Source organism: Macrosteles quadrilineatus, unplaced genomic scaffold (genome assembly GCF_028750875.1).
Source record: "Macrosteles quadrilineatus isolate MER2022 unplaced genomic scaffold, UCM_ALF_1.0 Scaffold_1__1_contigs__length_201487025, whole genome shotgun sequence".
Lineage (NCBI taxonomy): Eukaryota > Metazoa > Arthropoda > Insecta > Hemiptera > Cicadellidae > Macrosteles > Macrosteles quadrilineatus.
In genome coordinates, this window is record NW_026542594.1 from 84,203,442 (window position 1) to 84,780,157 (window position 576,716).

Sequence of the window (576,716 nt, forward strand, 5' to 3'; positions counted from 1 at the left end):
CAAAACCATCTTTGCACTGGAATGTCCATTCTTCATTTGCAGTTTGGAAATTCAGGATCAACCTCAAATGTTTCTGGTTTAAGAAATTTAATATTCTCAATACTAATGTAGCACTATTGTCGAGACCACGTAAGTTTGCAGTTGGTGGCAGCCAATCAAAAGACAAGGCTAGTGTGACGTTGCCACATCGCCCGTTGACAACACTAATTAAAATATTTTCAAATCTAATGGTATTATTAGATTTGGCAACACCGCACGGTTCTCATTGGTTCATTCAAAACCATTTGGTAAATAGGCTCCTAACTCAACTGCAAACTTACGTGGTCCCGACAATAGTTAAACTTATAATGAACTAACTGTACCCGCGGGCTTTGCCCCGTTTATAACTTCTTAATTTTCAAGATGAGCTCGTTCGCATGGCTCAATCACGTCCTGGTTGAAGTTCGTTCACTACGCTCACTCACATTTAGGTTGGATCTCCTTCGCTGCGCTCACTTGCCTTCAGGTTAGCTCGTTCACTACGCTAACTCGCCTCCAGGTTGAAGTTCGTTCGCTACGCTCACTCACCTTTTGGTTGCAAATTAGCTGTTGTCATAAATTATAAAAAAATAATAGTGCTGCACCCTGTTGGTAATCCTTGTAACTTTAATGCTATTGAACATCATAGAACAGAACCAACTTGTTTAATTGAAACAGCTGATAAGATTCATTAATTCCTTTTAAATATGAAAAATCATAAGGTTAACATGGGAAACTCCAGAGCCACTTGGGCGGAGCCCGAGAGTCCGATCAGAATAAAAACAACTTAGTTTTCTTATTTAATGCCTAAAGAATTGGTGTACCAAATTTCAGCCTCCTAGGTAAATGGGAAGTGGGAGAATTAGTGATGAGTGAGTGAGTGTGTCAGTGAGGGCTTTGCCTTTTATAAGTATAGATAAAATTGTTGTAAAATAAAGACAAGAGTAACCAAAATGTGGCTTTTATCTTACTAATATTATAAATGTGAAAGTTTGTGTGTTTGTTTGTTTGAAGTTCAATCACGCATTAACTACTGGACAGATTGGGCTAAAATTTGGCATGATGATAGCTCACATTCCCAATTAACATATAGGCATATTCTTATCTCAAAATTCCTTTCGGGCTCCGCCCCAGTAGCTCTGTAGTTCCCCATGTTAACCTTATTCATATTTAAAGGGAATTAAAGAATTTAGTCAGCTGTTTCAACTAATAAAGTTGGTTCTATGATATGGAAAAGCATTAAAAAGTTATAAGATTAACCAACAGGGTGCAGCACTATATTTTTTGCATTTATGAAAACAGCTAATTTGAACTAAGCAGCGACAAAAAAACTGTGATTCGCAATTAGAACTGTCAAAGTAGGATTGTTTACAGTTATGTTTATGTTTTTAATTTCATGAATAATCTATATATATAAAAGGCAAAGCCCTCACTGACTCACTCACTCACTCACTCATCACTAATTCTCCCACTTGCCATTTACCTAGGAGCCTGAAATTTGGTACACTGATTCTTTAGGCATTAAATAGGAAAACTAAGTAGTTTTTATTCTGATCGGACTCTCGGGCTCCGCCCCAGTGGCTCTGGAGTTTCCCATGTTAGCCTTATGATTTATCATATTTTAAAGGAATTAATGAATCTTAATTAACAGCTGTTTCAATTAAACAGGTTGGTTCTATTCTATGATGTTCAATAGCATTAAAGTTACAAGGATTACCAACAGGGTGCAGCACTATTATTTTTTTAATTTATGACAACAGCTAATTTGCAACCAAAAGGTGAGTGAGCGTAGCGAACGAACTTCAACCTGGAGGCGAATTAGCGTAGCGAACGAGCTAACCTGAAGGCAAGTGAGCGCAGCGAACGAGCTCCAACCTAAAGGTGAGTGAGCGTAGCGAACGAACTTCAACCAGGACGTGATTGAGCCATGCGAATACTTATGAAGTTAAACGGGGCAAAGCCCGCGGGTACAGCTAGTTTGTCATATTTTGCAAATTGTTGATAATTTATTTTTCTCTATTGTTTAGGTGAAGTGGTAGAACATTATGGCTATAGATGTGTAATACTATAGAATACTGTAAATTAAAAAAAAAACAAATTTTATCAAACTGAGTCCTCCATTATTGCAAACGCAAAGCTTGAGTATAACTGCAATAAGTATTTTATACTTATATTCCAGCCCCGTGCGAAGGACGGGTAGGTACTCTGCTAGTTCATTATAAAAGTCAGCCATAATGTTGTTGTTTATAAAAACTTGAAAACACTAACAAACAGAATTAAACATATGATTAAGAAACAGGCTTTAAACATTAAATATCACCACATATAATATATTTATCTATATTTATTAAAGAGGAACTATGTATGTATGTATGTGTGTGTGTGTATATACGTTATGGACTCCAAAACCGCTCGACAGATTCTAATGAAACTTTCAGGCATTATTATGCATATTTCAAGGATGGTTCTAGTGAAGTTTGGTGCAGACCCGTCAAAAGGGCTCTGCCCCAGAGGGTTTTAAGTTGGCCAATGTCAGACTTTTTGATCTACAATGTTTACAAATAAATATAATTTAAAAGCAGATGTTTACTTTCACCAACTGTTTTGTAGGTTTGAATAATCACAACATTCTGTATTAGCATTAGTCATGATTGGAAATAGTGCCACAGTGTTTCTACAGAGTGCAGCACAGAAAACTATTTTACTTTTGAATAAGTCCAAATGTATTAAACCCCAATCGCAGCACACCTGTGCACTCAACAACGTTTAAATTCTCCAATAATAAATATTAAAAACATAAAAACCTTTATCAAAGTATTATAAACAATAAAAGGGATGACAATGCCTTAGTATTTTTATCTTTCGTTCCATACCCACACAATCTAACATAAATTATTAAGTGAATAATAATCGTGCGTGCTATCTCGGGTATTCAAATGCCTCTCAATTTGTCATCAACTCACCACATTACTGACATTAAAAGAAGGAACTCCAACAATCCTAATGCAAAACTTAAATCCACTTAAGCTGTACAACGTTACCAGACTAACGATTAAAAATAGACGTCAAAATTGATTAAAGCAAAAATTATCAGTGGTAGGTTTAAGGGAGAAATAGTCTTAATCATAAGAATACTGGTGATTTCATCCGAACTACCCTCTGAATTTAAGCAACTACAATTTCCTTAGTGTCTTGCTTTCGCAATCACCATTATAAGGCACTAGGGCAATCCCTGACTATCGTCGGTTTAAATGTTGAAAAAACATGCTTTTCACACAGACAGATGTATTTTGTTAGCGCAGCAACGCGCGCCGGGCAACTGCTAGTATACTATAAAATAGCTGACCCGACAGACGTCGTCCTGTCCTAATGTGGTTTTGTCAATGCTCGTTCATTTTCAAGATGAGCTCGTACGCATATGGCTCAATCACGTCCCGGTTGAAGTTCCTTTGCTGCACCTTAGTTTGTAGTTCGTTTGCTACACTTACTCACCTTTAGCTTGTAGCTCTTTCGCTGCACTCGCTTGCACTTAGCTCGTTCGCTACGCTAACTTGCCTCCAGGTTAAAGTTTGTTCGCTACGCTCACTCCCACCTTTTGGTTGCAAATTAGCTCTTGTCATAAATTAACAAAAATAATAGTGCTGCACCCTGTTGGTAAACCTATTAACTTTTTAATGCTATTGAACATCACAGAATCAAATTGTTTATTTGAACCAGCTGTTAAGATTCTTTAATTCTTTAATTCCATTTAAATATGAGTACTCATAAGGTTAACGTGGAGAACTCCAGAGCCACTGGCCACTGGGGCGGAGCCCTTTTGATGGATCTTCACCAACCTACACACAAACCATCCTTGAATAATGTTTAATAATGCCTGAAAGTTTCATTACAATCTGTCGAGCGGTTTTGGAGTCCATAAAGGACAAACAAATATACATATTGGATAATATACAGGGTTAGTAAAAAGTGTGGAGACCCCCTGTTATTTTTTTAACGGCCCATAATAGAAAAACTAAACTCGGCACACCATTATGGCATTTTATGAAGTACTTTTTGGGCATAACCGCCACTTGGTGTTCATCCCCAAAATGGGGGATTTTGGGGGAAACTAAAACATTTCAAATACAAAGACCCATTGAGTTCATTTTGAAGGTCCTGGTAAAAGAAAACCAACAACGCAAACTAGAGGTCTCTATCTCAGTTCAGTACAAAATGGCAGCCGATTGAAATTCTCATAAGTTCCCAAACCCAAAATGGGGGATTTTGGGGGAAACTCAAAATTTTTTAATGATAAGCCCCATCGAGTGACCCCTCATTTTGAAGGTCATAATAAAAGAAAACTAACAACACAAACTATAGGTCTCTATCTTAACACAGTAAAATATGGCAGCCAATTCAATATAAAATTGCAAGTTATTTCCGATTTTAAAGATTTCAATCACCTTCCATTTTTTACTGGATTGAGATAGAAACTTCTAGTTTGCGTTGTTAGTTTTCTTTTACCAGGACCTTCAAAATGAGGGGTCAATTGATGGGGCTTATCATTAAAAACTTCTGATTTTCCCCCAAAATCCCCCATTTTGGGTTTGGTAAGCAAGTGGCTATTAGGCTTAAAAAGTACTTCATAACATGCCAAAAAGGTGTGTAAAGTTTAGTTTTCCTAGTGTGAGCCGCTACAAAATGTACAGGGGGTCTCCAGACTTGGAAAGCTGCAAGTTAAATTCAACTTCTGAGAATTTCAATTGGCTGCCATTTTTTACTGGATTGAGATAAAGACCTATAGTTTGCGTTTTTGGTTTTCCTTTACCAGGACCTTCAAAATGAGGGGTCACTCGATAGGTCTTTGTATTTGAAATTTTTGAGTTTCCCCCAAAATCCCCCATTTTGGGGATGTACACCAAGTGACGGTTATGCCCAAAAAGTACTTCATATTATGCCATAAAGGTGTGCCGAGTTTAGTTTTTCTAGTATGGGCCGTTAAAAAAATAACAGGGGGTCTCCACACTTTTTACTAACCCTGTATATAGAAGATTATTTATATTTTATATGTAACCTTCTTGATGAGACTGGTGGGCCAGGAGTCGTATTTATGTAATGTACTGTGTTATGAGGAATAAATCTTGGTACTCCTAAAGGTGTTGTAATATCTGGAAATTCCAATAACAGTGGAAAGTTTGTTGGGTCTGAAGTAATTAACTTGATACTAAATTGCTGAGTGTTCATGTACTGACATTTACTATTTAATTGTGTAATGTTGTCAATTAAGAAACCGTTACACAACTACTACAATCAGGTAATAAAGAATAGCTAGTGAGCTAGGAAGTTAGAGCCAATGATTGGAGTGCTTACTTGAGCTATTAGCTAAAGTAAGCACTCCAATCATTGGAATAGCTATTATGAAATTCCAGACTAGAGTTCTTCGCAGACCAATCTTTAAGTTGAGGCACAAACTACGGTACCTTAGGTGGGAATTTCATAGTTATTTGCAGCTCTGAGTTCTATTCCGGATGGTTTTAAGGGTCTTTTGACTAAATTTAGTGGTATAAAACGTACGTCTGAACCGTTGTCTATAAGAAAATTATAGCCTGAAATGTTTTATCAATTAACTTTAACCTATTGCTGTGGTTGCTGTCAACTCCGGGTGATTCATGAGTTTGGCGTCTAGGCACAACCAGTCGACATTCATCTAGTTGCCTTGTTAGTTTTTTGTAGCAGGGTAAGTGGTAAGTGCAAGGAGTCACACATTTGGTGGCTCGTGATCCATAATGGTACCCCTAAGCCTAATGATACCAGCAGTAGATTTCATTGTGGGGTGAGGTACTAAGCTTGTTACTGGACTAGGACTGGCTACGACTTTGTGATCTGAACTTACTATTTTTAAATGTCATCAAATCGTCTGAAAGACATTTAACTTTCTTCTCCAGCATTCTCCAAAATTGCCTCTAAACTTCCTCTTTGATTGAGATTTTTTTGATTATGTGGGGTCTGAGGAAAGGTACCAGTATTCATTGCCTTACCTCGGTTTTAAGAAAATAGCGTCGCAGCTTATTGCAGATGAACTCAAAGGTTGAACCTCTTGAATCTTGTCTGCTGTAAAGTCGGGTTTACACGATGCCAGTAGGCAAGACAATTGTCTTAGCCAATTGTCATCACTGGTTGCGGGATTGTCGTAGGCCAGGCAAGTTGAACGAGAACCTGTTCACACGTGGCCAACACTTGCCCAGGTGTTAAGACAAGACAGCGCTATTGGCCTCTACACCGTTTACATGGCGCCAATTGTCACGAAAACTGGGTTTTCGAGGGGTGGGGGCCTCACTGGGCCCAGCTCACTAATAACTCCCTCCTCAGTCTACTCCCGGAGACAACTGAATTTCGGGGCAATTGGCCTGAAGTGTTTACACGAAGCCAGTAATTTCAAGCCAGTCGTTGATGTCTTAACTGAATCTTTTTAGGCACAAAGACTCTATATTTTACAGATGACATCATAAAGTGACCAATTTAGGTTTGTTCAACTGAAGACTTTGTCGGGTAACCGATTTTTTGGGGCTTCTGATGCAGAACTGTTGGGATTCTTCAACTATGGCATCGCTTGTTTTTAGCCTGCCAGGTGAATGTCTTTTCAAAACACTATGGTGCCACAAAACTCATTAAACCAGCCTCAAGTTTCTTTAACATCAAGTAGATTTAAATATAGTTTAATTTAGCAATGGAGTTAAACTCTGCGAACCACAGATTACAACCTGTGCCTTCTGTTGTGCCGTAAACGTCGTACTGGCGATTAACGTCATGGGTAGGAGTCACAATAGCGGCCTAGCACCGCACCGCACACCTGTTTTGCCCATGTCAAGGTCAAAGTTTCCTCCCTTGCTACACGGAAAACAAACATAGTTATTTAAGCTTCAATTTGACATAAACAAACGTTTAGTTACCTTGAATAGTACCCAAGCAATTATCATTTAAAATCCCGGAATTCTTTTAAAAACACTCTGTATACTGTATATATGTCCGTTAGCACAATAACTCGAGCAAAAATTACCCGATTTTTATGAAATTTGGTATAGACAAGTAAACCTACATTTATTCGAACGATTTCGTGAACCAGCATGATCGGACTATGGGAACAGGGTTTTATGGGGTAAAATAGGTTTTCCCATTTTTGACCCTAAAAACACAAAATTTCACAATTTCTTTCCATACCATTTTGTAGAGCTAAAAAAAAAATAACTTGGTATATTGAAGCGTTATTGTGCACCTAATGGTTACGGAGAAAATTCCAATAAATTTTAAATTTAAAATTCCCATGTTATTCTTATGGAGAATGTCAACTGTTGTAGTTTGCTTGTTTATGAACATATTTTGATCGATTTAGGAAAATACATTAATTTCTTACTAAACTATTAACATTTCAAAAAAAAAAAAAAAAACACTTTTTTACCCTCCCTGTTGCAGCAAACCTAATTACTCCTTAAACTAATTCTATCTAAATAGGGAATAAATGTGATATTTAAGGAGGCATTTTAGTGTAAATCCAATCAGGCTAATGGAAATTCGCTTAGTCTGCAGATTTGCTGCGGCGGGGGTATTTAATATAATAGAGATTTATAAAGGATATTGGTCAACTTTTTTGTTTCGTGTATGCTAAGTGTTAACTAAAGTGTTTACAATAAAAATCCATCTGTGTAGCCCCTGAGCTGTTGGACATAATGTAAGACTAAATACCTACGTAATCCCGTCACAGCTCAGAGCTCAGTCAATTCAGCAGGGCCGGACTTAGGTCTTCAGGGGCCCCGGGCAAATTTGCCAATGAGGCCCCTAGTATGAATATACGATTATATACAGTACACAATTATATGCGTCTTACATACACTCTGATTTTAACTATTTTAAGCAATGTTATGGTGAAATAATGTATTTAAACTTGTTAGAATATCAGTATGCTGAATTTTCTATCAAATAATTTTCTATTATATTTTAACCGTCAAAATATTTTTAATGTACGATTTTATAGTTTGTTGTAACTGTATTTATTAAAATTCAATATACCACATAAGAAGGTACCTTGCAAATTCCTTTGCAATACTACATTGAACCATTCCATAGCCGTCTCTAGTAATAAGGCCGCGGCGAGCGAAATCTGGCAACGTCGCATCAGAGGCATAGTCTAGCGGGCTCCCGCCATTAGTTTGCACTGCTACACGGCGCATCACAGGTGATTTACCTGTTTGTTTTACACAATTAGGGACACTATGGTATCTGTAGTGACAGTGTATTATGCCTCATAAATGTGTCGTGCCGGGGTGCAATATTAACCACCCAAAATCATTAAAAACTGAGGGGTGTATACAATTATTTCACTTCCCTCTAGAAGGTCCGCGTATAATAATTAATAATTGTTAATATAATAACTGTTTTAAATTAATATAATAATTGTTTTAAATTAATATAATAATTGTTTTAAATTAATATAATAATTAATATAATAATTGTTATTATACTCGTAATTGTTACACAAAGTAAGTCTAGCTCCTATTCCAACCCTAAAGCAAGACACAAATGAACCAAAGACTTATGAGTGTATTAGATTATAACTATTTGGATAATGTTGATTTTGACAAATCAGGCCTACTGTATGTGTGTGGCTATATTAGCTTCAAAATAACTACTAACATCTATATATATAATTCCGTAAGTCAAATTTTTGTAAAGAAATTGTGAGTGACTGGATGGCCGTAGAAGGATGGGAGGGGTCTTATTTTAAAGGTCTTGACGTGAATTTTGAGGGAAAACTATCCATTTTTCTTAATTATGCACCAAAAGGTCCTTATGGAATAAAATAATTCACATTTAAATAACATGGGAATCTATGTCATGTCTGCTTTGTTTACTTTAATACATGTGGTTTAACTTTATTTAAAGCATATGGTAATACAGTATGTAATGTACTGTAAAATGTATACTAACCCTAAAGAGAGGTTTAAAATACTAATTGACTATATACAACCGTATTTCAATTGCACCATCTGGAATGCCACCACACAAATTAGTTTTAAAAGTTGGTTCAATAGTAATGCTCATTAGAAATATTAACCTAGGGTCTGGATTAGTTAATGGAGTACGATTGGTTGTGTTAGGTACCTATGTCTAAAAAAAGTGTAAAATTAGTAGTAATTACTTGAGAAGCAAAGTGAACAATTTTTCTGGCCAAAAATAAAACTAATAACTACAGATCGTAATATGCCATTTAAGTTTACAAGGGAAATTTTCACATAAAATCTATATATCTAACTCCGTAAGCCCAACATTTTACAATGAAATTGTGAGCGAACGGGAGGCCGTAAAAAGCTGGGAGAGGTCTTATGTTAAAGGTCTGGGCATGATAATTTGGGGGCATGAAAAGTCCTTTGGAATTTTAATTTTTAACAGAGCAGACATCAAAATGCTTTATACAGGTATGTAATAACTATTATACATATTATAATATAAAAAATCTTATACTACAATCAAGGTAGGGTAACCCATGAGACTAATAAATTGTACAAAATAATTACTAGAATATATATAGGGGCTATTGCCCCTTCAAGCCACTAGTTCAATGTAAAAGTTGTATTTCACTGGTTGTAAGCCCAATTAACACAGATGATGTTTATTTTCAAACTATTAACCGGGGTGGTTTATCTAACCCTAGTGATTTTGTGGTTTGCACAGGTAAACATGTACTAGGTATTATGCAGACGTTAATATCAGAAGAGTTCGAAGAAGCATTTTTACTGAGCAGCGATCAGAGACGTGATCTAGTAACTTTAGCTGAAATCGGCATTCTTAATGACAACAGTATTGTAGTAGACTTAAGTAAATCTTGTGAATGTGGGCGGGCTTATGCAAAATTAGCATCAGATGTGATTTTTAAAATGTCAAATGTGCTTCTAAGTAACTACACAAAAAGGAAAAATGACAAACTAAATGTAAAATCCAGTAAAAGGAAAGTCACAATATTATCTTAAGTTACATCATATTTCTAAACAGAGTAATCTCTTTTTGAATAAAATATGTTTAAAATAAACCTTTCTTTTTCATTCAAACCGGCTACAATCTCTCTAGGCCTATTTTTAAGAGTCTTTAATAAACTCATTAGGTTCCAAAGTGGATCAGTTTTTATTACTATGTATAGCGCTTGTGCATAATATTCAGGGTTTGGAATTAAGTGGTGAATATACGTTTATATAAACATGTATTAATTAGTATTTCGTAATACTATGTGTAACATTGTAAGCACCATTTCATGCTAAAAATGAATCTATTGAACTGGTTCCATTTTGATAGCTTTTAATGTGAATAAGCGCAGTTTAGGCGAAACGTTGCACGTTTTACCGCTAGCGGCAATACCCGGAGTTGGACCAGGGTGGGGATGAGTCGCGGCGTTGCCACATCGAAGGTCGCGGCCTTATTACTAGAGACGGCTATGATCATTCCCTACTGGATAGGCCTACTAAAGTCTTATTGTATCAATAGGCACAGATTAAAGTGTAATATCCTTTGTAACAAATAATTCAAAAATTCAGTAAAGATAAAAATAAAATAGCACAAAGTAGTTCTAACACAAGTAGTTCTAAGGTGGTATTAACCTTTTAACTGGCCACACTACTTGAAAAAGTGACCAGTTTACATTTCTCAACAATTATTATGTTTGTAAAGTGTTTTGTAATATGGGAAATAAATTCATTTATTCAGTTCTACAAGGATTATCTAAAATTGATTTTCACTGTTATACCGTAGATTAAAAAACTGCTGTGGCAACAGATACTTTACTTGGGGCTACAATTAAACACATGTAATATACTTTCTCTCATAAGCTTGTCAACAACCTTTATCATGGGTAGGCGGTAGGAGTACTATGATATTTTATAAAGGAAAATAACAAAAGTTGCAATTTGAACCGTAATTTTTACAGCAATTCCCCGGTTACACTACTTTGTTTAGAATTATAAGGACCATAAAACATCAAAACCGGGTTTTTTATCTAAATTCCGACTTTTATTTTATTTTATGGGTTATTTAATGAGATAATAAAATCAAAACAACCACACTTTGCCTTAACCCTGTCCACGGCAAACCCCCGAGATCGTCTCCAGCGTTTTGTTCAAATCCTGTGACTATTTTTTGGGCCATCAGCGTAATTCGTGACCATAATCTCAATAATCTTGACAATGTTTTGCAATCGCGGCCATTATCTGGGATCATATTTCAATCGCGGCAATATTCGTGACGATTCCCCGTGATCGCGGCAACGCCAGAATTGCAGTAACGTTGTAAGTGTCTTAAGCGATTGCGGCAACATCCACCATAATCTCAATACTTGTGACAATTTTTTGCAATCACGGCCATTTTCTGGGATTGTATTTCAATCGCGGCAAAATTTGTGACGATATCCCGCCATTGCGGCAATTTTCGGTATTCGCAATAGTTTCCCACAATTGTAATTTTGAACTACGAAAAACGAGAGAGGACATTTGGTAAGCACGTAATTAATTGTTGATCTTATTTGGAAAACTACTGTGCCAGGGGGCCCCCTGGGGGCCCCGGGCGCTCGCCCCGTCCGCCCATAGGTAAGTTCGGCCCTGCAATTCAGGACATGTTTCGGTGTTAATACACCATCTTAGCTTTAGGTACATATGTAGAGTTGATCAGTAGCTAAAATCATCGATAAACACAGTACGCAACGTCAAGAACAAAATTTCGAATAAATACATAAAACAATGAAACATTTAAGAAACAGGCCAGTTCTAACTAAAGATGACCGACCACACAAGTATCAAGGGGCAGAATGTTGTTTCATTGTTTTATGTATTTATTCAAAATTTTGTTGTCGTAGAAAGTGTTGTCAACCTATTTCCAAGCATACACGGATTACGTGCATAATAAAAGAAGACTGTTTTGTGTTGTTGGGTTTTAATACTCGTGTGTGACAAAGTAAAAACTATGCGACAAAGTAAAAAGTGTGCGCAAAGTAAGTAAATGCAGCAATTAGCAGCTTTCTCTACTATAATAACAACAAGTGCAAGGAAGCCCACTTTGTCGGGTGACTGTAGGAAAACTCTTATTATTATTCCATATCCAGAGATGTCATATGCATAGATAAACTCATCACAATCAAGTGGAAAATCAGCGAAACTCACTTTAAACAACCAGTTGCTAATTATTTAAACAAAGGGATTTCTTCAACTATACATCATTTTTTAAACAGGAGCTTACAAAAACACGTTTACTCTATGAATGGAATTTATAAACTGTAATGTGAGAAATTACCTCAAAAAATTTAGAATGGTAAGCGGAGGAGTAAACAATACACATTAACTTTCCATTAAAAGCCATATATATATATATATTTTTTTTTTCTTTTATAAAATTTTACAATACAGTGTGCAGTCTTTGCTAACATTTCTCACACAATCCACACCACAGCCATATCAGACGAGCGGTTATAATAACACACTAGTCTAAATAAACCTAGGCTGTCAACAAAACTCACACGTGTGATTTGTCCAGATTTGGCTCACACTTTGTAATTTATTGTGATATTTTTTAATTAGGGAAGTTCCAAGTAGCAACTCACTTAATGATTTGACAAGGTGAAATTATGCTATGCATAATAGAAAAGTAAGTTTGACAACATTATTATTCTTTTTCCAATTGTAGTATATGTGTAACTTGTAAGATTTATATCCAAATATCCACGAATTGGGAAAACTAAAATCAATGTACAATACTGTATAGATTTAACAAAATATTCAAATAAAGATGTACATTTTTCACACTAAGTAAACATTTCTCAAATAATTCAGAAGAGTAGTTCAGACTCTAACAAGTGAGTGGAAAATTAGCATAAATTGGAAGTTCACTTTTGATATCCAACTAAATTAGTCCTGTCACTGAGAAAGGATTTATTTTTAGAGGTTTTATTAGAGCCATCCCAAAAATTTTTCATGATTAGCAAAATTTAAGAAATATTTGTTTTTATAAAGGTTTAAACAAAAAAAATTTTTTGTAAAAAGGTCAATGTATGAACTGCCTAAACTTATTTGAGAGAAGTATAATACAAAATCATTAAATTATTATTAGCCTTCTTGTTCGGAAATTACTTGATAATGATAACTAACTAAACTATTTTAATTATACTTTTTTATGAAATTTTATAAGTGATGTTAAGCCATTGAAGCTTTCTTGGACTGTAGTGTGAAATTGAATGAATGAAATTGAGATACTAATTAATAATAACGAGTTTATAAAAACTCCTCTTTACTAAGCAAGCAGAGTAACTACAATAGTAATCTCTACTTTTTTATTCCCTTGATTTAATTGAATACAAAAATGATACAAAACAAACCAAAAAATATTCACAAAAAACTTTATCAGTCTGAAAATTTTAAAACAAGATGTAGTTGAAAGTAGAACATGAATTTCTACACTGAAGTTTTTGTTTGTGAGTAAATTAAAATGTTACTGCAGTGATTTATCAATTTACCTAATTTCCTGTGAACAACAATAACCACCCTAAAAAGACAGACCAAGTTTTACAATGTAGATGATTCTTCTTTAAGTACTCTATGCAATGGAAAGATATAATAAACAAAAGATGCAATATGAGCTTAACATTTTTATTATTTACAAAGGTGCAAAACAACTTCCAATAGCCTTTAGTTAGGAATTTATCCTAGTAGAGTAACACCCGATCCTACAACTACTTGGTAATGTGATTTTGAGGTTAGGTTACATAAGTGAGACTAATACAAATCTGCTGATAGACTATAAGAAGTTATAGGCCCGCCGCACATTGAAGCGAGGCGAGGAGCAGGTGAGGTGCAGGCTAGATGCAGGCGGGAGGGAGGACTTTTTCGTGTCACCGCACATGGCGGGACAGAGGTTTCCTAGCTTTGGCCCTATCGTCGCGAGTAGAGGAAGATTCTTTGGACCTTACTGATTCTGATTGTGAGTTTAATAATTACGTTTGACTCTATTCGCTATCCGAAAAAAGTAAAAAATGTTTTTGGAAACGTGATTACATGAAAAAAAGATTAAGCCATGGAGTGGAGACTATGTTTTAACTACTGAACTGCCAGACTGGTCTTTTGGAGAATATTTTCGTGTGAAAAAACAACAGTTTGATTATATCCATAACTTGATTGAAAGTGGTATTAGTGGAAAGGAATGCAATGCTCAGCAACATATAGCCAAGCCATCTGAATTAAATGCTCCATTACTATATCTTTCACTCACAAAACACTAGAAAACCAACGCAGGCGCGAGCGAGGTGCAGGAAAACAGTATTCCAACTACAACGCCGCGGAGGCCTGACAGAGGCTGCCTCGGAGGCTGCGCGCAGCCTCTGCTCAATGTGCGGTGCTCCATTTAAACACGTGTATTACAGAATCAGTCGCGCCTCGCCTGCACTTCGCCTCGCTCCAATGTGCGGCGGGCCATATTGTGTCATTTTTTACAAAGAAACGTAACCCACATTTTTTAAGTAAAGCATATTTTTCAAAAACCTATAAATCAGTTCAGAAGGAAAACTCTGCTTAACTCCTGCTTTGATTAAATTGAAAATAAACACTAGCCAATAGGATATAATCATATAATCCATCCTAACTCAATTAGTGTATTCATAAACTTCTTTGATCAAAATAATAAACAAAGTTATTTCCAAAACACAAATTGACACATGTTCTTACAACTTGATACAAGTTCATACAAGTTCCCTCATTTTTCAGTAAAAAACATTTAGAAAGTGTGTGTCATGATTGTTCATTTGACTTTTGTTTCTGCATGTTGTTCATACACAATACGTGATTTATAAATATATAACAAGCAAATAGGATTGAACAAAGTAAAATTTTTTGATCAATTATTTTACAAAATTTGTTCAAACATTCCAATTTTGCAAAACCTTCTTAAAAAATGGCAGTAGTGTACCACCTATTTACATGCTAATTTATTCGTAACGACATTATCTTGATGTAAGAAACTGTTTACAGTAAACACTTATTAATATGAACTAATTGGGTGTCCAAAGATTGACAAGTTTTTAATAATCTTAAGAAATTAGACAAAATGCATTTTAAAAAGTGAAGTACTTGTCCTCCAAATTAATATTATTCGTAATAAAAATAAACTTGATTTTTTAAAGATTTAGCCTAATTGAAAATAGGACCTTTTGTTTACATTTAGTTTCGTGCTTTATACAATTCGAGCACTATGATATCAAATTGAAAAAAGGAATTGTGACTTAAAAGCATATCTAACATTAACATTTTAATTTTATTAAATAATTATATATTTTTGTCTAGTATTTTTTTTTTTTTACTGCTTCAGTAGTTTTGACTATGAAGCATCTAACAAAGCAACTACTGCCCAGACTAACTAACTATAAGTTTGTTGATTCTGCAACATCACTGTATAGACAATAGACAGGACAGTGGTGACTCTCTGAGAGGATAGGAGACCTGTTAAAACTCTTACATATACTCAACAAAAGCTAGAGCCGACTCCATGAAAAGTGTGAGGCTGGAAATTAGTGACCTTTTTTAAAGTAAAGAAATTAAATGTTTTGTTTAAGTATCTGAAAAGTAATAGCAGAAATATCATTAAATGTTTAAATTTATATCAGTAGTACTCATTGTCTACTTATCACGTCTAAAATAAATTAATAGTGTCATTAAATTGTAAACCTATAAACCTATTTGTCAACCATCGATATTATAACAAATGAATATCAACATTCATCCACAGTAACCCACATAACAACATTTTATCTCTAATGAGAATACTCTAAACCATTCTAAATAAGGAAATTTGTTTCAAGAGTTGTTCCATTTTCTATTGCACAACAATAAAACCCAAAAATAAACAATTTGAAACATCATTCAAACAGTATGTATAAAGTATATACATATGGTGTTCACTGCTCTAAAGGGCACTCGCGTGAGTTGTCCAAGAGCCCAACCACTTGTGTGCGAGGCGAAGCGTGGCACTATGTCTTTGTTGGGTTCTTCTTTCCTTTCACAACTACAGGCCTATTCTTTATACTCCCTTTCCTCCGTCGACTTGTCTGAAAAATATTTTGAGTTTGTAAATAACCAATTAGTAAAATACATCACAAATGCCCGACTAGACATCATTGACGATTGCTTCAAAAATTGAATTTCACTTTACTAGGTGTGGCTATAAAATAACGGGACTGGTTTTCTGTGAGATAAACCGTGAGAGCCTCAAGGTCAAACACCATATTGCCGAGTCGCCTGACATCCCCTCTCTACATTCCAGCCAGTTGGACAAGCTTAGCTTGCTCAGTCGGGCCTCAGCCTTCATTCCTGTTGTTCTGCTCCTCGGAAATATTGTAGGCGTCTTAATTGAGAAATGTGTTAACGTAAAGTTTTTAGTGAAGCTGGGTGAATCAGCAACAGAGACTTATTGTCTCTTACAACAAGTGTTAAGGGAAAAATGTATGTCACGTTGGCTACACACGTTTTTGAATGGTAAGCATTTCAAAGAAGAGAGAGAAGATGAAGATGATCCGCGCCTAGGACGTCTTTCAACCTCAAAGACGGATGAAAACATTGAGAATATAGGTAAAGAATCCGTCAAGATCGTTGATTGAGTAGCCGTGGAGTTGCCGAGACTGGGAATTGACAAAGAATCGATTCAGCAAAATACTATATGAACGTTTTAATATGAAAAGTGTGTTCCAAAATTGTGCCAAAAATCCTCATGCCGGAACAAAAGGAGTCACTGATAGAATTCTGTTCTGACAACTTAAAACATTAGGGAACATCCTGAACTGTTGGAAAAAGTTATTACGTGTGATGAATCATGGTTTTTTACCTATGATCCAGAAAATAAGCGACAATCAATGCACTGGAAGAGTTCGAATTCACCATGAATGAAGAAAGCTCGAATGTCAAATTCAAAATTCAATGCCATGATGATTGTTTTTTTTTTTTACATCCATGGAATTCTGTATGTTTATTGGGTTCCTGAAGGTCAAACCCTGAATAAAGAATATTATCTAGGGGTTTTGGCCACCCTCCGTGAGCAAGTGCGAAGAAAGCCAACAGAGTGACGATACTTTAGTTGTGCCACTTAATAACAATCACATCTCCACTGTGCTTTACTATTATTTCCACCTTTTCTAATTTTTGACTTTTTATTTCATTTAGAACATTTTTCCTTGATAATTTTGTCTGTCTTTTTTTTCTTTTAATAATTTTGAAAGCTCAGGGGAATTATACCAATTATCCATCCACAAGGTAAATATTTTATCAGGAAATGGCTCCATAAGGGAGAGAAAATAGAAGTGGGCTTATTTGATTTAGGGGGGATGATAAGGTTATCAAAGACCATATCTTTACCGGTATAGGCAATGAAGGACAACGTAAACCCCGAGGAAGATTCACATATGTTGAACAATTTGCACATATGACACGCAATGTCATAAAACAGACATCAATGTAGTTTTTATTAAACTTAATAAGCGATGGCAGGAGTAGTATTAAGTTGCACATAGATAAACTTTGTGGACAATAGCACAAAGAATAAAACAATATTACGCTATGGAAAGTTGTACGCATCATCCAATTTTTACAGCAGTCAGCTGTTACACAAGCTAGGGCAAAGGCGAGAGCCGAGCGAGGACGGTGAAACAGCTGATTTCCTGATGTTCCATAGTTAGTTGTCAAATTGTCTGCTAGCCACTAACTTTACACAGGCATCAATCAGCAATCAGCGGTACCAGTAGCCTATTACCATTGACTATATAAACACTAGTGTTAAAGTTTGGGGAGCGAGCTGGCGTAGTGGTTAGAGCGCGGGACTTCAGTCCCTCAGGTCCCGGGTTCGATCCCCGCCAAGTCACCAATGGATTTTATCTAAGTGATGATGCTGCAACCCTAGCCTGAAGTAATGTGAAAAACAATCCCAGGCTCGTGCCTAGCGTCCTAGGACCAAAAAAAAGTGTTAAAGTTTATGTAGTCAATACTATTACTGAATTTGATACTATACATATTGTGACAGATCTATGAAATGGAGAAAAACGTAAGGTAAAAAAACGTGTCTACTTGCTTGCATGACATATAACAGGTGAAATGGAAGGTTTTATGACAATTGGGCACAGTTCTAGACGTGTTCCCTAATTATAATTTATTAATTTTTTTAAATATCATACTTTGAATATCCGGAGGGGAACATGAAGTTTGAATATCTAATTAGCATTTTGTTGCAGACATTATTGTGAACAAAATGGTAAAATACTAAAATAATTATTAAATCACCCCTAAATGTTTTCTTTCTATAACAATTAAAGTAAAAGTTTACAGATTTGGTAAAATTAAATTACCATCCGAGGGTACTGCAGGCAGTGCATCGATTCCTTCCCCTACGGATTAAACTGACCATCACAGAATTTTTAAAATCTGTATAGGATTTAGAGGCTAGATACGGTTACCAGTAGAAAAACGGTATTAATTTTAGTAATTATAAGTTTAGTAAAGTGAACCTATCAGAATGTCATCATAACTATAATCCACGATCGTAGCACCATCTTGATCATCTCCCATTATTGTCACTCGCAACACGGCAAATTCGCTCAGGATTGGAACAAATCCTGTCCCGAAAAATCCTGAATCAAATGTAATACTGTTTAGATGACCAGAAATATATTTTTCCTGAATTTTCGGGACATATCTTTTTTTCTTACCGTTTACATACCTTTTTGGATACAAAAACTTCTGTGCGTTTGATTTTTCTTTCTCCAACCGGGATTCTAGGTCTATTAAAATCATCTTCCTTTTTTACTCTGAAATAAAATGAGTGAATATCAATAAATAAATAATGGTTTTGTGTAATGCATTGTATTATCAAAGTGTATTTTATGCTGATTTTGACCAGCATACATAGTTGACCAGCATACATAGTTGACCAGCATACATAGTTGACCAGCATACATAGTTGGACAGTAGATGAATTTAAGTTTCAATTAGTACTACTACTTACTGCTGATGGTGTCAATGGTATAGCAACTAAGCACAAACAGTAATCAATCAATTTACAATTAGTTGCATGGATGAGTGTTAGAGGTGACACCAGATTCACCACTTGAAAAAAATGTACATCCTTGTAATTTTTTTAAACACATAACACACTGTAAACTATTAGAACTTGTTTTTTTTTTATTAATTTGAAAATCATTGGCCTATGTTCAAATAATTTATAAATTGATAAAAACACTCAATATTCATCCTCAACAAGAAACATTTGTTTCTTACCTATAAATGCGAACAAGCCAATGCTCAGTTGTATAAGCCTCGTCCAGGTACGTAAGGTCAAAGTTTTGGTTGCCTATGATGACATTACGAGTTCTGTCATAACCTGCGGGACTCCTATAGTCCAACTAGAACAAAGTTCAAAAGTTTAATTTTAAAAGTAAAATACAAGATTTAATAGACTATAAGATTTGGTTACATAAAAAAATAAGATTTTGGTGCGATAACCTATGATTCAAATCACACGAGTACTTTTTAACACGTTGACTGCTGAAAACCTTTACACAGGCACTCCTAAACTGCGGTGGTCGCTATTGGCATTGAAATATCTCAGAAAGACGAATGTGACAAAAGATCAATGGTGATTGTTCTGCGTTACCCTGAAAGTGGACGTAGTTCACTGAAACACCCAAAGGTAGCAGCACTGCCTGGATCAATAACCAGTCTTTGTAATATGGCTCGAATAGAGAAAATCCCCGAAAACAGGACAGAAGCATTGCCAGACGGGATTTTACGGGAATGTTTAGTACCAACCTACACCAAAATAAACCTCGTATTCTAAGCTATAGCCTGGCAACAATCACATTGTCGCCGGCTGTGTGATGGGCTCAGACAGACGCAACATTTGGCAGGCAAGCACACTACTGATATAGCAGTAGGCAGCGAGCAGTGCCAGTGCCGCGCTACTGCTATAGCAGTAGTCCGCAGTCAACGTGTCAAACAAAATATTCAATTGTTAATATTTATTTACAGTGCCAAATCTTAATACTAAAGCAATAAGCCAAACCCAAATTCGTTATATTCACCTTAAGATCTCCAAAGCGATAATAGCTGAGTTTGTACATGAGGCAGTTGAGTAGAGTAGGAGATCCTTCTGCATCTACTCTGAACTCTCCTCTGTCTGTGAAGTAGTCACTCTCCTGGTACAAGACGTAATAAACATTATGAAACAAACTACAAGCACATGCTACTTACTTTAGGGTTACATGAAGAATCAAAAATAGCTGAATACACTTGCATATTCTTTAGCATAGGAATAATCTATCAACAGAAGTATGAATCCTTACCCTGATGTCTTTTGGATGCTCTCCTTCAGCAATACGAACCATCCATAGAAACTTGTTGATATCATCACCAGAGTAGCCGATCACTCCACCAAAGATCACCAGAACATAGTCTACATCCAAGGATAACATTATCTTGTAAGCATCTTCTTCGGTCGATGACATTGCCTTACCAACCTACACAAACAACAATAAAAAGGAATCTTAAAACATTTAATACTAGTCATGGGCCGATTTTGAAATTGGCCAATTCCAATAATGATTCTGATTCCAGAACTTTGGTTTTTAATTCTTGATTCTGCACTCGATACCAATATCTGTATAAATTCACTTAATAACATAGATGTGTGTTTGTTCTTATGAACAAAAAAGCATGTTATTTGATCTTTATACAATAAGTTAACTTCATTGCTATTGATTAAGGTTACATTGATTAGGTTAGCTTATAAGAATAATAAGATACTTCAAAAAGACATACATTTTAACATGACTTAAGTAGGGGTCTGCGGTTTCAGTTTACAGCCTATTATAAAAATAAATTATCGTAGTTGATTGAGCACAAAAAAGGCTTATCGGATGTTTGTTTACGATCTTGATCATTTATTACAAGGGAATACAATAAGATGATGGAATAAAAGACCCATTATCAGTCCCAAATCCATTAATATTTTATCACGACAATAATTGTTTTACTCAAGTACTTCCAAGAACTGTTGAGTTTTATCAATTTGAATCCTTTACGACTTTACCCAATTCTATTGTATCATAAATCTCTGACTCAGTCGGTATTTTCCGTAGGGATGGACGAGATTTTTAGTTCGAGACGAGCCGAGACGGGATTTTTATTTCTCATTAAATTTTGAGACGAGATAGAGACGGGATTTCTTTTCTCATACATAACGGGAAATGCACATTCCACATTTTAACCAGATTTTTTAAACGTTTTTAAATATACCTACTAATTTATGACGGACTGGTTAAATACCGTACAAAAATAATAATAATAGACCAAAATATTTAAAATCCTTTATTAAAAAACATTAATAACACACATCAGTATCAAAAAACATCAGTACAAAAAACATACACATCAGTATAAAAAAAATATTAATAAGGTCTAACTTATTAAAAATAACTCATCGGCATAGGAAACATGGAGATATCAGTTAGTATATAGTTGGAGGTTCGTGATATAGTTGGAGGTTCGTGGCCTCTTTTATTTAACTTTGCATTTGCTTCTCCACATAGACTAACCGCCCGTGCGTGGATCGTATACAGCAAAGCAAGGAGTGAGCCGGTACAGTACAAAGGTGATCTGTACTGATAAAATGTTTTCGGCAGTAACAATTTTTTAAGTCTTGTGTTATTTTTAGAATGATTTTGGAGTGACTTATTTTGGCTATGTTTACAGTAGTAAAACATGTCTCACACTGCTTACACTAACAACTGATTCAAAACTTCTCATCATTCGCTATGCCAAAAAATAAAACAATTGAAGCAATATTTCCATGTAAAGAATAATTAATTAAATAAAAACGCCTTCACAAAGGAAACGCAACATCAACACGCTCCTGTATTGCGGGTATTGCATTGACTTTCTGCAGTCTTTTTTTTAATTTAAAACTTTTTTTATTAATTTTTTTTTGTTAATTAAAATATTGTCACTTACAATATGATGAGAGTTGTTTTGAAAAGCAGTTGTACTGAGAAACGTTTGACCATTAAAGGATTTTTTTAAAATTTAAGGTAAGTCGTTTTTTGCATCATAATTAACCCCATTTTCAGAATCGGTGTTGAGTACAATGAAGTGAAGTATCGAGGATCGCAATCGGTCCATCTCTATTAAATACTGAAGAATAATTAGACTACCATACTTTTTGAATGATATTTACCTATCAAACCACGTCTTCTATATAAGGAGAATTTGAGTTAGGCTGGAAATAAATTTTCACTTATATACTTATTTAAATTTAAACTTTGATCCAGCTGCTCAAACCATCCCACACCATAGTATTCGCAACAAACAACACCTTTTCACTCCAAAGAAATGTTTGTAAAAATCAAATATTTGGTGGTTTTTTACTCTTCTTTTATACGATTTATTTTTAAATTGTTGAAAACGATCATAAATGCATAGGCATCTTAAAATACTAACAAAAAGTATTTGCAATTGTTTTTTTTTTACTCAATGTGAAGTTAGTTGTAGATAGACACTAAATCCAGAATGTGCCGTAAGAAAAATTAAAGTTGTTGGCCATATTAAAAAATGGCGGTCATATTTTTAAAATTTTAAATCGTCCCAAAAACGTCTTGATATAAAGGGGAGTGCCCCATATAAATTTAGCTGCCAGACTCATAATAAATTTAGCTATTGGTTTACTTTATGTGAGACACCCTGTTTATTCTTGCTAATTTTGCGTAAGTGGACCGGTTAATGAGTGTTACGAAAATTATCCTAATTAATTGTTAGCTTTGAAATCCATGAACACAGTGAAAATCAGCTGTTCAACAACGTAAATTTACAGGTGCTATTAACAGCACTTCCTGCATCAGTGTTTACTAAGAAACGTATCAAGTGAAGTGCATAGGCTTATCTGTTGTTATTTAACCCTTTTTTACTATTTAATATTTATGCTAGTATTATTAAAAGTTTTGTTCCAACATGAATTTCAAGGAACAAGTGGACATGTAATTAATTCTTGGTGAGTGCCACAAAAACAGAAGAAAAATCTTCCAGCAATGCCTTCTACCGGCTTGAACAAAGGGCTCGTACTACAGGTATGTTAACTAATCGGAAACGGAAAAGGAGTCATCCTGCCACAAACCCTGATTTAGAAGCTGATGTTTTGGACATGGCCCATGTTGAACCCAATGTCAGTATTCGTGAAATAGAGAAAAACTGTCAAATTAGCCGAGCTTAATTTTTTTAGAATATTACAGAAGAATAAATTTCATCTTTACCATGTATCGGTAAACCAAGAAGTTCTTGAAACTGATTAGGATTTTGTAGGTGGATGATTCAACAAATAAATGTAAATCCTTCCTTCTTGTCTAATGTATTATTCTCAGACGAAGTAACTGTTCTTAGCACAGGACATCTCAATCCACATAACGTGCACTATTGGACTACAGTAAACCCTCACAGGATGCAAACTGTTGACCAACAAAGTAGGTGGTCATTGAATGTAAGTTATGGTGTGTAACTCTAATTTTCAAAGGTAAAATTTTAGGGCCTCATTTTTATAATGGGACTCTTGATAGATTTCAATATGCCAACTTCATTGGGAACCGTCTTCCTGTGCTGTTAGAAGAATTTCCTTTGAAGGACCATCAACAAATGTGGTAACAACAAGATGGCACACCACCCCACTACGGAAATATAGCCCGAGATGCTGTAAATAGGGATTTTCCTGGGAGATGGATCGGAAGACAGGGGCCAGTAGCATGGCCTCTGAGGTCACCTGATCTCACACCGCTGGATTTTTTTCCATTAGGGAACTATTGATGGAGTTTACAAAACTCGACCAACAATACCTGAGAAGATGAAGTTGAGGATCCGAGCTGCGTGCAACGCTGCTAGCGAAAACGAAAAGACCTTAACACTTGTACACAGAAAGCACAGAGAACGTCTGGAAATGTGCATCAAACAAGGGGGAAAACTTTTTGAGCATTTATTGTAAAATAGTTTTGTAGTTGCTTAAAGTTTATGGTTTTTAATTTAATAAATATTATTTAAAAAACAATATTTCTTTTTTTACTGGTAGGCTATGATCATTTTCATAACAGTTATTACCTCACTTCCTCACTCCTCACTTTTGACATGTGCTCAACTGACAGTCTGTCAGTTGAGCACATGTCAAAAGTGAGGTTATGTCGCGACATACAAGTAGGGTAGGCCTACCAAAGTTTATGTTTTCATCTTTATGTTGTGTAAAAATGTGTTGTAAAAAGTTGACAAGAACCAGAATGTTCGCATATTTATTATAATGGATTGACCTCTAGAAGAATGTGCTGAAGATGGCTTTATGAAGCCGAAACAGCTGTACACCGAGTACAAAAACTGGATTGCTTCAAGACAGTAAGTCTTACATATTATATATTTTTTTAAAGCAATTCCTGGTCAGCCAACCACAAAGTAAAGTTATTAGCTATATAGTTCATTCACTTATGCAAAAATTATTAGGAATAAAAACATTTGTAAATCTCCTTTCCTATCCAAAAACATCATAAAATACAGGGTGTTCCATAAGGAAAATTAAAGTTATCAGCCATACTGGAAATGGCAGTCAAATTTAAAAAATTCAAAACCATCTCAAAAAACTTCTTCACATGACAATAAAGATTGATTTGATTTGATTTGACTTAGACCTCACTAAATAGAAGTATTTAATTTTCAATTTGGATTCTTTTCTTTATTCCTGTTGCACATACCAGAGCGATGTGGCTGTTATTCCAAGTGTTGTTATCTACCAAAGTAGTTCTGTTAGCCATGCCTGCAATCTGGTAGCCATAGTCCCACCAGCTCATCACCCTTGCGTCACTGGCAGTATTGTGGGACAGCCAGTGGTACGCCTCACGGAAGTCATCCAAGATCTGACGTGACCTGTCATCAAAAACAGCTGGCATGTTGAGTGGAACTAATAGAAAATCAGTTTAAACTAATTATTATATTCATATAAGCTGGTTTTGATAACAAAATTTACTCAATGAGTTTTGATAAGGTTGCAGTTGAAAAGAATGTGTGACTACAAAAGCTTTATTTGTGTTGAAAACACCTTGTTATTATTTATGTAGAATAGAAAGTTTATTAGTAAAGACTTTGTATAGAGACTCACTCAAAACATTAAGCCTCATTTCAGTTATAAGTAGAAGAGATATGTTTCTGACAGCAATCAGTAAAAAATCTTTGTTTAAGTAGTTGTTTAACTTTACAGCTTAAAATTAAAATAACTAAGTCATACTGGTAGAAATCCCCAAATGATCATTCTCGGACCCAGCATAAAATTTTAGCCGGAATTCAGAATTAAGTGAATTCCTTTAAATATTAATCATCATATTATAATGTTCACAGTTGATCAAATGATCATGATAATGGAGGAGGAGGAGGATGATGTCTCAGCAACCGCACAAGATATTCACAATTTGATTGTAACTACAAAAGATCACATTCTTCACAATTTTACCATGACCGTGCTGAGCTCTTATTCTCCCAATATCAAAATGCATCTGTGAAGTTGTTCGATCGAAAACCATTGATGGTAGATTAAAAACATTGACCTGTGTTGCTAAGGGCAATTGGTTGAGTGGCTCTGCTTATGTTGCCAAGTTAGCATTTAACTTTCTTTTCTCTTGATTTAACATAATCTTAAAACTTCCATATTATTTAAGAGTTACTTTTCGGGTACCTAATTAATTGTGTCATATTGTTTGACTTGATTTTATGGATTTTTAATTCTTTTCATTCATTAGCACAGAAAACATACTAGTAGGTATGTTTTCTGTGTTTATTAGCTATAAAAATCGGTTGTTTTAGGATTTTAATATCTTGCAGTAGGTCTATACTACTGTATGACATTATATGAATTTTTTACAGTCCTTACTAATTAAGCCTATACCATAAACAATGTGTGTGTGTTATTTACTGTTTTTGAGTTTTATAGTAAACTAGTTGCCCTGCCCGTGCTTCGCTACGAGGTGAGAATGCAGAAAAGAATAATTCGGTTTTACTTTAAGATACTATAATATACTATGAGAAACAGTTACAACACACTTACCAGGAAACATATAGGCAAAGGTTCAATCCTGCTTAGTGATTATTTAAATTAAGATCTCTTAATGTACTGTATTACAGTACTATCATTTTATATAGTGTATATAATCTATATATATATATTTAAAGCTCAAATACCACTGACTCACTCACTCATCACGAAATCTCAGAAACCATAAGACCTAGGAACCTGAAACTTGGCAGGCATCTTCTTTTTGGGTAGAGTAGACGCTCACTAAGAAAGGATTTTACCCTCCGACCTCTGGGCTCCGCCCCAGTGGCTCTGGAGTTTCCCATGTTAATCTTATGAGTACTCATATTTAAATTAAATTAATGAATCTTAACAGCTGTTTCAATACAGTTCTATGATGTTCAATAGCATTAAAGTTACAAGGATTACCAACAGGGTGCAGCACTATTATTTCTTTTACATTTATGACAACAGCTAATTTGCAACCAAAAGGTGAGTGAGCGTAGCGAACGAACTTCAACCTGGAGGCGAGTTAGCGTAGCGAACTTCAACTAGGACGTCAGGACGTGATTGAGCCATGCAAACGAGATCATCTTGAAATTAAGAAGTTAAACGGGGCAAAGCCCGCGGGTTACAGCAAGTTTAAAATATATGCAAAACAATAATTCATTGATCACATGGCATCAAGAAACAACTTTCCTTGTAAACAAATTAAAATTAAATAGCAGAACAGCATTACTGACAACAGCTGGAGTTTCATAACAATATTTGTTTCCCATGTTAATCTTATGGAGAAATACGAAACTTTAAAGGGCCCCCAGGCCTCAATCTCTAATTATTTCCCTAAAAAGAAAGTTTCCTGCACAACTTCACGTTACGCTCTTTCCAATGACACCAAAAACATGTCAATCGGTTCAGTAGTTTCGGAGGAGTAATTGTCACAAAAATCCTGCTTGCGTATTAAAAAAGTAAAAAGTATAGATTAGTTTACACAATATCTTTTCTTCAATGAGTTCTTCACTTGTCTTGTTGCTTAGCCTATTACTATTTTAGGCTTTATAAAAAATAATGCCTATGTAAAGCTGTAGGCCTACTGATTCCAATAATAGATAATTCTTTATTTATGATGATGTAACAAATAATGCTATTGTAAGTGTGAGGTTATTATACTTATGAGGTTAGGAGGCAGGGAATGAATTATACATATTGCATTGTGGAAACATATTATTTTTATTTTCTTCTTGCTTGCAGTCTTGAAGCCAGTCCACAGTCCCTAAACTTGTGATATGTTAATTGATCTGTTTATGGTCTTTTTCTTTTTATATTAGGTTACATTCAAATTTGTTGTAATTTAGCTAGGCCCCCTACCTATTTGGTTATTTCAACAGTTATTAAAATGAGGCAATTCCCAGGCTGTTAATATGTTATGAAAATGAAGAAATATACATAGATACAATTTTTTTCATGTTTTATTATCAAGTAATATTATTAACATAGATAGCAGTTAAAACAAAAAAAATATCCGGTGGTTAATGATTTTTGGCCCGACCCGATTTTGGCCCGAAACCCGAGGGCCATAACTATCGACCCGACCCGGAACAAAAAAGTCTGACCCGCAGACCCCTAATTTTGATGTGACAATTTTACTTGATGATGACGATGATAGAGTATGATATTTTATAGCGTATGCGGGAGATGATAACAACATTGCCGAATTTCTGACGGAAGCGAATGTCAATTTAGCTGCAATATTTTAGTGAATTGAAAACATCTTTACCGTTCATTAACACATATCTAAATTCGCCAATGTTCATGGCGACATTGATAGCCTATCTGATGTTTGCAAAATCACAGCTAGAATCTTCAACCTTCTAAACGGTATTGCTAAAAACACCAACGACATATCGATTTTGCTAACGCCAGCGATATTGCTAGTTTGGGCGATATTGTTACTTGTTAGTTCCTGCGATGTCGACATTGCAAGCTTTTCTGACATTCACTGGCAAGACTGGCTTCGAGGACTTTGCAGTGACATAGTTAGCTTCGTACAAATGTTGTTAAAAAATTAAATAATATCCAAACTTTAGTCAATTGATTTATGGAACAGTGGGGTTTAGAATATCAGAACTCTACTGTATTCTTGTTACTTCAACAACATTGGAAGAATCTCAGAACTAAGGTTAAAAAACCACAGGAAATGTGGAAGGTACACATATCTACTTTTAAAAATAAAATGCATTCCCAAACTCAAATAAAAACCTAACAGCAAAAAACAAGAGATATTATTATTTTTTATTTTTTTAATACTATGAATAATCCAGAAGTTTTATTCTGTATTCCCTTACCCATCATTGCTGTATGAGGCTAGCACAATGCTGGGGCTGGAGTAGGCATTGCTGGTAACCCAAGTACAGTGAACAGCAAACATCAGTAACATCATCACTACACCTACAATCACAACACCTCGGATGTTGGCTCCTAGGCCATCGACCTCCTTCTGCTGCTCATGCTTCATCTTGCGCAGCTTGCCAGCCTAGGCAGTGATGTCAAGTCAGTTTTATTTTACTCACCAGGGACAGTTTTGTAGACAGGTATGAACAATTAGATATAAACAGCCATCTTATCTTATCTTACTAATATTATAAATCTGAAAGTTTGTGTGTTTGTTAGTGTGTTGCTCAATCACGCATGTACTACCGGACGGATTGGGCTGAAATTTAGCATGATGATAGCTCACATTCCCGATTAACATTTAGGCATATTCTTATCTCGAAAATCCTCTCGGGCTCCACCCCAGTGGCTCTGTAGTTCCCCATGTTAACCTTATGAGTACTTATATTTAAATGGAATTAAAGAATCATAACAGCTGGTTCGACTAAACAATTTGATTCTGTAATGTTCAAAAGCATTAAAAAGTTAATAGGTTTACCAACAGGGTGCAGCACTATTATTTTTTTTAATTTATGACAACAGCTAATTTGCAACCAAAAGGTGAGTGAGCGTAGCGAACGAACTTCAACCTGGAGGCGAGTTAGCGTAGCGAACGAGCTAACCTAAAGGCAAGTGAGCGCAGCAAACGAGCTCCAACCTAAAGGTGAGTAAGCGTAGCAAACGAACTTCAACCAGGACGTGATTGAGCCATGCGAACGAGCTCATCTTGAAAATGAACAAGCATTGACATAAAACTACATTAGGACAGGATGACGTCTGTCGGGCCAGCTAGTTAGATATGAACAGACATTACCACAAACCAAATCAGCATTGGCAACTGGCCAGATTTGAACCCGAGCTTTTGGAATTAAGTCTCGGCGTGTTTGTCTAGGCGTGTAGATTTTCAAACTGATCTTAAATTTTTTAGTCCATTGGGCTCTGCTCCAGTGGCTTTTAAAGTTGCCATGTTATCCTTATGAAGAACATATTTGTTTACAATATGATCAGCTGGATAATTTAATTGCTGGTAATATTTTAGTTGCAATTCAAGGAAATGTGTGCTACAAACAAACATTTACTGACTTGGTTGAAATGAAATATTTACTAGGCTATTTGAATTTGGATTGGCGTAAATATTACAATTGAAAAATGCGAGAAAGCCTGGACAATTTGATACACTAAAAAGAAAACTAAATTAACACTGTGCTGCATTTCTTGAGCAAACATTGAAAGAGCCGAATTGCAAACTATGGTAACTTAGGAAAGTCATAGAACACCACTAAGTAGAAGAAATAGAAATAATGTTTTTTTTTAATTTATAATCGTTATTATGGACAACCTAATGAGCGACTATGAGTGGGAAACATTTGTAGAAAACACTAAAAACAAGATCAGCTTTTGAAAAAGGATAAGATATTACAAGAAATGTTGATTATACCGAACTGTTATGTACAACGTATTTCCATAATCTTTGAGTCGACTCTTTTAAAGTCATCGGAAATTTATAACTGTTATTCGTTTTATAATAACGCTTGTAATACTTCATAATTGGTCGAATTTGAGCAACAAGTACACTAGTACCACTTTATTTGATAAACGTTTATGGCTTTTAAATCACATAAGTAGTGGGAACCACCATTTTTGTTTGGAATAATTTTAAATTTTGTATATGATAATATAAGGAAATCTTACCAAATTTTCCAACAACATTTATATTGATATATACCCTTCTAAATAATAAGGCCAAGGCCTGGGTCTTTTGATTCTTTGGAAGATCTTTAAAATATACCTACTAAGAAACTTAATTGAATTGAGCCTAAGATAAAAGGAACATCCAGTTATTATGTTTAGGCCTAGTTGGAAATAATTTACCAGTAGTTTTGTAAAAGTATCTGATTAAATTGTTGTTACAAACATAATATTTATTACAAAAAATTGTTAACCTAATTTTAAAACCCTCTTTTATCATGGTTTTGGCTTATCTTAGTAGTAACATAGGTAAAGCCATCTTTTCTTGACACAATCCTGTTAGGAGTATAGGTTTTAATTTAATTATGTGTGGTACTGTAATTTTTGTTAGAAAACCATGATTTTTCATAGTAATGTCAATTATTAAAATTAAAAATATTGGTTTAAATACAATTCTGAGAAGAAAACGTAAGAAATAATGGTAGCCGCATGCCATACTAATTTTGTACTGAGAACTGAGGTACAAAATGTTGTACCGTACCGACTTTAAATTTTCTGTACAGCAGACCCCCAGCCTGGTGCTATTGACTAAGGATCTCTTACATATTATATTCTTGTAAGTGTACAAGATAATCCACAGATAAACTTTTCTTGAGTAAGTGTGATCAGTTTAATTAAAAGCATCTCTTCATATTTGCACTGTATACTCATACTAATATGCTTATTAGAGTTTATTCCTACTACTGGAACACATTAAATATTTACAAGGTTATTCTCTGATTTGAGAGAACACTTGTTGCTTTACCTTGTCATACATGTTGGTGCTGTCTGATCCGTCCTCATTATCTTGCATAGGGTTGTCCTCCTCCTTGAGGAACAGCTCCAGAAGACGAGAGAAGGCCACTCCAGACAGGATACATACGACTGGTGTCAGAGTCAGCATCAGTCTGACCATCACTCCGGCAAAGTAGACGGCACTGATGGCGTACAGGACCACTGTCACATGAGTAATCAAATCAATTTTTATTGCCACAAAACGTTTATACATAGCATAGCTACAAAACAGGCGACATTGTCAAATTATAATAAATACATAGTTTGTCATCCTACATTCTATAGTCAAAAATAAAATAAAATACTGACTTTGTTTTAAAAATAAAAATAGTTCACAACAAATAGGGTACTCATTAATATGGTAGTAGTTTTTTTATAATAAAAATGTTTATAAATTCTTTTTAAATCCCAATGTATTGGACTATTGGTTATATTTTTTAAACCTAGTGGTAACTTATTGTACAGCTTTTTCCCCATGTATGTTGGTGTCTTTTCAATGAGACGCAGACGATGGATTGTTAATTGAAAATTATTTTTAAACCTTGTGTTATATCTGTGATCAAAATTACCATTTAACCAATTTTCATAGTTTGATTGTACTATTAAGGTTTTCAATATGTATATATTTGGAACAGTTAAGATATTTAATTCCCTGAACAGTGATTTACAAGATTTCCTAAAATATGAGAATGCCATTATTCTAGGGGGCTGAGGGGGGCGGTAGTTCCTCGGACAGTCAAGGGTGCATAGATATAGAACTGAGGAACTACTTACTGCCCAGGGGCATCAGAAATGGTGCCCAAGACCGTCCGAGAAGGCCAGTACAAAATAAAGTGCAGGTCTGTGTAGTCCTATCGCTGATCTCGGCGGATCTAGGCTAGAGTCCCGAATGACTCTCTGGTGGGGGGCAGCAGCACCAACAGAACTGGGTGTTTCGTACTGGTCTGAGACGAAGCTTGCTTCTCTGAGATCAGGACACTCACCCAGACGTTCAGTTATAGCAAGAGCTATGTCTGAGGACTGCGGGCCCTGGGCTAAGGTGGTATGCGACCCTTGCTGAGAGTCATGCGGCACTGGGGGCCTAATACTCAGTGTCTGTAACGGAGCCTTCTGGGAACCAGGGGGAACCCAGTCGTATGAACCCCTTATCTCTCTAATTGGGTCACTGGGGAGGTGGACCTTTAGATACCCAGAACTCGTGGAAAAAAAATGGAAGTCCAAAAAAATTAACAAAAAAAAATGATTAGACCAATGTTGATGAGCAAGGAGAGTGTGACCGACAGGTCGAAAACACTCCTATTGCTAGTGTGAACGTAGAAGATCTGGCCAAGATGGAGGAGGAAGGCCTACTAAAATCTGATGTTGAAGCCTCAGCTCCCCGAGACTGGAAAGGAACAAAAAAACAAACAACTTTCCAGGGGAGAGCTACGAAGACGGAGGTTAGCTGAGGCTTTAGCCAAAGGTGAAAAGGTGCTATCCGGAAGTGAGAGGAGACTGGCGTGGGCTGCCAAGCACCTGAACCCTGCTCCCGGCAAAGCCAGTTCCCCTGGGAACCAGGATGCAGGGGAAAAGCAGGGCAAGGGCGACACTTCCAAAGCTGACTCTATTGAAGCCTCCAGGAGGACAGGTGGAAAGAGGGGGTGAGAACACCTGACACCCGAGGAGGCCGTGGGTGAGAAAAAGAAATGGAGGAGGAAGGAGGGAGAGGGGTCCGGTGTTTCACAGAGAGCACCGGCACCCACCTATTCGGAGACACTGTCCGTGGAGAAGATGGCCATCGCCAGATCTGAACACTCGGATAGAAAACTGACAGAGGCCGAAGCCAATAAAGTCAAGGGGGAGCTGTCCAGACGGGCCATTCGTGGCAAAGACGTCAGGATAAGCAGCTGCCATCTAAAAGGCGGAGCCTTGGTGGTTGGCTGTACTAACGCAGCCACAAAGGACTGGCTGGTCAAGCAAATTCAGGAGCTGAGTCCCTTTGAGAGAAACTCGCTACAGCCAAAGACCTTGTGAAAGCTGTGAAGGTATCAGCGTTTGTTCCCACCACAACAGGGGCAATGACCAAGAAGGACGTGATGTAGGGCCTCAAGCTGCAGAATGACCTTGACACAGACCACTTGGGCGGTTGTTGGAAGAAAATCAAACCCTAGCGGACAATTCCTGGTCATGATAATTGACAAAAACTCATTGCAGAAACTGAAGTCTCTTGCGATGCGCCCATTCCTGGGCTGCGAGAGGGTAACCTTCAGGTTGCATGGAAGCTAGGATCCTCACAAGTAGAGAAGGGTTGCGGTGCTCCAGATAAATCTCTAGCACAGCAAGGCGGCTACGGCTACGCTTTGCCAGAAAATCTTTGCTGACCGCATAGGCGTGGCTCTGATCCTGGAGCCAAGGACCGCAGGAGGCAGAATCATGGGGTTGGTCACCGCAAAAGGTGAGTTGATATATGATACTGACAGAGAGAGAGGTGAGAGCTTGTTAAGTTTTATAGCTGAATCTAATTTAGTTATACTAAACAAGGGATCCAATCCAAACCAACCTTTAGACAAGGAGATGGGTGGTACTAAATGAAGAGGTTTTGGACATAGCTTTGGCCAGTAATTATGCAGCGACAAAGGTTGTAAAATGGGGGGTATCTGATGACCACTCAGCGTTGAATCACAGTTACATTGAATTCACTATAGGTTCGATCTGTACAAAAGAGACCAATAGGAACGTGAGAAGGACAGACTGGAACCAGTATCAAGAGGTCCTAGGGGACAGACTAAGACAATTAAAAGACACAGAAGGGCATGGGGTGGAGAGTATGGCGAATGTTCTGAATGCGGCCATATTAAGCTCGTACCAAGAAACCTGCCTGGAGACTGTAAAGAACATGCACAGGCATGCTGGTGGAATAGTGGGTTAGAAGCTCTGAGGAGGAATGTCCGCAGTGTGTATAATGTAGCAAAGCGTACGGGAAACTGGAACAACTGACTCAAAGATGCTCACTGTTTGCAATAGGACAATTAGAAGAGCTAAGAAAGAGTCATGGAGAGAATTCTGTCAGAACAAGGAGAGTGTTTCTGAATGTGCAAAGCTTCATAGAGTATTCGCTCGAGGTCAGGCCAATCCTTTAGGAACCACCTTAAGGAACCTTAATGAGGATGGCACATATACGGACGGTCCAGAAGAAGTGCTGGAGAGCCTTTTGAGCGCTCACTTCCCAGGATCCTTGCAACCACAGAGCACAGTCGCGGATGAGATGGAAAGAGAGACTAGGGTGCGGACAGCAAGGGAAGATTGGGCTTGCGCTAGGGCTGTGATTACCTTTAACTTTATAAAATGGGCTCTTAGGGCATTTCAACCATTTAAAGCTCCTGGTACCGATGGCATCTATCCTGTGTTTTTGCAGGAAGGTGGGGACCAGTTGATACTCCCCTTGGTGCGTCTTTTTAGGACCAGCTTAGCTAGTGGAGTTATACCAACAGCATGGAGGACCTCAAGGGTGGTATTTATACCGAAGCCTGGAAGGGACACATATGCTGTGCCTATGGCTTTCAGACCTATCAGCCTTACATAGTTTGTCCTGAAGACCATGGAGAAATTAGTGGATGGACGAATAAAGGATAGGGTCCTTGTAAGCCGTCCTTTGCATCCAAACAAACACGCCTATCGGAAGGGAAAGTCATGCCAAACAGCCCTGCATGCGCTGGTTAGAAAGATTGAAAATGCTATCTCGAATAATAAAATAGCATTTCTTAATATAATAACTGCATTTCTTGATATAGAAGGAGCTTGTGAGAACACTAGTACTCGCTCTATTGTATTAAAGCTGGTGTCAAGAAATGTGGAAAGCACTGTAGTGAGGTGGATAGGCAACATGCTCGAAAGTAGGAGAGCGCAAGCTTCTCTGTGTAGGACGGTGAGAGAGGCCAAGGCCCACAGAGGGTGTCCACAGGGTGGCGTCTTGTCACCAAATCTATGGAACCTGGTGGTCGACGATATCCTGTCCGAGCTCAATGCACAGGCCATGTACGCTCAAGGATATGCTGACGATATTGTTGTCCTAATAAGAGGAAAATTTATGAACACTTGCCTGGAACTCATGCAGAGGGTATTGTCCATAGTGGAGAGGTGGTGTAACCAGGAAGGTCTGAGGGTCAATCCAATGAAGACCTTAATAATGGTACCATTTACAAGGAAGAGAAATGTTGATATCGCTAGAGTACCAACTCTCTTCGGTAATCAGATCCAGGTTAACACTAATAATACTTCAAAATAAGCAGGTTTAAAAAAATATTTTAATTCTGTTCACAAACACTGTGATAAAAAGACCTTTGGTGAAAATATGGGCAGAATGATTCTTAAACTTACCAAACACTCGTTCATCATTGATCTCTTTAATGCAGTACCACAAACCAACAGGGAATGTTGTGACCAAGATGTGAAGGTCAAAAAAGAAGGAGAACCAAGTAGTAGGCTGATGTTCTGACACAGAAGCTATGATGGGGATGTGGATTTTGGCATACCCGGTATCCCACAGGGAGTAGAATCTGAAATGACAAATAAAAACTACATATTACAAATAACAATAGCTTAGGAGTTTTTATCGTAATTTTATATATAGCCTAACTTTTTTTTTTTTTTTTCAGCCCTTTTGACATATTTCATACAGAAAAAACACAAACCTGCCACTCCATGGAGCAATGACTCCAGCGTATGTCAGCACAACTACAGTGGAAAACACGACTCCTGCAGCTCCCAACGTGGCGAATGTGAACAAGTAACGGAACTCCGCTTTGGACAGGAAACTCTGCATGTACTTGAGTGCCGCCACAGCAATTAGAAGCATGAAAACACCTTCAACAAACCAAATAAAACGCTTGAACAAGCTCTAGACACTTACAAGAACAAACCAAAACACACTTCTTTACCTCAGACAAATTTGCTTTACCTCAAAACACTGCGCATCCTCCTCAAATCACACATAATTCACTGTGTTTAGTAGAACCTCCACTATCTGGGGTAATGGAGGGGAGGGAGACCACAAATAACTGAAACCAGGGTTTCTCCATGCCATAAACATATTTTACAAACCTGTTAAAACCTCCTAATACTGTATAAATGGACAGTAATGTGAAAATAAACATTTTTACATCATCAAAATACCAAAATGTTTCTCTATAACAACAAAATACTTGCATCTGGCTAAGGCCGATTAAAAGCTTTGCAGTTCCTAGCGTGCTGACAACAATTTCTTCTTGTTGCTGCGGGTGTGTTTTGACTAAGCAACTCTTTGCTAAGCGTGTCTTTGAAAGTGTGCTACAGTTACGGTATGTTAGCATGGGAGAAGAGTTTGCAAATAATTATTTCAAATTTCCATGTCAATTGTGTTGGCATATGGTTCTCGAAAGCTCCACGCAGACCATTTTTGACTTTAACTGCCAGTTGGAGCTGCTTTGCAGCTTCCTGAAAGGTGTAGCAAAGCACCGCATCTACAATACAAAGGTCCTCTAAAGATTCGGGCCTCTAACGTGGAGGTTAGGCCTACTAATGTAGTACAGTACACTACCGATTAACCAAGGTTGTTGGGACTGAGACTACCTTGGTTACCGAGAATCTTGGATAACAAGGAGGTGTCTTAGATTTTGAGGTTAGGGATTACAGTACCGTTACGACATAGTAAAGTATATGTTTTAATAACAATGCATAGTGAATACAAAATAATCAATAATTGGTATTTAATGGAAAATGCATTTAAATAAGGCAGGGTTATTAAGAAAAACAATAGGCCTAGCTTAAACATGCTTAACACTTCTTAAATTGTCTTGGAAAACTTTAAATACAGTATTATTATGCCAAGCCAGATTTAAAAACACAATAAGGTGTACCTCTACAGTTTTTTAAGTATAAAATTATTTTTGATGGAGTTTGACTTAAACTATACTTGACAGAATCAAGTCAATATTAAAACATTGTTATGACAAAAGGCGATAAAAGGTGGCAATGCCCAAGCATAAATGCTACTGCTTTTGTTAACGTTCTGCAGATGACTCGTCCAGCTAACCAAAAACTGTTAGCGGCCAAAATAGTACAATGAAATGCTAGTAGTGTGTGTGATTTTCATTTTCTATGTTATTGCGGATCATTTTTACGTTAAAATAATAACTATAATCATTATTTAAAGTATTACAGTAATTTTAAGAAATCAAAAATTAGGCCTACGGTACGTAATTACTAATTATTCTTTCTGCCTGAAAATAAAAATATTTAGGCCTAAAACAACCTCGGATAACCCGGAGGCTCGGATAACCGGGGCTCGGATAATCGAGAGCGTAGGCCTACTGTACTCACAGATGAGATCGTTTGATTACGGTGAATTTTCATCCAATGTATTTGGTGTTATTTTTACAGACATCCCATTGACCATTAGACTACATGAAGTGTTTGGAGACAAAGTTAATTGGCCGTCGTGGATAAAGTAAAAACCAAGTACAGAAAAAGATTTTGGAAAATATTTATAAATCAAAGTTTGGGTTCAAATTAAATTATGAATTTAAATTTATCTTTTTCAAGAAACTACTGAAATGTGAGTAGGGTGTATATTTTTCCAGTGTAGCGGTAGATGAAGGCTTTAATGACACCTAATTTATGAAAACTGATAAATAAGTAAGGAGGTTATGGTGTATTGAAAAAAAAAACACTTTAGAAATTATAATAGACATATAGATTTCAATTAATGTACAACCTACCACCTTCACCACCCTACTTTCAATGCTGGGGCAGGCCCAAGACACTATCCCTTTTCTTTTTAGGCTCTTAGTGAAAAATATGGTTCCTTTAAATCCTTTGGTTTGATCAAATTTAGACACAACTTTTAAAATCACATCCATTTAAATTAATTTTAGGAAGTAGACTGGCCCAAAAATAGAATACTAATGTTTTGATACAAACAAAGACTACTGTTAGGAGCCTGGAAAGAACAATTTTATAGCTTGTATTATAGTTATGACACAACTATATAATTTTAACCTGAAGCTGCCATGTGTTCACTGGTACGTATAGGTTGGAAGCCAACAAACGGAATCTGCATGGAGAACAACAGTCCCAGGATGTAGAAGGTGGTGTAACTAGTGAACAGACGGTTGGAGAACCTTCCCATGATGAGCAGCACAAACACATGTAGTGGAATCAGGTTGATGATGAACACGTAGCCCCCCCATGCTGACACCTGTAATCAACAACCACTTGACTACAGTAGACGCAAGAAGCATTCACAGCGAGACTGGCCAGGGCATGTTTATCATTAACACTATAAATGTACCTTGGCTTAAAATACCTACTTTGTATGGTCTCCATTTCAATGAAAAGTATTAAAGTATAATAAGCATTAAGTAGTACAACTATTTGCCACAGGATTTTACCTTCGAGAGATTTAAAGGGTTGTGCGTAAGTGCTTGTGCCCTAGCTTGAAATATTCATATAATACTTAAGCCCCCCCCCCCCCTCCAAGGTAAGGAATCATGTTTTATTAATAGAAAGAATAAAGATATCAATCAATTATATCGGTTATTTAAGATAGGGACACCCCTTAGTTAGCTGTATGGGCTAGTAATTAAAAGCTGTGTCAGTGTCTAAGGAATAAGTCGGCCTTAGTCACTAACAAGACTACAAGATCACGCCACTCATCCTACACTCATCTCCATTCATACTTGGCTTAAAATACCTACTTTGTATGGTAGCCATTTCATTGAAGAGTATTAAAGTATTAAAAGTATTAAAGTATCATAATCCTACAAAGCTAATAAACGGCAAAAAAAATTCTGTACTAAAAACAAATAAACTCAACCATACAAAATTTTAAGGTTAGGTAATTTACAAATTATATTTAATTAACAACTAACTAATTGTGATTTAGTTTAGAAACGACTCCTTACAACAGCCATCAATAATTAAAATAACAAGCTACTAACCATATAAAAGTATGACAGGGCAGCCAAACAAGCCCAGAAAATGGATCCTGTTTTCACCGACTTCACCTGAAACAATATATTTAATTTGATATTTGGGAGATTAACTTTAAATGTCAATGGATGTAAATTACTTATAATCAAAACAAAAAATCTACTTATATAATAATTCAGTTTTAAAAATCTTTGTAACCTACCACTAAATGCCTACCGAGGCCAGTCCGGATAACGGGTTTTCCGGTTAAGCCGACGTCCCCAAAAACTCGTTAAAAAACAGAACATTTAAATGCATACTGTTTACAGTATTTTCGACTTAGATTTAGGAGAGCATTGTATTTAGACACGTGATCTCTGGTCTCAAATGTTTCCCACAAGAACAGTTGTTTCAGTACCGTGCACTTCCTGCCGATCTAGTCCAGTTGAACCGATGTGTTGATAAAAATTGTCCGGTTAAAGAGATGTCATTTCCGCCGAGTGTGGTCCGGCTAAACCGATGTCCGGTTAAAAGTTGTCCAGATAAGAGGGGATCTAATGTAATAATGAAAGTTGGTTTTTGTTATGATTTATGGTGAAAAATAACAATTTTTCAAAAGAAGTACGTTGAAAACGAGGATTTACACATTTAATAATTTGGAGGCAGCTTTTGCCTGTCTTAGTGAGTATTTTATTTTTTTGGGAACCTTCTTATAGACCAGGCAAACGTGAGAAATCTTCATTGAATCTGGAAATAATCCTTCCCTTAATAATGCATTTGTACTCATCGCAAGGGGTACATCCAAACCATTTGAGTAATTTGTTTGACATTCCATACACATCATTACTATTAGAATTTTTAATTTTCTTTACTGCATTAACTATCATTTTAGGTGTTGTTTCATTCCAACTAAATACAGTGTTATTTTTATTCAATTTTTCATCTACAAAGTCCAAATAAGAACTACACGTCCTTCGGATGTCTAGTTTTTTTATATATTTTTTTTCAATAATAGAGTTATTGATGTAATTATTTATAATGTCTGGATCAATTTTTGGTGCCACTACATCACTAGATCTAGATACTGTTTTTCTTAATTAAATCTCAAGCTGCTTTACATTTATTGCTGCTATTTTCTATATGAAATGCATTACTGTGAAGTGTTGCTTCTTTCACTGATACTTTATATTTATACTAGCTAATGGCCCGTCCTAAGTACGGGGATCAAGTAGTCGATTAAAACTGAATATAATTCAGAACAGCTAGTTTACACGCATAAAGAAAAAATCTGCCTGTTTTAATAGGGAAAATCATCTTGTAAACAAATATCACGTGACTATCTATTTCTTTCGAATCCGATTATATGATATGCATTTTAAATCTCATTATTTTACATTAAAACAGTGATTTTAAAAGCCTTGAAGTAGGTTTGGGGGTGATTCCCACACACTGGTATAAGATACAGTAGCTACATATCACCTTCCATTGCGTACTATCACTTAAAAGAGTACCTTAGTTTACCTCAGTGGCCACTGAAACCTTAAGCGGATTTTGGCCTCCCACTCTTTTCTATCCCTTGCCTCTTCTAGTGTTGATCCTAGTCTGGAGAAGTCTTTCATTGCTTGGTCCTCCAAGTGGACGTCTTAGTTGTCCTTGGAATACATTTTTAAATTTGATGTATCTTCTCTCCTCAACGCATAGCCTGTCCTTCCGAGCCTTTTACTTCTGGGAAGCAAAGCAGAAAGCACCCCTATATCTGGGTGTTTAAGCATTTCTCTTAGCTCTCTGTTCTTTCGTATCTCAACTGCAGTTATCTTGAAATGGCCCGTATATTTTCTCTGTACTCCATTCTCAAACCCAGCAATAAGGGCTTTCGTTTCTTTGGTCTGGGCCCAAGTTTCTGAACCATACATACTACTGGGATAATATAGTATGGTATGAATCAAATTTGGTATATACTGACACCCTACAGCTTATTAGACAGTTTTCTAGAGACCTACCACACCAATTGACATTTCCTTTACTAACAAAAGATTTGGTACGCCAACATAGTTCTGACATTATTAAATAAATCGTCCTTACCTATCCTTTATAACAAAATCACTGCTGCTAAATATAAGTAAACTGTAATGTATGTTTATATTAATTGTACAAGAAGCAGCAATTGATTTTATAATGTTGGTTGCATTCCAGATGTTAAAGACTTTTGTTTTGTTCTGATTGATAAGTTTGAAAATAACAATAATAATTGAGTTGTGATTGAAATGGAGAATAAATTGAATACACTAGATTTTATCTTGTTCTTTTAAAATATTACAATGGCACAGTCAAATTAAACGGACCTCGTTCCGAGTGATAGTAAGTCTAAAAAGTAGTTTTTTTTTTAAATATACCAGATCCTGAAGAAGATAAATCTAAACTTCCAGAAAAAGGGAGGTAAACTTAAAGACTAAGATGGCAGGAATAGGTAAAGTTGGTGAATTTAACCCACAAGATGAGTCCATTGAATCATATGCTATGAGGCTTAAGCATTATTTCAAAGCTAATGAGATTGATGACGGTTGTCGTGGCCTTGTTTATGCACGCGTATTAGTTGATTTTAATAATTGAAAAGGTTGCTTCATTTTGGAAGATTTATTGGTACAAAAATGTCTAATGTTGTTGATAACTTATTTTCACTTTAATTATTAATAATGACATATGATTTATATATTACTTATTGCCAACATAGAACATTGATTGAATAATTATGAAACATGTAGTTGATATACTATAATTCTCCCACGCTTATTAGAAAGGATAATTTTGTTTTGAAACTGGCAATATTGAAGAAAAAAAAACAACAAAATTAAGACCTGACAAAGTCTTTCAAATATTCAGGCTGGCGATGTGTTCTGTTGGATCTGCGCAGCACTGGACTTTCGTTTCCTGTCTCATGTTGAGGTTGTTCATTGATTTGTGGCGGTGGTTGTTCAGTAGGGATGGTGATGAGGTCTTCAAATGGATGATGTGGTCCTGGTTCTTCCGAAGTAGCTTCTTGTACTGTGGGAGCAAATTTAACAGTCTTTGATGGTATTTCAGTAAGTCGTAGTTGGTCGATGTGTCTTTTAAATATATATATCCACTGTCTAGTCTAATCAGGTAGTGTAAGAGTCCGTACTTCTTAATGATGGTTCCTGGTTTCCACAGATTTTTGTTGTTCGGGTAGTACCGTGCTTGGACTCTGTCTCCTACTTTGTACTGTCTTGCTTTGGTGTGTCGAATTGAGGATTTTTGATGTTTTGGTGGTTTTAACGCATCAAGTTTGATTCTAATTTGTCTGTTGAGAAAAAGTTCTGAAGGTGTCTTCCCGCTGGCCAAGGGTGTAGCTCGATATATGAAGAGTATTTCCCGAATCTTTTGTTTCATTGTGAAACGTTCTTCAATCATGGTAAAAGTCGATTTTTGAGGGTCTGAATGTTTCTTTCAGCCAACCCGTTGGTCGCTGGATGTCCCGGTGCTATGAATTTCTGAAAAATTCCTCCTTCTTTGCAGAACTGGTGAAATGTGTCGCTAGCAAAAATCGCAGCGTTGTCCGATACCATTACGTCTGGGAAGCCGTAGCGTGAGAATACATTCTGAAGCATCTCTGGTTGATAATGAAGTTGGAGCAGATGAACATACTTCTACTTCAGCCCATTTAGATTTGGCATCCACAATGACTGGTCTATGACAATGAGTGGTGGTTCTGGAAGGGACCAGCATAGTCAATGTGTACTCTCTGCCAGTTACCTTCAGGTTCCTCCCAAGGGTGTAAGGGAGCTTTGGGTGGACTATGTCTGGTAGAAACACATGCTGGACATGCTCGTACAACTCTTTCGATGTCTTTGTTGATGGATCTCCAATACACATAACGGCGGGCAAGTTGTTTCATCTTTGTCGATCCGATGTGTGTGTAGTGAAGTTCTTGAAGGACGGAGTCTTGAAGACTTGCTGGTATAACAACTCGAGAACCGCGGAAGATGATGTCATCAGAAATGGTAAATTCTGAGTCTTCTGATTGATTCTGACGCAGTTCTTTCAGTAATTTTGACAAATTTGGATCATTTCTGGTTTCCTCTTGGATTGTTTCATGTGTGAGATTAAGTGTTGAAATTACTTCAATTGACGATTCACATATTTGATTTACTTCTGCGTTGATTGATCTTTCTGTGTGTGATGATGATTCGATTGGAGCTCTTGATAGACAGTCTACATTACAGTTGTCTGTCCCTTTCTTGGAGATTACTTCGTAGTTGTAGCCTGACAAAAATGCAGCGTATCTCTGCAGTCTTGCTGAAGTCATTTGAGGTATCTTCGCGTTCTGATGAAAGATTCTTACAAGGGGTCGATTGTCAGTTATTAGCTTGAAGGGTCTTGCAAACAGGTATTGATGAAAATGTCCCACACTGAAGATTATAGCCAAAGCTTCACGGTCTAGTTGTGAGTAGTTTTGCTCAGCTTTTGTCAGAGATCTGGACCCGAAAGCAATAGGACGTTCAACTCCTGAAGGGTCGATGTGAGAGAGTATTCCTGCAACACCTTGAGGACTGGCATCACAGGCAAGTTGAACAGGTAAAGCTGGATCAAATGGTGTTAAAACTCGTTCACTGGCAATTTCTTTCTTGAGTCGATCAAAAGCTTCAGTGCATTTTCTGTTCCAGTAGAACTTAGCATTTTTTACTAGAAGTTGTCGCAGTGGCGCAGTGAGGGTTGAGAGATTAGGAATGAGCCGTGAATAGTATGTTACCATTCCTAAGAATCTTCTAACTTCTTCGATGGATGTGGGCTGTTTCATTTTGATAATAGCGTTGATCTTCTCTGGTGATTTTAGAATCCTGTTGTGTTCAACAACATGACCAAGGAATTCGATGCGTTGTTTAAAGAATGAACACTTTTGCCGATTGAGGTGAAGGTCATATTTCTGAAGTTGGTTGAGGCAAGCATACAGGTTGGATCTGCATTCTTCCATTGTTGACCCATGTACAATAGAACTCAAATTATCCGAACTCCAATTAACCGAATCTCTGATTATCCGAATCGCTTATTTCAACAATTTTAAAAACGTAAAGCTACAGTAATAAGTTTTGCAAAATATCAAAGAATTGTTATTAAACACATTTAGCCAATTTTGGACTTTGATGGAACACTATTGACTTAATAACATGTATAGAACACTTGTACTATGAGCATTGTAAACTGTAAAAATGTTCTGATTTAAATTATCATTAATTAAAAGTTGACTTAGTACCGAAAATGAGGATTTTTCTTTAAAATTTCCGGAATTCCGGTAAAACTCGGATTATCCGAATTTTTGATTATCCGAATGGGGTCTGGTCCCTATTGATTCGGATAATCGGAGTTCTACTGTACTATGATGTCATCAAAGTAAAATTCAGTCTTGGGAATGTCTCGAAGAATTTGATGGATGATGCGGTTGAATTCTGCAGGTGCTGTTTTTATGCCGAAAGATAGTCTATTCATTCTGTACGTTCCTCGGTGGGTTGTTATTGTTTGTATTTCACTGGATTGATCATCAACTAAGATGTGTAGATATGCCTTGTATAAATCCAACCTACAAAAATAGTTTGAGTTTTGTAGGCTGTTCAATAACTCTTCTGTTTTCTTGATTGGGTAGTGAGAGCTTGTCAATCTTTCGTTTACTCCAACTTTATAATCTACACACAGTCGCACTCCTCCATCTGCTTTTGGAATGATGACAAGGGGAGAACCCCAGTCACTGGTGTCGATTTTTGTGATGATTCCTGCAGCTTCAAGGGAATTTAACTCGGTGTCGACTTTTTCTTTAAGTGCGTATGGAACGTCACGCTCTCAATGGAATACTGGTTTGGCACCTTCTCTGAGTTTTAATGATACCTCAAAGTTGGGAACACAACCTATTTTCTGTTCAAAAATTACTGGGAAATCTAATGCTATGTCGTTTTCGTTGGTTGGTTGTCTATTTCAGATAGTTCAATTTTTAGACTACGAATCCACTGACGTCCTAAGATAGGTGGGTAGTTGTCAGGTACAACGTAGATTTCACCTTTGGATATGTTAGATTTGTATTTTATATTGACCTCTACTTTTCCATAGGATTTGAATACATATTTTGTGTAAGATCTAAAAAGTAAGTTAGTTGGCTGGAGTGTTAGATTGAGATCTAATTGATTGAATTTGTCTCGGGGAAGTAAAGTATAGCCTGAACCGGAGTCTACTTCAAATTGTACTGGTTTGTTTTCAATATTAACAAATGTAAGAAACCGTGGTGAGGTTTCGGTTTGAAATATGTCTACTATGTTTATTTGATACTGGTAGTCACTTGTGTTGTTTATCTGGTTAGTTGAGTGTGAGCTATTAGGCCCGTCCAAACCGAAGTGGGAAAGCGGCGGGAGCGGGAAGGTGGCGGGCCGAGTTCCCGTGCGGGATTTTAAAACACATGGTGTTAGATGTGAGCACCCACACTAGAGGGGTACCGCTCCCGCCGTCCCGCAGCGTTGTTCGATCGTCCCGCCGGTTTGAAACATGTTGGATTTTCCCGCTTGTACCGCCGCGGGAACACATGGGTACATGACTTATTTGGTGCCGAGACGTTTGAGAAGATTGCTGAGGATGATTCCAGTGCGTTGTTCATTGAACAGTTCATCAAAACACGCGATGGTCATCCTAAAATAAATATAAAACCACCTTTCGTCTTTCTTTGGATCCGGCATAAGGGTATGGTACTCACGCATAAAATACAAACATTCACTTAACACAACCTAAAACTCTGTAGCTAAAAGATGGAGATGGAAATTAACTGAGGAGTCGTCCCGCTTCCCGCTGCCTGCAGCTTCGGTGTGGGCTACCTCTTTCCCGCCCCGTATCGCTGCCGCTGGTTCCCGCCGGTCATTCGCCCCCTTCCCGCTCCCGCCACTTTCCCGCTTCGGTTTGGACGGGCCTATTGTATTTTATATTGACCTCTACTTTTCCATAGGGTTTGAATACATATTTTGTGTAAGATCTAAAAAGTAAGTTAGTTGGCTGGAGTGTTAGATTGAGATCTAATTGATTGAATTTGTCTCGGGGAAGTAAAGTATAGCCTGAACCGGAGTCTACTTCAAATTGTACTGGTTTGTTTTCAATATTAACAAATGTAAGAAATCGTGGTGAGGTTTCGGTTTGAAATATGTCTACTATGTTTATTTCATACTGGTGGTCACTTGTGTTGTTTATCTGGTTAGTTGAGTGTGAGCTATTCTTGGACCTATTGTTCATAAGTGTGCTGATGCAAACTTTACCTACATGTCCTAGTCTTGAGCATTCAGAAAATTTTAGTTTGCTTTTGTCCGTTCGACATTCTTTAGATGAATGATTAGATTTGCCGCATCGCAAACATAACCCGTTGATTCCCAATTCATCAAATTTGATTCGAGAATTTGGAGTGTGTTTGGGTTTTGATTTGGGCCTGCTGGAGACATTTTTTTGAGAAGGGGAACGGTCGAGCTGTCTAGATGTATGTGAAACCTTATTGATATCTGGTAGGTCTGATGTCGATGTAGGAAGATGTTTCAGAGAAATTAGTTTAGAGTCAAGCCTGGAAGCTTCTAAAGCCATTGCCTTAGATACGATTTCCTGGAACTCTGTAATATCAGATTGTAAAAGATGTTCACGAACAGAGTTGTCCTTAAGGCCGCGAATAAACTGGGTGCGAAGGAAGATATTTGATATGGATGATTTACATTCGCAGGGTGAGATAAATTCACAGTTGGTTGATTTATCCCTAAGATTACTTACAAACTCTGAAATTGATTGATCATCGGTTTGATAGATTGATAGAAACTGGTGCTGGGAAACAAGTACATTTCTTTTAGGTTCTAGATGTTCTTTTAGGATTTTGATCAGGTCATCGTAAGTTAATTCGTTAGGATTATTTGGTGCAGATAATGATGAAACTAGTTTGAAATTGCTTGGTCCAATTGAGTTCAAGAGCAATTTAGCACAATAATCTTTGTTAGATGCAATATTTTTCATCTCAATGTAGTTCTCAAAGCGTTGATAATAATTTGAGAATGATTCCTTTTTAATGTCAAAAATATCAAAGTTGTGCACATAAGCCATTGTATGAGTTAAGTTTGTTTCAGATTGTTCAGTGTCATTTGGCTTTATGTTAAAACATTGTGTAAAAAGTTGAATTACCAATGTTGTTATCATGGCTTGTTGCATTTCCAAAAATTGCTTGAATTAGTCAGGTTGGGTAGCAGGAAAATATTTCAGTTCTGGCAGAGAGGCTGCAATTTTAGGTGGTTATAGTAAAGTTTCTGAACCTAAAACCGCCCAGACCCCAATTTTTAAGGACCTCGGTCGCCCGTAATGACGTCATCAAAATGGCGGCCGTAAGAGGATGCTGGGTCCCCATGAATTGGCTATAACGACCGAATGCCTGAACCGATTTTCATGAAATTTGGCACACAAGTGCTTGAATACATTATCTCGGCCTGGGTTGAAAATGGTCAAGTTTCATCAAGTCATTTCTAAATGGCGGCTGTTCAAAACTAAAAAAATTATGAGGAAAATAATTGTGAATTGTTTTATACAGGTTGAGTTTTAAATGTATAAAAAATGTATAAAAAATTAGGGGGGGGGGGGAACTCATTTAAAACTGTGTGAAAATCGGTTCAGGCATTCGGTCGTTATAGCCAATTCATGGGGACCCAGCATCCTCTTATGGCCGCCATTTTGATGACGTCATTACGGACGACCGAGGTCCTTAAAAATTGGGGTCTGGGCGGTTTTAGGTTCAGAAACTTGTATACTATAACCACCTAAAATTGCAGCTTCTCTGCCAGAACTGAAATATTCTGCCACTATATGCAGCTATACGACCCCACTAAATTGTTCTTGATCCATGTTGATGAGATTTTAGTTGAAATGTTTCTGATTGATAATTGAAAATGCAGTTGAGGTTTACTCGTCGCCAAATTAACTTGTCGTGGCCTTGTTTATGCGCGCGTATTAGTTGATTTGAATAATTGAAAAGGTTGCTTCATTTGGAAAGATTTATTGATACAAAAATGTCTAATGTTGTTGATAACTTATTTTCACTTTAATTATTAATAATAACATATGATTTATATATTACTTATTGCCAACATAGAACATTGATTGAATAATTATGAAACATGTAGTTGATATACTATAACGGTACTAAAGTTTCTGTTTTAATAACTGTTGTAGGCCCAAAAGTTTTAACAATTTTGTCTGATTTAGTTTCACCTGCAGCTGTAGATAACAAAAGTTATGAAGAGTTAGTTAAAGTGCTTGAGAACTATTTTTCTCCAAAGAAATTGGTGATAGCAGAGAGATACACTTTTTATTCTTGTGTGCAAAAAATCTAGTGAGAGTATTTCAGAGTTTGTTGTAGCGATTAAACATTTAGCTAGTTCATGTAAATTTGGCACATTCTTAAAAGAGGCTCTTAGAGACAAGCTTATTTCAGGGATAAGTAATGAGGTCATAAGGCAAAAATTATTGTCTGAGGATCAAGAATTTGACAAAGCTTATAGTTTGGCACTCAGATTAGAGCAGGCTGAAAAACAGACAAGTTTGTTCAATCCAAAACAGGAAATTTGTCATTTAAATTCCAAGCCCAATTTTTCACATATGAATCAAAATAGGCAGACTGGTAGTCATTTCAATTCAGCTATTGGTGCTGGTATGACTAATATTAATGCTAAATTTAAGTGTTACAGATGTTGTTCAGTTGAACATAGGGCCAACGAATGTCCATATGCAAATTATAAGTGCAACGGGTGCAACATGGTTGGGCATCTACTAAAAGCTTGCCGAAACCAAAGTAAAGTTGCAAAATTTGGAAGGAAGGACAAGTCAGGTTCAAGTAGAGTCCATCAAATCTCCGAAGATGATGTCAATGAGCTTAGCTCAAGCTGCAATGAAATTTCAAATAATGTGTGTTTGTACAACTTTGGCTTAAACAATGGTATGGCAGCTTACAAGGTAAGGCTAACTATAGAGAAGGTTCTGGTGGAGATGGAAATTGACAGCGGGTCAGCTGTATCAGTTTGTCCTTCGGACGTTTTTAATGAACATTTTTCTCATATTGAATTAAAGCCTGTTTCTATGAAATTGCGAACTTACACAGGTGATAAAGTGCCTGTTCTAGGTCAAGCTGAGGTTAGAGTTTTACATAAAAACTAGAACCTAGTGTTACCACTATTGATTGTTGAGGTTTGTCGTAAAGACCAGCCTATTTTGCTTGGAAGGAACTGGTTAGCAAAATTACAGTTGGATTGGCATGCTGTATTTTCAAGATCGTATGATACTACTGGTACTAAATCTAAGTCTACAGTGAATGTTACCACATGTGAATTGAAGCAATCTAATTGTAAAGTTGTGTTGCCTAATGTTAAGCTTGAGGCTGAAGTAGAGGCGTTAAAGAAAAAGTACAATGCAGTGTTTCAAGGGGGCCAGGAGAAAAGTCACTCTCAAGGACAATGCTGTTCCTAAGTTTTGCAAATTTAGGGCTGTGCCGTACTCGTTAAGGGAAAAAGTAGAACAAGAATTAGATCGGTGGGCTGAGGATATAGGTATAGCGTACAGAGTTTCTAGTTCAGAATGGGCTACTCTGTTAGTTACAGTGCCCAAGACTAATGGTGTCCGATTGTGCGCAGACTTCAAAATAACATTGAATCCGGTGTTACAGACGGAACATTATCCATTACCTCAACCTGAGATTTGATTTGCTTCTCTGTCTGGTTGTACATATTTTTCAGTTGTGGATCTCACAAATGCTTTTAGCTGTTGCGGAGGATTCACAATTTCTGTTGAAGTTAACGACTCACAAGGGACTTTTTCGACTAAGACGTCTGCCATTTGGACTTTCTTCAGCTCCAGCTATATTTCAAGCTGTGATCGATCAAATTATAAACGGATTACTAGGTACTGTAGCCTATTTAGATGATGTTTTGGTTGGCGGCTCAACAAGAGAGGAAGCCTTTTATAGATTGGAGAAATTGTTGCAGCGTCTTATGGAATTTGGAGTACAAGTTAATGGGAGTAAATGCAAGTTCTTACAGCCTGAATAGAATATTTAGGCTACGTCATTTCAGCATCAGGAGTCAGTCCACAACAAGGTATTGTTGAAGCTATTCAAAAAGCTCCCGAAACCTACTAGTAAAGAGGAGCTAAGGGCTTATGTTGGTTTAATAAACTATTATGGAAAATTTACTCAAAACTTGTCTGCTAAAATTCATTGTTTTTATGAACTGTTAAAGAAAGATGTTCCATGGAAATGGACCGAGCAATGTTCTCAAACATTCAAAGAAAGTAAATCTTGGGTTCTGTGTTCTGATGTTTTAGTACATTATGATGTCTCACTTGTGATGATAGTCCTAAAGGAGTTTCTACCATTTTGTCCCATATCATAAACGGAGAAGAAAGACCTATAGCGTTTGCATCAAAAACACTGAGTGCCAGTGAGAAGAACTATTCACAGCTCCACAAGGAGGCATTAGATCTGATCTTTGGAGTGAAGAAATTCCATAAATACGTTTATGGGCGTACCAATTGTATTTTACAAAGTGATCATCTGCCACTAGCAGCTATTTTTGGATCGAAGCGAGGGGTGCCTAGTTTAGCTGCTGCTCGCCTACAACGATGGGCCCTGATTTTGTCTGCCTACAATTTTGAGGTAAAATATCGGAAGGGTTCCACTTTGCCCCACGCTGATGCGCTGTCACGCTTACCACTACCCGAGGATGAAACTTTGGAGTTGGATGAAAATTATACATCTCATGTGGAATCTTGTGTAACAGAAATGAATTTCTTCAGTTCGGGGAGTGACGATTCTCCAATCACTTCTTTAGAGATAGGACATTTGACTGATTAAGACCCACTGTTGTCTAAAGTCGGGATTTTGTGTTGTATGGGTGGCGTGAAATTGTAGACCCAATGTTAATTCCATTTCAGAGAAGGAAAGATGATTGTCAGTGGATAAAAACTGCATTTTATGGGGCAGTAGAGTAGTCATACCTAAGAAATTGCAAGGTAAAGTCATCCAGATATTGCACGAACAACATCCTAGAATTACTCGAATGAAATTGTTGACACGCAGTCACGTGTGGTGGCCTGGGATCGAAAAAGTAATTGAGGATGCTGTGTCATCTTGTTTGATTTGTCAAAGTACAAGAAATGCTGCTTCAAAAGTTCCATTGCAGCAATGGCCGTTAACTTCCGAGAGATTGCGCCGAATTCATATCGATTTTGCTGAAGATCCAACCACCAGACAGCAAATGTTGATTGTAGTGGATAGTTTTTCAAAGTGGATGGAAGTATTTTTAATGGGTTATATTTCCACAGGGAAGACCATTGAGAAACTTCATACACTATTTTCTGCTTATGGTTTACCTGAGGAGTTAGTGTGTGACAACGGCACGTCTTTTACCAGCCTAGAATTTAGGGAGTTTCTTAGGAAAAATGGTGTGAAACTAACATTTTCTCCACCATATCGCCCTGCCTCCAATGGAGCAGCCGAGCGTTCTGTTCAAGAAGTTAAGAAAAGTTTGTTAGGGCAAGTTTTGGGTGAAAAATCATCTCAGCAAACATCACTGCAGTATAAATTGGATAACTTTCTTTTCGCATATCGTAATACTCCATCGTCAGTAACCGGTGTGAACCCGGCTGAGCTGTTCTTACGTTGGAAACCTCGAACAAAATTGACTATGATAAAACCTAATCTACTAGACGAGTCAAGGAAGAAGCAGGAAATGCAGAAACGAGCCTCAGATAGGCATAGAGGTGCGTGTAGATTTTTTAATGAAAATCAGAAGGTGTTGGTTAAAACAGTCAGACAGGAGAAAGTTAGTTGGGTTCCAGGTCGTATATTACAGTGTAAAAGTCCAGTAACTTATTTGATTAGTGTTCTTGGCAAAACAAGAGTCTGCCATGCAGACCATCTTAGGCCAACTGAGGTAGAGGAGGACGAAATCATCGTGCGGAAAGAGGAAGTTGGAAGGACTATTGAGGCACATCAACAAGAATTCAATAGAGATTTGCCTATTCTTCAGGAGTCTACATCACCATCAATATCAAGAAATGATGCTCCACCTTATTTGCCTAGATTGAAGCCTAATATTGGGAAACCACGGGGTGTGCAATACAGTCCATCTACAGTTTTGAGGAGATCACAAAGGACTGCGCACAAGCCGGAGAAATTGGATCTATAAAGTTGGAAAAGCCAAAGAGTCGGAAGAATTTTTAAAGTATTATGAGTAAAGCAAATTTTAAGTGTTGGCGAGTGTAATATATGTTTATATTAATTGTACAAGAAGCAGCAATTGATTTTATAATGTTGGTTGCATTCCAGATGTTAAAGACTTTTGTTTTGTTCTGATTGTTAAGTTTGTAAATAACAATAATAATTGAGTTGTGATTGACATGGAGAATAAATTGAATACACTAGATTTTATCTTGTTCTTTTAAAATATTACATAAACAAAGGAAAGTAAAAACAATAACAATTAGTTTGTTTTCAAACAGCTGTTTAGTTAAAATAATATTCATTTGGAAAAAGAGCTTGTCACCTGTAGAAGGAATTTATAAAAGTAAACACGCTAGTTAGCTAGTGACGTAATTTTCCCATGTTTTTATTCATCCCGTTATCCATTCTAATATCCGTTATAATAACCCACCCTCATGGAATATATGTACATTGTAGTTTCCCATATTCATTTATGCAAAATGATAAGATATTAGGTTGAAATAAAAGTGATATTTTGCCTACATCAGCGCACCCAAACGTAACCACACATGAACACTTGCCAAACAACTTTTTAGATTTTACTTATGGATAGTAAGTCTCTATCTATTTATCTCTGGATAAAACCAGTCAGAGGTTGTAGTAGTAATTTTAAATCGTAATTCTTGATCATCCTTAATAGCCCAGGCACTTTAGGTAAAAAAATAGAACAAATTAATAACTAGCTGATTTTTGGTGTGGTGTTAGTATGTCATTAGGTAAGTATTTTCTGAAAGTTCCCCTCAATTCCTCCGCTTGCTTCACCCAGTAAAGGGCTAGAAAGGGTCTAAGTGACGTAAAAAAAAACAAAAAATTTATTGAATGACACGAGTGTCACCGATTTTAGTGGGTTTAGTCTTAAATCATTCAGAATGAAAGTGGTCATGCTAAAGAATTGCCGCAACAATAATTCATAGCACTTTAAGGTGTTTTATTTGATATATATATTTTTTTTTTTCAAAAAATAAAAAAAAAAATTAATAAAACTCTTGCATCATTTGTAAGATACTTAATATTGGTCTTTCTTTACCTTATTTTTTTAATCGTATATACAACTAATACTCACATATCAACAAAAAAAAAGGGGCTAAGATAAGTTACCTAATAATTTTTCCTGCACATTTCAGAAAAGTATGGATCAGTTTCTTGGGGCGAATTTCAACCCGTCCAAAATAAAGCATATTCTTTACATACATACAACCTTTCTTGTAACTACAATCCCGCACCAACATCTTCATCATCCTACAGAGATGTGGGAGGTCCATTGTGGCGCAGCCTCCAAAACAGCGGCTACACATGGCAGAACAAATTGAGTTTTGAGTTTAGATGCCTCTTCCCTTGATAAACAATCTGTCGATGGATGAACAGATGAGTCATATACTAATTTTCTAATGTCTTCCCTAATAATCTGGGCAGCCTCTTCAACTATTTTCTTGCGATTGGTCTCCAAATCCGTCATTCTATCAGCGTTCCATGAACCCCGTAACAGTTTGTGAGAAGTATCACTCAACGTTACAACTATTACATTTTCCCTTCCCACCTTAGTCGAAAATGTAATTTTCCCCCCAAAATGCTTGGACAGCTTCCTAACTAAGTATAATGAACTGTAAATTTCCTTTCCTGGTAAAAATTCTTCCATTTTTTCTAATAGCTCAGTGATGCTAAACTGGGATTCGTCGTTATTTTCAATGTAACAACATAATTTTATAAATGCATCTCTTGTAGTGACGTCTTCCGGTCTACCTACACCTTTTTCTGATGGGTTTCTAAAAAAAGTTGAATAACAGTCACGGCAATACTTTGCTTGGGCGGCTACTAAATCTCCAACACCGGCTATTCGGGATAAAATCAACTGACCCCATTCATCTTTACGTTCTATAGCAGGTTTCTTGACGGAGTTACAACCTTTCTATATTTTTGTGGGAGCTTTGTACTGGCACAGTTCAAGGCATCTTTACCACAAAACAAACAGTGCACTTTAATGTCAAACACCGAATCAATGCTTGAACGAGAGAGAGAAACGACTAGGGCCCTCCTCTGCGTCCGAACAGGTCGAATCAGATGACTGACGCTGCGACGCAATTAGCTGCAGCAATGGACGATGGTCTTGTATATACTACGTTTGACACTTTTCATGGACCTTTAAGGATCTTTTACCTTCCTAAATATGTCGAACGATGTCCCCACGCTCTTCACTGGCATGTAAAAGAGCAGGAATACCTCGGGTGACGACATTTTGTCAGGTTCCCTGCTTCGAGAAGGCTCTCTCCACACAAGATGCAGCTTTCCATGACACCAAGCGAAAAATGCGTAGCTTAAAAACTGTATTTTAATTCAAGTCCATTTATTATGAAGTTTATGTGAAAAAATAGACTTAAGTGATGATCCACGCCATTTTCCACTTGCCAACAATCACAACACATTTAAAGGGCATAATTGTTCTATTACTTATTCACATCACATATTGTAAATGAACAATTGTACCATGAGTCTTCTAAAACAACTTCAAACATGATTATGTTTTTAGCGAATTTCCCCTATAGGGAATAAGCTATTACCGTAGTACTCATGGTAAGCAAAAAAATGAGAAAAAATTGGGTTTTCCCATTTTTGACCCTAAAAATTTAAAATTTAGCATTTTCTTTCCAAAACATTTTATAGAGCTTAAAATAACAAATATTTTAGTATATTGGAGCGTTATTATGCGCCTAATGGTTACGGAGAAAATTCCAAAAACTGTAAATTTTAAATTCCCAAGTTATTCTTATGGAGAATAAGTAAACTGTTGTAGTTTGCTTGTTTATGATCATATTTTGATCAAATTTCGAAAATGGATTCATTTCATACTAAACTATTATTATTAAAAAAAACACCTTTTTACCCTCCCTGATGCAGCAAACCTAAGTACCATGTTATTTAAATAAGGAATAATTGTGATATTTTTAAGGAGACATTTTAGTGTAAATCCAAATCAGACAAATGGAAATTTGCTGAGTCTGCAGGTTTGCTTCGGCGGGGGTATTTTACGTATAAAGCTGTGTACGTACACAATAACAGGTGTGAAAGCATTGTTGGGCAAACATTTTTTTCAGAGCTGCCAACCCAAAATATCCAAACTTAAATTTCTCAACACCCTGTAGTTTTTATGATTTATTTTTTCGTATCCATGGATATGAGGGTTTTTAATATTATTATTTACTAGCATTCTTTACGTGAGTTTATTTATTAATTAGACCATTTTATGTTAATAAATGAGAAAATAAATAGTCAAAAATGTGCGAAGGATTCATAAGCTGCGGTTCGGTGCTCTTAACTTTACATCTATATTTTGGTCTAACTATGCCTATCCAAAATCACACTAATGATTTATATAATTGTTTCCTTGATTTTAAAATTTTCTTGAATATATTTTAGGACAGATAACAAATAATCAGTTGGGGTAGTAGTTGTCAAAAACTGAAATTCTCAGAGAAAACGCTTTAAATAACCTAAAATTTACTATAAAAATTAAAATATATAAAGAAAAACGCCCTAAAGTGCTTATTGTTGCGATGATTATTTAGCATGACTACTTTCATTCTGAATGATTTAAGACTAAAACCACTAAATTTGGTGACACTGGTGTCACTCAATAAATATTTTTGTATTTTTACGTCACTTAGACCCTTTCTAGCCCTTTACTGGGTGAAGCAAGCGGAGGAATTGAGGGGAACTTTCAGAAAATACTTACCTAATGACATACTAACACCACACCAAAAATCAGCTAGTTATTAATTTGTTCTATTTTAGGGCATTATTTTTTCTAAAATTCCTGGGCTATAATCTCCTTGTTTGATAACATCAATACTTCCAGACCGAATCCAAACAAAGCTTAAGCAGTCAAACATTGATTTATTGTAAACAAAAAGCTGCCAAGATGAATTAGAACATGTAAACATTGTTACTTTCTTTTACACAGATTATTTAAACTTTTTTTACTCTTTTCCTAAAAAAGTCAAGCAGTAAAATAATTTGCATAGGCTTTTCTTTGAAGACTCGTGGACAGAGCGAGCCTCTGCGGCAGAGCTTCGATTTGTATACAGCAATCGTCTTACTTATCTCTGTAGTCTGTAGTCTACTCATCTCTACTAATCTTACCTATTTCCTATAACCAATGAGTAAATCTTTGACTAAATAAAAATAATCCCATAGTTCTACAGAATATTTTTATATCCATCCAGCTGTTAGTTCAAACAAATTATATTGCACTAAAACAACCCCAAGATTTTAAAGACTGCTATAAAAAATAAATTAGAACATCTAGTATTTCATTATGTATATTTAAATAATCTGTCCCCCTCTTGACGAATAAATCTCTGATTATATCTGATTTATCTCTGATTATATCATTACACATAGTATAAATAAGTTAACCTTACGTAAGACATCTTATTTTTATCCAAATAAGCCCTTCAATCAGTTGACGCAATTCACTTGAACGATCTCTATAGTTCTTTTCCATATTCAAAAATAGTGCATATTACCCACTAACATGTTAATTCACCTTATTTAAATACTTACTACAAATAATAACACTAATAAACGCATAAAAATAAACAAAAACCCATCAAAACGTTGCCGATCGACACTGTTTACTGTTTAGAGCGGCAGCGGCAGACGACAAAAACAATAACAAGCGATCGCGATCTTTTACATAGAGTTCAAATCACTCCAAAGAGGTATTAGAATTTTAAAAGTATTGTAAATAAGTACTATAACCAGCGAACACATAACAAAATAGAAGCGCTACTCGGAGCGCAGGAGCGTGGCAGTCTGACTAGCCGACGAAACGGACAAAGATGGCGGCGCTAGCCTAAGCCTAGTCCCGGCGTCTGCAACGTGCTGGTCGTCTGTTATGCTTCGAGTCAGGGTTGTTTACATAGGCTTTGTTTAGATGTAAAAATACTTTTGTATAAAAACTACTTAGGTTTTTCTGGAGTATTAGTATATTGTTGGAAATATCTTAAAGTAAATCAATTGTTTTACTTTATTATTGCCGACATAAAATTTGTCTAATGAAAACCTTTACCCTTAAGTTCCTATAATGAACTATTCCTAACTGATTAGACAAACACAAATTCGTTTAATCAGAGTTTACTTAACTATTTCCAAAGTAATGGTTTAAGAATCGATAAGGTTGATGTTAGCCTCCGGATTACCAATAAACACAAACATAATTACTCTATTTTATTGATAAATTAAAATAACAATAACCAGCATGTACTCTGGACGGATAAAAAAAAAGAGTAAACTATAATAGACATTAAAACTGGTCTTAATTTAAGTAGTGTTACACGTTACGAAGTAAACTATTTATAAAAAAATAATTGAATAATTTATGAAGAAAATAATAATAATTCTTTTGAGTCTAGAATCAAATAAGAGATTTATAAATCTTAAGTTATTTTCATTCTTTCTGTACTATAGCTTGAAATACATTTGAGGTAAGTAACCTGCCTGCTCTACAGGCCTCACTTAAACGCGGCTTCAGGCTGTGTATTGATCACTCAGGGGTTGATTTTTAAAATGTCGATTACACAGTAAAAATTTGTGATTTTTTTATCATTTGTATTAGAACAATAACACAATCTGCCTCATTGTTAATTGAGGAACAAACCATGAATTTATTACTGGCAAAGGTGAACGTACTACCTGTTGTAAATTGTAATCGTAGGCATATGGTACAAACTATTCGACCTATTGTTTGGTCCAAAACATAAAAAGTCAATACTCGGAAATTGTAAATGAATTAGGAGTGAACATTGTACAGGGATGTCCCGTTAATCCTTATGTTACTCCGAATGGATTTCATTTGCAATTTCTTAGATTTCCCTTTTACGACATCCCATTCAAGTTTTTGGGGTGTCGGGTCACTCGGGTTAGTTCACCCGAGTTATTGACCTTCAATTTCAACTTAAATATTGTTTTGATTTTACGTGGCAATCGCAAAAGAGAAATTCTTTAACACGCAAAAGTAGGGTACTACTAATGATTAAACTATTTTTCGGAAATTAGTCTTTTTTACCACTTCTTGGAGATTGCACGTAGACGATATTCTTTGGCGTATTGCATCTGTAGTAGACGATACTTGGGATTAACCGTCGATTTCGACGGGATTCTACTAGTAAAAAATAAACTGATAATTCTAGAATCAAATAACAAATATTGTATCTGCCCGCTATAAAATATGGCGCAAATTCAGTTTGAGAACACATAAACAAAAAATACTTTTACTTAAGGTAATGCTGTTATACTGAAGAGTTGGTGGCGATGGCGATAACCTACATCCTGTTGAGAACTAGTCAAGTGATTGTTCTTTTACAAAAATAGTACACATTTCTCAGGATATGAAATAGACAACAATCATTTTTGTTTAGTAATTAAAATGATTGCTCAAATATATTACAATGTTAGAGTTCGCTACTACTATAAAATAAGTAACGAAAGTCGTTACAAAAATAAAGTCAGGCAACATCTCAATAAAACTGTAATTTTTCTGGGACAATAAATTGAGTGTAGTTTTACAAATATTTGGGAAGTTTTATTTAACTTACATAATTATCTTTAGTTTATCTTGGATGATATTGAAAGCAAATTAGTCCTTAAAACGCTGTGCTAAACGGTTGAAAATTCTTCATAGACAATATATTTGAAAATGTCTTTAATATATACAATATTACAGTACAACAGTATAAATAAAACATTAAAACACTGCACGCTAAATTTATAGACGACGGCGGGGCAGCGGGCGTGGCGCGGAGTAGCGGCAACGGCCCTCTTGTACCTGATATTTTTAGACAACCACGCACGATAAAATTTTTTGGTGAATCGGATAGTTAAATTTGGTTATTTATCCACAACTTTCCCGCTGACGAAATTACTCTGACCAAAAAATAAAAAATTTCCTCGCAATACAACTTTTTCATATCTGAATGTGAAAAATTAAACTACATAAGTAATACAAATATTTATAAATCAATTACTATCATAACTAATAATTTTATATTAACACCATCGTTATCCTCAGTATCAGATCTACAAGTGTGCAAAATTTCAGCAATTTTTGTCAACTATTAATGTTGTTTATGATCGTGTATTTGTCGCGGGGTTTTTAATGCGAACTGTGCTCGCGGGTCTAAGATTCAGGCTGTATGACGGACCAAGATGGCGGATTTTGCCACACTTTCAGTGCATTTGGTTAAACGCCGTGTCCTCTCTATTATTATTATTATTATTATGTGCTCGCTGACTATAACTCGTGTATTTTCGTTTGATATGAGTTTTGAGGTGTTTTTAACGGATTTTCGGCCAAAAAAAAGCATAAACAATTAAACATTGACGCTGTATATCCGGCGTTGCCATTTAGGCCGCGTCCGTTCGCGCCGTTTATCCGGCGTTTGCCGGCACTAGGGTTAATTCCAGAACCCAGTAAAATGTTTGTAGGTAGCAAACTGTTAAATTATTTACTGTTATTGACTGTTTACAATCAACATATGTTCTTCTTCTCACTTTCAATTTCTGACAACAGCTGGAGTTCCATAACAATGTTTGTTTCCATGTTAATCTTATGGAGAAATACAAAACTTTAAAGGGCCCCAGAGCCTCACTCTCTAATTATTTCCCTAATAAGAAAGTTTCCTGCAAAGCTTCACTTTAAAACTTGTCAAACATGCCCAAAACATGTCAATCGGTTCAGTAGTTTCGGAGGAGTAATTGTAAAAAAAAAACTTGCTTGTGTATTAAATAAGTAGATAATAGATATAGATTTAAAATCATTATAAGCCACATCTATATCTATAAAAGAGGAACTATGTATGTGTGTGTGTATGTATATACGTTATGGACTCCGAAACCGCTCGACAGATTGTAATGAAACTTTCAGGCATTATTAAGCATCTTTCAAGGATGGTTCGAGTGAAGTTTGGTGCAGATCTGTCAAAAGGGCTCTGCCCCAGAGGGTTTCAAGTGGGCCAATGTCAGACTTTTTGATCTACAATGTTTACAAATAAATATAATTTAAAAGCAGATGTTTACTTTCACCAACTGTTTTGTAGGTTTGAATGATTACAACATTCTGTATTAGCATTAGTCATGATTTGAAATAGTGCCACAGTGTTTCTACAGAATGCAGCACAGAAAACTATTTTACTTTTGAACACGTCCAAATGTATTAAACCCCAATCGCAGCACACCTTTGCACTTAACAACGTTTAAATTCTCTAATGTTAAATATTAAAACATAAAAACCTTTATCAAAGTATTATAAACAAAAAAAGGGATGACTTTTTAAAATTTATGACAACAGCTAATTTGCAAACAAAAGGTGAGTGAGCGTAGCGAACGAACATCAACCTGGAGGCGAGTTAGCGTAGCGAACGAGCTAACCTGAAAACAAGTGAGCGCAGCGAACGAGCCCCAACCTAAAGGTGAGTGAGCGAAGCGAACGAACATCAACCGGGACGTGATTGAGCGATGCGAATACTTATGAAGTTAAACGGGGCAAAGCCCGAGGGTACAGCTAGTTGATATATAAATTACATGAATCACTTATATTATTATTCAAATAAAACAAATTCAAAAGGTTCTCCTTCATAGAGGCTAGATCATCAGTATAACACTCTTGTTGGGATTTATTTTTGCTCTTACATCCATTTTTGTTTTAATTTTTTACAAGTGTAGGTACTTTAAAATAATTTAGATTATTTTTTATGATGTTAAATACTGTATTGGTTAAAATTTAGTTTCTGAATTCTCATTATTTAATTTTAAAATCAGCCCTTCCCAATCACATGAGGCTAAATTTAGAGATAAATTATTTATATAATTTGAAGGCAAATAAAGTCATCTGTGAGACATGGTCCAATATTTGATTATTGTTTCCGTTTAAACATTTCTGGGGAAGACACACACTGATTACCACCCCTTTATGATCAGAGTATGGAAAATCAAAAGTATTTACAAAGGACATAATGTCCTGTTTTTTACAGATAATAACATTGTCCAGACACTTGTTTGCTCGTGTTGGTTTGTCATTTAAATAGTAAAAGTTGTATGGTTTAAAAAGATTTATAAATTGCATCACAGTCTTAGTTTTATTTTGGATATTGAATTTGTCATTAAAATCCCCACCCAAGACAATATTATAACTGCGTCATTTAGAAAGATAGTGTAATTTTTGTTCAATGATGATTAAAAATTCTTTGGTATTTCATTTCATTTCCATTAGGAGAGTGGTGTACAGAAATTACAATTTAAATCATCTATAAAGACTGCAGATGCTTCAAAAGTTCATTCTTTGCAAAACATACTAACATTACAAATCCTAGATTGAAATTTATTATGTACCGGTCTATTATGTACCGGTGGTACAAATATAGTGGTACCTCCTCTGATATGCTCAAACCTACAAAAGGCAAAAGCACACAAGAAATGTTCTGGAAAGCTTTGATTAACTCCATCATATGAAAGCCAATGTTCAGATAAACATATAATTTTAATATTAGAGTCAATAATAAAACTGTCTAAGACATTTTTTTTATTATTCAAACATTGTATATTTAGGTACAAAACATCAAGCTTATCAAAAGAAGAACAATTATCAGCACAGCAATTTTTGTCTTTAAGCCTTTTGTAGATCTGACAGAGGTTACTGGTTTACTAAATACAAGGTTCATTTAGGGGTAGAGACACACTTATAGCATTATATGGATCAGCTGTCGCCAATGTTTTACTAAAAAAGAACGTAGTTGTGTGAGCCAGTCACCAATTGCGCTAGTGTCTAAAACTCTATTTTGTACCTTATTTTTTGTTACTGACATAGTAGCTGGGTCACAACAGTTGCTATAGCTCATAATAAGTCATTCCATCAGTTTGACTTGGTAGAAACCATCGTGTAATCAGCAGAAATCAGTAATTTAGATCATGGCAATCTGTTGGTGGCTCACATCAACTAAGACAAATTTGATTTAAAACCTGGCTACAACTTTAACATGGGGATGGAATGTCTAGTTGTTGTATAAATAGTCAAAGCTTATATTATCACTTAGCACTTTACTCTGCTTTTAGATTGCACTTTCTTGATCACTTTTACCACTATCTGACTGTATCCTGCCAACCACCTCGCTGTACTGCTGATGTCCGGGGGCGACTCTAGGTGTTGTGGAGCTGTACTGGGATGATGGTGGTGTGTCAGAGGACTCTATCGGTTTTGTCGGTGGAGAAATTTCTTTGTGTGAATTGATTGAGTATAGTTGGGTATTGGACAATGAAATGTTTGTTGAGTCTTCATTGGACAAGAGGCGTATCAAGGTTAGAACAGAGTTCCTAGTTTAGTCCATTAATTAGTCTTCTTGCCGATGATTGTTTGTAGGTAATAATATCTACATCTGCTCCTGTCTCTTGACGAAATTGCACAATTTTTTAAATTAAATGTTTGGTTGGGACTACATCTCTAACACATCCAAGAGGAAAGCAAATTAGCCGTCGTAACTTTTTTTCCTGAAAGCTCTTAGCAAGCTGTTTGAAGGCTTCGTCATAGTCTTTTTGAACTGGTTTTCCAGGCTAGCTTGGTGACCAAACCATATACTCCAGCACCATTTTCAACTTGCTGATAAATTAGATGGTCATCGACACAGTCGCAAGTAGTTGGTTTGCCAAATTCTTTTTTGAATTTCACAGCCACACCAGCTGACATTTGTCTTCATGTCCAAAGTCGCCAGAAATGCAATGTGCAAATGCAACTGTTGAGTCCCCTTGTTTTTCCCTCAACACTTGAGTCATGTCTTTATCAATTGGGGTAGATAAAGAGTCTGTAGATTTTCTTCACTTTTTCCAGCTATGCCTGATGTTTTGTTTATGATTTGGATAACAGTAGTTGCCACATAGGTTTTCCCTCTACGATTTAGATGAAAACCATGCCGTGTGTGATGGTATGTTTTTAAAAGCCACAGATCAAGTAGGTGTGCATTGGGATATTTATATGCAAGTTTTCTTATTAGATTGTTCACCGTTACCAATGCTTCTTGTTTAAAATCATTATGGCCGAGGTCATAGCAATACGGGATTGTAGATATAATAATGTTCGTGTTTTCACAGTTTTTAATTTTATTTTCAAGAGTATTCACAAAATTCTTGGTACACTGATCAACCAAATGTGCATTACTTAAATTTGAATTTGCCAAGTCATTACAACAACCTATAACTAAGATCCAATCTTCTTTACCGTAGTTTTTCATACCTAGATTGTTTTTCATTGGTTCAACCACTTGGTCCAAACACATTCAAGCGTTTGCCTATTGTTCCATCTAAGTAGTTACTCAGGTCCTTACCTTGGCTGTCAGCAAACAAAAGAAAAGCTTTTTTATTAGAGTCTTTTTTTTATTGCCTTATTTATTATTGACGGTCTTATGTTGATGTATTTGCAAAGGAGAAATTGTGGTAGGTGTCATTGCTGAGTTATCCTGCACTTCTTCTGATAAACATTCAAAGTGGTTTCTACATGGTATGGTGCCGTTAGGAGGGTTGGTAAAAATTCTCTTACAACTCTTTGGTCCGCCTGACTTCCCTGAGACTGTTGTCCAAGGTTCTTTTCTTATGCTATGATTTGCTGGAGTTGTAGGTCTTTGTGGTGCTATATTTTCATTACTATTTACATTATGTAAATTGCCTTGCTTTAGCATCATAGCAGTTATTGTTTTTAATGTGACACTTAGTTGGGAAATATTATTAATCAATATTGCCAGTTGACCTCTCTTTTTCAACAAGTAACTCTCAGTTATGATCGGCAGAAGTGATTTCCAGTGTTCATGAGGCTTATTCTGCAAGATGAGTTGAACTATGACATCTGTGTATAGCAGTACAGTAGACCCTCTCTAATCCGGCATTGCGCCACTCCGGCACTCCAGTAATCCGGCGTCTTTTGACGGGTGAGGTCTTCCGCGATCGCGGCAAAATCAAGAACATCTCTCGCGACCGTTCAGACATTATCATCACCTCCCACAGTCACGGAAACGTCAAGGTCGTCATGCCCGATCGCGGCAATAGCGGTTTCCGATCGTGTGATCTTCGGAAATGTGTTTTAAGTTCATTGTAAGTGTTTTTATTGCTAACAATCAAAAAACATGTTTCAACAAGTTCAACACTGTTTTGTGATGATCTCCCTACCAAGTGAGATTAATAACCTTGTGACTTAAATAACTAAACTGATTTAATTAATCGCATGTAGAATAGTTTGTAACTGTAAATTAAATCAAATGTACCATCCATGCCAGGAAATTTGAGATTCTGCGTGTCTCAAATTGTAGGCTACTGTACTTGAGTTTTGATAACCATGAAAAAGATTGTTTCACAACAATAATTTTTTTTTATTCATTGCTCCCTGCTGTATCAAAAGTATATGAGAAAGCAATGTACTTTAGATTGGTAGATTATTAGATTGGTATCTTGAAGCAAATAAGTTATTTGATAATGCTCAACATGGTTTCAGAAATGGAAGATCAGTATTAACAGCAGCAACTGACTTCATTGAGTCCATTGTAGAATCAATTGAAAACGGTGAAAATGTTCTAGGGATATACATGGATCTCTCTAAAGAATTTAATAGTGTGGGTCATTCAATTTTGCTAGAAAAACTGGAGAGTCTTGGAATAGTGGGAGTCCCCTTAAAATGGTTTCAATCTTATTTGGATGGTTGGATGCAATTTGTTGAAATAAAATCAAACAAAAACAATTATTTAACTACATTTAATTCTCATAAATTAAGGGGGGGGTGCCACAGGGTTCATTTTTGGGACCAATTTTGTTTTTATGTTATATAAAAGAATTGCCTAAAATTATTGTTAATCCTCAAAAGAGTAAGATTTGTTTATATGCAGATGATTCAAATTTAACAGTGGTGGGGAAAGGTAAAGATAAGTTGGAAATTTCGGCCTTTGTAGAATTGTTTAATACACAGCAATTTCTAAAAAAATAATATTCTGAACCTTAATACAACATTAACAAAAACAAACTTCATTTCTTTTTCGACTAAACAAAGTGAATATAAACTTGAACCCAATTTCAACATTGATTCAGAATCAATAGGACAACTTTCTGAAGCCAAACTTTTAGGTCTCTATGTAGATGAACATCTAAGTTGGAATAAAAACGTTGAAAAATTATTAAAAAAGCTTAATTCTGGAGTGTACGTATTGAAAAGAATGTCTTATTTGTGCAATTTAGATGCAGTCAAAAAAATATATTTTGCCCATATTCATTCTCACATTGGACTGTATGGGACAACTACAAATAAAAATTTAAATGAAATTCTAACCAAGCAAGAAAAAGCCATTAGAACTATGTTCCACCTTAAAAAAGATGAATCAGTTAAATTTCACTTTAAAAATATAAATATGTTAACAGTTTTTGCAGCTTATAAGTCATAAGTCATAAGTATTTTATTGCATAAAACATTCTTCATTACAAAGGCAATGGTGAACAGATGCATGGTCAATCAATAAGTTGTAAAAACTAAAAGTAATAAGTTACAACAAAATACAACAAGAACAGCGCAATTGAGAGAAAGTTACCAATTCAAACAAGTTAGAAAAAAGACAAATTTAAATGAAGATCTTGAAGCCATATCAGAGAAAAAAACATTCTGTGTCATATTTTACATAAACTAATGGTCAATTAATGTCACGGTCATTTAGGAAATCTACCAGGAAGTAATATGATTTCTCCACCAATAATGATTTAGTCCAAATTTTACATTTTTGTGGTGTATAGGATTTTATTTTTGAGGGGATCTTATTATATAGACAAATCCCCCTATAGATGGGGTTTTTTTCAAAATGAGAGTGTTTATGAATTGGATAATTTAGCAGATTTGGGTTTCGGGTATTATAACTATGAGTGGGTCTAAATTCATCAAAAAGTGTATTATTTAAATGAACAAAATTTACTGTTTCATAGATGTACAAAGAGGTCAATGGCATTATTTTTAATTCCTTAAAAGAACGACGACAGCTTGATCCATATTCTGCCCCTATCATCACTCTAATAATACTTTTTTGGACTTTAAAAACTTTGCTAATATCCCCTAATATCCCCCTTATACTTTTGAAATAGCAAGTATAGCTAAAAGAGACAGCATAAAATATGAGCCAGTTGTGTCACATAGTTACAAGACATCAAAAGGATATTGTAACTTCAACCTATAAGCTGGAATTCTCCAAAAAGAAACCGACTTTTGCTGGATCACTAATTCTAAAGAAATTGCCTGCCTCTATAAAAGAGGAATCAAAATATAAATTATTTAAAGCTAAATTTAAAAAAATCATTTAATAGGAAAGGCGCTTTATACAATGGAAGAACTCATTGAATAAATATTCATACTTAAAATGTATTTATTTATATCTAGGCTAGTTTAGTACTGTTACTTTATACTTGACACTATTTTTGTACCCATGTACATGTAAAGAAAATAAAGATGTTTTGATTTGATTTGATTTTATTTGATCGTGGCAATTTCACCCGTAAATTATTTTCTTAAATTATTTTTACGATATGTTCTGTTTTAGGCGTGTTAAAATTAGGTGCCCCAACCAATGTCTCCGGTTGGGAACATAAGAGTGGATTTAACGACGTATCTAGAACGGATTCACGTTTACACTATTAAACTGCCAGATATTGTCTTACCGACAGTTGTGTATAATTGTTTTGTCTGCATTTTTGGAAAATGCATCCAGGCCTACTTGATATACAAACAAACTGCTGTTCAGAATATAAAAAGGTTCCAACTAACAACAAGATCCCTGTCCTTAGAACAGGCACACTGCTATATAGTACTGTTCTACATTGTACCGTAGATTTAAAATTCCATTGTACCTCAAATTCCATTTAGGCCTTTTACAAGTGATGAGATTAAGCTGATTATTGCAGGGTCTGTATTACCGAGGGCTGAAATATAGAGGTTTTATTGTCATTTACATCAATTATAAACAGAAAATATTGACTTATCTTACCCATAAGTAATATGTAAACTGAAGTGCAAAAATGGCAATGCCTTCATTGTCGTAACTGCCAGCGACTGAGCGACTGATGTATCCAGGAACAATAGCTATGAAGCAGGCTGCAAACAAACCAGCACCAGCACTCCACAGTTCCTTGGTCAGCAGGTAGGTGGAGATAGCTGTGAGTCCACTGTCAACCGAATACAACAAAACAAATTACAACTACAACACATAAACAAACCAGCACCAGCACTCCACAGTTCCTTGGTCAGCAGGTAGGTGGAGATGGCTGTGAGTCCACTGTCAACCAAATACAACAAAACAAATTACAACTACAACACATAAACAAACCAGCACCAGCACTCCACAGTCCCTTGGTCAACAGGTAGGTGGAGATGGCTGTGAGTCCACTGTCAACCGAATACAACAAAACAAATTACAACTACAACACATAAACAAACCAGCACCAGCACTCCACAGTTCCTTGGTCAGCAGGTAGGTGGAGATAGCTGTGAGTCCACTGTCAACCGAATACAACAAAACAAATTACAACTACAACACATAAACAAACCAGCACCAGCACTCCACAGTTCCTTGGTCAGCAGGTAGGTGGAGATGGCTGTGAGTCCACTGTCAACCAAATACAACAAAACAAATTACAACTACAACACATAAACAAATTAGTTCCAACACTCCACAGTCCCTTGGTCAACAGGTAGGTGGAGATGGCTGTGAGTCCACTGTCAACCAAATACAACAAAACAAATTACAACTACAACAGGGTGTATACTATTTTATTAAAGTGAAATTCCCGGATTTTTCCAGGTTTTTTCCTGGTTTTTCAAAGTTTTTCCAGGTTTCCGCGTATCTGTTTGGTTCCACATAAACTATAATCAATTTAAGACTTGCAGCTTAAGTATACAATATACATCAAATTTGTTTCAAGTCCAGTAAGCTAGTGTTGAAAAAATAATAATCCTTACTAAGTAATAATTTTCATTATCATCATTACTTAAGGCCATGGAAACATCGTCTCACTCAATGGCAGCAAAATCCTAAATATTATCTTCATTTTTTATGAACACATTATCAACGGCGGCAAAATCCTGAATATTTCCTGCGGTCGTGTGGTCGCTTCCCACAGTGACGTAAAAGTAATCACAGTCTTACGTTATCATAGAAAAATCCTGGACATCTCCCGCGGTATGTATACATTATCGCCGTCTCTCGCGATCACGGAAACGTAATCATCGTCATCCGCAATCGCGGCAAAATAACGAAAATGTTCCGAGGCCGTGTAGACACCATCATTGACTCCCGCGGTCACGGGAACGTCATCGTTGTCGTCCTCGATCTCGGCAAAATCATGAAAATTTCCCGCGGCAGTGTAAACATCATCGTTGGTCCCGCGGTCACGTAAACGTCATCGTCGTCGTCCGCGATCGCGGCAAAATTATGAACATCTGCGGCCGTGTAGACATAATCATCGTCGTCTTTCGCGGTCACGGCAAATCACTAATATCTTCCCCGGCCGTGTAGACATCATCATTGAAGTCACGGAAACGTCATTGTCGTTGTCCACGATCTCGGCAAAATCATGAATATTTCCCGCGGCCGTGTCTACATTATCGTCGTCTCTCGCGGTCACGGAAACGTCATCGTCGTCGTCCACGATCTTGGCAAAATAATGAATATTTCCCGCGACAGTGTAAACATCATAGTTGATCTCGCGGTCACGGAAATGTCATCGTCGTTTCCCGCGGTCACAGAAACGTCATTGTCGTCGGCCGCAATCACGGCAAAATCATGAGCATATCACGCGGCTGTGTAGAAATCATCATCGTCGCCTTTCGCGGTCACGGCAAATCACGAAAATCTTCCGCGGCCGTGTAGACATCATCATTGCCTCTCGCAATTATGGAAATGTCATCGCCGTCATCCGCGATCTCAGCAAAATCATAAGCATCTGCGGCCGTGTAGACATAATAATCGTCGTCTCCCGCGGTCACGGAAACGTCATCGTCGTCGTCCGCGATCTCGGCAAAATCATGAATATTTCCCGCCGCAGTGTATACATCATCGTTGATCCCGCGGTCACGTAAACGTCATCGTCGTCTCCCGCAGTCACGGAAACGTCATCGTCGTCGGCCGCAATCGCGGCAAAATCATAAGCAACTGCGGCCGTGTAGACATAATAATCGTCGTCTCCCGCGGTCACGGAAACGTCATCGTCGTCGTCCGCGATCTCGGCAAAATCATGAATATTTCCCGCCGCAGTGTATACATCATCGTTGATCCCGCGGTCACGTAAACGTCATCGTCGTCTCCCGCAGTCACGGAAACGTCATCGTCGTCGGCCGCAATGGCGGCAAAATCATGAGCATTTCACGCGGCCGTGTAGAAATCATGTATCGTCGATTTTTGCGGTCACGGCATATCATGAAAATCTTCTGCGGCCGTGTAGACATCATCGACTCCTGCGGTTAGGGAAACGTAATCGTCGAGGTACGCGATCACGGCAAAATCATGAATATTTACCGCAGCCATGTAAACATGATTGTCGTCCCCAGTGGTCACGGAAACGTCTTCGTCATCTCCCGCGGTCACGGAAACGTCATCATTGTCGTCCGCAATAGCGGCAAATCATGAACATTTCCCGCGGACGTGTAGATGTCATTGTCGTATCCTGCGGTCACGGAAACATCATCGTCGTCTCCCGCGGTCACGAAAACGTCATCGTCGTCGCCCGCAATCGCGGCAAGACGCATTTTATGACTACAATCTTCTACCGGGGCTAAAATAAAAATCCCGGAATCGGTCCAAAAATCCTGGCTATTCCCCGTTTTTTCCAGGTCCCTTTAAATTCGAGGTTATTTCCCGGTTCTCCCGGTTGGTATACACCCTGTACAACACATAAACAAACCTGCACCAGCACTCCACAGTTCCTTGGTCAGCAGGTAGGTGGAGATGGCTGTGAGTCCACTGTCAACTAAATACAACAAAACAAATTACAACTACAACACATAAGCAAACCAGTTCCAACACTCCACAGTTCCTTGGTCAGCAGGTAGGTGGAGATGGCTGTGAGTCCACTGTCAACTAAATACAACAAAACAAATTACAACTACAACACATAAACAAACCAGCACCAGCACTCCACAGTTCCTTGGTCAGCAGGTAGGTGAAGATGGCTGTGAGTCCACTGTCAACTAAATACAACAAAACAAATTACAACTACAACACATAAACAAACCAGCACCAGCACTCCACAGTTCCTTGGTCAGCAGGTAGGTGAAGATGGCTGTGAGTCCACTGTCAACTAAATACAACAAAACAAATTACAACTACAACACATAAACAAACCAGCACCAGCACTCCACAGTTCCTTGGTCAGCAGGTAGTCGGAGATGGCTGTGAGTCCACTGTCAACTAAATACAACAAAACAAATTACAACTACAACACATAAACAAACCAGCACCAGCACTCCACAGTTCCTTGGTCAGCAGGTAGTCGGAGATGGCTGTGAGTCCACTGTCAAGCAAATACAACCAAACAAATTACAACTACAACACATAAACAAACCAGCACCAGCACTCCACAGTTCCTTGGTCAGCAGGTAGGTGAAGATGGCTGTGAGTCCACTGTCAACTAAATACAACAAAACAAAGTACAACTACAACACATAAGCAAACCAGTTCCAACACTCCACAGTTCCTTGGCCATATAGCAAGTCAGTGAAATAAACTGTGGTAAATAATTAAAAGTATAGGTTTAAAAACAAAACACAATTGTTAAGTTTTCTTAACAAACCAAGGAATAAAATCAAAAGATATTGAAAAGGTACCAGATTATTTAATAGTTTAATTAATCAATATCCAGAAGTACGGTAAGAAAATAAACTCTGAGGCCTACTTTAACTCAAAGTAACCTAAGTATGACATATGTAAGGTAAGCCTAATAATGAGAAATCAGAACTGTATTGCCAAAAACAAAAATGTATAGACCATCGTCAGGTACAATTGATATATATATTCCTATAAAATGTGAAACCCTCCCTTACTGACTGACTGACTCACTCATCACTAATTCTCCTGCTTCCCATTTACCTAGGAGGCTGAAATATGGTACACTGTTTCTTTAACCCTTTCAGTGGTAGGCCAATAATTCGTATTTCGTAAGGCTTTTTTGTTTGCCTTTCAATTCCATTACCTGTGTTGTTGAATTTTAACTGTAATGTTGTCACTATTTTATTAATTAGGTTAATTTTTAGTAACAAGACAATAAGAAAATATATAACAAAGATAAATCCCGGTATTTGTAGTAAACATTAAATAAAACTTAGTTGTAATTTTCCTGGTTTTCCTATACATTTTTATGTTCTAATAGCATTGTTTGAAACCAAAAACGCATAAAATCAAAAGACATATAGTTTACAATGTAATATTGAATTTAACTTCGATTTAGTTGGACGAGGTTATCGTAATATAGCCATTTTAGGGAAAATAATGTTTTGCAGCAAAGTCTCAGGAGCGCATTTATGATCAATGTTGTGTTTCAACTGAAAAATATCATCTAAATAGTCTGTGACTAACTAGTGCTGCTACCTAGTAACGCATTGAACAACCATCTGTAGCGCTATCTGTTCGCAATCGGTGGCGTCAGCTTAAATACCGGTTTTTGACTCCTCAGTCTTCAAGCACAGATAGCCGAGAAGGCTAGGGCGTGTGTCACTTGGCCAGTGGCATTCGTCTGCTCGGGTTCGATTCCCGTCCTGTGTGGAAAATAATTGGTGACCTGTGTGTTTGTAGAGATATACTACAACCACTGGGGCATAGTGAGGTGTTCATAATCCTTGGTTTAAACATACACCTCGAAATCATCGGATTGGGCGAATCTTTTAGCTAAGTGGTTGTTAGTGTATCCTATGAACATGCAGGTCACGAATGGCCGTTTTGCTACTTTTTGTTAAAATAACCTTCCTCTCTATGTCCCTTAGAGATTTTTTAAAACAACGATATATCGTTTCATAGCACTGAAAGGGTTATGCATTAAATAGGAAAACTAAGTAGTTTTTACTCTCATCTGTGGCTCTGGAGTTTCCCATGTTAACCTTATGATTATTCACATTTAAAAAGAATTAAAGCATCTTAATAGCTGTTTCAGTTAAACAAGTGAGTTTTGTGCATCTGTTCAATAGCATTATAAAGTGGCAAAATATACCAACAGGGTGGAGCACTATTAATTTTTTTTTAATGTATAACAACAGCTAACTTGAATGAATTGTTTTTTGTAGAAACCCCATGATCAACAAATTTTTTTAATTTTTTATTTTGACTTTTTAGAATAGCCTATTACTGATGAACAAATTGGAATAGGTACATCATTGGGTGCAGAAATCACACAACTGCAAAAAAATAAAAAAATTTGGTTATGGAGTTTCTGCAATATTCAAAGAACTAAGAAGCAACAAGCTGTGATACACAATGTGAACCGTCAAATTTGGATTGTTTAAAGTTATGTTTACATTTTAAATTAAATAAATAATTTGTAGTACCTATTGAGTGAATAGCGTAATTTTAATTTTTAAGTGCAGAACTTACCATATTGACTTAATTTTTCCAAAATGTTTATAAAAAGTATTGTGTTTGTTTTCTCCCAAAGAAATTTCTGGGAAACGGATTAGCAAGTTAATAATTTTAGTGCATTAGCCTACTGATTAAGTCATTGACTTGGATGGATGGAACTAATATTATAGATATATTAATGTTTGGAGTATGTCAATAACGTGAAAACTACTTGATCAATTGAGCTGATTTTTTGTCTCATTAGTAGAGCCAATAACCACAGGCTTAAAGGACATAGGCCTAGTCAAACATTTTATTTTAATACTCTACTAGTCCTCCACCCTGACAACTTATAAGTAAAATTTTGTTTTCCAATGTAACCATGAAAAGACTTTCAAAATGCCATCCAAACTGGTACGGCAATCAACAGTTTTATTAAAACCTATGAAGTCAAACGGGGCAAAGCTCGCGGGTAACAGCTACCTAGTATAAAGTATAAAAGTTAGCAAACATAAAGTGCTTGTCTTAACAAAATGTTTAAGCAGTCTTTAAAACTTGGACAGTCTTGATGACAATAAGAGTACTGTAATTGTTGCATTGTTGTGTGCAAGTAAAAATAGGCCATGCTCAATGTATCAATACAACATTACCTGAATATGGGAGCTAGGAAGACACAAATGTCCCTGATGTGAACAGGAATGTTGAGTGTGTGAAGCACATAGTGTATAGCACCTGATGTTATCATAAGACCAGGATACACTGTACCACCTACAATTCGGCCCAGAGGATACCAGGCTCTTTCGTCAAACCAGTTGAGGAAATTGTAGAATCCATGTTGGACCATGTAAGCCGTAGCTCTGTAGTTGAACCTAAAAATGTTGAAAATATGTAAGTTGCATATAGTTTTAGTTGAACCTAAAAATGTTGAAAGAATTTAGCTTAAATTGAAATAATTAAAGCTTATCCCACAACAAATTTTTAAACCCCATCATATGTTTATAGCCTATTGTAAAAAAATCAACAATAAGGTTAACTTTTGTGTATACTTGAGAAGGTTTTAGGTATTCCATTTGCAGAGATTGTATAGGTCAGCTGCTTAGAAAGCGACCTCCTCTTACATGCGCGATAAATCCTTGCGCAGGTCGCTGTACGGCCGAACAATAACTTAGTGAAAACTATTCTATTAACAGCAAATCAACATACTATTAAGGCCTACTACCATCAGGTTTATAATGAATAAAAAGTGTTTTCCTACAGTCACCCGACAAAGTTGGCTTCCTTGTACTGTTTATAGTAAAGAAAGCTGCTAATTGCTGCATATTTATACTTTGCCGCACATCAGGATTCCAACGAAACAACACAAAACAGCGTGGTTCTATTATGCACGTAATCCGTGTACGCTTGGAAATAGGTTGGCAACACTTAAAGATAATAATACTATGAGCAGCTGATTGACTATTATAACTACGATTTAACCTGTCATTTTGTGTTTATAGTTTCGGTATTTCTGAACTTTCTAGACTTTTCTTTTAAATGTTTTTCAAACATTTCTACGATCTTAATAAACAAGAAAATACCTTTAAAGCATTTTTTTAGGCGCGGTAGCCACTTCAAATTACAAAAACATACGGAACTATATTCTCAAAACGCGGAGCACATTTCTTGTCTAAAGTCGAGGAAAAATAGCGGAGTGATACGGACCGCGGGTACTACTTTCTCTAGGGCACCATTTGTGTTGCCAGCTGAACCTAAAAACGTGTTGTATGGTGTTTGAAAGACTAATTATTTATATGCTTTATAGTGACTGTAGGAAAAATATAATGTGTAACACGAGTGCAAAAGGCCTTTGCTGCACTCGAGATCATTCCGTGTGCAGCAAAGTGCCACTTTGCCCACTAGTTACACAAATAACTATTGTGGTGTTTATGTTAGTGAATTTGCAGACAATAGTTGTTTGAATTTTTCACTTTGTGGCAATGCTGTTTTAACATTTAAAGATTAGGCCTATTTGACTTAGGCTACCAGTATATAAGTTGTTGACCAGTGTCCATTGACAGTTGCCATATGTGACGCGCAACTTAGTTGGTCGACGGGCAACTCAGACGGCTGGGCCCTTTTAGTGTTTTATAATTTATATTGCTTGCTCATTGTGTGATAAACGTTGCATTAATTAGTGGAATTTTTTTATCTTTATTATTACAAACTATCCAGGCAATAACATTTCATAAGTTGGGTACCGTAGCCTACCTATTCTTTATACAGTAAGTGGGAAAAAGGTCAACCATCAAATCTCAGTAGGAAATAGCCCCTTGAAACAGGTATCAACATTTAAATATTTAGGCTCAGTTATCGCAGAAAACGGAAAAATAGAACAAGAAATAAACAGAAGGGTTGCAGCAGCAAGTCGCCTCTTCTGGTGCATAAGAAACCAATTTCTAGGTAAGAAAGAAATCTCAAAGAAAACCAAATTAGCAGTCTATAAATCTACCTTCATGCCTACCTTGACCTATGGATGTGAATCCTGGACTTTGACCAAAAGACTCAAAAGCAAGCTCCAAGCAATGGAGTTGAGGTATCTTAGAAAAGTAGAGAACAAAACTATAAGGGATAGGATAAGGAATGTTGCAATAAGAAACACTTTAGATGTTAAGCCCTTAACTACCACAATACAGGAACAGCAACTAAAGTGGTTTGGACTTGTTCATCGTATGCCCACAACTCGGCTTCCGAAGATGATGAAAGGGGTCAAAGTCGAGGGAAAGTGCAAGAGAGGTAGACCGTGAAGGAAATGGGAGGAAGAGATAGAGGATGCTCTGCGTGAGAGGGGCAGCTCCATTCGTGAAGCTCTACCACTCACTACAGACAGAAAGTCATGGAGGCGCCTTGTAACCTCGACACCAACCGGTAGAAGAGGACAGGATTAAGTAAGTAAGTACCTATCCTTTATTTTAACAACAGGATATTATAATTCTTAATGTCTAGCCTATAAACAAATTAACTAGATTAGTCTTAAAGGTCGGATTTTTTTAATTTGTAGTAAACGGTAGTTCTACACGTTAAAGCCAAAGAGTAGGAAGGCCTAATTAAGATTCTATAAAAATATTATGTAGGCCTAGCTGCTACATTTTTAAATTGTTTACTTCGTAGCCTAGGCTAATGTATTTGTAGCCTGTTTATAATATGTTAGGGTAATAGTAGGTATAATTAAGAATTAGTCTGGAAATATAGGTTTATACTGGATGAGTAAGTGTTACGGTCGTTTCTGTGCGGGAGTACCGTACGAGTGGGGCCAACTGTAAACACGTTTTGAACGAGTGTTGACGATATTTTTTGCCACTACTAAGGTGCTCTGAACTTGTAGACTATATTTTTGCCATTAAGTTACTACCCTAAACTAACCTAACATTAATAATACTCCCCTCCTCCCACAGCAAACTACAGTAGAGTCTCGCAAACTCTGCACTCGATAACCTGGCAGTCTGGATAACTGGGCCATCACCTGGCTCAGAAAATAAGTGATTTTTAGAGTATGATTCAAACATGGGCTCAAGCCAGCTCAAGTCAAATCATTTGCATCTCGTACCAAGGATTTGTTGTACTATATCCGATGACTTAATACTGACTTGTAATATAAATACAAATAAAAAAGGCGGTTGAAAGCTTAAAAATTGTTTTGTTTTTATTTTTAACCCTAGTTCCCGATAACGGCATTTCACAAACTCGGCACCCTTCCAGCCGAGTTTGCAGGACTCTACTGTTGCAGACTAACAGCTCTTTCACATGAGGACGTTAGATGCCGCGTTGAGCGCACGTTTGAAAAATGTGGAACCGTAGCCTACACCTGACAGCGGTAGACACGGCGTTAGTTGAACCAGTCTCTACTCCAGTGCGACCATTGAGCTAGAAGCTCCCTGCAAACGTAGCGTTTAAAGTGAAACCTACAAGCTTCGCGTTTGGCGACGTTGGTTCCAAGTGCGCGTTTGCATGTGAACGATCCAGGGCATAAAATGGCATGTTAACTGGGAGACACAAGTGTCGCCCAGAGCTAAGATTTTGTCGCCCAGTGGCTATGGATGGTGCGGCATATTTTTTTTTATGATTCTCATTTTAAATGTAGGCTACAAGTTATTGATTTGAAAAGTACCGGTACCTACCGGTATTTAAAAAATAACATTCTGTAAATATTTCTAGAATTTGTAATTGAGTAAGATTAAGTTATATGGACGACTTACAAGCAAATATAATCAAAAAATTCATTACAAGATATGTAGAAATGTGTGATTTTCACTTTAATTTAACTTAAGTAAAATTTTTCCAGGGGTCCCCGGACCCCCTTTTTGATGGGGCAACCCGGTAAGTTAATCCCGGCAATAATATTTTTTTTAATAAGCTTATTTTAACTTAAAATTAAGGTACTGTAGGCCTAACTTACTAGCCCAAGTTACTAATAAATTATATTTCTTAACTTAGGGCAATCTTTCTCTAAGTTAATTGGTTAGAGCTTGTATAATGTCGTATGTACATAGTGAAATAAGTTAGTAGCCTATCCAGGAAGTGTACAAGTACGAAGAAATGTCATTGTTAAGTTTCGTTGGAGATTTGGGGGGGGAGAAAGAGTCCAGAAGAATAGGGGCGCACGGGGAATACTTGCATTGGTGAACAGTCAGACTAGTTACGCCACTAGCCTACCCTGAAAGGAGTAACCTAACTTAGATTAAGGTTGAACTAGGCCTGTTTCAACTTGGGTACATAAACTTACTGTACGGCAGGCTACTTAAGTTAGGCTATTGACTTTTAAGTTTAATTGTTTTCACTTTTAACACAGTTTATTTAAATCAGCTTGTTCTAAGTACCTAACTAGGAACATTACTACCTGATTACCTGATTACCTTCCTCTTCACCAAGACCAGCTTTGCCGGATAGGTTGTGTCATAATAAAATACTATTTGATAAAATCTATTTACAATATATATACATACAATCCCTTATGCGGTGGATCAACCCTATTTATTCACTGTTTCAAAGTATTCGTCAAGGCTATAAAAAGGTTTGGTTACTAGCCAGGACCTAAGGGCAGTGCTAAATTTCTTTATTTCAAGGTTTTTTATATCTTGGGGCAAGTTGTTGTAGATCCTAATTGCTATGGTCGGGAAGGCATTCTTCGTCTTAGCAAGTCTACAGAAGGGGATGTCAATTTCATGGTTTCGTCTTGTCTGGTGTTTGTGAACGGTATCTCTGGTTGGAAACTTGTGGATGTTGCTTTTAACATATGTTGCACTTAGTAGAATAAAGTGGCTAAAGACCGTTAATATGTTTGTTTCTACAAAAAGAGGCTGGCAGTGGTCCAGTCTTTTGCTGAAAGTTATAGTCCTGACAGCCTTCTTCTGCTGCAAGAGTACATCCTTACAATTAGGCGCATGCCCCCAGAGCAGTAGGCCGTAACTCAGCACGCTATGGAAAAGAGCGTGGTAGACCACCTTTAAATATTGTGGAGTTACTAGCTTGGTAAGCTTGCGTAACAGGCACACGACTCTTGACGACTCTAGGCCTACTTATCGTTATTATTTAATTCGCTCTAAAGTGATCTCAGCTCCAATGGGTTTCTAAATATGGGAACACATAGGCTATAGGCCTAGGCATAAATTATTCATAAAGTATTTAAGTTCCTTAAGCTTAGGCCTACAGATACCTTCACCAGAGCCATTATAAGTGTTGTAAACCCGTTGTTAGGGGACCATGATGCGTTAATACTGGAACATTCTCAAATTTCTGCGGAACGTCAACTTCAGAAAGACGGCGAAGTATGGACCAGAAGATTCACGCCTGTTATGGTTGATAACCTTATTATGAACCTTAGCACTGTCAGTTGGGACTTGGTTTTTGACCCTAATTTATCTGCTGAAGAAAGTTTCAATCTGTTCTGGGACTGTTTTTTCTCTAATTTTAATGATTGTTTTCCTTTGGTGAAGAAGAAGGTGTTTAAAAATAGAACTCTCAAAAATAAAGTTTACTGGTACACCCCAGAGCTGGAAAAAATGAAAAAATTAATACTGTTTTATCAAGATGTGTATAAAATGTATGGTAATGAGGACATTCTTTTTTTATCCAAAAATCTAAAGGGCAAGTATCGCACTGCTATCCGAGAAGCAAAGAAGAGAAAAAACTAAGAACTCATCGAGAGGTCTACCAATAAGTGCAAGACTGCTTGGTCGGTAATTAACTCAGCTGCTGGGAGGTCCACGCAGAAAAATATGTCAGCGCTATCCCCTGATGACTACAGCTCCTACTTCTCCACGGCGGTGGAAGAAATCTGTGAGAAAGTGAATGTGTCAAAAAGCAATGCTCATCAAATGGTGGCAAAAAGTGCTCAACCTGTGTTTGATTTTAAATTCACAATGGTATCAGAATTAGATATTTTAAATGTGATTGTGTCGTTAAAAAATTCTGATACTAGAGATGCGTATGGGTTAACGAGTAATTTATTGAAAAATGTTTGTTCTGTTATTTTAAGTCCTTTCACTTATTGTATAAATCGCTGTCTCATAGAGGGTGTTTTTCCATCTTTTATGAAATTGTCAAGGGTTGTCCCGGTGTACAAAAAAGGGGACAAAAATTTGCCTAGCAGTTACCGACCCATTTCATGTATTTCTACAATGGCTAAAGTTATGGAAAAAATAGTCAAAAACCAGGTATGTAATTTTTTTGAACATAGTAATCTGTTTAGTAACTGTCAATTTGCTTATAGGTTAGGTCTTTCATCAACTTTAGCGGTGGATCATGTTGTAAATAATCTTTTTAACGCTTTAGAGGATAGGTGCTTTGCTCAGATCACCTTATGTGATCTGAGTAAAGCGTTTGACTGTGTTAATCATCCCATTCTTGTAGACAAATTAGCTCATTATATGGTTTTCAAGGCTGTGAATTAGATTTATTTGTGTCATATCTTAGTAATCGTAGGCAAATGGTTGAGGTCAATGGTATTACATCGCAAGTCACTCATGTTAATTTTGGAGTTCCGCAAGGTTCAATTTTGGGCCCCATCTTATTTTTAATACTTATGAATGATCTATCTGTTAATGTTTCTTGTAGTGATGTCACAATCTATGCAGACGACACAACACTGTTCTGTAGCACAGTGACTTAGGGCAGTTGCACTGCCTATCAGAAAATGCCTTAGGTGAATCGACAGAGTGGTTCTCTGCAAATGGCTTGCTTTTAAATGTTGACAAAACTGACAATTTATTGGTTTCAACCCATGACATCTGTGATTTTAGTTCTGTTAAGCTTTTAGGTATATATATTGACAATAGGCTGTCTTGGCAGCATCATATTGATTTTATCTGTACAAGGTTATCCAGAGTCAAATGTTTATTAAGCAGTTTAAGGAATCATGTCACTAATAGCTATTTGAAATTAGCCTATTTTGCATTTTTTGAGAGCATCATAAGATTTGGTATTGTGATTTGGGGTAATGGAGTTGGTATTGGTAAGGTGTTATTGATACAGAAAAAAGTCATTAGAATTGTTACTGGTGCCAAAAGATTAGACCATTGTAAATCTCTGTTCATAGAATCTAGTATATTAACTGTTGTAAATCTGTATATTTATGAAGTCTCCATTTTTGTGAAAAAGAACTCAAACAAACATGTTTTAAGAGGAAATGTCCATAGCCACTTAACTAGAAATAGAAATTTTAGTGATGTAAGTAGAGTAAGACTGTCTAGATCTCAAAACTATCATACCCACTTGGGGATCAAAATATTTAACATGTTTCCAGTTGATTTTCGTGCATTGCCCTTAAATGAATTTTCAAAAAAACTGCTCTCTTGGTGTAAAGCTAATCCTATGTACAAGTTAAGTAATTTCTTCAATTTACAATTTGTAAACAAAGACTTAAATTTTATAGTTGTTTATAAATAATGTTTCTATTGTTTAGATTGACGATGTCTATTGTAATTCTTGTGAATTAATTAATGACTAATAAACTTGTCTATTGTCTATAGGCTAGCCTATTTATTTATTCATACAAACTGCAAACGCCAATTTACGGCAAGCATGCTTAACTTAGGCCTAAACTTAGTTGATATTTATTAATACCTACTGTAAGTTTTAACTAGAGTTAGCCAAGTAATTGAGCCGAATAGCTCTAATAATTAAAAATACACAGAGAAGCCTGTTACCACTAAATTATAGGACTACGGTATAGAGAATTTGATTGCTGACCACCTTACCATGGATCGAATTCATGGATTATGCTCTCAAATCTGATTACAGCAAAAAGTCTAGATGCGAATCCAGAAACCCATGCTAACAATAAAACCGTAAATGTAATTAAACTTTTCCAACCAGCCGGGTTGGAAAGTAAAGACTTCATAACTACTTTAGCACCTAAATAAATCGGACAATGCCGTGATGATAAAACACAACAAACTGAAACTGAATGAAACACCACTCTAGTTCTCTAACCAACCAGCAGCGGCCACCACAACACACAACACAACACAGTGAAGCCGAAGCGTAGCATCTTTAGCAATTTGCAGCAGTCAGCAGCAGCCGGCACCGTCTGTCGTCAGCCTTTTTCGAAGTCACGTCATTGGGTACAACCAAGCAAGCGCTGTGGTAGTGTAGTGTAGTGTGGTGGTTTCATACAGTGGGAAAGGAAATCACATTTATTCACATAATAACGGGAATGTTTATTATAGGAAATGTTAAACTGGTCTTTATGATTGAATACGCCATTATTCATACTAAGCCCTTCAATATAGTCACACTATTATCGTACAGTATAACAAATAGACCTCTTTAAACACTATAGATTAATAATAACAGTATATAAGCATAATACAATTTATGCTATGTCAATACTCAATCAAGAATCAAGAATTTTTATTTCCACAAAATGCAAAGGTTACATTACTGGAAAAATTCAATTTAAAATAAGAAAAGTACAAGATTTCTTACCAATATAAAACAATTTCCTGAAACTCTCCATGCAGAGAAAAAAAACAGCACACTTTACTGTTTACTCGTTTCAAAAATAAAAAAAATTCTACTTAAAAAGTCTTCGTTTAGATAAAAAAAATTCTTTAACCTTGTAAAAAGGGTTTGCCAAAAGGAGCCCCTCAACCCCTTGCTGAATTTTGGGTCTGGCAGGTTCCGAGCTACAAGATGAAGAAGGCTGAGCTCTACCCGTCTGGCGCGCGCAAATGCAAGGGTTTTAGTTCTTGCTGTTTGTAGCCCCATTTGTGAACCGATTTAAAAGCTCTTTGTGTCATATTTTTCGTTAAATATTATTGTAGTTTTGCCGGGCTTTTTTTATTTTGATAATTTAAAAAAATTTTGGGCTCAAAGGTTGGTAAAAATGTTAAAATACTCGTTTTTTATCACACATACAAATTTAGAGAAAAAATAAAATACCACCGCAGCAGCAAACCTGCAGACGAATTTCAACTTATCTTATTACATTTTTACTAAAATATTTCTATAAATAAGACATATGCATTCCCAATTTAAATAACATTAGATTTAACGAGTGCTTAGACTTGCTTCTACAGGGAAGGAAAAAGGGTTTTTTGATAATACGTTAATAGTAAAGATGAAAAAATAAATTTGCCAAATTTTATCAACATATATCCATAAACAAGTAATCTACAACTGTTTTCACTTTCTCCTTAAGAATAACATGGGAATTTTTAATTACACTTTTTCCTAATTTTCTCCATGACCGTTAGGCATATAAAAACGCTTTAATATACTAAATTATTTCTTTTTTAAGCTCTACAAAATGGTTTAGAAATAAATAGCAAATCTGTTGGTTTTTAGGTTCAAAAATGGGAAAAATCATATTTACCCCATAAAACCACCCATAAACCCCTGTTCCCATGGCCCAATTATGCTGATTTGTGATCTTGTTTGAATAAACGTAGGTCTTCACGTTTGTACCAAATTTCATCAAAATCTGATAATTTTTGCTCAAGTTATCGTGCTAACGGACACATACACAGAAAACAAAAGGTTTTCTCTTGAGATCTATTGCAGGGCAAAAATTTAAGAGTTATTTTCAGAGTTTGGTTTACATTTAGTTTTGGCTGTATGCAATCTATTTACCAACCGATTTTAATAAGTTATACTCTAAAAGCTACACTACACAATTACAATTACATGAAATATAGAACAATAAATCATATTTCTACAATATCTCCCATTTATTTTCCATACTAAGAGTTACCCATGTTGGAAAACATCTAGACTCGTAACCTTCAAAACTGAAATATTTCTTTAGATTTATGATATGAATGAGTTAAGCTTATCCCTTATTTGCTTCAAATAATATATGTTTTAAACGTAAGTAGTCATAAAATATAATAAACGGTATCAGCATTCTGACACATACTTTCTCCCATAAGTTTGTCAACAACCTTTATCATGTGTAAGCGGTGAGAATAAATATGCGGAAATGGGATTTGTAAAATGTTGTTCAGAATTTAAATGACTATAAAATACTAATTTTTATCAAAATTGTTCGGGCCATTTTTGGGAAATTTGACAACTAACTTTTTTTTACAGTACACTTTTTTTAAAATAGCAAAAATTTTGAAATTGAAAGTACGTGAAACAGTCTCAAAGTGTCAAGAGCCAGGAAATTTAAGTATCTGTGACTTATAACCATTCATTTCATAGTATGTTATTTAAAAGCTATTTTATTTAAAGCTATGTTATTTAAATTTAGTGAGTCGGTGGATCAGTCGGTAGCGTCGCGGACTTCGGGCCCAAGGCAGTAGTGTCGTGGGTTCGGATCCTGGTCACTGCCGATAACATTTTATCAGTACAGGTCACCTTTGTACTGTACCGGCTCACTCCTTGCTTTGCTGTAAACGATCCACGCACGGGCGCTTAGTCTATGTGGACGGGCAAATGCAAGGTTAAAAGAGGCCGCCAACCTCTTAAAAAAAAAAAGCGTTTGGCAAATTTTAAGCCTTTTGAGCACCAAAAAATTTCCATAAACTCTTATTAATGGATACATATGACCTTTAAAGATTGAAATTGTGTATAATCTGCTCTTAAATGATTTAAAGTATAGAAAAATATCCCTTGAACACCACTCATGAACTATTTGGAACTTTAACAAAGCATTTCTAACGCTGGACTGCGATATTGGCTACATTTCATGTCTAAATGTGGGGCCTTGAAGTGAACTGATGATTTTTTTAAACTGTTCACCACATATTTGGGTTAGGATGGTTTAATTGAAGGAGTGTACATTTAAAAAAAAAAAACAAAGATTTTACCTTTTGAGATCCATTGAAGGGCAAAAACAAAAACTTTTAGAGATAATTTCGGAGTTTTGGTAGATATATTTAGTTTTGGCTGTACACAAGTTATTTTACCTAGGTTTGCTGCTACAAGGAAACTAATTAAGTGTATTTTTTAGTAAAATACTCATAGCTTAGTATGAAATAAACAAAATTGCCAAGTTCGATGAAAATATATCCGTTAAGCGACCACGACATTTTACAATACTCTCCATAAGAATAACATGGGAATTTTAAATTTACTATTTTTTTAAATTTTCTCCGTGATCCATTACCGTTCAAAAACACTTTTATATACTAAATTATTTGTTTTTTTTAAGCTCTTTAAAAAGGTCTGAAGAGAAATTGGGAAATTTTGTGTTTTGAGAGTTAAAAATGCAAAAAACCATTTTTTACGCCATAAAACCCCCCGTAAAACCCCGTTCTCATGGTCCGATTATGATGGCTCGCGAACTCGTTCGAATAAACGTAGGTTTACACGTTTGTACCAAATTTCATCATAATCGGATCATTTTTGCTCGAGTTATCGCGCTAACGGACACATATATAAATATATTTGAACGGATGGTGTTTTTGACCTCTGGGGACCTCAAAACGAAAAAGTAAATCGGTCCCGGGTCCAGGTCTTACCATGAGACCTACGGTAATAGCTTATTCTCTATATGGGAAATTCGCTAAAACGGGAAAAGTGAAACAGATTCTTTTAAACAAGAATCTGCAGTTAGTTTATTAAAAACTGTAAGGATAACGATGGAATCACCCAGATTCGAAAGGCTTGCAAGCTTTCTTCATGGCCCTGTTCAATGCAATGGTATAGGGACGTCGGCGTCCAGCAACCTCGTATTGAGATAGCATCACTCATCAGAGCTGAGATAGAGCGCCCCCTTAAAAAAACTTGTGACTAAAGGACATCATTTGACATCTGAACCTTACTTCCGGCAATGCTGATATCAATATCCGGCAATGCTTATATGGGCGCATATGGTGTGCATGCAACGATGTAAAGGGGGTGCATGTATGCATCTTCTATATTGATTCATTGTGTTAAGTCCTATAAACCATGGATAAAACATACTCCCTTAGTAGATTTCCATCCTTATGGAACAGCTGATGCTAGTTTTTCGTTAGTTCTGTCCGGAGTCCGGTGCACTGTAGATGTCGTGTTTTGTTTACAATTTGTTTCTTGTTATTTCAGTCATTCAAAACCTGGTTTAACCAAATAATAATACGATCTAATCATAAACAATAACTCATCCTCTAGTTATATAACCAATCAGTAAAGCACAAAATATAACTCTAAAATAATAGAAACCAAATTTTGTCGGCACTGACCACCAGTGTCACCGGACATGAACTAGACACGAAAACGAGCTTCAAAATTTACAATGGGGATGGAAGTATGTACTGGTGTTGGTTAGTCTAAGCTAATACATTATCAATCAATTCAATTATCAATTACGACAGTGGTTACGATCGTGTGGTCGGGTTGGCATTAATGTGAAAAACGCACGGGTCTGTTCGGAACATTTTACTGAGGACAATTTCGTAACACCTTTAAAATTCGTAACCGCATTTTAAGAAATCGGATAACAACTTAAAATGGATTGACAAACCCTTTTCTAAAACTGAACTGAACAACGTTAAACTTTCATTTTATTGTATAAGTGACTGTTAAAAGTGTCGAATTCATTATATTGTGGTTATAAAAGTGAACAACTTATCATTAAAATAGAGTTCATTTTAGTTGTTAAAGGTTTAATTAAAAATTAGGTTTATTGTTATAATTGAACTAGGATACAAAACATAAGACAAAATACCCTAAGTCATGGCATAAAAAACACATTGCAGTACTGTACAGTGTGTGATAGTTGTAGGCCTACAATATAGACAGTTTTCAATACATTTACTAATTAGTTATGATTGTTAAATTTCTAACTCTATGACTTTTTAAATATTTAACATTGAAAATTACAAACATTGGTATAAATACCAAACAAACTTTTAAACACTCATTTAAACTTTTTGTTTTCTTACAGGCTCGTCTACTTTTTTAACTTCTTTAACTTATTTGTAATTTTTTTCCTTCCTTCCTCAAATGCAGCAGAGTTTGTGTCGAGGTGCTTTATTCGTATATAAGTTCTAACTTGTATCAGTCGTAACACCGCTTCATCGGGGATATTTAGGTACAATTCTTTGGTTTTACACACTTCATCAAACACTTTGTTTATTTTACCACGCTCTTTTCAAACACATTCACCATGAATTTCATTGAAAGCATTTTCAATCTGTCTGGCAAATTCAAGAATTCGTCTGAAGGGACGCTTAACCCCCTTTGGAAACAGTCTCGATCCACTGCTGATAATATGTTTCTGGATCAACGCTCAATATGTGGCTCGAGGCTGTTCCCAGGTGGGGATATTTTTTATTCAACTTAAATGCGACATAACCATAGCCACATATCGCAATCCTTCGTCCCCTATGATGTCTGCTGGTTTTGACTCTGGAGGTATTATGAATGACAGTTGTTCTAGAGACAAATCTTCTTCGTCATGGTCCAAAGCGTTATCTGGAGGCGTTGTAAGCACAGTGCCTAAAATCTTTGCCCTTTGGCAGAACTCCATTTCAATTCCTTCGCAAGCTGTAGGTACATATGTTTCAAAGGTTGAAACCAAACACGATTCATCATCCGGTTGGACATTTCCTTTCACAGCAAAGGTTGTAGAGGAATGTTTGCCTAGAATATACCATCGTAATCTATACGAGAAGTGCATTGGATCTGGGTGGTCATACGCCCTACCCATACTTCTTATGTAGGAGAAGAAGTTTTCCAGGACATCTGGTTCAGTTTTGATGTAATTATAAATTTTGTTTTATATCTTTTGTGTAGATCATCAAACATATCTTTGAATGATTTATTCGTGATTAGAATTCCTTTTTGGAATGGCAGTAAGGATTTCTTTCCAAATACTAATATGGTTGAAATGAACTGAGACATATTATCCAATATGTTAGTCTATTTCTCGATCTGAACACCAAATGCACATTTCTCAGGAATCTTGCGATTTGATATTTGGGAATTAAATACATCAAACCAATAATTAAATAACCCAATCATTTCAGAAGTGAGCTTCCAGTTAGGATCCGTCAATAGACCTTTATTTTCTCCTAAGAATTCCACAGCCTTAGAGGTAGAGTTTGACATTAGTTGGGCAGCCAGTTTGACGAGTTGTTTATTTTTGACATGTATGTGGTCACTTTTCAGCTTGAAAGCAACTTTTAAGTCGGAATCTTGAAGCTCCATAATTTCTTCAAGACACTTAGAGGTTATGTGAGTTCCGTCAGAAGTAATGAACCCTTTGTTCAAAAAGTGATTTCTAGCCAGTTTCAAGAGGTGTGGAGCGTCACCAAAAACGTAAATGTTTCTTGATTTGTCGAAAGGATTCGGAAAATAAGTGTTATTTGTAGTTATTCCTAAGGAATTCCAAACTGATCGGGTTTCACCGCCCAAGTCGCACGTTACTGATACAATTTTGTATCCAGTTTTTTCAACTGAAGTGATTATCTCATTCAGAGTTTCAAGCGTCATTGGTTTGTCAAACTCGTAGTAAACAGGTTGCTTTCACTTTCCTGTCAGTCCTCTGATAAATGCGACTTGCACTTGTTCATGAGGACCAACAATCTGTTCATTTATTTTATCAAAACCCATCCGACCACTTACACTCATTTCGTCAATTGAAAGACATGTGAGTTTTTGAAATTCTGTCATTGTCTTAGCATATTGTTCAAGGACCAGTAACACATGTTTCATTATTCCTGGCGAACATTCAAATTTGGAGGCCCATTTTCTGAGAGTACTCAAAGCAGGAAGAGGGTAATTTAATTTGCTTCGCATGTAGCGGTAAGCTTTTGCACTTATCGATCTGAGGCTATGATGGCGCAACCCAGACAGCACGTGAGCTTGGACTAAACTTGGCTTTTACATATTTCTGAATTGGTATGACAAACTTGGAGTTTGGAACCCACTGCAAATTTAAAACAGCTTTGGTTAAGTGAACTTGTGCGAATGAGCCAAAACTAAACTTGCTTTATTTACATATATAACCTGGTTGGCCAAGTCCACAATTTAAACACCCAACCAGACCCACGACAAGCTTGTTCATGTGAGTCTAAAGTGAGCAGTGCCATATGACAAAAGAATTTTCCCTCCACACCTACCCACAACACGCTCCTAAAACCTGTTTCTTTGTGCTGAACCACCATTTTTGTTGGAGTTAGACTTCCTCACTCTCAGTTGTCAGTTCTCTTGGTCAGTTCTCACTTATCTTAATTTGGTGTTGTGTTGTGAGTTACTCGTTTCGTTGCTAGTCGTGAGTTTAGTTTATGGTTTTGATACCAAGACGAAGTGGAGAAGAACTAAGGGAATCCTGTAAAGGTAAGATTTACACTCCTCTTATAAAATTAAGCATTGATCAAAAATATACTTGTGTTGGTTAGTCTATGATGATAAAGTAAGCTAAATTAAGCAAACGATTAATTTCATTGCATCTATAACTCGTAGAATTTTGTTTATAGCCTAAACCTTTTGTGCTTTAATCTTTGTCATACTCAGCGCTTCACTGAATCGACAACGTCACTCACTATACACTAATCTACTGCTGAACCCTACAACAGAACAGTGCCAAATTTTTTTTAACCTTAACCTAGTCTACAGATAAAAACAAGCCAAGCCAGTATTTTACGTTGTGTGTATTCAGTAGCCTTGTTGATAAGTGTAAGTTCCTTTATAACATGCTGTAATCATCATAGCTAAAAAAAACCTATTATAGCTAAAAAAAACTTTGCGAAAATTACTCAATTTTTGTGTCTAGTAAGAAATAAAAGTTTTATAAAAATTTTAAAAACGAGAGTAAGTTACCACCCTGTGTTTGCAACACCATCAAATGCCAAATAATCAAATAATTCTAATAACAAATAAAAATTATTAAAATAATAAATTTTAATAAACCAAATCATTCTAATGCAATTGTATTTTTTTATAGATCTTCTGAAGCATGCGTGGAGTTGATGAATTCAGAAAAGAAGTTGAAGGTGAAGTGGAAGATAGTGGGCATTGTATTTATTATATTAATAAATTGTCTTGAAATGTGAATGTCTTGTATTTCTAAACCTAACAGATCAATTATAACCAATATTTTTTTTTAAGATCACTTAAGACTTATAAATAGGCTTCATTTTATTATACTGCAAATCTTTCTTGGTAAAAAATTAATTATTTTTATGTTTAAGAAAAAGTGTGGGCTAGCATATGAATGGTGTGAAACTGTTTATATGTTAAATAGGTATAAATTATATTACTATTACTATAGCCTATTATTATTATTATTATTATTATCTTTGATCATGACAGTAATTGAAGTATATAAAACTTTGTACCAAGTTCTGAGTGAGTCTAAAGGTGTGAGCTTGTTTGTCCAAGTCCAACATGTGCTAAAACCAATTCCAATATGAGTCTAAGCCAAGTCCAATATGAGCCTACTAAAATTGGGCTTGGGTCCCCAAGTCCCGAACAAGTCCATAATGAGCCTGTTTAATTTATCAGTGTGAGCTTGTTTACCCAAGTCCAACATGTGCTAAAACCATAATTCAAATATCAGTCTAAGCCAAGTCCAATATGAGCCTACTAAAATTGGGCTTGGGTCCCCGAGTCCCGAACAAGTCCAAAATGAGCCTGCTTAATCTACTAGACCCGTTTTGTATCCATAATTCCAAGCTTAGAGTGGGTTTGTGCCCATGAGTTCACTGTAGGTTTGGGGTTGGGACTTGGGTTGGACTTGGGGAGCCAAACCCATAACAAGTTGAACAACTGCCAACTTCGGTCTCTAAAACAAGTCAAAACCAAGCCTACAGACTTTGGTCCCTGAGTCTAAACCAGGCTTGGGAACTTGGGCCAATGGACTTGGAACAAGTTCCCAGCAAGCCCATTGTGCTGTTGGGGAAGCAATGTCCTCGTTTGACCAACGGACCCGTTTTTTTTTTCGGATTTAATAAAAGTTTTATTTTTCCTGGTGTAAAGATTTTGGACAACACAGCAGTTAATTTCTCATCTGTATGTTTACACTGAGCATTTAGTTCTTTTATTTCTTCGTACAAAGAAGATTATCTTCAATTTCAATAGGTAAAGTTTGGTGTTGGATTTCAATTTCATTAGGTAAAGTTTGGTGTTGGATTTCAATTTCATTAGGTAAAGTTTGGTGTTGGATTTCAATTTCATAAGGTAAAGTTTGGTGTTGGATTTCAATTTCATTTGATGACGATTCTTCTGTTGTTTGTGAGGTTGCCAAAGTGTTCTTCGTTTCCAAAGTGTCATTTTCGATTGATTGTTGGATCTTCAAAGTTGGAATTGCATCTTTTTTTTAGGTTCCTAAAATTGGATGGTTTATAATTTATAATTTTGAATTTTAAAGGTGTTACTAAATTGTCCTCAGTAAAATCATGTAAAATGTTCCGAACAGACACGTGCGTTTTTCACATTAATGCCAACCCGACCACACGATCGTAACCACTGTCGTTTTAGATAATCATTTTCTGGAAATCTATAATATTTTATTTGGGAGTCTTTAGTTTTGCGATGGTAATTTTTACAACCGGCAACTGCACAACACGCCATTCCAATATTTTAAAAACATTACAAAAACAATAACAATCAAATCAAAACAAACACATACCAAAATGACAGTTACAATCAGGTGATCTTTTGTTTGCAATCCGAGTGACGTCAGAATTGACGGGAATTGCCACGGCCGCCTTTAACTCCAGGCAGCGGCCTTCGAACTGGCAACGTCGCAAGTGGTGTTGTAACAGCTGTTTTTGTTTGGAAGCAACTAATGGTATTCGTGTATTTACGAAAGATTGGTTACTGGACTATGACAATATTGACTCCGCTTAAAAATGTACAGATGTAGATTTTAATTCATATTGTTTCAATTTTCAATTCAGTATGTTTTATTTTCAATATTTTAATAAATTTATGTTCATAAATTAAAAATTAAATCAATAAAGTGCGAATTAATGAGCTTATGTCACCTGTCTGCCATGTTATCTTATGAGACGTCTGTCACTGAACAACACCACTTGCGATGTTGCCAATTCTACCAGGCCGCGGCCTGTAGTTAAAGGTGGCCGTGGAATAGCACACCTATGTTTTTTCCTTCCACCATGGGTATCTTTGTTATATCTATAAGTATAAAAGAGGATGTTTGTATATATATTTGTTTGGCAGTGATAAACTCAGACACCGCTGAGCCGATTGCCACGAAACTTGGTACATACGTGTAGAATTTCATGGAATAGGTTTATACACCATCAATTTCGTGATCCGTCCAATCGGCTTCGCCCCAGTGGCTCTGGAGTTTCCCATGTTAACCTTATGAGAAATGGAATTAATGAATCTTAACAGCTGTTTCAATTAAACAAGTTGGTTCTGTTCTATGATGTTCAATAGCATTAAAGTTACAAGGATTACCAACAGGGTGCAGCACTATTATTTCTTTTACATTTATGACAACAGCTAATTTGCTACCAAAAGGTGAGTGAGCATAGCGAACGAACTTCAACCTGGAGGCGAGTTAGCGTAGTGAACGAGCTAACCTAAAGGCAAGTGAGCGTAGCGAACGAGCTAACCTGAAGGCAAGTGAGCGCAGCGAACGAGCTCCAACCTAAAGGTGAGTGAGCGTAGCGAACCAACTTCAACCAGGACGTGATTGAGCCGAATAGAAAGACCAAAAATGTTGTCTAACCACTACTAGCATTAATATAAGAGCAATAATAAAGAATCGGTTATCCTTTGTACTATATGTGTTTTGATTAGTTGTCGTACGTATTTTAATTTAGTTATAAGCACTTCATCTATATAAATAAAATTAGAGTTTTGTCTGTACATTGCTCAGAATTATATATTTTTAGGTTATTTTTACGTCTTATGCATTAAATAAGCAGAAACGAGTCTTGTCTCAATTTCTGTCTGTCTGTCTGCAACACTCAAGATGACATTTTACGCAATCATCTCCAGGAAAACGAGAGTACCTATCAAGATCCGAGTCGTTTTAATATATTTACTGGATTGGTGAGAGTGTCTTTAGCCATTAAAATATGGTCTCACTACTTTGTAAATAAAATTACGGACGTTCAAAAACGCAGTTTTGTGCGATTTTTTAAAGTTTTCGTCCAATTTTTATCAAATAATTGTCCATGAAATAACGAACAGCTGTGGATCAAGATTATTTTTTCTAGCTGTCACTGATATGTTTACAAATGTTGTTTACAAATACCGCAACCATTTTCGATCACGTTTTGAAAGCGAATCTCAACGAAGTGAGATTAAAAACGTTTTTCTTACATAACGGATTTAATTAATCGCAAGTTCAATAATATAGTGTAATAGTGTAACCGTAAATGAAATTAATTAACTAGGTATCATCCAGGTCAGGAACCAGAAATTCTTTAGTGTATGAAATTGTTCTTGAGTTTTGATAACAAGAAAGAAGACCTTGAATCAGTGTTGTATACGGGTGGGAAACTTAAATTTAATAATGATCGTCGCCAATAGCTTGGAAACAAGATTTCCACTCACTACTCAGTGACGGCGCTTCAATGGGGGTTGTGTAAAGTGTAAAGTAAAAAATCACAACTGCAGTAGGTGATTGTAACAGAGGTTTACGGATGATGCTAAACTCGATTTTCCAATGTGTCACTTTCTGTTCCTACCATTGACTATATATATAGTCAATAGTTCCTACTCACCGTGTGATGCAATCGCTGGACCATACAGCCAATAGGCAAATAGTCCATCTCTTGGGTACGTACGCCTAGCCAATTATTCATAACAACCTTTTTGACGACGATCCTTGATACTTTTTCCTAAGATACACGGCCTACCTACTTAAGAAATAAAATTACAAACGCCCAAAAACCCAACGTTGTGTGATTTTTATCACATTCCCATATAATGTTAAAGGATAGCCTATACCAATCATTGTTTAGAGAATACGTAATTTGTTAAATAACAAAACAGTTGTTTGTATAAGGTTGTTTTTTTTTTTTTCAAACTGACACCGATAAGTTTACATTAAAAGTTGTCCTACTAATATTATAAATGAGAAAGTTTGGATGTATGGATGTATGGATGTATGGATGTATGGATGTATGTTTGTGACAAGTGAACGCGAAAAATACTGGTCCGATTGGGCTGAAATTTGGCATGATGATAGCTCACATTCCCGATTAACATATAGGCGTATTCTTATTTCAAAAATCCTTTCGGGCTCCGCCCCAGTGGCTCTGGAGTTTCCCATGTTAACCTTATGAGAAATGGAATTATTGAATCTTAACAGCTGTTTCAATTAAACGAGTTGGTTCTGTTCTATGATGTTGAATAGCATTAAAGTTACAAGGATTACCAACAGGGTGGAGCACTATTATTTCTTTTACATTTATGACAACAGCTAATTTGCAACCAAAAGGTGAGTGAGCGTAGCGAACGAACTTCAACCTGGAGGCGAGTTAGCGTAGCGAACGAGCTAACCTGAAGGCAAGTGAGCGCAGCGAACGAGCTCCAACCTAAAGGTGAGTGAGCTTAGCGAACGAGCTCCAACCTAAAGGTGAGTGAGCGTAGCGAACAAACTTCAACCAGGACGTGATTGAGCCATGCGAACGAGATAATCTTGAAAATTAAGAAGTTAAACGGGGCAAAGCCCGCGGGTTACAGCTAGTTTATAAATAAAGCAATTAATGGTAAATAACTTTGACTGCCAATAACCTTTTACGTACGAGAAAATCCAAAACTAAGAGATCAATATCCTCGGGACTTGATTAACGCATACAGTTGGTCGGATGTACTGGTTTTTGGTACTGATTTCCCTTAGAACCGTTGGTAGCAGCAAGAATAATTTTTACGTACTACATCATCATTGTAATTTACAAATTAGTTATTGTTGGTGTTGCACCTTATTTATTACAGGCGTATTCAATTTAACTGTATAAGTTTTGCTTTTTCTGTCTGGAATCCAAAATGTTAGTTTATGCTAAGAAAACGATAGGCTAACGCATTTTAGTAAAACTCAGTAAACCATCATGAATTGTTTAAACGCTTTACGTTGTTTATGCATCAATAGTTCGTGGCCTATTTTGGTAATTTTTATTATAAATTACCAATGTAAATTGTCTATAGTAGGCCTACTTCATTTCATAAAGTAAGCCGACATTTCGACAGCATTACGGGTCATCTTCGGTCCAAGCAAATATAAATTGTTATGATAAAATTTGATGACATTAACAAAGATTTCAAATACTAATTTTATATGTACTTTGTTATGCTTAAAGCGTAGCAAATTCCCTAATTAAGTTCTGGATTTGTGTGTGTATGTCTGTTGGTAACGCATTAATGTCCTTTATTTCTCAGTGTTTCACGGAAAGGACAAGCGCACCTTGATAATGAAAAATGTCAACCCGAATAAAGTGTTAAATTGTGAGGTTAATGTAGTACCTTATATACTTTTAACCATTGTTGAAAGTAACTTTCAGGCCTACCTTAGGGCTATGCCTCATAGATCTATAAAGCATTTTTTTAGTTTAATCATTGGATTTAACATATGGACCAACATGATCCGGGTGACATTTAATTGCGAAGCATTTGTTTTGCCTTGTGCTTGAAACTGTCAGATACTGTATTTGCGAAGGTTTATCTATAATTGTTTTGCCAGCATATCTGAAAATATTCAAATCAAATGCTGTTCTTAATATAAGAAGGTTTTAACTATCCCCGTGCGTAGAACGGGCACACAGCTAGTATACAATAAGACAATTAAACGTTACGGTACTTAAATTATAAATAGTCAAAGGCAAGACAACGTCTGCCGGGTTCAGCTAGTATGACTATAAAATCATTTTGGCTCATAAGTCAGGATCATATTTAAAGCCAATAATCAGGAACCGCTGATTATTTTGATCTAATAGAACAATAATATAGTTTCCTATGGAGAGGATGGTCGAGTCCCTTTTCCCGGCTCATACGTTGCGCCCACTACAGGATTTCGGAAGGGTGGATTACGTACCACTTTTCAGTCTTGGAGAGATGGAGGCGGCCGTCCTATCCCTGAAGAACAATAAGGCTCCTGGATCCGATGGGGTACCCGGCGAAGTCCTCAAGAAGGTGCTGACTACTAACCCCTTGATCCTTTTGCGCATATACAATGCCTGCCTAGTCGAAGGAGTTTTCCCCTCGTGCTGGAAAACAGCTAGGTTTGTACTTGTTGGGAAGGGGAAGGGAGACCCAGACCTGCCATCCTCTTACAGACCTCCTAGTATGTTGGATACGGCTGGCAAAGTCCTCGAGAAGTTGATCCGTTCCCGACTGAATTCAGCCGTGGTCGTGGTGGAGAACATGTCCCCTCGTCAGTATGGATTCAGGATGGGGCGATCTACGGTTGACTCTGTTGAGGAGGTGAAGGAAGCCGTGATGAGAGCTGAGGATTTTAACCACTACTCTCGTAGGGTTGTGCTGCTCGTAACACTCGATGTGCGAAACGCATTTAATTCCGCGAGGTGGTGCGATATGCTGGATGCTCTGGAGAACACCTTCCACGTTCCAGCATACCTCATGCGTATCATAGAGGATTGTCTCCGGTTCCGCCTCCTCATATATGACACACTACATAAGGTCCACGGATGATGAGTGTCACTTCCAGTGCTGCCCAAGGTTCCATACTCGGCCCAGACCTCTGGAATGTCGCGTATGACAGCCTTCTAAGGTCTGATATGCCTGAGGAAACTGTTTTGGTTGGGTACGCTGATGACGTTGTAGTTTTGGTAGCTGCACATAGCGTTGAGCTGGCTCAGCTAAAGCTGAACCGTGTTATGAGTACCATAAACGCATGGATGGCAGACCACGGTCTCTCGCTTGCTTTAAAAAAAACTGAGATCGTGATATTAAAAAAAAAAAAACGGATTGACACCATCGTGCCATTGGGGTAGGGGCCGTCGAAATCCAGACCGTTCGTTCTGCCAAGTACCTTGGGGTTATGGTGGACAGCAAGCTTAGCTGGCGGGATCAGATTCTGCGTACGGCGGATAAGGCCGCTAGGGTGGTTTCCTCTCTTAGCCGGTTGATGGCCAATGTCGGAGGGCCTCGGTCCAGCCGTAGAAGGCTGTTAATGTCTTCTGTCCAGTCCGTACTCTTGTACGGTGCGGAGGTGTGGGCAGACGCTCTCAATAAGGATGAGGTATATAGGATGCGGCTCGCCCGAGTGCAGCGTCAGGCAGCACTAAGAGTTGCATCCACCTACCAAACAGTGTCCGAACCAACCGTCCTGGTGGTTACTGGAGTCATCCCCGCCAAACTTTTGGTGGTGGAGAGAAAGGCAATTTATCAGCGCCGTGGGAAGGACCAGGCACGAACAGAGGAACGCACCCGCACCTACCAGCTGTGACAGGAGAGCTGGGAACAGGAGACACGGGAACGCTGGACCAGGCAACTAATACAGCAAGTCCAACCTTGGGTTAATCGGCGGTGCGGAGAGGTGGACTTCTACCTCACCCAACTTCTGACGTGTCACGGCTTTTTCCGGTCGTACCTGTTCAGAAAGGGGCAAAGCCGTGTTACTTGATTGCATATACTACCTCGGCATTCCCGATGACGTTACAGTAGTAACAGTAGTGACGTAACAGTTAGTAGGACTGCTCTCGGTGGACACGGTTATACCGATGATGACGGAGGGTGAGGACAATTGGACCTGTGTGTCACATTACATCCAGGGTATTCTCCACGCCAAGAAGCTCGACCTTGACCGGGATGCTGTGTAGGTCATAAAGTATCTAAATGCCAAAAATGGTGAGAGCCCTGAGGGCTTAGGTCACATGTTGGCCTAACTTGAAGTAATGTGACAAACAATTCCAGGTCTGTGTCCAACAGAAACAGAGTAGAGGGGTTTTTAGTGAGTAGTCTGTGATAGATTCAGGAGTCTCACGCTACAGGCTGGCTACCTGTGTGCGTAAAAGTATTTCCCTCCTCTCCCTTAAAAAAAATATATATATAGTTTCCTACCACTCCGACTGGGTCTAGTTTACGGAAGGCTCACGTGACGCTCCGTGACGCACAATTCTATTGGATATTATGGCGGGACGTCAGTCTCTTCTCTTGAGGGAACACCATTAGAGCAATGATACGGTGTAGAGCCATCGGTCTTGATGGTATAGTGGATAGCGTATCAGGCTGTTGAAAGGGGGTTCGCCGGATCCAGTCCCACCGGAGGCTCTAACTTTTTGTCAGAGATTTAGCTTAGAATGTGATTATTCATTGACTGTACATCTATTTTGTTAGAGTTTGAGGCATTTATAATAATTTTATTTTATTAACAGATCTATTTTTTCGATTAGTGAACCTTTATTCGATTTTATCATTATCAGCAAGTTTGGTTAGGTTATGGCAATTTTATAATAAAAAAATTATAAAATTAATTTTATCACTTTTCTTAATTTTATAGTTAAGTAAAACTTATGATGTCATGGATCTACGGACAATCAATGGATGGTCCATGTCATGGATAGCTCCCGTAAGCCTGTCCGGAACGCGACCCCACTGTGACCGCGGAGAGCGCTAGCTCACCATTCGCAAAGCAGTGCAGTGACGTCATGACTATTATCGAATAGTCGACTACTTACTTCTTAAGTGTAGAAACATACAGACAGCGTAGCGTAGCGCAACGTCGCACAGCGCAGCGTAGCGTATAGGAGCGCAGCGTAGTCCAATACACACAGAGAGCGCAGCGTAGCGTAGCGCAACATAGGTTGTAGACGGTCTTAATAGTGTACCCGGTACATCAGTATAGAAGATGGCTCTGTCGAAGACGGCTCGTATCAGTTTTGTCGAAAATACCTCAAGGTGGCAGTTTTTGATCAGTAGGAGAAGTGTCGGGGTGCATGAAGTGGGGTAGCGGATTTTTATCCCCCTGGAATTTTAGCCCCTGGGCAAACGTGACGTCACAAACCAGGGGGTAAAATTCCGGCCGCGAACTTTTGAGTTTCGCGACATCAGCTTGATGGATTAAACGCGGAATTAAACATATATTTTCACGGTTGTGAATTTAATCAGAACACATCAAATTATAAAAACCTAGAGTGTACGGCCCGTCTTTTTACCCCCCGGAATTATATATAGGAACCGCGGGGGTAAAATTCCGGCCGCGAACAAACTTTTGGCCCCTCAGGTTACTACGTCATAGTGACGTCAGCTTTGCCCAGGGGGTAAAATTCCAGGGGGATAAAATTCCGGCGACCCCATGAAGTGTGTAAAGGCAGGAACAGGCATGGTGAATACATCTTATTTCCAATCCTTAAAAAACACGAGACTCGGTTTAAGAATTATGCAAGAATGTCGACTACAACGTTCGATCACATATTTAGTTTGGTGATTGAGAGACGCTTACAACTAATTGAAGGGGACCAATTGGTGCAGAAAAGAGACTAGAATTGACTCTTAAGCGTGTCTGCAGTCGAATGCGCTCCAATACGCTCTGAGAAAAACAAAATAGTTTGTTCCTCGGTCGTACGCTGCGCTGCGCTGCGCTACGCTACGCCGAAATACGCTACTAGTATGTCATACCTCATTTCAATGCACGGTTTTGATTTAAAACATGCGCTGCGCTGCGCTGCGCTGTCTGTATGTTTTTACACTTTAGTGTTTGTTTTGGACAAGTTCGGCCTATGTATCACCATAGACTAACCAACACGAGTTATGTTTTATCTATGGTATCACATATTAACTATTCAATTAATTTATAACCTAAACTTTAAATATATATGTATTAGCCCTAACCAAATATGTAATAGGGGTATTTTGTTAAATATATCGGCTTTGAAGTATGCAATCTGACTAATGTTTTATCTATGCTAATGATTACATAGGCTAGGCCACAGAAACACGCGTGAATTTTGAAGTTAAGTTAATGGAAACCTATGAAAGAAAATATATAAAACAAATAGGATGTGTACCCATTTTTGGGGAAATCAGATTTTTCCGATTTTTCCGTTTATTTTATGGATTTTATGGGTCAATCACAATTGAAAATCAAGATTAAAAAAAAATAATGAAACGCCTGGAGATACTATGGATTAGTAATTTAGTATTTACATACTAAATTTAATCCAAATTGTACAAAACAATTTAAGTACAAAAGACAAAAGAAGTACTCACACATATATTACCTATATCATTATTCAAAAGATCGCCGGTTCGATCCTGAGAAAAGTCAGTAGCTTTTTGATGGTTCGAAACTGGACCTAGCTGTTCCTGATCATTGGGCTTTTAAATAAATGATCCTGGCTAATGAAACTGCTGATCTTAGTCAGTAAAAAAACTACACATGTCACACACCATTCTACACTCATCCTTTATATCCACTCATCCATATTTGGGTCAAAATACGGTGGCGTCCCCATCTCAATGATTGATAATTGATAAAAATATCTTGATTTTCTGAAAGAAATGCCTGGACATAATTAATTAATGTTTTAAAATATCAGATTGTGATTTTTTCATACAATTAGTACCAACGGACCCACCTATTACCTCTGAATAAGCATGACGGTTAGCTCCAGACAAACTCTCAGGCTAAATTAGAGTTTCAGAAAATGATTGCTTCAGATCTGTGGACCTTCTAAAAGTTCTTAGTCTAATTTTTTCAAGTGTAATTTTTTAGTTTTTTTTTTACAAAAACATAGCGTTTTGTGTTGTTTGGTTGGAGTTAAAAAAAACTGCAACAAACTGACAAAAGTGCTGACAAGTAGTGTGTGGCAAAGTAAGTAAATGCAGCAATTAGCAGCTTTCTGTTCTATAATCAGTGCAAGGAAGCCCACTTTGTCGGTTAACTGTAGGAAAAACTAGTTCTTCTTTGTGGTGAAAATATGCTCAACGCTAGACTACTATATTGCCGTGGTAAGTGTCACTGCTGTGCTGTCGCTGTCTCAGCTCACTGCTCAGCTCAGAATCGTTGTGTCAAGCAATAGGCAGCTGTTTGTCAGGTTTGTCTGCCTCGTTCTTGTGTCTTGTTTCCTTGTTTGTTTGGTTTGGGTGTTTGGTTATGGGTTATGGTTATGGTTGGTTTGTGCGATTGAATGATGTGAGTGTTGACATTGTTAAAACGAAATGTTTCAAGTCTGTTTATTGTACTATTTATTGTAGTTTTTAATAGTTGGCAATATTACATTCTACTAAACAAATACATTTTAGGGCCTACTCTTTCATCTCATAAATATATAAATCTACTAAAGATAACTCATTAAGTTAGGGCCTACACAAATTTTGTTACCCTAGGTAGGCATAGGCATACCTCCAAACATTAGCGCTGTTTTGCTGATATTTTCTTCATTATTTTTGGTGAAAGAAGCTTTTTATCCATTTTTATTGATTATTTGTTGCAATAATTAATTAAGTTACATTGTACTTAGGCTATCAACTTATTTTAATTTGACACACTCTTTTGACTAGGCTATAGCTGAAAAACTATGATTATGGCAAGTTCTGAGCAACCTGCTTCAAACGTGATGAATGGTGGGGATGTTCTCACAACTGATGCTAAAAACCTTATGTGTGACAAGTTGTTAACCTCTGAAGAAGTTGAACAGAAAACACCAGCAGTTTTTCAACAATTTGTGTCTCCCAGAACTATAAATGGTCCGGCAAATCAGCTTAACAACACCAAAGGAACTATTAGTTGGTAAGTTAACATTAAAACTGGCAATATGAAGATTTTTTGTCAAATATCTGTGCTTCCAAAATGCCCATATGACAAAAATTGTCATAGTGTCAGTTTATTTTATTTTCCGTATGTTTGGTACGGTACGAGTTTATTCTGGAGGGTATAGCAAATCTTTGACAACTTATTTTTACTTTATCCCCATATTATTAGGCTATATGGATAAAGTATTGTTTACGCCAAAATTTTTGAGTATGAGTTTTGAGTGGATATATCCACTGAATTGATGTCTGTATGTGTGTATGTAAGTTATGTTGGTGTGTCTGTAGGTAGGCCTATGTGTTGATGTTTGACATTTTGGGTCAGATTTGGATTAAATTTGGTATTTATTTAGGTACTAATCCATGGTTTCTCCGGGCGTTTTTATTTTTTATTTTTGGAAAATTAGATTTTAATGTTGATTTTCTCATAAAACCCATAAAATAACGCGAAAATCGGATTTTCTCAAAAATTGCGCGAACGATTTTGAAAAAAAATAGTAGTAACTTATGTTGTAACCCTTTAAATTCAGAACAAAATGGTATAACTCCAATTTCTGTAAAAATTACGGTTAAAAATTCATTGTAAATTAAACTTATGGTATTTTCTACAAAATTAAAAAAAATTCAAAATTCAAAATTCTTTATTAAGTGCTCTTATACAGCTTAATAGCCCATAATATAAGAGAAAATCTTCATTTCTAAAGAAAAACCCTGTTCTGATTGAATTAAGTATTGATGTGAATCTGCCAATAACTCACCAATAAATAGTGCGCGCGCCTGTGCGTGCGTGCGGTCTCGCCATTCAAGGCCACCACGCGCTCTCTCTCTCCTTATTGTACTCTTCTCCCGCTTCTCCGGTCTACGTGTTATAGGTTATTTCAACGTTTGACGACTGAGTTGAAGCTACTTGGAGTGGATTTAAGTCACTGTCATAAGTGCTACGGAATATAAATAATATATAATATGCTTGATATATATATATAAAATATATAATTTATTATATTATTTATATATAATATAATATGCTTTATGGAATATAAAATATTTGCATTAAAGCCCGTGTATATTATATATTTAAAACAACCAGTAGGCTATTGCCTGAAAAATAAGCTTGTGCAAATTATGAGTTTGGCAACATAATAATATGATTTTCAGTCTCAAATTAAAAAAAAATATCTTTATCATCAGTTCAACCTATTAATTAGTACAGGAATAAATTGTTTACCTATCTATTTTATGCGTGGTTTCAATACAATTGTAATACCTTATGTTTAAAAAGTCTGTTGCGATGAATATTGAATATTGATGTGAAATTTTAATAGTATGTTAGTTAATAACTTATAACAATATAGGTACAGCTGAAATTGGCTTCAGCTGTAGCACAAGGACGGGAAATAAGCAATGGGACGATATATTTTATATATCATTGCATTTAACTCCAATTTCCATAAGATGTAGAAGCGTCTTTCAGTGGGTAGAACATTGACCAGGTCATGTTTGCGGATACTTCGGTATCATCAATATAGCATCTCAGGAACGATTCAGTGTCTGCCAGGGGACAGAATAGCGACGAAGCGTTCACGCGAAATCTATTGACGGCGATATTACGGGTCAATAGAAACGCGTGCAGCGATTCCACTATAAAAACTTAATAGAGGACATGTTCACGGATACTACGGTATCAATGTAGTATCTCAGGAACGTTTCGGCGTCTTCCAGGGGGCAGAATAGTGACGAAGCTCTCACGCAAAATTTATTGACGGCGATATTACGGGTCAATAGAAACGCGTGCAGCGATTCCACTATAAAAACTTAATAGAGGACATGTTCACGGATACTACGGTATCAATGTAGTATCTCAGGAACGTTTCAGCGTCTTCCAGGGGCCAGAATAGTGACGAAGCGCTCACGCGAAATCTATTGACGGCGATATTACGTGTCAATAGAAACGCGTGCAGCGATTCCACTATAAAAACTTAATAGAGGACATGTTCACGGATACTACGGTATCAATGTAGTATCTCAGGAACGTTTCAGCGTCTTCCAAGGGGCAGAATAGTGACGAAGCGCTCACGCGAAATTTATTGACGGCGATATTACGGGTCAATAGAAACGCGTGCAGCGATTCCACTATAAAAACTTAATAGAGGACATGTTCACGGATACTACGGTATCAATGTAGTATCTCAGGAAAGTTTCAGCGTCTTCCAGGGGGCAGAATAGTGACGAAGCGCTCACGCGAAATTTATTGACGGCGATATTACAGGTCAATAGAAACGCGTGCAGCGATTCCACTATAAAAACTTAATAGAGGACATGTTCACGGATACTACGGTATCAATGTAGTATCTCAGGAACGTTTCAGCGTCTTCCAGGGGCCAGAATAGTGACGAAGCGCTCACGCGAAATCTATTGACGGCGATATTACGTGTCAATAGAAACGCATGCAGCGATTCCACTATAAAAACTTAATAGAGGACATGTTCACGGATACTACGGTATCAATGTAGTATCTCAGGAACGTTTCAGCGTCTTCCAGGGGTCAGAATAGTGACGAAGCGCTCACGCGAAATCTATTGACGGCGATATTATGGGTCAATAGAAATGCGTGCAGCGATTCCACTATAAAAACTTAATAGAGGGCATGTTCACGGATACTACACGGTATCAATGTAGTATCTTAGGAACGTTTCGTACCTCTTATCGTTTTGAAGATTTTGTCCTCACAAATTCCCGAATCACATGTTGGGTTTACTGTGTCTTTTGTAATGTCTTTATGCTCACTGACACTGACATTTAGGGGGTGATTGTGAATAATGACTCGTCACAAAATTGGAAATTTTCCATCATCAAATTGAGTAGAGAGGTTACAGATCTTTTATTACATGACACTGCAACACCATCAACGGAAAATGTTCCAGTCGCAGGATGTCTGCAGTGTGGATCAAATATCCAATAAGAAGTGTCATTTTCTTTTATCAGGGCGACAGTTAGCAACCTTGAGGTGAAGACTCCAGCATTATGATTACAAAAGAATGAATTCAGTTCCGTGATTAGATTATTGCAATAACGACCAACTGTGTTTTGGTAAATTTCGTCAGCTATTGTCACTGTGCTTGATGCACGTCTTACATTAAATTTAGGTTCCAATTCATCAACGGCAAGATAAATCGGAGGAGTCGTGTTATTCTTGAGTTTTAGTGCATTTTGCGATTCTATGTGTTTGGAGTTTCCAATTACCAAAATTTCATCTATATCATTTTTGGACCACTTAGTTACAGGATGCAATTTGTTCATGACTATTGCCGTCACCGCATTGCTTGTACATTGCGTGTTTTTAAGATGACTTGGTAACCGGACGCTATTCTGTGAAAAATTGCCAGAAACAATATTTCCATCCTCAACTGTTGTATTTAATTTGCAAAATGGAGTTGTTTTCATGATTTAATGTTCTGTGTTAAAAATTCTTTAATGACTACTAGGCTTATTTCAATAAATTGTAATAACAATTATTACAATTTTTAGTTGTTGAATGTTTGTATCCGATGGTAAGCGACCGGACAATCTAAAAATAAAATACAAGAGTTTTAATGTCAAACTATTAGTAGATGGAGATGTGTATTGTAAATGTAATAAGTAAAAAGGATCGTAAAAAAGTAGATAACAGTTTTAAATAGACACATCCATACAGTACCAGAATTAAAGCCGCATCCCTACTATGCCGTGCCATTCTGTGCTGATCTAAGTTTGATGTCAATAATCGATATTTTTATGTATATCGATTATATATAATATATTACTTTTTGACTATATAGGCCTACATTTTATGCTTGTGATTTAATTGTTGTTAATGTATGGTAAAAAAAAAATTAAATCGCTGAACAAACTTTAAACTGTTTTATACTAACATAAAAACCTTAGTATGCTACTACAAATCACGTATTCTATGGTTATATTTGTTACACCTGCGGGAAAGTTTCAGGAAAAGGTTATAATTTAACTGTAATATAGATTAGATTTTGATAATAACATAATTACTTCCTTTAGCTAGGAAGAATTAAATACAATACAACATCTTTTTTAGGTCATTACAAGAGTGAAACAATATAACATTGTAATCCCTTAATGCGTGCTGATTACAATTAAATGTTTATTCATTGACTGATTATAAACATAGTATTTTTTTATGTTATACATTTGTTTGCGTGTAAAATAATTCGTTATTTTAACGATTAAATGCAAGCTTTGATTTCATATATTCAATAACAGTTTGCAACACTTAAAATGTTATTTGTCAAAGTCAACACTTTTAACAGCAAAGTAGAGATGCGGCAGAAAAAATGTATTGGAAATAAATAAAGTAGACGTCTCATGCTGCTCGTTTTGGCTTTTAGATAAATGTACTTGAAACTGGAAATTCCCTTATCTCTTAGGAATGTAGTTTTATAGCTGTGACATCCGGTTGACATCCGTTCTCACAGGGACGTCGCAAATATCCCTTATTGAATTTATTTTAGTCTAATTTCTATGTATCAAACCCATATATTTATATATACATAAACCTACATCAAATCCCTAAATGCAACCATAGTATATATGATGCAACCTACTGGTCTTAAAAAATTATGAATTGGCTCACCAGTTGGTACTGAAAACAAAGTTACCCTCTGGATTAAATTTCAGATAGTAAAACAGTGATTCAACTCAGCTTATTTAAATTATTTAGGCTTATTTCATTCTTCTTTGATCTTAACTCAATTTTATGTTATCAAAATTTAACCATTTGTCAACTGCTCATGTTGGTATTTGTTTCTTCCCGATTTGTATATCTTTATTTGTTTAAGCTATTTATTTGTTTAACAGCTTAGAAGATTGACTCTGTATATTTGTGGGTTGTTTATTGTAAAGACTTGAACCAACGCGATTCACAAATTAATAACAACTAGGTGAAACCCGTCGCAAATGACATAGCAATGGGACATTTCCAAAAATCAAAAATACTGTAAATTCGCTGTTACGTAGGAAAATATACTATACTATATTTACGTTTACAAATTGTTAACGAACGTATCTTATAAAGGATGATGTTATCTAGTTTAAAAGAAATATGACCATTCTGTCATGACAGTAGCTGCTTAAATAGCATTTTATCTTTGTATCATATTTTACAGTCAAAATGTTGTGTTATTTTTAACAACCCACTGCGTCAAAGTCCTTAATGTTGGCAGGTGCAAATAATTTGTCAATATGGGTACCATTTTAGACAAGTTTTCTATGTTTGAATTTTATTAGACACCATAAGAGCAGATATTTCTACAACAGTATTTGATATCTTTTGATATCTGATATCTGACATATCTTGGCAGAAGCTACAACGAATACTCTAAACATGTACAAGATGAAATCATTTAAATGTACACAAATAATTAACAATTGAAGATTTAAGATTAAGAATGGAGTAATGTATGTGTGATAAATGTATCATTTTCAATATTTTTTATTTATTATTTTAGATTATATTTATAGAGAAACGGTCATTCATAAGCAGCGGCCATTAACTGGCCAAGTCACCCTTTTGTTTTGATGCAGCTGTCAATAACATTCATTTATTATAAAAAAACACGGTCACATGTTGAAGGAATTTAAAATGTACAAACGCTATGCTAGCATGTTTCTTTAAGCCCTTTTTACTCTGATCGTGTGCATTGCAGGTAAAATCTAAATGGATCTGATATAAACTAATTTCTCTCGAATACAGAATAACTTTTACCAAATCAAATTATGGAGTCACTTATTTATATAATTGGGAATAAGGAATAAAGATTTAAGTTATGTCAATAATTCGTTGGTATTTTCCTTGAAAGTAGAAAATGTGAATTGAGACACGCGTACTGTGACTGTCTCACGCAGCAACTTGTTTACGAGAAAAAAAGGTATATTGAATGTATTTTTCCGTATCCATTAGTCAATCAGTGTACATTACATATTTCAGGTCGACTTTTAGACCACTGGACGATTAATTGTAAATGACAACGGGAACTATTGCTGATACAGTATGGACATGATTTTATTTACAGAACGGCAATTTAATATGCTGTATACCGGCTTAAAAACGTAATAGCATTATGGTTTTAGTATCATTTTCAGTATCACCAATTTTTTGAAAACGGATACCGGAAGTGCATGGCAGACATTCGTAGATCAACATTTGTGGTAAGTACATTGTTCCAAGAAAAAATATAATGTTGCAGCTGCCACAAATATTCATCGTAAATTTTTATGATTGTTATTCACAAAGCTCGCTCGACTGATAATGTAGATAAGCAATGCAGCAATAAAACAGAAGCAGCTGCAACATTTACGAGCTGATAAGCAATCCTGTCTTGTCTTGTTTTTATTACACACGCGCCAGCAATGGAGCAATAAAACGAGTTCGTTAAACTTAAACAGCATAATCGGACTTTGGGAACGGACGTGTCTGAATTGCGAACACCTCCAAAATGCTAGAGACTGAACATAAGTCGCCAAGATTGCACACAAATATTCGGAATCGGGGAAAATGGATGAGTCACTGTTTCTTGTAATTTATGGAAGATTTAATACAATTGTTTTAAATGTAATGTTTTAAGACTTGACTTGGCATGTACAAAAACGCAAAGAGTGGAAAAGTAAACGGATAAGCGAGAATTCATATGGGTGGGTTTCATCGATTTCCACTAGAGTGTGCAATTAATTGTGATATATTGTATTTTTAAACGTGACAGTTTTTTTTTTCATTTCAGGATTATGAATCAACCACTTTCACGATTTCGTGATTTTTGTGTTGAAATAAATATAATTTTCTAAGGAAAGGAATGTCAATGCCATGATTTCATTTTTTTAAGTTTAATTTTTTAGTCTAGCAGCCGACGCTAATAATTTAAAGTCGTTTCAGTGCTGTTTTAACTAACAGCTGGTTTCAAACTGTCATTGACGTTTTTATGTTACAAGTAGTTTACTTAAAATATTGATCGTCGGTGTTTACCCGCATACTGTTTCAATTTTAAATGTTGTTTTTTCCTACCGTAACGGATCTTCGTATTCAAGAAATCTGTAGATTTGGACTATACATCTCTAATACTTCTACCCTTGGGTAAAATCAAGATTTGTCTGAAATCAAATCTGTGTAAGTAGGCCTATAAGTTTATGACATGAAAGTTATGTCATGTTTGTAGATGTGTGTAGTCTATATCGATATACCAAAATTTCGAGGGTTATAAAAATGTAAACCGGTGTAGCAGGTCTCTATAAAACACTGGGGAAAACCCCCTACCATATTTTGAGCTGATTTTATTGTTAGTGCAACTTCAGAGCATACTTTTTACAAAATACAGTTACATTTTCAAAATCTGTTTAAAACTCAATGAGGCGTTCTGTTCACAAATTAACCCCTTCCAAATTAATTAAGTACATAGGCTAGATAACACTAATAATTATGGATTATGTTGATGTACGAATTATGGCGAAAAGATGAAACTGACTTTAGTAAATAACTAACTAAACTTTTCCTTGACTATGTTAAACAAACGTATTTGGCTCAGGTATTCTTGGGAGGGATACCTGAAGTGGGGAAGTCTAAGCTATTTTACAAAAAATACTTCCCGCTATAAGTACAGTTGTACTCTACGAATTAATAGTCTGCAAATTACAGACGAATTCCATAAATCAATACTCTGAGAATAGTGGATACTATACTTAGGATTATGTTCTCTTGCAAACTTTTAAGTTATAGGCTACGTATTAATATTCTGCGAACTACAGGTTCGAATTTAATTGTGTAACTTTCAAAACAATGGGCAACCGTTCATGGAATAACTGTACTACTTCGATGTCAATTTTGTTGTTTAATATCAGCAGTGTGAAATCATGAAATAAAGTGAATGTGACACTGTTGCTTGCTTCTCTGTCAACGCAAACAAACCGTGTGAGCTTTTTCCTGTTTATTGCCGAAGAAACTAACCAATATTTACTTTCTAATTTCTTTGTACGGGAAAGACTCCTTCACCAATATCAAATCAGGAATATTCTCAATGCATTTATTTTACCATAAAATCCAGACAATTATTTAAATGTATAAAATTTATATACAGCATTTATTGCTCAATGTTTACAATTTAAGAATTAGGAAATGTGAAAATATGTTTGTCAAGTGTGTACTGACTGTATTATGATGTTGAGTGGTTGAAGCATGCTCATATTAATACGAGTTGATTCCTTACTTAATTGCCACTATTACTATAAACATTTTATTTAATTCATTTCCACATTTTTCAAATACATTTTATACGTTTACGGAAAAAAACTATATGTAATTTATACATCATTTGATGTATAAAATTTAGGGGAAATGTCTAGAGAAAGCACAATATAAAAGTGTTAATTTGTATTTATCTTAATATCCACAACATTTGCGTAATAATACCAAATCCTTCCCATTCTTGCGAGTTCAGTCGAGCGGTGGTAATATGGGACAGTCTCTACCCTTGTGAACAATAGCTGGCTCGAGTCACGAGCCCAAGCCCTACAAGCAGGTACCGGGGGAGATCATGGCAGGGGGGGGACCTTTCCGGGGTGTGCATTTTGAAAACGATCGTGGTCAACGTATCCGGTTAGCATAAATTCTAATTAGAAAATCTGGTAATTGTATATGATAAGTGAATATAATTATCTAATTAATACGCAAACTCAAAAATAACTCGTCATATTGACGAGTGCATGCTGCAACTGAAATTGAGTGTCCGCGGCCGGAAACATCACCCCCCGGTCTCTGACGTCAATATGACGTAGGGGGGTGATGTTTCCGGGGGCGACCATTCCGCGTCCCCCCCCCCCCAATACCACAAATCAATCTTTTAAATTAACAAAAATATGTGGTAATAATTGTTTTATTGGTATTCACCTTGAAATTTCAATAAATTTTTTGTAAAATTTGACATAAATCTGCCATTTTGACCGAATATTAATACAGTACCAGTACCAATTATAGTCTTAGCATTTTGCGAGTGTCCCTGGATGCCAGGTCAGTTCCGCTCTCACGCACGCACACTGACCCTCACGAGCAGAGAGGATTAGGACCGACCCTAGCCACCCTAGACCGGCCGTACTTTCCCTTCATTAGTTCTTTTGTTGTTGTCTTTACACTAAAGTGTAAAGTAAAAAATCACAACTGCAGTGGGTGATTGTAACTTAGGTTTACGGATGATGCTAAACTCGCTTTTCCAATGTGTCACTTTCTATTCCTACCATTGACTATATATATAGTCAATAGTTCCTACTCACCGTGAGATGCAATCGTTGGACCATACAACCAATAGGCCCATAGCCCATCTCTTGGGTACGTACGCATACCCAATTATTCATAACAACCTTTTCGACGACGATCCTTGATACCGGTACTTTTTTCTATAGAACCGTTGGTAGCAGCAAGAATCATTTTTACATAACAACACATCACTGTAATTTACACATTAGTTATCGTTGGTGTTGCACCTTTACAGGCGTATTCAATTTAATTGATGTCTTAACTGCATAAGTTTTACTTTTTCTGTCTGGATTCCAACATGTTAGTTTATGCTAAGAAAACGATAACGCATCTTAGTAAAACATTTATTCAGCAAACCATCATGAATCACTTACAGTAATTTTTGTTTAAAGTAACCATTGTGGAAAGTAAATTTCAATTATAGGCTTACCTTAGGGCTATGCCTCATAGACCTATAAAGCATTTTTTAACATATGGATTTAACATATGGACCAACACGATCCGGGTGACATTTAATTGGGAAGCATTTGTTTTGGCTTGAAACTGTCAGATAATGTATTTTCGAAGGTTTATATGTAACGTCCGGTTCGAGTGGTGTAAAGGAAAAATTAATAACTGCTGGTTGGGAGCTTTGACTTAATTTATTTTTATATTAGATCACACACGACAGAAACATCAATTAGACAAATATTTGACAATTGGGGTTCACAACATATCACAAGGGTTGCAATTTGGTTACGATTACTAATTTAGATTTATGATCTGGTTATGATAATACAAAATTTACATTATTTAAAATGGCCGAGCGGACGGACGAGCTACTGCGTAATTAACACTTCTACATCTCACGCGCAACTGCTCAAAAACCGACGCAATGCTGAAGGCCTGAGGTGTCTCAGCCAATCAGAGCGTCGGATTTGGTCGAGGCTAGTGCCGTTGACCGTGCTGATGTCGGCAAGACGTACATTGTCCGAGGCTAGATCGCACTATTCCAGCTTCATAACTTTGCTCACAATTATAATAGAATAATTTGATTTCGGTCTTTGGCGCTCGGAAGAAATCTACGAAGGGCTGGCGATGCTTCCTGATGTTATGGAGTATTGTTTGGCTTATTTTTAATTAGTCACAGCCGCCAAAAAAGCTTGTGATTATTGGTTGTCAATAATCTTATAATAAATACATATTCCAAACTATCCCTCAAATTTTGCTGATGGAATATTAATATAATGCAAGGAGGGGCGGGTGTGACACACCCCCCACCTTAAGCCAATGCTGCCCCCAGCATGGGAGTATGACGTTCTTATCTCCTGCAGCACGTTGTTCCGTAGTATCGTCGGCTCAACTGTGGAGCCAGTGCGAGCCTTATCAGACCGAAATCAAATTGTGGGGAAAATCGGAGTAGGCGCGCGCCACGTCATCGCTTTTTACAGGGAATATTTAGTGTTATTATTATATTTCTGTATTATTTTTTTTTATATTTTTTATTTAGCTACGAGTACCGGTATGCGCTACGTAGCTCGTTCCGCCTCGCTATTACACACTTAACTTAATTTCAGTACGGTTTCATTACATTCCTCATATTACACAAATACAATTTCGTTAATTAATAAAATAACAGAGAACATCTCCCATCACTTATTATCAAATTACGCAGTTCCTTAACGACTAAATACAGAACTTAAACTATACAATGCTATGAATGCTTCCTTGAACTTGACTCCAATCGAGTCAAAACATTGCGGACAAACAGCTGTTGCCTCCGTCATCACAACAAGATAAGACAAGGACTGCTGAACCACACCACTTGTTATCTCTAGCGCGCAGCCCGCGCAGGGGGAACGCTTGCTTGAGTTCAACCATTATGTTCTTACAGCTTTTGTCTTTATTTATATTTATTTTCATTTTTTTTTTATATTTTATTTATTTATTTTATTCTAACTGCTAACCATTACTTATTCCGATACCCGTGGTGGGACTCAGCAATCATGAAGAACACGCTACGTATCTAAACTTATTCCCTAAACAAAACCCGGCCAATACAGGCTAACAACAACAAAAGAAAGTTAAATACAGCAAATTTTACCACAATAATACATAGTCCACATGACACTGCTACTACGGCATTTCGTTACAACATTCTCATTATGGCACGCTTGCTCGATAATCGTTTAACCACCAGGCACATACCATGTTTGTTTATTTATTTGTATTAGACTAAGGTTTACTATATATATGTATTTTTTTTTCCTACCCGCTTAGGGTTGTAATCAATCAAGGTCGTAAGAAGTAAATCACTGGGTTGGAGATTAAGTGTTAATTTTGAACGCTAATCACTCGATATGGTGAAGCCGCACGAGCTTTCACTTGGGGTCGGTCCATTACTCAGTCACCCCTGCAGATAAGAAAGGTAAGTGCCTGGAGTTACCCGTCCCATACTCACTCTAGCTACGTCAAGTGTTACCACGCATTTCCACTTATATTCAGATATATGTTTGACTACCCAACATTAATCTACCGTTTTCCCAAGAATTACATTACTCTACGGCTGAGGTACCCCCTTACACTTATGTACTATCCCAACCTTATCCATTATACTCCAGAGTTAAGCTCTTCTGTTACATCACAATAGCAGAATGCTAAAGACACCGCAAGTGCCATGCGAGACGTACGACTAATCACGACCATCTACTTCATTTTAATGGTACCTCAGCTGGTTTATTTACAACGAGAAGATAAAAACAAGAAAACTTAGCTAACATTGTGGGAGTAGGAGTCTGATAATGGGAGATATCTAGTCTTGCTGTCGGGTTGCAAGGCCGGCAGCAAGGCTTTTACCCTTTTTTTTTAACAATGAAAAGGTTTCTTCCCCAGTACCCACGGTCCAGTGGCCAGCCTTCCCGCAAGTACCAGAGACCTCTTCGTTAGCCTCCGTTATCACTTTCTGTCTGAGAGACTCAATTAACCAATTATTGATAGAACAACAAAAGATCGTTACATCATTATCAGTCCCCTACCATGGTTTCCCAAAAATTTGAACCATAACAATACATACATAACATAAATCACCCTACAATGGTTTCAAAAGAAAAAAAAAGACTTATTACCAGGGTGTCTAGTAGTCGGGAAAATCGGGAAAGTCGGGAATTAGTATTGAATTTCAAAATGGTCTTGAAAAGTCGGGATTTAGTCTTAAATTTGATTTCAAAGTCGGGAATTTTCATGATTTTGCCGCGATCGTCGTCTTGCGTTTACGTAACCGCAAAAGCCGATGATGATGTCTACAGGGCCTCGGGAAACGATCACGATTTTGCCGCGATAGTGGACGACGACGATGACGTTTCCGAAACCACGAGAGACGACGATGACGTTTCTGTGAGAGCGGGAGATTACGATAACGTTTCCGTGACCGCGGGAGACGACGATGATGCCTACACGGCCGCGGGAAAGGTTCATGATTTTGCCGTGATTGCGGACGACGACGATAACGTTTCCGTGACCGCGGGAGATGACGGTGATGTCTAAACAGCCGCGGGAAATGTTCATGATTTTGCCGCGATCGCGGACGACGACGATGACGTTTCCGTGACCGCGGGAGATGACGATGATGTCATTGATGTCTACAAGGCCGCGGGAAATGTTCATGATTTTGCTGAGATCGCGGACGACGACGATCACGTTTCTGTAACCGCTGCAGTGATGATGTCTAAACGTACGGTACGTGGAAGATTTCATGATAAAAAAAAAAACCAAATTTGCTAGTTAGAACTTTTTATTGCTGCATTATTTCTTTACTTGAAAACACCACATTGTTATAATACTACTTTATGACAAAGACAGGGGTTGGTGTAGTATTATTTAGAAAATTAGGTATAAATAATTTGCTATAAAAATTGGTATCGGTATCAAAAATTGAGAATTGATACAGTTTGGTATCAACAACCACTAATTGTTGAAAAAACTAGTCTTGAAAAATCTGGAATTAGTCTTGAAAAGTCTGGAATTAGTCTTGAATTTTATAATGGAAATAAACTAGACACCCTGTATTACATAACATTACATACATAATATAAATCACCCTACCATGGTACAAGAAAGGAAACGAATTAGGGCGCCCTATACTTCCCTAGGCAAATCCTTACATACAAAAGGAAGGAAATTCTTATAACTTTATATCCAATTCTCTTTTAACAAAGAGTCACTGACCCTCGTTAGGGCGGTCTGTCCCGTTGTCGCGGCTAACTCCTCGGTACGGTCGCACTCGACGCACTTCCGCGTTGTCCATTTCGTCTTGACCGAACCGACGCGCACGTAAAAGAACGTGAGTCCGAATAATCACGGCATCCTTTGCAGTGATTAGGCTGTAGTCTTACCGGTGATTGAGGTCCTTACAGTCACCTCTGGGGCTGCAGTCCCCTCGTCCGAGTCAATAGTTTGAGTAGCTACTCAAGTCTCCACATCAGTCTCGAGATCTCTCAGGCCAGCAAACGTCGGTGGCGCTCTGGTCACGGTCACAGTCCCCCTCACTCGTCTGCTTGGCAGGGAACGCCTGAGCCATGCGGCAACCGCGCTCCAGTTCCTGAAAAACACACACAGCAGTACAAGGCTCACCACAATAGTTATCACAAGTGTTGCTCCTAACACATTCCTCCGCATTGCGTCCCTATATTCGTGGTGGGACCGTAACCGTACGAGGGCACTCTCCAATGGGTACTCTCGCACGTCAACGGGGCCCAGCTCATCGTCAAGCCCTTTCAACACTTCCAAGGCAACATTCACATCCTTATCTATCAGGGTGGTCTCTACCGGCGAGAACATGGAATCTAAGTCAGGGATTATGAGCTTACTGTTCTGCATCACAACCACGACATGGGAAGCTCTTCGTTACACCCCCTCTACAGCTCAAGCGCAGCTGGTAGCGGCTAACAGGTTATGTCAGGCAGGCGTACGCAGGCGCGAGCAACAAAATGAAATTCTCACCAGGGGAAGATCTCTCACCACTCTCCCCTACAGCTCAAGTACAACTGGTAGCTGCTAGCAAGTTAGGCTAGGCAGGCGTACGCAGGTACGAGCAAAAACACTCTCACACTCACAGCGCTAAACACATTAGCCTCAGGGGACGCTCTCTTACCACTCCCCTCCACGCTCAAGTACAACTGGTAGCTGCTAGCAAGTTAGGCTAGGCAAGCGTACGCAGGTACGAGCAAAAACACTCTTACACCCGAGTTACAGGGGGACCACCGGCAGAAAGATTTCTTGCCAAATAAAAAAATCACTATCCTAACCAGGACTCTCAGGGTCCCACACGAGTTTATTGCTGCCAAATGAATGACAGGCCTAACTCAACAGTACAAATTACGCAGAGTCTTAATGAAGCTCAAGCTTACTTTGTGACTTCAACTTAATAAACGGTCCCCCAACAAAAAAAAACACAACATTTTCATGACACCTGGACCTAGTCCACACGGAATTTAGCATGTTGCCGTGCGTAATATGATGCAGCGCGGGCAAGCAAGCAATCCCAAACGTGGTCAAACACCTGAGGCTCAGACCACACCTCCACCATGACTAAACTTAATTCACTTCTTCATAAAATGAAATTTTCCCAACTGCTTTAGAATTTTGCACATTTTCAAAATAATTTCCCCCCGCAAGTCACATTTTCATATACTTTTACAACAAGGCTAAAACGAGCATAATTCAACAACCCCAACTCAGTTCAGGGCCAATGACAGGTACAAATTTTGGGCTACCCTACTGACTTATACTATACAACTAATCAAACCAGATCCATCAGCATCAGGGACAGTGTTGAGTTGATACTCCAACAGCACGTCCGCAGCAAGGAGTCTCTATGTGTCCCGGTCAACAGGGACAGCAAGGCCTGGCTTACACTCCTATATAAACTGTTCTGTATAACAAACAGAAAGGATTATCCAGTGCACATTTAAATACCATAAACTACTAACCAATTCATCAATTTTATAATAAAAAAAAAATTCCTTTTACTATCATCAGCCCCCGACTCATGTTTCCTTTCCCTTCTCAATGGGAAACAAAAGCAGAGATACTCGCCCTACATGGACAAAAAGGATTGACATCTCACTTAGCTCCTGTATACACTACACAACGTCTTAGCCCCGCTTTGTTCACCAAACTTGTAATTTAAAAATCGAATAAAACATTCCCACTTTGCGGTTGTACATCCCCACGTCTATCAGAGGGTCCGGGACCCCCACCGGGTCCGAAAGAGCACCTGCTTGATCACGTATCACATTATCCCTGGGTTAGGTGCATTGGCCTACTGCGGCCCCAACATGCTACCCCGTAGGCTGCCTAAAAAAATAATATATTTTTCCTACCTCGCCACTTATTGTCTACTTTAATGTTAGTGGCTCAAAGCACGTTTCGAATCCTAAAATTCCAAATTAATTTCCTGCCACGTCCCATAAAACTCATTTTCCGGTAAAATATAAGAAAACCAAAATTCAAATTTAACTAGCCAAAGGTCAGATTTGCCTGTTTCCATTATTTTCGAAAGCATTACCCATCGTTCACAGCAATTACGACAAAACGAAAATAATATATTTAAAAAAATAGGTGATTCAAGGGAATAACTTATCTCTCTTTTTTTTTTAAATTATATATACGGACACAATGCCACGCAACCCCCTCCATCCCAGTCTTTGCCCTACTTCCCGCCAGGTAAGACCCAGTGAACCAGATATCGAACACTCCTACCTTTATATTTTTCTTGAGGGTCACTTCTTCTCCACTGACATTGGCAACTCTAACCCAGCAGCGCTGACTGCGTACTTTGGTTAAGGTGCGAGCCAGGAAAACGCCCTTCTGCGGTATTTCTACGGGCTCAGCTACGACGTCCATGCCCTCCAGCGAACCCATAGGTGCTAGGAACTTATTCAATCTTACTTCGATATTTTTTTCACATCGTGGTGGTAGAACGACCTTGGTATAATTGTATACGAAGGGTTCTCTGGGGGTGGCACGGTTCTTAACGGTTTCTCGGTCGCTCGAGGGAGACTTCGGGGCCGGTTCTAATTCAGGACCGGGCGCCGTCGCCTCGCGGCTCGGGTCAGGTACACTTTCGCCCTTCAGGAGACGATTCAGCCAAATTTCTTTGCCGAAAATTCTGAGCACGCCTGTTTTTACCAATACCAATACCTTGCCCTCAGCGGATTCAATGCGCCCAATGGCGACAAGCTCCTGCGTCAAGTTTCTGACCTCGGGGACTATTCTGACGCTCTTCTCTACCCTACGACACTGTCTACTGGTCGCCGGTAATACCCTAATTTTTATGGGTGCTCTTATTGGCGGGGTCCAGCGGCGGCGACTCCACTGGGCCCTTCCCCGTTTCCCGACGTCCTTCCAAGGTTGTTTGGCCGCACGCGACAAAAGCGCTGTATATGGTTTTGTTGTTATATAGTTTTGTTGCACCGCCAGCAGACTATGTTAGTCGCTGGGCTGGGGCCTGGCGTTGTACACTACCTAGAGAGATGTCCCTTCGAATGACATCTGTAACAGGTGATTTCGGAGTCTCTCACGGTTTGGAACACCTTTCTCGCTGGGGGGTCGCGAGCGCCGCTCCCTTGTCTGAGGTGCACAGGGGTATACGCCAAATCAGGCTCCATCACGTCATGTTCCCTACGAGTGCCCCGCGTTGCATCGGACCGGTAACGACCTGCTTCGGCCTTTCGACCCAGCTGTCGCAGCTGTTTGATCGACTCTACGTCAAATAGGGCTAAACGGTCTTGTAGTTGGGGACTCAAATTATGATATATCTGCTTCAGCCTAGTCTCCTCAAATTTTGCTGATGGAATATTAATATAATGCAAGGAGGGGCGGGTGTGACATATATAATAGTTTTGCCAGCATATCTGAAAATATGCAAACCAACTGCTGTTCTTAATATAAGAAGGTTTCAACTGACTACGATAAGATCCCCGTGCGTAGAACGGGCACACAGCTAGTTATTATATAAATGAGTTCTTTACCCTTTATTTGTTATATGAATTACATCATTTTATTATTTACTTAACTAGCAGTTTGCCCGTTCTTAAGTTTTTATAGTGGAATCGCTGCATGCGTTTCTATTGACCCGTAATATCGCCGTCAATAAATTTCGCGTGAGCGCTTCGTCACTATTCTGGCCCCTGGAAGACGCTGAAACGTTCCTGAGATACTACATTGATACCGTAGTATCCGAGAACATGTCCTCTATTAAGTTTTTATAGTGGAATCGCTGCACGCGTTTCTATTGACCCGTAATATCGCCGTCAATAGATTTCGCGTGAGCGCTTCGTCACTATTCTGCCCCCTGGAAGACGCTGAAACGTTCCTGAGATACTACATTGATACCGTAGTATCCGTGAACATGTCCTCTATTAAGTTTTTATAGTGGAATCGCTGCACGCGTTTCTATTGACCCGTAATATCGCCGTCAATAAATTTTGCGTGAGCGCTTCGTCACTATTCTGCCCCCTGGAAGACGCTGAAACGTTCCTGAGATACTACATTGATACCGTAGTATCCGTGAACATGTCCTCTATTAAGCTTTTATAGTGGAATCGCTGCAGGCGTTTCTATTGACCCGTAATATCGCCGTCAATAGATTTCGCGTGATCGCTTCGTCACTATTCTACCCCTTGGAAGACGCTGAATCGTTCCTGAGATACAACATTGGGTATCAATGAATACCGAGGTATGCGTGAACATGACCTCTATCAAGTATAGCCTAAAGTAGTATCTGGCGTCGCATTACTATTGAACCATCTTATACCCACCAATAGATAGTAGATAGCCCACAGTAGATAGCCGGTAGGCGAGCGCGTCGTCACGTCTATGGTTCTTAATAGACGCTGAATCGTTCATGAGATACTACATTGATACTGTACTGTGGTATGCGTGAACATGTCCTCAATCAAGTGTGCATAGTGGAAGTTTACAGTAATATATTATTTGTTTGACCTGATTTTTGTCTCACTGTTTGGTTACAAATATAGTGGACGAGTTATGGTGTATAATTATATAGTATTAATTGGTTTTACGTACTTTTAAATGACAGCATACTCAAATAACAAGAAACGAATTGTAAACAAAACACAACCTATACAGTAAACCTGACAAAAATAAAATTGGCTTCGTAATAATTTGATGCGTGTATAATAGAATGAAATAAACTATTATTAAAGGAAATGGTCATTACAATACATAAGTACTAAAAAAACAACAACAAAAACTAACTAATGAAACATATCAATATTTCCAATAATCATCACTACTGACCGAATGACATTTTAAAACGAATTGCATCTCTCTCTCTCTCTTCCTCCCCTCCCCCCACCCGCGAGCTCAACAGTTACAGTTCAATGCCCACAACCTCTCCTCTCCCCCCCCCCAAACACAAACACGGGCGCGCGCTGCCCGCGCTCCACAGTACACACACACACATGCACTAGTTATTGGCGAAGTTATTGGCAGCTTCACAGAAGTGAATTAAGTAGCCTATGTGATAATCCTTTTAATTCTTAACAACATAGTGCAACCCCCTATTCCGGTAAAAACTACGGTTCAAAAGTTCTTGCAACTTATGTTATTTTCCCATAAAACTATGACTAACCCGAGAAATGGATTTAAAAAAATAAAAACAATCTGATTGAAATTCTTCTGTGGTGGTCCTTATAATTCTAAACCAAATAGGCTAGTGCAACATGTAAGTTAGGCCTACCTACCTATTCATTATAAAAATTATCATTGTAAAATCTTTAAAATTAACAACACTTAGTGAAGGAATAGTAATTTCTTTACTCCAAACAAATAATTGAAAGATAAATCGTATTAGGATAACCGAAAAATGTTTTCTTATTTGCTTATGTACAAAGAAAACTTGTTGAGACCAAACTATTGTTTGGATCTCCCAGACTGTAAAAACACCCCCGTTGCATAGTCAATGCCCACAGGGACGAGACCGCGAGGATCTCTCAGCTTTTGTAAGCTGGGGTACGGTGAAAGTTTACGATTCCCCGTTTATGGCCCTATAATTTAGCAAATGAAGACCCCACATCGGCAGCTACAGACCACCCAATGTATAAAAAAACACCCTGGTCAAAAATCTGGTTCTGCTGTAGGCCTATACAAATAAATGCTTTTTCAATGCGTTTAAGGAGAATATCCCCCTCCACCCTTCATACGCTGGGGTTCTCGTTATCTGGTTTGAAAAATAATTTGACAAATCTGCATCGCAAAATAATTCAGGCATTTTGCATTACCCTTTTTACAAAGTTGTATGATACTTCAGTTGATATAGGCTAATGATAAAAGAAATTTAATATAAATTGTAAAATATAATATTTATTACGTATACCGGTAACCATGAATATAATTAATATAATAAGGGTAAATGTAAATAGTAATGAAAAAGCATAAATGAATGGCTCCCCGGAAAAACGTTCCAAGCGCCAGAATTAGAGTTTGCAGGTTTTTGATAGAAAAACGTTCCTTGTGCTTTTGTCCATCAAGTGGTGTCATCTTTTGGCCGATTTTATAACTAAAACATTGAATTATGGGTTGGGGAATTTGGCACTCCCTGGAAGAACGTTCCTTGTGCAGCGTATTGGGCGGACAAGACCATGTCTTCACCAGTGTCAGGCCTTATTAAACAATTAAATAGAGGAAAAAAACTAAAGTTAAACATAGATTTTTGGAAGAAGAAAGTTAAGAAGAGTCATAGAAATAGCGGAAAAGAGTAAAAAAAAACTACAAAAATAAAGTAGTGCCTGAAAAAGTACCTATTTCTGAAGTAATTGGAAAAACGTTACTTGTGCTACAATGCACACTACAGTAGTTGAACACTATAACGTTTGTGATCCAGAATATTTACCAGGACATAGGAATTTCATTTCCATTTCGAAATACTTATTATTAGTAAATTACAACCTAGCTGTTGTCAATTTACTGTTTACTGTCTTATATGTTATTTTTGTTAAGTGAATGTGCTGATTTATTTAAGGATTTCTCATGTTCCTGCACACACAACGGCTGCAAGACTATACCTTTTGTGATTGACTATACTGTTGACTATACTGTACCAAGATAATACATTTTTTTACAAGATTTTGTGTGTTCTTTTAGTTAAATGAAGTGCAATATTGTAAAATTAAAAGTCCCAAGCACACAAACAATATCAGCTTAATACAAAGGCAAGGGGTTATGCACGTGTCATTAACAAGATATTGTGTATTCTTTTATTAAAATAAGATTCAATATTGTAAAAAAAATCTTTCACTTGCAGTTTGAGAATTTCTGTACCTAAGCAATAAAAATAATGAATTATTAAAACTTTATTCTTTACAAAATGTTCCAAACGCCAGTATTGTAGAGTGCTATGTTTCAGTAGAAAAACGTTGCTTGTGCACATCAACTATGCCCAAGCAACGTTTTTCCACTACATTTACACTTAAAGTGTCAAAAGCTTAATAATTTGGATTTTTACTTGAAAAAAATCCATAGCCTATAACATTGTTTTGACTAGACCTATAAAGTAGAATCTAAAAAAATCCAAAAATAATCTTTAAAAAATTCCTCTCTTAACGTTTTTTTTTAGTTTCTGTAAAGTTTACAAAACGGCGCATGGAACGTTTTTCCAGGGAGCCATTCAAATAATAGCATAGCCTACACAAAGAACAAAACACATATCTATCTACAGTTATTAAAACCAAATAAAATAAAAAATTAGTGAATCAACGATTGAATCATTTAAATCGAGAATACCGGTATAGTTTATATTCTAGAAGATTTTTTATATTTTAGGCACTGAGGAGGTTAGTTGAGTTGGCTTAAAGATTTTAAATAATAAAAATAAAAATCACTATGCATTTTTTGTGTTAAATAAGTTGTGTTAAATATTAAATAGTTAAACCTATTAATGAAAAAGTAATAACATTAAAAACAATCAGGAGCAACCATTAAAATACTTTTCGCAAAACAATTTAAGTAAAAGCGTTTTAACTGAACCATGCCCTCGTGCCTGCACCCAGACTAACGACTTGGAAGCGTGATCCATGCGCAGGCCCGAGGAGCGGCTCACCAAACTTTACTAAACAAAATGAGAACCATGGATGGAAGTTCAAGAACAACACGCCATTTGAGAGAAACGAGCTGTAATAAACAATTTAAAAGCACAAAAACAATAATTAACAACAATGCATGAATTAATTACCTTTGGATAACTTTAACTAATTTGAGTTACCAATCTGGCCTACTAACTTACAATCATTTCTTTTAATCATCAACTATCAGAAAGATTTAATAAAAAATTTAACCTTTAATAAAAAATTACCAAAATTAACAAATTATAACAATGGATAGATTTATTTCTTCTTAAATTTGCATTTAGAACTTGGTAACAGTTATTTAGGGGCCCCAAAAATTGAATTTAATTGAATAGGCTAATTAATAAATTATAAAATTTAAATTGTCAACAAGTAGGCTAATAGACTGTAGAATAAAATTTTAAAACAGATAACAACAATAGAATGCTGTGCTTATAAATATTTAACGAGTAATAAAAATTTTAAGTCCAATTGGCAACAGAACAATAAATAAATCTGTAGATAAAACAAATGCACAAAACAGGAACTTGCGGTACGGCGGAATGTTCAAGGTAGACACAGAGCACTGGAGCCGTTGAAGCTAGACGGAGAGGGGTTGGCCAGAGACCCAAAGGAGGCCCCAAGGTGTAAATATTTCTCCGCCATGCTCCCGGGGTCACAGGTTGACAGCTCACATGGGCCCCAAAAGGCTCGCAAAAAGTGTCTGCGAGGTTAACTAGTTGATTGTCACGCAACCTCTGACAATCCCGGCACAGGGGAGAAAAAGTGACGCACAGAGTCATTGAGTGGAGCTTGAACAGCAATAAAGCGAACACAAACTAACCTACTATACAAAAAAACACTTTGACTATTGATTATGAGTCGTGACATTCGCCAGTGGAAATAGTCACGGTTCATAATGTTTGTCATTTTTTGTAAATACAAACGAAACGACCAAGTAACTTTATACCTAAATGGGTTAGTACCAGTAATGTTAAGTTTTACTTTTAAATAGTTTTAAACCATAAATAAGTGCCGTATATTTTATACTTTGTTAACCTACTAAACACCATCGAGCTATGCTCGGTCCCCTACTGTTCAGTCTAATTACCGTCACAAATTGCAGTACCTTAATATAAATGAACTAAACAACCTTTTAACTGCACAACAAAGTAACGCTCGGTCCCCTAATGTTCAGTTTAATTACCGTCACAAATGGCACTACGGTTTTTTTTTTTTTTAAGAGAGAGGAGGTAAAAATGCTTTTACGCACACAGGTAGCCAGCCTGTAGTGTGAGACTCCAGAGCTTGTCAGACTACTCACTAAAATACCCCCTCTACTCTGTTGGACACAGACCTGAGATTGTTTGTCACATTACTTCAGGTCAGGTCAACGTGTGACCTAAGCCCTCAGAGCTCGCGCCGTTTCTGGCATTCAATTTCTTTATGACCTAGACTGCATCTCGGTCAAGCTCTAGCTTCTTTGTGCGGAGAATATCCTGGACGAAATGTGACATACAGGTCCAAAATTTCCTCACCCTCCGTCATCATCGGAATGACCGTGTCCACCAACAACTGCCCTACATGTTGTTCAGCCTCCAGGCGGGAACCTTCCCAACGCTGGCAGCGGAAGAAGGTGTGCTCCGCGTCGTAGGGAGTGCCTGGGCAGTAGATGCAATCGGGTGACACGGCTTTGCCCATCCTGAACAGGTACGACCGAAAAAACCCGTGACCTGTCAGAAACTGGGTAAGGTTCACCTCACCATACCGTCGGTCAACCCAAGGTTGGACTTGCTGAATCAGTCTCCTGGTCCAGCGTCCCTGTGACTCCTGTTCCCAGCTCTCCTGCCAGAGCTGGTAGGTGCGGTTGCGCTCCTCCATTTTTGTATGGTCCTAGGTCTCCACGGCGCTGATAAATCGCTTTCCTCTCTGCCGCCAAAAGTTTGACGGCACTCTGGCAAGCCGCATCCTATACACCTCCTTATTGAGCGTGTCTGCCCACACCTCCGCACCATACAGGAGCACAGACTGAACTGTAGACATCAACAGCCTTCTGCGACTGGAACGAGGACCTCCGACATTGGCCATTAACCGGCTAAGAGAAGAGATCACCTTAGCGGCCTTGTCCGCCGTTCGGAATATCTGGTCCCGCCAGCTAAGCTTAGAGTCCACCATGACACCAAGATACTTGGCGGCACGAACGGACTGGACTTCGACGTCCCCCACCCTCAACGGCACAATGGTGTCAATCCGCTTTTTGGTCAGAATCACGATCTCAGTTTTATTCAGCGCGAGTGAGGGACCGTGATCTGCCATCCATGCGTTTATAGTTCGCATGACTCGGTTTAATTTTAGCTGGGCCAGCTCAACACTACGAGCAGCTATTAAAGCTGCAATGTCATCTACGTACCCAACTAAAACGGTTTCTTCAGGCATTTCAGACCTAAGGAGGCTGTCGTAGGCAACGTTCCAGAGGACCGGGCCGAGTATGGAACCTTGGGCAGCACCAGAAGTGACACTCATCGTCCGCGGGCCTTCAGTAGTATCATACATGTGTAGGAGGCGGAACCGGAGGTAATCCTCTATAATGCGCATGAGGTATGCCGGGACGTGGGAGTTGTTCTCCAGAGCGTCCAGCATATCGCACCATCTTGCAGAATTAAATGCGTTTCGCACATTGAGTGTAACGAGCAGCACAACCCTACGAGAGTAGTAATTAAAATCCTCAGCTCTCATCACGGCTTGCTTCACCTCTTCAATAGCGTCGACCGTTGATCGCCCCTTCCTGAAGCCGTATTGGCGAGGGCTCAGGTCCCCCGCAGCAACCACGGCTGAATTCAGTCGGGAACGGATCAACTTCTCTAGGACTTTCCTAGCCATATCCAACATGCAAAGGGGTCTGTAAGAGGACGGCAATTCTGGGTCTCCTTTCCCCTTCCCTACGAGCACGAGCCTAGCTTTTTTCCAACACAACGGAAATACCCCCTCTGCCAGGCAGGGGTTATACATGCTCAGAAGAATCAAGGGATTGATTGAAAAAACCTTCTTAAGAGCCTCGCCAGGTACCCCATCAGGTCCAGGAGCCTTGTTGTTTTTTAGGGATAAAACGGCAGTCTCCAGCTCCTCATGAGTGAAGAGTGGGACATCGTCCATCATCTCAAACTCACGCAGTGGGCGCAGAATATGATCCGGAAAAAGGGATTTGACAACTCTCTCCATAGCGGCCCCCTCCATGACGGAAGGGTGAGAGCGAGTGGTGAGTTTTTGGGTTACTTGTTTGTAACCCAGGCCCCACGGGTCGGAATCTACATCATCCCTTAGTGTTTTCCAGCAATTGTGTTTGCTCCGGTTGATGGCCTGGCGGAGAGACTTCCTCGCCACCTTATAGCTCTCCAGCTTACGGCGTCTATCCAAGGGTGCCCTGGCCCTGGTAGCGAGTCGTCTAGCTCTCAAAGCAGCTCGGCGCAAATCCGCGATCTCTGCAGTCCACCAGTATACGGGTCTCCTATCGCAACGGAGTCTCTTGCAGGGCATTGACTCATCACAAGCCTAGGCAATCAGCCCCATCATCGATGTAACTATAGCCTCTGCATGAGCCATGCCAGGTGCGGCAGGCACCGCTGGCACTCCCCGCAGGATGGCCTCGGTGAATTTAGCCACGTCCAGTTTTTTGGTGTTCCACCGAACCGGCACTTCCCGAGATGCAGCAACTTGTCTCGGGAGGCGATCTAAGACATCGAAAATAATGTATTGATGGTCGATGGCCGTATAATCCTCCAAGACTCTCCAGGCTGTGATCCTTGGCAGAAGAGACTCAGATGCGAGGGTTATGTCTGGGATCGTTCCCCTCATCCCGGGTCGCCAGAACGTTGGCGTGTTGCCCTCGTTGATTACAACGAGTCCGGCCCTGGCAGCAAAGTCCAGGATGTACTTCCCCCGGGAATTTGTGAGGGTCATTCCCCACTCGACAGCCCTAGCATTAAAATCCCTACCCATGACAACGTGTCCTGTGGTATTGCGCACGCTCTCTTCCAGGCGGTCTATCTTCTCGCGGAAGTCATGGATAGCCTCGTTGGGAGTGAGGTAGACACTGTAGTAGGTGACGTCCTTGCACCGAACCCAAACAAATCCGTGGCCCTTTCCATGACCCCGCACTTGCACTTGAGCTGTATTACGCACCCAGAAAGCAGCAGTACCAAGACTATCGGGGAACCAAAAGGGTGGGACCCTATTCCGGTACTAGTACTGCTCGCTGACCAAGAGCTTGTCAACACCGTGTTCGAGGGCAAGCTGACTGAGAAGCGCGTCAGCTGTCCTGGATCGCCCAAGATTACATTGGACTATTCTTATTTTCGTGGGTGGGCTTTTGCTTGCTGGAGCGCAGTTTTAAAAGCGCTGCACTGCCCAGACCCAGCTATATGTTTGGTGTTTTTGTCCGCGAGCCCATTTTCCTTACAAAGAAAGCAAGATTCGACTTGGCAGTTCCTGCGAGCGTGACCCACCCCTCCGCACCGGAGGCAGTGCTTGCCTCGGTCGGGCCCCTTGCAATTTCGGGAGGAATGACCGAAACCGAGGCACCTAAAACACCTGGTTACTTCCACCCTCCGTCTGAGCCTGCAGTTGACCCAACCGACCCTCAAATGCTGGAGTGCCAACACCTTACTAGAGTGTGCGTCTGCCATTTCGGCGACCGCCATCCGCTGCTGGTTTCTATTTGGTTTTGTGAGCCACACCCTAAGAACAGCCGATGTTCCGGCAAGCTCGGGGACTGCTTTCTTTAGGGCCTCAACCACCTCACTCTCTGTCGACACACCATCTATGTCCCGAACCTCAACTGACGTTTTAGGCTCGAGTGCACGGACGGTGCCCTGGCCTTCCACGGCTGCCTTTAGTTCAGCAGCAAAAGCGGATTTGTCCTTTGACTTACCCAGTTCAAGGAGGACGTCCCCGCCCCGGGTTTGCCTAATCGACCGCACAACCGTATCGGTCTGCTCCGGTTTAGCTTTAGCCTTTATTATAGACATAGACATAGACTTTATTTGCACAAAACATTCCATACATGTCATAACATTTAGAATAAGTGCATTGTCAAAATTAAATCCATACATAAAATATTTAACATTAAAACTTTTAACTTAAAATTAAACACTTAAAAAAAAAATTTCTAAATTGTAGTTCTGTAAAAATCTTCAATTAAGTAAAAAGCCTTGTCAATAAGAAAATTATCTATTGTATCTTTAAATTTGGTTTTGCTTAATGACTTATAGCATGGCGGAAGCACATTGTACAATCTCAGCCCAGCGTACAATGGAGATTTTTCATATAGGGTCAAACGGTGTCTGGGGAGTCTAAATATATTTTCATTTCGGGTTTCATACCTGTGATTAAAATGTATTGTTTCTGGTAGCTCATTTTTAACTGAATGTATGTAATTTAATAATTCTAGAATATACAACCGCGTTAATGTATGAATTCTTAAATTTTGAAAATGTTTCTTACAAGAACTGCGTGGATGAGAGTTGGTAATAATACGAATAATACGTTTTTGTAACCTGAATAAAGTTTTAATACCAGTAGCTTGACCCCATAAAATTATGCCATATCTTAACACTGACTCCACATAAGCATGATAAACTACTTTAAGTGTCTCAATAGAAACACAGTCCCTTAAATGTATGAATAAAGATGATATCGACCTAATTTTGTTACGTAAATAATTCAAATGTGAATCCCATTTAACTGCGTCATCTACGTAAACCCCTAAGAATTTATGAGCTTCAACTAAATTAAAGGAACAGTTTTCCATATTTTTGTGTCTAGTAGAAAATTTAATAATATTTGTTTTTTCAACATTAAGTTTTAACCCATTTTCTAAAAACCATTGCTCCATGTCCTTTACCACACTTTGCAGAGAAGAAAACATTTCAGCTGTATTATTATTTTTGATCAAAGCAGTAGTGTCATCGGCAAAAAGAATTAGTTCTTTATTAATAGCTTTTGGAAGATCATTAATGTAAATAAGAAAAAAAAGTGGGCCCAATACTGAGCCTTGGGGAACACCTGTGGATATAATTTCCCATGGTGAATAATGTTTGTTGTTATCTTCTAAAATTAAAGTTCTTTGTTTTCTTTCAGAAAGGTAAGATTGTATTAAAGAAAAGCAACTTCCCCCAATCCCATAATCAATAAGTTTTAGCAACAGGAGTGAGTGATCCACACAATCAAAAGCCTTAGACAGGTCACAGAAAACACCTGCTGTGGCCTGAGACCTGTCCAAGGCCTCTGCAATCTCATTAACAAACTGAGTAAGAGCAGAAACTGTGCTTGAATTTTTTCGGAAACCAAATTGTTTATTGTAAAATAAATTATTACTTTCAAAATAATTAACTAGTCTATAGCTTATTACTTTTTCAAATATTTTAGAAAAATTACTTAATACTGATACTGGACGGTAGTTATTAATATCTGATTTTGAACCTTTCTTAAAAACGGGAGAAATTTGGGAGTTCTTGAGTTGATCCGGAAAAATACCATTCTTTAAACACTGATTTATAATAAGAGATAAGGGTTCGGAGATAATGTCAGCAGCAGATTTGATCAATTTAATTGGGATTTCGTCCCAGCCTACTGAAATTTTGTTCTTTAGAGAAAGGATGATCTTTTTTATTTCATCTTTATTAGTGGGGCTAAGATTGCACAATGTAACCCCACCATCACTGCAGTAGGATTTTACAGACGAATGAACACCATTGACAGAAGCCTTTTTTACATTCAGATTAATAACGGAATTACATAAAAAACTGTTAACTTGGCTTCAAAGTGCAATTCTCGATTCCTCTTACTGGAAATTCTTATACCTTGGGTCACCCAATTCAGAGTAGATTTATTAGTTTTAGCATTCTTTTTTAGTGATTTAACAGGAAATATATGATTGAAAGATAATAAAAAATTTCTCAAAAAACTATTGTAATTTTCATTGGGGTTTAAAGCGGGGTTAAATACAAAATTATTATTAGTGCTCTGTAGATATTTGCAAAATTCATCTGTATTTCTATCAGAGATGATTCTTTTCTTAAAATAACTAGAAGTATTCTTGATGGTTTTACACTTGGCTAGCTTAGGGAGGTTTATGAATATAGCATTGTGATCAGAAAGACCCAACTCAGTGTTTAACCTGTAATGGCAACTAAACGTTTATACCCAAGACTTCAGCGAATGATCTCCCCCCTGAGGGCTTAACCAAGATTGCCTCTGTCCTGGGCTTTTTTGGCCGCGACCTTTTAAGAGCGGGGGCCAAACCGGGCCCAATTTGGGCAACGTTTGTTGTTTGCGCCTTCACCGCCACATTTTTCTTGGAGGTGACCTCCACCCGCCTCTGCTGCCTCTTTTCCTTTCGGGTAAGACGCTTTTCCCATGCAGCCCTAGATGGTGTCTCAACGACTGATCCCTTACAGGAGCTTCCCCTTAGAGGGGTTACGGGTTGCTGAGGTTGCAGACGCTTTGTTGGGAAAGCAGCTACATCTGGGGAAGACCTGGGCCCGGCAGACAAAAGGTCTGTCTGGGTCTCCTTAGCCTTAACTTTAGCCCTTGTGGTCTGAACAGCCTCTTCCTTTTTTGGAGGGCTTTCCGTAGTGGATGGCCTTCTGCGTTTCTTGGAAGGCAGCGCCCTGTCATCGGGCATAGACACTACCTTCTCCGCAATCTTCTCCATGGCCGCCTTGCTTACCAACCGGCAGGCAAAAACAAATCCAAGGTCGTCTTCTAGCTTAGCCATGCCATTTTTGACCACTTGGTTAACAGCTTTCTGGGTCCGGAAGGTGTCCAGCATAGCTTTAATGGTCTCCTCCATGTCTCGAAGCCGGGTTTCGATGCTACTCTCTGCGTCAAGGTATTTCTGACGCAGAAGCACCATCCCTGAGCTCTCCGACTGCAACGTTGTTGTAAGGTGTTCCTCCAACAGCCCTTCACCAGACTTGAATGCTGGCACCGGTGGAGGGGAGACAGTCGCTCCCTTTACCAGCGAAGGTGCCAACGATATATTTTCTACCGTCAGAGGGGGTGACCTTGAAACACACCCTCCCCTCTTAAACGCCTTCTCCTCTTTACTGCTTGCCAAGCAAGCCCTCCATGCTACCTGAGGTTGAAATAGCCATAAAAATGTTTGCCAGCGCATCGTGCGGCAAGGGACGGCCCGGAATAACCAGGAACGGGTATACCCTCGGGGACGTAGCCCCTACACCAGTTCCCTGGGGCCCGGTCTCCGTTTGCCTAGTACCGAGAATCCTGACATACCGGGGGTCGCCCGTGGCAGTGCAGAGCCCGACCTCTGCACCCATGCCGCACTCCCTGACTAGGGCCCGAAGGGGCTGGTTCCTGACGACACACCAGAGAGGTCCCATCGGCAGTGCGAGGCACAAAACAGCCCTTTTGCACAGAAAGGGCACTCCCAAGGCTCAATAGTGCACGTCGGTCGAAAAAGAAGAAAGGAAAACACTCAAACCGGGGTTGAAAAAAAGAAGTGTAAAAAGGAAAGATGAAAGATTTCGAGGTACAAGCCAAAGGTAAGAAGCAAACTTGGCCTCAGAGAAAGTTGGGAGCATAAAGAGAAGGATCTCCCACCCCCTGTTAGTCGCCTTTTACGACAAGCCGAGGGAGGCTGCGGTCCTATTCTAACCCGGTACCGCACGGGGGAATGGCACTACGGTACTAAACAAATAAACTAACATAAATGAACTAAACAGCTTCTTAGCTGCACAACAAAATAATATACATATATCATTAAAATAATATACAATGAGCCTACCCCTCGCACCGTCCCCAGACGAACCACTATTGAAAGCGTGCCCCCCATAGTGACAGTGCGAGTGGTCGCCCCACATCCCTAACTAAAGTGAAAGGCCGTGGGTGAACAACAAAACAAAACAAATTGTGAACAAAGCCTATAATTAATCAAAATCAACAAAATAACAATGTCATCCATCCAAAGAATTAGGTACTTTAAATCATATCTTTCTTAAAAATTTACCCTTCTGAATTACAAACTGGAAAAGTGGTAACTGGAAAAGTTAGGCCTAACTATGAATAAATAAAAGATATTAACGGTAAATATTAAACTTTAAATAAATTAACAATAAATACTTAACAATAACTATTAAATAAATAACGGATCATGACTAGTAAGCTAAACCATAATTATTGGGGCCCCTTTCAAAATTTCAAATTCAGTCCAAAAATCTCAACAAATTTAAAATTTGGTAACTTGCGGAACGTGGTCATTTGTCACATCACACTAATGGTGGGTGGCGGTGATCCATCTGGAAGATGGCGGAGGGCGGCATAGTGGTATAAAGCAGATGAAGGCTTACTGGTCCCAGGAGCAGGGCAACGAGCAGCCCGAAGACGGAGAAGGTGTAGTGTCTCCCCGGGCGAACCTCTCCGGAAGCAGCAACCAGTAAGAGCCTCCCATCTGGGACCCTTTAAACAGTTTCCAGGTCTAACTAGTAAGAGTTCATATAACTGGAGTGTAACCTTAGGCCTACCTAGCTTTTCAAGCAAAAAAACTCCAAAAACCAATTTCCGCACCACTTGGACAACGTCCAAACCATTAAATAGTGATTTTATTAATACATATTCTTCTTTTAAATATAGGCTTTCATTTAAAACTGTCTAGAAAGTTAGAGTGAGAAAATTACTACAAATAAATTAATTCAGTTGAATAAAGCTCTAAAACATAACAATAAATAGACTCTAGAATTTTACTAACTTTAACAACACATTCTGACAGCAAAATTTTATAAAGATTGGAGTTGACAATAAAAAATATGAATTATCTGGTCCAGAAAAGTAAAATACACTAAATTAACACAAAAAAATTACACAAATACTATAATAAATACTTCAAAAAACAGTTTACACAAAATATAAAAAATTCTTTGGCTGGAGGTGCAATTTCGGGTAAACTTGGTAATAACTCAGTTATTACCAACCAAATTTGCTCAAAATGCTTTTAAAAGCTGTGGCACAAGTGCCCGCAGCTTTTAAAAGACAAACCCATGCCTACCAACTAGCCTGAGACTAGGAAGGGGGTCAGTTACCTACGGTCACTCAGAAAACAGAAATGCGCTAACCTAAAACCTTAATAACTCGGTCATTTATCAACCAAACTTAATGAAAATTGCAGGGGACAAGTAAGAACACAAATACCAACTAAAAATTACCGAGTTTGTCCCCTAGGAGGTGCCATTACTTAACAAAAAAAATTAGGCTAAGTGACATGGCCTACATTACAAATAAAAAAAAAAAAACCACTTTTACAGGGGACAGAGGGACAAAATTTACATTAAACAACATGTAGGCCACAACAACAACACAAAATTGAGCACAAACTAGGCCTTAGGCATAATAATAAGTTAACTAACAGGGACACAGAACAAACGGACCATAGCCCGCACAAAAGTGAGTTTCAAAGGCAGTTTTCTTGGGTAATATCTGGCCTAGAGTCTCGGGAAAAGCTTTGAAAACTTGACAACAATAAAAAACTACTAAACTAACCAGAAAACTTGTCGTTTTGACCACACCAAACTTAGCGAAAGGCCCATCAAAACTCTGAACAATTCCAGCCTCAGAAATGGGTCTAGCGCCTTGAAAAACAAGTAATTGGTAATTTAAAGTAATTCCAATGCACAGAAGGTGCTTAATACTTGTTTTTCACTAGCCAAAACCCACTCAAAGCCTGCACAACATGTGGCCGAAGGCCACTTCAGAGACTTTCTAACAACTTACTCATCCGACGTTCTCGGCACACTAAACTACATGTTACTGAAAATTAGGTTTGTATGCAACACAGTAGAAAAACTGAAAGGATGGTAAAAGATAATTTGACATAACCTTAAACACAAATCTTGACAGTAACCTATGACAGCCGCACGTCTTCTGGTTCACAAGTGTCAAGCGGACATTCACTCTGGGTTGCAGGTTTGCTGCCCGACCCAAACCCGACCGAGTTCCGGTGCGAGGCCAGCACTCGCACTATACAAAAACACTCAGGCGTGACATTGGTGAGACGCTTGGTGGACAAGTCACGGCTCAACCTCCCCCCCCAAAGGAGGACTTCCCCTCCAAAAAAAAAAGGAAAACAACCTCTCCCAATTCTAGAAGATCTCAACACCACAGATCAACTCAAGTGTCTGAAGTGGGGAACGCCAAAAGTCTTTCAACTGGAGGGACTACTCACCCCCAGGGTTTGTACTGGCCAGTGCTGGAAAATTTACTAGGAAAAAAACTTCAGCAGCGCACGAGGGACAGAAGAGGTGATCAAGCTCTCTGGCCCAGTGCACTTCCCACTCAGACACAAGAATAATAAGAAAGGTGACCTACGGAATTGTTCCCCGGAAAGGCTTCACATGAGAAATGTGAGCCCTCCGGAAAACTTCTCCAGTCTGCGGATCTCCCAGCCGCACGGAGACAGGAGTCAAGAACTTCAAGATGCGGTGGGGACCTACCCACCGATGAGACAACTTAGCGGCTCTCTTGTCCACGGCCGAACTGACCGGATGAGCCTTACAGAAAACCAAATCCCCCACCTGGAAAGGATTGTCCAACCGACCTCGATTGTGCTTCCTCCAGACCAATTCCCTAGCTCTGATAAAGTTCCTCCTAGCCGCCTGCCAAGTTGCCCTGACATTGGCAGCACCAGGGGGTGGCAGAAGATCGCCAAATTCCCACACATTTGCCAAGGGATTATTGGGTGGATAGCCCAACAACAGCTCGAAAGGGACCGCCTTGTGACTCTCATGGTGTGCAGTATTGAAAGCAAACTGAATCCAAGGAAGTTCCTGATCCCAGGTGGTCTGCTTGTCAGCATGCAAAGCTGTGAGAGCGGATCGAAGATTTCTGTTGAACCTCTCAGCATGGGAAGGCTGTGGATAGTAAGGAGAAGTGGTCACATGGCGGATACCGTGCCCAAAGCACATTATTTTGAAAAGGTGAGAAACAAACTGAGTTCCGTTGTCAGAAACAATGGTGGCGGGTATCCCAAAGTGTTGGAACAAATGGGTACGAAGTGCCTGCACGGTGAGCTGTGCAGTGGCGTTCCTCAAAGGAAAAAGCCAACAAAACTTGGAGAAGGCATCCACACAAACAAGCAAGAATTTGTTTCCTGACTTGCTACGTGGGAGAGGCCCTACATAGTATATGAAAACCTTCTCCAAAGGTCTCTCCGCCACCTCAGATGACAACAACCCATACTTGGTATTCTGAGCAGGCTTGCTTAGCGAGCATGTTTGACAAGAACGCACTCGTGCCGCAATGTCCCTGTCCATACCCTTCCAGATGAACATTTCCCTAACCTTCACAATGGTCTTGTGAATCCCTAAGTGCCCACCCACAGGGAAGAGTGAAAGTACGCAAAGACCATGGGTACAAGAAGACTAGGCAGCACAACCTTGGGTTTACCTCGCTGTCGGTCTCGACAACAAAGGGCACCCTGGGACAGAAAAAACGGGGGGTGGGCTCCCCCATTTTGAAGCTCACCAATGATCTTAGCCAGCTCGGGATCTTTTAGCTGATGTGGGATGAACTCAGAAAAGGCAAGGGGAAACTCCAGGAGCATGGCACACCCTGTGTGCTCCTCCTGATCAGAAGGTTGGTCGTCAGGTGAGTGATACATCCTGGATAAAGTGTCAGCAATCACATTCTGCGTGCCTCGAACATGTTGCACTTGGAATTTGAGGGAAGATATTTGGACAACCCAACGACCAATTTTCCCAAGCTGGCGAGGATGTGCAAGGAGCCACGAGAGTGCTTGGTTGTCGGTTTCCAGCAAAAACTCTTTGTATTCCAAAAAACGTCTGAACTTATTCACTCCAAACACGACAGCCAAACACTCTAACTCATACACAGAAGAGCTTTTCTTTTCACATGGGTTCAAAGTGCGTAAGGCATACGCAATAGGCTGCCTAACACCATCAACTCTTGAGACAACACAGCTGCAATAGCGACGGAGGAAGCATCGGTTTGCAAAACAAACGACTGAAATCTGGCATCGCCAAAACCGGAGGTTGCATGATAGCTTCTTTCAGAAGATCAAAGGACATCTGTTGTGCTTCACCCCAAACAAACTTGGCGCCCTTCTTCCGAAGCTCATTGAGCCGCCAACTCAGACACATTAGGGATGAAGCGCCGGTAGAAACCCACCATGCCAATGAAACGGGTAATGCCTTTGACATCTCTGGGAGGAGGAAAATCCCTGATAGCCTGGGTTCTAGCCGGATCGATACAGACACCTCGAGAAGACACTAGATGACCTAGGAAAGAAATCTCAGCCTGAGCAAAGCTAACTTTCTCGGGATTTACGGTAAGGCCAGCCCTAAGCAACCTATGCATGACTTCCTCAAGATGAACCAGATGGTCTTCAAAGCTCTCACTGTACACCAAAAGATCGTCAAGATAGTTGAACACAAATTTGAATTTGACGTCATGAAAGATGGAGACAAGAAGTCTGGTGAGGGTCTGGGCCCCCACAGCAAGACCCATGGGAACACGTGTGAACTGGTACAAGTTCCACGGAACGCAGAAGGCAGTGAGAGGCCGAGATTCAGGTTTCAAGGGAATCTGATGGTAAGCCTGGTTCAAATCAAAGACGGAAAAATACTTGGCCTTACCGAACCAATCGAACGCCGAATGCAAATTGGGGGGAGGGACAGAGTCAATTTCAATCTGAGCATTCAACTTGCGATAATCTAGAACCATTCGAGACTTGCCATTTGGCTTTGGAACTAGAAAAGCTGGACTTGCGTAACTTGAGCGAGAAGGCTCAATTACCCCATTTTCAAGAAGCTCATTGATGATTCTACGGAGCGTTTCCATCTTGGGTGGAGCAAGTTTGTAAGGATGGGAACGAACTGGACGGGTGTCAGTCAAACGGATTTCGTACTCCAAAAGATTGGTGACTCCAAGCTTAGGCGTCAGCACCTCAGGAAAACGAGAACACAATGTTCTGATAGCTTCAGCCTCACCAGGAGTCAGATGCCCTAATGGATCAACTTTTGGTTTGCTGGGCGTCTCAGGCTCTACCACAGCTGCGCCATCCACAATTTCATCCCCGAAAGGAATAAGCACCCGTCTTGCGAAACGAAAGAAGCACTGGCCTCTGCCTAAATCCAAAATGAGGCCACAATGCTTGATGAAATCCGCTCCCAAAAATGACAGGAATGCAAAGGTCCTTGGCTACCCAAAAACTCCACACCCAAGAAAAATGTTCAAATCAAATCAAATCAAATCAATTTATTCATCACAAAAATTCATAATACAGAGGCTGAATATCAGCAATGAATATGTGACATGTCAGTACAAATCATGCATTATAAATAGTTAACACATAATAAATATATACACATATTAAGATTACATTTGACAGGATAAAAATGAATTCATGTCATAAGGACAAAGTGCAATCAGTTTTTCTGAAAGTTTCTTTTTAAAATTATTAAGGCTCAAAGACTGGTCTGTGAAATAAAAGGACAATTTGTTGTAGACTTGTATGCATTGATAATAGGGTCCATTGTGAAACAAAGCTAATCTGTGGCTTGGAATTTCCAAAAGTTGTTTGTGTCTAGTTTCATAACTATGAGTTTTTTTACAGTTTTCAAATAAATAAAGGTTGTTTTTAATGAAAAGTGCCAAGTGTAAAATATAAAGAGCAGGAAGGGTCAAAAGTTTGAATTTTTTAAAACTGGATCTACATGATTTTCTTGAGCTGATGCCAGCAATGACTCTGATGGCCTTTTTTTGTTGTTTAAAGATATATTTGCTAGAAGGTGAATTTGTCCAACACAACAAACTGTAAGACATAATTGATAAAAAATAACCATGGTATACTAACATCACTGTCTTGTCATCGCAAATTCTTCTAATAATTCGGAGATTAAATATAGCTTTATCTAGTTTAGCATATAAATGGTCACAGTGGTTATTCCATTTTAAATTATCTTGAACTGTCAGTCCCAGAAAATCTACTGATTTACAGACAGGAAGGTCAATGTTGGTGTTGGGAACTGCAAAAATTAATTCTTTGGACCTGTTTGAGGAGGCGGAAAATTCTAATATTTTAGTCTTGGCATGATTTAAACTTAGACCGTTCTTGCCCAACCAGAAACTGATGTTTTGAACAGAGGAAGAGATATTAACTGCCAATTCATTTTTGTCTTTACCTTTGACTATTGCTGTTGTGTCATCTGCAAATAAAATTAAATCTGAATTTACATTTGAAAACAAATCGTTGACATAAACTAAGAACAAGAATGGCCCTACCTTTGAACCTTGAGGAACTCCCAAGTGTACTTTATTCCAATCAGAAAAAACTGAGTTTCCATTCAAGGTATTAATCTTTACTTTTTGCAACCTATTTTGGAGGTAGTTGCCGAACCACAGGACAACCTCCCTACTCATACCATAACATTCCAGCTTTTTTAACAAAATATCATGTCTAACATTGTCAAAAGCCTTGGACAGGTCACAGAACACACCAGCAGTGCTCTGCGACCTATCCAAGGTGTCCAAAACATTTGTTATTAATTTAAACATGGCTTGAGTTGTTGAACTATTTCTTCTAAATCCAAACTGATTTGAATGTAAAACATGTTTCTCAAAAAATGGAACAACTTGTTTCAGTACCACTTCTTCAAAAACTTTAGATAGCACAGGTAACAAGGCCACTGGTCTATAATTATCAATTGACTTTTTATCTCCTTTTTTAAGAATAGGAATCACTGTAGAGTGTTTAAGTTTTTCCGGGAAGTCTCCATTTCCTAGACTTTTGTTTATAACAAAAGTAAGAGGCTTAACAATAAAAGATGCAGCAGCTTTAATTACAGGGGCCGGTATTTCATCCCACCCTGCAGAATATTTACTTTTCAGAGACTTAATGGCATCTAGAACATCTTTTTCATTTACTAATTTAAATTTAAAACAATCAGAAGTTTTGCATCTAACTAAATTAATGGCTTCAGCGGCGGGAGATTTTGTGATATTGTCACCAATTTTAGAGAAAAAATCATTAAAGTGTTTAGCAATTGCAGAAGGAGTTTTGACAATCGAAGATTTAATCACAAGCTCAGATATTTGACTGTCTTTATTTTTTTGGCCTAATTCTTTTTTCACTACATTCCAAGAACTTTTGGTCACATTTCCAGATTTAGATATAACTGAATGTAAATAGTTTCTCTTTGAAATCTTAATTCTTTTGCGTAGGTCTTTACAATGATCCTTGTAATCTCTCCAAAGTTTTGTGTTAGTAGACATCTTACAATTTTCAAACAGATCTCTTTTCTTTTGACATAATAACTTTAAATCATCTGTTATCCAACCTTTATCATTATTACTTTTATTTTCACACAATATCTTTTTTGTTACAACTGGAAATGCCTCCAAAAATGCCAGATAGAAATAATTAAAAAAACAATTAAAACTCTCATTTGCTGTATTAAACGAGTAACAACTGTCCCAATTTGTTTGGTCAAGTGCTTTACAAAAGTTTTCAATGTTAATCTGACTAAAAACTCTTCTTCTAATTGTTGAGTTCGATTTTTTTGTTGTTGTAAAGAGAGTAGAAATATATTGAGCTGTGTGATCTGAAAAACCTAAATTAATTACTTGTGAATGCAATTCAGATAAGTCAATGTTTGTAATAATGTTGTCAATACAGGTTGCACTACTATCAGTAATTCTCGTTGGAGAATCAATGCAAACAGATAAGCCATATGATTTGAGAATTCCTAGGAAAACCTTCTTATTGTTACTCTCTTGACCTTCTTTAGCTAAAGTATTTATGTTGAAGTCACCAGAAATACAAACAATTTTTCTAGTCAATTCTTTAGAAATATGAAAGAGAAGTTTTTCAAGATTACTAAAAAAAGAGCTTAAATTACTACTTCTATAAATGTTGATAATAATGAGTTGTTTCTTTGTTTGAAAATATAAGCTTCTAGTTTCTATTGCAACACATTCAAAACTTTCCTCAATTGAAAATTTCTCAATATCTAAACGTACACAAAAAACTAAAGACTTATGAGCTAAAATACATGAACCACCTCTTATTTTATCTTTTCGATTGAAAACACTAGCTAATTTATAGTTATTGAGTGAATTAAGCAATCCACAGCTGCCATCTTTGAGCCAGTGCTCACAAATACATATGAATTTTGGCTTTAAATTAAAAGTTTCAAACAAAAGTTCCATCTCTTTTATTTTTAGGCTGTCTGTACAGCCCTGTATGTTCAAATGAAAAATAAGAGGTTCATTTACTTTGTTTATACCTGGTCTAAAAAATCATTGTTAGAGTGTGGTTTTGATGCCTCTACAGCTGACAACTGTGGACTAGTCAATTCCCTCAACAATTCAGAACTATTTAACATATTATGTACAATTTCATCTTGATTAGAGGCACTGTTAACACTATCTAACTTCTCGGTTGAAGGAGAAGACATCTCGTGGAATGGGACATGCGATGATAAACCTGAGGATGCTCTGCCGGTGAGGTGTGAAGGGCTTGTTATTGATATTGGAATGTCCTGTTCTAAGGGTGTTGTCCTGGGGGTGTCCTCTCCTGGTGTTGGTCTTGTGCCCATGGTCTTGGATGAAGTTGACTTTCGGTGACATACAGACATAAGCCGGCCATCTTGGTATTGCTCTAATTTTATTGTTGTATGAAGAGCCACTGTAGTACACAAAAGGTGTTTACCACGGTTGTTTAAATGTAAACCATGTTTAGTGAAATGTTCCCGGGTCAGCAAATTGTTTATAGGCGCAAAGGACACATCCTTATGTTTCTTCACGATATTATAGATTTCTTGGTTTGCTTTATACACTTTATTGTTAAGGCTAGGATTGTCATATCTGTATGGAATCGTTGTAAGGATAATGTTAGTCTGGCAAACTTTTGGTATGAAATCTTCCAAGAGTTTTCCAACATCTTCTTTTTTGTCCGTGCTATTTGTACCTCCTACAATGATAATGGCATCTCTCTTAGTGTAATTAAAAGAGGTGACAAAGCTTGCAGCCTGTCTGTACACATAAGAGAGCGGAGCACCGGGATACGTGTTTGCACTAACGCAGGCTTCTTTATGTTGAAAAATCTTTTCCAAAAGTGGTGTACAGTTTTTTGCATGACTGTCACCGAAAACAGTTACTCTTGGCGTACTGAGTGTTTGAGTGCTTTTAGGTGTAATTTTTGTTGTGGAGCCACCTTGATTAACTTTCTTATTATTAGTTCTTTGAAAGCTTCCTTGCACACTGTTTTTTGGAGAATCATTGGTCGGAGTTTCTGTACGGTTGGAAAGGGTGGAATAAGTGTTATGGCAAATTGTAGGGTTTATAAAATCAGCACATAACCTTGCGGGCATATTGCTTACACTCTTAGCCTGAGTTATTTGATGAGTCTTCCGTCTAGACCGCTGTACTTCCCATAAAGGCTCGGGATGTTGAATATTGAGCTGCAATTTTTTCTTTTCTGGATTTTCAATTTTAACCATCATATTACAAATGTTGCTCACATTTACACTGAGCATTGGGTTAAAGTACAACATTGCTAATTGAGCTCTTTTGAGAATAAGATCACTTAACAATATAGAAGGGAAGATAGTTTGTAACTCAGTTGATGAATTATGTTCCAGCTGAATGGCCTGAATAATGATTTCAGTAAAAATAAGCAAATAAATACCGCAGTCGTAGTTATTGACATTCACAATTATCAGACTAGGAACAGAAGTGATTTCCAGTTTCCTGTTCATAGATTAAGTTCCTTTGAAAAGTTGCCACAGTATTTTGGGAAAAAATTATATAATAAGCTACCAAACAGGATAAAAAATATTGATAATGATCATAAGTTTAAGAAAGAAGTTCAATCCCTGCTGCTAAACAAAGTATACTATTGTGTAAATGATTTCTTATGTGACACTTTGTAATATGATGTAAATATGTATATAAAATTAAGCCATTTGATTAAGTTTTTGCCAACATAACAATTGTATCATGTATATTTTGCTTTTAGTTTTTAAGATGTTGACATGTCACCTGTTTTACCAGCTGTGCTGGGGAGGAAAATGTATTGTGACAAATAAAGAATCTGAATCTGATTTGCTGGGGGACATTGACAGGTTTAATACTGCACTCTTTATTGTTGAGGTGCTTCTGTAATGCTGAGCATATCTTTACTGCATGATCATAGTTAGACTGCCCTAAAGAGTCAAAATAATAAAACTCTTTACTTTTTGCAACGTAAAGCAACAAGCTCCAATGAGAGCCAGAACCTCCCGGTATATCAACAGCTGGAGAGTCATTTACTGGGATGAAAATATGTGTTTTCTTCTCTAATTCTGCTTTATTCAGTAAATGCTCAAAGTCATTGAGACACTTAATAGCCTGAGAAATAATTGGGTTCATTAAAAATATCTGTGTTTTATCGAGTACTGTTGAAGCTAATAGCTGGTAGTAAAAGTTAATCGATTCATCTGTGAGCCACTTATTTCCTAAAATCTCTAATGTTGTTGCTTTCCTGTCAGGCAGTGTGAGAAACAGTTCCTTATCAACAGATGTAACGGTGTTGTTTACATTGCTGTTATGTGTATTTGAGCTTTCAGATGAACTTAACATTTGTAACGACTGATCCTGTGTTTTGTTTATAGGGGTACTAGTGATATGTGGTTTTACAGAGTTCAAACTGTCAATAACCTCTGTTGAAATGTTCATTATTGACATGCTGCTATTATTCCTACCAATAACACTTGTCTCAAAACTCTTCTCTGCTTCCTTCATTGCTGCGTTAAATTTTGAATTTCTTTCTTTAATATTTCCATACCGGGACTTGTTTTCCTTAAATGTACAGATATCTATTTCCTTGACCACACCAACTTCCTTGGTACCATAAAATTTAACGGTATATTTCTTCAGGTTTTTTGATGAATCAATATTACAAATTTTAGCTGGCCAATAGGGATATCCTTTCACTTTTGCAAAAACCCTATCACCAGTTTTGAATTTATTTTCTGTTTTGTCCATGATTTATAGTCAAAATGTTATTGCATTTATTGACAATTGTATTTAAAATGTTAACCATAAAAACCTTGTGAAGAAAACAAAATTTTAATAAAAAATACCCAGAATAGGGAAAAAAAAGGGATAAAGTTACAAAAGAATCCCAAAACAGGGAAAATTGGGATTTAAGATTATTTAGAGATCCCAGTCAACAAGTAATAATGAAGCAGTTTCCTTCTGCAATATTAGGCAATTGTTGTGAGCCCAGTGTAGATAAGGGTGACCAAAGTCCAACCACTGACCCTTCTTATCTGAGTTGATAACCAGATCTGGAATATTTTTACTAATCTATGCAGGTAGATTTAACAGTTTTTTACACTTAACTTGTTAGTCCTTTGGCACCCTAATATCTAAGGTTGATATATATGTTCACTGACTCAAACCGAATAAGAACTTGTAAAAACTATTTCAAGAAAACCAATATTTACACACTAGAAAATGAATAAATCAGGAGCACTAAATCTTGTCAGCTAACCAGTCTGGGTCTTCCCCCTCTCTCCTTTGGCCAAACTATAGTTTCACCTCTTATCCTAACACAGTTGTTGGTATGACGACAGTTTCATTCCTTAGAACTTCATCAGGTCATTTTGTAAACATCATCAATGTATTAATACATTGCCTTATGTCAATAGATTCTTAAAAAACTGAACAATAATTGAAACTTGTCATGTAGATAAAATAGTCAAAATAGAATAAAAATTGATAAAAAACTGATAAAAAACTGAATAAAACTGTACAGGCTGGCTAGCACTGTCAATCAAGTCAAGTTCAATCTTGAACTTCAAACGGGCTTCATAGATGATTGGAAGTAGGGATTTCGATGCAGTCCAGCAGATGTGGGTACTTCGCTCAACTTGATTGATTAGCCCAGAAGATTTTAGATTTTCAAACAGGGAAAGGGAAATGAGACAACGGGCTGACCCAGAATCCACAAGGGCCTTCTGCACCGTTTTACCTAAGAAGATGTTGAGTCGTGGGCAAGTTGAGCGCGCCGCTTTCACTCCCATGCATGCAAGCTCCCTCATTCCCCGCGACAGAGGCTCCCCAAAACCAGCACTCCCAGAAGGGGCAGTACTCAAAGAAACCAAATTCTTACTGACTTTCTCCAAAACAGCTTTCTCACAGGGCGGTTTGGGCATACTTTCCTCTTGTGAGCAGCTCAGGCTTTTGGACAAAGTCCCAAGATTAACCCTCTGACGACACTCTCGTCTCATGTGACCTGGTTGACCACAACCAAAGCAAACAATAGGACGCCTCTGTCTCTGCGGTGTTTCAGGACCTTGACACACGGGTGCTACAGCGGGATGGGGACCAGTCCGGGGAAGATGCCCCGCAACGTGCTCCCTCTGACAATCAGCGTCTTGAACGCTCCGCAAATGGATGACCAGCCAATGGATGATCCAGGTCTGCAAAAGAAGAAGGCTTTGGACCAAAAATCAGTCTGGACCGCTCCTCAGGCTTCAACCCCTGCAAGACAATGTCCACCAGTTGGTTTTCAGGGATGCCCAGCCGTAGGAAACGCCACACGCCACGAATGTCACCCACATACATGACTGAGAGTTTCATCAAACTTTTGAGGTCGGAACACTCTCAACCTTCAATCTCTCCATGACCCTGAAGGGGAAAAAGAGCTCAAGCATTTCACTGTGAAAAATGTCAAAATTTACTCCCCGTTACAAACAGTCAAACAATTTGTCACCAAGAGGTCTCAGGAAGAGTGGAACCAACAATATGTACAAGGAAAGATCATTTCAGTACAGCTGAGCTTTACGAAAATTGTCCGTTTTCATTCTTTCAATATTTATTATTTAGCCTATAATAGGCTATGTAAGTAATTATGTAATAAGGTTTCACATTTAATTCGGTATTTTACAATAGGCCTATTCATTCAGCTAGGACCACTTGTCATTCAGCTAGGGCTTTTAGCAGGGTAATAAAAGTTTCTCTTCTGCGAACGCTTCCCTCGCCAGTCCTTGGAAATTTGTAATCCCAATCTTGGGCGAGCGAGGTTTCTTTTTCAATGTGTAAAAAGCATAAAAGATTAGCGTGCAAGTGTTTTATATTTTATTGTTATACGAAAAATGGTTTAGAAAATAAAGAATTGTAAACGTTTTTCTGCTGTATGTATACAGTGGAGGAGTATAAGTTTATATGCGAAATATCAATTGTATCTCTGAAGTCACCAAAGAATATTGTTTAGGTAATGAACTTCAATTATCTATGAAACACACTTGTGAAATAATAAATCACCATGTTGGGGGTGAAGCAAGGCCACACTAAAAAAAACAGGCCGTAATGCTCGTCAAGCATGACGTCAAGATAGAAAATGGCAATGACGTAATTTTGCCGTTTGTGATCAGCTGCTTGTTTTAATCTTTCAGTGGAAAATAAATAAATAAATACTTATACGTCATAGCCGTCTTCTATCGTGACGTCATGCTTGATGAGCATTATGGCCTGTTTTTTAGAGTGGCCTTGGGTGAAGGTCCTTTTCGGATTTTAAATTGTTTGTAAAATATTCCTGCTGGTAAAAAATCAAATTACAGTTTAAATATTTGTTCTCATTGATTTGTGAAAATTTATAAACATCTAGTATTAAAAAAGGCTGTGTATTTGAAGGCTATTTCAATTATACGTTAAGCAGTGTAAATTTGATATCACAATATCAAAATCGTCCGAAACATAGAGAATTTGTACAGTTCCCTACTGGTTTCGTAAAAAATATTCATAAGACTATTGTGACACCTTTATTATTATTTTAACTTCATCAATGTTTTTTTTTTGTGTTTTGGGATACTCAACGTTTCTGGAGGTGGATCAACTCCTACCGTTTAAAGTGATAATAATTAACATTAAGCTTGCAGTATTATTTTTTAAAGACCAAATAATAATAGTAACGTGTTAGAACCAAAGTAATTATGATATTTTCCCCACTACACAGTTTTAATAGACTTTCCACGTATGAAATTTGTCTGTTAAGTAAGGGAAGTTAATAAGTCTAAAACATTCATAGATCTTTGTACTTCATTTTGACTAAATCAGTTTAACATTTTTAGCGGTTGCCAAAAATGGATGTGATATAGTGGAGACAGACTGACTCTTACCACCACGTTTTATAATACTGTAGTATTAAACCAGTAACCTAACGCATTTTACCTTGCATGAAATGGGGTAGTAGGTTTCTTTTTTTTATGTTGTTTGTAATAGTACCGAGTGGCTGAATCCAATTTTTCGACCTCGGCGACCTTCCGGATCACCTCCAAAAATCTTTAAAATTGGTGGAATTTCGCACTATTTTTTACGTTTGTCCGATTTTGGCCCTGAAGCATCACTTTTTCATATAGAACAACCATAGCCGTTTGTAAAGTACATTAAATTACCTATCATTTAAGACCAAAATGGTTATTATAGGCCTAATAGTTTTCAAGATATGACTTCGCAAACAACGGCTAAAATGACAAAATTTTGAATTTTTTTAAGTTTGGCAAATGTTAACCGTTGCGTTAACCCTAAAGCATAACCTTCTAATTATTTTTCATTAAAACAACCATAATTACTTTAAAACTACATTAAATTACTCACAATTTAAGACCAAAATGGTGATTATAGGCCTAACACATTGAGATATATGCCTCTTCAAGGTTCATAAAATCTTTCCTAAATGCTTGTATTTTAAGTTTCAAGCTATTTAATTTTTGTCCAAGTTTTATAAAAGAACCATAATAAGAAATAAACTAATTTATTTCATCTCAAGAACAGATTGTGTTATAACATTTTTTTATGGTAATAAATCTATTGTATCTATCTACATATACACACACGTACATTGTTACAATAAATGGTTCTCGGAGATAGAACACATGCATGTGACAAATGGTATTTATTTAATTGTATCGCCGTGGTAGCAGGTTGGAGCACGGGGATATCCCAACTCCGCGCAGTGGTCAAATTTAAGCCGAGGAAAGGTTATATGGCCCCCGAAGGGTCCAGTCGAACTCCGCATGGTGACTTTTAGTGTACAGTCTAACTCCGCGCGGTGGCTACATCAAATCTCTACGCCACCTTGTTTTGATTTCGTATGAGATATGATGTGTTTAATATAAAATACTCTATATATGTTGTTACACTTTTATTTGTTCATAGCTACTTTATTCATGTGACAGGTTAGGTTTGGTTCAGTTTCTACCTATCATTTTTGTACAGTTCTAAATTATGTCCATTATATCAATCTTCAAATACAAACTCACAGCCGTCAGGGCTGTGAGACTCAAAATTGATCACCGCGCGGAGTTGGACATGTGCCACGAGGGACCCAAAGTGACCACTGCGCGGAGTTGGACAGTCGGTTTTGACATATTTCTGACCACCGCGCCGAGTTGGGATAAGCCCTGGAGAACACTGAGGGCGACTGCGTCTGTGATTAGATGATCCTTGTACCTTTGGACATGGACTTGTCCTGTAGGGGTATCAGTTGAAGATTGACTTGTATGACTAACTTGAGACGTTTGGATGTGTGAACTATAATTTAGTTTTTCATTCAATTGAGACAAGGGTAATGGTGAAAATTCATGTGTAAAGAAGAGCTTTGATTCTTCATCCGACTGCTTAGAACGCATAGCCTGTGAAACAGTGTGAAGGGGTCAATAGTCACCTTTATATTGCCTACAGTCACAGTATTGACACCAGAAGAAAGAGATACTACTTTATTCTTCCTTTTGTATCTGACTTATTCATATTTTTCTCATAATACTCTCAACATCGCTTCACTGCCAATATATCTAGCCATATGACAGTTGACAGTTTCCTTCCAACAATTCTACTGCTTAAGAACATTATAACATCAGTATTAGGGAGGGTGACGAAGTAACCAGTCACACAGCTTCTCTGTATTCGCTTCAACTCGAGTGACTCGTGAGGGTCTCATTTCTACATACTACTCAGTTGTATGTGCCTTAACATTGCAGCAGGCCTACTCCTCAACCTCAGCACTTAAATTCTACAGATAAATTATATCATTCCTACTGTCCATCGAGTGAGCACGGTGTCAGCAATACCACGGTCCCGAGTCAAACCTACATAGCTTTTCATTAGACAAATGAGCACCTGCTCTATAGTCATGTCCGTCCAAACACCCGTCTAGAACTTTTCGGAACGCTCAATGAATGGTGAAGAATCCGTTGGTGGTAAATATCTGGTGTTTATTGAAATCCATCTTGTTTCCTAATTTCAACATATCCTGCAGATACAGATTCGAAAACTTGGCATAAAAGAAGTAATATGTAGCATGGCAGAACGATAGCAAAGTTACAACCTGTTTTCGCTGTTGCCTCTTCATTCTTTATATAAATTCCTCTTGATAGTATAAAAATTTTAGTTACAATAGATTTCTTCCATAAAAAAAGAAAAAGAATAGTTATTTGTGCACTCGTGAAACCATTCCTCACTCGCCTATGGCTCGTGAGTAAGGATTTCTCTCAAGTGAGTCAATTGCACTTTGCACTCGAATTGCACATTATATTTTTCCTACAGTTATAATAAATCAAATAAATTAGTAAAGAAACGTGACATATTTATACATAGAAGTGAACTTTTAATATGACATTTAATGATCAACACGATCAACAACAGTAAAACAGCTGACCACCTGATTTACAGCCAGTGCTGCCAACGTATTTCGCGCGCATACGACCTTGTCTGCATGTTACGCGCTCATATCGTGCCTTCACGTTGCAAATCTGGAGTGAGACAAAGTAATTAGAGTGAGACAATGTTAACATTGTCTCACTGATGAGCGAATTGGCCACTTTGCTTTCTCAAATCAGTGAGAGAACATGTACATTGTTAGGTAACTGTAGGAAAAACTTATAATATGTTGTTGAAATGAAATACATTTTTTTACATTCTTATTATGGTTCTTTCATAAAATTTTACCAAATTGAATAACATGAATCTTAAAGTACAAACATTTATGGAAGATTTTATGAACCTTGGAAGAGGCATATATCTCTAATGTGTTAGGCCTATAATCACCATTTTGGTCTTAAATTATGAGTAATTTAATGTAGTTTTAAAGTAATTATGGTTGTTTTAATGAAAGATAATGATAAAGTTATGCTTTCGGGTTAACGTTACCCAAACGTAAAAAAAATTCAAAATTTGATAATTTTAGCCGTTGTTTGCGGAGTCATATCTTGAACACTATTAGGCCTGTAATACCCATTTTGGTCTTAAATTATAGGTAATTTAATGTACTTTAAAAATGGTTATGGTTGTTATTTAAGAAAAAGTGACGCTTCAGGGTCAAAATCGGACAAACGTAAAAATAGTGCCAATTTTTAAGCTTTTTGGAGGTATTCCGGAAGGTCGCCGAGGTCGAAAATTTGGATTTAGAATCTCGGTACTATTAAAAACAAAAAAAAAAAGAAACCTGCTACCCCATTTCATGCAAGGTAGACCCTGATTTTTATAACAAGGTTACTGGGTTATATAGATACCGGTACATATTTTTTAATGAGAAAGGATGGGAGTTTTGGTCTCTGGGGACATCGAAACGAAAAAAGAAATCGATCACAGGCTGAACTTCTATGGCAATAGTTTATTATAAATATAAAATTGGCTGATAACGGAACTAAAGGACGTGTAACAGTTATATCACACTTATAAATTAAAGCTGAGGCTTACCATAGGCCTATGAAATATATACTGTAACCCCGTTTTCCAGCAGCAATGTCTCATAATCACTTTATTACTGACACATCAACTGGTGCCTGTTTCCCTATAGCAGACAGATGTTGTAAATCATAGTTTAGCCTAGGGGTTGTGGGGCATTGTGTTGAAGGCACTGCCCTTACCCGAACTGAACGAACACTCTGCCACCCTCAATGTTCTATTTAAGCTAAATATGACTTTTAGTTTTTTGTATGCTAGAGGATTATTCATTGGCACAGAAGTAAGATAAGAACTGACGCGACGTGACGAAGGAAAAATGTATCATTAAATTTACTTTTCACTTTCTCTTTTTTTCTGAGCACATTTGCAGTTTTTATTTGCTTTGGCCGTTTTGTGTAATCGTTATTTCAAGCTCGTTCACTAGTTTCAAAGTGTTAGGTGTATGTATTCTACCATACTTAATAGCTTAAAATTTAATTTTGATGTGTGGATAAATCAATTTATTTATTTATTGATAAAATATCACACTTTCTTAATTCCAATTAAATATTTGATTAGAAATTCTTACAACAAAACATTTATAACATGACGGGTTTGATTACGCAAATTTGTATTTAAGTTATTCTCACCGGCGTTTTAAATTTTATTAGATAGGAAATTGATACATATCTACAGGACCTCTTTTTTACCAATCAAATTCACTAACCACTAAAATAGGCCTATCACGATAAATATTTGGATAAGAGTCCCTGCCTAATATCTCAGATTCTTTAGCGAAGCAGTTAAATTTATGATCAGTCGTGCTTCGCTTCTAACAACACGAATTCGAGGCGAGCGGGGAGCGGAAATGCAGTTCCGGCAAGTCACGTGGGCGCGGGGAGCATGGCTTAGCTGTCAGCTGTCTGTACATTGCGTTATAACAGCAGACAGCACTATGTTTTCATTGCCCATACCGTGGCAGCACCTACTGTTCAGTGACGTCAGCGCTATGATCGCCCCTTCCCGCCAGAGTGTGCTGATTGCTTGTTCACAACCAAATGCATGGGGCTTTCAATCTAGTAGTGTTATATAGTCAATGTTATAACTCATTTAACATGATTCCAAAACCAAATTAATTTTTATACCATTTGAAAGATGAGACTCTAAACTTTCATTTTCATATACAGTGGAACCTCTTTAATCCGAACCCTCGTAATCCGAACGTCCACTAATCCGAACGTCTCATTGCTGTACTCTATATACAGTACAGTAGTTCTTTATTGGATACTGTATTTACTGGTATACATACCGTAATTGTTTATATTGTAATGTAAAGTACTGTTTATACCCTGTTTCCTAATGTATTAAATAAACAATGTATTTTACTTTATAAAGCATTTTTCACTTTTCCCTAGCAATTGTTATGTAAAAACAACAATATGTTCTGTAATCCGAACTATTCAATAGTCCAAACTACCCCCGGTCCCAATTAGTTCGGATTAAAGAGGTTCTACTGTAGGTATACACAAATCTCATAACATTAACAAATCAATTTTATTGTCGTTAACTTACAATTTGAATGAAAATTTAGGCGCGTCAATTCATCACTCATGTTCAACAAATCGTAGCGCCAATAATCTTGCATGAAACCGGTTGTGGTTCGTACCAATAGTAAGATTTTGTTCTGGAGTTTATTTTTGTATTGAGAATCACATGATAATAATGTCATACAATTTGGGAAATAATATTTAAACATCAGCTGACTTTTGAAATGACAAAAATCATCATTTAGGCAATGACTAATAAATCAAAAAGGATTTTGTTAGCGTGATGTAATTTATATTGATCTTTAGCCAGAAATAATTGACTGATAGGACACATTATCAAAGGCTCCTTGGATGTCCATGAAGACTCCTGTAAGGGTTTCCTTGTGATCTAATGTGTCTTCAATTTTCACTACTAGGCTATGAAGTGCTGTTGTAGTCGATTTGCCCATCGTAAAGGCATGTTGGTTCACATTCAGGCTTGAGTTGATGAGAACCTCATCCCTCACATGTCTGTTAATGATCTTCTCCATAGCCTTTACCATGAATGAGGTTAGACATATTGGCCTGCAGGATTTAGTCCGAGTTGGTTCTTTTCCTCCCTTCCGTAGGAACACCACTTTAGCTCTTCTCCATCTAGTTGGGATATATCCCAGTGCATAAATGCCCCTATACAATGCAACAAGGAGATCCACTAGGACCTGAATGCCTTCTTGCAAGAGAGCAGGGAATTTCCCATCACCTAGGTGGTTTGAAAGGGCAGAATGAGTTTACTGCCCATTTCACAACCTTTGGTTTGAATATCTTTTCCGACCCCTGTCTGGCTAGTGCCACTTCCCTAGGAGACCTCCCTGGGCGGGGCCAGTTGGCTCCTTCCCCTATGGGATGGCTCTCCGGGAAGTGTACTCTTAGCATCTCCTTCAGGGTGTCACCCATGTTGGGCGCCCCTCCAAAAGCCGTGCTGGGCAGGGACCAGGAGCCCGATGGGAACACTTACACATTTAAGTTATACAATTAAACAGTAGGTCTCATCTCAGGGAAATATTCAAGTTTGCTAACCATATGTTTTTTTCAGGAGCTATAATGGCCTGGTAGCATATGGTTCTAACTACACTGTGGTTGTACTGGACACAGTCAACATGCAACCAGTTCAATGTCTTGATCGCCACAAATCCATTGTCAATAATGTAAGTCTACAGATATAATATTAAAACCCAATACTTTAATAGGCCTAATTATTTTTTAACAGGTTTAAGTTATAAATAGTCCTAAATAATGTCTTTATTAAGCCAGTGTACGTCAGATACAAAGCTCTATTTTAGATAAAAACTTTTGTCAAATACAAGAGTAAAGTAAAATACAACTTTCTTAGAAAAATACAACTGCCGTACATAAAAATATCTTTAATATTCTTCTTCTTGAATGCCTTCTAACCTTTTTGTTGCACCCTTAATGGCAAAGCATTGTAAACCAGGGGTCTAAAGTAAGAAAAGGCCTTTTTCCCTATCTCAGTCTTGACCCGCAGTAACTGCAGCCGGCCTTCCTGTCGAGTTAACTATGCTCACAAACCTAAGATCTTTGTACCAATTTGGTATTCAGATTTAATAAAGCTGGTCAGCGGCGTCCTATGAACTATAGTTGAAGTTTGGAGAGAGACTTTCTTTATGGACAGTGTGTATGTGTTTTTGATCTAAATTCACTGATGTAGTCAAATTTCTTTAAATTAGGCTATAAACAAACCTTTGAGCATTATTTGGAAGCCTTTTCTGTATTTTTATTCTTTCTTTTGCTAAACAATGATAAAAAGTAGTAAAACAGTAATAAATAGATAGAAAAATCACCGCTTGAACTATTTAAAGTTTGGCTCAACATGTGGAACTGTCTCAACTTGCCAACAGCAAGTTGACAGATACGACTCATCTCCCAGATAGACACAGCATTATATTAGTAACTCGTCTTTTAGCACATTTGCTTGGTAAGGAGCTGTACTCAATTTTAATACGGTAGAACTCCAATTATCCGAATAAATTGGGACCGAACCCCATTTGGATGGTAACAAATTTGGATAATTGAATTTTTACACAAATTTAGAGTCTTTTAAAAATAATAGGCCAAGTCATGCAGAGCTTTTAATTACTATTGCAATCGCGGTACGAGTCTGCAACAATTTTTTGGAAAATTTACGCTTTCGCCGCGATTGCGGAGTACAGTTATGATTTTCTGTGGCCGGGGGAAATGATGATGGTGTCAACACAACCGTATTTTATTTTGCCGTGATCATGAAAAATGATGACGATGTTACCGTGTCAGCGGGAGACGATGATGGTGTATACTAGTCTACTAGACCGATATATTTATCATTATTTTGAAAAAAATTATGACGACGTTTCTGCGACCGTGGTAAACGATGTTGGTGTTACTGTGACTGCAGGAGATGATGAAGAGTCTACACAATTGCGCGACAGGTTTTGGATTTTGCCGCAATCACGCAGGGCTACAGATATACAAGGGCTAGGCCAAGCAAGCTCAGAAAGTGATGCCAAGTGGCTCCCTACCACGCCGCCGCTGTGACCTCAGGCTCCCGGCACCGTATATCTTTGCCTGTGTGAGCGCTGGTATTGCCGCACATTTAGTGTTGCATAAGCACTATGTTGCAAATTTCTTATTAGGTATTAAATAGGATTATGTATAACACCAATTTTTATAAATAAAAAAAAATTACATTAGTAGATATTTAAGGATGGGAGTGGACTGTAAAGTGGTGGCTAAGAATACTGTACTTATTTATCCAATACATTAAGTTACTGTGTAATAATATCTGTGTTCGTATTGCTCGAATGCCACTTTCTTAATATATGATTATTAATTGTATTTATTTATTATTTATTCATACCTTTTAGAATTCATTGAGGTTATATAAAATACATTGAGGTTGTATAAAATACATTGAGGTTGTATAAAATACATTAAGGCTGTATACAAATACATTAGGCCTATACTGAGTGTATTTTGTAACTTTTGTAGGTGTTGTAGATTGAATGAATAAACGAAATTAACGTCTAAAAATACATATTTTTAATATTACACTAACAATATGAAACAAAACTAACATCATAGTAAACAAAAACAACTTCTATACATTTGAACAGATGTTACAATGTACAGATAGAAAGGAATGATATGACATTCTTCCCCTCTTAGCTGACATAGTCTTTTAGATACAATTTTTATTATTTTATTTATTTATTTATTATTATCATCACATGATTGACAGGTGATTTGTCATCAAACTAAAATCTATTGTAACAAAACAACAATCATCTATCTATCTATATATAATACGCTAAGCAGATTTTTGTGAACAGAACTCCTCCCTCATTTTTGGACCGATTTTGATGATTAAAGTGTCAAAAAAAATTGCCCTGATCTGTAGTTTTGCAAAGTGTTTTTAGTTTTTTGATATCTTTATTAGTTTGGGCAAGAGCTTCCATCAAAGTTGGGTTTTCTCCCATAAGATTAACATGGGGGAATCTAAATATATAATTGGAAACTTTGTCTCCACTAATTTGAGAGAATGGCTGGGCGTAGAGACTTGGTAGAGGTGTCCAAAGAAAGGTCTTGGTTTGTAGATGAGTTATCAAAAGAAAAACGAAGTAAATTCCCTTAGGGCTCTGCCCCAGAAGCCTTTAAAGATACTAGCGTCTAAACTGCCAGTGCAACTCCGAGGATCGTGGATCAGATCAGAGGCGCTGTGGCACCACCGCACCATGTCGTACGCTTCCGAATCATACCGGCGCATCAGCATAGCTTATCTAACTGTTCGCGGAAAATTGTTATCTGTATCACTGTCGCTGTCAAAACGTATAATTTGTAGGTTAAATTTAAATTAAGTATAATTAAACTGTCATAACCTAACCAAACTAACCAAACTTGCTGATAATGATAAACTCAAATGAAGGTTTACTAATCGAAAAAATAGCTCTGTTCTAAAAATAAAATTATAAATGTCTCAAATTCAATTTTATAATTTTTTAATTATAAAATTAAACTGTCATAACCTAACCAAACCAACCAAACTTGCTGATATGAAAAAATTTGTAGACAAAAAGTTAGTGCTACCAGCGGGATTCGAACCAGGCACCTTCAGATTATCAGCCCGACACGCTATCCACTACACCACCAAGGCTCATGACTCAGCTCCGTATCGTTGCAGTAATGGTTGACTGGTGGGGGGTTTTTCGATCTGATCCACGATCCTAGGAGTTGCACTGGCAGTCTAGATGCTTATTTTAAAGATCCCTCCACAGATTTGTTTACATTTTGGCCATGTGGATAATACTTTTTAATGAAACAGCTGTTAATTTTTAAATTGCATTTTAACAACACACATTTATTGGGGGTTACTGAATTGTCCAAAAGAAGTATTTGCAATGCTATTTTCTGATTTTAAAATAATTGATTTTCTTCTGAATCATGTCAATGTTTTGCAATATAACGTTCCAATTCGAAATCAGTGGAAAATCCTGTTATAATTCACTCTTAACTCTTAAAATTATTCCTTATTGAACTATCTTATATCTACTGTACGGGTTGCTGTCTGCCTTTTTCACCACTTTTGTCTTTATTTTATCATATTATTCTAGACAGATCATCATGAGATTATTGACATAGATGTTTTCAATCATTCGAAAGGCTACTCAGCCATTTGCTACTCACGGTTGCTACTCAGCAACAAAAATCATTTAAATTATCTCTAAAAAATATATTCTTAAGGTGCACTGAGCAGCAGCCTAAAAGATACTATGTAACCTACCCATATAGTTACAAAATGCTCAAACTCGCATTGTGACATTTAAAATTCAGCCTATATTTTTCCAACAGATTATTCATCTGCAGAAGAAGTTCATTGTACACTGATCGTGTCTAATACCATCCAAACACAGAAATCTTGCCTAAAATGGTACCTATCTTGACAAATTATTTGCAGTGTGGCCTATGTTATAGACCGTGGCCCACTGGGTTGGTAACATTATTGAAATTAACACAACATTTTGGCTGTAAACAATAACACATAGAGTAAATACTATTTAAGCCAGCTACTGTCATGACAGGAAGGTCATATTCCTTCTAAACTAGATCACATCATCCTTTATAAGATACGTTGATTAACAACGCATGTAAACGTCAATATTTACATAACAGCCAATTTACAGTATTTTTTGCTTTTCGGAAATGCCACATTGCCATGTCATTTGGATTATTTATTGCCAATGAAGCCGCATGACCATATAAACGAGGAGGCCCCTAACAGTTCAAGAATAAAAGCCAACTTCACTTCAAGTATATTCCACTACACCTAACATTCCGTAGAGAGATTTTATTGGTACGGTATGGGAAATATTTTATTCATTGAATGATCAACAATATTTGGTAACTAACGAAATTAATATCATTATCGTTTTTACACTTATTACTCTTTAAACAATGCTAAATGATCAAATTATGTATAATTTCACTCAATTTATCGCAGTTAGATGAATTAGCGTAAGCCTGAAAGTAACCGTCGATTTCGACGGGTTTCACATAGTAATATTGAATACTTAAAAATAATTATACATTTGTTAGGAAATCTTCCAGTGAAAAAATGCCTTCTCCAGAAGCCATATCTTAAGTGTTTTTTCAATATGCAATCAATTTCTTTTATTGTTGAAGGCAGCTTATTATACATTTTGGGTCCCATATATTGTGGGGATAAATGAAATAATTTTAGTCTATGTTGCATTGGTTTTATTAGTTTTTTGTATATTGTATCATGGTTGTGAGAGGGCTGACTCTCCATAAGTGTATCCAAGTTACTCTTGACCATCATAGAAATATAACAAATATAAGAGCTGTATAAAGTGAGAAATTTGAATTGACTGAAATATTCTTGGCAATGTGTATCTGGAGGAACCTTGGCTATATGTCTAATCGCCCTTTTTTGAAGAATAAACACTTTTTTACTTTCACTATACGATCCCCATAAAATAACTCCGTAATTCATAATTGAAGAAAAATAAGCATGATATACTGCAATTTGTGTGTCAAAATTTGTTGTATCTTGAATTACTTGTAATACAAATACAGCTGAATTAAGTCTTTTTAATAAATTTTTAATGTGAGTTTGCCAATTTAAATTTGAGTCTATTTTTATTCCTAAATAATCAACTGAATCTTGAGAAACTATCAAATTTGAGTTAGAATTTAGGGTGATCTCATCTTTTATATTGGAGGCAGAGAATTGTGTCAGCTGTGTTTTGGATACATTCATGGAGTACAGTTGACAGTAAACCAGTCCTCAAGAGAATGGAGCTCTCTGGTGATTGTGTGATTAATGTCGACACCTTTTTGCTCTTTGCAAATGATTGCTGTATCATCTGCATACTGAAATATTGGCATTTTTGATACACTTCTTAGGTCGTTTACAAATAAAATGAATAGATATGGTCCAAGAATTGATCCTTGAGGCACTCCAAATGGAACATCCTCCCAATCTGACCTGTAATATTTTGAAATTTGTTTATTATTATCCTTTGTTTACGGTTTTTCAGATAAGAAGCAAACCATTGTAATGCTATATTTGTTATTCCATGTCTACTTAATTTTTCAAGAAGTATTCCATGATCAACACAGTCAAAGGCCTTGGACAAGTCACACAACACTCCCACAGTCTGCTGTGCTCCATCCAAGGCACCAGCAATATGGTTGATCATGTCGGTTACTGCTTTTTGAGGGTTAAGGTTTGGCCGGAATCCAAATTGAGACGGGTTGATTAGATAATTGTTTTCCAAATACTGTACTAGTTGGTTTTTGACAATTTTTTCAAAAAATTTTGAAAAGCAAGGTAGCAACGCAACAGGACGATAATTAGAGCGATTATTAACATCACCTTTCTTAAATAAAGGTTTTACTTCTGCATATTTGAGTTTGTCTGGAAATACACCTTTCTCCAGGGACTGGTTTACTATTCTGCAGAATAAGTCCTCAAAGACATAAAAAACACTTTTTATCACAAAAAGAGGGATTTGATCCCACCCTGATAACCTTGTGTTACTTATGGTATTCAAAACTTTCTTAACTTCTGCAGCACAGACTGTCCTAAAGTTAAATCTTGCATTATTAAGTTAAGAAATGTGTTTACTATTTTTCTCAAATAAGTTAATGGCTTTGGTTTTATTTGAATATTGATTTGAGGAATATGAGGCATTTACAAAAAAATTATTAAAATTGTTTGCAATTAATACAATATTACTCATTTTGGCATTTTCACTGTTTGTAACTTCAATAGGTGTTTCTGACAATTGTTTTTTTAATCCAAGTTCTTTTTTTACAACAGCCCGTGATGCTTTAGATTTATTTTTAGATTTTTTAATGAAATCATCTGCTAATGCAAAAACTTTTCGAACACTTTCTTATAAGTTTTTTCCTGGTGAAGATTTTTTTAGCGAATTTCCCATATAGGGAATAAGCTATTACCGTAGTACTCACGGTAAGACCTGGACCTGGGACCGATTTTTTTGTTTTGAGGTCCCTAGAGGCCAAAAACACCATCCGTTCAAATTCATATATATATATATATATATATTATTTTCTTGCATTTTTATATATATGCATATGTTTTAATATATATATATATATATATATATATGTCCGTTAGCGCGATAACTCGAGCAAAAATGATCCGATTTTGATGAAATTTGGTACAAACGTGTAAACCTACGTTTATTCGAACGAGTTCGCGAACCAGCATGATCGGACCATGGGAACGGGGGTTAATGGGGGCTTTTATGGGGTAAAATTGGGTTTTTCCCATTTTTGACCCAAAAAAACATAAAATTTTGTAATTTCTTTCTAAACTATTTTGTAGGGCTTAAAAAAACAAATTATTTAGTACATTGAAGCGTTATAATGCGCCTAATGGTTACGGAGAAAATTCAAAAAAATTGTAAATTTAAAATTCCCATGTTATTCTTATGGAGAATAAGTAAACTGTTGTAGTTTGCTTGTTTATAGACATAATTTGCCCAAATTTGGAAAATGTTTTTATTTCTTACTAACTATTAACATTTTACATAAAAACACTTTTACCCTCCCTGTTGCAGCAAACCTAAGTATGTGTAAAACTGATTCTATTTAAATAGGGAATAAATGTGATATTTTTAAGGAGACATTTTAGTGTAAATCCATTCAGGGAAATGGAAATTTGCTTAGTCTGCAGGTTTGCTGCAGCGGGGGTATTTTCTTTCTGCGGAAGTTTTTATCCCTTTTGTAATTCAATTCTTATTTATTTTGTCTTTAGTCCCTCTCAATTGAGATGTTTTTGGAAAAGCCTCATTAAATGAGTTTATGAAAGTCACGAGAAAACCATCATAATTTTTATCTGGGCTAGCTCTCTCATTGAAATACCAATTTGCGGGTGTTTACTTCTGGAGCTTCTTCTAAGAGCAATCTGGCCCTGATTCAGTGTTTCCTCGTCTTAGAAGATAGGCTCAGGTCCAACATCAACTTGAGAACTTCTTTCATTTATTTGTAGATTAGAGTTTGAGTCTGCTTTATGTCGTAGATTGGAATTTGAGTCTCCTTCAAGTCGTAGATTGGAGTTTGAGTCTTCTTCATGATGTGACACTTCTCCTACAGGTGCTAATTGCCTGGAGCTCACTGTATTTCACGGCCATCTGCATATCTTATGTGAGAATACTCAGGATTCCCCTCAAGGAGCAGTACTTCTTCAACGAGTGGTTCGTATTTTGAGCTCCTGACAGGCCGTTTCATGAGCACTTGACCTGGATTCATGAGCCAAGATGGAGTTGTCTTACCATTACTAGCGTCTTTCATGCAGTGTTGTATTTGTTGAAGTACACAATAATGACCGGATAGAGTGCAAAGCTTCTAAATGTACTTTTTCCCAATCAGATATGTCCAGATTTTTACTCTTAAGTGATAGTTTGATTGTCTTCCATATAATACCAACATACCTCTCAGCTTGTCCGTTGCCCTGAGGATTGTAAGCTGTTGTACGACTGGTAGCAACTCCTAGTGAACATAAAAATGATTTTAGTTCTTGAGACATAAAACATGAACCTCTGTCAGAATGAATATAAGCCGGTACTTCAAACATTGAGAAAAGTTCCTTAAGTCTCAGAATAACAGTCCTAGCAGTTGTGTCTTGAGTAGGGAATGCAAATGGAAATCGAGAGTATTCATCTACGACTATTAAAAGATAACGATTTTTACTTTTGGATGGAAGTGGCCCTTTAAAATCTATATTCAGTCTTTCGAATGGTTGAGTAGCTTTGATAAGTTGTCCGTCATGACAATTTTTATCAGCATATTAATTTAACCTGACTAGATTGGCAGGAAGTGGGCGGTACTGAAATGACTGTTCTCGTGGAAAAGATTTGAGACCAGTGATCACGTGTCTAAATACAATGCTCTCCTAAATTTAAGTCGAATATCACAGTAAACGGTCCGTTCTAACGAGTTTTTGGGGACGTCGGTTTGACCGGAAAACCTGTTATCCGGACTGGCCTCGGTCCCGAGGAGTCCGGATAAGAGGAAGTCTACTGTACCAACAAAGAATATCGCGGGTGTGATTTTATCACTTTGAATCATATTTATTAGTTGTAAATTTGTACATATTTAGTTTGTAAACTGTTTTATGTGGATATACTTACTAAATTTGAGGTCTGGGACATTACATTTAGCCCGTTTTTGAAACATTTTGTCATAATGAACAAACGATTTGATCGCCAAATAAAAATGGCACAGCAGCATTTTATAGAGAAAAAAAAACTATAAAATATTTATTTATGTATATTTGCCTTTATAACTATAATATATTCATGTAGAGGAATAAGTTAATTTTATATAGTTGGTATGTGGGGTTTATATGTTTGAAAATTAATATACATTTGTGAATAACAAAATGGTTTTCTAGACAAATATAAACATTTATCAAAAGTCATAAATATTTATTGAAATGACCATTTTACATAAACAACTCTTACTTCATTTGATCTCCAATAATATTGCCTTTACAAAAATGTGTACTTTTACATTATCTCTTGATAATACCTTTATTTGGTTTTTGTTTGAAATTTGTAGTGTAAAATGCTGAAACTTGTCATTTTATTGTTTATGGGCCATAACTTTGTAAAAATAAATGGTAATTGGAATCATTTTACATTTCTATCTAGGGAAATAAATTCCAAACAATTTCTATATATTGAAGTTTACATGAAACATTTTTGGTTCATGCAGCAATTTTTTTACTTACTGCCAATATTTTATATAATATTCTAAATATTTATTTTCAAATTCTTCATTTCATTACGAACACTTCAAGTATACGGTTCAATAGCTTTGGTCTGTTGGTTTGTTTATATGAATTTTTGAAAATATGACTGCAAAATCGCCAAAAACGCCTTGCCACTACAGAGTTCGCCCATTGCAAGTTGGAGGGTTAACGAAACCCGCTTTAAAAATCACACTATAAAATTACATTATTATAAACACAATTATTAATATCCGCCTAGATGCCGGGCGACATATGGACTGCTGTACTAGGCTACCGTCGCGCCACGCGCCGATGTATCTGCGCTACGTCACTGCTCTGGAGGGGCGGGGGATTGAAGTAGGATCAGGCGGCGGCCGCTAACATCAAAGGAGTGAGCCAGCCCTTTCTGTAGCCCTGGCGATTACGGCTTCTGCCTTCTTTAATAACAATTCTTATTACTGTGGTTTTACATTTTAAAATTATTTCTGTAAGCAATACTACAATCAGCGATTAGGATAGTATGAGTTCGGATAATTGGAGTTCTACTGTATTAAAGCCAGTAAGGGGTTGTCTTAGTTTTTATGAAGATCAAACCTACAAATAATTGTTACCACACCAAAAATACAGTTATCTAGCAACCTTTCTAACTTTTTTGACATGAACCCCTTTTCACTTACCGCTATGCTTTGTTTAACATCTTAACAGTAACCATAATGGAGGACTCACCTTCCATCTTGCAGATGCTGATGTTGGTGGCCAAACGTGTCATTGGTACACTGAAGTCCTTTGTACTTTTGTTAGGTGGTGTGGAGTCCAAAGGTAAGAAGCAAGCCTGATGACTCTGCCTCTGTAGAGTTGGTCTCCTCGGACATGACAGGGCACATCATACATTGGGACATCACAATCGGCTCACCACTTGTGGTGCTACAGGATGGCAACAAGCCAGTACTCGGTAATTTCATCTCTAGTGTTGAGGTCCCCTGGATTACTATAATGACTAATATGATGGTACTAATTTACTCTGACACTTCAGTCTACAATCTTTGCCGGGACTGTTCTCGTCGTGTGGTAGGCCTATCAGTATTAAATTTAAATGTTTGTTTCTTAAGATTAATAATAAATAGGCAAGCATGTTTCTTTAAAACCTTTTTTCTCAGTTTGTGTGCATCATAGGGAAAATCTATGCATACTGTTAGAAAGATATTTTCCTGTAGATGTGCAGATTCCCTTTATAAAGTTAAATAGGCTCAAAAATAAGAACCAAAAAATTTATTTCAAATTTCAAAAAATGAATACGGGCCTTATGGGTTGCCATGATAGTGCCAAAATAACAAAGAAAAATAAACAGAAAAAAAATTGAAGATATTCCAATTATATGTTTTATTTACAGCGTGGGGTTAAAATGGAGAAGTCTGTACATTACATACTTTTGGACGAGTTTTCGACCACTGGAGGACCTCTAGTTAAATCTAAATGTTCGTTTCTTAAGTTTTAGCAAATTTTCCTTATAGGGAATAAGCTATTACCTCAGGTCTCACGGTAAGACCTAGACTCGGGACCGATTTACTTTTTAGTTTTAAGGTTCCCAGAGGCCAAAAACACCATCCGTTCAAATTCATAAATATATATTTATATATATATAAGCAAAATAATAAAAACCAGAGTACCCTGAAATTCATTTTTTACTTAAACTGATACGTCACAGTATGAGTGTTATGAAAGTATGTAAACAATTAAAATAAATAAATAGTTAATAACATATGTTTTGAATTCATAGTAAAATTTTGATTAAATGGTTAGGTGTATTTTTTAACATGTAGATGTGTAAGATTCTTCACTGATTTGTCTGATTTTGTCATGAATTGGATTTTGTTTTTGTTTTTGCATTATATTGAGAATTTGGTCTCCGTGTTCTTTTGAATGTAGGTATATTTGTAATTCTTCTTTTATATCAATTTTTTCTCCCTTTTTCTCAAAATTTATAATTTTGACACACTCTTCTAATTTGCCATAATTATGATTATTTTCTAATATATGTTCTGCATACATTGATCGTTGAGATGTTTGATTGTTTGATTTTACCGCTTTGGATGTATTCTTTGAATCTGCATGAAAATGCTCTTCCAGTCTGACCAATGTAGAATTTGGGACAATATAGACATTTAATTTTGTATATTCCAGATTTGTTATATTTGTCAATTGTATGTGGGTTAATGTTTGATAGTTTATTAATTAAATTGAATGCGTTGTTTCTAGATCTATAGCTAATTTTGAATTTGGATGCTTGAATATAATTTAAATATAAAAAATCTGGAATATTCAAAAGTTTCCTTCTGTGATATTTTTGTTTTTCTTTTTGGTCAAACTGATGCAATGTCCAAAAACCTGTTGCGCCGCGGTCAGATGTTTTCATTATTTGGGTGCGTGCAGCTGTTGGTTTATAAACTAAACATTTATTTTTGATTCTATGGTTACCTAGTATACAAATTTTATTATTTTGCTAAATAGATCTTATTTGTTATGGTAAACAGCAACAATTATCCATTATAATCAAGAAAGGAAGAGTAATTTGTAGACAATTTAGAGCAAAACTTAGTGCTGGATCCAAAAATGTGCTCTTTTTTTTATATTTTGTTGCTTCAAAAAGTAAAAATATTTTTTATACCCAATAAACTATATATTTTCTAAATAAGCATAACATTTAAAACATTATGTATATCTTGAAATTTGTATAATCTAAAGATTTATTTTTTTACTTACATTTAAAGTTCAAAGTCTTTTTGTGATTTTCCGTAAGTAAAAACAAATTTCTTTTTTCCAAGTGAAATAATATATTTATTTTTTACCTATTGCATGTAAAATCATATATTTTTTTGTTTCTTGTTTCCCTAACAGAAAATATGTGTTGTTTTCATGTTTTTGATCTATTTCTAAAAGTAGGCCTAAAAAGTATATAAGTATGTAAAATTCAGAAAAAGTGCAGAGTTTTACACTTTTGAACATAACTCAAAATGTTTTATAGTAGTTTCAAATGTTTTGATATATTTATGTAGGGAAATCGAAGTAAAACAATTTGTATATCTTTAATTTTTGAAAAGAAAAGATATTTGATTTTTTGTGCGTCCATACTTTTGAAATTTTGTTTTTGCAAATTTAGGATTTTTTTTGTTAAAAAAATTTATTTTTATGAACTAGGTTTTTGTATTTGATTGATAAATTTATATTCTCTAGAATGTCCCAAATCTAATGGTATAAAATATTATATGTTTTGGTAAATAAATAAGGGTTTTACAACTGTGAGAGTAAAACGCTGCACGGAAGGCCAAAACTGCCTGGCCCTACAGAAACACTCTTTGTGGCCGTTCTAGGGTTAAGTAAAAAATGAATTTCAGGGTACTCTGGTTTTTATTATTTTGCTTATTAATTAAAAAAGTAGCCCTAAAAAGTGAACAGAACTATAAAAAAAAAAAAAAAAAATTATATATATATATATATGTGTCCGTTAGCATGATAACTTGAGCAAAAATAATCCGATTTTGATGAAATTTGGTACAAACGTGTAAACCTATATTTATTCAAACGAGTTCGCGAACCAGCATAATCGGACTATGGGAACGGGGGTTTAGGGGGGTTTTATGGGGTAAAAATAGATTTTTCCCATTTTTGACCCTAATAACACAAATCTTCATAGTTTCTCTCCAAACCATTTTGTAGAGCTTAAAAAAATAAATAATTTTGTTTATTGAAGCTCCCAACGGTTACGGAGATAATTAAGAAAATTGTAAGTTTAAAATTCCCACGTTGTTCTTATGGAGAATAAATAAACTGTTGTAGTTTGCTTGTTTATGAATATATTTAAACCAAATTTGGAAATGTTATTTATTTAATAATAAGCTATCAACATTGCAATAAAAAAAAAACACGTCTCAATATCTTCCCTGTAGCAGCAAACCTAAGTACTCACTAAAACTAATGTTAATTAAATAGGAAATAAATTTGACAACTGTTAGGGAATATTTTAGTAGATATCCAGTCAGATAAATGGAAATTCAGTTAGTCTGCAGGTTTGCTGCGGTGATGGTATTAGGATTTATTTAGTAGTGTAAGTAAGAGCATTAGAGATTTCACACTACACGGTTACGGAGACAGCAGAAAACCGTCTTGTGTAACCGTAAATGAAATTAAACTAGGTGGCGTTCGCAGAGGCATCCACAAAATTGAGCGGAGTCATCAAGGGTTTATGCGAGTATTATATTGTTTTGGTCATACTGCAGTAATACCAGTCGTTTTTAATGCATGCGTTGCGCGTCTAAAGTAGCATTTTTACTCTTTAGGAAGTAAAAATAGTTTTTATCCTCTATGGAGTAAAAATCAGCTGTTGTCAACTCAGTTGTAAATTACTATTATAAACGATTGCATGTATCGAAATATGTATCGATTCGTGCTTCGTAATTATTTTAACCTACAGTCTACAGTCTCTTCCCATAGTGTTTTAGCATTGCAGACATTAATTCATTCCCACACTCAACACGCTCACCTTTACCACTTCCTTCACCACCCCCTACGTCGTGGACCTATTTCCCTCTCTTCCCATAGCATTTTAGGATTGCAGATACATTAATGTAATTGCCAAAGACAGTTCCCACACTCTGCAGTGCAAGCCTTACTACTTCCTTCACCATTTCCTACGTCATAGACTTGTTTCCTTCCCTTCTCATAGCATTTTTGGATTAAAGATACATCAATCTAACTGCCATAGACGGTTTTCACACTATGCTCATACTTTACTACTTTCTAAGCCATTTCCTACATCGTGGCCTGTTTTCATCACTTTCCATAGCAATTTAGTATTTTAGATACATTAATATAATTGCCACAAACATTCCCCACACTCCGCACTGCTAGCCTTTACTACTTCTTTCACCATTTTCTATGTCGTGGGGATGCTTCCATCCCTTCTCATAGCATTTCAGCATTGCAGATACATTAATCTAACCGCTACAAACGGTTTCCAGTTCCCACACTCCACACTGCTCACCTTACTACTTCCTTCACCTCTTCTTACGTCACGGACATGTTTCCCTCTCTTCCCATAGAATTTTAAGATTGTAGATACCTTAATCTAATCGTCATAAACAGATCCCACTCTCTGGACAGTTCACCTTGACTACTTCCTTCACCACTTCATACGTCTCGGACCTTTTCTCTCCCTTCCCATAGCATTTTAGGATTGCAGATCCCATAATCTAATCGTCATAAACAGTTCCCACACTCCGGACTGCTCGCATTTACTACTTCCTTCACCACTTCCTACGTCACGGACCTGTTTACCTCCCTTCCCATAGCATATTAGGATTGCAGATACCTTGATCTAATTGTCATAAACAGTTCCCACACTCCGGACAGCTTGCCTTGACTACTTCCTTCATCACTTCCAACATCATGGACCTGTTTTCCTCCCTTCCCACAGCATTTTATAATTGCAGATACCTTACGGTAATCTAATCGTCATAAACAGTTCCCACACTCCGGACAGCTCGCCTTGACTACTTCCTTCATCACTTCTTACGTCGCGGACCCGTTTTCCTCCCTTCCCATAGCATTTTATGATTGCATATACCTTGATTTAATCGTCATAAACAGTTCCTACAATCCGGACTGCTCGCATTCCATCCAAAAATGTGCTCTTTTTTATATTTTGTTGCTTCAAAAAGTAAAAATATTTTTTTATACACAATAAACTATATATTTTCTAAATAAGCATAACCTTTCAAACATTATGGGGTCACGAGCTCGGGACTATTGTAGTCCGAGCCCAGAATCCGGAAATAACTGGTATTTGGGCTGCGACTTAAAAAATCGGGTTCACAAGCTCGAGACTATATAAGCCGCGGACCAAACTCATAGGCGGCACACAATTAGTGCAGGGATAAAACCCGGTTGTAAAAGTTGGGTTCACGAGTCCAATCACAGATAGTCCCGGCTCTGATCATTAGTCCCGGTGGGTTCACGAGTCAAGTCCGAGCCCAAATGAGATGGTTCGGGCCCAAAAGAACAATGGTGTTTGGTCTCCAACTCAGACCTGGTAGGAGGCAGGTTTAACGTGACATGATGCCGGTTTTATCTAATTAGCTCCTTTATTTTTATTATTTGTTAAAAACTAATGTTTAAATATGGTTCCTCATTAAATTCCGAACAGTTTCATTACCCACAACACCATATTTAAAAAATATGTAAAAATGGTAAAAAGGCTCATAAAACATGAAAAAATCATCAAACAACTTAAAACGACAGATAAATTATGCACGTAACAAAGTAGTATCATAACAAAGATATTTTACTGATAAACTCCATGTTATTACAATTTTAACGACAAAATTATGGGTAGAATATAAATATAACTTATCAGCCACAGTTCCAACATAATTATCAGAAATAGTTTTTTGCCGTGGGGAACATCAAGCAAACCGTCAGTCGTTGAGTACGGTTCGCGGTGATATCACTGTCTTGTGTTGTACTCACTGGTCGCCGTGTGTATTGAATATGACTATGAAATATCTATACTGTATTATGTTAACAATTATGTACAATCACTCCACTTCCTCGCATAAGACCAGCTCGTTATCATGACTAAAACCCTTTTATGACTTGATGAATTTAAAAATAGATTAAAATGTTCCAAAGATACCGTCAATGAGTCATTTGAGGCGTTTACTCCACTCCAAGGCACGGATTTCCCGACAACAGAATCCATTACAGTATTCTAAATTGAAAAAAAAAATGTTAGTTGCACTAATATTTTTGGCTGATGGCACTTTCCATCGAGAAACTGGTGATTTATTGGATGTTAGTAAAGTTTGGATGGTAGCTATTTGTTTGGTAATGAAACCAGAACAAATCAAATTTTCAGTTCGAAACTATGCCCAAAGAAAAAAAAAACTATGTTTTCCCATTAGTAAATATAATATAGTACTAGTAAATCCTTCCTACCTAGTAAATATAAACGCATTGTAATGAAACTGATTTTAAAAATCGTAACAACACAAAATGTAAATTAAAAACCATAGCTGTTAACATAAATAATATTACGAGCTAATTGCAGAATATTATTTTCAACATTTTACAGTTAGATTATTATAGAGTGAAAGAATAACGGAAAGAATATTCTTTGTTTACAGCCACGATTAAATCCAGCACACACACATACGATTTTTATATCTAATAATCAGTACCTCTAAATACATTTTATTTTCAATAATTGTACCATTTAAATAAGTTTAGTTAAAATTATCCTATCCAAAAATCACCATCCCTAATTATCGGGCATTTATGCAAAATAGGCATTCATCCGGTTATAAATAGGCCTACCCGGTTACTTTATGTCATGCATCTTAATCGAATTATAATAATGCACACAGAAAAATATATTTCACTAAAGACTTCCATTTCCTGATTTCATACAAACGTGGATTGTTGTGTTTATAAATCAATAAACTTAGATAGATTATCATAGGCGAGCATTGGGACAATGAAATACGAGAAAAATAATCGTTTTGGACGTTTTGGTTCAGCCCTTTTTCACGATCATCCTATGGTCAACAGCAGTGGCTTCACATGTGTTTCCAGACTGTTGGACTGGTTGTTACCAACGTCTCAACAGAAATTCCCTGCGAATCCCTGTCATTAGGCTCCGCTACGGATTTGGTCTCGACCTACAATGATGGCCCGGCTCTCACATCATTAGGCTCTGACTTGTGAACCCATTTTTTGGTCGTCGCTTATATAGTCCGGGACCAACGTCTGGTCGCGGACTATGAAGTCCCGAGCTCGTGAACCGCCCCTATGTATATCTTGAAATGTGTATAATCTAAATATTTATTTTTTTACTTACATTTAAAGTTCAAAGTCTTTTTGTGATTTTCCGTAAGTAAAAACAAATTTCTTTTTTCCAAGTGAAATAATATATTTATTTTTTACCTATTGCATGTAAAATCATATATTTTTTTGTTTCTTGTTTACTTCCCTAACAGAAAATATGTGTTGTTTTCATGTTTTTGATCTATTTCTAAAAGTAGGCCTAAAAAGTATATAAGTATGTAAAATTCAGAAAAAGTGCAGAGTTTTACACTTTTGAACATAACTCAAAATGTTTTATAGTATTTTCAAATGTTTTGATATATTTATGTAGGGAAATCGAAGTAAAACAATTTGTATATCTTTAATTTTTGAAAAGAAAAGATATTTGATTTTTTGTGCGTCCATACTTTTGAAATTTTGTTTTTGTAAATTTAGGATTTTTTTTGTTAAAAAAATTTATTTTTATGAACTAGGGTTTTGTATTTGATTGATAAATTTATATTCTCTATATATATATATATGTGTCCGTTAGCGTGATAACTTGAGCAAAAATAATCCGATTTGATGAAATATGGTACAAACGTGTAAACCTATATTTATTCAAACGAGTTCGCGAACCAGCATAATCGGACTATGGGAACGGGGGTTTATGGGGGGTTTTATGGGGTAAAAATAGATTTTTCCCATTTTTGACCCTAATTACACAAATCTTCATAATTTCTCTCCAAACCATTTTTTAGAGCTTAAAAAAATAAATAATTTTGTATATTGAATGAAGCGTCGTTGACGCTTCGTCCCAACGGTTACGGAGATAATTAAGAAAATTGTAAGTTTAAAATTCCCACGTTGTTCTTATGGAGAATAAATAAACTGTTGTAGTTTGCTTGTTTATGGATATATTTAAACCAAATTTGGAAATGTTATTTATTAATAAGCTATCAACATTGCAATAAAAAAAACACGTCTCAATATCTTCCCTGTAGCAGCAAACCTAAGTACTCACTAAAACTAATGTTAATTAAATAGGAAATAAATTTGACAACTTTTAGGGAATATTTTAGTAGATATCCAGTCAGATAAATGGAAATTCAGTTAGTCTGCAGGTTTGCTGCGGTGATGGTATTAGGATTTATTTAGTAGTGTAAGTAAGAGCAATAGAGATTTCACACTACACGGTTACGGAGACAGCAGAAAACCGTCTTGTGCAACCGTAAATGAAATTAAACTAGGTGGCGTTCGCAGAGGCATCCACAAAATTGAGCGGAGTCATCAAGGGTTTATACGAGTATTATATTGTTTTGGTCATACTGCAGTAATACCAGTCGTTTTTAATGCATGCGTTGCGCGTCTAAAGTAGCATTTTTACTCTTTAGGAAGTAAAAATAGTTTTTATCCTCTATGGAGTAAAAATCAGCTGTTGTCAACTCAGTTGTAAATTACTATTATAAACGATTGCATGTATCGAAATATGTATCGATTCGTGCTTCGTAATTATTTTAACCTACAGTCTACAGTCTCTTCCCATAGTGTTTTAGCATTGCAGACATTAATCCGTTCCCACACTCCGGACAGCTTGCCTTGACTACTTCCTTCACCACTTCCTACGTCGTGGACCTGTTTTCCTCCCTTCCCACAGCATTTTATGATTGCAGATACCTTAATCTAATTGTCGTAAACAGTTCCCACACTCCGGACAGCTAGCCTTGACTATTTCCTTAATCACTTCCTACGTCACGGACCCGTTTTCCTCCCTTCCCATAGCATTTTATGATTGCAGATACCTTATTCTAATCGTCATAAACAGTTCCCACACTCCAGACTGCTTACCTTTACTACTTCCTTCACCACTTCCTACGTCGCGGACATGTTTCCCTCCCTTTCCATAGCATCATAGGATTGCAAATACCTTAATCTAATGGTCATACACAGTTCCCACACTCCGGACTGCTCGCATTTACTACTTCCTTCACCACTTCCTACGTCACGGACCTGTTTACCTCCCTTCCCATAGCATTTTATGATTGCAGATACCTTAATCTAATCGTCATAAACAGTTCCCAAACTCCGGACTGCTCGCCTTTACTACTTTCTTTGTCACTTTTTACGCCACGGACCCGTTATCCTCCCTTCCCATAGCATTTTATGATTGCAGATACCTTAATCTAATCGTCATAAACAGTTCCCACACTCCGGACTGCTCGTCTTTACTACTTCCTTCACCACTTCCTACGTCACGGACCTGTTTTCCTCCCTTCCCATAGCATCATAGGATTGCAAATACCTTAATATAATGGTCATAAGCAGATCCCACACTCCGGACAGCTCGCCTTGACTACTTCCTTCATCACTTCCTACGTCGCGGACCTCAAGCTAGTGTCGTCATTTGATTATATTTATGATTCATACCGTTTCTGTTCTAATATCTGTGGAATAATGCTATCAGCTATTTCTTTATCTACTGCATTCAAAAGTCAACAGCTGATCATATGTCTTTGTTTATGTGTCAAATACTGCTTCCATAAGGATTACATTGAAACTTTGAGACCCAGTGGGGCAGATTCCTGTGAGTTATTTTTATCGCCATATAGATGTTGGCACTCACCGATATGGTCTTTATCACCATCCAAAATTTGAAAACGATTGATTCAGCCGTCTAGGAGGAGTTTGCGTATTACGAAATGCATAAAAGTCGGCGTATAAGAGCTTCGCTCGCTCCGCTCAATAACTAGGCATAATCCAGGTCAGGAACCATGGATTCTTTGTGTATAAAATTGTTCTTGAGTTTTGATAACTGGGAAGAAGACCTTGAATCAGTGTTGTATAGGGCTGGGAAACTTACATTTATTAAATCATCGTCGCCAATAGCTTACAAACAAGGTTTCCACTCACTGACGGGTCTTCAATCGTGGTTGTGTAATGTGTAATTAAAGTAAAAAATCATAACTGCAGTGGGTGATCGTAACAGAGGTTTACGGATGATGCTAAACTCGCTTTTCCAATGTTCACCTTCTACTCAATGCTTCCAATGCTTTCTGTTTCTACTCACCGCTATGTGATGCAATCACTGGACCATACAGCCAATAGGCCCATAGTACATCTCTTGGGTACGTATGCCTACCCAATTATTCATAACAACCTTTTCGACGACGATCCTTGATACCGGTACTTTTCCTTAGAATACATGGCCTACCTAATTAGGAAATAAATAAAATTACAAACGTCCAAAAACCCAACATTGTGTGATTTTGTCACATTTCCTTCTATCTAATAGCCCAGGCACTTTAGGTAAAAAAATAGAACAAATTAATAACTAGCTGATTTTTGGTGTGGTGTTAGTATGTCATTAGGTAAGTATTTTCTGAAAATTCCCCTCATTTCCTCCGCTTGCTTCACCCAGTAAAGGGCTAGAAAGGGTCTAAGTGACATAAAAATACAAAAATCTTTATTGAGTGACACCAGTGTCACCGATTTTAGTGGTTTTAGTCTTAAATCATTCAGAATGAAAGTGGTCATGCTAAAGAATTGCCGCAACAATAATTCATAGCACTTTAAGGCGTTTTATTTGATATATATTATTTTTTGTAAAAAAAATTATAAAAAAATAAATAAAACTCTTGCATCATTTGTAAGATATGTAATATTGGACTTTCTTTACCTTAATTTTTTTAATCTTATATACAACTAATACTCACATATCAACAAATAAAAAAATAGCTAAGATAAGTTAATAATTTTTCCTGCACATTTCAGAAAAGTACGGATCAGTTTTTTGGGGCAAATTTCAACCCGTCCAAATAAAGCATATTCTTTACCTACATACAATCTTTCTTGTAACTAAAATCCCGCATCTACATCTTCATCACCCTGCAGAGATGTGGGAGGTCCATTAGCACAGCCTCCAAAACAGCGGTTACACATGGCAGAACAAGTTGAGTTTAGATGCCTCTTCTCTTGATAAACAATCTGTCGATGGATGAACAGATGAGTCATATACTAATTTTCTAATGTCTTCCATAATAATCTGGGCAGCCTCTTCAACTATTTTCTTGCGCTTGGTCTCCAAATCCGTAATTCTATCAGCGTTCCATGACCCCCGTAATAGTTTGTGAGAAGTATCACTCAACGTTACAATTGTTACATTCCCCCTTCCCACCTAAGTCGAAAATGTAATTTTCTTCCCAAAATGCTCGGGCAGCTTCCTAACTAAGTATTATGAACTGTGAATTTCCTTTCCTGGTAAAAATTCATCAATTTTTTCTAATAGCTCAGTGACGCTAAACTGGGATTCGTCGTTATTTTCAATGTAACAACATAATTTTAAAAATGTATCTCTTGTAGTGACGTCTTCCGGTCTACCTACACCTTTTTCTGACGGGTTTCTAAAAAATGTTGAATAACAATCACGGCAATACTTTGCCTGGGCGGCTACTAAATCTCCAACACCGTCTATTCGGGATAAAATAAACTGACCCCATTCATCTTTACGTTCTATAGCAGGTTTCTTGACGGAGTTAAATATTGGTAGGGTATGCACTTCATGCACAACCTTTCTATATTTTTGGGGGAGTTTTGTACTGGCACAGTTCAAAAAATTGTGGCATCTTTGCCACAAAACAAACAGTGAACTTTAATGTCAAACACCGAATCGATGCTTGAATGAGAGAGAGAGAGACGACTAGGGCCCTCCTCTGCGTCCGAACATGACGAATCAGATGACGCTGCGACGCAATTAGCTGCAGCAATGGACGATGGACGTGTGTAGTACGTTTTCTGTGGTACTACGTTTGACACTTTTCATGGACCTTTAAAGGCCATGTCACACCGACATCCGCCACTCCCGCCGCGGGAGTACCGCGCGCGGATGTTTTTCCTCGAGCCATGTCACACCAAAAGTTCGCGTCCGCGGCGGGAGTTTTGAGAGTTCATTAATTCGTTTTACATAAGAAACTCATCTTACCTGTTAAGTATGCCATGTAAATTTGCAGGTTTTAAGTAAAGTGTTTAAGAAGCAATTGAATGTTTATTAATTTGTTAGTGTAGGGCTACTTTAAAAAGTGAATAACTATTTTTTTTAATTTAATTTAGACCTTTTGTTCGAAGCATTTTAAATATGGTTGTGGATAAATTATCCACTTTCAGCTTTTGAACGTTATTTTTCTCTACACTACAATGACTATTTACTTTTTAAATAAAAACATATGACTATTTTAAAACTAATGTAATTTTTTGCTAAGCCTTCTATTGAAAGTTCAAGTTTACATTGATTGTCAAGTTTTGGTTGTTGCAAATCGAAAAAAGTTGATGAAACAATAAAAAAAAATGTTTACGTCGGCAATATAAAAATGTTTATGATAACATTAAATTTTCACCGTAAACATTATTTTTGCATGGTAAACAAAAATGATTTTTTTCTGGTGATAAACATAATTACGAAGATAATACAAAACAACATAGACTACATCATCAAACAGAAGAAACATGTTAAATTTAATTTAAAACTGTATTACGTATTACTTTTAAACTTTAAATAGCTTGGGCATTCGAAATGCCCCTTTGCGCATGCGCTAGACAAAACTCCCGCCGCGGTAGTCTCAAAAAATCGCTCAGCAGGCGGGCGCGCGGTAGTGCGGTGTGACTTGGCACATTTGATAACATGGTGAGCGATTTTTCTAAATTCGCTCCCGCCGCGGGAGCGAGCTCGGTGTGACTTGGCCTTAAGGATGTTTTACCTTCCTAAATATGTCAAACGTTGTCCCCACGCTCTTCACTGGCATGTAAAAGAGCAGGAATACCTCGGGTGACGACATTTTGTCAGGTTCCCTGCTTTGAGAAGGCTCTCTCCACACAAGATGCGGCTTTCCATGACACCAAGCGAAAAATACGTAGCTTCAAAACTGTATTTTAATTCAAGTCCATTTATTATGAAGTTTGTGTGAAAAAATATACTTAAGTTATGATCCAGGCCATTTTCCACTTGTCAACAATCACAACACCTATATAAAGCAAAATTGTTCTATTACTTATTCACATCACATATTGTAAATGAACAATTGTACCACGAGTCTTCTAAAACAACTTCAAACATAATTATGTTTTTAGTGAATTTCCCCCATAGGGAATAAGCTATTACCATAGTACTCGTGGTAAGCAAAAAAATGGGCAAAAATTGGTTTTCCCAATTTTTGACCCTAAAAACTTACAATTTACGATTTTCTTTCCAAAACATTTTGTAGAGCTTAAAATAACAAATAATTTAGTATATTGAAGCGTTATTATGCGTCTAATGGTTACAGAGAAAATTCCAAAAAACTGTAAATTTAAAATTCCCATGTTATTCTTATGGAGAACTGTTGTAGTTTGTTTGTTTATGATCATATTTTGATCAAATTTGGAAAATGGATTCATTTCATACTAAACTATTAACATTTTACAAAAAAACACCTTATCCTCCCTGATGCAGCAAACCTAAGTACCATGTTATTTAAATAAGGAATAATATTATTATTTACTAGCATTCTTTATGTGAGTTTATTTATTAATTAGACCATTTTAAGTTAATAAATGAGAAATTAAATAGTCAAAAATGCGCGAAGGATTCATACTCTGCGGTTTGGTGCTCTTAACTTTACATCTATATTTTGGTCTAACTATGCCCATTCAAAATCACACTAATGATTTATATAATTGTTTCCTTGATTTTAAAATTGTCTTGAATATATTTTAGGACAAATAACAATATAATAAGTTGGGGTAGTAGCTGTCAAAAACTGAAATTGTCAGCAAAAACGCTTTAAATAACCTACAATTTACAAAAAAAAAAAATTAAAATATATAAAACAAAACGCCCTAAAGTGCTATAAATTATTTTGGCCATGATTATTTAGCATGGCTACTTTCATTCTGAATGATTTAAGACTAAAACCACTAAAATTGGTGACGTTGGTGTCACTCAATAAATATTTTTGTAATTTTACGTCACTTAGACCCTTTCTAGCCCTTTACTGGGTGAAGCAAGCGGAGGAAGTGAGGGGAACTTTCAGAAAATACTTACCTAATGACATACTAACACCACACCAAAAATCAGCTAGTTATTAATTTGTTCTATTTTAGGGCATTATTTTTTCTAAAATTCCTGGGCTATAATGATTACTAGATATACCAATCATTGTTTAGAGAATACGTCATCTATTAAATAACAAAAAGATGTTTGGATAAAGTTGTTTTTTCAAACATTTACCAATATTTTTACATTGAAAGTTGTATACAAATAATGCAATTAATAGGAAATAACTTTGATTTCCGATAACTTTTTATGAGAAAATCCAAAACAAGTGATCAATAACCTCGGGAATTAATTAAAGCATTTAATTGGTTGGATGTACTATAGTTCTTAACTGTAAACGTTGGTTTTTGGTACTGGTTCTTTTCCTTAGAACCGTTGGTAGTAGCAAGAATCATTTTTACGTACCAACACATCACTGTAATTTACAAATTAGTTATCGTTGGCGTTGCACCTTATTTATTACAGCCGTATTCAATTTAATTGATGTCTTAACTGTATAAGTTTTGCTTTTTTTGTCTGGATTCCAAAATGTTAATTAATGCTAAGAAAATGATAACGCATTTGAGTAAAATATTTGTTGAGCAAACCATCATGAATTGTTTACGCTTTACGTTGTTTATGTATCAATAGTTCATGGCCTGTGTGTTGTAAATTTCTTAACAAAATCATATTTAGTACTTCATTTCATATAGTAATCCGTCATTTCGCCATCATTTTGTGTCATCTACGGACTAAGCAAATATAAATTGTTATGATAAAGTTTGGTGACACTAAAGTAAACGTAGGCCTACTTTGCTTTAGTCAAAGCGTAGCAAATTCCCTAATTAAATTCTGTTTTTTCGTGTGTATGACTGTTGGTAGAGCATATTTCTCAGTGTTCCGTACGGACAGGACAAGAGCACCTTTGATAGTGAAAATTTCAACCGGAATGTTTAATAGTGAGGTTGAGGTAGTATTTTAACTACTTTTAACCACTGTGGAAAGTAACTTTCAATTATAGGCCTACCTTAGGGATATGCCTCATAGATCTATAATGCATTTTTGTTTGTTTAATCATTGGATATAACATATGGACCAACACAATTCAAGTGATATTTAATTGCAAAGCATCTTTTTGGCTTGAAAATGTGAGAAACTGTATTTGTGAAGGTTTATATATAATAGCTTTGCCAGAATATCTGAAAATATACAAACTAGCTGCTGTTCTTAATATAAGAAGGTTTCAACTGACTACTATGAGACCCCCGAGCGTAGAACGGGCACACAGCTAGTTTTGCATATTTTCAGTCTGTAATGAGATATGGATTGATATTCTGGAATGGGTGTGGATGAATTAAAGAAATTCTAATCCTTCAGAAGAGGGCTATCAAAGCTATGAATAGATCGGAGCCAGACAAGCACTGCAAACCAATAAAAAAAAAAAAAAAAAATTAAAACAGTGCTTTATTAAACAAAAAAGAATCCATACAAACCTAGGCTCCTCGCAGGAATTCACAATGACTTGCACTAAACCGTAATGGTTCATAGAACCGTCTACGTGGTTGGCATACATCTTTTTTTTTCTTTACAGTACATAAAAAAAAAATTTTAAACTATAATTTCAGTTCTGGACTAAAATCAAAAGTACAAAAGTCTGAAATCAAAATGTTAAATTAAAGCTAATAAAACTAAAAAATAAAATAGCTGGCTCACAACCCAATATATGTTTTAGATATATAGATATACATACATACATACATACATACATACATACATACAGCTATTGTTCCTGGATACATCAGTCGCTCAGTCGCTGGCAGTTACGACAATGAAGGCATTGCCATTTTTGCACTTCAGTTTACATATTACTTATGGGTAAGATAAGTCAATATTTTCTGTTTATAATTGATGTAAATGACAATAAAACCTCTATATTTCAGCCCTCGGTAATACAGACCCTACAATAATCAGCTTAATCTCATCACTTGTAAAAGGCCTAAATGGAATTTGAGGTACAATGGAATTTTAAATCTACGGTACAATGTAGAACAGTACTATATAGCAGTGTGCCTGTTCTAAGGACAGGGATCTTGTTGTTAGTTGGAACCTTTTTATATTCTGAACAGCAGTTTGTTTGTATATCAAGTAGGCCTGGATGCATTTTCCAAAAATGCAGACAAAACAATTATACACAACTGTCGGTAAGACAATATCTGGCAGTTTTAAGTCAAATCAAATCCCTCACAAATTATATTCACATGAATAGGTATATTTTAGTAGTCTATCTATATGGTAGGCCTATATGATAATTAAACTAAAACAACAACAACAATGGTGCTCCTGTCTTTTGGTTGAGATACTGAGGATTAAGGGGTATAATAATTTTTTTAAGGTTTAAACTGTAATAAATTTGTTTATTTATGGTCTCACCCTTTATATCTTAAAGCACCCCCATCACCTAAAATTAAATAATCATAATCACAATACCAGATTTAAAAATAGTGCCTTGTTAAAATCACATTGTCTGAGTAAGACTAGCAAGAGCCACATAGTGTTATCAACTAACCTTTTAAAACACAATATTCAATATATCAAATATTCAAATATCAAATATTCAATATTGCTGCTTATCCACAGCAAAAATGTAAGTCCTTGTGTTATAATTGGCTATTAGACAATCCTTCTTAGCCTGGACGATTTTTTCAAATCTGGCCAAATAAATCTTTGACTTCATATACCCTGCTGCTCAACTGATGCTTTATCAGTTCCTTAATTATTCTTGTTTGTTTAGTCTTAGTTATTAAGGGCTATTGTTTTTAATAATATTGAAAATGTTGTTTTTGTTTTGTTTGACAAATGATGTATGATCATGATTTTGACTTTGTCGATGATCTAAATGTATCCTTATGACGAATAAAGATTTTATTATTTTTAGTGAATTTACCTATAGGGAAGTAGCTATTACCGCAGGTGGCACGGTAAGACTTAGGGTCAGGACCGATATATTTTTTCATTTTGATGTCCCTAGAGGTCAAAAACACTTTTCGTTCAAATTTTTATATAACATATACAACCGTGAACGCGATAACTTTAAGTAATTTTTGTCCGATTTTGATGACATTTGGCTTGAAGGTGTAGAGCAGGAACCAGCAGAATCGGATTATGGGAACGGGGTGTTTTATGTTTACTTAGTTGCCATTAGCTGTATGGGCTATTAATTAACAGCTGTGTCTAAGGAATAAGTCGGCCTTGGTCACTAACAAGACTACAAGATCGCGCCACTCATCCTACACTCATCTCCATTCATACTTGGCTTAAAATACCTACTTTGTATGGTCGCCATTTGACTGAAAAGTATAAAAAATGTACGGGTAAAAATTGGTTTTTCTGACCCTCAAAACATAAAGTTTACCAATTTCTCTTTATACCATTTCAAAGAGCTTAAAAAAACAAATAATTTAGTAGATTGAAGTGTTTATGTGTGGTTATTGGTTACAGAGAAAATTGAATAAATTGTAAATTTAAAATTCCCATGTTATTCTCATGGGGATAAGTACGCTTGTAGTTTGCTTGGCACTGCGGCACTCAAAGGGTTCAAATTACTGTCATAATTTTAAACCTGATGAAAAGATTTCTGCAGTGATCCACAGGACCCGCTCCACAAATGGTCCGATTAACTTTTTTCTGTAAAATAAGAATTTCTTCTGAGTAAGATGAATGCCCCACAGCATTAGTCCACAGGATATACATTAGAACCCCGGTTAACCGAAATAAAGCCGTTTAGGATAACCAATTTTTCGGTTAACCCATCAAATGCTAATAATAGCTTATGTATTACCACGTGTGTAGGAAAAATGAATTAAAAACAATGCCTATATAATACAGTGTTTTATTTCAGCTACAAAAATGTTTCAATGGGCCAGAACATACCCAGAACTATAGAGAAAATGGCCTCTCTGTTTACGTATTACTTATTGTACTTATACAGGGTGTTTTTTTTTAAACTTGCATCTTTATTTATGTAAAAACCGCAATAATTAGAAATATGCAGTTTGCGGGAATCATCTATTGACGTAGAGGGCCCAATTGTTTTAAATTCAACATTACATTCACATTCCCCCCCTTTCCCCCCTGCCCCCAACTTAACTTTTTTAAATAGCAAGGTACCGCTTGTGACATATCAAATAAAAGAGCATGAAAAGAGAAAATGTTTGGTGAAAAAAATTTAAAATCGGCTCATAAATTTGTGAGATATTTCACCCACATAAATAAAGATACAAGTTAAAAAAAAAAACATCCTGTATTTTGGACCTGTATTAATTTATGGAACCGTTTCGGTTAACCCGATTTCAGTTAACCGGGGTTCTACTGTATGTGACTGAAAAAAACCAAAGTATGCCACTCTAAAAAAATAAAAAGTTACAAAATCTTTGATTTTTCAGATTAGGAAATTGATGTGGGAAATTTGTTTACAGATGTTTTCTATTTGTTCTTGCCAATTTAATATAGAATCTACACAAAAACCCAGCAATTTGACTGAATGTCTTAAATTTCATTGAAGAGGCCAATTAAAATATTTTGTGTTTTATCCTGATTACATTAAGTTTATTTGCTGAGAACCAAACAGAAGCTAGGTTTATGGCTTCATTGGTAATTGCATTTAGAATGTGAATGTCGGGTGGCGATTAGGGTTACAAGGGCACATAGGCTTGCGGTTTGCATGTGACACCCTATTGGTCAGAGAGATATTAGTGCCCCCTCCCACCTTCCTTGCTAGGGAATTTCTCTCTTCCTTTTGACCCTCGGCGCAGGCCTGAGGAAATATCAGTAGCCTACACGTAGTACTAACTGTTTACAGGTATGGAGTGGGTACCCGGAGAGAGAAATGACCTGTTACTAGCAACTCTGCACACACCCTACTACCTAGTCATGTGGGACATCAACAAACAGACAAAATTGTGGAAAAAAGGATTCCTAGACACCATCTTCTACTTCCAGTTTAACCCTTTTAACGACACTGAAATCGCTTGTAAGATTTGTTCTAAAATTTACTTTATATTTTGTTGAACATTTAACTTTTATGTACCTTTTATATTATGTTTGGTCTTGCCATATTAGGTTTTTAGCACAATTAAATGTTGCAGCACGCTCAGAATTGTGGCTGTAGAAGAGTGTGAGTAGATATTCAGTATTTGTCTAGAGTAAGTGAGCATAGAGCCCATTGAAGTTGGACTTGGGACTAGGACATGAATTAATGCTATACTATACCTTCCGCAAAGATTCGTGGCGGCTGAGGGATTAGGACGGTCGGGTGGTGTCCCAGCCCCTAAATGAGCCCTCGCTCGACTGCTCTGGGTTTTGACCATGAGTCACCCACTAGGCTCAATGCATAGTTGGAAGAATTTTTGTATATCGCCATAAAGTGTATTAAATAACGCCAGTTTTGTAACCTGCGTCAAATAACAAGAACATTGAGCCCAAACACGAAATAATTACAAAAAAATACATTTGGTTTAAAAATTATAGACAGTTTTTGTGTCGTTGTATGCTTAATATCATTGCAATTATTTCGTGTTTGGGCTCAATGTTCTTGTTATTTGATGCAGGCTACAAAAATTACGTTATTTAAAACACGTTATGGTGATATACAAACATTTTACCAACTATGCATTGAGCCCAGTGGCTGACTCATTGTCAAACCCCAGAGCAGCCGAGTGAGGGCTAATTTAGGGGCTGGGACACCACCTGACCGTTCTAATCCTTCAGCCGCCACGAATCTTTGCGGAAAGTATAGTGTACATGTTGCTCGAATTTGAGCAATTGTATTGTAGTATTACAGAAGTTATTTCAAAATAAAAAGAGTCAACTCAAAGATTACCGGCGTGTAACTCTGGAAATACCCACGATGTACATAACAGTTCGATATAATCAACATTTCCTGTAAATATTTTATCATATTTCATAAGCTGATATTGTTTTTAGCGTTATCTACAAACATTTCCTGACTTATAGCCGCATAAGGTTGTCCAAGTTTATGTTCGTTATTGATAACGTAGCCTGCATGGTACCACCCTTGTTGCCAACAGTAAGTTTACAAATTTCAGTCATTTTTTAATAAAGATCAAATTTGTTCTAATTATCTCAAGGACTTCCTGCATAACCTGTCTATCACAATTTTATGTGTTCAATTGGCGTTCTTTTGGTTGGTTGCAATAACGTTACTTATATTTACCTGAGAAAATGCAGAATAAAAGGCCTGATGTTGTTTGGTTGGTTTTTGTTTCCTTTAATTGTGAATAATAATTAAATCCTTCAGTGAAAATTTTAGTAAGGGTTTCTTGGATATAGTCATAGGCTATTCTTCTAAAATCACTAGACTTTTATGGAAACATAGATTAAATGTCCTTGACATACCAGATTTCTTAGAGGGATTTTCTCTGCAATGATCACAAAAGTAAGTCCATGTTTCCTACTAAAAATTGTAGCACTTCGGCTAACATCCTCGTTCATCATTTGTAGGAATCTTCATCTTGTAGGTGTTCTACGTTATACAGGGTGATCGAATGCGAAGAAAAAAATGCGAAGAGTAAATAAATCAAATAAGTCTTAAAATTGCATCCACATTCCAAAAAGACCATAAAATTCGTTAAAAATATTAATTCTATTATTTAAAAAATGGCGGCAAACTTGAAAAGTGGAAAACTGTGAATTTTTTGGAATGTGGATACAATTTTAAGACTTATTTGACTTATTTACTCTTCAAATTTTTGCTATAAACCTACTTGTTTAGGAGCTACATGATGTAAAATGTACACCGGAAGTCATTTTTCCATAGGCTGTAACTCCTAAACGAGTGGGTTTATCGAAAAAATGTCTAGAATAAAAAAGTTTTTAAATTGCATGTTCTATCCGAAAACATGATAAACATAGGGTGTTGTATAAGAAATTTCAAAGTTGGCCGCCATTTTGGAAAATGGCAGCTGAATTTCAAAAAAATAAAATCATATTTTTATCTGCCACAAAAAATAAAGGAATGTCACCCATTTAAAGTTTTCTCTAATTCTTACCGTTTCCGATATCCCAATGGTGGCCTCCTTGAGTTGATGTGTAGGCTAATAACTATAATAAATTCTAAAAAAACCTTTATCTCTATTCCTTCTACTCGGTGGCGTTCTATGACTTTTTGTATTTCCATAGTTAGCAAATCGGTTCTTTCAATGATTGTCAAGAAATACAGTACTGTGTCAACTCAATGTTCTAATTTGGATAATATATCCAATTGTCCGGGCTTTCTAATTTTTTTCGATTGTAATAAGTACGCAAACCCAAATTCAAAGAGTAAATATTTAATTTCAACCAGGTCAGTAAGATTTAATTTTTGAAGAACGCATTTCCTTGAATTTCAACTTAATTATTAACAGCAACTAAATTATCCAGCTGATCATAATTTAAACAAATATTTTCATCACAAGGTTAACATGGGATCTTTAAAATCCACTGGGGCAGAGCCCAAGAAATTTTTCAAAGAAATAAGGTGAGTTGGCAAATCTATGCGACACGATCTTTCCAATGAGACGTCAATGGTCATAATCGGTTAAGAAATGGTGGAGGAGTTCAAAGGACAAATTTCGTGTTGGCGTATTAATTATATAGAAGTCTTAATTAATTAATTAATTGTCCTTTGTGTGTTGTAAATAACTTCTAGCACATGCCATTGTTGTGATTATTTAAAAACAATGTTATTACACTTCCCATTACATACACTTCCAAAAAAAGCAAGTCTAGATAGTTGTAAAATAATCTTTAGAATAAAAAGTGGATCATAATAAGACATTTTAGTGGATTCATACTTACAGTATAAATAGTAGCGACATGTATAATCATAGTGCTTAAAATTTGGGATTGGCAACATGAATCGATACCGATTCCCCAACTTTTGGGATAACACTGTTAGTGTTAAGCTAACAATGAATATTAGTGATTGGTCTATAAGGCTAATGGTACGATGGGAAAAATAAGAATATGAGTTTTTAAAATTCTCTTTTTCTATTGCACCCTGAGATCATTGCACATATGGTGGTGTGTCAACGCCAATTCTCAAATCCATTGGATCCTACCTAATAAAATCTTCAATTTCTTATTTCATCGCTGTTGCCCTTGCCACTATCACTGTTCTGTTTACTCATGACAGTAAACAAAATATAATCCATACTACATTCTCCAAAAATAGAAACATTGGATATGTTTAAACTTGTTACCTATTCCCTTTGTTTAGGAGGGAATTACATAACAGTTTGAGATTCCAGAAGATGACCACTGTTTCAGAAGATGATCACTATTTCAGAAGATGATAACTGTTTAAGAAGATGATCACTGTTTCAGAAGATGATCACTGTTTCAGAAGATGATCACTGTTTCAGAAGTTGATAACTGTTTAAAAGATGATCACTGTTTCAGAAGATGATCACTGTTTCAGAAGATGATCACTGTTTCAGAAGATGATCACTGTTTCAGAAGATGATAACTGTTTCAGAAGATGATCACTGTTTCAAAAGATGATCACTGTTTCAGAAGATGATAACTGTTTCAGAAGATGATCACTGTTTCAGGAGATGATAACTGTTTACTGTTTCAGAAGATGATCACTGTTTCAGAAGATGATCACTGTTTCAGAAGATCATAACTGTTTCAGAAGATGATCACTGTTTCGCGGTTGCGGAGGAAGATGATGATTTCAAATAAATGACAAAATTAAGTAAATTTCGACAAGAATTGATTTTTACCGTGAAAAATGTTTCTCCTAACCTGAATGAAATTGAAAAAAAAACCCTCCAACATGCCTTTTGAGTTGCATTCCACTTGATTGTATTCTTTTGTACAATAAATACAGCCACAAAAAATCATATCGCTACAGTTTTGATTTTTATATTGAGATGATTTTGGTTTTTAGACAATTTCCCTATAGGGAAGTAGCTATTACCGTACTTGGTACGGAAAGACCTAGGCCAATTTATTTTTTCATTTTGATCTCTCCAGAGGCAAAAAACACCATTCGTTCAAATTTTTAAGTATTTATTTGGTTTAAAGGTCTAATGCAGGATAAACTTGAATGAGTTCGCGAACCTGCATGATTGTACCATGGGAACTGGGTTTTACGAGGGGTTTTATGGGGTAAAAATTGGTTTTTCTCATTTTTGACCCTCAAAACACAAAATTTCTTAATTTCTTTCTAGACCTTTTTAAAGAGCTTAAAAAAATAATGATTTAGTATAGCAAAGTATTTTTGTACGGTTATTGGTAAAAGAGAAATTTCAAAAAATAGTAAATTTAAAATTTCCATGTTATTCTTATGCGGCCGTGAACATATTGTAACATGTTGAAGTTTGCTTGTTTATGGATATATTTGAATCAAACTTGATTTTACTAAAAAACACACTTTATTAGCTTCCTTGTAGCATCAAACCTAGGTACTCATTAAACCTAATGTTATTTAATAGATTTAATCGAAAATCAATTCAGACAAATGGAAATTCGCTTGGTCTGCAGGTTTTCTGCGGCGGGGGTATTTCAGTACAGTATCTATATAGTACAGTACAGTATATACATGGTTTTTTGATACAGTATCTAAAAACAATACATTTTGGTACCAAACCTATTATTAAAATAGTAGGCTACAGTAAACAACACGTTTAGCCTAACGTTTTTTTTTAGATATAACTATTTTTTCAGTTATGTGCATGGATTGTATCCTATTTTTGGATGACTTCAACCCAAGTAAAATTCCTGCATCAAACGGAAGAAAGTTTTACATATCAAGTCCTAGAATGGGAGAGACTGAGGATAGCAATAGAACTCGAGACAGGTTGAAGAAACTTATGAAGGGACTTGTAGTTGGAGACAGCAAACCAAGGTGAATAAAGTTTAGCAAACTTTAGCTACCTTTTAGGCTTACAACTTGCTTTATATGTAAATATAACACCATGGACAAAAAGGATTAAATACAGACTGCCAGCTGCGCTGCGGTTACCATGGTTACCATAGGTTCTGGCGCACACCGCTGGGAGCGCCGAGTAGTTACGTAGCGTGTACGCAGTAACTACATGGCGCTCCCAGCAGTGTGCGGCAGAACCCTTGGTAATCGCAGCACAGCTGACAGTCTATTTTTAATTTTTTTTGTCTATGATAACACACAGAATATGAGCATTGACTATATTGGATACTGAAGTAGATTTCCCATCGGACCATTGGACCAGCTGTAGCCAATTTTTTATTAAAAAAGAACGTAGTTGTGTGAGCCAGTCACAGAATGCCTTATTGCCTAAAATTCTATTTTATACCTTATTTTTTGTTGCTGACCAGGTTGATGGGTCATAACAGTTGCTATAACTCATCATAAGTCATTCCCTATGTTTGAATTGGTAAACAAGCTGTATTTGACAGAATTAATAATTTAGATCAGCACAATCTGTAGGTGGCTCACATCAACTACAATGATTTTGATTAAAAATCTGGCTACAAATTTAGCATGGGGATGGAATGTCTATTGTTGAACAGAATCAAGACAATAACTCTAGACCTAGAAAATATACATTTTATTAAACCAAATCAAATTATAACCAGAATAAAGTCGGTGTATATCCATCATAATTAGGTTTTTATAAATGAAATTTAAATGTAAATGTCCGCAAAATTATTCAATGTATTACCAATTTTTTTTTTATAATTTTCTTTCTAGCAAATCTTATATACCTTCTAGCCTTATTGTTGCTGGGAAATGGTTTAAAGTCTAATCTAAAAACTAAATAGCTATGCATCGCTGTAATATTTACTCTCAGTCTAATACTTAGTTTAGTCTTAAAACTCTCTGCTTTATGGCTGGTGTTTAGATTTGTATAAATTTCTGCCATTATTGTTGTTTGTAGACCTGATGACACAATGACAGTGTCAGAATGTCTGGGACTCAGTTATCATCAGTCCCTTCGTCACCACATGCTCCTGCACTACCCTAGGGATATACTCATCATTGATCTGCTCATCAACCAAACTGTTGGCATCATACCTGTGGAGAAGGCTATGACTCCTTTAGTGCAGGCAAGTATGGCACACTGTAACCGTTTCACTGTAAGTGTTTTGTAAAGAACATACTTTTGAAAGTTCAGACTATTAAAGTTGATGATTGGGACGGGATAACATTTTATTTCCCATTGTCTGCAATTTTACTGCGTTGTAAGTGCCATTTATGACATCTTCGCGATTGCGGGAGCTTCGCGACTGCGGGAGACATTGCCGGTATAACAGGAGACGAAAATGATGCCTCTGTGATCAAGGAAGATCTTTATGATTGCAGGAGCTGTTCACAATGGAAGTGCGTACGCAAGGCATGTTGAGGCACCTTGAACGAGGGACATGTACACGACAACGCTGTGATCGCGGTAGATGTTCATAACGGCGCTGGGATCGCAGATTAAGATTATAGTCACAGGGTGTCCACATTCTGGAAAGTCAGGGATAGTCATGGAAAGTCATGGAAAAAAATTCTGGTCATTGAAAGTCATGGAAATAGGCAAAAAGTCATGGAAAGTCATGGAAATCCCCAATGATGGATGGATTCCAGGGGACCTTTCAATGCTCTAGTCGGTCGTAACCCCAACTATTGTAGCATTTTCCGAATTTTTCACAAATGTACGACAATTTCAATTTATACAGTTATCTTAGTTTATAGGTTTTGAGTTTGTATTAGTTCATTGTTGTACCTATTGTACTCCATTGTTATCTGTTATTACATATTTCAATATTTTCTGTGAAATAACTTGTCTAGGCAGTATTATTCGTGTGTATACGGTATATTATAATTTTTGAGTTAAGTTCGTGAGTCATGGAAATCAATGGTTAATGGTCATGGATAGTCATGGAAAGTCAGAGAAATTAAAGGTAAAATTTCTGTGGACACCCTGAGTCATGATGACATTTTGAAAAATTTATAATTAATACTGCTTTTCTACTGGTAACCAAACCATTCTAGGTCTTAAACATAGATTTTTAAAGGCAGTAGTTTTTTTAATGCAGTAGTTTTTTAAATGCAGTAGTTTTTTTAGCAAATTTCCCAGTAGGTGGCACGGTAAGACGCACATAGTGGCATCCCCATCTTAAATAATTGATAATTGATAAGTCCGGGACCGATTTACTTTTTCATTTTGATGTCCCCAGAGGTCAAAAACACTATTCTTTCAAATTGTTATTTAGTAGTGATTGGTCGGTACCACTTTTTCAATGTCGGTACCGGTACCAGTTCCTAACCAAAATCGATTCTAGCCGCTATTGGTTGCCTGTTTGAATGTACTCAACAAGTTAAGGAAAATTTAGAACAAAAGTATTTATGTAAAGGACGTTTTGAAGAAAACTTTAGAAAATAAGCCTACATATTCATTTGAGGTTATAACTTAGTTTAAAGTGCAGGATTGTTGAAAAACAAAAAGTTTTAACAAAGGCTTAGTTTGGTGATTGATGGTTTTTTTGTAGGCATAGTGCCTGTACCGGTGTGTGGGTTTTAGCGATTTCCCATACCGTAGTACTCATGGTAAGACCTGGACCCGGGACCTATTTACTTTTTCATTTTGAGGTCCCTAGAGGCCAAAAACACCATCCGTTCAAACAAATTCATATATATACAGTAGAACCTCTTTAATCCGAACTAATTGGGACCAGGGGTAGTTTGGACTATTGAATAGTTCGGATTACAGAACATATGCACGTGCAAAACACGTGGGTAGAAAATTACTCACTTATTGGAGGCTTCTCAAGGAAATCCCATGTCAAAGGAGGAGTGGTCGCTTATGTAAGAAGTGGCTGGGAAAAGCATGTATCACTCATATGCACAAGTAGCGAGGAAACAGAACTAATTTGCGAAACTGTGCTCTTTGAACTGAAGCTAAACAGGAATCCACTGCTGGTCCTCGGAGTATACAGGCCACCAAGTGCAAACCTAGACCAAGCCATCGATATACTCTCTGAACAACTGGAAACAGTGCTCACTACGGATAAGCAAATATTAATAATGGGAGACATCAATGTAAACAACCTAGTTGATGACAATGAAAACGAAAAAATTGAAGAACTCCTAACCTCCTTCAATATCTCAAGACTGAGGCTACCTCCCACTCGAATTACAAGTGACTCAGAAACATCAATAGACTGGATATGCTCAAACATTGATAATCAACAAATAGAAACCTCAGTTATAACATCAGGACTATCTGACCATACCGCACAAATCGCAAAAATCATCACTAGAAAACCGATCATCAACAACATCAAAGAAAATAAACGAACCTTCAACAGAACAACAATAGATAATTTTAAGACACAGCTACAAGAACAATACTGGGAAACTATAATACAAACTCATGACGTAGATGAAGCCTACAACAATTTCAGCAACATCATCCAGACAACACTAAACCACGCCTGCCCTCTTAAAACGTCAAGAGTTAAACAACATAAAAGGAGACAGTGTTGGAATCAAGAATCGGCTAGACTTAAAAATGAATATATAAAGGCCTTAGAAAAGGAGCAAACAACCGGACTTATGGAAGACAAAGCCAGAACAACTATTAAAAAAAGGGAGTACGACCAGCATTTGAAAATGCTTCGAAAAGAAAACAACACAGCTCACATAAACCAGGCTGAAAACAAGTCTAAAGCACTGTGGCAAACAATAAACCGAGAAAGGGAAGCGAGATCAAATACTGAAAACCAAATCCATCTTCAAGTCAACAATAAAACAATAGACGACCCAATAGAAGTTTCAAACTGTTTTAATGATTTTTTCTCATCAATAGCCGACCGAACACTCCAAAATAACAATAACTCTAGAACCAATGCCTTAACAGACCACTTACCAGCAACACATCACACACTCCAGTTCAGACGGGTCACACAAGAAGAAGTGCAAAAGGCCATTCAATCTCTAAAGATGAAAAATTCATCCGGAACTGATGAGGTATCAGCTAAACTTCTAAAAAACTGTAAAAATGAAATAGTAATACCCCTGACAGACCTCATAAATAAATCACTCTCACAAGGAAAATTCCCAGATAAATTAAAAATAGCTAAAGTCTACCCAAAATACAAAAATGGACCAACGATAGAAAGAAACAGCTACAGGCCAATCTCCCTAATATCAACATTTTCAAAAAATATTCGAAAAGATAGTACTAGCCCAACTCCTACACCATCTTCAAGAACACAACCTTCTCAATAGTCAACAGCATGGATTTATCAAAGGCAGATCGACAGCTTAATACAACTGACGGAGCACATACTAGACCAACTAGAAGAAGGCAGCACTTCAACAAGCCTCTTCCTAGATTTTAGTAAAGCTTTCGACTGCCTAAACCACGAACTTCTTCTACTCAAGCTGGAAACACTAGGCGTGAGAGGAAGAGCAGCAGAATGGTTTAAAAGCTACATTAGTAACCGGAAACAGCTTGTGGAAATAGCCTACATAAAGAACAACACAAAGTATAAGGCCCAATCCAAAGCTGTAGACGTGCAAAGAGGAGTACCCCAAGGATCAGTACTTGGCCCAGTCCTTTTCCTCCTTCTCACGAATGACCTACCTAGTTGGATTGGGGAAGATGGACACACCACCATGTACGCAGATGACACGGTTCTCACATTTGCGGACAAAACAATGGAAAATCTGGAAGAGAAAACCAACACACAACTCCAGAGAACAAAGCAATACTGTACCTCCAACGACCTAGTTCTAAACGAAAGCAAAACCGTTCAAATGACTTTCACCACCAAACGCAACAACACAGACATTACAATACCGGGACTACAAACACAAAATACCACAAAATACCTAGGCATCATAATTGACTCCAAGCTATCATGGAAACCCCACATAGACCAGCTCTGCAAAAAGCTAAGTTCAAGTCTCTACGTTATACGTAGGATCAAGCAAGCTTGCAGCCCAGAAGTAGCCAAAGTTGTATATTTTGCTCTATTCGAGTCTCACCTCAGATATGGCATTGCGACTTGGGGTGGAACATCAAAAGGCAACCTGGAAAGAGTACTCCTAAAGCAAAAAAGAGCAATTAGATGCCTTGCCGACCTGAACTACAGAGACAGTTGCCGAGAAGCCTTCAAGAACCTTAAAATTCTCACATCAATTTCACTCTACATAAGAGAAGTCATTATCCACACCACTAAAACAGCCCAGCCAAGACACAGAGACATACACCAGCACAACACACGACATGCCGCCAATTTTTCCCTCCCACAACACCATCTGAGTCTGTACAAGAAGAAACCATCCTACAAAGGTGCTCTGTACTTTAACAACCTACCAGAGCACCTCAAGAGAGAACAACCCAATCTGCTCAAGAAGCACCTTACAACATGGCTTTTGGACCGGCCGTTCTACTCTGAGGATGAATTCTTAAACAATAAGCTACCATGAAAAAAAGAAGAAAAAGAAGAAAAAAATTCTAATTGTAATTGCAAATTACTGTAATAGTTTACGTACATACTGTACATTTTATGTACCTGACGCATGAATGTTCTCTAGGAATATTTCAATAAAGATTTTGTCTATTGTCTATTGTCTATTGTCTATATTGTTGTTTTTACATAACAATAGCTAAAACATGGCTAAAATTGATCAACATTAATTTGGGAAAAGTGAAAAAATGTTTTATAAAGTAAAATACAGTGTTTATTTAATACAGTAGTAAACATGGTGAATAAACAGTAGCCTACTGTAAATTAAATCAAATACAGTATACAATAAAGAACTGCTGTACTGTGTATAGAGTACAGCAATGAGGAGTTCGGATTAGTGGACGTTCGGATTAAAGAGGTTCTACTGTATATATATATATGTGTGTCCGTTAGCACGATAACTCAAGCAAAAATGATCCGATTTTGATGAAATTTGGTATAAACGTGTAAACCTACATTTATTCAAACGAGTTCGCAAACCAGCATGATCGGACTATGGGAACAAGGGTTTGTAAGGGGTTTTATGGGGTAAAAATTGGTTTTCCCATTTTTGAAACAAAAAAATAAAATTTAGCAATTTCTTTCCAAACCATTTTGTAGAGCTTAAAAAAAATAATTTTGTATATTGAAGCGTTATTACACGCCTAATGGTTACGGAGAAAATTCCAAAAAACAGTAAATTTAAAATTCCCATGTTATTCTTATGGAGAATAAGTAAACTATTGTAGTTTGCTTGTTTATGAACATATTTTGATCAAATTTGAAAATTTATTTATATCATACTATTAACATTTTTCAAAAAACACTTCTTCACCCTCCCTGTTGCAGAAAACCTAAGTAGCCTACCTGTTAAACTAATGCTATTTAAATAGGGAATAAATGTGATATTTTTAAGGACAAATTTTAGAGTAAATGCAATCATGCAGATAAAAAAAAAAATTCGCTTAGTCTGCAGGTTTGCTGCGGCGGGGGTATTTAGGTATTTCATTGATTTATAAAAGTCCTTTTAGACCTCTAGAGATAAACCTATTAAATAATATGAGGCATTTCACAAATCTGTTGTTTGCTTCATCAATTTTAAAATACTTCCATACTTAGGAAGCAATTATAAAGAATTTATCACAAATTAGTCTATAAAACATCAATTTATGTTAGCCCTACTTCTACATTCCTGTAATAAACTAATCCACTTTCAATTATTATTCACAGACAAAACAAGTTTAATTATTTACATCAACATATTAATTATTGAAGAAATCCGACAAAAAGAAAGGCCCATTCCTCAATTCCAAAGAAACTTGACAGACGACAGACGACGCTAAACTACATTTAAACTTTCTCACCTCGCTTGAGAAAGAGAAAGACAAAAACAAAATTAAGTACAAACCACCGAACAAAGCATACAAACAATAACAAATAAAAGCCCTTTTTGGTTTGCTGAAGGAAGGCTTGGCAGTTTGTCATGTAGCCATGTAGTTTCATCCATTAATAAATACATTTTACCGTTGAACTTGAAATTTAAAAGAGTAGTCTTGCGCAATGCACAGTGTTGCCATTTGTCACGGTGGTTACAGATGGAATGCAATATGATTCGTTGAAATAATGAATAACCCAACATTAACCATTGTGTTTAAAAATATGAATTCAGTCACTGACTGGACTGGACTGAGGCAAACAGTTAGAGTGAACTGGACTGAGTTTGAGGTTGACATTCAAGCATTCAGTGCTATTTATGCTTCTGTATTACCATAGTTATAGGTGGTGCAAAACAAGTAAAATAGAGAACTGTATGAATTAAATAGGGATGGACGAGATTGGATTTTTAGTTCGAGACGAGACGAGACGAGATTTTTTATTTCTCATAAAATTTCGAGACGAGATCGAGACGAGATTTCTCTTCTCATACACAACGGGAAATGCACGTTCGAAATTTTTACCTGATTTTGTAACATTGTTAGATGACTGTTTAAATACTAAAATAATGATAATAGGCAAGAATATTAATTTACAATCTTTCATTAAATAACATCAGCATAACATTTTTTATTAATCACGCCTAACTTATTAAAAATGCCTACGATTAGGAAACATGGTGATATCAGTTAGGATAGAGTTCAACTTATCCTAAAATAAAATAAATCATAAAATAAAAGCAATATTAATTTTTATAAAATAGTTACTTGTTTTGACTTTTTTTATAGTAATAAAACATTCCTCACACTGCTTACATTTAAAAAAACTTCTCAAATGTTATTAAAGTAATATTATTAAAATAATGAAAGTAATATTTACATTAAAAGAATTAAAGTAATATTTACATTAAAAGAATTAATTAAATAAGAACGCCTTCGAAAAGGAAACGCAACTACAACACGCTCCTGTATTGCGGGTATTGCATTGACTTTCTGCAGGCGTTTTTAATTTTTTTTTTTTTTTTTTTTTTTTTTTTTTATTCTCGTCTCGATAAAAATCTCGGCCAAAAAGTAATCTCGTCTCGTGTAACGAGATTAAAAATTTCCCGAAAATTTCCCGAAATTTCGAGACTTGACCATCCCTAGAATTAAATAAATAAAATAATCCTGTAACATGTAACTATTATTAATGTTATTATTAATCAACCGCAGTTAAGGAAAGGATGGTATTAAGGTGGTGTAATAATTTTGTTGAGTCCAAATAAACCATTTAATTGATTCAGTCTTTATTAAGCTTGCCTTCTGTCTTCTGCTTGAAGATGGTGGAGCAATTGCAGTCGATGTTTGCACCACTATCAGCTGACGATAGAGACAACTTAACCAACTAACACTGAAATAATCATCCTATAGCCTACTATTGATCATATTTCATGATATATAATGCACTTTCTAATATACTTAAGTGAAAAATAATCATCATGGTTGACAATTTGAATTTTGTAAATGAGTAAATAAAAATATAACCAATTACAGTAGACTCCCTACTATCCGGGCTCCTCGGGACCGAGGCCAGTCCTGATAATGGGTTTTCCGGTTAAACCGACGTCCCCAAAAACTCGTTAAAACGTACTGTTTACTGTGATATTCAACTTAAATTTAGGAGAGCATTGTATTAAGACACGTGATCACTGGTCTCAAATCTTTCCCACGAGAACAATCGTTTCAGTACTGTCCACTTCCTGCCGATCTAGTCCGGTTAAACCAATGTGCTGATAAAAATTGTCCGGTTAAAGAGATGTCATTCCCGCCAAGTGTAGTCCGGTTAAACCGATGTCCGATTAAACCGATGTCCGGTTAAAAGGTGTCCGGATAAGAGGGAGTCTACTGTAACTTGGTACCAAAGGTATCGGTACCGACGTTTCACCATCGATTCTCAGTCCCGGTACTTTTCCCAAGAACCGGTGGAACCGACATTTGACATTAAGTACTGACCCATCACTAGTATTTAGATATATCAAAACAAAATAAAAAATATTTGAATTTCTCCCCAATAGTCTAGGCGCTAGGCCATGTCCCGTGTGCACTTATATGGCCCCTAAGTTTTGTTGCAAGGCTTTGTTTAACACACGTGATCACTGGTCTCAAATCTTTCCCACGAGAACAATCGTTTCAGTACTGTCCACTTCCTGCCGATCTAGTCCGGTTAAACCAATGTGCTGATAAAAATTGTCCGGTTAAAGAGATGTCATTTCCGCCAAGTGTAGTCCGGTTAAACCGATGTCCGGTTAAACCGATGTCCGGTTAAACCGATGTCCGGTTAAACCGATGTCCGGTTAAAAGGTGTCCGGATAAGAGGGAGTCTACTGTAACTTGGTACCAAAGGTATCGGTACCGACGTTTCACCATCGATTCTCAGTCCCGGTACTTTTCCCAAGAACCGGTGGAACCGACATTTGACATTAAGTACTGACCCATCACTAGTATTTAGATATATCAAAACAAAATAAAAAATATTTGAATTTCTCCCCAATAGTCTAGGCGCTAGGCCATGTCCCGTGTACACTTATATGGCCCCTAAGTTTTGTTGCAAGGCTTTGTTTAACACCTATGGGAGCTGAAAAATCATCTGGTCACGTGGTCCAGATCATGGTAGTTTGGCCGCCATATTGAAAAAATAGCCATTAAATTGCTAGATTATTTGCTAATTTACGTATCTCTGTACCCAGTGGTCCGATTTTAATTTTGTTAAGTTCACTTTACTCCTTAACTGAAGGCAAACAAACTTTGTCATTACACATGTTTTGTTAAACACATTATTTATTGAGATATATTAACATTTTGAATCTATATATTAAAAACTAGCTGTAACCCGCGGGCTTTGCCCCGTTTAACTTCTTAATTTTCAAGATCATCTCGTTCGCATGGCTCAATCACGTCCTGGTTGAAGTTTGTTCGCTACGCTCACTCACCTTTAGGTTGGAGCTCGTTCGCTGCGCTCACTTGCCTTCAGGTTAGCTCGTTCGCTACGCTAACTCGCCTCCAGGTTAAAGTTCGTTCGCTACGCTCACTCACCTTTTGGTTGCAAATTAGCTGTTGTCATAAATGTAAAAGAAATAATAGTGCTGCACCCTGTTGGTAATCCTTGTAACTTTGCTATTTAACATCATAGAACAGAACCAACTTGTTTAATTGAAACAGCTGTTAAGATTCAATAATTCCATTTCTCATAAGGTTAACATGGGAAACTCCAGAGCCACTGGGGCGGAGCCCGAAAGGATTTTTGAAATAAGAATATGCCTATATGTTAATCGGGAATGTGAGGTATCATCATGCCAAATTTCAGCCCAATCCGACCAGTATTTTTCGCGTTCACTTGTCACAAACATGCATCCAAACTTTCTCATTTATAATATTAGTAAGATATTGGGTTTTTCTTTTCAGAGTCGGTTTAGCTCTTTTACCGGACAAATTTTCATAATTATGGTCTTAAATTAAAGGTAGGATGCTCGCAAAAATTTTTTATCAAGCACCGGCATTCATTTATCTGACGTATATTTTGCGTTATGCACAAAAGCAAATTCCCCCCTGTACATTTCTTACGGGAGTTAAATTTGGGTTTTCTTTCCCGAGTTTGTTTGGCTCTTCTACCCAACAGATTTACATAATTTTGGTCTTAAATTAAAGGGATGCACACACAGATTTACCTTTAAGCATCATCATTCATTTGTATAATTTATTACTTGACCACAAAAATCCATTTCTTTCGAATTCCTTCTTAAGTTTTTGGAAGACTTTTTGTGAGGTTTTTTAGTACATTTCTTATGGAAGTTAAATTTGGGTTTTCTTTCCCGAGTTCATTTGGCTCTTCTACCCAACGGATTTTCATAATTTTGGTCTTAAATTAAAGGTATGCACGCACAGATATGCCTTTTAAGCATCATCATTCATTTGTATAATATATTACTTGACCACAAAAATCGATTTCTTTTGAATTCCTTCTTAAGTTTATGGAAGATCAGAGTTTTTTTTCATAGTCTTCCAAAAACTTAAGAAGGAATTTACACACACACACACACACACACATATGAGAGACAACACCGGTCACTACTCTGCGGGTTTACTTGGTCGGGTTGAAGGCAGAAGTGATTGACTGAGATTGCTAAACTTGTCACGTTAAACCACGGTAAAGTCAACCAATGTCCCTACTACAGGAATTAATACAATTTTCTTAAAATTCCATTTAAGATGAGGCTATGTTATGCTGATTGCTATTTAATATGTACCAGGTGATCCCTGCGAAGCAGCGTGATGTATTGTTCTGTCTACACGAGTCTGGCAGTGTTAGTGTGAAGGTGAGACGCAAGACAGGCACAGTGGCGGTGTTACCATCACCCCTCGACGCCCCGGCTGAGAGCATCAGTAGTTTGGGTATGCACTGTGAAGTCTAAACTGTCCTATGTATTGGACCGAGTTGCCATGACTTAACAACTTTATACATACTAGTGGCATCTAGGGACACAAGTCCCTAAAAAGTTCAAATTATTGTTGTATTTAAACAAACTAAGAATCAAATGAGCTTTCAAATGTAGCTCTGAAAATTGAAAGTTGTTAGTTAATCATTTTTTAATCACTGAAAGCAGAATTTATCTTAATTATTTCTTGATTAGTAAATAAACTTCACACACTCTATCAACAAATTAAAAGCAGAATAAAAATGATAGTATATTTGTAATCACTAGGGGTCTGCCGGTAGGCCAATTCTGACCTAATTACCGGTCTGGTACAGACTATAACAATTAATTACTTTTAATTCACTGTCGTTGGTTAGGAGCACATAAAAAGGTTTATCAGATGTTTGTTTAGGATTTTCATAATTTATTACTAGGGTAATGGTGCAATAAAAAACCCATTAGCAGTCCCAAAACCATTAATATTTTATCAGGACAATAATTGTTGTAGGCAAGTCAAGTATTTCCAAGAATTCTTTGAGACTGTAGTTTAGCTAAGTTTTATCACTTTTATTCCTTTACGACTTACATGATTTATTACTAGCATACCTAATTTAATGTTTAAAGAAAAAGTCAGTATAGAAATACTAGAAAGGCAAAACAATAGAAGGATGGGAGGAGTTGGGCAATGACCTCGAAAGGAGCGTGCCACAACGAGTGGACAAGGGGGGGGGAGGGTGCAACCTTGAGCTATATTTAGACCTTGGCTGGGGATTCTAATAGGAGGACTAATGATACAAAGTTGTATTTCAGGAATCCTTTGCCCGGTTTGACTTTGGATTCTCTTTTCTGTGTAGCAACTTTGAAGCACCATGATTTGCATTTTTACATCAAAATACAACATTGCACAATCATGATATTTAGGTCATTGGCCTTTATTAGCATCTGGTTGTGTTGTTTCAGAAGAGAAGCATAATTATAAATTGTTGTAGTTGAAAACAATTAATAAATAATGGTTTAAATACCTATTACTGTCAAAAGTGATCCTTTGTAGTCTATGTAGGCTACTGCAGTTTCATTCCCGGGGGAACTTCATCAGGCTTCGAATGACATCAAAACTTTATTCCAGAGGAAGTCGTCATGGTAAAAATCCATCAAAGTCATATTTACTTAAATCACGGACAAACACATGAATTAACACATAAGTTAAACATTACAAAAACACGGTACCGTGAAACACGTTAATTACGCACGGAGGGCAGGTCTAGACTGATGCGTATGCGTTATCTCCAAGTGCAATTCCTCCCCCTCCTTCTTCCTTATCACGAGTTGACCATTGTTTTGTTTGCGACTCACCTATTCTTATTGCCCATTCGTATATTATATTGGACTTGAAACCTCTTTGTTCATTTAGGACATTGTGTGGTTCTTTTTTTCACAGCCTTGTAAATCTCGTACTCTTCCTGTTGGGGGCGGGTTCAAAGGAGAGAATGAGAAAATTTTACTGAGTAGCGAAAGAGAAATTCAAACTTTAATTTACAAAATATATCTTAAATATGGGAACATGTCAGAGTAATACCAATTAATTAAATGAGTATATATACAGTTACTTGAGATTTGAGTCCTTGGGTTTGGTAGAGATGCCTTGACGGTAGACTGAAGCGGGGAGCGAGAAGATCACCAGGGGCGGACAGTCTTTGAATGGGTGAATCTTCTCCAGGAGCGGGTAGATGAGGGTACTCTGCGTAGCCGTAGAATCCGTAGAAGGTAGAAGGTCACAAAATCATTTAGAGGTCTTCCCGTCACAGCACTTTGGTATTTTTACAAATTAAAAGGCACTCTCTGACATTTAGAAGGGGGAGATATTATAAAACACATACTTTAATAATTACATGTTAAACCTTATTAGTTTACTTTAAAACAGTCAAAATTGAATCTACTATATACAAGAGAATGAGCAAGGAGTACATGTTGACTCTGGGTTAACTAAGGCAGGAGTGGACAGTGCAGACTGGAAAAGTAGGTCAGATAAGATAAGCTATCTTTGGAAATCCTGGTACTAGTAGAAAATTCAAATATATTAAACTAAAACCAAACACTTCCATTGTGTCCATGAAACGGCGGCTTTTACATTTATGCAGAATTTTGAGGTTGTCGTCTATTTTTGAGTAATTATGTCTATTATTAATTAAGTGATTGGCGTACGATGGTGTATGTTTAGTAGTGGGTTTACCTGGTAGGTGTTCATTGAATCGGACGTTAAATGATCTAGCTGTTTGGCCTATGTAATAACAAGGGCAATCGTTACCGTTTAGTATGTAAATACCCGTGCTGTTCATGTTATTTTCATCTGTTTCGGGAGTTGTATTTTTCTTAATGATATTGCCTAATTTATTTGATGTTTTGAAAGATATTGTAGTGTTATTTTTGCCCATATGACTTTTAATTGTGTTGCTGAGTACAGTGCCATATTCCAAAGAAACATATTGTTTGGTCGGTTTTGGATTATTGTTTATTTTATTTGCATTTTTATGAACTAGCCTGTCTATTATATCACTCTTGTAACCGTTGGACACGGCAATGAACTTCAAGGGGTTCAGTTCTTCATTATAGTTCTCGGGGCTCAGTGGTATGGATAAAAGTCTGTGCACAAAGCTATTGTTCGCCGCCATTTTTTGATTCATTGGGTGGTGGGAGGTGATATGGATGGTCTGAGAAGTGGTCGTTGGTTTCCTGTAAATTTTATATTGGAATTGGGTTTTTGTCCTGAAGATCGTGAGGTCGAGGAAATTAATCGATTTACTTACTTCTTCTTCTTTGGTGAATTGTAATTGAGGATGAAAACTATTGAAGTGGTTACACAGTAATTGTAACTGCCTTTTATTTGTGAAAACAATTATTTTGTAAACCTATAAAACATTACATAACTCATAAAGATAACAACATACAACGTCATTATTCTTTCATTCTTTCTTGGATTTCCCTTCATTCCCATTCAACAAGTTGCCATGGTTACTAATCACCCCGTTAGAGACTACCAATGATATAAACAACTCATGGATCGCTGGCTCAGTGTTGGCCACGCGGTCCGGCGCTCCCCCACTCTCTACTGGCAGAAGCCCATACACTCACCGTATAAAACACACATTTTTAGATGCTGCTCTGTTTGAATATGTAGAGATGAAAAATTTCTAATGCATGTCGAACTCTTTTTACAATTAAAAACTTAATGTATGTTTTGTTTCTTGCATAAAATAACCCATTGGAACTCTTTAAAACTAGACATTTACTAATTACTCTTTAAACTTGATTTTAGATGTTTTTTTTTTCACAAAACTGACATGACTAGTTCAAAACGATACATGGTAAAAAAAAGTAATTGCAAAGAAAGGATAGTAAGTACATAATTTGTCATTTCATACTCGATTTATTCATGAAAACAACATTAAATATTTTTGAATAAAATAATTTTGTGAGTTTCTGTTGCAGACCTATGTTAGGTGTAAACGTGATATTTTTTTTTTGTTTTGCTGTGTGGTGGTAATATATTTTAATAAAAAGGTCACAAATAAACTTAATTAATTGCAATTCATGGGTGTCTTCCCAAAAAAAAAAAAAACATTCTTGATGTGTCCCTTAAAAATAGTGCCCACAAAATGGGCACACACACGGCTACAAATAGTGTTTTTGTGTTAAAGTTTCCTTTATGTTTAAGCTGACAATTTAATACATTGTAAACGTACTTAACTACCTTAAAAGCATCTTTGTGTGCCCTAATGAGCTTACCTTTAGTTACATAATCAGTCAGTTGAGTATAATAACTCAAATTGTGTTTTACAGAAAGGAGCACAGCAATACAGTCTTGACATTTGATCGTAGGTACAAGTTTCCTTACAATAAAGCCACTAATGTCATAGAAGACATTGTCCTTATAATATGATCGTTCTTTGCTGTCAAATAAAAGAGACATGGGGACACTGAAACTGTCACAACGTTTTTTTATCATAATCCATACCGAAACCGCTACAGCAATTAGGAAGGATTATAAGGGTGTTTTTGAGTGGGGTAGAAATACTGAAACTGCCACAGCGGATTTCCCAGGTAGACAGGGAGAAACGGGAGACTTATAATTCCCATTTCTGTCTTAAACTTTTACGTTAACATCTTAACATCTCTTTCACAATAATACGTCGATTGGAAAAAATGTGTTTGATTTGCCCTTTCGTATTTATATTTTAGGAGTTATTTTATGTTTATTTAGGTCTTTGGTGTTGCAACTGTTAGAGAATTTACTTTTAGCGAATTTCCCTATAGGGAAGTAGCTATTACGGTAGGTCTCATGGTAAGACCTAGGCCCGGGACCGATTTACTTTTTCATTTTGATGTCCACAGAGGCCAAAAACACCATTCGTTCAAATTTTTATATATATATGTCCATCCGCACGATAACTTGAGTAATTTTTGTCCGATTTTGATAAAATTTGGTTTAAAGGTGTAAGGCAGGATAAACTCGAACGAGTTCGCGAACCAGCATGATCGGACTATGGCAACGGGGGTTTACGGGGGGTTTTATGGGGTAAAAATAGGTTTTTCCCATTTTTGACCCAAAAAACATAAAATTTTGCAAAATCTTTTCAAACCATTTTGTAGAGCTTAAAAAAACAAATAATTTAGTATATTGAAGTGTTACTATGCGCCTAATGGTTACGGAAAAAATTCCAAAAAAATGTAAATTTTAAATTCCCATGTTATTCTTATGGAGAATGAGTAAACTGTTGTAGTTTGCTTGTTTATGAACATATTTTGATCAAATTTGGAAAATGTTTTTATTTCTTACTTACTATTAACATTTTACAAAAAAAGTTTTACCCTCCCTGATGCAGCAAACCTAAGTACCTGTTAAAATAATTCTATTTAAATAGGAAATAAATGTTAAATTTTTAACTAGACATTTTAGTGTAAATCCAATCAGACATATGGAAATTCGCTTAGTCTGCAGGTTTGCTGCGGCGGGGGTATTTAAGTATTTATTCCGTCTCCTGTGAATATATTTACACAAGCCCGGACGCATTTATTTCATTGTGCAATATTTACAATGTACAATTTTAGTTTAACCCTATCAACAAAATAAAAAAAAAACATTTTTCAGTTAAGTTAAACATGCTGTAACGAGTTAAGGAATCACTTACTCAGACACCTTGTTTATAATTTATTAGATTAGGTACTTACACGTGAAACGAAATGCCACTGTCTTTCTGTACTCTGTTGGTGCAGTTGTAAGCGGAACAAGACACAACCATTTTAAACACATACTTAGCGTACAATTAAAGATATTGAAACATTTTAATCTCGTTTTTAAAAAAACCGAACACTGTTGTTACATCAAACAAGTGTTGAAATGGGTGACAGCTAGCATGCACGTGAGGTACGCCGCCGCTATCTTGCCAGTGGGGGAAGCTAGACCGAAAACAGCGCCCACTACGCCACTGAGAGCGCAATCCAGTAATTCTTTACATCGTTGGAGACTGGGGAGCGAGCTGGCGTAGTGGTTAGAGCGCGGGACTTTAGTCCCTGAGGTCCCGGGTTCGACCCCCGCCAAGTCACCAATGGATTTTATCTAAGTGATAATGCCGCAACCCCTAGGTCTAGCCTGAAGTAATGTGAAAAACAATCCCAGGCTCGTGCCTGGGGTCCTTAGGACAAAAAAAAAAAAAAAAACATCGAAAACATCGTTGGAGACTACTAAGCATTAAGTATTCTATCAGCAAACTTTTATCATCACTTATTGATAACAACAGCATTTTTATGAGTTTTATATTTTACTAGTTGTCCTACCTGTACCTAGATAAAATAGAAAAAAAATTATCTTTACATTATTATGGTGTATAAAACGTTGGGACATCTGCCAACACTTTTAGAAATAAAATTCAACCATACCACTTTATTTGATAAACGTTTATGACTTTTAAATCACATAAGTAGTGGAAACCATAATTTTTTTTGATGAATTTTAAACATTGTATTTGATAATATAAGAAAATCTTACCAAATTTTACAATAACATTAACATTTACCCTCCTAATAATAAGGTCTAGGCCTGGGTCTTTTGATTCATTGGAAAAGCTTTAAAATGTACTATGAAAATTGAATTGAGCCTAAGATAAAAAGAACACCCAGTTTATTGTGTTTAGGCCTAGTTGGAAATAATTTTACTATTTGTTGATATTTTCCTCTTACATAGTTTTCTCTTCAAGTTACAACTATAATATATATAATTACTATATATCATATTTATTCCAAAAAATTGTTAACTTAATTTTAATGCTTACACATCAATGTAGTTACTTCTGGAATGTCCGTGTAACTTATACTGTAACAGAACTTCACTGTCTTAGAACCAGTAGTCTTGACTGCCAGGCAGGTAGACATCAATCATGCAGTTGAGTAGATTTTATGTTTTGTAGAAGGTATTGTGACTAGTTAGTTTGTATGTGGTGCAGATATGGCGGGTATGGGTGGCTCAGACGTGTTTCTGAGTTATGAGCATCGCTGCCAGAGTGAGGTGATACGGCAGATGAAGGGCTCCAAAGTACTAGCCATTGCTCTAGACCCGATGACGGAGAAGAATATTGGTTAGTAAAGTGACAATATTTTATAAATTAGTTGACCCTGTAAAGTGTAGAGTGTTAAGGTAAAAGAAATACAATTTTAATCCTAAAAACACATGACGTTTAAAATTACATTTATTGACCGCAAGGTGGGTACCTCTAAATTCAGCTATCCTATATATAATTTTTGATCCCGTGCACTCCCAAGGTAATATGCAAGTGAAGTACAGTAACAAAAATTAAACGGTGTTGTGTCATAAAGACAAAAATAATATTTTAACTCCACTTAAAGTTTATTGTTCTTTACAACCTCCATCAAATATTAGTATATTTGATGGAGGTTAGTTTTTATGATCTGTTTGGATTTGTTAGGATGATGTTAGGATGATCGTTAGGATTGATTGTTAGGAATGATTGTTAGGAAGGATTGTTAGGAATGATTGTTAGGATTTGTTTGGATGATTTGAATTTGATTATATGTCAATGCCAAAGTTTACCATGTTATGTTAATTTAGTCAACTATACTATCACCGTCTCTTCCCTCTGCATTCCAATAAAAAAAAAAAACAATAATAATAAAACCATAATTTTTAAAACAAAAAAATTGTTAATTGAATTATGATATTCTTCTTGCAGTTTTGCTGTTGAACTCTGGGAAGATCGTTCACCTTGAATTGGAAGTGTGCGGTTTGAGTGATAATGATTACTTTCCACTTTGTTTGAGTCAGATGTTCAAACCAATCACTGATGTGAGTATACTAAAAACATTAATCCTCAAATCTGTAAGAGTACTATACGATGTAAACAAAGTTTAAATCAAGATAAAGCTGTATAGAAGAGTTCTCTTAAGAGTCTTAAGTTGTTAAAGTAGATTATGTGGCATAGAGTTTTATGGCTCACACAGCTGTATTAAAATAAGTTGCAAATTCCTCCAGAGAAATAATGGGGTACAGTAGGATTAGTTATAAATAACTTAAAAATCATAAAATTTGCATAAAGTTTGTATATATAATATTACTAGCTGTAACCCGCGGGCTTTGCCCCGTTTTCAAGATGATCTCGTTCGCATGGCTCAATCACGTCCGGGTTGAAGTTCGTTCGCTACGCTCACTCACCTTTTGGTTGCAAATTAGCTGTTGTCATAAATGTAAAAGAAATAATAGTGCTGCACCCTGTTGGTAATCCTTGTAACTTTAATGCTATTGAACATCATAGAACAGAACCAACTTGTTTAATTGAAACAGCTGTTAAGATTCATTAATTCCATTTCTCATAAGGTTAACATGGGAAACTCCAGAGCCACTGGGGCGGAGCCGATTGGACGGATCACGAAATTGATGGTGTATAAACCTATTCCATGAAATTCTACACGTATTTACCAAGTTTCGTGGCAATCGGTTCAGCGGTGTCTGAGTTTATCACTGCCAAACAAATATACAAACATCCTCTTTTATACTTATAGATACTATTGAAAAAATCTCAAAAGTAATTATCTTTCCTCAGTGCGGACGACACTTGATATAACAAATTAACATGAATCTATCACAAGTTAGGCATGACAATTCTAATATTACAGATAGAAGAAGTAGATAGTCATTCTTATTTTGTTGGCTACTCATCACTAAATTAAAATTATACATAATTTACTAAAAAAATGTGGAGGTATATTTCGAGTTTTCATCAAAACTCATCTTCAGCCTTTGGTAACAACATGTAAGGTAAACAAAATCTAAGTAGATAGTGTTTGTAACTGATTGTAGGACACCAGTGTGGTGCCACCACTCAAACTGATGACCACAGGGCTGCTAGGCTCAGTGGCGGCCCCCCTCTCTGTCATCCGAATGTGTCCTCCACTGACCACTCGGAACCGCTCACACTACCACCCTCTCATGGCGGGAGGCACTCAGTCTGGCCTAGTACAGGTAGGTTGACCTTATAAATGCAAAATAAAAAATATAAAGAGTTGTTTAAAAATATGTTACTATTTATTCACTATGAACATACAGAACGACATGTAGAACCCAGAGGAGGGGAATATTTAGTACAAATTTGATAATGGATATTATATTTCAATTTCTTGATTGAATGGTTTGCAATTGTGGCGCAAGGGTGGGTCGATTCTAGGGGTCTGTGGTACAGAAAATTTAAGGTCGGTACGGTTCGGTACGGTACAATATTTTGTACAGTCCAACCTCAGTATAATGAATCTGAAGGGACCGAACTGAAAATTCGTTATATCAAGGATTTCGTTAAAACGAAGTTCGTTATATTGAGGTTAGGTTTGCAGGAATTTCGCTAAGTCGAGGTTCAGAACCAGCGTCGGTCAATATAGGTTGGGATTTGACCTCATTAAAATACAGTACAATTAAAGTAGCATAGGCTACAATACTTTACAGTACAGTGTTTACGTTGTACAGTAGAACCTAAATTATCCGGCATAATAAAGGGGAGGGATCTTGAATATTGCACAATCATGACAATGGCATTGACCTTGGTACAGTTAAAAACTGTAAGTTTAAAATCACAGCTTGTTCTAACCCTCCTAAAACCTATAGTCCAGGCAAATTAGATCAAAAATAGGGTGTGCTCCCCAAAAAATCGTCTAAAGCTGGAAAGTGTTTAAATACCTTTTGGGGGTCCCAAATAAGACTCCTGTGAGTTTGCGACGGATTCTGACGTCTGCTTAAGTTTTGGGAGTCGAAAAACTAAGAAAATTTTGCACTTTTTTCAGTTTTTCGCTTATAACTCCTGAATAACGAATCCTAAGGAAAATGTTGTTCAAAGGTGTCTTTTTGTGCATTTAATTTCGCGTCGATTGGTGTTAAATACGTCAAAATCGACCTAGCCGTTTAGCCGCTGTGGCTTTTCAAAGTTGCGATATTTTCATCAACATGGCCAAAAGGTTGATTATTTGACCAGTTTTCGGCTTACAACTCCTAAACGACGCATGCTATACAAAAATGCACCTGTAGTTAGTTTGGAAAACACATAATTCTGCGTATAATGTTTTTTTTATTAATTAATAACGGTAATTGATTGTTACCTTCTTTGTATGGTCGCCATTTCATTGAAAAAAGTATTAAAGTTAAAGTTGGAAAATTTAACTAAAATTGGTTACAACGTAGATCCTGTCCTTAAATGGATTATGAATTATTAGATACGGTAGTGGTTTATTCCATGATGGTTATCCAGAGGTTTATCTAATAAGGTGTGAAGAATCTGGCAAACAACCAGCCTAATTACCAAAAACATAGGGGATATGGCAGTGAATCTATCAATGAATCTATCCACGAATCTATCCACTAGTGTGACGTCATGGATCCTGCAGCATGGCATATTTTTCTAGTGGGGCCTTGTCTGAACACGTCCTTAACTTATAGCATTGACTATTGGATTCAGAAGAAGACGTCCCATCCATATGGATCAGCTGTCGCCAATTTTTTACTAAAAACTAATGTAGTTGTCTGAGCCAGTCACAGATTGCTCTAGTGTCTAAAACTCTATTTTGTACCTTGTTTTTTGTTTCTGACATAGTTACTGGGTTACCTTAATTACCTGAATTACCTCCTCTTCATCGATGACCAGCCTAGGCTGGATAGATAGCGTCAACGAAAAACAAAAATAAAAACTATATACATTTATATACATTTAAAACTGTGTGGTGGCGGTGGACAGCTAGTTCATCGCGCCAGCATACTTGAAGAACTCCGTAGTTGAGTAGAAAGGGTTCTCCAATAAAAATTGTTTGATTTTATTTGTGAACACTTTTGTGTCAAGTTCTGTTATTTTACCAGGCAGAGCATTGTACATCCTGACAGCTATGGCCGGGAAACTGTCTCTCGTCATAGTTAGTCTGTAGCGATCAGTATTTAATTTATGGGCACTTCGGACATTATGGTCGTGCATGTAACCCCTTGTTTCATGAGAGTTCAAATTTCCTTTGACGTGCAGAAGGCAATTGTAGGTGAACTGATTGAACACGGTAAAAACATTCAGCATTTTGAAAAGTGGTCTGCAATGTTCCCGTCTTTCGCTGCTTGTAATTATTCTTAGGGCTTGTTTTTGCAGTTTGAGAATCTTGGTACAGGCGGGTGCGTGGCCCCAGAGTATGATGCCATAGTTGATGTGACTGTGAAATAAGGAGAAATAGACCATCAGAAGATATTGTTTAGTGATCTGGTGCTTAAGTTTTCTTAAGAGGAAATTGACCCTACTCAGCCTAAGACAAACTGAGTCCCATTGAAGTTTTGGATCCAGGATAAAACCGAGTAGTTTAACTGGAATATCTTGAGATGGAGATGATTTACTGAGTGTGCACAGGAGCTTTTGCGTTTTATCTTCATTTAACCTGAGGCCATTTAGTGAGAACCAATTTCTTGCAATTTCAAACAGCTGGTCAGATTTGGTTATTGCTTCGTTGGGGCACTGCCCCTTGCCGTACAAGGTTGTGTCATCCGCACAGAGTAGGGTATCCCTTTCTCGTACAAGGTCGTTCATTAGGATTATAAACATGGTGGGCCTTAATATAGAGCCTTGCGGCACTCCATGGTCCATCGCAGCTGGCGCGGAGAGTGCTCCATCAACTGACACGATCTGGTACCTATTTTCAAAATAAGAGTGAAAAGTCTTGAGCACTGTCCCTCCAACTCCGTAACGTTTAAGTTTTTCCAACAAAATGTCATGAGACACCACGTCGAAGGCCTTCGACAAGTCACAAAGGACCAGTGCCATAGACTGCCTATCCTCAAAAGCCTTTAACGTTTCTGTCACCAGGGAAGTAAGAGCAGTAGTGGTAGATCTGCCTTTGCGGAACCCATGCTGTGAACTAGTGAAGTAATGGTTTGTCTCAAAGAATGCTATTATCTGATTTTGCATGATTTTCTCAACAATTTTGGCTACTATGGGTATAATCGATATGGGTCGATAACTTGAGGCAAGGTTTGTGTCGCCTTTTTTAAATATAGGGATAGTTCTCGAAATTTTCAAATAGTCAGGGAAGATACCTTCGGCCAGACAGCCGTTTACAATGATTGAGAGTGGTACAGCAATGGTTTCTACAATTTCCTTTAGGAGGTTGGTTGAAAGACCATAAATGTCCGCACTGCGGGAGTTTGAAAAATCTTTGGTGATTTTGATGATTTCAGCAGGTGTTGTAGGACTCCACTTTTTTAATTCAGCCGCTGAAGCAACTGACACACCGTCAGCAGCACTTTCATTTCCAGGGGCTTTTTGTACATTTACAATCTCTTTCACAATATTTACAAAATAAGAGTTATAATCATCAGGGCTTAAAGTACTATTTACAATTTCCTTCTTCTTCCTAGACTCGTTGACTACTGCCCACGCCGCCTTACATTTGTTGTTCGATTTCTCGATTAATTCCACTGTATACAATTTCTTAGTAGTATCAACTTTACCCTTATAGCTACGTTTAGCCCTAAGATAAAGTGCATATAGCCTATCTTTCCTCTCCGCGCATGTTTCAGATTTGTATCTGTCAAATATAGTCTGTACCAAAAGCCTAAATCTACCAAGCTCAGGTGTGTACCAGTTTTTTGTTGTTTGTTTCCTCATTTTATTTTTTGACCTTGGCCTAGGCTTAATGGTTTGAGGGAAATAAGTGTCGAACACATCCATGAGTTTGGTGTGGAAAGCCTGCAATGCACATTCATTGTTATCAGCACTTAATTCATCAAACCAGTTTACCTTCCTCAAAGCTTCTTTGAAGTGAGGGATGACCTCTTCATTTATTACTCTTCTATGGAAAAGATAATTTTCATGCCATGGAATAATTGGAGCATCACTTACCACTTGGTTCCTTATGGTAATTTCCACTGGTGCATGATCCGCAATGACGGCCGCTGACACCTCCGTGTTGTAGTCCCATGTATCGAGATTGGTTGCTATTGTGTCCAGACACTTATCTCCTCTAGTGGGTGTGTAGTTGGTGATGTAGAGGCCCTGGCCCCTGAGTAGGACTTCAAATATGTGCCTATCAGCTGAAGATGCATTCAAAGCGATATTAAAATCACCACCCATCACAATTCGTTTCATAGGCCTGAGATTTGTGAAAAAACATAGGCATTTTTCTAGAGAGTCAAAAAATATTTCTAAGTCTCCATTAGGAGAACGATAAAGCTGAAATTACTATCATGTTCAAATCGGTGAGCTCAATAGCACATAGTTCTATATTTATTTCTGAACAAAACTTAGATACATTTACTGGCTTATAATTAAGTCCATGCCTGACATATAAAGACACACCTCCATTTTGGTGCATGTTTCTAAAGTAGCCATCAGCATAGGCAAGGTCACCAACAGACCTATAGCAATCAATTTCACTAGCAACGAGCCAGTGCTCACTTAAACCCAAGACATTAGGCATATCTTCATATTCAAACTGAGAAATTAAATTATATTTTGTTCTTATACATTGTACATTCATAATTACTATTTTAAATTCAAAACTTTGAGAAACTGAGTTGAGTGGGTTTTGATTAGGCAAATCTACAAAGGCCTGTGATTGTTGAAAGGTCTTTTGAATAAAAAACGTTTCAATGTGACATGCTTTGGCCACTTGGAACCATCAAGTAGCTTGTCTTTGTCATCAAAGCTCACTCCGAGTTTGAAACAATTGTTAAATCCTTTACTTTCTAGTAGGGATGGACGAGATTGAATTTTTAGTTCGAGACGAGACGAGACGAGATTTTTTATTTCTCATAAAATTTCGAGACGAGATCGAGACGGGATTTCCCTTCTCATACACAACGGGAAATGCATGTTCAAAATTTTTACCTGATTTTGTAACATTGTTAGATGACTGTTTAAATACAAAAATAATGATAATAGGCAAGAATATTTACAATCTTTTATTAAAAAACATCAGCATAACATTTTTTTATTAATCACGCCTAACTTATTAAAAATGCCTACGATTAGGAAACATAGTGATATCAGTTAGGATAGAGTTCAACTTATCCTAAAATAAAATAAATCATAAAATAAAAGCAATATTAATTTTTATAAAATAGTTACTTGTTTTGACTTTTTATAGTAATAAAACATTCCTCACACTGCTTACACTTAAACTTCTCAAATTTAATTAAAGTAATATTATTAAAATAATTAAAGTAATATTTACATTTATAGAATTAATTAAATAAGAACGCATTCGCAAAGGAAACGCAACAACAACACGCTCCTGTATTGCGGGTATTGCATTGACTTTCTGCAGGCGTTTTTAATTTTTTTTTTTTTTTTTTTTTTTTTTTAATTCTCGTCTCGATAAAAATCTTGGCCAAAAAGAAATCTTGTCTCGTGTAACGAGATTGAAAATTTCCCGAAAATTTCCCGAAATTTCGAGACTTGACCATCCCTACTTTCTAGCTTTTCAACAACACAGTTTATATTGGGAAAAGTATTTTTGATAAAGTTACTTACATTATCGGCTGTGGTTCCAGATCTTACCTTTCCTAGATGATACCAAGCCCTTTTTTCACCACTTAATATCACACTACCCTGGGATTCACTTGTACCAATTATAGTCTTCACTTTCCTAGCAGCGAAACTAGGCTTTCTTTCAGTTATCAAAGCCTCCTTATATGATTTTCTTTGTTCTTTATCAGCTACCGTATGTAGAGACTCCTTGGATCCTAGCCTGGTTGTAGTAGGCCTATCTGGCGTCTTCACCTTAGTATTCCTATTTCCACGATTTCGTCTCTGTTTATGGGCTGTATGCCACCTGTTCTCTTCTTTATCTTGACTAAGCGGCACTTCCACACTTTTTGGACTGTCTGGAGTTATTTTCTTACAATCAGCATTTTGTAAAACACCAATGTCGGTTTTAGGATTGCACTGCTGTCCACCATTTTTACGAATAAGTCCTTCTTCTCCCTCATCATTATTTCGATTTTCGCTGTTCTCGATCGCATCATCATTTGCTGTTTTATCGATACTAGACCGAATAAGATCCGATGAATCGTTATTTGTCAATATTGTTCCTTTCTTATGATTGGCTACGGGTTCTTCTTCTTCACCGTGCATGTTATTCTCAATCTTCGAGTCATGATTTAAGTCAACTTCCGGTAGTCTGCTAGTCACATTTTTATTTAACCTCAAATCTGTTATTTCTATGAGATTAAGTCTTTCATTTATGGATTTGTTATCCTCCGTCAATTCCTTCATGGTTTTAATGATATTACTCACCATCTCATTTATATTGAGCAGATCATCCGTACGAATAGTATAGGCTTTCCACTGTTCCAATCTGTGCGAGCACTTTTCACACATCCACATTATTTCCTTTTCAAGAGAGCATATCTTCTTATATTTTGCGTCTTCTAAATTGATACATCTCGTGTGATGCCATTTCCCACAGAATCCATCACAAAAAAGCGCTTTTTCATTTAAATTAATAAACTTTTCACAGCGAGCACAGTTTTCGTCTGCAGTGTCCACCGCCATCGCACCCGGAAGTCATCTAGTTATCTACAACAGTTATAACAGTTGCTATAGCTCATAATAAGTCATTCCATCAGTTTGACTTGGTAAAAACCAAAGTTTAATCGGCGGAAATCAGTAATTTATATCAGTGCAATCTGTATGTGGCTCACATCAACTAAGACAAATTTGATTAAAAACCTGACGACAACTTTAACATGGGGATGGAATGTCTTAAAACCACAATTACAAAATAAATTTACTATTCATTTTTATTTTCAGAGCAATACATGTTTGAATATCAAATTATAAAACTAAAATTTTAACAATAGTAAACAATGAAATTTATTTTCTTGGAACTGAATGGCAAACTGGCTAGTGTTAAATATCCATGTACTATTGAACAAGGATATTTCACAATTAAAGCAAGACAAAAAGCATAATTCCGGATTATGGTGTAATATGACCATTGAACAAGTAAGTGCTCATGAGAGCAACATATTACTGTGGAGAGCTTTTCCGAGATAGAGGAATCAATGATGGGGATCTAGCCCGATGGTTCGCTGGCAGGCCCATCGCAGTGAATGCTACCATGCTACCCATCAAACTAAGGGATATTGTGGGATCACCTCTTCAACATATCAAGTTGACAATATAAACTCCAGGGATACGGTGGGATCAATAAGAAATTCATCAAATGGTTCCAGTGTCACGACCCATTTACTGAAAATAGTTCACTCATGCCAATCAGCTCAGGAGTTATCCCATATGATAGCATCAATGCGAGATATAATGATAGCATCAACGCGAGATATGTATAAAGCGTAATGAAAAGACACAGCTTGCAAGAAAATCGTAAATAGGCAAGCCTATGATGACCATAAACTGTGCAGAATAAAAGGAAGTGGTGACCTTAATTGCGAGCTGTGATGGCAACAGCAAAGTTTAAATGAAAATCTGCCCGCCTCAGTCAGCACATGACATATTCCACATTAAATCCAAGCCTCAATTTGAATCATACTTTGGATTAAAAATAGGTCGCACCCACTAGCGCAGTTTGATGACGAAAGCGTGATGTAGAAGAGACTAAAATCTAACTATTCATGTAGCCTAAAACTACTCATGCTGTTTACTCCAATCAATGTGGATCTCACTGTGTTCTGACGGGTTACAACATTTGGCGAAGTTGCAGAAGCAGGTATTGACCCTATACATGTTGGTAGCAGAAAATATCCAAATCAAGTGAGGGTTGGTCTCTTCTAGAGTACACTTTCAAAATCTAATTTTGGCTTTAATTCTATCAAAAGGGGCTGCTCATCCACTAATCCTTTAGAGCTTATTTAAAAGTGTACTTAATTCAGAGAGATAGGTATAGAAAATAAACGCCAATGGATTAACTCCCATCACTACGGCTAATCCATCGTTTCGACAAAAATTTCTCAACTTCGTCTACCTATTTTGACTATCATGTACATGTAAAAAAAGGTTTACATTATCTTGCTACTTTTGAAATGCAGGGATATAATGCACTACTGTCTGAAAGACTTGCAAGGGGCACGATTATCTCAATTCGATATCTGACGAAAAAGATTGTAGCGTATACCGAATGTCACCATTTGTGGCAAGACAAAAGAGCAAGGAATGAATCCTTATTCTTAAGATTCTAATGATGAGAAGTAGAGAAGTTATATGGTGAAATCTACGAAAACTCCCAATCGGTTTTTTATAGGCTAAACACATAAAGACTATGTAAATCTGTCCCATTATCATCTTTCGTTTATTAAGCTAAAAAATAAAATTTTTGCTACATTTAATAAAATCTTTCTCGTTGTAATATCTTTTTATATATTAGAATCGCTTAACATCATTTTGGAGTGTCCAGAGATGGGTTCGTATAAATGGGAGCTTAGGACGAATCCTAAAATTTTTGTAACCTCAGATACCAATATTAGATTTAAAATTACATAGGGGGTCTTGCTACCCTTCCCTTCAAACATTCTTGGATAAACCTCTGGATATGATAACCATGAAATAAACTATCTAGTAATTCATAATCATAATTCTAAGCCGAATTTTGTGTTTTCCAAACTAACTACAGGTGCATTTTTGTATAGCATGCGTCGTTTAGGAGTTGTAAGCCGAAAACTGGTCAAATAATCAACCTTTTGGCCATGTTGATGAAAATATCCCATCTTTGAAAAGCTACAGCGGCTAAACGGCTCGGTCGATTTTGACGTATTTAACACCAATCGACGCAAAATTAAATGCACAAAAAGACACCTTTGAACAACATTTTCCTTAGGATTCGTTATTTAGGAGTTATAAGTGAAAAACTGAAAAAGTGCAAAATTTTCTTAGTTTTTCGACTCCCAAAACTTAAGCAGACGTCAGAATCCGTCGCAAACTCACAGGAGTCTTATTTGGGACCCCCAAAAGGTATTTAAACACTTTCCAGCTTTAGACGATTTTTTGGGGAGCATATGTCTAATTTGCCTGGGCTACTAGCCAAACACTGTATTGCGTAGTCATAAACCATGTAATGAACAAAACAAAACAGTAGAAAGTTTTGTAAGCTACTGCTCGCGATAGGCTGGTAGGCTACTTACAGTACAGTACTGATTTATCACAACAGAGGAATGTCAATAATAATCATTAACTATAGCATTGGTGTTGCTAGTTGAAACAAATCGTATTGAAAACAATAAATTATTAGATAAGTCATTATAAAAGTGTATAATCATAGCCAACTTAAGGATAATAAAAACACTCGTAAAAGGAATGTTAAAATAACGATGTTGCTATTTGTTCTGTATGTAATTAGAACAAATAATAAATGTATTTGTCAAAGTAAAATTTTAACCAACTTTATTCAACACAAATTAAAAACAAAGTGAACAAGTAAACATTATAACCAGCTGATAATAGTTATAGAATAAATAAGCAATAAGTAAGGGTAGATTAGGATGTAACACCTCCCCTTCTTAGTAAGTTTCATAAGTTAAGTCTATGTCTCACTGTCATAGCGGAAGCTGGTGCCACTGGAACATCTGATATGTTGTTACTGGTCTCTGGATCATCTGGTATGTTGGGATCATTGGTCTCTGGATCAATGTTGTGATAATTTGTTACATGGTCTTCGGTGGGTTCCTCTCTGACTTCTCCAAAATTTGTTGGTATGAATACTTGATTTTGCTCATTCCTTAATGAAAACTCACACAAGTCCCGCCCTGAGCGTCTAATTTGGTCTTGATGTCGTCTGATTGGGCCACTGCTTGTGGTTATTTCATAATTTCTTGGTCCTTCATTTTTGTTGATCTTTCCGAACCCCCATTTGTTGCAGGTTCCATAGAGGCGGTAGGCGACAGGGTCTTGGGTTTTAAAGGACTTTTGCCTGTCACGGTCTTGAGCTTTAAAGGACTTTTGCCTGTCACAGTCTGGGTCAAACTTTCGGTTCATTTTTTGTGACAAATCAGGATACAATAAGTCTAGTCTTGATCGAATTTGACGTCCAATGAAGAGATGTGAAGGAGATTGTCCTGTAGTACTATGTGGGGCTCTTCGATAGGCCATTAAATATCTCTGTAATTTTATTTCGATAGAGCCTTCCTCAAAGTGCATTGCTCTGATGGTATCTTTCAAGTCTTGCACATAGGGTTCTACTTGACCATTAGTAGCAGGATGGTAAGGTGCTGATCTCTTGAGTCTAATACCGTTTGGTTTAAGAAATTTTTCAAACTCTAATGAAACAAATTGCCTTCCGTTGTCAGACACTATTATGTCAGGGATTCCAAAGGAGCCGAAGAATTTACGCAAAGCCTCAATGGTTTTATGTGAATTTATAGTTGTAAGTGTTACAATTTCTGGCCATTTACTGTAGGCATCCACAATTAGGAGAAAATAATGGCCATAAAATGGTCCAGCAAAATCAACATGAATTCTTTGCATAGGCCTTGAAGGATATTCCCAATGGTGAACTGGTGCTTTGGGTGATTCATGCTGTACTCGTTGACATCCCAAACAATTTAAGGTCATATTCTCAATATCTGTATCAATTTTAGGCCACCAAACATACGAACGAGCTAGTCCCTTCATGCGCACTATACCCACATGAGCCTCATGAAGTTCTTTCAAAATTCTTGCACGAAGTTGTTTGGGAATCACCACACGATTCCCTTTTAACAAACATCCAAGTTGAATCGACCATTCTTGTTCGTTAGAAGACATTGAGTGATGGATTGGCTTTCCTCTGATTAGTGATTGATAAAAATCTCTAAGATCTGGATCAGATTGTGTATTTTTTGCTATTTCTTCAGCTGTGACAGGTAAAGTATAGATTTGTTCTATTTCATGAACATCGGCTGAGTCAATAACAGCAGCTTCTTCAACATTTTTAGGTAGTCTTGAAAGTGCACCAGCATTAACATTGTCTTTGGTTGATTTATACTTTATGTCAAATGAAAATTCCTGAAGGAATATAGCATAATGTTGTAGTCTTGTTGCGGCCATAAGTGGTATTCCATTTTTCGGTCCAAATATTGATACCAGGGGTTTGTGGTCTGTAACTAGGGTGAAATGACGTCCATAAAGGTATTGGTAAAAGTGTTTAACTCCAAAATAAATTGCCAGGGCTTCTTTTTGTATGACACTGTACTGTTTTTGTGTTTGTGATAGTGTTTTGGAAGCAAATGCAACAGGTCTTTCGTTTCCATCCGGAAACACATGAGAAAGAATTGCCGAAATTCCAGATTGACTAGCATCTGTTGCTAGAATGAGTGGTAAGTGTGGGTCAAAATGGCATAGTATATTCTCTGACATCATTTCCTCCTTCACCAATTTAAAATCTCGTTCACATTCTTCAGTCCAATTAAAAGGTACATTAGCTCTTGTGAGATTAATAATGGCTTGCATCTTTTCACTTAAGTTTGGAATAAACTTTCGATAGTAACTTATTAACCCAAGGATTTGTCTAACTTCTTTCACATTACTTGGTCTCTTCAGGTTTCTTATTGCTTCAGTAATATGTTTACTTTTACTTATTCCCTTTGACGAGACATGGTAACCAAGAAAGTCAATCTCTGGTACAAGGAATTGAGATTTAGAAACATTAATGTGTAAATCGTTGTCTTTGAACCGATTTAATACAGCACGGAGTCTTTTCAAATGTTCTTCCTCACTGTGGGCTGTTATTTTGACATCGTCAAAGAAAACATCAACACCATCAATACCTTGTAGAATATTTTCCATTGCTGATTGCCAAATAGCAGGTGCACTTGCTATTCCGAATGGTAGACGATTTACTTGATATAGACCTTTGTGTGTATTGATTGTGAGCAATTCTCTGTATTCTTCTTCCACTGGCATGTGTAGGTAAGCTTCGGATATATCAATCTTTGTAAATTTAGTCGAATTACCCATTCTGGCCAAAATATCATCAATGCGGGGCATGCTGTGTTCTGGTATTACCAAATGGGGATTGAGGGTTACTTTGTAGTCTCCACACAGTCTGATATTTCCATTTGCCTTCATAATCGGTACAACTGGAGTAGCCCAAGAACTGATTCACCTTTGTAATTATACCTTCTTTTTCTAGTCTGTCGATTTCTGCACTAACTTTTGGTAACAAAGCATAAGTTAGTGGTCTAGCTTTTTTAAAAACTGGTGTAGTGTCAGGCTTTAAGTTAAGAAGTGCTTCTCCCCCTTTGAAACTTCCAACTCTTGGTTCAAATATGGATTTAAATTCCATTAAAATATCGTGTACTTTGGGATTTGAGTGTTTAACTCTATTCAAGTCAGCTCCGTGAACGTTATTTATGTCTGACCAATTTATTTTAATCGATCTCAGTCATTCCCTACCAAATATCGTATCTCTATTACCATCGACTATATACAATGGAAGATATTTGGTTGGGTTACCGTAACCAACCTGAACAATGGTTTTACCCAATGGAACAAATTCATTTTTGTTGAAATCTCTTAAGATTATGTCTGGATTCATTAAAGGTCTGTGTTTTGGAAAAAAAACTTGGAAAAGTTACTTTTTGACATCAAAGATACCCCTGCTCCTGTATCTAGTTCAAACGGAATAGTTTTCCCATTTTTTTTTATGTTTAACATAATTTTCCTAAATTTATCTTCTGAGGTATTCATAGAACAAATGTCAATAACATTAGTTTCCTTATAGAGGGATCTAACAGAATTGTTCATATTTTGTTGTAGAAATATTTCACTTTGATCTTCGAACGAGTCTGTTATTTGTTTTACATTTCTTGAAGTAGTGTTAAATGTAGTCTTATTTTGTCTTTGCAATTTTATAGGTGCATTAGGATTCCTAAAACAAATCTTTGCTAGATGCCCTATTTTTTTACAGAAGTTACATGTTGTATTTTTGTGTTTGCATTCAGATATGTATTCATGTAACTCTCCACAACGGTAACATTGTTTAAGATTTGTACTGTTTTTAGGTTTTTGAAAACTTTTCTGTTGTACAACATTTAAGTTAACCGGCAATTCATTGTTTTCATGATTGAATTTTGATTGGATTGTTATTGAATCGTTTTGAGCCTTTTCAATTACTTGAACCATGTCTACAGCTTTTTCAAAACTCAAATCACTGTCACTTAGAGTAATTAACCTTGTCTGTATTTTTTCATCCCTTAGCCCGAGTATAAATTGGTTTCTCAGGGCTTTTGACAGAAATGTGCCGAAATTACAATGTCTAGACAACTTTCTAAGATCCAATGAAAATTCAGAAACATTTTCTCCTTCATATTGGTGTCTACAATGAAATTCGAATGTCTCTGATACTTCATTTGGTTTCGGTGTAAAATGTGAATTAAGAGTTTGAACTAATTCAGCATAGGATTTAGTTATAGGTGATACAGGATGCGATATATCCCTAAGTTTACTGTAAGTGTCTGATCCAATACAGTGAAGTAACGTAATTTTCTTTTTATCTTCCGAAATGTTGTTATAAATGAATGATATCTCTAGTCTTTCCATATACATTTTCCAAGTTTCATATCTTTCATTAAAGGGTCCAATCAATGCTGAGTTAATCATTTGAATGTTTTGAGAGGTATTTGAATTACTTGTACTCACCTCCATCGTCGCCAAATTGTTCTGTACGTAATTAGAACAAATAATAAATGTATTTGTCAAAGTACAATTTTAACCAACTTTATTCAACATAAATTAAAAACAAAGTGAACAAGTAAACATTATAACCAGCTGATAATAGTTATAGAATAAATAAGCAATAAGTAAAGGTAGATTAGGATGTAACACTATTCTTTCTCTTTGGTTTTGTTTTTATATACTTTCTTAGGTTTCTCTTTATCCAAAAATTGTACAATTCACCATAGCTCTCCCATATCGCCCAATCACAGCTTACTAAACATTACGTCGTCATCAGTCCTCAGTGAATGAAATCAGTTATCAGTTGCAAGTTGCAACATAGCGCGCGCAGCGACAGCAGACAAAGATGTAAAACGGAGCAGACGAATGTTAGCGCAAGCGATGACGTGACCTTTCCATTTCATTTGATAAAGAAACAGATTTTCCCAAAACAATAATTGGGTGGGGGAATTGTTATATCGAGGGAAAGACGTAGACAATTCGTTATGCAGAGGTTAAATTCGCAATGTAGAGGTTCTGACAATGATAAATTCGTTATATTGAGGTGTCTTATTTTAGCCGAAATCACGAAAAATTCGTTAAATCAAGGTCGTTGTTATGGTTTGTTCGTTATGTAGAGGTAAATGTATACATTGTGTCTTACGGAGAGTTCTAGGGGATTAAAAAACATTCGTTATATCAAGGAATTTGTTATATTGAGGTTCGTTATATCAAGGTTAGACTGTACCTCGGTTCTCGGTACAAAATCGGTACGGTACGCGGCTACCCGTATTTTTGCGGTTTTCTGCTCACAACTGTATCCAAACCATTATTTTTAACTTTAATACATTGACATTACTATGAAAATGGATAGTATCCTACATTCATGGTTTTCTAACAACAATTACTGTACCACACATTATTAAAACAAAACCTTTTACTACTACGAGGATTGTGTCAAGAAAAATCACAGTTAAGATAAAGGCTTTACCTATTTTACTCTGAGATACTTTGAATAGCCATGATAAAAGTGGTTTTAAAAATAGGATAAGAGTTTTTAGGAATAAACATGTTTGAAACATTTATTGACAAGATGATTTCACACAACTGGTAAATTATTTCCAACCAACACAATGTCTAGTTGTTTTTTAAATTTTTAAAAACATATAAAAGCATTCAGTACAAACAAAGACAGTGTAGTTGCCAGCTGTTCACAGCAGACGACAATGAAAAACTGGAGGTTATGATGAAGTAATAGCAAAGAGCATCTTTTTTTATCAGCTTCAAAACTAGTTATAAGATGAAGTTAAATCTTGCAAAGTTTTTTTTTACTAAAATTTGGATTATCACAGAGTAAGATTATTGTCTTTTCATTTACAAAGTTAACATGTACAATATCAATCATATCAATCATTAGGTTATCTCAGGCTCAATCAAATTTTCTTAGTATATTTTAAAGCTTTTCCAAAGAATCAAAAGACCCAGGCCTAGACCTAATTATTTAGGAAGGCCTATATACTGTATAAATTGATTAGGTTACAATGAGGGTAGCAAAATCACTATCTAGTTCATAAGATTTAGATTGCATAAAGTACCTTCAACACAATAAAAAATACAGGCAACTAAAAAACATTTAAGCCTTAAGCAGCCACATCTAACAATGTAAGACGAAATACAGAACATGCAATGACATAATTTGAGACCGAGTAGGCTTGCATAGTAAACAAATTATGGAAACAACAACAACTATGCTTGTGGTTTCGTCAATAGAAAGATAAAATATCTATAACAAATATTTTAACTTATAAAATAAGACTGTAGATTAGTTACAAGTTTAATATGTACCCATAAACAGTTTTATGGCAGTAGGCAATGGCCAGCGGCAAATTGAATATTAACGAAAATACTGACTGAGTTAGAGATAACATTTAACAGTCATCATAAAACTATTATTTTTATGATAAAATATAATTGGGGAAAGTCGTAAAGAAATAAAAGTGATAAAACTCAACAGTTCTTGGAAGTACTTGAATACAAAAATTATTGTCGTGGTGATAAAATGTTATTGTCATGATAAAATGTTAATGGATTTGGGACTTCTAATGGGGTTTTTATTGCATCATCGCCCTAGTAATAAATTATGAAGATCGTAAACAAACATCATAAGACTTTTATGTGCTCGGAACCAACTGTCGTTGACTACGATAGTAAACTGAAAGTAATTTATTATTATAATAAGCTGTACCGAACCGAATTTGTACCGTGTAAAATGCTGTACCGAACCGATGACGGTAATTAAGCTTGTACCGTACCGGCTTGACTTTTTCGGTGCACCGCAAACCCCTAGTCGATTCTCATACTCCAATACTTGGAAACTAAATATCCCTATAGAATATTTCATCCAAGTTTGTTTCTACCAAAAGATTAATTTGCATTAAATCCTGCTATTGAAAATACAGAGAGAAAGGTTCGTTCTTGAATGTATCTTGTAAGATATATTTTATCATGGCTATCTGCCAGAGGAAAATGTTCTCGAAGGAAATTTCTAATAGATCTTGCATATGCGATTTCGGTACATCGCAGTCAAAGATGCACTGTAGATCAAGCTGTGGTGGACCTAGAAAAGTCAGAATTTTTTTACTTACGTAGCATTGTCAAGAGTCTAGAACCATCGAGGGCTTGCTGATTGAGCCATTTTATATATAGAGAGTCGAAAGCATAAATAAGAGCAGCAAATGGCAAGTAAGGAATTGATCAATAAAATTTACTCATGTTTTTAGGTTGTAATCAATAATATTTTTAATATGAAATTGTATTTGTAAAGAAGGTTTTTTGTTTATATCGATGCTCACTGCGCTCAATTGGCAGAAATGAGGCCCGCACACCTAGTTATGTTTCGTATGTTTTTGCTCGTAAAATCTTGAGTAACATGGTTTTATACATAGCCCTGTTCCTTGTATAATTGAAATTTCAATAGATTGGCATTAAGGTAGTTGTAATCCTTTCAGATATACAACATGGCTACAGGTGTGATAGAAAAAGAGTTTGCACTGCACAACCACCCTATCAAGTATGTTAATTGTTCATTCTTTATTAAAGTAATTTATAGCGTATGTACAGAAGATAAAACTATCATCCAAAAAATTGTTAATATTTAGCCAAGTTACAAAGGTTTATAATCATGTTAAATTAAAAGATAGTTGAGTGGTTTTTTCAGTTATTTTTGAAATATTTTCTATTGCTATCAATCTATTTATAACAAACCGTATTTGTCAAGAGTATTAATCAATAAAATTAAAATTATAATCTTAAGAGTATCACACATCTTATAACGATTTTTCTTCTCTTTCATGTTATTCATTTTTGAAAAAATCTGATACTTGTTAAAACTCAATTTTTTTATTCTACCACAAAAGTGTTTTTCCAACACAGACTACCATTTTGGATGGTGAAGAGATAGAAAACTGTGGTCTTCACCATTCTTTAAGTTGTCGTAAAGACTTCAAAATAAGATGTCACTTGTAGGGGGTTTATATTTAAAAATTTTGAGTGGTCCCCAATATCCCCCAATATTTTGGGAGACACTCAATATTATGAAAATCATAAAATTAAACTTCTTGCTAAGATTGCACGACAACCAAAAGGATATCTCTGTATATTTACTTAGAGTTAAATATTAGATATGGGGGGGGGGTCTTGAATTTCTATTCACAATGCAGAATAATAACAATACTATAAATAACTATAACCTTATAATATAAAACGAAATTAACACAATCTGGTAAGAATATTTAAATACAAAATAAGTTATAAAGTTTCCAAAGTGAAAAATAATATTAATACACATTTATAATCGTTACAACAAGTATTGGTAGCAGCTGCTCTCACCACCTGTTGTGTTTCAGAGGTATAGAATGGACTGGCTTGACTAGCTTTTTGTCTTACGCACACTCGTCACTGGGGGGCAAGGTGGTGAATGAGTTGCTGTTGACAGATGTTAACTCTGGACAGACCACAACCCTGAGGCACAACAGACCTCCAGAGAACCCCATAGACATCCTGCGAGTGTCTCCTCTCAGGTATACACACACTTCTCCTCTGCCATGTTGTTCTCCTAATGTTAGCAATGTTTCAATGTTCAAGCAGCAGGTAAATTAGTTAGTATTTGTCTTGCAATTGTATTCAATCTTGATTTCAGGCAATACTTTGTTGTGGTATACAAGGACGGGCCATTTGAGTTGTGGGATCTAAGAAACTTGTCCCTGTTACGGACTATGCCAAAGAAATTCCCATTTGTAACAGCACTGGTAAGTTTTAGTGACTGATCAAACGTTTTTAAGCTACACTTTGTAGTGCTTGTATATTTTTGCTGAGTAACAAAAGAAAAGAATATAGTCTGGCTTTTTCATAACCCCTCAGTAGGTATCAAGATGTCAATAGGTACAACATGGCCCAGTATAGTTAAAACATGTTGCCCTCAATCCCCACAGAGGCATTGTTTAGTATTTATCAGTGAGTTAGGAGCAAACTACAAAGGGAAGTGCTTATAAAAGATGAGCTTAAACTGATACTAACATTGAAAATTCTATAATTAGATGGCGACATGGCTAGAGTACCTGAAGCTAAGTATGAGTTAAGGATTTGCGAAATGCCTTTTGTGTCTTTTTTTACTATAACTAGATGAATCTATTACCATTACCAAGACCACAAATTTAGAAGGACTATGTACAGTTTAAAATTAAAACCTTTAAACAACTTCAGAATTTACATAGAATAAACAGTTACCTGACTGGTGGGCCAGAACTAAATAGGGGTCTGCGGGTCCCTGATTTATTCGGGTCGGGTCAGAGATAAGATCGGGTCGGGCCAAAAAAATAATAATTAATTTTATAAGAAACACTCTTATATATATTATTACAGAGGAATTAAAACGTTAAAATTAGAATTAAATATTAAGTTTTCTCACGACGTTTAAGAACAAAGACACAACAGAGCAATTGCCATACTGCCACTAGCCAGAGCCAGTCGTCTACAGACAAAAGCCGTGACGCAACAGTATAAAAAAACAAAGTCAAAAGAAAGACTATTTATCCAGAGGTACCTGTTTAATTATTTATTGTTTATTCCATACCTAGTTTAAAGTATATTTTAGTATTTTACATAATAAATTATAAACAAAAGAAATATCTGATATATTAAAGAAATATCTGGCTGTGAGAGTGATTTATGTTTTTTTGTTTACATTCTACTACCCTTCCTTCCGAGAAAAAGACCCTACAGTTTCAAAAACATTGACTTGCAGTATAAAAAACATTGAGTTGTGTTGCTAATTAGGGCACTATGTCTCTGCTGTCTGCTTATGTTGCCAAATTAGCATTTAACTTTCTTTTCTCTTGATTTAATCTAATTTTCTATATATTAAGAGTTCCTTTTCGGGTACCTAATTAATTGTGATATTGTTTGACTTGAGTTTATGGATTTTTATTTCTTTTCATTTATTAGCTATCAAAATCAGTTGTTTTAAGATTTTTATCTCTTGCAATACCGTAGGTCTATAATACTGTGTATGACATGATATGCAATTTTTACAGTCTTTACAATAACTATACCATAAACAATGTATGTGTGTTATTTACTGTTTTAGAGTTGTATAGTAAATTAGTTTACACAATATCTTTTCTTCGATGAGTTCTCCACTTGTCATGTTGCTTAGCCTATTACTATTTTAGGCCCTATAAAAAAATAACTCCTATGTAAAGCTGTAGGCATACTAATGCCAATTAATAGATAATTCTTTATTTATGATGATGTAACTAATAATGCTATTGTAAGTGTGAGGTTTTTATACTTAGGAGGTTAGGAGGCAGGGAATGAATGATTCATATTGCATGGTGGAAACATAGAATTTTTATTTTCTTCTTGCTTGCAGTCTTGAAGCCAGTCCACAGGCCCTAAACTTGTGATAAGGTTAATTGATTTGTTTATGATCCTTTTATATTAAGTTCCATTAAAAACTTGTTGTAATATAGCTATATAGATATTTCAACAGTTATGAAAATGGGAAAAAATGGCTTGATAAAAAAAAAAATTTTCTTCTTTCTTGCAGTTGAGGCAACTCCTAAGCTGTAAATAAGTTATGAACATGAAATAATACACATAAATACAATCTGTTTTCATATTTTATTTTCAAATAATATTATAAACACAGATAAGAGTTAAAAGAAAAAAAATCCGGTGATTAATAATTTTTGGCCCGACCCGATTTTGGCCCGAAACCCGAGGACCAAAATTATCGGCCCGACCCGACCCGACCCGAACCAAAAAAGTCTGACCCGCAGACCCCTAGAACTAAATGAACTCTTATAGCTGATAAACGCTCCAAAGTAAAACAACATATGTTAACACCTGTTTAGGCTGCAAGTTCAAACACCACTGATGGCTCTAGAGTTAGTCTCTTAGAGTAATAAATGGCTGTATATAACGTTTTGTTGTGTTGTGGTACAGGAATGGTCACCTGTACACAGTGTCAAGTCACTACAGGCCAAGGCTGTTCCAAGGAAGCCCAGTGAGGAGACATCCTCCCTAGCAAGTCCCCTCTCTGAGTCTGGTGAGTCCAATAGTTTAAAAATAACTTAAAACCTATTTATTGTCAACTTAGTCTGGGCGTCGACTCATTGTAATTAACGATGACCTGGAAATTTGGGTGGACAAAGGTTTTTTGACTGATTCTGACTCAGTTTTTTGCGCTGATTACGAATATGCCGGGTGCCACCTTGGCACCCTTGGGCAAACGCCGCCATATTGGAAAAATGGCGGCCAAAACTGGTTTTTCGTTAAATATTCGAAAACGGTTAGTTTTAGAGATATTTATGTGGAGACATAAAATGTAGAGCGTAAAAAACTACACAGAAATGATATCAACACTTTTTTTGGTAAACCTCACGGTTTTAGCACAATTTTGTGAAATTGAAGTTATTATTAACATAAAGTTGTAATATAGTGCCAATACCTATGACATATTACATTCATTCTTCAAAAAACATAATTATATTATGCATTACACATTTGTACAAGAAACCTTTGATTAAAATAATTGTTAGTTTCATCTAACATCCCTCAGTTACCCACCCCGTGGCCATTATGCTTTCTGTATGCGAGTCTTTGGCGGGCTCGGTGGCGCGCTCAGCCTTCAATAAAGTTTCAAATACAGTTGCGAGAGTTGCTTGTAAGTAGTGTACAAGTGATATGTAGTTGGATACTTTGGTTGGAAATTACTAAGGTAAATTATCTTAAAATTAGATTTTTATGTTATTGCATTATGTCATCGATTTAACCTGCTTATAAATACCTGCCAACTACATATGCTATTCTAGCTATAGGACTAGATAAATACGATGATACTACTACATAATTTTTACTCTGTTGGGTATTTAATTGACAAGCTGTAATACTAGTTAGTACAAGGTTCTATTATAATATATTATGTATCAATATCGGCCTATACATTAAATTGGCAAATAAAAATTTATCGAATATTAGAACGAATGATTTTCTATTTAAAAGTTTACATAAAAAATATATATATATATATACATGGTGTGGCAAAACTTTACCTTGCTCTTCCCCCCAAATACCACCACCCTGACGAAAAAAACCCAGATCCGGCACAGTATATGTTTGTGGAACGTCTTTATAAAGTTAATGAAGATTCCAATTGATGTGTTTTGTTCTAGATTGGAACAATGAATTGAATACGATAATGACGGAAAATAGAAGTGTATTAGGGGATTAAAACTTACCTCAAAGGGAAAGGAATATTCTTGCTTTTTAACTGCGGAAAAAATGGACAGTTAATAAGTGGAGGCCCTGTAAGAGTCGGATCAGTTAAATCAGCAAGTATTGAACTACAAGATGAGTTGTTCATATACCTGGATGAAAATTTACTCGATTATTTTCATAAATCTTGTGTGTCCTCTTCCTCATAGATATCAAAAACCCACATTCAGCGTGCATTTAGAACATTAGCCCGTCTGTAGTTCCTCCACCACCCAAGCGTTTGAAAAGATCAGATATACAGAGCTTTGATTTTAAACTAAATTGCCTGTACTGTGGAAATATCCTGGAAATACTAACATAGTTGCGTTTAGAAATCAAATGCCATTTGCGATGAAACTGGCATTATCTTATGAAGATGAAGAATGTAGTTTTGGAAAAGTAAAAAAGAAAATTGAATCAGAAACTACATCACGCACAGTTAACAGAGACAACTATGAAACCAAACTGAATCATGAAAGCCTTGAATCTAATATCAGCAAGATATTGTTGCTATTTTTAAAAGAGCTTGTACTGGTCTACCTTCCTTGATATAGGTAACATTGTTACTTTGATAATGACTAAACAAAACACCACAATTAAAATAGCATTATCATTACTGCTAAATAAGAAGAAACCGATCAATGAACTACCTACACAAATTTGGTGTAACCTGTATATACAGTAATGCTCGGCGGTTTAAAGCATCAGCGGCTGTTGCAGCTACTAAAAATCCAATGTTAAGCGGTATAAGAGACTGCAAAGATGGATTTATACAAGCTGTAAGTGACAAATTCGATACATTCTTATCTACATAGAATTGCTTAATGCTTACGTCAAACCCACAGCATGCCTTTACTTATGACTCAAGCTAAAACCTCGAGCGACTTCTCAGTTATATGCAATAACTCCATTATTTACATTACTTAAATATAAATCTGTAACTTTACCAGTATTTTTATTTTTTCATCACACCAATAAGTGCTATTGTTGCTTAAAATAAACCGGGAGATTCTCACTGCACCTACAGATTGGGGGAATACGAGAATGTTCAGTGTAAAGGGGCGAGTGTGATGTGTGGGGAGGGGGGGGGGGGTTGAAGGCACTAATAACAATTATTTTTTACAAAGGTTACTTGTACAAATGTGGAATGCATAATATAATTATGATTTTTGAACAATGAATGTAATATGTCATAGGTATTGGCACTAAATTACAACTTTATGTTAATAATAACTTCAATTTCACAAAATTGTGCTAAAACCGTGAGGTTTACAAATAAAAGTGTTGATATCATTTCTGTGTAGTTTTTTACGCTCTACATTTTATGTCTCTACATAAATATCTCTAAAACTAACCGTTTTCGAGTATTTATCGAAAAACCAGTTTTGGCCGCCATTTTTCCAATATGGCGGCGTTTGCCCAAGGGTGCCAAGGTGGCACCCGGCATATTCGTAATCAGCGCAAAAAACTGAGTCAGAATCAGTCAAAAAACCTTTGTCCACCCAAATTTCCAGGTCCCCCTAGCTGACGCCCAGACTAACTGTGTCAAGTGAATGAAAACAACATATTGATTGGAAATTGTATAGGCCTATGCAGTTTTAAAATAGTTTAACTAACATTCATAAGAAAGAGAATAGTGGATGCCCGAGCATTATCATTGATGAAGAGTGGTTGCTTAAGTTGATCAGAATATTGAGAATAATGCTTACAGACCACTGTTTCAGTAGAGGTCAGCAAATGAGAACAGTTTTGACATTTTTGGATGCCTACCATCAGGATCAGGGGTTTCCAACCTTATGAGAACACACCCAGAGACCACACACATCTGGCCGGCAAAAAGGGCTTCGTCTGGACTGCAAAGGCCAACTAAGAAAAATATTATATTAAATATTAGTATAGATTGGTGATTATCACCCACAATCGGGGCAGCACTCGAGAGCATCTCTTGCGATCAATTGTTTTGTTTATTGATAACATTATGTTTACAAACAAGTAAACAATATTAGTTGGCCAACAAGTTATACGTAAGAAAATATAGCAACAAATAAGTAAGCAATAAAATTTCAAAATCCACCTCTGAACTCGTAATAAAAATAAAAAAAACTTTGTTGTGGGTTATTTAAAGGGGATCTAACATAACATACCACACTAAAATATTGCTGGCCCGGCCGGCTTTTCCTCCAAAATTGTTCGATGTGTCCCTTGAGTAAATAAGGTTGGAGGCCCCTGATCAAAATTGTACAATGTGTCCCTTGAGTAAATGAGGTTAGAGGCCCCTGATCAAAATTGTACAATGTGTCCCTTGAGTAAATAAGGTTGGAGGCCCCTGATCAAAATTGTACAATGTGTCCCTTGAGTAAATAAGGTTAGAGGCCCCTGATCAAAATTGTTCGATGTGTCCCTTGAGTAAATAAGGTTGGAGGCCCCTGATCAAAATTGTGATTCACTACAAGATTGGATCATAATAAATGATGAAACAGTGAAACACATTGGTTGCAACATAAAATTACAGTTTATAGATCGGAGGTACACTTAATCTCCCAAAGAAGCAAGAAAATTCTCACAAACCTTGTCAAACAAGATTAGTGTAATAGTAAATGTGTGTTTTTTTTTTTCATATGAGTGGTGTAATTCTGATTGACTATCTTAAAGAAGGCGCAACAACAAACTCTAATATAGTCAAAATTTTCTCAATCTTAGGACAGCAATTACAAAAATACATATATACAAGTTTCCAAAATGTTGGTCTTGCATGTCAATAACCGGTCTCCCTTGGCAAATTGAACACAATATCTCCTTTATTCATTCAAATGGGAAATAATCGTCATCTGCCCTACAGTTCAGAACTTACATGAATGGTTTTCACGTGTTTCCTAAAATGAAGACTTGGTTACCAGCACAGTGATAATCCAATACTCAAGGGAGGGCTATCATTGATGGAGATGATGACGAGGAGTTCCAGTTGTGTGTCACTGAGTGGCTGACATTGCAGAAATTCTACAAACTGTCGCAACAGAATTCTAAGAATAAGGAATTTCAAAGCTCAGCCTCAGCTACGATAAGTGCCTCAATTTATTTGGTGACAAGTTTAATAACTAGAAAAGTTTTATATTTTTTTTTCTTACACACATTTTTTATTTTGTTCCAAAACGTCCCTTTCATTCTGAATATCCCTTGCATAAATTAAACTAGATGTATGTTTCCTAAACCTCAACACTCTCACCCTTATGTATAAAACTGACCAGCAAAATGATCAGTATAAAGATTAATGTTATCATTCCAGGCAGTGCTGCCGAGCTTGTAGCTAAGGAAAATTTGGTATTCAGTGACACCGAAAGTCACCTTTACCACTTTGCGGTTGATGGAAATGTTGTGCGAGATGGAATAAAGATACCTCCAGAGGTAATACAAATTAAATTATGTTGAACCATAACTTGTAATTTAATGTACCGTACAGTCTTTTATGTAATAATGCCAACACACTTTACCATCGGTAATTACATTTTGAGAAGTTATATCATCTAGTATAGTCGAATTGGGGGATCTTAGGTTCTTCAATTTGGACATTGTAGATGGAGGGTTGTAATCCCATCTTATTGTCTAGGGTGCAATGTAAGTGTTTACCTGGTAAAGCTGGGGGAAGAAGTTCAAATTTAACCACCTGAAATAAGTTATGAATACTTGGAAGTTGACAGGATAGGTAGTTTCTTTATTAGTTTGCATCTAATAATTCATTTTGCTGAAAATTTGAAAATCTGGATGTAGTGTGTCGAGTGAAAGATTTACCAAAATATTGTGCATTTGTCAAAAAAAGGTTACAGTAATTGAAAAAAAAGATAAGGTAAGAATAAGGATACAGCTAGTTTTATTTTCAATCCAAAAGGAGTCAAACAAGTTAAATCACGAACAGACCAAATAGCTGACAATTCCAATTTTTAAGGGAAGTAAAATCAATCTGTATGTTCATTTCAAAGTCAAACTTAACTTTAACAAAACAGTGAATAAGCTACTTACAAAATGAACAAAGTCCTTTTCCTAACTTTTGCAGGTCTATTATAGTAGTTAAGGCAACAATCGCGTAAAGATAGTGTTAATAACGGGTCGCCGGAATTTTATCCCCCTGGAATTTTACCCCCTGGGCAAAGCTGACGTCACAATGATGTAGTAACTTGAGCGGCCAAAAGTTTGTTCGCGGCCGGAATTTTACCCCCGCGGATTTGGAAGTCTAATGGATATAGTCAGAGCGTGATTAATTAGATTAGCGATGAAAACCGGAATTTTACCCCCTGTCCATATAACTAGCGTTTAGACAACTGAAGATGTACGGGCCGGATTTTTACCCCCGGATTTTTACCCCTGGAATTTTACCCCCGGATTTTTACCCTCCGGAATTTTACCCCCGGAATTTTAGCCCCAGATTTTTACCCCCAGATTTTTACCCCCGGAATTTTACCCCCTGACCAATTTTAGAAATTGAATAATTGATTTTCTTATTTCCGTTTTTAATTAATTGTAAACAGTTCATTATTTAGTAGCCTATCTTTATTTATTTCGTAATCTCAACTAAGTAAACACAATTCGCTGTTTTATTTTGATCATATTAATCAACAGTTGGCTTCAAAGATCAAATCCTGATACTCGAATCTCAAAATTAAAATTAAAAAGCCGTTCGATTAGTTAATGTTACAAATGAATTAAGATAGGCTACTTAATAATAAAATGTTTACTATTAAATTAAAACTGAATGAAGATAATTAATCATTTTCACTAATTTATATATCTGACCAGGGGGTAAAGTTCCAGGGGCAAAGTTCCGGGGGTAAAAATCCGGGGGTAAAAATCCGGGCCGTACATTCTAGGTTTTTGTAATTTGATGTGTTCTGATTAAATTCACAACCGTGAAAATATATGTTTAATTCCGCGTTTAATCCATCGAGCTGATGTCACGAAACTCAAAAGTTCGCGGCCGGAATTTTACCCCCTGGTTTGTGACGTCACGTTTGCCCAGGGAGTAAAATTCCAGGGGGATAAAAATCTGCTACCCCTTAATAACACAAGAAGAAATTTAAGGTACAAGCCTTGGCAAGTGACTTAAAAACTTGTACGAGTGTCGTTAAGACTATTTAAGCGAGTTGCGTACACTACTTTACCACCTACGACCTAATAACCGACGGTACGATTGGTTATTTAATTACTAACAATAACTCGTAACTTCTAAGAGAGGTTATGTTTTTGTTTATAACCTTTCATTGCCACTGACATTAATGCAAAGACTCATTGTACCAACCACTAATTGCACCCATCATTAACAATTAAATTGATAAACAGCTGATTAGTTGGAGTTTGAAGGATTACAATTTTATTTCTTTTCTCTCAATCTTTGATCTTCATTGGTCCGTTACTCATGTTCAAGTTAAGTATGTTCAAGATGCTGTTAAGTAAGTAAACAATGCTGATATGTGATTCTTTTGCTGATATGTTGAATTCTAAGAACTGAACTGAAATGGCTAGCTTAAAAAACTGTCATAGGTAAATAAATTTAAAAGTATGAACTGTTTTTTTTTTGTACAGAGTGGTGTGGGAATGATCACATGCATTGCATTCAAGAACAACCAGATAGTCCAGGCTGATGTGGATGGCCTGTTGAACATATGGGATCTGAAATCTCGCACATCACGTAACTCCCACACTGGCCGGGGATGGATCCGCAAGATACGGTTCTCACCAGGCAAAGGCAACCTCAAGCTCCTCATACTCTACTCAGATGGTGTCGATATTGTGGATCTAAAAAATGTAGGTGGTGGGGATACTGAATGGTAAATGATAGTTGATAGAAATCATTCTAAGAATGTCAAACCTTGAATACCAATTAAACAGTTTTAGATCAACATATTTATAACATTTTGAATAAAGTAAATTCTCTTACCAATGCGAAGCCTGCACACAGAGTAATAATAAATAAGCAAGACAAAAAAAAAACAAATAGGCCTATAACTATCCAGTATTTACACCCAATGAAAAATGCTGTATTGTAATTTTACAAAGCTGTTAACTTCAACACCAGTTGCATAAATCTTCAGGCACAAAAATCTAACCCAAGCCTTTACTTCAATCCAAACCAATCTGTTTATTTTGTTGTTTTGTTGTTTATTTTTGTTATTTTTTGTATAAAGCTATAAAGGTTGAGGAAACAAAATATCTATCTATATATTAAATACCCACGCTGCAGCAAACCTGCCGACTAAGCGAATTTCCGTTTGCCTGGATTGATTTATTTTGAAATTATCTATTAAATTAACATTTATGTTTAACGAGTACCTAGGTTTGCTGCTACAGGGAAACTAATAAAGTGTGTTTTTTATTAAAATATCAATAGCTTGGTATTAAATAAATAAATCCGCCAATTTCGATCAAAATATATCCTTAAACAAGCCAACTACAACAGTGTACAATATTCTCCATAAGAATAACATGGGAAATTTAAATTAACAATTTTTTGAATTTTCTCCATAACCATTCAACTAGAGGTGTGCGGATAGTGAAATTTCATTTCGGATCGGATTCGGATCGGATAGTTGAGGCTCGGTTCGGATCGGATCGGATATTGGGAGGTTCGGATTCGGATATTTTCGGATTCAGATAGTTTGGCTCGGTTAATAATAAGCTGCATATGTATTTTTAACGTATAAAACAATGTAAAGCTGTGTAAATAAACATAAATTACAATTTTGAATTATAGAATTTAAAATTAGCCAAGTCCACAGTTTTCTCTCTCTTGAAAATCACAATTCACAACATTTATTTTCAAAAGTTCGTTGCTTGAATTAAGTACACTAGCAGCCGAAATCTTCACACAACACCTTAGCTCAGCAGGACTGATGTCAAACGTTTGGGCTTGTTTACTTGAGGTTATGTTTTTTATGTTGTTTCCTGGTTCTCACAAGACAAGAAGTTCGATCTCAAGTTTATTTTCACATTGTATTTCCTTACGTTTTTCGAACGGATTATTGGCCTTAAAAGTGGCATTTTGCGGGTTTGCCAAGTTTAGAAAACATCACTAATGCACTAAGCTGGGCTCTAGCTCACGATTTGATGTTGGGCAGTTAGGCTTTATAACTCTGTAAAAGGTGTGTAACCCTGAATTTATAAATTTCATTCTACACTTATTCACTGCCAAACATAATTCAGTATAACCTTGATGAACCGAGAATTACACTATAGCCTACATAACTCATTACCCCAAGTAAAATACCAAGATAATTTTTATAATTGTATTTGAATCGTATAGGCCTAATCTTAATTTGTTAAAAATGGATTGTATGTTCAACAATTGCAGTCCATTATTGTTATGCAGTATGGTCCCAAATTATTGTTTTTGATTTTGAAACATCGCAGTTCATTTGACAAAATTAATTGAAGCAGCCCAATGTCAAGTCACGCTTGTGCAATACATTGTTTACAAGCTTTCTCCAGACCACTGGGGAGGGGAGGGTCTGATAAGCAGTCTATTGTTCACCCTCAAGAAGGTTCGACCCTCATTAGTGCCGCTCGGCTGCACTCAGTGGGGAACCCAATGCCACAATTCAATCTTTTAAATGAATAAAAATATTTGGTAATAATTGTTTTATTAATATTCACCTTGAAATTTCAATAAATTTGGTGTAAAATTTGACAAAAATCGCCCATTTTGACCGATTATTAATACAGTACCAAATACCAATAAAGTACATACATTGGTAATTAAATAATAGGTAAAGATTAACCGATTTTCGTCCAGTTTTACCCCCTGCTGTGCGCTATGTCACAAAAGCTGATAACGACATGGGTGATTAGTAACCATGGCAACTTGTTGAATGTGTGTTGAAGGGAAACCCAAGAAATAGAAGAACAAAGAGAAAGAATAATGACGTTGTTATCTTTATACCCTTTTTACAATTTATGTTATTGTTATCTTTATGTAAGATTTTATGATTTTGTTTTATAGGTTTAAAAGATAATTCTTTTTAACTACGGGAATATCAATTTATAATTTATCAACGTGCTTTTCTTCTGAAACAGCAATACCGGATGCATTATAAAGGTAATAGTAATGGTAAGGGTAATGACCTAAAATATCACGATTGTGCAATATTGTATTTTGATGTTGAAATTAAAATCAGACAAAAGTTTGTATATCCATGGTCCCAATAGTTTAATCATGTAATATGTACACAATCAATGCTAAATAATCGTGGTTAGTTCTAACTTTATTTTTTATTATTCAAAGTTTCTACACAATAAGACAATCCAAAGTCAAACCGGGCAATGAATACCCAAAAAACAACGTATCTTGTCCTGTGGTGATTGGAATACCACTCGCCGGCCAGTCCTGGTTTAGGGAAGTAGTGCAAGTCTATATATAGCTTCAAGGTCTTACCCCCCCCCTCCCCCCCCCACCGGTCCTACTTGACTCACTACCCGCACTCCTTTCGAGGTCATTGCCCAACCCCTCCCACCCTTCTATTGTGTTGCCTTTCTATTGTTTCTATTCTGATTTTTTTTTCAGGAAACATTAAATCTATTGTTTACGTAACATCACAGTAGTAGGCTAGATTTTTCTACTTTGAAACAGTACTGTAAAAAAAGAACTATTACGCAGGGCCCCTAGTATCAGGAGCGAGACAAGCACGAGTTGACTTTCATTTGACCATGGTAGTTCTTTTCTGCTTTATGTCTGTTCGTTCCAGATGAATCTAATCGTAAAGCAAAACAGCCGATAACGACTAAACTAGTTATCGGTATTGCATCATACGGCTTCTTTGCCGTTTGCTGTTAGGTCGTTGGAAACGTATTGCTGTAATTTTGTCCTGGGAAACTAATGATGGTTATGGAGATTTAGTTTTCTGTCCAAAACGTCAAAATATATTGTCTATCCCAATATGTCGGATATATAACGGATAGTGTCGGATATCGAATTTGGGCTCGGTTCGGATACGGATATCCGAACCGAACCGAATCTGACCCGATTTTTCGGATATCCGCACACCTCTACATTCAACGTACAAAAACACTTTGATATACTAAATTATTTGTTTTTTAAAGCTCTTTAATAATTGAGTAGTTGGAGTATCTGGAGAAAAATTGATAATTTTGTGTTTTAAGGGTAAAAAATGAGAAAACCCCATTTTTACCCCATAAAACCCCCCGTTAAACCCTGTTCCCATGGTCCAATCATGCTGGTTCGCGAACTCATTCAAGTTTATCCCGCCTTACACCTTCAAACCAAATTTTATAAAAATCGGACAAAAGTTACTCAAGTTATCGTCCGGACACATACACACACACATATATATATAGGCTACATAAATAAAAATTTGAAGGAATTGTGTTTTTGGCCTCTAAGAACATCAAAATGAAAAAGTAAATCGGTCCCGGGCCTAAGTCTTACCATGAGACCAACAGTAATAGCTACTTCCCTATAGGGAAATTCGCTAAAAGGCAAGCATGGTTTTTGTCTACAAAACTCCTCTTTGGTTTCTCAACCGATTTTGTTAGTTTATGGTGCATCTGAAAGATTTCATCGACTAGAAGTCATATAAGGTCTGAAATGTTTAAAAAGTCCCTTGGGCTCTGCCTCAGTGGCTTTCAAAGTTCCCATGTTAATTTTTTGTTTACAAACAAAAAGCTGGATCAGCTGGACAATTTAATTGCTGTTAACTTTTAAGTTGCAATTCAAGGAAAACAGTCTAAACACAGTTACTGACTTAGTTGAAATTAAATATCTAAGTTATATTGTGCTCTGAAAACTATTTTTCTACATACAGTAATTAGATTTGTAATCCCGGGTCTAGGTCTTACCGTGCCACCTACGGTAATAGCGACTTCCCTATAGGGAAATTCGTTTCACTAAAGCAGTGTTAATGTAAACATAAACAATAAAGCAGTCGGTGACCAGGTTATGTTAAACCGGTTGGGCGCAATAATAGGTCAAGAAAATTCTAAAAGAGCATATCATAAATTTAGCATTATATTCCTTTGATGAGTTAGAAATAATATTTTATTTTATGTATTTAGACACTATTCAGTATTCACTGTACCACCAATGCACATGAGTTATGATGAATAAAGATGTTTGACTACTATAATGTGCAAGTATCTGTAGTAATGACAATTGGTATTGAGAATGGACACATCCCTACTAATAATTATAATTGTACTATCCAGAATACTTACCCAGGCACCCCTATGTTTTCTTTGGAAATATAAGTTTAATACAACTGTTTGTGTGCAGCAACAGTATGAGCGACTGGCTCAGCTCAAGTGCCCCAAGGACATGGTGAAGGTGTTAGATATAGACTGGGCAGCCCCTGACACCCCAGTGCTGGCTACAGAGGATGGCTGTTTACGCATCATGGACTGCAAACTCACTCAGACTGCTTCTTCACTGGCTGATTACACCTTCAAAGGTATTACTTGTAATTATTTAATTATTCATTGATAAATTTTAGATTTATCTAGTGATTTGTCGAAATTTATCGATTCTCGATACCGATACCTGAAAAATCAATTCTCAATTCTCGATCCTAATACAATTTTTTTATTGTTTTACCATGGATTGGTAATACTACACCAACCACTGTCTTTGTCCTTCCATTAAGTTTTTTTGAGGTAATGGTGTGTTTTTCTTTTAAAGAAAAAATTTATGCAGCAATGATACATTCCAACTAGCCATTTTAAGTTTAAACCCTTCTAAATAAATTGAAATTCTAAATAAATAAAAACATTAATGAATATCTAACAATAAAAATCAAAAAGGAAATTTAGGGGTGGGCGAGTAGTGATTTTTCAATTCGAGTCGAGTCGAGTCGAGTCGAGTATTTGAGTAAAAACTCGAGTATTGAGTCGGGTGGAGTAGTTGCGCATTAAATAGGCCTAGGCCCAGGGTTTAAGCTGTGGTAGCATTTTTAGCATCTTGCTATTCACAACTTAAAAATGCTAAATTGTTTTGCAGACTAGGCCTATAGCAAATTTTCTACAAATAAAATTGAAGATGTAATCATAGATAAAAGGAGTATAGACACAGATACCCCACGCAATGCTAATATGTGTTAACAATATTTGGCCGAAAAACCGACTAGATCCTAGGCGGCGCTAGTCTCGAAACCGACTAAGCGCGGTTGCCATGTCGTGCAACTCAGTCGGTCGACTGGCCAACTCAGCCGGCTGGGAGAGATTCCCTCGCCTCGCACCCGCAACGTACATACAGTGCACGAGCACTTCACTCACGCTCTTCTGCTGCTCTGTCCAGTGTTGAGCTTCAATGAAATACGTTTTCTTCTGAAAATTTTAAAGACTTTGTGTGATAAACATAACATTAATTGGTTGAATATTGTTGTACGTTTACCATAAACTAAAAAAAATTATATACTTAATTTAAAATGTAATGTAGATTTGTTTTCAATGTAAAAAATTAACTTAAAGACTGAGAACACATATATCTAAATTATTTTATTTTAGTTTTTGTATGCAGGAGTCTAAGCAATATGTAACCTATGCATTAAAACGTGGAGGATTTTTTTTATATTTCAAACATTCCAAACAGAAAATAAGTGCTATTCAGGGTGTCTTGTACACATATGAACAAACTTTGTCACGTTATTCAGCTGTTAAAATAAACAAAAAAATGTAATATCGTGATTTTTACAAAAACATTGATAACTCACCGTTTGAGCTACAGCGTTGAAATTCTGTAATTATGGTTATCTTATTGACTTCAATCTTAATACATGCGCAAAGTATGAATAAAAACTCTTGGACTATGTTTAAAACCAAGGATAACGTTATCTATAATTGAGACGATATCCTACTAATATTATAAATGAGAAAGTTTGGATGTATGGATGTATGGATGGATGTATGGATGTATGGATGTATGTTTGTGACAAGTGAACGCGAAAAATACTGGTCGGATTGGGCTGAAATTTGGCATGATGATAGCTCACATTCCCGATTAACATAAAGGCATATTCTTATTTCAAAAATCCTTTTGGGCTCCGCCCCAGTGGCTCTGGAGTTTCCCATGTTAACCTTATGAGAAATGAAATTATTGAATCTTAACAGCTGTTTCAATTAAACAAGTTGGTTCTGTTCTGTGATGTTCAATAGCATTAAAGTTACAAAAATTATCAACAGGGTGCAGCACTATTATTTCTTTTACATTTATGACAACAGCTAATTTGCAACCAAAAGGTGAGTGAGCGTAGCGAACGAACTTCAACCTGGAGGCGAGTTAGCGTAGCGAACGAGCTAACCTGAAGGCAAGTGAGCGTAGCGAACGAGCTCCAACCTAAAGGTGAGTGAGCGTAGCGAACGAGCTCCAAACTAAAGGTGAGTGAGCGTAGCGAACAAGCTCCAACCTAAAGGTGAGTGAGCGTAGCGAACAAACTTCAACCAGGACGTGATTGAGCCATGCGAACGAGATAATCTTGAAAATTAAGAAGTTAAACGGGGCAAAGCCCGCGGGTTACAGCTAGTATAAGTATAAAACAACAACCAAAGCCAACAGAGATACGTTTTATACAAAGATGAAATGGTGTACAATGATATCCATCTTGAAAATAAAAAAAAGTTAATTCTTGGTTTTCTTTTAGATATTATAAGTTGTTTTACATTTTGAGATTTTTAGGGACTTATGTCCCTATCATCAAACTAGTTAAAACATAAATAAATATCCACTATACCCATGATTTTCAACGGGGAGGGGATACAAAATTTAAAAATACCCCCTAAATCAATTACATAGTTTGAGGAAATAAACCTACTACATGGCTGTGGACTGTACACAGCCATGAGGTAAGCTAAATAAATAATTAAGCAAATCAGAGTTTAGATATGGTTTACGAACTCAGAGCATACAATTATTAGGTATCAATTGTCTTTGTCCTACTTGTTCTTTTTGACGTGTTCTGTATATTGTTTCATATCTTAATTATAAAGTTTGGAAAGATATTTCACAAAATGTGAGTATTAGTTTTTTGGCTTTTTAAATGTAGTTCAATATTTTTGTTTTTTCGAATATACCTATTAGAATTGTCCGTAAACAAGTGTGAGTACATGTAATAAGAGATTTATCTACTTGCAATTAAGATAGTATATTATTTATATTGGCAATTAATGTTCTTTTCATTACTCTACAGACGAAATTACACTTTTTTTAAACGTACAATGAGCTAAGAAAATAGGTTTTTCGCTACACTACTGTAAAATGACATTTTTTTGTTGTATGTTTATCAACTGAAAAAATCTGTTATTACATTGTTTACTACGGCAATAGTATATTTCGTACCTAAGGTCGAAAATGAGGTTTTGCCGGCTCAACGATCGAGAGCTGCAAAACCATTTTTGGTCCGTGGTACGAACACAATTTTTCATCACACTATTACTATTCAAAAACGCAACTTTAAGGTTATGTGAAGAAGTAATTTAAGGAATCAGCAAAAAAAAATAATAGTAAACCGTTGCTAGGCAATGGCGAAAATAAGACAATTCTACTGCAATGCTATGGATACTGTTTGTGTATTTAATATGTAAGCTGGCAGCTGATTTTGCGGCCCTAGGGATGTAAAAACCTGCTCGGTCCCCAAATGACGATGACAGCTGGCATGGTCAGCAAAACGTAACTTTCAGCCTCTAATTAACGTATGTAAAACAGCTAATAACATCATAGTGTGGTGAAAAAGATTGTTTACTATGCGAAAGTATGTTTACTATATATATATTTTTTTGCTGATGTAAACAAACAATAATATTATCAATATCAATATCAATATCAATTTAACTATGCCATTTTAGAAAACGTTATGACTGAGGCTTATGACTGAGATTTCGATGTGGAAACCCATTATTAAAATAGTGATTCTTGTGCAAAAACCCAGAGATTGTTTGGACCACATTCCACCCTTGGTTAATATGGTGTTGTTTCAAATTGGAAAACAACGGTGAACTGGGTAAAATTATTTACTATAACAGCTTAAAACAAAAAAATAATTGGCTGGTGCCGCAAAACCCTTTGTACACCAGCAAATGTTGTAAGCGTGTGAGCCGCAGTAACTCGAAGTCCGAAGAGATTTGCCAGGAAGCGTTTGTTGTTGAAAGCTTTAAGTTGGCTCTTTTTTGTGGGGGGGGGGGGGGTATTCTGATAAGCTACTTGAAGTTCGAGGTTTTTCGAAGTCGCCCCTTAGATTTGCTTAAACCGAAGCTAAGAATTGTCCCATATTTTATGATTGGTTTTGAAAGTGAGTGCAATTTCAAAATGTTTTAATTCTTGGCATTTTTTCTCTAAAGCTTCTCGTTTAGGAGTTACAGCGTGTTACAACTAAGAAAATGACTTGCAGATTTCCGGTGTACATGTAGCACCTAAACGAGTACGTTTGGAGCAAAAATACAAAGAGTAAATAGTCTTAGAATTGCATCCATATTCTAAAAAGACCATAACCTACACCGTTTTCCTGTTTTGAAATTTCCCTGCCATTTTTGAAACAATGGAATCAAAATTTGTTATGCATGTTATGGTAAGAATTTTTTACTTTTTGCATTTTTGCTCGAAACGTAGTTGTTTAGGTTAGGAGATGATGCAGAATGAACACCGCAAGTCATTTTTTCTTAGTTGTAACACGTTGTAACTCCTAAACGATTAAGTAGCTTTAGAGAAAAAATGTCAAGAATAAAAACATTTTTAATTGCATTTACTTTCCAAAACAATCCTAAAATATAGGGTCTACCATAAGAAAAATCAAAATTGGCGGTAATATTGGAAACATGGCGGCTTTAATTATTTTTTCAACTTGACCATCAAATTTAAAAAATAAAAAATCCAAGGCATTTACAGTTTAACATTTTGTTATATCCCTTATAACTTTCGAATAAAATAGCTGGCACACTTATATCAATCACCCTGTATATAAAAAGGGCTTAAAGTGTACCCGAAAATATGACTTCATTCAAGCATAGATAAAAGGAGTATGTCTACTCCTTTTATCTATGCTTGAAAAGCTTGAAAGTTTTCAAGACACAGGACGTTTAAATCAAGGGCCAGAAATCGCAAAACAGGCAGCTGTTTTTATGGTTCGAGGACTATACTATCAATGGAAATTACCCGTAGTGCAGTTTCCAATTAATTTAACAATTATTTTATTTTCTTTGTTGTCTATAACTATTAACTAATATCCTTTAAAAAACTTTACAAATTAGTAAGCTGTTTCATTGCGTGTACAGATTCTAAACTATTTTTTATTCATAGTTAATTTGAAAGGACCCATTGTTAAGACTGTAACAACTATGTTTAATTTTTTATTGTTTACTTTATATTGTATTTGTATATGCATTGTTACAAAAAAATAATGGTTTGGTTTTCAATTATTTTGTTTGTTGTTTGTCTGTCTATTCTTGTAGTTTGACGTGATTTTTTTTCTTAAATACTCCTCTTCTGTTGTTCTTAATAAATATTCTGTAAATAAGTAGGCCTAGTAACTTATACAGTCGTTCCAATAGTGGTACGGTTTAAAGTTTGATTGATTAACATAAATTGAAAACTTTGCATTTTGTTTGTTGTCTATACCAAAATGTTTTGATATTGCAAGTAAAATTACGAATATTCATGATTTAGCCCTGGTTTTAAATGTCTAAATTCTCAAATGGTTCAAATGTTTTAAACATTTTTTATGTTTCATAAAATAATGGTACAGTAAGATTTACGAATATAAAAATAGTTAGTTAGTTGTTAAAAACGTGAGTTTCCTTTATAATGCTTTTACAATCTAAATTGAGACATATTTCTCGTATGCAGGCTGAAATATAAATTAAACAATGAACTGAATCGATTTCATATTTAAATTCGGAGTGAGTAGCTCAGATGCTATGGACACAAGTCGTATCAGGTGTGTCAACTGTAGAGAGGGCCGCTACCGCTACGATGCATAGGCCTACTACAACAAACAACTACTGCTGCGCGCCACTGCCATTCATTCTGTCTCTCTCACTCCGTGGGAATCTGGGAGTTTCCGTCGTCCCTGCGCTGCACGACTTGGCAACGCTGCAGGCCTGAAACTAGGGATGGTCAAGTCTCGAAATTTCGGGAAATTTTAAATGACATATAATGGTTAAAACATACCTCGTCAGACAATCCTTAACATGTAGTGTCGATGTTGCTACATATGTTTCGGCGGTTATTTACTGATCTCCGCCATCGTCAGGCAAACAAAAGGATCCACTTGATGTGTCGTCAGAATAAATAAATAATACACACATTTTACAAAACACAAAAACGAAAATGATAGGCCTATCAATTACACGCACTGCCGTGTAATTTTTAAATCTCGTTACACGAGACGAGATTTCTTTTTGGCCGAGATTTTTATCGAGACGAGAAAAAAAAAAAAAATTTAAAACGCCTGCAGAAAGTCAATGCAATACCCGCAATACAGGAGCGTGTTGTAGTTGCGTTTCCTTTGCGAAGGCGTTCTTATTTAATTAATTCTTTAAATGTAAATATTACTTTAATTATTTTAATAATATTACTTTAATAACATTTGAGAAGTTTTGTTTAATGTAAGCAGTGTGAGGAATGTTTATTACTATAAAAAGTCAAAACAAGTACCTAACTATTTTATAAAAATTAATATTGCTTTTATTTTATGATTTATTTTATTTTAGGATAAGTTGAACTCTATCCTAACTGATATCACTATGTTTCCTAATCGTAGGCATTTTTAATAAGTTAGGCGTGATTAATAAAAAAATGTTATGCTGATGTTTTTTAATAAAAGATTGTAAATATTCTTGCCTATTATCATTATTTTTGTATTTAAACAGTCATCTAACAATGTTACAAAATCAGGTAAAAATTTTGAACGTGCATTTCCCGTTGCGTATGAGAAGGGAAATCCCGTCTCGATCTCGTCTCAAAAGTTTATGAGAAATAAAAAATCTCGTCTCGTCTCGTCTCGAACTAAAAATCCAATCTCGTCCATCCCTACCTGAAACGCCAAAACAGCGACTGCACTAGCTCAAATATGGCGTTCGTGACTTCCCTATCTCATTGGGTATCTGTGTCTACTTCTTTTAATCTATGATGTAATGTTCAAACATATGTAATATTAGCCTACTGTAATTTTGTTGTTTTAAATGCTTATTGAATAATATCTTTGCTACAGTTAACTTAGTTGTCTGAGAGTTTGTAGCATTTTACTGAAACAAATTTCATCCTAGCCTAAACCCTGCCTAGGCCTAAATTGGTAGTTTAAGTATACCAAATTTCCTAAGTTAGATGCTTACTAATTATTAGTACCTGTTACCTTAGGCCTAATAAAAAAATTGGCCTAGACTAGCCTACTGTTGGCTGCAGCATTAAATTTACACATCACTTGTTACTGTGTGTTTAATTTGTTTTTCCTTTTCTTCCTCCTCACTAACATGATAATCAACCTGGGTAACTAACTCTAGAATTTATATTATAGAGGTGTGCTAGCCTGACATTTTCAGCCAAGCCAAACTGGAGGTAATATCGTGATCATCCCTAGCGGTTGTGGAGATATCATCTTCGTCTTCTGGGATCACTACAAAATCCAAGATATCTTCCTCAATTACAGAAACATCATTTCTGTCTATCCCGGTTGCAGAAAAATCAAGAACATCTCCCGCGGCCGTGTAGACATCATCATCTAATCCCGCGGTCACGGAAACATCATTTTTGAAATCCGCTATTGTGGCAAATTCATGAACATTTTCATGATTTTTTTTTTCAGGCGGTGTAGACATCATCATCATCATCGTCTTTCGCTGTCACAGAAACGTGTATCGTCTTCCGTGATCGTGGCAAAACCATTAAAATCTTCTGCGGCCGTGTAGGCATCATCATTGACTCCCGTGGTCATGGAAACGTCGTCGTTGTCTTGCGCGTTTTGCAGAAAACGTTTTTTTTTATTCTTGACGATCAATTCTTGATACCGATACAATCGGCCAAGTATCGATAATATTGAGAATCGACACATCCATAGATTTATGTATTACAAAGCAAACGAGCCAATCATTATTTTCTACTTGCATTTTAGTATAAAAAGTGGCCTTCAGTTTTCCTCAGCGTGCTTTATAGCGGTGTAAAGTATAAGAAGTGAAAACCATGAATTAAATTTTCAAGTTTGAGTGTGGCCTTGACCATGGCTTAATAGTAGCTTAAATGTGTGCAAAATTGCATTAGACCTAAACAACCCTAGGGGAGGATTCCTATTGCTTACCTATTCTACAAAATAGGCGTTAAGTCTTTCTAATCTATATAAATACAATCGACATAAGAATTACCTTGATAATACGGCTTGTAAAGCAAGTCCTCTTATACCCTCTGTGAATTATACTAGATACACAGGTGCTTCAGTATCGCTTTAACAGTGCTGTGGTTTATTATACACTATATTTCTAACAAAAGTCCTATTTTTAATTGTAAGAGTCCCATAATGATTGGGCAACAATGTTACACAACTGCAGGAAGGTTTCAGTAAATAGTACAACTGTTCCAGAGCCTGTGTGCTGCCCTGCTCTGCTACCTCCACCAGTTTATTCACATCTCTCTCTGCTGATGTGTACAAGACTACTTGGGACTTCCCCTCCGTCTCAAACATTTACTGTGGAAGATGGCTTCTCCTTAGATAATTTGCAAGGTAAATAACTCCACATGTACTATAAATGTGGGTAGATAGTGATCAATGATTAAGTTAAGAGTTACATTCAGTGGTGGATCAACAGAGAGCCTCCCTCCCCTGGGATGTTGAATTTGCAGTAGACATAAAATGCTACTTTATGATATAGGTTAACCATATGTCAGTATTGAACGAAACGAAATAATGAACAAAACTAGAGGTACGTAGATAACAGTACTAACGATGCCACATCGCATTGTTTACTAAGCATCCTATCATGGTCAAGGTCATTCACCCAACGAGCACATAATATAAATAGAGGGGCTATACCACACTGCTAAGTGTCGCCAGTTCCGCCATATTGAATTGGTCAAGGGGCTCGAATTGGGTCGCTGCAGTGAACAACTTTTAATTGAACACGCACAGAATACACCGTGATTTAAGTGCCTTAGAAGTGCAGATAAAATTTTCAAATTTTGCACAGTTGAAGTTTAGGTCCTTCTTCCACTAACAGTTCTATTTTAATTGTATCTGAAGTATTTATTTTTTAATTATATAACGATAACTAATGTGATGTTTTTATAATTATAGATTTTGACATGAAAAAGTTACTCTGTGGGGAAGTTTTTTATTTTTTGGTCAGGCGAGTTTTAAGTTTTATAAATGCCAAGGTCATTAAATGAGGTAATTTTTTCACTTGAAGCATTTTTTTGTGGGAGCCTTAGTTTAGGAGTTAGGGTGAGTTGAATAACGCTAAATATTTACTCATTTCTGCCGCCGTGCGGGGCCCGTGTGGGTCTCGATCGGGCATCACTGGATAATTCCAACGATATTTCTAACATGGCAACTTGAAAGTAGAATTGTTACTATATTGTAAACACTGTTAGCAAAATTTAGTTAGTAATGAACATACAGTATTTTATATGATGTTATAAATATTCAATAAATACTAAAGCTTGAAACTATTTCAAAGTAGTGCGTAGTTTGTCTGTTATACATTTCATATCAACTAGTGTACCTGTTGCTCGAATTTGAGCAATTGCTCAGTATTACAGGTGTTATTTTAAAACGAATAACAGTTATAATCTCTGATGATGACTCAAAGATTATGGAAATACTCAGGTAAATATTTCATTTCAACCAAGTCAGTAAATGTTTGTAGGAAACTCCTCGTCCCCACCATCACTCCTGGTTAAGTCTGGGACTTATTACCCGTGAAAATCTTCTTTCTTTTTTGGCTTCAGCCACTTTCAATCCTCGTCCATACACATTATGTGTCCAAAAGCCTAACAGCACGACTCTCTTTCCCATACCACCCTGAGCGATAGGGATCATTAAGATTCCTTGTATGGATCTCATCATTAAATTCCTTGCTAAAATGATGTAATCTTGCAGTAAAATATTTCTTGCATATATTTTTTAGTAGTAAACTGTGGTGATTTTGGTCGACTTCTTGTTGAAAACAATGGTCCCCAGAAAAAAGTGGCATCCCTATAAACTGTACCATAACAGTAGTGGTCATTTTCTTTAGTACATTTATGTCGTTGGGAATATTTCTGCTGTCTATAATGATTTTATTCCTAAAAAACAAGTTTGGTTTCCTGAAAACCACAATTTTGTGGCATTAGTTTATCTTAACTTAAATAATTCACTGTTGAAACTAAGCTAAATAACTAAATTAAACAAAATCAATCCAAAATATGTCAACTATCACCATTCAACTCTACAGATTACACCTTACTACGGTTATAATTGTTTAAAAATATAAGATTTACAACAAATACTGCATGTCTGTATGTGCGTTACAGTGGATTGTCGGAATGCACCACCGCGTAGTTCGACGCTCGCTAGTGTGGTGATTCATGCTTTCGACCGCCATCTTGGCTGGGTTGGGGCGCTCTGGACTGGCGACACTCCGGTGTACAATGCTTTAGAAGCGTGTCCTCTCTATTTATATTATGTGCTCGTTGCATTCACCAAACATATTCATCCCTACGCGCGCCATAGAAAAGGTTTTAAGGTGTATACCGATTGGGAAAACCGGGGGAAAACATGAAGTTAAAGGGACCTGGGTAAAACCAAGGAAAATTTGGAATTTACGAAGCCACTCCGGGATTTTTATTTCAGCATTTAACAACTACAGCAGAGGTATGCGAGGGGCTCAATTTTCGAATGAAGTGTAAGATTCCGAAATAATCCGAATATTTCCAAAACAAAAGTATTTTGATGATAATGTATCCCTGTGCTCACAAACTAAAATTTACGATTCTAGTGACAACAACCAAGAATCTTTACCTAAATAAAAAAAAGACCTATTGGTAGGCAAATGAGGATTAACTCTAGGCCTACTCATTGTTTAGCGACCGTTATGGTTTTTTCAACCGTGCTACAACTGCAATTAGCCTCTAGTGTTTTGCACAATGTTGGCATAGTCACTAGGCCGAATACAAAAAAACATCAAAACATAAACTTCATTTGTGAGAATTCTTCTCACGGTATTCAAAGTTTTTACTTAGATCCTTACAAACCTTCACATAGACGATGTTTTAAAAAAACTGCACCTCTCCGCAATTATATTAAGAATAAACATTATGTTAATGTGTTAATTTAAATAACATACAATACTATTATTTAAATATCTATTTTTTAGTGTCTTGTAAATGAGATTTTCAACTATTACATATTAAAAATACAAAATTTTAATATGCTAAAAATTTCTGATAAAAAACGAGTTTTTCATTTTTTGTTTAAACTTAAGAGCACATGCGCAACTGGAAGATAACAACCAATATTTTTAATATTTTACCCTGTTTTGGTATTACAATTTAGCAACTTTTCCAAGGTATTACAACTGGAAAAAAAATTATTGATTTTTTTCGACCCAACCTAATACATTTGTCTTATTTATGGAAATATTATAGTAAAAATGTAATCAGACAAGTGGAAATTCTCTTAATCTGCAGGTTTGCTGTGGCGGGGGTATTTTATTCTCCATAAGAATAACATGGGAGTTTTTTATTTACAATTTTTTTTTTAATTATCTCCGTAACTGTTAGGCATACAACGCTTCAATATACAAAATAATTTCTTTTTTTAAGCTCTACTTAAAAAAAGAGGTTTGGGAAGAAATTGTGAAATTTTGTGTTTTAGTATAAAAAATGGGATAAACCAATTTTTACCCCATAAAACCCCTCATAAACCCCCGTTCTCATAGTTCGACCATGCTGGTTTGCGAACGTGTTCGAATAAACAAAGGTTTACATGTTTGTACCAAATTTCATTAAAATCTGATCATTTTTGCTCGAGTTATCGCTCTAATGGACACATAATATATTAAATGTGAATTTGAACAGAGGGTGTTTTTGGCCTCTGGGGGCCTCAAAACAAAAAAGCAAATTGGTCCCAGATCTAGGTCTTACCACGAGACCTACGGTAATAGCTTATTCTCCGTGAACATAATAACTTGAGTAATCTTTGTCCGATTTTGATCAAATTTGGTTTAAAGGTGTAAGGCGGAATAAACTTGAATGAGTTTACGAACCGATCAGACCATGGGAAGAGGGTTTTGTGGGGGATTTTATGGGGTAAAAATTGGTTTTCTTAACTTTTGACCCTCAAAAAATAAAATTTCCCAATTTATCTCAAGACCTTTTTAAAGAGTTTAAAAATAAAAAATATAGTATATCAAAGTGTTTTTGTAGGGCGGTAACGGAGAAAAAAAAAATTAATTTAAAATTCCCATGTTATTATTATGGAGAATATTGTAAAGTGCTGTAGTTTGCTTGTTTTCGGATATATTTTGATCAAACTTGGCAAGTTTCTTGATTTTATACTAAGCTATTTAATATTCAACCAAAAACACACACTTTATTAGTTTTCTTGTAGCAGGAAACCTTGGTACCCTAATGTTATTTTAATAGATTTAATTTAAAATCAGTTAATTCAGAAAAATATAAATTTGCTTATATCTGTATTTTCATTTGAACGCAGATGTAAATGAGCAAGTAGAGATGATGAGGATTGATGCTCTAGAACACAGTGAAGCCTTCACAGTAGACCAGTGTCTCATCACAGCCATTCTACTCAGAGACACAAAAGCTGTTTCTTTCTGGACGGTCTGCAAATACTACCTTCAAGTGACAGCTGCTACATCTCAAAGGTTAAATAAGTTAATAATTAATTCATAGGGATAATCATGTCTAACAACTGCCTGCCTGGACTTTGCTGTGGCATGAATCTGATGTGATTGACTAATTTACATATGAATATAAAAAGTAAATTAAAATCTATTTTATGCCCTCATACATTGATTTTCATGACTGATTTACCAATGAAATATAAATACAAAATCCATAAACAGTAGAAACTCGTTTACACGACCCTCAGTGACTTGACAACCTCAATTACAACTGTACTTTTTAAATCCATTTGAAAAAGCCATAACACTCTATGTTAAATTAACCTCTATAATACAAGTACTTCTACTAAAACAACCTCAATAAGACACATTTTTTCCAAATCACAAGGCAACTCAGAACCTCTATGACATGTAATTCTGAGAAGTCAACCTTGATATCATGACTCTACATATCTATATGAAACAGATCCCACAAGAATTTGCCAAAACGGATGTTTTGGAGGAAATAGTGGTGGGTCGATACCAAAATTGATCAACTCTAGATACCGATACAGATACCTGAAAAATTGATTCTCAATACCATTTCTTTTATAGTTTTACCAAATTTTCTGATTGGATTTGTCATACAACACCAACCTCTGTCTCTATGTTCTTCCATGAAGTATTTTTGAGAAAATGCAGTGATTTTCAAGTAAAGAAAATTAATGCTGTAATGAAATAATCTAACCAGCCAATTTAAGTTTAATCCCTTCTAAACACATTAAATAACTACCATATCTAGAGTAAATGAAGATCTAACAACAACAAATCTTTAAAAAATTATTGCTTTAACTAGAGGTGCAAAAGCCTGATTTTTTCAGTCAAGGGAAAGTCAAAGTAATATGGTGATCATCTCCAACGGCCGTGTGGACATTATCTTTGTCTTCCGCGGTCACGGAAACGTCATCGTTGTCTTGTGCGATCGCAGCAATAGCGGTAATTTTCTGATCGGATGAAGTCGCAGACGAGTCGTGTATCGGTATCGGAATCGACTTTTGACAAATCAAATTTTTGATTCTCAATATTGATACCAATGTCCAAGTAATACTTACTTGTTATACTTGTTGTCTTAATCCTTGACCGAAGTATCTCGAATAGATTGCGTCATTATACTAATAATTACAAAATTATTAATTTACAAAACTTGCTATACAAAATTTCAAAAAACTTAAAATTTTAAAACTTAGGCTGTGGTATGCGTGTCTGTTATTTTAACCCGGCATTAGAGGATCTTTAGACAACTCGTCAAGACTGTACAGGGTCCTATTAGTGAGCGAGCTCTTCAACTCGGTCTTGAACGCTGTACAGTCAAGGTTCCTTAGGCTGTTTGGCAGGGAGTTGTAGATCTTAATTGCCGAACGAGGGTATCTCCTTAAGGTGTGGCTTAAGCGGCAGCGAGGTATATCAAGGTCATGGGCCCTTCTTATTCCATACTCATGCCTATCACCACGTGTCTCAAAATCACCCAGGTTCTCCTTTAGCAGGACCAGACTATTGAGTACATTCTGGCTCACCATTGTGAGGATATTCAATTCTTTTAAGTCGGGTCGGCAGTGTTCTCTAGGGCCTTTAGATGTAATCACTAGAGGTGTGCGGATAGTGAAATTTCATTTCGGATCGGATTCGGATCGGATAGTTGAGGCTCGGTTCGGATCGGATCGGATATTGGGAGGTTCGGATTCGGATATTATCGGATTCCGATAGTTCGGCGCGGTTATTAATAAGCTGCATATGTATTTTTATTTTTAACCTATAAAACAATGTAAAGCTGTGTAAATAAACTTAAATGACGATTTTGAACTATAGAATTTCAAATTAGCCAAGTCCACAGTTTTCTCTCTCTTGAAAATCACAATTCACAACATTTATTTTCAAAAGTTGGTTGCTTGAATTAAGTACACTAGCAGCCGAAATCTTCACACAACACCTTAGCTCAGCAGGACTGATGTCAAACGTTTGGGCTTGTTTACTTGAGGTTATGTTTTATCTTGTTTCCTGGTTCTCACAAGCCAAGGAGTTCAATCTCAAGTTTATTTTCACATTGTATTTCCTTACGTTTTTGGAACGGATTATTGGCCTTATGTGGCATTTTGCGGGTTTGCCAAGTTTAGAAAACATCACTAATGCACTAAGATGGGCTCACGATTTGATGTTGGGCAATTAGACTTTATAACTGTGTAAAAGGTGTGTATCCCTTAATTTATAAATTGCATTCTACTTATTCACTGCCAAACATAATTAAGTAGAACCTTGATGAACCGAGAATTACACTAGCCTACATAACTTCATTACCCCAAGTAAAATACCAAGATAATTTTCATAATTGTATTTGAATCGTATAATCTTAGTTTGTTAAAATGGATTGTATGTTCAACAATAATTGCAGTCCATTATTGATAAGCAGTATGGTCCCAAATGATTGTTTTTGATTTTGAAACATCACAGTTCATTTGACAAAATTATAGTTGAAGCACCCCAATGTCAAGTCACGCTTGTGCAATAGTTTGTTTACAAGCTTTCTCCAGACCACGGGGAGGGAAGGGTCTGATAAGCCGTCTATTGTTCACCCCCAAGAAGGTCCGACCCTCATTAGTGCCGCTCGGCTGCACTCAGTGGGGAACCCAATACCACAAATCAATCTTTTAAATGAATACAAATATTTGATAATAATTGTTTTATTAATATTCACCTTGAAATTTCAATAAATTTGGTGTAAAATTTGACAAAAATCTGTCATTTTGACCGATTATTAATACAGTGCCAAATACCAATAAAGTAGTACATTCATTGGTAATTAAATAATAGGTAAAAATTAAGATTTTCGTCAAGTTTTACCCCCCTGCTGTGCGCTATGTCACAAAAGCTGATAACGACATGGGTGATTAGTAACCATGGCAACTTGTTGAATGCGTGATGAAGGGAAACCCAAGAAATAGAAGAACAAAGAGAAAGAATAACGACGTTGTTATCTTTATACCCTTTTTACAATTTCCGTTATTGTTATCTTTATGTAAGATTTTATGATTTTGTTTTATAGGTTTATAAAATAATTCTTTTTAACTACGGGAATATCAATTTATAATTTATCAATGTGCTTCTCTTCTGAAACAGCAATACCGGATGCATAATAAAGGTCAATGACCTAAAATATCACGATTGTGCAATATTGTATTTTGATGTTGAAATTAAAATCACGACAAAAGTTTGTATATATCCAAGGTCCTATCGTTTAATCATTTAATATGTGCACAATCAATGCTAAATAATCGTGGTTAGTTCTAACTTTATCTATAATATTAAAACGAAACAGTGTTTTTTTTTTATTTCACGATTCTGAATCAACCACTCGACTGATTTTCATGATTTTTGTGTTGAAAGAAAGATAATTTTGAGAACTAGGGAATGTCGAAGCCATAATTTTAGTTTAGGGTCCAAGTTTTTTTAGAAATAAAGTTTTAATTTTTAAAAAGTCTAGCAGCCGACGCTAAGATTCTAAATTAGCTTTTGGCATAAAATAATTTGCTTAACATAACAGCTGTAAACATTCAGCTTTTGTGTCACGAATTCAGCATTTGGATAAAAATGCAATGACATACTTAGGGTTGACTTATTTATACTATGTGTAATGCTGATCATTGATTCGTTCAATTCTTCGGTAAGAGGATGACAGATTATTTAAATATACATAGTAAAATACTAGGATGTTCAAATTATTCTTTTAAGTAATCTTTGTAATTTTCGGTTTGTTTTAGTGCAATATAATTTGTTTTAACTAACAGCTGGTTAAATATAAAAATGCTCTATAGAACTATGAGGTTATTTTATTTACTATGATTTTGTCATTGATTATAGGAAATAAGTAAGATTAGTAGTCCACCGAGATTAGTAACACCATCGATGTATACAAGTCGAGGCTCTGTACACGAGTCTTTAAAAAAAGGATATGCAAATTATTTTACTGCTCAACTTTTTTAGGAAAGGGTAGGAAAATCACAATTTTTACATGTTTTAATTCATATTGGTGGCTTTTTGTTTACAATCAGTGTTTTTGAATGCTTAAACTTTGTTTGGATTAGGCCCGGAAATATTGATGTCATACTATATGTTGTCGTTTTTACTTTTCTTTGTTTACACTTATTTATTTAGCAATTGATGCAGTGAAATTGATATGAAGGATATTTGTGGACAATTCGTTTAATGAGGTCAGGACACCAACGTTATAATTATTGGATGTTTTAGTTTTATTTTAGGGAGTTTCTACTCAGACCTACTGGAAATTGTGTATGGTATTTGTAATTGTATCTGTAGGAATTGTATTGTGGTGATATTGATTATGGAAGAGACAGGTATTCGATGGAATTGGAAGGTGATATCGTTGACTAGGCAATAGGCATATACACTTCTCAATTGATAATTACTCTTTCTACTGTAGGCTGCAATAACATTAATTTGTCTTTATATGTAAGCTAGCTGTCTTGAATTATACACAGTTTTAACTGACTACTCCCGTACGTAGGACGGGCTTACACCTCGTTTTTTATTATTCAAAGTTTCTACACAGTAAGACAATCCAAAGTCAAACCGGGCAATGAATACCCAAAAAACAACGTATCTTGTCCTGTGATTGGAATACCACTCGCCGGCCAGTAGGGGTGGGCGAGTACTCGACTGTCGAGTAATTACTCGAGTAGTTGGCAATACTCGACAGTCGAGTCGAGTAGTTAAAGATACTCGTGACTCGAGTCGAGTAGTAGACGTTACGCCGATTTCGTTATTTTCATTGATATTTGACAAATAAATAGTAAGAAAGGAAAATGTTTGAGTTTTATTTAATCCCTTAACCCCTTTAAATATTGACATACTAGGCCTACTAATAATCGGCAACCTAGACATCGCTTGCGTCATCCATTTCACTGACAGCGACAGCGCCGACAGCTGAGCTGACACTGGGTGATAGGCAGTGGTGTAGGTGTGCGAGTGTGATGCATCGAATCCCGATTCGATCCAGCATGCATCAAAATCCCGATGCATCGATTACGTCACGATACAGCTCTACTAGTAAAAAGGGATGAGTCGATTATCGTCATCGATACCACCGATACTTGGACATTGGTATCGGTACCAAGACTCGATTGTCAAAAGTCGATTCCGATGATACCGACAGGGATAAATATTTTATTTTAACATTTATTTACTGTATAGCTACAGTATTAGTTTTGTAATCACGGTTAACAATTTTCATAGCCAACTTAGAAACTATCTAGTTCAAAACAGCGACGGTGCCGGTGACATTGTTTAGCTTCAGCATTGCACAACACAATCTACGAATCTAAATTTCAAGATGTCAGACTCAACTCAAGAGAACCGGCGAGCGAATGTCCCGCCAACACGAAATTAATTATACTAAACAATGTCTGTATCAATAAGTCAGACATTTAGATGTATTATTTTTATTTTTAGTACAAAATAAATAACCTAAACACGTCAAAATTTTCAGTTTAATAATCCCTGCATTATACGCATCATTAGAAAAATTATATTCAACCATTAAACTTTAACATCGTCGTTTGGTTAGGCTTGCTTTATATTGCGCAAAAAAGTAGATCCATATTTTGTTCTGTACTATCTACTGATTAAAGAGTTTAGTGAAGTTTTAAGTGCTACTATAACATAATGTATTTCATTTTTAAGAGTTGTTAGCCTCCGGATTACGTTTGAATATTTATAATGGTTTAAATACCTGCATTCAGTAATCCAATATGCTGCTTGTGGCAACTATAGTTTCGGTTCACAGGGAACCATCTTCAGGCCGTACAAGGCGTCGTTATTCACTTCCATATATGAAGGTCGTCATTTAATAAATAAGTACATAGAACACGAACACACGAAAACGCACATTGATACGAACATTTAACATTAAAAATACCGAGTACTCGGGAACACGAGACAGGTGACGCGACCGGGTGGAAGTTGTAGCTCGAACTGGTGGTCAGTGGTCTAACGGTATGACGTCAGCCATTGTCTCCTTATCACTGCCGGCTCGCATTCATTCCTTCTCTTCTCCTCCCCCATCCAGTATTTTGATTGCGGTGTTATAAATGGAATTCGATTGGAATGAGAGTTTGTCATTTAAAACATTTTGACCATCTGTTTTGACTGCCTTGTATATTTCAAATTCTTCATAAGTGTTAATGGTTGATCGGTCTTGGGAAAGATGTAAAACGTCCATATTACTATTTATGTTTACATAGTTGTGGTTGAGTGAAATTAAATGCTCTGCGAAATTTGAAGTTTGTGGGCCTGTAGTTTTCTTGGGGATATGTTCTCTGAACCTCTTCTTGAAAGAGCGTGAAGTCTGTCCGATGTAATATTTTGGGCAATCGCTACAGTTTAATTTGTAAACCCCAGACTTGTCATAAACAGTGGAATCCGTTTGTTGCCGCTCTTTCAATAAGGATCCGAGCTTGTTTGTAGTTTTAAATGAAACTGTTAATTTCTGGTCATGACATTTTTAAAAGTGTGGCTTAATGATGAACCATACTTAGCAGAGATATAATGTTTCTGATTCGGGGCTTTAGAGGTTTTATTTGAGTGTTTGTAAATTAAATTGTCTATTAAACTGCTGTTAAAACCATTTGCAACCGCTATGTATTTTATTATGTTGACTTCTTCTTTATAGTCATTATCGCTCATTGGTATTGAGAGCAACCTGTGAACAAAACTATTATATGCGGCAATCTTGTGTGAATGTGGATGGTGTGAATCTGCATTGATTGTCTGGTCGGTACAAGTTGGTTTTCTATAAACTTTGAATGAGAATTGGTCGTTTTTCTTGGTTATTGTTAAATCCAAAAAGTTTAAGGAGTTGTTTTTCTCTTCTTCAAGCGTGAATTCGATTTTTTTATGCATATTGCATAAATATTTGCATAACAAAGATAACTGTCTGCTGTTGCCATTGAAAAGAACGATAGTGTCGTCAACATATCTATAATAAAATGTTATTTTCTCTCGAAAGCGGTTGGTATCAGAAAATAGATGTTCATTTTCGATATGGTTCAAAAATATTTCTGATAATATACTGGAGAGGGGTGAACCCATTGCTAAGCCATCTTTTTGGACATAGAAGTCATTTTGGAATCTGAAATAGTTTTGTTTTAATACAATTCTTGTGAGGTTAATGAGTTCATCTATTGCATTTTTAGAAAGTTTTGAGTTTTTTTGTAGGTTTTTATGTAAGATGGCTATTGTTTCTTGAACTGGTACGTTGGTGTAAAGGTTAACTATGTCAAATGAAACTAATTTTTGGTTTCCTTTTATTACATGATTTTTTAGCTGTTCGACTAATTCAATGCTGTTTTTTATACTATGGCTGTTTTCTAATACTATTTCCTTCCTAATAACTTTGTCCAACATTTTTGCTATTTTATAAGCAGGGGAAGGCATGAAATTGACGAGGGGCCTAATTGGTATATCGGGTTTATGAATCTTGGGTAAACCTCTAAGAATGGGTGCTTGGGGATTCGTAACCTTCAATACATGAATTTCATTTTGTGTAAGTAAATATTTACTTGAAGAGATAGCTCTATTTATTTCTCTATTTATTTAGCATCATATTGGATTACTGAATGCAGGTATTTAAACCATTATAAATAATGTCTTTATTGAAAAATATTATAAGCCTTAGTCCGTGTCGATTTTGTAATGTTATAACAAATGGTGAGTGTTGACAATAAAAGTATGTAACAACAGCTCTCAGGTCAGGGTCTCATTGGTCAGGAGGCGTCAGTGCACTACCATGTCAGCCAATCGACTTTTGTGTTTCAATGGAGCAAATGACGGATTGCTTTGACATCGTTTAATGTTTTATTGTGGGTGGAAAGGGTATCGATAAATATCGTGATTCGAGATCCGATATGTAGGACGTGTTTGTTTATAAATAATGAGTATTTAAGTATAAAAAACTAGGTTACAGACATGTTCAAAACTTCGATTGTTCCGATCCATTGTTGACACCCCTACACGGAGGTTATAGTGACGTCGTGCATAAGGGCCAGGCAGCAGTGTTTCCATTCGCGGGATTATTATCCCGAAAACGGGATTTTTAGACCTTGAGCGGGATTAAAACGGGATGCGGGATTTTCGGCTGTGACGACTATTTTTATTTTTTCCATTTAATTTTAGAGAAAAACTAACTCAAATTGATTAAATACTGTAGTAAAATATAATAGTGATGTTAAAACAACTTTATAAACATGATACGTCAAGTATTATACTAGGTATTGTACAAAAATAATCATGCGGGATAAAACGGCATTTTTCACAATTTTAAAGCGTGATAAAACAGGATTTCTCGACCCAGTAAGCGGGATTATTGTTTTGGTCGTGTGTCGTGTGGAAACACTGCCAGGCAGGCCGGTTCACAGTGAATCCACTATGCCGAACCTTGTTCTTGGTATAATCGGGAACATAGTCAAACACTTTTGTTACTAAATAAAACTATAAAATGTTTGTTAAAAGCACTCTTTTGGTCTTTTGGAGATTTTAGAAAAAGAAATACAAAAACTGACAAATGACTTAGATCAATACTTAAAAAGTAGGGATGGACGAGATTGGATTTTTAGTTCGAGACGAGACGAGGCGAGATTTTTTATTTCTCATAAAATTTTGAGACGAGATCGAGACGGGATTTCCCTTCTCATACACAACGGGAAATACACGTTCAAAATTTTTACCTGATTTTGTAACATTGTTAGATGACTGTTTAAATACAAAAATAATGATAATAGGCAAGAATATTTACAATATTTTATTAAAAAACATCAGCATAACATTTTTTTATTAATCACGCCTAACTTATTAAAAATGCCTACGATTAGAAAACATAGTGATATCAGTTAGGATAGAGTTCAACTTATCCTAAAATAAAATAAATAATAAAATAAAAGCAATATTAATTTTTATAAAATAGTTACTTGTTTTGACTTTTTATAGTAATAAAACATTCCTCACACTGCTTACACTTAACAAAACTTCTCAAATGTTATTAAAGTAATATTATTTAAATAATTAAAGTAATATTTACATTTAAAGAATTAATTAAATAAGAACGCCTTCGCAAAGGAAACGCAACTACAACACGCTCCTGTATTGCGGGTATTGCATTGACTTTCTGCAGGCGTTTTTAAATTTAAATTTTTTTTATATTTTTATTCTCGTCTTGATAAAAATCTCGGCCTAAAAGAAATCTCGTCTCGTGTAACGAGATTTAAAATTTCCCGAAATTTCGAGACTTGACCATCCCTATTAAAAAGTTAAGCCTATTTTGAGAGGAAACTTTATTAGATCTCATCATAGTCAAATTCAAACATTTACAGTATTTCAAAATAACACTCTTGTGTAATGGAAATCTGCAAGCGACTGAGGCCGAGGGTGAGGGAGGGCACGTGAACCAGGCTTTAGAACAAGGGCAAATTCTGCCAAACTTTCTCTTTTCCTCCCCCATGTCCCAATAGACGGTGGGTGGGGCTTCACACAATAAACAGTTCATTCATTCACAGTAGAGAAGAGTTTTTGTGGCAGTGACGTATGTCTCTTGCCTCTTGCCTGCTCTTCAAGTTCACACATCTGGACTTCTTTAAAACAATTATAAGTGATAATATTTATTAAAAATAAGTGAAAAACTGTTGACATTTTCAAGGAAAAAAATTTAAGAAGTAAAAGTGTTAAAAATTTTGTTTGATTAGTTATTCTGTATTTCAAAAATATCCTCATTTATGATTATGTTTTCAGCTAGACTTGGTGACTTTTTCATAGTTAAACAAATTTTGAAGATATATAATTAGTGAGAAAATGTCATTATATAGGAAGTTAGTTTTTACTCACTTGGGGGAAAAAACTTACCTTACAAAGAGTATTTGTAGACCAAGATGTAGGCTACGTAATTTAAAAAAAAAATTATAAACTAATGAGTTAACTAAGACAATTTCATGGAATTTCAAATAAATACAAAATCTGAGAAATGAATTAGATAAATACTTATAAGCCTATTTATAAATTAGAGGAAACTTTATTAGATCTCATGCTTTAGTCAAATTCAAACATTTACAGCAGGCCTATTTTAAAATAAACACTTAGTTCCATATTTTTGCATTTTTTTTTTGCAATTAATAAAAAACCTTTAACACCAAAATATAAGTTTGATACACATACATTATTGTGTTTTTTATATGGTATAAAAGCTTTTAACCAGGTCTATTTTTGGTGAATTGAGAAATGCTTTGTTCGTAAAAATGAAGATGTAGGTTTTTTGCCACAGCTATATGTAAAATAAAATTGTTGATTTTCTCGTGAACTACTCGACTCGACTCGACTCGATACTCGAGTATTAGGGCTAATTACTCGACTCGACTCGACTCGACTCAAAAAAACACTACTCGCCCATCCCTACCGGCCAGTCCTTTAGGTTTAGGGAAGTAGTGAAAGTCTATATATAGCTTCAAGGTCTTACGTTGTGTTTTATACTTCGATGGGTCTTACCCACCCCTTCCCCCTCCGGCCCTACTTGACTCACTACCCGCGTTCCTTTCGAGGTCATTGCCCAACCCCTCCCACCCTTCTATTGTGTTGCCTTTCTATTGTTTCTATTCTGACTTTTTTTCGGGAAACATTAAATCTATTGTTTACGTAACATCACAGTAGTAGGCTAGATTTTTCTACTTTGAAACAGTACTGTAAAAAAAACTACTACGCAGCGCCCCTAGTATCAGGAGCGAGACAAGCACGAGTTGACTTTCATTTGACCATGGTAGTTCTTTTCTGCTTTATGTCTGTTCGTTCCAGACGAATCTAATCGTAAAGCAAAACAGCCGATAACGACTAAACTAGTTATCGGTATTGCATCATACGGCTTCTTTGCCGTTTGCTGTTAGGTCGTTGGAAACGTATTGCTGTAATTTTGTCCTGGGAAACTAATAGTGGTTATGGAGATTTAGTTTTCTGTCCAAAACGTCAAAATATATTGTCTATCCGAAAAAGTCGGATATATAACGGATAGTGTCGGATATTGAATTTGGGCTTGGTTCGGATACGGATATCCGAACCGAACCGAATCCGACCCGATTTTTCGGATATCCGCACACCTCTAGTAATCACCCTCACAGCTTTTTTTTAAGCAAAAGTATTTCATAGCATGCAGGGGAGTGTCCCCAGAGCACTATCCCTTACATCAAATGGCTATGAAATACAGGGTGTTTTTAAAAGAATGCCGGGATTTAAAATGGTAATTGCTTGGATACTTTTCTAGGTAACTAAACGTTTTATACGTCAAATTGAAGCTAAAATAACTAAGTTTTGTAACCCGTGTGGCAAGGGAGAAAACTTTTACTTTGGCATGCGTAAAACAGGTGAGGGGTTATAGGCCGCTATTGTGACTCATACGCCTGATGCCAGTCGCCAGTACGACGTTTACGGCGCAACAGAAGGCACAGATTGTAATCTGTAGTTCGCAGAGTTTATATCCATTGCTAAATTATACTAAATTTAAAATTACTTGATGATAAAGAAACTTTTAAGCTGGTTTAATGAGTTGAGTGACACCGAAGTGTTTTGAAAAGACATTCGCCTGGCCGGCTATAAACAAGTGATGACATAGTCGAAGAAATCTGACAATTCTGAATCAGAAGCCCAAAAAAATCGATTGCCCAATGTAGTCTTCAGTATAACAAACCTAAATTGGTCACCTTATGATGTTATCTATAAAAGATGGAGTCTTTGTGCCGAAAAGATTCAGTAAAGACATCAGATAAACTCGCCGATCGCCCTAAGCATACAGACTTTGCCAGTTTTACACTATACAAGATTGATGAAAATCTGAATTTTATTAAATCATTCCGAATTGTATGAAAGAATGAGAAAAAACTTTATTCTTTTACCTTCAATTTGACGTTTAAATCGTTTAATTATCTTGAATAGTCCCCGAGCAACGACCGTTTGAAATCCCGGCATTCTTTTAAAAACACCCTGTAAGGCATGGATCAGATAGGTCTTAGTGATTTCATCTCGGAGTCTCCTTAATAGATAGAGAACTCTAGATAACCTAACACATACCTTATCAATTTGGTTAGACCAGTTTAGCCTAGAGTCCAGCCAAAACCCAAGCAACTTAACAGCTTCCTCATGATTAGCCCTCGACTTGAGGGTGCACATCAATGATTGAGTATTTTCTTCGTTTATTTTTAAGCAATTTGCAACAAACCAGGACTTAGCCTCAACAAGTAGCTTGTCAGCTGTTTCTCTCAACAGGGTAATGTCTTTCCCTCTAGTCACCAAGGTGGTGTCATCTGCAAAGAGGAGGGTGCAGCCGTTTGACCAAAGGTCATTTATCATGATGCTAAACAATAGTGGACCTAACACCGAACCTTGAGGAACGCCATGGGGGATACCTTGGACATTTGAGGAGATTCCATTCACTGACACAAGTTGTCTACGATTTTCCAAATAGTTCTGCAGGGAGCACAACACTGCACTACCAATACCACATTTTTCAGTCTCCCTAAAAGGATGTTATGGGAAACAACATCAAACGCCTTATTCAGATCATATAACCTCAGCATGACTGAGTCATTACACTCGAAGGCTAATTATTTCTGACGTGCAGACTTGAGGTTATCAGTAGCTCCGGTTGTCCCTATTATTACAGTATTTGACTTCTGCTTGTTCCTGTGGTTGAGGTTCTGCGTAGTTCTTTCTGAATCAGTTGGTCTTAAATTTTAAATTATTTTTCACCACATTAGAATAGGAAACTCGAGATTCGGTCGATACTGGTTTATTTCCTCATTCCATCATTTTCGTACAACTTGATTCCATGGTGATTCCTTCTGCGATGACTCGCAGTTTCAATTCCAGGTTCAGGTTCATTTCCACTTTTCATCAGTGCAACTTCGGTTTCTACTACAGCTTCACTCTGTTCCAAAATCATAAGTCCGTTTCGGTTCCTTTTTTCGCTCAGTTCCCGTCCAGAGTTTTTTTTTTTTTCAGATTCACTGGTTCTTAAATTTTGTCTTAGTTTACCAAAGGCCACATTTTGTCTCCCACCAATGACAAACTCGTACCTTTCAGGTTGTCGATGTCTGCTGATGACGTCATTGGAACTTCAATTCTCTGACTTGAATCCAAAATGTATACTTCTGGCAAAGAACTAACCTCAACCTTGTGTAATTCCATAATTTGATTTAGTCCAACCTTAGTCTTAATGCTATTTGTTATAAGAATCTTAATTTTCTTCTCAAGGTTTAGTCCGATTTTATGGAAAGCTGCTACCTTACTTTTCATGTCGTTAAGCTCGTCAATCAAGTTTGTCATCGGAGGTTCATCATGCACGATATTAATCCTTCTAGTGCAGGGATTGCAAAACCACTTAACATGCTCCTCTATCTTCCTAATTTCATTAAATGTCTTTGTAGATATATTAATGCTTTTAGAGTGATGCCACAAAACGCAATAACCATCACAAAGAAAAGTTTTTTCATCATTCAGACACAATTTTAGACACAACTTCACCTTTCGCCATTACCACAGTCTTCTAAGAAGTGGTGGTATCAAGAATTGGTATCGGGAATCGACACATCTACACTTGTGTATTGATATAACTACAGGTGGAAGTGTGCCACCCGTAGCCACTCCAAATACTGTGTAAAACACCACATCACAAAGTTTCGAATAATGTCTGATTGCTTAGTTAGTTCATGATTGAGGCGCTAGAGCCTATAAGATAAGTTTGTCGGTTTCTTCAGACAGTGACGATGATGATGCATAAAGCCAAGGTGTTTGGTTATGTTTATTGTTTTATGTAAACAACTGATTTTCATTTGATTATAAATAATTTTAATTTTTGTTAAATTGTGCAATAAAGAATAGCACATTATTACTGGATATATTGGGGTTTTATGATAGCATTCAATTCATTGAAACCCAAATTCACTCCAAGTACTACCTGTAGATACTGTAGTCCGTATGCCTTCTAAAAACACTAATTCATAGGTCTAATAAAACCACTATAGAAACTCTGAAATGTCGCTTTGTAGTGTACAATCACCAAAGTAACCGAGCCCACCTGTGTTTGGGAGTTTTAGGGAGCACTGAGTGTACCACCGGTGGTACACATCGGTTTTTTTAAAAACTTGAAAAATCAGAAAATATTTTGTTTGATTGATCATGTTAAAATTAGCTAATTAGCATTGCCTACTAATTATCTCTCCATTGCACACTATACTTTGGTATACCAGTTGATAACTTTACTAACAATGGTGCTCTAGTCATTCTTGTAAAACCCTGTCAAATTACATTACTTATGTGTTACTAACAGACATACAAATAAACATACAGACTTAGATACAGGATTGGGTAAGTAATTTTTGGCTTTGTTTTGGGTATGAAATAATTTAATAAAATGTTAACCCAGGCAATATAGACAGAAACTAATATAAGACTAAGACTAGTTTTGTCTTTCTTCTGCTATAGAACATATAAATAACCAAAAACTTCATGATTCTATGCAATTTACAGACAAAAGTGTAATTTTATTTATATAGATTAATGCACTTAACAAGCTTTAATTTTACTGTTCATTTTGTTAAAAAAGAATATTGATATTCAGATACGGTAAATAATGTCATCAGTTTTTATTGTCATCAGTTTTTATTGTAAAAACAAATTACTTATGTTAATAGCATAAACTTAAATAATCAGTTTTTAAGAGTCCTTTTAGGCTAGCGGCCATCTTGGATGATTTCTAACAGCTGCTGAAGAGTTAATTATCATCCAAAAATAGTTTTTCAAACACCAATGTGATTATAATTTTAATATCTAGTACTGTGAGATTAGTTGTTTAATAGCTATTTACATTACAAGTGTAGTAAGAGCGTTTTTACATCACGCAGGTGAATGTTGTGCAACGAGCGGAAGCGAGTGCAACGCAACGCTCTTGCGCAACGTGTAACGTACAAGATTTTACCTGACCCGACAATATACATGGGTTTACGTACAATATTTTTCATTATCCATTTCACTCATCGTCTAACAGTAACGTTCTTTTACAAACAAAAGCTAGGTTAGGAAAATACTTTAAAGCCTAACAATAACATTCAAGCGCACAGCTGATTTCTAGCGTTGAACGTCGATGCCTCCATAGAGGTATATTTTTTTAAGTTAAGCACTCAATGTTATTTAAATGGGTTTCATTACATCACCGAGTGAGTTTTTTTTCAACTTTACATCACTCGAGAAGTAAGGAAGTTGTATACATTACGCTTGGGATAGGGAAGTTTAACATGGCGGGTTAGGTAAAGGAAAAAAAGCAACTTTTCTTTGGAATAATTATTGAGGAGAAAGGAAGGATACTAAACTAACTCACCTGAATAAAGAGTCCCAGGTGGTCAATTGAACACATAAAAAGTACACATTAAACTGATATTTCACCACTTTCAGGGGCTTCTTCAGAGGTAGAAGGTAGAATGGCAGTTACAGTTCTAGCACTGTTTTAAATGTCTGACAGGCTTGCCACCTCCTAACTTGTATACACTACAAATTATAAAATTAGAAACTGTATATACACATATACACCAGATATATACACCAGTGCCAGAACTGTAACTGACATTTTACCTTCTACTTCTGAAGAAGCCTCTTAAAGGGGCGAAATATCAGTTTAAAGTGAACTTTTTATGTGTTCTATTGACCTCCTGGGACTCTTTATTCGGGTGAGTTAGTTGTGTATCCTTCCTTTCTCCACAATAATTATACTAGAAATTTTCTCACGCGGTCACAGAAACGTCATTGTCATTGTGCGCAACAGTGGTGAAATTGTGAATATTTCCTGCGGCCGTGTAGACATCATCGTCTCCCGTGGTCACAGAAAGGTCATATATATTTACACCAGTGCCAGAACTGTAACTGACATTTTACCTTCTACTTCTGAAGAAGCCTCTTAAAGGGGCGAAATATCAGTTTAAAGTGAACTTTTTATGTGTTCTATTGACCTCCTGGGACTCTTTATTCGGGTGAGTTAGTTGTGTATCCTTCCTTTCTCCACAATAATTATACTAGAAATTTTCGTTGTTGTTTTGAATTGATTTCCATGGGATCCCATGGAAGTTAACAGTCATCTTGGATTTGCTCGCCATAAGAGCAATGCTATTTTGGTTATTTTCTTTGTAGTTTTTTTAATTGTTTAATGAGTTAGAACGTTTAGGCTCCATGGACTCTTATTATAAAAATATGTAAAGTAGCTTATATAGTTAGTTAATAATAGAATCTTCTGTTCATGAAGATTACATAGAAAACATGAAAGGCCAGTAGACGGAACTGAGTTTCAAGCACACTTAATGAAATTGACATGACTTGTTACCATTAGTTTCTGAGAAGTAGGGTTTAATTACGGTATTATACAAACAGAAACAGGAAACAAATAAAAAAAGGGATAAAAATAATGTAGTTTTACATCAATGGAAATATTGTATGTTTTGCTGAGTTTGTTGTCAGTAAAATGAATTAATAGGTTTGGTGATATTGTTTAGAGAAGAGCAAAAACCAAAGCAAGTAGAGCATTTTGACTCCTACAGTGCCTCGGATCTGAAGAGAATCAATCAGTTCCCTCACTTGCAGCCGTTAGATACATGTTACGATGTCCTTTGTGATCCATATTCCTATCAGGTATTGTACATATCTTTAAACTTGTATAGCTATTTAAAATACAAAGTTTTTGAAAAACTTTTACAAACGTTCTCATTATGAGTAGGTCTTTAATTGGCTTAAACACCAAACCATTTTACTCAATCACACCCTTAGCTAAATTTTTTTTGATTGAACTCGTAAAAGATCTAGGTTAGAAGTAATGAGTGTCGATACCAAAATATATCAATTCTCGATTCCGATACCATTATTTAATTGTTTAACAAAATTTTCGAATGGATCGGTCATACTACACCAACCTCTGTCTTTATGTCCTTCCATAAAGTATTTTTGAGGTAATTGGGTGTTTTTAAAGTAAATATAAAATGTATGCAGTAATGATACATTCCAACTAGCCAATTTAAGTTCAAACCATTATAAATACGATAAAAAACTACCATATTAACAAGATACCATAAACTAGAATAAATCAAGATCCAACAACAAAAATCAAAATGAAAATGATATTATAGAAAAGTGTGCTATCATTACATTTTCAGTCAAGCCAAACTCGAGGTAATATCATGATCATCGCCAGCGGTCGTGGAAATATCATCTTCGTCTTCTGGGATCACTGCAAAATCTGAAATATCTTCCTCGATTACGGAAACACCATCGTCGTCTTGCGTGGTTGTGGCAAAATCATGAACATCTCCTGTGGCCGTATAGACATCATCATGAACTCCCGCAGTCACGGAAACGTAATCTACGTCGTCCGCAATCGCGGCAAAATCATGAACATCTTCCGCGGCTGTTTGGACATCAACATCATCGTTTTTTGCGGTCACAGAAACGTCATCTTTGTCTTCCGCGATCGCAGCAAAATTATGAAAATCCGCGGCCCTGTTGACATCATCATTGACTCCCGCTGACTTGGAACTTCATTGTCGTCGTCCGCAATCGCGGTAAAATCATGAACGTTGCCCGCACCTTTGTAGACGTCATCGGTTTCTCACGCGGTCACAGAAACGTCATTGTCATTGTGCGCAACAGTGGTGAAATTGTGAATATTTCCTGCGGCCGTGTAGACATCATCGTCTCCCGTGGTCACAGAAAGGTCATCGTTGTCAATCACGATTACGGCAAAATCATGAACATTTTCTGCGGCAGTGTAGACGCCACCATCGTGGCAAAGGAAACGTCGTCGTGGTCTTGCGCGTTCGCGGCAATAGCAGTAATTTTCTGATCGCGCGGGTGTGACGGTTTTCGGCATAGGAACCGACTTTTGACAATCAATTCTTGATGCTGATATCAACGACCAAGTATCAGTGGTATCGAGAACACATCCCTAGTTAGAAGCTTGACATATCTCTCAACTTTGGGGACACCTGGCTGGAAAATATTTATAGTTTTATGTCTGCTTCATAATTGATGTTTTTTTTTTTTATCAGAGGCTTCAACTAGAGAGGGTGAGTGTTCATGAGTGGCGGAGGGGAGACTACAAACACACACAGAAGGTGGTAGAGAGACTTATATTACTGGGAGAAATGGACAGGGCTGTGCAACTATTACTGGAGACTGACCTGGACAACCCCAGCTACTACACTGATGGCATCAAGTGAGTACACAAGAGTTACAACTAATCCAAACACAGTGGCCTAACAGAGTGAATTAGGCTAATCAAATTAATTGGTGCCGGATCCTGTTAAAATCTTCCTTGATCATCTCCTGCTGTCTTATTATTCTTCTTCATAAAAACCTTAAAGAGAACTAAACTAACACCTCTAATGAATAGATGCTTGGCCATAGGCTATTGGTGATTACTCCAAGTTTTCCAACTCCTTAAAAAATTTTAGTCAATCTGGTTTTCCTAGTTTCATTGTTGTTGTGTTGTTTCATTGTGTGGCTATAAAATAACGAGGCTGGTTTTCTAAGAAAAAAAACTGAACCTAGGCCAAAAGTCACATTGCCAAGTCGCCTGACATCCTACCTCCACCTTAAGGCTGGTTTGATGGCACTTAGCTCGGCCAGTCTTTGTTCCTGTTAGATCATGTACTGCTCGTTGGAAAATGGTGTGAATAAGTAAAAGGTCAAAGGGAAATCATTTGTGAAGCTCAGTAAGTCCACTATAGAGACTTTTGATCTATTAAAACAAAACAAGTATATTTTTTAGTTATGTCATGCACATAGTTTTTCAGTAGTATGAATGTTTCAAAGAAGGGAGAGAAGATGTGAAAGATTATCCACACCTAGGACATCCTTCAACTACAAAAACTTATGAAAACATTAACAGCAATCTCAATTGTCAAGACTGTCGTTTAAGTCTCCGTAGATTGAGTTGCTTGAAATGTAGGAATTGACAAAGAATCAGTGTGACATGAGAGATTAGTTTTAACGGAAAAAGTGTTTTCTTAAATGGTGTCAAAACTCCTCTAGACTGAATAAAAGCACTTATGGGTAGAAATTTGTTCTGACACCTTGGAAAACCTGAAGAAACTATTTAGGGTGTTTTTAACTTTTCCAACTTTTTTAAAACTACAAGCTTAAAAAAAATTCATGTTGACAGTTGACACGTTGTAAAATTATAATAACACCTACTATTTATTTCTGACATGCGGCAAATACACAATCAGATACAAATGACTGGAATGTGGAGGGGGGGATGTCAGGCGACTTTGCAATATGGCATTTGGCATTCAGGATCACACAGTTTATGTCTTGGAAAACCGATCTCATTTTATAGTCTATTTTATAGCTTCACCTCGTATTTATGAACAGCTTCAATTTCCTCTTGGTTCTGTATATTCCCTCCAAACTTGGACACCCAGACTTGTTGTATATCTAGGGCTGAAGGATCTACCGTGTTTAGATGGTTACAGGTACCTGGATATGTCACTGGACACCCAGACTTGTTGTATATCTAGGGCTGAAGGATCTACCGTGTTTAGATGGTTACAGGTACCTGGATATGTCACTGGACACCCAGACTTGTTGTATATCTAGGGCTGAAGGATCTACCGTGTTTAGATGGTTACAGGTACCTGGATATGTCACTGGACACCCAGACTTGTTGTATATCTAGGGCTGAAGGATCTACCGTGTTTAGATGGTTACAGGTACCTGGATATGTCACTGGACACCCAGACTTGTTGTATATCTAGGGCTGAAGGATCTACCGTGTTTAGATGGTTACAGGTACCTGGATATGTCACTGGACACCCAGACTTGTTGTATATCTAGGGCTGAAGGATCTACCGTGTTTAGATGGTTACAGGTACCTGGATATGTCACTGGACACCCAGACTTGTTGTATATCTAGGGCTGAAGGATCTACCGTGTTTAGATGGTTACAGGTACCTGGATATGTCACTGGACACCCAGACTTGTTGTATATCTAGGGCTGAAGGATCTACCGTGTTTAGATGGTTACAGGTACCTGGATATGTCACTGGACACCCAGACTTGTTGTATATCTAGGGCTGAAGGATCTACCGTGTTTAGATGGTTACAGGTACCTGGATATGTCACTGGACACCCAGACTTGTTGTATATCTAGGGCTGAAGGATCTACCGTGTTTAGATGGTTACAGGTACCTGGATATGTCACTGGACACCCAGACTTGTTGTATATCTAGGGCTGAAGGATCTACTGTTTTTAGATGGTTACAGGTACCTGGATATGTCACTGGACACCCAGACTTGTTGTATATCTAGGGCTGAAGGATCTACCGTGTTTAGATGGTTACAGGTACCTGGATATGTCACTGGACACCCAGACTTGTTGTATATTTAGGGCTGAAGGATCTACTGTGTTTAGATGGTTACAGGTACCTGGATATGTCACTGGTTTTTGTGTTTTGCTGTTTTTGGGTACCTTCGAACTAAAATCATCATCATAGTCCTAGGTCTAGTTAAGAAGGCTATTTCATAACGCATCAGAGCATCAGGCCTTCAACATTCAACAAAACGTTTTGCTCTGTAACATTCTTTCCCTACAACTATTATTCACAATATGTATTTTTCCTGTACATTTCTGTGGTTATTCTGTACAAAACCTTTTGTGGTTAAATGGTAAAATTTAAGTCAGTAATTCAGTTATATAACATAATTAATAAAGAAGTTAAATTTTTAGAAGATTTTTTTGTATATAATGTCACATTAACCCATGAGTAACACTTTGTCTTGAAATAAATCTGGCACTACCTTCACTTAAAGAGGCAATGATATTTTAATCAACCCTCTAAGCCAACTAAACTGTAAGATTCAGATAGTTTTAAATTGATTGTTTGTACAGAGCATGTTTGGTGGCAACAATCCAGTCTACGGGAGCAGCTCAGAGTACCATCAAGTTGGTGGCTACAAACCTTATAGCCAACGGAAAGATTTGGGAAGGTACAGTACATTTCCTTTCCAAAATTAAAATTTTGAAAAGTTCTTGCTGAAAAACAAGTTTTTTTAAGACTTGGCTATAATTTTTTGTCTGGATAACGATATATTGAGTATTGAAATACCCTTTCTGCAATAAACCTGCAGACTAAGCAAATTTGTATTTGCTTATTTAGATTTTAACTAAAATATTTCCATAGACATTTAAGATTTATTATCTATTTAAATAAAATTAGGTTTGACAAGTACTTTAATTTGCTACTTCATAGCTAATGAAATGTTCTTTAATAAAATGTTAATGGGTATAAGCCTAAATGTTATAAATCCGCCAAATTTTATCACACTAGATACCTACATAAACGGGGAAACTATCTCAACAATGTACATATTCTCCATAAGAATAGAATAACATAGAAAATTTAAATTTAAATTTTGTTTAGTTTTCTCACAAATATTTTATTGTAAAACAATGCTTTAATATACACAATTTTTTGTGTTCATCAGCTCCTCTACACAATGACTGTAATTTATAATATGAATTTGAAACTTATAAATTTTTTTAAGCTTATCCCTAAAGTAACTACAACATTTCAATATATTAAATTTAAATTATTTGTTATAATTTATTTTTGTATATATATAAAATCCAATGTATGTTTGTTAGTATGTTTGTTTGTATGTTTGTTAGTTTGTTTGTTTGTTTGTCCTTTATGGACTCCGAAACCGCTAGACAGATTGTAATGAAACTTTCAGGCATTATTAAGCATTATTCAAGGATGGTTTGTGTGAAGTTTGGTGCAGATTCGTCAAAAGGGCTCCGTCCCAGTGGCTCTGGAGTTTTCCATGTTAACCTTATGAGTACTCATATTTAAATGGAATTAAAGAATCTTAACAGCTGGTTCAACTAAACAATTTGATTCTGTGATGTTCAATAGCATTAAAACGTTAATAGGTTTACCAACAGGGTGCAGCACTATTATTTTTTTTTAATTTGAAACAACACTAACAGCTAATTTGCAACTAAAAGGTGAGTGAGCGTAGCGAACGAACTACAACCTGGAAGCGAGTTAGCGTAGCGAACGAGCTCCAACCTAAAGGTGAGTGAGCATAGCGAACGAGCTCCAACCTAAAGGTGAGTGAGCGTAGCGAACGAACGTCAACCAGGACATGATTGAGCCATGCGAACAAGCTCATCTTGAAAATGAACGAGCATTGATATAAAACCACATTAGGACAGGACGACGTCTGTCGGGCCAGTTAGTTTATTAATACACGGCAATACACCTTTTTACATTGAGTGTTTCTTGATGTTTGATACAAATATAAATAGGCAAAATGCATGTAAAATTAAATTTTTTTGCAATAAAAACTTGTTTAACACGTTTGCTGCTGAGTGCTAGATGCCGGGACGGCGCCAGGAGCAGAACTAACACTTGCCACTACGTAACATTGCCGCTGATACACTGAATTGCAGTAAAAACAACAGTAGTTATACTGGATAGCAATGTTCTGCAATAAAACTGGCTTCGGACATATTACCAAGCGATTCTGATAGATAGCAGCACTACCCAGGTTGCAGTCGGTAAAGTAGGGTTGCTATCTAGCAGGAAAGAGGTGGGACAAAGCCCTGTTCTATGTGACCCTGTTGGTGATTTTGGGAAACTATATTTTTCACTGTCAGAAAAGTACGTCCCCACGAGCTGCAAAGAAATATCTAGGACGCTCGTGACGAGCTGGCTGATCCTTGGAAACGTTAAACAACAATGAACGGTGGCGTTCCGGTTACGTTCCTAGCTCCTGGCGCCATGGCCCCGCTGACTAATCCTGAACGTCTGTAGCAGCGAACATGTTAACTAGGATTTCCCCCTCTTTAACACCATTATTACATTTCATCATAAAAAAATTAAGGGTTCAAACTATTATTTTCAAATTAATTAAAGGATAAGGATATGGTAGAATCAAAAAAATTACGTAACATTATGAGAAAATGAATATAGATTTTACGTCTAAAGTTTAAAGAGCTAAATATCCAAAACTGCTTATATACCCATTTTTATTTTGGGGTCCACTAGACTCCTGCACATGCAAAGGTTAATAACATGGATTAGCTCTTCAAAATGTAGGGGTGTGCGATGCATCGAAAATGCATCGAAATTTGCATCGAAATGCATCGATTTGGCCTCGATGCATCAAAAAGACCGATGCATCGATTAAGTCCCGATGCAACGATTACGTCCCGATGCATATTTAAAACTAATTTAGGACTCCAAAATGAGTTTTAGATAGGGAAGTGTCAATTATCGCTACCACCGATACTCGGACATTGCCGATACTAGGAATATCGGTATCAAGAATCGATTGCCAAATGTCGATTTCGCCCGATTCCGCCGATACCGACACCCGACAGGGATGGATAGATATTTTATTTTAACATTTATTTATTTGATAGCTATTAGTTTTGTAATCACGCTAACAACTTTAGTAACCAACTTAGCGCACTATTTAGTTCAAAACAGCTAAAGTTTAGCTTCAGCTGTTCTCTCTGCAGGCAGATGATATTGCACAACACAATACAATCTAGACATTTCAAGATGTCAGACAGTCTGAATTCAGTCTCAGACAACCGGCGCGCGAGTGTCCTCAACACGAAATTATACTAAAAAATGTCTGTATCAATAAGTCAGACCTTTAAATGTGTGTTTTTTTTTTTTTTAGAATAAAATAAATAACCTAAACTTGTCTAAATGTTCAGTTTTATCGCTGCATTACGCATCATTAGAAAAATTCAATTCAATTACAACATCGTCGAAGTCAGAGGGTTAGGCTTGCACTTACCTATTGCACCAAAAAGTAGATCCATATTTTATCTGTACTATTTACCTAGTTTAAGAGTTTAATTGAAGTTTTAAGTGCTACTATAACATGAGTATTGATTGAAAAACACCATACGCATAGTCCATGTCGATTTAGTAATATTATAATGAATGGTGAATGTTGACTATCTAAGATAAATCAAAGTATGTAACAAGAGTTCTGATTGATTGAGAGGCTACGCTGCACTGTAATGTCAGCCAATCGACGTTCGTGTTTCAATGGAGCAAGTGACGATTGCTTTGATGTCGTTATTTGTGTATGAGTCTATTATTGTGGGAAGGGTTTAGATAAGATACATTGATAAATATCGAGAACCGTTATGTAGGACGTCTTTGTTTATAAAGAGTATAAAATTAGGTTAAAGTTCAAACCGGTGTGATTTTCTTTTATCTTACAAAGACCTAGATTTGACGCTCAATTATGTTAGTTAACTAAATCTTGACATATTTTTTTTTTTTTTTTTTTTTTTTTTTTTTTAGGGTGAGGAGGGAAAATGCTTTTACGCACACAGGTAGCCAGCCTGTAGTGTGAGACTCCTGAGTTTATCACAGACTACTCACTAAAAAACCCCCTCTACTCTGTTGGACACAGACCTGGAATTGTTTGTCACATTACTTCAAGTCAGGCCAACATGTGACCTAAGCCCACAGGGCTCGCACCGTTTCTGGCATTATTTATTTTTTGACCTACACCGCATCCCGGTCGAGGTCAAGCTTCTTGGCGCGGAGAACACCCTGGATGTAAAGTGACACACAGGTCCAATTGTCCTCACCCTCCATCATCATCGGTATGACCGTGTCCACCGACAGCAGTCCTACGAACTGTTGAGCCTCTAGGCGGGGCCTTTCCCAATGCTGGCAGTGGAAGAAAGTGTGTTCCACGTCATCGGGAATGCCTGGGCAGTATATGCAATCGGGTGACACGGCTTTGCCCATCCTGAACAAGTACGACCGGAAAAAGCCGTGACCCGTCAGAAATTGGGTGAGGTAGAAGTTCACCTCTCCGCACCGCCGATTAACCCAAGGTTGGACCTGTTGTATCAGTCGCCTGGTCCAGAGCCCCCTTGTCTCCTGTTCCCAGCTCTCCTGCCACAGCTGGAAGGTCCGGGTGCGTTCCTCAATACTTGCCTGGTCCTCCCCACGGCGCTGATAAATTGCCTTCCTCTCCGCCGCCAAAAGTTTGACGGGGATGACTCCAGCAACCACCAGGACGGCGGGTTCGGACACTGTTCGATAGGCAGATGCTACCCTTAGTGCTGCCTGACGCTGCACTCGGGCGAGCCGCATCCTATATACCTCCTTATTGAGAGCGTCTGCCCAGACCTCCGCACCGTACAGGAGCACTGACTGGACCGCAGACATCAACAGCCTTCTGCGGCTGGACCGTGGACCTCCGACATTGGCCATTAACCGACTAAGGGAAGAAACCATTTTAGCGGCCTTGTCCGCCGTACGGGTGATCTGGTCTCGCCAGCTGAGCTTGCTGTCCACCATGACCCCAAGGTACTTTGCGGCACGAGTGGTTTGGACTTCAACGTTCCCCACCATCAAAGGCACGATGGTGTCAATCCTCTTTTTAGTCAGAATGACAATCTCAGTTTTGCTCAGAGCGAGCGAGAGACCATGTTCTGCCATCCATGCGTTAATGGTTCGCATGACTCGATTTAGTTTCAGCTGGGCAAGCTCAATGCTACGTGCAGCTATTAAAGCCGCAACGTCATCTGCATACCCAACTAGGACGGTTTCCTCAGGCATCTCGGATCTCAAGAGGCTGTCGTAGGCGACGTTCCAGAGGTCCGGGCCCAGTATGGATCCTTGAGCAGCACCAGAAGTTACATCCATCGTCCTGGAGCCTTCTGTAGTGTCGTAAATGATGAGGCGGGTACCGGAGGTAGTCCTCTATCATGCGCATGAGGTATGCCGGGACGTGGAAAGTGTTCTCCAGTGCGCCGAGCATATCGCACCACCTCGCGGAATTAAATGCGTTTCGCACATCAAGTGTTACAAGCAGCACAACCCGACGAGAATAGTTGTTAAACTCCTCAGCTCTCATTACGGCTCGCTTTACCTCCTCAATAGCGTCAACCGTTGACCGTCCCTTCCTGAAACCGTACTGACGAGGGGATAGATTCCCTGCAGCAACCACGGCTGAATTCAGTCGGGAACGGATCAACTTTTCCAAGACTTTCCCAGCAGTGTCCAACATACAGAGAGGTCTGTAAGAGGAGGGTAGGTCTGGGTTTCCTTTTCCCTTCCCCACGAGCACAAGCCTAGCTGTTTTCCAGCAGAAGGGAAACTTCCCCTCGGCCAGACAGGCATTGTACGTGCTCAAAAGGATTTGTGGGTTTATTGAAAAGACTTTCTTCAGGGCCTCACCAGGTACCCCATCCGGTCCAGGAGCCTTGTTGTTCTTCAGGGACAGAACGGCCGCCTCCAACTCCTCGAGACTGAAAAGCGGTACGTCGTCCACCCTTCCGAACTCCCGCAATGGACGCAGTGTGTGAGTCGGGAAAAGGGACTTTACGATCCTCTCCATAGAGGCCCCGTCCATAACGGAAGGTGGAGAGCGGGTGCCAAGCTTCTTGGTTACTATCTTGTAACCAAGGCCCCACGGATCGGAATCGACATCGTCCCTTAATTTCTCCCAGCAACTGCGTTTGCTCCGGTTAATGGCCCGGCGAAGAGACTTCCTTGCCACCTTGTAAGCGTCAGACTTAAGACGTCTATCTTCAGGTTCTCTAGCCCTGGTAGCAAGACGTCTGGCTCTCAATGCTGCCCGTCGTAGTTCTGCGATCTCGGTTGTCCACCAGTACACAGGTCGCTTATCGCACCGGGATATCCTGCGAGGCATTGACTCTTCGCAGGCCGAGACTATCAGCCTCATCAATGATGTAACTGATGTCTCTGCGTGAGCCACGCCGGATGCAGCAGGTACCACTGGCTCTCCCCGTAGTATGACTTCGGTGAATTTGGCCACGTCCAGCTTTTTGGTGTTCCACCGAACGGGCACCTGCCGAGACACGGTAGCTTGTCTCTGATGACTATCCATGACATCAAAAATGATGTACTGGTGGTCACTGGCCGTATAATCCTCTAGGACTCTCCAGGCTCGTATCCTCGGCAAGAGGGACTCAGATGCAAGCGTGATGTCTGGGATCGTTCCCCTCATTCCGGGACGCTGGAAAGTTGGCGTGTTGCCCTCGTTTATGACAACAAGTCCAGCCCTGGCAGCAAAGTCCAGGATGTACTTCCCCCGGGAATTAGTGAGAGTCATTCCCCACTCGACAGCCCTAGCATTGAAATCCCCCGCCACGACAACGTGCCCGGCGGTATCGCGCACGCTCTCTTCCAGGCGGTCTATCTTTCCACGAAAGTCACGGATAGCCTCGTTGGGGGTGAGGTATACACTAAAGTAAGTGACATCCCCGCACCGGACCCAAACGAATCCTCGGCCCTTCGCGTGACTCCTTACCTGCACTTTAGCTGTATTACGAACCCAGAACGCAGCAGTACCAAGTGTATCGGGAAACCAAAGAGATGGGTCCCTGTCCCGGTACTGGTACTGTTCGCTGACCAAGAGCGCGTCAACACCGTGTTCGAGGGCAAGCTGACTGAGAAGCGCGTCAGCCGTCCTGGATCGATCTACATTGCACTGGAGGATCCTTATCTTCGTGGTTGGGCTTTCGCTTGTTGTAGTGCGCCTTTAAATGCACTGCACTGCCCAGACCCAGCTATATGTTTAGCGTTTTTATCATTGAGGCCTTTCTCCTTACAGAGGAAACAGGTCTCAACTTTACAGTCCCTACGAGTGTGACCCACCTCCCCGCATCGAAGGCAGTTCTTGCCTCGGTCGGGCCCTTCGCAGTTTCGGGAGGAATGGCCGAAATCAAGGCATTTAAAACACCTCGTTACTTCCACCCTCCGTCTCAACCTGCAATTAACCCATCCAACCCTCAAATGCTGGAGTGCCAAAACCTTACTGGCGTTTGCGTCTGCCATTTCGGCGACCGCCATCCGCTGTTGACTCCGGTTTGGTTTCGTGAGCCACACCCTCAGACTAGCCGTTTGTCCGGCAAGCTCGGGGACAGCTTTTTTTAGGGCATCAATGACGTCATCCTCCGTTGACACACAATCCATATCCCGAACCTCGACGGACGTCTTGGGTTCGAGAGCACGAACGGTGCCCTGACCTTCCACAGCTGCCTTTAGTTCGGCAGCAAAGGCGGCTTTATCTTTAGACTTACCCAGTTCGAGGAGGACGTCCCCGTCCCGGGTTTGTCTAATCGACCGTACAACCGTGTCGGTTTGCTCTGGCTTAGCCTTGGCCTTGATAACACCCAAGACTTCGGCGAATGATCTTCCCTCCAAAGGCTTGACCAAAATTGCCTCAGTCCTGGGCTTTTTGGGCCGCGACTTTTTAGCGAGTGCCGAGCCAGGCACAGCTTGGGCCACGCCGGTCGATTGCGCCCTCACTGCCACATATGTCTTGGAGCCGACTTCCGCGTGCCTCAATTTCCTCTTCTCCTTTTTCGTAAGGCGCTTTTCCCACACAGTCCCAGATGGTGTTTCTACGACTGACCCCTTTCGGGAGCTACCCTCAATGGGTGTCGCAGGTTGCTGTGGCTGTTGAGGTTTCGCTGGAGCGGCAACTACGTCAGAGAAGGACCTAGAAGTCTGGGTCGCCTTGACCTTAACTTTAGGCTTTGCTGTCTGAACAACCTCTTCTCTTTTTGGAGGGCTTTCTGATGTAGGCCTCCTGCGTTTCTTGGAAGGTCGCGCATTGTCGTCAGGTAGGGACACCACCTTCTCGGCGATCCTTTCCAACACCGGTAAAGTAGGGTTGCTATCTAGCAGGAAAGAGGTGGGACAAAGCCCTGTTCTATGTGACCCTGTTGGTGATTTTGGGAAACTATATTTTTTACTGTCAGAAAAGTACGTCCCCACGAGCTGCAAAGAAATATCTAGGACGCTCGTGACGAGCTGGCTGATCCTTGGAAACGTTAAACAACAATGAACGGTGGCGTTCCGGTTACGTTCCTAGCTCCTGGCGCCATGGCCCCGCTGACTAATCCTGAACGTCTGTAGCAGCGAACATGTTAACTAGGATTTCCCCCTCTTTAACACCATTATTACATTTCATCATAAAAAAATTAAGGGTTCAAACTATTATTTTCAAATTAATTAAAGGATAAGGATATGGTAGAATCAAAAAAATTACGTAACATTATGAGAAAATGAATATAGATTTTACGTCTAAAGTTTAAAGAGCTAAATATCCAAAACTGCTTATATACCCATTTTTATTTTGGGGTCCACTAGACTCCTGCACATGCAAAGGTTAATAACATGGATTAGCTCTTCAAAATGTAGGGGTGTGCGATGCATCGAAAATGCATCGAAATTTGCATCGAAATGCATCGATTTGGCCTCGATGCATCAAAAAGACCGATGCATCGATTAAGTCCCGATGCAACGATTACGTCCCGATGCATATTTAAAACTAATTTAGGACTCCAAAATGAGTTTTAGATAGGGAAGTGTCAATTATCGCTACCACCGATACTCGGACATTGCCGATACTAGGAATATCGGTATCAAGAATCGATTGCCAAATGTCGATTTCGCCCGATTCCGCCGATACCGACACCCGACAGGGATGGATAGATATTTTATTTTAACATTTATTTATTTGATAGCTATTAGTTTTGTAATCACGCTAACAACTTTAGTAACCAACTTAGCGCACTATTTAGTTCAAAACAGCTAAAGTTTAGCTTCAGCTGTTCTCTCTGCAGGCAGATGATATTGCACAACACAATACAATCTAGACATTTCAAGATGTCAGACAGTCTGAATTCAGTCTCAGACAACCGGCGCGCGAGTGTCCTCAACACGAAATTATACTAAAAAATGTCTGTATCAATAAGTCAGACCTTTAAATGTGTGTTTTTTTTTTTTTTAGAATAAAATAAATAACCTAAACTTGTCTAAATGTTCAGTTTTATCGCTGCATTACGCATCATTAGAAAAATTCAATTCAATTACAACATCGTCGAAGTCAGAGGGTTAGGCTTGCACTTACCTATTGCACCAAAAAGTAGATCCATATTTTATCTGTACTATTTACCTAGTTTAAGAGTTTAATTGAAGTTTTAAGTGCTACTATAACATGAGTATTGATTGAAAAACACCATACGCATAGTCCATGTCGATTTAGTAATATTATAATGAATGGTGAATGTTGACTATCTAAGATAAATCAAAGTATGTAACAAGAGTTCTGATTGATTGAGAGGCTACGCTGCACTGTAATGTCAGCCAATCGACGTTCGTGTTTCAATGGAGCAAGTGACGATTGCTTTGATGTCGTTATTTGTGTATGAGTCTATTATTGTGGGAAGGGTTTAGATAAGATACATTGATAAATATCGAGAACCGTTATGTAGGACGTCTTTGTTTATAAAGAGTATAAAATTAGGTTAAAGTTCAAACCGGTGTGATTTTCTTTTATCTTACAAAGACCTAGATTTGACGCTCAATTATGTTAGTTAACTAAATCTTGACATATGGCTTTATATAATATTTTAATAAAACATCAATTTTTCCGATTATATATCAATATGAATATTTTTGGCTCAAAACATCAATTGTTCCAATCGATTGTTGTACCATAGACTAACCAACACAAGACAGTAGGCTAGATGTGTTATCTATGGTTGTAGTTACGTCGTACCCGGCTGGTTCACAGTGAATCCACTCTGCCCAGCCTTGTTCTTGGTATCATCAGGAACATAAACGCATTTGTTACTTTACTAATTAAAACTATGGAATGTTAATTAAAAGCACCCAAAGAAACATATTTTGCTGCACAGTGCACACAATTCTTTTACACTGTTGGCTATTTTTTTTTTTTATTGTCGCATAGTTGCACATTAACTTATTGAAATTAATTGTATCAAACGTGCAGTAAACATTTATTTTAAAATTAACACTCAGAAACCTTTGTTTAGAATAATTATGCAAAGGGACTAGGGTGAGGGAAGGCATGTGAACCAGACTTTACAAAGGGCAAGTCTGCCATTCTGACAAACTTTCTCTTTTCCTAACCCTTGTCCCGTTAGACAGGGGAGGTGGTTGGCGCTTCACTTCACTTCACACTAAACACCCGCAGTTCGCAATCGCAGTAGGGTTGAGTTGTTGTGGTAGTGTCGTAATTCTGTCGTCTGCTCTTCACAGCTGACTCATCAGCGGCTTTCGTGAAATTATAATCCTTATATATAATACGTGAAGGTGATTTCTACAAAACACTACTCCTCCGTTAATAATGGACGGATTTTTACAAACAACGTGTCAAAATCAAGTATTTTTTGTGTAGACGCCCCCTTTCACCAATTCCTGTAATAAAAGTCCTCGGGCTTTGCCCCACAGGCCATCAAAGTTGGATTTTCTCCCATAAGATTAACATGGGGGAATTAAAATATTTAATTGGAAACCTTGTCCCCACTAATTTGAGGGATCGGCTGGGCGTAGAAACTTGGTTGGGGTGTCCAAAGAAAGGTCTTGGTCTGTAGATGAGTTATCAAAAGAAAAACTAAGCAAAATCACTTAGGGCTCTGCCCCAGAAGCCTTTAAAGATCCATCCACAGAGTTGTTTACATTTTGGCCATGTGAATAATACTTTTTAATAAAACAGCTGTTCCTTTTTAAATTGTATTTCAAACCACACATATTTATTGGGAGTTACTGAATTCTACCAAATAAGTATTTTCTGATTTTAAAATTTATTTTCCTCTTTATAATGTCATGCTTTGCAATATAACGTTCCATTACAAAATCAGTGGAAAATCCTTTTATCACAGCAATTCTTAAATTATTTCTTATTGAACTATCTTATATCTATTGTACGGGTTGGTGTCTGCCTTTTTCACCACTTATGGCTACATTTTATAGTATTATTCTACACATATCAAATATTTATGTAGAAATATCTGCTCTTATCTAATAACATCCAAACATAGAAACCTTGCCTAAAATGGTACCCATCTTTGACAAATTATTTGCACCTGCTTAAGGACTTTGGGGCACTGGGTTGGTAACATTATTGAAAATAACACTACATTTGAGCTGTAAAATATGGTACAAAGAGATAATATGATTTAAGCAGCTACTGTCATGACAGAAAGGTCATATTTCTTTTAAACTAGATCACATAATCCTTTATAAGATACGTTTATTAACATTATGTAAACGTCAATATATACGTAACAGCCATTTTACATTATTTTTGTATTTTGGAAATGTCCCATTGCTATGTCATTTGCATTATTTGTTGCCAATGAAGCCGCCAACTTCACTTCAAGTATTCCACTACACCTAACATTCCGTAGAGAGATTATTTTGACAACTTTATGTTATTGATAAGGCTGAGACAACTAACTGACATCCCCCATGTCAAGGAATTCCAGCCTTAACAGTAACCCCACAATCAATTTCTCAAAAATATGCTAGAGGGTTCATTCATTGGCACAGAAGTACGATATGAACTGACGGCACGTGACGAAGGAAAAATCAAACTTACACTGTAACGGATATACCTCCCTTTGAAGTTAGAATATGTCTTCCCAAAAAATATTTTCTTTTCAAACAAAATCATATTACACTGATGAAATCAAGAAGTGTTTAATTACAAAAGACCCACCAATATGTTCTTCCAAAGAATAAGGAAGAGATATCATATAACATACTAATAATAACTCCGATGACGTACGGTATGGGAAATATTTTAATCATTGAATGATCAACCAAATTCGGAAACTAATGCGATTAATATAATTATTGTTTTTACACTTATTACTCTTTATACAATGCTAAATGCTTAAAATATGTACCTATATTTCACCAAATTTATCGCAGTTAGATGAATTAACGTAAGCCTTGAAAGTAACCGTCGATTTCGACGGGTTTCACCTAGTTGATACCTAATTTTTGTTGATAGTCATTAAAAAAATGTTGGCCTCCTCGCCCTGTTCAAGGGAAAAAGTTAAGAAATAAAATTTTTGTAAAATGTGGTTTGTTTTATTATTCTGTATTGAAAAGATATCGTAATTTATTAATGTGTTTTCAGCTAGTTTGTGACTTATTTTCATAGTTTAACAAAATGTTGAAGATATAGGCTAAATAGTGAGAAAATGACATTATTTAAGTTCTAAATAATAACTAATATCTTTTTGGTAGGCCTCACTGATCTCTTTGAACTTTATAGTTTACACACACTTTTATTAGTTTCAATCTTTAGTTTCAGATCTATTTATTTATAGCATGCAATAATGTATCAAATAGACAGTAAACACTGATTATCAACTTTTTTGGTTCGTGCTGATTTAAGAATGAAGCAGAAGTATTGAAAGCCAACAAATATAAATTTGAAAATTAAGTAACAATACTACATCATAAAATAAACTCTATTATTTAATACAGGTCAATAATAATAAACTTAAGATTGCTTTATTGATATATAGGCTTATTCTAATTGTTAGTGAAGGGTGAATTTCCTTAGGCCAACCATAAAATTAGCAGTGTCATTAGTGAGGTTAGGTCAGCAACTATCCTCTTGTTCATAATTTTATTTAGTAAATTTTTTACTTTAACTTTTTTAAGGTAAAGGATCCATTAAAGAAACACATTTTGTATTTAATTTTTAAAGAAAATCATGCCGTGCTGCATCGAATCGAATCGCATCGATTAGAAATTCTTTGAATCGCATTGGTGCATCGAATAAAAAAAAATATGCTGCATCGCACACCCCTATCAAAATGGTTCAGTTAGAAAGTGCAAAATTTTATGTGATTAAATTACAAACACAAAATACATAAATAAAATGGGTAACTTACAAGAAACTACTAAACACTAGGTAAAATACCTCCGCCGCAGCATACCCATCAAGAGATTATAAGAGAATTTCTATTACCGTTGGGTTTTTTCTAAAATATTCCATTAACACATTCATTCCCAGGTGTCAGTAGTAGTGATGTACAATTTCTGGGAATTTAAAACCAGAGAAATATTCTCAGAGAATTTAATGCAAATATTTCCTAAGTTCATTAAGTCCTGGGAATTTATAGGAATGTTGTGCAATACACTCAAATTATTTCAAACTACAGATTTAACCACTGTAATTGAAACAATTAAAATAATTATAAGGACAAACAATAATAAACGGTATCAGCATTCTGACACATACTTTCTCCCATAAGTTTGTCAACAACCTTTATCATGAGTAAGCGGTGAGAGTAAATATACGGAAATGGGATTTGTAAGATTTTCTTCAGAATTTAAAGGACTATAACATACTAAATTTTTATCAAAATTGTTCGAGCCAATATTGGGAAAATATGATTTTCCGTTATTTTATGGGGTTTTTATGGGGAAATAACATAATTTACAATAACTTTTGAACCGTATTTTTTACAGAGATGGGATTTGTACCATTTTGTTCAGAAAATAAAGGACTATAATCAAATCAAATCAAAAAATCCTTTTTTCAAACAGTACATTTCTATACATGAATTGTGTCAAGTCAAGAATAAACATAACTATACATTTGGCAAATTTACAGCACTAATTAATTAAGAGCTATAATCTATATACACTTTCTCCCCTACAACTACTTACTGTTCAACCATTACAACTAACTATTGATTTGACATACTAATAGCTAATTGAAAAAGTCCCCAATCTTGTAGCAGCATTTATCTGACAACAATTTGAATAGACTGGTTTTAAATCTTTTAAAATCTGTCAAACCCTTTATGGTGCTAGGCAGGCTATTATACAATTTTATACCAGAGTAGTATGGAGAATGTTCAATGGTGGAGGTATTATGTCTAGGGTATGTAAGGCTATTCTTTTGTCTTGTGTTATAGTTGTGAAAATCAGAGTTACTTGGAAAATTTGATAAATGTTGTCTTATGAACAAAATTAAATTATATATGTATATACTGGGAAAAGTAAGAATTTTGTGATTTTTAAAAATACTCTTACAGGATTTTTTTCCTTTAAGTCCAAAAATAATACGGATAATTCTCTTCTGCATTTTAAAAACTTTCCTCCTATCTGAATTTCCCCAGAAGATCACACCATAATTAAACAAGTGATAGACATAACCGTAATAAACCATCATAAGAGTGGATATGTCAACAGATTTAGATAAAATAATGAACATAAAATGTGCTTTATTTAATTTTTTTACAACTTCACCAATATGATTTTGCCAAGTCAATTTTTGATCCACTGTGATGCCTAAGAATTTAACTGAGCTTACTGAATTTAGAGAAAGGTTCAAATCTAATTTTGTTGATGAGTCTGATTTCTGGTAGTTTTTTTGGAATTCCATCAGAAGGGATTTATCTTTATTTAACGCCAAACCATTTGCTTCAAACCATTTTTCTAGCTGAAGGAAATCTTGTTCAGCTGTTTGTTGCATAACAATTTTACTATGATCAGTGAAAATAATGGAAATGTCATCAGCAAACATTACTGATTTTGACTTTAAAATCAAAGGTAGGTCATTAATATAAACCAAAAACAGTAGTGGACCCAGTATTGAGCCTTGTGGCACACCCTCTGTGACTAATTTGAAATCAGATTTCAGATTTATTAACCGTAGGTCCACACACTGTTTCCGCGTTGATAAAAACGAGGTTATCCACTTTATAGCCATACCTGACACACCATAAAAGTTTAGTTTTTGTATTAACAGGCTATGGTTTACACAGTCAAATGCTTTTGACAGATCACAGTAGAGACCAGCTACTGCCTGTGATCTGTCAAGAGCACCTGTGACTTCAGTAATAAAGCTAAAGATTGCATCTGTTGTACTCCGTCCCTTCCGGAATCCAAACTGACATGTATCCAAAATTTGGGATGTTTCAAAATGATCACACAATCTATTGAAGACGACTTTCTCAAATATTTTTGAGAAACTAGGCAATAAAGAAATAGGTCTGTAGTTGGATATATCTTTTGGGTCACCTTTTTTAAAGACTGGTATTATGTTTGATAGTTTCAATAGGTCAGGGAAAACACCAGTATACAAAGAAATGTTTATCAAATGAACAATGGGTTGAGCAATAAACTCTGAACTTAATTTCATTAATGAAGTTGAAATTTCATCCCATCCAGAGGCTTTAGATGACTTTAAGTCTTTTATTATGTCTTGCACTTCTTGAAGGTTCACTGGCTTAAATGATATAAGTTTGGACTCGGGAGGGATTCTACTGTGTAGGAAGCCAAGAGCTTTGTAAGAATCTGAACCAACATTCAAGCTTTTACATGTGTCAGAAAAAAATGCATTAATTTGATTTAGTTGCGTCCTGTCAGACATTGAATGCAACAAGAAGGGGTATTCTTTTTTGCTGTTGTCAGTTGTTCCATTAGTCTCTTTTTTAACAATATGCCAGGCTGTTTTGGTTTTGTTACAGGATTCTTTAATCTTATTTCTGTTGTACAATATCTTAGCTGATTTTATACATTTATTTAATAATTTCTTGTATTCTTTTACATAATCTTTAAAACTTGTATCATTTGACATTTTACTAATTTCATGTAATTCCCTTTTCCTTTTGCACGAGACTCTAATTCCAGTTGTTAACCACCCTTTATCACAATTTTTACTATAACATTTCTTATTTACTAAAGGAAAACAAGAATTAAAATGCAGTTTAAAAGTTTGAAGAAAACACTTATAAAGTACATTTACATCAGTAATTACTTCAGATTTGCTAAAAAATTCAGTCCATTGTTCATACTTCAAAACGTTAACAAAACTATCCAAATTTTTTTGACTATAATTTCTTTTTAAGGATGGACTGATTTTTATCTTTGGCTTCAATTGTCTTTTTTCAAAATAATTATAATCTAAACATAAACACTGTGTTAAGTGGTCAGATAAACCATTTTCTAAAACTATTGCTTTACACAAGTTAGGACAGAAATTAGTGATAATATTGTCAAGACAGGAACTAAAAACATTCGTAATTCGAGTTGGAACATTGAAATGTGCAAAAAAATTAAAGGAACTTAAAATTGATAAGAATTCTTCGGTATAGAAGTCAGAATTTAAAACATTGATATTGAAATCTCCTGCAAGTAAAACATGAGCCTTAGGGGTCTTATTTACACAATAGCTTAAAAGGAAATGGAGACGTTCAAAAAACACATCAAAAGCAGTTTTGGTATAAACAGTTGGTCTGTAGACACACAGTACAATAAGATCTATGGGTTTAACTATTTGGACCCCACAACATTCAAAACTTGACTCAATCGTTAATTCTTCAAAATCCGGCCTATGTTTAATTTTAAAATGATCATTTACAAGAATGGATACTCCCCCTCTTTTTTGATTTTCCCTGCAGTAAGATGCGGCGTTTTGGTATCCATCAAATTGAAATAGTGGAATTTTACAATTAGATGGGACCCAGTGTTCCGAAAAGCAAACTACATCCGGTTTTCTGTTGAAACTATTGAGGTATAAATTAATTTCATCAATTTTATTGTTTTGGATGATGCCCTGGATGTTACAATGAAATATTGCAAATGATCTGTTTCCCAAAGACTTAGAGGTGCCATCAGAGCAACTGTTCATGTGTCTGTCGCTGGAGGTTGAGTTGACTCCAAAAAACTATTGATATGTTTTAAATTAGTTCTATCAGGTGTAGAGAAACCTAGAAATTTATCATTTGCATTTCCTACACAACTATCATTTCTAAATGGAACTACAAAACTATCACTAATGCTATCTTGTTGAGGCCGGCTAACATTCACTGCACTATTCCCCTTATTGACTTTATAACCCCCCGTTTCACACACTGCTGGACACTCAGGAAATTGTGTTGACTCTGCTTGGCTGTGCTCTACAACTGACTTGACTCCATCACTTCCACATGGGCGCTGTTGGGAAGATTTCAGTGCAGACTCCCTCGCCATACTCTCGGCCTGATGAATTTCGTGACGAAGTTCATTTACGAATTTAGGAAAGTCGAGTCCATTATAAAGTTGTCTGGATGAGTTTTCTGGCTTTGCAACTACACACACTGCTGCCCCTGTCTTTATATGAAGTTGCACTATGTTCTTCGCAAAGTTCTCAATGGAGATACGGTCCCTCACACAGCCCATTGGAGAGCATACCAACATTTTAAAGTTTCTTGTATTGATGTTGCTAATAAGGTGTGAAAAGCACAAATTATAATCTTCTAAAGAGGGTTTAGCAGAGAATTTTGATTTTGTCATAAGCCCGTAAATGCCTGCTCCGTTATCGGTTTGCTGGAACGATAGGTATTTGTTGAGAGTGTCAGAGGTCTGTGGTCTTCCAAAAATCTTCTTAAAAGTTACAGCCACGCCTGCGCTCATGTTTCTTTCTTCGTGAAAATCACTAGATATACAGTGCGCAAAAGCGACTGAGCTGTTGTTCTTCAAGCGGCTGATAACATCAGACATATCTTCTTCAACTATTTTTATTCCTACCTTCTCCTTTATAGTCTTAATGGCATCAAGTTTTTTATTTTTTCCAGCTGTGCATTGATCTTTGTTTGTCTTTGTTAGATCTTTGTTAGTTTCTTCTTTGGCTTGAGAGACGTCCGTTGGTACTTGTGAGGGCTGGCTCGTATTACCTTGTTCCAGTAAGGATGCTTCAAGTGAACAGCCAGACCTGGTAGTCGAGAGTGAATCAGATTCGTTTATTTTATTCGCTTTATCTTTGGTAGCAAATGGTGGAATAATTGATAAGGAGTTGAGCACTGGTGCTTTATTTTCTACAGTCCCTATTCTTCCAAACACTATTTCTTCATATTGTTCAATTACTTCTTTAGAAATAGTCTTCTTCCCTTTATAGTTGAAATGAAGCCCGTGTCGTGTAAAGTTGTGTTTTCTTAAAGGGTTTAAGTTAATGATTTTTACATTGGGGATGCGGGAGCTTAATTCGTTAATGTAGTTGTTTAGGGTAATTAATTCATCATGGACTGGACTATTTCTAGGTATATCAAATCTTGGTGGTATGGTAGCCAAGAATATGTGTTCTTTATATGACAGTATCTTCAATTTATCTTCTATAGTCTTATAAAGCTCCTTTGCACTGCATTGAAGTGAATCATTTGTACCCCCAATAACCAAAATTGGAGTTTTTTCATTGTTCTTAGCACCGTCAAGAATAGATACTAGTCTTGCATTAGGTTTCACAATTCCTAAGCAGTTAATTTTCCCTTCACTCATTAGGTTAATTTGTTTTGCCAGGTTTCTACCTTGGCTATCTGAGTGAATGACTAGATTTACATTTCTCTTACAAAACCTTCTTATCTTTGGTTTTCCTGCAAGTTTTTTACAGTTTGTGTGGCGTTTCTGGTTCTTCCGAGTAACGTCAGTAGCTTTCACGGTTTGGGAAACAGTCTTGTCCTCCTCACTTTGGCCGCTCAATGGATCAAAGCTGTTACTCAGGGGTAAATCAGAGCATTTGTTTGGTGGATTACTAGTTTTGTCCAAATTTATGTGTTGAGCTTGTCTTGTATTTTTATGTGTAACTAAATTCCATGACTGCTCCTTGGAATAATGCTTAATCACTGCCGCTGGACTGGTGCATTTTTCTGGCTTCTCAATCATAACAGAATAAAATGTGTCATTACTAACACTGTGGTTGTTAAGCAAAAAATAAGCCATAAGACAACGTATCTTTGTCAACTCTGAGTTGGATAGGCACACCCTCTGAAAGAAATCAATATCAACAGGTTTATTATCCATTATGTCCTGTATTACTGATTCAATGAACCAGCACGTGAAAACGCCACAGTCATAGGTGTTGGGCTGTAGTGGACATTTCACAGGAATGAGAGGTGCTGTTAACGATTCCCCTCCTAGGTAGCTAGAAAGTTTGGTAACAAGTTTCTTAGCCGAAGGTAAATTGTGATGATTGAGCGAGTCAAGATGGTAATAAGTATTTTCAATCTTATTATATATCAGGCAGCTCCAATGGGTACCACTATCTCCATCCAAGCTCTCAGAATCATTTACTGGCAATATCAAAACATTGCTTGTTTTCACATTTAATGGTTCTAATATATATATAAAATCAACGAGATTTTTAATAGCATGCACAATAAGGGGATTTACAACAATGCATGACTTAGAGGCCAAAAATCTGTCACTGATTATTTCTAGGTAGGACTGTATTGTTAAATCAGTCAACCAATTTTTTTCCAAGAGTTCATCAGTGAATTTTGTTTTCTTAACTGAAGTGAGATCGGTTTGTGTTTCTATTGATGTTACAAGCTTAGGTTCAGGTATGTGATCTGTTTGAGTACTTATGGTTTCATATACTTTTGTTGAGACAGAAGAATTTAACGGTTCATGGCTGAAAGATTCATTGCTACTAGAAAATGACAAATCATTACTGTTTTTTCTTGAGGTAAAATTAAAATCTTCAATTTTAAGTGGGAGCCCTTTCTCCTTAATGTATTTATCTAGCTCTTTTTTAGAACGGAATAGTTTACCACCTGGTGACTTAATGTAAACATCAGTTTTACCCTTACTCAAACCATTTTTCCTCAACTTTTCTTCTCTTACCCAACCTCTAGGTAAGTTTGGGTTCTTATTTTTTAAATCGGCTTGAGAATTGGATAACATGATAAAATAAAAATTTTGTTGTGAATACAGAAATATATAAATTTGATTTTCAAGTTAAGGAGCTCAATTCACTGTACAAAAAAGTAATTAATTGTTTTGTTTTCTTTGGGATATTTGCTCTTAGAAATAAGAAGTTTAGCCAGAGTCCAAGATTGTCTTATCTATATGGGTCAGACTTCAGGTGACAGGTAAACAAACAACCTGACTTGTGTAGAAGCTCATCCACATGTCCACTCCAAAGGTCAACTCCTGCGCTGCCGTCTTATCAGCGCTGCCGTCTTATCTCTTGACTAATCTTAGCACAAATATCTGGTGAAACTTGAATTTATCCAAGAAAAACTTTTGCAATTTACAACCGGTTATTTAAAGTAAAAAACTGGTTCCAGAATTTTGAACAAAAATTAAAACTGAATATTTACATACCAGACACAACTCATAAAACAAATAATTTCCGGGTTAAAATTCTAAAAAACTGAGGAGCACAAATTAAACAGGTCAAGTAGCATCAGGGGCTTCCCCCACTCTCCAAAAGGAAAATGAACATACTAAATTTTTATCGAAATCGTTCAGGCCATTTTTGGGAAAATCTTTTTTTTTCGTCATTTTATGGGGTTTTATGGGAAAATACCCATTAAAAATAAAAATTTCTAAGAAATGAGAAAAACTATCAAAATTGTAAGGATCATAACATACTATGTTAAATAAAAACGGATTTTTTTGTCTAAAATCCTATTTTTCGTTATTTTATGGGATTTTTATGGGAAAATAACATAATTTACCATAACTTTTGAACCGTAATTTTTACAGAAATGGGATTTGTACCATTTTGTTCAGAATTTAAAGGGCTACAACATACTAAATTTTTATCAAAATCGTTTGGGCCATTTTTGAGAAAATCCGATTTTTCCGGTTTTTTATGGGTTTTTATGGGAAAATCCCCATTAAAAATCAAAATTTCAAAAAAATGAAAAAAAACGCCTGGAGATACTATGGATTAGAACCTACATACCAAATTTCATCGAAATCGGACCACAGGTGTAGTCTCTAGCTCTGTACACATCCAGACACACAGACACACACACACACAGACATCACTTCGAAAACCACTTTTTTGGGTCCAGGGGGACCCAAAACGAATATATCCACTCAAAACTCAAACTCGAAAATTTTGACGAAAACAATAGGCCTACTTTCTCCATATACTATGGTATAGGGGGAGAAAGTAAAAATGGGTATTAAGTTATTAAAATAATGTTTAGTTTAAAAGAAAAACTTTTCAGAAAAATACTAAAGAAGGGCACACATAAATATTTTGATAACCACAGAATCAAATCGAATAGGAATTTCACTTTCAATGCATCGCACACATCTAAAAATAATATAAAAAAATTTTGTCGACAGTGTCATCAATACCGAAAACGAGCTTAAAATTTTACAATGATATAAGAAGTTTACTTGTATTGGTTAGTCCATGGGTTTACCACAAGACCTAGTGTAAATCCTTATCAAGAAATTTGCTTAAACCAATTTCTTACCCCATAACACCCTGGTCCCATAGTCTGATCATGCTGGTTCAAGAACTTCTTTAATTAAATGTAGGATTTTGACTTGAGTTATCGTGCTAACAGACACATATAAAGGGTGTATACAAACTCACTGGAAAGATTTTTAGAATTTTTTCCTTCGGTTAAAACAATTTTTAAAACATCATACAAACATGGTGTTGAGTATTTTCCTATTTGAATGACTTATTTTTGACTTTATTAAAATTTGTCTCTTTTTCTGCCTTTAACTCACCCTCATGTCTTGGCTTTTTAAAAGGATTAACATATGCTCAGTTATTGTTGGGTGTCGTACTCGTTTTAGTGTCTTCTTGTTGGAATTGAATTAACTGTTATGCTAAAATTTTCTCACAATTAATTTTTGCATTTTTCTTAAAATATTTTACTATAGAAAAATACCTGAATATTCTGGTTAAATTCACCAATCTAACTCAATCAAATGTGAAGAACTTCCTCAAAAGACCACAGACAGGGTAAATCCAAGGCAAGATTACCAAAAAATTGCTTTGCTACTTTTTACCAAATCTTTGCAAGTACGGCAGAGCAGTTGGAGGTTAGTCCAGGTCTAGCAAGTCAAGCAGCTGACCATGTATTATTATATCAGATATTTTATCTGTTTTGGATTCAAAAGAAAATTACATTACTTGATTGAGGCCCAATGTTTTTTGCGTAGGTGTTCAGTTGCTGTGCCTGATAGGCAAGGGCTTGGATGGATGTCGTTACCTCTCCTCCTACGGACTTTGGGAGTCTGCAGTGTGGCTGGCCAAGAGCACATTGCCTCCTGTAGAAACTCTAGAGGTCCTCAAGAAATGGTCAGATCACCTAAATGCCATTGGGGAGAAGGTATGTAGTTTAATGTGAGGCTATGTTAGTCTTTTATTCATAACTATTCTTTTAATTTAATTACCAAATTATAAAGGAACAATTGAAATGAATGTAACAAATTACCTTCCTTGTGAAGTTCGCCTGTAGTTAAAAATACCCCCGCCGCAGCAAACCTGCCGACTAAGCGAACTTCCATTTCTCTGAATGATTTTCAATTAAATCTATTTAAATAACATTAGGTTTAACGAGTACCTAGGTTTGCTGCCACAAGGAAACTAAAACTAATAAAGTGTGTTTTAGTAAAATATTAATAACTTAGTATAAAATAAATAAATTTGCCAAGTTTGATCAAAATATATCCATAATCAAACAAACTACAACATTTTCAATATTCTCCATAAGAATAACATGGGAATTTTTCATTTACTTTTTTTGAATTTTCTCCGTTACCAATAACCGTACAAAAACACTTTGATACACTAAATTATTTGTTTTTTTAAGCTCTTTAATATGGTCTAGAGATAAATTAGGAAATTTTGTGTTTTAGGGGTCAAAAATGAGAAAAACCAATTTTTACCCCATAAAACCCCGTTCCCATGGTCCGATCATGCTGGTTCGCAAACTCATTCAAGTTTATCCCGCCTTACACCTTTAAACCAAATTTCATCAAAATCGGACAAAAATTACTCAAGTTATCGTGCGGATGGACACATATATAAGTTATATCTATAGATATATAAAAATTTGAACGAATGGTGTTTTTGGCCTCTGGGGACATTGTTAGAGTCACAGTTAGGAAATGTACTACGTGGTAGTGTTTGGGGACATTGTTTTACAAAAAGTCAATAGGTAGCAGTATAATACAATAACTGACAGGTCCTCAATTCTGCCTGGGACAAGAGAGGAGATGGAATGCAAGCCAACTATGTGGAGAGCAATAGACACAACCCTCATCTTGGCCATAAATGTAACTTGGCACTCCCCTGGCTTAACCTCTAAATTAGCTGCACTGACTCTAACTATGTCCACACTAAAACTAGTGACCAGCTTAACTTATAGCTAATAATTGTATAAGCCAGGGCTAGTAGATGTTGTATCAAAACTAATTACAGATTGTTCAAAGGTTTATTGCGGACATTTTCCATCACGAATGTAAGAAAAAAAATTACAAATTACAGAAAAAATTAAAAATTACAGATTGTTTGAGAGATAATGTTGTGAACTTATTTCAAAAAGCCAATGATATCTCTAGAGTTTGGGTGTGTATAGGAGTTTGCTGCTCTAGTGCTGGTTTCACAAGGCCAGTGGAACAGAGTCCTAGAGCTGCTGGTGACAAATGGACAGACAGTGAGGGCCGGGCTACTGCTGTTGGCTCTGCAGGACATCAGATATGCAGTTGATAATATCCTTTACTAAAGATACTCATAGTCACAGTCCTGTGTATAAGAGTAAAGGATCGTGTAGAATGGGTGTAATTCTTAGTTTCTCTAGTTAATGTATAGCTTGTTTACCAACTTAATGTATAGCTATAGTTAATGTATAGCTTGTGTTGGCTATAACCTGACAAAGAATAATATTACAGGAAATATTTCGCAGAAAATATGGTGCGTTCCACATTCAATTTATATTAACATTTTTCAAGGATTTGTGCTATTTTAGTAGAGTGAAAAGGAGTTGAATTACTAGTTTCAAAAACCTTAATGGTGGACTTACCACTATTGCGTACATTAAAAGCCTATGTCCCACAGAGCGTTGCGCGTGGTGGGACAGGGTAAGCGCGTGGTGGTACGCGCAAGAGTGGCATGGAGCGGGGTTGCGCGTCCGTTCCCGTAAAATGTCTGTCAACATCAAAGGCGCAGGTTGGAGCGAGGACCACCCTGTGATAGTCCTATTTAGTAACCTATACATGTTTCGTAAACTGTTGTTGAAAGAAATTAAATAAACACTATCATCATCATCAATTAATTAAATAATATTTGAGAGCCATTTTAAAAAGTGGACATTATTTATTTTAATGTTTAACTATAATAAAGTAACAGCCTATAACCTGTAAGGTAAAGTAACCTGATGTATAATATCCTTTATACGAACATTAATTTACCTTTATTTAATTTTTATGTTATTCAATTAACGCAGTGCAATCTTCATCGACGCATCTTGATACAGTTTGTCTGAACAAAAATGACAAGACTAACATAGCTGTTCCCAGTGACAAGAAATCTCAAAGAAACAGCAATTTGCTCTTACATAGGTATACTTTCTGTCAATACAATTACAGTGCAGTACGGAGGTCTCTATCTTGTACACTATCCACTGTGGCCCCCAGTCCGCCACGACACGCGTCGTGGGATAGGTCGTGAGTGTAGCTATACGCGCACCGACGCTCCAGTCCGCGCATTTTCACTGTCGCGTTGAAAACGCAGATTGAACGCAGTTGAAAACATGCTAAAGTTATGTATGATTTCCGAAGTAATAGAAATATCCCAGATAGTAGTTTTATGTACTGTATTCAACACTTTTTGTTTAACTGTAACTATAAAAATATTGTAAATCCAAATCATAGTCTAACAATTAACATCAAATTACGTTAATCTCTCCAAGAAGCAGATGTTAGCAATCTGCTGTGTCAGCTGTATGCTAGATTGTGAGAAATATTGCTACACTTAAATTTCATATTTTTTCCAATTGTCCAACAAATTCCTGTGCTTGGTCCTTAACACGTATTTACAGTCCGTATTTATAACAGTACAATCACAGTTCTGTGAACAGGCAAGATTATGTGAACCACTCGCTGAAGCTATTTCTAAAATTCAACCCGTCTGTTGAAAGGTAAGTAATACTAACTTATCCATTAAGATACAGTTATGTGTTGACATTACCTTTAAACATTGGAATCAGGTTTTAAAATATTAATACTTATACCTAAAACTAAAAAAATAATATTTAAAGGTTTTATAATAGTTTTAGTATAAAAAAATGTAACAAGACACAACATCATCTTCATTATACAATGTTATGTGACAGGTACAGCCAATGTGTTTGAATAACTGATATGTTTGCTGAATAGTTTTATTTCAAAGCATGTCTTCTGATTAAATTTAGAGGAGAGTAGAGTGGAGTGAAACAGTTATCGAAACTTGCCAAACACAATCAAACTATCATTATGAACAGTGTTTGACAGTAAAGGCAGTCAGTTTGATTAGTTTTGGTGATTGTTGTCACAACACCATAAGTGATTGTACACAAACTATAATTGACAGTTTTTTCATAAAATATAATTATATTTGTTCTAAATTTATCAAAACAGATTGGTGATTATTTACTTCAACCTAATTCACTGCTTACAAATGTGTATTTAATTTTGTTTAAGCTAAGTAACTAAATTTATTTTGAACAAGGTAGATGAGAGATTAGTATTTCATAATCTAAACGGTGGCACTTTATACATAAGGTATAACTGGGTCACTGAGGTATTTAAAACTTCAAAGATACAGTAAGTGACACATTGACCCAACTTAATTTCAATGAAATCAGCGAAGATTATGATGTTTGGCTGTAACTTTGAGGTTTAAAAGCTGATCCTCTTTCAATATCTGTTTGTATACTGTAACTTCTTAACAAACTTTCCTTACTCAAAGCCAAATCAGGCAGTACAAGTTTACAACAACCCAGGAGCAATATAACCAGATTTGCGCGGTAGTAGGGAATATAATTCAATCGGTTAACAGCCACATTCTATCTGGACTCTAGAGTACCCAATAACAATTAATTGGAATCTTATTCTTAATCCTTGATATAGTAAAGTAGACAAATTTACTTAACCTCTTATCAATCTATAATTTGAAAGTCAATAATCAATAATTTAATTTTAGTAACAAACCCTAACATTTCTATAAATGTAAAAAAACGTACAGTAATTGATTTAATTTTACTATAATCTTCATAACCTAACATAGTCCCTAACACATCCATATGCATTTTCAGAATATGTATCAATGTTATGATAATGTAAATTGTTGGTAAGTGATAATTTTAATCTTGATGATATTGTGTTAAGTTTTATCCACTTAATTTCAACAATTTTCTATTACCAGTGATAACCTTTTGCAGTTGTTATTCACTCATTGATGATTGAATTACAAGTATTTGTTACGAAACAATATGCCGTTTGATTTGCCTTCAACTTTTACATTCAACTTTAGTGCTGTAGGTGAGTAGATACTATACAGAGCCCAAAAATAGTGCCGCTGATGTATTTTCTCATTAATAATAATTTGTTGTTATAACCAAAAATATCCTCCCCTCAATTCAAAGCCTTTTTGCAACCATAATGCAAGTTATAAATGTGACCATGTTATTAGCACTATAACCTTTAGCAAGTATTAGAGCTGTTCAGATTTGAACAGCTCTAATACTTGCTAAAGGTTATAGCAAGGTTATAGCTTTATTGAATAAAGAATGATTTGATTTGATTAAATCAAATCATTCTTTATTCAATAAAACACAGAGTACATGTGTTGAATAGAGTCAAGTCAATAACATTAGAAAGTAAACATTTAGTCGAGGGCTTACATAAAATAAAAACAATAATGTATTTCTGAGCACCGTGAAGATACAAAAAGTAAATACAAACAAATAAGTTCCCTTAGTTATGTTATGGAATTCAAATTTAATATTATGTGCTGATTTTTGTGCTTAAGAAATTCTTCTATAGAATAATAAGGATATTGAATTAAAAACTTTTTTAGTGTGCGTTTGAATTTATTTATATTTTCTTCTATCTTTAAAGGAGCCGGTAGGTGTTGTAAAAATGTTAACCCTGAATAGTAAATTTTCTTTTTAAATAATTCCAGATATGCCGTGGTAAAACAATTTTAAATCTAGTGTTATGGACACCAGTATTATTTGGAGTGGATGACAATTGAATTCGTTTAGCATAGACGGATGTTTCATAAATACAGATTATACACAGTTAAGATTTATAATTCTGTAAAATATCTCCTAGCAGAATCTCTTTTTCGCAGTTTCATAACACAAATAGCCTTCTTTTGTTTAATTAGAATGGGATCCAAATTGCTCTTTGTTGTTGCTCCATAAATAGATATTCCATAAGATATGTGACTATGCAGTAATGAAAAATATATTATTCTCAGAGTATCAATGCTGCAGATCTGAGACATCTGCCTCAAAGCAGATATACCAGAACTCAATTCTCTTACAACATGTTTAACATGATTATTCCAAGTATGATTTTCATTGATTATTAATCCAAGAAATTTGTTTGTCAAAATATTTGACCATTTAATGAGTCATCTGCCAAATCTTAATTTATGTCAACCATAATTATTTTAAATCCACCTAATATAATATTGACAAGTTTTGTTACAAAAGGAAAAAAGATTCTAGCCCGCTTCTGAAATGGAACCAACAACTTCATAGTTCTTAATGATGTCTGATAGTAACTGCTTTAACTACTAGAAACTTAAACTCTTTAATTCAAGTTTTTTTCTTTCAAACTGAATAAAATAAAAAAAATTCTGTAACACTATGTTGACTAGAATAAGTCCATTTGGAATGTTTTCACTTTTCAGTAACATTTTAATTTGTGTTGCACATCTTGAAGAAAAAAAAACACAAAATTGCATAATTACTATTGTCAACATCTTATTATGATCACCCTCCGTGATATATTCAAGATTTCTCCCTCATGATTCTTGAGGTTTGAATCCTGAAAAATGGTACTCTGCTCTTTTCTCAAAAAAATAACCAAAACAATAGTGGCCAAGAAAGAGGAATTGTGTGTTGATAAAACAATAGTTATACAATGGTAATAAGTATGGAAAGTTGCCACTTGAACGTAAACTTATTTTGAGACAGTTCTATTAAACTAAAATGTACTTAATGGGAGTAAATAGATTTGTCTAAAGGATTAGTTTAAGAAAGTTGTCACAAATATATTGTTATATGCAGGGGAGACATGCCTACCTCTTTATCTATATTTTGGGGTCATATATTATCATGCAGGGTAATTTACTATTTAGAAAGATTTGAAAAACCATGTTGTATTGTATAGTTTCTTCCACTTTTTGTTATTTAAAGTAAGCCAGTAATATTTTTATAATAAAAGGTTAAAATGATTTGAAACATTGTTTTCATAGATAAATCTAATCTTTATACCTGGTAATACCTTAAAAACAGTAAAGCAAAAACCATTTTACACTAAATTATATTTTTATACTTTCTCAGATATTTTATCTAAGATCTGTTGACTTTTTTTGCTTGTGCAATTTTAAGGGTGTAAAAATTAAGTGCAGGCCTAATTATATTGGATCATAGGAGATAACAACAACATTTCTGATTGCACAATATTTGTGTATTATTGTTGCAATAAACTATCCATCCATATACAGTGTGTTAATTTGAAAACTTTCCATATCTGCTGTGTACAAAGGTAAGGCTTTTAACACTTTTTAGTTCTCCCCCTAATTTGGACATGCCGAATCCAATAAAATTATTTTAAATTTTGAAAAATGCCCCAAAAGTGCCCAATTTGGGGGATAGGGGTGTTTTTCTTAAATTTTCAAATGTAAACATAGGTTGTGTGATACATCAATTTAAAGTTCAGCCCCATCATTTTGGTGAAAAAATTCAACCATCTTTAACCGTACAGGGTGGGTCAAAACGTTTTAAAAAAGGACTTTGAAGTTAAGTCCTATTACCCTAACTACTGAAGGGAACAGCGCCAATTTTTTTCCAAGCTTATTCTTGAGCTACTCTTTAAGATAACTTGTACTAAGGGCATTTTCCATTTATTTCCCAATTTAAAATAATCTCAAATTTGAAGAATAAAAGAAAGTTAAAAACTAAAAATTCTTAAATAGCATGGTTTAATAAATCTATATATTAATTTGAAAGGTCCTTTTTAAACAAACATTTTAAGTATTCAAGTTTTCTTTCTATCTCTTACCGTTTAAAAATTGAAGTACAAAAACATAATTTTCTATGGTAAAATAATAACTAGTTTTCTAAAAAAAAAAAAAAACTGCCAAAAACTCATCTCTTTTATTTGCTGGTGCATTAAAGAAAGGAAACAATTCATAATAATTATTGATACACAAATAGACAAACAAGTAATCATGTTTTACTTTGTAAAAAGAAAATGAAAAGAAAGCCTTAGCTGATGAGAAAAACCCAAACGTGGGCCGCTTTCTGTAGTACGGTACCTACCATTGACTAGTGAATGGTAGTACTTAATTTCAAAAGTACTACTTTCTGTATTGCCTAATCAAATATTTACAATTAACTTCACCTATTGAACTATTATGATCTATTGCATGCGCCCCACGTTTTTCGTTTTAAATCTTACAAGTATTTATTCTCTCAAAATTGAATAAATGATTTCATACTTTTTAGTGCGTTTAAAAACGTGGAATTTTTAAAAAGTATTTTTATTTATAAATTATTATCTAGTTTTTAGTCTTTAATGTGTAAATATGTTAAATCTATTTTATACAGACTCTTACCAAAACCTTATTATCTGTAATCAGATGTTTTATCTTTACTTTGAAATGATTGTTTTATATTTTTAGAATATCTCGGGAGCAGAACCTGTACCTCTTAACCTCCTGCTCTTCTAACTGTCAAATTTAAGTATTTACAGCTGACTTAAATTAATTTATACATTCTTTTAAAATGTAAACATGGAACATTTGGAAGCCAAAGGGGCGTAGCCCAAGGGAAATATGAAAATTAAATGATATAATATTGCATTGTCATCCATTTGTGAGCTATGTTTCAAGTTTCAAGTCTCTAGCTCATCGGGAACTTTGTTTAAAATTGATATCAAAATTTGTAGGAAAGTGAGCTAATAAAAACAAGCCCATGGGGCGTAGTCCAAGGGAAATATGAAAATTAAATGATATAATATTGCATTGTCTTCCATTTATGAGCTATGTTTCAAATTCCAAGTCTCTAGCTCATCGGGAAGTATCAAAATTTACAAGAAAGCGATTTAATAAAAAAACCCATGGGGCGTAGCCCAAAGGAAATATGAAAATTAAATGATATAATATTGCATTGTCTTCCATTTGTGAGCTATGTTTCAAGTTTCAAGTCTCTAGCTCGTCGGGAAGTTAGTATAAAATTGATTTCAAAATTTGTACCGCACAAGAAAGCGAGCTAATAAAAACGTTTTAAAATAGACTTTATTTTTATTTATGGGGCACAACATAAGCGTTCCAGGATAACTGCAAATTTGTTTAACGATAAATATCAAGGTGAGGACTTAAGTCATACGGCTGTAAATGATTTAGTTAGGAGTTTTCTGAAACTGGCCCAGTTGCCAATCAGAAAAGAACAGGATGAAGGGTCTACTGACACAAGTAAAAGTAGTTGATCAATTTGTAATGAATCCTACTACATCGTTGTTTCAAAAGTATGTGTTTTATTAGAAAACTACCTGACCCGACAGACGTCGTCCTGTCCTAATGTGGTTTTATATCAATACTCGTTCATTTTCAAGATGAGCTCGTTCGCATGGCTCAATCACATCCTGGTTGAAGTTCGTTCGCTACGCTCACTCACCTTAAGGTTGGAGATCGTTCGCTGCGCTCACTTGCCTTCAGGTTAGCTCGGAGGCTAACTCGCCTCCAGGTTGAAGTTTGTTTGCTACGCTTACTCAACTTTTGGTTGCAAATTAGCTGTTATCATAAATTTAAAAAAATAATGGTGCTGCACCCTGTTGGTAAACCTATTAACTTTTTAATTCTATTGAACATCACAGAATCAAATTGTTTAGTTGAACCAGCTGTTAAGATTCTTTGATTCCATTTAAATATGAGTACTCATAAGGTTAACATGGAAAACTCCAGAGTCACTGGGGCGGAGCCCTTTTGACGGATCTGCACCAAACTTCACACAAACCATCCTTGAATAATGCTTAATAATGCCTGAAAGTGTCATTACAATCTGTCGAGCGGTTTCGGAGTCCATAAAGGACAAACAAACACACATACAAACAAACATACATTGGATTTTATACAGGGTGGGGCAGCATAACTTCCTTTTTTTAAATGTGCGCCATTTTGTTTGTTCATGTCAAAGAGCTAGCAGTCTCGTTCGAGAGTCGAAGCTATAAAGTTTTGTCCTTGCAGAGTTTAGTCACCATTATGCATTGGAACAGTGAAGAGCGTGCGTTTGCCGGCGAGGCCTACTTTTCGAGTGGATGTTCAGTGATCGCAGCCCAGCACGCCTTTCATAATCGGTTAAATTTGGAAATGAATTGTTATATGGTTCAATACGTTTAGACAAACTGCAAGTGCAACAAAACAAAAAACTGGAGTCCCATGGCCCATTAGATCACCTGAGAACATTGATGCAGTGAGAGCTGCAATGTTGCAAGTTATGCTGCCCCACCCTGTATATATAGACTAGTTATAATTTTACCATAGAAAATTATGTTTTTCTACTGTAATTTTTAAATGGTAAGTGATATAAAAAAACGTAAATACATAAAATGTTTGTTGAAAAAGGACTTTCCACGTGATATGAAATCTATTATACCTTGCTATTTAAGAATTTGGAGTTTTTAGCTTTCTTTTATTCTTCAAATTTGAGATTTTTTTTTCATTGGGAAATAACACGGAAAATGCCCTTACTACAAGTTATTTTAAAGATAAGGTCAAGAATAAGCTTGGAAAAAATTTGGCGCTGTTCAGTTCAGTAGTTAAGGTAATACGGTACTTACCTTTAAAGTCCTTTTTCAAAACGTTTTAACCCACCCTGTACATACGGTTAAAGATAATTAAATTTTTTTCCCAAAATTATTTTTAAATGATTAGATCTTTAAATTGATGTATCACAGAACCCATGTTTACATTTGAAAATTTCTCAAAAAGCACCCCTACAAAACCCCCTGGGCCCTTTTGGGGTATTTTTCAAAATTTAAAATAATTTTATTGGATTTGGCATGTCCAAATTAGGGGGAAATAAGAACGAATAAGTGTTAAAAGCCTTACCTTTGTACACAACAGATATAGAAAGTTTTCAAATGAACTTAAAGGTCAAAGTACCCATCAACTTTTGAGAAAACTACAAGTCACACCCCCATAAACCATATACTTAAAATGTTTGTCATGACAAGAAACTTTGCACAAAACTATCCATTATTTCATAAATTGCCCTTTAAGGTTGTAATTGCTTTCCAAAGGGAACTTTCCGGTACCTAATGTTAAAAATACCTTAGCTGTACTTATTTGTAGGCTATGTTATTCTTTCAATTTATCACCTCATTAAAATCAGGTGTGATAATTTTGTTTGTATTACTGTATTCTGTTTTGTTTATTTTAGCTTAACCTAACCAATCAATAGTTTTATTAATACTTATGAAGTCACATGGGGTGAAGTCCATGGGTAACAGCTAGTTTTACTGGAAAGTCAGAACATATGAATACAGTTGCACTATAACTGAAACATTTAATTTGATGTAATATACTGAACATAAAGTAAATACAATAATGTATAAGTAGAAGTTTCACAAAGGAGGAAGAATTTAATAGTTTCATGGATTATGAGAAGTATGATACAATTTGCCAGATTGAAGTCTTTTTGAACACAGACTTTGCTGGAACCAAGCTCAATATCAAACAGGGTTTTCAATAATATTATATTGAACAACAAGCAAGATAATACCACTGTTCCAGTTTGCTTTTTATTAAGTATACCATGGAAGTAAATTAAAAAAAAATAATATTTACTTCCATTCAACCAATTAATGTTATGAAACTTTTGGAATTAGAATAATATAATTGTATCAGTTGAGTGCCACAAAAAACTTTTTAAAAACATGATTTACAATTACATTATTTAAATAGTTTTCACAAAATATAAAAATTTTCAACAAGATGTTTTATGATTAGTGTTCTTGGAGTCCTTATAAATATTATACTTGATAAGTATTCTTTAATATTGGAATCCTAATCAGGAAACAAAACTATAGTATTATCAGTGTTGGGAAGTAGCGCGCTACAAGTAGCGACGCTACAGTAGGGCGCTACATTTTTTGTAGCGTTAGCTATAGCTACGCTACTTTTAAGATTTTGTAGCTTTAGCTGTAGCTAGCTACATTTTTAAAGTAGTTGTAGCAGAATTTTAGCTACTTTTCTCGCTACATTAACATTGATTGATTTGATTGAGAACCTTACGTGAAGAAACAACCTTTTTCAAACTGAGATTTTCAAGAAAATTAGGCCTACTTTCTTGGCTTCATTCATACAGCTAGTCACAGTCGTTTCATTAACTATTACAACGTTGCGTGGACATGGAGGTCATTATCTGAGTGTTATCCACATTTTTGGCTCTCATTTCCTTCATTTGCTACTCTATGATTACTGTCAGATAAAATAAAATCGCTAGATGCAGACGACGTTTAAACGTTACCGGTACCTAACAAGAGAAGCTATTGAATGCTTGCAAGTGATGGACAGGGAAATTAGTAATCAATTTAGTTTCTTTATTGTATCAATTTAGTTTAAACTTGGGTTTTAATGGAAACCAACACTAAACCTTAAAATAATGAGAAAGCTGGTCTATCAACCTTTGCTTCAGCTGTTGATTGTGGTTCATCACCACAAGCCCTTCCTTGGTTAGATTACAAAGATTTTTCAAAGGTTTACTAAATGAAGAAAGAGGAAATTTCCTGATGAGATTTAAGATATGCCTAGAATACATAATAATTGTAACGAAAAAATATCCATATAACATGAAACTTGCATTGAAAAAGTAGCATACAGTAGTTTGCTCCTGCTAACAGCTCTTGTCAAGGACTAATCCTAGGCTATGCTATTGGATTAATACGAATACCAAGTTCAATTAATAGTATATCTGTTTAGTTCTTGTAAGAACAAGCCTTCTATAGCCTACTTGTTACAAAGCCAAGTACGCCTAAATGTTATTTTTAGGTACTTAACAATTTTCAACATGTTTAAATTAAAAGCCGATTTCAGGATAAGTTGCTGAATACTGTTTTCTGTACCAACGTTTGTTGAAGCACAATTTGACCTATGTATATTGACATAGAACGATTTCTTGACATTGAAAAGTGTTATTCATAGAACAAGTAACATATTACTATGGTTAAAAGTTATAGCAATGTCGTTTTTAACATTAAAAATAACGAAAGGCAATAAACTCCAATTTCAGTAGGCTAGGCTCTGTAACACAAAAAAAGTATTTTTAAATAATCATTTTACAGTTTTTATTGTTTTTAATAGTTGATAAAAGACATCTATAAATGAATGTATACTAAAGAAATAAAATGGGCTTTTAAAATATAGTTTGGTTGTATGTCCTTTGAACTTAATGAAATTTACATATAAGATGCTTAAAAATAATACAATATTTAAAAATAAGTACTAAATATGATGTAACACCCGACTAACTTATTTTGGTTCTGTTGTTGTAATGTTAGGTTTATATAGTTGCAATTAATTTTACATTTACCTAATGTGCGTGGAATAAAGGTAACGTCTTTGGAAAAGTAACTAAAATTGTAGCTATAGCTACATTTCATTGTAGCTGTAGTTGTAGCTAGCTACATTTTAAAAGTAGCTTCCCCAACACTGAATATAGTAACACTGAATTGACTGCACAAAATATTAATTTATAAAGCTAATTCTCATTAGGTGTTATATGAAGCAATATATCATTATAGCCTGTGAATGACATTTGGTTATTTTTAGGTGAAAAATACAAAAATGAAGTGGATTTCATAGAAAAATCAATCGCACAAAATAAAATTGTAGTTTTTGGAATCCCTTGGCAGACAGATACGAGATTGGTAAAGTTTTGGCTGGATATGAAAAAAGTGAAATATTGGGCTTGTGAGATTGACCAGCTGGATATTCAAGTGGGACTGCAAGAGGTGTTTTACATATGTACTGGTGGTCACACCTTGCTGCCTTATGTGTTCATGCATGGGAGGTATGTGGGGAGTAGACATGAGATAATGGAGTTGGAGGCTAACAATGAATTGGATAAATACCTGGACGAATCCACTGTAACTACTGTGTAAATACCACTGACTATTTCACTGACACTTACTACAGGTTACAAAATATTTATGTTCAAAAATATTATCTTTAATAAGCAGACAAGTAGAAGATTGAAGTGGTGTATTTTAAGGCTGTGTTATGAAAGCTGTTTTCTTATTAATCTTGAATCTTTCTCTTGTAAACTTCAAGCTACGAGTTTCTTATATGAACATTTTAAGATTAGACTGTGTAATATATATATATGTATTGCAATATGTTAAAGTGTCTATATTTATGTGTATATAAATTTTATTTATAGTACTACTTTCATATAGCCTAGTGTATTATTACATATATTTAAATGTTTATATTATGGTGTATAGAACTATGAATAAAATGTTTATAAACAAGCAACACTTAATTTTCTTCACCCAATGAGATAACTAACTTAATTTTTTAAATATTTTTCTCCAAATAATTGTATTTTACTCCAGTAATTTTCCTGCAATCATTGATTTTTTAAGTTAGTATAATAACCAAACCCTGGGATACCAACTAATTATGATCTGTTAAAAAAGCATAAACTAACCCAATGAAAAATTTGTTTAGGACCGAACTTATTACTTTAGATTCAAGGCTTCAATTTATACTATTGAACCTGGTGCACGTAATCGTGCGCAATCTAGACATAGGAGAAAAAAGATTTGTATTGATCTTTTTTATTTGGCGTTTTCTGGTTTCTTGGTTTTGTTGTTAAAGGTAGAGATGGTAAAAGGGCTAATTGAGTTCGCAGTTTACTTGCCGTTTTTGCAGTTTTTTTGTGAAGTCGGTAAAAGATTCTCTTTTGATTAATCGATGATAACCTTAATGATAAACCAAAGCCCCTCGTTGCCAACAAATACTTCCTAGTCATGCCTCTACTGGCTCTGGCCTGTCCTGCTGATTTTGCCAAGACCCCTTTATAATTTTTTCACACATTTCCTCCACATGTTTTTCAAAAGTCATTCCTTTACTTTCAGTCACTCATTAATCAAGCCTGACGACATATCAAGATTCCTGTTTAACACAACAATGGCCTTTTCCAGAATTCGTGGGACCCGCCCAACCTACCTTCTGATATCATCAAATATTATTTTGGGAGATGAAAAACATGTTTAAAACTTATATCAATAACTTCTGATCATTATTCTTGCGCACCTATCATAAATAACCATGCAGAAGAATACAGGTTCCAGCCCTTACAATAGATAAAATTAAAATTGGATAAAAAATTATTGTTCCTTCGATATTAATATCCTCTACTCATAAAATAATATCCTGTTATTTAGTTTCAGTAAAACAAAGATCTTAAGAATCACAACAAATATTGTAACTGCTGTACTGTCAGTTGACTTTTAAATTCATTGAACCTTCATAAACGTGTTTTGCAGTGAAACGCCAGTTTAATAAAAACAGTACATTTTTATCTTTTCAACTATTATTGCTCATGTTTCCATTAATTTAAATTTTAGTATAACCAGCTGTTCAAAATATTTATGTAAATTTCAAAGTATTCATCTGTTCAAATGTAAACAAATATTTTCTCCATACGGATAACATAGGAACTTTGAAGGCCACTGGGGCAGAGCCCCAATGGAATTTCTAAGATTTTTTGATAGATGGCAAATCTATGTGCCACGTCCTAACCAACGACACCTTAAACCTGGTGATCGGATGCATAGCAGCTTCAAAACAATTATCACAAAAATGGGTTCCATCTAATTTTGCCCAAACCTTTTTTAAACAGAATATTTTATGAGAAAGTAATAACAGAAAATGATACCTTAAAAGTATTGAGACCACTGTGAAAACTACCCATGAGCAATGAGTACTGACCACCGTAGCACCCTTGCTTTTGTGAGATAAAAAGGTTCTCCCGGCTTCACTTTGTTTAGCTAACTGTTGATGACCAGATCCAGATCCTCTCAGCATACCTTGAATATTGAAGTAGGTCCCAGTAAGTAGAATCAACCATTAGAAAAGTCTACTGGTTACCTCTGGTCTCAAATCAAAAAGTTTATCAATATAATATATCTTGTTTTGTTGCAGTAGCAATTTATTTGCTTGTTTTGTCCAAAACTTATCATAACAACTATGGATTTTGATAAGTCATCAGAGCAGTTTTTCCTGAATGAAAATTACATTACTTAATTGTTATTTATTACATGTGATGTTTACAAATCAAATGTCTTTAATGTGAGGAGTGCTTCTGAAATTTGTATTAATGTTGATCATCACTAAGACAAACCGAGCATATTACCTTGGTACCTATTTAAATTTAATATTACCTACAATTTAAATTCTGAGTTTACTAAATCTATAAGTAACTTTTTTGCTGCAAATGACAATCAATTAAAATACCTACATCATAAGGATTTGTATCTGTTGCATACCGGTACAACATCAATTAGCATTACAGTTGTCAAATGTTTGTGCACACAATGTGATATTCTCAGACTACATGTTAAACAATTTTCAGGTGAAGTTTACAAGAGTGAAGTGGAGTTTATTAAATCTTCATTTGAAGAAAAAAAGGTTGTTATATTTGGCATTTATTGGCAGACAGACACTATTGTAGTGAAATCCGTCTTTGATCAATATAAACAGAAGTTCTTGTTTGTAGAAATTGAAGACTACATAAATAGAGTAGAACTAGAAAATACTTTGTTCAAGTGTAGTGAGGGCCATACTGAAGTGCCGTATGTGTTTATAAATGGAAAATATATTGGTAGCATTCCTGAAGTTGTGCTGTTAGATGTAAATGATGAACTGAAGAAAATGTTGTCAGAACCACACCCATCAGATGCAAAAGATGTGAAAAAAGAAGTCTTTATAACTGATGAGGAATTTCTAGCAAAAGAACTTACTGGCACAGTATAACAAAGTGTACAAACTTAATTTTTCAAACACAATACTTGTAATGACTTACATCCAACAAACATAGTTTAAGAGTTTTCTATTTATGACCTGTTGTAGCTGTAGCACTACAGGATAACTGATTACAGTTTGGATTTGGTTGGAATCTAATTCATAATGAAAGGCTTATTTTTGTTAGGACCTGAAAATGAGAGGCTTTAGAATAGGGACACATAGCTGCCAAAACTATTTTCATTACATAAGAAAAAAGACCTGCAATATTTTTATATTAAAATATACAATCCTTATATATAATACGTGAAGGCGATTTCTACAAAACACTACTCCTCCGTTAATAATGAACGGATTTTTACAAACTACGTGTCAAAATAAAGTATTTTATGTGTAGACGCCCCCTTTTGCCAATTCATGTAATAAAAATCCTCGGGCTTTGCCCCACAGGCCATCAAAGTTGGAGTTTCTCCCATAAGATTAACATGGGGGAATCTAAATATTTAATTGGAAACTTTGTACCCACTAATTTGAGAGAACGGCTGGGCGTAGAAACTTGGTAGAGGTATGCAAAGAAAGGTCTTGGTCTGTAGATGAGTTATCAAAAGAAAAACTTAGCGAAATCCCTTAAGACTCTGCCCCAGAAGCCTTTCAAGATCCCTCCACAGAGTTGTTTACATTTTGGCCATAAATAATATTTTTAATGAAACAGCTGTTCATTTTTTAATTGTATTTCAAACAACACACATTTATTGGGAGTTACTGAATTCTACCAAATAAGTATTTGCAATGTTATTTTCTGATTTTGAAATTGATTTTCTTCTTTATCATGTCATGTTTTGCAATATAATGTTCCTTTACAAAATCAGTGGAAAATCCTTTTATCACAGCAATTCTTAAATTATTTCTTATTGAACTATCTTATAAGTTATCTATTGCACGGGTTGGTGTCTGCCTTTTTCACAACTTTTGCCTACATTTTATCATATTATTCTACACATCAAATACTTATGTAGAAATATCTGCTCTTATCGTGCCTAATAAAATCAAATCAAAGAAACCTTGCCTAAAATGGTACCCATCTTGACAAATTATTTGCACCTGCCTATATTACGGTCTTTGGCGCACTGGGTTGGTAACATTATTGAAAATAACACGACATTTTGGCTGTAAAATACGGTATAAAGAAAAAATACTATTTAAGAAGCTCCTGTCATGACAGAAAGGTCATATTCCTTTTAAACTAGATTACATAATCCTTTATAAGATACGTTGATTAACAAATGTAATCGTCAATACTCAATATATACGTAACAGCCAATTTACAACATTTTTGCTTTTTGGAAATGTCCCATTGCTATGTTATTTGCATTATTTGTTGCCAATGAAGCCTCAAGACCATATGAATTAGGAGGCCCCTAACAGTTCAAGAATAAAAGCCAACTTCACTTCAAGTATTCCACTACACCTAACATTCCGTAGAGAGATTATATTGACAATTTTATGTTATTGATAAGGCTGAGACAACTAACTGACATCCCCATGTCAAAGAATTCCAGCTTTAACAGGAACCCCACAATCAATTTCTCAAAACGATGCTAGAGGGTTCATTCATTGGCACAGAAGTACGATATGAACTGACGCGACGTGGCGAAGGAAAAATCAAACTTACACTGTAACGGATATACCTCCCTTTGAAGTTAGAATATGTCTTCCCAAAAATATTTTCTTTTGAAATAAAATCATATTACGCTGAAGAAATCACAGAAGTGTTTAACTACAAAAGATCCACCAATACGATTTTAATACTATTTAAAGGTTCTTCCAAAGGAAGAGATACCATATAACATACTAATAATAACTCTGATGACGTATGGTATGGGGAATATTTTATTCATTGAATGATCAACCAAATTTGACAACTAACGCAATTAATATCATTATTTTTTTACACTTATTACTCTTTAAACAATGCTAAATGCTCAAAATATGTATATTTCACCCAATTTATCGCAGTTAGATGAATTAACGTAAGCCTTGAAAGTAACCGTCGATTTCGACGGGTTTCACCTAGTCTTAACCAGAGGTGCCCATCCCCCCTAAACCCAGAGGTGCAATCCCCCCCAAGCCAAATGAGTAGTTCCCCCCCCCAATTTATGTTGTCGTTTATTTAAACCTACCCTCCCCCCACCAATTTATCTGACAATTTTCCCTTTACCTCATAAAACGAGTATTTAAAGTATTTAGTAAAATCGAGGTACAAAAAACAAACTTGCTGATTGAGAATCAAAATTAAATGTTTAATAGGAAACGTCATTTAACAATACATATCTAACTAATCGTTGAATTAGAAGTTTTTCAATTTACAAAATTCCGAATTTGTATTGTCAGCCAACATGTGCTCAGTATTGCTATAGACAACGTCTTCAACACGTTCAACAATATACTCGGTGAATTACTCTACTCCAACACAGTACTGTAACTGTACAATATATTAGGTGGCGTTAATGTTTAGAGGGCTTAAGAAATCAAACAGCTTTAAGTGTATTAATAATACTTTGGCATAAAGTATCTTAATTGTTTAAAAATTATAGGCAGAGTCACGAAATAAGTCAGACTTGTTGCTCGCCACATCCAGGCTGCCTTCTACAAAAATCGCCGGGCAAAATACCATGCCACCAGAACAAAAGGTTTTTGTGACGAAGTAATCTTATAATTCATTTTTATAGCCCCAGGATTGCCTTTAATGACTAAAATGGTAGGAACGCATCTTGTCAGATAATCCGTTTGTACACAAAACACGAAACGATTACAGATATCAATTCACGCGTGTATATTACCGTCAGCAGGACTAAACTGAAGTAAACTGAATCAGGTTATGACGGAAAGACGTGGTCTCTGGATTGTCGTCTGTGTTATCAAAAGCTGATATTGGACTAATTGTAGTGACGGAGGAAAGTATGTTGAAAGTATAATGGGATTCATAATTGAGTTTTCCATTCAAAACCATTGACAATAATAACCAATTTATATGCTGGATATAAATGATGGTCTAGAAATTCTACAGTACTGCACGAAAAGAAATTTATTAAATACTTTGAGGAGTTTGAAATATATGAATACATAAAATTGGGGACAGCACAAAATTTTTGAGTGAAAACACTCAATTAATTATGAAACCCATTATATTTTCAATACTCTTCTCAGTCACTACAATAGTCCAATATCAGCTGTTGAAAACGCAGACGACAATCCAGAGACCAGGTCATCGGTCCATCATAACCTGAACCTGATTCAGTTTACTTCCAGTCTTGCCGACGACAATGTACATGCGTGAATTGATAGGCCTATCTGTAATCGTTTCGTGTTTTGTGTTAAATGTTTGTAACGTATTCTGACGACACCTCCAGAAGGGGGTTTTTTTTTTTTAAATCCTGACTATGGTGGAGTTAAAGAACCAACAAAAATATGTAGCATGTATAATTCGACACTGGCATGTTAAGGATTGTCTGACAAGGTGCTTTACCATTCTTAGAAGCAATCTTAATTACGAACGGCAAAATGTTGATGGTGTTGATAGTGAGCTACTTTTAGTGAGAAACTCTTTTTCGGACTGCTTGTACAAAATTATACAACCATTATGACAGCTAGCAAAAATTAAAAATCCCCCCCAAAATCTCTTTAAAAAAAGTCCCCCCCAAAAATTCCTGTGGCGCAAACGCGCCACAGTACCCCCCCTCTGGGCACCCCTGGTCTTAACTATTCAACCAATGGAAAAATAATTTATAATTCAATATTTTAAATGTGTTGTAATTGTTAATAGTAACCAATAATAAATAATCAATAACACGGATTATTAAAATGTTTTAAGATGTAAACATACAGGATACTAAAAAATTATATATTGCTAGAGCTGACTTAAGAGCATGAAAACAATTCAGACCTACTTTCGAGTATGAATGAACTTGTTATATAAGCGAGGAAGTGAGCAAGCACAGTTTTAAGTTGGCTTATTTGTGATTTAAAAGATTGTTAACCTACGCGTGTTTAGTTTTGTGGTTGAATGTATTTGTTTATTGATAAACTCAAAAAAGTGAAGCATTATTTAAAGTGTAGGAAAACAATAGGCTCAATATACATGTGCTGAAACATAAGATAACTAGCTCCACTGTATCAATCAATCAATCATTCTTTATTTGCCATAAGGATACAATAACATATCATTGACAAAGTCCATTTGCAGTTTTCAAACCAAGTCTTAACATAATCAACAAAATACTCTTACAGGCCAAATATTACAACATTCACTATTCACACCATTCACATTCTGTACCGAAATGAAAACCAGACTAAGGGACAATTTCTCCCAGTTTAAAATAATCATCCAGACTATAAAAAGGGTTTTGAAGTATATAATTATAAAACATAGCCTTAAATTTGTTAATTGAATGAATACTTATATTATTTTTACTGAATTATACACTTTAATTGATAAAATTATGTGGCAATAACTAGTTTTACTAAGGCAATGAGATATTAACAGCGCAGTATTTTTAAAACGAGTGTTGTGACTGTGATTATTAAATTTAAGATATTCAGGGTTTTTTAATATAAAAACAATCAGATCATAAATGAACAAATTTACTACAGTTTGAATTCGCAGATCTATAAACAAAGGTTTGCAATGATCAGGGTGCGTCCCTGTCATAGCTCTTAAAACCCTTTTTTGGAGTATCAAAATTCCTTTTATTCTACCACTACCACCCCAAAGTACCAATCCGTAACTCATGAGTGACTGGAAGTATGCAAAATAAACCGTCTTTACATATTTCTTAGGAACCTGATTTACAAGACGATTTAAAAGATCCTAATTTTGATCGATAATGTAAATTATATACTGAGTCATATGTCTACCTACATCCAAATATAATTTCAGTATTCGTAATGTCTATAAAATTTTGAGCTTACACATAATCAAATCGAGTTCAACATTTATGTCATGAAAATTTCCAATATGTATTTGTTTTTCTATTGTTCAAATTGAAGTTTAAAGATAAATGAAAACATGTTCTTATTCTCTCAATTTGTATCGATCTTGTTTAGGTAATTCTTTCCCAACTAACTAATCAAACACTTATGTGTCAAGAGAGTTGACTGTGGTAGGTTTAATTAAGCTATGGATGGATTGTGTGTGACACACAGGACAATTATCAGACTGAGGACTTTATTTTTTTTTTATTTATTATCAATCATCACATTACATCAAATTAATTGACAGGTGATTTGTCCATAAGTCTTAATCCATATATTAATACGCAAGCAGGTTTCTTTTCACAGTCATAACTCGATAACGGTTTGACGGATTTTAACGTTTGAGGTGTCAAATTAAAGGTATTTTCACGTAGATGTGCAAATACGTCTCAAAATATTAAGAAAGGGCACCACTTAAGTACACTTAAGGGCTAAAGTTTGGAAGGTAGTGCTCTCTGTTGACATTAGATCAAACTTATTTCCTTTTGTTTACAAATAACATGGACGTAGTTTGAAATAGTTTTTAAGGTTAACCACAGACCTCAGGACTTAAAACTTCCAGAGAAAAGCTAGAATTTATATTTTGTTTCAATCTGTTAACTAAGTCTGGTTCATATTAAAGAGTTTCCTAGCAATACTAGACAACAAAGTGTTTGTAAAAATATTTAATAAATATTTCATTCTTTTTGACTATGATTAAATTGATTTACCTTACATCGTACTTTAGGCCTACTGATTATCATGTAGTTACAGTTTGATGTGATGAATTGAATGTTTAAAAGTGATTATTCACAGGGCAGTTATCTGTTACATTACCATATTATCATGTAATTTACAATGTGTATCAAAATTCCAATTCCGTTATAGTGTTTTCTGTTGTTTGGTTAACTTTCTTATTTCATTTCAATTTAAAATCAAATGCCATGAGTACGATGAAGAACTGTGAGTAACTGGAGGGAACGCGGACATGACCGCTTGCATCAACCTCTCAATTAAACATTTGACGGGTACATAGTGGTAGTACCACCGTTGTGATACATCCAATCTCGGACAAAAGAGCTTTAAATGTTTACATTGTAGTGGCTTACATTTTAAGCAAGAAAAGACTGGCCGAGACAGTTAAGTTGCAAAAAATGAAAGGTTCGTTTACCTCATTTGTGCAATTCACCATACCTTCAGAATTTTATTAGAAACTCCCAATCTGAAAAAAGGACTGTGAGACTTATATCCAGAAATTATATTTGGATAAAATTCGTCAATTCAATTCTGCCTTTACCATGGTCAGCTCCGCGAAGCTCATTAAGACGAGAAAATTCCACAGGGGATCGACAATTTCAAGATTCATGACACGTTTTACCACCGAGTAGGTCCTCTAATTCCTCAAGAAGGTGATGATCCTGAATACGCATAGATATATAAGTAATTACAACAATGTTACTAGAACCCAAAGGAGAATTAAGCTCAAATCAAACAAAAAATTCAATGAAAAAATATGCGGGAAATAGGGTCACAATGCCCATTTGCCAATCTTTGAAGACAGTGGCAGACATTCTGTAGGGACGAGAGCTCCGAGGAGTCAAGTGAGATTCTTATGTACATAATAAGAGACAGGAGAAGTGTCTTCCCTCGCTACAATGGTGCTACCTGTGTAGATGTCACAGCAATTTTTAAAGGTAAAACAAAGCACCACCTGGCCAAATAAATCTTATAGTTTTTTCTAATACTAATAATGTTAAACGCGTATCCATTCTAGATCTGTCGTTAGATCCATTATGTTCCCCTCTTATGTTCCCAACCAGAGACTTGACTTGGGTTGGGGCCCCTAATTTAAACATGCCTAAAACAGAAGATATCGTAGAAATAATTTAACAATGCTAGAATAAGAGTAGCAATGGTTGGCGTCAAGAGAGGAATTGAGCTACATTAGGTCAAAAGCTCACTATACAGTGTGTGGTTGACATCTACTTGCTCATAGAGTGCACCTGCCTACTATACATAAGAGATAACCAAAGCAGTATGATAGTGAATGTGAATTTAAATATTGTAGATTACTTTTATATTTTTTACATCATAATATTTTGTATATTCTATAATCAGTCTCAGTCATATCGATTATTTTAGAGTGACTCTTTCATTAAGGTCTTGCTGTTTATGTTTTTTGTTTGTTCTTTTAATACAAGTTTCAGTTTTGCTCCATTTAGAGCAACATGTTATCTAGTTATTACTAAAAGTAGACTAAAATTAATAATGAGAAAATTAAAATCTATTTTTGCTCTGATAAGAATTCATCAACACTGTAAAAAGCCCTCTTCAATAACCAATTTTTCAAAGTTTTTTTTAAAGCTAGCTACAGACTCTGTGTTTTTAATGAATGTGGGTAATTTGTTGTAAATTTGTGGTCCCATATATTGAGGAGAGAGATGGAACAATTGAAGCCTATGTTGAACCGGTTTCATTAAATTTTTAAATCTCGTGTTATGAGAATGGTTTTGTTGGCTTTCCATGAATAATCCTACATCACCCTTCACCATTAAAGCGAGTTGATAAATATATGAACTGTATAAGGTTAAAATTTTAAATAATATGAAAAAGTCTTTACAGTGTGCAGTCTTAGGAACTCTTGCGATCAGTCTGATAGCTCTTTTTTGAAGAGTAAATATTTTTTTTAGCCCGACAGGAAGATCCCCAAACAATTAATCCTGTGTTTATTTAATTAAATTGTGTTTCTAAATTTGTGGTATATCTAATTACATGAATAACAAATGTGGCAGAGACTAGTCGTTTTGAAACATTTTTAATTTGTTGGTGCCAATTAAGATTTGAATCAAGAGCTATTCCAAGGTAGTCTACAGAGTTTTCGGTGTGAATAAGAGACGAGTTACAATTTACTGAAATATTTTAACTTAAACTAGAGGATGAAAACTGTATTAATTGTGTCTTTGACATATTCATTGAAAGCCCATTTACAGAAAACCAGTTCTGAAGCGATTGAAGCTCTTTAGTGATAATGAGATGCATCGGCTTGTCGGTTATGCCTTTGCAGATGAGAGCAGTGTCATCTGCATATTGAAAAATACTCATTTTTGTACTATTGCAAATGTCATTAACATAAATAAAAAATAAGCAAGGGCATAAAATTGATCCCTGGGGGACCCCAAACGGGGCTTTACTCTATTCTGATTTGGAGTAGGTTTTGAATTTGTTTATTTATAGTTTTCAGTGAGTCGCACATGTGTAGAATTTTCCTGTTACAGTTTGTTATATCTTGTTATATTAGCACATGTTTTCAGGTTCAAGTCCACATTAGTATTTTTAATATCCATTTCTGGTATATCAATCTATATTGCCTAGTAAACTGTGATCTTCTTATTATATCGGACTAGTTGAATTGTATAGAATTTTGTATTTATATTTAATGTAACTTGTAAATTATTCTATTGATACAAATTCACAAACAGAGTCTTTGTTAAATTTTGCTGCAATCTTCAATCAGAGATTATTTAAGAGTGCCACAGTCATTATTTTATTTTGGGGAATATCAAATAATATTGAAAGTGGAGGCAGGCAGCTGGTTCGGTTAGATACGGAGGTGTTAACTGGGGAAGTGCGTGTGTTTGTGAATAGATGAACCGCCAAAGTACCTTTTAGCCATAAAATAATAAGCAATCTTCTAAAACATATTACTGCGAAAACAGGTTAGACTACGAGACTTGACCTTCGTTTTTTAAATCGTTGGCCAACAAAAGGATTTGCTGGTACTGGTCATCTAAAAAATTAAAGTAAATATCACACCTCATTTGACATATTCGGGATCAGTGTGTAACCGCGCCACATATTTCCCTTTAAATGGGTTCATTCAACATTTTTTGATTAAATTTATAATTAATGATTGTTGCACTCAAAGCTTATATTGTGATTAAATTACAGACACACAAATATTCGCTAAGTAGTCATTAAAAAACAAATATCAAAGTGTAAATGGTTTTTGTACTGCAAAATAAATTGAATTGTTATATATTTTCATAGTTCTCAGTATCCTGGATATTTCTTTTAACATTAATAGTCATTCAGTATAAGTTTGGTAAAATACAGTAAGCAAAAGGCCACTATCAAAGATCCACATTTGAAGTGCAACACTAGATTTAGTGTGGTAGTGAGCAGAGTAAATTTAGTGTATCTTTAAGATTTATTAAGATTTATTTCAGTCTGAAAGAACTTCAAACAGTGCCAGGGACGTCCCATAAGGACTTCTGGGGATAATTTTATACTACAGGGCCCACTCAAATATTATTTTAACATCAAGCTTCCACTGCCAAACGCTCTGTTGTTTATATTATTCACAGTTCTTCCAACCTAGGGGCAACCAAAATTTGTAAAGATTAAATTGTCAGAGAGTTATTGAGGTGATAGCAAGGAGAGTGAAACATATATTTAAATAATATTTAAATATATAGAAATAGAAGTCAAAGTTTTTTTCTTTACAAATTTTAAATTGTCCGGCTTTTCTTTGGAATATGTTTTACTTTTATTTCTTTTAGGTCTTAAGTTTTGAAGGGGACTCATGTGGTGAATACTTGGCTTAAGAGTTCCAGAATAAGTTCTATTATCCCCTGTTGATTGATCATTGTGGCTTGTGGTGCTGAAGAGTGTGATACCTGTTCTGAGTGGTGAGTTCTGGTTTGATGCTATTTACTTCTCGTCTTTTGTGTTTTACTGACTGCACAGTTTTCCATGATTCATCAGACCTGAAGTTTGCTTGTTTGTCAGATGGACTTTTGGGAGTCATCTTACATTCAGCAGGAGCAGTTTGTTTACCAGATTTTACAATCATTGCTGAATACAAAATTTCACTATCCACAGTATGAACGCTAAACAGAACATAGGGCATCAGGCTTCGTATTTTTACAAGTTCTAGGTTAGATAGGGAAGTGGTGCGAAAAAAATTAATATTCAATGCCCTGTTGGCTATTATGTCCTCTACTAGTGATTCAATAATCCAACACATGTAGATTCCACAGTCTAGGAGTTGGGCTGTTGTGGACAATCCTCAGCTTTCAAAGTAGCTTGTAACAACTGTCTGCCCAGGTAGCTTGTCAGCTTATCTACAATTTTTTTCGCTGAGGGAAAATTTTTGTTCCTGAGAGAGTCAAAGTGGTGGAAAACATTTGCCGGTCTGTTGTACAATAAACAACTCCAATGGGTCCCACTCTCTTTGTCCAAACTAGTGGAATCATTAACAGGCATTATGACAAAGTCATTTGAGCTAATATCCAAAGGTTCTAATAGGTAACAAAAATCATCTATGTTCTTGATAGCATGCACAATGAGTGGATTCACTATTGTACATGATTTAGAGACCAGAAATCGATCACTAATTAGTTGTAGATATGATTGAATTGTCAGGTCAGACAGCCATTGCTCACTTATAAAAGTTCTTCAGTTAAATTGATTTTTTATTGATTGTTGTGTCTGTTTGAGTCTGTGATGATATAACAGATTTAGGTTCAGGTTGTGATGTGTCTAAGCTTTTTTCAGCTTGGCTGCCAATAGATTCAAGTGTAGTAGTTGGCATAGGACTGCTAAACGCTATGGGATTGCCAATAGCATTTACCGTTTTACTAGAATTAATCAATTTGTTAGTTACTATAGTATACTGCTGCTGTTACTTTCAGGAGTTCAAATTTGACTTGAAGGTAGAGTTGTTATTATTAAAGATTGTTTTAGCTTCATTCATTGCAGAAGAACATTTTTTATTTTTATTGTTTTGTTGACAGATACGAGATTTGTTTTCCAAAAATAAACAAACATTTGTTTCCTTTATTTCAAATCCAACTTGTTTATCTCCATAAAATAAAACATTATATTTTGGTATTTTTTTAGTAATATCAACATTTTCAACTATTGCTGGCCAATATGGGAAGCCTTTAATTTTTGCAAAGACTTTTTCTCCTTGTTTGAATTTTGCTTTGTTTTCCATCGAAAAAATCCTTGAGAAAGATTAAAAATCTGTACAACGGTTTATGGTCATCAAACTAATTCAGTTCCACACACTCAGAAATGCAAAAAATATTTTTCACTTTTTTTTTGTTAAGTTTGTGAATATACAGGGTGTTTTTTTTTTTAACTTGCATCTTTATTTATGTAAAAACCACAATAGATAGAAATATGCAGTTGGCGGGAATCATCTATTGACGTAGGGGGCACAATTTTTTTGAATTCAACGTTACATTCACATTCCCCCCCTTTCCCCCCCTGCCCCCAACTTAATTTTTTTTTTAATAGCAAGGTACCCCTTGTGATATATCAAATAAAAGAGCATGAAAAAAGAAAATGTTTGATGAAAAAAAAATTGAAAATCGGTTCATAAATTTGTGAGATATTCCCCCCTCCCCCCCCCGGAACTTAATTTTTTTAATAGCAAGGTACCCCTTGTGACATATCAAATGAAAGAGCATGAAATAAGAAAATTATTGGTGAAAAAAAATTTAAAATCGGCTCATGAATTTGTGAGATAATCCCCCCCCCCTTTTCCCCTACCCATAACTTGTTTTTTAATAGCAAGGTACCCCTTGTGACATATCAAATGAAAGAGCATGAAAAAATAAAATCTTTGGGGAAAAAAATCGGCTCATGAATTTGTGAGATAATCCTCCCCCTTTTTCCCCCACCCATAACTTTTTTTAATAGCAAGGTACCCCTTGTGACATTTCAAATGAAAAATAAATTTCACCAAACATTTTCTTTTTTCATGCTCTTTCATTTGATATGTCACAAGGGGTACCTTGCTATAAAAAAAAAAATTAAGTTCCGGGGAAGGGGGGGGGGGAATATCTCGCAAATTTATGAACCGATTTTCAATTTTTTTTCATCAAACATTTTCTTTTTTCATGCTCTTTCATTTGATATGTCACAAGGGGTACCTTGCTATTAAAAAAATTAAGTTGGGGGCAGGGGGGAAAGGGGGGGAATGTGAATGTAACGTTGAATTCAAAACAATTGGGCCCCCTACGTCAATAGATGATTCCCGCAAACTGCATATTTCTATCTATTGCGGTTTTTATATAAATAAAGATGCAAGTTTTTAAAAAAACACCCTGTATATATACAGGGTGATTGGTACTCATTAGGATAGTGATAAAAACATGTGCTTTTGGCTTGAAAAAATGTGAGTATTTTATAAGTTCTTTTAGTTGTAAAATTTAAAAATATTCTTTAAAGGTTTATAGCTTCAGTTGTGTGAAGATACTTGACCAATAATTTAAAACCATAATTCAGTCACACACTTTTAAAATACTCTACAAAACTTGAATAATTGGCTCCATAAAATAATCACAATCATATTGTTTTGAATCTGCAGACGACCAGTCAGCACTGCCTCAAGTGTCCACTGTTACTGGAGACCAATGTAAACCAACCCTACTACTCTATAGTACTGGTATGTGTCAATCACGCTAACTGTATCAAGAGAGTTGACTGTGGCAGATTTAATTAAGCTATGGATGGATTGCGTGTGACACACAGGACAATTATCAGACTGAGGACTGCCTCAAGTGTCTACTGTTACTGGAGACCAATGTAAACCAACCCTACTACTCTATTAGTACCGGTATGTGTTAATCACGCTAACTGTGTCAAGAGAGTTGACTGTGGCAAGTTTAATCAAGCTATGGATGGATTGCGTGCGACCCTAGTGGAAGAGATCAATATATATCAATACAAAAATTGTATATTGATACGTATTGATACGTATGTGTATTTGGGCCAATACACATCAATACATATCAATACAAGTAAATAGGATCCGAGTCATTAGCTTATTTGAAAATAATTTGTAGCTTGTTAAAAAACCATTTGTAATTTGTTTCAAAACATTAAATAATATCAACTATGCACTAAAAATAAAATAAAAATTAAAAAGTAAACAAATTCTTGGCAAAAAGTTTAGTGGGTTCCCGAGAGTTGAACCGGGGACTCCAGCATGGAAGCCAGTTGACTTAGCCATTACACTACGGACGCTTCATGTTCATCGATGTATAATGTTCATGTTAGACTGAGTAATGATAGTCATTTTGAATGCGAGAAGCTGTGTTAGGGCTCATAATTTAACTTGAAAAAGATTTTCAATGGCATTTGTGTCATTTCAAGCATGTACAGGAGGTACATATAATATGCTTTAACATGTTTCAAAACTGTTTTATTACCAGTTTAAACTGTTTTCTTGCTACTTGGGTGATATGAATAGTGTCAATACAATTTATTTTTATTGATTTCTAGAAATAAGGAATTCAATAATGAATTTGTGAGGCATTTTTATCCCTAACGATAACCCAATAAGCAAAAAATTGTTTAAAGTTGTCGAAAGCTGTATTACAATAATTGTTGTATAAAAATTTTAAAACATTTTGATTTAAACTTCATATTACAACAATTTTGATATAAGATTGAAACAATTTTAAAATTGTTTAACAATAAGTTTTTTGGAGTTGAAAAAAAATTAGTTTCAATACGAGCTGTTACTGTTTTACAACAATTTTAAAATTGTTTAACAACCACTTTTTTGAAGTTTAAGAAAATCAGTTTTAATACAAGTTGTAAACTGTTTTACAACAATTTTAATGTTTAGCAATCAGTTTTTAGCAGTTTAAAAAATAATATTTATTACAAGTTGTAACTGTTTTACAACAATTTTAATGTTTAGCAATCAGTTTTTGGCAGTTTAAAAAATAAGTTTTAATACAAGTTGTAACTGTTTTACAACAATTTTAAAATTATATATTTTTAAATTACCTATATTGAGTTTTAGGTACCTCAGCTAACGCCTATGACCTAGAACTAGAGTTTTTCCTTTTTTCAAAAAATAACATTTTTATTACTGTTTATTTCACAAAGCTTACATTGGTATTTTGTATAATCCATAATGTTCATATGTGAAACATTTTAGAGATATTTTGCATTTTATTTATCCGTATTGATGTCTATTGATTTATATTTACATCTAACATATTTAAAAAATATTCTCTATTGATATCAATGAACGATTTGTTTGCTCAAAAGATCTATATTGATATATTTTATGTTTATAGATGTCTAGTGATATGTATTGACTAAGTTTTCAGTGATGTCTATTTGTATTTACTTGTAATGATATCCATGAACATCTATTGATATCACTAAGCATCTAGTGATATCAATAGATTTTTTCTATTGATTTCTATTGATGTCTTCCACTAGGGGATACACAGGACAATTATCAGACTGAGGACTGCCTCAAGTGTCTACTGTTACTGGAGACCAATGTAAACCAACCCTACTACTCTATTAGTACCGGTATGTGTCAGTCACGCTAACTCTGCTGGTGCTCTCCTCCAACCATAAGGCTGTAATTAACCCCTACAGAGCTGACCTGAATATATGAAATACTAGTAGGTTTTAGGGATATTGTTTTACTATTCTAATTGGATGAGTGTTTATAATAATTTTAACTAAATGTTTTTATTTCAAAACTAGAGGACCCATGCTGCTCCGCAGCGTTAAACTAAAAATATATTATCCAAGAACTAATCATATTTATGATTTTTGATGAGTATTACATTATCTTTATACTGATTCAAACGACCAATAGCTCAATTTAAAGCCTATAATTACTGATGATTTTGAGTCTAAAACATACATGAACAATACTGGAGCTATTGACCATTATAAGCATTATAAGCTATGGTATACTACTTTGGGGCTGTGGCCATGGCATGAAAAGAGTCTTGTCAAAGCAAAAGGAAGCTATTAGTATAATTACAAGTTCTAGTTACCATGCACATTGTAAACCACTTTTTGTCCGTGAACAAATTTTAACTGTTTATAGCTTGTTTATTTTTAAGTGTTTGTTACATGTAAAAGCAAATCTAGGTTCCATAGCTTTAAGAGGTGAAACTCATGTCCATTTAACTAGGAGGAGACATTACTTAGATTTACCTCAGGCAAGGCTTGCAAAAACACAAGAATCCTTTTCTTATCTTGGTATTAAATTGTTTAACAGGCTACCTCTTGAGTCACACCATGTTAGCTAGCATGAAGTCCTTTGAATCTAGACTAATGGCCTGGCTGCTTGACAACCCGTTTTATAGTTTGGAAGAATATTTTAAATGTTCCAGAATTAATTTAAGTTTTAATAATTAATTATTGACATTGACTAGTCTTGCTCTGTTATGTTTACACCTTGTTACCTTGTTTATAGTTATATAGATGGCATTGTTGATCTTTAGATATATATATATATTCACTCTTGTTAATTTATTAGTCTTAGTATCTTGACGTCAACTGTACAAGTGTGCAATCTTGTTTCTTGTTGAAATAAATCTTTGAACCTTTGAATCTTTGAATCTTGATTTTTAGTTATAGGAAAACCTTATGAAAAATAATGTTTATGTTGGTTGTTCTCCTTGCGTTTGCTTGAAACTCCTTCGATTTGATAACTAATACAGTAGCTTAAATGAATGCAGGTATTTCACTGAAGGTCCTTAGACCAAAATATATAGGACTAGCTGTACCCGCGGGCTTTGCCCCGTTTAACTTCATATGTGAGTTCGTTGGCATGGCTCAATCACGTCCTGGTTGAAGTTCGTTCGCTACGCTCACTCACCTTTAGGTTGGAGCTCGTTCGCTGCGCTCACACGTCCTGGTTGAAGTTCGTACGCTACGCTCACTCACTTTTGGTTTAAAATTAGCTGTTGTAAAATATTAAGAAAAATAATAGTGCTGCACTCTGTTGTTAATCCTTGTAACTTTAATGCTATTTAACATCATAGAACAGAACCAACTTGTTTAATTGAAACAGCTGTTCAGATTCATTAATTCCATTTAAATATGAGTACTCATTAGGTTAACATGGGAAACTCCAGAGCCACTGGGGCGGAGCCCGAGAGTCCGATCAGAATAAAAACCACTTAGTTTTCCTATTTAATGCCTAAAGAATCAGTGTACCAAACCAAATTTAAGTCCCATAAGAAATACATAGGGAGCAAATCTTTTTGACATATAAGCCGAGTGGGTTTATAGATAAATATATACCGATGCTTGATGGAAAATCTGTGCGTGCATACCTTCAATTTCAGACCTCAATCATGAAAATCGGCCGGGTAGAAGAGCCAATCGAACTCGGCAAAGAAAAGCCAAATTTAACTCCCATAAGAAATACATGGGAAGCAAATTTTGTTTAGGTATATGTCGAGTGAGACTATAGATAATTATATGCCGATGCTTAATGGCAAATCTGTGCGTGCATACCTTCAATTCGAGACCTTAATCATTAAAATCGGTTGGGTAGAAGAGGCAAACGAACTCAGCAAAGAGAAACCAAATTTAAGTCCCATAAGAAATACATAGGGAGCAAATCTTTTTGACATATAAGCCGAGTGGGTTTATAGATAAATATATACCGATGCTTGATGGAAAATCTGTGCGTGCATACCTTCAATTTCAGACCTCAATCATGAAAATCGGCCGGGTAGAAGAGCCAATCGAACTCGGCAAAGAAAAGCCAAATTTAACTCCCATAAGAAATACATGGGAAGCAAATTTTGTTTAGGTATATGTCGAGTGAGACTATAGATAATTATATGCCGATGCTTGATGGCAAATCTGTGCGTGCATACCTTCAATTCGAGACCTCAATCATGAAAATCGTTCGGGTAGTAGAGTCAAACAAACTCGGAAAAGAAAAACCAAATATTTTTAATATATAAGATGTTCGAAAACAAAAGCAATGGAAAAATAATATACAATTGACTCAATAAATTTTTACGCTGATCTCATGAGACCATAATAGCTTATAGAGACAACATATCCTGTATGCACAACATACCAGAGTTAAAAACGCACGGTTGTTCCATAAACAAGTTTCCTCTATACTTGACTTCTCTGTGCCGAAACAAAAATCATTAGAGTCATCATAGAAATACGTTCCTTAACAAACTATGGTGACTTACTGAGAAAGCCTTCAAAGTACTTGTACAATTTAGTAGGCCTACAGTAAAAATACATTTTAAAAAGAAGCTAAAGTATTTCTTTAACGTTACCACCAATAATAAAATTCTTAAAACATATTTTAAAAGAATATTTCATATCATCTCTTGGTTTTAATGGCTCATATTTGTTGTCAGATAATCAATATGAAGGAGTCTCTACTTCCTTATAGTCCTGTTCTAAAGCAGCAATGTCGTTCCTTGCCTCACTGAATTCTCCTTCCTCCATCCCCTCGCCCACATAATGGTGGACAAAAGCTCTTTTATGGTACATTAGGTCAAACTTGCGGTTGAGCCGTTCCCAGGCAGACTTGATTGCTGAGGAGTTGGACAACATGCAGACTGCTCTCATCACTCTGGCCAGGTCTCCTCCAGGCACTGTGGTTGGTGGCTGCCAGTTGATGCCTACCTGTACACAGTTATCAACATTAGGGTTTGTCCAGTTTCGCCAATGTTGCTGCATAACCAAATCTAAGTTCTGTGAAGTATGGGTGAAAAATAATTGATTCCTGGTTGGAAAGCATGCATAATAATAATGTGCAACAGATTGTACCGGTACTCACATGGAGTGATGTGTGGTGGAATGTTGGAAAGACAAATTTCAGATCATCTCTAACGCATTACAGTACGGTAATGCAACTAACAAATAATAATTTTTATATTTGTATTGGAGTTGGTCGTTTACAATCGGTATTGTAATACACATATTGTTCACTATCACTATAGTGAACGAGTAAATCATGGAAAATGTTTTAAAACAAAGAGATAACACGTTTATTTTGTGCATATCTATGCCTCTGGCATTTTTAACATTTCTTATAAGGGAAAGGTCTAACCATAGAGTACTTAAATTGTCACTGATCTACATTTTAGTCAAATATAAATTTAAATAAAGTAGTAGCATAATACCAATAAACAATTAGGAACTGTATCTTGTAAGTTAAAATACAAATTGAAAAGTATGGGACTCGACATCCTGACTTATTTGTTGGTTTATGAAGAATCTTAATTTTGTATTAATTAATGACAAAGTTTGCAAATTTATATCACACCCAATTGAATATATTATCAATTGAGATGGGTACACCCCCCTAGGTGCATATTTCAACCCAAATATGAGTGTAGAAGGATGAATTCATCATTATCAATTGAGATGGATACGCCACCTAGGTGTGTCTTTCAACCCAAATATGTGTGTAGAAGGATGAATGTAGAATGGAGTGAGGTGATCTGTGTTTGTTATTAGGTTGCTTTGTTTGTAGCTTTGTAAGAGATCAACTGTTTCAGTAGCCAGGACCATTTATTTAAAGCACAATTATCGGGCCATCTGGGTCCAGTTTCGAACTGTCAAAACGCTACTGACTTTTCTCAGGAACGATCCGGCGACCTTTTGATTGCTAGGCCAGCACTATAACCACTCAGCTATCCAGCTAGTTAAGTAAACTATTGACAGCAAACCTTGAACCCTGTTGGACTCCAGTCGACAAACATGACAGAGCGTTTGCTTTTGATGTTGGCAATAGTAGAGTTAACCTCTGTGGGGTTGACATCACCTCTGTACAACAAGCAGCAGCTCATGTACTTGCCTTGACGGGGGTCACACTTGACCAGCTGGTTGGCCGGCTCGAAACACATGCTGCATAACAGTTCACATTATAAAACTACGATCCTAGCCATTTAATAATTGCATTTATGTTGGTTTTACAGCATTCAGATTAAAATCCATGTTTATAACCCCTGATCTATTGGACATAATGTAAGACTAGAATATTTACTTAATTCCCGTCACAGCTCAACAAACTATGTCAATTTAGTACAGCATGTTTTGGTTTTAGAACACCATCGTCAGCTACAGGTTATTAAGTTGATCAAGTTAACATCGTCAAGGATAAACACAATACAATAAGCAGAAATTACAAAAAATACAAAAACCATTTAAAACATTAAAAAAACAGGCCGTTCTGACAATGCCTGACCGCACAGGTTGCAAGGGACAGAAATCTGACTATTAACATTTGAGTACCTGTTTTGAAGGGGTGCTAAATTTAAGTTGAATACTTAATTTCTCTAGGAGTTTACCTAGTGATTTGAGCTGTTGTAAGGTTGTCATGCATTGCTTTGCTGGCTGGCACTATTGGGGCATAGGCGATGAGGGGGAAGTGGATGCGAGGGTAGGGTACAAGGTTGGTCTGGAACTCTACCAAGTCAACATTCAGAGACCCTTCAAACCTGAGGGAGGCTGTCACTGAAGATACAGCCTGTCGAACCAATTCTTGGCATTATTAAATCTTTAAACAAATTAGTTAATATAAAATCAATGTAAAAATCTACTTTCAACATACTGTAGATTAGGATGCTTATTCATTATTATCGTTGAATTTCAAATCTATATAATATCACGGGTACATAAAAATTGATCGACATGCAATTCTTATAGTGGTCAATAATACGAGTTAAATATTAAGTCTTAGTTACAATTATTGATATGCTCTGTCGTCACCATAGATGAAATGTTCTTTACATTACAGGAAATAACCAATATCAATTCGTAAGGAAAAAATAAAAAGGAAAAGGAAACACTTATAGGACTTAAGAGTAACGTTTGTGCACACAATAATTTTGAAAACAGCTCATTTTAATTTTAGGCTAAAAACAAATAAAACAATATTCATGGTAGTTTGTATAATATGTTTGATCTATTTTTGTATTGTGCTGGAAAATTCGTTCTTTGTTAAAAATGTTAAATGAAATTTAAATATGTTTTTAATATTGCTTTTATGAATTTCCGAGTAGGTAGCCATTATTTTTTTTACGTAAATGTAAACGAAAGAACCATAACATATGATTATAACAAACCATACGTATACTAGCAAATTGCAAAATACAGTAAAAAGAAAGGACATTCGGATGAATACCACAGAATACACTCAAGAGTATTATTACTGAGCAATCTTACTAATATTATAAACCTGAAAGTTTGTGTGTGTGTTTGTGTGTTGCTCAATCACGCATAAACGTCCAGTAGTTTAGGATTGGGCTGAAATTTGGCATGATGATAGCTCACATTCCCGATTAACATTAAAGCATATTCTTATCTCAAAAATCCTTTCGGGCTCCACCCCAGTGGCTCTGTATTTCCCTATGTCAACCTTATGATTTTTCATATTTAAAAGGAATTAATGAATCTTAACAGCTGTTTCAATTAAACAAGTTGGTTCTGTTCTATGATGTTCAATAGCATCAAAGTTACAAGGATTACCAACAGGGTGCAGCACTATTATTCGTTTTAGCGAATTTCCCATATAGGGAATAAGCTATTACCGTAGTACTCATGGTAAGACCTGGACCCGGGACCGATTTTTTTTTTCGTTTTGAGGTCCCTAGAGGCCAAAAACACCATCCGTTCAAATTCATATATATATATATATATATATATATATATTTATATATATATATATATATATATTTATATATATATATTTATATATATATGTGTCCGTTAGCGCGATAACTCGAGCAAAAATGATCCGATTTTGATTAAATTTGGTACAAACGTGTAAACCTACGTTTATTCGAACGAGTTTGCGAACCAGCATGATCAGACCATGGGAACGGGGGTTTATGGGGGGTTTTATGGGGTAAAAATGGGTTTTTCCCATTTTTGACCCAAAAAACATCAAATTTTGCAATTTATTTCTAAACTATTTTGTAGAGCTTAACAAAACAAATAATTTAGTATATTGAAGCGTTATAATGCGCCTAATGGTTACGGAGAAAATTCCAAAAAATTGCAAATTTAAAATTCCCATGTTATTCTTATGGAGAATAAGTAAACTGTTGTAGTTTGCTTGTTTATTAACATATTTTGCCCAAATTTGGAACATGTTTTTATTTCTTACTAACAATTAACATTTTACATAAAAAAACACTTTTACCCTCCCTGTTGCAGCAAACCTAAGTGTGTTAAACTGATTCTATTTAAATAGGGATAAATGTGATATTTTTAAGGAGACATTTTAGTGTAAATCCAATCAGGCAAATGGAAATTCGCTTAGTCTGCAGGTTTGCTGCGGCGGGGGTATTTTAATTTATGACAACAGCTAATTTCCAACCAAAAGGTGAGTGAGTGTAGCGAACGAACTTCAACCTGGAGGCGAGTTAGCGTAGCGAACGAGCTAACCTGAAGGCAAGTGAGCGCAGCGAACGAGCTCCAACCTAAAGGTGAGTGAGCATAACGAACGAACTTCAACCAGGACGTGAATGAGCCATGCGAATACTTATGAAGTTAAACGGGGCAAAGCCCGCGGGTACAGCTAGTAAATAGGATAAATACGACTTTTCAAAGTTGGAGAGTCTTCTAACACAAAACATTATTATACCCTAATATTGAACTGAAAGTCTCGAGGAAAAGCCATGGACGTTTTGTAGTTTTCGACGATACGCGCGCCGTTGGCGTTGGTTCCAACACAGATTAAACATGCTTAAGCCCCTTTAAACAAATAAAACGATATAATCATAAACAATGACCCATCCTCTAGTTATATAACCAAACAGTAAAGCACAAATCATGAAATTAACTCTAAAATAATGAAAACAAAATTTCGTCGACACTAGCCCCCAGTCTCACCGGACAGAACTAGACACGAAAAACGAGCTTCAAATTTACAATGGGATGGGAAGTCTACTTGTATTGGTTAGTCTGGTCTATGGTTCCACTAACCCGACGTTCCGCGATCCCAGAGACTACGCGTCAAAACATAACTAATTTGATAGCATCGAAACAATTTGATGATCAGCTGTTATCTATCTACGAGTATCATGGATTCGTTGTTGAACTTTTTTGTAGACATATAAAATTAATTAAAAATATAAAATGAAATTTAAATATGTTTAATATTGCTTTTATGAATTTCCAAGTAGCCATTAATTTTTTAAGTAAATGTAAACAAAAGAAACTTAAAATGTGATTATGAAAACACAAACACATACTAGCAAATTGCAAAATACAGTAAAAAGAAAGGACATTCGGATGCATACCACACAATACACTCAAGAGTATTATTACTGAGCCGTAAATAGGATAAATACGACTTTTCAAAATTATAGAGTCTTCTAACACAAAATATAATTATACCCTAATATTGAACTAAAAGTCTCAAGGAAAAGCCATGGACGTTTTGTAGTTTTCAACGATATACGCGCCGTCGGCGTGAGTTCCACCATATACTAGGATTGCTTTCAGAGCAGTAAAAGCCAGTTGAGCGGAGCAATCATGTTTCACGGGTTTTAAAGTAATAAATGAAAAAAATGTTTATAGATATAATACAAAATACAAATGTTCCCTCACTCTGCACTGCTAACCTATACTACTTCTTTCACCACTTCCTACGTCGTGGACCTGTTTCCCTCCCTTCCCATAGCATTTTAGGATTGCAGATACATAAAAAAAAGAAGTTCTGTTCCCCGCGCGTAGTACAGGCCAACATCAACTTGGTATAACTGGAGGTTAATTTATGTTTAAATTTAAGTCTTAAATTTAATCTGGTGTAGTAAGTTCTGTATGTGAATGAGAGTTCTTTTGTTTTATATGTAGGTAGCCTACTAAATTTGGAAAGATAAAAGGAGGTGACATAACCGTAATTTGAAAACATTTAAAACTATTTCTACAGCCACAGAAGAGTGATCCTGTACATTTTTAATTCTTTTCACAACAATTTTTCACTATTTGAGCTTTGATAATGAAGAGGGTAAGGCCTACCCATAAATCGACTTTATGGTGAGGAATATTAGTTACTATGAATATACATGGACAGTATTATTGAATGATCACCAACTTTCTCTGTAGGCCTACCTGAGCTATAAGCCTGTTGAGATTTGTGTAGGTAGGCCTAGCCACATCTAGGTTCCTCGCACAGATGTCGTAGATTGCCTCGTTGTCTACTACGAAGGTACAGTCTGCGTACTCCAAGGTGCCATGAGTGGTCAGTACAGCGTTGTACGGCTCCACAATCAACGGAGAGATCTGCACCAACACAAACTCATTAATCGTCAACAGTAATCGCACTGCTGCTGTAGCGATAGTGTCAATGTCGATTAGTTCCATCGATTATGGATAGATTTAGACTGAAGACCTCATTTTAATTAATTTTATTCATAAGGAGAAATATACCAAACAATTTAGAAATTGTCTAGGCTTAAATATACGATATCTTAGTGAAAAGAACGCAGAACAATGTTACACCTAGTATGGTCATTTACGAAAACACCATTGTACAAAATCTTTATATGAGTCAATTACAAAGACCATTGTAGTATTACGTAATGTTAGTAAAATTGCAAAATTAATCGAATAAATTGCAGTTTGTAAATCCAATATTCAGGAAACAAGTTTCATATCAATAACTAGCTGTTGTACCCGTGCTTTGCAACGGGAAGAGTAAACCAAATAGAAACATTTTAATCTTTACAACTGTTGCATAAAATAATAGTTACACATCTGCCAACGCTATTAGGAACAATATTCAACTTTTATAGCCTTAATAGAAACGTTTAAGTTATGACTTTTAAATCTTGTAAGTAGTGGATACCACCATTTTGGTTTTGATTAATTTTAAATCTTGTGTTGGCTGATATGAGAAAAACTGACCAAATCTTCGAATAAAACTTTGATATACATGATTTACCTTCATCTCCCTTAGTTACATATCTTTTAATTTATTATTGACATTTTAAATTTTGAAGTTGCAAAAGTACTAATTATTAAATTTAAATGCACATTTTTTAAATTTCACTCTTCTTCATATTAAATCACAAATCCTTCCTTCAGTTTCTTCACTCACAATAAATCAATAGCAAAACTAAGTCAGCTGTTATAAACTTTATAAATATTGCTGTGCCTTATCAATACAGTCTTTTGAAATATTAAAGAAACTATATTTTTATCCTACTAATATTATAAATGAGAAAGTTTGGATGTATGGCTGTATGTTTGTGACAAGTAAACGCTTTAACCACTGGACGGATTTTGCTGAAATTTGGCATGATGATAGCTCACATTCCCGATTAACAAATAGGCATATTCTTATCTCAAAAATCCTTTCGGGCTCCGCCCCAGTGGCTCTATAGTTCCCCATGTTAACCTTATGAGTATACATATTAAAAGGTTAAATAATTTTGTCAGCTGTTTCAACTAAAAAGTTGGTTCTATGATATGCTAAAGCATTAAAAACTTACAAGGATTACCAACAGGGTGCAGCACTATTATTTTTTTAAATTTATGACAACAGCTATAGTTCGGCCGCTTAGAAAACGACCTGCGCGCTAATGCTAAACCCATGCTGGAGGAGGTCGCTTTCTAAGCGGCCGAACTATAGTTTGCAACCAAAAGGTGAGTGAGCTTAGCGAACGAACTTCGACCTGGAGGCGAGTTAGCGTAGCGAACGAGCTAACCTGAAGGCAAGTGAGCGCAGCGAACGTGCTCCAACCTAAAGGTGAGTGAGCGTAGCGAACGAACTTTAACCAGGACGTGATTGAGCCATGCGAACGAGCTCACTTATGAAGTAAAACGGGGCAAAGCCCGCGGGTACAGCTAGTAGGTTATAGAAATTATAAACAAATAATTTAGCATTAAAGACAGCAGACAAAACTAATATGATTAACAAAGCATCAAGAACTAAAAAATGTAATAGCAAATACAGTATATGTTTCATAAATATCAACAAACAACTTAATATACAAACCAGTTCTTTTAATCAGTTCCATCGTCCATTGCCTTTACATTTTCACACTTACCATTAAGTAAACGTAGTAACAGATATTTAATTGATTTTAGAAACAAAAGAACACTTTGTACTGCTTAGTTTTATGATATTTTCCTTGGTTTAATTTAATCAGTGGTGTGGCAAAACACAAATAATAAATGTATCAAATAAAGTAAATGTGAACTGAAAGCTATGTTAAGATAAAATAAGAGTATTTCGTATAACCATTGATAATTAAATATAGTTACACATATACTAGTACAGTAAAAATATGTTTTGACCCAAAAAAAATTAGCACAACCGGGGAATTTGGTACAGATGTTGGGTGTACCTTCCTTTTGAACATACTAAAAGTCCCCTAAAATTGAAGCTGTGCTACGGCCGCCATATTGGAAAATGGCGGCATATTTCTGTATTTTTCACTTTAGTGACTTTATTATTAGAGATACATGAAAAAGCTAAATGTACAAAATGTAGGTCATCTAAAAATACACATTTTTTGTATATATCATCTTTCTCTAAACCCAACGGTTTTTGAGTTATTTGTTATTAAGTATATTTCGTTTTTTCTATTTATCAAAAATAGGTGAAACACGTGGAAATCGACCGTTACTTTCAAGGATTATGATAATTTATCCTATATAGTTAAATAGTGTGATACTATAAAATCTAAAAATTCAAGCTTATTTCATGAGTAAAAAAACTCCGCCACAGCAAACCTGCAGACTCAGCAAATTTCCATTTGATTGGATGTTTTATTAATTGTATTTAAATAATATTAGATTCAACAGGTACCTAGGTTTGCTGCTACGGGTAGGTTATTATAGTGTGTTTTTTTAGTAAAATATCAATAGCTTACTATAAAATAACTAATTTTCCAAGTTTGATCAAAATATATCTATAAACAAGCAAACTGCAACAGTTAACTAATTCATTAGAATAGCATGGGAGTTTTAAATTTACAATAAACAAATTTGAATATACAAATTTTGGTTGTGTTTACTAAAAAGATGGCGATTATTCGTCACGATTAGAATATTAACCAAATGGGGTTTCAAAAGGAGATGGAGCCTGTTATTTAAGTAATATTAATTCGTACCAAGCACCGAAAATATTGTATGCAGTAAGGTAATCTACCATATTTTGTAAAGTACGCAATAGTCATATTAATATTTTATCTTCATTTTTTACCCATTTAATAGTTAACATTTTAGTATTTTTATGGCACCACCACACTAACTAACTATACTTGACATCCCATTGTAAATTTGGAAGGGTGTTTTTCGTGTCTAGTTCATGTTGGTGACTAATTAAGTATGGTATAGTATAGCTAGTTTTATTTATCAAAAATCGGTGAAACCCATCGCAATCGACGGTTACTTTCAAGGTTTACGACAATTATTCATCCCCCTTATTTGATATCAGAGTGATAGTGGTAGTGCCATCAAAATATTAAAATGTTAATTTATTAAATGGGTAAAAATGAGTATAAAATATTAATATGACTATTGCGTAGTTTACAAAATATGGTTGATTTCCTCACTGCATACAATATTTCCGATACTTGGTACGAGTTAATATTACAGTACTTAAATTACTTGCTTCATCTCCTTTTGAAAACCCCTTCGGTTAGTATTCGAATCGTGACAAATAATCGCCATATTTTCAGTAAACACAACCAAAATTTGTATATTTAAATTTGTAAATTGTAAATCTTAAGCTACCATGCTATTATTATAAATTAGTTAACTGTTGCAGTTTGTTTGTTTATAGATTTATTATGATCAAACTTGGAAAATTAATTATTTTATACTAAGTTATTGATATTTTACTAAAAAATAAACACACTATAATAACCTACCTGTAGCAGCAAACCTAGGTACCTGTTGAATCTAATTTTTTTTTTAAACACAATTAATAAAACATCCAATCAAATGGAAATTTGCTGAGTCTGCAGGTTTGCTGTGGCAGAGTTGTTTTACTCATAAAATAAGCTTTAATTTTAAGATTTTATAGTATCACACTATTTAACTAAATGGGATAAATTATCATAATCCTTGAAAGTAACAGTCAATTTCCATGTGTTTCACCTATTTTTGATAAATAGAAAAAAACTAAATATACTTAATAACAAATAACTCAAAACCGTTGGGTTTAGAGAAAGATGGTAAATACAAAAAATGTGTATTTTTAGATGACCTACATTTTGTATATTAAGCTTTTTCCTGTATCTCCAATAATAAAGTCACTATAGCGAAAAATACAGAAATATGCCGCCATTTTCCAATATGGCGGCCGTAGCACAGCTTCAATTTTAGGGGACTTTTAGTATGTTCAAAAGGAAGGTACACCCAACATCTGTACCAAATTCCCCGGTTGTGCTAATTTTTTTTAGGTGTATGGAATTTTTCTCTTATTTTTACTGCACTATACAACAGATTTTAGAAAAAAAAAATCAACAACGTACAATTTAGTTATTGATGATATTCTTTAGTTTTATTAAAGCATAGGTTTAGCAAAACACAATAACTTAATTTACCTAAATATACATATAAAAAACAATGTGATGTGCAAGTTATGTTAAGTTAATCTAACACATGTTAAGCAGTTAGAATTTATTTAAAGTAGCCTCCAAATTCATACAAAACGTCTATACATTGTAGTTTTCATACTGTTTCCATGAAAACATATCAATAACATTATTTTCATAACTTGACGCTTTAAAAAATCCAAAGAAGAGCCGGAGTTGAACAGCAACAATTATAGAATTTCTTTTCTACAATCATTGACATAGTTTTAGAATAAATAATCCATGATAAAAGGTTAGATTAAAATAAACCTACCTCGTAGTTATGGAAAATATTATATTTAATTTCTCTGTATCAGCTGTCTGAAATTGTGAAATATGCACTTCTTGTTTACATTTGAATGTCAAAGGAAATGTAAACAAACATTGTTAGTGTTCTAATCGCAGTCATGGAGACCAATCAATATTTACTTTTAAAATGTTCACCTCAGTACTCTTAAAGCCAAACGAAATGTGAATAGTCCTATAATGGTCCTTGATATGGTAGCTATATTTTTGTAAAATTTAAGCCCAGTTGGTTCAGTAGTTTTTGTACCTATTAGTAACACACATACAGATAGACACCATTAGATTGTTATACAGGGTGTTGAAAATGTCTGGAACCAACATTATATCTGGTGAGTGGTTAAAGAAAAACAACTGATATTTTGTGTACGGATATACTATGGTTTTACCTATCTTTTGGTGCCTTATGAAATTTTTTACCACTTATAGGGAACGTCCTGTGGAGAATGCAGTAAAAAGTTTTAATGGAAGCCACAAGTGTCACTTTGCTCACTAATTACACAAATAACTATTTCATATACCTACCTAATGTTAAAAACACATCAGCTGGACTTATTGGTTTGTTATTCTTTCAATTTATCACCTTATTAAAATCAGGTATGGTTATTTGTATGTATTACTGTCTGTTTTGTTCATTTCAGCTTGGCTTAGCTTAACCAATCAATAGTTTTATTAATACTTGTGAAGTCTGGGGAGCGAGCTGGCGTAGTGGTTAGAGCGCGGGACTCCAGTCCCTGAGGTCCCGGGTTCGATCCCCGCCAAGTCACCAATGGATTTTATCTAAGTGATAATGCCGCAACCCCTAGGTCTAGCCTGAAGTAATGTGAAAAACAATCCCAGGTTCGTGCCTAGCGTCCTTAGGAAAAAAAAAAAAAAAAAAAAAAAAAAAAAAAATACTTGTGAAGTCAAACGGAGTGAAGCCCGTGGGTAACAGCTAGTTTGTATAAAATGTGAAGAAGAAAATGACTTACGTTGGATTTTGTGTTCTGTTAGGATTTAGTGTTTTCATAGTATGTTTTATATTGACGTTTTAAATCTTACTAATATTATAAATGTGAAAGTTTGTGTGTTTGTTTGTTTGAAGTTCAATCACGCATTCATTACTGGACGGATTGGGCTGAAATTTGGTATGATGATAGCTCACATACCCGATTAACATATAGGCATATTCTTATCTCAAAAATCCTTTCGGGCTCCGCCCCAGTGGTTCTGTAGTTCCCCATGTTAATCTTATGAGTACTCATATTTAAATGGAATTAAAGAATTTAGTCAGCTGTTTCAACTAAAAAGGTTGGTTCTATGGCATGCAAAAGCATTAAAAGTTATAAGATTTACCAACAGAGTGCAGCACTATTATTTTTTTTTTATTTATGAAAACAGCTAATTTGAAATAATTTTTAGCAGCAACAAAAAATGCAATGAGAACTGTGTGTTTACAGTTATGTTTATATTTTTAATTTCATGAATAATTTGTGATATTTTGCGAATATTTAATTTTTTTTTCTATTGTTTGTGTTAGAACATTATGGCTATGTTAGATGTGTAATACTATAGTATACGGTAAATTTAAAGAAGCAAATTTTATCAAACTGTGTCCTCCCCCTAAGGAGCATGTCATACGGACGCTAATTGCCGTCGGCGAGTCCGCGTTAACTAAGCATTTTAGCGAATTTCCCTATGGGGAAGTAGCTATTACCGTAGGTCTCATGGTAAGACTTAGGCCCGGGACCGATTTACTTTTTCATTTTGATGTCCCCAGAGGCCAAAAACACCACTCGTCAAAATTTTTATATATGTACATATATATATATATATGTGTGTGTGTGTGTGTCCGTGAACACGATAACTTGAGTAATTTTTATCCGATTTTGATTAAATTTGGTTTGAAGGTGTAAGGCGGGATAAACTTGAATGAGTTCACGATCCAGCATGATCGGACCATGGGAACAGGGTTTTATGGGGGGTTTTATGGGGTAAAGATTGGTTTTTCTCACTTTTGACCCTCAAAACACAAAATTTCCCAATTTTTCTCTAAACCTTCTTAAAGAGCTTAAAAAACAAACAATTCAGTATATCAAAGTGTTTTTGTACGGTTATTGGTTACGGAGAAAACTAAAAAAATGGTAAATTTAAAATTCCCATGTTATTCTTATTGGAGAATATTGTAAAATGTTGTAGTTTGCTTGTTTATGGATATCTTTTGATCAAACTTGGCAAATATATTCATTTTATACTAAGCAATAATTATTTTACTTAAAACACACACTTTATTAGTTTCCTTGTAGCAGCAAACCTAGGTATTCGTTAAACCTAATGTTATTTAAATAGATCAATTGAAAATCAATTCAGCCAAATGGAAATTCGCTTAGGCGTCAGGTTTGCTGCGGCGGGGGTATTATACTTATATGCCAATCCCGTACGAAGGACGGGTACTCTGCTAGTAAATAAATAAATAAATACTTTTAGGTAGGTAAATTACTTTTGTTAGTATAGGATTGTGACGTAATATGGATATATATATAATCAAACAGTGACGGGTGAAGAGTCAAGTATCAACGTAGGTGTAACACTGCAATATTCCTGTAAATACCAGCGTAGGTGAAGTCGTTCTTTAGATATTCACATTATGTAACGAATTGAATTAGTCACTTCGAAGGATATTCTAACGTTTCATATTTTTTAACTAACTAAATTGTGAGTCATAGTATAAGTGTCATTTAATAGGAAAATAATAAACAATGCTATTTTAATTAATAAAAAGCAGGTACTCTAGCCCCATCTTCGAACTCTCTAAGGGTCCTCCACTTCTTATGATTATGATTATGATAGTGAGTCATAGTTAACCATTCATCTAAAAAGGACAAACAATAATCCCCCAGTAAATTTACTTATATTTTTTACAGATGATGCAAATATTCGTATGGATAAATATGTACGGTAGGTCTACTTGTACACTCCATTATAAGTTCACAATGGTTTGATTTCTCCATCAGATTGAAACACCTTTCCAAGCTGTAGTTTTATTAAACGGAAAATTAAATACTTGAAATCTATACGACAAGTAAAGTACCGTGTAAGAAAACGGGCCCGTGGAATGAAAGGCGCTCTAATGGCGACTGGCGACTGGCGAGGTAATGGGGCTGTACTCCAGGGTCATTAACGCTTCACTTTTTGTTATTACAATTCCATTCCTTTAATTATTTTGGAATTTAAAAGAATTGTGCTTTTGAATGTTCCCAAGGAGCAGTATGAGAAATTAATTTGTTTACAACGGGTATTGTTAGGACTGTTAAATCCCATGTATAAGGGACAATTAATGCGAATTTTATTGAGTAAAGCATAGAATATAGAGTGATATTCGGAGTGTCCAGTTATGAATTTTGTTTTTGGCTACAGTTATTGTCACACAATGAGTCAGGTTAACAGTGCGGTTATTTATTCCGGGTATTGACAAACTTTTATCCAACTATGACTTATAGAGGGTTAAGTACTTGCCTCTCTGTTATACAGGGTGCCCATAAAAAAACGTTTCAGGACATTGGGAAATGAATCCTCATACTAAAAGGAAGAACTCAAAAATGGCTAATTCTATGAAAAAATGTCTCAAGAATACTTTGTTTTAGCATTTTTAATTCCCTATCAAAAAAATACCAAGATCAAAAAGATCGGACAAAAAATAACTTAAATATAACGTTTTTTTGTGTAAAAATAAGACAAAGTTAGTCGGGGAACCCTTAATTTTGCCTGTTTTTACACAAATAACCGTTATATTTCAGTTATCTTTTTTCCGATGTCTTTGATCTTGGTATCGTTTGATAGGGAATCAAAATAAAAAAAAAAGAATAATTCAAACACCCGCCATTTTGAAATTTACAGTCGGAACAACTTTATTATTTTTTCTATTATAGGTCTTGTGTATGTTAACATGGTTTCCAAATTTCATAATCATCAAATGAAAAGCTTCACAGATAAAAACATTTTTGTATAAAAACAAAATGGCGGATAACTGGGTGAATATGCATTTTCGGACGTACCTTCACAAAAAACTGTTTTCTTCCTTTAAGAATGAAGATTCATTTCCCAAAGTCCTGAAACGTTTTTTTTGGACTCCCTGTATAAGCCGAGTTAGAACTTAAGTTTAAAAGTATCAAACTACAGTAAATAATCGTGTAATTTTATGATTGTTATTTAATTAGGTATTTATGTTAGATTTATGTTCGGCAGTTGTTAATGTTAAGTTAATAACACATTTCAGAGTCATGCAATCTGTTATTTGGCCGAGAACAAGTTTAAATGTTAAACAGTTCAAGTCAAATTGAACTAATATTTGCATTAGGCCTACGTTTCCATTTCACGGCTCCAAATCCTAATAAGTTGCGAGTATCACAAATTAATTAATGATGATGATTAGCAGCCAGCGTCACTTCGTGACATCAAAATCCACGATATATTTGAATTAATTTAAAATTTTCTATTACTCAGAGTTAATTTGAAAATTATCTATTTTTACGTGATAATCATTGACTTAACACTGACTTTTTTTAAGCAAATCCTGAACATAACTTTGTAATTAGTTTTTCCAGCACATAAAACCATTAATAAAAAAGTGAAACTAACTTTGATTTATAATAACTTCTGTAGATAAGTACATTTACAATATTTTACTTGAATTCACTAAAAAATCACCAATTTTGTAACGATAACTCTTTGGATCTAAACAAAATTGTATCAGGGCCATCTGTTTTGATGTAAACTAATGTAAATTCAGAAATGTAAAATTCAGATGATTGACAACAGAATTCTGTACAAAACCCGAAATTTTAAAAGCCTATAGGACAAAGGGTTTTCATGAGATATCATCTAACCCCGCACAAGACACACCTGGAGGAGAAGAGCTTTAAATTGATACCCAATATGCTTATATTAAAACTCATCCTGTATATATTTAGCTTATATATTTAGGGGTCGATTTGCTAAATACAAAAATTTAACAAATTCTTTCAATAATACCATTGGTTATAGTCAATGATAATACCTATATATTATTAATTTCACAATGCTAGAAAAAAATTTTAACAGAATTTAAGTAATTAGAAATATTTTTTTTGAAATTAACAAAACAGCGCCATTGCGCAAGTTACCGAGAAACAACGGATAAGAATATAATGGACAGACCACTTTCACGTCCCCAACATAATAATACAAAAACTTGGTTCTGTCAACGCAAACAAACTAATTGAACGAATGCCATAGAAATGGGGTTTCTAGATTTTGAGTGAAATGTTATTTGAATGAAGCGCAAAATGGGTATTGATAATGGAAATGTCATCTAAAAGCCAGCCATTCAAGCAGTTCTGTTAACGCAGCTGTACGCTCGACCACAGGCGATGTTTGGTAATATGTCAAACTGATTGCCATTGTTACTTTTGTCTGTAAGTATAACTATTACTAAACATTCTCAGACTATAAGAACATTACTCCTTTGCATAACTAGACGGATTAGTGTTAGTCTTTGGTAATCCCCTCACTATAAGCACGAGTTAATCAGTTTGTATCAAGGAGACGTCTTCAATCAGTCCACGTTCACGTTGTGCCCCGTTGTCACAAACTTTTTTTTCAATTAACTCGAATTATCTACTATTTATAAAATACCCCCGCCGCACACAACCTGCATACTAAGCAAAATTCAAAGTCTAATTGGCCATAAACAAGACATATTTGTTCCCCATTTTACTAACATTAGATCTGACGGGAGCTTTGGTTTGCTGCAACGGGGAAGGTAAAAAGTGCTTTTGACCAAATATTAATAGTATAGGATAAAATAAAGAAATTTTCAAAATTGTATCAACATATACATAAACAAATAAACTGCTAACAACAGTTAAGTACTTTTCTCTTTCAGAATAGCATGGGAATTATGTACAGTTTGTTTTGGAATTTTCCCCGGTACCTTGATTATATATAAACACTTCAATATTCAAGATTATTTTTTAACTTTACACGGTGGTTGTACTAAAATTCGGGTATTTCCATGTTATAAGGGAAAATCCAATTGAAAAACTAATTTTTGAAAATTCCAAAACCCTATAATACTCTGTTCTTTTGACCCTAAATTGGTGGTTTGCGAACTTATTAAGTTTATCCCGCCCTTCACTTTCAAAATATATCTAATCAAAATGGGGGGCATCAAAATTAAATAGTATATTGGTCCTAGGTCTTACCGTGCCACTACGGTAATAGCTACTTCCCTATAGGGAAATTCGCTAAAAGTAACCATTCTGGAAGAAAGGTAAATAAATATTGAGGGAAATGTGTTAACAACAAGCAATTCTTTTACCAGCGCTGACAACAGTATAATTAGTTGAGCACTCTTCGAATATCCTTATAGTAGATGGAAGGACCTTCAAATATCTGGCAAAACTCAACAAATGGCCCTTAATCAACTTGTATCCTTAATCTTTATGCAAATAATATTCTCGTATGAAAACACTATGAAACCGAGACCAAGTTAATTTTAGGAATCTTATAAAGGTGCATTATCCAACACTTATATATTTATTCATACGGAAAGCACAAATTTGAATAGTTGGTACAATTAATAAATGCGATTGAATACCGCCTCGAAACCTAACGATCCTTGGTTCAACAATAAAATCGTCTTGGTAAAGACTTTATACAAATTTAAATCATGAGAAAACTTAGGCAGTAAATGAAAGTAGGTATCAAAAAAAGTCTTAAGTTAACATCTTAAGTAAAAAAGTAAAACTACCTAAAGATGGAATTCTACTCGTATTATTACTTAGCCAACAACACAATAACAAGGTTTTGAGCCCGCATTACCTGAGGAGCAGGGTAAACAGCAAACTCCAACTTGCTCTTCTTGCCGTAGTCCCTGCACAGCTTGGTGAGCAAGTGGCTGGCGAACCCTGAGCCGGTGCCTCCACCGAAGCTGCGGAACAAGAGGAAGCCCTGTAGACTGGCAGCTTCCTCGGCGACCTTGCGTATCTTGTCTAGCACTAGATCCATCATCTCGGCACCCACGGTGTAGTAGCCGCGGGCGAAGTTGCTGGCCGCGTCCTCCTTCCCAGAAATCAGCTGATCGGGGTGGAACAGCTGTCTGTATGTACCAGTGCGTATCTCGTCTGTAACATCATCACTTGTGAGTCATCAAAGTGATATGTTTGTAGATAAATGCTACAAACAGGTGCGTATGAATAGCACATAATTATGTCTGGTAAATTATTTATTTTATCAACACTTTCCATTTGGCTATTAGTCAAACATTGTATTACTAGTAGTATTAATTGTGGTGTGGTGTATTAGGCTATTTATACTGTAAGAGGGAAACGAGATACAGATCGGGAACTAGTTCAATTGGTGGGAAGAGGGTCAGTGTGGGGTTTTTGTCTTATAATTACGTACGAGTAGTCTGGCGATTACGAGACACTGTTTCACCTAAGCTCCTTCCTACACCAGCAAACAAAATCCAAAACACTTTGTAGTGGACCTAACATCAGATTCTTAAGACGTTTTGGTCCACTCCAATATTTTAGTTATTAATAGTGAGCGTTTACTATTAATAAATGGAAAAGTCCTTATGAAAGAAATAGACAAATTAATAATTAGTGTATGGGAAACCAAAACTATACCAGAGGAGTGGACAGAAGCAGTGATAATTTCTATCCACAAGAAAGGAGATAAACAGTTATGGTCCAACTATAGGGGTATATCCTTCTAAATACTGTTTGTAAAATAGTTTCTAAAATTTTATTATGAAGGCTAAATCCCTTCACAGAGGCCATAATTGAAGAACAGCAAACAGGGTGTATGAAAGGAAGATCTACAATTAATTGACCAAATACTTTTTCTAAAACAGGGACTTTTTCAAAATACTGGGAGTACAATACAAGTTTATATGGAATATTTATTGATTTTAAGAAAGCATTTGACAGCATGGAAAGAAAATAACTCTTTAAGAACATGGAAAAGCATGGTATAACAGAAAAGTTGATAATATTAACAAGACTATGCATAAATGAGCCCAAAACTAAAATAAAGATAGATGGAGAAATATCTGAACGTTTCCACATAAACACAGGGGTGAGACAAGGAGATGGAATTTCTCCAACACTCTTTAATACAGCTATAGAAGAAGCCGTAAAAAATACAAAATACCTTCAAGGAGGCATTAAACTGGGAGTAGACTTATATATATTGGCATTTGCAGATGATGATGTGGTGTTAGTGAGTCGGTGGCTCAGTCGGTAGCGTCGCGGACTTCGGGCCCAAGGCAGCGATGTCGTGGGTTCGGATCCTGGTCACTGCCGATAACATTTTATCAGTACAGTTCACCTTTGTACTGTACCGGCTCACTCCTTGCTTTGCTGTAAACGATCCACGCACGGGCGCTTAGTCTATGTGGACGGGCAAATTCAAGGTTAAAAAGAGGCCGCCAACCTCTTTAAAAAAAAAAAAAAAAAAATTCTAGCAGAAATCTCTGGAAACATTTGCCTTTTAGCTGAAAACTGTATTAAAGAATGTAAGAAGGTAGGATTAGAGCTAAATGAAGAAAAAACTAAAATTGTCCACTTTGGCCGAAACGCTAACAATAGAGATGTAAATTTCAACATTGCCAACTATTCGATTAATTGTGTGGAGAGCTTGAAATATTTAGGAGTTAACGTCAATAGTTCAAATTCTAAAGATCTGGAGATACAAAGTAAACTAACAAATGCCAATGAGAGCGTTGGGTCTTGTACAAAACTTTTATCATCCAAACTTGTATCAAGATGCTCAAAATTAAGATTATACAAGACCATTATACAGCCAGTGTTATTATATGGAAGTGAAACAAGGGTCCACTCCAAAAGAAGTGAAGGATATTTGATGGTGTTTGAAAATAAGGTACTTCGTAAAATATTCGGCCCAATCTATGAAGAAGGAGTTTGGCTCATTAGGAAAAATAGAGAGCTGCGTGCCCTATACAAAGACCCTGGCATAATAGCACTTATAAAAGCAAAAAATAATTAGTTGGATAGGTCATGTACTTCGGAGACAGGATGGCACAAGACTGGACGAGGTTTGTGAGGCCGTACCTTCAGGAAGACGTCCGTTGGGTAGGCCTAAATTCAGATGGTATGACCAAGCCAAAAAGGATGTGACGCAATGCGGAGGAGAAATCCGGATGGCGGAGGATAGAGAACAGTGGAGGTGGCTAATCTACGAGGCAAACAATCTACTGTGATTTGTGAAGCCCCATCACAGTAAGTAAGTAACACATTAACAGTAACATCACATTACAGTAAGTAAGTAAGTAGTAGTGAGAATTTTGAGCCAAATGACAGATTTGAAAATATAAATATTCATGCAAAGCTATTTTCAATTCTGATATTATGGCTTTTAAGATACTAAGATGGAAATGCAGATATTAAACACCATTTTCCAATTTCAACACGCACGAGATAAACACATGATTTGTGCTTGCTCTGTTGCAGTCATTAAGCAATAGACTACCAACTATCTCTTACTCAACTGACTGTGTTTGTCTTAGTAATGTCATTTAGTCTGTAATCAACCTCCGGATTGGCAGATTTGATTACAGTAGTACTTTCAAAAGGCGAATTAAAAAAGTCGCCGTAGCTGTGACTAGTTGGTATAATTTGTCTTCGTATCAAGTGTCGGTTATTTAAATACTCACCAATGACAGTGGGCTCAAGATCGACAACCACGGCTCTTGGGACGTACTTCCCGTGACTGAGCTCGTTGAAGAAGGCATTGGGGTTCTCTGAGGAGGTGATGTTGAAGCCCGGATAGAGGACTCCGTTGGGTTGGATGCCGTGCTCCAGACAGAAGAGTTCCCAGCAAGCGTTCGCCATCTGCACGCCACACTGGCCTATGTGGATGTTGATCACTTCCCTCTGTAAAATTACCATGTATTATGAACATGAAGCTGAGTGCCAGGTCTTATATCTGTTATGCAACACATTAAGTTTCTCCAAGGACGTGGATATATATAATGGCTAACCCAAGTTGACATAGGATACACTTATCTTTCTTGGTGCCGGACTGATTCGGCAGAACCTCAACAAACAAGCAAATAAATTGGTAATGAATAGTATGCCTATTATTTGGGATCTGCTTCAATTTTACATTCGTAACTTATCGTTACAATCAAACGGATTTTCCTCTTAAGAACATTTATACGCTATGTACCCTTACGTTATGTACGTACTGTCCGAAGATAATTGAACCTCAATAATGATTAATGTTGAAACAAATGCATTGGAGTAAAATTATCTACACATAAGCACTGTACTTAATTTATCTGAGTATAAAAAAGACGACCCATTTAAGACCAGTACATTTTATGAATAAGATCTAAAGTCAAACGTGTAAAGGAAATTTTTGTGGCATGCGACGATACTTTTTCATTGCCAAATGAAACAAAATCTGTTTATAGTAACAATGTTATGGTTTGCGTAGAAATATTTTAAATTTAAGATTAAGTAATCACCTTGTATTCATGCAATGTTTCAAAGAAAAGAATAAAATCATTTATAAAACTCGAAAAGTATTTCACGGTCTAATCTTTTGTGTATTAATCTTTGGTTTGAATGGATATGATTTTTCTTTTTAGCAAATTTCCCATATAGGGAATAAGCTATTACCATAGTACTCATGGTAAGACCTGGACCCGGAACCGATTGACTTTTTCGTTTTAAGGTCCCTAGAGGCTAAAAACACCTTCCATACAAATTCATTTATGAAAATTCCAAAAAATTGTAAATTTAAAATTTACATGTCATTTTTATGGGTCGCCAGAATTTTATCCCCCTGGAATTTAACCCCCTGTGCAAAGCTGACGTCACTCTGACGTAGTAACCATAGTGGCCAAAAGTTTGTTCGCGGCCGGAATTTTACCCCCGCGGATTTGGAAGTATAATGAAAATAGCCAGAGCGTAATTAATTAGATTAGCGATAAAAACCGGAATTTTACCCCCTGTCAACTAGCGTTTAGACAACTGAAGATGTACGCGCCGGATTTTTACCCCCGGATTCTTACCCCTCGGAATTTTACCCCCTGGCCGATTTTAGAAATTTAATGATTGATTTTCTTATTTCTGTTTTTAATTAATTGTAAACATTTCATTATTTAGTTGCCTATCTTTATTTATTTATTTTGTAATCTCAACTAAGTGAACAGAATGCGCTGTTTAATTTTGTGTTCAGGATTTGCATTTGGGGCCAACTGTTGGTTAAAAAGTATGTAAAATAAACTGAGTAGATCATTTAAATGATAATTGGGTGAACATATCTTCGTAAAGAAACAATAAGGCATATTTTGTTATTGTTACAATACAAACGAAAAACATTGTTTTACCACGGTTGTATAATAAATCGTTAAAGTAAACTTCGAATCAATTACCCTTCTGATGTTTTTGTTTACGTCATATTAATCAACAGTTGGCTTCAAAGATCGAATCCTGATACTCGAATATCAAAATTAAAATCAAAAACCTGTTCGATTAGTTGATGTTACAAATAAATTAAGATAGGCTACTTAATAATAAAAGGTTTACTATTAAATTAAAACAGAATGAAGATAATTAATCATTCTCACTAATTTATATATCTGGCCAGGGGGTAAAATTCCAGGGGTAAAAATCCGGGGGGTAAAATTCTGGGGGTCAAAATCCGGGGGTAAAAATCCGGGGGGTAAAATTCCGGGGGTAAAATTCCGGGGGTAAAAATCCGGGCCGTACACTCTAGGTTTTTATACTTAGATGTGTTCTGATTAAATTCACAACCGTGAAAATATATGTTTAATTCCGCGTTTAATCCATCGAACTGATGTGCAACTCAAAAGTTCGCGGCCGGAATTTTACCCCCTGGTTTGTCACGACACGGACACGTTTGCCCAGAAGGTAAAATTCCAGGGGGATAAAAATCCGCTACCCCATTCTTATAATAAGTCAACTTTTGTAGTTTGCTTGTTTATGAACATATTTTGATAAAATTTGGAAATTCATACCTTTATTACTAAACTACAGTATTAACATTTTACAACAAAAAACACTTTTTTACCATCCCTGTTGCATCAAACCAAAGTACACGATAAATTAATTCTATTTAAATAACGAATAAATGTGATATTTTAAAGGAGACATTTAGTGTAAATCCAATCAGGCAAATGAAAATTAGCTAAGTCTGCAGGTTTGCTGCGGCGGGGGTATTCTAAATTATAAGGGATTTGGAACCAACATCTTAGTAAAATAAATTAAAGGGGAAAGGTTTGAAGGATTGATGAAATGGTAAGTATCAATGTTTCATCAACTCCATGAAGATCTAACAAACAAGACTGTTACTTCTGTGAACTTACGTCGTCTTTCATTGGTCAATGGTTGTGTTTTACAAGAACACATGGTGTCGAAGGACGTATATTAAATCAAATACAAACTGTCTTTCATGTGTGTGTAATCACCCTTCCATAAGCTAATTAAAGGAATTTGTTCATACAAATCGACGTGTAAATCCAGGGGTTTAATTACATGTGAATAACTTATAATTACTAAAGCCATATTGCGTGAGCAATTGTGTTTTTAATCGGCTTATAAGTTATTTGTTGGTAAACGTTTGTTCTAAATCTCGGCCTGAATGTTACGTTTATGTGAGTCCCACTGGGACGAACAGGCTAGTTAGCGGATATCACATTTATATGCTAATTTTAATCTGATTTGCGGAGATTATCTGTGCCAAGCCGGAACCGAGATTTGTTGTTTAGTTAAAAAGTTAGTTTGTTTAAAACGGTTGGCCTCAATATTATTATTAGCTTATTTTCTATGGGAATTTGAGATATAATAAGCATCATCCGGAAGACACCATCATTCGGATCTTGTGTGGATAATAAAACCTTAGACTGCAACAGATGTTTACGATATCATCTATTTTATATTTTTAAACTATTATAATAATTACTAATTAGGATATATAAAAGTTATATAGGCTAACCTGTTTATTGACCCGTCTTTAAATAAGTCAGAATTTTTCCCGCCTTAAAATTAGTTTGTTATACAAATATTTTGTTAGGTACCGTAACAATTTTGGAACTTTTTTGTATACCCGTTGAACTTTTTTAAACCTGATTCAGTAGTAATGTACTTGTGAAGTAGTATGCTACCTATTTAAACAATTATTATTTAAAATATTATTTGAAAATTTAATATGCCCAAATATAAAATGTAAAAATAGATTTCCTGTATATCAATTTAATTATATAAATCAATTATATCAATTATTTAAGATGGGGACGCCACTATGTGCGTATTTTAACCCAAATATGAGTGAAGTATGAGTGTAGAATGAGTGGCGCGATCCTGTAGTCTTGTTAGTAACTAAGGCCGACATGTTCCTCAGACACAACTACTAACTAATAGCCCAAACAGCCAATGACAACTAAGGGACCTACAGTTTATAGTGGAATTCGAACCACATTTTTCCTTGTAATTAACGAATTGGTCTAATTATCAGGATAGTACTTTATACTTTATACTTTATACTTTCTTATGAAATGGCGACCATACTATGTAGGTATTTTAAGCCAAGTATGAATGGAGATGAGTGTAGGATGAGTGGCGCGATCTTGTAGTCTTGTTAGTGACTAAGGCCGACATTCCTTAGACACAGCTGTTAATTAATAGCCCAAACAGCTAATGGCAACTAAGGGACCTACAGTTTAAAGTGGAATCCGAACCACATTTTTTCCTTGGTATATACGAATTGGTCTAATTATCAGGATAGTACTGCGGATAGTAGTAGTACTCACTAGTGCGGACGTTAATCCACACCAGGGAGTATCCCATCCACAGTGCATGCCTATAAATATCCACAATCCGTACTGCGGATACTGTGAGTCGTAGCACTCACTAGTGCTCACGTTAACCCTAATCCACACCAGGGAGCATCGCATCCACAGTGCATGTCTACTATCCACAATTCGTGACATCCTAGTACTGTAGCTGGATACAGACGACGTCGCCGTCTGAGTCATCTTCTGTAGGTAGAGATGAATTTTTCTTGTAAAATAATAATCTCTTTTCCGATTCTCTTGATGTTTAGTTCAAACAACATAATATCTTCTCATATTTGTTTTACTTTATTGGATGAATAACTTTTCCGTGATCGTAGGCGATTCTCTTACATTTCGATACAACTTAATTCTTACGAACATTTGATACCGGTAGGCCTACTTGAGTTGACAAAGTGTATACAGTTTATTTCCAGTGAGTATTCCTAAAGGTACATAAAATTATATAATGTACCTCATACATGCCAGAAGGAGGTTAGCAATATAGTATTATTTTTCACTAAAAATCAATAAAGCCTTACCTTTTTTGCCATGTTGAAGGTATTTACGAAGTTTACGTTAACCCAGAAATGTTATTTTGATAACGATATGTCTCATGATCACGTGATAGCTTGTGCTACGTTGGTGACTGGAACAGAAATACATGAATTGAATAATATATTTGTAGAATTAAGATAATAGTACAACAGTTACTACTTTCAGGTTTCAGTTAATATACTAAATAAATTAACTCATGTATGGTGTTAGTTGTAAGCCCTTTTTTACCTCAAACCTACGCTAACAGTATGAGGAAAATGTTTGTAATAATTGACCATTGATGTACTGCAAAACTAAACTCACCACTGTTTTTATCAAACAATATACTACAGAAATATAAATCTGATTCTCAAGTTTTCAACAATAAAGCGTAGTCAACTCCGAAGCAACATGTTAAATCCAGGCGAGTGCCATTTAATAAGAACTTGTTCTTGACTTAGTTTATCTTACTCGTTTATAATTAAATTTCGTACTTGAAAAGTTTCACAGGAATACTACACTTTGAATATTCCAGTTTTAAAACACACATTTTCCTTTGAATTATGATTGTGTAAAAATATGTCAATCCGGCATTTAGCCTTCGAAATATACAAATGAAGATAACGTTTTACATCTACACCTTCAGTTGTAACAAGACAATTTTAGATTTAAACAAGGCTGGGTATTCTAAAATATTGGAAAACCTTCTGAAAATACGATGATATGAATATTACTTTATTACTTTCAAGTAGGTTTATAAGTTTGAATAGAATTGGTTTAATATGATGTAGAACACAATGCATCAATGCAAAATACTTTAAAACGATTTTGCTCGTGACTCGTATACACCATTACAATATACAACATTATATTTTTGGTAAAAGGTAAGTTAAAACAAAATTCAAAACACAATCTCATTAGCGCCTCTGTATGATTTTTTTTTCGGTGAAGTAACACAAGCCATCCAATAAAACTTGAACGGTCAATTTAAATTTGATAGTGTCCGCTTTTAGATAATGATGGTTTTTAGATCTTGTATACATCAATTTTTTTGTTGAGGATCCATAATGTGTAAAAAGCTCATATTAATATTACACTAAAAGATCAATTATCTAAAACAGCAAATTTCAAATAAGGAATGCTAGAGTCACTGTAATGATTTTAGCTTGGATGTACGTAATGATTGTACGTACAACGTTGCGTTTGTAGACTAATATACATATTTAGCTGTTATTTTAGTGTCAATATACTATGTATTAAAACTCTTAACCAAATTTGTCACTTTAACATAACCATCCTATTATCTACAATTTATTTTCATATATTCTTTTAACTGCATAGAAGGTTTCGTTTAAGTACCTTACACATTTTATCCCATCATATTGATTCCCCATTTTGTGACATCTGTTCTATGTTTTTGCCGATCACTGATAAAATACATAAGGTTACTCACTCATTGTAAACACACTTCTTAATCCAACTGAGTTCTGCACGGTACGCTTACGTACTGATGGTGATTTAAAGGGGCTGGACAGAGGAGTGAGGGGTGTGAGGTGAGAAGGACGTTTGAACGGGTCTTGTGTAATACTAAACTCATCTGTTACCAATAATGAAAGTTCTCCACAAATGTAATGGAAATTGGATTAACTATTTTTATGCGATAAAATGTAGTCCTATAAAAATCCCCACTACAGTGGAAAATCCCATACAGTCTCTATGTCCTGAGTAGGCATACGTTTCTTAAATGAGTATTAATAATAATGTTAGAGCCAAATCTGGGGATGGTGTAAAAATTTCTTTTAGATTGTTCAGATTTGAATGATACTAAGAGCATGTTTAGCCATTTTGGACTAAAAAAAACTTTAAAATATGCCTTCTGATTAAATATAAATAATTTAAGATAATACAAGTCCGCTTTAGGCGCATGTTAACATAATGAAGTACAATATGGCATCGTATTCTATAGATTTAAGTATCAAAATTCAGCCAACAAACAAATACTACTAACAGGCAATTCATTTATGAATTACCTGCATATAATAAATATACATTGGATCATGAAATATTAATGAACAAAGCGATGTAACATACTAAATTACCTTTAAACTGGAATTTTACATGTTCTTGGCCGGATGGAATCCTTAACGGTTGTTTCCATGGTAACGTGATTTCGTAATTTCGTTTACTAGCTGAGTAGCTTTATTCCCTTACACGTTGTTTTCCATGCTTACATAACAGTAAAAACTGCGAACAATGGAGAACTTAATTTTCCTGCAATTCAAGGTAAATAATAAACTTATCTTCGTCGGGCTGCGTGCTCAAACATAATTTTCCGACGCTTTCGGTTAAAACGGTTCATATTTACATCGCAAACAAAGCGAGTATCGTCAGAAGTCAGATCTCAACTGTTGACGCCAGTTACAGCTAGTGTGGACACAGCTTCATCCGTGTCAGGCAAATACAGAACAACTATAATACATTTTTATCCTGTTTGATCTAGATCTTGCACTCCAATTTTAACGTTTGCACGGTTTTCAGAACAATTATAAAATGAATAAAATAAACATATGTTACTTTTTCCTTTACACTGATTATAAACATGTCATGATTATTTTTTTCGCTCTTGACTATACATCTACAAGACACACACACACATGACAAATAACCGAGTTTTCAGTTTTGTTCTACGTTTGATTACGCAATTTAATAGGACCTAACTTAAGAGCAGTATGGTTAGTCATTTTAAATTGTGTAACCGAAGGTATAAAAAACTGACAACTCGGTTGTTTATAGTTTAACAAACAAGGTCTCATTTGAAATCTTTTTGATCGCAAAAAAATTGTCTTTATATTCACGGTTTTCATGAAATTTGTCATTAAAGATTTTAAATGACCGCTATATTGAAATGGCTTGAAATATTGGAACGAAATTTTATAAAGATATTTTTAAATTCTAAACTACACATTTAGGCTATACCAATTTTGAATTTTCTTTCTTGAAAAATGTCTAAAATATAAAATAGTTTGTAAAAATCACAAACAGACTGACAGACAGAAATCTAGGGAGTTTAGACCCATACTTACTTAGACCCATGCTCATTTTATGTTTGTCAGCCAAATACAAGGAACAAGTCCACAAATTTGTCCCGATAATTTGGAAACACCATGTATATATATATCAAATATTTAGTGAGAGTTCTTATTTCTTATTAGAGCTACGAATATGGTTGAAACCAAATTTATATTCTTTTATTAACTTCTTTCATGGTAATGTTTTTAAAACAAGCAAAACATTTCAGTCAAAAAATCTTCGTGTCGAATTCGCACAAATGAGTCGGGAATGTTTCTCTTGCGTTTTCTCTCAATTCTTTGTAAAAACAGAACCAAGCTTACTTGATACGAAACAACAACAGTATTGATGTAGAGTATTTTATCCAACAGTTTTTAACAGAACCTTTGGCGCTTGAATTGATATACTTATCGCATATTAGAGTACTGTTTTTGATGTTCATAGGAGCACAGATACTGTTACTTGAATAATTTTATTACTATTGTTTGAATAGTTGAATAATGGCTTTATTTCCCATTCCATTTAGGCCTACTCTAAAAAAAGAATGATATTTTCATTAGAAAGTACATTATGCTGAAGCATGGGACAATATAGTCGGAGAACATTATAATACTGTAGCTACATAACCAATAAATTACATCAGTGGTTAATGTAATTTATTGGTAGCACTTAGATTCTTGACATCAAAATATCAGTCATATTGCCTTTTTAGCTAATATTATTGACAGGTACCTATATAGTCAATGCTAATATTAACTTCCTACAGTCACCCGACAAAGTGGGCTTCCTTGCCCAGATCAAGGATTTACAGTACACGTATTGCTTTATAGTACAGAAAGCCTTAATTTGGCACACAGTTTTTACTTTGGCGCACACCCGTATTCCAACCAAACCACTAGTCCAGTCAATGAATGATCCAAAAGTAGGTGTAGAGTGCGTGAGCAGGTAACTAAGCGATTCCTTCAGAAAGTTGTTCAGGGGGCTTAGGGTGTTAACATACCAAAAGTCCTGACTCCTAGGTGGTGAGCCAGGGGGTGGAGGGGGGAAAAAGGGGGGGGAAAGGTACGCATTTTGGGTTTTTTGATTATATCTCGAAAACTATCAACTTTTTGTATACAGTAAATTATAAAATTGAAGAAGATTAAATTTTCTACAAGAAAAGTATATAATGTGTTTATTTTGGTTCAACAGATTACGAGTTATAATTTATTTAATTGATATCTTATTAAAATACTCCTTCCATAAGAAATACATGTAAATTAGTATGCGAAATGGGGCGAATCCTATCCGCCCAAAGGAAATGTAACTGATATTCTGGAAATCTTGACAAAATTTCTAGTAATTTGACACTTTAATCATGAAATTTTGTCAAAAATTAAAGCGAGGGTGAGCGTTTAAAAATGGGATGATTTAAGGGTTTTTTTTATTTCCAATAAAAAAACGCCAAAACTCGACATTTTGTTACCTCGCCCTCGCTTTAATTTTTGACAAAATTTCATGATTAAAGTGTCAAATTACTAGAAATTTTGTCAAGATTTCCAGAATATCATTTATATTTCCTTTGGGTGGATAGGATTCGCCCCATTTCGCATACTAATTTACATGTATTTCTTATGGAAGGAGTATTTTAATAAGATATCAATTAAATAAGTTATAACTCGTAATCTGTTGAACCAAAATAAACACATTATATACTTTTCTTGTAGAAAATTTAATCTTCTTCAATTTTATAATTTACTATAGTATACAAAAAGTTGATAGTTTTCGAGATATAATCAAAAAACCCAAAATGCGTACCTTTCCCCCCCCCCTTTTTCCCCCCTCCACCCCCTGGCTCACCACCTAGGAGTCAGGACTTTTGGTATGTTAACACCCTAAGCCCCCTGAACAAGTTTCTGAAGGAATCGCTTAGTTACCTGCTCACGCACTCTACACCTCATTCCTTGACTGGACTACACACAAAATAGCAAATAGCTTTTATTATGCACGTAATCCGTGTACGCTTGAAAAAAAGTTGGCGACACTTAAAGATATTACGACTACGATCAGCTGGTACAGCGTTTCCCATTTCGTTCAATGTTTAATTTAACCTCGCCTAAAAATGTGTTGTACATTGTTTGAAAGACTAAATATGATTTATAGTAACTGTATGAAACAGGGTGACTGGTACTCAGTGTGACAAAAATTTTTTGGTGTCAGTACAAAGTAAATGAAGTGTGATTATGCATATAAAATGTTCCAAGTCAAAAAAATTGCTTCCCAAAAATTATTTTATGTTATTCCAAAATAACCATGCTTTTAAACTTAATACAGCGATTTCTCAATTACCTGTATGTGGATTTGAGCAGATAATGTCATTTTCGTGTTCTACGTTAAATTTTGAAAAAGAATAATACAAAATGACAGAGGATCAGTTGTGAAAACTCCATTGTAAATAGATTCAAAGATAAAAATTAAGATGTTTGATAAAGATATAAAAAACAATGGTCTATTGCATTTTTCACACCCTGTATACAAGAAAGTGTCGGAGTATCATTTCTGTTGTTTTTTGCCTCCTGATCACAAATTTACATTAATCTAGAGGTTAAAATACCTTTAATCCGTCAATGTGATCAAATGTCACCGATGAGCGGTGACCGGTTTCAGCCCAGCTGTGGGGCCATCATCAGGCGATGAAGGAACATAAATATCACTCCGAAGAGGTCGTTATAAAGTCTATAAATACGTCACGAGAAACAACACATAAATACATTTTTAAATGTATAAAAATGTATTTATGTGTTGTTTCTCGTGACGTATTTATAGACTTTATTACGACCTCTTCGGAGTCATAACATAAATATCACTCCGAAGAGGTCGTCATAAAGTCTATAAATACGTCACGAGAAACAACACATAAATACATTTTTAAATGTATAAAAATGTATTTATGTGTTGTTTCTCGTGACGTATTTATAGACTTTATTACGACCTCTTCGGAGTCATAACATAAATATCACTCCGAAGAGGTCGTCATAAAGTCTATAAATACGTCACGAGAAACAACACATAAATACATTTTTAAATGTATAAAAATGTATTTATGTGTTGTTTCTCGTGACGTATTTATAGACTTTATAACGACCTCTTCGGAGTGATATTTATGTTCCTTCATCGCCTGATGATGGCCCCACAGCTGGGCTGAAACCGGTCACCGCTCATCGGTGACATTTGATCACATTGACGGATTAAAGGTATTTTAACCTCTAGATTAATTTGTCGGAGTATGTTAAAAACTGCGCCACTTTATAAGCTTTCCAACCATATGCTACACTATTGAGGTTTAGATATTTTCTTGATTGTTTTAGTGGTTTGGATGCCAGAAAACAGGGAACTTTTTACTGTTTTACTGTTCAACCTGAAACAAAAATACAACTTTTGCTTAATACATGCCGACTTTCTATGTTTTAAATGTTAAAGACACCATGCTTTGTAGTCTTCAAACCACTAAAGCGTAGATAAGCAGACATATAGCTCAATGGTGTAGCTTATCAAAGCTTATAAAATGGCACAGTTTTTAACATATTCCGACACTTTCTTGTATACAGGGTGTGAACGAATGCAATTGATCAATGTTTTTTAAATTTTTATCAAACATCTTAATTTTCATCTTTGAATCTATTTACAATGGAGTTTTTACAACTGATCCTCTGTCATTTTGTATTATTCTTATTCAAAATTTAATGTAGAACACGAGAATGACATTATCTACTCTAATCCATTTACAGGTAATTGAGAAATAGCTGTATTAAGTTTAAAAACATAGTTATATTTGAAAAAAACATAAAATAATTCTTTGGGAAACTAATTTTTAGACTTGGAACATTTTATATGCATCATCATACTGCATTGTACTTACGCCAAAAAATGTTTGTCACACTGAGTACCAATCACCCTGTATAATGTGTAACACCAGTGCAAACTACCTTTGCTGCACTCGAAAACTTTCCACACTCGCCTACGACTCGTGCGTAGGCCTAAACATTCTTTGATGTGTAGCAAAGTGCCACATTGCCCACTAGTTACACAAATAACTATTGTAATTAAAATATATTTTATACTTTACAGTGTTTGTCGCACTATTGACAATTTATTCGCCACTAAGCTGTCAAGTAAATGTTACATTAAGAGTATTATATAGGCAAATATATTTGTAAAAATGATTAGATGAGTGAATTACACTGTATAAGTAAATTAAAATAGTAGTAAAACGGTATTATTTTTGTTTTATAGAAAGGAAATAATACAACCTCTTAATCATTAAAAATCATTACAGTCAATATTTTGGTTTAAGTATCACTACCTTTGGACGGTTAATTTACATTCCTTGATACTAGATGATTGCGTGGGTCCTCTCACTCTCAGCTGATTAGTGATTGTCAAGTCTGACATACTGTTGTTTGATTGCTACATAGTGGTAGTTGATTACCGACCGCTACAATGGAAGCTTTGTTTTAAATTCAGCTGTTTCTGTCTATACTCACCGTATAGGCTACTGCAGTTAAATATACAAATTATAACTTCTGATTTCACACAAAGTTTTCAAGAAACTACTACATGGATTGAATTCAAATTTTGTCCAACACACTCTTTACTTATATTCTTAGTTTTTGCCAAGGCGCATCTACTAAAGTAAGTGTTCACGTGGAATACTTTTGAGGGATTTAGTCATGGCTGCACCCAAGTCCTGAATATGTCAACGTTATTAACGGACAAATTAATATCAGCTGTTAAAATGTTCTACACAAAGAGTGAATGTTATATGAGGCCCCCTTTACTACCCTTTAAGTGCACATTTATTATACATTTCCCATGTAGTCGAACCGCTTTCTATATTCATGCCCCGAAGCCTATACGAAATAGCTAGTGAGCGTGTTAATAAAGTCCTTTTTCAAGAACTAATGATGTAAAACTAACGAAGCAGGAACTACCTATACTAAGCAGCTTCAGTGTTTTGCCGAAACTAAGTTGTTTAAACAGCTGCGCAACGTCTACATGTGTGAAATATTTGGTAAATGTCAATCAAACAATGCAAACAAAGTCGAGGGAACATCAAGTGGCGACGTTTGGCAAATACAAAATAAGCAAACACATTTTGTAAGAGCATTTTTTAAATTTTTCCTCGTAAAATGGATTGATATATGTTTGATATATACAATGTGTATACGATCTAAATGCAGTCATGAAATTGTCAGGAATTTTGAAGGTAACCGATTGTTTATTTCGATGTATTTTGAAAGTATTGTCATTTCCAAACGTTTTGTATGGGGCTATTGCCCCAGTAAGAAAGGTAGAACAAAAAAGGTCAAGATAAATTAATCAATATTTAATTGGATCCAAACAGAAATATATTTGATCGCCATTTAGCGAAATATTTTGTTTCTAGGATAAATTTGGAAATGAATACGCCCTAAATAAATATATATATATATATATGAAAGTTCGAACGGATAGTGTTTTTGGCCTCTAGGGACATCAAAATGAAAAAGGTATATCGGTCCCGGGTCTAGGTCTTGCCGTGCCACCTACGGTAACAGCTACATCCCTATAGGGAAATCCACTAAAACCTTCTGGTCTTTAAATGTTTTGTTGGCGTTAAGTGAATTAAGACGTAATTAAAATACTTGAATTGAACCATAGAAGCTTACACTCATAGTTCTGCTGGCAATACCTTGTACAGTATAGAAATCCCACACAGATCCTTCACATCTAATCATGTATATGAAGAGAAAAATATAAACATGATTTATGTCGCTGTGATGTAGAAGAAATACTGTAGTTTATGAACCGTATCAAAGCTCAATGTTCATAAAGAATTGCACAAAACGATTGTTAATAGTAGTATTTGAATTATACTAATCATCTAACATCTAACGCAGTCAATTAATTATTGCGTGTACCTTCCTTCTTTGAATTTACAATGTTATTTCACTTAAATTGTAAATTTACACTTAGAACCTGCTAACAATTGAACAACGATTACGATAAAGATGGGTGCGTTTGAAACGATTCTAGTTTTTGTGTTGTTTCTCGGAACTGTTAATCTCCGTTTCACAACGGGTACAATGTTTTCTCTGCTTTCTTTTCATCTTGTCCAAATCGAGGATTTGCCTCGTTTCTTCAGCAGATTGTAATCAAGTTGTTTGCAAGGATATTGAGAAACACGTACCTATGTTTCTCATGTTTTGCTATAATATTACAAATATTTCAACATCTTGTCTAGTACATTGTAGATTAGCGAAAGTAGGGATTAAGGTTGAAAAATAACTATGCACAGCCTTTATCAGCCTAATACAATATATTAACAATTTCCTAGAATAAAAAATACCTTAAGTAACAAGCTTTTTACAAATATTAACATGAAATATCACAGTCAGTCGATGCGGGCGCAGATCACCAAGATACATCTCCTGAAATAAAATAAATTTAGGTAATTTCATGTTTTACGGTTCAAATGAATTCAATGTTAATATAAAGTACAACCATCAACTTATCAACAGACAGATGTTAAAGATGACCTTTCTATTGTAAACATCCATATTTTGACAAATCTTTACAATGGGTAGCTTTGACTATTGTTGTTATTAGTTTGTCAACTCGTTACTCATTCAGTTACAAATGTTCCTGCTTGGAGAGCTATCAAATGAAAATTACAATATATCTATATATATATAATACGTGAAGCCGTTTTTTGTTAACGCAACTCCTCCCTTATTCGTGGACCATTTTTGTCAAAAGATTTGTCTCAATATGTAGTTTTGCAATAAGGTCTTAGAGTTTAAAAATTCCTACCCTTAAGGGCATGAGACCCTCTCAAAGGTCGGATTTTCCCCATAATAAATACATATAGGCTAACAAATTTAAAAAGAAAAACGGCCGTTTATAAAAAGAAACTCATTAGCTTTTTGGGAGTAAATATTAATGTCAGTAATATTCAGGAAGTTAAAACCGAGTTAAACAGTTAATCAGTTATGTTGGAAGAACAGAAAATGCCTCGAGTTCAAAGAAGAAATATTGTTAAAGGGAGTAGGAGACGCTTAATAATAAGAACATTTTTATCTTAATTCGTATGAGAAGAGTATAAAAAGAGAGGGGCTAACAGATATACCTCTAGATTCACATTCACTTGGTGGAATGAATAATATTTGCCAGTTCTGCTATGCAACTTACTTTGGATGTGAAAAATATATGAAGCACGTAGTGTTGGTACGGTGCCTACTGTCTTAATAAACTTGCCCAATGTCAGATCAAATGAATGAATGCAATACAGTAAATGTTTACTTCTGAAACTGACAGATTGAGATATTTCAAAACATTTAGTAGAAACTATAATAATGACTTGGCAATGATAAGCTCGAGTAGTAAATTATACAAAACCTCGGCGGACCTTATGTTTTTATTGTAACGACGTTTGTATTACTCGCTCGACTTCAATTGAGAAAAAACACAAATGGATTGTTTACCTCTAGGTTATGTTGCTAGTTCCTCGAACAAACTTATACAAAGTTTTTGACCGAATTTACCAACACAATCCAGACAGTTCAATTCAAAAATAAGAAGTTTAAAAACGCATTTACTATTGAAAGTTGCTATTGAATGTTCTGATGCGGGGCATATACTCTGGCTGACAGATAACACGTTAAAATACGTTAACCAACTTTCAATGGTGTTGCTGCTTTAGCCTATTCAAAGCAGATTATGGCTGTCCAGTTGGTAACCCAGTGTTTGTGGGTAAACAAGTGGAGCACATGAAATGGTTGATATCACCCCACTTTTCAGGATTCTCTACGGAGAAAATTCGTTGGTTTAGGAGATCTCTCAAATAAAGAAATAAATGACACAACTTAAATTACTTTACACAGGTTATCAGAAAGGCGACAGTTTTCTTCAATTCTTAATTCTGGAAAAGATTTCTTGAAACATACGTAAACTTGAATTGAAGCAGACTGTTTAGCATTCATTGGGAGTTATCAGTTAAAGCGGAGAACAGAAATAATGTAGTGAACCTAACGTTTTCCTCAGCGTTATTTTTTATACTAAGCGGCTCATTGAGCCGCACGGGTTCTCTAGTCATGTATAATAAGGGAATTTCATTATAGTTTAAAGAATACTATGAATATTGAGATTTCATATCAACGAAATGGACGTGAGATCATAATTTTACCTTGTACATTGCGTATGGATTAGTGATTTATATTAGTTAAATGTTTGGATAGTTTCTTTCAAACTCGTACACTAGATAAAATCTTTTATTGTTTTCTTAAAACCCAATAGACGACTAAAGAACTAAATTTAACTTTTATATATAATGTTTGTTAGAAGAAATAATCAAAATCGTCGTAATACTACAACATTTGGGTCTCACACAACACTTTCAAAACCATAAATTAAAGTTGCATAAGTCTATATGATTATAGAGAAAATAAGAAGCATATATTCTTATCGCTTATATATATACGAACGTGGATCGAGAATATATATATATATATATATCACCTATTTAAACATACTACACGTTTTATCCAGCTAGAAACAGTATATGGACGGGCATAAAAAAACGGTCTAACTCCATGGATAAATTTTCAAAAATCTGTTATTAAATCAATTAAAAATAATGTAATCTAAAACTTACATTGGTCACTGTCCTCAGCGACAGGTCTGTAATACTTGGACGTGTATCGGGCCAGAGGTCTGTCAGGTCCGTAGCTGATGACTCTGCCATGTTTGAACAGTTTGGGACATCCGTCAGTGGCATTCTGTCCAACCACCTGGCGGTAGACAGTCTGTAGTGTCTGGCCGTTCCTCATAGTTCTGGCAGCGGTAGACACGGTAGAAGACATAGGCATATCTGTAACATATCAGACCATGTGTAATGTTTATGTCTATAACTGATAACTCTGCTATGTTTGAACAGTTTGGGACATCCGTCAGTGGCATTCTGTCCAACCACCTGGCGGTAGACAGTCTGTAGTGTCTGGCCATTCCTCATAGTTCTGGCAGCGGTAGACACGGTAGAAGACATAGGCATATCTGTAACATATCAGACCATGTGTAATGTTTATGTCTATAGCTGATAACTCTGCTGTGTTTGAACAGTTTGGGACATCCGTCAGTGACATTCTGTCCAACCACCTGGCGGTAGACAGTCTGTAGTGTCTGGCCGTTCCTCATAGTTCTGGCAGCGGTAGACACGGTAGAAGACATAGGCATATCTGTAACATATCAGACCATGTGTAATGTTTATGTCTATAGCTGATAACTCTGCTATGTTTGAACAGTTTGGGACATCCGTCAGTGGCATTCTGTCCAACCACCTGGCGGTAGACAGTCTGTAGTGTCTGGCCGTTCCTCATAGTTCTGGCAGCGGTAGACACGGTAGAAGACATAGGCATATCTGTAACATATCAGACCATGTGTAATGTTTATGTCTATAGCTGATAACTCTGCTATGTTTGAACAGTTTGGGACATCCGTCAGTGACATTCTGTCCAACCACCTGGCGGTAGACAATCTGTAGTGTCTGGCCGTTCCTCATAGTTCTGGCAGCGGTAGACACGGTAGAAGACATAGGCATATCTGTAACATATCAGACCATGTGTAATGTTTATGTCTATAGCTGATAACTCTGCTATGTTTGAACAGTTTGGGACATCCGTCAGTGGCATTCTGTCCAACCACCTGGCGGTAGACAGTCTGTAGTGTCTGGCCATTCCTCATAGTTCTGGCAGCGGTAGACACGGTAGAAGACATAGGCATATCTGTAACATATCAGACCATGTGTAATGTTTATGTCTATAGCTGATAACTCTGCTGTGTTTGAACAGTTTGGGACATCCGTCAGTGGCATTCTGTCCAACCACATGGTGGTAGACAGTCTGTAGTGTCTGGCCGTTCCTCATAGTTCTGGCAGCGGTAGATACGGTAGAAGACATAGGCATATCTGTAACATATCAGACCATGTGTAATGTTTATGTCTATAGCTGATAACTCTGCCATGTTTGAACAGTTTGGGACATCCGTCAGTGGCATTCTGTCCAACCACCTGGCGGTAGACAGTCTGCAGTGTCTGACCGTTCCTCATAGTTTTGGCAGCGGAAGACACGGTAGAAGACATAGGCATATCTGTAACACATCAGACCATGTGTAATGTTTATGTCTATATCTGATAACTCTGCTGTGTTTGAACAGTTTGGGACATCCGTCAGTGGCATTCTGTCCAACCACATGGTGGTAGACAGTCTGTAGTGTCTGGCCGTTCCTCAAAGTTCTGGCAGCGGTAGACACGGTAGAAGACATAGGCATATCTGTAACACATCAGACCATGTGTAATGTTTATGTCTATAGCTGATAACTCTGCTGTGTTTGAACAGTTTGGGACATCCGTCAGTGGCATTCTGTCCAACCACATGGTGGTAGACAGTCTGTAGTGTCTGACCGTTCCTCATAGTTCTGGCAGCGGTAGATACGGTAGAAGACATAGGCATATCTGTAACATATCAGACCATGTGTAATGTTTATGTCTATAGCTGATAACTCTGCCATGTTTGAACAGTTTGGGACATCCGTCAGTGGCATTCTGTCCAACCACCTGGCGGTAGACAGTCTGCAGTGTCTGACCGTTCCTCATAGTTCTGGCAGCGGTAGACACGGTAGAAGACATAGGCATATCTGTAACACATCAGACCATGTGTAATGTTTATGTCTATAGCTGATAACTCTGCTGTGTTTGAACAGTTTGGGACATCCGTCAGTGGCATTCTGTCCAACCACCTGGCGGTAGACAGTCTGCAGTGTCTGACCGTTCCTCATAGTTCTGGCAGCGGTAGATACGGTAGATGACATAGGCATATCTGTAACATATCAGACCATGTGTAATGTTTATGTCTATAGCTGATAACTCTGCTGTGTTTGAACAGTTTGGGACATCCGTCAGTGGCATTCTGTCCAACCACATGGTGGTAGACAGTCTGTAGTGTCTGACCGTTCCTCATAGTTCTGGCAGCGGTAGACACGGTAGAAGACATAGGCATATCTGTAACACATCAGACCATGTGTAATGTTTATGTCTATAGCTGATAACTCTGCCATGTTTGAACAGTTTGGGACATCCGTCAGTGGCATTCTGTCCAACCACATGGTGGTAGACAGTCTGTAGTGTCTGACCGTTCCTCATAGTTCTGGCAGCGGTAGATACGGTAGAAGACATAGGCATATCTGTAACATATCAGACCATGTGTAATGTTTATGTCTATAGCTGATAACTCTGCTGTGTTTGAACAGTTTGGGACATCCGTCAGTGGCATTCTGTCCAACCACCTGGCGGTAGACAGTCTGCAGTGTCTGACCGTTCCTCATAGTTCTGGCAGCGGTAGATACGGTAGAAGACATAGGCATATCTGTAACATATCAGACCATGTGTAATGTTTATGTCTATAGCTGATAACTCTGCTGTGTTTGAACAGTTTGGGACATCCGTCAGTGGCATTCTGTCCAACCACATGGTGGTAGACAGTCTGTAGTGTCTGACCGTTTCTCATAGTTCTGGCAGCGGTAGACACGGTAGAAGACATAGGCATATCTGTAACACATCAGACTATGTGTAATGTTTATGTCTATAGCTGATAACTCTGCTATGTTTGAACAGTTTGGGACATCCGTCAGTGGCATTCTGTCCAACCACCTGGCGGTAGACAGTCTGCAGTGTCTGACCGTTCCTCATAGTTCTGGCAGCGGTAGACACGGTAGAAGACATAGGCATATTTGTAACACATCAGACCATGTGTAATGTTTATGTCTGTAGCTGATAACTCTGCCATGTTTGAACAGTTTGGGACATCCGTAAGTGACATTCTGTCCAACCACCTGGCGGTAGACAGTCTGCAGTGTCTGACCGTTCCTCATAGTTCTGGCAGCGGTAGATACGGTAGAAGACATAGGCATATCTGTAACATATCAGACCATGTGTAATGTTTATGTCTATAGCTGATAACTCTGCTATGTTTGAACAGTTTGGGACATCCGTAAGTGACATTCTGTCCAACCACATGGTGGTAGACAGTCTGTAGTGTCTGGCCGTTCCTCAAAGTTCTGGCAGCGGTAGACACGGTAGAAGACATAGACATATCTGTTACACATCAGACCATGTGTAATGTTTATGTCTGTAGCTGATAACTCTGCCATGTTTGAACAGTTTGGGACATCCGTAAGTGACATTCTGTCCAACCACATGGTGGTAGACAGTCTGTAGTGTCTGACCGTTCCTCATAGTTCTGGCAGCGGTAGACACGGTAGAAGACATAGGCATATCTGTAACACATCAGACCATGTGTAATGTTTATGTCTATAGCTGATAACTCTGCTATGTTTGAACAGTTTGGGACATCCGTAAGTGACATTCTGTCCAACCACATGGTGGTAGACAGTCTGTAGTGTCTGGCCGTTCCTCATAGTTCTGGCAGCGGTAGACACGGTAGAAGACATAGGCATATCTGTAACACATCAGACCATGTGTAATGTTTATGTCTATAGCTGATAACTCTGCTATGTTTGAACAGTTTGGGACATCCGTAAGTGACATTCTGTCCAACCACATGGTGGTAGACAGTCTGTAGTGTCTGGCCGTTCCTCATAGTTCTGGCAGCGGTAGACACGGTAGAAGACATAGGCATATCTGTAACACATCATACCATGTGTAATGTTTATGTCTATAGCTGATAACTCTGCCATGTTTGAACAGTTTGGGACAACCGGCTGGTTGTAAAGCGGTTAACGATCGTGAGAACAAATCTACTCAGTAGTATATGTGGCATGCACTTTCTATAATATGTTAAGTGTTTTAGGCTATTTGGGTAGTTTCAACGAATTTTTCCAATAGGGCTATTATCGGAGCTGGTACAGACACCTGGATCCTAGACTGATTTATTTAATCATTTTGATGACCCCAGAGACCAAAAATCACAAACATTTTATACATATAACAACAATAAAATATACATTAATATACACCCATATACAGGGTGAGTTTCTACTGACCGTGTTAACTTCGCCAGTGGGTTCTACTCACTAAAAGGAACAACAAAGTTAATGGGAAGGTATGTCCGAAAATTCATATTTACCCAGATATCCGCCATTTTGTTTTTTATACAAAAATATTTTTATCTGTGAAGTTTTTTATTCGATGATTATGAAACTTGGTAAACATGTTACCATACACAAGACCTATAATAGAAAAAATAATAAAGTTGTTCCGATTGTAAATTTCAAAATGGCGGCCGTTTGAATGTTTCTAACTTAAATAACTCGAAAACGGCTAATTCTATGAAAAAATGTTTTACACCGGTTTTTGTGTAAAAATAAGGCAAAAATTAAGGGTTCCCCGACTAACTTTGCCTTATTTTTACACAAAACCCGTTATATTTCAGTTATCTTTTGTTCGATCTTTTTGATCTTGGTATCGTTTGATAGGAAATTAAGAATGCTAAAAAAAAGTATTCTTGACATTTTTTCATAGAATTAGCCGTTTTCGAGTTATTTAAGTTAGAAAAATTCAAACGGCCGCCATTTTGAAATTTACAATCGTAACAACTTTATAATTTTTCTATTAAAGGTCTTGTGTATGGTAACATGTTTACCAAGTTTCATAATCATCGAATAAAAAACTTCACAGATAAAAATATTTTTGTATAAAAAACAAAATGGCGGATATCTGGGTAAATATGGATTTTCGGACATACCTTCCCATAAACTTTTTGTTCCTTTTAGTGAGTAGAACCCACTGGCGAAGTTAACACGGTCAGTAGAAACTCACCCTGTATATATGCGTGTGTGTGTCCGTGACCACGATAACTCGGGTAATTGTAGTCCGATTTTGCTGAAGTTTGGTATGAATGTGTGGGGCGGGATGAACTGGAATTGGTGTTCCCCAGAAAGATTGGGTCTTGGAAACAGGATGTTATGAGGTTTTACATTTTTTTTTGTTTTAAAACTTTTTACCCTTAACACATAAACGTTCCCAACTTTATTGTTTACATAGTGTGTTGTGCAAAAATACTAATAATTTTGTAAATTGACGCGTTGTTGTAGGAATTATGGTTACGGAGAAAAATGTAAATATACATTTATTCGAATGAATTCAACATAACCAGCAGATTGGACTATGGGAACAGGTTTTTATGTTGTGGACATTGGTTGTCCCATTTTCTACTCCCAAAACGTAGGCCTGTCATTTAGAAATTTCTTTCCAAACTAAATTTTAGAGCTTGATTTTTATAGAACTGTGCATTTGAAATTCTCATGTTATAAAAAATGTGGATGTACATGTGGATAAAAACAAAATTATTTTAGTTTGCATGTTTATGGATTATTTTTATAGGTTTTGATAAATATGTGTATTTATTTCAACTAATACTATAACATTAGATAGAAAAACATATTTCTCGTTTCCAAACCTATGTCAGCAGGTTTGCTGCTGTAGCGATATTCAAGCACAGAATGACGTGGAAATGGCAAATGTTAACGTTTGATAAAGAAACAGGAAAGCATTCCTCTCTTGGAAGGCAGTGTGTTTTTTACTACATAAATCCCCCATAAAACTCAGTTCCCATGATCCAATCACGCTGGTTCGCGAACTCGTTCGAATATACCAATATATCATACATATATGTTCGAATATATCATAGGTCCAATTGCATGTTTGGCTTGACCCTTAGTTATAATAACATTGGATAAGTATTGTAAAAAAATAATTGTAAATTGGTTTGTTTGGACCGTTGGAAGCAAAATAAATAAATATACGTAGGTTTACACGTATATACCAAATTTGATCGAAATCGGATTGTTTTTGCTCGAGTTATCGTGATATATATATATATATATACATGAATTTGAACGGATGGTGTTTTGGCCTCTGGGGACATCAAAACGAAAAAGCAAATCAGTCCCGGGTCCAGTTCTTACCATGAGACCTATAGCTTATTCTCTATATGGGAAATTCACTAAAAGGGGTAGAAACTGCTAGCTACTCCTAATTCGTATAAATACAAGTGGGGCAAGGTTAGGTTGGGTGAAAGTTATTATTTAATTTAACATAATATGGGTCTAGAATATGTAATATAGGCTACATTTTTTTAAATAAAAATAAACTATTGATCATAACCTGAGCCAACTTGCATTCAATGAAGACGAGGGCAGGTAAGATTTTCTAAAAGCAAAATAACAGTGTGATTTTCATAAATAAATGTGTTCAACACATTATGGAGCCATCCATTACTACGTCCCTACCCAATCACGTAAGTACGCTTGTTTATTGACTTAAAATACGAAACGCCAAAGTTACTAACAGAACGTGAAAACCTTATGTATATACAAAACATCATGAAATATAATATGATAATACACTAGGAATGAGTATTTTACCTCTTGTTAGGCGAGACGGTGACAGTTGGGAAATAAGAGTGACACCACCAACACTAGTTGCGATGTAGTAGGCTAAATGATCACTGAACACTGAGCAGTGAGCGTTGGGTAGACACTGGTATACGGTATACTGCAGCCAGTACTACAGTAGGTGAGTATATAAGTACATCTGGTGGAAGTGGCGCACTCAAGGTCACCTCAAAACATCACGTGACTGCTGATACTGACGCGCTGACGACAGATGTGGTCCACAGAGTTGCAAAACAAAACAATACTCTTGAAATATATAAACAGTATGTGACTTAAAATGACGTACATAAAAATAAACCCATGTGATTTGGAAACCCCATGAACAAATTACGAACATTTTATGTTAAATCAATGAAATGAAATGTCAAACTTTCCTTTACCATAAACTGTTACTATAATATTTTCAGTTATCTTAGTGGACATGCTTTCGTTGTAGTATACAAAATGTTTGTACATGAACGTTGTTGTAAATGTTCCCCTTAACTAGTACAGTACTAAGATTTGCAACAGAACCTATTTTAGCTGTTCTCTTTGATGAAAAATTTAACTGTTATTTCTACTAAAAATTATAAAATGTAAAAATGAAAAATAGAAAAATTATGAGACTTGCAGTTGGTTGAATAATCAATTTGACGAAATGATGGTGTATTAAACAAAGGTTGCTAAATGAACCATTTTTTTTAGATCTATTAGATGAATAAATTGAAATAACACAGAAAATGCAGGCCTAAACAAAATAATTATAGTAAAACTGTAATTTACTATTTTAAAAAGCAAACTAAAACTAACATAACTAAAACTTTATACAATTTGTAGTGGTGTAAATAAAAATTAAAAGTGTATAATGGAATCAGCAGATTGTGTGTCTGCTGGATTGCTATAAAATTTCACTATGCAACATAATGACCAATACATTGGTCTGTTGCATTTCTTTTACACCCTGTATACAAGAAGGTAGCAAAATATGTTGAAAACTTGTTATTTTATAAGCTAACAAAAGCAGATCTAAACCTCAATAGTGTAGCATATGGTTGTAAAGCTTATATAATGCGCAATTTTCAAAATATTTTGCTACCTTCTTGTATAAAGGTGTAGAAAAATGCCATAGACCAATGTTTTTAAAAATTTTATAATAGACCTTAATTTTAATCTTTGGAACTATTTACAATGGAGTTTTACTATTGATCCTTCATTATTTTCCATTATTCTTATTCAAAATTTAATGTAGAACACGAAAAAGATATCATCTACTCAAGTCCATTTACAGGTAATTGAGATATTGCTGTATTGTGTTTAAAACATGGTTGTTTAAAAAAAAATTAAAATAATTCTTTGGGAACCTAATTTTTGGACTCTGGACCTCTTAAATGCATCATCTCATTTCATTTACATTGTTCTTACACCAACAAAGTTTTGTGACACCGATGACCAGCCACCCTGTATAGACGACCTATGCTAATTATTTTAATTAATGGTAACGAGGGCAGAATGTAGCAAATGTATTTTCATTTTGATTCAGATTTACATTTTGCTTTGCTGCTAAATTAAAAAAATGAATATGAACGTGGAGTGGAAATAAGACATGATAGGTGAGAAAAAGGTGATTCCGGCGGGAGCAATATTGTCTTACAAGTGACGTTGCGAGACCAATATAGATACACAAACTTCCGGAATACAACATTATGAACTAATTGTTTGGTAGTCTAAAGTAGATTTAATACTACTATAGTTGCTTCTAATCAAAACACCATTTAGAATTTGATATTTTAAGAACAATTCCCCACGTTTTAGGTTGTCGTTTTATAGTTTTAATAGTAGTGAATCATTTAAGGTTTTGTAACATATTTATGCTATGTTACATAATGGCTTTCATAAACATTTTTTTTTCTTCGGGGCATGTGTTTATTGCCTAAAGAAATGGGTTTGTTTCCTGTTTTAAAATCTTACTTTTGGATACTGCAGCTATTATACTTACAAAAGAAAATCTGCGCGAGAGGAAAATAATTTCCCAAGAAAATATAGCAAAACTGAGATAAGTGGGACTAAGAAAACGTTATTAAATGAAATCTAAATCTCAGAGAAAAAAGGAGAGCACCCTTTACCCGTGTTGAATTCAGAAGCAGAACGTTTAAATTAAATTTGCATTACTTTTGCTAGATATTTTTATTTGTTTCGTTATTATAAGGCTAAAATAAAGATTGTAACTATATGAAAGTACTCTATAAAGCACGTATTAAGAAGGTCGTAAGATGATTTTAAAATAAGTTTGGTAATTATTTATCTCCCTCATAGCAAAAATATTACATATAAAACAACTTGTGCACAGTAATTAAAAATACCCCCGCTGCAGTAAACCTGCAGACTAAGCGAATTTCCATTTGCCTGAATTTATTTTAAATTTAATCTATTTAAATAGCTTACCTAGAGATACCTAGAGTACCTAGGTTCGCTGCTACAGGGAGGCTAATAAAATTGTTAAATACAATATTAGTAGCTTAGTATAAAATTAATAAATACATTTCCATAAGAATAAAATGGGAATTTTAAATTTGCAATTTTTCAAATTTTTTCCGTATCCAATAACCATACACAAACACTTTGGTATACTAAATTATTTGGGGTTTTTAAAGCTTTTTAAAAAAGTACAACGAACGGTTTAGAGAAAAATTTAGAAATTTTGTGTTTAAAGGGTCAAAAATGAGAAAAACCTTTTTTTCATGATGAGAAACACCCCGTAAAACCATGTCCCCATGGCCCAATCATGCTGGTTCAAGAACTCATTCATGTTTATCCTGCCTTACACCTTTAAACAACATTTCATCAAAATCGGACAAAAATTACTCAATTTATCGTGTTCACGGACGTATATATATATATATAGAATAGTGTTTTTGGCTTCTAGGGACATCAAAATGAAAAAGTATATTGGTCCCGGCTCCAGGTCTTACCGTGCCACCTACGGTAATAGCTACTTCCCTATAGGGAAATTCATTAACAAGTAAAATATTGAGATATTTTAAGAATACTGTAATAAATTCACTGCAGTAATTTTTAAGCTTACTTGGTAATTAAAAACATTGAGTATTAAACATGAGTTACAACCGGTTTATGTCGTGCGTCATATTACTTATTAATTCTGCTTCGAACGGCAGCCGTTAAACATCTTTAAACTAACATGGAAACATCGCTGATGAACAAAGCTATTAAAGTTATGCGTATTTATACAATTATAGCGAATTTCCCATATAGGGAATAAGTTATTACCGCAGTACTCATGGTAAGACCTGGACCCGGACCAATTTTTTTTTCGTTTTGAGGTACCTACCCAGAGGCCATAAACGCCATCAGTTCAAATTTATACATAGGGTGATTCAAATTCATATATGTGTCCGTTAGCACGATAACTCGAGCAAAATTGATCCGATTTCGATGAAATTTGGTACAAACGTGAAAACCTACATCTATTCGAACGAGTTCGCGAACCGGTATGATCGGACCACGGGAACGGGGGTTTATGGAGGGTTTTATGGCCCAATTTTTGACCCTAAAAACATAAAATTTTGAAATTTATTTCGAAATTATTTTGTAGAGCTCGAAATAACAAACAGTTAGTATATTTAAGCATTGTTATGCGCTAATAGTTGCGGAGAAAATTCCAAAAAATTATAAATTTAAAATTCCTATGTTATTTTTATGGAGAATAAGTAAACTTGTTGTAGTTGGCTTATTTATGAACATATTTTGATCAAATTTGGTATTTCATACTAAACTATTTGACTAAAAACACTTTTTTACAGTCCCTGTCGCAGCAAACCTAAGTACTCGTTAAACTAATGCTATTTAAATAGGGAATAAATGTGATATTTTTAATGAAATATTTCAGTGTAAATCCAATCAGGCAAATGGAAATTCACTTACTCTGCAGGTTTGCTGCGGCGGGGTTATTATTACCCTACACATATGACGATACCAAATTTGAGAATATCGGGAGAGCTCTCAATTCATAAATAAGGGAGAAAACTTATTTTTAAGATACTGCGTTTTAAACGAAATCTTGAGTATTTGGTAATATCACTGCTAGATAGATAAGACAATCAATCAGCTGTTTTAAATTATTGTTAGTTACCAAATGAGCGCAAATATTGTTGTACACGGTATCTTATAAATTAAATAGATAGGACTATAAGAAAATTGTATAATGAACACAGCTGATTTAAATATTTGTGTATTTCTTATTATACATGACAGCTGACAGTAAACTGTGGCGAAAAGTTGCACAAATTCAGAGTAAGTTAATAAAACCAAAATCGTCAAAATGGTTAAAATCTCTGGGAGGAGTTCTGTTCACAAAATAACAGCTTCCAAATTAATTAAGTACGAATTAAGAGCAAAGTAAACATATTGTTAATATATTACATGCGTACAAAGCCTTAAATATCGTTCATAGACTTCAATCATAAATACCTTAACTGGATATGTAAATAGCTGTTCGGTTGGCAACTATATTGAATTGAACAGTTTTAAGAGATTGAACTTAATTGGATGACGAGTTTTGACGCTAGTTGTCACCCCAAACTCCTCGGACATTTCACGAAGTGTTTACAGTGCCGGGACAAGTGACTTGATTAGCCTTAATTTCGATTTAATTCAATTCATTCCGCCTTACTTCTGATCAAATTTACATTAATTGCATTACTCTTATACTTCTTTGAAGAGTTATAAATTCAGCTAACTCAAAAAGCTTTACAATTTTTATTCAAAGGGTTCATGTGTTTTAACAAGTAACATTTGGCTTTAGCAACTTGTAAAGTAATCTAAATTGATTTTTGAAAGATATCATGTACCTGTAACTGTTTTAATCTGATGGAATGGGTCCATTGGAACGGAAGAAATGTATAATTTATGTATGTATGTGGGTACAGGGAATGGTAAGGTAGTTTTTACATATGTAGGTTCCCCAACTATTTTGCTTGAACAGTTTCTAATCAGACTTTTCTTTAGTAGTTTAATTTGTTGGTTTGCATTTATTTGTTCTGGTCGTTCTCGTTACAATGTATTCTTTTATAGGATTTTATTCTAAGTAAAATCAAATAAAATAAAACATCCTCGCCTACAAACAGCCTATTATTTTCTGGCATTACGTTAAACCATAGTTTAATTACACTAAAATGACATTCAACTAAGGCTATCTTCAAGGTTTTTATTTGTTAATTGGCTTAAAATAATATTAATTAGGTAAAGAACATTGTGTTTCTGACAGTGAAAATTGGTTATTAAGCTACATTGAATGTTTGGAGACTTGAGCATGCAAAGCCAGTATCAGTGTCACTCGGTTTAAGAGTGTCTGCGTGCTGATACACATGCTACTCTCACACTGACCACAGACCACTCACTAGCGATAACATGCCATGCAACTGACTCGGGCATCTCTGTTATCACTTGCTGAACATTCAACGAATCAATTCAAACAAACGTCAAACATCACCGCTTGTATAAGACAACTTTTGATATGGTTTCAGTTTCAACAATATTGCACAAATATGTTTTTCTCTAAACAAGAATAGTTTATAATTTCATCCAATCTAAGGATATATGGATACCTGTAACAATGAAGCTCATATTCTTATACTCTATGTTAAGGTATTACGTAGGTTTTGTATAGAACCCTACTGGTAATATAATTAATTTACGGGAGCTGTTCACGAAGGGGTTTTACTACTATTCAATCAAGGTGGGAATATTTAAATATATTGTATCACGTGTATTTAGTAGTTGTACGTACTTACTTATCTATTGTTAAATTAACCACGTAGCAAGGCGCGTTATTAAGGTTTTCGAGGCTTGTCATATTTATTATACTCTTTGTGTAGTGTCCAATCAATGCCAACAGATATTTAAGCCATTGGCACCTTTAATATTTCTGTATATGTATTCTAGTTATTATTTGCACCCCTTCATTTCGTCAAACCATGTTAAGATAGATCTACAGTGTTGTATTTTTCCTTAGATGTTCATACTGCATACATTCCAAGTACCTACCTTGGTCTACGTGGAAATGCCAACTAGTTATGAACCTGTTCTGACAAAAATCAATGAAGAAAACTCTTCCATTACAGCCACTGTAATGGAGGTATTGTAGCATATACTACAATTTTGATGATCAGGATTAGGTCTTACAATACCATCTTTGGTGAAAATTATACAACATCACATTCACGTATAAAACACCGTTTGTCAAAACTACTTAGTTAAACTGTTATAACAAAGTTACTTACGATAAAATTACCGACTAAATTTAATTCTTTATCAAGATTTTAAAAAATTACGCTTACTAATAAGAGATAGTTTTTAATGTACGTGATGGTCAGTCAATCCATTGTTGATACATAATTTCCTAGTAAAGTCAGTTTCAATTTTCAATCAGAGATTTGCAAGTCTGATAACAAACATGATTAATTGCAATAATATTTGGTTGCAGATTATCTGATGACATTTCAGCTATTGTTTTGTCGATTCATTTGCACATTAACTATGTTTCCTTTCTGACAAATATTTTTGTAAAATTCCATTGCTTTTCTGAAATATTTCCATAAATAAGACATATTTATTCCCAATTTAAATAACATTAGATTTAACGAGTGCTTAGGTTTGTTGCTACGGGGAAGGTGAAATGTGTTTTTGTACCCTATTTCAATAGTGTAGGATGAAATAAATAAATTTGCCAAATTTTATGAATATATCCATAAACAAGTAAACTACAATAGTTTTAATTTTCTCTATAAGAATAACATGGGAATTTTAAATTACACTATTTTAGAATTTTCTCAGTGAATGTTAGGCATGCAATAGCGCCTCAATATACTAAATTTCCTTTTTTAAGCTCTACAAAACGGTTTAAAAAGAAATTGCAAAATATACTTTTTGTTTAGATTCTAGCTCGGAATTTTTTTCAACATTACTTCAGGTTATGCCTAGACCTACAAGTGGTCGGGCATTATCACTAAGATATAATTGATAATTGTACCCGGGACCTCGGAGTCCGAAATCTCGCGCTCTACCCGCTATAGTCCAGTTTGGTTAAGTAAATTACAATAAAAGTGATTGCCTAGAAATCAGATGGTCACCGGTTCGATGACGACAACAAATTAATATCTTTTTATGGTACAAAACTTGACCAAGTTTCTTTGATCATTGGGTTTTAAGAAATGGCTCTGGTCAGAGAAACGACTGATCTTAGCCTGAAAAAAGCTGCACCGGGCATTAACTGCATCCACCCCACTTTCACCTTTATTTATATTTATAGTTAAACATTAGTTACGCCAAGCTGCGTTTATATGGTAAACAATGACATCGCATCATATGGTTACTAAACAAAGTTTTAACATTCATTGTGTAAAACCATTGGCTATTGGATTAGTCAAAGGTAAAACTTATTAATGTTTCTAATAAAAAAATAATAATAATAAAAAAAAATTAGGACCAAGAATGAGCTTAGGGACATGTAGATTAAAACCACTACTTGGCATTCAATTTGTGGGAAGTACGACCACTAGTTTAACTATTTATGAATTAAGTTTTATGAGGATGCACTTTATAAATTGTACCACAGATTAAGGAGTAAACATAATTTAATCTGTGATTATACTACAGGTATGTATCTTGGGTTTTATCATTTATACAATGTAATTATGCAGTTATAACTTAGCAACAATAAATGGTCAATGGTGAATTTTACAAAACACTAAACAAACTTACACAACAACACACAAACAAAACACTGGCTTAACAAAATTATCAATAGTTTAATATTAAAGAAAAATATTTACCAGAGTTTTGAATTAACACTGCAAAACGAGCAGTTAAAGTGCGTTAGTTAATTTATCATAGTGTTAAATGGAATGTCCAGTCCCGGAGGGTTAATATTTCATGTCGGTTGTGTTATGAAACAGCTACTTGTGTACAGTGTTATACGAGTATCTTGTGTATTTATTAATCATTTTCAAACAGTTTAACCCATATGGTAAGACATGTTCCAATGTAAAACATTATGATATATATCTTACAGCACTAACACGCATAAATAGCTCAATTTCAACCTCACAGATCCAACATAATTTGTCGCAAATCTATGAAAATAATGTGACTGTATAAGTAGAAACACACAAAGAAGATTAATGAGTAGTGATTTAAAATTACATTGAGCTTACCTAGTACCAAAATTTATCAGAATATAAGACAATATGCAATATAAAACTGTCTTAATGACAGAGAATTAAACTGTATAAAATATGTTTATAGTTGTACCTTACCCCATTGGCCATTCAAACCTAAGTTGGTTAGGTTGGGTTTAGTTGCCTCCACTATAGTTTTAGCTAAGTATTGAAAATTAAATGTAGTATATATAGTAAAAACTAAATATAAGTTAAATCAAAGTAAAGGATCAAAAATTTATTAATTTTGTACTCACTAAACCTAAAGATTATGTGTAATTTTATTTTTACAGTTTCAAAGTTTTCGATTAGTACAGGATTTAACATTATTTAAATCACAACATAACTTTTATCTCGCCACGTGATAATAAATGTATCTCATTACTGAGGTTGGGTAGTGTAAGAGTGTGGTCAGCTGTATGTTATCTCTCTACTGTTGGAGGATACTGCGCTTGTAACACTTCCAACATGTAACATAATATCTGAACACATTATAATAAATGTATCTCATTACTGAGGTTGGGTAATGTAAGAGTGTGGTCAGCTGTATGTTATCTCTCTACTGTTGGAGGATACTGCGGTTGTAACACTTCCAACATGTAACATAATATCTGAACACATTATAATAAATGTACCCCATCACTGAGGCTGGGTAGTGTAAGAGTGTGGTCAGCTGTATATTATCTATTGTTGGAGGATACTGCGGTTGTAACACTTCCAACATGTAACATAATATCTGACCACGTGATAATAAATGTGCCTCATCACTGAGGTTGGGTAGTGTAAGAGTGTGGTCATCTGTATGTTATCTCTCTACTGTTGGAGGATACTGCGCTTGTAACACTTCCAACATGTAACATAATATCTGACCACGTGATAATAAATGTATCTCATCACTGAGGTTGGGTAGTGTAAGAGTGTGGTCAGCTGTATGTTAGCTCTCTACTGTTGGAGGATACTGCGCTTGTAACACTTCCAACATGTAACATAATATCTGACCACGTGATAATAAATGTGCCTCATCACTGAGGTTGGGTAGTGTAAGAGTGTGGTCAGCTGTATGTTAGCTCTCTACTGTTGGAGGATACTGCGCTTGTAACACTTCCAACATGTAACATAATATCTGACCACGTGATAATAAATGTATCTCATCACTGAGGTTGGGTAGTGTAAGAGTGTGGTCAGCTGTATGTTAGCTCTCTACTGTTGGAGGATACTGCGGTTGTAACACTTCCAACATGTAACATAATATCTGACCACGTGATAATAAATGTATCTCATCACTGAGGTTGGGTAGTGTAAGAGTGTGGTCAGCTGTATGTTAGCTCTCTACTGTTGGAGGATACTGCGCTTGTAACACTTCCAACATGTAACATAATATCTGAACACATTATAATAAATGTACCCCATCACTGAAGTTGGGTAGTGTAAGAGTGTGGTCAGCTGTATGTTATCTCTCTACTGTTGGAGGATACTGAGGTTGTAACACTTCCAACATGTAACATAATATCTGAACACATGATAATAAATGTATCTCATCACTGAGGTTGGGTAGTGTAAGAGTGTGGTCAGCTGTATGTTATCTCTCTACTGTTGGAGGATACTGCGGTTGTAACACTTCCAACATGTAACATAATATCTGACCACGTGATAATAAATGTATCTCATCACTGAGGTTGGGTAGTGTAAGAGTGTGGTCAGCTGTATGTTATCTCTCTACTGTTGGAGGATACTGTGGTTGTAACACTTCCAACATGTAACATAATATCTGAACACATTATAATAAATGTATCTCATTACTGAGGTTGGGTAATGTAAGAGTGTGGTCAGCTGTATGTTATCTCTCTACTGTTGGAGGATACTGCGGTTGTAACACTTCCAACATGTAACATAATATCTGAACACATGATAATAAATGTATCTCATCACTGAGGTTGGGTAGTGTAAGAGTGTGGTCAGCTGTATGTTATCTCTCTACTGTTGGAGGATACTGCGGTTGTAACACTTCCAACATGTAACATAATATCTGAACACATGATAATAAATGTATCTCATTACTGAGGTTGGGTAATGTAAGAGTGTGGTCAGCTGTATGTTATCTCTCTACTGTTGGAGGATACTGCGGTTGTAACACTTCCAACATGTAACATAATATCTGAACACATTATAATAAATGTACCCCATCACTGAGGCTGGGTAGTGTAAGAGTGTGGTCAGCTGTATATTATCTATTGTTGGAGGATACTGCGGTTGTAACACTTCCAACATGTAACATAATATCTGAACACATGATAATAAATGTACCTCATCACTGAGGTTGGGTAGTGTAAGAGAGTGGTCAGCTGCATGTTATCTCTCTACTGTTGGAGGATACTGCGGTTGTAACACTTCCAACATGTAACATAATATCTGAACACATTATAATAAATGTACCCCATCACTGAGGCTGGGTAGTGTAAGAGTGTGGTCAGCTGTATGTTATCTCTCTACTGTTGGAGGATACTGCGGTTGTAACACTTCCAACATGTAACATAATATCTGAACACATTATAATAAATGTACCCCATCACTGAGGCTGGGTAGTGTAAGAGTGTGGTCAGATGTAAATTATCTCTCTATTCTTGGAGGATACCGCGGTTGTATAGTTGTAGTCAAGTAACATAATCTCTGGCCAATAGATAATATATGTATATATTTTGTTACTCTCGCTAGGGAGTATAAGGGTTTTTAAGTTCTTCTCTTTTTTTCTATAGATGTACAATACAGTGTAATAGTTATTTGTGTAACTAGTGGGCAAAGTGGCACTTTGCTGCACACGTGAGCAATGTTTACTCGCCTGCGGCTCGTGCGGAATGATCTCGAGTGCAGCAAAGGCCTTTTGCACTCTTGTTACACATTATATTTTTCCTACAGTCACTATAAAGCATATAAATAATTAGTCTTTCAAACACTATATAACACGTTTTTAGGTTCAGCTGGCAACACAAATAGGTGCCCTAGAGAAAGTAGTCCCCGGTCGTATCACTCCGCTATTTTTTCCTCGGCAAGCAATGTGCTCCGCGACTTGAGAAAATAGTTCCGTATATTTTTGTAATTTGCAGTGGTTTCCGCGCCTAAAAACATGCTTTAAAGGTATTTTCTTGTTTATTGAGATCGTAGGAATGTTTTAAAAATGTTTAAAAGAAAATTACAGAAAGTTCAGAAATACCGAAAAGAGAACATAAACTATAAACACGAAATGACAGGTTAAATCATAGTTATAATAGTCAATCCGCTGTTCATAGTATTATTATCTTTAAGTGTTGCCAACCTATTTCCAAGCGTACACGGATTACGTGCATAATAGAACCACGCTGTTTTGTGTTGTTTCGTTGGAATCCTGATGTGCGCCAAAGTATAAACCGTACGACAAAGTAGGTATAAATATTCAGCAATTAGCAGCTTTCTGTAATATAAACGGTGTCTCCCATTTTACGGTCAGCCAATTTACCGGTCAAGTGTGGGGGTGAGGGAGGCTCTAGGGGGGGAGGTTTTTCATTTGCGGTCAGGTTTCAATATTCCTAGAATGCCTGACAATTTCGAATAAATAGGTTCCATTGCAAATAGAGCAGCAACAGTTCTTGGTTGTTTGCATATTTCAAGTTTTAGATCTTCACGAGGAGTTTTTGACGGAGCCACTTTTATTGAGACAGATTCTTCTTAAATCACAAATCATGACTGATGATATTATAAATGGCCTTTATTTTAACAAAGTACCCTATATAAAAACAAGTAGGCTATATTTATATTTATTTTAATTTTAATCAATCATTCCGAATTGTATGAAAGAATGAGAAAAAACTGTATTCTTTTCCCATCAATTTGACGTTTAAATCGTTTAATTATCTTGAATAGTCCCCGAGCAACGACCGTTTGAAATCCCGGCATTCTTTTAAAAACACCCTGTACAGCCTATTAGAGCAAATAATGAACAACAAAATTCGAATTGAAAACATACAAGTCAATGAGAAATAATAAAATATTACAAATGCAAAAAAGTAGGCTACAAGTTAATAAAAAATAATTGCAAAATAGGCCTACTACAAATGAATAATTGCGAATAAATACAGAAATTGCAAAATTTTCCAAATGAAGACAAAATAACAAGTTAACGAAAAATAATACAAATAGAAAAATACGTTTTATGTTTACAGTTTAAGCACATAGTCATTTCCTGCTTCACCCGGTTTCAATTCATATCGGCTGTCAATTCGTCATCATCGGCCTGGCTCGCCGCTCTGAGTCATCAACCTGGCTCTCATGTTCTCGGGATTTTAGAAATATGTGACCGCAAAATGGAAAACTATTTTTGACCCACCCCTCCAGATTTTTGGGTTGATCGGTAAATGGACGATTTTACCCTTGACCGGTAAATGGACGACCGCAAAATGGACACAACCCTATAAACAGTACAAGGAAGCCAACTTTGTCGAGTGACTGTAGGAAAAGGAATTTGGTTTCAGTCCACAGCATAAAACACACTATTGGCCATATACTATAGAAGGATTAAGCATTGTCTATGATGTAATGCTGTACTATTACTCATATTCTATTTTTTAAATGTAAAAATGCTGATGATTGTACGTTTCTTGATTTTGAACTAGACAGGTATACAGTAATACAAACCCTAATTACAGGGTAGTTGCAAACTACTCAGACACACTTTGCTATCATTTGGGAAATAAGTTTTTAAGTATTTATGTTAAGGCTATAAACAATAAACTACAAATTAACAGGGTGTAGACACATAACAACACAGGATAAGAATAATGGCGATGTTTTCCCAAAGCGTATTCCTTGGTTGTTCCTTAAGAATTACAGTAGAAACAATAACTTATCCCAGGCTGTACCTCAAGACCCAATGTTGTCTATCAATTCAATTTTACTTAATATTTCTTTTATTAAAGACGTTGTTGGAATGAGATCGACGATACTTTGTATTATTCGAAATAAAACTAATTATCAGATATATAAACTAGAAATAAAACTTCTCGCACAGATAGTAAATAATTGTTCAATTTATTGTGTGTCAGATTGTTTCTAGAATAATTATCTGGTTTATAGGGTGATATATTTTGTTCAGTGGTAAATAATAAGACATTTTGTACTTTAAATATTAAGTATTATATTTAAGAAAAACGTCAACCCGTTTTGTGCTTTAAAACATTTGAAGAAAGTGGACTTTTAAAGAAGTTTTAATTTCTCTCGATCTAGGCATGGAAGCATTAAAACGATGACTATTGTCTAGTGTGGCTACTGAGGTGGGATTATTCTTAAGCAAGTTACATGTATCAAGCTAGCTCGGTTTGCAAATTAATTGCATTGAGCATTGCACTCACTTAAAACATGAATATGTACACATTTGGCTAAACAACAATAATATATGAACACAATGCATCCTTTGTAGTGGACTTCCATTCTGGATTCATTTCACTAATCTGAAATCCAGCCTAGAGCGTTTGATGAATAAACAGAGAATGTTTTGTTATTTGGGATTACACAACAAAAACTAAAACGCAACACGACGAAATCCATTGTTTTTATATTCTAGATTAACATGTGTGGTTGATGAGGGACAAAATATAACATCATCTACTATTTCCATCTCATCTTCGCTATTTGTTCAATGTTAATCAACCAAATAACTAAACTCATTCGATTTAAGGTAGTACAAATTATCGGAACGATCTAATGAACATAATTCAATTTATGTCACCTAACCGGTATACATAGGAGCAATGTAATCTGATAGAAAGGCTAATTATTAGTTTATTACAGACGTAAAATATCCAAAATGTTATATAAACAATACAAAACAATATTCTTGAAATATATAAACAGTATGTGACTTAAAATGACGTACATAAAAATAAACCCATGTGATTGGGAAACCCCATGAACAAATTACGAACATTTTATGTTAAATCAATGAAATGAAATGTTAAACTTTCCTTTACCATAAACTGTTACTATAATATTTTCAGTTATCTAAGTGGACATGCTTTCGTTGTAGTATACAAAATGTTTGTACATGAACGTTGTTTTAAATGTTCCCCTTAACTAGTACAGTACTAAGATTTGCAACAGAACCTATTTTAGCTGTTCTCTTTGATGACAAATTTAACAGTTGTTTCTACTAAAAATTATAAAATGTAAAAATGAAAAATGTAAAAATTATGAGACTTGCAGTTGGTTGAATAATCAATTTGACGAAATGATGGTGTATTAAACAAAGGTTGCTAAATGAACCACATTTTTAGATCTATGTATGTACCTATCTAGGCTAATTTATTACAGCCGTACAATATCCAAAATGTTATTATAAAATAAATTTGCTCTAACAAAGGCAGGCCGTATGATAATTATTTAAATTTAATCAGGGTTTATGTCAAGATAGCTTTTAATAACACTTTTTTACGCATAGCAGTTACATTTTTTTAAATTATACTGGTCAGTTAATTTAGTTGCAATATTTTATTGAAAGACTCATCAACAAGTTTTAAATATTCATAGTTACACTTATAATTACTGCATAAGCTACCAAGGGTATTGGATTCATTATAAAGAAAATAAGCATTCTGTATGTTGTTATCTTAACACAAATGGTTAGGGTTATATCCAACGAGTGATTCATAAATTATTGACTAGAGTTTAGCTCACACTACAATAGAAAGTCGTCATAACACCGAGCACATATGGTTCGACTGTAAACATTCCACGCAGTGAGTCATTTGACAAATGCAATGCCATGTTGTCAATTTATGAGTCATGAAGGGCTTGTGATTGCAAAGATAATAAATTGTAAATAATTGTAAAATGGTATTGTTTGTGTAGATATAAAGTCAATGGTAAGACCTAGGCCCGGGACCGATTTACTTTTTCATTTTGATGTCCCCAGAGGCCAAAAACACCATTCGTTCAAATTTTTATATACGTATATATATAATGTTTGTCCGTGAACACGATATTTTGAGTAATTTTTGTCCGATTTTGATGAAATTTGGTTTAAAGGTGTAAGGCGGGATAAACTAGAATGAGTTCGCGAAACAGTATGATTGGACCATGGGTACGGGGTTTTACGGGGGTTTTCTGGGGTAAAAATTGGGTTTTCTAATTTTTGACCCTCCAAACACAAAACTTCCCAATTTCTCTTTAAACTTTTTTAAAGAGCTTAAAAAACAAATAATTTAGTAGGCCTATATCAAAGTGTTTTTGTACAATTATTGCTTACAGAGAAAATTCAAAAAATGTTATTTTAAAATTCCCATATTATTCTTATGGAGAATATTGTAAAATGTTCTAGTTTGCTTTTTTACGGATATATTTTGATCAAACTTGGTAAATTTATTTATTTTATACTAAGTTATTAATATTTTACAAAAAAAACACAACTTTTTACCCTCCCTGTAGCAGCAAGACTTTGTACTCAAAAACCTAATGATAATTAAATACATTTAATTTTAAATTAATTCAGTCAACTGGAAATTCGCTTAGTCGGTAGGTTTGCTGCGGTGGGGTATTACCTTATAGGTTTGATTCATGTTTTAATTTAAGTTTTAAATTTAAAAAGTTTTAACATTTCTATAAAATTCATATTATTGTTTTTACACTGAAACTTAGGTAAACATACAGTACCAAGTCAATGAATACACAAACTATAGTTTGTGTATTCATTGGCCAAGTTTCATGTTTATATTTTGTTGGTTAATTTATTTCGTTCTTGAGATATGCCAATTATTTAGCGATTTTGTATTGGGTATTATTTTTTTCATAATGTGCCACTTGTCAGAACCATTTATACAGTAGTGCAAGTTTTTGTAGACCAACGATTAATTGATTGGATTTGTGACTATTTTTAACCTTTCAACAAAAAATATTTGTCCAAAACACGTCACAGAAACATTATAGAATTGTGTCAGTATTGGTTCCCGAGCACAGAGCCAGCTGAAAGCATTTCCATGTCACATTTTTTCTGATTAATTATAAGAGATATTCAACATTTATCCAACTTCCTACGCTGGCAAAGTATAAATAAACATTAAGGGAGATGTGGCTTTTCTAGATGGTATGTTAATGTAAAGACATTCTGAATGAGTCTTCTATATGATAAAGATTTCCTCTTACCGTCACTGACGTGAGCATGTACAGTACTGTCCTGTGTAATATATCCTCTGCGAAAATGTATCAAACTTTTAAACAATTTAAAAACTCCAAACATTGAACATTATTATCCAAAATCTGTCAACTTTTTTATAATAATTGTTAAACAATCATGTAATATTTTATTTGTGTGGCCATTGTTAGCGAATTTCTCCATTGTGTATGTTTGGGGATGAAGCTATTACCATGGGGGAGCGGTTAGATTTGGGCCCAGGACCAATTTTCTTTTTTTTTTCATTTTCATCTCACCAGACTATTCATTAAAATTGATATTTATAAAATTACAGTCCAGCCTTGATATAACGAACCTTGATATAACATTTTTTATATCCCCTAGAACACTCCATAAGACTCAATGTATATTTTACCTCTACATAACGAACAAACTATATAAAAAACCTTGATTTAACGAATGTTTGATGATCCCGGCTAAAATAAGACACCTCAATATAAAAAAAAATCATCATTGTCAGAGTCTCTAGCGAATTTAACCTCTACTTAAAGAATTGTCTGGGTCTTTCCCTTGACACAACAAACTACCCCACATTATTATTTTTGAAAAATCACAGTTTCTTGATGAATATAAAGTGGTAAGATGACGTCAACGCTTGCGTAGCATTCGTCTGCACAGTTTTTCACATCTCCACATCTTTCTGCTGTGTACGTTACAACAGATTTCATTCACCGAGGACTGATGACCGAGATCTTGTTTCTGAACTTCGACTGAGCGAAATTCCTGCAAACCCAAACAGTCATACAACGAACCTCGTTTTAACGAAATCCTTGATATAACGAATATTCAGTTCGGTCTCTTCACATTCTGTATACCGAGGTTGGACTGTACCGATATTAATACTTATCTGTGAACACGATAAGTAATGTTGGTCACATTTATATCAAATTTGGCATGAACCTTGAATGAGTTCCTGAACCTGCAAGACTGAGTTATAGAAATTGAGCTTTAGGGGTGTTGAAATGTTTAAAAAAATGTTGTTTTATTTTTACTCATAAAACATAAAATGCCCTCTTTTTATTACAACCATCTTACAATGAATATCTTGTAGAGCAATGTTGTTTATTGAAGCGTTGTTCTAGATTTAAGGCCCAGTTTACGTCCCTAGGTTTTGACTAGAATTGTCGCAGGTTACGGCAAAATAAACAAAACCGTACATTTAAGATTCCCACGTTATTCTTTGGAAGTAACAAGTGGTTGATTAATTAAAGTTGTTCGCTTGTTAGTGTATTTATTTTGATCAAGTTTGGCAAATCTATCTATTTTATACTAAACTATCATCATTTTTCATAAAATACTCTTCTTTTCCCTGTAGCAGCAAACTTAAGTATTCTTAAAATCTAATTTTAATTTAATAAGGAATAAACCTGATAAGCTCAAGGAAATATTAGCGAAAATCCAGTCAGACAAACAGAAACTAGCTTTTTCTGCAGGTTTTCTGCGGCGGGATTTCTTTTTTGGCTGTCGCCGTTTATTTAACTGTAACTGCCCCTTATTGACGGAATTTAGATGATAACTCCCCGAAAAGCTGATTTTAATATAAAGGGCACATTTGGGAAATAATATTCTAAATATGCTCAACATGATGGCTATGCGTTTTTTACCTGGTGTTTAGAACTTAATTGTTTTAGTAATGTTTAACATGAATAAGCGCGTCTGTCTCATGGTATTGGAAACGATATTGATTTAATATTTTCCAAAACACTTAAAGATTATACTTACAATTTCACGTGTTAAACTTATCAACGTAATAATAATCGGGGTTTCAATTCATGCATTCCATATGATAATATACCGTGCAATAAAATCGATGTTAACATTTACTAAGCTAAAACAAATGACTTGCTATAGTTTATGTCATTGATTACTGTGGCAAAAAAAAAAAAAAAAAAAAAAAATGCTGATGTTCAAAAGTAGGATGGACTAAAACGATAAAAGGATCCTTCTCAATAAAGGGTTAGGGTTAGACCTTGCAGTATCCTACAACAATGGAGGGATAACAAACAGCTGACCACACACTCACACTTATCAGCTCTAAACGCTGCGGCACTTTACTATCTTGTAGCCATGAACTATGTATTTTAACACATCATATATATTGTTACATCAAATCCTAATTGTGACTGTCTGTACTTGTATTAGCCCAAGCAAATTAGGAAAAATAGAGGAACAAATCTATGTATTCCCAATTTTTTCAAAAATGTGTCGGGGAGGGTCCCCTAATGAATATATGATAGGGGAGAATAAAATCACCCTGCCGCTCTCTGGTGGTGGGAGGTGTAAATGCCCCAATATGCGGTTTTTTGCTTATAATTTGAAAACGGCGTGTCTTAGCTTAAATTGTTCAATGTAAAAGTTAAAGCTTATTAAATTTGCTACAACTTTGATCATCTACATCATTAGTGAAAGACGCATAGTTTCTGAGATATCTGCGCTCAAAAAAAAAAAAATGTTCAAAAAAAATTTTCATCACACATTTGTTGTAAAATCTTATTAGTTTCTCCTTCTCTGTTATTTTTCAGAAATATTGACGGAAAGAAGGTTGTAGATAATTAAATTTACTTCAATAGTATATACAAATATGTAAATAGATAAGATGTAGGTATAAAGTTACAGTATTTTTAAGATTAAAAGATAAAATTATGAATTACACAAATAGTCGCAAAGATTAGATTTTTTATCATTGCACAATTTGTCTGGTTTCTGATTATTGTTTAGGCCAAATATAAGTATATTTAAGGTAAAAATTGGTAATAGTTATGTAAATGACAATTTGACAAGATAAAAAGGTTATCTATTTATTACTACGATCCAAGTTAAAACAATTAAAACATACAAAATAAATTCATACTTAATTATAGAACTAACGTTGACTGAGCCTTTGTTCCTGCAAAAACAAAGGCTAAGGTAACATTAGTTCTATAATTAAATATTCTAGTTCTTGCCACTGAGAAATACATCACAAATTCATGTTATGATAAAGATTGATCTTATTCTTTTCATTGTCTTCTTCATCATCATCTTCACATTGTTGTTGCATGGTTCAGGCAAGCTCCCTACATACCTGGGAACAGTGGATGCCGTTTTTTCTGCATCCACACCTGGATCCACATTCAGTAGGCTCAGTCAACATTAGTTTTATAAACATGAATTTATTTTGTATGTTTTAATTGTTTTAACTTGGATCATCAAAATAAATAGATAACCTTTTTATTTTGTCAAATTGTTAATAGGTTGGTAATAGTTATGTATTACCAATTTTTTCCTTAATTATACTTATATTTGGCCTAAACAACTATCGGAAACCATACAAATCGTGCAATGATAAAAAATCTAAACTCTGCAATTATTTGTGTAGTTCATGATTTTCTCTTTTAATCTTAAAAACACTGTAACTTTATACCTTCATCTTATCTATTTACATATTTGTATATACTATTGAAGTAAATTTAATTATCTACAACCTTCTTTCCGTCAATATTTCTAAAAAATAACAGAGAAGGAGAAACTAATAAGATTTTACAACAAATGTGTGATAAAAATTTATTTTCGAACATTATTTTTTATTTTTGAGCGCGGATATCTCAGAAACTATGCGTCTTTCACTTATAATGTATACGATCAAAGTTATAGCAAATTTAATAAGCTTTACAACAATGAAACTAACATAAGCTTTACATTGAACAATTCAAGCTACAACACGCCGTTTTCAAGTAATAAGCAAAAAACCGCAAATTGGGGCATTTACACCTCCCACCACCAGAGAGCGGTAGGGTGATTTTATTCTCACCTATCATATATTCATTAGGGGACCCTCCCCGACACATTTTTGAAAAAATTGGGAATACATAGATTTGTTCCTCTATTTTTCCTTATTTGCTTGAACTATATACAAAATTGGCATTGTTTTGCTTGGGAATTTGTTATAATTTGCGCAAAAACTACTGAACCAACTGGGCTTAAATTTTATAAGAATATAGCTTACCAAGAATGGTAATAGGACTATTCACACTTTGATACTGTTGGCTTTGCCACTCTGGCTTTAAAATTTCTGAGGTGAGGATTTAAAAAAGTAAATACTGATTGGTCTCTATGGCTATAATGAAACATTCACAATGTTTACATTTGCTTTGATATTTCAATGTAAACAAGAAGAACTGCTAAACTGCATATTTCACAATTTCAGACAGCTTATTCAAAGAAATAAAATATTAGCTATTTACATTACAAGTGTAGTAAGAGCGTTTTTACTTCACGCAGGTGAATGTTGTGCAACGAGCGGAAGCGAGTTGCATAATTCACCTAAGTGATGTAAACACGCTCTTGCGTCACGTGTAACGTACAAGATTTTACCTGACCCGACAATATACATGGGTTTACGTACAATATTTTTCATTATCCATTTCACTCATCTTCTATCAGTAACGTTCTTTTACTAACAAAAGGTAGGTTAGGTAGGAAAATACTTTAAAGCATAACAATAACATTCAAGCACACAGCTGATTTCTAGCGTTGAACGTCGTTGGCTCCATAGAGTTATATTTTTTAAGTTAAGCACTCAATGTTATTTTAATGGGTTTCTTTACATCACCGAGTGAGTTTTTGATACTTTACATCACTCGAGAAGTAAGGAAGTTGTATACATCACGCTTGGGATAGGGAAGTTTAACATGGCGGGTTAGGTAAAATATTTTACACAACTATGTAGGTTTATTTAGGTTTAATCTAATATATAAAATTCTCGTGTCACAGTGTTTGTCTGCAAACTCCTCCGGAACGACTTCACCGATCGTTATGAAATTTGGTGTGTAAATTCAGTAGGTATGCGAATCGGACGTAAACTATTTCCCGTTTCGTAATTCTTAAAAGGGCTCCGCCCCAGTGGCTCTGGAGTTTCCCATGTTAACCTTATGAGAAATGGAATTAATGAATCTTAACAGCTGTTTCAATTAAACAAGTTGGTTCTGTTCTATGATGTTCAATAGCATTAAAGTTACAAGGATTACCAACAGGGTGCAGCACTATTATTTCATCCGTCTCTTTCTTCAGCATCCTCCAATTCCCAGCCGCCTCATGTCTTGTTGCACCTGGTTCCACCATTTAGTCTTTGGTCGTCCCCTGGGTCTTCGTCCCTCTAGTGTTCCCCTCAGAATGTTCTTCAGGTTTGACTCTTCTTCTCTTCTTAGTATGTGTCCAGCCCATTTTAGTCTCCTACTTCTTATTTCTCCGATGATGTCTGCATTTTTGTACATTTCTCTTGCTTCCTGGTTGTGCCTCTTCCTCCACTCTCCGTTTCCATTAATATGTTTATATAGGTAGGTTTATTTAATTTAAAACTTAATTATAGATTATTTATTCTAAAACTATGTCAATGATTACCATAAATAAAAAAAGTTCTATAATCTATAACTACCCATCAACTCTGTATCTTTCTGTATCAATTCAGGCTCTGTTTTCAATTTTTTTAGTTTCTAAGTTATGAAAATAATGTTATCGATACATTTCTTTCATGGATACAGTTTTAAAATTACAATTTATAGATGCTTTGTATGAATTTGGAGGCTATTTTTTATAAATTCTAACTGCTTAACATGTGTTGTAATAACATAAAATAACCTACACTTCACTTTGATTTGTATAATTAGGTAAATTTAGTAAAATTGTGTTTTGCTACATCTATGTTTAAATTAAACTAAAGAATATCATTAATAACTGAATTGTTATTTTTCGAATTCAGAGTGAAAAATGCTGGGTATTTTCTATAGTTTGGGCCGTTTAGGGGAACCAAACAAATTGTTAAAAACTTTTCATCCTCATCATTTCAGTAAACTATGATATTATTATTTTAATAGAAGGTAAATAGATGCCAATAAAAGATACACCGCAAAAAAATATTTTTGGGATGAATTTACATTGACCAAAGAATACTCTCAGTAGTGATAAAGTTGCCCGAGTAAAGCTCGTTCCCCCGGTACTTTATCTATTAAATGGTATAACAAAATACTCTTATTTTATCTTAACATCGCTTGCAGTTCACATTCACTTTATTGCATTTGATAAATTTATTATATTTGTGTTTTGCTACACCAATTACTAAATTAAACCAAGGAAAATATCATAAAACTTTAAGCTGGACACAGTGTTATTTTCTAAAACCAATTAAATATATGTTACTATGTTTACGTAATGGTAAGTGTGAAAATGTAAAAGACTATGGCTGACTTAGCTACTTTCTCGAGTGCGGAAATGTACGTTCCTCATTAGGTCTGTAAAAAACCTTTTTGACTATGTGTGTGTTTCATTTAAAAATGTTTTTGTGTTATAACGACGCCTTTTGGCTGAGCATTTGTCTGGTGATGGTATATGGATGCTGAAACGGCCGTAACATTTATTACAATACAGGAGCTGGCTGACGAAGGTAATATTTCAATTTAGTCACACTCTTACACTTACAAGCATTGGCGACAAGTGTTAGTGTCATCATGTAGCCAGCGGCTCCGTACACAACAGTAGGCATATTATGTGTTAAATTCAGTTTCATACTTCTGGCCACATATTAACATACCTTAGTGTCGGTACTTAGGAACATTTGTAATTTTGTTTCTGTATTGGGCTTGTTTGGTAATGTTATTGCCGAAGTAGCCTCGACACCTCGATGCATCGGTCCATCCAAACGTTTTACACTATAACTGCTGTATCTTGATACAATATAGAGTAAGTGTATTTTAAACTCCCTGATCGTGAGGTCACAACCCCTAGAATCGTTTAATAGTGCTTTTTATTTTATAAAACACCATTTCGCTATTCATGAATATTCACCAATTATATGAGAAGGATTTTCAACATCTTAGGTAACTGTCCAATAATAATCAGTTAAACAATTTTAACAATAGATCAGTGCCCTTTACTACATTGTAATAGAAAATACAGCTCTAAGTCTAGCGACTTATTAACACACATGAGTACAGAAATGTATGTTCATTAGTAGTTGTAGTAAAAAAATTAATATTATCTTAATTAGTAGGGCAATGGGAAACCATGCAGCAATGTAGTAAAATTACAAAGTTGCACTAAATAAAACCTATGTCTGGTTTTGCAATTGAGATTTTTCGGGTAATGACTTTTCGCTTGTATTTTAAGCATTTAAGTCTTGCAATAAAGTTTCTCTCTAACTTGACGTCCGAGCCGTCACGATCAATCCAGTGGAATTGCTCGTTCCGTCCTGGAATTGTTTGCTATTTACCTCTTAAAGTCACAAGCACAATTGTGCTCGTCTAGAATTCAAAACTCAATTACATACATGCCCTTGTTCAAACTCTTATTATGTTATTACTTTTACATCCTTTAAGCGAAGATTATTCTATTAATTACATTTTACAAAACAGTTAATTATTAAGGGGTTAATATTGTTTAATTTTAAGTTAGAATTAATGCAACTGAGACCAATCCGTTCATCGTAGATAATCTGCATTTTACCCCAACCCGTTGATTGGAATCCGTAGATTTTCCTCAGTCACTCTTAGCTAGATAAATAGACAATATCCCCTCCGCAGCAAACCTGTAGACTAGGCCAATTTTCATTTGCCGAATTGATTTTAAATTAAATCTATTTCTATAATATAAGGTATAACAAGTACCTAGGTTTGCTGATACAGGGAGACTTTAAAGTTGGGTTTTGGTAAAATATTATTAGCTTAGTATAAAGTAAATACATTCGAAAAATTTTATCAAAACATATGTATAAACAAGCAAACATTTTACAGTATTCTCCATAAGAATAACATGGGAATTTAAAATTTACAACTATTTCAATTTTTCTCCGTAATAAATATTCTTAGAAAAACTATTTGATACACTAAATTATAATTTCTTTAAGCTATTTAAAATGGTCTAGAGAGAAATTGGAAAATTTAAAAATATAAATAAAAATGAATAAATATATGTATACAATTTTGAACGGATGGTGTTTTGGCCTCTTCTGGCATCAAAATTAAAAAGCAAATCCGTCCTGGGCTAAGGTATTACCGTGCCACCTACGGTAATAGCTACTTCCATATAGGGAAATTCGCTAAAAAGACCAAATACTATACATTATCAAATAAGTTGGGGACGGTACTGTGTCAATTTTAGCCCAAATAGAATGTAGGATTAGTGTAAAATGGAGTGAGATGCTTTTCAGTGCTGTTATTACTAAGATCAGCCGTTTCTTTAGCCCAGATGATTTATCAAAAGCCCAAAGATCTAGGGCAGCTGGGACTAATTTTGAACCATAAAAAAGCTATTGCCTTTTTTCGGGATCAAACTGGCGACCTTCACATTGCTAGAATAGCTCTTTAACTTCTTATTCACTCAGCTTTACCCTTTAGCTGCATCGATTGATTCCTTAGAGGTTGGTAAGACTGTTGAAGTAATGAAAAAACTGCTAAAAATTTGAGTCTAAGCCTACCATTGGGCAGATAATAAAATGCATCTGATCAATTTTTCAAAGAACTAATAGAAGCTGCTTCTGCCGTTTATATCCATTGCTGTAGTACCGACAAAAGGTCTGTGAGAATAGCCTATATCCATATGGTAGCTATTACTGTCACCTGCGGGATATGAATAGAGACGAATTTCAAAAAGATCCTTTTGAAAACAGTCACTTGATTTAAACTCATACCTTCATGTACATATTATATTCTAAACTTTTGTGTTGTGCGAAGAAACATTTCTCTTATACAAACGATCTGATGTTTGCACTTACTATAATTTCTATCAAATTCAACTTTAAGAGTTCTCAGCCCAAGAAAGTGTTTGAAGATTATTTTAGAAGAAACGGTTTTTTATTTCTGAATTCCGAGTTAATTAAATTGTTTCACCATGTGATATTACGTTATTGCATAAAATAACTACTCTGATGTCTTCGCTTTGTCGCGGAGAATGGATTAAGTATTTTTTATGAAATTTCTTGTCATTTCTAATTTATAACTAATAAAATGGAAGTAAGTCTTTGTAAATGGATTTACATAAAACCAAATCAGATGTCACTACATACTGAACAATTTGCTCATTTTAAGTTTAACAGAGGCCTACAGCCTAGTTTCATAATAAGACATTTTTGAATGTGTGATTATTTAATGAACATCATTTAATACTAATTTCCTTTTGGACATTTATCATCCTATCCTATTGAATAGTATGTTAGGTTACATTAGTCCACAAGTTGTTTTATATACATAATGATTATTAGTCATTACAGTACCGTACGGTATTAATTCAACAATAGATGGTATTATGAAGCAACAAAATGTAGCAATTAGGGACAGTGGCATTTTAAATGACTCACGAACCAAGCCCCGCAGCTGACGGAATATTTACGATAAAATGGAATTAGTTGAGTGTGGATTTAGAATGCACTGCGTGTCCCACAGCGTCAATAACTTACAGGTCTCAAAATAGTAGCTACTTTAAAGAAAGATATAAATTGAGTTAAATTTGTACCGTTCAGTGTTTTTATTTGTAGTTTTAAATGCTTAGAAATCATTTACGCTTTCATACTAAAGCTTCATATAGTTTTATAATTAATGGATAAAATCATCATCGATTTATCAATTTTTTTAGTTATTGGCCATTTAAATAATTGGATGAAAAAGTACCACTTGTGCTCACAGAATAGTTCAGGGTTGTGCTGGAACAAAAAGCTGAAGGCATATTTGTTCCATTCATCAGTTGTAACTGTATATAAAACACAGATAGTATACTAGTGTCAAATGAATTACAAGTGTAATAAAATACCTATTCCGTAGTTATTTAGTCAGTTTTATCATAGTAAAAAAATGAAATATATAAATGAAAAAATGAATTATAAAAATGTCAGCAATTATGTAAAGTAGTTATAAAAAGACTGTAAAAATCGTCTAAACCGTTATTGTAAGTTATGTTCTTCTGAGATGAGGACCATTTAGACTATATGCTGGACACTTCCCAGTTGTCGAACTGTCTAAACTTACTACACAATATATGTGTTGATCATATATATGTCATATATATGTATGATATGTGTTGATCGTTACTGACTAAACGAAGCCTTCTTTGAACATTTATCATAGATTTGCTTTCATGCAATCAAAGACTTTGCTTTTTATTGCACAATTGTAATTTTGTTACTTAAGTCAATTTAAGGTTTGATTAACCAAATTTCATACACAGCTGGTGTGGAAAGGTCCATTGTCGGTTTTGCCTTGCCAACTATTCCATGCTATCCATGCTGACTATGGATTTAAAAAAAAAAAAAACTGGGACGGGGCGGCGTCGTCCTGTAATCCAACTACTAGGAGGTTACGAATTGTGGATATTTATAGGCATGCACTATGAATGTGATACTCCCTGGTGTGGATTAAACATCTGCTTCCGCAGTAATATCCTGAAAATTAGACCAATTCGTATATACCAAGGCAAAAATGTGGTTCGGATTCCACTATAAACTGTAGGTCCCTTGGTTGTCATTAGCTGTATGGGCTATTAATTAACAGCTGTGTCTAAGGAATATGTCGGCCTTAGTCACTAACACGACTACAAGATCGCACCACTCATCCTACACACATCTCCATTCATACTTGGTTTAAAATACCTACTTTGTATGGTCGAAATTTCATTGAAAAGTATTAAAAAGAATATATATTAAAAGTATTAAAAGTATCAAAAGTATGCCACAACACAAGTCATTGAGAAAAAACATAACTTACACTCACTGTTTGAGTGATTTTTGAATACTTTTTATAACCACAATAATTTATGAATAATTTATGCGCATTTATGATTTAAGTACTCATTTATAGGATACCTAGTTTAATTTCTGTTGTTGTAAGTAGATAATGAATACAGTAATTATGTGTCGGTTTGAGAGTGTGGATCTAAAGTGACTAGATAGGTGTTCACAAATCTTACCTTGACCTTGAAAAAGCGTGTCAAGAGCAAATAAAAATAATAGAAATTTTTTATACAAAACAGTTTATTTCTAAACGATCAAATGATATTTTCGACAAAAAAATAAAAATGCTCGAGAAATAGATAATTTATTGGGGGGAAATAAAACAGAATCATTTAAAATGACCAAATTTTTGAAATTGACAATACCCTTTGGTTCATTAACATTTACATTTATTGTTGTCATGAGAGCCGAAGCCCCCTGACTGCATACCCGGTACCTATCCTTTAGGACATACCCGGGCCCCATGATGTAGGCCGAAGCTTACGCATCAACCTTTAGCACATCATGGGCGGATGACTTAAGGTCATCAGGCTCGCCGGCTGCCGAAGCAGACCCTTCGGAAAGAGGGTTGCCCCTCAATCCTAACCAGGGATCCCGGCTGCTTGTTTAAGCGTCACTCCACCTGGGTTCCACTAGGTCGGGACCTAGAGGTCCATGGTAGAGCGCCCCGACGCATTTAGTGCAAGCAACACTCGGGACCTATCTAATCCCTGACAGGCAGAACCCGCCATCAATAGCCAGGAGGAAGGGGACCATCAGCACGCTGACGGGGGGAACCCCAACCTCCCATTTACACCCTTACCCCATTTACCCTTTGGTTCAGACAAACATACACTAAAATTGGCTAACAAAATTGCATCGGGTCTATTTTATGTACTTAGAATAATGTCTTTGTTATTTAGTCTTGCCACTTTAAAAAACTACTATTTATTTTGCACATATCTACTCTCACCTGTTTTATGGTTTAGCTGTTTATGATGGTACAAGTAAAAGCAACTTAGATACAATTTTGATATTTCAGAAGGAAGCTTTGAGAATTATATTAGATCTAAAAGACCAATTAATTAATATCAGTGAAAAATAGATTTTCTAAACTTAATATTTTGACAGTTTATGACAAATGTATCCTTGAATGTATAATGGGAGTTAGATCTAAATATAATGAATTAGATCTGCGAAGTAGTATTTATTCTCATAATACTAGACATGAGAACAATTTAAAGTTAACCCAGCATAGGCTTGTTTTTTATTTTATTTTATGAAAAAGCTACTAATTTTGTCTCTAATATTTGAATTTACTTGAAAGATAAAAAGCTTAATTAATAACCAAAACTTTAAGCATCTGTTTAAAAATTGTTTGTTAAAAATAGCTGTTATTCAAAAGAAGATTTTTTTATTCTAGTCGATTCTTTGAGATGCTCAGAGGTATATTTTAAATGTATGTATATAAACTAGCATGTACTTAAACTAAGCATGTAAACATTCTTAAGTATTGTTTTATTCTAAATCTAATAAGTTGGTTAACATATTTCAATTAATTTTAAAATAGCGTTTAGAGAGCTTTGATGTAATTTACCATAAGATTATAATTATTTGACCTTATTTTGTGTCACTGTTTATTTATGTATATACAAGAGGGAGGATAAGCAATAATAATTATGACGATTGCGTTCCCTAAAAAACGTGATTGATGAATTCATTAAACACAATATTTCCTACCTTTTTATCGGCTTTAGGTTGCCCAAAAGGTTTTTTTTTTGTCTTATAATTGTTTATTCATGAGTTTGTTTCATGTCAAAGCCACTTTCACTATATGGGAGAAGGAGTTAATATAATAATTAGTCTATCATGTTACGGAAAGAGTCAATATTACTAACAACTATTCCATCTGCTTTAGGAAAATCATTCAGATTGTATCCGGATTTATAAGTAAATCTTCATCTTTGGTCATAAAAATACAGAATTTTATCAGCATATTAAATTAGTTTTTTTTTATTTGATAAAAATATCTGATTCTCCAGAAAGCAGTAACATTCTTACTTCGATCCAAGCAATTTTAATTCCTTCTCTTGCCACATCGACCCATGTATTTAATCATCCTGTTCTTACTTGATAATTCGTTAACTTATGGGGTAGTTTTGCCTTGGCCATATCGATTACATAAAGCTGTGCATGTATTTCGTGGATAGAATGAACCATAATTGTAGGAAATTTTGATCACAAATCTTGACCATTTGCGGAACCAAATCCATAACCTAGTTCAGCCTTGGTAACAAATTATGCAAATGCGTTGAGATGTAAAGACACTGTTGTGTTTCCGAATGTTTTGTATATGGTGAGGTTTAGATGCGTTGTTCGACCTAGCTACATGTGTACATCAAAGTAAAAACCCTGTAAACATTTTTTTTAATACCTGAATTGACATTAGATAAACTACTTCACCAAAACCATAGATGAAACATACTCCGTAGTTTGTCTATTTCAAAACTTGAACACAGCTCTCATCCTCAACGTACTCATCTATGACACAATTTTCAACCCGATTATCGAAAACTTTTATAACAATAAATGAATTTCTGGTTTACTTTCTTGAATTAAAAATAAATGGTGATTGAAAGTTGGCAAAAAAGGCAAGTGCCAACCTTACAATATATATAAGCTAACCCGATAAGGAATAATTATATATTCCTTTGAAATTGATAAGTCACACTTATTTCATAATTTAAAATTTTCTAAGAGCAATAAAGCATAGATTTTTGAACAAAACATAGGTATAATGACTTGCCCTATAGTGGAGAATCTATTTCAAATCATAAATAATAATGTAAACATTTAATTTTGACAGTTTCAGTAGACCTTTGAATACAATTTTAATATTAACAGCTGATTCATTAAAAGTAGTGTAAAATTATCCATATGGTCTTAATGTAAACAAAATTTCAGAGTGAACTTTAAAGACCTCTGGGGCAGAGTCCCAAGGGATTTTACCTTGTTTCTCTTTTAATGGCTCTTCTACAGACCAAGACCTTTCTTTAGAGACCCCTACCAAGTTTCTACGCCCATCCGTTCTCTGAAATTAGCTGTGACAAAAACCCCGTTTTCCTCCATAAGAATAACATGGGATGGGAATTTAAAGGCCACTGGGGCAGAGCCCCGAGGGAATTTACCACGTTTCTCTTTTGATGGCTCATCTACAGACCAAGACCTTTCTTTAGAGACCCCTACCGAGTTTCTACGCCCAGCCGTTCTCTCAAAATAGCTGTCACAAAGAAAAACAGTTTCAAATTAATATATAGACTAGTGGAACCCCGTCGAAATCGACGGTTAATCTTGAGGTTTTATGTAAATTCAGCTAACTGCGATGGATAGAGTGAAGTCATTAGAATCTTAGTTAAATGGAGGGAGGATAAGCAATAATAAGTATGACGATTGCGTTCCCTAAAAAACGTGATTGATGAATTCGTTTAACACAATATTTCCTACCTTTTTATCGGCTTTAGGTTGCCCAAAAGGTTTTTAGGAGTCTTATAATTGCTTGTTCATGAGTTTATTTCATGCCAAAGCCACTTTCACTATATGGGAGAATGAGTTCATATAATTAGTCTATCATGTTACGGAAAGAGTCAATATTTATTACTAACAACTAATTCAATCTGCTTTAGGAAACTCATTCAGATTGTATCCGGATTTATAAGTTATCTTCATCTTTTGTCATACAAATACAGAATTCTATCAGCATATTAAATCAGTTTTTTTTTGTTTGATAAAAATATCTGATTCTCCAGAAAGCAGTACGGTAACATTCTTACTTCGATCTCAGCAATTTTAATTCCTTCTCTTGCCACATCGGACCATGTATTTGATCATCCTGTTCTTACCTGATAATTCATCAACTTATGGGGTAGTTTTGCCTTGGCCATATAGATCACATAAAGCTGTGCATGTATTTCGTGGATTGGAATGAACCATAATTGTAGGAAATTTTATCACAAATCTTGAACATTTGCGGAACCAAATCCATAACCTAGTCCAGCCTTGGTAACAAATGCAAATGCAAATGCAAATTTAAATACCTTGAATTGACATTAGTTCACCTACTTTACCAAAACCATAGACTCCGTAGTTAGTCTATTCCAAAACTTGAACACAGCTCTCATCCTCAACGTACTCATCTATGACACAATTTTCAACCCAAAATTTTGTAAAAGCAATAAAGCATTGATTTTTGAACAAAACATTTAAAACGTATCATAAATTCATCATTTTAGTGAAACTATAAAAAACTTGCCATGCAGTGGAGAATCCATTAATAATAATAAATAATAATGTAAACATTTAATTTTGACAGTTTCAGTAGACCTTTGAATACAATTTTAATATTAACAGCTGGTTCATTAAAAGTAGTGTAAAATTATCCATATGGTCTTAATGTAAACAAAATTGCAGAGTGAACTTTAAAGGCCTCTGGGGCAGAGGCCTAAGAAAATTTACCTCGTTTCTCTTTTGAGAGCTCACCTACAGACCAATACCTTTCTTTAGACACCCCTACCAAAATTCTACGCCCAGCCTTTCTCTGTAATTAGCTGTGACAAAACCCCGTTTTTCCTCCATAAGAATAACATGGGATGGGAGTTTAAAGGCCACTGGGGCAGAGCCCCAAAGGAATTTACCACGTTTCTCTTTTGATGGCTCGTCTACAGACCAAGACCTTTCTTTAGAGACCCCTACAGAGTTTCTACACCCAGCCGTTCTCTCAAATTAGCTGTCACAAAGAAAAACAGTTTCAAATTAATATAAAGATAAGAATAACATGGGATGGGAGTTTAAAGGCCACTGGGGCAGAGCCCCAAAGGAATTTACCAGGTTTCTCTTTTGATGGCTCATCTACAGACCAAGACCTTTCTTTAGAGACCCCTACAGAGTTTCTACACCCAGCCGTTCTCTCAAATTAGCTGTCACAAAGAAAAACAGTTTCAAATTAATATAAAGATTATTATCCACTAGGCCATCTATGGCCACGAGGGAAATTTGTTTCTTGCATTTAAACACAAAAACTTGCATTCAAACACAAAAATGAACTAATTAAATATAAAAATAAACGGTATCAGCATTCTGACACATACTTTCTCCCATAAGTTTGTCAACAACCTTTATCATGTGTAAGCGGTGATAGCAAATATACGGAAATGGGATTTGTACAATTTTCTTCAGTATTTAAAGGACTATATCATACTAAATTTTATCAAAATCGTTCGAGCCAATTTTGGTAAAATCAGATTTTCCGTTATTTTATGGGGTTTTTAAGGGTAAATTACATAATTTACAATAACTTTTGAACCGTAATTTTTAGAGAAATGGGATTTGTACCACTTTGTTAAGAATATAAAGGACTATAACATTCTAATTTTTATCGAAATCGATCGGGCCTTTTTTGGGAAAATCCTATTTTCCATTATTTTATGGGGTTTTATGGGGAAATCCCCAATATAAATAAAAATTTCTAAAAAAGGAAAAAACCTATCAAAATTGTAAGGACCACAACATACTATGTTAAATCAAAACCGGATTATTGTCTAAAATCCCTATTTTTCGTTATTTTATGGGGCTTTCATGGGAAAATAACATAATTTACCAGACCTTTTGAACCGGAATTTTTACAGAAATGAAATTTGTATCATTTTGTTCAGAATTTAAAGGGCTACAACATACTAAATTTTTATCAAAATCGTTCAGGCCATTTTTGAGAAAATCCGATTTTTCCGGTTTTTTATGGGTTTTTATGGGAAAATCCCCATTAAAAATCAAAATTTCAAAAAACTGAAAAAAAAACGCCTGGAGATACCATTGATTAGAACCTACATACCAAATTTCATCAAAATCGGACCACAGGTGTAGTCTCTAGCTCTGTACACATCCAGACACACAGACACACACACACACACACACACACACACACACGCACACACACGCACACACACACACACAGACATCACTTCGAAAACCACTTTTTTGGGTCCAGGGGGACCCAAAACGAATATATCCACTCAAAACCCAAACTCGAAAATTTTGACGAAAACAATACTTTCTCCATATACTATGGTATAGGGGGAGAAAGTAAAAATCAGCAGTAAATGCCTTCTGATGCTACGTAATATCTAATTTTGTGTTAAGATTTTTGGAATTTTTCCCGCCGTCACGGGATCAAGACCTTTAATATGAGCACTCTCCCAGTCGCCCACAATTTTGACGCAAAGAATCGGCTTACGTAATTAATATATAGATAGATAGATATATACTAAAGCGTTATAATGCGCCTAATCTAATGGTTACGTTGAAAATTCAAAAAAATTGTAAATTAAAAATTCCCATGTTATTCTTATGGAGAATAAGTAAACTTTGTAGTTAGCTTGTATATTAACATATTTTGCCCAAATTTGGAAAAACCTTTTATTTTTTACTAACTATTAACATTTTACATTAAAAAAAAACTTTTACCCCCCCCCTGTTGCAGCAAATCTAAGTACGTGTTAACTGATTCTATTTAGATATAGAATAAATGTGATATTTTTAAGGAGACATTTTAGTGTAAATCCAATCAGGCAAATGAAATTCTGGTCTGCAGGTTTGCTGCGGCGGGGGTATTTTGGTTTGGAGCATATTTCTTACATATTTTACAGGAGCTTATAGCATTTCTCACATCTTGGCACGGCCAGAAGAAAACATTCCTTGCTCTCCTAATGCACGAATCTGATCCCTGGTGAGATGAATGTATAACTTGGATTAAATCTTGTATTAAACTGTACGGAATTACAATTCGCTCTCCTTTGAGAATTATACCCTCCTCAACTGCTAGCTCATCACGGAATGGCCAAAATGCTTTCAGATCATCTGATAACTGTTTTCGTAAAGAAGGCCACCCTTTCTGAATAACACCCATTAGCTTCACCATTGTAGGGTCTGATGCTGTATTATTTCTCTGTGACTGTCTTCTATCCGTAACATTAAGGTATTGGATTGAACCTGTTTTTTCCAGAGCTCTCAAGGTATCAGAGGAGAATATCTCTACATTTTTATCTTGATGATGCTTGTTTCCCATCAAAGGGGCACATGACAAAAAATCTGCTATCAGTATGCTTTTTCCTGGTTTGTAAATTACATTGAATGTAAACCTTTGCAAGCGAAGAAGCATATACGTTGCAGTCGTTTTGGAGCTGACACCAAAGGCTTCTTAAAAATTGTTGCTAAGGGCTTGTGGTCTGTTTCAACCGTAATGTCAAGTTTTCCGAAAAGTTTGTGCGATTTTTTGTAAAGTTTTCTCCCAATGTTTATTACATATTCGTCTATGAAATAGCGAACAGCTGTTCGAATCAAGATTATTTCTTCTAGCTGTCACTGATATGTTTACATTGAATGTTGTTTACAAATACCGCAACCAATTCCGATCACGGTTTGAAAACCAAGTAAGTTAAAAACGTTTTTCCTTACATAAAAGATTTAATTAACCGCAAGTGCAATAATTTGTAGGGTAACCGTAAATGAAAATAGAGATTCTTTGTGTATAAAATTGTTATTGAGTTTTGATAATCGGGAAAAGACCTTGGACCAGTGTTGTATATGGCTATTGTATATGTTATTCGTCATGTGTATAAGTGAACCGTTCGTGCATGTATTTAAAAAACACCAAGACGCACCTAATGGGGAGGCTCAAGACCTTATATTAGGACTGATGATGGCGATTTAATTTCGCCGAAATGCATCTCCTGTAATAGGATACATTAGGATCGACCGGCGGACACAGGTAATTTAACCTTTTATTGATTGTCATACCGATCCGGAACAACAACAAACAACATAAAAATGAAGTTATGTATAATAGTTTGGCCAGCATATCTGATAATATGCAAACCAACTGCTATTCTTTATATAAGAAGGTTTCAACTGAATACTATAAGATCCCCGTGCGTAGAACGGGTACACAGCTAGTTTAATTCCTAAAATGAAGAAATACATGTTCCTCCCCAAATACAGCCCTTCCATACATCACAACTGGAATAATTTAATTTTTACCGGCATATGGATAGCGGCATATGGATAGCGGCATATGGATACCAGCATATGGATAGTGGCATATGGATACCAGCATATGAATAGCGGCATATGGATTCCAGCATATCGATAGTTGCATATGGATTCCAGCATACGCATACCAGCATATGGATACCAGCATACACATACCAGCATACGGATAGCCTACCTGAGGCACGGCTTGCCCTCTGGGAGCTTATCAACAACATCAAGAACATCAACAACATCAACAACATCAAGAAAAATTATTGTTTTTAAATTGTTATTATAGAAAAATACATTTTAATATATGAATTATTTGTTTGTGCTTATCTTTGAGCTTATTGAGCGGAGCGAGCGAAGCGAGCGAAGCTCTTATACGTCGACTCTTATGCATTTCGTAATACGCAAACTCCTCCTAGACGGCTGAATCAATCGTTTTCAAATTTTGCATGGTGATTCAGACCATATCGGTGAGTGCCAACATCTATATGGCGTTACAAAAGTCTCTCAGGAATCCGCCCCACTGGGTCTCAAAGTTTCAATATAATCCTTATGGAAGCAGTATTTGACACATAAACAAAGACATATGATCAGCTGTTGACTTTTGAATGCAGTAGATAAAGAAATATCTAATAGCATTATTCCACAGATATTAGTACAGAAACGGTATGGATAATAAATACTAGGTGGCGTTCGCAGAGGCATCCACAAAATTGAGCGGAGTCATCATGGGTTCATATAATATTGTTTTTGTCATACTGCAGTAAAAACAGTCGTTTTTAGTACATGAGTTGCGGCTCTAAAGTAGCATTTCTACAGTTAAGGGAGTAAAAATCGTTTTTGGCCTCTATGGAGTAAAAATCAGCTGTTGTCAACTCAGTTGTAAATTTCTATTGTAAACGATTGCATATCGAAATATGTATCGATTCGTGCTTCGTAATCATTTAAACCTACAGTCTACAGTCTCTTCCCATAACATTTAAGCATTGCAGATACAGTACATTAATCCATTCCCACACTCAACACTGCTCACCCTTACTACTTCCTTCACCACACCCTACATCGTGGACCTGTTTCCCTCTCTTCCCATAGCATTTTAGGATTGCAGATACATCAATGTAATTGTCAAAGACAGTTCCCACACTCTGCACTGCAAGCCTTACTACTTCCTTCCCTAAGTCTTACATTGCGGACCTGTTTTCCTCTCTTCCCATAGCATTTTAGGATTGTAGATACCTTAATCTAATAGTCATAAACAGTTTCCACAATCCGGACAGCTCGCCTTGACTACTTCCTTCATCACTTCCCACGTCGCGGACCTGTTTTCCTCCTTCCCTTAGCATTATTGGATTGAAAATACCTTAATCTATTGGTCATGAACATATCCCACACTCCGGACAACTTGCCTTTACTACTTCCTTCACCACTTCCTACGTCACAGACCTGTTTCCCTCCCTTTCCATAGCATTTTAAGATTACAGATACCCCAATCTAATCGTCATAAACAGTTCCAACGCTCCGGACAGCTCGCCTTGACTACTTTCTTCACCACTTCCTACGTCACGGACCTGTTTCCCTCCCTTTCCATAGCATTTTAAGATTACAGATACCCTAATCTAATCGTTATAAACAGTATCCACGCTCCGGACAGCTCGCCTTGACTACTTCCTTCACCACGTCCTACATCGCGGACCTGTTTTCCTCCCTTCCCATAGCATTTTAGGGTTGTAGATACCTTAATCTAATCGTCATAAACAGTTTCCACATCCCGGATAGCTCGCCTTGACTACTTCCTTCATCACTTCCTACGTCGCGGACCTGTTTTCCTCCTTCCCTTAGCATTATTGGATTGAAAATACCTTAATCTATTGGTCATGAACAAATGCCACACTCCGGAAAACCTGCCTTTACTACTTCCTTCACCACTTCCTACGTCACGGACCTGTTTCCCTTCCTTTCCATAGCATTTTAAGATTGCAGATACCCTAATCTGATCGTCATAAACAGTTCCCACGCTACGGACAGCTTGCCTTGTGTACTTCCTTCACCACTTCCTACATCGCGGACCTGTTTTCCTCCCTTCCCATAGCATTTTATGATTGTAGATACCATAATCTAATCGTCATAAACAGTTTCCACACTCCGGACAGCTCACCTTGACTACTTTCTTCACCACTTCCTACGTCGCGGACCTGTTTTCCTCCTTCCCTTAGCATTATTGAATTGCAAATACCTTAATCTAATGGTCATGAACATATCCCACACTCCGGACAACTTGCCTTTACTACTTCCTTCACCACTTCCTACGTCACGGACCTGTTTTCCTCCCTTTCCATAGCATTTTAAGATTACAGATACCCTAAACAGTTCCAACGCTCCGGACAGCTCGCTTTGACTAATTTCTTCACCACTTCCTACGTCACGGACCTGTTTCCCTCCCTTTCCATAGCATTTTAAGATTACAGATACCCTAATCTAATCGTTATAAACAGTTTCCACACTCCAGACTGCTCACCTTTACTACTTCCTTCACCACTTCCTACGTCACCGACCTCAAGCTAGTGTCGTCATTTGATTATAATTTATGATCCATACCGTTTCTGTTCTAATATCTGTGGAACAATGCTATCGGCTATTTCTTTATCTACTGTATTCAAAAGTCAACAGCTGATCATATGTATTTGTTTATGTGTCAATTACTGCTTCCATAAGGATTACATCGAAACTTTGAGACCCAGTGGGGCGGATTCCTGAGAGACTTTTTTAACGCCATATAGATGTTGGCACTCACCGATATGGTCTTTATCACCATGCAAAATTTGAAAACGATTGATTCATCCGTCTAGGAGGAGTTTGCGTATTACGAAATGCATAAGAGTCGACGTATAAGAGCTTCGCTCGCTTCGCTCGCTCCGCTCAATAAGCTCAAAGATAAGCACAAACAAATAATTCATATATTAAAATGTATTTTTCTAAAATAAAAATTTAAAAACAATAATTTTTCTTGATGTTGTTGATGTTGTTGATGTTCTTGATGTTGTTGATAAGCTCGATGATAAATTTTTATTTTAGAAAAATACATTTTAATATATGAATTATTTGTTTGTGCTTATCTTTGAGCTTATTGAGCGGAGCGAGCGAAGCGAGCGAAGCTCTTATACGTCGACTCTTATGCATTTCGTAATACGCAAACTCCTCCTAGACGGCTGAATCAATCGTTTTCAAATTTTGCATGGTGATTCAGACCATATCGGTGAGTGCCAACATCTATATGGCGTTACAAAAGTCTCTCAGGAATCCGCCCCACTGGGTCTCAAAGTTTCGATGTAATCCTTATGGAAGCAGTAATTGACACATAAACAAATACATATGATCAGCTGTTGACTTTTGAATACAGTAGATAAAGAAATAGCCGATAGCATTGTTCCACAGATATTAGAACAGAAACGGTATGGATCATAAATTATAATCAAATGACGACACTAGCTTGAGGTCCGTGACGTAGGAAGTGGTGAAGGAAGTAGAAAAAGTTAAGCAGTCTGGAGTGTGGAATCTGTTGATGACTATTAGATTTAGGTATCTGCATTCCTAAAATTCTATGGGAAGAGAGGAAAACGGGTCCTCGACGTAGGAAGTGGTGAAGGAAGGAGTCAAGGTGAGCTGACGAGCTGTCTGGAGTGTGGGAACTGTCTATGACGATTAGATTAAGGTATCTGCAATCTTAAAATGCTATTGAAAGGGTAGGAAACAGGTCCGCGACGTAGGAAGTGGTGAAGGAAGTAGTACAGGTGAGCTGTTCGGGGTATGGGATCCGTTTATTACCATTAGATTAAGGTATTTGCAATCCTAAAATCCTGTGGAAAGGGAGGGAAACAGATCCATGACGTAGGAAGTGGTGAAGGAAGTAGTTAAGGTGAGCTGTCCGGAGCGTGGGAACTGTTTATGACGATTAGATTAAGGTACCTGCAATCCTAAAATGCTATGGAAAGGGAGGGAAACAGGTCTGTGACGTAGGAAGTGTGAAAAGTGTAGTAAAGGCGAGCTGTCCGGAGTGTGAGAACTGTTTATGACGATTAGATTAACGTATCTGCAATCCTAAAACGCTATGGGAAGGGGGGGGAACAGGTCCGCGACGTAGGAAGTGGTGAAGGAAGTAGTAAAGGCGAGTAGTTCGGAGTGTGGGATCTGTTTATGACCAATAGGTTAAGGTATTTGCAATCCAATAATGCTGAGGAAAGGGAGGGAAACAGGTCCGAGACGTAGAAAGTGATGAAGGAAGTAGTAAGGGTTGCAGTGCAGAGTGTGGGAACAGTCTTTGGCAATTGCATTAATATATTTGCAATCCTAAAATGCTATGGGAAGAGAGGGAAACAGATCCACGACGTTGGGGGTGGTGAAGGAAGTGGTAAAGGTGAGCAGTGTTGAGTGTGGGAATGGATTAATGTATCTGCAATGCTAAAATGCTATGGGAAGAGACTGTAGACTGTAGTTTAAAATTGTTACGAAGCATGAATCGATATATTTTTTGATACAAGCAATCGTTTACAATAGAAATTTACAACTGAGTTGACAATAGCTGATTTTTACTCCATAGAGGCTAAAAAGTATTTTTACTCCCTAAAGGGAAATATGTTGGAATTTAGACCCACAACGCATGCATTAAAAACGACCGATTTTACTGCAGTATGACAAAAACAATAATATGAACCCTTGATGACTCCGCTCAATTTTGTGGATGCCTTTGCGAACGCCACCTAGTTTAAATTATAAAGGGACTCACCTTTGGCTCGCTGGGGGATCCGCCCCCTGGCCCCTAGCTGTTAGTCGTCATTAGTAGATTATAGTTTAGTTTTTACAATGCACGAAGAGGTGAATTTTTTGGAAAACTTTCAATAGAGGAGATTGGAAAGTTATCTTGGAGCTCGACCTTAAAGAACTTCTCATATATTTTTTTTTTTTTTTAATTGCGGTAAGAGAGTATGTTAGTAAAGTATTTTCAAAACCGAGTTGTTGGTCAAGCAAAGTACTAATATAAGGAGAGTAGGGTTCGTTATAGTGAAAATCTACATTAAAGTAATAACGATTTCATGAATATATATTAGAGGAGATTGATAAGTTCATAAGTTGATAATAGTAAAGTATTACATGAAGTAAATAGATTATAGTAGATATTCGTGTATATATTTATGAAAATAGATTAAGTAATGTTTGTTTCCCTGTCGGTTAGCCATAAACGTTATAGCATATCCAGTTCCGCCACGAGGAGGCCAGGAAACGTCGGAACCATATTTGCAATTATTTAAAAATATACAAGTTTGTAAACTTTTGTATAAGATAAGTAGATTGATTTAGTTTGGAAATTAATAAGTTGATAATAGTAAAGTACTAGCTGCGTGTCCGTTCTACGCACGGGAAGCTTGTAGTAGTCAGTTAAAACCTTCTTAAATTAAGAACAGCGGTTGGTTTGCATATTTTCAGATGAGCTGGCAAGCCTATTACTGTATATATAGACCTTCGCAAATACAGTACCTATCTGACAGTTTCAAGCCAAAACAAATGCTTCATAATTAAATGTCACCCGGATCGTGTTGGTCCATGTGTTAAATCCAATGATTAAACTAAAAAAAGCTTTATATGCCTAGATCTATGAGGCATAGCCCTAAGGTAGGCATATAGTTGAAAGTTACTTCCCACAATTGTTAAAAGTATTTAAAGCACTACCTCAACCTCACCATATAACACTTTATTCGGGTTGAAATTTTCATTATCAAAGGTGCTCTTGTCTTTTTCGTGGCCCTGAGAAATAAGGACATTAATGCGTTACCAACAGACATACACACAAAAATACAGAACTTAATTAGGGAATTTGCTACGTTTTAAGCATAACAAAAGTGCATATAAAATTATAATTAGAAACCTTTGTCAATGTCATCAAATTTTATCATAACAATTTATATTTGCTTGGACCGAAGATGACCCGAAATGCTGTCGAAATGACGGCTTACTATATGAAATAAAGTACTATAGACAATTTAGATTGGTAATTTATAATAAACACTACCAAAATAGGCCACGAACTATTGATACATAAACAACAGTTCATGATGGTTTGCTGAACAAATGTTTTACTTAAATGAGTTATCATTTTCTTAGCATACCTAAACTAACATTTTGGAATCCAGACAGAAAAAGCAAACACAGTTAAGACATCAATTAAATTGAATACGGCTGTAATACGACTGTGTAAATAAGGTGCAACAAAACGATAACTAATTTGTAAATTACAGTGATGTGATTACACATAAGGAAAAAATATTTGTGTTTCAGTTAGTCTGTTCTGACTCAAAATTCATAGATTTGCAGTTCTAACAAATCCAATCTAACGACCCCAATTCAAAAAATTTGTATTTTTCAGAAGCGACTTCCAGAGCACATTTAACACCATCACTGCTCTTCTTCACCTTTTTAGTTCGATGGTTGTCTACATGATTTTTTCGTTCTGTACGTCTCTTTACGCCTGGTTAATGATAATATTTTCTTTTTCTTTTTGTACTTTTCACATCATGGGGTTAATGATAAAGTTTTATAACGCTATAATGACCCGAGTCAACATTGCGATTAAACATAAGTCAGATACTTCTTCGCCAGAACCGAAATCGTAAGTCACAGTTTGTCAAGCAACTTCCCTGTGTAGGCATACTCAAACAAATATAGTTAGGGTATAGTTCACTGATAAATTGTAGTTTCAAATATCCCAGCGTACTCGCCATCTCGAGAAGGTAAATTTGGACGTCGAACACTGATCTTGAGTAAGATTAATCACTTACGATAAAATGTTTGTATGTTTACCAATCATTAGCAATTATCTAAGCGGATTTTCCTATGATTGTTCTGGTGGCTATAGAGAGTAAATTATATTGATCAAAACAATAAGTTTCCGTCCCCTACTATAGGTATTATTTCACAATCCATACTCAAACTTAAACTCAATTACCACTTTCCTTCAGATCACTTTGCAGGAAAACTAAAACATTTTTGTATCCCAGTTAGTCTGTTCTGACTCGAAATTCATAGATTTGAAGTAGTGACGAACCCAATCTAACGACCCCAATTCAAAACAGTTGGTATTTTTTGTAGGGACTTCCAGAGCACATTTAACACCATCACTGCTCATTACCTTTTTAGTTCGATGGTTCTCTACATTTTTTTTGGTTCGGTATGTCTCTTTACGCCCGGTTAATGATTGCCTTTTCTTTTTCTTTTTGTACTTTTCACACCCTGGGGTTAATGATAAAGTTTTATAACGCTATAATGACCCGAGTCAACATTGGACATTGCCATTAAACATCAAGTCACATACTGCTTCGCCAGAACCGAATGGTAAGTCACAGTTTCTCAAGCAACTTCCCTGTGTACTTGAAAAAAATTCACTGATATATTGTAGTTCCACGTATCCCAGCGTACTCGCCATCTCGAGAAAGGTTTGGTACCACTGAACGTCTAACACTGATCTTGAGTAAGATTCGTCACCTACTATGAAATGTTTAAGTATGTTTCCCACTCATTAGCAATTATATGTACAACTTGTAAGCGGATTTCCCCATGATTATTCTGGTGGCCGTAGAGAATAAATTATATTGATCAAAACAATAAGTTTCCTTTTTAACAATAATTTCCTTGATAAAAATCGTGTGTTTATAAACAGAAACTCCAAGTTTAATAATTGCACACTGAAAGTGAGATTATAAAAATAATAACAAATGTCTGACAAACATTAAACAGCTGACGAATAATTTATAAACTGTGTATTATATTCTCCAATAAAAATTTTATTGACTCGACCTTTAAAGGGCTGTAGGTCGTAGCCCTTAGAAAAAACGTAAGTTCTAAGGAAGTTCGGCAAATCTACACACTATCCCCTTTAATTTGACACATAGATCTTGAGGATCGGTCCAGTAATTACTGAGAAAACAGTGTTACAACTGTGTATTAAATATATAAGGTAAACGCACCAGTAGCTGACAGTATAAGAAACTATACGCACTTAATAATCCGTGGTTTTGAATAAATAGGAACTAAAGAGATATTACGGATTTTATGTGATTCTAAATTTAGTGTAGTTTTCAAATTTGTCATACAAAAAGGGTTTTTTAAATATATTTTATAACATTTTTAAACTTAATTCAACCTTTGTACGTGTTCCAGTGGCTGACAGTGAAAAAAGTTCTTGTACCAGTAGCTGACAGTCAGTTGTCCCAGTAGCTGACACTGGAACTTAAATGTATTAGCTGCTAAACCTAAAGGTTTTATAATTTATAAGACGAATAAAATCTAACTTAATAATTAAATTATAAAATCACATAAAACGTTATTAAGAAAATTTATTTTACATATTTTAAAATAAATAATATTTACATTAAAATATAGGTATATACAGAGTGACAAAAAAGTCTGGAAACGGCTTGATATCTTTTTAACTAAATTCGTTTGAAAATTCAAACTTTTCACATCAACTTATATGTATGATAGCCTAACTACTTTTTGCAAGCATTACCATTTTTTGACCTCTACCAGGGGACGACCCATGAGGAGTAGGTACATAATCTTTGATGTAAGCATAGGTTGATATGCACATCATTTTAAAGGTCTGGTCCAGTGGAGTTCATTGCCGGAAACCGCGTCAAAAAAGGTTCATCCGTTACAAAATGGCGGCTGTCCAAAGTTCTTGCGGAATATACCTACAGAGGCCTTAGTATTGGTAAATACTCATATTCAACATTAGCCGGGAAATCTGAAACTCGGTAAAATTTGTTTTGAAGATTTTATAATATTAATCTATGAGCTAGTTGACTTAAAAATACAGTTTCAGCTCTCAAGCTAATGTTTAATACGAGTATTTACCAATACTAAGGCCTGTGCGGGTATATTCCACAAGAACTTTGGACAGCCGCCATTTTGTAACGGATGAACCTTTTTTGACGCAGTTTCTGGCAATGAACTCCACTTGACCAGACCTTTAAAATGATGTGCATATCAACATATGCTTACATTAAAGATTATGTACCTACTCCTCGTGGGCCGTCCCCTGGTAGAGGTAAAAAAATGATAATGCTTGGAAAAAGTAATTTTCATACATGTAAGTTGATGTGAAAGGTTTGAATTTTCTAACGGATTTATTTAAAAAGATATTAAACCGTTTCCAGACTTGTTTGTCACCCTGTATATATTTTATATATATTTTAAAAAAATATACATTTTTTAAGATAATTTGGCTTATAAATTAAAAAATTAAAATCATTTTATAAAAATGTGAGATCACATAAATTATAAATAGCATGCAAATTTCGATGGGTGAAACCAATTTAATATTGTGCAAGTAGCAAATATCCCCTGTCAGCTAGTGGAACTTGTATGGCTTTTGTGTACCAAAGCCTGACATTGATATAATTTTAAATCCAAAACCCCTAACGCCCCAATTTTTTCATGAAATTGTCAACAAAGGTATAATTGATAAAAATAATGAGCCTAATCATTAATACTATTTAAGAAATTTAGCGAAATGACAAAAAACTAAACTAACTTTCTTAACAATTTCATTAAGGGAATCGACTAAATGTGATGTGTACGGACAGGGTCGCTTTCAAACCACCACCATTCCGCAAGTATGGGCTAAATTTAACTGATTTTTTTGTAAACAAATCAAGAATAAACATATGTTCTTCTAACAATGCAATCATGTGTAAATATTTTTAAGAGACCACATTATAATGTTAAGAAACTCAAACTGTCAGCTTCTGGAGCACTGTCAGCTACTGGTGCATTTACCTTAGATACTCATAAGGTTAACAGGGAAGTTCTAGAGCCACTGGGGCGGAACCCGAAAGGATTTTTTTGAGTTAAAAATATGTCTATACGTTAATCGGGAATGTGAGCTATCATCCTGCCAAATTTTAGCCTGATCCGACTAGTAAATGCGTGATTGAACTTCAAACGAAGCAGAAACAAAAAGCTGTGATACACAATGAAAATTGCAAAGTAGTATTGTTTACATTTACGTATGCATTTTTCTTTTAAATAATAATTTGCAGTATTGTGCGAATGTTTGAAAATTTACTTTCTTCTATTATTTAGGTACAGTGGTAGAACATTATGGCTATGTTAGATGTGTTATACTAAACGCAAAGCATGAGTATAACTGCAATAAGCATTTTATACGTATACGCCAATCCCGTACGAAGGACGGGTACTCTGCTAGTTTGTTCATATATGTAATTTTAGTTAAATGGGATGATCCTATCGGAGTGGCGGTTTGAGGTAGTGTCAAGTTGTCGGTTGCATCGGCGTTAAACCGCCACCTCTCACGCTCGCGTCTAGGTGTCACCCGACAAGGTGTCACCTCCTCTCTTTGGAGGTGACGACCAGACGCCTTCGTACACGACAACCTGTCACCTCACACGCTCGCGTCTAGGGGTCACTCCGACTACCTGTCACCTCATTCAAACGGTGACGGGTAGTCGGGAACGATGTGCGACAACGTGTCACCTCAAAACCTGTTTTAAAAGGTGACGGTTGGTCGGGGTGACTGGTTGTCGAGGTGACACGTAGTCGCTGTCCCTGACTATGACTATGACTCTGACTATGACTACGATAGCATTATGTTGTTTGTCTTCAGATCAAGATTTAAACCCTAACTGCCCCTCCCTTGAAAAAACCCGTTAAAGCAGTGATTCGATTTATACAGTCAGGAATAGCAATAGATAGATTGTAAAATTGATAGAAGATAAAAAAACTACTATGGCTCTACAAAGGTGCTTAAAAAAACCAAATAAACTAGGTAGTTAGGCAAACAATTGTTTGTTAGGAACATTCTAGAACAAAAGATAATTAAATAGTAAGAGCAAAAACTTTATTTAGAGCCTTTTCAAGAGATTAATGACTAAAATGAAAGTAAAAAATAACCTTTTACAATTTAACTTTGAGCTTTTTAAAATGCTGTAGTTAATAATAAGTAAACTGTAGCTGCCCATTTTTGCACCAAATATCTGTTGCATTTTTATCTTGAGTTAGCATTTCGCTTAAAGCAGAGGGTATGCAGAAGCGAAAATGGGGAATGCATTTAAAACTAATATAATATAAGACACAGAGGAAGTGGGATGAGGGATGAGCGAAAAAGCATGAACGCACTTGAATTTTTTTAAAGCTAAGATAGTAATGTAACTGAAACAATAAATTAAATATCTAATTCACTTCTTTCCCGCTGCGATAAGGAGAAAGTGACTTATAAATCACTTTTTATGAAATGTTCGTCTATCTACATTAGAGAAAAGAGTTTGGGTCATGCAGCGTGGAAATAGTGTAAATTAAATAGCGTAAAACCATTATTGCCTGTATTTTTTTAATTATTAGAGATAGAGTGTATAACATATATTGCAATTTCAGTATTTGCTAAATAAAATAGAATGATTTGAATGGTTAACAAAAGAAAGAGTTAACTTCGGCCTTCTTGGAGTAAGTTTAGGTCTCGCAATAAACAAGTTCCGCTAAAGTTGAAATTTGGAGGGTTTTAAAGATTAAAACATCTTCCACTGTCCCGGACGGTTTAAAAGTTGTATTTTGAGAAATATTCTTTCTCCAGAACCATTTGTTATCCACGTCAAAACGTCCGCGATCGTTTTACAGTATTTATGAAATAAATTGAGTTGAAAGGTATAGTTTTTAATAATCTAACCACAAGTGCGTGCACCTTCGTCAAATCATTTATATAAATTTGTTTGACATAACATGTAATTGATGTAATTTATGAAATTATAATTAATAATTTGGGTTGAATTTGGATTTTCTCAGTCAAATAATAATATAAAATATCTCCGCCGCAGCAAACTTGCGGACTAAGCGAATTTCCATTTACTTGGCAAGATTTCCACAAACATATCCCCTTAAAGTTGTCAGATATATTTCCTATTTAAATAACATTAATTTTTACGAGTATCTAGGTTTGCTGCCACTGTGAAGTTAATGAGATGTGCATTCTTATAAAAATGATGATAGCTTAGTATGAAATAAACAAAATTGTCAGATTTAATTTGGTCATTTTTGTTCAAGTTATCATGCTAACGGACACACTCATATATAATAGATAATTTCGAACAGAGGATGTTTTTAGCTTTTGGGGACCGTAAAAGGAAAAAGTAAATCGGTCTTGGGTGTCAAAAAGCATTCACTCATTTTGTAAAAAAAAGAGACTCATAAAAAACTGTAATTACGCTAGTCAAGTAACAAATAACAAATGTAACTACTGTAAATAAATTATGTTAGTAGTTTCCTATGAGCTATGATGATATATTTAGGCTGAGAATAAATTACTAAGTGATATAATTTAGATATGACAATAATTACAAAAAAACCATAAAATAACAAAACATTCTTAATGCTTGAGGATTTTTGTAGAATGTTTTACTTTTTTTGTGAAACATGTGATTTGCACAAAAGCTGGTATTAAATAAAAATAAAAAAAAATATTGTATACCAAGCATACTTTACTGGTTGAAGAACGGCAAATTTTATAAAGAACTTGCAATAAGAATTTCTTCAGATAAATGACTCCAACTTACCGATAAGAAAAATTCTCTATGTTAAGATTATTTAGTAAACTAAATACAATATGATAAAAGAGAAACATCAAAAAAGGATATATTTATAGTATTATTAGCTGTTGTACGTGCTTTGCAACGGGAAGAGGACATGAAATAGAAACATTTTGATCCTTATAACATTTGTACATCCGTTGTATAAAATAGTTACACATCCGGAAACAAAATTCAACTTTTATGTCCTTTATAAAAACTTTTGTGTCTTTTAAATCAGGTAAGTAGTGGAAACCGCCATTTTGGTTTTGATTAATTTTAAATCTTGTGTAGACTGACATGAGGAAAACCTCCAAATGTTTGAATAACATTTTCACATGCTACATTTACCTTCATCTTTCTTTTTTAAATATCTTTTTTCATTATTTTTGACATTTTAAATTTCAATCTTGGTGTTTCAAAACTATACTTATTATTAAATTGAAATGAAAATATTTTTACGTCAATTTTCTTTGAATTAAATCACAAAACATTCCATATTTAGTACATATTATTTAATTTACAAATGAACTTAAGCATTACAGACCACAGACAAAATTAAATATGCTTATACAAACATTAAGGATTAAAAATGTAATAGTAAATACAGTATGTTTTCATTTCATCTCTGATTCTACTCTACAAAAATATCAACGAACAACACAATACACCAAGCAAGTACTTTTAAGTCAATTCCTTTACATTTCCACACTAACCATTAAGTAAACATACTGACAGACATTTAATCGATTTTAGAAAAAGTAAGTGTGAATTGCAAGCTATGTTAAAATAATCCAACACATGCTAAGCACTTTGAATTTATAAAGAAATGCCTCCAAATTGAAACAAAACCTCTATACATAATAATTTACATATTGCTTCCATGAAAATATATTGATAACATTATTTTCATAACTTAGAAACTTTAAAAAAATCTAAAGTAGAGCCTGAGTTGATACAGCAGTTATAGAATCTTTTTTAATTTATAAATCACTAGCTGTACTCGCGGGCTTTGCCCCGTTTAACTTCATAAGTATTCGCATTGCTCATTCAGGTCCTGGTTGAAGTTAGTTCGCTACGCTCACTCACCTTTAGGTTGGAGCTCGTTCGCTACGCTAACTCGCCTCCAGGTTGAAGTTCGTTTGCTAAGCTCACTCACCTTTTGGTTGAAAATTAGCTGTTGTCATAAATTAAAAAAAAAATAATAGTGCTGCACCCTGTTGGTAATCCTTGTAACTTTTATACTATTGAACATCATAGAACAGAACCAACTTGTTTAATTGAAACAGCTGTTAAGATTCATTAATTCCTTTTAAATATGAAAAAAATCATAAGGTTAACATGGGGAACTACAGAGCCACTGGGGCGGAGCCCGAAAGGATTTTTGAGATAAGAATATGCTTTAATGTTAATCGGGAATGTGAGCTATCATCATGCCAAATTTCAGCCCAATCCGTCCAGTAGTTTATGCGTGATTGAGCAACACACACACACACAAACACACACACAAACACACATACAAACTCACAAACTTTCAGATTTATAATATTAGTAAGATTGACATAGTTTTAGAATAAATAATCTTATGATAAAGTTTTGGATTAAATAAACCTACCACTAAAAAACTAAATGGTTGTATTATATTCAATTCCTTTGGATCAGCTGTCTGAAATTGTGAAATATGCAATTTGGCCGTTCTTCTTGTTTACATTAAAATGTCAAAGCAAATGTAAACATTGCGAGTGTTCCCATTGCAGCCATGGAGACCAATCAATATTTACTTTTAAAATCCTCACCTCAGAACTTTTAAAGCCAAAGGGGCAAAACCCACGGCCAGTATCGAAGTGTGAATAGTCTTATTACAATTCTTGGTATGGTAGGTAAATTATTGTAAAATTTAAGCCCAGTCGGCTTAGTAGTTTTTGCTCCCACTAGTAATACACATACAGACAGACACCATTAGATTTTTATATAATCGTATAGATATAGATTAGATGTTGTACAGACTAACATATGTGCTTGTGTAAAAAGATGAAGATATTAAACAGAAATAAATAGATTATGAACATTTATTTGAAATGATAATCAAAGAACTGAAGATTTTTACAATTATTGTAAATGGATATATGTTATAACATTTGTATACACTAAGTTAGTGATTGTTAATTTAGTTAATTCATCATAAGCCTACTTGTACGTACATGAAATGTAACCTATTTAACAGGACCAACACTACAAAGGTGATCTGAACTTATCTAAAGAGCCTCATGATAGCTGTTAAAAATGTGATATACTTAACGGTTGAAAGTAAAATGAAATAGTTAAAACACGGTCTTATGAGCAAAATAATGTAAGAAGGGCTTTTAACGATGACATTATACTGAGCTCCATGCTGAAAATCCTTAAACGCCCTCAGGGATTAATTCTATCATGTTTTAATGTTTAGTCTTGAGTATATTATGCAACGTTACTTACTTTTATGAAATTCATATCAGTACGAAGGCTATATTATAGGCATGGAATATTGACAGTTAAATATGATCATGTTCTGGTTATAGGTATAGTTATGTATGGTGGTTATATTTGTTGTTGTACACATTCAACAACCTTCTCTTATTTTTAGTAATAGCTTTAAGAGCCGTTGAGAGCACCTTAAAATTAAATTTCTTAGAACTTATCCCCCCTCATCATCAGTGTTATTACCGTGTGTCGAGTTTAAGTTGATGACTAATCGATGTTTACGATTAGTAGATATGGATGCAATTATGTCAACCCATAATACAAGTTCAGGCTGCAGTGACACTTGTAAGTGGTCCGAGGGAATTTATAACTGAATTTAATATCACTAAAAAGTAGCTATTGTTAGTGTGTGAAGTTCAGTAGAAATACCTCAATATAAAACATTAAGTTCAGTATTAGGTTTTGTAAAATTATTTGTCTAAGCACTAACAATAAACAAAGTAACTTAATAGCATGGGCCAATATATCTATATCTATAAAAGAGAAAGTATGTATTTATGTATGTATGTATGTATGTATGTATATACCCTATTGACTCCGAAATAGCTAGACAGGTTGTAATAAAACTTTCAGGCATTATAAGCATTATTCAAGGATGGTTTGTGTGAAGGTCGGTGCAGATTCGTCAAAAGGACTCCACCCCAGAGGGTTTTAAGGGGTCCAATGTCAGACTTTTGGAACTACAATGTTTACAAATAAAAATAATTTAAAAGCAAATGTTTACTTTCAGCAACTGTTTTGTAGGTTTGAATAATCACAACATTCTGTATAGGTCATGATTAGAAAAAATCAAAAAAACATTGTTTATCCACTGGCAATTAAGTAAAATAAATATTCAGTTTTGTTTTTGGTAAGCACTTTTATTATTTATCGTAAAGAACAAATTACCATTTAAAATAATAGTTGTTAGCGCAGCAACGTGCACCGGGGGCTAGTACTTAGTAGAATGAGATCAATAAAGTAACCTAAATACCATAACTTGCTACCAACAAAGATAACTTCGACTGTTTTTAAAATATCTCATTGAGTGTAATACGTTTCACAACGGTGAGAGCTATAACATTCATGTTTGATGGTATGGGTGGTCATTTAGAATAAGATTAACTGTTTTCAGGTGTCAAAAAGTAAAACAATATACTCTTTTTTATCAATGTACGTACAATTTTATTCACATATAATTAGTCAACACATCACCGTAAGGCAAACTAGGTTCCAGTTGGAAAGGTGGCACTCCTTGGCCTAAAGTTGAAGTTAGATAGTTTTTGTTTTTATACACGGAAAGAGCAAAGACTTAAGAGACCGTAAGATAATTTGAGTGAATCAATGAACTAAGATTTATAACCATCCGTCCTTCGCACGGGGTTGGCGTATAAGTGTAACGTGCTTATTGCAGTCATACACGTGCTTTGCGTTTGCACTGGGGTTGGACAATTTGGTTCTTTGAATTTGCGGTATGAAATAGTTACACATCTACCAAAGCTATAATGTTCTACCACTGCTTTTGGGAGAATCTTGAAATAGTATTGAAATCATATTGGTGGATCTTTTGCGGTACACACTTCTTTCATTAGTGTTATGCAGATTAAATCTGTGTTTTTATTTTAGAAAAATATCATTTGTTGAGAAGGCACGTTCTTACTTAAAGGAAGGCCCACCTTAAAGCTGTGTAAGTTTTAGTTTTCCTTCGTCACGTCGGTCATCATACCATACTTCTGTGCCAATGAAAAACCCTCTAAATTTACCAATAATATTTTTTTTGCATAACTTTGATTCCATGACATACGGATGTTATTTGTCTCAGCCTTATCAATTACATAAAGTTCAATATCATATCTTTAGAATGTTAGGTGTAGTGGAATATACTTGTAGTGAAGCTGGTTTTTATTCTTGAAATGAGGGACCTCGTTTATATGGTCATGCGGCTTTATTGGCAACACATAATGCAAATGACAAAGCAATGCTGCATTTCCAAAAAGCAAATACTGTAAATTGTTACGTTAATAGTGTCGTTTACATTCATTGCTGTTAATCAACGTATCTTAGAAAGGACGAGGATATCTAGTTCAAAAGGAACACGACTTTTCTGTCATGACAGCAACTGCTTAAATGGTAATTACTCTCTGTGAAATTTGTTTTACAGTCGAAGTGTAGTGTTATTTTCACAATCTCACTTAAGGCCAACCAAGTGGAACAAGGTCCGTAATAGGCCTATGCAAAACGTCAGTCAAGGTTTAGGTACTATTTTAGGCAAGGTTTCTGTGTTTGGATGTTTTAGACACGATAACAGCACAATGAACTTCTTCTACAGATGAATAATCCGTTGGTTGAGAGAAATATAAGCCGAATTAATAAATGTCACAATACAAGCGCATTAAAATGGCTCTGTCCTGAACTTTTTGTAGTATCGAGTTTGGGCATTTTGTTTATGTTAATCTGAATAAATTACCAGTGCACTTTGAGAAATTTCTTTTAGAGATGAATAACATGGTTTTTGTTGCCCAGCAGCGCTAGTAAACATGTACAACCCTTTTCGTTAGTTTAATAACATTGAAAGTCTCTATTGTGTTTTCACTAAGCTGAATGAAAACATCGGAGTAACCTCTCTAAAAAGTCTGCAATAAATTGCAATTTTGCAGATTGATGAAATTATTCCAGTTGCTGTAAACCACTATTAATTTAACAAATATGGGCACCGCTCATATGGGCAACGTGCCCTTCTGCACTTGTATTATTTTTTTTGTATTACACAATCGAAATATTTTTCAATAATTGAAATCATGTATGAGAATAATCTCATGAACCTCTGATGATCTGTCTTCAATAATATAACAAAATATCGGCAAAAGTGGTCAAAAAGGCAGACAGCAACCTGTACAATAGATATAAGATAATTCGATAAGAAATCATTTTAAGAGTTACTGTAATATTAAGATTTTACAATGATTTCGCGATTGGACGTTATATTGCAAAACATGTGATAATGCAGTACAATAGTTATTTGTGTAACTAGTGGTGAAAGTGGCACTTTTCTGCACACGGGAGCAATGTTTACGCACGAGCCGCAGGCGAGTGTGGAATGATCTCGAGTGCAGCAAAGGCCTTTTTCACTCGTGTTACACATTATATTTTTCCTACAGTCACTATAAAGCATATAAATAATTAGTCTTTCAAACACTATACAACACGTTTTATCAGCTGGCAACACAAATGGTGCCCTAGAGAAAGTAGTACCCGCGGTCCATATCACTCCGCTATTTTTCCTCGGCAAGAAATGTGCTCCGCGTTTTGAGAATATAGTTCAGTATGTTTTTGTAATTTGAAGTGGTTTCCGCGCCTAAAAAAAATGCTTAAAAGGTATTTTCTTGTTTATTAAGATCGTAGGAAGGTTTTAAAAACGTTTAAAAGAAAAGTCCAGAAAGTTCAGAAATACCGAAACTATAAACACGAAATGACAGGTTAAATCGTAGTTATAATAGTCAATCAGCTGCTCATAGTATAATTATCTTTAAGTGTTGCCAACCTATTTCCAAGCGTACACGGATTACGTGCATAATGGAACCACGCTGTTTTGTGTTGTTTCGTTGGAATCCTGATGTGCGGCAAAGTATAAACCGTACGGCAAAGTATAAACCGTACGGCAAAATATAAATATGCAGCAATTAGCAGCTTTCTGTACTATAAACAGTACAAGGAAGCCAACTTTGTCGGGTGACTGTAGGAAAAATAAATTTTAAAATCAGAAAATTACATTGCAAATACTTCTTTTTGACAAACTCAGTAACTCCCTATAATATGTGTTGTTTAAAATACAATTTAAATATTAACAGCTGTTTCATTAAAAAGCAGTGAATAATTATCCATATGAAAATAATGTAAACAAATCTGGGAAGGGAACTTTGAAGGCTTCTGGGGCAGAGCCCTAAAGCTGGGTTTTCCTAGGCGAGGAAGCGGAGAGCAAAGAGAGGAACGCGGAGAGCGGACTCCTTTGGTCTTTTAATGTTACTGTTTTCCTAGACGCGGAAAAGCCGGGAATTCCTAGACGAGGAAAAGGAGCGTGGAGGCCCGAGCGTGGAGAGTGGAAAAGCGATTTACATGGCGTTCCGCTCCGCTTCTAGGAAAACAGTAAAATTATACTACCTAAGACAAGAGGAGTCCGTTCTCCGCGTTTCGCTCTCCGCTCTCCGCTTCCGCGCCTAGGAAAACCCGGCTTAAGGGAATTTACTTCGTTTTTCTTTTGATGGCTCATCTACAAACCGAGACCTTTCTTTTGAAACCACTACCAACTTTCTACGCCTAGCCGTTCTCTCAAATTAGTGGAGACAAAGATTCCAATTAAATATTTAAATTCCCCCATGTTTACGTTATGGGAGAAAACCCAACTTTGATGGTATACCTTGCCAAAATAATAAAGATTTCAAAAATTGAAAACAAACACTTTGCAAAACTACAGATCAGGGCCATTTTTGTGACACTTTAATCATCAAAATCGGTCTAAAAATGAGGGAGGAGTTCTGTTTACACAAATTGGCTTAGTGATTATACAGTATATAAAAATAGAAGATATGCTACTTTTATTGATAATTGTAACTTGGTTGAGGTATGCTCTTTTTGTTATAATACCTTTCTTATTCTTGTTATAGATCTAAAATTGGAAAAAAATTCCCCCTGACTTCAACAAACAAACATAATTTATGGAAGGTAAAAGGACATTGCAATTTTGTTTTGACTGGGGAACAAGTTTTAAACCCTATTAAAATGCACAAATTTTGCACTGGTCTCTTTGTGTATATAAAATATTTTAGTTATACAAGAAATATGCCTACAGGGGGTCTATATATTATTTCCTAGTTGATCTTTCTTCTATATAACATTAAATTTAGTTTCGTACCTTGAAATTTGCTTATTAAAACTGGTATAGCAAAAGACTTAAAATTCCGTATTTTTCAAACATATATTCTATTCCAACAGAGGAGACTTTTAGAGCACTGAAAACAGAAACTTTGTTACTTTCATAACAAAGTCAAAATGTACGACGCATTATAAACCAGTAAACGCATATATTCCTAAAACAATATTCCCCCGCTCCAAGTGTATACTTGATCATTAACTAAACCACATATATTATACACAATACGAATACTGTTTATGCAATTATGTAATATAAGGGTTGGTTTATAGAGAGGTTATAGTGCTAATTATTTGTTGTTTTAAAGATATAAGGTATTTTAAAGGGAAAACTACAAAATGCCACACAGGATTCTCCAACAATAGAGACATAAGATACATCTAACCTCGCTCTCCCCACTCTTCACCACTCCCAACAGCACCAACCCCAGCGCTCAGTAGGGTATTTATTCCTTTATTTAGGTTGACCTAGAAGCTTTTTTGCTTGGATATTTGTGAAAGTCGTGCAAAAATGGCTGCGTTTTTTTTCAATTCATAGCTATCTAAATGGAATTGAAGATAAAACACTACTGCATTATTATTCAAAATCTAATTACTTAATTAATTGTTTACCTCTCTTGACCTCTTATAATCTTAGATTCTTTCTATCGTAAAATTGTGTTAATGAAAAACATAGCTTACAAAGTTTACTTCAGCTTGTCGCCGAGCCTTCAATCATATCGCAATTTCTCTAGCACCGCGGCGAATAGACATTGCGTACTGGTACTCAATTTTTAACAAAACTTGTATAAGAATGGTTCATTACTTGTATGTTTTTGGTACTGTTACGTTATCTTGTTTTAAGTCAACAGTACCAAAGATATAAAAATATGTTACCAAAGATAGTATATAGATTTTGGCTGGTTCACAATAATTTAGTAGGTAGTTTTGTAGTCCCCTATGGATAAACCAAATTGGGCGTACTGAAACTGCCCCGAAGTTTTGGGTACTTTTGAAACGATGAAACTGCCCCGCTCATTTAAGAGGATTAGCAAGGGTCGCTTCGCAAGACTAGAAATGCTGAAATTGCCCCGAGCGCCCGGCCAGGTAGTCGCTACGGGACTGGGGATAAATGGGAATTATTTTGGTCCCTGTGTCCTGTCAGTCACTTCAGTCCTCTAAAACTGCCGTAGACTGCTTTTCCTGCCAAGCCAAGTCACAATTGTCTCTGTACCAATATCACAAGCAGTTGAAGTAGATATGATGAATCTTTTCTCTTCATGTACCGACGAACAGCGTTTAGCAATTATAAACTAATTGTTAATTGTTTGTTATTGTTAGATTTGTAGCTTATAAACTACCGCTTCGTTGAGCTTTACAAATAATGTAGTGACATAATAGTGGTTTAAACTTAGGAACTTAAAATAATCTTGGCCATTATTTAAGGATACCTCAGAAATTACGCCGGATGCTCGACCACCTGCTTTGAGTCAGAGGCGCGACCCGAGGGTTGCACGCAGCTTTTAGCATACTGTACAACTTCAGAGTGAGCTCTTGAAATCACACCAAAAACGTCAAAATCGGTTAAGAACTGTAGGGAGAGTTCTACTTACAAAATAACCCCTACCAAATTAATATTAAATAATTTGATTAAGTGTTTTCAAAAAACAAAGTTTAACAAGTAATATTGTTTGATAATTCTTAATTTACATGTGGTTTCCCAGGGTTGAGATTTCTGTCTATTATAAATCTAATATATAAAATTCTCGTGTCACAGTGTTTGTCTGCAAACTCCTCCGGAACGACTTCACCGATCGTTATGAAATTTGGTGTGTAAATTCTGTAGGTATGCGAATCGGACGTAAACTATTTCCCGTTTCGAAATTCTTAAAAGGGCTCCGCCCCAGTGGCTCTGGAGTTTCCCATGTTAACCTTATGAGAAATGGAATTAATGAATCTTAACAGCTGTTTCAATTAAACAAGTTGGTTCTGTTCTATGATGTTCAATAGCATTGAAGTTACAAGGATTACCAACAGGGCGCAGCACTATTATTTCTTTTACATTTATGACAACAGCTAATTTGCAACCAAAAGGTGAGTGAGCGTAGCGAACGAACTTCAACCTGGAGGCGAGTGAGCGTAGTGAACGAGCTAACCTGAAGGCAAGTGAGCGCAGCGAACGAGCTCCAACCTAAAGGTGAGTGAGCGTAGCGAACGAGCTCCAACCCAAAGGTGAGTGAGCGTAGCGAACGAACTTCAACCAGGACGTGATTGAGCGATGCGAACGAGATCATCTTGAAAATTAAACGTAACGGTACTTTCTTTCCATCGGTCTGTCTTAGGGGAAACCTATAACTTAGGCGATACGAAGTTCGCCGGGTCAGCTAGTACAATATAACAAAAGGAATCTTAAAAATGCACTAAAGTGAAACATATTCAAGATATCTTACAATCCCACACCTAGCTTCATTTACACTAAACTCATATCAATTATTATTTTCGGCAGTAACATATATTACACAAAAATACATGCTTAATATGTTATTTTATTAGTTTAAATAGTTAGAAATAAAATAAAAATAAAAACACTATTTGTTTCAAGATTATACAGCAAAACAACTGTATACACCATTACAGCTATTGTTTATAAAAGTCAACAGTCCAAATTCAACTTCTTTATACAAGATTAACGTGGCATAAACAAATACTCAATAAATATAAAGTATCTATAATACTAATTTACACAGGTCTATATAATGATCCTTAGGAATACAGAAACAATATCTAGCCCCTTATTACAATACTACCGATTGTATTACACTGAATGGTAGAAACAAAACCTGACATGCTTGCATGCTTGATTGAGGTTAAATTTAAACACATAATACTGAAATAAAATATTCTGGTAGAGAAATTTGAATACAAAATTATATTGAATCAATTACCGGTACTTTAAATTTCTCCTTTGTATCATTATCGTAAAAAAATAGCGTCCCACTCATTAACAAGCGGTAGCATACTTTACATGTTTTAAAACTTATTTTCTAAAGTAAATAGCTAGTCATTTACATCATTTATCCTCTCTTATTTTTATCTTTAGTTTATTTCTGTAAGTGTAAATATGGTTGGGTTTGCGAATTTCTACAGATTGTATCACTATTGTTTTGTTTTTAAAGACCAACGAAGCGGTAGTTTATAAGCTAGTAATTCCTTAAATTAATGGTAGTTATTAGAAGACTGCAGGCACTGACAGAACACAGGGACAATAATAATTCCCTTTTCCCCCATACCCGTAGCGGCTACCTAGTACCTAGTCGTGCGCTCGGGGCAATTTCAGCGTTTCTGGTATGGTGAGGCGACCCTTCTTAAACCTCTTTAATGAGCGGGGCAGTTTCATCGTTTCAAAAGTACCCAAAATATCGAGTAAGGGGTAAACTACAAGGAAGTTTACTCAGAATAAGATGTGGAACATACATGTTTTAGAATAATCGAATGAAATATCGTACTTTGAATACACCCAGAACTGGAGTTTTCAAGGGAAAATATAAAAAGGCGTTTTGTTTAAAATTAATTTCTGCTGGTTTCTAAAATAAATTTGCAAATACATTTTTAAATAAAATATAATAGAAGTTTAAAAAAAAATTTGATTTCAAATTACAGTTATGCCTTTTAATCTTTATGTTGACTACAAGGTGGAAATGAAATAACATATATTTTGGAATGTGAAGTGAACAATACCACTACAAACATTTCTCAACAGTTTACAGAACATATATTTGGGCAATGATAATGCGTGCACGATACTCTTAACAAACCCCCTCATTTATCAATCTCAATTCAAAAAAATATCGCAATGATTCTGTGCGTTGAACTCGGGATGTGTAAAGTCCCTCGGGATATTTCTACAATGGAGAGATAATATATGGCTGATCCCACGTTAATGAAACACAGCTCCAGCCCAAAACACTATATTTGCATTAAGCTGTATCGTATCTGGGGAGTGATAGGTTCTAGCGTATTACTTGAAATGGTTTAAGTAAATACCGTCTAAACACCAAAAGAAAGTATTTCAAATATTAAGTGTAGAGTAGGATTATTACACACACAGAGTACATTTTGTGTTACTGTACTAAACACTTTATCGGAAATCCAAAACTTTAAAGATAAAATATTACGAAATTAGTGTGAGAAAAAAAGTGAAGTAGTTTCATGAAATCATGATTTTAAAGTCCAAGCACACCAGTTTTCGTCATGTAAAAGTACAAGAATTAATGGCTCAGGGTCATATGACACATAGGTTTACCTAAGGTTAAAGGCTTTCTAAGCTCAAACTCAGCAGCTTCAAGATGTAGCGTTTAACTAGCTCCTCGTGCTTTAACGTATGCCATTACGTTTTGTCACATAAAATTTGAGTTGGGGTACTTATTTTGTATTTTAAAATCCATAATAAATAGTCCATTGATTTTGATAACCTTATTAAATTCAAATGCAACATACGAGTATTACCAATAACTCGAATCATAATAGATTTAGTTATTTGAAATGCGTAATATAGCCAGATTACAAAGCTCAACCACTAATAAATACATTATCAAGAGATGGATACGGTACGCTACCTATGTGACTATGTTATCCCAAATATGAATGAAGCACGAGTGTAGAATGGAGTGAGATGTCTTGTGTAGCTTTGTTTCTGCTTTTTCATTAGTCAAAACCATTGATTAAAATCCCAATTATCAGGGGACAGCCGGGTCCAGTTTCAAACCATCAAAAAGTGTATTTACTATCAGTAATAATTATTAGTGTATTAATTTCAAGTGGTGGAAGATCAGACCGACACCTTTTTAGTATTATAGTGGTTTGAAAGAGGTTTTACTTATATATTGCTGCGACCTGAGGGTAAATAAGATCAAATAAGTTCTTCAAACCAGTGATCATATGTATAAGTAACTTTTACACAAATAAAACCGTTGTAGTTCCAAATTATTTTCGCCCGTTAATTAGCTAGTTCTGCGTGTGCTTCGCACAGGGAAGAGAAAGCAGACGAGATATCGTGACTTTTCACCGCCTCGTCCAATGCGAATTGCTCTATGATTAGGTGCTTCTTCTTGGTGTAAATCAATTGTATTAATGTATTTTCGTGCGAGTGTTTTAAAGCCTACCAGGTGAGTAACGTACGATGCTTTACATTATAATACACAGAATAATTAGGAAATGTTATAATAATTAGGAATTAGGAATGTGGAATTGTGTAAATTTTAAATGCATAACACAATTTATAAATTATAATATTTTTATTTTACAGAGATAAAAAAGGCCGTTGCAGTTAGATGTTTATTTTTTCAGCTGACTTAAAGTGCATGGGGTTTTTAAGTGTACGGTAAAAGTACATAATGTTACTTTTCCGTATTTAGGAATGGTAAAGGGCAACTTTCCAGCCTATAAATACGTATGGGAATGTACCTGTTTATGTGTAGTATGATGTAAAATAATTTACAGATGAACCAGCTGGGATTAATTAGTTTACCATTTTGGACATAAGGCTCATTATAAACTAAATATTTATTGTTTCACGTAATTTTACGACGTTTGTTATGCAACAACAATCTCTGTGTTTTAAAGTGTAGAAAACTAAACTAATATGTAAATAATTAGAAGATTCATACATACAGAATTAAAAGAGTGGAAGACTAAAAGTAAGTAAAAGTAAATTATTTTACTTGTATAAGTAAAATTGACCGAATATGAGCTGACGCATATTCAGTATTTGTAACATGATTAAATAGAACCCTTGAACTATTAAGGTGAAGGATTATCGAGGCGGGGTTTATAAAACACTAATATTGTTCGGGGAGATTTCTCATAAAGAGCTTTCATTCAAGTATGCGGTTGATGCGTGCGACTTTCGTTTTTATCGAAAGTTCGAATTACGTTTTAACTTTATACATGTTATACGATACAGAAACATGAGGTACAATGTTCCTTCCTCGAATGATTTAACAGTAAAAATATTAATAGCCTATACAGCTCTATGAAAAGAAACAATAATTCATAACGAAGCAACATATAGACTACTCGTACAGAGGAAGTATATTGGCTGCCAACATATCAACTCTACAGTCTGCAGTCACTGTGATGCGGGAACATTCTTTATCATTTCCTCGTAACGAATATGCATTGCTGACATTTCATGTACAAACAAAACATTGTACAAGTTTTGTGTCAAACACATGATCATCTCTGCATTTTTTGAAACTTTATTTTTGTCGTAGTTTTAGGCATCTGAACAAAATCATGCTCCTTTTACTATAGTGACGTATGTTTTTGTAAAATTTTAATTTACGATCATATTGTAAAAACTATTCTTACATGAAATGGATATTTAAAAAGAGTTAATCACTTTTGAATAGTAAACGTTCACTCCAGGCAATAACATTCGCCTTGCCTTCCAGATAACAATATTCTACTAGAGCATATTATTTCCTATTATATTGGTGTTGTTGTTGTTCTATCATAAAGTTTGTGTGTGTGTACAGAGCTACACACCACTCCTGTAGTTAGATTTTGATCAAATTAGGTATGTGAGCCCTAAATCACGGTACATTCAAGAGCTTTTTTCATTTTTATTAAATTTTGATTTTTAATGAAATTTGTTTATCAAAACCTATAAAATAACGGAATCATCACATTTGCACAAAAATATCCAGAAGGATTTCGATTGAAATTTTGTTTACTTAACAATGTTCTAAGATACTCCATAGCAAAGCTTAGTCTTATGCCAAACAAAATAGATCAAACAGTTAAGTATGTTTGCAACGACTAAAATCTTTAAACACCTTTTAATTCGACTAAATATTTTACAAAAGACAATTGTACGATTGCCAAGCCATTTCTAATTTGCAATATAGTATTCGAGTTTTTCAATGCATTATGAGGAGTGTGTGTTTATAATACAAATTTAAATTCTGCTGGTTTTTTTATCGATAACCAGTAATTAATTAAGTTAATGCACGTTAAGGGCAGTTAGCTAACTGTGGGCCTCGAGGGAATTTGTAACGCATCTAGATACATTTTATCCTAAAAAATGTAAGCCCGCCCTTAACAGATTTGTAAATTGAAATAATAATACATCTCCTGGGAACAATACTTTTACATTAATTTAACTTTCCTTAAAAAGAAAAATTCGGATTAACATCATAGTATAATTGGCTCTACCACAAAAAATACCTTAATTTTCTTTATTATCTTTAATTCTGTGACACAACGTGTGTGATTGGAGTATAAAAGACGTTACTGACATGAGTGTGTAAAGAATATTTTATTTTAACACAAAATCGTTATGTTTCAATTCTGTACACAATATTCTATATAAATAAAATTAGAGTTTTGTCTGTACATTGCTCAGAATTATATACTTTTAGGTTATTTTTACGTTTTATACATTAAAGAAGCAGAAACGAGTCTTATCTCAATTTCTGTCTGTCTGTCTGTCTGTCTGTCCCTTTGTCTGTAACACTCAAGATGGCATTTTACGCAATCTTCTCCGTGAAAACCAGAGTACATATCAAAATCCAAGTCATTTTAATGTATTCACTGGATTGGCGAGAGTGTCTTTAGTGATTTAAATATAGCCTCACTACTTTGTAAATAAAATTACGGACGTTCAAAATTGCAGTTTTGTGCGATTTTTGTCAAATTTTCGTTCAATTTTTATCACATAATCGTCTATGAAATAACGAACAGCTGTTCGGATCAAGATTATTTTTTCTAGCTGTCAATGACATGTTTACAAATGTTGTTTACAAATACCGCAACTATTTCGAATCACGTTTTGAAAGCAAATCCCAACCAAGTGAGATTAAAAACGTTTTTCTTACATAACGGATTTAATTAATCGCAAGTGCAATAATATAGTCTAATAGTGTAACCGTAAATGAAATTAAATAACTATACATCGTCCAAATCGGAACCAGAAATTCTTTGAGTATAAAATGTTTCTTGAGTTTTGACAACCAGAAAGAAGAAGACCTTGAATCAGTGTTGTATAGGGCTGTGACACTGAAATGATCGTCGCCAATAGCTTACAAAAAAGGTTTCCACTCATTGACGGCGCTTCAATGGTGATTGTGTAAAGTGTAAAGTAAAAAATCACAACTGCAGTGGGTGATTGTAACAGAGGTTTCAGAGGAAGTGCTAAACTCGCTTTTCCAATGTGTCACTTTCTGTTTCTACTCACCGTGTGATGCAATCGCTGGACCATACAGCCAATAGGCCCATAGCTCATATCTTGGGAACGTAAGCCTACATATTTATTCATAACAACCTTTTTGATGACGATCCTTGATACCGGTACTTTTCCATAGAATACATGGCCTACCTACTTAAAAAATAAAATTACAAATGACCAAACCCCCAAAATTGTGTGATTTTCGTCACATTTCCTTCTAATGTTAATAGATATACTAATCATTGTTTAGAGAATGCGTAATCTATTAAATAACAAAAAGTTGTTTGGGTAAGGTTGAGCTTCTTTTTCAAACTGACACCGATAAGTTTACGCTATAACTTTTTACGAGAAAATCCAAAAGCAAGAGATCAATAACCTCGGGACTAGATATTAATGTATTTAATTGGTCCGATTTACTGTAATTCTTAGGTAGGTTCTTACGTAGGTACTGGTTCTTTTCCTTAGAACCGGTAGTTTACAAATTAGATATCGTTGGTGTTGCACCTTATTTATTAGAGCCGTCCGTATTCAATTTAAGTGATGTCTTAACTCTGTATAAGTTTTGCTTTTTCTGCCTGGATTCCAATTCTTAGCTTACCCGGTATGCTAAGAAAATGATAACCTATTTGAGTAAAACATTTGTTGGGCAAACCATCATGAATTGTTTACGCCTTTATATTGTTTATGTATCAATAGTTCGTGGCCTTTGTTGGATTGTTGTATTGTGTTGTTTTGTTGTATGTTGGTAACGCATTAATGTCCTTATTTCTCAGTGTTTCACGGAATGGACAAGAGCACCTTTGATACTGAAAATGTCAACCGGAATAAAGTGTTAAATGGTGAGGTTGAGGTAGTACTTTAAATACGTTTAAGTTAACCGATGTGGAAAGTAACTTAATTATAGGCCTACTTTAGGGCTACGCTTCATGGATCTATAAAACATTTTTAAGTTTAATCATTGGACATATGGACCAACACGATCCGGGTGACATTTAATTGCGAAGCATTTATTTTGGCTTGAACTGTCAGATACTGTATTTGCGAAGGTTTATATATAATAGTTTTGCCAGCATATCTGCAAATATGCAAACTAATTGCTGTTCTTAATCTTAATATAAGAAGGTTTCAACTGACTACTATAAGATCCCCGTGCGTAGAACGGGCACACAGCTAGTAAATAATATATGTACATCAATTCTATTTGGAATGGTAAGTTAGTTTTAAAATATTAAACACTAGCTATTTTTAATTCCATTACGTATGTGTATCAGAACTTACTCTAAGATCAACGTGTGAGCATAAAAGACCGATGGAGGGGTTGTTTTCTCCTCAAGGGCCAGAACTGTTTCATCGATTGTCAATTTCCTGGTTTCATTCCATCGTCCGGGCCTTGTCAACAGGGCTGTAATTGGTTTTGCGTCTTTCAATCCCCGTCAATAACCTCACTGGTGTTTAGGATCCTTTGTGCGAGTACTTGAGCTGGTTAACAGTTATGCAATAGTTACATCATGGCTTACACAGTGAAATTCTTGTTATTATTGAGTAAAACAGCAACAGTACAATGTGGAAGTGAGGCTTTGATCTCCATCTATATTTCATTACGTTCTGCCTACCGTATTAGGGTGAAAGTAGCAGGATGTTTACCCACTGCTTGCTGAAGTAAAGTTTTGAAAGCTAGATACGGGATTTAAGTTCAAGACACTCAAAGATATTGAAACCTTGTAAAACGGGTGAAAACTATTTTTAAATAACACTTTGTGTTATTTGTAATATCTTTTTGTATTACGGTGAAATAACTAGTAAGGACTTTGAACCATGACATATTACGCCACAAGGCCGAGGGTCTAGCGTACGGGATTTAATAACATCCTCGGGTGAGTCACGCACAATAGTATACGTTGCAATGACAGCAACAAAATATACAGAAAGTAAAACACAACCCATAGACAATAACAATAACAACATGTTTAACACATATTGTGGAATTACAATGTCAGTTTCATCGTCCTTTTGTTAGACAAGCAATGGTGATAGAAAGCCTAAATGTAATCTGGGTCAAATATATTGCAATCTCGCTTGGGATCATAACTGCGGCCACTAAATAGAGTTGACAACTCTTATTTCTACACGTTATTATATAATATTTATTCTGTGCTATAACCACACGGCCACTTATACATTATTCAGACCTATAGACATTATTTTTTTATAGTTTTGTCCTGTGAAACTCTACGTTTGTTTGACATTGAGGTTCAAGAAATTGTTGATAATATTTGTGGTGGGATATTTACTTTTACTACGTATGTTTTCTTATTATTGGTATTTGAGATGATAATTCTCGGTCATTGAAACAGGTGTGTCAAGTTAAAGTCATTGGTTGAATCCCGAGATCCTGAGTAAATCAAGCTTTTTGATTCTTAACTATATCCAGCCAAAATTAATAATTGGTATTGAATTTAGATTTACCTGATAAATATTTAGCTGGCCAGTACAAATACCTACTTATGCAAATCATCCCATTCCATTCAACATTTAATCTGCATTCGTATTCACTTTAGAATATAAACTTTCTTCGGCGTTGCTGTTTCAATGCAACTGTTATCGACGCATAAAAAATATACTATCGTCTAAAAATTAAACTGTATTTAAAAATGAACAACAGGGTAAATGCGTTTTATAGTTATGGAATTACTATGCTTATTACAGCATAGACATAACGCATAATCAAACAACAACATAAAAATCATCAAGCTTGCGAAAACCACAAATTTTTCTTTTAGCGTTAAATGGCAAACAATGGATTATCTGGTAAAAAAACAAACAGTATATAAGTTTATTTTTAAGCTTAAGACAAATTAAAGTATTTCAATGCATACATATTTGGAACTGTTTGGACCAATTAATTATGACGATGATTACCATCATGATAGCTATGAAACTTGAAACGAACTTAGAACCTTCCTCAGGGATGAATCTCAACGTAATGAAGTTTGAAGAATTGACAATAACGAACGTCTTTGTCTAAGTAAAACTAATTAGCCGGTTTGAATGGGGTTGGATCTCCTTTCCAGACCAAGAAAGCATTTTCAGAGGATCTTCATAAAACGGGACCTTTATTTAACAAATAAATATAAACATGGGCTTACCAAAAATTATAAGTATTAATGTTTATATTTTTGTATTTAATTTAGAAGATCTAAAACCCAATACCTATACAAATGGTGTTCAAAATTATAAATTGTTGTAAAAAACTACAACTTTTAAACACTCAGATATCAAGAAACTTGATTTAATAAATTTCTAGGTCTCACAGTAAGAACTAGACCTTAATACCTCAATATATGTATATAAAGCGTTAACAAAAAGTCTGGAGACTCCCTGTCAACTTTTTAATGGCCCATACTAGAAAAACTAAACTCTGCACACCTTTTTGGCATGTTATGAAGTACTTTTGGGCATCACCGCAACTTCGTGTACATCCCCAAAATGGGGGATTTTGGGGGAAACTCAAAAGTTTCAAATGGTAACACCCATCGAGTGACCCCTCATTTTGAAGGTCCTATTAAGGTCAACGCAAACTAGGGGTCTATATTAACCCAGTAAAATATGGCAGTCAATTGAAATGCTTAGGAATCAGAATTGACTTAAAATTTTCCTTACGTAACATCAATGGCTGCCATATTTTACTGTGTTAAGATAGGGACCTCTAGTTTGCGTTGTTAGTTTTCTTTTATTTAGGACCTTAAAAATGAGGGGTCATTTGATGGGGCTTGACATTTCAAATTTTTGAGTTTCCCCCAAAATCCCCCATTTTGGGTTTGCGAACCAAGTAGCAATTAGGCTTAAAAAAGTACTTCATAACATGCCATAAAGGTGTGCAGGGCTTAGTTTTTCTAGTGTGAGCCGTTACAACAACAGGGGGCTGCAGACTTGGAAAGCTGTAAGTTAAATTTCATCTCTGAAAATCTTTATTGAGTGCCATTTTTTACTGGGTTAAGATAGAGAGCCCTAATTTGCGTTGTTAGTTATCTTTTATCAGGACCTTCAAAATGAGGTCCTCACGCATGCCATAAAGGTGTGCAGAGTTTAGTTTTTCTAGCATGGGCCGTAAACAAATTGACACATATGACACATGTGTATATGTGACACATGTATATGATTCAATACCTTTTTTAGGTATATATATATGTATATATATATATATATATATATATATATATAGTGTTTTAAACCTTTAGGTTTGGAGAAATCACAATCAAAAGTAAATACGTCCCGGGCTCTGGTCTTACCGTGCCTCATACGGCAATAGCTACTTCCCTATAGGGAGATTCGCTAAAACACTTACTAAATAATTTTAAATTTCCATGTTATTGTTATAGGGAAATACTCGTTAAACTAATGTTATTTAAATAGGGAATAAATATGAAATTTGAATGGAGATATTTTAGTGAAAATTCAATTAGGCAAATAGAAGTTCGATTAATCATAGGATTTTTCTCACCCTACTTTGCCCTTAAAATAAGGGGGGGGGATGATTTCAGTAAAATATCCCGATTTTGAAGGTTCCCTTCAATTTAAAAGTACACAAACGTAAGATAATATGAATCTTAACTAATGTTTTGTATACAACCTTTTAGAGTGTACATTTTGCTCCATTACATCATTCACCTATATTCACTCCAACCCCCTCGTAATACCTCATTCTGATTGTTGGGTCTTTGGACTTTGGGAATATACCCTCTTACCCACTTATATTATAGAACTAAAGTTCTGAAATTCCCCAAAGGCGAGTTTTGTTTAAAGTGGCATCTAATATGCCAACTAGCTAAAATATTGTGTTGGGAGTATTTTAGATTTGGAACGTTATTGAAAATATTATAATTATCAATAGGCCTACCAACAATTCTAGTGAACGCAGATATAGTCTGAGTAATGACATTGCATTTAAATACTAACACCAGAATCGTTTTTAGCAAAAATTTAATACTACACGTAGCAACAAAAGATAAAAACGAACTTGTAATTTAATAAAACTAAGCAGTGAGCTTGATTCACCAACCGGGAGCATTATACAGTACATTATGTAGAACCAGTATTTAGTTAGTTGGTCTGGTTTGTACAATATAAGTGTGTTACGGAACAATGTCACTCATTTATAGTCATCGAGGTGGAGATATCTCAGACTGCTATCCTTCTTTTAAACAACAATACACCCCTATAACTTTGCTTTGTCAATGATGTTCATTAACTGATTAACTCAAGTTATACTTAAAACCATCGTATAAGAGATTTGTACAGCAATACACAAAATATTTGTAAGGTTATGTATAACATATGCTAGGCGTTTTATAAATTAGTACCAGGGGACCGAGTGAGCATGCCTGGTGGCAATTAAACATCACCAGGCATAGCTTGATCTCCCTTCCCCTGATACTTGCACGCATGGTTGATCGCTGACGGCTGTGTATTAAAATTTAGAAAGTATTTAATTTTCTATAGTTATATAGTTAAAAGATTCTGTACTAATGACTTCCATTTTGTTCTATTGTTAATACATTAATTTATTAAAATATTTAAATCATGCTTACGTACGGGCTAATTGTAAGAAAGAGCTATGTCGCCCTAACGTTGCCTGGGTGAATAGTCAATGATTCTTTACATTTAATTTATTTTTATTCTCAACATCAAAGCGGGAATAGCTCGGTACAAATCCCCGGACCCGTTGCTTTATGTAAAATGTGAGGCAAATCGGTTCATTAGTTTTTGAGTTTGATTCGTACAGACAGATAGACATAAAATAATATAAAATAACTTAATTTGGATATTCTATACGTATGGTCTAGAATTTAAATTATATTAAATTATAAAATCGTATCTTAAAATAAAGCTATTAAAATCTCATTGAGGGGTTTTAAAGATATTTACAAGAGTGCAACACACACGCACATTTGCTGAACACCCACACAAGGAACAATCAATAAAGCTTTTTATGATAACCAAGGAAAAACTGCTACAGGTGACATGAAACTCAAGCCCATTCATTGTCAGCAGAGCATGCATATGTATACTCAAGGCAGCAATAGAAGTTCAGACAAATTTATGCAAACGGATGGTTGATTTAAGTTTTAGGTGAGCTAAACTATCGTAGTCACAGGAGTATCAGTGGCCCGGAGAAGGAATTTTAGCTTCAGAAAACGAAAAAAAACCTTTAGGCTATGCGATAAGAGAAGTAAAAGGTTGTCTAATAATGGTAATTAAGAAGATCCAAAATACATATAATGGATTCCCTATCGGGAAATTTGCCAAAATGAGTGTAAAATACAAAATCATCGTGCCTTTTATTAATCCAAACCCGAAAGAAATTGTAACGTTATTGTAGTAATTGTGAATACTATAATTCCACGGACAATTCAAATTTATATTTATAAACTATTAAATAATGTACTGTTAGGGAAAAAAAACTAAAGTATGTATTTTTTAAACATATGATTATATGATTTTAAAAACATTTAATTATTAGGTACTCGTAAATTGTAGTCATTTATCCTGAGAAGATGCATACAAATGATTACTTCTTTGGATATAACAAATTTCCGAACACGTCAGTGAATTCACCATGACCTAAAAAAACCTGAGGAGCGAATGTAAGATCGGCCCATTGAATGGCAAATTCTTGATAAGTATACATTGGTTTCAACATTTCACTCAGACATAACGCTGAGAGCTATTCGAGAAGTTTAAATTACTCCAGTCACTAGGTCAGAAGGGCTCTTAGCTGCTCCTGGCTTTGAATTACAAAGCACGCTTTGACGTTAGATTAATCGGAAATCTTTTTCAAAGAGGAATATTTTTGTAGTTTTGAGTTCAAAGTAATAATGTAAGGTCCAATAAATATCAAACAAACAAGCTTACATATCGAGGTATGGACAGTGGCGCGTTTGCCAAGAAGCTCATTAAAATATTATACATTATAAAACATACTAAATAATACTTATAGATGGATTCATTCACTATTCAAGTTTTTATGTTGTCTCACCATTCAACTTAGACAGTAAAAAGTAAACTTTTATATTTTAAAAGAAAATACGAGTTTTCTATTGTGCTAATTATTGAGGATAAAAGTTAAAATTTAATTAATAAACTTCTATTAATTACTAACTTTGATAGTAGTTTTTATGTTTACAAGGTTTATATGTATTCTAATGTAGGGTTGGGTGTAATAAGGACACCAATGTGAGTTATTAAAACTATATTAACAAAGAAAACAAATATCAAAAACAAATTAGTTACAAATAAAATAAATAAATATTATATTACATTAGGTTAAAAGGACACATACAGGTTACGAATACACCAGTCTCATTAAATCCGGAGGAAGAAGCCAGCCAGCATTGGTAACCGGACCTGTAACATCCAGATAGTATCATATTAATATATATGATTGCAGTAACATATCAATTCATTTAACAGCATTTAAGTAGAATGAATCCATGAAACTAAGAGGCTACCTTGCAAATACAGTAGTTTAAAGAGCATTTTCTCCATTACTTCAATTGGTAAATTCTACACGATTGAAGGAAGGATGCAATTTTCTTCCTGCACATTTATCCTTAAACATATTCTCTTTTATGTGTGACTGATTGTCCTAAAATGAAATACATTCTTGTTTGGAACCATTATAGTGTTTCATGATTTCATTGTTTGTGGATTTTAGGATACATGTTTATTTTAAATGTAATACATTTTTTATTTAGCTTATATTCATTACTATGTTTAAAAGTAAAACTACACAAAAGACTTATAACAAACTCACATAAGAGAGAACATGTTACACTGGGTAATAAAACATTAGAATTTAATTTGGAACAACAATAAATGGTTTGGATCGAAACCATAAATCGAGTTATCGAATTAAAATGGATAGGTCTCAGAGGAACAGTGGATATACAATGGCTTTGTAAAAGCCTTTTAAAACTTACATTGTTTCTTACTTGTGGCACGGATTATCATTATATTGGTGATACATCGTAGCCAATCTCTGGAGAGAATAGCGATATATTACCACCAGGGGAGTAGAGTTACGTTATGTAATCAATAGGTACTTTCAGGGATTACGTGCTCGTACAGGCGTGCTTGTGCGGTGCAGCAGAAAATGGTGGAATATCGTGTTCGTGTACGTGCAGTCTAATTGGAACGCCCCTCCATCCGTCTGTCTTCCTGCCTGTTCTGTACTTCAGTAAACTAGCGGTACTGGCTTTGGGCTTTCTCATAATTTATGAATTGCCGTATAAACCCTGATAACCCCAGCACCAAAATCGCAGTTTGTAAGGATCCAGACGTGCAATTGATATTCAATGCTGCTTGTGAGAGTCAATAATACGTGTCGCATTGTTCAACCACAGACTAACCAACACAAGGACTGTGTTTTATCTATGGTTCAACATTCTTCTGCATTTTTAGCTTTGGAGGTGTTAAAACTACCTTTTATGAGCTTTTGTTGTCAAATTCGCCAAGTATGCTGGAGCTGTGGAGACCGCTTTAATATTATTTAAGTGATTCAGATAAATTCACAAGCCATAGCCGAATAACGAATATTTGTACTTGCAATCCCTAGCTTGGACTTTGAATCTTGTAAAGAAGCAAGAAGCTGGAAATTCCAAATGACTGTAAGTGCACCGACCCCTTTGTCACCCTCCTGCCGGCAGGTATTCTGGGTTGGAATATTCGTACTTCAAAGTATTACCGCAGCTTAATCTAGGGACTACATTTGGACGTGTGAGTGCCAGGTCCTTCCTGGAAATAGAGACCCCAAGAGAGCTGCTCTGTACAAGCACTGCGCTGTACGAGCACGCGCTGAAACAGCACGACACCCTTTCAGAGGGGAGAGGAATACACGACTAAAACAACATTGACTATCAGTATCCCTTAGTTTCGTAAGGAATGTATAGTTATTCTGCTTACCGTTCATTTAATTTTACTGAAGGCCTGGTCGGCGACATTGGGCATTTTAGGCACCATTCTCTTAGGATACACGAACGTGCTGCGGTGTTTGAAGATCCTCTGTAGGCCAGTTTTGTCCTTCATGTAATGCCAGTAAACTGTCTCCACGGCACGACCGCCTCGGATAACTCTAGTGGTGGACTGTAGACCCATGCTACACAACACATGCTACTGTAATTACTTGACGAACATTTTGTTACATTAATTATATACCTTGCATCATATTTTGTGCATTGCCTGAAGGATTACTTCACAAATTGTATAAAAGAGATTAAGCTAAGAGGTTACCACAAACCTCCTAATAATTTTTAATAAGTCTTATAGAACGTGTAGCACCATACACTACATGTTACCTCCTGTAAATAAACATCTAATTTTACCTTATATATAGTTCGGGAGTGGAAAATACTAAATGATTATGAAACTGTGACCATTTGTGTTTGTAATCATGTACAATTATCGTATTTATGACATTTATTAAATTTTGGAGTATATAGAGGGATTTCAAATATGGTATTGCATGTAAAGAATACAGTCAGTTTTTCACGAAACTCAGTCAGTAACTGTCCAATAGTCAGTGTTTTAAAATACTGATTTTAATACTAATTTGTTTTGAAGTAAATACTTAACTTTTGAAATATTACTAAATATTCAAATTTAAATCACCGTTGGTCTCTAAATTGGGTAACGCCATCACGTGTACCAAATTGATTTACCTGAACAATAATTTTCGATAAAGTGTGTTTAAAGATTGATTAATATATTGTAAAGTGGGGGTGAACTGGTGTAGATAAAATGTTTGTGGTAAATTCGACACATTAAATGGATCGAATGAATCAGAAAAAAATAATACATTGTTTTAATTAAGAATTCAATCGTAAAAACTGGATATAACTGAATAAACGACTGTGCACATGGGGCTGAGCAAATAAACCGCGTGTAATTTATATATTGACTGACGGCTTTGCAGCTTTATTGAGTTGTTTAAAGCTTCATGGAAATGTTTTATACAAAGTATTACTGCCATTGTTATACAACAAATCTTTTAAAAGATTACAATTTAAAAGTGTTAAAACAACGTGTTTTATATGTAACATAACAATCATACACAGCATAACTTATGTTGTTTTGTATTATAATTAGCGTTTAAGTATTTGTTGTATCTAGGTACTTTTCTCTATCTTGTTTCAATGAAATGTTAACATGTTTATACCTACTTGATTTGGTAACATGGGTTTATGAACACTACAGGGTTAGATAGTTATTTTACTGATATAAAAAACCCCTGATTTTGTAGTAATTAAACATTGTATAATCCACTGTAATGTTGTTAGTTTATTATCCTAATCACAAGGCTGAAGTTGACAGTATCATAAATTCTAGAATCAGATTATGTGACAGATTTTATAGCCATACCGTAGTAAAGCTGCAATTTCATATTTACGTCTGCGATTGTAGATAGAGTGTCATTAATAATAACCTGAAGCAATTAAGGGATTTCATTAGCTGGCTTGACGTCATAAATCAGATAATCAAATGACATTTATTAAAGTTAAAATGTGTCAGGCAACATGTCTAAATAGTTTAATTTTAAAATATTATTAAAACTTTAACTTTGGGATATAATTTGACATAATGAATTACGTTACTTATTGGGAGAAATGGAAAGTATAAAAAATCGCTAAAACCACTGGTCTCCTCAAAAGGACTTAGATTTAGGCCTAAATGTCACTGGTAAAAAATTTCTTTGGTCATATATTATAATATCCTAAGGATATAAAATAAATTATTGAACTCAGAACTCATACAAAACTATTTCTTTATTCTCTAACGTTTTCTCGTAACGCATTTCGGTGTGGTTTTTATATTTGTAATGAATATAAAGTGTGCAAGATTTTCTTTTTTAATTTTTTAAGTTTGCTCCCCACACATATCTTATGTAAAGAATCTGGTTAGGTTTTAAAAACTCATCTTTGAACCATGCCTAAATTCCAACAAAAGTAGTAGACTGTGACAGAAATGTATCACTTTTAGGGTTAAAAGTTGAGTTAATCTTTATGTGCAACTACATTTACATTTATCACATGGTCAATACATGTAAACACACTCATGTTGTCACTAACTGTGTCATCTAATATAATTGTGGATACGAAAGATAAAGTAAATAATCAAATACTAAGTCAAGCGTGGCTTTACTAACTTATACTAACTTACTAACTGTATACAGTATATTGAATATTCAAATTTACATGAATAAAACTAGTAAATAAAACTTTAGAGTAGGTCAGCTGATATATCTAAACATCTGCCGATCATATATTAGCAATATAGCAGTAAACAAGTTCATATGTGAATACTTACATGTCTCGTGAAAATTTGGAGAAAACTACCGAGGAAGTGAACTTGAAAACCGCACAAGTATGTATGTCAAGGCAGGCGAAAGCGATTGTTTATATTGGCCTAGTGACGTGGTATTTCGCAACAGATGCACTTTATAACTGCACTGAAACGTTGCGTTTGTAGTCAACGTGACTGAGATAAGCAAACTAATCACGTGACCAAGCTGACTAACTAGGAAACACGTGACGACTTGGTGTGACGTCAGAGACTTGGCCAGAATCAAAAACACAATCCTGCTGCATAAACTATTGTTAGTTACTAAACTTTGTACAGTCAACTGCCTTACCAGTTTAAGTGTTTCGAATTCCTGGAATTTTGGCTTAACCGTTTTCAATACACTAAAAGATTACCTGCCTCTGTGGATAGAATAGTAATAAAACTAATCCTTAACGTTGTAGCATACATATGCAGATTACACTTTATGGTAGGGTGAAAACAAAAATGTCTGTTTTCACGATGGAGATCTTGCGTAAACTATATTTTAATCTGGTTTAAGAGAATTTAAATTAAGTTAAATTCAAACGTCTGACTTGGTAAAATCATAATATCATTGGCTATTGCCATCCTTGGTAATAGCCACGTTTACTTCTTTTGGCAACGTACGTTTTTATGCAGCTTTATTATCTTTACAATGTTATTCATAATTATTATGTTTTCCACTACGATAGTTAGGAGGGGAAACGGAGAACCGGCCACCTCTGGCCATAATCCGCATATAGAAGTTTGGTTAGGTTGGTTAGGTTATGTTAAGTTATATTATAAATATGGCCCCTGTATTTGCGACCAGTGGCCGGGACACTTACACTCAGTTAGGAGATAGTCGTAGTTGGAAATTTCACTTGTGACCTGCTTAGTCACAAGTGAAGATACACAACTTTTTTCAGTGTAGGCTAAATCTCCTCCAGTTTTTCATATAAACTAGAGCTATATTAACAGGTTAACAAAAAAATCAATTACTATACCTTACTAGTAGTTAACTATAGTTTAATTGTATTGTATACCCTGGTTATCTCTAGGATTTCCTTGCTCTGATGTGTATTAATTGTAGTTTTTTTGGTAGTTGGCACCGTTACTCATAGGTCTGTGATACAATGCATAATTAAATTGACGAAAAAATAAGACATTTTAATAAATACCCAGTGCTATTAAATTACTATTACAGTACTATTAAATGTGGAAGAATAATTCAACAGATTTGTCTGTTTCCGAAGCAAACTAGAGGGACTGATCTTGTAAATAAATATGGTAAGTAAATAAAAAATAAATAACAAAAAAATATAGCCAACCGAATTTTTTTTTGCTTCAAACTATTAACAATAGTCAACACTAAGAGGTTTAAAGTTTATTGAAGCATTTACACTACTTATAGCAGAGAATACATTGATGTGACGAGTCTGGCCAACAAATGAACGAGGCGAAACGATTCGTGTTATCAAAATTATGATGATCATGTACAAGACATGATCAAACACATAAAATACGGCCGGTACGTATGTCCAAACTAGCTTTTGAATCTAATAAATTGGTTCAACGGTAGACATTTATGATAAATATATTGACATATTTACAGATCGTTGCCTATGTCCGATACTGCTTATGAATATGACAATTTCTATAGATGCATAATTTAATTAGGTACTTGAATTTATTTGCGATATAGACTGTCTATGTTTTGGAACTTTCAATTATCACTCTTGGGTGTGTGTTGACAGCTGATAATGCTTATTCGTTCACTTCACAGGGTCCTGTAATACATTGTTACATATAAAATAACTACCCTTTTAAGATGCAAAAGTAACAGATTATTTGTATGCGATCTACTGTACAATTACCATTAGGAGTGAGTGAAATTTATATTGCGTGCCATCAAGATGAATTTGCATTAAAGTTCTGATAATAGTACAACTTTACTTTCAAAACCCGTAATATCGATAATTTAGGGCATTTTGATTTATATTATATTAAATATCCTTGTTTTAGTTTATAGAGATTTGTTTTTGAATATAAACATTTTTCAAAACAACTTGGCTGTTGAAGGTAATTGGTGGTGATGATGTGATATGCATGGCTATTTAACTACGATATTCTGATTTACATGGAAAGAGATTCTTTTGAAACCTTGATACTTGGAATTTGCATTGGGAGCAAAGAGCCACTTATAAAGTTGAGTGAAGTGGAGCTCTATTGAATTTGTCAAAGGACGTTTTAAAAATGCTTTTATAAGGTGATGGCACGTTGCATAAATATTAATAAATATAAAATCACTATGAGATCACCATTTCTCTTAATAGACAAGGTAGGATATGTGGACTAATATCCCTTTAAAACCTACCATTAAGATTCTACAGTGTCAATGTTGATTCTACCTCAGATCTGTTAAAGATGTTAATTAACATTTTTTCATACATGATTTAGGTGTTTCCTCCATAGCAAAACCCATAAGTGCCCTGGCAGATAGCCCATTCTACGTAGAATAACTTTTTGTTTGGAAACAAAAATACAATGTATTGAAAGCTATGGAGATAATTTGTAATAATAATCTATTTTGTATAATAAGTGAATAAAAAATTGTTTTAGTTGATACAGGATACAACTCTCAGCAATTTCTTTAATCGTCTGATTTTGTTTAGTTACTTTCGAAAATAATTGCAACAACTATATTTAACAGTATATTTTGTTTTTGGTTGCGGGTTTACTTTTATGTTTGGAGATAGTTTGTCAATTAACATACTTGTAAAACCATTTGTCGCAACTATTTAACTTTAGGCATACATTTATTTGACAGTATTTACTTTTTATTATTGTTTGTCAATCTGGAGGCTAACATCTACAATAGGTTGGATTATTTTCAAGATTAGCCCAATCAATATGGATTCTGTGTCGAAAGTAATTAGGGGAAAGCTGGATCTTTCGATGCGTTAGACCAAGTCGAGATGTGTATTTTTCCAAAAGTCCCCACTCCTCCCCCTTGTGCTTTCCTCACATCCCTACTATTTAGATAAATTTACAGTCTCTTAGAAAATAAGCTATACCTCAAACACTGGTAAAGAAAACACTACAATATTTTGCTAATACATTTTGCATCAAGATTTACTGAAATGGTTATATTCAGAATCTTGAAATAAAAAAAAAAAAAAAAAACCTCCAACGTTTTGATATACACCTTGGATTAGTAAGCTTATGTATAAGATTGCCATTTATTTAATTTACCGTTTGTAAAATCCAATTATATGATTTTAATATAAAGATAATAAGTAATTTTGAATCCACGTAAAAACTAAATTAAAAGTTTTCTAGTGCCGATATATCTTTTTCTGTAAAATCTGTAAGAATATTCTTTTTCCCTCGTATTTTTTTGATCGACGTCGTTAAAGATGACCTAGAACATGTTATTAGCAACGAAAACTTTACTACAAAACAACAGAAGATTTTCTCTTTGTAGCAAAAGCTTAAATTATTGAATGTCATGTATAAAAGTGAACGTAGCGTGATATCCTTTGTCTGATGCCATTGTCGCTGTCAACATCAGCATATTCAGCAGACAGCAGACAACAGACAGCTGATCGCACAACGCTCAGCTGAGTCTGACGTTTATCATTAGTCAGGAGAAGATAGCTAATACAGCTGCTTGTAGAGATAAGAAACGTATCGGCCTCAAGTTCAATGTCAATAACATTTCCGCCTCAGAAGTAAACAGATCGCCCGTATACATTTACCAACAATCTAAAGTGTAAAGTACTTGAACATAAAGTATCTCAAAGTCAATTGGTGGTTCGTTGTTAGATTCTACATCGACTGAAACAATCATATACTACCACAAAGGTCAATGTGTAGCCCAAGGCCGAAAGTTTTTTGAGTTATCTTTAGAAAATCCTGATTTATTTAAGAGCGTTTTTCCTACATGGTTTAGGAAAAATGCGTATTTAAACATGACATTTTTACATTTCTTCACTAACTAAAGCATACTGATGGTTGAGAACGATATTCTTTCAGCAATCCTTATGTTCAGTAATAGTAATAAACATATTTTAAGGTTGATATTGTTTTATGTAGAGTATGTGTTTAAAACTTTAAAATTTTGTAAGATCGAAATTACTTTATAGTTTCCAATCTACAGCCAGAACGACCGTTGTCTACACAAGTTTTAAACATTTATTTGCAAACTCTGGTAGATTTAAAATAACAATACCCACGATACCAAAGACTTTTAAACATGACAAAAGATAAAGTATCATCATTGACTATTAGATACGGAAGTTGTGTTATAAGTCAAAGGTAACACTGAATAAAAACAATTAAATGTCTAGTTTAAAACACATGAAGTGATCAGCTGAACTAAGCAATACAATCAAGGTAGGACAAAGGACGGTTTGGGGCACAGTTGCGAGCTGAATGTGTTCAACCCACGTTCTAGCGCAATCATTGGAATGATAAATGAGGAGATCCCTAGTCACAGTCAGTTTCCAGTAGAATAGTTTCTATATTCAACTCATTACCATCGAACACTATGTTAGGTTTCTCTTTTGCGTATCTGTAATCTCGTATATAAACATGGTTTTTGGTAGACCATCATTAACAAAATATCTAAATACGACCCTGGCAATTTCTCTACCAAGTTCGACCTTGGCGAGTTTCGAACATTTGAGCGAGAGATTAAATGATTCTCGTTCAATTAATTTGAATGTAATGTTCGATTCAGACAAGAGACCTAGTCTTCCTTCAAATGCCCAAGAAATTGATTTATTGAAAACACGAAACGTTACCTATTGTATGCTACAAAGATGTCATACTTTTAGGAACCAGAATATTTGAAACATCCAAAGACAGTGCCTATTATTTTGCATAGAATATATTTCTTCAGCAAATCATCAGTAAAAATGTTGTAGAGCTTCACTCAAATCCAAATCCAACAATATATATAACCAGATATTGGTGACTAGTCTGTCTTATTTGTTAATAAAGTACCGACATGTTCCTTAGATAGGACCGTTAATAAATAGCCCATGCAGCCAATGGCAACTAAGGGACCTACAGTTTATATTGGAATCCGAACCACATTTTTGCCTATAATTTGATGTTCAGGGTGCCTTTTATTAATGGTATTAGTATATCTACTGTAAGTGCTAGTTTGCCCAAACAGTTTAACAAAATTTGTACTCTTTCTTTTAACAAAAAAACCAAGACGATATTAATCAACCAACACTTAAAAATCAAAAAGTGATGTCAGTGTTCAAGGGTGTACTGGTCATGTACAGAGTGGACAGTTCCAAGCACTACTGAACTTTTACCCATAGAAAGGAACTGAACTTACAAGAGAGCAGGACAGAGATTACTGATAACAGCAACTATGGGGAGTTGGGGATTTTCCAGGCACAGTTTACAAACCACGCAGATCTTATAAGAAACTTCTTGCCCGTTGGCTTCGCCCGACATACTTTTAAATTTCACTACGGGCTAACATGACCTTTTGCATTACTTTTCCGAATACTAACAGCTACAGTGTTAAGGATTAAACCTATTCTTATACAACCTAATCACCTAAGCTAATTAAACATATGGGAGTACTGATGTTAAACTAAGTTAGAACTTCTTCATTTGAAAAATTAACTGCCTTTCTACCAGCTTATTAAAACATTTTATTTTCATTAAAAAGATGATAATTTTAAATCTATGAATGTTTTTAAATAGCTTCACACTACACTCTTTTTGGAACAAAATTAATCATGGTTTTTTTTTTACCAAAATACTATTCCTGTTCTACCTCCTTTAAATTATTATCCTATTATTAATTTTTTATCAAGGTATCGGTGGATTCGCCTAAGATATCCTAACAATTTGTACTCCTAATGGTTTTTAGTGTATTACTTTTGTAATGTAAATTTTAAATAACCGTTATTTTGAATTGGTAAAAAATTAAAACCATTTAATTTGTGCAAAGATTGATCCTAACTAGTAATACTTTTTTTAATAAGTTTGATGTAAGTCGTGCCATGAGTTCTAAATGTATTGATACATTTGTAAAAATCACATACAGCCAGACGGATTATGTGATAGAATCTGTAGAAGGATAGAAATCTAGAAATCATTTGTTTAAAAAGTGTTAAATTGTTTTGACCCAAGAAACGATTTACAAAAATCTTTTTAAGGAGTTTTCATACACCCTGTATGTTAATTTGTAAAATATATTTTGAATGTGTGATAGAAAACAGTGTCCGGCTTAACTGCTGATAGTAGAATCTTGTGCATATAAGAACGACATGGAAACTTACAAGGCCCGATGGACTTACTTAGTAAGGATCTGTGATACGTGAAACATGCGTTTCAAATTTAATTAAACTACAGAATATTTCTAGGAAACAATGTTGAATATTTCTAAGAAACAATGTTAAACTCATTATACAGTCGTACTTCATATAAGGGTGTAGGTTAATGCACAGTAAAATTGTTAAACATTATTATTAGAGTAGTTATGTTGGTGCATCATAACATATGTAAAACATGCTACAATATAATAACATAATAAAACATAACATTGAGAGCAGAAAATTTAAACTTCTTTAAACAAAATAATGATTCAACATCTTAAACGTAACATTAACTATAATGTTTTTTCTAAAATGGAAAAAAAATAGGCATAAAATGTTAATCACTATCAATAATTACCAAACAAAGTAGCTTAAAACACCCAATCGACTTGGGTATGTAGGTCTATTATCTTTCAGATTTCCTAGCTAAACCTATCAATAGGTTTTAATAAATTAAGTTTGCTTTTAGCGGATTTCTCATATAAGGAATAAGCAATTTTCTTAGGTCCTATGGTAAGACCTAGACTCAGGACCACTCTAATTTTTAGATGCCAAACACCGTCTGTCCAGATGAATACTCACACACACACACCTATACATATATATAAATACATTTAAATACGTGCCTGTTCGCATGATAACAATGTTCTGAAAATGATCCAAATCCTATTAAATTTGGTACAATCGTCTCCTATATTTATTGGAACGATTGTAAAACCATCATGATTGGTATACCGAATTAATTGGACCGCGGTTAGTAGGCTTTTCTCAGTTTTGACACCAAAACATATAAGTTTGCAATTCTTTTCCAAAAACAGTTTTAGAGTTTAAAAACAAATGATTTATTTCAATAAGGTGTTATTGTGCAACTAATAGTTACGAAAATATTCAAAAAATCTGTTAACTTAAAACCCTTTTGTTAATCTTATTAAAAATAGGTAAACTATTGTAGTTTGCTTGTTCATGGATATATTTTGATCAGATTTGGATTTAAACTAAGCTATTGACGGTTTGATAAAAAACACACTTAATTTCTTTCAATTTTTTACATCGTAACGAATAATTACGAATGTTTTACATCTTTGCTTCCAAAAATATAAACGCTGTTTGTAATCCATGTATCTGACTCTGGAACGAAAAGCTGTAATTACTGAGGGGCATCTATCGTATGCTAAGCTCCTTAACATCCTACAGCAAACACTCGAATACTGTAGTATCCTGGATTGTGAATTTGTAGCTAATGCCGATCATTTATGTCCATTATATCATATGTATAAATAGTTTATGTCTCAGTATAACATGTAAGACATGCGAGGTAGTGGTTTAGTAGTTTAGTAGCTACTTACGAGCGTTAATTATTTAACATATTATGTCACTCTACTCTTTGCAAAATATTTTGGTTTGTGTTAGCCATTTAGGGAATAAAATAAAATAAAAAAACATCGCTCGTGAATTATTGCATTAATATTTAACATAGATTTGAATGTAAAAAAATAAATATAAACCCCCTGCCACAGCAAACCTACAGACAAGCGAATTTACATTCACCTGGCTAGATTTTCACTAAACTATTCCCTTAAAATTATTAGCTTTATTTTTAATTTAAATAACACAAATTTTAATGAGTCCTTAGGTTTGTTGCTACAAGGAAGGTAATAAGGCGTTTTTTTTTTTATTAAAACGTTGATATCCTAGTAAAAATAAACAAAATTATTAATACTGATTTTAATAACTAAATCAAATTATTAGTTTAATCAAAATATATCCATACCAAAAACATACGAAAGTTACCTTATTCTGAATGAGAATAACACAGGAATTGAAAAGTACAGTTTTTTATTTGATCCTCAACGATCAAGCACATGACTACGTATCAATGTACTAATTTGTTTCATAAGCTCTAGAAAGAAATTGCATAACATGTTTTTAGGGTGGAAAATGGAGAAACCCCATTTTTACCCCATAAACCCCATTCCCAAGTTCCGACCATGCTGGTTCCGAACTCGTTCAAGTTTAGCTCACCTTAAACTTTTAAACAAAATTCCATCAAAATCGGAAAAAATTTCTTAAGTAATTGCAGTTATGGACACACACACACATATATATACATGATCCTATATATATATATATATATATATATATATATTCTATACATACAGTACATACTTTATATATATTACACATATAATATATATATATATTATATTTATATATTCATAATATATATTTATATATATATATATATATATATTATACGAGTATATACACACATTTTCAACGAATGGTGTTTTGGCCTCTGAGAACCTCAAAATCAAAAAAGTAAATCGTCCCCGGGCCTAGGTGTTGCCATGGGACCTACAACGGTAATAGCTTATTTCATATTTTACCCCCTTAAAACACCCTGTTTTTACAGTATATGATATTTTTAGAACAGTATAGATATTTTACTATATTTTAGAACGGGATTTTTCCCGTTCCCATGATCTGATTATGCTGGTTCGCGAAATCGTTCAAATAAACGCATCAAAATTGGACTATTTTCGCTTGAGCTATCACGCTAACGGGCACACGCAAACACACACACACACACACATGATTTTAAATGGATAGTGTTTTTGGCCTCTGGAACCTAAACGCAAAACGAAATCGATCTCGGGTGCTATTTGATTGCTGCATTCTCTATATATCAAATATTTTAATTATTCAAGAAAACTGGAAAAAAACCGTTTTAATAGTCAATTGCCTTGATTCCATTGTTAGATAAGTTTATTAGAAAACAAAACTACCATACCAGTCCACCTAGATCAACTGCTATTCCCATACCATCCATGCCATCTTTATCATATTTGAGAGTTTTAAATACGGTAACATGGAAAATATTTCAGCGATTGAGTCGTATCTAATAAATGCTCAAGGAAAGTTTTTATCTTGCTATCGCTCCAAGGCTATGGAAATTATGCAGGCTTTTGTAAATTTGTTCTGGAGATTTATCAGCTAAATACTGGAGATTTCCGCTGCTCTTCTCCCCCACCACTAACCGCCTAAAAACACGATAGGCTATAGGGGACATAAGTGCACTGTCTCACTCTGTAGCTTGGAACAACTCTTAGTAGGTAAGTCTTTAACATTTAGTTTTTACCACTTATTTTTTTGTCTTGTGAAAGGATTAAATATTATTATCAGGTTTTTACGATCATCGCCCTTATTTTCACAGAACAGACAACAATTAATGACGATACATTTCATATCAAGTTTACTGATGCATAATTTGCTCGTTATTTACGATTAATTTAAACTCAATGATACCTCCAAGGTGTAAGATTTACAAGCTTAAGCTTAGTTGTTCAATGAGTTCATTAGTGGTGTATATTTTATCAGCCAAATCGAGAAATGCATAAAACATAACCCAATCGAGAATGAATGTTTAAAAACATTTATAGGCTACTCAACCCAATTTTGGTTTCAGAGTTTAAATGCACTCAGTAAAGATTAGATCAAAGTGCCTTTATTCGAACTACCACGAAAATAATGTTTTTATATTTTATTACAAAACAAATTAAGTGGTAAAACAGATTGAAAGCGTGCATATTTGTTTTACATTTTTACTGCATACTATTTAAATACTATATTTATGTTTTCATATTATATAACATATTATATTTATAGTTTATATGTTTTTTTTTTATTTGACAACTTCCTGTAGTATAATCCATTCGCAATCACAAAAAAGTGTATGTTTTATCTATTCGTATAACGTGTCTATATAAATCCGTTGGCTTTACTGATGCATGTTTTTTACGTTAGCTATTGCAATAACTTAGGTATATATTGCACCAGTATTATGGTAAGTCGGTGGTGCAGATAAATCTAAAGTATCGCAACTTATCATTTTCAATGAGGTAGACTGTCATTGAGTGATAGAATATATCACGCTTATATGACAGAACATTGAACCATGAACTTATCTGGTAACAAATACACAGCACTATAACACTATGTGAAAGTTTATAGTAAACACAGTAGAAACACCTAGCCCCCCTTTGCCAATACCTAACAAACGTTCCTCGAATTTGTAATCTTATCAGATCATACCTGTCAGACCGACGACAGCCATAGTTAGGCTTACATACACTTTTGATGTTTGTAAAAATCACATTACAATTACCATCGCACTACTATAGTTTTAATAAACATTAACTTTCAATGATTGGAAAAGTAAGTCTATTATGGGTTGTAAAATTATACTTACCAAATGCTAAAAGGTTAGTTTCGCCTTTACTTAAATAAATGAGTTTATATTTTTGTTAGTATTTGCTCCGCTGACCAACATAAACAATGCCTCAATAGTTAACTTGTTCAACATTTTCCTCGTGATTAGTAGAACCTTTATATAAACTGGAACAATGAGAAAATATTACAAATGTTTGAAAATCGTTGGACCATTTTATTACCTTGACCGACATTTTAATCCACATGAAGCTAAATGTACAGTGTTTAAAGACAAAGACTTTTGACCACTGAAGTAGACAACCCTTCTATATGGAACAGCCTATAAAAAGAATAAAAAAGAACAGATCATTGAGCCACTCAAAGAGTGCATTACAGTTTGTTGGTCCCTTTGGTTTTGTCACTGATTTATTTGATGTGACATAAGCAATTCCTGACAAAAGTCGTCCTATAAGTCTGAAGTTAATAAAATTTGACGAATTCAATGCATATCAGTAACTGTACTCTATCGGTTAAATTATTTAAATAATTATTAGAAATATCAATTAAAAATATCAATTTTGTTTCTAAAACTGGTGAAAACTCTAACGTGGGGATAAAACTTCTAGTATAATCTATAATCAAAGATAAAGCGTTCAGAGTGTGGAAATTTATACTAACAGAACATTTACCAATCAAAAATGTGGAAAAGGAGGAGACTCGGATACTGAATTATACCCTATTGAAATGACTATTGAAAATAGTGAAGCAATAGAAAATATCAAAAACAAATAAAAGGCAAAACAAACATTATCGCAACTCAAAAATACGTGTCAATTTTGTTAGTACTTGTAATATATCTTTGGACTGTGATAAGCATGATAAACTGAGCAAACAATGTCCATGGCCTGTGGACAGTTAGCTCATCTAATGTCTCCGTGAATGTTTGTGCCACGAACGTGTGTATACTGGGAAATGTAAATTGTTCAGCTGTTGTCAGACTGGTTATTGACTTCCATTGTGAATACATCCATCTGATAAGATTGATGACTTTAGAGGTCATGATTGAGTAACACGATTACTTAATTATAAACCCGTAAAAAAATTCTTTACACATCATTGATATCGTAATAGTTTTTCTTGAAAATACTAAAAAAGACTGCAAATTATAGTGCAAAAAACTGTTTTGCTTAGATGAACTTGGCGATGTTCTAGTTGTCGAGACAGTGATAAATATATCTCAATTCACTTAGATTTAGAATGCCAACTATGTATCAACAATATTACAACGGATCTTTTAATTTGAAAGGATTGGATGTTGGATGTATTTGGATTAAATAAATATTACTTCAGGTAACAATATTTAACTACAACATATAAAATAATTCACTAAAGGAAATAGTTAGATAACATAAATGAAATATACATGTAGCATACGACCTGATCATTTATAACAATACCCGTTCAGTTATCCATCAATGTCGAATAATGCATAGCTTTTTGCTTTACTCTGCACATTACACAGCAAACTTCCTTTTTGTCCGTGCTAAAATTTATGATTGTAACAAACATAGATATACCAATTGCTACTAAAACTAATGACTATAAACCAAACAATGAATGAGAATGTTTCTATCTTCTTCAATCTAATCTGTATTTAGGTATATCAGTACTGAACGCACGTTTTCACACAAAAATACTTGTTAAAGTAGTTCGATGAAAATATTGTTAAATACGATACAAACGACAAGTGTTTCATTTAGATGATAAAGATTTACTGTGTAGATGGAGTTCCTTTGGTGCAGTGAGTCCAAACACTGAAAATACGACTCTCTAGACACTCTCTCGCCCTACTTCATTATTGCTACCACAACCAACCAACATCCGTCTAGGTGAGTCCAGACAAAACTGTTACGGTTCTAGAGACACCTCATTACTAATTCAATAATGCCACCTAACAAAACCAACGGACACTTTGAAGCGGAAGAGTTTGTTTTGTTACTCTCTAATATTCGTTTTTAAACTTTTTCTACTTCAAATAGCCTGAAACTTTCAATAACGTTAAACAAATGAGGCAATGTAGCTGTTTTTCATTCTCAGCTAAAAAACCACCCACGTTAACGTTGTCCATTTGTCTAGAGCCAAACGAAAGTTCGTTGCTACGTTCTCCCATAGGTATGGGAGAACATAGTCGATAGTAATTTGTTAGACTAAACATAGAAGCAGGCTTTTAGGAATTTAATTTTTTAACTTTTATACTTTAGAGAATATTTTATTTCAATATTATACTAACATGTATTTTTGCAAATATGATTCCCATGCGAAAATGAGATAATTATTTGTAAAATTGCTTCAAAAGTAGTTAAACAGGGCTGTTTTATATTAATTTCTCATAAAAATGTTTGAATTAATAAAAATTATTCAGTTGCTTGCTACAACGTAACATATAGTTCACAAGGGATGTCATCATATATTAATATGTAGGTAAAAGAACAGTTTTAAAGTAAGCTAACATTATAAAGACCCAACATTATTAAGCCACACACTACACCGTTTTAAGTTGTTAAAACAATTTTTGCGGACGTTCTCATCACGATTACTGGAAAAAGCTAAGTTTTCACTACGCGTTTTTTTCGAAAAATTTGCTTGATTTGAAATTTGAATTTACCTTGGTTTAGAATTTATATTTATCGTTGTTGTATACCAGCTGTTTGCCACTAATTTCAACTTTAAAATGAAATCACGATTTCGAATCGATCAGAAGCAATTGTATCACAGTTTGTTATTAGACCAGGAGCAAACTGTACATATCCAGCTTCCGTGGGATTTTTTGTGAAGGGAATGTCTGACTATATAGAATCTCTTTATTATATATCACATAATGGTGTAGTACCGGGTGTTTGCCCTCAAATTACGGGGTTTGTTTTTTATGACGTCTTAAATCCAAGATGGCCGTCATGTGTGACATCTATTCATTAAAGTGATAATAACTCTTTCCAGAGTAAAATAATCGAATTTTAATACATACCATTGAGTTCAGCTCAAAAAATTAAACAATTTGGTGTTTTGAATCATTGCTCTATGACCATTGGTTACCGAGATATTGAAGGCGGAAAACACAGAACATTGTCCCCACAGCCAGACCCTACTACCCCCATGTTATCCTTATGGGGAAAAAATAAAATTGTATATCTAGCTTATTACTCAGCATATCTTAATAATAATTTGTATATGGCTTCATTTAGTGGAGATCTACTTGATTATGACCTAAAATCCCCCATTTTAACATTTCCGTGGCAGCAAACCTGCATACTCACTTCCCATGTTATTCTTATGGAAAATGCTTCTTATTTGTGCATGCTTGGTTATGAACATACGTGTTGAAAAATGTTAATGTGTGGCTCCATTTTAATTATTTATTGAAGCATTTGCAATTCGTTGAGTATACAGGTCTGCTGCCACGGGGGTATTGTAGCAATAAAAAAATCTCACAAATGATAGGTATAAAATAAAGTAAAATAGACTATAGTTCTGGGTCATATGTAATTTCTTGTGATTTTGAATTAAGCAATTATTGTATGAGTGGCCGTGATAGATAGGTAATGACATATAGAATCGTGTACTACCGGGTGTTTTGTCTGAAAGTGTGGCCTAGCTAAATTTTTTGGCCCGCCGTCTTGGATCCACCATGTTGGATACTAATACAAATTTTTAAATCTAACGCTGGTGTTGTGACTCATTATTATTAACTAGATGTTTACGCTAATTCCAATTCCGAATTCCAAATCCTTAATAAGGATTGCTAAGGTAAGAATTAACTATTTATTTGACTAGCATTGCATAAAAAAATTATTAATATCCAATATGGCGGCCGAAAACACCAGCTTGGCCACACTTTCAGACATGTCATTACCTATCTATTGCCAACAATCATACAATTGATTAATTCAAAATCCTACAAAATTACATATGCCTCACAACTATGGTCTATTTTATTTTTATTTTATAATACCTGTAATTTGTTTATAGCTACAATACCCCCGTAGCAGCAGACCTGTATACTCAACGAATTGCAAATGCTGCAATAAACAATTAAAATGGGGCCACACATTAACATTTCTCAAGACGTATGTTCATAAACAAGCATGCACAACATTTTCCATAAGAATAACATGGGAAGTGAGTATGCAGGTTTGCTGCCACGGAAATGTAAAAATGGGTGATTTTAGGTCATAATCAAGTAGATCTCTACTAAATGAAGCCATATACCAATTATTATTAAGATATGCTGAGTAATAAGCTAGATATACAATTTTATTTTTTCCCCATAAGGATAACATGGGGGTAGTGGGGTCTTGCTTGGGGACAATGTTCTGTGTTTTCCGCCTTCAATATCTCGGTAACCAATGGTCATAGAGCAATGATTCAAAACACCAAATTGTTTGATTTTTTGAGCTGAATTCAATGGTATAAATTAAAATTCGATTATTTTACTCTGGAAAGAGTTATTATTAATTTAATGAATAGATGTCACACATGGCAGCCATCTTGGATTTAAGACGTCATAAAAACCAAACCCCGCAATTTGAGGGTAAACACCTGGTACTACACCATTATGTGACATATAATAAAGAGATTCCACATAGTCACACATTCCCTTCACAAAAATCCCACGGAATACAGTTTGCCCCCCCGACTATATAATTTACGGAGGCTTAACGTTTGAAGCAATCGACAGTCATCATAGAACATAATTTAGTTGCAGTGAACCTTTTTGCGCAATTTTCCTCACTCTAATCGACCAGTAGCAATTGTATCACAGTTTGTTATTATTTACGGAGGCTTAACGTTTGAAGCAATCGACAGTCATCATAGTATAGTCATTATAGTTCCTTGTATAATATACAAGGAATTTATAAGCGACATATTAGTCCTCAAAACATGCAATATTATTGTATGTACATATAATATTATTGCATGTTTTTAGCAAACAAATCGTTACTGCAAGGTATAACCTGGTATAACTTTGAATTACATGATGAACAATCAATTTCAATACATTGTTGAAAACTGAATCCGAAAATCATATTAAAGGTGTACTGGTGAAAGTGTAAAGTATTCCAATTCATCCCGTATCCAGTCTGTATGATATATTGTATTGCCTCCAGATACCAACATGAGTCTTAGTTTCTCCACGCGGCTAGTGAGAGGAGGCAGTGGAGTGCAGACGGTGTACTGGAGGCTAGGCCACCCGAGCTCCAGAGTCACACCCAAGATGGTCAAACATGGACGCATCCTCATGTTCCAGCGTCATCCATCTTCCCAAGACATGCTGCTACCGACCGACGTCACCAACAGGCTATCGAAAGATCACACAGCTGTAGAATGATACTACTTATAGAACATCGTGCGAAAGACTATTGTTGGCTGTGTGTTGAAGTTACTACTAATTTATGTGATCGGAGACTGATTATTCCGCTGACGTTTATTAAAAAGATCTTTAAAATACTGTACAACGTTAACATTTTTTGTACATGAAAGAGTGAGCACATTTTGCTCATAACACAGATTTGATTCTCCATTAATTCCATTAATTCCAGTGACGTATATCAAGCTTACATCCCTATGAATAAAAATTCAATATTAGGTGTTCCTATTGATTGCCACATTAAAAGTCCTTGGAGGCTAGTGGCCATCTTGGATTTGACCGCCATAAAATTAATATTAGTTTTGTTGATTTCAAACAGCCGCTGAAGAGTTACTAAATCCCAAAATATATTTTTTTTTGTTCAAATACCAAAGTGCAAATCGCAATTTAAATATCTAGTGCACTGTGGGGTTATACATTTTCTTTGCAGTTTTTAAATTGTTTTATGAGCTTTAACGTCTAGGCTCCAAGGACTCTTACTTAAATGTTCACCTGTTTGTGAACGTAGATGAAAGGGGGAAAACTTATAAACGGATAAACCTCAAACCAGTAGAGCGATGATATTCGAAATGGCTTGATAAAATTCACCCGTCTCCAAATATTAAAACTCAACTTAATGGTTCATGATAAAATTATGAACTGAGACTATGCTACATATGAAAATACATTGTGATATGTCTTATAAGGCACATTTTGCACAAGATTAAAAACACATTTTTATACAGGTTTTAAAGTGTTATTTTCCCAAATCACTTTCCATGAGTTATAAAACCATAAGGATATAATATACAGTTTATTACAATGATTAATAAACTCTTTTAGTAGATGTGTTAGTAATCACTAGTTGCAAAGGCAATGCAAATATAAGTTATTACAGGTTTCATAGTTATTTCTTTATTATTACCACATAATAATTATACCTTTGACTGCACACACAAACACCTTTGACACAAAGAGGGGAAAACAATACAGTAGATACAGTAGATACAGTAGATACAGTATTGCACAAAGGTAATGTATGAAATTAATTGAAATCAACAAGGGATTATTTGTGATAAAGCACACCAGATTTAAGGAGTGTTTTATTCCGCAAGTCGACAAGTCGATGTTTGTATTTTCAATTGTTTTGATTTAAACCATTTCCCGATACAGGCTTACTCAGGATTACACCGTGCTCGCATAGCGATTGAATAACTGCATTTTTAATCTCCATACAGTACATGATTTGTTACATATATTCTAATAAACCCAGCCTGAACGGCAAAAACAATCATATACAGTTATTTATAACGATTAATTTAAATTGTTAGTTTGTATAAAATAATAAAGCGCGTTTATTCAAACGGGTTCGCGAACCAGCATAATCGGACCATGGGAATAGGGGTTTATGGGGGTTTTATGGGGTAAAAACGAGTTTTTTCTAAATTTTGACCCTATTAACCAAAAAGTTTGTAATTTCTATCCAAACCATATTGTAGAGCTTAAAAAAAAAAAATTATTTAGTATATTGAAGCGCTGTTGTATGCTAACGGTCACGGAATGAATAAAAAAAGTGTAATATAAAATTCCTATGTTATTCTTATGGAGAAAATGAAAACTGTTGTAGTTTACTTGTTTATTTATGGGTATATGTTGATAAAATTTGACAAATTTATTTATTTCATCCTATACTATTGACGTATGTTCAAAAACACTTTTTACCTTCCCCGTAGCAGCAAACTTAAGCACACGTTAAATCTAATGTTATTTAAATTGGGAATAAATATGTCTTATTTATGGAAATCTTTTAGTAAAAATATAATCAGAGAAGCTGAAATTTGCTTAGTCTGCAGGTTTGCTGCGCCGGGGGTATTTTGTATAATTGTGACACAAATGAAACATTCGTGGCTTATTGATAAAGTCTGAACAAACATACTGCAAATAAACAAGTTAAGTTTCCACTAGTTAGATAACTAGTCCATTAGATAATGGAACAAACGCAATTGTTTTAATTCTATCATTATATTTTGAGAGCAAACTTATCTGTTTTTTTTTTCATTTAATGCAACAATATAAAATTATGAGCAAGGAGCGAGGTTTAATTCTTCAGCTATGTTGATGCTTACTACGCTGTGGTTTGAACTTAAAATATATCTTTGTGGCCTGAATGAATTAATCTCTCGTGTGAAAATTTCAAACCAACAATGTAAAAGGATGCATTTGGTCTTCTTTATATTGATCAGGAATGAAACCTACTCAACAATACAATTAGCACTTGAGATTAATCAGTAAATTTTAATTGACTTCGTTACCATGAAATGTGAGTGCTAATTAGGTTAATTGAACGAGGTCGCGATGTATGAACCCTTGTAGGCGGGCTGAAATTGTTCCAAAAGTCAGAGTTTTTACGTAAATTTAATCGATCAAAGTGTAAAGTTTGCTCAAAAGTAACAGTCATGATGCGTATATACTAGCGACAATAACAACCACTGGCAATAATGCATAGTGGCATGGACTCGATCATGAGCCCGATTTATGGTTGTCAGCGTCACGTTGGTTTAGGGGTTTTTGGGATGTGATCAGGATTAGTATTTTTACTAGGTAAAACCTGTCGAAATCGATGGTTACAGTAGATAAGTGTGGTAATACAGTAGAAGAGTGAAGTTATTAAGATCTAGAATATTTAACTTCATTTAATCAATAAAAAAGAGAGGGTTATGAAGAAGATCTTACACCTTGGATGAGAACCACTATTAAATTAAACCTGAATTAAAGGTAAATGTGTAAGAAAAACCTATATACTGTATTTAATACGTCACAAGTTTTTTGTCTCCGCTAATTTGTAAGAACGGCTGGCCATAGAAACTTGGCAGAGGTATCCAAAGAAAGGTCTGTAGATGAGCCAACAAGAAAGAAACTAGGTGAACTTCCTTGGTGCTCTGCCCCAGTGGCTTTTAAAGTCCCCTTACCAGATTCTTACATTATAGAGGCGTTCAATTCCAAAACTCAATCCTTGCAGATAAGCAAACTTTACATAAACTAAAACAATGTTTCTTGATTTTAGTTAATATGTTTTTCATAAGTTAGGGGGTATAGTTCGGCCGCTTAGAAAACGCCGCATTAAACCTGCGCGCTAATGCTAAACCAATGCTAGAGGAGGTCGAGTTCTAAGCGGCCGAACTATAGTTATGTAGTTTTTGTGTGTTTTTAACAAAAAAACAGACTTCTTTATTTTCACCCCACGCTGTAAATAAAGCATGTGATTGGAATTTATTCCATTTGTTTTGATTTCTGTTAAAATTTCATTGTTATTTCGTCACCAGCATGGAGACCCATAAGGCCCATGTACACCATATTAATAAAAACAAATTAAACTCATTTGTTGGATTTATTTTTGAACCCATTTTAACTTATAAGGGAATTCTGCACATCTACACTAAAATATCTTTATTATAGTATGCGCAGATTTTCCCTGAAATGCACACGAGCTAAGAAAAACTGTTATTAAGAAACATGCTTGCCTATTACGATATGAGCGAAGGATGAGTTTAGAATGGAGCGATATAATCTGTGTAGCTTTGTTGCCGACTAAGATCAGCTTTTTCATTAGCCAGGATCATCTGAAAAAACGTAGGGAAATTGAACAACGTAATGCCATTATTATGTTTTAATCTTGCTGAAGCTGATACATAATGTTTCATTCAGGGCTATATTAGGATATTGGAAAAAAATGGATTCGAAACCTTAACCAACCTTGAGATCAATTAAAATAATTATAAAAAGCATTACTGAGACTTTTAGGATTCATGATGTAGCCCTTGTCCTGTATAGACAAATATTAGGTACATACCTTTACGTCAACAGTTAAAATGCGGTCACTATAAGTTCTCTTCCTACACGAGTCGCCTTTTTATTCAGGCATCGTCTGGTGAACCCCTTGACAAGAATGCTTCATCCATTATAGAGTCGTCAAAAAACATTCAAGCAAATACATGAAAAACATAACGCATGCAAAAACCGAGGATTGAGTCTGCCTCCATACCGCAACCGGTTAATAGTAGGACTACTTTTAAAATATTAAAAGTGTTTTCGTTCGTTATGTCTTTCGTGTATTTGTTTGAATGCTTTTTGACAACTCTATAATGGACGAATCATTCTTGTTGTGAGTTCACCAGACGAAGGCTAAATAAATAGGCGAAACATTTAGTGAGTTTAACTACCACATTTGAACTGTTGACGTAAAGGTAATGCACCTTATATTTGACTGAATCTTTGGTGTGGCTTTGACGACTATCTTTTGAGAATTAAGGGGCGTAAATGTTTTATGTGTATTATTGTTTCATGGTTTCTGATTTTTGAGTGCATATTGAATATCGTATGCTCCACCAGTGAAGGCTATAGGGAACATACAAAGATGGGGTGGGGGGCGGGGGTCACATACACAGCACAATAATGTAAGAAGTAGAGAATTTGGTTGATATAACTTTCTTGATATTGCCATATGTACTAGCATGTTTTCACTAGCTGCTCTACGTAGAATTTTTGATTGAAAACACTATTGAGAGAAGAGTTTGGTCTGTAGCTCATTCTATGTTTACAAACATCCAGTAACAATACAATGTTACGCTTTGATGACCACAATGTTACAATGTTACGTCTTTTCGTATCCAAGACCGTATTGGTACGTTTCATACTTTCAAATGGACTCGGAATATTTAATACGCCAACTTAAGAATCTCCAAATTCTGAACCGTCGACTATCAAGGTCCACGTTAAATTAAGATACTCCAAATTGAGTGACATCAACTAAGTCCACTCCCGCCAGCGATGGCTGTATCGCGCCACATGACGTAATGATTACGGCAGACTCAAGTGTTTTTGCAGAGACTTATTGACGCTGCACGAGCTTCTTTGTTGGTAAACACTTGGCCCCTGCGTGGCCCTCGGGTATATAACACATCATGCTGCAGCAGAACACATACACAGTACTCACTCTGCTCTCACAGCCTCTCTACTACCTCACCTACCCTCTCACACTTAACCAGGTAGGTCTTGTTTAGTATTGTTGTTATAATAAACACTATGATTTTGAAATTATGTGCATTATGCGTAATGTTGGCAGGTTTACCATAATTAACCCGAAGAAAGAATCAACTTAAGGTGTATTAGTTAACGATAAATAACATATTACATATTACAGCAATCAGTTGATGTAAACAAGTTTCAGTTTGAGCGTGTGACAAACTTAACATTTGATTAATTTAATATTAAATGGAGCGGCGCGGCGTTTAGATGTTTACTTAAATACGAGTGAATTAGTAAAGCTGCCTTTGCTAAGTGCAGTGAATCATAAATACAATTATACTATGGTAACTCTATATTTTAAACCTTTATGATGTACTTACCAGTTAATTTTTCGTAATAGTTCGTAATAGTTTAAAACCAGATTTCTGTATTCGTGGGAATATTGAAGCATAGCATCGTGTTCAGTAGTGTCTCGTTTGTCACTTAAAATATAGGAATGGTAGTATATTTCATCACTAGGGCATAAAGTGATTCTTTTTGACCAGAGGTCAAGTTTTACCATCAGGCGAAGCTGAGGTCCAAAAATGAGCGAGTGTTAAAAAGTAACTTTTTGTCCAGTTGATGAAGTATATTTTTGTCATATTGCACCATTATTTGAACAAACTATGTTATAAAACTTCATTTAGGGTAACTTCTCAAAACTACTTCTAACTTCTTTTAAATTTAATTTGATAATGGAAACAAGCAGCTGTTTAGTAAGTGATTCAATCTTTTCGTATATTACGATTGTGTTATAGTGTATTATACCATCAATATGTTGAGCAATCGACAACAATAGGCTAAAACCTTTGACTCTAAAACCTTACCTCATAAATCAATTGATAAATAATTTCGATCGATACGATTGCCACAATCGGAATTTACTACTGTATACAACAGCTGATTTTGATTCCCTAGAGACTAAAAATTATTTATGCTCCCTAGAGAGTAAAAATGCTACTTTAGACACGCAACGCATGCATTAAAAACTGCTGTTTTTGCTGCAGTATGACGGAAAATATTGATATTCAGTGAAAACGCATCCTAAAGCCTAATCACTTCAATGGCAGGTTATAATAAAGTTGTATGGATAATATAATCCGAGGGAACAATTTGGTCATCAAACGATAAATTTATACATGATGTTTGAAAAATTAAATAGAATATATATATATATTAATTAATTTAAAGTACCAGCTGAAAAATTACAAAAACGTTTTTTTAGTTGAAATATAACGTTTATAATATAAAAAATAGCCCGCCAGAAATTGATTAGTTTGAATTAAAAGAACGAGGGAAGGGAATGCTATTATGTTAAAATTAAGAAGCTATCCCTAGTATTCTTCATGATATGATTAAATTAACTCTTTGACGGCGCTTCAATGGCGGTTGTGTAAAGTGTAAGGAAAAAATAACGAACAGCTGTTTGGATTAAGATTATTTTTTCTACCTGTCACTTATATGTTTACATTAAATGTCGTTTACAAGTACTGCCACTATTTCCATTCACGTTTTGAAAGCAACTCCAAACCAAGTGAGATTAAAAATGTTTATCCTTACATAACGGATTTAATTAATCGCAAGTGCAATAATGTGTAACCGCAAATGAAATTAAATAACTGGAAGGAACCAGAGATTCTTTGTGTATAAAATTGTTCTTGAGTTTTGATAACCGGAAAGAAGACATTGAATCAGTGTTGTATATGGCTGGGAAAATTATATTTATTGAATCATCGTCGCCAATAGCTTAAAAACAGGGTTTGCACTCATTGACAGCGCTTCAATGGCGGTTGCGTAAAGCGTAAAGTAAAAATTCATTGGTAAATAATAAATAAGATTTCCTTTATCACTATGAAATGTGTTAAAAACACAAAAACTTGACGAGTGAATTTCATGTCGACTATAGAACTTAACCTACTAAATATAGTCAAACCCTTAAATACATCTATATTAATATAGATATAAGTATAAAATTAGGCTTCGAGTTGCTGTGTTGAAACACATTGTCTTACATAAACATAATAAGAGATGCATTTTTATTTATATAATTCGGGAATGGTTATTGATTCTTATTTGTTACTTCTGCGAGAAGAGTTTTCCTGGTTTACTAAATAGAATGATTCCAGAATGTGACGAGTTACTTTATTATTATCTGAACCGTGCTCATATTTATTTCTCGTAGCCAGGATGACATTGTCATGGGCCAGTCGTGTAGTGCGCAGAGGCAGCGCAGTGGAGACAGTCTACTGGCGTGCCACCCCCAGTCCTAGTAGCGTAGTCACTACCCTTGGCAGTGGCAGTGGCAGTGGCAGTGGCAGTGGCAGTGGCAGTGGCAGTGGCAGTGGCAGTGGCAGTGGCAGTGGTGCCAAGCTGATCAAACATGGCAAAGTACTCAGGCTGAAGCAGATGCCGCCTCCCCCTGCCCAGCTGCATAGCAGACTCACCACCTCCGGTCCAGTCGCATCCCTGTGATACAAGGTGGGTACCTACTTGATACAGGTCTAATACATCAAAACAAGTTTTGAGGTTGCATAGCCATACGTAAATCTAATAACATTCAGCAAAGGTTATTGAACTATTGTTAATGTTTTGTCTTTTGCCTTTAGATCCACAATAAAGACAAATCGTGAAACCTCTTTTAATATTCACCCAATTCATGTTTACTTTGGGTATACATATAAATTTACGTTTAATGTGTCACTTTTTAATATAAAATTTGCAATACAAATACAATGGTCCGAGCTGATAAAGAATTTGTCAACGATAATCGGTTTTGTTTAACTCAGTGCATTACAAGTGTAAATGCTAGTATGCACTTTCAAATGGCTGTGCTCGATTCGAAAAGAAATCGTTGTTAAAAAGATATAATACCAATACGAAAGTTGATTTTTAGTCAAAAATAGCTTACACTTGAATTATGCATGTAATGGGCAGATATACATTTTAAATCATGGCTTGGTAAAATACAACCTTACGCCTATGACTTCTGTGGATCGTATAGACGTCATGGGACTGGGGTTTATCATACGGCTCCACAATGTGTTTGTATTTATCAGTCTGCTTGAAACTTAAAACATCAAACTCAAAAGCTCTTTGTTTTTGTTTCAGATGTAATCAACAACTTTTTCGTGTTTTGGAGATCCAGCGATATTCGTTCGGATTTCAAAACCAGCATTATTTAGATAGTAATTCATCACTTCATAATACGTTTCTTGAATTTAATGTAAAATATGTCTCTCATTAACGTCATTCATACGATTTATCTATTTATTTAATTTAACTTAGATTAGTTTTGATTTTGTACTGGTAATAGCTATTTTAGAACATTAAATAAATTTATGAAAGCCATCTTGTTTTGTTTCTAAAAAGCCAAATGCCTTTTCCTAATATCAACGTTAGAGTCACGAAAGTCACGAAAGTTAAAAAATAATGAGATTCATTGTACGGATCTTTTGAGCCCAAAGATACTACAAAAATAAATGGGAGCGTAGCCTCCCAGGGAATTCTTTGAGACCACAGATAAAAAATATTTACTTTAATTGTCCCTCAAAAAATTACGTAATTTGAAAAGAAAGGATTTTAGACTCCTTGGTTAATTTTTCATGGAGTTAAAGTTAATTGTAAAAATGTGATAATTTGCGGGCAACTGGTGGTATGATAAACTTAAAATACATTTCCTTCCTCGACCTATTGTTTGAAACTATTGAGCAATATTAAAAAGTGGCATGTATTGATGAAAACCACCTCTAATATAACTAAAAAAAAACTGATTTGAACAACCTTATTAGTTTGAAACACTAATTCAGCAAATCAAATGAAATATACAAACGTTTAGATATTTTAATAATATAACAAAATTCACGTACTAGAATTAATTATGGTTTTCCTTTTCCAATGCTTTGCGTGTACACCCCGAGACACTATCAAACTTGCAGGGCTCAAATAATGACGACTCTTTGGAGACAGCTTAAACAAGTCACTTTGAGTTTGGGTGAGTTGCTGTGTAGTGTTGTAACTCCACATTAGCTTTTAGTCCAGTGTTTTGTCATGCCAAACACCCTCAGAGACAATAATGTCTTAAGTTCAAGTTGACTAATACCATCGATAATAATTGGTAAACTACACACATGTACTTATGTTATATTGATGCTCCCATATTAAAATATAATAAAATTGATAGTAACAATGTTTAAGGTTGAGATTATAAAGTGTGTAAGGATTACAGTTATTGAGCGGAACGAAGCGAAGTTCTTTGGGACGAACTTTAATGCAATAACACTTAATCTCAATAACGGCTGAACATATTTTAGCCAAACTTACCAAGGTTGTTTTGTCAAATCTTTGTATGGTTTAGACGTAACCAATTTCAATTTTTGATAATGCCTTTATAATTTGAAAGTATCTCAAAGTTTTAACATTTTAACATTGGTCTTATGGGTTGCCATGATGGTTATAAAATAACGACATAAATGTAAACAAAACTAAGAATAATAGCATACGAGCTGTTGGCCCGTTTTACGTACGGGAATAGAGACCATTAAAAATGTAAATAGCGTGTCTAATAATACTCCAATACTTTTCAATGAAATGGCAACCATACAAAGCAGGTATTTTCAGCCAAGTTTGAATGGAGATGAGTGTAGGATGAGTGGCGCGATCTTGTAGTCTTGTTAGTGACTAAATCCGACTTAATTCAAGCATAGTTTAAGCAGTTAAAAATATATAGTTAATATAAAGCTGCCAAGATGAATTAAAACATGTTTTCATTGTTATTGTCCCAACCTTTCCTAAAAAAATCGAGTAGTAAAATAATTTTCATAAGCTTTCTTTTGAAGATTCGTATACAGCAATGGTTATAGAATCTTACTTATTTCCTATAATCAATGACAAAATCACACAGTAAATAAACCAACCTCATAAAATATTGTTTTATTCAACCGGCTGTTGGTTATAACAAATTATATTGCATTAAAACAAACTAAATATTTTAAAGACTACTCAAAAAAATTAATTAGTACATCTAGTATTTTACTATGTATATTTAAATAAACTCTCATCCTCTTAGCGAATAAATGAGTGTATCGATGATTATAGCATTACACATAGTATAAATAAGTAAAATCTACGTTTTTTCATTTTCATCCAAATGCTGAATTTCTGTCGAAAACGCTGAATGTTTACAGTTGTTATGTTAAGCAAATAGTATGATACCAAAAGCTTGAGAGTATAATGTTAGCGTCGGCTGCTAGACTTTTTAAAATTTAAAACTTAGTTTTAAAAAATTGAAACCCTAAACTCAAATTATAGCTTCGACATTCCCTAGTTCTCAAAATTATCTTTCTTTCAACACAAAAATCATGAAAATCCGTTAAGCGGTTGATTCAGAATCGTGAAATAAAAAACCCCTGTCACTCGTTAGTATATAAGTAAATAAAAATCAAGCCACGACCACAGTACAAAGGAAAAAAATTCTGATGATGACAACTGATCAAATGCCACAGAGAAAGTCTTAGGTTTACATTTAAGTCCCGATTTGGAAACCACCACTGATCGTATAGGTACAGTCATAGATAAAACATACTTTCTTAGGTACAGATTTGATTTACATAGCTAAATAAGGTTATAACAAATAACATTTTTATCTTAAACGATTCGTCGGTGAATCATATTCATGGATCAATATCATAAATGGCAAAATTAAACAGGTACACGACGTAGAAGTGGTGAAGGATGTAGTAAAGACGAGAAGTGCGGAGTGTGGGAAACGTTTGTGGCGTGACAGTTAGATATTTGTATCTAAAATACTAAAATGCTACGGGAAGGGGGGAAACAAGTCCACGACGTAAGAAGTTGTGAAGGAAGTAGTGAAGGCTAGCAGTGCAGACTGTGGGAACATGTATTTTTGTATTATAACAATAAACATTTTTTCATTTATTGCTTTATTAAACCCCATGAAACATGATTGTTTCGCTCAACTGGCTTTCATTGCTATGATTTCATTGGTAGATTGACCCTTGAGCAGCCAAGATATTGTTTTGGGAATGAATTATCTAATTTGTCCGTACTAACCAATTGACTTATACTATTACTATGCTGATGAATTCATAAAAAACATAACTACAAGGTATTTTATAGAACAAAATGTACAATAAAGTACAATAATATCGAAACACGAGCTAAGAGAAATGAGAAATTCATAGCAAACGATTAAAACCAATTCAACTATACAGAAAAGCGTCGCGAGTTTAATAGACTGGAGGACATAAAAATACCAATACATGGACGATTACCCACTTAACTCTGCCAATACACGAGGTTTGATCGTATGATGTGTTATAACTTGTAACTTGTATCGAAATGACGCTTCAAAGTGATATGTATGTAAACAACACCCAATCGTGCAGATATGTTAAACGAAATATGTTCGATGATGGTATTAGGTGAGCATTTATACAGAAACCTCTAGTTGGGCTAATTGGCGATTTTGAAGTTCAATGAGTATTGGAGTAGCAGCTAGTTGATTAGAGGTTATCAATGTAGCGTTATCTGGAGCCAACGCTCTCTGAGAGCCATGAGGACTGTGACTGATCACAACCACGTGATCAATACGTGCCACACTCACTATAATACCGACTGTATCCGAGGGGAAGCTCAATATTTGCCAACCATCCATCGGCCTGGTTGTTCACCATTCAGCTGCATTGTTACTTATAAGTACCTAATGCATTTTACAGTGAATGTATTGGTCTTTGGTCATGCATCCCACCTGTCATACTCGTAACTGGGAGTTTTAAAATGTTCACTATTATTCACTTTACAATAAAGTTACAGAACAATTGATGAGATAATATTTTAAAAGTACAGTTTTGAACTTGTAAACCAGGGGCCTTTGCAATAACAACCGTTTACATGGCTTTGAGGTTTTCACTTGTATTTTTCCCCAATCAACAAACATAATTTTTGTAAAGTTTGATTTTAACTTAGCATTAATATTGCATTTATATAAATAGGTACAGTCAGTTGACCTCTGTTGTAAAGTTGGATGTGGCCTGCGGATACTGATGAAGTTTATTTAAGAAAACGCTTAAACAATAAAATGAAGCAACTTTTTATTACATGAATACATAGTCTCTAGTTTTGTTATTAGTCTGTAAATTGTAACAAATTAACTGTTTAGTTTAACAACTAAATTGATGAAAACTGTTAACTCTACAGACTATATGTAATTTTTTTTTTATCGAAAAATATTTATCCCATTGATACAACATCTAATAAGTAACCAACTTTGAATGGATTTATACATACTTACAACATATGTTGGGGGTATTGTAATCGTATTTAGCACTTGCGGGATTAAATTTACTTATTTTCCTGCTTATAATAATAATAATATCGCTTTATACTGGTTAGGGTAATTTTCATCTTGGTTTAGCAGTAGAAGGATTTTACTTCCACTGATTAGATTACATACGAGTAGATCATTGGTTTCAGGTAAATATATTTGGTTGTGATTGTAAACCTAATTTTGTATTATAAATACAAATCGATTACTACAAAGCGGAAAACACAATTTTCCTAGCTGTAATGGTTACGAATATAAAAATTGTAAAAATCGTAAATATTATAATTTTGTAAAGAACATTAAACTAGGTCTGAAGTATCCGATGAAAATGGGTTTCCAAACGGACGATTTAGCAGCAAATAACAACTCATTCGCGTGTAAACATTGTAGTGGTTTTGGTTGTATCGCAGTCTCATAAGTCAAACATTACCGAATTTAAATAAACTAGAGACGAACCTAATCTCTAATTTAAAATCATCATTTTTTACCATGTGCTCATATCGGAGCTTTCCCGATTGATATTCCTTATAGTTATAGCAAACTAAAGCTAATAATTATTATTTCTTTCGATAAAATCTGTTATGTTTAAATTTTAAAGAGACAGACACATATGTTTTAAATTTTTATTGCATTTACTATGGATTACGTAAGTTAACATTTAATTCGGATATCGAAGTTGTTCCGGTTTTAAAACAAAAACGAATTTTGTCCAACTTAGTTACCAACAGAAAGTGCCCTGCTACCTTGACTAATCTTTTAAAAATTTAAATTAATTTATTTTAAACTTTTGTGACCTTATCAAAAATTGAAGTAGAAAAAATCCGAAGAAACAAACAAAACTCATATTGCATTTGTTGTTCAATGTATTCGACTATATTAGCTTCGAGTTAATCAAGTTAAAACTACGAGGAAAGACTTGTTACAGAGGGATAGGACCTCTGCCTTAGTATCCAAAGTCAATGTTTGTATTTAGAATTTATAATATGCAAAATATTCAAAACGTTGTAAACTGTACCAATGTAAGAAGACTGACAAACAAAGCTATTGGGCAACTCATTAATTAAAGTCACAGTGATTAACCGATTCGAATATGTAAATTGACCGTATTCCACAATGTGGAGTGGTAAATAAACAGAATACATCGACGAAGCTATCGACAATTTACTCTATACTCGTTTCATGTTTGTTTCAGTCCAGGTTTGGCATTTGCGTTTAAATTCAGAGTTAAGTGTCCACCTAAACCCCTAAAATATGAAAACATTTGGTAAATCTACATATAATATTTACACACACACACATATAATATATATATTGGTAATAGTATTTTCTATTTCAAAGTAAGCAATACTTTTAAATAATATAAGACTTCGGGAGGGTTGAAGAATGTAACTAATTCAATCTGCTGTAACTAATATTTAGATAATATATATTTTCCCTTACAAGCCAAGAGTTTATTAATATTTTCCCCTAGATTTCAGGAAAAGGTTTAAAACAATCCTTCATACACGAACAAATTCCCGCTGCATGCGAATGGGCATCAACATTACCATTTAGAGCGCCAGCTGGTTTTGCTCAGCGTTCTGTCAAAATTAAAATTCCAGCGTTAACTTTGCAGGGCCGAGCTTAATGTATTAATTTGAATTTCCGAGGTGAACAGCAAAACTTTGTTCAACACAAAATGATTTGTATTACCAAGCTTAACTAGTTGACTATAAACATATATTAGTATTTCTACCTCGTTAAACCTTTGCTGAATCATTGGTTGATTTTAGGCATTAATTACATTTATTTCGTTGTCAATTGACATTTAAATTGCAGGAATAATTATCTTAACGCCAAGATATGCAGGGCGTTTCGAAACTCTCTCCTGGAACTCTGTGGTCATGATACTTAGGTCAAAACAAACCACAAATAATATATATAAATATATGACCTATCTTGCTTCGTTTTCCGTCTGACGGTGTGTGTGTATTTTTTACATAACTTCCCATAACTTTGAAACCACTTGAGGTACCAACTTCAAATTTAGTTCGTGTATGGTGTCTAGAATCATAGATAAACATACTCCCTTAGCGAATAGAATCTATTCTTTTGCAAAGCGTCATGTTTCTAATTTGTATAATTTCAAAATGGTGGCAGTTTTTATTTTTTAAAGCTTAATAATTAAAAAACCAAAGGATTTATGAAAAAGTTACAAAGACAAAAAGGATGGAACTTTAATTTACTTTACAGAAATGTACAGTTTTTATAGGGTACACAAATAATGGAGAAAAACTAAATTTTCTGAAGTTAAAACAAAAACTTTTTAGGCAAATTCATTGAATGTGCTGGTATTACCTTTATAAAAATGAAAATTTCTCCGTTATTTTTTTGACCCTATAGAAAGTCCATTTCTGTAAAGCGAATTAAATTTCCATCCTTTTAGTCATTGGTAACCTTTTAATAAATCCTATGGTTTTTGAGTTATTAAACTTTAAAAAATAAAAATGGCCGCCATTTTGAAATTCTACAAAGTAGAAACTTGATCCTCTGCAAAAACGTAGTTCCTATTATTTACAATACACGTACCAAGTTTGAAGTTGACACCTCAAGTGGTTTTAAAGTTATAGGAAGTAATGTAAAAATACATACACACTGACAGACGGAAAATGAACCGAGATAGGAATTTTTTAACGTTTATGTGATTTTTTTGTTTTGACCTAAGGAACATGTACACGGAGGTTCGGGAGGAAGTTTCGAAACACTCTGTATACGTGTATTATTTATTTATAAATCTATTAGTAAGATAAGCCTTAAGTGTTATAGAATACGATGCTATTGCTCTAAAGTTCATCGTTTCAACACTAATAAATAAAATATCTGAAAAACAAGAGTTTTCACAATAAAAATTTCTACGAAACACTACTCCTCCGTTAACAATGGACGAATTTTTACCAACGACGTGTCAAAATAAAGTATTTATTGTGTCTATTGTGTCTACGCCCCCTTTCAACAATTCTTGTAGTAAAAATCCTCGGGCTTTGCCCCACAGGCCATCAAAGTTGGAGTTTCTCCCATAAGATTAACATAGGGGAATCTAAATATTTTTATTGGAAACTTTGTCCCCACTAATTTGAGAGAACGGCTTGACGTAGAAACTTGGTAGAGGTGTCCAAAGAAAGGTCTTGGTCTGTAGATGAGTTATCAAAAGAAACACTAAGCAAAATCCCGTAGGACTCTGTCCCAGAAGCCTTTAAAGAGCCCTCCACAGAGTTGTTTACATTTTGGCAATGTGAATAATACTTTTTCATGAAACAGCTGTTCATTTTTAAATTGTATTTCAAACTAGCTGGTCCGACAGACGTCGTCCTGCCCTAATCTATATATATCTATATATATATACTTATTTAATACGCATGTAGGATTTTTAAAACTTTATGATAGATTATTTATTATAAATCTATTTCAATGATTATGAAACAGATTTTTCCCGTTGCGAAGAAAAAATTAATAGTGAGAAGAATTAATATGTTAATTGTAAACAGTCAATGTGTAAATTATCTATGATGTATTAAAAATGTGTATAGTTTTGGATGTTGGTTTGTCATTAATGATACAAGTAATTAGTAATTAATTTTTTATTTTAAGGATTTGGCATATGAGTAAGCCTATGACAAATAACACCATTTCAGAGTTCTGCCAGTTTTTGCCTAACTCTGTCCTGTAGAGTTTAAAGTAGCCTACACCTTTCTGTCTACAATTTGGCTAAATAACTTAGGTACGATACTTTATAGAAGCTGACAGCCTTTTTACGTTGACTTAAATTGTAAGCTTACCTTTTCCCGTATATAGGCAGTTTGATTGTTAAAAGTTAACCCTTTAAACTGGAATAGGTCTGTTATGTAAATTGTGAGTATTTCCATTAGTTAATAATCTTTAAGTTGACTCTTTTCAAATCATCGGAAATTATGACTGTTATTAGTTGTTAAACAAGTTATTTGTTTATAAATAACTCCTGTGCTTCTTTGCAATTGCTTGATTTCGAGCAACATGTACACTAGTGTGGTTTTATGTCAAACTTATAAATAAAACACTTGACGCAATTCAAATTATATCTTGTAACCCTTCGAAGACTTTTATAAAGGTTGTAAACAAATTTGATAGACTTAGATCTTTACATAACCGTTATAAGGACATGGAAGTACAAAATTTACCCGTAAAAACTCGACCAAGTGGTTTCAGGGGTTACAAGCAAGCATTTCAAGCACAAAACACTTACTTTATTATATTTTTAACAGTAAAAAATCGGTCTAAGAATGACAATTTGCTTTAGAATGTTGAATTTAATTAAAACCAATAAATTAAATGTCTTAAAACCATTCTTAACTGCAGTTTGGATGAATTATTAATCAACTGAAGAATGTATGTCTAGTGCTCTTTACTTGGCTGGTTTGTACAGTGAATTATATCAAAGATTGACACTGGACTGACATTAATGCAGTTATGGTTCATAGATGAAATTTAAAGTGCTGCTTTTAAGGTCAAATTGAGCTGAAAACACAAACCAGATTGCCGTAGTTGAATGAAAAAAATATGGAGTTGCTAGGGTTAACATACGATGCTATTAGTTTGTAACTTTGAAAAAAAAAAAAAACTCCTAATTAAAACCAAAACATTCTTCTGTACAGATTGAGCATTACAAATTTGCTTAATGAATTTTTACACAAAATTATCTTGTGCAGCACTTCGAATATTCAGTTAGTAATTGATTAAAGACGTAAAAAGGTTAAATATACAGGGTAGAACGTGTAAAAAAGTTTTATGCTGTAAACTACTTAGTATTGGTGACAAAATGGCACTAACTTAGGTTTCCATACCCTCACAGGTAGAGGGAATAACAGACAAATTAATATTTTCAAAATATTTTTATTTTCTTACATAAAATTGCCATAAGTGCACTAAAAATAGTTTTTAATGCAGCTGTTTCCATATCATTTAAGCAAATACATGTTAAAACAGGAAATTACACTTTAGCCGTTCCGTATTTTTCAAAGGCAACTCTTAAATTTAAGAATGAAAAAGCAAAGAAACAGTTAAGTTTTATACATATTTTTAAAGGTTATTAACTGAAGAAGTTTTTTTTTTGTAATATTTGACACTCTCAATAGTCCAGTTTAACGTAGAAAACATTATGTAAAAGCTTTTGCACTTGTCTCAAAAATCACATATTCAAACTTCCGTTGGAACTAAGGATTATACACTTGTTTAATCTTAAAGAATCTTAAAAAAAGGAATCGTACTATAACTTTCGGAAATATAATGAGGATTCTGAAAATGACAATAAAGTCTAAATAAAAACAATTGTTAGTGCACTTATAGCCATTTTATGTAAGAAAAACTAATATTTTGAAAAAAATATTAATTTGTTTGCTATTCCCTACCTGTGAGGGTATGGAAATCTAAACTAGTGCCATTTTGTCACCAATACTAAGTAGTGTAAGGCATACAAATGTTCCACTAACTAAAGGCACACTAACTTCGTTCCACTCTGTATAATAGAATTGACTTTATATCTACACATAATAGCCAAGAAACTTCGTTTGACATTTATTTAAATAGAAGAAAACAGAATTTGGAAATTAAACTGTAAAAGTACATAAAAAAATTATTTGTTAGCCATCTTATTTGCTAAAAAAATAGTGATATACAATTAAGGACACTCAATAATTTTAAATTCATATGCCTTCTCTCATTGCAGAGGTTCCAACAATTGTTTGAGTCATTTATAAAAATACAATCTAAAAATTGAATTGGAAGAAAACTGAGCACTACAAAACTCATCTTACTTCAAAGATATTGGTTTTCTTAAGTTATACGAACCAACTAAAGGAAAATCGATTGAAAAATCCAAGGAACCGAAGTTCCGTTTCAATCATGTTCCCTGAAGTTTATTTGTTCATTGGGGTTGGTTATATCGCCAAAACAATGGTCAAAAAGGTATCATATATATTAAAACGAGACAGGTTTTTTTTTATTTCACGATTCTAAATCAACCCCTTTACTGATTTGGAATTTTATGGTTTTTGTGTTAGAAGAACGATAATTCTCAGAACTAGCGTATGTCAAGGCCATAATTTTATTTTCAGGTTTCATTTTTTTAAAATAAAATACACTAAAAAATACAGGGTGTCCCATAATTCTCTGGACACATGTATAAAGCGTTATTGCTTAGGTCAAAACAAACCCATTTCACCATAGGAACCTGGGTATGTGGTGCCTAGTTTTCCGTCTGTCTGTATTTATGTGTGTTTTTTACAAAAACAATAATAACTCCAAAAATGTTTAAGATACAGCGTTAAGATTTTGCAAAAATGTTTATCTTATTAAGACATATCTTTGTTTAAATTTATACTAAACAATCATTAACCGTTTAGTATGTTTGATGCCAAATTTCACGAAAACCATTAACTTAACAAAAAAATTATTGCAATAGACAAAATGTTAGTAAATTTTATGTAGTTTTTAATGATGCCTTATTTGTTAATAATGGATAAATAACAACAGAGAAATTTCTTCTTTTCCAAATGCATGACCACTTTTCTCCATTTAAACAATGCTAATACTCCCTTTACGTTGTTTAGCATTGTTTAAATGGAACAATACTATCGGGTATGGCTGATGGTCAGTGTGCGGGATCACAATATATCTTGCAGGTCTGGGCTGCAATTCCGCTTATCACAAACTACATATTATGATGGTAATATGGGACAGTAATTTGGGATATACATACATATCGGTTTACATACCGGGTAACCTCTTAGAGGAGAATTTGTCTCAGTTTTATTTATCTGCCTTCACCAAAAACCCACAGGATGATAATTGATTTAGTTTTATTTCAAGTCAGACTTAATTTTTAAGTGGCTTTGTAAAACACTGCAATCGTGTTTGTAAATAATATAATGTTGTTTTTTTATATTTTTGGTATCCTTTTGTAATGTCGCATATTTGCGACGCCCACTCTATAGGGAAGAAAATATTGAAAATTATTATATTTTTCTTTAAATAGCCCAAACGCCACATACAGTATATGTGACAGTTCATTTTTGTTTATTATGAAGGAAAAGTAAGTAAAAAAAACAAAAAAAAACAGATGATTCAAGAACGGTTTATATTTGAACAAAAATAAAAGCTTCATAGAGTAATGCAGCATACATACTGCATACATACATACAGTGATTCAGAAAAGTAAAGATCTGTTTGTCCAACGTCATTATGACGTCACCAATCATCATATCCACAGACACATACCAAGCGACGCAGTTGTACGTCAGACATCTCTGTAGACCACTGCAGATAATTCAGTGCCTTCAAATGGACCGTTACAAAGATATAAGTATTTGATAACATTGGAACACAGACGCAAATATGCGACGGCAGTCTAAGGGTAGAAACCGGCCGTCGCATATGTGCATCGGTGGTCTATATGAATGAAAAATTTTGTATCATTGCGGTAGCGAACATGTAATAATTTAATGCTAAATTTACACAAAACTCATTAAAATCAGAAAATCTGATATTAACTAAGCCACTTAAACATGTATGATTGACATTTAGTATGTTTTAGTATGTCCTAATAATTTCAAACAAAATTGAAAACCCAAAACACTCTGGAAAGTCCGTTTGTTGACGCTGTACCGTTTATTTGTCTTACACAATTGTTGGAAAAACTGACAAAAGGAAACGATAATCTATATATTTAATACACAGTTGTAACACTGTTTTCTCAGTAATTACTGGACCGATCTACAAGATTTATGTCTCAAATTAAAGGGGATAGTGTGTAGATTTGCCGAACTTCCTTAGAATTTACGTTTTTTCTAAGGGCTACGACCTACAGCCCTTTAAAGGTCGAGTCAATACAATTCTTATTGAAGAATATAAAATACACAGTTTATAAATTATTTGTCAGCTGTTTAATGTTTGTCAGACATTTGTTATAATTTTTATAACCTCACTTTCAGTATGCAATTATTAAACTTGGAGTTTCTGTTTATAAACACACGATTTTGATGAAGGAAAGTGTATTTGTTAACTTATTTTTGAAATGTTTTAGTTTTTCTGCAAAGTGATCTGAAGGAAAGTGGTAATTGAGTTTAAGTTTGAGTATGGAATGTGAAATAATACCCATAGTAGGGAACGGAAACTTATTGTTTTGATCAATTTTAATTTATTCTCTACGGCCACCAGAATAATCATGGGGAAATCTGCTTGCAAGTTGTACATATAACTGCTAATGAGTGGGAAACATACAAACATTTTATAGTAGGTGACGAATCTTACTCAATATCAGTGTTAGACGTTCAGTGGTACCAAACTATACCTTCTTGAGATTGCGAGTACGCTGGGATACGTGGAACTACTATATATCAGTGATTTTTTTTTTCAAGTACACAGGGAAGTTGCTTGAGAAACTGTGACTTACCATTCGGTTCTGGCGAAGAAGTATGTGACTTGATGTTTAATGGCAATGTTGACTCGGGTCATTATAGCGTTATAAAACTGAATCATTAACCCCAGGATGTGAAAAGTACAAAAAGAAATAGAAAAGGTATTAATCATTAACCGGGCATAAAGAGACATACCGAACGAAAAAAATATCTATAGAACCATCGAACTAAAAAGGTAAAGAGCAGTGTTGGTGTTAAATGTGCTCTGGAAGTCCCTACAAAAAATACCAACTCTTTTGAATTGGGGTCGTTAGATTGGATTTGTCACTACTTCAAATCTATGAATTTCGAGTCAGAACAGACTAACTGGGACACAAAAATGTTTTAGTTTTCCTGCAAAGTGATCTGAAGGAAAGTGGTAGTTGAGTTTAAGTTTGAGTATGGAATGTGAAATAATACCCATAGTAGGGGACGGAAACTTATTGTTTTGATCAATATAATTTATTCTCTATAGCCACCAGAACAATCATAGGGAAATCCGCTTGCAAGTTGTACAGATAATTGCTAATGATTGGTAAACATACAAACATTTTTTCGTAAGTGATAAATCTTACTCAAGATCAGTGTTCGACGTCCAAATTTTACCTTCTCGAGATGGCGAGTACGCTGGGATATTTGGAACTACAATTTATCAGTGAACTATACCCTAACTATATTTTTTCGAGTAGGCCTACACAGGGAAGTTGCTTGAAAAACTGTGACTTACGATATCGGTTCTGGCGAAGAAGTATCTGACTTGATGTTTAATGTCAATGTTGACTCGGGTCATTATAGCGTTATAAAACTTTATCATTAACCCCAGGATGTGAAAAGTACAAAAAGAAAAAGAAAAGGTAATCATTAACCGGGCGTAAAGAGACATACAGAACAAAAAAAACTATGTAGAGAACCATCGAACTAAAAAGGTAAAGAGCAGTGATGGTGTTAAATGTGAGTTTATAGAAAATCTTATCAACAGCGACTATAAAAAAAGTATTAAGGGTCAAAAGAGACAAAAAACTATTTGAGTAAAATAAAAAAGACCTTTAATTTGATGTGCATATTGACCTATGCTTCCATTTAAGATTTTCTTCCGACTCCTTTGTGGGCCGTCCCCCTGAAGAATTATTGGATCACTGAATATGTGTTAAAATAGAGTTTTATGCCCTGTAACTTTGTACCAAGTATTTTAGCTCTATCTGCATTATTTTTTAAAATATTTAACCGTTCCGGGACTTTTCTACCACACGCTATAATACAAATTGCGTATTAAATAAGTACCTATAGAATCTGCATTTGAAATGGCCAGTTCTAAGTCTCACTTGAATCAACATCTTTCTACATAGTTTTAAAATCCACGACTCCTTTTCCATCAAATTGGACCGTTAATACCCTCTAACATTGAACAAAGTATGCCCAACTTTATATATATACGACGTAAACACAGCTTTTACTCACAGTATGGGTCAAAGATTCGTGAAATGCGACCAACTGCTGATGTGTGATTTACATGTAGGCTAAGTGACTATCTTTATTCCATACAACAAATGTAATGAAAAAAAAAACATACAAATATAGGAATATACTTGAGCAAATTATCTAAATAGCATAAATAGCTGCTTATTAGGTTATCAGCATTGCCCAGTTCGTATAAGTTACTATTTATTTTTCAAATGAAACTCAAATTAATATAAAACAATCAATTGGTTAAAATAATATATCGGTATGATTTACATAAAATAGTTCATACAGGCAAACTATCAGTTCTATTTCATGTAAAAAATTAAACAACCCCTAAATAAAATACAAAGATAAACAGCATTTGTTAATTATTATTTCTTTTATTGCTGACAATATTCCCGTGGCGGAGCACGGGCGGTTAACTAGTTTAAGTAAAATAATAATTTTAATACAGACATAGAAATCAGCCAAGCTTAATCAATGGCTTAGTACATTTCATACAGATTTTACTTCGCTCATTTAAGTTGAGAGAAAAATTTATGATTTTTTTTTAATAAGGTACAAAAATCTCCCAGCATAACTGACGCTATAACTGCTTTAGACTAGATATTAATAAGCTTTAATCAGTATATTTGTGGATTGCATGAGGTAAGCTGTGTATGGAGGTTTTGAGAAAACAATACACATCATGTAAGTAATACAATTAAGTAAACACTACTTGTTAAGTAAGTGAAGCTTATGTATAATTTATATAAGCTGTGCAAATTCACTTGCGATAAGTAATTCTTGAACCCTTATGGGTTAATACAGTTTGTGTGAAGAAGGACGGAGAAGGGGTAAAGTACATCGCGATAGTTGGCGAGGCCGAGTTATCACTTGGTTTAAAAGAAGGTTGCCAATAGCCATAATCAGTTTGATATGATACTTTGTGTGTGATGCGATACTGGGCTTGTAAACTGAAGTAAACGTAAGTAATTCAGTAAATGATTTGAGATAGAAAATATTTTCGCGCAAACAAAACTATATGTTTATTTAAGTAACATACTGATCATACAAATGTTTCTGTTTTTTTGCATTTAAAAAATAATAACATCACACCAATGCACCATGTAAATAAAAAAAAATTACAAAATGTGTATTTACAAAGCCCCTAAAGTGTCCAACTAATGCCACATCCAATTTCAGCTGTAATATTGGGAGTACAATTTTAAACATATGTTTGTTATGGGCCGAGTATTAGGCTTTCTGCTTCAAAAATATTATACTGTGTTCTGTTACTGATATGTTTGTACCCTAGGTCTTAATGATATTAAGTAGCCTACTTCATTAATAGTACATGTACGGTCTTATTGCCGCAAATTGTTAGAAGCTAAAGGAGTTTTGCTTTATGAAATAGGAAAATATTACCTGTGGGCCATCCCCCATAGGTGACACCCGATCGCCATGTACACAAAAAGCTAGCTACTTATTACCAGTAATGGCATGTCAAATTTGGTTGTGATATCTCTTTTCGTTTTAAAGTTATAAAGTAGTCCTAAGACTTAATTGTCACCCTAGGAAGCATTAATAAATACTTGTTAATTAAATAAAGTGGAATGTGCAAGTATCTAGTTTGTTTCCTATCATGAGCTATCAAATATGTTTTGATTTCCTGCTACCCCAGGGACAGTTATATCATATTAGTTTGAACACGTAGTTGCAAACTTTACGTTTGCAACCAATACTCACTAGTAGAGTTACATCTACATTCTACATTAGAGCTTTCTCCCATAACGTCTGGGTTTCCCAAAGGTATCTGAAATACTACTATCTTATTGTAAATATAACTCCTGACTTCTAACATTGAAGGAAACATTGGAGATTAAATGCTCAGTAACTATCTTAATTGCATTGTCTTAGTGAGATAATACAGCTCAAAGTTATTGTTAGCATAGAGAACATAAATTACAAAATGAATAACACTATCACAGGTTATAAATATTGTTAAAAACAATTTAAGCTACAATCTCGTATGTGTTTGAAACGTACATCAAAAACTTATTTAGAATTTGTCGTGAAGGGCGGAAATGGTAAATCGAGTTCCGCCAGGGAAGATAGGTTCATTTATGATAAGCACGCAAAAGAGGAGAAGAACTCTAAACGCAGACTTAGTAGCTTAAAAGAAGAGAGTTTCTTAAAAGTACAAGTTATCTCCTGTTAGTGTAAAACTTTGAGCTGTATCTCACACTTTTCCCTCATGAGTTTCTTTACAAAGTTGAGAAAAATAGTTAGTAAAACATCCATGCGCGACCCTTTATATTTCTTATATTATACCTACGCCATAAATACGTACATTAATTACTATTCGTATATATATTGATGCATAGTTGGTGTAGAAAAGTACGAATTAGGTAAAGAGAACTGGTCCATGTATAGTGTGGCCTTGATGTAATTTACTTCACTCCCAGTTAGACTGGGATTAGTTTGGATCGTTGTGAAAAAGAAAACTCCTTATAGATATATTATCCTTACGGGCCAGGTAAAGGGCATTTCAATATTGGTTAATCTTGTTTGTGTATAGGGCGTTTTGCTTTTTACTATGAATCTCGTTATTTAACCAGCTACTACAAAAAATTAAACCATAATTTTTCAAAGTAATACTCGTACTGTCGTATTAAAACCAAAGAGTTAAGTGGATATAATAAAATCCGCATAAAAGAATTGTCAACACTAGCGCTCAATCATAAAAATATAAAAATGCTTCAGAATTTAATATAGGACGAAAAGTCTACTTTTAATTTTAAAAGGTCAATGGTCTGGACTCTCACTGTTTATGATTTCTAATGGCAATCCAAAAGAAACCTCCTGTGCAAGGTGTAATCTATTCATGTCAAACACTGCTTGATTCTACCAGCTGTTTTATTGTTTACACAGAATGGCCTTACCGTCGTCGACCCGTGTGGTGCGAGGAGGGCGAGCGTTAGAGACCATATACTGGCACGTGACTTCAGGGAAGGCTGGAGTTAAACTGGTGAAGCACGGGAAAACACTCAAGTTCCCGAAGAAAATGGTCCCTAAAGAACCTAATGTGGCCGAGCAAGCGTTCAAGAAACTCAACTCCAGGCTTTAACTGTAAGTAAACTTGGTATTGTAATCGGTATGGCTGATGGTCAGTGTGAAGGACCAACCTTTATCTTGCAGGTCTGGGCTGCAATTCCGCTTATCACAAACTAAAATACAGGGTGTTTATAAAAAAACTGATCGATTTTAAACAGTCATAGCTCTTTTATTTTTCATCACATTTTTTAAAATTAATGTTAAATTAAAGACAATTTTCTTAAGTTTACGATGACGCATTCACACTATCTTATTTCTACATGTTTTCCATTATTAGCTCTTAAATAATCAAGTCTGTGTTCGAGATCTGCCCAAACTCGCCGCAACATCGGAACATCAATTTCATCAAATGCTTCTCTGATCTTTTGCTTAATTTCTTCCAGGCTGTTGGCTTTGTTGGAGTAAACACGATCTTTTACAAACCCCCAAACAAAAAAATCACATGGGGTAATGTCTGGCGACCTTGGTGGTCAAGGTATGGATCCGTCACGACCAATCTAACGATTTGGGAAATGTTCGTCGAGACAGTCACGAACAAACCGTCTCCAATGAGGTGGAGTGCCATCTAGTTGTAACATCATGTTTGGTTGCTCATTTTCAAACAGTGGAATGGCAAAGTTTTCCAACATATCCACGAAAATGGTACCATTGATATTTCTTTCGGCAAAAAAGAAAGGGCCGAACAATCTGTTGCAAGATAAGGCGCACCAAACATCCACCTTCTCACTATCCCTAGTATGCTCCTGGTGAAAATGAGGATTCTCAGATCCCCATATCCTAACATTGTGTCTGTTCACCTTCCCTGATACATGAAACGTAGCTTCATCAGAATAAAATATCCGGTTTAAGAAGTTATTGTCAGTTTCTAAACGGTCGAGCATTGTAACTGCAAATTCTCTGCGTCTGGCCCAGTCTTGTCGCGTAATCTTTTGAACTATCTGTAACTTATAAGACCGTATAGAGTGGAATGCTTAATATTCAACTCTCGAGCTGCAGATCTTGTTGATTGTCTCGGATTATTAAGAAATGGTTGATGAATTCTTTGAACATTTTCTTCACTTACCCTTGGGCGACCATTGCCTTTTCTGTTATGTATGCTCCCATGGGCCATGAACTTCTCATACCATGCTTTTATCGTGTTCTTTGAAGGAGGATTTCCGTTAAATCTCCTTCTAAATATACGCTGATCAGCAAGAGGAGACTTAGTTTCTATTAACCACTCGACACACTGCGTCTTCACTCGAGGATCCATCGTAAAATGTTACTTATTTGTTTTTGTTTATCACACAACAATGTAAGAAGGTACTGCTAATAAAACAGCTGATTATAAGACTTTTTGAATTTCCCTAACAAATAATGAAAATTAGAGGTCTCTACCTCTAACACGGAATGAGTGAGACAAAGTTAAAATCGATCAGGTTTTTTATAAACACCCTGTATTATGATGGTAATAAGGGACAGTGGTTTGGGATATACATACATATCGGTTTACGTATAGGATAACCTCTAACATGAGAATTTGTCTCAGTTTAGTTATAGGATGATAATTGATTAAGTTTTTTTTTAATTTCAAGCCAGAACACTGTTCATATGTACAATGGTGATATTAGTATTCATTATATATTTACAATACAGTAACTTGTAAGCTGTACCTGCAACTATAGTACTTTTATGAAGTGCCTTATTATTCATGCAGGGACGTCAAAATGGCAATTTGTGTTAGACATGCTTAGTTGGTTATAAATGGTTTTTTTCTATATTTATCATTCCTCAGTTGAATCCATATCTTTCCTCATAAATAAAGTTCGACGTTAGACTGACACTTTCAAGTACAATTTGTATAGGTTATGGGAAACGTAGCCAATGAAAATAAATGCAAGTTTTAACTTGTCAATAAATTTCATACTACTACGTAGTTAAATATAATTTCGTATAGCAAACAACACTATAGTCGTGACCACGTAAGTTTTCAGTTGGTGTCAGCCAATCACAAGACAAGGCTAGTGCGACGTTGCCACACCGCCTGTTGACAACACTATTTAAAATATACAAAGCAATATTTTCAAATCAGCTGTTATTAGATTTGGCAACACCGCACGGTTCTCATTAGTTCATTCAAAACCATATTTTAGTCACTAAAACAAATAGTTTGGATATGTAAATACAATATTACCACACCAAACCATCACTATCAATGTCTACCACTTTTGTATAAAAGTATGTTTTGTGTAATTTCCTTTTAATTTATTCTGTAAAATCTTAATTTTTTATTAGCTTGTTATATGGTGTAAAATAAAAAGGTGGTCAAGATAATCAGCATGTTTGATCCCATTACCAGTAATCATTTACGAGTATTTATTAGTGGATCCCTCCATTATAAAGAAAAATGATAAATATGAAGATAAATTTGTCTATGTGCAGGTACAAATAAAGCTATGAAGTAGAAGTTAGTAAATATATACATATTTACGTTCCCTTTTCCCGAGGAATGCGTAAAATATAGGGTTGGTTTTTCAAATTACTGTAACAAAAGGTGTTCCATATTTTGATGGGTTTTTATCGTAGTAATTTTACTTTCTAAATTGAGTGTACATATCTTAAAAAGACGTGTTTATTTTAGATTACGTTGAATGTAAGAATATGTACTCACCAGAAGTTGAAAATGTAATTATAAAAGATTATTGCAGTGCACAGTTGTATTAAATCATACTACTTGTTGTTCCAGACATGTGCGGGTCTCTGTTCCCATTATCCTCTGCGGAATGGACCCAGGATAGTCAGGGTCAGATAGTGGAATTCAGGTGGTTTTGTCAAGCGGTCAATTAAAATTCTCTGTGATATTTATGTGTATATAAGTGTAAATATTACCCATTTGTTTCTTTTATATTTATGTATATTTCTGTAACACTCAATTTAATAAAGCATTAATTTACTATACTATATAGTCTATTTCGTGCATGGATTCAAATTAGAAATAAAACCAACATTATTAGAAAAGTATAGACAAATGAAGCTACTCTCATGATACTAAAACATGATAGAGGAAAAAATTACATTATGTTTACCACATAAATGCAACATATTAGTCTGTGAAAATAAAACTGCCAAATAATAATAACTACAAATTACATTATTCTTAATAAATTAATAAAATATGTGAGAGGAATAAATGTAACGTTTATCAATTAACAAATTGACTTCCGAGTTTATTTTATGAGAAAAATTACAATACATCCATGATAATATTATTCACTTTTGCGATTGTATAATATATGACAACCTACTTAGTAACGGTTATACAGTTGGTGATATCATTTTCAAGAATTCACATTTACTTTCAACTGAACATTCTTTCAAATAAGGATAGTTATTTCTAGTTAATAATATCATTTTTAACAATTCACATTTACTTTCAACTGAACATTCTTTAAAATAAGGATAGTTATTTCTTATGTTGCTAACTTATATAGTCTATATCAAAGTGCAAGCTGACACTAGTAATTTGTGGTTGACCTTTCTGGTTTTGAATAATCACGCGTTTGTCGCTTGACCTTCTAGCGCGAAACTTTAAAAACAAAACGTCGAATCACACTGACGATGACTGACCAATGTTAGAGTAAACAATTGCAGTTTAGAGGTTATCTAACGGTCTAGAGGGTTCAGCGTCTTTTAAACAATGGAGTGTCTAGAAAAAACTTTACAGAGATACTGAACACGCCACAGCCTCAGTAAAACGTAGAAAGAGTATAACATATTAGTTTACATTATAATGTATTGACATTGTTGTATTTATATTTTTAGTTATTATGTGTCAAGATTGCCACCCAGGAAAAACGGACACTTTTCCTAGTTATATTTATATCGTGTTTATAATTCGTCTTGTAAACATTTGTGCATGGTTAATGCTACAATGTAATTGGCATATGCTGTTTTGTATTATTATTATGAAATTAAATAAACAAATCGACACCTTAGATTATACTTACACATATTTTTAATTAAAAATACTTTCAGATTCATAACTAACCAACCCGAACTGCTAGAGAAAACATATGTGTTAAGTATTTCGCCATCAAAATAATCTTAAAGTTGCAGTGGCAAGCAGTAATAGCAGGATGCTGGCAAAATGCACTTCCACTTTAAAATACATTGCCGAATGGAACAAGGATTTTTAAACGAGCTTAAATACTTAGGAGGTTGTTAACCTAAATTTCTTTACCTTATATCCTCGCACATAACTAACTGTAAATTAATAGGAAATAAAGAAATAGGTTTTATCGTTTAAAAAAGATTTTCCAAACGTTGCCAAATATGAAGGACTTTGATGAATGTTTAGAAAATTAGTGCCAAGTTCTGAGAACCATTTCTAAGTAGTATTTAAGCAACCCGATACTTTAAGCTGTACATGTTTTAGTGACTATAATCTCTGAAAACAGGATGAGAAAAGATGTGTACAGTAAAACGTGATGACCAATATCTTTTGTCAATATAAGATGGAAGAATGGCAGGAAGTCATTTACCGTGACGTCACATAGCTTGGATCACAACTATAAAGGTGGGTTTATTGGGCTGCTTTTACGATATTGGTTCAAAACAAGTATATTGGATTCTCTATTTGGCTTTGATTGTATAAATGTAACAAAACAACATAGTATATTTCATCACTAGGGCCTAAAGTGACTCTTTTTGACCCGAGGTCAAAAAGTAAGCGAGCTTAAAAAAGTAAACTTTTGCCCGTGTGGTGAACTATATTTTCCCGTCATATTGCATTAAAAATTAACAAAAACAAAGCTAGAAAACGAAATAATTTTTATGTAAAGATAACCTCTCAAAACGACATCCAGCTTGTTTTGAATTCTGCTAATAAGCAGCTGTTTAGTAAGTGATTCAGTTTTTTTTGCAATCGTGATACGATTGCCACAATCGAAATTTACAACTGTTTACAACAGCAGATTTTTACTCCCTAGAATCTAAAAATGATTTTTACTCCCTAGAGAGTAAAAATGCTACTTTAGACCCGCAACGCATGCTGAGAAATCGAAAACAATAGGGTAAAAAACCTTACCTAATAAATCAATTGACAAATAATTTCTATCGATACGATTGCCACAATCGAAATTTACAACTGTTTACAACAGCAGATTTTTACTCCCTAGAAACTAAAAATGATTTTTACTCCCTAGAGAGTAAAAATGCTACTTTAGACCCGCAACGCATGCATTAAAAATGGCTGTTTTTGCTGCAGTTTGGCGAAAATAGACTTTTCATACATATCGCTGGTTTATCGAAATATATTTACTACTTTATTTGATCAATGCCCAAGCCCATAAGGACATATAAATACAAACACAGTTACATACACAACGATGTAAAGAGCTTATCATACAGTGTGCCTCAACAGTAACAAATATTCTATTTCAAACTATTTGTATTACCAAGTGACATAGCATGTTTTCTGCAAAGGTTTTATTTTCTACTTTTGACCATTTCAGCTACGAAATATTGTCTTTCAATATGGTTTAATGAAACCTTTATCTTACAATCATCATACGTGCGAAGTAAATATCTGTTCTCCGTAGGTGTACAGAAATTGGAATTTCAACCCTACTACTTCAAATAATTTGGAAATATTTAAAACCATACTATTTGATTTGAGTTAATTTATAATTTTGTACATGATTAAAATAGTTTGAAATTATTGAAAGAACTTGGTGGCTCCCTTGTTATTCAGTGTACCTAGAAGTATTCTTAACAGCTTACGGCCCTCGCCAGACATAGAAGCTGCCTACTCCTAGGTTCCTGATGTTGATTGTGTTGACAAGTCACTACTTTCTACGACCATTGTCTTGTTACTTTGCAAAAGTATTTTATTGTAGGCTTATAATTAGGTCGATTTTACAGGTTTCATCCTTGAAGGTCAAACACTCTGCAAATGCATTAAAAAAATTGTATTTCTATTAATAATGAACAAGTTTAGTAAGGAATTTGTTATTACTGTACCTCGTGCGTTCTACTGGCCTACTAGTCCAGTCATTGAGTAGTGGAGGTTCAACAAAATTGCTTCAAAAGGTTTTTCAACGGATTTCATTACTTTTATACCTCCACACAACACAAAAAAAGTCTACCAAAATCTGACTTGGGGAAGTACCTAAAATTAGGGTATTTAAAAAAAAAATAATTGGTCCAAAACAAATTTCTAAAAAAGTTATTGTTACATATAGTGTGTAGTATATCGTTTTTAATGTTTACAAGGGGGGGAAACTAAATCTGCAACTTAAAATGTGACTTGACCTCATTTTACCCAAAAAATGGCCGACAAACTAGATTCATGGAGAAAAAACTAAAATAAAACTTACCTTTGGATATAGGGTATAGTATATCGAATTCCATGTTTACAAGGGTGGCAAAACCAAAAATGCAACTTAAAATATGATTGTATCTAATTTAAGGTCATAAGATGGAAGTCACCAATATACGCCCCATGAAGGGAAAAGTAAAAAAAAAACTTTCCTTTAGAAATAGGTTGTGGTATGCCGATTTTAACTTTTATGAAGGCCAGTAAACTAAATATGCAACTTAAAATAAGATTTTACACCATGAGACGATGGCGTAAGATGTGATACCGGGGCTCATGGATTATTTTTTATAGGGAATAATAATGGTATTTTAAAATATTAACAAATCGAATTCAATTAACACACGTTTGAAAAGGGAAAAGGGTACTTGGTCCTAACCTTAGTCACTCCTTTTTTTCATACACGCTCTTTGCGGATGTAATACCAAATGGAGACCCTATGGAATAGAAAAACTATCCGTTAGGCCCCTTTTATTCACCGCGGTTGCCCGCCAGCGGGCGCCCGCCGCGGTTTTATAAATGCATGGCCGTAAATGGGTGCTTTTCTTCAAATAGGAGCGGTCTCAGAAGTTGCGGGTACCCGCGGCGGTTTTTAAATTCACCCGCTTGCACTTAGAAACCGCCGGCGGGTAGCGGTTCGTATATGCATTGTGTTATATGGGATCGTTTATTCAACGCGGGTGCCCGCCGTCGCTCTCGCATTGCTACCAACCCAAGTCACCAGTGTCACTCACTACACGTGGTCTAGTCATTCGGCTGTGGGCATTATCTACTACATACTATAGTCTATAGTATGTATAGTTGTTTGGTCGTGTACATAGCTGAACCCCTCACCGTTAAAAACGAATTAATGTCATGTTACGGACATAAAAACAGATTTGTTCTGAACTTATCTATAATAAAAAACATTTAGATTAAACACCACTCTGGTACTATTTGAAACTTTTACAAAGGATTTCTTTTGCTAGATTGTGTTTTTTGCTAGATTTCAGGCTTAAATAGCAGCCGTTGAAGTGAATCGATGACAGTTCTCAGTTGTAAACACTTGTGTTAGACTGGTTAGATTGAAGGAGTATACATTAAAAAACAAAGGTTTTAAAAAACAAGGGTTGTCAGCACTGTTACACTATCCACGTGACAGCGGTCGATCGCAGGTGACACATTGGTGCAGCGGTCGCCCGCGGCGGGTGCCCGCTGGCGGGCAACCGCGGTGAATAAAAGGGGCCTTATGAAACAATATCATGATCTCAAGGAATTCACTGAATTGTTCATGATTGCGTATGTCAAGCGTAGGCAAATTGTGTTGTCTGGTAAAAAGGCCATTGCAACCATACACGGTTGCAAGAATGTGTCAGATTTGAATTGTGAACGTGCTTCAAAGTTCACAAAGGTATCCTCAAGTGCCAGCTATATGCCCCCTGGACGGATACCACCAACAAAAGATGCTGCGAGATTTTATAGCCAACGGGTTTACCTTCAAGTGCAGTCATGGCTAGGCATCAAGCGACTGATGCGACATAGTGGGTCTGGGTTTTATGCAACACAGCTAACGAGTCCATTTTGAAGCCACACAGAATAGATCAGCCTGCCGCACCAGAGGCTCTAATGAAGATAATCAAATGCAACTGATGTAGTTGAATGTCTAACGAAAGTACATGTTCCTGCAGGAAAAATGGTCTTAAATGCAGCTTGGCATATGGTGAGTGTTAAGGGATGACATTCACAAATGGGCAAACCCATTATTCAAGTGAAAAGTTTGAAGTGACAGAGTAGTACAATTTCTAATACCCCCGCCGCAGTAAACCTGCAGACTAAATAAAATTCAATTTGGCTGATTTGATTTTCAATTAAATCTATTTCAATATCATTAGGTTTAAAGAGTACCTAGGTTTGCTGCTTCAGGGAGGATAATAAAGTGTGTTTTTTAGTAAAACAATAATAGCTTAGTATAAAATAAATAATCTTGCCAATTTTGATAAAATATATCGATAAAGAAGCAAACTACAACAGTTTATTTATTCTTCATAATAATAACATGAGAATTTTTTTAATATACGATTGTTTTAAATTTTTCCGTAACAAAAAACCATACAAAAACACTTCAATAAACTAAATTATTTGTGTTTTAAGCTCTTCAAAATGGTCTAGAGAGAAATTCGGGAATCTTATGTTTAGAGGGAAACAAATGAGAAAACCCTATTTTCACCCCATAAATCCGACCATAAAACTCCATTCCCATGGTCCGATCATGCTGGTTCGCGAACTCGTTCCAATAAAATGTAGGTTTACACGTTTGTACCAAACTTCATCAGAATTAGATCATTTTTGCTCGAGTTATCGTGTTAACGAACACACACACACACACACACACATATCTATATATATTTTTTAATTTTAACGGATTTTTTTCATTCTGGGGACATCAAAAAGTAAATCGGTCCCGGGTCCAGGTCTTACCATGAGACCTACGGCTTATTCCCTATATAGTACAATAAAAATATGTTATGACCCAAAAAAAAATAGCACAACCGGGGAATTTGGTACAGGTGTTGGGTATACCTTCCTTTTGATCATACTAAAAGTCCCCTAAAATAGAAGCTGTGCTACGGCCGCCATATTGGAAAATGGCGCCATACTTCTGTATTTTTCGCTATACCGGTAGTGACTTTATTATTAGAGATACAGGAAAAAGCTAAGTATACAAAATGTAGTCCATCTAAAAATACACATTTTTGTATTTACCATCTTTCTCTAAACCCAACGGTTTTTTAGATATTTGTGATTAAGTATATTTAGTTTTTTTATATATCAAAAATAGGTGAAACCCATGGAAATTGACCGTTACTTTCAAGGATTATGATAATTTATCCCACTTAGTTAAATAGTGTGATACTATAAAATCTTAAAATTTAAGCTTATTTTACGAGTAAAACAACTCCGCCACAGCAAACCTGCAGACTCAGCAAATTTCCATTTGATTGGATGTTTTATTAAATGAAAATAAAATTAGGTTCAACAGGTACCTAGGTTTGCTGCTACAAGTAGGTTATTATAGTGTGTTTTTAAAGTAAAATATCAATAACTTAGTATAAAATAACTAATTTTCCAAGTTTGATCATAATATATCTATAAACAAGCAAACTACAACAGTTAACTAATTCATAAGAATAGCATGGGAGTTTTAAATTTACAATTTACAAATTTGAATATAAAAATGTTGGTTGTGTTTACTAAAAAGATGGCGATTATTCGCCACGATTAGAATATCAACCAAATGGGTTTTCAAAAGGAGATGGAGCCTGTTATTTAAGTAATATTAATTCGTACCAAGCACCGAAAATATTGTATGCAGTGAGGTAATCTACCTTATTTTGTAAAGTACGCAATAGTCGTATTAATATTTTATCCTCATTTTTTACCCATTTAATAGTTAACATTTTAGTATTTTGATGGCACCACCACACTAACTAACTATACTTGACATCCCATTGTAAATTTGGAAGGCTGTTTTTCGTGTCTAGTTCATGTTGGTGACTAATTAAGTATGGTATAGTATAGTTTGAAAACTAAGTATAGTTAGTTTTATTTATCAAAAGTCGGTGAAACCCATCGCGATCGACGGTTACTTTCAAGGTTTACGGCAATTACGCATCCCACTTAGTTGATATCAGAGTGATAGTGTGAAGCCATCAAAATATAAAAATGCTAATTTATTAAATAGGTAAAAATTAGTATAATATTAATATGACTATTGCGTACTTTACAAAATATGGTTGATTACCTCACTGCATACAAAATTTCCGATACTTGGTACGAGTTAATATTACAGTACTTAAATAACTTGCTTCATCTCCTTTTGAAAACTCCTTCGGTTAGTATTCGAATCGTGACGAATAATCGCCAAATTTTTTGTAAACACAACCAAAATTTGTATATTTAAATTTGCAAATGTAAATCTTAAACTACCATGCTGTTCTTATGAACTGTTGTAGTTTGTTCGTTTATAGATATATTATGATCAAACTTGGAAAATTAGTTATTTTATACTAAGTTATTGATATTTTACTAAAAGAAAAACACACTATAATAGCCTACCTGTAGCAGCAAACCTAGGTACCTGTTGAATCTAATTTTATTTAAATACAATTAATAAAACATCCAATCAAATGGAAATTTGCTGAGTCTACAGGTTTGCTGTGGCGGAGTTTTTTTACTAATAAAATAAGCTTAAATTTTAAGATTTTATAGTATCACACTATTTAACTAAATGGGATAAATTATCATAATCCTTGAAAGTAACGGTCAATTTACATGCGTTTCACCATTTTTGATAAATAGAAAAAACTAAATATACTTAATAACAAATAACTCAAAAACCGTTGGGTTTAGAGATAGGTGGTAAATACAAAAAATGTGTATTTTTAGATGGACTACATTTTGTATATTTAGCGTTTTCCTGTATCTCTAATAATAAAGTCACTATAGCGAAAAATACAGAAGTATGCCACCATTTTCCAATATGGCGGCCGTAGCACAGCTTCAATTTTAGGGGACTTCTAGTATGTTCATAAGGAAGGTACACCCAACATCTGTACCAAATTCCCCGGTTGTGCTAATTTTTTTTAGGTTTATGAAATTTTTCTCTTATTTTTACTGCACTAATATAGGAAATTCGTTATAAATGTTACAAATGACAGATATGTGGGTCTATCGGACAACACCTCAGTCCATTTAAACAGTATTAAAACAAATGTGCATTGAATGAACGAATTGTTTTCGGTTTAATTTATATTAAAACGTGTGTTCATTGAATTCAATTTATTACTTTTTTTAAATACCATTAATATATCCTATGTAAAAATAATCCATGTGCCCCGGTATCCCATCTTACGTCACTGTCAAGTTGCATATTTAGTTTACTGGCCTTCATACAAGTTAAAATCGACATACCACAACCTATTTCTAAAGGTAAGTTTTTTTTTTTACTTTTCCCTTCATGGAGCGTATTTTTGTGACTTCCAACTTATGACCTTAAATTAGATACAATCATATTTTAAGTTGCATTTTTGGTTTTGCCACCCTTGTAAACATGGAATTCGATATACTATACCATATATCCAAAGGTAAGTTTTATTTTAGTTTTTTCTCCATGAATCTAGTTTGTCGGCCATTTTTTGGCTAAAATGAGGTCAAGTCACATTTTAAGTTGCAGATTTAGTTTCCCCCCCTTGTAAACATTAAAAACGATATACTACACACTATATGTAACAATAACTTTTTTAGAAATTTGTTTTGGACCAATTTTTTTTTTAAATACCCTAATTTTAGGTACTTCCCCAAGTCAGATTTTGGTAGACTTTTTTTGTGTTGTGTGGAGGTATAAAAGTAATGAAATCCGTTGAAAAACCTTTTGAAGCAATTTTGTTGAACCTCCACTATATATTTATCTTTAATTACCGGAATATACCTTTTCACCACACTATGATGTTTTTGGCTGTATTACATACGTTAATTGGTGGCTGAAAGTTACGTTTTGCTGGCCATGCCAGCTGTCATCGAAATTTGGGGACCAAGCAGGTTTTTACAGGCCGGGGCCGCAAAATCAGCTGTCCGCTTACTTACTTAAAACATGAATGCATTTTAAATACACAATCAAAATCCATAGCATTGCAATAGAATTGTGTTATTGTCGCCGTTGCCTAGCAACTATTTATTTTTATTTTTGCTGATTCCTCAAATTATTTCTTTACATAACCTTAAAGTTGTAGTTGTGTTGACTATCAGTGTGCATTATTATAGTGGTGAATAGTGGTAATAGGGTATAGTGTGGTGAAAAATAGCGTTCGTACCACGGGCCGAAATGGTTTTGCAGCTCTCGATCGATTTAAGTTCTCGACTTCGTCTCGAACTTAAAAACTATCTCGAGCCGGCAAAACCTCATTTTCGGCCCTAGGTACGAAATATACTATTACTTCATGCTATTTATATTGCCGCAGAATTTACTTTTTTCACTATAATAACTAAATTGAGTATAATATTTTTTATTAATTATTTTAATTAGTTATTGATATTTCCAGTAAATGTACGACAAATTTGATTAGGGTGTCCTATTTATTGCTAGTATTTACATCCAATATGTATTCTTTTATCACACCTTTTGCTGCATATTGTGGATTAATCAAAAGTATAAAATTAAAATAAAAGCATCCCCCTTGAAAGTTATTTTATGCCAAACATTCTTGCTAGGCACAAAGTTGTTGTTTCGTCATCGGTGAAATAAATGTATGAATGTAATATAATACAATACGAACGAATATGAATAAATTGTACATCGTAAATTGGAAGAGGAAGTCGGTACCGTAGCAATACCAGACACAAATGGCGATGTAGAGGTTGTAGGAAACCGACATTTCAATTAAAGCTCTGATTTACAGCGAGTAACGTTTTGAACAAAAAGCTTTCGTTGGAGTAAAACTATATAGTGATTTATCTCACTACTAGAGCGAGATTCAATCTATCGAGACATGTCCATTGAAGTTGAACAATCATACCAGCTATTGCGGCTTCTATCAATACTAACAATACTCCATAATGATACTATACACATATGTACAGTGTAGAGTGTAGAGTGTTGATTGTATGTGCAGCAAGTGAGGCATTGTAGTGTTTCAAGCAGTGCTGGATTGCTAACTAGGCACGTGCCTAGGGGTGGCAACTGCATACTAATATTCTGCTTTATTGTGAGAAAGATTAGCTCTTTGAGGAAGAAATTAAAGGAAAAATGTAATTTAAAATTGAAAGTATAAAATCTTGCTCGTTATAGTTTGAGTTTTTGAATGTTATAAAAAATACATTCTTATCGATCAAAACGGCTATAGGTATTTGTATACAAAACTTATATTGCTTTGTAAAAAAACATAGAATAATCTAGCATACAATACTAACAATTTTATTTTCATTCACAATCTTACCTGTTCTTACTTGTAAAATAAAAAAACTAGTTTGAATTACACAGTAGAAATGTCATTTCAGCCAGTGATTAATTTATTAGAAAAGATTGAGTAGTACTACAAGATAAAATATATTATAGCATATAAAAAAAGTAAATTTAGTTTTTAAGACTTTAAAAGTAATAAAGGGAACAGAAACTAAATAAGTTAAAGCAAAGATTACTATGTAATCTTTGGTTAAAGGAAACAAAAAGCGTTATAAAACTACCCAGGTGGACAGTGATAATTAATAATACCATGTTTATTAAATAATAAATGTATATTATTTATTATTTTCATTAAAATGTAGGTTGACGTGCAATTTATAATATACTATGCATTTCAAGAAGTACATTCATTCTTCAATAGTACATTATTTAGAAATTTTTGTTAATACTGATCATACAAATTTTATGTACAATAAAATGTATTTCAACCTATACCGTATTGGCAAAACGCCATAATCCATTCATTCCGTCATATAACAGTTTGGCAAATATTTGATATATCTACAATGCGATATCGTGTAATTTTTAGATGTCTACTTACAGTATTTTTCACGCAGAAATCCAAAAATGCAATAATTTTTGTCAGAGAGATTCATAAGTGTCCGTAAAACGAAGGTTAAAATTACGAATCTAAGGTTTATTGAGCTATACTGATGGTAATATGGCGTGGTCTGGACGGGTCCGTATGTGGACTGTGGACTGAGTGAGGAGGAGAGAAAACAGCTGTTTATATTCGACTTAATGCGGAATGAAAGCAATTCGTTTCGAAACCAAATAATTAGTTCTTATATAGGCATGTGAGGAAGGTAGGTCAGGTTTTATGTGGATTCATGACTGTATTAAGTGTTTTGAAGTGAGGTTAGATTAGGAAGGTAAAGGTTAGGTTATAATGAACCAACTCATTAATTTATGCTACTTCCAGACTGTTTTTGCACAATTAAATAGTGGGTGAAACACAATGAAATAACGATATCAAAAATGCGTAAGCTATGCAAACAACGGTTTGGGTTTTTATGTAGTTATTGCGATATTAACACTCGTAAAAACGTAACACTTTGTTGTATTTTCATGACTGCTTATGAAGAACCTTATACTGTATAAACAATATTATCCTTGCAGAGAACTCGTACAGTTGAATAATTAATTGATTTACCATTGGACGATATTAACACTCGTAAAAACATAACACTTTGTTGCATTTTCATGACTGCTTATGAAGAACCTTAAACTGTATAAACAATATTATCCTTGCAGAGAACTCGTACAGTTGAATAATTAATTGATTTACCATTGGACGATATTAACACTCGTAAAAACGTAACACTTTGTTGCATTTTCATGACTGCTTATGAAGAACCTTAAACTGTGTAAACAATATTATCCTTTCTGAGAACACGTAGAGTTGAATAATCAATTGACATACTCTAGGACGTGGTTGTGTCTCGTCTACAAACAGAACGTGCATTTCCTTGTTTGACTGTTGGGTAGAAGCACAATATAAAATTACTATCCTCACTGAAATACGTAGTTGAATATAATTAATCAAATTACTAAAGTATGTGTCTGAGTTAATACTAATTTTGTATTTAGTGAATCCTCATATGTAAATCATAGTTAACAAAAATAAGAACGAAAATTACGTTATCGTCTAGATTTTTCTATAGTTGAAACTTACCACGAATTCTTGTTTGTTTTCAGTGACACCCTTGACTAAAAATCGATGGTGATACACTCCGCTCAAAGTTCATACATTTGAAGGTTTCCTGGGATGCAGTTTAGTCTAAGAGTTTCTAAAGATAATGATTGAGTTCCTGTTCATGATTGGTCAGTTTCTAACTACTGTATAACAGCACGACATTAGAAGCTTTCTTGGCATAATGTAAACCATGGATTATAAAGACTATATTCAACGGTGAATAACAGGCAGATTTTTATTGATAATTGTACGTAACATTTATTTTTATCATTATTTATAGGATAGATGTGAACGTTTTTTGCCTAGAGGTGCATTATTTTCATGATGCTGTTCATTAATGCAATAAATAAATAATCAAATAAATAAAGCTGTAAGTAAATATTAAGTGGATAGAATATGGTTTTCAAAACCAACAGTAAAGCGAATTCTCTCCTTGATAAAGGTTTAGTGAACTGTAAAACCTCCTAACCGTATTCGAAGGTTTTAGTTAAATTAATCATTAATCAGTTCAACAAACGAATCGAGCTGAGTTCTACGTTGAAGTCAAATACTACGAAGATCACGTATAGAGTGTTACTGAGTTACAGTAATATTGGATCACTTAACCGTAACATCATTTTAAATTGTTATTCATTGAAGTTAGTTAATTAAAATACATGTAATATTACAAAGTATAGCCAACATTGTTTCTAGTATTCTTAAATTGTAACTATACTGAACAACTTCATTTCCAAAATATTTTTTTAGCATACCAAAGTTTGTAATAATTGGTTATTCTAACAAACAAATTGCATAGTTATAATTCGTTAAATTTAATTAGGTTTATTGGGAAGATAGCTATTTTAGCGCAAATCTTCAGATAAACCATTGTAAAGCTATGTTTACTAGGATTACGAATTTTCAATCAGAACGGAAAAAGGTTTTATCAGTTTCGAAAATACATTGGTATTACGTCAATATGCGAAAAATTCACAATAGTGGCCGCGATTTTGAAACGAATTGAGATAATTGAGTTTTGTTTACAAATACAATGATCTATTTTTGTTGTCATAAGGAAATTTCAAGATTCGAACCCGTTACCTTCATTTCTGGTACATGGATTATGTGTTAAATATTTTAAATGGATTCTTTGCGTTTGCATGCGATTTAGGGGGGGGGGATAATTTTGTATCGCGTTCTAGGTGAAAACATATTTCCGTAAAAGTATGTGCACTGGTGGTCTGATTAACCCAATAACTACTTTAAACGTCTTTGAGATATCCTTTTTGCTTAAGAGATAGTATTATATCAGATGGATGTTAAAGTAAATAGAACAAAAACAAATACTTGTCCTTCTGGAAATTCAATATTTTAGCGTGATAGATTATTTGTCATCGCTGTCAGACTAAGTGAAGCCGACCAATTTACAGCACAAGGAAAGATACTTAAACTTTCCATGGTGTAAATGTCTTAACCAAACTAAGCTAATCAAGTGATGTCTTAATATTTACAGGCCAAGCAAACGTGTTTTAACGAAACTGAGACAGCATAATCACAATAACAATCACTTGAAGGTGAAATATTTTAACGAATGTCTTTCAGTAATTCTAACAGATATTACAAAGCCAGGCCCTTATTTTTAAGAACCCTTGAAAAATGGAATCGCGGCATAGGAATTGAGACAAGCGTCTCCAGCCGTACGACTCTAGACGCGCGGCTAGAGTCGTAACAGTCGCAGGATAGGAAATGGACCTTAATGAAGTTTTGTCCATGAAACTTTAAAGCTATGTTGAAAGGAATAGGATGTTTCTTAAATAAAATAAAAACCAAGCGGTATATTTAATGAGTCTCTAAACTCTCAATTCGTATAATTTTCGTTTGCTCTCAAAAATATATTTGACTGTTTATGAACAATGTATTAAAAATATCTTTATATGTTTTTAAAGTTACACAATACTCAACTGCACTCCCTTACCATAAAGGTTAACTACTATGTACATGGTATATGGTAATAGTTTGATGAAACTGTTGTAATTTTATACGGGGTTTTACTAGAAATGTGTAGTTAAATTGACACAGAAATTAATTCACAAAATATTTCATAGATAAATCTGATGATATTGTGCCAATTCATATAGGCGTCGCTTAAACAATCAATACAATATAAAGATATCACGGAAATATATTTGAACTACTATAGTTCTGTTCTCTAAGTATCAGCAGACACTCGTTAAAAAGATTTTCTGCCGATTATATCCATAAAATGAAGTAAATGTTAAAGGTTAAAGAACCAGTAGTATATGTTAGACATAAATTCGTTTTTTGTAAAACAATATTCTATAATTTTTCACTCCAGTTGATGAAAACCCCTTGATAAACTGATGGACAAATAGAGTTTCAACCAATCTTGCTGGCTCTTATTGGATTTCAAGCAATAGTCTGCAATGGCAAATTTAATTGTTTTCTTCGTTAAAACATCATACAACATTATTTTTAGAATACAAAGTGAAAATGGATGCAATTTAAGTTAACAACTAATATTAAATTAAATTCATACAGAGTATAAAATTGCAGAATATTGACAAGTACTGTACATTGTTATGTTGAACCTGCTATAGTTTTCATTAGTGGCACAACAATAGCAATATGTATAACCTTCCCGCTTATTTTCTAGTGCAGGTTTAATATGTCAAGTTACTTTTAGCGAATTTCCCATATAGGGGATAAGCTATTACTGTAGTACTCATGGTAAGACCTGGACCCACGACCGATTTAATTTTTCGTTTTGAGGTCCCTAGAGGCCAAAAAGACCATCCGTTCAAATTCATATATGTCCGTTAGCGCGATAACTCGAGCAAAAATGATCCGATTTTGATGAAATTTGGTACAAACGTATAAACCTACGTTTATTCTAACGAGTTCACGAACCAGCATAATCGGGCCATGGGAACGGGGGTTTATGGGGGGTTTTATGGGGTAAAAATGGGTTTTCCCATTTTTTACCCTAAAAACAAAAAAAAATCAATTTACAGTATTTTTAATCCGCTTTGTAGAGCTTAAAAACAAGACATAATTTAGTATATTGAAGCGCTGTTGTGCGCCTAATGGTCACGGAGAAAATTCAAAAATAGTGAATTTTAAAATTCCCATGTTATTCTAATGGAGGAAATTAAAACTGTTGTAGTTTACTTGTTTATGGATATATGTTGATACAATTTGCAAATTTATTTATTTCATCTTATACTATTGACGTATGGTCAAAATACACTTTTTACCTTCCCTATAGCAGCAAACCTAAGCACTTGTTAAATCTAATCTTATTTAAATTGGGAAAAAATATGTCTTATTTATGGAAATATTTTAGTAAAAATGTAATCAGACAAGTTGCAATTCGCTTAGTCTGCAGGTTTGCTGCAGCGGGGGTAATATATTTATAATAGAGTTCATTCGTTTATAAAAAAATTAAAATAATACAATATCTCTGGCAAAAAATTAGAGTTAGGTTGCCGTGTTGGCACAAAGAGAATCCAGTAGCCCACTCTGATACGTGGAATGGCTGTTTGTTAGCAACGTTTATCTTGACATTCAATGGAAGATATTTGCTGAGCGCTTTAGATATGAGGATTTTAGAGATCGTAGATCGATTGCTAAAAGCCATTACTGTGGCAAAACTCGTATTTCGCTGGTTTCCTACCAAGTAAATCTTGATCCAAAGTACGGGATAACTTAAAATACATTTTCAGCTAAACTAAAATAAAGAATGTCATATTGGTCCTTTGGAAATAAAAACAACTCATTCCAAAAAAAAATATTTTTAACCAGTTAGTAAAAAATAAATTATCGCCTATTCATTCAGAGCTATAATAAAGTCTAGTAAATAAGCCTGATTTTTACTTAAAGAAATATTAATTTCAGTACAAAGCGAACAAAAACACATCTGAAAATGTAAGATAAGTGTTATCCCCCGTTGGTTTAAGGAGAATATAAAACACAACATAACATATTGATCATTGCAATACGCTTCAAGCATACACTTCTGTAATGTAGTCTAATTTGCTTGTATAAGCAAACAGGAATAGGCTATAAGAAAGCCATGTAAATAATACATTGATACGAATTTAAGTACAAAATAATACCATTGTTATAAAACATTTCCAATCAAGATCCTAGTCGCATTAGCCTTAAACGAAACGCATTGGTTCAACTTTTTCCTATATTAACTACAATTGTCAGTTAAACATCTTAATATCACACTATACAAACCAGACTTATACAATTTAATTTATTCGTATAAAATCCCCTTGTGATTATCAGAATTATTAATCAACAATTGTCATTAACAGCTGAAACCAAGAGGAATCAATCAGTGAAACAATATACATTTAACAAAGCGGGGTTTCTCGTTACTACACGGTAAGTAGCTAATAACTGAATTTACTTACTTTTGTCACAATTACTTTTGGTGAACTCATTTTTTAGTCACACTCTAGTATTTCAACCTAAAAACACAAAATAGTATGCTTTTATGAGGCATGTAATACGTATACGCTTGAAAATAACTTGGCATCACTTAAAGATATTATGACTACGATCAGCTAGTGCTCTGTTTCCATTTCGTTCAACGCTTGGATTTAACCTAACCACAAACGTGTTGTTTAGTGTTTGAAAGACTAACTATTTCTATTCTTTTTAGTAATCGTAGGAAAATATAATGTGCAACGCGAGTGCAAAGCGCCTTTGCTGCACTCGAGAAACTCTGGTGTGCAGCAAAGTGCCACTTCGCAAATCATATGGAATCAGTACAATTTGTTTGTGTTTGGGTCTTATATACAATATCATCAGATGTTTGTATTCAGGTTAATTCAATGTTTGTGTTATAGGAAACCATCGTACAAACATGTTCATTAAACCGATGTTGATAATCAATCTACTCACTTAACAACACCCACACACGAGTGTTGGTTCTAGGATCGCGTTTTCCTATTTTCATAGGATGTCTTATTTTGGCAATAGCCTTGGAAACTGCTAAACCATTGCATTAGTTGAATATTCGTCTCTTTTAGAGAAAGGGTATTTCCATTACGTTTAAACTGTTAAGTCCCAACCATTGTCATACTTTTAATAATGAACAAACTTATACTTTTTGTATGACTTTTTATACATACACTATACAATAACCATAAAACTTCACTTTTGCTAAAAATATTATTGTATACTAGCTTAGGATCATGGATACAATGCAGGAAACCACGTAAGCATTCTCGTATATCTCGATTTAAAATCTCAATGCAAACGTTTGCATTTAACTGTTTTAGTTACTGTTTTAGTATCTGTTATTATTCAAGTCACGGTACTGAAAATAATCGAAATGCTATGAACTATGGATAACCGGGTGTAATTAGACACATTACACAGTTGGTATTATTTCAGTGTATATATATACAGGGTTAGTAAAAAGTCTGGAGACCCCCTGTTAATTTGTTAACGGCCCATACTAGACTAAACTAAACTCGGCACACCTTTATGGCATGTTATGAAGTACTTTTTGGGCATAACCGCCACTTGGTGTACATCCCCAAAATGGGGGATTTCGGGGGAAACTAAAAAATTTCAAATGGTAAGACCTTTTGACTGACCCCTTATTTTAAACGTCCTGGTAACAGTAAACTAACAACGCAAACCCTCAAGCTAGTAAAAATTGCAGCCAATTCAAATTCTCGGAAGTTAAATTTAACTGACAGGTTTCTAAGTCTGGAGACCCCCTGTGAATTTTGTAACGGCTCACACTAGGAAAACTCTACACACCTTTATGGTATATTATGAAGTACTTTTTGAGCCTAATTGCTACTCGGTTGCCAAACCCAAAATGGGGGATTTTGGGGGAAACTCAATCATTTTAAACGTTAAGACCCATCGAGTGATCCCTCATTTTGAAGGTCGTGATAAAAGAAAACTAGAGGTCTCTATCTTAAAACAATTAAATATGGCAGAAAATTTAATAAAAAATTGAAAGTTAATTCTGATTTCTACAGATTCCAATCAGCTGCCATTTTTTACTGGATTGAGATAGAGACCTCCAGTTTGCGTTGTTAGTTTTCTTTTATCACGACCTTCAAAATGAGGTCACTCAATGGGTCTTAACGTTTAAAATTTTTGAGTTTCCCCCAAAATCCCCCATTTTGGGTTTGGGAACCAAGTAGCAATTAGGCTCAAAAAGTACTTCATACCATCCCATAAAGATGTGTAGAGTTTAGTTTTCCTAGTGTGAGCCGTTACCAAATTTACAGGGGGTCTCCTGACTTGGAAAGCTGTCAGTTAAATTTAACTTCTGAGAATTTCAATTGGCTGTCATTTTTTACTGGATTGAGGTAGAGACCTCTAGTTTGCGTTGTTAGTTTTCTGTTACCAGGAAAGGTCTTACCATTTGAATTTTTCGAGTTTCCCCAGAAATCCACCATTTTGGGGATGTACACCAAGTGGCGGCTATGCCCAAAAATTACTTCATATGTTCAGTATGGGTAGTAAAAAAATTAACAGGTGGTCTCCAGACGTTTTACTAACCCTGTACACTAGCAGAGCACCCGCCCTTCGTACGGGGTTGGCATATTTAAGTATAAAATGCTTATTGCAGTTATACTCAAGCTTTGCGTTTGCAATGAGGAATGACACAGTTTGATAAAATTTGGTTCTTTAAATTTACGGTATGATATAGTATAACACATCTACCATAGACACAATGTTCTGCCACTGCACCTAAACAATATAAACAAATAAATTATCAAACAGTCACACAAAATGTATCACGAATTATTCATTAAATTAAAAACATAAACATCACTGTAAACAATCCTACTTTGACAGTTCTCATTGTGTATCACAGCTTTTTGTTGCTCCTTAGTTCAAATTAGCTGTTGTCATTAATATGAAAAAACAAAGTAATAATAGTGCTGCACCCTGTTGGGAAACCTTATAAATTTTTAATGCTACTGCATATTATAGAACCAACTTGTAAAGTTGAAACAGCTGACTAAATTCTTTAATTCCTTTTAAATATGAATACTGATAAGGTTAACATGGGCAACTGCAGAGCCACTGGGGCGGAGTCCGAAAGGAATTTTGAGATAAGAATAGGCCTTTGCGTTAATCGGGAATCTTAGCAATCATCATGCCAAATTTCAGCCCAATCCGTCCTGTAGTTATTACGTGATTGAGCAACACACAAACACACAAACTCACAAACTTTCAGATTTATAATATTAGTAAGATATATATTTTTTGTAATAAAAATATTTTTGTAAATAATAAAATGTCCCTGATCATGATATTATTTTAACTGTTAAACCTAATTATAATCACAACCGAGCACGGCTCGGTCACTCGGCAATGGAGGGATAAAGAGACAATAACTAAAATTTGCTCTAAAATGTAATGTGCATAGCATCTTTTTTCCAACCTTTCTTTGGTTGGTTATTAGAGTATCAATCCAATACCTCAACCAAAGCATAGATAAGTTTAGTCCTTAAATTTGCTATTTAATTTGATATTGAAATCGTTCATAATTCGGTTCTTGCGCCTCAATGAGATATTTCCTCGGTTCGCTCTAACATTTTCAATTGGGTCAGTTGTACGTACTACAAGACTGCAAGATATTGTAATTAATTATAAGACCACTAGAGGAACATGAAGAACATGAAGGGGTCACTCAATAGGGGTTGCTGTTTGAAAAAAAATAAGTCACCCCCTACCCCTACCCTGTTAGAGGGGTAAAAAAAATTTTTTGATGTAAAAAATTGCGGAACTTTTGTTAACAATTATTGCCACCAACAGAATATTTCTATCTATTTCGGTTTTAAAAATACAGATTTGTTTCAATACTTAATTTACACACTGTATATTCTCATGTTAATGTTATGGAGAAATACGAAACTTTAAGGACCCCAGGGCCTCACTCTCTAATTATTTTCCCAAAAAGAAAGTTTCCTGCACAACTTAATGTTACGCTCTTTCCAATGACACCAAAAACATGTGAATTGGTTCAGTAGTTTCGGAGGCGAAATTGTTACAAAAACCCTGCTTGCGTATTAAACTAGGTGGCGTTCGCAGAGGCATCCACAAAATTGAGCGGAGTCATCAAGGGTTCATATTATATTGTTTTTGTCTTACTGCAGTAAAAACAGTATTTTTTCATGCATGCACTGCGGGTCTAAAGTAGCATTTTTAATATTTAGGGAGTAAAAATCGTTTTTAGCCTCTATGGAGTAAAAATCAGCTGTTGTCAACTCAGTTGTAAATTTCGATTGTAAACGATTGCATGTATCGAAAATATGTATCGATTTGTGCTTCGTAATCATTTTAACATATTACAGTCTACAGTCTCTTCCCGTAGCATTTTAGCATTGCAGATACATTAATCCATTCCCAAACTCAACACTGCTCACCTTTACTACTTCCTTCACCACACCCTACGTCGTGGACCTGTTTCCCTCTCTTCCCATAACATTTTAGGATTGCAGATACATTACTTTAATTGCCAAAGACAGTTCCCACACTCTGCGCTGTTAGCCTTACTACTTCCTTCACCATTTACTACGTCATTGGCCTGTTTCCTTCCTTTCTCATAGCATTTAAGTATTACAAATTCATTTATCCATCTGCTCAAACGGTTCCCCCACTCTGCACTGCCAGCCTTTACTACTTCCTTCACCACTTACGTCGTGGACCTGTATTCATCGCTTTCCATAGCATTTTAGTATTTTAGATACGTTAATCTAATTGCAACAAACATCCCCACTGTCCGTACTGCTAGACTTTACTACTTCTTTCACAATTTCCTATGTCTTGGGCATGCTTCCATCCCTTCTCATAGCATTTCAGCATTGCAGATACATTAAAACTGCTACAAACGGTTTCCAGTTCCCAAACTCCACACTGCTCACCTTACTACTTCTTTCACCTGTTCCTACGTCGCGGATCTGTTTCCCTCTCTTCCCATAGCATTTTAAGATTGCAGATACCTGAATCTAATTGTCATAAACAGATCCCACACTCCGAACAGCTCGCCTTTACTACTTCCTTCGCCACTTCCCACATCGCGGACCTGTTTCCCTCCCTTTCCGTAGCATTTTAGGAATGTTGTGACCTTAATCTAATCGTCATAAACAGTTTCCATACTCCAGACTGTTCACCTTTACTACTTCCTTAACCTCTTCATACGTCACGAACCTCAAGCTAGTGTCGTCATTTGATTATAGTACCTGGGGACCGAGCTTTGCTCGGGGAAAATCATTAGTTCAATCTGAAAGCACCGTAGTATTGGAGATACATAAATCCACACATCTACATCCTACACAATATCCTACGTCATGGATCTGTTTCCCTCCATTCCATTGCATTTAAAGATTGCAGATACCTTAATCTAATCGTCATAAACAGTTCCCACACTCCGGACTACTCGCCTTGACTACTTCCTTCACCACTTCCTACGTCGCGGACCTGTTTTCCTCCCTTCCCATAGCATTTTAGGATTGCAAATACCTTAATCTAATCGTCATAAACAGTTCCCACACTCCGGACAGCTCACCTTGACTACTTCCTTCATCACTTCCTACGTTGCGGACCTGTTTTCCTCCCTTCCCGTAGCATTTTAGGTTTGCTGATACCATAATCTAATTGTCATAAACATTTCAAACACTCCGGACAACTCGCCTAGACTACTTCCTTCACCACTTCCTACGTCGCGGACCTATTTTCCTCCCTTTCTATAGCATTTTAGAATTGCAAATACCTTAATCTAATCGTCATAAACAGTCCCCACACTCCGGACAGCTCACCTTGACTACTTCCTTCATCACTTCCTACGTTGCGGACCTGTTTTCCTCCCTTCCCGTAGCATTTTAGGTTTGCTGATACCTTAATCTAATTGTCATAAACATTTCCAACACACCGGACAACTCGCCTAGACTACTTCCTTCACCACTTCCTACGTCGCGGACCTATTTTCCTCCCTTTCCATAGCATTTTAGGATTGCAAATACCTTAATCTAATCATCATAAACAGTTCCCACGCTCCAGACAGCTCGCCTTGACTACTTCCTTCACCACTTCTTACGTCACGGACCTGTTTCCCTCCCTTCCCATAGCATTTTAGGATTGCCCATACCCTTATCTAATCGCCATAAACAGTTCCCTGACTCCTGACAGCTCGCCTTGACTACTTCCTTCATCACTTCCTACGTCGCGGACCTGTTTCCCTCCCTTCCTATTGCACTTAAAGATTGCAGATACCTTATTCTAATCGTCATAAACAGTTCCCGCACTCCGGACTACTCGCCTTGACTACTTCCTTCACCACTTCCTACGTCGCGGACCTGTTTTCCTCCCTTCCCATAGCATTTTAGGATTGCAGATACCCTAATCTTATCGTCATAAACAGTCCCCACACTCCGGACTGCTCGCATTTACTACTTCCTTCATCACTTCCTACGTCACGGACCTGTTTCCCTCTATTCCCATAGCATTTTATGATTGCCTATACTACTTCCTGCACTACTTCCTACGTCACGGACCTGTTTCCTTCCCTTCCCATAGCATTTTAGGATTGCAGATACCTTAATGTATTCGTCATAAACAGATCCTAGACTTCGCACTGCTACCCTTGACTACAATGTATCGAGTAATCTTAAGTATAATCTTTGCTCAATATTAACAAGTGATGTTTTTCCTTTTGTACTGTATTTGTAATTTCCTAGTATACTGTGGGTAGTTGGCTTATTATGAGCACATGCTAAAACTTCAAATCTTTTGTTTACTTTTTACTTGTTATTTAATTCAGCCAACATGGTTACCTAGCAACCCATAAGACTAATGTTAAAAAATGTGATTTTCAGTTTCATTTTTCTACGGATTCCTGAGAGACTTTTTTAACGCCATATAGATGTTGGCACTCACCGATATGGTCTTTATCACCATGCAAAATTTGAAAACCATTGATTCAGCCGTCTAGGAGGAGTTTGCATATTACGAAATGCATAAAAGTCGACGTATAAGAGCTTCGCTCGCTTCGCTCGCTCCGCTCAATAAGTACTAGTGTACATGTTGCTCAAAATCGAGCAATTGCAAAGAAGTACAGGAGTTACATATACACAAATGACTTGTTTAAAAACTAATAACAGTCATAATTTCCGATGATTTTAAAAGAGTCAACTAAAAGATTACTAACTAATGGAAATACTCACAATTTACATAACATTCCTATTCCAGTTTAAAGGGTTAATTTTTAACTATCAAACTGCCCATGGACAGGGAAAGGTAAGCTTACAATTTAAGTCAACGTAAAAAGGCTGTCAGGTTTTATAATGTACCATACCTAAGTTATTTGGCCAATTTGTAGACAATAAGGTGTAGGCTACTTTAAAATCTACAGAACAGAGTTAGGTAAAAACTGACAGAACTCTGAAATGGTGTTATTTATCATAGGCATACTCATATGCCAAATCCTTAAAATAAAAATGCAATAATTAATATCATTAAACACAAACCAACATCCAAAACGATACTCATTTTTAATTCAATATAGATAATTTACACAGTGACTGTTTACAATTAACATATGCTATTCTTCTCACTTTTAATTTTTCCTTCGCAACGGGAAAAATCTGTTTCATAATCATTAAAATAGATTTATAATAAATAATCTATCATAAAGTTTAAGATTAAATAAACCTACTACATATAGTTCTTTAATTTTTTTTGGATCAGCTGTCTGAAATTGTGAAATAGGCATTTTACAGTTCTGTTTGTTTACATTTAAATGTCAAAGCAAATGTAAATATTGTGAATTTTCTCATGCTTCCATGGAGACCAATTAATAATATTTAATTTCTGACAACAGCTGGAGTTTCAAAACAATGTTTGGTTCCCATGTTAATCTTATAGAGAAATGCGAAACTTTAAAGGGCCCCAGGGCCTCACTCTCTAATTATTTACCTAAAAAGAAAGTTTCCTGCACAACTTCACGCTACGCTCTTTCCAATGACACAAAAAACATGTCAATCGGTTCAGTAGTTTCGGAGGAGTAATTGTCACAAAAATCCTGCTTGCGTAATAAATAAGTAACTAGTGTCCCTGTTGCTCGAATTCGAGCAATAGTAAGTATTACAGGTGTTATTTTAAAACTAATAACAGTCATAATTTCTGATGACTATAAAAGATTCAACTCAAAGATTATGAAAACACTCAAGATGTACGTACAAGATCAATACAATCAACATTTCTTGTAAATATCTTATCATTTTTCAAAAGCTGCTTTTGTTTTTTAGAGTTTTCTACAAATAGCCTTAATCATAGCTGCATAGTCATAGCCGCATTAGGTTGTCCATAACGATAAAAAAACATTTCTATTTCTGCTCTTTTGTGGTGTCCTATGACTTTCTTATGTTTCCATAGTTTGCAAATAGGCTCTTTCAATTATTACTAAGAAATGCAGCAAAGTGTTAATTCAGTTTACTTTTTAGTATATCAATTTATCCAGGCTCTCTCGTTTATTTCCATTGTAATATTTACGCCAACCATTTCTGACAACAGCTGGAGTTCAGACTGGAGAGTCATAACAATTTTTGTTTCCCATGTTGGTCTTATGGAGGAATACAAAACTTTAAAGGAACCCAGGGCCTCACTCTCTTATTATTTCCCTAAAATGAAAGTTTCCTGTACAACTTCACAATACGCTCTTTCCAATTACACCAAAAACATGTCAATCGGTTCAGTAGTTTCGGAGGAGCAATTGTCACAAAAAACCTGCTTGCATATTAAATAAGTAATAGATTAAATAAGTATAGATATAGATGGATATATATTTTTTTGTAGTAGAAACAATGTATTAATAATTTTGGGGTTGATTTAATTAATTTAACCTTTTGTTGAGCACATATTTACATGAACCTATGCTTTGTCAATGAACCTGCAAAAAAACAGTATTTGTTTATTGATAAATACGGATTACTCAATGACAAAATGTACCAAATGTATAGGTACTGCGTCATATTTCAAGTAAAAACAATGTGAAAAGTATTTTTAATGTCCCATACCATGAAACTACGCTTTTTCTTAAATTAAATTCGTTTTTAATTTTAACGATCTAAAACCTTTATTCAATTACGTCCATAGTTAGATCATCAACCACTTATGCAGGTTACGTAAGAAAAAGATGTACAGGTCTCGGCAAAATTCAGGTATGGTACATATCATGATGATTAATTATAGCTTTTAAATGGACTTACGTAAACCCAAAAGTATGTATAATTAGGATAAACGTGCACTCTTTTGTTTGTATAAATATTTGGCCTGGGAGTTCAAAACAGGGTACTTTCGGGGACAAGCTTTATAATTAGTTCAATCGAGTGACCTCTCATTTTAACGGCCTCTATAGAAGAGGAGAACATCAGTGAAAATCAGAGCTCTCTATCTCAACTTAGTGCATTTTACATGCACTGAAGATGTACATGGATTTAACATGCACCCAAAAGTAGTCATTTTACATTTTCTTCAGTTTATAAGAACCCACTTATATGTATTCCTTATTCTAATGGCCGCCATGTTGTACTGTTCACCTGGGTTAAAATAGAAACCCCTGGTGTTCCCTGATATTTTTATTCTTTAGCCCTGTTAGTCAATATTGCCTTGCAAATCTGCTTGTTCCTTACCTTATATGGCTTATTTGGATTGGTTTAACATGCAGGTTGTTACTTTATTTTTATTTGTATAATCACATTTAATCCGTTTATAATGTTGACCTTATTCCTTGAACAAATCATAAATTGCAAATACTAACTAATAGTTACTAGAAAAAAATTAAGATTGCGTGATAAATTATCTTTATTTGTAGAAGAATTCCAATTGGTATCTATGTGCCTTTTATAAAATATTTAATACCAAAGTAAAAAGCAACATGAAAATAAGTGAAGCGGAATTCCCAATATTTTATGGACAGTTCCCTCGACTGCTGTTTTTCTTTCCACAAATTGATGCTTCAGTCCATAGCTTCGTATGGATGAAAAAGTGAAGTCAAAATATCTTCTTTAAAAATAACATACAGTAAAACATATCTAGGATAAAACATATAAAGGATAAGCCAACCAATTATATAGCGAACCGTGGTAAAATCCAATTGGTAGTACAATTTAGTAGTTCAAATCAAAGATGTTTCTCTCTGATGATTTTCAACATTTATTTTGTGGTACCTAAGGCCTTAATTGTTTGTTTGAGCCCTTTTGTTCAAGGATGTACATTTATCATTACTAATGTTAATGATGTAATTCTTACCAATGAAAAAGTGAAAGTATCTATCGTATATAAATAGCATTAAAACTATCAATTAATTAGTGTCATAACCTAGCCGTTACACTAGAAAAGTGGACAAGTAATTATAAGAGAACAACTTACGATCGTTGGTGGACATAGAAGAAGGAGCCGTGACGAAGCATCCCCATAAAAAGTCAATATCATAAATTCAAAATTAACTCAACTTTCAAAATAAAATAAATTTACTTTCAATAAAATTCTACAAAATTTCTTCTTCCCATTATTCATTATTAATTCCAGCCTGCGAGGCTTTCGCGTGGTCCGTCCAGACCTCCTCAACGAGGGTGGTGGGCTGCACTGTGCTAGTGGTGACGCAGGAGACGGCTGAGGCTGGGCTTGCCTTAGGCTCTCCCTGGGACTGGTAGTAAACCTAGGTACTAGAATTCTTGGGTATTTGGGGTGATACAACGGGATCCTTGGGTGATACAAAAATCTCCTCCTCTTCTGCATATCGAGCTCTTAAGTGATCCGCATGACAAAATCGGAATTTTCCACCAATAACACTCACAAGATAGGTGACCGGACTTCTCTTTAGAATTATTTTGCCAGGAACCCAAGATATCTTTTCATTTCGGACAGTTTTTACATAGACTGCCTGTCCAGAGAAAAATCTGCTTCTTCCCCTACGCCTATCAGCTGCATCTTTTTGTTCCCCGTATTTTTGATCAATGGATGACTGGAGATTTGGTTTTAACATAACCAACTGTGTACGAGGCTTCCAAGACAGGAACATATCTGCAGAGGTTAAGCCAGTAACTGTATTTGGAGTGTTGCGTTACGCAAACAAGAAATTATACAATTTCATTTGAAGAGTGGTACGCTGAGAACGCTGATGTTCTTCAATCACTTGACGCAAAAGGGTTTTCTCGACCTCCTTCTCACACACAGACACTTCTCACAACACTTCTCTCTGCAGATCCATTTGAAGCAGCATTATACGGGGGAGTTAATGTGAACTTCACATTGTTGTTTTGCAAAAAGGTTTTGAACTCTTTACTAGTAAAAGATCTACCGTTGTCCGACACCAGTGCAACAGGCAATCCATACGATGAAACCAAGGTAGGGAGTTTCTCTATAACCTTGGAAGAATTCATGGAACTCATGATAAATACCTCTTAACCATTTAGAGTATGTGTCAATCTGAACTAAAAGTTGCTGTCTCGACTCTGGATCTTTCGCTAAGTCAATGTGTATCCTCTGCCATCGGTTTATTGTTGAAGGCTATTGCTGCAACGGTACTTTAAGTACCGAATTCCTAGTTAAATGACAAGCAGAACAAGAGGCCATCAAGTCTTCAATCGACTTTTCCATGCCTGGCCACCAGATATAACTTCTCGTCAGCATCTTCATGCGCGTAACTCCCGGGTGTTGATCATGCGACACTTTAAGCACAGGTGAATACAGTTTCTTTGGAATCACTACACAGCAAACAACCTTGTTCCACGGACAGCTCGTCCTTTTTCCTTAGAAAAATAGCTAGTTCCGGCTCAACAGAGCTCGTCCAGCCGTACATCATAAAATCTTGGACCTTCGAAAGAATCGGATCCTTATCCATCATTTTACCTATATATAGTAATAGGTGCAATGTCCTTGACAACACATAAATTTTTCATCACTTCTGTACACATGTCTACATGTGAAACAAAATTAGCATCCAGCTCTATAGGTTCCGCTTCTGCTAAGGGTAGCCTAGACAACGCATCACCGTGACGGACATCCACTCCCTTCCGGTACCTAACCTCTAAATCATATGCTGAAAGAATTAAGGCCCATCTTTGCAGCCTAGCTGCCGCCATACTAAGTAATTATGACAGAACCACTTACGATCGTTGGTGGACATAGAAGAAGGAGCCGTGAGGAAGCATCCAACTTCAGGGCTGAGTGCACAGTGCAGCCACCACGCAAAACATAGTAACTCTTCTGTTACTAATAAATTACAACAAACTCTACTGCTCATATGAAACTATGATGACTTCTACTACAATTAGTATACATGAAGAACCTGCATGGATACCTAAGAAGCAATTGTTACAATATCATTGTTTCACTTTGAACCTCAATCTAAAAATATACAAGTTGTTTATATCCTATACAATCATCGTATAGCACAAGCAATTTAGAGTTTACTTTTAATAGTCACTAAAAAATAACAACACGTAAAAAAAAGAAATAATAATCACAGCATGAACTTATAAATGAAAGGTCCAGAGGGTTATTTGTTGTTTATGTTCTTAATTTGTTATGGTTACGGCTTAAAGATGTTTCTCATATATTGTAGTGAGTCAGTGAAACCTAAATCATATTGGGTACATTTTATTACTTTAGTTATTGCTAATTATTTTTCACTTGAAGGACGATAAGTTTTCAGTTTGTTAACAATCATTCAAGTGATTTCCCTATTAAATACTTTCGCTTCAGATATTTCCAGAGTAAATTCTTGTCTACTATTTATTTTTCACAGTTTAATTTTGTTCGTACTGATTATTTATATTATTTTTTATATCTACAAGTTAAATCTATTACTCTCATTCAAACTTTTGACACAAATGAATGGTATTTCCACAACAAGAAACAATAAATAAGTTTTACTGCTTTTGACATACTTGGGATTGTTATTATTGCTATTATATGATGTCCATATCGATGTTATACAGAGTGTCCCATAAATAAACAGCCAAACTGCGGGAAACGGTTCTTTAAGTCAAAATAAAAAGACAATAATGAAGTAAACTTTCCCAAAAACGTTTCATTAACAATATATCCGTAATTTTGTTTCTTACATTTAAGCATTTGTATCCTTAAATCTTTCCAACAAATTTTTATAAAAATTGGTAATATTTTCAAATTAAAGAGACTCATGTTTGAAAAAATTGTTTGTCCAATTTTTTAATTTTTAAATGGGGGATATTTTTATTTTATTAAATTAAATTACTGAAATATAGTAAAATTAATGAAAAAATATCAAATCTATTTTTATTTAGCATTTATAATTCCCTATCAAACGAGACCAAGTTTTCAAATTTTGGATATCAAATAGCGGAAATTTCACGATTTATGTTTACAAAATAGGGCCAATCTAGTCAGGATACGCTCCAAGTTTCATAAAGATTGATTGGAAAGATTTAAATGTTAAAACCTTTACGTGAAAAACAAAATGGTGGATGTCTAATTAATGATGCGTTTTTTGGAAAAACTCTTGACAGTCTCTTTATTTCGATCCATAACACCGTTTCTCGGAGTTTGGATGTTATCTTACAGGTATATATGCTATTATTCTGATTTTACACTGAATGCTTTCTCAAAATAACTTCATTAAAAAATGGAATATGTTTTCCTGTTGTCCACGATACATCGAGAAGATCTTTAAATGAAATATTTTTATAACACAGTGAAGACAGTTTATATAAATCGTACAACATTCAACTGTATTTTATTTAACATTTGCAGTGCTTAAATATGAGTTATTATTTCGTATGTGCTTAGAAATATACATAAACATTTTAAATACGTATTTATTATTGTAGATGTACTAACAGAATAAGTAAAATTATAACTTTCACGATTTTTATTTTTAGTTCAGTGTTAGGTGGTAATAATAATATCTATTAAAGTTAACACATATGTTAAATTTACGAGTCATAGAAGGTAGTTTTTGCATACAACAATTTAGTTTACTAAACAAGTATAAATTTTATTTTAGTGAGAAAGGTATTGTTTGTATTTCTGCAGCACCCAGCCAGACAGTAATGAATACACATTGTGAACCTCCATGAACAATAATCATTTGCCTGATGAATCCCTAGCTAAACATTACACTAGGTTATACCTCCTATTCATTTCTTGGACGTTAAAATCCATGTGCCAAAGACGTGGCTAATTGGTAAGCCATTCTACAGCCTGGACGATTATTTCAAAGAGTTGAATAAAAAATGAGGGTCGATCCACTACCGATACTTACACTATAAATGGAAAAATACAAAGTCAAAATACAATGCAAAAGTGAATATTTTAAGATACAAAAGTATGAGTGAGTTATCTTTATTTTTTAAGGCACAACTTATCTGGCACAACGTATATTAGTGAGGATGAAGGGGTACATTTTTATTTACGACCCAGAACCCATCTTAAACGTTTTAAAATCCTTATAAATCATTTCTCTTTTTTGTCCCAGGACGCTAGGCACGAACCCGGAATTGTCTTTCACATTACTTCAGGCTAGACCTAGGGGTTACAGCAATATCTTTTAGATAAAATCCATTGGTGATTTAGTGGGGTTTGAACCCGGGACCCCAGGAACCGGAGTCCCGCGTCCCAACCACTAGACCAGCTCGCTCCCCTTATATATCATAGGTTAGACATACTTTAGATATCATTAGTTGCATACCGGGATTTCAACAGGATGTCGATCTAGTATCTTTCCGTCCTACAATCTTTTCCGCCAACTGGTGGCCTCATAAAGCATAAAGACTACGACAATGCTCCGACCTTCTTAAAAGAATTTTTGGGGCTGAGATCTTCTCTTATTTACTAAATAGGTGGTCTTCACATAGTTGTAATCATTTTATTTTGTCTTCAACCCTCACTATAAACATTTATTATTATTTTTACCTGTTATTGTAAATTAAACCAATATATGTCAGATAGGTCAATATTATATGTTATATGACAATGCCATCAGTCATTCCAGAGACCTGCATTCATATTTTAAGCTTAAAACCTCTGGGGTGGTGAATCAATTTTTTTGATTGAACGCAGCGCGTTTTGATGGTATTTGCCAAAACACACCACTTAGTGCAATGTTTGATGTGCCATAAATAGATGTAAACACAATTATTACCAAGGTTTATTTGTAAATCAACTCTTATCACTTTTGTGTGATCCTAAACAGAAGAAAAGTCTAGTATCATTTCAATTTTTAATCTTATAAACCTCTTGTAGTACACCTACTACTACTGTCCATTATATGGTTGAAATTCGACATAAAGTCACTCAACTGTAAGGTTGAAAAGAGTAAAACAGTTTTACCATCAGTATTATATTACACGTAGAATTGTAATCACATTACATTCCCGTGCGAAGCAGTAAAATTGCAATGCTATGTAAGACTTTTTAACTTAGTGTTTACTAATTTTAGATATTTGCGGTAACAGGGAAAGTCACAACAACATTGGAAAATTTTATTTACTCACTAACCCGATACACCACTAACAGAGACATGTTGAGTTAAACATAATTTTTTACAGTTCATGGTATTTTTTATGTCATCTATTTGGTTGGAAGCACTGAACAAACTAATTGTTCATGGCTCACGGGTGTTTACATAGTAAGAAGAAGTCGATTTCTGATTCTATAAGTCTAAAGTAATATTTAAAACTTCCCTGTAAGTTAAATGTTTTATTAAAATGATATTTAGAATAGTAAATACTTTATGATAAACTAGCCATTTTCCTAACTCGGGAGGTTTTACCAAAAGGTTTACGTATCACTATTGACTTTGAATCATTACGTAAATATTATAATCTGTATTATTTGTGTAACACAACTTATAATATTTGTACTGTACTCTAGATATTGACGAGCTCTGAACATATTGATAATGGTTTTCAAGTTTGGTAAGGACAATAAGATAACCTGCCACTAAGGCAGTTGACGATCAATGAACAATGCTGGAGCATGTAAATTTTGAATACCTTTTTATAGAGGTCCATTTACACTGGAAAGTGGTTGGAGTGTGGTTGGATGGGACCAGATACGAAATAGTGGAAGGAATCAACATCAATAACCCTTTGGTCCTGGTTCCAAGTAGATCTCACTACAGTACCTAGGGAACTGTTTGGTTTTAAATAAACAACGACACGAAGAAGCGGCTTATGAAGTTTATTTATACTGTACTTGAACCATCGTTGAAGTATGTAAAAATTAGAATGATACTAAGCACATCATCAATATACAGGGGAACTCAAAATAAGAGTATTTACCAACGTTTCCATTTATTGCAAAAACAACTTGTAAAGTTCCGATTCAGTTATTTTATAGATCACTAGACAAATTATAGTGCAATATATCTGGTCATATAACATGTTATCAAATTAGATATTTAAACATTTTATTAGAGCTTAGAAGAAGTTGAACTGATTACTTTTAATCCTACAGAAATTAAAAAATAAACATTTAATTTCTGGTAGGATTAAATGTCTATACGAAAAGAAAAACGTAATTGAAAATGGACCCTATATGATGGATAATACTGAATAGCGGTATTACCTCCTTAGATGAGCTGCTTACTGCAAAGTAGTTTTAAGCTACTTTTCTGTTTCCACACATTAGCTAGTGACCAGAAGATCATAACTTTTCTCTACAGAAATATTCCAGTTAGATTTAACAAATATAGCCCTTCGAATTATTATCAGGGACCTGTGTGTAAAACGATTGTACTTCAAAATAAGAAGTGATTCACAAGATTAACTTTAAACATTTGGATTATAGTTTTAAAATACACCCGCCTCAGCAAACCTGCAGACTAAGCGATTTTTCAATTTGCCTGATTATGAGCAATAAATGTTTACGAAACCCCCTATCTTTGTGAAAACCCTTACACTAGATTATTCTCATGAAACCTGTCTGATTTTTTCAATATTTAAATAGCATTATATTTGATGATAACTGCGAATTAAGGTTTGCTGCTAGAGGGAAGAAAAGGGGTTTTAATATCCGTAGTATAGTATGAACGAATAAATTTGCAAAATTTTATAACAATATATATTTATAAAAAAGAAAACTACAACAGTCCACTTCTTATCCATAAGAAAACATGGGAATTTGAAATAGGCTTCAGATTTGATAGTAGAACTCTGGTCTCATCAACATTTTTGTATTAACGAGAGCTTTAAAATTTGATGTAATATGAAATGAGTTCATATTTGAGAATCGTAAGACTTAAACTAGCGAACCTCTGGTTTCGGTACATCCTGTTTGTGAAAAACAATACAATATTTTGATGTTATTCCTTGGCATTGGTTTAGTGGTTATAATGCCTAGAAATACAGGGTCTTCTATAAGAAATAATAAGGTTGTCAGCCATTTTGGAAAATGACAGTCATGTTTTAAAATTAATAACGATAAAAAACATTTCAAGGTTTGTCCTGTTTATACAGAGTGAATCTCGTAAGGTCCTCACTATTGATTAGCCTACAAACAACTGTTGGTTCCGTGCAATGAAACAAAAAGCGGTGTTGAGGTCTTATACGGTCTACATACTAAATAATTTTTGTGTGATAATAGCAACATAACCCATGATCGTGGACTTGTTGATGTGATTTGTTAAGAAACACTCTTTATAATCAAAATGCTAAGTGCTGAACACAGATGGATTAATATAAGTGTTGACTTTTATTGACTTTGCAAAATGTTAACTTGAACCTAATCAATATAAAAGAATATATTGATTAAAAGATAACAAACTAAAATAATAAAAATAGTGGTACTATTAATTTGGTTTTAGTAATTACAACCAACCAAGTGTTTTCTTAACTTAAAAAATACCCCCGCCGCAGCAAACCTGCAGACTAAGCGAATTTCCATTTACCTAACTGGATTTACACTAAAACATCTCCTTTAAAATATTACATTTATTCCCTACTAGCTGTTTGCCCGTTCTACGTACGGGAATCTTGTAGCATAGACTAAGCAACACAAGTTGTAGTAAGGTGAAACCTTTATTCAGAACAGGAGTTGGTTTGCATATTTAGTGTGCATTTTTCCCGATATACTGGCAAAACTATTACTGTATAGCAATACATATAAACCTTCGCAAATACAATATCTGACAATTTCAAAGCCAAAACAAATGCTTCGTAATTAAATGTCACCCGATCGTGTTATATTTAATGATAAAAGGAATTGCTTTATAGATTTATGAGGCATAGCCCTAAGGTAGGCCTGTAATTGAAAGTTACTTTTGACCCTGGTTAAAAGTAGTTAAAATACTACCTCAACCTCACTACTTTACTACTTTACTTTCAAAAAAGAGGTTGGCAGCCTCTTTTTACCTTGCATTTGCCCGTCCACATAGACTAACCGCCCGTGCGTGTAACGTTTACAGCAAAGCAAGGCGGTAGGGCTACAGTACTAAACGATCATCTATCTACGATAATATATCTAGCAAACATTCGGAGGAAATGTGACAAAAAAACACAGAAATCTGAGGTTTTGGACTTTGGTAGTTTTACTTCGTGAGTAGTAAGTACCAATGAAGTAGTTCGAAAAGTACTAATATCGTTGTCGAAATGTAAGTAAGTAGAAACCAAAAGTGACACATTGGAAAAGCGAGTTTAGCTACATCTGTAAGTTAAACCTCTGTTACGATCACAGCAAAATCAGAAACATCTTCCAAGATCGCAGCAACATCCACGATCACCCACTGCAGTTGTGATTTTTTTACTTTGCACTTTACACAACTGTCCTTGAAGCGCCGTCAATGAGTGGAAACCTTTTTTTGTAAGCTATTGGTGACGATGATTAAAAAAATGTAAGTTTCCCAGCACTAATACAACACTGATTCACGGTATTTTCCCCGGTTATCAAAACTCAAGAACAATCGTTGCACTTGCGATTAATTAAACCGGTTAGGTAAGGCACAACGTTTTTAATCTCACTTGGTTTGGATGTGCTAACAAAACTTGATCGGAAATGGTTGCGGTATTTGTAAACAGCTTTTAATGTAAACATATCAGTGACAGCTAGAAGTGAGTACTAATCCAAACAGCTGATCGTTATTTCATAAAAGTAATAGTAAACATTGGGATAAAATTTGACAAAAATCGAACAAAATTGGGTTTTTGATGGTTCGTTATTTTGTTTTCAAAGAAGCGAGGCCATGTTTTTATAGCCAAAGACACTCTCACCAATCCAGTAAATACAGAAAAATGATTAGAACCTTGATCGGTACTCTAGTTTTCTAGGAGTAGGCCGTGTAAAATGACATTTTCGCGTTACAGACGGTACCACAGAATGGACAGCCAGACAAACAGACAGAAATTGAGATAAGACTCGATTCGGCTTCCTTAGGCTATGAAACGTAAAAATGACCAAAAACTGCATGATTCTAAGCAATGTACAGACAAAACTGTATTTTATTTATATAGATTTAACCACCCCTACAACATTAGTTTAACGAGTACTTAGGTTTGCTGCAACAGGGAGGGTAAAAAGGTTTTTTTTTTGTATAATGTAATAGTTTAGTATGAAATGAATGCATTTTCCAAATTTGATCAAAATATGTTCATAAACAAGCAAACTACAACAGTTTACTTATTCTCCATAAGAATAACATGGGCATTTTAAATTTACAGAATTTTGGAATTTTCTCCGTAACCATTAAGCACATAATAACGCTTCAATATACTAAATTATTTGTTTTTTAAGCTCTACAAAATGGTTTGGAAAGAAATTGCTATATTTTAAGTTTTTAGGGTAAAAAATGGGGAAAACTAATTTTTACCCCATAAAATTTGGTCTCTAGGGACCTCAAAACAAAAAAGTAAATCGGTCCCGGGTCCAGGTCTTACCATGAGTACTACGGTAATAGCTTATTCCCTATAGGGGAAATTCGCTAAAAACCAAATTTTTGTATCAAATAACGATACCACAAGATTCTCTGTAATATAATCAGGAGTCTCTAGCTTTGAATAAAACACTGAGTAAGCATACAAGGGAAAATAGGGATTCATTCCCTTTGTTTCAGACCGTATGCTTAAGTTTATTTTACATTTCCATAAATTTTATAAAATAACGACTCTAGGAAACCATCTTTATTCTTACTACTGTACAACGTTATTAGACTCCCTTAGGTCGATTAGCAATCATTTAAAAATTAATGGATTAAAATATTGTATATAAGTTTACTTCCCTTCCAATATAGGTGAAATACCTCTTTCCATTCGGTTTAATCCATTCCTTAAGATCCAAATCTTTGAAGTTACCATTTTTTCATACTTTCTAAAACCACATGGATGGTTTTTACTTTGAGGGACTAAACCAAGCTAAGCTACCCATGTCACACTTAAGTAACTTTTAAGCTACCTATGACAGGCAAGATGGTCTTCTGATCCCATATATTCTATAACCCCCCCCCCTGCCCACGCATCTTTCTTACCTAAAATATAACTTATAGACCACTACAACCCTTAACAAATGAGATAGGAATATAAAGAAAGATCTTTTCTACTTATATGTTTTAATAATCTAGTCTAATAGATTTCAAATTTATTTATGTTTATATTACTATAATTACTAAGTTATCTTGCGTGATCGTATATTTTCTAAAAATCTTACATCTGTATGAATGATCGTATAAAATATTATTTAAAAATATTTGCAGAAATCTGTTGAATAAACTTTTATTTTCACTAAATCGCTTGTACAGGAACATCGGTCTTGTGAACAGAGATACCTAATTAGTGAAGGTAATTACTTAATTAATGCTGATGAAAACACTATTTGGAAAGGAAAGTAGAAACATGGTATAATTCTACAATTCTTTTGACGATGATTAATTCAAACACGTTTTTTAATCCTTCAGAAATTACATTTAAAGCAGAATTATTTTAAATAAAAAACAATATTTAACCCTAATGAGCCAGCCCCCCCAAAAAAAATACGGTTGATTTTTGGCATGTTTTATCAAGTCAAAGAATAAGAGGGTACGAGCTAAATTCCAGAATCATTAAATTTTTATTAAATAATAAAAATTCGAAGTAATAAAAATTTCGATATGTGACCTTTTAGAAAATTCTATTTTATAAGTCTTACATACAGTTATGGGTATAGCACCTTACAAACGCACCTTACTGAATTACTGAAACGATTGTTAAACCAAATTACAAACCGAAGCAACTTTTAAAATTATTACAATATCTTTAACTAGAACCAAAGAGTATTTGTAAAAATGTTTTTTGAGAGTTGAAAGTTGTACATTTTGTGTAACACTTTTGTTTCGACGGAGCAGTGTAAGTCTGTCGAGGCCATGGATTAACGTCTGAGAATATTGACAGTTCGTTCAATCCGATTGAAAGCCTAAAAACTGTTTTTAAACACTGGATGTTGTTCCTTCAATAAAAAAAAATACATTATAATTAAATTATTATTACACTCATTGAAATACTTAGTACAATGGATATGTACATGTTAATTAAAACTAACTAGGATTGAATAGTATTTATTACAATTTAACTGAATTAAACAGCTATAAACTTTAAGGTTTGAAGAATACGAATAATTGTTTTCCTGTGATCAATAAAAAAATAACAATGTTTTAAGTGGTTCAGAATGATTTATGCTTAAAATAAACTAGTTGTTTCCAGTTAATAATATTAACTACATTTCAATAATTTAAATACAATTTTATCTTGTCACTACATAATAAATCAAAAGTCAATACTCAATAGGCTACTGTTTTAATAAAGGTTTTAACAGAGTACACAATACTGCCTGACAGAACAGTTAACATTTACATCTTACTTTTGACATGTTAAAGGTGAAACTCCTTTCATACGATTTTTTTTCACAAACACTCTAATAACGACTTTAACCAGAAGACCTTGGTTTCGTTGTTTTTTCACCATTATGTTTAGTTAATCAAAAGCGTGGTACCCTCATGCAGAAAGCAGGGCTATGGCAGATAAGACAAACTTTTCAAGTGTCTGTCCTTGAATTTTTGAGATGGTCATGGCAAAAGCAATTTGGCATTGGAACTGCAGATGTTTGAATTTTTTTGGAGAAAATTCCCCTCTGTCGATTTTAAACTTATATGGAATAATAATACTGTACTCGTTTTCCAGCCGAACTTGCAGTAATCATTTTCATATTTAAGACTTTGTCATTAATCTCTTTCACCATAACTGTATTCTGGTTCCATTAACCAGTCATTTTTATAGATTTCAATTTCTTAGTAAAATTACAATTCCACCTTTTTATAAACATAACTTTTGAGACATAACCATTTGGTGCTAAAGTGTGGAGAAATTCATCAGGGACATGTAACCGGTCTTCCTCGTCTTGAATCAAAGTGTCCACTGAGTAGTAAATTCTACTTGTCATTATTTAGTTGCTTAGCTATTTTATTATTAATTTGGTCACCATGTTCATTCATTGGCTAAATTATTGCATGATTTTTGTCTTTTTTAAGCATTTTCAGAGAATCCTTCACTGAAGGTTTCGTCAATGATATTTTTATTCGCAATATATTGTGGTGGAAGACTTATCAATGTCTCACCAAGACACTTTTGACCTGTTTTGACAACTCTCTGTTTTGTACTGTACATAAGGACATTAAGACCATTATTCATCAAATATTGATTCCCTTGGATTTGTTCTCATGGTTTTAGCAAGTGAAATATTTTGAAACATTGACCATAAAGGTGATACAATTATTGAATTTTCTACCATTTTACAGCGACTCACACCAGAGACTATGGTAGCTCATTACCTGAAATTACCTACAAAAACCTTTCCACCAAAAGTCTTTGCTTGGCCTTCTCTTCTGGCGATATCTCGCAATAATCATTATACAGACGACAAAGCATACTTATTGGACATAGAAGCTTCATCCTATAATATTATTTTACAAATATTTAGCTTCGTTACTATTGGATTTTATTCCGGAGACTGAGACTGACTCATTCAATTTTATTGGCAATTTAAATCTGTTTTGTACTGTACGTAAGCTAAGATCTCTTATAAGTCAAAATAGTCTGTTTTGTGACAGCATCTGTCCGTGCAATAGCCTACTAAAAAAAACTTCAAAAACCAGCATAGGTAACTTTTCACAATTTATTATCATGCCATCTCTGTCGTTAATACGTCGCCGAATCGCAAACACGGGATTGTTTCTTCTAGGTAGAATTTTATGATAATCAAAATTAAAATTTGGAAAACACAACACATAAAAATATCTATGAAAACGTTAAACACACCATTATCTGAAAATAAAATACAATCACATAATGAAATAGACTGGTTTTTACTTTCTATGAATGAAACTGCATAAATCAACTATCCCATCTTATAAGTTATCATTGTATTTGAAAGTAAACTGATAGGTAGGCTAAACAGAAAAAGTAAATATTAAAATGACAGAAGGGAAACAGGCTATTTTTATGAAGACAGATGTTTACTTTTAAGAAATGAATCATATGTTAGGTAATCTTAAAAAATTTTGACTTGTATATTTAAAATTCATGAAAACTTTAAAGTCCAATGGAGCAAAGCACATTGAACTGAGCGTAACAAAAGTTATTCCATGACTTCTACAGAAAATTCCCTTTAATTTGACACCTTAATCATCAAAATCGAGTCATAAATAAAAGAGTTTTGCTGTGCACAAGAAATTCCTTACGGAATTAGTATAATAGATTACCAACGCAATTAACTAATTGGCGTTGCTATTGATCAAATATTATGATTTTTAGTAAACATTAGGTCAGGTTGCATACTGTAATAACTAACTAACAAACTAACTATAACTCTTAGTTATAACATTTTGAGGGAAAAAATCGTAGGATGTTTAAAAAAAATATATGCCTTCATATTAAAAACTTCGTGATAGAGATGATGAATTATAAATAAACTAGTCTTTGTTCAGCTGAACAAAGACACTACATTAATTCTGTATATAATTACTTATACCACCATGTTTCATGCTTACAACAACACAATCTAATTGGTACACGCTTTAGTGACGACGACTAAAAATATTCGAAAGTACCTGGTAAAAGCCTCAGGAAAAAAAATATAAGTAACACTACATAACATGAAGAACAATCCATGAATAGATACGCTGTTATGTATGATCATATTCGATCACTGTCAATAAAAAAACCTAAAAACATGCTCTGGGAGTTATTTATTTGATCCTTATCTATACTAGGCTATTTAAAATTAGGTTTTTTTCTCCAGTTGTCACAACTAAAGTACAGTACCTATACATAAAATTAAAAAAATATATATATATAATTGTTATGGTTTGGAATTCATTTTATATTGTGTGATAGACTATTTCGTAGTTTTCTTAAGTACCATACACCTAAAATAAGAAAACATCTATAGTTGAAACCCATACAACTCTAGCCTCCAATATAGCGTTCATATTTTGTGATTAATTAATTTTTATGATCTTTATACCATATCTCGGGTCGGACTTAAGTGTAGAGAGTGATTAGGTGGGATCCGCCAGAGAGGTTTACGACATAATCCTTGGCTGTAAATTTAGTATAACACTTATTATGGTTTTTACAAAGTTACCATAACTGTGTAAGACCATATTATCTATGTTTAGACGTAATTGATCCTAATTTTAAACTAAACTATAAAATAATACGATGCTAAGGTATACTTGTTGGGGAGCGAGCTGGTCTAGTGGTTAGAGCGCGGGACTCCGGTTCCTGGGGTCCCGGGTTCAAATCCCGCAGATTCACCAATGGATTTGATCTAAGTGATAATACCGTAACCCCTAGGTCTAGCCTGAAGTAATGTGAAAATCGATTCCGGGCTCGTGCCTAGCGTCATAGGACAAAAAAGGTATACTTGTACTTGGATGTTGAATAGTCAACTGATTAGGCACCTAACTGCTATATGAATGAAAGGTCCCAAACTATCCTTAATCACTCATTTCGCCTTAATATCATGGGAAATGAAGTCACGTGTGTGAACTGGGTATGAAGCCCATGTAATATGAACTATTTTTAAAACTAAGGAATTTTTAAAAATCTGAAAATCAAATCATTGTCGAGGGGTTATTAACGTGCATTTTATTTTATTTATATATGAGTATGACGACTAAGCTGTGATATCTTACTTTGGTTACTTTTGTTTCTGTTATGTCGTCGTCGTTTTACGATGATGTTCGAGAAAAATCATGGATAATACTCTCGAAAGAATAAATTTAAGTTTAAACTGTTAAATTATACGTCAGGTGCACACAGACTAACACAGAACCAGGTATGGAATGAACATGATGTGCAGGAGGCTTCACATATATCTTGTTTTGGTTGTACGTAAAGCCTGAGAAAACTCCTTGATTACTCAACTCAATAAAGGAACATCCATTGCAAACTTTCAAGTTGTTATCCTAAAATCTATAGGTACTGTATATTATAAGGAAAGGGTTCTAGATCGGTTGTGGTTAATTTTTGTTTATCCCTTATTAGATATATTTTATAATTCAATAATTTAAAACGTAATATCAAGGCGGGCTTAGAAACCTGTATAATGTTTATTACTAAATGTCAGGAACGTCATAATGCGTTTTACAGAATTGTTCTAAAATATGATCTAGTGTAATACTGTATTGCAAATACTACTTGTTGTACTGATTCCAAAATTGAGTGTTCTAAAGAGAAAATTACATTTTTACTGTTTTCGTTATGGTTTTAACGAATATACCAGGCAGACCTGTACAATAAGTGCAGTCATACAAACTAAGTGTGCATTTGCCAAATTTAAAATTTGACGTTCAATAAATCTCAATAAAATGCCAACATTTATTTAAAATACCTTAAATTCTATTTAGTTAAGGCCTCGAGTTAGCAGATAGCAATACTAATATTTAAACTAAATTCTAGGGATTTAAATCTGTAGACAAGTGATCAGAGCCTCCAGTCAAGTCGTCTGACAGATCGCTCGCCGGGGCCCGAAGATTGATGTTCCGCTTATGCAAGACGATAACTTGGCGGCCACTTTCATTCAGCATCAAGCCACATTGAATTGAAAAATATACCATTCCGTAAAAATCTTTTCTTAGACACAGAGCAGTTTATAAGCCTAATTTATTAATATGAAATAATAACTTACTATGCACTTATATATACTTTTATATATATAGTGTTCATCTTCAACTCCAATGTTGACCTTTCACAGGGAATTCACGATGGGACTAATTGTCATTTGTCATACCACAAGTTACCACTCATGGCTACTGAATGGTAGTATTACCGTAGTGTTAGATGATCCTTATATAAATACCCCCGCCACAGCAAACCTGCGGACTAAACGAATTTCCACTTGTCTGATTACACTTTTACTAAAATATTTCCATAAATAAGACAGATTTTTTCCCAATTTAAATAGCATTAGATTTAACGAGTGCTTAGGTTTGCTGCTTCGGGGAACGTAAAAAGTGTTTTTTGACCAACTATCAATATATTATAGTATGAAATAAATAAATTTGCCAAATTGTATTGACATATATCCATAAACAAGTAAACTATAAGAGTTTTATAGTTTATAAGAGTTTTCATTTTCTCCATAAGAATAACATGGGAAATTTATTGGTGGCGATAGATAGGTAATGTAGAACATGTAGAATCGTGTACTACCGGATGTTTTGTCTGAAAGTGTGGCCAGGCTGGTTTTTTGGCCGCCATCTTGGTTCCGCCATTTTGGATATTATTGAAATTGTTTAATGCAATTTTTAGTGTTGTGACACACTATGAACTAGATTTACACGCTGCTTTTAATGTTGAAAAGAGTTTTTAAATATCTTTTCATACTAATGTTATATATATATATATACATACATATGCGAATTTGAAGGGATGGTGTTTTTGGCCTCTAGGGACGTCAAAAGGAAAAAGTAAATCAGTCCCGGGTCCAGGTCTTACTATGAGACCTACGGTAATAGCTTATTCCCTATATGGGAAATTTGCTACAACGATCAAATACCACTCAAGTGTCTTATAGTGTTAAACTACTGAGCCATTGGCTCTATATTTCGTGTATAAAACTACAAATTATACCTTTAGGTTGTCAGATCAATTTTTTAACATCGTTAAAAAACGTAACCATGTTTTGAGGTTCTAACTAATTATTCCTTTAGTTTTTTGTGCTAACTGGTTTTGTTAATAATATAAACAAACTGGAATAAATCAAATTAGGAGTATTTTCAAAACGCGTTCTACAGACAACTTATTTTTCTGTAGTGTTTACACTGCTGCTGAAGTGTTCACTTACTCAATATAACATCAGCGGGAGTTAATAATGAGTTATGTGAGAAAGTCCTTAAGAAGATTGGCAATTGCAGCATGGTCAGGCGTTTGTAACTCCAAAAAGGCTTATATCCTTTAGATTCAAAATAATAGTACCCCCACCAGAGCAAACCTGTTGACTATTGAATTTCCATTAACCTGGCTAGATCTAAACTAAAATATTCCCTTACTTTTTTTTACTTTTCCATGAAATGGCGACCATACAAAATAGGTATTTTAAGCCAAGTATGAATGGAAAATTCGCACGCTTATTTCCTTTTAAAATAACATTAACTTTAATGTTAATGTTAGGTTTGCAGCTACAGGGAAGGTAATTAACCGTGTTTTTGCTATTTAATGTTGTTAACTTGGTATAAAATAAACGAAAGTACCAAATATGATTAAAAGTATAAAAAACCAAGCAAAGTAACGATTTATTTATACTCCATAAAAAGCATGGGAATCGTTAATTTATACTTTTTTAATTTTCTCCGTCACCGCCAGGCATACAAGAACACTTTAATACACTTAATTATTTATTTTAAAGCACTACAAAATGGCTCGGAAAGAAATTGCGACATTTTATGTTTTCAAGGTTACAAATTAAGAAACACAACTTTTTTCCATAAACCCCGTTCCCGTTGTCCGATCATGCTGGTTCGGGAGCTCTTTCCCCCAAATAAATAAATGCAAATAAATGCAAGTTTACACTTTTGTGCCAATTTTCATAAAAATCTGATCTATTTTGTTTGAGTTGTCGCTCTAACGGACACGGACGAATTTGAGCGGAAGGCTTTTGGCCACTGGGGACTTCAAAACGAAAATAACTCGGTCCCGGGTCTCACCATGATACTCACAGTAATATCTTATTCCTTATATGGAAAATTCGCTAAAATGTTACCAAAAAGTTCATAGTGTTACAAAATCTAGTTTGACTATTAATAAGGTATACGGCATGCCAGTGAAACTATTTAAACTGAATGAAAATAATATATGCTAATCATGTAACAAGTGTTGGATAGATCATTTACTTTAAAATATGAAAACCCAAACTATCACCTCGTAAAAAATGGCTTGAATAAGACGAAACTTTTGACACCTTTAAAGTGTTATTATTTTTAACGAGTGGAAATAACAAGTCAGGATAACTGGATAAATGCATTCAAAAACAAAATATTTAAGTATGATAGTAGCCTATATGTACACAAAATATTACAACCAGCATATTACTCGTATATTATTCATAATTAGACCAAGAATCGTCTTTATTTCAAGGTTATGGCGTTGGTATGTATGTATTAAATTAAATGTATGAAAGCTGAGTAAGCACAGTTTCTGCTCTTACTCAGTATGTTACTGAAATTTCAGAGGCCTTGTACAAGTCTCAGGCCACAGCAGGTGTTTTCTGTGACATACTCGGGGCTTTAGACTGTGTGGATCACTTAGTCGTCTTGCTGAAATTTAATTATTATGGAACTGAGGGAAGTTGCTTTTTTATCATCTTACCTTTGTGAAAGAAAACAAAATTACTTCAATTTTAGAAGACCTCAATAAATATTATTCACCATGGGTAAGGATATCCACAGGTGTGCCCCAAGGCTCAGTATTGGGCCCACTTTTCTTATTTTCATTAATGATCTTTCAAAAGCTATTAATAAAGAACTTATTATTTTTGCCGATGCCACTGCTTTATTAACAAAAATATCTTAATAGAACTTAAGTAATGTTTTCTTCTCTGAAAGGTGTGGTAAAGGATATGGATAAATAGATGCGTCCATTACACACACATCCTTTAGTTATTGTTGGGTACTGGTTATATTTTTTTTCTTTTCATTTTTATGTTACAAAAATCACACCAAATGTTAGTATAAAACATACATTATTAGACAATATACGACGTTTATGAAGCCCATAAAGCCTAAGGATATATTTTTCTTAAAAGTAATGTACATTTATGGCTTCAGTGAGAACTGTTTGATTGTATGGGGAGATCTAACTCAACGTCAGTTTACTTACAATTTGTACGGCTCTGACAGCGAGGTAAAGTTTGGTTACCAATAACAACGTTATAAGTTTAGATTCTAGCTCTCTTTTAGTGTTTACAGATCTCTGTCATTCTTTTTAATCAACTGGCGCGGCGCAACGTAGTGGAAAGTAACTGAGTTAGACTTCTCTGATTCTAATTGAGATAAACTGCTGTTATTTAGAGTTATTTTTCATCTCTTTTAATACAATCAGCAACACGCTCTGCTAGCCGATTTCTTCCAATGAAACGGCAGATTATTGTCATTCAAAACACAACCAATCAACGACGACGTGGGGATGTTCAACGTTTGTTAAAACATGATTTAGTGGTTTTAGGTTATGACAAATTCACAGATCCTTGATAGTAGAAATTGTGATTTACAAATACTTTTATGGATCTTCCAATATTACGCACATCATATAATGAGACCATTAACTTTGAACTATTTGCACCATAGGAGACAACGATTTGAATAACTTCTAAAGTTAAACGATGATTGTGTGTATGGTTTGGTAGAATATTATAACTAGGTGTACAATGCAGTTGTCTGCTTGCATTTTTGAGCGGAGCTACCATATTAATCCAATACTTTTCTTAAGTCAATGGTACATCTGTTCCTCTTTAATGAGAATAAATACTTGCAGGATCCTACAGTATGTCAATGGTATATTTGGTTCACATAAATGGAATGACTACTATTAGTATTCAAAGTCAATTATAAGTCTTGTCCACGTAAATGAATTGGCTACTTGCAGGAACAAAGTATATGTTTCATATAGTTCTCATATATTAAATGTCTACTTGCAGTATCCAATGTCAATGACACATTTTTGGTTCGCAAAAATAAAATGCCTATTTGCAGCATCCAAAGTCAATGGTAGGCCCTACGCCTGGTTCACTTAAATGGAAAGTCTATTTACAGGTTCTAAAGTAAACGTACGTCTGGTTCACGTAAATGAATTGTGTACTTGCAGTATCTAAATTCAATTGTAGGCCTATATTTAGTTCACGTAAATGGAATGGCTTTTTTTATTTAAGTCAATGGTGCATCAGCCTTATTCCGGCGACCAAATTTATTGGTTATTCATTTTGTAGTAAATTATGCTCAATGATATTAATCCGATTGTTCTTCCCTTTTTCTCTGTACGGTATTTCTAATTTACCATTTAGATGATTCGTTGACTAACATATGTTGCTACTCTTGCTGACCATTTTATTATCTCGCATATAATGCCATGTCAACCAACTAACCCACAAGGCCCATGTTAAATTTCCAATAGTTAAAATTCTCGCCCTGTGGTCCAAATTGTACTATTTCAGATTTATACCTTCTCATTATTTGGTTACTATGGTTGTGCTTAATTTGGTGTAGATCGCTTCAGCCGTTCAGGTGGAGTATTTGTAAATAAAAGCAGGAGTGTAGTATAAGAGCTTCGCTTCGCTCCGCTCAATAATCAAAATATCATCAGAAGACCAGGTAAAAGTTGTCCAGGTAAAAGTGAGGCTAGTCGTTGATATGTGGAAGTTATATGATCCTGCCTGAGGTACGTTAACTATTTAGCGGGTTCGTGCAGTCTGGGCTAGCAATGTTATTGACGAGTCTCTCGGCACAGAGTTAAGTGGTTACGGTAGTTGGCGGTTATTTCTGCCTCAAGTAAGATTTGACATGGATTGGGAGTGTCAAATATTTATATTGCATCGCTTATACCCTTACTAAAGTATGAGGCAATGAATGAACTAACAACCACAATGTTATTTTCTTTTTTCGTAAAACTGATGTCCTATTTGACAAATCTTCGTCACAACAATAATATGATACTGGTTAAAACATTTTTTTTTATAATGGTGGTGTTTAGTCTAACAAAAGTACCCCTTGTTTATAGCCATTGGAGCATCAACTCAAATCTGTGTTGAAAAGAACCAAAAACGTTCACGTGCCTATTTTATTGCGTCCATAAAAAGAGGATTTTATGTGTTTATTTTACGCAATCGCCAGCGGGAAATTCACCTTGCAGTAGTTGGTACGACTCCTGGAGAAGTGGAGGTATAGCTGACAAGCCTTAGTGCAGCATGATAAGCGCTTTTCGTGTACCTGCAAGTCTGCATTGTCGGTTACTGTCGGTCAATATCTCGTATATCTTATGTATCTTAATATAAGCCAATTATTATTATAATTCAAATTAGAGTATTATATATTTATGATACTCAATATATTCAAATGATCACAAGAAAATTTTTCCCACGAAGTGATACTTTGGTGTTTCATTTCATATTTTTACTTTCTCCCCCTATACCATTATATGGAGAAAGTAGGTATTGTTTTCGTAAAAATTTTCGAGTTTGAGTTTTGAGTGGATATATTCGTTTTGGGTCCCCCTGGACCCAAAAAAGTGGTTTTCGAAGTGATGTCTGTGTGTGTGTGTGTGTCTGTGTGTGTGTCTGTGTGCCTGGATGTGTACAGAGCTAGAGACTACACCTGTGGTCCGATTTCGATGAAATTTGGTATGTAGGTTCTAATCCATGGTATCTCCAGGTTTCTTTTTCATTTTTTTGAAATTTTGATTTTTAATGGGGATTTTCCCATAAAAACCCATAAAAAACCGGAAAAATCGGATTTTCTCAAAAATGGCCCGAACGATTTTGATAAAAATTTAGTATGTTGTAGCCCTTTAAATTTTGAACAAAATGGTACAAATCCCATTTCTGTAAAAATTACGAATCAAAAGTTATGGTAAATTATGTTATTTTCCCATAAAACCCCATAAAATAACGAAAAAATAGGATTTTAGACAAAAATCCGGTTTTGATGTAACATTGTATGTAATGGTCTTTACAATTGTGATAGTTTTTTTTAATTTTTTAGAAATTTTTATTTTTAATGGGGATTTTTCCATAAAACCCCATAAAATAACGGAAAATAGGATTTTCCCAAAAATGGCCTGATCAATTTTGATAAAAATTAGTATATTATAGTCCTTTATATTCTGAAGAAAATTGTACAAATCCCATTTCTGTAAAAATTACGATTCAAAAGTTATTGTAAATTATGTTATTTTCCCATAAAAACCCCATAAAATAACGGAAAATCAGATTTTTCTAAAATTGGCTCGAACGATTTTGATAAAAATGTTGTATGTTATAGTCCTTTAAATTCTGAAGAAAATTGTACAAATCCCATTTCCGTATATTTACTCTCACCGCTTACTTACGGTAAAGGTTGTTGACAAGCTTATGGGAGAAAGTATGTGTCAGAATGCTGATACCGTTTATTTTATAAACTATCCAACAATAGTTGTTACATTGTTAGCTCATAATCTATGTTTATCTTATATCAATATGTCAATATCTTGTACATCTAGACCATGTAAATAAAAATGAGCTCTTTACTTGAATTATAACAAATTGGTATTTAATTTATTTTATATTATAACAATATCAAATAAAACCAATTGTGTTGTATAATGATAAGCTAGACTATGTGAGGTCCAAGTATAATAGTGTAGTTGTTCCAATCACTCAGCTAATGACTTACTATCGTGATGAAACATCACAAGTTCTAATCCGTCAGTAAATTTATACCTAGGTACTTTGTGGGTAATAGATATCAACAGTGCCTGATTGATGAGCTAGACTATGTCTGATGCAGATATGACAGAGTAGTTGTTCCAATCACTCAGCTAATGACTTACTATCGTGATGAAACATCACAATTTTTAATCTGCCAGTATAGGTACTTTGTGGGTAATAGATATCAACAGTGCCTGATTGATGAGCTAGACTATGTCTGATGCAGATATGACAGAGTAGTTGTTCCAATCACTCAGCTAATGACTTACTATCGTGATGAAACATCACAATTTTTAATCTGCCAGTATAGGTACTTTGTGGGTAATAGATATCAACAGTGCCTGATTGATGAGCTAGACTATGTCTGATGCAGATATGACAGAGTAGTTGTTCCAATCACTCAGCTAATGACTTACTATCGTGATGAAACATCACAATTTTTAATCTGCCAGTATAGGTACTTTGTGGGTAATAGATATCAACAGTGTCTGATTGATGAGCTAGACTATGTCTGATGCAGATATGACAGAGTAGTTGTTCCAATCACTTAGCTAATGACTTACTATCGTGATGAAAAATCACAAGTTTTAATCCGTCAATAAATTTATACCTAGGTACTTTGTGGGTAATAGATATCAACAGTGCCTGATTGATGAGCTAGACTATGTATGATGCAGACATTTTATTTGTTTTTTATTTTATATACCAACGGACATCTCCAATTTTATAAACTAGACATAACAATATTTCTCTTGACATGACAGAGTTGTTGTTCAAATCACTCAGCTAATGACATATAACTGTGGTTAGACGATATTTTCATGCACGTCAATAAACATGTTACTTTTAAAACAAAGTAGTTAATTGTTTCTGCCATTCACCGGATAATTTACTATTGTGATGACACGTCACGTGTTCTGGTCCTTCATTATATGCATAGTTACTTTGTCAATGTACATATAGACAGAGTGATAATAATTTGGTACTATGTATAGTCTCGGGTAAAATAGAGTAGTTGCTTCAATCACTCAGTTAATTAATTCCAGTGATGACACGTTATACACTGCAAGACTATATTTTAGTATAATACCATTTGCTTCGTAACAGCTGTAAACATTCAGCTTTTGTGGTACAAATTAAGTGTTTGGATAACAATTAAATGACATACGTAGGTTGACTTATTTATACTATGCGTAATGATATAATCATTGATACATTCATTTATTCGGTAAGATGATGACAGATTATTACAATATAAATAGTAAAATACTAGATGTTCTAATTTATATTTTAGAGCAGCCTTTAACATCTTGGGTTTGTTTTAGTGCAATATATTTTTGTTGAAAGTAACAGCTGGATGGATATAAAATATTCGATAGAACTATGAGGTTATTTTATTAATTTTTTTACAAGTATTTTATTTACAATCTGTTCTATACTGGAACAATAAGTAAATGTCATGACAATTTAACATTACTGCAGTTAATTACATTCCAGCGAGTGCACTTACATACTACAAAACAAAAGATTTTATAAACAAATTAAACTAGAAACGATTAATAAGATCGATTGGATGTATTATTTTGAGCCTATAAAGAACTTCGCTATTGTCGAGGAGGTCGACTGGCAGGAAATTTGGATGATTTTCTAATTTTCTTTGATAATTTTCGCTTCGCTTCTTTATTTCTTCTCTGATAAATGTAATTTTGCATCTTGATGAATTACTTTATTAGATACATACCAAGGTGTTTGTAAAAGTTTTCTTAGAGTTTTAGATTGAAATCTTTTAATTATACCTATATTTGAGTTTGAAGAGGTCCCACAGAGCTGGATACCGTAAGTCCGAACAGGTTTCAATAAGTTTTTGTATAAAAGTAATTTTTTTTCAACAGATAATTCGACCGATAAGCCAATTTAGTTCGTTTGTTTTCAAATTTAAATGAAGTATTTTGTTCCAAATTAAAGAATGTCATGTAAGTCTTCTGTCAAGATGCATACCAAGGTACTTAACTTCGTTGGATTGTGGAAGCATTACTTTATTCAACGTTACTGGTACGCAAGTTCTTGTTGTTATAGTAAAAATGTATCTTGAATGGACTTTGTTTCGTTTACTTTAATTTTCCAAATTTTGTAGCCACTGAGACAAGTCATCTAATGCTGCCTGTAAGTTTGATGATGCCAAAATAAGATCCTGATTTGATGACAAAAAACAGTGTCATCTGCAAACGTTGCGACTGTATTATCCCGAGTTTTTGGGAGATCATAAGTGAACAAAATGTATAAATGTATGTATAACCAAGAACGCTGCCTTGCGGTACCCCTGATTCAATTTCATATAAATCTGTGACAACCTCTTGGTATATAATTTGAAAAAAAGCATTTCGACAAATATGACTTCAACACTCCATAGTAAGTATGAGGCAACAAAGTTTTAATTTTGAACGATAATCTAGTATGCCAGAATTGTCCAGCCAGTATGCCAGTTTGCTTGTATTGTGTAGGCTACGTCTAAGAATGCAGATGTACAAAAATGTTTATTTTCAATATGTGCCTTGATTATATTCACTATTCTATGGACTTGCTCGATTGTGGCATGTCATTGGCGGAATTCAAACTGATGGGAAGGCAACAATTCTTTTTAATCAATTATAGTTTGGAGTCTTTGTCAAAAACGTTTTTCAAAAACTTTAGAAACCACGGGAAGCAGAGATATAGACTCATATGAGGATGCTTGATTTAAGTGTATGTTCTTGCTATTGTTTAATAGGAAACAAGTAAGAATAGTAAATGTGAGTAGACCACAGAGATAAAAGTAAGACTATTGCTGTATACAAATTGGGGCTCTACCCACGAGCCTTCAAAGAAAAGCCTAAGCAAATTATTTTACTGCTTGACCTTTTGACGAAAAAGTAGAATTAACAACGTTTACATTGTTTTAATTCATCTTGGTAGCTTTCTGTTTACAATACATGTTTGGCTATTTAAACTTTGTTTAGATTATGCCTGAAAATATTGATGTTATCAAACAAGGAGATCAAGGATGATCAGGAATCACGATTTTAAACTACAGAACTACCATAACCTCTGACGGGTTTTATCCAGAGATAAACAGATGGATGACATAGATTAAACACAATGTTTTCATAGCCCTAGGATACTACAAGAGTAGACTGACCATCCTTTTGTAAAATCAAAAAAGTTGTTTGGCGTGTGTTCATACGTTTGAATATAATGATGTAGGCAAAATATCATTTTTATTTTTAACTATATTTAATTAAATAAATATAGATTGATTAGTATAGATTGGATAAATGAATATGGGAAATTACGATGTACATATATTCAATGAGGGTGGGTAAATATCACGGATATTAGAACGGATATGGTATAGATAATAAACATTTAAAGATTACATCACTAGCTTACTAGTGTTTTTACTTTTTTAAATTCCTTCTACAGGTGACAAGTCCTTTCCCAAACGAATCTTATTTTAACTTAACAGCTGTTTCAAAACAAACGTTTTGTTATTGTTTTTACTTTTCTTTGTTTATTTATATTTAGCAAATGCAGTGGAATTGATATAAAGGATAGGTATAGACGATGTATTCAATAATGTCAGAACTATGTCGGCATAACAAATTTTGGGTTGGTTAAGCAAGTGTCAATTGGTGTGGTAGGTCCCTATAAAAATGACCAATAAGCTGCAGGGTGTCAGTATAACCCAAATTCGATTCATACCATACCGTATTATACCAGTTTAGTGCTTTATGGTTCAGAAACTTGGGCCCTGACAAAAGAACCGAATACCCTTATTTCTGGGTTTGAGGATGGACTTCAGAGAAAATATACGGACCATTTCAAGATAATGGCGTTTGAGAGACGAAAAAAACAGAGATCTAAGAGGAATGATTAAACACTCAGATGTATGGGTGCTTTCCAGAAGTAAAAGGATCGAATGGACACTGGACAGGCTATGCGTGGAGGATAGAAGATACATCAACTTTTAAAAATGTATTTCAAGGAGCACCACAAGTAAGACGACCACTTGGAGGACCAAGCAATGCAAGACTTCTCCAGACTGGGATCAACATTAGAAGAGGTAAGGGAGAGAAGATAATGGGAGGCCAAAATTCTCTTAAGGTTTCAGTGGCCACTGAGGTCAAATAAGGTACTATGTAGGTGATAGTATGCAAAGGAAGGTGGTGTAGCTACTGTACTTTAAACCAGTAAGTAACAAGTGCGTGTGAATTGAATTTTCAAATCAACACAATCGCTGAGTAGTGACAATAGGAGAAAGAGTCGGCACTTGGGTCACGTTTTCCCATAAGAAATAACATGGGATCATTTTTTGGCCACTAAAACCAAAAATCCTGATCCCATGTTATTCTTATGGGAAAAAATTGCCTATACAAGCCTATATAAATGTTCAATACCATTGTACTCCATTACTATTTCAAATCCACATCCATTCACAAAATCATCAACTTGACAGTGCGAGGTTTGTACGCGAACTCGGGCGCGCTCCCGGCTCATGGCGCGCTCCCTTGGACATCCTTAGTGGAAATCCATGAGTTCTGGCTACTTGGGAACCCAAGCCATTTGACATACAACGAATCACCCTTTCTCCTAATTACCTTCTCTATCAAATACATGTCCTTATACTTGGTCTTTAACAACTCCTCTGTATAGAAGCCTCCCCTGATTATATTATCATTTTAATCTTTCAAGATATAAGTCACAGGCTTTGTATTCTTAACTTCTGCTATTGTAAATAGTTCCCCTGTCCAATTTGGAGTATAACCTTTACTAAAAACATGTTTATACTTGGAAATCCTTACGCTATCACCTACCTTATATCTTGGCTTTTTAACTTGCACTACTTTAGAAGTCAACCTCTCATGCACATATTTACTATTCTTAATATTCACTTGGTTAGGCTTCATTCCTATAGATCTATGCACTTTATTATTATATTTTCGAATTAACTTTGGAAGTAAATCTAACCATTTATAACTTCCCTGAGCACTAAATTCCCTATATAACCAATTCTTTAAGGTTCTCTGGAACCTCTCTACAATTGCAGCCTTAGTTGTAGAAAAAGTGTGATAGTGATTAATATTTAAGTTTTTCATTAGTTTGCTAAAATATTGATTAAAAAATTCTTTTCCATTGTCAGATTGAATGTTTTTAACCCCCTTTGGTAGAATGGTTTTAATGGCTTCTGTAACCACTAACCCTGTCTTATTCTTTAGTGGAGCAGCATAAGCTTTTTTAGAAAATGTATCTATTAAAGTTAAAATATATTTATTGCCAGAATTTTCTCTAGCATAGTTTTGCATATCAATTAAATCTATTTGTATGGTTTCGTTTATACCCAATATTTTAAAAGACCTTCTAATGAAATTCTTTCTTGCAGGCTTATGAAGTTCGTATGCAATTTCATTCATTTTTTATAACATCATCCTTTCCTGTAACTCTAAATACCTACATCACCATTAGCCCCAATCAATAGATTATCTTCCATTCTTTTAAATACATAGTTTTCTGGTATATATGGTCTATTATCTATATACTTAAATCCACTCAAAGATGTGGGGTCAGCAACTAATAAATCAGGATTATATTCCATCAAATTAAAAATTTTTTCTCCATATACAAATTTTGATCCATCGTAATGCCTAGCTTGTGACATTAGACAAATATCATCTGAATGTTCCCCCTCTGGTAGATTCCTTATAAATTGTTTTTTGGCATCCCAACATTTTTCTTTTTTATCAAAAGTTATAGTCTGTTCTTTTATAACACAGTCAGTTTCATCAATGGCAGGTTTAACACGTACTAACCTTTTATTATAAAAACTCCAATAGCCTGCTTCCATTTTTGGAACTTGTGAAATATTCACAGCATCTTTACTATCTGTACCTTCCATCAAATTGCTAAGTTTCTGTTTCTTAGCATTCCAAACACCATTCTCTGATTCTAAAAATTCATAATTATTATCATCTTGTATAAATTTACCATCTTCTTTTCGTATTAAAGTCTGTCGTAAAGTGGGCACATCATCTAAACTTTCACCCTTTTCTACATTAGTAATTTTCCGTTTCTTAGCATTCCAAACACCATTCTCTGTTTCTAAAAATTCATAATTATTATTGTGACGGTAGGACGTTTTGAGGAAAATTTAATTCAATAATAAATTTAAAAATTCATATTGTAAATGATTTTCAATCAATAAAACTATTGTAGAAGTATCAGTTACAGCAGTTGGTTGTGTAAAGTAGATTGCTGAGTGTAAGCAGTTTTGTGCTGCTTCTTGCATTCAGTAGGTTCAATACCCAACAAATTGCTGATTATGGCCTTACCCTCTCTCTTTGCTGCCAAATTGAAAGTACCATCGGTGGTAGACCTTTCACCAATAGTTAACTCTTCCTGAGGAACCAGCTCCGGCTGGCCAAGGTAAGGCCGTTATACTCTTTTAATATTTTTGGACTTAGAGCACAGATAGATTTGAAATACTAATAAAAAACACTTAATACTTGTCATATTAAATTCATACCTTTAATAATATATATACAGGGTGTTCATTTGAAAACTTTCCATATCTGTTGTGTGCAAAGGTAAGGCTTTTAACACTTGTTTGTTCTCATTTCCCCCTAATTTGGACATGCAAAATCCAATAAAATTATTTTCAATTTTGAAAAATGCCCCAAAAGGGCCCAATTTGGGGGGTAGGGGTGCTTTTTGAGAAATTTTCAAATGTAAACATGGGTTGTGTGATACATCAATTTAAAGGTCTAATCACCCCGATCATTTTGGTGCAAAAAAAGTTTAATTATCTTTAACCGTATTTACAGGGTGGGTCAAAACGTTTTAAAAAAGGACTTTGAAGTTAAGTACCGTATTACCCTAACTACTGAACGGAACAGTGCCAAATTTCTTTCCAAGCTTATTCTTGAGCCACTCTTTAAGATAACTTGTAGTAAGGGCATTTTCCAAGTTATTTTCTAATTTTTTAAAAATCTCAAATTTTAAGAATAAAAGAAAGCTGAAAACTCAAAATTCTTAAATAGCAAGGTATAACAAATTTCATACCACGTGAAAGGTCCTTTTTTAACAAACATTTTACGTATTTAAGTTTTCTTTCTATCTCTTACCGTTTAAAAATTGCAGTAGAAAAATATAATTTTCGGTGGTAAAATTGTAACTAGTTTTCTAATAAAACAGCCAAAATTCGTCTCTAGACACATTAAATGGTGCAATAACTGAAGGAAACAATTCATAATTATTTTTAGGCAGATAGGCAAACAAGTCATTACGTTTTATTTTGTGAGAAACAAGTTTTATAGCTGATGAGAAAAACCCAAGCGTGGGCCGCTTTCTGTAGTACCATTGACTAGTCAATGGTAGTACTAATTTCAAAAGTACCATTTCCTGTAGTACCTAATCAAATATGGTGTAAACTTAAAAAAATATACTTTATTTTACTTATTGGTCATAACAAAAGTGTTCCAGGATAACTGCAAAGTGTTTAACAATAGATATCCAGGTATAACCTTGAGTCATATGGCTGTAAATGATTTAGTTAGGAAGTTTTCTGAAACTGGCTCAGTTACTGTTCGGACCAATGCCCGTGTTTGACTTTAACTGACTTTATTTTAAACATACACTTAAGTGGACTGTATTATCTGACTTGCTTTGGTGACTTATTTGGGGCTAGACATGAAGAACAATACATACATTTGAAACAATTGGTTTATTAAGGCTCTCACTCTTCACAGTTAACATGGATTGTAGTTTACTTTTACCTAGAAATTAAGTGTACCTTTTATCTTACAGTAATATTTAACTTTATTTAGATTTATTAGTTTAAATCTGGCCAGATGCATTAATTTCCCCAATACTTAAAAGTGGTTAAAGGGACTTGGAGGAAGGAAGGGAAGTGGCCACATAATGTCTGTTGAAGTTACTGATGCTAATAATGTTCACTTATGATGTTGGAGTGATCTTACCCACTTTCGAAGATCTTTACATCTTTATAGGAAGTTATTAAAGAAAATAATTACTTGAAGCACTACATATTTACATTTACTTTAAACCAATACTTAGAAACTTTAACACTGCACCAAACAAAACCCTAGACATGTTGCTTGGCTGAAAACTTTTCCAGAAGAGAGAAAATAGATAAGATCACCCACTCCACCAAAGTTCAGGCTTTGCCCACCAGAATTCAGCACCAATCAAACACAAACACTGCATTACTTAGTTCACTCACTTTCCACCAGATTAAGGAGATTGGAGGGAAATAAGGATGGCCCAAACAGTTACCAATGAGAAAAGAACAGGATGAAGGGTCCAAGATGAATTCTGACACACGTAAAAGTAGTCGATCAATTTGTTATGAATCCTACTACATTGTTGAACAAAGTGCAATGTGTTTTATTAGAAAACTAGTTATAATTTTACCATGGAAAATTATGTTTTTCCACTGCAATTTTTAAACGGCAAGAGATAGAAAGAAAACTTAAATACGTAAAATGTTTGTTAAAAAAGGACCTTTCACGTGGTATGAAATTTGTTATACCTTGCTATTTAAGAATTTTGAGTTTTCAGCTTTCTTTTATTCTTAAAATTTGAGATTTTTTAAAAATTAGAAAATAACTTGGAAAATGCCCTTACTACAAGTTATCTTAAAGAGTAGCTCAAGAATAAGCTTGGAAAGAAATTTGGCGCTGTTCCGTTCAGTAGTTAGGGTAATACGGTACTTAACTTCAAAGACCTTTTTTAAAACGTTTTGACCCACCCTGTAAATACGGTTAAAGATAATTAAACTTTTTTGCACCAAAATGATCGGGGTGATTAGACCTTTAAATTGATGTATCACACAACCTGTGTTTACATTTGAAAATTTCTCAAAAAGCACCCCTACCCCCCAAATTGGGCCCTTTTAGGGCATTTTTCAAAATTGAAAATAATTTTATTGGATTTGGCATGTCCAAATTAGGGGGAAATGAGAACAAACAAGTGTTAAAAGCCTTACCTTTGCACACAACAGATATGGAAAGTTTTCAAATGAACACCCTGTATATATATTTACCAATTTCTATTGCCTCTTTGGTTGAATAGTTATTTTGAGAATAATAACATAAACGATTATATTTGATTGGAAATCATATTTTGTCATTTAGTATTTGCCATTCATTGTTCTTGATATAATATCTATATTCTATTTTTCCTTTTATCTCTGTAATTATAAATAATACTTGTGTTGACAATATAATATAGAATTTTGTATAATCGAATCTCGAGTACCTTTCTTTGTGCTCACTGCCAAGCGAGCTCACCCCCCACAATATACTATATAGTAATAAACATCATTTAAAAGAAGTAACACATAAAAACTAACCGTTACATTATTGTCTTGTACAAATGTACCACCATCTGTTCGTATTAAAGTCTGTTGTAAAGTGGGCACATCATCTAAACTTTCACCCTTTTCCACATTAGTAATTTTCTGTTTTTTAGCATTCCAATTTTTATTCTTAGATTCTAAAAACTCATATTTAGTTTTACCTTGTAAAAAGACATCACCTTTTCTAGTTAATGTCTGTCCCAAAGTTGATACATCATCTACAAACTCCCCATCTTTAACATTACCAATTTTATGGTTTAAACCATTCCAACTATCGTCTTGTAAATTTAAAGTATGTTCACTACTAGCCCTGGGTTCTGCAGGCTTATTATATGGATTATATAAACGATAAAATTTATCTATAAACATATTTTTATTTAATAAATAATTCCACTTTCTCTTAATTCCTCAATAATGGAATCTATTTTATTATCCACTCCTGAGTTACCAGCTTGGCGACTTAGCCAAAGAAGTCTTAACCTATCTACAAGCTCATTAGGATCATCCCAATAAATATAGTCTATTTTATTACCAGTCACTTGTCTCAAACCTTCACCAACAGATTTAAATAGAGGTTTAATTATATTAAGATATTTAGTATGTCTATTACTTGAAATTGGTGCACCATCTTTGTAACTCTTTAAATGTCCATTTGTAGCTTCCAAAATCTCTTTATAATTTTGCAAATCAGCCTGAGTATAGTTCTCAGGTTCTTTTAACGTTAACAATTCCCATAAACCTTTTGTCCCCTTGTAGGTTTTATTTGCAACTGTAACATCATCATTGGCAATATCAACTTCCTTATTTCCAATAAAAAATTGATTTGCTTCTCGTCTAATACCATATGTAGTGTCTGTCATACTACTTTTACTGAGGTAATTTCCTAAATAGTCTGATGCTAAAAGACCAAAATCTAATTTCTGTGGAGTGGATGGTTGTAATGGTTGTAATGGCTGTAATCTTGGTATCATTGATATTCTAGATGGAGTCATTGGGAGTATCTCCATTTGAGGCCTCTCTGTTTTGCTAATAGATGTAATTTTTTTTAATTCTTGTAATGGCTCTATTAAAGGTTGGAATGTTTGGAACCTCTCTTCAGCCTCTAGAAACTTGCCACGTTTTAAAGCTCTATATTTCTCTCGTATTTGATTTGCAGAGTCAACCAATTCTTGTTGAATGTTTTTCATCTTTTATTTACATTTTATTTATCTCATTTGACAAAGGATTGTACTCAAACACTTTATCATGTATTAGCAAACAATATGCAGATGTATTTGCTGGCACATTTTCTGCAGTTTCAATCTCTAATTTAATATCAACAATTCCTTCCTTCACTGTTTCGTTATGTCTAGAACAGTCTATTACAATTAGTGGATATTTCTTCATAAACTCAGCCCTACTAATCATAGGATCTGGGATAGTATTATAGTAAGTCTCTCTAAACCTCATAAACATCTCATAAGCTTTAGAGACATCTCCATTTTCAAAGTCGAGATTTAAATCACTATAAGGATAATATTCAGAGTTTAGAAATACTTTGAGATTTTTTAATTTACAGTGATCAAATTCATCAGTTCTTTTTCGTGCACTATTATCCCTAGCTGTTTGGAAACCAAATATAATATACCTAGGCTTCTCCAAACTTGAAGATGTCTTTACTGACCATGTATGTCTTGTAGTATTGGGATATGATGGAAGTTCATGCAGCTCTAAACTTCTAAATGCAATTTGCAAATTTTTATTTTGCAATAACATCTTTTGTAATTGTAACTTCTCTCCATCTGATGGTATCACATGTGGCATTACCCATTGAATTGAATTAAGTGTAATTTTGGGAATCGTATCAGCAGTGCCACTGGCTGGGGCACTAGTGGTTGTTAATATACAATTCAAATCATTTTTCGATCTTTTCAACACCAATTCTTGTTTGACATTTACTAATACCTTATTAAAATCCTCGAATACACCCATTAACAGCTCTAATGGCAAACATGTACTAAACTTACCACCTTTATGGAACTCTTTTAAATTCGTGTCAGAATCAAATGCTACATTTGACAATTTAGTAGTTTTATTGTAAGAGCTCAATATTTTCATAAGACTAGAAATTCCTGGGTTTCTTACAATGTCTATTTCTTTACCTGCAACTTCGTATCTAATTTCATCAAATAAGAACGCAAATGCATTATTTATAAAATGACCTTTATCATGATTTTCAATTTCTCCCTTAGTATACAGATAACTCCTACATGGCAGAGTTAGCAAATCTTGATTATTAATACATATTCGAATTTCATCAGTATTATTTATTGCCAAAGTATTGTGGGGAACATAGGAGTGATTTGTAATTTTAACCACACTATCGTCGAATTGGGATTTCCCTGTAACGTCTAGAAAATCTTCCATTTTTATTAATAGAAAATTTTAACTTTAGTCCTATTGATTTTAGGAACCTAGCATTTTGTACACTTATAGATAAATTCTTATAAATTCTCATATATTTTTTATATGACAAGTAATTGTAGTTTCTTCTCCGTTAAAGTCAATTGCCTTGTCGTGCTGATCGGCAAATGTAATACTGACAACATCTAAACTTCTCTTATTTACAGGAAAATATATAATATTTCTTGGAACTTCGATAATTTTGTAGCCAGGAGGAGCTTCTGGATAAAAGCTATGTATGGTGTGTGATTTGTTTCCGTTTAAATAGGACCCGTTTGCAATATTACATTTTACTCTAATCCCATTTATATTATTAATGTTTATTTTATTTGTAGATTCAAACTGAACACCAGGAGTAGAAACACCTTTAAATCCCAATAAAACAGATCCTAAACATGGTTTTGTAAAATCAAATACATGGCTAGAAAGTAATGTTGCTTTCATAGTTTTATTATTAGCTGTAAGGAAAAAGTCTGGGATTTGTTTTTGAATTTCCTTTGCAAGCTCAACCACCTCATATATTCCTTCAGAAATTTCTATTGTAACTGGAGCTTTGTGGTCATAATAGAAAACATCATCACCTTCTCCAATTGTTAATTTGTTGCCTTTAAGTTGATTTAATTTTGGAATAAGCCCTTTGAATACAAGTTTAACTTTAGTATTAATTAATGCTTCTCCATTTTTATGTATTATAACTTTAAGTTTACCATCTAATAACTGGTTTAAATCATCAACTAAGATCTCTCCCTTTGGTAATGTTTTTTTCTCTACTTTGTAATATGTTAAAGTATTTAGTGGTTTTTTAACATTAAATATAGAATTATAACTTTGAAAATCTACTAATCCAATTACATAATCATCATTTAATTCTATGGGAGGAAAGAACACTGACTTTAGCTCTGGCTCTGTACCCGAAAATGTTATAGTAAATGAATCCATTTTTATAAACAAAAATTTTGTATGAATGATAAACATAAAATTCCTCAAATAGAACTATTTAAATCTTGTATTTGATCGGTTGTATAGAATATTTTATGTCCCTCAAAATATTTAATTACTTCTTTTGGAGGTTGGATTCCAAATGGGTCAAAATAAATTACAATATCTTTATTTTTACGATATGCTGTCCAATGTGTGCCAGATGAACTGTCTAAATTAACTATTCCGCACTCTTTTACTTTTGGTGTTAGATTTTTTAGCTCGTTTTTTAGGTACACCCCCCGGAAGTGAGGCACGTCTTTTGCGGCCTCTAACAGCTGGTAGTTGTCCATCTTTTTTATTAAATTTTAATCCCATTCCCATTTTTGCTTTTGCTTTCATCAAATTTGTCACCGCATAAGCTGCAGCTCTTTCAGCAAGACTTGCGTCCTTGGCAGTTACTCTAGTCCAAGCTAAGTCTGCTAATCTCATGTCTGCTTTGTTCCGAGCAGCGGTATCGGGATTATTCATGTAGAATATGTCATGCTCTTTACAGTAAGAGTCTAGTTTATTTTTTGGAGGTACATTTTTAGCTAAATTCTCACGAATATTCGTTCCAGGTCCACAGTATTGATATGTGGGTATTTTCAAATTAAATGGAAGGTTATTTATAAGAGTATTCAATAACCTTCGACCCCTGTAAGGCTTTAAAAATAAACCTTTGCCCTTTTTACATGTTTTCTTCTTATCATTTTTTACCATTTTTATTATATAAAAAATGTCTTTTATTCAACAAAAACATAAATTTAAAATAGTACATAGTAAGGAAAATATACCAATGAAGTTGGGTCTATTTCCTACCAATATTCGATGTGTTATTTGTGGTCCAAGTGGAAGTGGGAAGACGGTTGTAATTTACAATTTAATTGTAAGAAAGGAAGGATTAAAATTTACAAACTTATATTTAATATCCAAATCGTTAGAACAAGAAAAATATAAAAAAAATAATTGAAATATTTAATTTGTGTGACGAAGTGAAATTACACACGTTTACTGACTGTGAAATCACACCAAATGATGTAAAATCACAGTCAGTTGTTTTATTTGATGACATAAATAGTCCAAATATTACACAATTTTTCTCAATGGGTCGACATAAAAATATTAACTGTTTTTACTTGTGTCAATCTTACAGCAAAGTACATAAACATTTACGTGATAATGTAAATTTCATAATATTATTTAAACAAGATGATTTAAATTTAAAACATGTATATAACAATCATGTTGGTAATGACTTTTCATTTAACCAATTTAGAAATCTCTGTCATCAATGTTGGGATAAAACTAAATATGGCTTTTTCGTAATAGACAAAGAAAGGTCAAAGAATAATGGCAAATATAGATTTATGTTTGACCAATTCTATCAAGAGAATGGTAAGGGTAAATAAATAAAAGACTTTTTTAACATTTGCATTTATTTTGCATCATTGAATATATCTACACATACAATTTTGGTTTGATCAATTTTATAGTGACCAAGCGCAAGGGTGTTGATGCCATCTTCTAGAATAAACCTCTTGTCATCGTCAAAGGATAGTACTTTCTTGTTCATGGTCAAGGTTTGAAGATGATGATTTGTAGATTTAATTCTTGTCACATTCTCATAGTAATCTTGCCCAGTTGCAAGACAGTTCAAATAATGTTGATGTCTGAGGAGATGTTTAACTGTAGCACCATCAGCTCCTTTAGCTTTCTTCACCTCTAAAGCTTGCTTGTCTTCTTCATATAACCATTTTAGAGGAATGTAAGAGTATAACTTTGGTCTTAAACCACAATATTCATACATAATATGACCATCTAATTCGTATTTAAACTTTCCAGTGACTTTTTTATTTTTATCAGAGTATAAGAAATGGTCTTTACTATATCCAGAGGTATCAAAATAGTGTAAGTCACATTCTATTTCCTTGTAAAAGTCCTCTGTAACTATAGCATACATTAATGAATCTGTATCTGTCATTAAAAATCTTTTGTTCTTAAATTTTGACATATAATTATAGTGGAAATCATACATTATTACTTTACTAATATCTAAAATGGTCATTCCCAAATATATCGGTTTATTAAACTTTACAACTAATTTATTTAAATGTATAGCATGTAAATTGTTATCAAACTTTTTGCTACAATCAAACCTTGGATTAGTGACATATTTTGTTAATAGTGACTCATGCTTGAGATAAATGTCACGAAACTTGCGTTGATTCATGATTGTTCGACCAAAGAGACTATAATTTAACAATTTATAAAAGTCTTTTTCGAAATCAGTTTTAGCACATTTGCGTTTTTCAATATTAAAATTAATATAGGGCGCAAGCCATTTAGACTGTCTAAATTTTAAAATTCTATGGTATTTTGTAACAATCAAACCCGATTCCTCATATTTTTGTAATGCTTTGTAATGTAAAATATATTTAGTTTTGTCATTTAAATTTGGTATTAATTTGCCATTCATTTTCTCTGGTGCTAATGGATAGTCATTATGTAAATCATGTAAGGTTTTATCATATTTTAAATCAACTTCTAAAATGTATCCAAATTCATCATTTTGATTATCTTTGTAGTCTATCTCATTCGTCCAACAGAATCTATCCATGGGTAGCGGCTCGCACATCGCTGTTGAGTATAGCGAGTTACAATCTAAATATATTAAATAGACACTCTCTTGATTGGGATCATAGTGTTCACCCATATATCTATTATTTGCTTTAGCGTAACGTGTAGAAATCATACTGACTCCTCCTCGAATCGCACTTTCTATGAACAAATGCATGTCAATATCTTTGAATAATTGTAATTTTATTCCTGTCATTCTAAGACAGGCCTCCCATGTAAGTCCAGGAAGTGAATACATATGTACAGGGTCAAGTTCGTAATCTTTTAAACACAGGTCTCTAAATGTCTCAAACACATCAGCCAGTAGCAATACATCTGTTTTAAGATATAAATCATGATATTCTTGTAAATTATGTATATTAAAATGGGTCCATACATTTTTAGCATGTTCATATTCATTGGGAGAGATATGTTCTTTATTTATAGAACTGTAAAATGTTTCAATTGGGGGTAGAGACTCTGCAAACTTATCTGGTCCCGTCATATATTCATACGGATATACACCTTTACGTTGTAGTAGTGGATTTTGTATGAATCTAAATGTGTTCAAATTGGAAGCCAATTTATATAATGGAAGGGACAGAAAGTTGTATGAATCTAAAAATACTAAATCATCTACAGAGAATGATATATATTTTTCCATATCTTTAGCTATACAATTTAATTTACGTTTATTAAACTTTCCCAAATGTTGCATTATTAAATGTCCATCGTAATTTTTCAAGTTATGGAAGATTACTGGGATTTTCTTTGTTACTTTATAGATTAAATTACAATCATTGTGGGCAGCTCCACGGTATTGGCCAGATGAATGGCAATGATCTTTCACCCTATTAAAATATAGGGGCTTTTCACAAATGTGACAGTGTGTTGAGTTTTGGAAAGATACCTCTTGCTCAGGAGTCATTACTAGGGAAATATATATTGCCATTTGATTTTTAATATAATCATAAGTCTGAAATAATCTTTCAAAAAACACATCCATAACATTTGCACCACTGTACAACTCTTCAGAAATAATTTTTGAATCTTTTACTACGACAAATGCAAATCCAGATGGAGTATGTATATAAGAATTTATAAAGCATTCAAAATCTGCATAAATCACAAATGGGGCTTTTAGTTGATATTTATGATTTTTAAATTGTAATGTATCTTGTTTCGACATTTCCACTCTTTGGGCATCAAAGTTTTTACAATATGTTATGTGACGTTCTAATTTATCATTGGTGTAAAAATGTTGCAAACACAACTTGCAAAAATGCTTTTTATTGTTATGTTTTGTAGACCGTAGCATTAACCTATCAAAATCACGAATTAAACAATAATGTGATTTACGACCTTCTTGTAATAATAATAAATCTACATGAGTATTACAGGTATTACTACTATTTAGTTTAGTTGTTCTTAATGGATATATTAATTTCTGGTCTTCAACTCCAAAAACATTAACACTTATATTATTCTGTCTTTCGAATTTATCTATATCAGATATTTTTACGGGATATTTTATATTTGTCATATTTAACTGTGTTTCATAGGGTGTATAGTTAGATACTCTATTAGCACTTTCATTTTTAGCATTCCTTAGATATAAAGCTGCTAAAATTGACCAAAGGAAGCATTTATTGTCAAAATTTCTTATATTTAGAACTGCATGTTTTGATTGAATACTTTTTGGTGTGGGAATATATGACTTTGGTGTCAGAGGTTTATACTTGTAAACATGCAACTGCCAATACTTAGTATGGTCATATATCCAACCACTGCCTTGAGTTTGATATCTGTGAATGGATGCATCAATCTTTAAAAGTGCATTTTTAATTTGAGGGTTTAAATCTCGCTTCTCAATAGTTAAGGTAGTAAGACTTCTAAAATCCGCTATACATTCTTTTTCATTAACTAATTTTCCATTTTTATCCATTGAATATTTTATAAATTTAATTCTCCTAACTAAAGTCCATTTTATTGGCAGAGGACAAGACTTAAGAGTATTTTCAAGTTCAGCTCTAATCGATTCACCAACAAATTTAATCATTGTGTATGGACATTTGTTACAAGAATTGACATGTCTTCTAAAATGTCCAACAACATTTTTCTTACAAAAATTACAACTCTTGTGACTTTGTAATATATGCGATTTTAGAGCCAAGTTATTATCACAGATTAAATCACAAACCTTGCACAGTTTCACATTCATTTGATGTATTACCCTGTAGTGACGAATCAGGTTGCTTTTGGTGGAGAGCGACACGGAGCAGTGTTGACATGATGACTTCATGTTTAGGAATGAGGTCTCGGGCTGATGCCACCTCTATATATAGACTTTTGAAAATTTTAATTTATAAAATTATAAATTTTGTAAATTTTAATTTATAAAATTATAAATTTTAAAAAGTTTAATTTATAAAATTATAAATTTTGTAAATTTTAATTTATAAAATTATAAATTTTGTAAATTTTAATTTATAAATAAATTTTGAAAATATTTATTTATAAAATTATAAATTTTGAAAATTTTAATTTATAAAATTATTTCTCATTAATTTCTCAAAGTACTTCAGTGAGTAAAATATACACAGACTGTTCGAATATCTCCGCCAAGTTTAACAAACAAGTGAGCAAGTCCGTTGCAATTAATTATGTACACAGCACAGTACAGGTGTCAAGACGAGGGGAGGTGTTGAGAGATAGAGAACAAGAGAGAGACTGAAAGAGAAAATTGGAGGCGGGCGTGTCAACAGGTCTAGACAGGTCCATTGAATTGTAGAAATATTAGCGGCGGACCATTCATGGCTGGCTATAAAAAGGTGGGAGGAGTAACCAGTTCCCTAGTCATTCATTCGCAGCTGGCGCAGCTCCTCTCTCTCTCTGGTAAGTCCCTCCACACATTAACTATACAGGTTGAGACAGGTCGACAGGTGTAGGGCACCTGCGCCATTGCTCGACAACACCTCACAGGTGCATGACTCACAGTGTCATGCGACTGTGATTGCGTAATCGATGCTTGTACTCACACTCTGAATTTCTTTTAACTTAGGAGTGTAGCTAATATTCTGAGTCAATTTTTAAACATTTAACTGAATTCATACACTGAGGGACTTTAAACCAAAACTTTGGTCAAGTTCAGTTAAAAGATAACATAGATAGAGTCTCTAGCACACATACATTGAATTTAAGTAAGACTCAGTATTATAAAATTGCTAAAAGTATTTTTTTTATTTAAGAAATATTACTTTTTAGGATTTAGTTTTTTTTTTTTTTTTTTGAAAATTACAATTAACAAATCTCATTGTATAAATTTTTGAATATCAAAATATATTTTAAAATTTAGAATTCTGATTTAAATAACAGTTAGAACTTTGTATTAAAATATATGTAATTGAAATATTTGAAATAAATTAAATGATAATAGTTTGATATCAGTAGACCAAAATAATACATTTAGAGAGGGTAATGTTAAGTTAATTCCCATTCGGTTAAACGAGTCAGGTTAGCTTAGTCGGTTTTAAATGGGACTATCTTGTGGTAGTTTTCTTGGGAGCTCACTCATTCCAACCGAGTGAGTTCCAATTTCCTTTCCAACCTACAATAACTTCCTTGGAGAAAATTCGTATTCTTTCCATGAATTTTCCATGCTAATCCATTCTAACCAATATCACAAGCTAGTCCTGTAAATGAACCTTATACAACGCTCTAAACACATACATCTGATGACATAAAATTCAATATTAGAGTGGAATAAACCTAATGTTGAATTTCAAACAAACACACTCTTACACAAAACTAAAAAAGTATAACAGTTAGAACTCTGTATTAGTGTGATTTAAACCTCATACTGAGTTCAAAACCCACACACATACACGACATTAACACACTGTACTGTGGTGGTTTAAACCTAGTACACAACACACTCATACACACAACTAAATAAGTTATAACAGTTAGAACTCTATATTAGTGTGATTTAAACCTCATACTGAGTTCAAAACCCACACACATACACAACATTAACACACTGTACTATGGTGATTTAAACTTAGTACAGAACAAACTCATACACACAACTAAATAAGTATAAATAACAGTTAGAACTCTATATTAGAATTCGACTACGTATTTAAAAATTGACTTGTATATATTTTTTTAATCAAAGTCCCTCAATGTGTGAATTCAGCATGTTTAAAAATTGACTCAGAATATTAGCTACACTCCTAAGTTAAAAGAAATACAAAATATGAGTACAAGCATCAATTACGCAACCAATTGATCACAGACAACCAGACAGATTGGTATCAGACAGCCTAGCAGCAGACAGCAATTAGTTTTGATTGGGGTTACAGTGTCATAGTGCGCGCCCGAGTTCGCGTACAATCCTCGCACTGTCAAGTTGATGATATTGTGAATATACATGCGAATGGATGTGGATTTGAAATAGTAATGGAGTTGTACAATGGTATTGAACATTTATATAGGCTTGTATAGGCAATTTTTTCCCATAAGAATAACATGGGATCAGGATTTTTGGTTTTAGTGGCCAAAAAATGATCCCATGTTATTTCTTATGGGAAAACGTGCCCCAAGTGCCGACTCTTTCTCCTATTGTCACTACTTCGCTGTTTTATTGTAAAATTACCGGATTTAAAATGCATATTGTATAGGCCTATAATCGGATGAAAGAAATTGGTGGTCACGTGATATTTGTTTACGAACGAGCATGATCGGATTATGAGATCGGGGTTGTATGGTTTTTTTTTGTTAAAAATTGATTGTTTTAATTTTATTCCCCAAAACATAAAGGTTTGCGATTTATTTCCAGACCATTTTGTAGAGCTAAAATAAAGTGGTTTCGTATGTTAGCGTTGTTGTATGCATCTTAAGCATTACGGAAAAAAATATTTTAAACAAAAAAACTTATGTTATTTTTATGGAGAATAAATAAACTGTTGTAGTTCGCTTTTTTATGGAAATATTTTAATCGAATTTATACATTTTTACTTATATACTTTTTATCCTTCTCGCTTTTAATTGCATTAGTTATATTATGAGTAAATATTAGTTAATCTTAATGTGTTGATAAGAGAAGAAGACAAATACAAATACAATGTTCGTTATGTATTTTTTTTTTGTGAAGTAAAGACGTATTTAATAAATAGTGATCCTCACGTTACTTCTGGGTAGATTGTTCTGTATGCGGTGAAGTATCCATAGTCAGACAAACACTATACGGTTTTACAAGATCAGGACATAGCCTACAAAGATCAGTTAATATTGAGGCCAACAATAACAGCAATAGTAGAATGTATAACATTATTTTAACATGTTCAGTAAAGAGTTATTTGAATGAAAAGCAGACAAAATATCATATTTACAATCCAATTTACTATTAACCACGCCTTCACTCTGGCAACGATTACGATTTGAGATGTTTTATGCACGCGAGACTGAGTGGTTTTCTCTCCTGTGATTTTCAGCTATGAAAACAAAGGGCTTAAATATTTCTTAAACATTAAATACATTCTATATTGTGTAAGGGAAGTTTCTGTAAAACATCACCTCCATTGGTACAAATAGAAAACAGTTACATTCAGTAGGAGAAAAATATACACTGATATTCTTACCTAAAGACTTAAAAGAGCTGAAACTGAGTTTTTACTATCTCTTTCGTCTTATTTGTTTCGTGTAGAAGCCGGTATTGCAAACAACCGTCAGATATTTACCCTAGAAGTCGCGATAAAATAATATTTTTTTCGTAAGCTATCTAAATTAGGCTTTATGATAGTAAAAAAAATATTGTGGAAAAAAACAGTTTCATAAAAAGCAGCTTTAGAAGGCTGAAGTTTTTACTAGTTATGTACTAGTTTGTTAAACCGATAAATTATATGGTAAATTATAATTAATTAACAGTAACATCTAAGTAAAATAGGCCCCGTCAATAATGAAGGAGCCTACTAACATTTGTTACAAATAATTTCGGTCTCTACTTATTTAATTTTAGCTGAACACGAGCTAACAACAGTTCTTGGAACAATGAACTGCTGTACTTGAATGGACTTGAAGGGATTATACCATTCGGTAGGTATATATATCCAATCAAATCAGTCTACCGTGTCTTATATTGAGTGATCTTTGTTGATTTGTTTATGATATTGTTTTGCTTTGTAAAGCAATATTTTCTTCATTAAGCAATGAAATACCATACTACATTGCACAAAATTATCGATGGTTATTTCTATTAAATTATCCATTATTCCTCCATTACATCCATTATTGCTTGACAGTCCCTAATGGATTAAATGCTTATTTAGGGGAGTTTCTTATCAATACCCTCCCCCCTTTTGACCGGATAACCCTTTGCACATTCTCACATCGAAGCTGAACAACTTTTATATAGTAAACACTATGATACCAGCAGGGTCGTTACGTTGTAGTGAATGACCTCTTTTCATCAAGTATTTTACCGTAAGGTTTAACCCTCGGTTAAATGTTTGTTATTGCGTATCCAAGTGATTTCTCAATAAGATTTTGTGTTTCCCTGCATCACTTAATCTACCAGAAACCGTTGTCTTTAACACCCATGAAGAAAATTGATCCAAATAATTTTTATGATGGAAATTGCAATTTCATTCATTGCTCATAACCGAATTTGTGGTCCGGTAAATTACCTAGCTGTTTAAATAATTGAATGTTAGGAATTTTATCTTAAAATGAGGACAGAATTATACGTACTTTAACATGTTTACTGTGAATCGCATTACAGTTTCAATCAATTATTAAAGAACCATTACAGATTACAGCTAACCATGTTTGTGCCAGACGCCATATTGGTAAGCTTAAAGATGAACTGCTTGGAACACTTAATTTTATTTTCTTTATGGTGCAAAAGGATGATTGACACTTCATTTTTTAAACCAGTTACAGTGTAAACTTCAATGAGGCTCTAAAGTTCGTTTATGACCATTTGTGGTAGACTAGGAAAACAGAAAGCCTAAAATAATGTTTTTATACAAAACGGTCATTCACTTGGGGGTGGTTATTCACTGGTGAACTCACCCTCCTTGGTATGTATTGGCACCGTTGCCTATCAGCCATTGTACAATTTAGATCATTAGGAACTTGATATTTTAAAATCGTTAACTTATTTTTTCACGCACATTCACGATTGATCTTAATTTGTAAGATATTCTTTTTTTAATCACAGTGTGAAAAATGGTGTATGAAATGTCAGTCAAACATGTGCTATACTAGTTAATTTTGATACAGCCTACTTTGGTGTTAGAGTATATAATTGTAGAATATACGACTAGTTAATTTTTGGTGTCAATCTAAGCACTCTTTTACGTGTTTTCTTTTGTAAGGGTCAGTGAAAATTCCGGTACCCTGGTATTCTTACCACTTAACGTCATAATACTTATAATATCAAATCACTAACTTTCATACGATTGTACTGCTAATAATGATGGGCAACATTTATTTTGTAATCTTTCCTTTAAAACAATATGACTTCTTGAATGCCAAATGAGGTGCAGGATTACTACAAATAGGTATTTATGAGCGGGATTTATGTAGATACAACTGTATGTTGGCAAGATAAAACTGAACATTACCATTAATTTAAATGACCAGCTCTAAAATTTGAAATGCTATTTAATTTTTATGGGTCCGACCTATTTCATGTATTTCAACATGCCCTGAAATGGTTTGCTTCTTATAAAGAAAAGTGAAGATAAAACATTGGGTTAGTCTGAAGGTAGCAGTTATCAGGTCTGGTATTTGAACTACACATGATTATGTTTTTACCAACAACAATATATTAAGTAAGACGAGTTTATGTAAATATGAATTATATATCCCTTCAGAAAAATTTACCAACGGCACCTAAAAGTTAAATATTTTGATAATTAAAAACAATTGTATTTTATACATTGCTCACAACGTTGTATATTAAATCAGACTCTTGTGAGCAAATACGCGTAGTGCAAGACTTAATGTTAACGGTGATGAATATTACAGATTTGTCACTGACCTCATTTAGCAGCTTTCACAGTCTCTTTAGGTCCGTCTGATTTTATTTTTCAACACTTCATTTCCTTTGATGTTATAAGCCTGCTACGAGAAAATATTAGATATTTAAATTAAGCGTTTGAAAATTTAAAAGTGGGAATAGCTTTTACGTTTTAAAAGTACAACATCAGAGTAATAAAACAAAACTCTGAGGTACAACTGTAGTCTGATTTTGATAAAATTCAGTATGCTAGTCCAAGCACTTTTTTATTGTAAAAATGACTGTTAAATATTTTTTTAAATCTCCATTCCTTATTTTAAATATATACAGTGTAGTTATTGTGGATTATAAAATTAATGTTGAACTTTCAGACCATGTGTGTTTACTACATAATTGTTTACTACGTAATTATTTTAGGTTTTAATTTTACCTTGATGAAGTAAAATGAGAAATTAATAATTTCGAATAAACCATATACTTGAGTGAAAGGTTTCGACGTGAAAATTTCCCGAGAAATAAAGATTATTCGATAAATCCCTTCCTGTGGGCACGAACCTCAACTAAATGGTTGTATTTAATTAGATATAAAATATTAAAAATGCATTGTAGATTTGTTTATATTTTACGGTTTGTTTGTTTAATTTTCCCCGAGTTAGTATTTTTATTTCTACCATCGATGTTTGCATTACGATAAAGTTAGTACTTTAATAAGTAACCTGTTGCGAAGTACGAGCAGAAGAGCAGTTTGTTAATAACTATATCACAAAGTTTTACGAACCAAAGTTCGCTTGTTTGATAAGCCTAGGGATACGAACCAACAGAACCAATCAATCAGGTTTGAGTATCAATACAAAGTTGATTGGACAAATAGAGTCGCTTTAATATCAAAGGCTTACATAAATAAACACGAATATTCTTGATCATTCATAAAGATTGGTAACTATAAGTAAATGCGATTGTATTTGTACCTTATAAAGTTGTTCTTCGTGAAAACGATTTGGAAAGGGTTAGAGGGTAGAGTTAATGGAAGAGTCAAATTACAAAAATTCATATTGTAAATTAATTGAATAGTTGCATAATGCTAGCGTTTTTGTGAACGTTTTTAAAAGAACCCTATTAAAAAAATAGTTTTTCCAAATTTCTTTTTAAGTTTAACCTAAGCCCAATAACATATTCAAAAGTTCCAAGTTAGCAAATAAATTAGTACCAACCTTTGTCATAATATTTTTTTGAGTTACTATATTTTAAACAAAAAATCCAATTTTTGTCTAGTAATAAACCTAAGAAATATTATGGACTGAGATGTTCATCATACGTAAGAAAACCTGCGAAACATGTGAGATTCAAGCAGTCGTTTTATTTTTAAATTTACAGTATCTGAGTGGCTTATGGAAAACCTATAAAAACATTTTTAACTTCGATCAGCACTACAGTATAAATGCCACTGTCTCAATAACTACATAGGTTTTCTTCAAGAAAAAACTGAAAAAGTTTAGTTTCTGTGAAATCTAGAGGATTTGTAAATTGAGATTAAAAGCATAACATAATAATAATAGTTCATATACATACATAAATATACAGGTTATTAAAAAGTCTAAAGACTCCCTGTTAATATTTTAAAGGCCCATACTAGAAAAACTAAACTCGGCACACCTTTATGACATGGTATGAAGTACTTTTTGGGCACAACCGCTACTTGGTGTACATCCCTAAAATGGGGGATTTTGGAGGAAACTTAAAAATTTCAAATGGTAAGACCCATTGAGTGACCCCTAATTTCGAAGGTCCTGGTAAAAGAAAACCAACAACGCAAACTAAAGGCCTCTATCTCAATTCAGTAAAAAATTATTAAAAATGTATTTAAATTAATTTATTTAAAATGTTTTAATAATAATTTATTAATATTTTAACAATATTTAATAATATTAATATTTATAAAAAAGTTATTTTTCTTTTTTTCATTATTTCTATAGAATGACTGTGCAAGTCATAAGTCATAATTTCCTATCCATACAAAATTACATTGTATTGGAATAGCCACGTTTATAATGAAATATGCAAAAGATGACTATACAAAACACTGCCAACTAAAACAATTTAACTTTCTAGTAAATCTAACATAAACATAAATCACTGACTACATGTCAGCAGAAAAATGACGGACTCTCTATTAAGCCTTTTCAACCAAAATGGTTTTCAAGTTTTCTCCTAAGCCTAAGATGTTGAGGAAATTGGTTAAAAAGTTTAATTCCATTTTACAGAAGGTGATGTTGGAAAAAGAAGTTGAGTGAACGGTAATTTTTGTGTTGTATGATGTGTGTGAGGAATATGTACTAGAGTTAGTGTTGGTGTTAAATCGTGACGGATGTTTTTTTTACAAAGGAAAGGGTCTCAAGGATATGTATTATGAGTGTATAAAGTCCTATCGTAAATATTATATTCCATTCTTCGCCTAAAGGTTTTAGCATTGTATAGAATGCTTAGTCATTTTATGGAATGCCTGCTTTGTCTGTAACATATGTGTGTGTCCATAAACGCGATAACTCGAGTAATTTTGGTCCAATTTAGGTTAAATTTGGCTTTGAGGTAAACGACAAGATACACTTTAATGAGTTCGTGAACCAGCATGATCGGGCCATGGACACGAAGCAATTAGAGGTTTTAAAATGTCAAAAAGTAGCTATTTTTTATTTTTTTTATTATTGTTTTTTACACTGTAAACATGAAAATGCCCAATGTAGAGCTTAAAAAACAAATAATCTTGTATAATAAAGCGTTGTTGACAAAACTAAACGCCAAGGAAAAAAACAGAAAATTTTAATTCCTATGTTATATTTAAAGGGAAAATGAAAAATAACTGTTGTAGTTTGCTTGTTTATGGATGTATGTAAATCAAATCTGGCAAATTTATTTATTTAATCCTAAACTATTAACATTTGGTCAAAATCACTTTTACTTTCCCTGTAGCAGCAAAGCTAGGTACTTATTAAATGGGAAATAAATATGGAAACCTAAGTGGGGATGTTTTATCACACGTGGACCTTTTACCATGCACATGAATGATAAACTAACTATTTTCTGGATTTTAGTGAGTTCCCCTATGTAGAGACGAAACTTTTACTGAATGTAGCATGGTTACACCTTAACCCAGGAACAATTAACTGTTAACTTTTTCGCCCTAGAGGACAAAACAATATTCGTTACAATGCATTGGGTTAATTCATAAAACAATAAATCCAACACAATTTTACAGCAATCTTTTAGGCTTAAAAGTTACTATGTTATATTTTTGTTCTAAGAAGGGAATTTTTCATCTTTTTTATCTAGAAAGGGAGGGTCGAGGCCTCGAAGCACATAATTTGGGCGAATAGTTGAAATTCAGTTATTATTTGAATTTATTTATATTCAAGTGCAAAGTATATCGTATTCTAGGATACCCATATAAAACATCATGGGAAAGTAATTTATTTTGTTTAGTTTGCTTGGATATAGAATATATGAAAAATGTATATATTTTTTACTCAACTATTAACATCGACATAACAAAAACAATAACTCACATTCCTTGTGGAGATAAACTGAAGTACTCATTAGACCTAATGTTATTAAAATAAGTAATACATGCGACACATTTGCGGAAATATTTGAGTCGGACTACCAATAATGTAAATAAAATTTTTTTTGACCACAGGTTTGTTGTGGCAAAGTTATTACTGTTTTAACTTTGGTTTATCTTAATTATTTATGATCATAAGATGTATTAGTACGAATTCGAACTGCATAATAAAAAATGTCAAAAAATATTAACTTATAATCTAAATACAAATATCATTCCGAGCAACTAGTCCCCTGTCAAATGTACATATACAGGCTCCCGTGTGCTCCTTAATGAGGCAGGCGTGGGAGTAGTTTTAATCTCTTCATTTGACCTTGGAGAAATATAATTTTGATGGTGGCACTCTTGAAAATGGTGCGTTCGAACGCTGTGGGTAAAAAACAAAATGGCCGCCATCGTAAACTTGCTGCCTTACTTATATCAGTAACCGTTAGAGTTATGAGAAAGTTGTTGATACCAAAATGTAGCTATTTTAAATCTGCACAAAAAAGATTATAACAGTTTTTATGTAGAATCAACCATTCTTTCATAAAACATAATGTAATGTGTTTTATATTTTTCATTAATAAAATTAATTAGGGTGGATGTAATGTCCTAGGACAGTTAAATATCTCAAAAAGTAATAAAGGGTGTTTCAGTAAAGCATGATGGGCTATGCAGATTCAGATTCTATGTGCAAAAATAAGTCGAAAATGTAGAATAACATTGTTTTAATTTCGGCTTAGTTAAGCCAAGCCGAATTCCGCCATTTTGTATTTTTTTAAAATAATTCATAACTCAAAAGCCCTTAGAGATATTTTTATGAAACTTGGTATAAACTTTAAGTCTACAAGTATAAACATTCTCCGAAAAAATCTTTGAGCCTGATCATCGAATTTCAAAATGGCGGCCATTAAAATTCTTTATAGTCAAATTCCATGAAAACCAGCAATTAAAACAAAACTTCGAAAAAAAATAGGTAAAGTCCTTTTTATTACAAATAGAACGACGTTTTATTTGCGAAAATCGGATAATAAATAAAAAAGTTATGTAACTTTTAGTATGTTTTTGTCACTAGTTTCTATGAAATTTAACTTTGTGATTTCAAAATGACTGCCATTTTGATAATATCTATTAATAATAAAAAGTTACATAACTTTTTTATTTATTATCCGATTTTCGCAAATAAAGTGTCATTCGATTTGTAATAAAAAGAACTTTAAATAAAGTGTTGCAAAATATTGTTTTAATAGCCAGTTTTCATGGAATTTGACTATAAACATTTTAAATGGTGGCCATTTTGTTTTTACCCACAGGGTTCAAACGCACCATTTTCAAGGGTGCCACCATCGAAATTGTATTTCTCAAAGGTCAAACGAGGAGATTAAGACTACTCCCACACCTGCCTCATAAAGGAGCACACGGGTGTACATTTGACAGTGGACTAAACATTGCAACTAGAATTTGTAAGGGTTGATAAAACAATTTGTGTCAATCCCTATTGAAAAGGTGTGCAAGGCAAAAAGTCTAGAGGGGTATTTGAAAGCTTACTAGTGGTCTGCTAACACCGGCTGCGGTTTCAGATCGTTGTCAATATTGTTTTGTTGGTTCAAATATTGGTTCTTGTATATAACCAAGATGCTACTCTCTAGGGTCTGTCTCCTGGTACGTCTATTTTAATAAATATCTTATAGGATATTTTTCTCAGTTTTGATTTAGCTGAATTACACTGTGTTTTCTAACGAGTGTCGCTGTTTATCCTAATCAAGCAGTATACTTTAGTCTATTGGTATCACACCTACTAACTGTGAGGTGAGTTGGTGGCTCGGTCAGTAGCACGACCATTGAGATATAGATTATAAACTGGAGTCACTACTCTATGGTTAAACGTTAGAGAAAAACGTTCCACTGTTTTGGCTGGTTTGATTTTGGTGTTTCGTGTTGTTAGGTTGGCCGTGTGATCGGTTGGTGGGATGCTGTCAAATGATTCCAATTCATTCTAACCTAACCATACTATTTATTTGGGGTTATGTTATTCGTTATTTCAAGGACTTGTATCAAAAACTTATTTAAGTTATTGCACGTTAAAACCTCTGTATTTAAAGTTATTTTGAAACATTATAAATTGTTTTTGTTTGAAAGTAAATAAATACCAACCTATTTACCTTTTTTTCAAGCTATGTGGTGAAAATAGGTTAGTCAAGTTTCCTGGTTTGGAGATATTGGTTTAGGCAAATAGCCCTATGGCATTTGATTAAATAACAACCATCGGTTTATGATCTTGTTAAAATGGGTTGCTCTTGCTCGTAAAATAAATAAATAAACTTATATTGCAATCATAATGTTGAGTCGGCTGATTTTTGTTTACTATCATCAACAAAACAGGATGACGCCATCTTGATTTTGCCTCTAATTCGACAAGTCCCACCAACCCGATCAACCGGCCAACCTAACGAAACGAAACTCTGAAACAAAACCAGCAAAAACAGTGGTACGTTTTTAAAACACAGAGTGGTTACTCCAGTTATTATTATAGCTCAGTGAGCACGACATACTTCAGAGCCATAGCATTGCTGGAGTGGATTTGGATACTGGTGCCCGCCACTGCATTTAATCATATCATTATCTAGTCTCTTTTTATGTTGAGGCGACTGAATGTCCCCCCTTACCTTTCCCACTTAAAGATTTTAACGAAAACAATGCTTTCTACATATAATTACTATAGTATAGGGGGGGGGGAAGTAAAAGGGTGCATCTGATATCTATATAATTTCAAATGCTATATGTAATGTAAGAACTTAAGTTTAATATTAATTGGTAACAAAACATTTTTGCCATCGGTACATCTAGTAACAAAACCTTAACACGATAGCATTCAAACCATTCATTCATTTAAGCACAATGTTTCAGTTTCATAATCTCTTCAAGCTTTATAAATGCAGAAAACCTGCAGGCAAAGCTTAATCCCATTTGCCTGAATTGATTTTCACTTCAATTTAAATATTACATGTTATAAAAATTTATTTAAATAACATAAAGAATAAAGAGAACCTAGGTTTACTCCTACAGGGAGGGTAATAAAGCATAAAGCGCGTTTTAGCCTAGTATAGTATAGTTATAGCTATAGTATAGTTATAGCCTAGTATCAAATAAATAAATTCGCCAAATTTCATCAAAATATATCCATAAATGTAACAAGGAAATTTTGATTTAACAATTATTGAATTTCCTCCACAACCATTAACCGTACAAAAACACTTTAGGATACTAAATTATTGGGGGTTGTAAGCTCTTCAAAATGGGTTGGAGAGAAGCTAGGAGATGCTATGTTTTAGGGACAAAATTAGGCAAGCCAATTTTTACCCTAGAAAACCCCGTTCCCATGGTCCGATCATCCCGGTTCGCGGAACTCGTTCGAATAAACGAGTTAACACAACTCGCACAACGTTTGTACAAAATTTCATCAGAACCAGATGATTTTATAAATGAATAAATCATAACTAAATGAGTAATTAGGAACAACAGAGAAGGACGCAGATGATAGAGAAAGATGGAGGGGCTTTGTTGGTGCGGCAAAATATCTCTTTAGATATGCGAGGCCATAGGAGTAGTTAAGTAAGTAAGTATGAATTTGATCGGATGGTGTTTTTGGCCTAGGGGACATCAAAACTTACAATTAAATCGTTCTCGGGCTCAGATATTACCATCGAAACTACGGTAAAGCTAATTTCCTATATAGGCACTTCTATAAAACAATTAAATTTTTCTCTGCGAAACCCTACTTTACTGTATTGTAATTATCTTACAATCTCATGTATAAGTATGAACCAGTAAAGTATGAAGCGAAACTATTACTCAGCAAAAACAAAGTAGGATCTTGCATTTATCGAGATTACAATTTTATAATAATCCAGAGCACATTATCGTTAGATTATGGATTATGCAGGAAGTGATAAAATAAAGATTAAAACTCGCATCGGCATAGCACGTAAACAACATTGTAAACTTTAACAATAACGGAACCGCATCCTAAAAGTTCATAACTTGGTTTTATGGAATTTATGTGCCTCACGAAAACTCGGACAGTCTTGATAAAATGTGATAATAGTATTCAGAAAGAATTGGATTGAAAAGCAAAAGAATCTAGGATATACTAGGTTTGTATGAAGAAGGATATGTTATCGATTCCATTGATAAAAATACTATTTTATTAATTTAGAGTTTGTAGATGATGACTGCGATGTGAATTCAACTTATCTTATATAAAATTTACATTATAAGATCCAAAATACAATGAAGTGTGTAATGTATTGTGCAATAAAATAGGAAGTGGAATAAAACCTTATTCTACAGTGTGTGTATTACATTCTTAAATTAAATAATAAATACCCTCACCGCAGCAAACCTGTCAAATAAGCGAATTTCCATTTGTCTGAATTGATTTTCAATTAAATCTATTAGATGACATTAGGTTTAATGAGTACCTAGGTTTGCTGCTACAAGGAAACTAATAAGTGTGTTTTTGGTAAAATAATAATAGCTTAGTATAAAATAAATAAATTTGCCAAGTTTGATCAAAATATATCCAAAAAACATACAAACTACAACATTTTACAATATTCTCCATAATAATAAGATTGGAATTTTAAATTTACAATTTTTTAAATTTTTTCCGTTACCAATAATCGTACAAAACACTTTGATATATTGAATTATTTGTTTTCTTATCTTTAGAAAGGTCTAGATAGATATAGTTGTGTCGACCACTGTGACAAGGCTGTTGGGCACGTTAGTGACGGCATTATCAATGTCAGTTTTGGAAGTGGTTGTGACACGAGTAGGAGAGTTCACTGACCATTGGAGTGAATAAGTACTGAGGATGTCCTGAAACTGTCTGGTTACACAGTCACTTATGCTAAGAATATCTATATTAAAATCACCAGTGATAACAAACAGTTCTTGCTTGGACATTAACTTATGTAAAATATTATCGAATTGTTCTAAGAACACATTTATCTGACTATTGGGAAATCTATAATTCAATTCCAATAATGTCAAAATGTAGTTTAACGGCAGAATTATTCAGAAAAAGAGGTTTGTACTTGAGGATATTTTTAACAAAAATTGGCACACCTCCTCCCTTGTGATTTTTTGGTTGAAATGACCCAGCTAGCTCATAATTATCTATTGTAACAAATTCTAAGTTGTTGTCAGTAAACCCATGTTCGGAAACTATAAAAACTGAAGGCTAAAGCTTATTTGTCAGTAAATGTAATTCATATTTCTTTGGTAGCAATTTGTGCATTTTGGTGCAAGATCTTACATTCTAAATTGGACTTGATGTGGTTGCGTAGGGGTGTTAGACATGTCCCTAAAATATAATTACAACCAATTATGCCAAGACCGGTTTCTGCAGCGTCACTCCATGAAGTCGATGACCTCCTCGTTACAGACCCAGGTAAATCTGTATAAGGCTGTCTAGAAGCTATGGTGTGGTTACCAGCCTGAGCGTGTGACGTACTTTTCCACACTGAAACATATAACACTAGTTTACATCCCAGGTTTAAGTACCACGTGCTATACAGCACATTTAGTTTCCGGATAGGCCTCAGTACGGAGATTTGGGTTGGCCTTCCAGGGTTCGCGTCAAGATGTTACTTTCACGCTCAGCCGTGCCGTCGCCTTGGCTGAGGTTTACCGCGTCGGAGATCTCGAGCATCTGGTTCATCACGCAGATGTCGCCGTAGTCCGGATTAATCCTTACGGACCGGTCACTGCCCCTTCCACCGCAGTGAGACGTGGTGGCCTTCCATGGAAGCTAGTCGCCACCCCCGAAATCGTCTTCGTGTTCAGCACACGACATCCAGCCATGTACTTGGGTTCTGCACACCAAGTATGGTTCTGTCGGGTTGACTCCGTCTGCCGTTGTAGCCTGGGGTCCACTGTCGCCCTCCTGTCGTCACAGCCGCAGGCTGAGGCTAATTCCGCCCCCCCCCACTCGTCGTAGTAGGCTGGGGCTCATCCGGCCTCCGTCGATGCTACTGCAGACTCGAGTCATACTTCCCATCCGTCGCCGCTGTCGTCTGGGCATCTGGTTTCTCACACAGATCCCTGTCGGTGCTGTCGTCTGGGAATCCGGCTCACCACACGGACCCCTGTCGCTGTCGTTGTCGCATGAGTGTCCTGCTCGTGCAGGGACACTTCGTTGATGTTGTCGTATCGTGGGGATCCGGCTCACCGCACGGACCCCTGTCACTGCCCCTTCCACCGCAGTGAGACGTGATGACCTTCCATTGTCGTTAGTCGTCATCCCCGAATCGTCTACATGTCCACATGTAACCCCAGGAGAATCTGGTTCAACACACAGATCCCAGCGTCATGGTGGTACCTGGGGAGCTCCGCCTGCCGCTGTAGTCGGGGTTCGGATCACCCACCTAACGTCGCTACTACGCCTTTACTGCAGGCTGGGTGTCCATCGTAGCCCCAATCGAGACTACAGCCGGTAGTCCTCGGCCCCGTCGGTCTCGAGCTCCGTCCTGGGTGTCTGTCTGGTTCTGCACACAGACTCGTGATGTCGCGGTACATTAAACTTAGCCGACTCAACCCGCCACTGTAGCATAGGGTTCGAGCTCACCCGTCGACCACGGCTACAGGCTGAGGTGCGTTCTACCCCCCCACTCGTCGTCGTAGGCTGGGGCTCTGCCATCCTCACCTGGTCTTCACCACGGCCTGGGTTTTCCAGCCCGCGCGCCCTATATCGGTACTACAGCCGGGGAGCCTACTCGTACGTTTTCGTCGCTGACGTCCTGAGTGTCCGGTTTCTCACACGGACATGTGCCACTGCCCCGTCCGCCGCAGTGATCTGCGTGGTGGCCGTCCGTTCGTCGTTGTTGAGTGCCACCCCCGATGCGAGCTACTTGCACCCTTCGCATTTAGTCATCGGGGATCCGGTTTATCACACGGTCCCGTGTCACTGCCCCGTCCGCCGCAGTGATCTGCGTGGTGGCCGTCCGTTCGTCGTTGTTGAGTGCCACCCCCGATGCGAGCTACTTGCACCCTTCGCATTTAGTCATCGGGGATCCGGTTTATCACACGGTCCCGTGTCACTGCCCCGTCCGCCGCAGTGAGTCCCGTGGTGGCCGTCCGTTCGTAGTTGACGTTTGCCACCCCCGATGTGAGCTACTTGCGCCCCTCGCAGGTAGTCCTCGGGGATCCGGTTTATCACACAGACCCGTGTCACTGCCCCGTCCGCCGCAGTGAGTCCCGTGGTGGCCGTCCGTTCGTCGTTGTTGAGTGCCACCCCCGACTCGGATAGTCCTTGGGTTTACACCATGCCAAGATCCACCACAACGGTTCAACACTCGTTGGGTACACGTTGACCAAGCCCCGGTTGTCTCGCTGACCGTTGTTCTCCGTTGCAATGGTTGGTTTATCACACAACCACTGCCGCTGGATAATCAATCGAAGAACACCGAAGCTGGCCAACAGCGTGATGTGAGTTCCTCTGGTTGGTTTATCACACAACCCCAGCCGTTCGAGAATCGTAGTAGGCTAGCTGACTGTTCTACGTCAATCTTCCGTCCGCTAACGAGTCGATGGTTCCAGCGTCGTGAGTTGGTCATCACTCCAGGTAGGTTTAACACGCTACCACAGCTGCTGAAGCGTCGTTAGTACCATGGTCGTCACCAAAGGTAGGTTCAACACACTACCACAGCTGCCGAAGACACGCTGAGTCCACGCCGAATCGCCAGTCCCAGACGTCAAATGGTTTCACACCATAGGCCAACGCTATCCAATTCGCACCAAAACAATCTCATCACCTGTCGTAAACTCATAACACAAAATATTAGAACACATACAAATCATGAAACATGAAATAATACTTACAGGGTTGGTCACGGATTATCTCACATGACACTAACTAAACATCGTTAAATTGAGATTAAATCACCAGAAAGAATGAATATAAAAATGCCTTGTTACTTAAAACGACAATTAAAACGAGTAACCAAGGCCGAAACGAACTATCCACTACGGGCTTTTATTAATCTCTAACATCGTTATGGCAAACACATTGTTAAAACCATAAAACATCGTAAACAGGCCTAAGGCCACTGCTACCAACACACGCCATACGTGCCGATCGGGACGTGCTAAACTAGCACAACTAATCTTAGTAGTCACTGACTACTACTAATCAATTCGTATAGGATGATATTAAATTGTTTTGGGCTTACTAAAATGGATTAAAAATACACTGGCCTCGTAATATTTATTTGTTACGTTATGGGTTTAACACACCATCGTAATCAAGTCGACTTTGCCTAAGTCCATTGATTTAACAGGAGTGAAAATATAAAACCTAGTAAAACTGATTTTAAAAACTAGTCTTTTACACCCTGGCAATAATTAACTCGGTTTACCTTATATCTAATGGAATATAAGACTTACAATTTGTATTGAAGTGTCACACGAGTTAACTATGCTTCACCAATAAACTATTACGACGATCTCGGTACTCTACTTTAGTACGTAATTGAGCTCTTGAGATGATCGCTGTCGTAGCTGGTGAGGAACTCTCCTATCTCGTGGCTGGTGAGGAACTTTCCTATCTCGTGGCTGGTGAGGAACTAACTTTCTTGCTTGCCGTCTGAGGGTTCCTCGGTTCATCCCTCTCGCTCCCCTCTCTAACAAAGTAGGGGGCTCAGCTGATCCTAGAACGTCTGCTGTTTGCTAACCCGAAAAAAACTAGCCGGTTGCCGTCGTCTGCAGCCGCTAAATCGTCAGTTGCTCGGGCTTGTTGTTGTTGTTGACACTTCAAGTTGTCGGTTTATATTACTCACACCGCATTTCCTCACGTCTTGGAGACGGATTATCGGCCTAAGGCCATGATCTGCGGGTTTACTAAGTGTAGAAAGTTTCTTTGAAGTACCAAGCCGGGTTGAGCCCTAGCTTGCGAAACACATTGCTGGTGAGTCAATAAGCTATAAAACACTGTATAAGGTTCATGTCACGCTCATACAGTATTAATAACTCTCGTTCTACACTTATTTAACACCAAACACAACAGCGTATCATGCCTATAGTTACTGATGATGTTATAACTAAGGTTAGCCTTCTAACCTATAACCTTAGTTAGGGCTGGTAGGCTATGCCTAGAGATAGGCTAGACCTAGGAGTAGGCTAGTTTGACCCCCCCCCCCCTCAAAATAGGCACGTTACAAGCGTGTGGTCCTGAGCGTAGAAGAGGGAACTCATTCATTGATAGGTTGAATGTAGTCTCTCTGAAGGAACTATTGATGTTAGGGGTATGGCTTTTGCTGAATGACTTTGCTGATGATGGGGAGGAAGGTGAAAGTTGTGGTGAAGTTTAAGATGTCACATCAGGGTAAGGTTCAATAAGAGAGGTTGTGTTGAATTAGGCGTCTACGGTAGTGAGGGCACTTCTCTCAGCAGATGAACCATCACTTCCAGCTTCACTCGAAGGTGTTAGAAGACCATCTGTTAAAACCGGAGCTGGGGTAGATGACTGACTCTTGGCTTGCCTGATTAACTTGGTGAAGTGACTATAGTTCGGCCGCTTAGAAAACGACCTCCTCCAGCATTGGTTTAGCATTAACGCGCAGGTCGTTTTCTAAGCGGCCGAACTATGGCTAAACTCTGTTTACTACGCCGGCTGTAGTGGAGTCCATGTCTTCTTAAATACTGTCTCGTATGGACGGTGTTGACATCATGATAAAACAGTTTGAGGTTTCCAGTATAGTTTTTTTTTTTTTATTGTATTTTCCAGAGTGTGGTTACTGAAGTATATGTTGTTACTGAGTGAGGAGCCATCGTGACCATAAGGCACACTGTTGATGCGGATGTTGGTTTTGAGTTTAAGTGAAAGGAGTGATTGTATTCCCTGTGAAATAGTAAGCTGGGACGGTTAATTGTAGTGCAGATCATGTACAATAATCTTAAAATCTTGTCTAACCTATCATAACCGTCAGAATTATTGCTCATTGATATTATTAATGCCTATTGAGAAAATAAAATTTGGCTAATGTATATCAAGATATAAAAATAAGTAGCTAATACAGATCGTTGTTTACTCACTAAACTCGTCGTTTCATAGTAAAATAACTTAAAAATACTTCAGTACATTAACTAGCAGACTAACATCAGTAGGTCAGACATTAGACGAGACAAGGGATAGAAGAGAATGGGAGGCCAAAATACTCTTAAGGTTTCAGTGGCCACTGAGGTATAATAAGGTGCTCTTTAAGTGATAGTATGCAATGGAAGATGACATGTAGCTACTGTACTTTAAACCAGGGTGTGTGAATCGATCGCCAACCCCACTTTAAGGCTTTTCAAATCAACACAATCGCTGTTTCATTGTAAAATTATCAGGTTTAAAATGCATGTCGTATAGGCCTCTAATCGGATGAAAGAATCGGTGGTTACGTAATATTTGTTTACAAGATAATTTTCCCTATTAAAACTGCCAGAATGTTTCTTGATGCGTGTAAAATACCTATTCGGAATTATATTCAGTTTTAATCGACTACTTGATTCCCGCACGTAGGACGGACCAACAGCTACTCAATATAAACTATTTTTTACTTTACTACAGTGCCCTATGTTGTGCGATTACTTTTAACCTATTATCTTATTTTGTAAATTGTTCAACTAAGTAAAATTGTAAGTAAGTGTATCATTTAAACATCAAATAGTATGTTACAGTTTTCATAAATGTATCAGTGCCTAATATAATTCTTACTAGGTAACTTATGAGTTAGCCTAGCTTTAAAGAAATATATTTTTTCAAACTAAGAGGTCAGATTAAATTTTGTTCCTGAAACCAAAGGGTGATGTGAAACTATTATATACAAAAGATTAAAAAATATATTTTTTTCACAGTCCTCTCCGTTGCAAAGTACGGGCACAGCAGTTAGTTCTCACTATTTGTCGAAATAACTATGGTAAGTTTCCATTAAATAAGTACATCTGCTATTGCGCGATGATTTAAGAAATCTTACATTGAAGCTGATCCCAAAGAACTTTGCTCACCGTTCTCAACTATTTTATATCTTATGTTATTACTTATTGTCTACCTATATAAATAGACCCCTACCTATATAAATAATTGTCTACCTCATATTCTGTAAGATTTTAATATAAATGAATCGTGCAAAACTGATAAAATGTTGAAAAATCTTTTAAACCATCTGAGATTTACTTTTTTACCTCTCAATGTGACTCGATAAGTATATATGTACCATTGCTTTTGATGAGATGAAAATAGGGCTTGATATTTAATAAATAGGTATTTGTAGTGGCGGCTATTTAATATTAACAATGGTTTTTAATACAAACTTATGTCTCCTTGTTGAAATTTTTTTAACTCCGGAAGAAATATTACCTATTCTGGAGATTGTATATCCTCAATTATTGTTTCACGTGTTAGTTTAGGAAAGTCTTTATTAACATGTCAACTAAAACAAATTGAATTAAAATCAAGCCATCATACTAATAGGTATAGGCAGCTCATTTTTTAAGCCATTCAACCCTTTTACAATCAACCATTTACATCCAACAATTTAAACCTTATGACATCGTGTGTTTTTGTGTGTTTGTGAAAGGCAGAGAGAGTGAAAGACCCACTTCAGCATCACGAAAATAATAAAACAAATTACCTAAATATAATTTGCTTTTAAGTTAAATATTTTTAAACACATAATATGATAACACACTAAACTAATATTATTAAAATGCTATTAGTTTCGTTAACATTCGTTCAATCTATTAAAGAGGACAGCAGAC

General features: G+C 35.1%; 4 protein-coding genes and 4 long non-coding RNA genes across 11 annotated transcripts; 3 read left to right on the plus strand and 5 right to left on the minus strand.

Moving 5' to 3' along the window:
- Nucleotides 1–13,656: 13,656 nt before the first annotated feature.
- LOC128983699 (dolichyl-diphosphooligosaccharide--protein glycosyltransferase subunit STT3B) lies at nt 13,657–81,447 on the minus strand. The gene is made up of 15 exons (XM_054403099.1): nt 81,147–81,447; nt 73,566–73,784; nt 67,363–67,540; nt 39,039–39,104; nt 38,098–38,296; nt 35,754–35,925; nt 35,440–35,618; nt 31,055–31,245; nt 28,476–28,663; nt 24,821–24,992; nt 20,393–20,566; nt 20,132–20,245; nt 19,329–19,453; nt 18,772–18,859; nt 13,657–16,117 (listed from the first exon to the last, which is right to left on the minus strand). The coding sequence occupies exons 1-15, from the start codon at nt 81,287–81,289 to the stop codon at nt 16,040–16,042; spliced, it is 2,286 nt and encodes a 761-aa protein (XP_054259074.1). The 5' UTR covers nt 81,290–81,447; the 3' UTR covers nt 13,657–16,039.
- Nucleotides 81,448–100,282: 18,835 nt separating this feature from the next.
- Nucleotides 100,283–321,690, plus strand: LOC128983700 (WD repeat-containing protein 11-like). 4 transcript variants are annotated; one of them, XR_008489894.1, is made up of 28 exons: nt 100,283–100,298; nt 100,765–100,993; nt 151,774–151,885; nt 161,815–161,965; nt 180,771–180,941; nt 185,642–185,822; nt 186,835–187,003; nt 197,118–197,259; nt 203,780–203,911; nt 204,524–204,636; nt 205,648–205,809; nt 222,448–222,509; nt 223,345–223,518; nt 223,638–223,746; nt 225,944–226,046; nt 230,538–230,656; nt 232,826–233,047; nt 237,525–237,699; nt 245,803–245,943; nt 249,913–250,081; nt 266,671–266,806; nt 268,216–268,382; nt 271,059–271,156; nt 292,927–293,096; nt 294,348–294,480; nt 295,807–295,907; nt 297,189–297,288; nt 305,816–306,511. XR_008489894.1 is itself a non-coding variant. In XM_054403102.1 (27 exons), the coding sequence occupies exons 2-26, from the start codon at nt 100,782–100,784 to the stop codon at nt 295,902–295,904; spliced, it is 3,621 nt and encodes a 1,206-aa protein (XP_054259077.1). In that variant the 5' UTR covers nt 100,309–100,396; nt 100,765–100,781; the 3' UTR covers nt 295,905–295,907; nt 321,402–321,690. The 4 variants fall into 4 exon arrangements, 2 of the variants coding, with proteins under 2 accessions (XP_054259077.1, XP_054259075.1); XR_008489893.1 differs by lacking the exon at nt 100,283–100,298 and adding an exon at nt 100,309–100,396; XM_054403102.1 differs by lacking the exons at nt 100,283–100,298; nt 297,189–297,288; nt 305,816–306,511 and adding exons at nt 100,309–100,396; nt 321,402–321,690.
- LOC128983702 (uncharacterized) lies at nt 111,617–126,768 on the minus strand. The gene is made up of 2 exons (XM_054403104.1): nt 126,004–126,768; nt 111,617–111,971 (listed from the first exon to the last, which is right to left on the minus strand). Exons 1-2 carry the CDS (start codon nt 126,412–126,414, stop codon nt 111,918–111,920), a joined length of 465 nt encoding a protein of 154 aa, XP_054259079.1. The 5' UTR covers nt 126,415–126,768; the 3' UTR covers nt 111,617–111,917.
- A 4,450-nt stretch (nt 321,691–326,140) lies between the features above and the next one.
- LOC128983701 (tubulin alpha-2/alpha-4 chain-like) lies at nt 326,141–353,224 on the minus strand. The gene is made up of 8 exons (XM_054403103.1): nt 353,173–353,224; nt 351,079–351,185; nt 346,391–346,610; nt 343,534–343,835; nt 331,913–332,083; nt 328,141–328,319; nt 327,520–327,697; nt 326,141–326,470 (listed from the first exon to the last, which is right to left on the minus strand). Exons 2-8 carry the CDS (start codon nt 351,088–351,090, stop codon nt 326,204–326,206), a joined length of 1,329 nt encoding a protein of 442 aa, XP_054259078.1. The 5' UTR covers nt 351,091–351,185; nt 353,173–353,224; the 3' UTR covers nt 326,141–326,203.
- A 7,236-nt stretch (nt 353,225–360,460) lies between these two features.
- On the minus strand, nt 360,461–363,638 carry LOC128982010 (uncharacterized). Its single transcript, XR_008489531.1, has 2 exons — nt 362,814–363,638; nt 360,461–360,591 (listed from the first exon to the last, which is right to left on the minus strand). It is a non-coding gene; the product is annotated as an uncharacterized LOC128982010 (long non-coding RNA).
- Nucleotides 363,639–440,352: 76,714 nt separating this feature from the next.
- On the minus strand, nt 440,353–444,630 carry LOC128982777 (uncharacterized). Its single transcript, XR_008489727.1, has 3 exons — nt 444,480–444,630; nt 442,080–442,272; nt 440,353–440,522 (listed from the first exon to the last, which is right to left on the minus strand). It is a non-coding gene; the product is annotated as an uncharacterized LOC128982777 (long non-coding RNA).
- A 20,754-nt stretch (nt 444,631–465,384) lies between these two features.
- Nucleotides 465,385–468,848, plus strand: LOC128982151 (uncharacterized). Its single transcript, XR_008489542.1, has 3 exons — nt 465,385–465,481; nt 467,683–467,978; nt 468,609–468,848. It is a non-coding gene; the product is annotated as an uncharacterized LOC128982151 (long non-coding RNA).
- A 14,779-nt stretch (nt 468,849–483,627) lies between these two features.
- On the plus strand, nt 483,628–488,804 carry LOC128982131 (uncharacterized). Its single transcript, XR_008489539.1, has 3 exons — nt 483,628–483,735; nt 485,682–485,879; nt 488,590–488,804. It is a non-coding gene; the product is annotated as an uncharacterized LOC128982131 (long non-coding RNA).
- Nucleotides 488,805–576,716: the final 87,912 nt, after the last annotated feature.

Excerpts from the sequence above, each read along its gene's own strand:
- LOC128983699 (XM_054403099.1), bottom strand. The coding sequence starts at position 81,289 with ATGAAGTCTTTACTTTCCAACCCGGCTGGTTGGAAAAGTTTAATTACA. Across the intron at positions 31,246-35,439 it reads CAATGATGAACGAGTGTTTG|TGGTCCTGTACGCCATCAGT; the intron begins GTAAGTTTAAGA and ends CTCATGTGACAG. Across the intron at positions 24,993-28,475 it reads GCCTCATACAGCAATGATGG|GTCACGTCAGATCTTGGATG; the intron begins GTAAGGGAATAC and ends TTTTGATGACAG.
- LOC128983700 (XM_054403102.1), top strand. The coding sequence starts at position 100,782 with ATGATTATGGCAAGTTCTGAGCAACCTGCTTCAAACGTGATGAATGGT. Across the intron at positions 233,048-237,524 it reads ATATTGTGGATCTAAAAAAT|CAACAGTATGAGCGACTGGC; the intron begins GTAGGTGGTGGG and ends GTTTGTGTGCAG. Across the intron at positions 237,700-245,802 it reads GGCTGATTACACCTTCAAAG|AGCCTGTGTGCTGCCCTGCT; the intron begins GTATTACTTGTA and ends CAACTGTTCCAG.
- LOC128983702 (XM_054403104.1), bottom strand. The coding sequence starts at position 126,414 with ATGGGTAGGGATTTTAATGCTAGGGCTGTCGAGTGGGGAATGACCCTC. Across the intron at positions 111,972-126,003 it reads CTGGCATGGCTCATGCAGAG|GAACTGCGTAATTTGATAAT; the intron begins GCTATAGTTACA and ends TTAGTCGTTAAG.
- LOC128983701 (XM_054403103.1), bottom strand. Across the intron at positions 332,084-343,533 it reads CTGTTTACCCTGCTCCTCAG|ATCTCTCCGTTGATTGTGGA; the intron begins GTAATGCGGGCT and ends GTGTTGGTGCAG. Across the intron at positions 328,320-331,912 it reads TCAACAGGCTTATAGCTCAG|GCTGTATCTTCAGTGACAGC; the intron begins GTAGGCCTACAG and ends TTGGTTCGACAG.